General features: G+C 39.2%; 6 protein-coding genes and 1 pseudogene across 15 annotated transcripts; 4 read left to right on the forward strand and 3 right to left on the reverse strand.

The window, feature by feature from the left end:
• The first annotated feature begins 43,529 nt into the window (after positions 1–43,529).
• On the forward strand, positions 43,530–44,701 carry LOC146444577 (2-oxoglutarate receptor 1-like; annotated as a pseudogene).
• Positions 44,702–62,688: 17,987 nt separating this feature from the next.
• LOC146444578 (2-oxoglutarate receptor 1-like) lies at positions 62,689–66,009 on the forward strand. The gene is made up of 2 exons (XM_085051167.1): positions 62,689–62,907; positions 64,918–66,009. The coding sequence occupies exon 2, from the start codon at positions 64,940–64,942 to the stop codon at positions 65,912–65,914; it is 975 nt and encodes a 324-aa protein (XP_084907293.1). The 5' UTR covers positions 62,689–62,907; positions 64,918–64,939; the 3' UTR covers positions 65,915–66,009.
• Positions 66,010–98,822: 32,813 nt separating this feature from the next.
• Positions 98,823–380,206, reverse strand: HS6ST3 (heparan sulfate 6-O-sulfotransferase 3). The gene is made up of 2 exons (XM_085057450.1): positions 379,550–380,206; positions 98,823–104,627 (listed from the first exon to the last, which is right to left on the reverse strand). Exons 1-2 carry the CDS (start codon positions 380,080–380,082, stop codon positions 103,922–103,924), a joined length of 1,239 nt encoding a protein of 412 aa, XP_084913576.1. The 5' UTR covers positions 380,083–380,206; the 3' UTR covers positions 98,823–103,921.
• Positions 228,916–231,759, reverse strand: LOC146444580 (uncharacterized). 3 transcript variants are annotated; one of them, XM_085057462.1, is made up of 6 exons: positions 231,582–231,759; positions 231,037–231,166; positions 230,854–230,928; positions 229,872–230,019; positions 229,659–229,733; positions 228,916–229,559 (listed from the first exon to the last, which is right to left on the reverse strand). In XM_085057462.1, the coding sequence occupies exons 2-6, from the start codon at positions 231,137–231,139 to the stop codon at positions 229,364–229,366; spliced, it is 597 nt and encodes a 198-aa protein (XP_084913588.1). In that variant the 5' UTR covers positions 231,140–231,166; positions 231,582–231,759; the 3' UTR covers positions 228,916–229,363. The 3 variants fall into 3 exon arrangements, with proteins under 3 accessions (XP_084913588.1, XP_084913586.1, XP_084913583.1); XM_085057457.1 differs by having other exon boundaries at positions 229,434–229,590; positions 231,037–231,108; positions 231,582–231,755; XM_085057460.1 differs by lacking the exon at positions 231,037–231,166 and having other exon boundaries at positions 228,917–229,559.
• A 17,236-nt stretch (positions 380,207–397,442) lies between the features above and the next one.
• UGGT2 (UDP-glucose glycoprotein glucosyltransferase 2) lies at positions 397,443–475,290 on the forward strand. 3 transcript variants are annotated; one of them, XM_085057463.1, is made up of 39 exons: positions 397,443–397,646; positions 399,571–399,653; positions 407,402–407,532; positions 408,643–408,755; positions 412,965–413,139; positions 415,076–415,172; positions 416,229–416,313; positions 417,774–417,874; positions 420,774–420,873; positions 424,642–424,702; positions 428,766–428,857; positions 429,821–429,971; positions 430,915–431,034; positions 432,988–433,073; positions 434,607–434,742; positions 436,071–436,202; positions 437,604–437,768; positions 438,234–438,357; positions 438,456–438,554; positions 440,395–440,489; positions 442,813–443,019; positions 443,433–443,564; positions 445,483–445,610; positions 446,783–446,878; positions 447,992–448,094; positions 452,885–452,964; positions 454,340–454,529; positions 455,370–455,528; positions 456,635–456,720; positions 460,922–461,006; positions 462,452–462,537; positions 465,662–465,754; positions 466,965–467,049; positions 467,474–467,656; positions 468,905–469,065; positions 469,368–469,482; positions 472,317–472,433; positions 473,420–473,561; positions 474,336–475,290. In XM_085057463.1, the coding sequence occupies exons 1-39, from the start codon at positions 397,486–397,488 to the stop codon at positions 474,356–474,358; spliced, it is 4,578 nt and encodes a 1,525-aa protein (XP_084913589.1). In that variant the 5' UTR covers positions 397,443–397,485; the 3' UTR covers positions 474,359–475,290. The 3 variants fall into 3 exon arrangements, with proteins under 3 accessions (XP_084913589.1, XP_084913599.1, XP_084913590.1); XM_085057464.1 differs by lacking the exons at positions 397,443–397,646; positions 399,571–399,653; positions 407,402–407,532; positions 408,643–408,755; positions 412,965–413,139 and adding an exon at positions 413,200–414,226; XM_085057473.1 differs by lacking the exons at positions 468,905–469,065; positions 469,368–469,482; positions 472,317–472,433; positions 473,420–473,561; positions 474,336–475,290 and having other exon boundaries at positions 466,949–467,049; positions 467,474–467,606.
• A 2,289-nt stretch (positions 475,291–477,579) lies between these two features.
• Positions 477,580–509,300, reverse strand: DNAJC3 (DnaJ heat shock protein family (Hsp40) member C3). Its single transcript, XM_085057540.1, has 12 exons — positions 509,100–509,300; positions 503,144–503,254; positions 500,018–500,142; positions 498,910–498,984; positions 492,435–492,587; positions 490,998–491,179; positions 488,956–489,075; positions 487,050–487,155; positions 486,832–486,952; positions 482,949–483,081; positions 481,999–482,147; positions 477,580–481,296 (listed from the first exon to the last, which is right to left on the reverse strand). Exons 1-12 carry the CDS (start codon positions 509,179–509,181, stop codon positions 481,139–481,141), a joined length of 1,515 nt encoding a protein of 504 aa, XP_084913666.1. The 5' UTR covers positions 509,182–509,300; the 3' UTR covers positions 477,580–481,138.
• Positions 509,301–519,892: 10,592 nt separating this feature from the next.
• Positions 519,893–556,497, forward strand: DZIP1 (DAZ interacting zinc finger protein 1). 6 transcript variants are annotated; one of them, XM_085057520.1, is made up of 19 exons: positions 519,893–520,714; positions 522,088–522,157; positions 522,234–522,728; positions 527,330–527,414; positions 528,951–529,075; positions 531,293–531,454; positions 532,147–532,284; positions 533,325–533,387; positions 534,635–534,775; positions 537,147–537,195; positions 538,496–538,555; positions 546,714–546,859; positions 547,149–547,338; positions 549,976–550,105; positions 550,292–550,342; positions 551,195–551,397; positions 551,753–551,883; positions 555,365–555,536; positions 556,285–556,497. In XM_085057520.1, exons 2-19 carry the CDS (start codon positions 522,155–522,157, stop codon positions 556,368–556,370), a joined length of 2,430 nt encoding a protein of 809 aa, XP_084913646.1. In that variant the 5' UTR covers positions 519,893–520,714; positions 522,088–522,154; the 3' UTR covers positions 556,371–556,497. The 6 variants fall into 6 exon arrangements, with proteins under 6 accessions (XP_084913646.1, XP_084913639.1, XP_084913620.1 ...); XM_085057513.1 differs by lacking the exon at positions 538,496–538,555 and adding an exon at positions 543,623–543,682 and having other exon boundaries at positions 519,898–520,714; positions 547,149–547,344; positions 556,288–556,497; XM_085057494.1 differs by lacking the exon at positions 538,496–538,555 and adding an exon at positions 543,623–543,682 and having other exon boundaries at positions 519,900–520,714; positions 547,149–547,344.
• The last annotated feature ends 961 nt before the right edge of the window (positions 556,498–557,458 follow it).

Below are 557,458 nucleotides of genomic sequence, written 5' to 3' on the forward strand. Positions count from 1 at the left end.
TTGCCACCAGCTGCCATCAGATGCGAGCTTGCTATCTGTCCTGACTTGCAAGCGTCTACCTCTTGTTTGTGGAGGGGTTTGCAATCTGACAAAGAACAAGGCTTGCATCTTCTGAATTCTGTGAGAGATGTCTATTCAAAGTCAAGTACATTCACTTTGTGGGATTCAATGCATGCAGGCATAGAATCACACAGAAGGGGATTTCCTAAGAAAGAATTGTCTACAAAGGGAGTTTTGCTGTACATAGAGGAGATGCATCATCACAGAACGTGTCTGTTCTGCTTCAGGAGAGATAAACTGTCATGTCTAAAGATTTAGGCCAATTTAATGCACCCAGCCCTGGGTATGGAGCTGAAGTGACAGCTCCCATTTTCCCACCATTGGGCAGGCAGTGAAGACCAATACATGAAATCATCAAAATAAATCTCCTTGGAAAACAAGATCTAAGGCTGTATTTGTCATAATTCAATAAAAAAAATCAGTGCATTAAACACTTCACAGCACACACACACACGCACACACCTTTCAGAGCAGACTGCTGACAAGTGGCATTATCATCTCACCTGCTGAGGATAAATGACTCGCTGCACACAGCGACATTGGATGCAGCTGCACTTCACACATGGGTTTGGGATAGAGACCCCACAGACTCATCACAACATGTGTCTGTCCATGAGCCAGGCTTTCCAGATCCCGTGGGACACTCTGCTGGGGATGGTCAGCAATACAGCAGGAATGGGTGGCCTGTGCACTGCTCACCCCCCCTCTCCCACCCCGTGGCACCTTCCCCCTTTGAAAGAAAGGAAAACAGAAATCTCTATAATCTTAGTCATGAATTCACTACTATATTTTTTTGAGAGGAAGTGGGACCCTCTAAGCACTAAGAGAAGCAGTAAAAGCTATATTGGTTTCTCCTGCTTCAAAGTTATTTTCTGTCCCATCAGCACTGCCCAATTGTTCTCTAAAACCCTAGTCCTCTTTGATGAGCTGGCTCTAACAGGTCAGACATTCTGCTCCCCCTCAGTCCCCTCTACTCATATGCCCTGCAGCCATGGAGGTCGCTCTTCCCCCTGCTTCATTCAAAAATGAATGATCACAGAAGCAATTAGGTCGAGAAAGATCTCTGAGACCTCATTGAGTCCAGCCTATGACCAAACACCACCTTGTCAAGTAAACCATAGCCTTGTGAACTAAACTAAGTGCCATGTCCAGTCTTTCCTCAAACACCTCCAGGGACAGTGACTCCAACCTCCATGGGCAGTCTGTTCCAATGTCTAATCACCTTTTCTGGGAAGAAATTCCTCCTAATGTCCAACCTGAACCTTCCCTGGCACATCTGGAGGACATTTCCTCTTGTCCTTTCACTAGTTGTCTGGGAGAAGAGGCCAACCCCTACCTGGCTACAATCTCCTTTCAGGGAGTTGTAGGGAGCAGTAAGATCACCCTTGAACCTCCTCTTCTCCAGGCTTAACAATCCCAGCTGCCTCAACTGGTCCTTGCAAGATTTGTGCAACCTGACTTTATGCTACCTAACTTATGGCAGCAGCTCCATTGCTTCACTTTGGAACTACTTGCTGCTGTCTCTTCATGCAGCATAGCCTTACATACATGGCTCTCTCCTCTCTTCCTTAACCCACTTTTCCATCTTAAATAATGTTTTGGGCTTTTTTCTGTTCCATCATTCTTTTAATTTGGCTTAGGAAGGAATAGAGTCACTCAATCTAGTTATGGTCAAATTTTTGCCTTCCTGTGATGTAATTTGTATATATATTTTCTGACTTCTTCCTCCCATCCTCCATATTTTTGAGGAACAGAGCAGCCCTGTGGTAATTTTTATATATTTGACATGCAAGGTAGACCTATGCTCTTCTAAGAACCCAAGCATTTTTGTTTTTAACAGGGCGCCAGTAGGGCTGAAAACACTTGAGGATCTGGACTTGGTTATTAGCAAAGTCACAGCCAGATCATGTTACTTTAGTTTGGTGCCAGTTTGGGGACATTCTGTGAGAACACAAGCAGGAGACAAGACAATCCCTTTTGGCAAAATTCTTGCAATTTGATATAGAGCACAGCAACTGTCCATAGAAGGTTAGGACCTATTTTTTTAAGAGTTCATCAATTCATTTTTAACTATCAGGGTAAGGAATTCTATGCAATGAACCAGAAAACAATCAAAATTGATGAGGATGTTTTTCTATGGAGAGCTGTAAAGCTTTTTGCACCGACCAGGCGCCTGCCTGAAAGGCTGCAGATGACTGTGGAAGAGTACATTCTTGTGATTTTATGATGACAAAGCTTTGCCAAGCTAGTACCCATATTGTCATTACAGTGTTTGGGGAATGGAAAATCCTTCTAAATTATCCTTTCCCTTGACTGTTAAAATTTAATCTCGGGATGATATTTTGATAAAACAATCTTGTGTTCACAGACTACTAAGGGGAAGATTTACATCCAGACTGCCAGTATGTTTGGTACACAAGTTGATAGAAGAACAGTAGAATTGGCACCCTGAAGTTGTCAGACCTCACACTTGTGGGAAAACATACAGCTTGCTTGGTACTAATGGTGTCTGTGCCAGGGCCTGTTAAAATGTCTTGAGTGCGCGGAAATGTTGGCAGTAGCACTAAACAGTATCTTTATATTTACAGCAGTAGCAAATCCAAATGACCTCTGTGGAAAAGTAGAGGTCATCACATTCATTTTGTAACAGCTTTTGTTAAGTGATATTAGCTGTAAAAAAGTGCTTAAAATTGATGTTATTTTAGGCATGTTTCTCTCTGAGGAAAACTGAAGACTGTTTTGGCTCCCAATCTCAATGTATGTCCTGCCACTTTTTTGAAGGAGAGCAACAATAAGCCAGTGAAGTCAAGCAGAAAATACTGGACATAAGTGAGAAAGATAAAAAGAAAACCACTATTTCTCCACATGACTCAAATAAACGGAAACTGTTAGGTAGTTGAAAAAAAAAAGCTGTGTGTTCTGTCAGCAGAAGCACAAGGTCCAGGGTTTACCAAGAGAACCAAAGCAGAGATAAATTGCCTAACTTTGCAATGTCAACACAACTTACATTCAATAATTAAGTATGAGGCTGACCTAATGAGACAGGCAATAACTATATTTCAGGTTCAGTGGTTCTCAATAACCACACTGGAAGAGTACAACTGAGACTGGAGACATGAAGGTTATTTTTAGAAGCACTAATACCAGGGCAGTGATTAGAAATAAAATCCTCTCAGGTAATAATTGTTTTAACCCACAAGTGCAATTCCCAATGTTTTGAGTCAAGACTGTGTACCAGAAGTCAGGACCAAAATCTTATATAGGGGCACATCTCTGCTAAGCAAAAAGCAAAGATTAACTGCTTGCCTGCTTGAGAGAAGAGAAAAAGGATATTTACTATGATATTTTCCATATTTTCTACACCCCAGTTAAGAACCATCTGTCTGCTCCTTTGGACAGGGAGAAAAAGAAATAGGAACCCCTAGAAACAGGCTAGAAAACTTCAGATAGGGCATATGAGGAAGAGACCATCACTGACAGTTAATGGGGGATGAGGAAGGAGACTTCATTAGGGCCACATGCAGCCAGTGTCTAGAGGATGCAGAAAGTTTTTGACCTAGTTCTTTACTCCCAAGCAGCTCTGCAAGAATAACAAAACAAGTCCATGGCAATAGCAGTCTAGTAGCTTGTCATACAAGCCTTGACTTGCAATTAAGATAAAGGATGCAGCTGTGGCTTGGGGCTGAACAGTGTGAAGTTCCACATGTGATTGGGACGCCAACCTTGAGAGCACCTTTTGTGGAATGAAAATGCTGGCTGTGGGTTTTATCTGGAGGAAGGTGAACCCAGAAAAATATTGTCACCCTAAGACTCAAAAAGAAATCCTATGAAATGAAAGATTACTTCTGTTTGGCATTTCCTTCTAAACTGTAAGTGAATATATAGAGATTTTGGTCTTACTGAAGACTTTGGGGAAAAAAATGCAATGATCAATATTTTTTATGAGACAATAAAACTGTCTTGGTGTGTCTGTATCCTTGGTTTATTGAACTTAAGATGAGGTTCAAACTAATCCATTGATATTTCTTGAACTGCTGTTTGTATGTATTCATCAGTGGAAACATAAATGGCAACTAGTACTGCTAAAAATTGGGTATTGCAATGGGACTACATGTAAAAAATAAATTCTGTTGACCCCAATGACTGTAAAATATCTCTGAGTTTTTAGTAATACACAGTGGGATGCAAAAAGCATTTCTGCTGGTATGCTAAACTGTTCTAGGATCAATGAAAACTGTATGAGAACATGAGACTGGATGAATAAAACTGTCCCTATAATTAATGTATTCTCTTCTCCCAGAGTATTGCACTGCTCTTCTGTACCCCTGAACTTCTGTGCTACCACTGCAACACTGTGGCCATCTCACATTTTTATCATCTGCTATTTTGTTCTGCCTTCTCCCTTGTTGTTGCTTTGTAGAGTGTCAGGGACACGGGAGGAGGGAAATGGTGCTGTGGTTTTATCAAATGGCTACAACTGGGAAAAAAACCCCAAACCCACTAACCAGAACAAACATCCTAGCTCTTATCAGTGACCCATTGAGAGAGCAATAGAAGAGGAAGGAGACCTTGAGCTATAAAAGTGTCGTAATTGTCTACATCTACTTGTTCCAGCTGTGCAGCTCATCAAGATCCAAAGTACTTTTGATACAAAATCTTAGGTCTGACAAGAACTCATACTGTGCAAAATGACATTTGCTAACCAAATATTCATGTGTCTTCCATTCCCTCTTGCTTTTCCACTGACACTCCTTTGCCTCTCATGTTCTCTCATCTGTGGGCGAGAGGCTGAGTGCAAGTGTGCTCCCAATACTCGCCACATCCAGTCCTGACAACAATGCCCTTTAATGACATTTTACTTTTGGTCTTTTGAGCAACAGAATCCAGTGAAAATTGACAAATTATCAGAGCAATGTCATCTTCAAAGCACCTGATTTCCAGTGTCCATTAGCCATGTGAAATGGCCGTAATTTGACAGAGTTCGTTGGTACTCATGGATGGAATAGCCCTGCTCAGCAGTTATCTCAACATTTCTAGTAAATCTTACTGGGTATGAATTACGTTAATTCTCAGTGTAAGTTGTGAGTAATACTGATTTCCATTGTTTTGACCTGCAGTGGAGCAGTGATAGCTGATGACTCCATAGAGCATGCAGTAGCTTTGCAGAAAGGAATATGTTGAGGGAAATCCTCAGATATCCTTGCAAAGAAAGTTTGTTTTGGTTTTATGTTCTCAAGACAAGCAGGGTGCATTTTCAGCCACTCCCATGCAGAGATAATGCCCATTCCACAAGGGAAGGACTGGCTGCTCCCTGGGGCTGGGATGATGGGGACAGAGGTAGCTCCCTGAGCTGAGTGGGTGGCAGGGCAGGGCCTTGCCAGCCAGGACTGTCCTACAGCCCCAGCCAGGAGCAGGGCAGCCAAGGCCACCAGGGGCAGCCCCAGCCCTGAGCATCAGGCACCTTCCTGGGAATGGGTTGAGGCTGTGACGAGACTTCAGCCCTGGCTCGGAGTGCCCCAAGCAGCATGTGGTGGGGTAGAAATCTTAGCAGCAGGGTATGGAACCAAAGCTAAAGTACAGAGGCAGCACCAGGTTTTCCGAACTTCATTACCGAGAATTCTTATGATTTCAGAAACATCCCAGAGTAAATACATTAAAGTCAATTCAATGCAGTTACTTTGAAAACTCTCTTGCATATATATAAGTGTATATCCTGCCTTTGACATGAAAGTGTTTACTAATCTCTGAACTAAAAGCCAGTAAAGAGCTGCAAATACAGTTAATTTGCTGCTGAAAATAGTTTTTCAATTGCTAGTAGGAGGTCTTCAAAGGTTAAAGAGATATATTTAAAGCAAATTAAACAGATTTGTGATTGCTGGGACTGTTCTGAAAGCCCTGGATATGGTGAAAACTAACATTTTGCCTGCTTAGTTTTACAGAGTGAAAGACACCTGAATTCAGTTCTTCCTTTATCTATGCATTAATTTTTGTAAATATGGTATCACAGAAAGAGATTCTGTGGGGACTGGAGGTGGAGAGAGCTGCTATTTTGGAAAGATTTATATCTGGCAAACTGGGAGCAAGGGTAGGGCAACAGGGAAGTTTCTCTCAGAGAGATTTCAGACAGTTAGGACGCACTGAATGGATGACGAAAAACCAAAACTTGACAAGATAGAAAATATTAAAGTGTTGTACGTTTGATGGTATATTCCTTTAGGCAATGGAATGAAAAAAAATAAAGCAAACAAAAACTTTGGGTTTTGCCTGTGAACCACTGTATTGCTGAGCACAAATGGTGATTCACTTTTCCTACAGGAGCAACAGTCAGTGGTGATGTACATAGCTGTGCATACAGTGTGTACTCAAGTGCACAAACAATCCCTGTCTCCTCTCCATAGGCACATTCTCTCCAGGCTTTTCTGTTCTGCTGAATATGCACTGTGGCAGTTGTACGAGTTCTAAAGAGAAAAAGATTTGAACTAAACAGTGCCAGACCAGATACTGATTTGCTTCAGTGTTGAGCAAAAATATGTTTCTTCATCACTTCCTGTAGGGAATGGGGGGAGGAAGCCTCATTCTTCCCTCTGTTTGAAGATGCAACTTTGGTTTGCTGAAAGATAGCTGAAGTTTGTCCTGCAAATTGTTAAGTTCAACATCTAAGCCATTTCCTCCATATACCAAACTCAAAGTAGTTAAGTGTCTGGTTGAAGGCATCTAAATGAAGCACCTCCACTGGGAGCTTAGTTCCCCATAGTCCCTGTAGGGAAATTGGAGGGAGACAGCCCTCTAGAGGTGTCTGTTTTGCCCTATTGAGATATGAATTCCTTTCTGGAGATAGTACTATGGGAAATGTTAATCTGCATGGTCATTCAAGTATTTCAGTAAAGTAGCTAAAATGACATGGCATGAATTTTTCCCAAACAGAAATTACCTCCCTGAGATTTCTGTTATCCAAGTCTTTGAACCGTTGTTCCAAGATGTTTTTATTCACTGCCCAGGCTCCCTATGGAACTTACTGCAGACAGAGGACTTAGACACACCTTCCTTAACATGCCATTGTCACCTGCAGCTTAAGGATTCCTGAAAAGAACACATAAAGAAGCCTCCATGCTTGGGTCAGGGTGATGTGTGAACAAAGCAACCAAAGGTCCTTGCAAGGTTTTCCAGGGCAAGGGGAGGGGAACAGTGGTATTAAAAGGTATATTGTTCTGGAATGCTTTTGTGTATTCCATACTCCCTGTGACCAAGTCATCAAAGGCTCCCAGTTGGTGCTGAAGTGCCTGAACTTCTACCAAAACCTAACTTAGAGTTAGAAGCTTGATTGCCTCTGTACATCATGGTCTAATGACACTATGTTCAGGGACATGAAAAGCTCATTTTCTATTTATGAAAGGCCATGTTTACAGGCTTGTAAATAATGCAGATAGATTTTATTTAATAATGACAATAAATTTTAGTTCTGCTTCCTGTATTAACAGTAAGTGGCTGCTGTTTGCTATTGCTTGTGCAAATGGTGGTTTCCACAGAATAAGATAGATCTTAAAAGGCCAAATAAATTAATTCAAAATTCCTCTTGCCCTAAGGGAGTTGTACAAGATGGCAATAGTGTGACTTAGAACCACAGAAAGACTGAAAAGAAAAGGGGAAATAATACTGCTTGTAAATCACACCTCAAAACTCTGTAAATTCTCCCCTTCTGTGTCAACCTGACTTGAAAGTCCAAATGATTTTTACTGGGAGTCAGGCTGCATGGTGCATATGGCATCCTGAAAAATATAACCTGTAGTCTTACAGCTTTGATAAAGTAATAAAAGCCCTAAGGATGATACAATAAGGAAACAGTGATTTGGGGTATTGCCATGGCCAGACTGTACACAAGCACTTACTTCAATGCCAAGTACTGCAGAAGAGTGCTGGGCACTGATGCAGCTCTGAGCCAAATCCAGGGAAAACATTCTACTCTCTCAAGTGAAAACTGGGCTGAGGAGGCCTTGATTGCATGATAAGAGGAGGGTCTTTGTCACCCATGGTAAAAAGGAAGGCTGAGTTGTAGTCCACTTGATTGTATTTTTCCTTTTTGTGGTTTTTCACTTTGTAGATGCCCTTGCAAGTTTTTGTGTATTCTAGCAGTCCCATGAGACAAGAACATTCGTGCTGATTTCATGGAATGGACTGAGAAGTTTCAAGAGGCTCTCTGAGAAGCACTTTATGCCTCTGGCTAAAATCTGAAGTACAAATCTACAAGAGAATAGGGAATTAGGCTAAGAAAAACAAACAAAAAAAGAAAATAAAAGAATTATACAAGAGATGAAAACATGGCAACAGCAACAAAAACACATTTATCTCTGAAGCCATGAGCTATTACATTTTATTCTCTGTAGAGGGAAGAAAAAATTAGAATTCTACTTAGGGAACTTCAAGTGAAAGGCGTGGAAGTAAGGGATTGAAAACAGATATAGATGGATCTAAATATTCTCTTTTCAAGATAGGGATTAGAAAGTTCATCCTGTAATACTCTCAGAAAACTTCTTACCTAAAGTCACCATCACTTGAAGAGGAATCTCATTACATGTTTATTATTTGAGAAAAAAACCCTATTTGGACAAAGCTTAAACAAAACTAGGGGCAAAAAAAGCAAGGGATAGACTCTGATTCTTATCTAACCACTCATTTCTGAAGGTCTCCATCACAGCAACATCTGAGCCTTCAAATGCATGGCAGACAGACCTTCAAAATATCCATAGAAGTTGCTAGAATTTCTCTTATTTACTCTTAAAGGATATTATTATTTCCTATCACAAGTTGTTTCAGGCTGGAATTTAACCTCTTCGGCATGTGTTCTTTTTATCACTTTCCACTGATATATATCGACTGTATTAGTATTTGGAGAGCACACTGGAAGGAAAAGTAGAAGGATAAAAATGAATGGTGTTTATTTTTCTTTGATTAGATCAAACAGCAAACAGTGTGAATTTGGGTAGACAAAGAAGCCTGTTGTTCCATTTCTGGGGTGAGATTAACTGCTACATAACATGAAAGCTTACACAGTGGTCTAGAAAACTGCTATCGGACTAATAAGATAAAATGTTTTGGACAGAAATACCAACAATGGGGAATAATGAATATCTAGCGATCTATAATTCTGACAAAGGTTTTTCTTTGAGGCTATGTGTTAGAATTACATGCACATACCCATGCTCAAAATACTGCAGTACTCAGCATGATTTATGTACTTGATAAAATGCCTCATAGTAGCACAAAAATAGAATTGCACCAGGTGCACAACAAACAGACATGCTACTTTTAAAAAGCTCAAGTAAGCCAACTGGAGTGGGAGCCGATGAGAGCAGATGATCGACATATTTATTTTGAAAGCAGCCAGAATGCCTCAACCTTCTTCAGTCACAACTATCTAAACTAAGTCATGACAGTCCCAGATTCAGCTAATCCCCATTATGACTCTGTTATCAGGTGAGAGTAATTATTTTACTCAGGCCAACTTTCTTACTTCTTGTGACTCTTACTGTTGTTTGCTTTTACTATCCATGGTCAGATAAACCCAGAGCTTCTTGAAGTCTAAACTTAAGTTCATAAAATCCAATGTGCAAATAAAACCACAGAGCAGTACAGAAATGGAGCTCCAACAGCCCCAGGCTCCAGGAACATAAGGAAATAAGCCAGTGACACAAAGAAGTAGGTTGATACAAAATTCAAGGGAAGGGGACATAATTGCTCTGGTAGGGCTGAAAGGTATTACTCCTCTTGCCAATAAAGTGTTGTCTTTGAATGAGCTAGACTGTACTGTGCATTAAAACTGGACATTTCTTCTCACTAACTTTTCCTAAGCAAGGAAAATGTCTTTGAATATTTGCATGTAATTTTATAAGAGGAATATGAATATTTCTTAAATAAATAATCTGGGTAGTAAGGAAAATCATAGAATCACAGAATTACAGAATCTTAGAATCATAGAATGGTTTGAGTTGGAAGGTGCCTTAAAGACCATTTAGTTCCAATCTCCCTGCCACTGGCAGAGACACCTTCCACAAATCCAGGTTACTCAGGGCACCATCCAGCCTGGTCTTGAACACTGCCAGGGATGGGGAGCCCACAAACTCTCTGGGAAACCTGTTCCAGTGTCTCAGTGCCCTTATATAAAGAATTCCTTCCCAATATCTAATCTAAACCTACCCTCCTTCATTTTTAGGCCATCATCCATATAATGTCTAAGTATGGTCAATGGTAGAAAAGAGGGGAACAGGATAAGCACAGATCTGGTGATAAATAGCAATTTTTGAGAATGTAATTCTAGTATCAGAGTAACTAAGATTCAGCCAAGTAGAAATTCTGCTGATGTAAAGTTATCATTACTAAAATTTGAAGGGAGAAAGTAAATGTCCTGTCTGATAGCTGATGCACTATTTGGTCAAATTGACGTCTTGACTTTCAGAATTTATGGATGGTGAAAGCAATTCTTGATAAACATGAGAGGTGGAGGAACTTTGTAGTGAAGACAAATTAGTACAGGATCAGAGAGAAGAGCCAGAGAGGAAGAGAAAACACCAGAACAAGAAAAAAAAAATGGAATTGACAGAGGAAAAGCAGAAATCAAAGATTTTATGTGAGCAGAGGAAAAATGTCAGGGGAATGTGACAGGTAGGTGAAGTACCGGAATAAGACATCAGAGGAGGCAGCTTCATGGAAGCACCTTAACTGTGATACAATGACTTTATCTTATACAATGACTTTATCTTGAAAACAGGTTGGTGGGTGTAGGGAGAGAAGGTCAGGAAACCAGAAAGAAATCAGAAACACAAAACAGGTGCAGGGAGACTGGCAGTGCACAAAGTGAGCACCATAGACTTCGAAAGTAAGTTGTTGATGTGGATTTCAGTGCATGTGTTGTGTTTGTTATGAGAAAGGTATCAAAATGGAGATCCATTTAACAATGTAGATCTCTCCTGGAATGGTGGTAGTCTACTTTTGTCGATTAGCATTTTAACGACTCATAATAAAATATAATATGCGGATGTAATCTGTGCACAAATGCTTGAGGAAATGAAAGACTGACTAACAACCATTGCATAATTTCAACATGGAGAAGTTATTGCCCAATTCAGATGTCAAAACCATGCAAATAGAGATGCCTTGGTCCTACTAGGTTAATGTTCAATTTGTTTTATTACCATTTCAAACATAAAGGAACACAGGCAATAATATTTCTGATTTGGATATTTAACCTTTATTCCAGTAATTTCTCTTCTGTATGAAATGAAGCCTAGAGCTAAAGCAATCTAATTGGGAATAAGGTTTGTCACTGAAGTTCTGTGATTATGCAAGCATCTTCACATAATAAATCTGGCAATACTTTCCCTTAAATCAATATTTCCAGGACAAAAAGCTCTGTGGTCTGCGGTAGACCTTCAATTCCTAATTTATTGAACGTAGTCGTTCTCAAGTCCTGAGTTCCTTTCGAACAACAGAAAGCAAAGCTGAGAACCACCTTTCTTTCATTAAAAAATTGTGACTTTTTGAAACTTAAGCTATATCTGACCACGGCACCAAGGCCTCCAGCTGAGGTATGTCATGTCATCTCCTAAGGAGAATAAAAGCATCCTGATTTTAATAAATGAACTTTTAAAATAATCCTTTTCCCACCCCTCAAAATGTTTGATTTGCATGCTTCATCAGAGCAGAAATGGACTTTGAAATCAGTTTTTCATAAAGCTGGCAATGGTTGTTTCTTAAATGACTTTCCTTGCACAATGGTATTTAATGTTCCCAAGAATAGCTTGAAGAGAAGGGAATACAAAGTACAAAATCGGGGAAGAGATAGTTGAGTAAATAGGGAATTTAAGACAAGGAGCCATTAAGCACACTCCTATTAGTTCAGGAATGAGTCCTTTTCAAGGACAAGGGAAAAACAAAATGTACAATGCAGCTCCATGGCAGTAGGTTTAACATTTTAATAGCTGGCACGCTGCCTGTATCTGATGCACTTGTTCAAATAGGCAGATGCTGGATTGGATAAATGGAAGGGCATGTAAGGACACAGAGTCTAGCTCCTTGCTGCATTTATTATCACAATAACTCACCGACTACAGAACGTGGGAAGAAAGTTCCCTGGATGTTAAGAGAGGCTTTGCGCTGACAACCGGAGGTGGAGGCTGGGGCTGTGATTAATGGACACTAGAGTCGCAGAACAACTGAAACTATTCCAAGTCTAACTCAACCACTGCTTGTATCATTTCCTGGTGGAAAAGACTCTTTCCCCCTACTATCAATTCAAATTTAACTCATGTGATTTACATTCTCACACAGGTAATTCTATACCACCAAAATTTTATTAGCAGGTATTTTAAATCCTGCACACTTCTGTTTTTATATAAAAGCCAAAAAGCCAAATACCTTGGGGTTTTTTTTTTTTTTTTTTGACTGGTGTTGATGGATAGCATGGCTCACTAGAGACCCCAGATCACCATATCACCCTATAGCATCCAGCTGGTAAAGCCAGACAATCAGCAAACGGATGACAAGGAAGCTCACTATTTTAGAGCAAAAAGATGTCAGGTTTTCCATCTTGTTTATTATGTTTTAGTGCTGACATTAACTTTTGTTTTACCCAAGACACTAGGGATATGATTTTACTTTAAAAATTGGAAGACTCTCTATTTCCCTGGATCTGATCATTCATACAAATTTGAGTGCATTTGAAAAGAAAACCTAATTTTTAACCGGCGTGCATTCTTTTATTCTTTGATGGTAGCACACCACATGTTATGTACGTATGATGTTCTTGCTGCTAAAAAATGTCAGGAGATAAAAGCTGTGTCACCTGGTTTCTAAGGAACGGCGCCGTGATTCACGGAGCTGCGGAGCGCCTGCTTGCTCTGGGGCGAATTACAGCCGCGGAGGGGGCGACAGCACTCGCACAGGTACGCCAAACAGCTTCTTGGAAAGGACATCCTCCAGCATCTGTTGCTGCCATGACCAACGTCACAGGTGTCCGTGAGTCAGCACTGCGGTCCGTCCTGCCCAGCGCAGAGGCTGAACCAAAAACTTCCGCAAGAAAACAGCGCAGAGGCTGCGATGCGCACGGGGATGCTCCCGCCGGCTGCCGGAGCGAATTAAAAAGGAAACAAAATGTTGATTGGCCCGTGCAGCCCTGGATTTTGGTGGTTTTTTTTCGTTGAGTAATGACTGCTCTCTGCTACTCGATAGCCAAGGCTGGCAGCGCTATGGCAACCGGGCTGCGGGAAGGGCGGAGGGGAAAAGTCGCTTAGCAACTGGAAGCTTTCGGCAGGCAAGGCTGGTTTAAAGCGCAGCAGTTAAAAAAAAAAAAAAAAAAAAAAAAAGGAGCAAAATAATCCCCCCCTCAAAACAAACCCGCAGTTGCTACTAGAGATGACTAATATATAGATCAGAGGGCTTAAGAATTTAGAAGAAAATAAAAGAAATGCATGACAAAGCCAATAAAAAAGGAGATAACAGCTTGGGGGGGAGGGGGGGGATAGAGATATTTCACACTGATCATCCTAGATACAAGCTTCATCAATGCAAACAACAGCCCTAAACCAGCACAGAACAGATCTCTATACTGTTCTGCAAAGCAGAGCTCCACAGGCATCACATCCCTGGCCCCCCAGGCTTTGGCCAAGCATGCAGAGGGGCTGCGTGCTTCCCTGAGCCCCTGCACAGCCCCCCAGGCACGGCTCCCGTGGACTCCTGGCACTCAGAGCCCACTGCCAGTGGGGCCATGGCTCCTTGGGGAGGTGGAGGGAGCAGCAGCCTGCATAGTCTTACCCTCTCTGGTTATTATTTATAGCCTTCCTCTGGCATGATAAGGGGCCTTATGATAAAAAAAAAAAAAAATTTAAAAAAAAAGGTAATATGAAAGGTTATCCAATGTACCAATTCAGATTTTTAGTAATAATTTTTCTGAGATGTTTTTCCAGTACTCCAGGCACCCTGGCACTTCATTAATAATACAGTAAAATCCCAGCAACATTACATTAATCACTCCGGTGGGAACCCAGCCAGTCAGGCACCTCTTTTTCAGCCCTCCATCCTCAGCCTTCTCTAAGCACTGTCTCAAACAGAAGTCTTTCACTGCATGCTTGGAAAGTTGCCCAATTTGAGCTATTTTGGACTAACAAAGGGACAATTTCATCCAAAGACACAGAAACCCCACAGAGCTACTGCCCTCCCCCTGTGTAGTGCGATGGGGGCTGGGTGTTTCTGCTGACCATCGCCCAGGCAGGAAGACATGAAAGGAGAGACTACGCTGGTCTAACCTTCCCCTGTAAAGTCTGCCTGGAGGCCAGCGGGAAGCTAACTCGCATCTGCAGGTATGCGGAGCCACAGACTCCTGGTGGAGTGCGGGGCCCAGCGACTGAGCTGCGACATTTGGTGCTGTTTTGCTAATGCGGAGAAAAATCAGTTTACCGTTGGAAAAGACTGATCAGGCAAAAATCAAAATAGACGCCGGGAATGTGTCAGTCCGGTCAAATATCAGCACAGTCAAGCCACAGGCAGGTTGGCAGGCAGATTTGGATGGCAGAGTTTTTTTCCCAGCCAGGAAACCCAACCAGCAGCCAGCACGAAGACTCTGCCCGAGCTCCTGGCCACTCCTGCTGCCTGGCTGTCCCCGCAGCCTGTCCAGCCCTGGCAGCTTGCCTGCTCCCTCGGACCCCGCAGTGCCCAGCTGCTGATGGTCAGCCACTCTCCGGCCGCAGCCTCACCACCTCCCGGGCTCCAGGCTCCAGAACCAGTGTTTTCAGCGCTTATAGTGCTACAGTATTTTTGTGTTCACGTTTACCGGCTGCACTGTGTCCCCAGCAGATAATGCTGACTAAATTGATACTTTACAAAGGCACAAAGGAGTCAGCTTGTGACTGATACACAATACCGGTTAACAAGACACATACAATGGTGGTATTAGTGGGAGGAAAGAAAAGCTCAACTTTCTGTCAGTCATAGGTTCATTAGAAAGTAAAGAGTTGTTAGCATGCAGAAAAGCTCTTTACATGCATGAAAATGGTACCAGTTTTGAAAAAGAGAAGTAAAGGAAAAATTAATCTTGCTTTAGTGTTGGTGGTGGAACTAACTCAAACTGTCTTCCCTCAAGTAACCTTTTGTAATAGAATTCTGGAATGTGTACACTAAAAGAACAAGATCAATGAAAATCCCATTTTTTCTCTTTTCTTACATACACTTGGGCCAGAAATGTATACTGTCAGCCTGAAGCTTCCCAAGGAATGTCATAGATTATTGTAACATTAAAAACCAACAAAAGCTTCTAGATTTATAAGAAATAAATAATGTGAAAAGTACATTATCTTTTCCTTTTGTTTCTTCTAATGGTTTTCTAGAGGTCAGGGAGATCTTGCAGCCAGAGGATACGAGAAGAAAGTATATATAATGCTTTAAATGCTCCTGTCACATGCAGAGAAAAGAGGCTGCAAATTTTTCATAAAAATAATTCATTGATTTTTGGGTTTAAAAGTCTGAGAGACATACCAGCATGTCATAACAGCTAGGTGTTGATTTAATTTTTTTCTTTCCAACAGCTTTGTGCTCATCAGATGAGCTGTCAGAGTCTCCAGCACAGCCTGGGAGTCCTGCTCCTTTATTTCTGCACAAGTTGTACAAACCTTATTGCAATTCTATTTTTCTTGGAGCAGAAATGGTAAAATGTACTTCACCTTACTATCATGATCTTACAAATCAAATAGGTGTTGATTTTAACATTGCTTATGGAACAGGGTACCATTCTCAGCCTACGACAGAGAAGTCCTGGTACGACTGTGAATATGTAAGTTCACTCATCTTTTTGCACTCTCACTCAGCTCTCCAACTAAAAATAGCTCCAAAAGTATAAAAGTCATGATTCTAAAAGATATCAGTTTAAGATACATGAATATTGTGCAGTTCACAGGCACTGTCATTTACCTGGCTGCTGGCTGCCAGTGACACCAATGAGCTGCTGGATTCAGGTATATGAGCAATAAGTGTTAGGTTTGCCTTGTTTTGGATGCCATAAACAGCAGCAAATAATGTATATGTTGGTAAGGACAGATAAATTAATTGTTTTTTGTTAAATGGTAACTTCTGGCCAAAGAGGGGGGGTGGTATGATCTAATTTTAACATAATGCTTACAGTTTGTTTGCTGTATCAATATTTTCAGTTATATAAGTCCTTAGAGGACAAATTAAAACAAAAACATGGAAAATTGAGCGCAATATTAGCAATTGAAGATCATTGTAATAGATGCAAAACAAGCAATACTTGCTCAGGCCACCGGTTTTCTGTGCTAAATTTTGAGTACGTTGTCTCTAAAGTTTAATGGTGCTCAACAGAAGTTTCTTGCACTCCAAAAAGTGTGACCCTTTTCTCCTTCTATATGCAGGGACACTGTTATTATGGTTATCATGGCTGAGAAAGCCTGTGAAGACAAATGCGTGTCCCTAGTACCATCTAGTGGAGGGAATGCTGGAGAGAGATTTAGGCGAAAGGAGAAGAAATAATGCCAATTATTTGAGGTGGGAGCTAAGCTCATCAGGGCTGCGGTAGTTCTTTGGGAAAGAAGATGAGAAATAGATGTCTTCAAGCTGTTCAGAGACGTTTTCAAGGCCCTCTTCCCAGGTCCTGTAGAGATTAGTAAACTACCTAGGACTGAAATGCCTTTTAATGACTGAAATGCCAGACAGTCAAGCTTAAAAACATTTTAAAATTTTACTCTGTTTTTCTAATGAAATTTATAGGCAAACCACATGTAAGTGATGCCACCTGCTTCTTATTTGACAGGAACCATCTGGACAGCAAATACTCTAAAGCCAAGAAGGTCATTGCAGTGTGCAAGGCAGGATAGAAAGCTGTAATTTAAATGCCTGAATGTCATCCACCATACGAAGGATTATATGTGGCCCAAGGGCATAAAATGGAAAGCATGCTTGTAGCTGTAAGCCTTGTATTAGAGGAAATAATGATTAAATATGTTGTATAGGGACTTGAATGGCCTCCTAGTCACCCTCTTTGGTTTGCAATGACCACTAGACAACAGAGAAAGCCCTTCCAGAGATCAAACTAATTTAGAGGTTGCATAAGCAAAGCAAAAGTAGTGAAGAGCTCAGAGGATGCACCTCATGACCTCATTCTTTTGCACAACCTGGACAGCAGTGAAGTAAACAATCTATGCACGCATCAGCTGACTTCTGGCTGCTGGCTGCTAATCTGACTCTGCTTTCCCTAATCTTCCCTCTCAGTGTCCCATCAACCCTGTGTTCACCTTCCCCTCCTTATTTCCTTCTATCCATCTATTTGGTTCCTAAAGATTAAAATTTTAAAAAAGCAAACCAACAAAACCAAACAGAAAGAGCACTAGAAGAGTAGAGTCCAGCATCTCATTGTAGCAGGGCAGTGCTCTGCACAAGTAAGAATAAAATTCAATGGAAAGTACAGGCCAATAAGACAAGAACAGGGAAAACATTGGAAATGAAAGTGTGTAATTTGCTCCTGGAAGGTGGAGTACTGAGCCAGGCAGAACGAAAAAGGGATGACTTCGGTGCTGCTTGACTCCCTGGCAACCCTCCCACCTTCAGACTGAGTGCTAATTTTTAAACCATGCAAAATGTCTCCTGGGGCCAGAGAGCATATCTGGAAATGGGAACCAGGGGGTGGAGAGCAGGCTACAGCAGTGGGCACCACGCACAAGAGAAGTGCCTCAAGGTACCAGTGAGGTAAAAAAACAAACACACCTTTATTTGCATTCCCTAAATTCCTTGCAGCGGCCACATGGCAGTGATCAATAAAGAATTATCAGTGACAAAAAAAGGAGGGAATTAGTATCTGAAAGCAAGGTAACAGGGTTCACTTTAGTCTTGGTCCATAGCTGTAGCATATTGATGATTAGCATGATAGGTCCAAGTTATTTTGGAATCAAACTTGAGTACATCATGCTTTCATCTGGAGATGGAGCAGCAGGTCTTTCCCGTGTAATTCTTCCAAAGATATCATAATTATGAGAGTGTTGTCTCCATCGCAGTGGCCCATACTCCATGCCACTGAGACAGGCAGCCATACTTGACACCTACAGCAACCCCTCAGAAAATTGTAGCTCAGCCTTCACCTACTTCAGCACCAAGGGGGAGCCTTTGGCATCTAGCTCCACACTGGAAGACATTGAGGGACAAGCCTGAGACAACATCCACAGTACTCCTGGTTGTGCATAGAGATGCCAAAACCCCAGTGTGGGTATCTAAAATTCTTGTTTCACATCTCTCACCTAAAATGTGGGACTTTGTTTGAGAAGATCCTACTGGGTCCCTTCCAACTCAGAAATTCTATGATTCTATGATTTTCTGATTACAGGATTCAGCTAGACAGGTTTCTCTGCAAAACTGTAGCCTGGAGGAGCTGGCAGGGTCCTGGTGTCAATGCTACCAACTGCAGACGCACAATATCCCTGAGGCTTAGTCTGCCACAGAAAGACAGGAGGGCGTTCAAGTCAGCACAGGCAAAGGGAAGGGAGGCAAAAAGCAGGAAGAGCCCATCTGTCTCTGCCATGTGATGAGACCCATGGTACTTCCCTGCTGTGTCTCTAGGCTGCACTGCCAAGCAAATGGAAAGCCTTATGCTATTTCCAGTGTCTTGCTGGGAAAAGGAGAGGACATTCGAGATCAATAATAGAGCTTTGGCTAGGTTTGCTGAGGAATTTGCTGGCAGTGTGCTGCGCTGTTCATTGGAAGTGTCTGGGAATGCTACCAAAACCCCTTTGCTCCCTGGGAATTTCCTTTGCTGGTCTGGAAATGGCTGCAGAATGTCCTGCATGAGTAGTTGACTTCCTTCTCCTAATACAAGGGACCGCATGTAATAGCAGGGAATCATAATGTCCCTGCAGGATTCTGAAATCACAGGTAGCTCTGCCCAGAGTTGGTATAAAAGGTTTCTCCCCAGTGTTGGTGTTTTGTCTGCCTCTAGAAGGGAGCAGTACCTCTTTTGCCCCACACAGCATGAAGAAATCTCCTCAGTCAAACCAGTTTCTTCAGAACCCTGTCCTACAAGTGCCAACCTCTGACCAGGACAGCACCTGGAAGGCCAACCTTTTGCCACTTCTTTATCTTTCTGGACACCAGAATAGACATTGTGTCTGATGCCAAACTGTAGAGAGTTGTACACCTCTGTAAGCTGTATTGTACTCCCAGCTGAAGTCAATGGGAAATGGACTTCTCTGCTGAGCTCCTGGCTCTCATCAGGGCCTGGGCTCACTTGTGCAAACTCACAAACTCCAGGACAGCATGGGCAGACTGAACAAAGTGGGACTTCTTCCATCCTACACAATCTTCCAACGCTATCCCAGCCGGTTTTACAGCCTCACACATGCCATGCATATATGCAGCTTCATGCTGCAAAGCCACCACCCCAGTATCCTGCAACACAGGTTATAAATTACTTCAGGCATCTTGAAATGGTCAAAAACACATGAAAAGAAGCATTTTCCATTGGACCACATAGGCACCACATGGGATGAGATAAGTCACGGGGACAAGAGCTGTGCAGCATGGATCAGTCTGTGCTTACCCCTCAGCCTCAGCACTGAGGATTAACTCCTGGCTCTCTTCTATTTAGCAGTGTAGCCACAGGGTCTAAGTAACCTTCTCCAGCCCTATCACAGCTAGAGTTGTAATAACATAATCCTATTATTCTAAATATAGCTCAAGCTCCAGGGATCACTGTGAAATTCAGCCATCTTCCATAGGTATACTTCCAGACTCTGAAGGAAGAGATGGCTGGGTTCAGCCTTCCTGGAGAATAATTTCAGGTTGGTTTAGATCCATATCCTGCATCAATAAATACAGTCTAGGCCAAAGAACACATGTATAAAGGTGTGGTTCTTCTCTCTTCCAGTGTCTTTTACATTTGAGGAGATTGCAGGGTTTTGTTTTTTTTTCTTGGAAGTACTGTGTGGCATGCATATGGCTGGGTTGTTGCATTCAGAATTACCAGAATGATAAAATTTACTAAGCTTTTCAAGAGCTCCTAATTTGAAATAATAAATGAAACATCATAGACCCAATGCTATTATCTTTATTTTTAAGCAGTTGGAGTGAAGTTAATTCCTAAGAGGCAGAAGGATTCAGCCAAACATCTATTTACCTTAAGAAAGAGCTAAAAAAAATAAGTTAATGCTGCTTTGAGAAGATGTGAGATTGATATCATGAAATGTCCATAACCAATAGCAAAAACCTACTCAGTTAAATGGATGCCATCTGTGTATTCTGGCATTTGGTAGCATAAACAGCTTTTGATACATTTGGACTCAGAAGCAAGACTCAAACCGATGAAACTTCCAGAAATCATAAAAGACTATGAATTCACAGGTTTCAGCAACTCACATTTCACACTTGTAACTCAAACTTTGTTCCATGACTTTATGACAGAAACAAGAAGTAAAACTATATTTGCAGCAGCCAGCAAATGTCTTTGTCATTGACAAGGATTAAGGAAAGAAACAGGAGAAGGTGCCTACAAGAGGCTCAGTGCCAGAACACAGCCCAACACGCAGCTGTGATGTGGATCCAGCCTGCTACAGGCTGGCCTGAGTCTGGGTCATCTCTGTCACTTGGGGCTGGACAATAGCATTGGGACAAAAAAACCATTTCTTTCATCACAGTTGTTTGCATTTGAGATGTAAGCTTCTAGGGACTCGATTCACCCATGAACCAAATATGTGTTGGTCTCATCTATGCTGTGAGAACACTAAGTTATATGCCAGGTTAAATCTCTGTGTTTACCTCACTGAAGTAGGTTAAATCGACTTTTCTGAAGTCTTTTATAACTTCTTTTGCCAAATAGAGACATGGGAAAACTTTCTTGAGGTATATTTGTTTAGAAAAAAATAATGGTGGTGTATAATTTTTGGAAGGCAGATTCTGTTGGAAGATGATACTATTTACAGCCTTAGTTAATGCAAAATCATAGAATTATAGAAATGCTATCCCAAACACTACTGGAGTGTAATTGATTTTCAGAGGAAGGTTGGTGATTATTTATGCAAATATAGCAACCATATGTAATAGTTTTATACTTGGCAGAGAGCCAACAAAATGCCATCAGTTTTGAAATTACCTATTGTCTATTGCAACCCAATGAGATCCAGAATGCTGAAGTTAATATAGCTAATCTGTGGGGGAAAAAAAACCTGGACTTTGAAATAAAGAAAAGTCAGGAATCTGGATTTCCCAGCTCTCCAGCTCTCTGCTTTTCAGGAGCTCTGTAACTTTCCTCAAAGAATGTGGAGGACCCAAGGGCTGTTAGTGCCTATAACCTATCAGCATCTCAGTGTTTGAATCAGGAGGCACTTTTTCCCTTCAGGCTGGTAGGGGTTTGGTGCTGGTGGATGCTGGCAGACCCTGCCATAACCAAGCATGAGCTGCAGAGCAGTGGAAGTCGGATTGCAAGTGGTGAAAACAGAACTGGGTCTGTCTCAGACAGGTACCTGGCCATGGATGGGATGTATTACATTCACAGGTGCTTCTTGTAAACCACAAACTAGTTGATTTAATTCAAAGCACCAGAGAAAACATTTAAAAAATATACAATGTTGGTTTTCAGTGTTTTCAGAGTAAAAAAGAAATTACTAGCTCCACAGATGAAATTAGGCATTGGAGTGCTCTGTTTTCCACTGAGTAACTAACACAAAATGCTTTAACATTCATTGCAGATGAACTGGGATCCAGGCTGCTATTATATCATATAATTGCCAAGGAAGAAAGTGGCTTCAGCTTCTGAGAAATGAGTGCGAGTTGTAGAATCATGAATGACGCATCAAAAGAGCCCACAATGAAAGCCTGATTTATGGCAACTCAGTGTTAGCAGCAGAAATCATCTTCCTGCTTTGCATTCAGATAGGTTGGAAAGCCCTAAGCAATATGGGCAATCTGTTCAAAAGTCTGTATTCATCAGACATTTTAGTAAGTAAATTATAAAAAGGATTTTGCAAGGTATTTTGTAACAATATTGACTGCCCTAAAACTTTTTAAAATCCCATGTTATGTATCTGTGCTGAATAAGCCATGTAGTAATTCACAAATGTAGCACTGAAGTTGTAAATAGTGACATAGTAACAGTGCTTTATTTTATATATGGTAACAAAACATTAATCTTGGGAAAAACTGTCCTTCAAAACAGTAAGCCTTAGTCCTGGATGCTTTGTATTTTTTTTTACCATTGAATTTGCTAAGAAGTCAGTTGGACACTGCAAAGGCAGAGAGACGGACACCATAATTTCCCTTCTGCCAGCTTAAAGGATTTTATGGGGACATTGACAGTTATGAAATGCTTTGTTGAATAGCTGGCACTAATGTCTCTTTTTTTGGGAGCATAGAGAGCATGGCGGGTTTTTTTCATTGTTTGTGGAGAATTTTAGTCAAAGAGGAACTTCATAAACAACCGCCTTGCACAAGATTTAGTATGTGCAATGCTATTTAAAGAGCTAATTTAAATGTAAGGTAGATCCCTACACACTCAAAAGGGTTGTTCGCCCTTTTACCTTCTGGTTTCCAAAGACAATCTTTGTCAAAATGTACATACAACGTATTTTAATAGAATAGCTGAGCTGGGGTGTTCTTCATCTAAAAATTAAAGGGCCCCACCGTCATCATCATAAATGATTCATTACCTTTGAGGTTTGGCAGGCTTTTAAGGTCACCTCTCTTTAAATTCAAAAATGCTTGCTCACATTCAAGTCTTCCTGCCAGGAGGACTCAATTCATTAACTTGCACTTATATGGATGGCTATTTTACTGTTACTTTAACTGAACTTTTATGCTGGCTGCCTGCTGTGTCCTGAGTGCTGCGAGCATTTCAGAAAGTAGGTGCATGCTGTGAAGGCAGCCCTCTCTGTAAATAATGTTCCAATTAATAAGACAATTATACAGCACTGCAGTATTTTATTGGTGTTCTCTGTTACTGCAGTGTTGGTCAGAGCACAATAGTTAAGAGACCATCAACATTTTCTTATAAGACCTTCTCTCCAGAAGCTTAGACTTAGAAATTCATACCACTCTGGAAATTCAGTGTAGCCAAGAAGCAGAAAGGCATGCATTTTACAGTGTTCTGATATAAAATTGTCTATAGATTATATGAGTAAAATTAAAATGAGAAGAGGGCATTTGGTTTAGCGGTTTTTTATATGAAATGTTTTCTACTTTATGGGTTGTAAGAATAAAAGCAGACTGGAAATGTATCTTCAGTTACATTTTAAAATGTTTACTGTAACTCTCCAAAGGCATCTTAACCTGAAATTTTACAGGTCGTTAGTCTGTTATATGAGCGAGTCCTGGAACAAATGTAGATCGAAATTTCTAAGGTCCAGGCACAACCTGTAAAGATCTGGGTAGAATTTAGTTGCAGAGCACAAAAGATCCTGCATTCCCCTGCTGAGCTGTCAGTGTTCCTCTGGGGGATGCCTGTGGTCTGCAACTGCTTTACTCTTTTCATTTAAAGTCCCCCAAATACCTCAGTTTAAATTTCTGGTCACAGAAAGCATTTCTCTCTAAATCATTTGGTACCTATGTCATGTTTCAGCCCAAAAGAGATGCAAGAAGTAGCATCTCTTTTTCCCTCTGGGCCCAAACACTGTCAGGGAGCCTTGGACTTTCCCCTCCCAAGCAACAATACCTAAAATGCATTATTTTAAAATGTGTGAGAAGGACATTTTGTAATTTTCCCATATGACAGCTTTCTCATCAAATAATTAGAGAAGCAATGGAAAAAGGAATATGCCCAGGGTGAGGCCAAGAAATAAATGAGAAAAAGAAAGCAGAAAGAGCAGCCCTTACAGCCTGGTGGCAAAAACATGCAGAGTATGTCTTGGCTCTCTGTATCAAATACAGACACAGTCTTCCATTCACCTATAAATGAATACATGGATATAGACAAATGTATAATTTGGGAAAATGCTGTGAGAATCCTATACAGTGTATTCAGATGTGATCAACACTAAAAATACTGCTTTAAATAACACCAGTATCATTTTTCCATGCTTCTGTTGCAATTCATCCTGCCATTATGAACATTTGGATTCCATAAGATGTAGAATACTTCTTTGGTATATTTGTGGAAAGTTCAGCGCATTGGAGGTCTAATTGTTTTGATCCTTCAAATCTGTGATAATATTTAATAAGTATCAGGTTTGCCCATCTTGTGCACACATGTGCATTTTTCAGATTATCAGGAAATCATGCTCCTTTTTTGTCCTTATCAGCTCTTGCAGTGTTACTGCAGGTTATTTACTGTGGCTTAGATTTCACAGTATTAAATACAGAACACAAATTTCAGAGGCTTTTCTAATCTATTTGATCTAAAATCCACTGAAAAAATACCTGTCCTCAGCACTGTTTATCTGACAGGTTGAAGCTGTCCTTTAAGCTGACCATCAGCCAAACCACATGAATTTGTACTATTGTTGTCAAAGGATGAGGCAAAAAAATAGTTTCTCATGTGCCTGTGTTTACTTTTCAGGACCTCTCCAAGGTCAGCTACTAAAACCCTCTCCAAATTCCTTTGGCCTCAGTTCAGGTGCCAGTGGTGAGGGGATCCACACCTGAGTTGCTATCTTGTCTCCAATTGTACCCCAAACTGGTTTCATCAGTTGGTGAAGTCACTGGTGTTTTAAGATCAAGTGAAATAGCTTAATATCTGTTTAATATTGTGGTGCCCAAACCTGCTCACAGTACTCGAGGTGAGGTTGCACCAGTGCTGAGTAGATAGAAACAGAGGCTTTCTGGAGGTGCAGGTGCTCCCTTTGTTGGGTGCCCAACACAGGGCAAAGATGGTGCACTGGTTTCAGTAGAAAGGAGATTGCAGAGAGGAGAAAGGGGCAGCATGATGCAGCAGGAGACACAAATAGACCTTGGTAATGTGATCTTTCTCCACTGGAAACATTTCTCCTTCTCATGTATTGCCTCTTCTCATTGCTGTTGATGCAAAGACAGGAAATGAACATTCCTGGAGGAGCCCAGGTGTCCCTGTGGGAAAATGTGGAGGCAGCTGTTGTGGGAGAACTTCCATGTGTGTGTGGCTGTGGGGAAGAGGGTGATGAGGTGGGGAGTGTCCCCAAGAGCCAGGCTGTCCTGTGTGGCTGGCACAGGTCTTTCCCACGAGAACAACTTCAGTGTTTTATAAACAAAGATAAAGTTTGGATGTTGTTAGAACAGTGTCTCGAGATTTGGACAGTTCAGGCCTGGCCAATCAGGCCTAGGGGGAGGTTTCTGACTGACCAATCTGGGTGACGTCTGAAAAGTCTATATAAGTTGGAATCAAAATAATAAAGCTCTCTTTTCATGCCACACTGAGAACCCGGGTCTTCTTCTCTGCTAGCGGCTCAACAGCGACAGTCCTGTAGCTCTTTGCTAGAAATGAAGGTTCTTGCTTTAGCATTTAGCTGAAAAAAGTTGTGACAGCTAAAGAAGGCTGGGCAAGGAGGCATGAGTGGGCCAGCTTCTGCCATTAACCTCTTTTCCACTAGGAACCAGTGGAGAGCTGTGGTCGTCACACCAAAAATCCTGCTGTCCTGCAGACAGGGCACTAATGACTAATGGGGTTTATCCCTGGCAGGCAGGGCTCAGGCACTATAGTGGGTGCCAACCATCACATCATGCAGCATTTGTCATGCACAGACCCCAATGCCTGTTAGGGAGCTGGATGTGGCTGGAAGTGCTGAGCAGAATGGCTATTTCTGTGCTGCCACTGTTACACAGCTGAACAGCTGGTTCTGTGCTCTGACAGCCACTCAGGGAAGTCCAGCATGGCTTATGAGTGAGAGAGCAGTGCACAGTGAAATGCTGCATGGGATGTTGTTATGTCCAGATCAGGCTGTCAAGTTCCTTTAATTTCTTTTGGTAGTTTATAAGAAAAGCACTAGAAGCAGATGAAACAGTAGGAGAAGCAAGAGTTATATGTCTACTTTATAAAAATATATGTCTGTATATTAAATGTCTTATTTTGAGGTTTCTCCAGGCACGTTGCTTTGGGTTTGTCTGTGACATTACTTCTTCATTTCAGTGTTGTATTTTTCTGGAAGCACTTACGATAAAATGCATAAGTTCTTACAAGATTTTTAAAGGAAATCCCAGTCTTCTGATGAACTTTGTGGAGAGAGTCTGTTGTATTTGGTTACATGTGTGATTACACTCCAAACTTTCCTTGGCTGTGGAAGCCAAGGACTTTGCCAAGAAATCAGGCCAAAATGACGGTGAAGACTGATTACAACAAAGTTATTTATAACAACCAGAAAAATTAAGTCTTATCAAGTGACAGCATTATCTTTTGGTAATAGACAAATCCATCTTTGTTTGAGAAAGCTAGTTTGTAAATGAAAAAAATTCAGGCCGACAACTGAAGCATAGTGGTTGATATATTGATTTTCATTCCAAGGTTTAGCACATTTATTGCAGCTCTGATAGATCAGAGACCATTTACATGCCTAACAGTGGCCCAACATGTAAGATGCTTGCAAGCCTCATAATGTTTCCAGGAGCTCCACTTCAGGCTGTTGAAAGCCTTTAGTAATGCACCACAATAAGTGGTTAAAAGGAAAACATCCTGTTCAAACAAATCTCCATTAAACTGTCATCTTTATTTTTTAGACTTTTTTATTGCCATTATGGGTACTTGCGTGATTTTTTTTCCCCTTTTTTTGTTTTTGTCTCTCCATTAGGAAGAGGTAGAAAGTGACTCCCTAAACAGAATTTTTCATGGTTTGAAATGTACACAAATTGAGCAAGCACTGTGCGCAGAACATGGAAATAACACATAGCAGTGCTGCTTTTGTTTGCAATTAAGTGATGTGGAGCCATAAAACAAATTCAGCTACAGCTCCTGCAAATATCACAATGATAAGTTTAAGTCTGCTTCTTGCTCACAAGCAAATAACCTTCACCTGGGCCAAGCACACTGCAGTGATTCTGGCCCACACATTAACAACAAATACATGTCAAGGTGGAAGAGCAGGAAGCTCATTAGATTGAGATACAAATAATGAAGCTTCCAGTATCGAAACCATAAATGAAAACAAAATGACAGAAAAATGCTGAGCAGGCTGTCAGAGGAGTATTTTTTAAAGGCCAGGGGAAGAACCCTTCCCTGCCTTCCTGGGGTGACAGCCTTCCTGGGGTCCCCATTGCCTCCTCCCCAAGGAGGACAAGGAGTGAAGCATTAGGCTGTCCCCTGGAAAAAGCTCACCAGGCCCCACAGCAGGGATGCTCAGGGTCAGGGCAGGGATATCCAGGCTGTGCTGAGAGAAGAGGCAGAGCTTGGCTGGTTCGAGAGGGAGGAAACCCAACCCTTCTCCCAGGCGTCTGTCAAAGGGCAAGTGGCGACACAGTCACTGGGGGCAGCAAGGGAAATGTCAGTGGTACGTAATGAAACAAAATCTTCCCTGTGAGGGTGGCTAAGCACTGAAGATGTTTGCCCAGGAAAGTGGGGATCCTTGGAGATTTCCCAAGTTAGACAATTAAATGTTTGTTATTCCAGTTCTCTGCACAAAGTGGGGACCCTGGCAGCAGCACAGACCTTTGCTGTGTGCTGTCATCAAGCAGTGATAGTTCAGAGCTGTTCTGCATGGTACAGATATATCGTTTAAAGTTACTGTGCCCTGCAGCAGCACGTCCCTGCTAAACACTGTGAGCTGGCCTTGCTGCCCATGCCTCCGCAGTGCCTACTGAGTGTGAGGTCCAACTGTGAAGGTCAGAATATCCTATAAACTGCACAGTATCCACCAAACCTTTACCTCCTGCCAAGTCACTCGCTCGTGACTGCAGGGGAAACAACTGCGTGCCCTTGGCAGTTGTGCGGCTTTCACTACGCCACAGTACTTATCACATGCGTGGCATCAGATGCAACAAGCTTTTCTTCCCACCCTCTGCTTTTTTGGTAGCTCTTCTGCAATTCTCTTCCCAGTCTTAGCACTCATTTCACTCTTGGTCTCACTTTGGGGAATCTTTAGTGTAGCACAAACTCTACTTTTTTGTTTTCTTGTGTTAAACTTCAGACTAAGTTTTTAACAAATTATTTGTGTCATACTAGTAGCTCTAAGTTCAGTGTTTAATTGTTTCTTTTAACAGAACCAAAAGGCTAGGTTGCACCATAAAAAAAGTGCAAAAGGCACTTTTGCAGCATAAGCCGCTGGTGAAAAAATTTTCAGTGCTTTCCATGTAGGCTTGGTGAATGCGGTTGGCAACTAAAACCAGCTGAGAACATCTTTTTGGTAAACACTCTTTTTACCTTGAAAATACTGCAGTATCAGCAGCCCACTGAAAAGTATTTCAAACCATGATACATAAATTTCTCACAGTGTAAGAAAGGCATTAAACTCTGATGTTGGGAATGCCAGTTGCCGTTGAAGAGCATGGTCAGCAATTCAATCAGTGGTTTGAAAGAATTTGCTGAAAATACTCAGTTGTCCACATTAAAATGTCATATATTCCTTACAAGGCAGCAAATGACCAAAGAGTTAATTCTGTTCTAGCTGCACCTCTGTAACAGCTACTCAACTTTTGCAACATTTTATTGACTTTCATTGAAAGTGCCAGTCTTGGTTCCTGTCGAAAGGCAACCACTTTCTGAAGTTTTATCAGAAACATAACTTGAGCCTTGAATGGAGAAAATACTAGAAAAAAATCACATCTTTTGACAAAAATGTACACATATATTGTATATACATACCTTATTGATTTTCTAAACAGTTGTTTAGGCAAAATCACAGGGGAAAGACACTGAAAATTGACTGGAATACAGTCAAAAAAAGGCTTTTTACATTTTCGTGGGTTTGTGGTTTTTTTTTTTTTACTTCATAGTGATGAACCTTTGAATTTTTTTTCCAACACCGTACATATTTTCCTTCATGTAGCCTAGCCATGCTCTGACCCTGTGCCTCCAGTGTATATGTATGTGAGGGTCACTATGTAATTATTTTTCCTTCATCTGCCACACACTCAGCAAGGTATGGAACAGACTTTGGTAGATGACAGCATGTAAGGCAAGGCTGATTGCAAACATATGAATAAACTCTTGCATTTGTATCACTAGGAGCACAAACAGTTGCCAAGAGAGAGGAAAAAAGCCCTTTCCAGCAATTATTTTATTGTCCATATATACTGTTGTGGGAGTTTTCCTTTTGAACTACTAGCAATGAATGATATTGTGGGAACTATTATTGTTAGATTTCTGTAATATTTTTTAGAGTAAAAAGTTAACATGGCAAAAATGGTGGGTTTGTTTTTCCCCAGGCCAATACCACTTTCCCCAGGATTTTTATCTGACATCAGAACTGGGCTGGAATGGGTAGCTATGGGCATAAGCATTGCAGACAAGTTTCTGCCAACCCCTGACTGGGTTGCAAAACTAGTTTGTGACCAGAAAACTACAGTGCTTACTTGGAAAATGGGGTAACTGGGTTTAACTTCTGGTACTGTCACCAAGAAACAGAGCATGGATGGAGTGGGGGAAGCACCCTCAAAACCCTGCTGTTGATGGCACAAGACCTTGAGTAACTGAGGATCCAATGGAGCAAGGAGGAGAAATACTCACCCTATCTCCAGATGAGCAGCCAGCCCTCCCAAGCGAGGAATTAAGCTCCTTCCTTACTTTTCCAAAGACTTCCTGGGTCTTGCACTTGGGTCATAACAACCCCACATAGCGCTCCAGGCTTAGGGTAGAGTGTCTGGAAAGCTGTCCAGCAGAAAAGGACATGGGAGTGCTGGTCAACAGCCACTGAGGAAGAGCCAGTGATGGCCAGGAGAGCCAATGGCATCCTGGCCTGTATCAGCAATAGTGTGGCCAGCTGGACCAGGGCAGTGATTGTCCCAATGTACTCAGCTCTGGTGAGGCCACACCTCGAATCCTCTGCCCAATTTGGGTCCCTCACTACAAGAAAGACACTGAGGAGCTGGAGTGAGTCCAGAGAAGGGCAATAGAGATGGTGAAGGGTCTGGGGCACAAGTCCCATGTGGAGCAGCTGAGGGAGCTGGCGTTGTTTAGCCTGGAGAAAAGGAAGCCCAGGAGGGACCTTACCACTCTCTACAATTGCCTGAAATAAGGGTGTAGCCAGGTGGGGATCAGCCTCTTCTCCCAGGTAACAAGGGACAGGACAAGAGCAGTGGTACTGAAAGCAAGACTGGTGACCAACCAGCCTTAGAAACACCATTCAGGTAGCTAAAGCTGGCAAATATATCTGTACTTTAGGACAGGCAACTGTCTCTCCTTGAACCATTGGGCAAAACATAGTGTTCTATTTATTTTACTTGATTTGATGATCAAAAATAGCTGTATTGGGATGTAGCTGGTATCACCAGCACTCCTCATATCCAGGCCAAAGGGAGTCTTCAGTCCCAGGGACTCTGTGCAGCCTGTAGGAACAGTGCTCCAGGAGTGGAGTTTGTTTTCACCATGGAGGTCTCATGATGTCCCATCTCCTCACAGAACATGTCATGATCCTTACCTTAGTACCTCAGCTGCCCAGCAGTTGAGGATAAGCTTCACTGACACTCTTGCTGTGAGCTGCTGTTGAGTGGAAAATTACTGTGAGTGTGAGATGGCACAGCCCAGCAGTTTTCATTAGACTTCACTGCTGTATCCTAAAAGAGAGACACAAAGCTCAGGAATATTGCCCTTCAGCATGGTAAATACGTGTATAGCTACTGTATGGCATTTACAGAGGCATTACAGTCCTGCATAATAGTTCCATTTCAAGAGATATAAAAAAGCAAACCCTTGCATGATGCTTTATAATCATATATTTCATTGAAAATATGTCTATAAAGCCCAATTTTCCTGTCCTACCAAACTTGTGCTCACAGTGAGGAAAAGCACAAGGCCAGCATAAGTCTCCCACATCTTTTGTTTGCCTGACAGGCATGTGGCTGTGCAATGAGCTGATAATCAAAGGCTTTACATCAGAACAGCCGTAATTTTTCTGATCGCTTCATAAAACATGTAAGCCTTACAGAAATAATTCAAGTTTGAGTCTATGCCTCCAAAGGAGGTTTGTGGGTGTTTCAGTATTTTGGTTTTTTTGTTTGGTTTTTTTAAGGATGAAAACATTACCACCTAGTGGCAAGACTTCAGAACATAGCAAACCTAATGTCAAATCCTGGATCAAAAAAACAAGTATCCTGAGTTTCTGTGCTTGACAAAACAAGAACAAGGTGAAAAACAATTACAAATTCAAACAGGCAGCAGAAAACTGGGTGTAGATATATCTGCGGGGGCAGGTAAATTTCTGAAATTCTCAAGTTGAAACCTGTGGCTTGCCAGCTGCAGCTAGTATGTGCTGGTTATAAATTGTCATCCCACCTGAACTGCACAAACATGGCACATCCTCCATTTAACAAATAAATGTGAGATGAACCCTACAGGTAGGAAGCTGATCCCATGTTGTGCTTTTCCTCATGGACTATTCAGACCAGGAAAATTAGGCTCCAGGTGATGTAAAGAAGTGCTGGTGCTGATAAGAGGAGCTCCCAAAGTGAAGTAGCAGTCTCAGAAAGAAGAAGGGAGTCTGGAAAAATGAAAGCATGTATCTGGCCTGAAGGCATAACCCAGCAGTGGTGAAGATGGAGGAGAACAGATAGCTTACAGCCCATAATGCCTGAGGCTGTTAAGGAAGAGCAGCAGCACAGCACGAACCAACCTTTCTGCTTGATCATCCTCAGTCAGCAGCACCCTTGCTGCTGAGATGGAGGTGACACTTTGTGACCACAGTGCTGGGGTCAGCCAGGGAGCAGGTGGCTCAGAAGGCACAGTAAATCTCTGGTTTCTTAAATAAGCCCCAGTTAATCCAGAGCCACTGCAGGTTGTTGTTCACTGTGTCTCACCCATGAGAGCACTCTATGTCCAAATGATCCTTATCAGCTAACTACTATTCCCAATTAATGTGTGTGGTTGAATCCATGAGGTTTCCCTTCATGTTACCTAAACTCTTTGGTTTAATTCCACTTATACACTTGCCAACAATTTTACTTTTTTTTTCTGCTGACACACTACCATAATTTTGCATAATCTCCGTGGTGGATGTAACTCACTGAAAGAAGGTGTACACTGACTTCCCCTGGAGAAACTCAAGAACTGCCAGACTGATATACAACCCCATCAGGATTATTAATAACAGTGCTAATTTGATAAATCTGACATTTTTCAAAGAGTCTTCTATAAACAAGCATTTGATGCTTGACTGATATCTCTGTTGGCGTGGGTATAGACTGTGATTCAGAAGGAATGGAATCTGTGGCAGATTTGTATTTGTGAAATATCTTGCCTTCAGCATCTCTCTCAAATGATGTCCCAGTTTTGTAATTCTTCCATTCTGCCTTGCTCTTGAAATTGCATATCCACAGCAGACATTAATGATACAGAAAATTGGTGACTCTTTTTGTAAACACCTTCTGGTCCTGTGGAGTGAAACTCTAGGGATCCAGACACAAATGGAAGCATTTATGTAATTGTTATATCAAAACAATGGATTTATTTTTTTTCTGGCAGGAAAATTACCTTATGTGAAAAACCTTTTAAAAGGCCACTATTTGAGAGAGCAGCTGGTTTTGATAGGAGACAACCAGACAGATCTCTAGAGGAAGTCAGAAATTACTGTGATTTCCCCACATTGTTAAAAAATGAAGTTTACTGTGATGTACAGTGAGAGCTGTCATCCCTGTGAGAGCAACTAATATTTCTTTTCAGGGAAGCTGGTTCTTAATTTACTGAAAAAATAAGGCAAACAGTACAGGTACTCCCACAGGTTACAAGTTTGCAGTGCCTGGACACTAGTCTGATCTCCCAGTGGACTGGTCTCAAGGGGACTCTGAATATGTTGTTAAAAATAAGTGCAACATATTGACACTGTCGATTGTAGGAAGTTCTCTGCAGCCCTTTGAAAGCTCCAGCCCTCAGTGCTTTGGGGATAACTGTGATGAAGTGGATGTACAGATGCCAGAGAGCTGCTGGGCAGAAAGCAAAGCAGGCTTTGCCTGCATGGCTTGGGCTGGCAGCCTTCCACTCTCAGACACTGTCAGAGAGTTTGTTCTTCACTCATAAGACGGATAGCCAAGAAATTCTCCTTCAGCCCCTCAGCACCCAAATTTACTATTAAGCTTCCTCTGATCAATGCATCAAAATGGTGAGTTTTTGACCAGCTGGGTAGTTCTGCATAATTTAGCATAATTCCAACACACATTTCAAAGAGTGAGGTAAACCAAACCAAACAAACAAATACAAAAAACAATCCTGTACTAAAAAACCACCAGAAATATACAGCTCATTAGGAATTCCATATACCTTTCTTTGGGGACTAAGAACAAGGTGAAGGTATAATATCTTGTCTAGGAAGGGGAAGGCTCTGGGCATACTTTATTGCAGCCTTTGAATACTTAAAGGGGTCTTATAAGAAGGCTGGGGAGAGGCTTTTTGCAAGGGTATGCAGTGATAGGACAAGGGGCAATGGCTTTAAACTGAGGGAGGGTAGTTCAGATTAAATCAGGAAGAAATTCTTTACTGTGAGGGTGGTGAGGCACTGGAACAGGTTGCCCAGAGAAGCTGTGGATGCTCCATCCCTCAAGTATTCAAGGCCAGGCTGGATGTGGCTCTGAGCAAACTGGTCTGGTGAACTCCCACAGCAGGAGTGGAACTGAGAGTCCTTTCCAATCCAAACAATTCTATGATTCTGTAAAAGCTATGATTTTCTATGTAGACATCTTTTTATAGCAAAATACAGTTTTCACTCAGTACAATTATGATCAGCAGTCACTCTTCCCTCACACCCATACATACTTAAAAAAGGATACAACATTTCAGTAGAAAAACCAAGAGGCTACCCAGGGAAGCTGTGTATGCCTCATCCCTGAAAACATTCAAGGACAGCTTGAATGGGGCTTTAAGTAACCCAATCTAGTTGAAATATCCCTATGCATTGCAGGGGGGTTGGACTAGAGGACCGTTGAAGGTCCCTTCTCTCCAAACTATTCCATGATTCTATGTGTTAGGCAACAGTGACATCTACTGTCCACCAGTACCAGCAGCCAGAGCAGAGGCAATGCTGTCCTGCTGGCCAAAATCCTCACTCACAGGAGCACAAGGACACTGGTGGAAGGAGTCTCTGCTCATTTCCATCCTCAGGTTTTCAGTCTGTATCCTCAGGTAAAATGAATGAGAGGTAGTATTTTAGTAAATATTATTCAATCACCCAGGCTTCTGGTTGATCAACAAAAATGGAATTTGCAGTTGTAATTCCCAAAGTTAGGGCACACATGACCAAAGCAGTATCACTAGCAACTCAGAACAGACCAATCAAGAAGGTGGAAGCTCTCAGTAATTGGGGGTGTGTAACCAGAGAGCCAAATTCTCTTTCATTTTGAGGAGGAATCTGCAGGGAATGAGGATCTGGGCTGTGAAATCAAACAAATCAAATACACGGAAGCATTTTGATACTGAAAATGGATACAACCTAATCTGTGAACAGATCTCAAGGCCCCCCATATGGACATATGTGTGCCCTTTGCCCTGCTCTACATTGAAATACCACAGAGCAGGCCTGGAAATAAAAAGTGTTCCCATTAAAAACAAACCTTACAATTTGCTTATCAGAAATTAGATTAAACAGTAGAAATATTTTTCAGACCACAAGTCAAGTGAGTAATTTCAGAATACAAATTTCTATCTAAATACAGGCTACTTTCTGCATGTGAATGCTCAGGGTAACCAAGCACACACATATGCACGCAGCCATACATATCCAAATCCTAGTTATGAAAAAGAGTATAAAGGACTGCAAAATATTGAGGACTAATAAAATAGAAAAAATAAGCTCTTTCAGCTAAAAATTTTGGTTTTGCAGCCTCATGAAAAACAGTGAGGGAACAGACAAGCCTGGCTGGTAAACAGAACTTTCTGGCTGTGGAAAGGATTGGATGCAGCATAGGGTAGCTTTGTTATATATCAAGGCCTGTTTTTCCTGAAGCAGTAAGACACTTAGATGCTTCTCACTCTTGAATTGATTGCTTAACCTTACCCTTGACTTTCATAGCTTGCAGACTTCAGAGGATCAAAAGACCCTGGAACCAAGCAGGTTGGCAGGGGCATCATGAGGCCTCTAGTGCAATTGCCTGTTCAAAGCAGGGTTGACACTAATTTCAGGCCAGGTTTCTCAGGACTGTGTCCAGCTGGGACTTGTAAATCTCCAGGGATGACACCTGCACAACCTCTCTGGATGGCCTCCTGTTCTACCTCTGTCTTGAGGGAGAAAAGATTTCTCTTACCATGATCTCCAAATGCATCCAACTAAATTTGACTGAATGACATTTTTGGTTTTTGACCACAAAAAGGCAGCAATAGAGGGAATAAGGGAAGACAAAGGCCTTTTGAAACACCATTGGGCCTATGGGCCAGCTGAGCGTGCAAGGGGAAGAATACACAGACACCAAAAATAGGCAGACACCGGCAGACTGGCTCAGGCACTGCTTAGGACTAAGAAATGTTTCACAAGAGGTGACCATCATGCCTAGATCTGTACCCTCAACTGCTCTTCCACTGAATGTGCTCAATGTTTGGTAATTGTGCTGGAAAAGATTTCATATTTTTATAAAAGTAAGACTTTTATTCTTGTCTTCCAGTGAAATGACCTAAGGGCAAAGGTGGTCCACGGAAATCTTAGCTTTTTGCCTCAGCTAATCTTCACACAGTATGAGATCTTAAAGAAAGAAAAAGAGCTGCAAATAAAACACACCAAAGACTAACATCTCCTATCTTGTTGTACAAGGCCTCATGGGTATTTTTGGCATTCTTCAATTATTTTGTTGTTTCACTCCAAGAAACACTTACAAAACGTGGGAAAATAAATTGGGAACAAACTTAGATCTTTGGAATATACACATCTGACTTGCAGAGCTTCCATGCACAGGAAGGGTGTGGATCCATCCAGGATGCACCCATCTACCCTGCTAGGTCCTGCAGTCACAGTGATACTCCCATGGGGGCAAAGATGTAACACCAGGAGAAAGAAATAGAGGTGTTGGCACCATGTTTTAGCAGTCTGAGTTTCCCACTGAGTGCAGGAAGGAAGTGGTCAGTGCAGGAAGGAGAATGAATAGCCGGAAGAACGCGTGGAGGTGCTTCAGTGGTGAAAACTGCTAAGCTGCCAATGCTTACAGGACATCTGCACCCTGGGAATTTTATGCAGAATCACAGGAAAAGGAAAGCTTTTGCCAAAGGAAAAACTATGGATGTGAATGAAAATATGTGCATGTGCTTTGTGCATGTTTTAAATCACCTTGATGACAATTGGTGAATGCATTTCAATGGTAGGTCCTTAAAATCTCTCAACTGCAAGTATAAAACATCACTGTTGGAAAAAGAGGGGAACAACATGGCAGGAAGCATGTGGCCAATAAAGTCAGATGATATTTATTGGGGGAATCAAGGGTAATTAATATTCAGCCCCCACTGATGCCCATAACACTTTTGAAAACCTCATATGAGTCAATGTGAAATCTAGCAATCTGACAGATAACATCTTTGAAGTCTTCACTTAGAAGGGACCCAAAACATAAGGGCAGAGTAATTTTAAAGTCATTCCTTACACAGCATGAAAATTATTCAAAACCATTTATTGGCAGATTACACAGTGGATGTAAAAATACGTGCTAAGGAACATCTAACATTGAACAAAGAATTTGAAATAACTAAATGATTTAAGAAAATCTCTTTCCAAGCAGAAAAAAGCAACTAAGTTTTGCTGGGACTGTAGCAGGGGAATCCCATTTATTTTCTGACAGAAGGAGGCAATCTCTGACAACTGAATCACCTTAAGGTATTTATATTTTGTAAGCAAGCTGAAGGCTACATCGCACAGCATAGCCATGCCTGAAAAGCAGGAGAGACACTCTGACAAGGGCTATGCTGTGGACACTTTCCTTGCTGACACTGTGTGACAGCAGTTGCTTTGCTGCATAACTCCACTGCTCTATATGATAAAAGTGGGCAGCACAACGTTCTTTGTTCTGTTGTTGCTGGGGCAGCATTGGCATGGGATTTTTTGTGATTCTTAGACCCTATTAATTGCAATTCTTCTTTCTGCTTTTCCTACTCTGGGTGATGGTTTCCTAGCCCAGTACATCTATTTACATTCCTGTCTCAACACCAGTAAGAGGTGGAGAGGAAGATTTCATCCACTTTCAGATTTTTCAAGGAAACAGGGGTACAATAATCTCTCCTCTCATCTCTCCCCTATGGCTGGGCAGAAAGTGCCCAGGGTCATCACCTGATGCTCCAATCAGAGTAAGCAGGAATACCTATGTGATCCGAGGACAAAAGACAAAGAAGCAGGAAAGATTCACTGCTTGCTGTAGGAGAATTGTTGTAGAAGAGACGCAGGCGGGGAGGCAGGGAGGTGCGGCGGCAAAAGGACGCACAGCCAGCAGTCTGCGGTTCTCCAGAAGTTTATTGTGAGGCACATCGGGGAAGGTCCGGGGAAGGAGAGACGAGGCGGAGAAGCAGGGACGGGCACAGGGTCTGGAGCTCCAGAGGCTGCAAGCTGTCAGCAGCAGTTAGTCTCAAAAAAGGGTCTGAGCACCCAGTGGCATGGGGTTTTAAGGGGCGGGAGAGAGGGAGGGGTTTGGCACGCAGGCCAACCGGGAAAGCCATAGGGAAACCCCAACACAAAAACCACCCAAAAACAAAAAAACCACACCAAAACACCCCCCCCACAAAACCCCAAAACACCAACCAAAACCCCCAGAAGAGGGACAGGGGTAACAACCAATCATTACAAGGGAGGGGAGGATACATAATTCAAACCAACCAGTGCTGTACAACTTAAGAGGGGAACAAAGAGGAACAGTCTAGAAACAACCTATATATGGGAAAGGGGCGAGGGAGGAGTTTGGACCAATGATCTTCCCTGCTGGTGCATACATTGCTGCAGGGGCTCATGGGCTGATCTTCCTGTCACCATGAGTGAACAGCACAGGCTGTCCCTGCCCCCACGGCCAGGCCTCTGGTTGGCAACTTGGAGGCATCAACCTCCACAGAGAATGTTAGGGCTTGGAAGGGTGAAGAAGGTGGAAGAGCTTGGGAGTTGTGCAGAGGAGTCCACCCTTGACAGCCTGGGCAGAATCCTGAGGTAGCTTGGGCAGAGCTGACTGATGCATGCACACTGGGGATGCCTGGAGTTTCTCCGAGTCTGGCACTGCAGAGACATGGCTCCAACCATATTGCCAGAGATGCAGAAACCCAGGATGGAGACTGGAGGACCTAATGTTCCACCTCACAAAGCCAGCGGCAGGAAGAAAACTTGGTAGAGAAGCCCAGATGGATCACAGGGTCACAGGATGCCTAAGAAACAAAACAATCAGGAAGAAGTATGAAAAGGGATTGGATTATTACATTTAAATACTTCCACAAAACCAGAACAGCCATTGCTAAATGGGCTTCTCTCTCCTTGTAGCAGAGACACATATGAAGAATTTGAAAGGCTAGAACTGCAAACTAGAGAGTCATACTAAAGTCTAAATGTGATTTCAGTTGTGGACATAATTTGCCATTAGAACAAACTACTAAAGGAATAAGAGGATTTTCTCCCTCTCTCTCTTCAAATCCAGATTGTCCCTGTAGTCATAATTAATAAAAACCCCCATGCTAAATACAGTTTATGGGAGTTCTGAGCTAAAAGCTTATGGCCTTGGGTGTACAAGGCCCTGGGGATATGACCTTTTATACTGTGTTTTCCAAAGGTCCTTTTAGCCTTTAAAGCCCATGAATCTGTCCTGCAAAGCTATCTGACAGTATCATCTCATGTTTCTCTGTGACTGTATGATTATTTATGCAAAATACACTCAAAATTGGTTCAAAAATTCCAAAGGGGAAGAATCTACAATATTACTGCAGGGAATTGTTTCAGTAGAAACCATTCTACTACCCTCACTAAGAAATACTTGTGCTTTACTGCCATCCTGGATTGTTATAACTTCAGCTATGCTGATTCCAGGGCTCTCTTCCCATGAATGGGATCATGGCTATCACCTGTTTCTGTTTAAATATGCTCTCAAATAAACTAATCAGAAAGAATCTCTAATGACTCAAAGTCTTGCAAGGCATGTCACATCATCTCCCAGTATTTCATTTATTCCTGAAGCTCTTTTCCAGGTACTCACAATTTTTCAGAACATTTTCCTGAACTACAAACACTAAACCTGAGATGAAGCATTGAAGTAATGATGCCATTTTAATATAATTTGAATTGCAATGCCAGAACAATATCCAGTCTTACTCCAAAATATTGTACCAGAGCAGAAAATTGTTTCTCAAATGATGAATTAAAAAAAAACCCAAAACCAACTCTCTATGTCTTATACATTGACAGGAACTCATAAATAAAATGCAGAAAGTCCTTCATTCAGGTGTGTAGGGATAAACTTTGACCCTTGACTACATACAGCTTTACACCCCTGGTGTCTATATGCCCTTTGTAACATGTACCATTTCCATGATGCAGAGTACAGAAATTAGTACCATCAGGTACCCAGTCACAAGCTAAACAGTGGTTTCAACCCTTTCTGTAAACAACGGTGGCTTATATCAGCTGTTACTCAGGCATTTAGGAGTCCAAAAGCAATGCTCACACTCAAGGCTGATGTTACAGCATTTATACCAGAAAGAGTTAAGGAGAACAGATTTTTTTATGACAAGCTGAAAGTTGTACATGTGAAGATGGCAAATAGTGAAAGCATCAGGTAGAGAAACAGGACAGTTATGCAATAATTTTAAAAGTTATATTTACTAAACAATTTGATCCTGATTCGCCATTACATTATGCTGTACATAATTGCTCATATCTCCAGGTTCACATCTCTTATCGTCATGACAAAGTAAATAATAGCTTCAAAAGAGATCTGAGATGAAGTTCAGTGTTGGAAAACATTCCAATTTTTTTTCAGCCTCATCTAAACATTTCCCTCTCCAGATAATAACTTTCATACCTGTTCTCAGAAGTTTGCAAATATTTAATTCAAAATCAAATCTGTAATGCTTATGCTTTTGAAAGCGCTTTCTTTCAAAAAAAGAGAAGCCTGGAACCAGTGTAAAGATCACTGCTCTGAAACAACTTCAAAACCCAGCTCTTTCCCCAATCTTATACCCATCTCCCACCTCTCCTCTGCTGTGCTCTGGGGCTCAGAGGGCAGATATTCCTTCAGACAGGCACTGAGCCTGCCTGAGTGCTCCCTGCCTGAGTGCTGCTGCCCTGCCCTGCCAGCTAGGGCTGGCAGCAACCCTAGCAATCCACTCCAGCCAAACGGGGCAGGTTACAGGCAGTCCCAGCCAATTTTGTGAGTAAGACAGGGTAGGTCCCCATGTCCCAGGCAGGTGTTAGAGGCCAGATGGGAGGACAGCCAACGCCAGGAGAGCCCTGCTTCTGGCAAAATGGCTGCTAACCTGCAGGTAGGTGAGGGGGCAAAATTGTTCTCGCTTAGCACCATGGAGCCGATGCTGTCTTCACCTGGCAGACACCTGGGAATGGAGCCAGAATTCCTAGCACCTGCCTGTTAGCCCGTGTGGGTTGCTAGAGCTTTCCTGTCGAGTCCCACTGCACAAGCCTGTGGAATGTAAAAGCAAATTCTGCCAGCTGGAGTAAGGTATTTAAGAAACCAGCTGTGAAGAAGGGAGAAGACAACACCAAGGATTTACAGGTAAAATGTATGTTTTGATTTAAAGGTAGAAACTTTGGCGGCAGGGCAAAGTGAATAGAGATGAGCAAAGGTTTATAAGATGATGGAAGCATGGAACAAATTAAACTTATCTGGGATGCATCCAACACTTGAGTTAAATCCACATGCTCTTTCTGCACGAAAATATCTCCTGAATTATAAAGGGTAAGGGAAGGAGGGCTCACATCTTGATCCCTAATATATAATTTGTGTCTTTTAAATCTGAGTCAGTTGAAGAGTTGAACACTACGAGCCAAATTTTATTTTATTCAGCAACACATCTGTGTGAAATATAGTCCAATTACAGGCACTAGGTTACTTTGCCATGGCTGCAGCCATTTGACTTTTATTTCCAGCAGGCTGTAATTAAATTATCACAATGCAGGAGCAGACAAGTTTCCCTTATACGTGACTGCAATTAAAGACATGCAATCACAACATTTTTTAAAGTGACTCCAATCAATTGGTTACAGTAAAGAATACCATGTAATAAAGCAGTGACTCCACCATTAAAACTGAAAGAGGGTTTCTATTTCAATAATCTAGTTCCCTTCTAATACAAGTTCTGCTTTTGGATAATTTATTTAAAGTTCATTATGTGTCTGCAGCATATATCATTTGCCCTTAGCTTGGGCTGCAGAAGTGCCATTATGGTCAATTACTCAGTGTGATAAAATCTGCCACAGTACAAACTGTTCTTTAATTAGATTTAAGTTTTGTCTAAATTCTATTTGTAATTCAGGCAGCAAAATAACAAGGCCAACAGGAACAACTTGCTGTCTCCTTCCTTTGGCGCCTGTTGTAACCTGTTGTAATCCTAGGGCAGTTCAAAACTGACCCCGCATCCACATGCTCTTCTTGCAGTACTTGTCTCTACTTTGGGTTTCCATAACCATTGCAGGGCTTGGTCTGGCCTCTGAGGGAGTTCCTTGACCTGAATCCAGCCATACCATATAGCACAGTGATAGCAAAGGTTCCAAAAGCCCCTGAGGGCAAGAGGCTGCCAGTAGGGACTTCGAGGTTGAGTGTCACTAATGTGCTTTTTGGTGATCACAGGCATTTGCCCTCTGGCCTTTACAGTTTGCTACATCAGCACACTGGTTGGTGGTAAACAAGCTGCTGACAGAATGAAAGTCCCACAAAACCACAAAGAAAGTGCTGTGGGGAGCAGTGCCCAGCCATGCCCTTCAGCTGGCTCAGTAGCTGTGCACGGAGAACAGCAGGATGGGCACAGCCCTGGTGCTTCCAATCCCAGAGAGCACAGCACAGCTACTGCAGGGTGGGGCCTCTGCTCTCAGCCTGCTTCACCATTAGCCACAGCAGAGGCTTCAGGTTGGTTTGGAGATGATGGCATCGCTGCACAGCTGGGAAGTAGAACCACTGGATTTATCCAAACCACCCCTGCACCATCCCCAGCCATGACAAGAGGTTTAAAACTGTTTTGCTCTTTAAAAACTGTTGCCAGTGTTTGGCATACATCTTCTTGAGCTCCAGCTTCAGTTTTCAAAGTATTTTAAATATGTTTGAACCAAATGTTCTACACAAATTTGAATTCAAATTCTGCAACCTTTCTCTGTGAGATCTCACAAGTGAGTGAGAGGAGAAGCTGCAGCAAGAAAATTCAGAGTGAAACAAGAAATAGAAGTGGTGATTCAGTGGGATCCATTTTTACAGATCCAGGCCACAGTAATTTGAGGACAGGCATCATCCTATGAGAAGCTGCGTTCCTCTGGAAAAAATATGCTAGAGATGTATTAATTTTTTTTCCAACAGACATTTGCTCCATTTTAAAAGAAAGAAGGCACTTCTTCACAGCAAATGCATTTACTGAATGCCATGTTAACAGAGATTTGCTATGTGCATCAGTGATCATCTATTTTCTGTACAGACTATATAACAGGCTGTCTTTACTTTCCTCAAATCTTGGTCCTGTCCCATATTGTATTTTGCAACTGGCTGCTTTACAAAGTTGGATGAATTTATGCTGATGTTTCAGAAAATTTCTATCTAAAACTAATGTCAAAGCAAAACACCACTTAAAAATTTTACAGGGATGGAAATTTACATAGCAGCTAACGACAAGCCTAAAAATAACTTTTATATCTTGGCAACATCAATCTTGTTAATGAACTAAAATAATGAAATATTCCTCCATCAGTGGTTCCCAAGAAGCAAGAAGAAAAATATTAACCAACTCCAGTATCAAAAAGAATGTGAAAACATTTCAACAACCACCCAGTTTTTGGTTTTTCTTCCTTAACCAACAAGGCTGCAAATGCCGTTTATGGAACAGTTCTGGACATTACCCTCTATACTTTTGGTCAGTAGCACAGCACAGCTAATCTGTCCTTCTTCTCCATTTGACCCCTGATGAGAGCAGAAAGTGAACTTATACCGGGGGACACACATCAAACACTGTGAAACTGGGAACCCCTTATGTTATAGCGTCATTTTGCCTGTGCAGGCCCTTTCCTGAAAATATGTATTTTAAAATAAAAGTGGATCTATATAAATATGATATGAGGCTTCAAGATCAGGATCAATTCTTATCAAAGCAGCAAGGTCTTTCCTTGTTCATAAAAGGCACTGTAATAGGAGTACCAATGAGCAGTTGAAAGGAAAAGCCTGATTATAAGTTGTTTATAATGAGATATGAGGAGGTTTTTATCTGTCAGTGAACACTAAACATTTCTCTCTTCCTTAACAGCTAACGAGAAAACATGAACACAACAAATAACAACTTAGCCAACCCTATCACCTGGCAAGACACTGATGGTGATTTTTCCAAATGCACTGTGTGGAAGTTGGTCTGAAGACTTTGTACCTCCACATTATGTAGAACATCATCTTCCTGGTGGGCTACCTGGGAAGCTTCATTGTCATTTGTGCTTACAGTTTCAAGAGGCCTTGAAAGAGCAGCACCATAATCAGGCTGAACCTGTCACTCACAGACCTGCTCTACCTCACTGGCCTTCCTTTCCTGATACACTACGATGGTACTGGGAAGCACTCAATTTTTGGTGAATTCATGTGCAAGTTCATCTGCTTCAGCTTCCACTTCAAATTGTACAGCAGCATCCTCTTCCTCACCTGCTTTAGCGCCTTCCACTATGTGGTGATTCACACAATGAACTTCTTCCACATCCAGAGGAAGCGGTGAACAGCAATGGCTTGCACATCCATTTGGTTGATCTCACTGGAAGCTGTCAGCTCTGTCAATTTCTTGATCTCTTCAAAAGAGACACAAAACACAAAGTCCTTATATCTTAACCTTACCTGCTCTGACACAGTGGGCACAATCAGGTGGCCGCTGACCAGCCTGGCCTTCTTCTTGCCTTTGCTGATGGTGATTCTGTGCTATGCACTCATCATTTGTGCCTTAACCACTGGCCCACACATGGGCTTGCTACAAACAAAAGGCTTGTAAACTTGCTGTCGTCCTCTTGGTGGTGTTCTATGTGTGCTTCCTCCCCTTCTATGTTTTTCAGGTGGCTCTGTTGCCTAAGATCGGAAGAAAAACTTTCCAAACAATATTAAAATTATAACATAAAGAGCAGACTTTTAATGAAGGCTTTCATTAAAAGACTGCTCTTTACGTTATCAATTCTAATATTGTTTGGAGAGTTTTTCTTCCGATCTTAGGCAACAGCTCAGGTTAACTATGTTTGTGTCCAGTTAGTTGTCACATGGAGAACAAATCCATTCTGCCTACATCATCTCTCAGCCACTGGCTCCATTCAACATGTGTGGCAACCTATCTCTTTATGTCTTGATGGAAGGCAACTTCCAGCAAGCCATGCTCTCTCTTTCAAGGTATAAGTGGAGCAAATACATTCTGTAGTCTAGGAGCAAAAATCACATGAACAAGTCAGAAATCACATCAAAGTTGTGAAGGAGTCCCTTGAAGTAAATTCCAGCAAACCCAGGATGGCTTTGGTGCTGTAAGCTCCTGCAAAGACAGCTGTGTTGAGATGATAGCAAGAACTGCAGCTGCCTTCGCCCTCTCCCTGCAGTAGAGCACTCATCAAAAAGCTGTCTTGGGAGAAGGTTTACATACACCTCTCTTAGCAACCAAAGAAAGAGAAGGGAAAAGACAAGATTGTAAGCCACCTTGAAGGTGAAATATAAAACCATCCAGCCAGACTGTTCCCAAGACATTCAGGAAACACGGAGTTCTCTAGCTCTGAGCTTTGCTATTGATTACAGAAACATGGAGAGCTTAGTTTGGACATGAGAACAACTTCCATTGATTTCAGTGTTGTCACTGATGTAGTGCTTTGTTTATTACAGCCCAAGAAAAACACAGCAGATATTGTCCCAGTTGCTGAAACCACTGAATTACACACTTAGAAAGTTCCTAGATAGATCAGATATTTTCAGATTGGGTGGACCCAATGAACTTCAGCATAGAGCACTGAGCAACTCAATGGTGAAATCTCAGAGCTGGCCTAGGGGAGGATGAAAAGAATGTGAGAGGTGGACATACATGGTGAATAAAAGGATATATAAGTATATATACATGTGTGTGTGTATGTGTATGTATATATATATATGTAAATATATAAGAGAACAATAGAATGGCTTGGGCTGGAAAGGACCTTAAAGAAGACCATCTAGTGTCAACCCTCCTGCCCTAGGCAGGGAAACCTTCCACTAGACCAGGTTACTCAGAGCCCCATCCAATCTATCCTTGAGCTCATATATATGTGTGTGTGTGTATATATATGGAAAAATGGAGGAAAAAAAATTAAATTGTATTAGTCTACAGAAGATGATTTTAGATGAGTACGAGCCTGTATGAATCTATCAGCTGTGTATAATCCCAGATCATTCTGATTTCCTACTACAACCAATTAACAGGCTTGTACATGAAGAGTAAGAGAGGATAAGATGATGTCATATATCTTCCAGAAGAAGTTTTGACTTTTTGAGATTACCCTCTTGTGTGTAAGCTAAGGAAACAGTCTGGAGGAAACTACTTTTTCTAGTTCCAGAGTTTATGCTCATTCAAGATATTAGTGATTTACTATCAGACTAGGAGGAGCTGAGTAGGGATTTGACCAGTCTGTCCTGGGTTCAGGGATATTTAGTGTTTTCATTATCAAACTGGATGATGAAATAAAGTCTGGTTTTCATATTTACATATTGACATGAAGCTGAGAGGACAAAATTAAGCTGAAAAATTGCAACTATGATCTGCAAAGACTCAGGCTGCAATTAAACAGTGACAGGTGCAAAGTTCTATGTTTAAGTAGAAATAATGAACTGTGCAAACACAAAAGGAGGAAAAAAAAAGAAGCCATTATTTAGGTAGCAGTTTTGTAGAAAAAGATCTGTAGTTACTATGAATCACAGGCTGGACAGGAGCTGATAGTTTCAGTGGGTTGACAGTGTCTGCTGTGGCAAAAAGACCAGATGTATAAAATAAAAAAGTATTTATGATGCCTTGTGGATATTTAAAATACTTTGTTAAAGGACCATCCATAAGATATGTCTTTCAGAAGCAGTGCCACAGGCCTTTTGACATGTTTTCTAGTTTAATTTCTCCTCTTCAGCACTGTTGTCAAAAGGGCACATTTTACAGGTTGCCACTAGATAGTGATCAATCATGGTCAAGCTATCTAGTTTCACATATACATGGTTAATTCAAACCCAAAAGTTACACAAATACACAAGGTAATTCACACAAAATAAATATTTTCTGACACAGATTCATAATATCCCAACTCTCCAACATGGGAAAAAAGCATAAACACGCTGCACAAATTCTCTTCCTCTTCCACATCAGTGAAAGAACAAGATGTGTCTGCCAGTTACACATACACATCTGAAGGAGTGGATCAAAAATCGTCTTTTTTTGCTCTCTCAGAACATTTTAAGTTCTTGCTCTCAGAAGCTTTTCCTTCTCAAGCCCCAGCCGAGCTTATCACACACAAGCAGAAGCTCTTCAATATAACTGCATGTACAATATAAAATGCAGCTGGAGGTAAAAATTGTGAAATGGAAGTGTTCAAGGCTTTCCATCTCTAACAGCAAGAGTGATCATCTTACAGTGTCAGTGACTTGGATAGGGGCTACCTTTTTACCCCCTCCTCTCTTTCCTTATTGTAGATGTTGTTTGGTTGTCTTCTTCCTATCTCACCTGCTCATTCACCACCTTTCTTCATTTATTTTGGGCTAAGCTAGCTGATTTTAAAGTGCCAAAGTAGATTAGGGAATGGTCCTGGAGCTGTGGTTCACTGTGGGGGAAAGAACCTCCAGGAGAAGGGCAGTCATGTCTTCCAGTAGCGTGGCTGGCTCTGGAAAAGGAGAAAAGTTCAGCCTTAATACAGACACTTCTAAGGGTTCAAGGACTGCTCAGGTGCTCTGCAGGACTGAGAGATCATTATCTCATGCAACTCATTCCTTTTGCTTACTGTGAAGCTCGATAGCTTCTATTTTTAGCTGCTGTTAAGTTTACTGCTGAAACAAGGATAAGTGCTTCAATTGCAGTAAACAGGAGACACTTTTCAAGCTCTGTACACAGTGTGACAACATAGCTACATAAATTACTACACTATTGCAGGCTAATTCACAGCACAGCTATGCTCCAGTAAGCAGGCTTCTATCAAAGGCCTCTGGTAGGTTTGTCTGCAAGGACAGTCATGTCAACAAGAGTACCCACCAGCAGGCTGCTCTCTGCCTGGGACTGCAGAGGGACCAAGAGAATAACTCTGCAAGGTAAACCTCTCAAGAGAATGTCGACTCTGATGACATTAAAGATGAAACTTTGGAACTGCCAACTGTTTTTGTAGACAAGTCAAACCTTATTCCTCGCAGTGACTCATGTATTGTCACAGATTGTAGCAGAGCTATTTTCTACCTTTGTTTGTCCAGGGAGGCAATCAACAATTTTTTTCCTTTTCTCCCCAGTTCATGTGCTCCCATAAGAAATGAAAGCAAAGAGGCCTTCCTCATACCCAAACCTCCCAGAGAGCAAAAATACTGACAGTAATGTTCTGCATAAAAGAGAATTCACACAATCTGCCCTAATCTGGCTGCTCTACAGAACCTAAGGAGAGAGTGTGTAGTGCTGTATGTAGCACCAAAATTACTAGCTGGGTAAACAGCTAATGGAGAGAAAGGCTAAAATAGCTTGGGAATGCTCCACTCTGACAATGTCTGTGCTGGATATTGCTGTGACAGAAGGCTTCAATTTTGTCCCAATGTAATGGTCTATGCAGCTGGGGTGCTGCTGCAGAAGCTGTGCAGTAACAGTGCACACAGCCATGATCCACCACACCAAGTGCAGGGCACTGCCAGGCTCACCACTGAGTCATTTAGAACCCACAGAGATGCTGACATTTTGCTGATAAGGCCAAGTGAGCAAAATGAACTTTGAATGAGTGCTTCCATCTGCCAATATCTTCTGCTCTGAAAATGCAGGTTTGGTGAACCTAAACTTTAAAGTAGCAAACAACAAATGAGCTATACTCTGTTCAACTCCAACCAGCTCTGAGCTCAATTTGCTTTTCCCTACCAGCAGAAAAGGAGAAGAGATGTAAAGAAAAGCACGTTGTGTGTTCCCTTACATTTTGTGACAGTAGAGGCATTCAGCAGTGCCAGCTGATGCCACTTCAATGTAAATACCACACAATTGAGTCTAGGAGGGGGAAAAACCCATTTATGCTAAAGAAAATGTATTTCAAGTCCTGTTTTCTAAAGAGCTGGAAACGAGCAGTACTTTTGACTAAGGTGTCTTTCTGACTTGCTGCCCTAGACAGCAGAGTGAGTTGGATGCCTCCTAAAGCAGGAAAAACATTGCATTCCTGCTTTCAGTCAGAGCTGTACTTTGGAGAAAAGGAGGAGAAAATTGAAGTTGGTAAACAAAGCCGCATATCTTTCCAAAATAAAATTTAAAGCTGAAATGCTGATTTTTTAAAGATACACAGAGGAAACATGATTTTTCAGGGCTGCTGCAGGCAAGTATAGTGCACAGTATGTTTGATTCATCCTTGCTAGAGCCTTAAAAGGCATTTGAATTACAAGGTTATCTTCTAAAATTGCTCCTTGCTTTCTTTACTCCCCAAAATGCTTGATATCACTGATTTCTGAAGCAAAAGAGAGATGATTGCCTGGAAGCTATAGTACCAGTGATGCTCTCCACTCTTAAAAGAAAAACAAGAGTTCTGAGCTTCTGTGTTTGGTTTTGTTGGTATTTTTTTTAAAGGAAAAGTGTGTTTTTCAAATTACTTTATGATTTTCCTTCTATTTTGTAAAATAGTGCAAGAAGATAAGGTGAAGTAGAAAGAAATGCAACTTTGCACACAGACAGACAATGCCAGATTGAATGCTAATAAAACAAGCTAGAAAACGTAGTTCCTGGAGAAATCTTCCTTCATGTTATTTTTTTTTAAATACAGTTTTATTTCCAGCATGATCCCTGCTACCCAAGCCAGCAAACCTTATAGCAGGTAACTCCATCCTTCCCTTTCCCATCACTGCATCCAGTTTAAGACCCATTCAGTTGCTTAATACCCGTCTGCTTTCTGGAAACATGATTAGGAAATTGATTTTGTCCCTTCTAACAGTTCTGCTGAAATCTTTGTGGTTACCATTTGCCCCTGAATGGCACAAGATAATTGGCTGCATCCCAGGGTCTTTCCAAGACAACTCCAATGCATCTGGCAGAATTGGCATTTTGTTGGCAGATCTGTGAGAAAATATTTTGATATTACCACAAGAACATCCTGTAATATTCACACACCTCTCCTCAAATTTTCAATTTGAGTCATGGTGCCAGCCACTGTGCAAAGTGATGCCCTGGACCTGCAGCTCACAGGGCTAGAAAACACCTTCTCTGCAGGCACCTCAAAGGGTATCCAAGGTAAAAACTCCAGCTCTGCTCTGGTTACAGATCTGTAAAGCTGGGCAAAAAGAAGGCAACTTGGCACAAAGCAGGAAAGCATTATGGGTGGATTTATTTCCAGCCCCAAATGATCCCAAAGGGGCAATTTTCCACTGAGTGAGCCAGGCTGGCCCAATCACTTACGGCCAGAGCAATAATGAAGAAGACCTAGCAGACAGTGGCACACGAATGTACTGTGAAAAAATTTCAAGCAATAAATCTTTTTGAAAATTCTCTTTTCCCTTAAATTCATGATGTTTTTTATCAACAGAGAGTTATCTTAACAGACAAGGCAGCAGCACCTGCCTAGAGGAGTTTCCTCACATTACCTTTCTGCTAGTAAGCTGCTCTGAGATATTTATACATCATCCCTATTTTACAGGTGATGAAACTGAAGCACAGGGGAGTTAAGTGACTTGCCTCCAGTCACAAAGCAAATTAGCAGCCAAGCGGGGAAGAGATCAGTTCTCAGCCCAGAGCTTTTACAAAGTGCATTTTAGGCTTAGGGAAAGATTTTCATGGGAGTCTTGATTGCTCAGTGGTGGCACTTCAGTAATAAAAGTTGAGTTAGAGCAGTGTCTGCACTACTCAGGCCCTAGTTCATTCCCAACATCATACTCTGCATCTCTGGAAGGAGCACCCCTGTTTTCTTTCAGAGAAGGTTTTGGGGGACCAGCTCACCAAAGTTAATTGGCTACCACTGTGTGTGATCCTAGCCACGAGCCAGTAATTAACAGCTGCATTCATCCTGTTTCTGGGTTTCTATCAAGTATTTTCTAATTTACAGGTTAACACAAAATATTAGCAGTACACAGGGAAACGTTTCAGGCTGAAATGTGTGCATGGCACCACAGGTCGGGAGGTTGTCCCTTGTGGGGTGCAAAGGTCAGGAATAGGTTCCATGATTAGCCAGCTGCCTTCACCCAGGGGAAGGGACCACTGCTCACATGTATGTGTGCCAGCTCTGGGAGAGCACATGGGTCCAGCTATCATTGCTCAGAGGTGGGCCAGGCCCCTCCCTGCAGACACTAATACTGATCCAGCAGCCCATGTTCTGCCTTCAGAACTTTTCTTCTACTGGGATAAGAACAAATGGAATCAAGATGTACATTTATAATACATCTTCTAAATTTCCGCCCTTAATTTGACCCAACGTGATTAATACAGCTATACTTGCTTATCAGAGGTAGATGCTTGTCAACGAACGCCAGTGAAAACCTAAATCTGTCCCTCTACCCTAACAAAATCCCAGCAAACATAGTCCCCATCCTTTTCGCCAAAATGCAAACCTGAATCTCACTGAGGGAAGGGAAGGACAGGAACGGGGCATTGTTTTTGGTGGAAACACCCATGAAGACCGGCCGTGAAGTGATCCTAGGCTGCGCCCAAGAGACTCCAGCCTTCCCTCCTTCCGCAGCTGGGATCTGCAGGTGCTGTAATTCGCATTCCCGCTAGAGGGTAGACAAAACTCTTGCAGTTAAAGGATCTCTCTGGAAAAGCGTAGAGCATGCAGGAAAGCAGTGTCTCATTTGGAAAAGCACATCTGTGCTAGAGAAGCAGCTAAGAGTAGGAAAAGGAAGAATATGTTTATTCCACCTGCAAGAGCAAGGTGGGAGCATTGTTCCAACTTTAAAGAAACATAAACTCTGCTTAATACTTTTAAATCAAATACAGCTGGAGTGGCCATGTTGTTATAAACATGTAAACTGTAAATCAGATTTACAGAAAATATAGACTTCTGATTTTCAGAAATACAGCTGGTATTGACTCTGCAGATGTTATCTTACAAACAGTGATAGTGGCCAATTAAGAATTTCAAATAGTTAGAAAAGATAAATGTGGTGAATTAGAGTTTATCCACTTTGGTAATGAATTCCCTTCATTCTGATGGTCTAGCCAGAAACACCAAATGGTGTATTTATCTTTCTCTTTTATTATTGACCAGTCTGTTATTGCAGGAAATAATGGCTTGTGTTTTCTCCTCGCACATTTCTCCACCACTAAATGCAGACAGGTTTCTCTGAACCTTACTGTGGGAGGGGAAGGTATGGCTGGAGTCATCAACACATCTTCCTCTTTTTGCTCTCCCTGAAAGAGCAGTTTCTTCTCCAGGTGAGATTGCCTGTCTCAGGGAGCTCCCTGCATTGCAGATAAGGGCACTGTGAAAAAGTTTTATTGCCACATATCTGACTACACCAAAGTAAGTTTTCACACTGATCCAACAAGCCCAATGCTAGGGAAGCTAAAGCAATTCAGAGTTTATTTTCTAGTTTAGTCTCAGATCAAAAAAGATGTCCTAAGACCCCAAAGCATCACCTCTGTAAGCTAAATTACTTTTTTGAATGCTAACCAAAGATTTGCTTCAATCTTCTGAAACATTACTTGTTTATGCTGACAGAGGTAAGAACCAAAGGAGACCCATCAAAGCAGCAGAGCTCTCAGAAGCATTCCTGCTGCTGGGACTCCTCCCACAGCTAGGATAATGAAAGGCTGAATTACCTGCACTTCAGAAGATTGGCACGCCAGGGTTTGCTGCCATGAGCACTGTCTTTATCTCATCTGCCCCCTAAAGAGGTGTGGGCTTTTGAAGGGAAAACCTCTTTTGCCCTTCTGGGCAAAACTCTGGATGGGTCCTATCTGCTGGTCCTACATAGTCCTGTGGGTGGCAACAGCTTTCTCTCCAGTCAAGTGAGTTGCTGAAATGGGTGTTGCTACCAGGCAGCAGTCTCAACACTCAACACATCAAAGGCTAAACAGGAGATGTGCCCAGAGAAGGATTATATTTGTGGCCCTCATGAGCCAGAGAGGAGCCCTTTGGGCAGCCAGATGTGTTTTCACTGCAATAAGGCAATTGAATGCATGGCTAAGAGATTTTCACAGCACAATGTTGGGAGCAAAGGAAGAAGTACTAATCCTGAAATACAGCCATGCCAAATGAGGTTAAATTATATGTTTTCTATGTGACTTATACTGTAAGGGGTGAATGATGGGTCTGAGGAATGCTGGCATGGCCTAAGGAGAGATATCTGGAATTTTAAGCAGGGCTGCATTTGGTGTCTACTACACTGTTTCACATTTCTCTCCAACGTGGTTATCAATACCTCTACCACCTGTCCTTGCCATGACAACTGCAAGAACTACTTCAAATTATGCAGATCTCATGCAAAAAGCTCCTGTCTTCATCACTCTGAAAAATAAAGTAATATTTTATTGAAGAAAGAGTTATTGTTATACAAAAGTCTGTGATAGGAGGTGAAAAGCAGAAAATCTCTCTTTCAGGGAGTCAAGAAGCTGTATTTGGTAAGGAGTAGATGGATCTCAGCAGCTGTGGTCTTTCACTAAGTAGTTGCCTCAGAGTGGCAGTTGATGTTAAATTTTGTACAAGATTTCCTTGTCTTGTGTGGATTAAAGATTTTGAAAAAGAGAGAGATGACCTTTATTCTGAGACCCTCTTTTCCATTTGTTTGTGAGGATTTTAGAGATATTGAAGGCTCTTCAATTGCCTTACAAAGCTTAAACCCCACACCTGGCCTCAGCTGTAGAGTCAGTCCTCCGTACCTCTCTCCATGAGGCCATGAAATGCATCATCTCATCAACACAAATTTCTACACTACTGCTCCCAAGTAGGTGAGCTAAGGACATTCAAGGGTGAAATGCTACACTAAATAGCATTTATAAAACGATTCCATAGGTTTTTCTACAGTTATAACAGTGACTTAATTGTAAATTCACAATATGCACAACATTCCTACCATAGTCAATTCACACACATACACGCAGGCCAAGGGAGATGTATACATCTATATCTGTGTGTGTAAAGGTACCCACCAAAATTTCCCCTTGGGCCAGTGAAATACACCAAATTCCTTAGTGTTTCTCCGCAGATATGGACTGCACCTTGAGGAGAATGTGTGTGAGGGATATTAGCCTAGGCCTTGTCACCAAGGAGCAGCTGGGGTTGTTTAGCCTGGAGAAAAGGAAGCTCAGGGGAGACCTTATCACTCTCTACAACTGCCTGAAAGGAGCGTGTAGTGAGATGGGGGTCACCATCTTCTCCCAGGTAACAAGTGATATGAGGAGAGGAAATGACATCAAGTTGTGCCAGGGGAGGCTTAGTTTGGATATTATGAAAAGTTCCTTCTCAAAAAGAGTTGTAAAGTGTCATGGTGGCTATGGCACATTTGAGCACCCCAACCCCATGGGAGGGAGATGGGGATGGGTCCTGGGCATGGTACGCTCCCGGGAGCCCCTGCTCTCCAAGCCACTTGGGATGCAAGGACAAATGCAAGATGTGACAGCCACGCCTATCCTCCTCCCCCGGTTCCAAATATGGTTTTGATTCTAGAATGTTCTTCTTTGTTCGTGGTAAAGCAGTTATTTGGTTGGTTTTCTTTTTATGGCATTGTCATTTCTTTGGTCATGTAATTTGTCGCTCAAAAATCCCCCTTTCCCCATTTGCTCCCCAAATCTCCTCCTTCCCTTTCCCCTCCCCCTATAAAAATTGTTGTGCAGAAGGGCTCGGGGCCATTTTGTCAATGCCCCGAGACCCCTCCAACTCCCCTGACCCCTTACCCTAATAAACCCTTCTTGGAGCACCGACAATCTGGACTGCATCTCCTGTTTGCTTCGCCGACCTGCAGACAGCACCTGCGCTCCCTCGGGGCCCCGCCCTCTCCCGCAGTCTCTCCCTTCCCCGAACTCTGGGGTGGTTTGGGCACCCACGGATGGAACCCCCACAGTAAAGAATTGGAACAGGCTGCCCAGGGAAGTGGTTGAGTCACCATCCCTGGAGGTATTTAGAAGACATGTATATATGTCACTTACAGATGTGATTTAGTGATGGACTTGGCAATGCCTGGTAGACTGTTGGACCTTATGATCTTAAAGGTCTTTTCCACCCTAAATGATGCTAAGATTGTCCTCCACCTAGGCCTGCAGAGGCAACATGATACTTTGCTGCTACTTATCAAAGTGAGCAGCAATTTCTCCTTGATGTCCTGGAGACTTTAACTCAATACAGCTGCTGCCATGTTAGTGCTTAATATTATCTGTGTATGTGTACTAAGGGAGAGTATTAGGAAAGAAATTGCCCTGCCTGAGATGAGAGATTAATTTGATCCCTGAATTCGGATTGACTATTTCAGTATCTAGTTTACTCGGGAAGAAATCAGACGTTGATTTCAGCTAATCAAATAATTTCTGACAGAATGCTTCTTCCCTACCAGATGTTGAATCAACAGAATCAAAAGGTTTCATGTGGATGTCTTTAACCTATCAAAGAGACTGATAGAAAACAAGCAGGCAAGCTCCCCAGCTAACCAAGCAGCCCCAAACAGAGAGCAGGGGAGCTGATGATGGTGGGATGGACAGGTCTGCTGCATTATCCATCAGGATGGTCCAGCAGCATCCAGCTCCTCTCTCGGGATGGAGCAGACTTCCATCTGAAATGCTCTGTAAGGGGACAGAACAGACACAAAACTTGGTATTTTTGAGAACCAAAATTTGCTGCTTTTCTCATATTTTGCGCAGAGTCAGTGCTGCTGGGACCTGTGGCTAAGCTCCTACTCCAGACACAGATAGTACTGATGTGAGTTTCTAGGAGAGAAGCACAAGGCTCAGCTCTGGGATGTTTAGCATTACAAAATTTTCCATCCAAGTCCAGATTATGCAGTGATCTCACCCTTATTATATTCACTAGCGATTTGGGCAATGGAGTAGAAAGTATACCCTTTAAGCATGCAGATGACAAGTGAGGGGACTGCAGGCTTGCTGGTAGACAGAATTAGATTCAAAGCAATTTACAGAAATTGGAGAAATGGCCTGAAAAAAACAGGACGCAATACAATGAGGACAGATGCAGAATTTATGTTTCTAGGAAATTAATCAAAACTCCACAAATTGGACTATGTATTTAGGCAGCAGTACTGCAGTAAAGAATCGAATGGCTGCTCAGGTCACAAGCTGAACATCAGTCAGATGTGTTCTGCTGTTGTCAAAAGGGCAAACAGCAGAATAGGATGTAGAAATAAGAGCATGGGCTTCCAGGTAGGATGATTAACCCTATTGCTTTTGTAACATGTCTTCTGGGGAGGCATATGTGCTCCAATACTGCACTTCGAGAAGGAGGGAGACCTGCTGGACAGGGAGGTCAGTTTCTGAGCAGAGATTCAGACAAACAAAGCAAAACCAAAAAAAAAAAGAAGTCTGCGAGATTGAGAGGTGTTCAATCCAGGAGAAGGACCACTGAAGGAAAAGTGATAGTGACCACACACCTGACTTGTATCCAGAAAGCAGAGTGCCCCCAGCTAGGACTCTATCAGGAAGTGTCAGGCATTGGACACAGAGAAGCAAAGTAGTAGTCTGGTAGAGAGATAAATTTAAAAGACATTGGAAAAGTGACGAAGCGGCGAGAGGGAACTCACGGCAGTCTCAATGTGAGATATAAGTAAGCTCCATTTTATTTCACCAAACGAGAAACTTATATACTGTTACAGATGTTACTAATTATAGTTACACACGTATCTGCAGTTTGTTCTCACATAATCAGGGCTTTTCCTCCTCATTCTTTGTTAATCACAAGTTCACTCCCGTACATTCCTTACACAGCTGCATTTTCTTAATATTTTCTCATGAAGCGTTCTCAGGGAAGCAAGCTATTGCAGCTTGTTAGGATTTTTCCTGAGGCCTGAGTATGCTGAGGCTTTCTTCAGGTTTATTTAGTTAATGCAAGTTTTGCTGGAAAACTGTGTTTTCCAACAGAAAAGCACCTACTGGGATTGCCAAAGATATGACTCTGCCTGGGGCAGCAGATGGACTGCATGTCTTGAGGAATTTCCTTCTGCCCCATCTCCTGAAATGCCATGGGAAAAACCCCTTTGAATCATAACAGAGGATTTCAGGAGAGACCAACATCTTGATGCATGCATCAAGATATTCCCTCAGAAAGGACAGATATCTGTGCTCAGGTCTTTGCAGTGACTGTGCTCTGAAAGCCAGTGGATTAGACACTCTGCTGGGGTGGAGTAAGTTGACTTCAAAGTCAGTGGCAATGCACCAGCTTAGACCTCCTTAGAATACAATGTGCAAAACCTGATGAAAAAGCCTGGTTAGAAATCCCCTCCTCAGACCCCAGCAGGCCAGCAGTCATGGCAAGATGAAGCAGCAGAGCTGTATGTTGGCAAAATGCAGAGTAGTGGGTAAAATGCCTTACCCCGAACAGCCTGAACATGCAGAACATTGCATTTTTTTATATCCTTTGACACATTGTATAATTTAATTTTATCAGCAACTACTGAGCAGTTCCCTTTTAAAAAATAAAAAGCCAAGGTCAAGCACAGAGAGCTTTTTCTAACTGTCTTTTCTTGTGTCATCTTCTGTCCCATGGTGATGTGGCTTCTTCCTTCTTTCTCCATTATTGAAAATCTTGATAAATACAATGGAATAAAACTCATATTTAACAAAGTGCTGGTGTTTTAGCTGAAGCTCCTGCCCTGATGGAGACAAATATGATACATCAGCTTACAGCAGAGCTCCCCAGCTGACCCAGATGTGGTGGGTAAGCCTGATGCTCTGTTAATTCAAGTTCTCCAAAGCTCAGAGAGAGAAGATCTAACCAAGGCCCTTCAGTGACCCTGAAGTACTTGGTGAAAGGTGGCAGAGAAAGGCAAAGCAAGAGAAAGTCTCTGCAGAGAAAAAGATTAGATTTAAAAAAAAAAAAAAAAAGACAGAGGTATGAATTCCACCAATTCAGTTTGCATGAATTACCTGTTCAGAGGCTATTTTAGCAATCTGCACCTCCACCCAATCTGAATTGTTGGAGAGACATTTAATTGCCTAGTGATAATAATAATAATCACTTAAAGACCACAAGACTATTTCAAATGCCAGGAAACTGCTTGTCTCTCAGGGTGAGGCTGGCAGAGCTGCCTCTGCAAGGGGGAAGCAGAGAGAGCTGCCTTCATGCTGATGAGGAACTTCTCTATCATGAGAGATAGAATTGGAAGTGCTTGGGATGAGGAGCCTGAACACCTTCCCTGTTGCACAGCTCTCTGCCTGAAAGCAAGGGAAGTTGCTCCAAAAGATACAAGATCTTTTACTCTGTAATCAAGCAATGATTTGCAGGTCATTTTCTGCTTGTCTGCTTTGTCAAGGAATGTCCTCATTTCACTTTGAGTGAGAATTACTTCTGCTTATTGCTTAATAATACTAAAATTCTACCTGATAATTACCTTACCTTATCAGAAACAAGTGCTAAACAACTGCAAACAACCAATGCCAACAACAAATTTACCAGTTCGTAATTTCAGGGACTGTGTGAATAAAAGAATTAGATGATCTTGGGAGAGAAATGATTCTTTTGAAATATGAAGTGTGTCCTAAATGGCTGAGCTCCCTTCCCTGCCCTGTTCACTCTCCACTTGGCACTAACCCCACCAGAAAAGGCTCATTTCCAGAGCATGAGTGGAATTTCAGGAGGTGGGAACTGGAGGAATTAGGGGTGCAAGTAGGAGCAGACATGAGGGGTCATGGTAGCATGACCACTAAGGTCCTTTTGCCAAGAGCCAGGCAGGGAGGGCTTGTGAGGGAGCAGTGTCTGGCTGATAGAAAGGCTCATCTTTGGCTGTGCATATTAAAATCATGTGTTGAGGGCTGTGATGCTACAAGTCACTTTTTGAAGACAAAGCCTTATTAGAGTAACCAAAGCAAAAGGGCAGACTTTTCCTCATGTGCCACAGCATCCTGCAAACTACAAGAGCAATGGCACCACAAGAAAATATATTTTCAGTGACTGGAAGCTTGCTTGTATACTGGAAGCCACATCAGCAGCATCCTTTGCTGAATCCTCTACTGACACATTACTGAAAGCCAAATTTTTTTCCATTCATCTTGAAACTGAAAAAAACCTACAAAATAACAAGGCAGCAAATTAGTCCTCTCTGTTTTCAGTCCCACTGAACTGGGTCATTTTCAGGAAATGGCCTATTACCTAAAACAATTATGGCTGTTGTCACATCTCCAATGAGTTTGGTTTGGTTTTTAGCATCTGCTGGGGAAACTTTAACTGGCACAGCTGCTGTGTTTAGGGCCACTTCTTAGCTGGGTGCTCCTGTGGGACTTTTTATTCACTGCTTCACACTCCTGACGGTGCTGCACCAGAGTACCTGAGCACATACTGGCTTTGAGCAGATAAATTGTCCCATTGTCTTTTCTCTCCCTACTTCCCATGGGGCAACATACCTTCTGAAAGTTCAGCCATCATCTAAGGGCTGTGGTAGATTTTATCTTCTATGCCCTGTAGTCGAGGAGCACCAATTCACTTCAAGGACTAATATTAGGCATAAAATAGTGCTTTAGATACATATGGACTATTTTTGGAACTCCATTGAGCTACTTCTGTTCAGCCGATGTGGCAGCAGCACTGCTTATATTCCAGATTATATTTGCAATTTTACTAACGTAAAATATCCCTTTCCAAAAGTTTTCATTAACAGTATCTATTTCCTACATAATTAGACGACAGCATTTAACTGTGATTAATTTAAAGTTACAGTACATTTAGGGATTAAAAAATGCTGCCCTTACTGTTCTGTATCAGGGAAGAAATATGAAGGGAGAACTGGAGTTGATTTCCCCATGTGATGAAGACACACAATATCTTTCTTGACAGAACTGAGCACCTCCCAGTGGTGGTCTGATAACAATGGTAATTAGGTATTCAATCACACACAGGGTAAGATGAGCCAAACAAATGCATATCTGCTAAGGGAAATAACCCATGCAAAGATTATGTGTTTGCTGAACCAAAAGTAAAATGTATAATGAAAGCTCTTAAGACTCTGGAGCCTAACTCTTGCCCAAAAAACTACCTGTTTTCCTGCATAATTGTAAATTAGAGCCATTTCTACTGCAGCACACCGGGTGCTGCCATGCCTGAAGATCTACTCTGAAAGGAGTTTTTCCCTCATGCCTGTGGATTTCAGGTAAGGTTTTATGAAATGAGGATGGCCCCTGTGCTGGTTTGTGGATCCTCATGCTTGTGAGGTCTAATTACAGTCAAGCTCAGCAGTGATGAGCCACAGAAAGCCCTGCTATGACCTCTTCCATTCCAATGCCTACAAAAACCAACAGCCAGCACATCCAGAGGAGACAGACACTCTCTGGGTGGAGAGAGACACTGTCTGTAACCAGCCACAAAGCAAAATAAAAATACTGTGCTTTGTTCTCCACTTCTGTATTTCAGATTGGAAGTTTCTGAAGGAGATGGTGTGGCCCAGGTGAGCAAACCCATCAGGTCTCCTGTCCATCCTGTTTGCCCTGCCATCACAGAAGGAAAAATACAGTATGAAAAGATGATCCTATTTGCATCATGCACTCTGTGATAACTGACCTTGCCTATAGTATAAAGTTTAAAGAGGAAATATTTAATTAATCATCCTGCCACCAAATCATTCCAGTTTCCCTTCTATACAGTGACTAAGAGCAACATTAATGTATGCACATGCACTCGATAGAATTTTATTATGTCAGTGAAAATGTCAGCCCATCTCTCAAATTAATCCAGCCTGCCTGAAATACTGTTGAAACACGAGATGAGCACTGTCTCTTTGGGAAGCATTTCTGGAGACCAGCTGGTGGCTGGTTGCTGGTAGCAGTGAGAGAAACACAACTCCTCAGCAGTACCCCAAACACAGCTTCAGTGGCAGTCCCAGCCAATTAACCTCTGCTGTTGTCCTCTTGCCCCTGGCCTGTCCCCACCTCTGCTCACCATAAACCCTGGAGCCTACTCACCCACAGAAGGAGCCATCGCCTGCCACAAAAGGGCCAGAAAGCCAACACAAGATTAAAAAAACTGGTTTGGTTTCAGTCAGCTCACTTATCCAACACATCCCAGGATTGCACAACCACTGGGGTCATTGAAAATGTGTGGTTTAGGATGACAGGAGGAAGGTGGTGTTTCCAGCTCTTTTGACTTCAGCCTGCAATTAGAGTCACTTCAGCTGACTCTGAAACTACAGTGTGTTTTGATTTCCCTCCAATGCTTGTAGAGGGGAGAAGGGTGAGGACAGCCTTAAAACACAGAGCCTTGTTTTGGTGAAGGATGACATTGGTCTACTAACGGGCAGACTTAAAATGTCCATGGATGTGAAGTGGAGAAATGGCTGGTAAAGACAAAGGGTCCACAGACTGAGGAGTTGAAAGTCTGCAGAATCATCCCTTATCCATAGAGATCTTACATGAGGCCAGATGAGCCATTCAAACCAGACATTTGCATGTGGCCCTTGTTAGTTTGTTCCCCAAAAGGTCTCTGTGCAATAAGGAGCTGCTGTAACCATGGTGAAGATACAGGGAGGATGCAGGAGTGCAGTAGCCACAAGGTCCCTCCAGCTGATGATGAGACAAGATTTGGGTAAGCTAAGGAGCATAGCTCCATCTCCATGCAGAGCAGCTCTGCATAAATGATCTTGTATTAGTCACCATCTCTCAAGACTGGTCTGAAAATGTCTGTTTTATTTTCTTCTCTTATTCACAGACAGAAATTCAGAGGTGACCCCAGTGCCTGCTTGATACCCCAGTGCACCAAATCCCTGGCAGTTCTGGGTCACAGCACCAGGAAAGCCCATTTCTGCTTTACCTCAGGCACTGCCACTGCCAAGGAAGGATAAAACCCAGCCGCTGCTGCCCAGGTTCCCCATTGCTCAGGGGTATAATGGATTAAGTAGTGAATGCATTAAATGATCCCTAACTATAATTAGCTCCCTCTGTGCTTGTAACGCTACAGCCTCATACAAATGGTTTCTAATGACACATGCAGTGTCTAGGAACAGGGTAATAGCTATTTAAACAGTTGCTGATCCCTGAGCTGGTACATGACAGTGTATTTCACAATTATTGAGAAACTTTGAACATTTTTTAAAAGTGCTCTGGGCACTGACCTAGACAAAAGCTTGGTTAGATGAGAGCAGAGAGGGTGCCCTTTCTCTAATGGTAACAGATAGATAATGATCTAGTTGTCAGACATTACTGCTGCCCCAGCCTTGATTGTCCCTGTTACCATTCTTTCCCTGCAGTATGATTTGCAAAACAGATAGCCAGCTCCCAAATCATGCCCAGTACAGGCACTCAAGGAGAGCCAAAAAGTCTTCTGAAAAACATTTTTATATGAGCAGTTCTCAGTAACTACACTCACATACATACATAATGTTCAGGCATGGAACCTTGCCCATTTAGTACTGAATCATAAGCTCATCAGTGAGTAAAGACCTATCAAATGCACCAAGGCAGAAAGGCTGCTGGCCATGCTGGGCAGCTGGAGCCTCTGTGCATGGACCAGGTTGCAAGCTCAGGGGCTGAAGCCTCCAGTTTCAAAACTCAAGATGCTACAACTGGTTTTAAATAATATTAATCTCTTTTGATCTTGTTCCTTGAGCTAAGGATAATAATGAGATTTTTATTCAAGAAGTCTTTTGGCTCAAGAAACACTGAAAATTGAAGCTCTTGTGAATTATGAAACCCAAAAGCAAAAGCTCAAAATAAAAGTTTGCAACTTCAGCTTCTCCAGTAATAACAAGACAACACACTGTAGATATTTTATTCACCAAAAATAAGCAGCAAGTATGCCACAGTTTCTGAAAAGCACATGGTGCCAAAAGAAACATTCATTTCTTTCATGAGATGAAAATTGTACTCTGTTAGAAATTTGGTTTTAATGAAGACAGTGTGTCATAACACTTTTCACCTGACCTTGAAATGATAACATGCCTTATTCACTTTGGCGATCAGGTTTCACCTCACAGGAAATAAAGAATAAATTTAATTTTGTCTTTTATAAGCACCTGCACTCACACATCCATGCTAATTTAAATGTGATTTGCTGCTATTTGAATACTACAGGTCTGCCTCAGCACACAGAGCTGCTGCCAGTAAAGCCTGATCTGTCCACTGAAGGCAAGACAACATTAATGACAGAGGGCAAAAGAGGACTCCTCCAGCCACCCTGTTCTACGAGCTTGACACCCAAGCCAGTAACTGAGGTTTTCTACCAGTTTCTTAATTTACAGCCACATGGAGCCTCAGTCAGACAGGGAGTGAATGTATATGGCTGCAAAGCCATACTAAAACCTGCTTCACTGTAAGGAAGACATAAATACATTTCATTTGAGCTCTTAGCTCAAAGCAATATCAGAGGGAGAAGCAGAATTGCAGGTTTTCAGGTAAGCAGTATTTCTCCATTTTCAATTTGGAGGGTTCAAGATTATGGTGAAGAACTGATCAGCAGCGCAAGAAAGCCAAACTGGGGATGAATCAAATATTCTAGTAAATTTGTCTAACTTGATATGAAATATACTGGAGAGGCATAAATGTAGGTGACAGTGGTATCACTGAGCAGCGGAAAAGAGAGAAAACGTGCATACCCCTAGCTTTTATGATTGTAAATCTTGATTGGTTTCAAACAAGCTTCATGGCCTTTAGCTAATGCATCTTTGACTGCAAAGCTTCTATACCAGATCTAATATTCATTTAAAGCATGTTTAAAAGCATTAGCATTTTAACTATATTGTGGGGAGACTGCTCAAATTTCTCTCTGAAGTGGTTCTTCACTGTTACTGAAGAGTAACAAAGATACACTCACCTTTCTGACTGGTTATTGTCAGATAATGCCCATTGTGTCCTAGCTTTAATGACTGGCTTTGTCAGAGCAAATTGGTCATGTTCCACAAGTTATTGGGATAATGAAGAGTCATACAGGTAACATGTTAAATGTGTGAACTGAATCACGTAAAAAACTGTAAACAGAAAGATTTCCAAGACTGAATAAGGAACAATTTTGTCTTTTTTCTGGTTTTGTTTGCTTGTTTTTTAATGTGTTGACTTCACCCTGTATGTTTAATGTAGCACTGGTTTAGTTTAAAGATACTGTTTCTGGGACAAGAGAGAGGATCTAGGCTTGACAGTACCTTGTTTAGAACTCTATGAAGTTGCTTTAAAATATTTTCTTACACGGAACTGGTTAGAATCTGGAAGAGTAGTACTTACCTGAGATGCTGAAGACACACAGGGGCATACCTCTTGCCTCACTTGAGATGTCCAGGTCTGAACTAGTCACTTTTGGCTGCCTTTTGTATCAATGGAAAGAAATAGGTATGCCAAAAGAGTAAATATTTTATCTTAGAAACCTCAGTTTAGAGTAGATTTATTATGCCCTGGAGGAGCTTACTTATTTCCTTTGGTGATAAAGAGGGGCTTAGGAGGACTGGCTCCAGTTTAAGCTTCTAACTTTCTGATGCCTGAAGTTAGATTAGATTAGATGGTTTTCATCCTTGGTTACGATTTTTTTCAGGTTAAAACTCTACCAAAAAAGGTTATGTCTTGAATCCACTGTGGAGAGATCCAAACTGAGACAAGAAACCATTTCAGAGACAAGCCTACCTAGCTCAAGTTTTCACAGAATGGAAAGCAAGATCACTGCCTTCCTCAATATCTGTGCTTTGCATTTTCCCTCTGCCCTTTTAGAAGCAGTCTTTAATAATTTAAATCAGTTTTGTGCCATTATGAAGCTTGAGAAAAAAAGAAAAACCCACAACAAAGTAACCCCCTCTCCCCAAAGAGAAAACAATCTCCCAAAATACCCAAACCAAAACATTTATACTAGTTTTATACTCTGATGACTCCAAGAGAACAAAATCACATCCAGGGAACAATCTGTCAGGTTATGGGAGCATCAGGTCCTGAGACCTGTAACTAAACCTAACATGCTTTGGCTTTCAGGACAGCAGAATGGCATTTCTGCTTCATGAGCACAAAACACTGATTAGCTCAGATTAATGAAGATCATGTATGGATATGGTTCTACTTTCTGAAAGGTTAAGCCTAGTTCACAGTTTTGCAAAATCTTAGCTCAAACTCTCTCTAGCTCTCTAAAGATGTGTTTCCTACTCCTGAGGATTTGCAAATAAGCAGTAATTGTCTTTTTAAATGAAGGAGGCTAAACAAAGAAAGAGTAAAATTTATAATTATCAAAATTAAATGTAAAAGAGAGGAAAAGGCGAAATAAAACATTTCAGTGGGGTTATCAAGGCCAGACTGGGTACGTTAGCAAATCCTCATTTCTTCTCACTACTATGCATCCTCAAACATACAACATTTTCTCCAGCGACAAAGGTTTAACAGAAAGCATTTGTTCCAACAAATCAATTATAACTAAATATCTGATTTTTTTAAAGCCTTAAGGAGATTTCTGCAAACATGGCATCTGAATACACCAGAAATTTTACTGCTCAGCCTGGCTCTGCAGACCAATTGACAAGCTGCCAGGATGAAGAATTCATACAGGTGAAATCCTATCTCTCTGCCCTTTACAGCCTAATCTTCCTGGTGTGCTTCCCAGGGAACATTGTGACAATTCTTGTTTACTGTGTCAAGATGAGACCCTGGAAAAGCAGTACCATCATTATGTTAAACCTGTCTATCACTGACCTATTGTATGTAGTCTCGCTTCCTTTCTTTATACACTACTACACTAATGGAAATGACTGGATTTTTGGAGACTTCATGTGCAAGTTTATTCAGTTTTGCTTCTACTTCAACATGTACAGCGGTATTCTTTTCCTTAGCTGCTTCAGCATCTTCCGCTTTTTGGTAGTTGTGCACCCAATTAAATGCCTTTTCCTTCGGAAGCGGAGATGGGCAGTGTTGATCTGCGCAGCCGTTTGGATGATTTCCCTGGTGATCCTCAGCCCTTTGGCCATCCTGATTACCCCATATCACAGGCAGAACATGACCATCTGCCCAGACCTGGCTGCTGTTGAGGACTTAGACAACAGTCGCTGGTACAACTGGGTCCTGACTGTGTTTGCCTTCTTCTTGCCCTTGCTGACGGTGACTCTGTGCTATGTGTTCATCCTTTGCATCTTGGCCACTGGGCCCCACACCCAGGCTTGCTACAAGCAAAAGGCTCGCAGACTCACCATTCTGCTCTTGGTGGTCTTCTACGTGTGCTTCCTCCCCATCCATGTCTTTCGAGGGATTCGTCTGGAGCTCCGAGTACAACCAGTTAGCTGCTACTTGAAGAAAATGATCTATTTTGTGTTTATTATAACTAAACCTTTAGCAGCATTAAATACTTTTGGAAATTTGCTGCTCTATGTAGTGTCAGGAGATAACTTCCAGCAGGCAATCTCCTCACTCTTCAAGTTTTGGACAAACAAGAGTTTGAAGTAGAAGAGATTGATGCTGTTCAACACTTATAGAGGAAGGATCAAAACCTGCCCTCAACCAGCCTGGCACAACCTCCACACCATCAGAGTACTCAAGTTAACCCAGCCAGTGCCACAGGAGGTTTAATCTGTTCTGAGTTAAAAATTGATCATGACAGGAGAAAATCTATGATCAAAAATAAAAAGTTTTAAATAAAATACTAATAAGTGCAGTGTGAAACTTCACAGAAATGGTTCCTTGTTTGCTTCCTGAATCCATGGTAGTTCTTTTGGAGAATGACTAGTTGCAGGAAAAAATACTAGCTTATTAGTGGCAGATACAGATTCAGGATGGGAGTAATCTATTAACTTAAAAGGTAAGTGTCTTGTCTAAGCTAGGGACCTGTCTTTGACTTTCTTCCTAAGCCATGGAGAGGGGTAAGACCCTCTAGAGATCAAAACATGTCTTGGGCCTGGAGGAGGTTCATCTCAGCTCCCTGGAGACATTGATAGGGTAAGTGTATGTATATAGCCAATCGTCTTGTCCTCATTTTATAATTTTCCATTATAATGGAAAGAAATAAAGTTTTAGAGTGTGATTCACTGAATTATTCTTGCTGTCTGCATTTGGACAAGATGAATCATGACCTAGAAGTGCCTGTTTCTCTCCACTGACCGTAAAAGGTAAGTAGATCAGACACAGACTCAAATGCTCATGCCTGCTTTTAAAGAGCTGAGGCACGGCTCTATTACTGACTGGGATGGGTCAGTCTCCAGAGGTGGCTAAAAGTGTGGCTTACACAGTAAGACCCCATTCAGTGCCTTTAGTGCTTTCCTGAAGAGTAATGGTGGGATAATACAAGATTGCTCTTTTAAGGGTTTTCCACACTACTGATACAGAATCCATAGAATCATAGAGCAGTTTTTCTTGGAGGGGACCTTTAAAGGCCATCGAATCCAATCCCCCTGCGATAAGCAGGGACATCTTCAACTAGACCCTGTTGCTCAGAGCTATGTCTGACCTGATCTTGAATGTTTTCAGGGATAGGGCATCCACCACCTCTCTGAGAAACCTGTGACAGTGTTACCCTCACTGAAAAAAATTTCTTCCTTACATCTAACTTACATGAAACTGCCCTCTTATAGTTTTAAACCATTACTCCTTTTCCTGTCACTAAAGGATCTATTAAAAAGCATCTCCCCATTTTTCTAATAAGCCCTCTTTAAGAATTGAAAGGCTGTAATCAATGGTCTTCTTGGAGCTTTCTCTACTACAAGCTGAACAAGCCCAAATTTCTCAGCTTTCCTCTTAGGAGAGGTGTTCCAGCCCTCTGATCATCTTCATAGCCTAGCTCTGGACTCTCTCCAAAGTTATGTTGGTGACCCAGACCTGGACACAGCACTCCAGATGAGGTCTCATGAGAGTGGAGCAGAGGGGCAGAATCCCCTCCATCACCCTGCTGGCCACACTTCTCTTGATGCAGCCCGGGATATGGTTGGCTGTGAGCATACTGTGCAGGCTTGTTTTTCATTCAAAAATGTACCAAGCCCTTCTCCACAATTCATAGACAATGAAAATAATTTTTGCCCATTTCATTATTCAGTGAATCTGTTCTTGGTCGCACCAAGTGAAAAACAGCTTTGGGTAATAACATATAAGACAGACAATATGGGCTGTCTCATGGGAAAAAAATATACTTGTAGGGAAGTGTGAGTCCAATACTTGAAGATATATCTAGAGAGGTCCCAGTACCAGATGAGGTACCCCAACCAACAGCAGTACAAAAATATTAGTAACATAATGTTCAGAGCTCGAAAGTATGATCACAGACTAAATCCTCCAATATATTTTTATAACAGCCTTATTTCATGTTTCATTACTTTTGCTCTCTACTGAAAAATGTCCATTAATCAGTGGGAACACATGCTGCCTCAAGGCTCTCATGAGACCTTTCTCCTTATCCAGCCCCTCCATGCATGGCCTGGTCTTCAAGTGACCACCAGGCCAAGACCACCAGAGCATCATTCCCATTAAGCACATGTCTGAGTGACTGCAGACAGCCTGTGACTCCCCTGTGGCATAGGGAGCCCATTTGCTGCCTTTCTCGCAGCCAACTTGGGAAGAACAACAGCAAACAGAAAACAGCAGGCTTGTCCAGGGAGTGAGAAGAGATAGGAATTATCCCTGACATAGGAAGGAGCATGATGGGGAAAGAAACAACGGTGTTTCTCTGGGGTAGAGTAGAAGATGGCCTGTGAAGAGGACATTCTGTCAGAAATCCATTTTAAGAATGCTTAAAAGAGCCTAGCAGAGAGCCCAAGCCTACCCAATGAAATGCCCACTACTTCCTGCAGATATTAATGTGTGGGAGTGCAGAAGAGACAATGAAATTGGGAGGGGAGAAAACCCATATCAACTTCTATGAGACTCTCATTCTCCCTGAATTAATATGGTACACACACACACACACACACACACACACACACACACACACACACACACTCTCTCTTTCCTTTTGGTTCTTTAATATTGTTTCCATTTTTTTCTGGCACCTTGTGCTCTGGTCCCTCTGCAGACCCCACAAGAGATGGGACATATGGGTCCACCTGCCCAGCACAGCTGTGGGGAGGGAAGGCACTGTACACAAAGACTTTGTAGATGAACCTGCAAAACCAAGTCGGATGGCTACATTTGGTTTAGAAGTGTAACCACACGAGGAAGGACATACAGAATGCTCTCTGGTCCTGCATCAGAAGAGGAGAACAAGAAGCGTATGCCAATTATCAACAGTGCCCATTCTCAAGGAGTAAACCTGAACCTCAATTAAACATACCATTATATAAAACTTTATTGAAAACCTGTGATTGCCAGTAACCTTTCTTTTTCTATACAAATCCAATGCAAATATCCCCACAGACCCATCAGCAGATTTCCACTTTATAAAACCACTTACCCAAACATCAACCTCAGTGGCTGCTCATGGGTTTGCATATGCAAACCCTGAGGATGGAGACAGGAATGACTTGAAAGAAAACACATGCACTAAGCTGAGAACATTAGCCACAGGCATTGGCACAAATTTGCCACAGGCATTAGCACAGGCATTCAGGCATTAGCCACAAATTATGTTGAAATTTTGAATCTCTTGTCTAAAGCCTTCCCAAATTCCTGTGATATGTTGGATCAGGATGACAGAGATGGTGACAACACTAAAATAAAATACTAGAATAGTTTGGGTTGAAAGGGACCTTTAGAGGCTATCTAGTCTAACCTGCCATGAGCAGGGACACCTTCCACCAGATCAGGTCCTTATCCTTCTTATGCTGGGAGCCCCAGAGGTGGATGCAACACTCCAGGTGAGGTCTCATGAGAGTGGAATAGAGGGGGAGAATCACCTCCCTCTCCCTGCTGGCTATGGTTTTTTGGTGCAGCCCAGGATATATTTGGGTTTTTGGACTGCCAACTCACATTGCTGGGTCATGCCTTGGAGGCTCCTGGTGATGTCCCCTTGGGGAAAGATGTAGAGGTTCGAGTGCTTCCTCTTACCTGCCCTTTCTTTTGTGTGTGATGGAAAAACAAACCTGTAGCAGTGAAATATTTTCTTTCTCACTCCTACCTCAAAAAGAAGCTCAATAACAGCAAAATATTTTCCTTTCATGACTTGAAATGTGCACGTAGAAAACCAGGGCTGATTTATGCCTTTGGAGGTCTTCTCTGGAAGGGGCTGATATTGCTGTGCAGCTCAGCTGGTGTTGGGGACATCCTGATGTTGTGGTTTGAACACGAGTGAGAGACACTCTGGCTGTAAGGATAAAAAGCCAGGATGGTGCTGCTGATTCACCAATAAATCAGTGCCAGACAAGCACATAGACTTTTTCTGATGCTGGAGCTGAACGACCCTCCCGTGTGACCAGAGAGAGTCACTGCAACTCCCCCTGATTATTTCCCCTGCCACATTTTATCCTCTTAGAGTTACAAGCTCTTTGGGGCAGATGTCTTACTGAGTATTTGCACAGCAGGACCTGAATCCAGAATGGGCCCTCCTGGCATTATGAAAATTCAATCAAGGGCTTCAACCATAAAAATGTAAACGATGTAGCTACTTATCATTTGTGCGTATAGAGACACATAAATACACATATGCAGATACGAATGCATGGGGAAGCAGTGCCTAATGCAAAAATACAACTCTTTTAAAGTAACAACACTATGTTGTGCCCAAGCTGCTTCCTCTGGCTATGAATATACATTTTACTTGTTCCTTCACTCTTCTGTAGAATAAAAGTAGTGTGACACGGAGGACAGAAGTCAGCTGAACAGAAATCTCTTTTCAGGACAAATAGTAATTGCTACAAAAGTAATTGCAGTAATGCACACAATCTTCTCATGCAGTTTTCAAAAGTTTTGTATTTTTCAGGTATAATTTTCTACTGTATACAAGTTAATAAGATTTTACTGCTGATTTGAAGACCGTTCTTTAAGTATGTGTTTTATTTATACTTAATATCAATAGCACCTAAAGCTATTTAGCTTTTGGGTTTTTTTCCCCAGTGGCAATTAGCTGTATTTTCCTGTGTGATAAATTATAATGTTTGGTACTAAAATGGATTTGGATGTGTATTTAAGGGCAGGCTATTCAAGTCTGGACTATTTACTCGTGTAAATTTTGATGTAAATTTTGCCATTAATATATTGGTATTTCAAGATTATTGCTCATTTCTCCAATGCAAAATTCAGAGTGTCTCACCATCCCAGCAGTTGAGGCTTATTCACATATGTAGAACACAAAGAATATTCTCATCTGACCTGGTTTAAATATATAATTTACGTTACATTGAGCTGCATTGCCCTCTTAAGGTGACTATTTTTGCCCTATGTACTATACAGTACTTGTTTTTTTCTCCTCTGGGGAAAAAAATAAAGTGTCTTTGTTATCCCTTTTTGTTTTATTTTAAATATTCTGTTTTTCTCAGTAGTCAGTCTGGTTAAAATGTCCTCAACCAGCTCCAGATAACAGAGAAGCCTAGTTCTGAAATAGCTGTCTAGGGTGTTTTTATAGCCAGCTGGCAGAAATGGGAGCTTGGAGGGACTAAGGTGGATCAGATGAATTGTGCCATAGATGTTCCTGCACAGGGAGTCAGTGGTGTCCATGCTTCTGATTTCAATGCCAAGGCTTTGGCACAATGTTCATGGTCCACTGTGTCTCATCTGTAGGCTGTGGCTAGCACAGGTCTTTCCCATGAGAAGTTTCCTCTGTGTTTTATAAACAAAGATAAAGTTTGGATGTTATTAAAACAGTGTCTCGAGATTTGGACAGTTCAGGCTTGGCCAATCAGGCCTAGGGGGAGGTTTCTGGCTGACCAATCTGGGTGACGTCTGAAAAGTCTATATAAGTTGGAATCAAAATAATAAAGCTCTCTTTTCTTGCCACACTGAGAACCCGGGTCCTTTCTCTGCTAGCGGCTCAACAGCGACATCAGGTTGATTATTATTTCTTATGAAAAGTTTGGCAAAAAGAAAAGGGGTAGGTTTTGATATTCTGACAATTTTTAGAAGAATTTTTAGAAGAATTTTTAGAATGTCTACAGTGAATTTTTATAATGCTCTCTGGATCATCATCTTCCGGTAACCTAGTTTAAGAAGTCTGGATTGTATTTAAGTATCTTGCTAAGTGAGGAGCTAAAGTCACATAGAAAGAAATATAAAACATCCTATATTTGTCCTCCATACGTATTCTGTATATTGAGGGAATATGTAATGGAACACAGAACAGTGAAGAAATAAAAACAAATGTAAAAACTTTTAAGGACAAGACTTGGCTCAAGTATGTGGTACATGAGAGCTGGGATTCTCCAGGATCTGCCCTCATCCCCAGCCCTCAGAGAGCATCCCACTACCCCCTGCACGTGCACAGGAAATACACCCCATTTAAAGGGTTGATTCTCTTGTGCAAGCCAGGTGCAGATGGGACTCTGCTGCATGGGGCAGTAAGGTCAGGGCAAGGAAGGGGGCTGTGCTAGGATTTGGTTTTGGACATCAGGGAAGAGCAAGAACAGAATTGGGAAGGGTGACTGGAGCCCTTCTTACAGCTAAAAAGAAAGACCCTGCTGAGTTATAAGAAAAAAAAGCTGGGGAAAAAAAAGTGCTTGCAGAATTTGAGAAAGGTATGAAAAACTATTAAAAAATAAGATAAAATAGACAGGGGAACATCACAAGGAAAGGGAAGAAAGACTCCTGTGTGTCAACACAGGTACACACGTGGAGTGAAGCTGTTCAGAGGGATGTTATTCCCAAGTCCTGCTAGTGCACATTTGAAGTGTCACTGCTTTGTACCCCTCCAAACTTTTTGAATCCACTGGAGAACTTTTCTGAATGGCCCTTAGAGTAGCTTGTCCAAAAAGGATTTTTCATTAGACACCTTTAATTTGCCATAGCTCTGAGATGGGACACACTGTGACTGACACACTAAATGGGTTATTAAAAAAAAAATTAAGGAAATTCAGAAATACAATTTATGTTAGATTCCTCCCTGTAATGTAACCAAACTATTACATTGCTTCATGAAAGTTCTGAAGTACATAATTTTCAGCACTGAAATTGAGGGGCTGACAAGTGCCTGAGAAATATGGGTGACAGGGAGATTAAAGTGAGTGGCAGCCTGCAGGATAACAGCTGCTGGAGAGATATCTTCACCACCTGTGGAACCTGCTCCTGCTCTGACAAGCATTAATGCTCCTTCCTAATGCTTAGTAATCTCTAAGCTATATGTATAGTTAAAAACTGACACAGCTGAAAATTTGTCTCAGCTGTACCCAAGCAATGCCCACATCAAAGGATACGGCACAAAAGTATCCTCCATGTACACGATGAAAATTGTGTACATAATAGCTTAACCAAACATTGTGAGATGAATGGGGAGGGGAGAGCTGGAGAGGGATGTATGTGGCTTATTCCTCATGTCCCAAAGCTTGTTGATCCAGCTGTTTTTATACTGTCTGTTCAGTATTACCCTAGTCCTTTAAAATTTGCAGAGACATACCTACCAACCACAGCAACAAATTAGGAGGAGATTAGAGAGCCCGTTATCTACTCACAGGATCCATGTTTAAATAAGCTGCCCTAGCTTCTCATAATCTAAGTTTATTCAGACACCCAAAAGGGCTCATAAATACAGGTTATTCTGACCATTTTCCCCAACCTGATTACAGTGTTGTTTCCTTAAGAGAATTGTGCTTTTCTTCCATGCTTGGTATTCTTCAGGGATCACAAGCTGCACAGACCCCTCTGTAATCCAGCCCAGCAGATCGTGGGATTCCTTGAAATGACACAAGGAAATCCATCTGCTGAGGAGGAGACCTAAAACATCCCTACAGCTCAGAGGATGGAAAATCAGTGGCCAAAACTTTACACCCCTCCATCAGCAAGAGGAGAGAGGCAGGTGCTTGATGGCTGAGAGAGGAAGGACCCTCTCCTTATCCATCCACAGCTCTGACCCATGGTCTGAGCTCATCCACTTGGACCTACCCCCAGTCAGTGGAAGGAGGCAGGCATGCCCAGAGGGACTTGTCTCCTCAACCAGCTGGCATGAAGCACTGTTATCCTTGATGTCCATTTACATACCTGTGCAAGGACAACAGCGGGGAATCACAGAATGATTGGGTTAGAAGGGACTCTCAAAAATCATCCCCTTTCACTAGACCAGGTTTCTCAAAGGCCTATAGGGTCTGGCTCTGAACACTTCCAGACATGGAGCACCTGCAACTTCTCTGGGCAACCTCTTCCAATGTACTGTACATGCAGGTGACCTGTATACATATATCATCCCCAAAACATCCTGAAAAGCCCAGACCTTGATCTCACTTTGGTGAGACCAAGGGCATTTCAGCCTGAGTATCTCTTGCAAGCAGCCATATCTTGCAGTCCATGGAAGGGGACAGGGTCTGAACTGTCATCCTGTCATGCCTAGGTGCTGCGACAGTTACCAGTCATCTTCCTACCAGCTTCATCATCTTTCCCTTCCCTGCAAAATTCACATACTGGGAACCTCTTCTTTTTCCACAGAGCCCCTTATTTTCAGCTTTACCTTCATCTTGCTTACATACCTGTGTGATCCCTTTTATTTCTCTTTGAAGATCAAGATTCGTTTATTATTCAGCTTTCATTTCAGAAGCACTGGTCATTTGTCACAAAGTATGCATGTCTGTAAATATTGTCACATGGCTGTCACCCCCACTTATCTGCTAGAAGGTCTTCTGACACAGAGTAATGACACTGGAGCTGACTGGGACCACCACTGCCAGCTCTTGCCTCACCAGTGAGAGAGTGTATTTGAGTATAACTACTGACTTGTTGACAAGGTCAATGGAAAAAAACCAGTGAAAAAAAAAAAAGCAGTGAAGAATACCAATACAGTGTAGTTCCCAGTTACTGCCAGCACCCTTGTTCATCCCTTTAAATAGCTTCATTAGGACTTGTTCCTCCACAAGGATGGATGATGCTTTGCCATAACCAGTGGCACTGATTATCAGATGTGTTTCTCAAATGTGTGGAAAGTACCATGCCAGAAGCATCCCTCAGAGCAAGAGAGTTTATTTACCTTATTCTAGGCAGATAAATGTTTTGTTAAATCTGGCTGCAGCTGTCATAGGATAATTAATGCACATATCTTCTATCCATGACTTATTTGAATAAATACCTGCTTCTGTCCCCAAAATGGCACGTCAGTTACATAGATTTGTCACCCAGAGATAAATGAACCCTGTCTTCAAATTCACGATTCATGTGCTACCCTAGAAAACCAAATGCTAAGTTTAATTAGCTCCTGGACTAATTACTTCATTTTATTTTTAAAAAATTATGCTCTAAAGCATTCCTAGCCAAGCATTTGCGAGACTACTGTTCATCTGAAAGGTACTAATGAGCCACCAGCAGAAGATAAAGTCAACAGCAGATGCAATGCCTGGGCAAGCATCCTCCCTCCAGCACAGCACTGGAATACCATGGGCAGTGATGTTTATCAGATTGATAACTTTGATATACACTATTAAGTCATGCTTAAAAAATAAAGACACTACATTTATTGAATACTTTCATTTTATCAACCTCAACAGGACCTAAGAAATGTTGGGACTTAGTAAGCTTGAACTTTTAAGTAGTCCAAAGCAAAAGGTATGCCAGAATCATGTTTGCATGTTCAAACCAGTCTGCTCGTGCTGGCTTCATGTGTAAGCAGTTTGAACCTGCACAGTGCAAGAGCTAGAGCATTTTTATCCCATGGGATGTTCAGCTACAGATTAGACTCTGCCAGTTGTGAACAGCCTTTACCTCTCAGCTCTTTGGGCCAGTGGAAATTATATAGCTTGTGACTAACCCAGACCCAGAGGATTTTAGGTGAAGGTGCAGTCCCTGTCTGAAAGATGAGGAATATCATCAAGAAATTACTGCCATAACTAATAAATAAACAACCAAATAACCCCCTCTCCAGCTCCTTCTGCCATTCTGCTCCTCACTGTCATTCCCATCTCCTTGTGATCTGCCTTCTCATGTCACAGATATTTTGAACATTTACTTAGCCTGCAGATAATTGGAGCATAACAACATGAGAAGGAACACCACTACTTTTTTGGTCAGTAATTCAGTTCTTTGAATCATGAGGATAAACTACACGGCCTTGAAGAGTGTTCATCCACTTGAGAATTGGATTACAGTCTCATAAAACAGCACAGTGCTCCTATTATCACCTAAATAAAGCTGCCATAATTCTGGAACAAATAGGTGGAAGTAGTCAGCCACCAAGTATCCAGTGTTGAAGCGAAGAATAATAAGCTGACATACAGTTCTCAAGAAATTCCACACAAGGAGGCAGATTTAATGCCCTGAACACCAGGCTTTTACGCACACAAAAACATACACTCATCTTTTATATCTCTGTCTTATCTAAGGCACTGAGGGCTTCAAGACAGGATCCAGGTGCAATGCTTTCTGAATAGCTGATGATGACAAAGCATCCACCACATTATCCTCTCTCACAAGAGAGTACCCAGCAAGTTTCTCAGCATTTATAAGCTAGGAAAGGAGCTGGTTTTGTTGCAGCTGCCTGCCCAAGATTTTACCTGGCTCAATACAAAATCCTGGTTAATTAAAAACATCTGCATGTTTCAGCAGCTTATGATTGAAAAATGAGCTTGTGAAAGGTAAATTCTTCCACTGTGTCAGCTGGACCCTCTTCTCAGTGGCTGAGCCACTAAACAAGTTATTTTAACTTCTTCATGTATCTAGAAAAGGACAGGCTTATTTTTGCAAAAAATCTTTGCAGACAGTGGTTAAGTGTGATGTGCTGTCACTATTTTTTGTCATCTGGATATGGTGATGGAACTGTTCACCCCATAGTCATCACGGGGGACAATGCATTTACCAAATAAGGATGGACAACCCATTTAAAATATCAGGCCCTTCTCTTTTCTAGAAGTGCTCACACAGCTGTTTCACAAGGATCATTGGGAAAGACCTGCCTTCAGGACCAGGTCATGGTAGTAAAACAGTATCATTTAAGACCTAGTCATCACTGCTCACAAGATCCTATCTCCAGCATCTAAGAGCTTGGGAAGAGGCAGGCTTCCCTTGAAAGGACAGCCTTGGCCTGTGCACAGGCACCTATAGGGCACACATCAGCTACTGCCTCCCCTCTGCATCCTCCCTGCTCCCAGCCCTTTGCTCCTACTGCTTGCTTTGTGCCAGTGAGTGACAGATGCTCTGTGGGCCATCTTCCCTTACATAATTGCAGAAAATGACCTCAGAAAGAACCTCAATTTGTGTAGTTTCCTGCTGTTGGAGTCAGTTGAAGCAGCTCACCCAGGAGTTTGAATAAAAGTCAGACCTGTACAAGCTGATAAAGAGTAGAGGGAGAGAAGCAGGAAAATGAGGAACAGGAAAATGGGGAGCAGGCAATGGGCTAGAGTTTCCCTATCAACTCCAAAAATCAATGAAGAGCCATGAAATCTGCCTGTCTGTTAGCAGAGAGGGATGTGAGTGAGCTCATACAATCCCCAGGCAAAGAATGGGGCTTTCTGCTGTACACAAGAAGGCAGTGTCAATCCTGCAAGCAGCATTGTTGGGATTGGTACCAGTCAGTGGTGCCCACTGTGGGTGCCCACACTACAAATGGATGCTAAAAGCAGCTTTCAGAACACAGTTACAGGAGCAAATGTACTGAGAAACCCCTGATGTTCAACCTGCTTGGCTCAGCAAAGAAGAGGCTATGTTGGGCTAGTCTGATGTTAGGCATATCTTCATGATGAAATCAGTGTTAAAAGAAAATTATTTAATCCAATGAACAAATGCATATCAAGCACAGCCTCTGGGTAGAGAGCAGAAACTATACTGATAGAGATTCAAAATGAGGTGCACAGACAAGTTCAATTCCCCAGTACTCGAGGTGTTTAAATCAGGGCTGGATGCTGTTCTAAAGGCCATGTCATAGCTTAACAAGAAGTTACAAGCTTGATGCAGCCATCCCTTGATACAGTTTTATGGTGTGTAACACACAGCCTCTTCTTGTCTTTAAAATTTCTGGAGGACCAAAATCAACAACAAAAGTTGGATCTGGTTTTTGCTCTGTGTCCCCTGCAGTGCACTGGGCTTCTACAAACCAAGCTGCACTTGCTCCAGTGTGCACTAAACCCTGCTCTCCAGCAGGGTGAGGGAATTTCTTGCAAGGTGCACACCATGCACATCTCCACCAGGAAAAAATCTTAGCTCTTTCCCAGCACATGCAAACACTTCCCATACTCCAGCCAGGATGGTGACTGTCCTTCAGTGCTTTGCAGCCCTCTTGAGTTTCTCTAGTTGGCATATGTGTGGTTTGAACCTACTTTCCATGTTAAAGCATTGTTTGAGGTGTTGGAGCAAGCCGAGGTGGCTGTGTAAGACTGCTGGCCTCAGATGAGTTACTGTCCACCAGTCTCCAATTGCCAAAGGGGATATGGGGGAGGTGGAGCAGCCTTGGAAGACAAGTGTGAGACCCTAATTGGGAGCCCGATTCTATACATGCCTTCTCCACCCTGCAGCAAAGGGGGTCCAGCAGAAGGCATTCCCCAGTCTACAGGCCACCCTACTCTCTGCATCCATCGCAACAATGCCTGAGTGACAGGGGTTTTCCCCAGAACTCCAGTAAATACTTCTCGTACTTATCCCCATACTATTTTAGGACCTGAAGTGCTTAGCTTACCTTTGCAGGTTTTAGCACAGCCATAAGAAGCTCTGGCAGCAAGATGCCTTTTCTAAATCATGTTTGCTCCTTCTGCTTGGCAGAGGAGGCTGTGGAAGCAGTGTGGGGTTTTATGACATCCGTGGTCACTCAGGTACATCCCTGCTTCTTCCCAAGACCCCTCTCCCCAAATTAAGGCCACAAAAAAGTGCAGGGGTGAGCACATCTCCCTTTGTGCTGGAGCAAGGTGAGTGCACAGTCAGCTTACAGCGATAATGACATACTCCAAGCAAGCAAACCTCGGCTCATTCCAAAACCTGTTTTTTTGGAAGTATATTTAGCCAGCAGGGCAAGAACTTGCTAAGGCAAACAGCTACCCATGAATCATACCCTGGGAGACAGAGATGCTATCTGAGAGCACCAGCGAAAGCAGACTGATATGCCCTGTGAACACATGGACTCTGGAAGGTTTCTCTCTTTTTTCTCTCTGTCCTGTGGGTGGACAAAAGTAGCAGGGTACTAAGAGGGCTTAGGAGCATCATTAAGCAGGATCCAGTGAAGTTGCAGGCTGGAGCAACTGGGGGGACCAGTCTCTTTGATTTCCATGGCTAATTCTGGGGAAGGCATCATTGCTTAATTGAGCATAAATGCAAGAAGAGCAATCAAAAAGCAAACTTAGGAGCAATGATATCAGGATATATTTAGTTTTCCCCAAGGAGAGATAGTGACATAACCAGAATTATTACTCACTGTTTTGCAGATGAACTGTTCTGTCAGAGCTTGCAAGGTGGTGGTTGCTTTCTAAAGTGCTGAACTCACTCCACTCCCACTCATGTCAGCAGATTGACTCGCAGATTATTTAAGTCTTTTAACCCAAATTACTTTTTTCTCCCTTCATGAGTGTTCTTGCCAGGGAGCCTTCCTGAAAAGCACAGCAAGAACTAGATTGCTCAGGTTTACAACATACTGGGAAAACTTGAAGTGGAGCAACAAGGCAGCTCCTCCCCATGAAACATCTCAGTAAGGACCTGCCTGTTGAGGAGACATGAATTTCTCGGCTCCTGGAGGATGATGGGGACTTTGAAAGACTCTCCCTGGGACTGAAATAATAATTCTTTAGTGATCAGTCTTAGCATAAGGTCTTTACATGTTTTCTGAAAGGACAGATACAGAGGACTGAAAACAATGTAATTTTAGAAAGAACTGGAAAACTATCAAAAGATAAAGCTTTCATTTAAACAGAAGTCCTTACTTTTGGCACAAAGCTACTATTCCTCTATGCTAGCAGGACAGTCCTATGAAGTTACCACTTCCATATGACCATATACCACATGTCTATATGGAACACCACTGAGCCCAAACTATTTTCTTTGATCTCACTGTTGTCTATGTGATCAACCCTCCATTTCCAGGCTGTGCTAACCCTCAACACGTGACTTGACATCCTCACGTTCTCCTACTTCAGAGTATGCTTGAAAAGAAAAACCTGCATTCCATCCAAAAGCAATGACATGGAGCAATGGCAAAACTTAGGTGGAGAGGCTGGGTGGCTATTTGGAATATAATCCAAAACTGGAGTTAGCACACCTTGCACACAGGCCTGGAAGGTAATATGTAATGCCCTAGGCATCTCTGTTTCCAGTGGAGGAAGGGTTGGGCTGCTGTAAAGATATCCAGAGGCTGAACCAGTAAGAGGAAATACTAGGCACCTCTCTCCTCTTATGGCTTGTTTAGCCCATGCATTTTTAAACAGAGGCACCTAATGGGGCAGGGCCACCTCTTTAGATGACAGGATGGACAGTCAGGTAGTTATAACTTTCACAAGAAGAGGTGAGGGAAGCTGGACTCTCTCAGTTTTAGAAATGCCAGTGGCCAGGATATGTCCCATCCCCTTGGTCCCAGGGTGTTCTGGGGAGGAGGACACTCTCTACACATCCTTTTGAAGCTGAAGACTGCTCAACCTGAAAGCCTAAAGCAGTTTGGTCTTCTGGTAAAGGTGGCTGCTGGAACATGTATTTGGCAGGGAACCAATGGAATAGGAATTCCCCATGGAACTGGAGATGGGCCGGGCAGGAGGGACTGCTGGACCCCAGTGAAGGGTACAACACCTGGTCTAAGCACTGCCTCCCTTCGTCATCTGTTCTTTTTGTTTGGGTTTTCCTTCAGCCTGGTGCACCAGACTGCAGGCAACCTCACTGATATGCAAGTGGCTGACAAGCCAGGGGACAAGGTGAATGGCTGGGGGGCGGTGGGAAGAATCTTCTGCTGTCCAATTTTAATCTGCAATTGCAAGGCTGTCAGACTCTATCCCAGTTTAGGTAGATTGACTCCCACCTTTAATAAGAGGAGGTGAAGAAATGCCTCTTAAACTGTCTGGTCTGTGTCTGGCTGGGACTGTTTTTGGCCCATTGCACTGCAAAGTCAGATGTTAAGGGTGATTTATGCTAACATCTCAGATATTGCATGGAAAAAGTCTGGAATCAATGGCTGGATGGCTACCACAGAAAGCTGAGGGGCTTAAGAAGCTGTTCCTGTTCAGGTGTGAAGTTCCTCCTTCTTCCTGTCAGTGTAAATACTCACCTTCTGCTTCAGCACAGCAACAACAAAAAAGTGTTCATTTAAACTCTGTGATTGTGGCCAGGAGAGGAGCCTTTGCACAATTAGGCATGGCTCAGAGACGGTTTAAGTGCTTTAGTGCCTCTTTGCCATTAGTAGCTGCTTCCCAGCTGAGACACAGGGTCTGGCTATCTGTTAATTTGGATACAGCAATTAGAGGCTGAGAGCTCTGCTGGGCCAGATCCCAGTCCATGTAAAATGTATATATAGCTATAGCTTTGTTCCTGGCATCTGTGGTGAAAAGATTTTGCCATTGAAAATGCCAGGTTAAATTTTATGCACTTTATTTCTGTCAAGGCTCTCTTGGTAACATTTGCTTACATGAGAGTGCCTGGTATTCCTCCAAATCTGAGGAGACCTACATTTGGGCTCAAATTAGAAGTTAGTGATGGGTCATTTTTGGTTGCCTTACTTTTGAAATAATAATTAAAAGAAAAATCTCTGTCAGGTGAACTGCTTGAGGAACTTCAGAGAAATCATAATGGTATAAAAAGTACACCATGATACTTAAAAATCACCTCAGTCACATTACATGAGGGAATGTTTTGGGGTTTGGCCCCTCAGCATCAAGCTGGCTGCGCATCAACAGGGTGCAAGCACAAGCCTGACTTCCAGGAGGGGAAGTGGGAATTTAGAAGGTCCACAATGCCATTTTGTTGAATGAAAATCTGTGGATGAGACCCCAAGAGCACAGCAGAACCCAGCAGCAGCATGTTGCTGGAATAAGCAGGGAATCAAGGACCTGCAGTCACCTCACCACAGGCAACAGCATGCCCTCCCCAAGCAGCCCCCCTGTGTCCTTTGAAGATACCTCTAGAATGAAGCTAGTTTTCTTCTGGCATATTATCTTCCTCTGTGATGACATGCCTGTTTATCAAAAGCACTGACTGTTTTCTAAATCCGTTCTAGCTCACTGCAAAAAGCTTCACCTGATGTCTCAGCCTTTCACCCGCTGACTGAATGTGATTTTTCCCTTTCCAGCTTCTACTTAGCCCCCTCCTGCCCAGGATATAAGGGCTTGTTGTCATTTTTGCATTTAAGCAAGCTTTTGCTAAGAAGAGGTATCTGAGGCATGCATATACTGTTCTTTAATCCTTTACCTCCCACACATCCCTCTTTTCTTAAACCAAGCTGTTAATAAGAATACAGATTACTGTAGCCAGAATATATTGTAAGAATTTGCAGCAGCGAAATATAAATTTTAAAAAGTGGCAGCAGCATGATCAAACCCCAGCTCTGCTCATAAACATTTCTGCAGTGTATATTTTCCACAGTTTGCCTACCACAGCTTATAGCCATATATATAGTTTTAAATGAGTAGGCCTGTTTTTAAGAATTTCCTGCCTGACAACCATCAGAGACAACATTTCATATCTCAGTGTCATTAAGTCTGCAGTAACTGTGAGGTCCCAGTGTGATTATCATATGTAAATAGGAAAAAAAGAAAAAACAGGCAAATCACCCCTGGACTCCTACTGAAAATGGAGAACACAATTCTCCACACCCTACAGATTCACTTTAGGAAGAATTGAGCATCTGGGTGTCCCCCTGAAATGGCAAGCATAAGATGAAAAGACAGAAAAAATGCATTTTCTTCTTTGTCAGGAAGAAAATTTTAATCCAGGTTTGAAAGACGTGGTCTGGTTGCCCCTGACTGCTTGTAGGAAGCCACAGCCCCTCAGTGTCTTGCCAGGGGCACGGAGTGGGATGTCAGGGAGCACAAGCTGCCTGACAATGAGACAGGCAGAGGAAGCTGGGCTCTCAGTTTTAAAAGATGCAGAGGCTCAGGGCTTGGTCAGAGGAAAAGCCCTCTGTCACCACTGCATGTCTCTCAGAAGGTGCCATCACCTCCCTCAGGCTCCTCTTGGCACGCAAGGCAGTGGCACAGCAGGAAACCTGTCACTGCAGGCAGTGCCAGCCGCAGGGCATGGAGGGGTTTCTGCACAGCACCCTGATGGTTCTGCACACTCAGCCATCCTCCTGGGCTGAAATCTCATCTGGGATCATTTCAGCTCACTCTTTTGGCTCACTCTGATGGTGAATGGGAGCCACAGACTCGTGGGTACTGTCCCTGACAGCTACTGCACAGCTGGGCCAGGTGAGACCATACTGCAGTTTCCTTTTATTTTAATGTAAAATAGCACAGAAAGTATCTTTCAACAATAATTTACCAGAGCTAGATTTCCAAAGGTACCTTTTTGAGTCAGTAGCTTACATATGAGTTACACAAATACCCACTTGCCTCTCCTGCCTTTGACCAAACCTCGTACTGGCTGCTGTTTTTGAGATGCTCTTGCATCCCTCCACTGCTCAGCCCAGAGGTCGTTTCCCTGCCTTCTCTTGTATGAAGTTGAACAAAACGTTTGTAGGCATTTTTCTTTGTAAATTTTTTATGGTTTGTACCCAGCATAAAACCTGACAATTAGGCATGTTTTAAAGGAGTAGTTTAGCCTAAGTACATTAGTCTCGGCTGAGTGAGGTACCACTCTTTCGAAAAGCAGTAACCCATCACCAAAAAGGCTTCTCCATTAGTAGCACTTATGCTACTTGTGCACATTTAATATAAAATTGCCCACGAGTAAAACGGCCATTACATCTCTCAATTAAATTGACATATGCAGGCTATACAGATCTCACATCACCTTTGTGCCATCACTACTGCTTGCTACAAACCTCCATAACACAGACCCTCTCCTGATGGTTTGCCCTGCAAGGGACCACAGGGAAGGACATCACAACACCCCCTGATTCTACATCACGTGGTATTCAGCACACTTGCCCCTGCTCAGATTGGGAAATTAACCACAGCCAATGTAATTGATAGCAAATGAAAGTAAAAACTTATTACTCATGTTTCTTGGACATGATGAGTTTCACATTGCTGCAGTCTCACATTTCATAGCTAAAAAAGAACGAGGTGTCACGGCACATCCATTATTTAAAGATCTGTTTCAGTTAGGGGATGACAGTGCTTGTAAAGGCAGGGGAGACAAAGCACGTTACATTCTTGAGCTCACTGCCAGGGGGGCTGATCACAATGTTTAGACAGTCTGTGACACTAAAAATCCACAGCCTGCCAATGGAAGCTGTCACATCTCCAGTCTCTCCAGACATGGGGTGGGGTGATGGGTCTTCACAGGGAGGTCCTGGGTCTCAGACAGGACACAGCCCACAGAGTGAGACTGTGGGGAGCAGAGGAGCAAATGGAGCCTGATGATCTCTGCTATGCCGAAAGAATGTGACCACAGGCACTTTTAAACTTTCCTGCTTTATCAGCTGCCCTAAGGAAATCTGAACTCCTGAAATGCAGCAGTCACACTATGATCTAGTCAAACTAATTTTTCTGCTGGTCAGATGCCTGGCAGCTGAAGGAAACTTTGCTCTCTCTACTTATCAAACACTTTCATGGGGTTGTGACCCAGACTCCTTGATCACTGCTGCTCTTTGTATCTGTTGCTACGCTATAGCTGCAGAAACTCCAGGTAAGGGCAAATCTTTGCTCTCAGTTGCTGTCCTCTTCAGAACAGGCACCTGCTCAGTGTAATGGACATATATTTGAGGTTTATCACAAGTTATTGACTGCTCCCACATAGCTGTTCAAGGTCTTGGGCAAACACCTCTGGCATATCCCAGCCTGCTGCTACAAACCTATGAGATATTTTCTGATGGAGAATGCAGCTGACTATTTCTACACCAGTGGTCTAAACTGAGGTGTTCTTGATTTGTTAATGTAATGCCAAGTATGTGAGGCACTTTCAAGATCTGGCCACAGAGGAAGATCTGTGAGCTACAAAGACTAGATAACTACTGTGCAAATAAAAACAGTAATAGCCCATTTCTGTATTTCAGACATCATAAAATACTGCTTAGACACAATGCTTTCATCAGAAGAACTGTACATCAAGCTCTCAGCCCCAAGTTTGAGGCTCAAATAAGTAGGGAAGGGAGAGCAAATTTTCCCCCAGCTTATCAGAAATCATGAACAGAAAATGCAACCATGTCCACTTACTATGATTTCAGCAGTGGGCTAATGAACAGAACAGCCAGGCCATGCAGGTGGCACTAGGGAAGGCATTTTTAGCTCTCGGGTGGTGTATATTCAACAACAGCATAGCCTCTGTGTGTTTGCATTGACCAATGCATTGACCACCTCATTATATGAGCGGCAGGAAATCCTAGGTTTTAACTTGTTATTCTGTTGGTATTCCCTGCACAGCTTTCCTTCAACAGATTTTTCTTTCCTCAGACTACTGGTCCCTAAAAACATGACATTTCTTATTCTTTAAGGCAGGCCATATTAATTACAGTTGCTAAAGAATTCAACTTGCTATAGTTTGCACAGAAACCTTCTTGATACTCATTGCTTGCTTGGCAGATAGCATGAGTTTGCTGATTTACAGGATAGTGCTTAAAACAAGTGTGATATACCAAGACATTTGGAGAACAGGATACAAGGTCTCATTTCCAGTTCTACTGAAAGAAATACTTAAATACTCTGTTTTATTAAAGCAGTTCTGATAAGGGCTCTGTTGTGGTAAATAACAGCTTCTGTATTAAATCAAGCATAGGTTTTGGAGGTTCTAAACTTTACGTGGCTTCCACTTCTAACAAAACAGAGACTGGAGTGAGTGATGTAGATTAAAAAAACCCCAAAATGACATCTAAATTTACAATCCTGTTCTCATCCTCACAACCTTTTCTATTCACCACAAACTCCTCCAAATCCCACAGCCTTCTCCCTACATAGTCTTCCTCACAAGCACCCAGTCAGCAGAATCATTAGATGATGGACCTCTCCAAGCAGGAGATGCAGTGCCATTGGACTGGACCTGCCTGGCCAAGACCAGCTCTTGGCCTTTCTCAGTACCAGCGATGGACTTGTGTCTTCCTTTATTTAGTGGGTGGCTTAGGCTCAGCCAGCAGTGGGTTACAGAGCTGTGGTCTCTAGTGTGTTTTTTGCCTCAGTGGGGACTCAAAGATGAGGATTTGCAAAGATGGGGAGCCAAAGATGGTTCCACACAGTAAATCTCCACCTAAGGTAAAGTGTGCAAACACGAGACAAAATGATTCAGACTTTAATGTGTGGTAGGGGAGGGGGAATCAAGCCTCTTCATATTCAAGAGGATCCTCATGGGAAAAAAGGTGATGTTGTGCCTGCTGTTTTTGAGGTCTGTCTCATGTTGGACTGATCTACCTACAGGCCTGGTGATTAAGGCACATCCTTGGAAATAGAGTGAGATCTCTGAAACAATGCTGAAGTATGAGAGCTGCATATCAAACACCAGCCTCCAAACAGCAGCTTGAGTGCAAGAAAACATGTCTCTGGTTGCTTGCTAATTTATTTAACTTTAAAGAAAACCACGATTAAATGCAAGATCTCTGTGGCAAAAAGAACATGAGGTCAAAATCAAAAAATCCCTCCATGTGGAGTTGAATTGAAGAAAGGCAATCCAAACAAACCCAGAAACCTCAGCCAGCTACTCTCTCTCAGAAACACAGGTACCCAACTTCCTCTTTGTTGAGATGTGCACATAAGAGGCTATCATCTCCTTCACAGTCTCTCAGCTCAGCTGAAATTGGAGGAGAGAAGGCTGCTTACCTGGTATTCATCATTCTTCTCTACAATCAGCTCAACTCCTCTACCTATCAGCTGAGCAGATGGGCATGCCAGGCTCTTAGGAAGAAAGACTAGTAGGCTCAAACCTCCTTGGACAAGAAGTATTTAAAAGCTACATCTATATATTCTAATCTCCCTTCCACCTCCCATCATGTATGCATAGAGAGGTACAGGGCATCCAGGCCCACTTGCACAAGACTGGCACAAGAGCGCAGGGAGTGGAGCACCCAGCTTTGGCAGAGATGCCCCATTGGTGCTGGATGCCAAGGCAGAGGGAAGGTAGAGGCTCTGAGCATTGTCCACTCATGAAAGAGCATTTCAGTGTTTCAGGGCTCAGTGTTATGAGTCCCACTGAAGCCCACTCTGCTCCCCACCAGCCCCTAACTCAACACCCTAAGTACCACTTCAGGAGTTCAGTCTCAACTTTTAGGCATATCCATGTAAATATCACCAAACCTGTTGTGTCAGTGGCTGGTAGTTATGGAAATATTCTGCATTTGTCCTGATACTACCTTGGCCATTGGCCTTCCCACAAGGTCTACTCCTCTATGTTTAGGGTACAAGTCTACAAGGGCACCAGTGACTCATCTCTCAGTCACACAATCACATCCATTAAAAGATACTCTGCTGTGGCATCTTTCTAAAGAAATCCTGTAAAGTTTATTTCAACTGGAGGCTATACCTTGTTCCACTTGTCTCAGGCAATCCACCAGGGACAGGACTTGGTGCCCCTGCGAAGGTTGTGTCCACTTCAGAGGCAGGAGAAGGGAAAACAAGGATTGTTTCTCTTAAGCCTGGTGTCGGTAAGAAGCCTAGAGGTCATAGGAAATGCGAATAATGATCCCCTTCCCCGGGTGTGGCTGCTCACAGTTGGCATCGATCGGCAGCAGCTGCAATAGGAGGGACCTGCCCAGGTTTGCAGCAGAGCTCCTGACCCTCCCCCTGCTCCTCCCCTCCTCGAAGCAAGATGCCCTTTCTGAGCAATTCACTGAATAGGTCAGTCAGTGACCACGGCTGACCTCTTCTCCCACTGGCAACAGGGCTGAAACACAATGTGAGGAACTGAAAGGCAGTAGTCTTGTCCAAAAATGCCTTTGAGGGTAGTCTCTGGCTCGAGTTACACCTCGGCCTGTGCCTGGGCAGCACGTAGGAGGGTGCTGCATGGCACGGGCATGGCAGGTATGATGTCCAAGGACGTGCCATGGGCTGAACCACAGTCCTGGTCTGTGTGGTGCAGCAGCAGAGGAACAGTGTTCACAGCTTAGTGCATAGAGCACATGCTGCTGATTATACAGGTTCTGCCACATCCTCAAGATAAAAAAAAAAAAAAACCTCCACCAACCCAAGTCTTAGAGTTTGTCTCTGAGAGAGAACACGGTTTTGTTTTCCCATAACCTTTTGGTTATGGCCATGATGACACACAGATGTCTTTCTCTCTGCCAGGTTATTTTGCCTCTGGCAGGAGATACTGTGTCCAGGAGCCACCCAAACTGCTGTAATTGCTCTCGAAGAGTGACAACCCACCTGAAATACCCCACCACATGCAGTCTACCACCTCCCCCAGCCCACTGCGTGACAAAGGGGCTCTTAATGGCCCCTCTGTCTACACAACGGCAAAACATTAGCTTTACCCAAACAGAAAAGATAAACTCTGGGAGTTTGCCAAAGACTTAATTAATTAAGCTAAACTTCTTTCCCTCCGCATTGTGATCTCAGTGTTGTCAGAAGGGCATCAAGGATTTCTCTTTGTTTATTGGAACTAATTTACTTCTTCCCCCAAATGACAACTGCAGTTTGGTTAAAGCAGTCTGTCTCATACTAATTTATTTGTTCTGTGAGTACCTTTCAGCTACCCACAGAAGTTGTCAAATTAAAAATTGTCAGTTTCTGTAATAGGTTGACCTTTTCAATCTGACAGAGTTCAAAGTGTGACCCAACAGGTCCAAAAGGAAGGCTGCCAAGAACAGCTGCCCATGATGGAGCATCAGTGTAAATGTTCCAGCAGGTAAATAGTCACTGAGAGAGCTTGGGAAAATATCTTGCTGGGTGAGCAAGAAGAAAAGGTGTCATGTGTAGAATGAATTAAAAAGGATATAGCATTTTAGTGATATATCCTAGGGAAAAGACAGAGCTCAGGTATCTATCTAATCAAACTCAGACACTGAAAGGTAATATATCTCCATACTCTGAATTCAAACAAGGGGAATAACCAAAAATCCGAGCTTGCTTGAACAGAAGCTATTCACCCGTTATTGCCTGCTTTTTCTTTTTACTGTCTTTATTCACCAGTTATCTTTAGCAAACTTAGACTTAATCAACAGTGAGAGCCATCGTGGCACCATCCATACAAATGTACCCTTGGAGACTGGCAGGGCTTGTGCTTGCTGTGACCTTGCTGCAAGATGCTGCTTGAAAAGATAGCCACAATCTTCCCTCTCCCCCTGTTCCCTGGTGTCAGGCACTTGAGCTTCTACAGAGGGAAGCTTGAGCCCCTTCTCCAGGTCTTGCAGGGTTTGCCATCCACACGATGGCCACACAGCTGCTGGCTCCAGTGTGCAGGAGGCTGTGGGTCAGAGTAGGCAGGCAGGGCAGAGCAAACCTGGCCTCTTCCCTGTTAGAGGGGCTCAAGCATAGCATAAAAATACTCCAGTGACCTGATCCTGTTTTGTCTGACATACATGAGCAACTCTACACCATGCCAAGGCTCACCTGGGGGCAGAATTAGTGCTGGGTTTTAGCCAGACACAGATGTGGTAAATTAATGCAGGGAAGGATGGAGATTAGCTAAAGCAGTGTGTTAGGATGTACACCTTGGGCTGTTTGCTGTCATTAGCTCTAACATGGATTTGCTGGAAGAGTCTGGGATTTTGTTTCTCTGTTTGTTTGCAGTCCCTAAAAGCTCCATATGGGATTCCTGTGACTCCCAAACACAACTTTTAATGTAAATTTACCAACCCATCGTGGTGTATAACTTACTAATGGTCTTCCCACTAATGATGCAGATTTAAAAGAACAGCTGAGAAATCCTTGCCCAGAGGAATGGTTAAAGCTCTCACAAGCTGGCAGAACACAGAGACCAAATCTGAGGGAGGAATTAATCAAAAGTTCCTGATTCCCATATAGCTGTAGCAATGATGGGGTTAATGCACATGGTTCTTTGGGATTTATCTCACATCTGTGATGAGCAGGGAGAAAGAGATGGTGTCTCTCTTGCCTTTTCAAAGTCCTTGATAAATTTCTCAGGGACTAAAGATTTTTTCTGGCCTCCTGGCATAAGTGTTACCATAGAGTTTAAACAGTAATTGCTCCATGGGATGCCCTCTGCATCAACAGAGAGCAGCTTTGGTCCCTTGGATTTTATTTTTTTAATCAGAGATTCAGCCATTTCATTAATATCTAAGAGGCAAAGTTGAAAGCTACATGACCATGCACTCCAATTACATTATTTCTTACACCAGTGGGGGTCTTCACAGTTTTAAGTATTTGAACACAGATTTTGGGAGTTTTAACAATGTTTGCCAGAAAAGGGAAGGCACTGAGAAGAAGGAATAAGCAGACAGCTTACTGGTTAATTACAGCTTAGAAAATACCACTCCTGGTCCCTGAGATTACTCTGTTTTGATTACTGTACTTCAAGACAATGTCACTGGCTCTACAGACCTCTCTGAAAACATTTTTCCAGTGGAGTTAGGAAACCAATAATTAATGTTACCAGGCCTCCAGCCATTCCTGCTGTCGACCTGGTTTTTTTCCTCCATGTGGTTTAAAGTCCTGAGTACAGTCAACTTTTGTTTACTGCAAATGCTTTCTTCATGAAGACTCTGATTTTCCCTGTCTCCTGTGCATTTGACATGGTGTAATGCAAGCCCCTCTTGGCTTCCTTCCTCCTGCCTTGTGTCACTGGAACTTCCACCCCAAGAGCAGGTCCAGAGCCCTTTTGTTCCCTCTGCTGGGCTTGTTTCACTTTGATGAACTGTAAAGTCAAACCAGAAAGTGGGTGGCTTGGAGGGATGGTCTGTGGTAATTACAAGCATGGGGATGATACATGGCCCAAAGAAGTTTTTAGTGCACAAGCAAGAACATGGGAAAATGTCCCTAGGGTGCAATTTTCTTTCCAATAATGAAGTTGCATGGGGGCAGATGTTGTCAGATGTGGTCTTGGTTTGGGAGGTGTTGCTTTAACTAGATTTTATTTTCATGTTGAGCTTTCAGTGATACTTTGGAGTATTTAAAAAAACCTCCAAGGATATCCCTTGATGGTGCGGAGATATGTATGATATTTTTTCCATGCTGTATTCCTCACCCATCTCCTCACTGAGACCTTCCCATGGAGGGGCAAGAAGGTACTCTGGGTTTCAGGCAGCTTGTCTTCCTTACAGCTAATTGACAGTCTTGGATTGACTCTCCTCTGAGAAGGAAAGACAGATATATTATTGCAGACCTTAAAGCATCTATCAGCTTGAGGTTTCTTACCTGGAGGTTTGATAAGAGTCAAAGGTCTGCGCTAGATGCATGAAGCAACCAGGACTAAAAATTCCCACTGGGGAGAAGGACTCCCCTCAGCCCTCCAACCCAACTCCATAGTCACTGATGGGCAGGCAGCTCTTAAGAGAGAAATGCTTGCTTTAGGAGAGAGTGTATCAATATTCACCACATCCTTACAGCCTTGGCATGGGAATGCATCTCCTCATACTGCTGTATTATTTACAGGTTAGGCCAAACACCACATTATTGAAGTAAGACTACAAGACATTTTCAGTTTCAGAAGCAGCTCATAAATAAGAAGTTAAGTCTTATATTTTAAGAAGAAACGTTAAGGGTCCTGTCCTTGAGCCTTACAGGAAAAAGCTGAAGAATATACACTCCACAATGTTGCCAAAATCTATTAACCTGACTCTTCCCCAGTTCACCTCTGTTGTACACCAGTTTAATCCTGTGACTGTCCTGCCAGCAGAGGGGAACCAGGTCGCTGCTGCCTCTGCAGCAGAAAGGGTAAAGCAAGAGGGCTGATTTTACCCAAAGTCTAACTCCCTCTGCAACAGCTCCTTCCTCCAGCCTTCTCCTGCTCACCTCCATTTCCTGCCACTCCCCAGTAACTGACTGCATGGACAAAGGCACCCACCTCTCTTTCTTCTGCTATTCTCCTTCCCCTAATCTGTCAGTTTATGAAAACAGCTTTTGCTCGGAATGAATGTTGGCTTGCTTCCAACAAATGAGGAACTCCAGTTATTTATTTCATAATGGCTTTGGTATCCTTGAGCACCAACCCTGGGTCAGCTGCAAACTCCTAAAGAAAGCACACTGCAGACACAGACCAGGCTGTAGCAAGGTATCACTGTTGATCCCATTTTTTATGGCTTCTGCAGTGGGTGCCTTCTCTCATATATATCCTATTACAGTGAGAACTACACCCAGAGAACTAACTGAGCCTGAATTCTTGCATGCTATTGAAATATAAGCATTAAATCATTATAATTATACCTTTCTAGCACCTGTTAGGACAGTAAGTTTGATTTTTGAGCTTCCAAACCAAAACACAATTAATGAGATTTTTGCAGTAGTAAAAGTGCCTCCCTCTTATTGACAATCTCTGCATGTAGCTCAGCCTTGCTTCCTACTGCGTGTAAATAATAATGTGGCTATCACTGCATTTTTGCTATAATTTCTAAATGCAGTTGGAGCAAATGAAATCAGAAAAGGAAGTTTATAGCACTTCACATTTTTCTGCGTAAGGTTTCATGCTGTGTTATACACAGTGTTCATCACATTCTTCGTACCTTATTTGCTGTGAGATATCTGAAATTCTTTGTCTTATCTGATCTATGATTTAAGATTCTGACCTTTTCAGCTTTCTGTAATTTCACTGCCAGCTCACTCAATATGCCTTTGTTTATAGCCTTACAGCAGGGAGACCAAGAGAAGATGGGAGTTGCTTATGCACTGGAAAGACAGAAATTTCCGTTTGCTAAAAATTTGCGTGTGGAAGAGGGAAGATGAGATAGATATAATTTCAAAAGTTTTTCAAGAATCTGAGAATACAGATGAGAAAGGGGATTAAACACCCTTTCAAACAGGACTTTCTGCTAAAAGAACAAACCCAAAAGCAATACCTTTCTGTTAATGGCAACCTGTGTGAAAAGCAATTTCAGCACTAATAAAACCTGATTTTTCAGCTTCATGGCAAGAGCAGCAGAATGGCAGCACACATCTCAGCACTTTCATCAGAATGGTTTGGAAGGAAAATGAAGCCTTTATATCTGCTACTGGGATGTTATATCAGCTTGCCTCAAGTCCTGCTCCCCTGCTGCCTAGGCAGGTTGCAGAACGAGCTCTAGGGATGCTAATTTGTGCTGGAGAATAGCTGCTAAATTATTCAGGTTACTAAAGACAAGGGCTGAGTGTGAATTGCAGAAGACCCTGATGACACAGAATGATGGCAATAAAATGACAAATGAAATTCAGCGTAGATAAATTTAAAGTGGGGCACCTGGGGGGAAAAAGCCCAATTTTGACTTTCCATACACTGTGCTGAGTTCTGAGTTGACTACTGCTACTTGGAAATGAGATCTTGTCATTGGAATATATAATTTTATGGACGAGTCAGATTTGTGCTCAGAACAACTCAGAAAAATCCAAAACTGAATTCTAGGAGATATTATGAAAGTAAAAGTAAACAACATGGAAAACACCACTCATATTCACCTCATATGAATCTTTGGTGAGCTTCTGTATTGAGTACTCTGGGCAGCTGCGGTCACCTCATCTCCAAAGAAAGATGTAGCAGAATGAGAAATGCTGCAGGCAAGCTCAACCAGGATACTCAAAGACAGGGACACTTACTGAACAGTCTTATGCTCTTGTACCTGCTATGGACAGAGGGGAGAGAGATACAAAATACAGAGAATCACAAAATCACGAGTTGCATGAAGATGAGCAGGGCCTTGCTGTTCAGTATCTCTCCAAATTTAACAACTAGGTGTACTTCAGTAAACTGAGGTGTCCTACTTGAAGCAATCAAAAAGTGGTGGTTTCCTGTTGTATTCACAAAACTTTCACCATAGTTAAACTAAAAGGTCCTAGAAGTTAATATTTAAGTTCAAGGAGCTACTGAGTAATTTCAAAGAAAAAAAATCTATGAAAAACCCTGTAAAATTCCAATATGCTAAATTTGGTTAAGAAGTCCTTGACCCGAAAATGATTGGCAGCTAGGAGACAAATTGTCATATATATGAAGACATATATATATTTAGACAGACATACTTTCCTGCATATATACAAATATATACATATATTTACAAGAAACCACTTGGGCCTCTATCAGAGAGAGAATGTGGGTCTACTTGGCCCTAGTAGAAATCTTCCAAAAACTGTTTTTAATGTAGATCTTTCTTGTTTTGGTCATGGAATGATGTTGGTAGAGGGAGATGAGCCAGGGACATTTCTCACTTACAGAAGTCACGGTAAGCTTCAGTTCAGCCAGTGAGCATGGTGCCATACCAGATAAATTAGAGCCTACAGATACAATTAATCTGCTTTAGATTTCTATCGTTTACCTTCTGTGTACCTTGTAGTACACAGAAATAAAGAGACAGATTAGTATGTCAAAAAAGACAGATTAGTATGTCTAAGTTTAAGTAGGTATTTCAGGAAATGAATCAGCCTCTACTGTTGCCTACATTTCCCAAGTCTGGGACAATTATGAGACAAGAGAGCATATTTTGCCCAGGAGTACCAGAAATACGTATTTCCTACCTATTAATTCCTTCAGATAATTATTCTATTTTGTGATTTATTTAAATAGATTTATATGTAGCATAAACAATGTTGACTGATAAATTCTGCTTGGAGTTCATAAATAAAGATGAATTTTTAAAACAAAATCTGGCAAAGACAAGCCTGTCTCAGACCTAGGAGAACTTTAAATTCAGCTCATGTTCTGCTGAGCTAGCTGCCCAGTTGATCCAAAAAGAAGATGAAACATCCTATGGTTGTTTATCTAAACCTTACGTAAACTGCAATTCATTTATTTGCCACTTTTCATAAACACAAAGCTGAGTAAACTTAGGCATGTGCAATTTAGATGGTCAATGATGAATACACAACCCAAAGTCTTGGTCACCACATGACTCACTACTAGGGCAGCAGGGTGGCCATAGCTTCCATACAACCCATCTGTTCCTGTCTTCTTTGCATGGAGAGCAGGATGCATGAGCAGGCAAGGGTATCTTCCCATTTTGGATAGCCACGGATACTAAGTGCTTGTGCAAGCACATCAGAAGTCAAAGGGGTCCTTACATAAAAACAACCCTCAAAACAAGGGCAGATGTACAGCTAGGCTCTCTCTGTCTGTGAATGCAAAGCATGTGGGCCTAGAATGTAGGAATGAGTCCAAACTGCACATAAGTGGCCAGCAGTGGCATTTTGACAGACTTCAGGTGTTTGCACACATGGGCATGCAGACACAAGCACACACACATACCTGAACCCCACCACTCCCTGGGACCATACCTGAAGCTGTGCAGCATTAAAGTCTTCTGAAAAACTAATGCTGTCTTGGCAGTCTTTATTTTGCTGAAGTTGAACAAGGCCAAGTGTAAGGTTCTAAACCTGGACTAGGGCAATCCCAAGCACAAATACAGGCTGAGCAGAGAGAATGGATGAGAGCAGCCCTGAGGAGAAGGACTTTGGGGTGCTGATGGATGAGAAGCTCAATATGAGCCAGCAATGTGCCCACAAAGCCAACCATACCCTGGGCTGCATCAAAGCAGTGTAGCCAGCAGGTCAAAGGATGTGATTCTGCCTCTCTACCCCACTCAAATGAGACCCCACAGGGAGTGCTGCATCCAGTTCTGGGATCCCCAGCATAAGAAGGATGAGGGCCTGCTGGAGCAGGTCCAGAGGAAGGCATAGCTAATCAGATTTTTCAGAAGATCTTCACATCCATGCTTGCCCTTTGCAATGGGTGTCTCTTTGGGTCTCTGATGCTTACAAGCCTCCCCACTGCCTTATTTCCTATTTCTTTTCTACCTCAAACATTACAGTGACTTTGCCCATCACCATTTTGTACAGAGGGTCCCCAGATCTGCTCTCAGTCCTTAAATCTCCCCCTCTGATCTTTGCTGCATCTTCAAGTGTTTCTAGACCTATCCACTTGGAAGCCTTAATCCCATTTCTAGAACAGTCTTTTCAAAAGTGAAGTGCTGCCCCCTCATTCTCTGGCACAGTTGAGCTCTGCCTTCTCAAAAGTATATTTGGGGATTATTTCCCTCTGTTTAAAAACAGAGAGGGGAAAGACATTTCTGTGATGAGACTCTTCTTACACCATCAGAAATGTCCAAAGCAGGCCAGATGCTCATGACCTGAAAGTGCATTTGCCGGCATCGCCCAGAAGGAGGTTCCCAGGGGTTGCCTGAGGACATGGGCTGCCAGCTGACCTTTCCTTATGTGCAAGGAGTCTCATTCAACATGTCACAGTGAAATGGTGAGATGCTTGCCCAGAGGACAAAATCCTGCAGTAGCTTCCTTGTCTGAGAAGGGCAGCCCTTGTGTCTTCTCACAGCTACATGCTTACATCCCTCTGGGATTTTGTGGGATGATGAGATTTATAGGTCTCTGACTTACCTCCATATTATTTAATCTTACTTGCTTATTTTCTGAATTTTATTCAGAATGTGAGGGGCATCCTCACAAATTTCTTAGGAAATGTTGAAAGGTCACACCTTTCATAGCATCTAGAGTTAAAATAGAAATAAATATGAATGAAATCTTAAAAATCCCAGCTTTTCTCCAGTCATATGTAATACAGTCCAGCAATGCTGGATGATTCTCACTCTTGCTTTTAACTGTTACACGAACTGCACATAACAGTACAATATTCTGATGTACTTCTTGAAATGTAACCATGTATGTGGGAAAAAATCATCTGTCTCCTAGTGGCAAAATCAATTTCTCCTTTGGCAATATAGCAGTATTTATCAGCAATACAGACATTTATTTCACTTACCATCTTGCTGCCCCTGCTTTATAACTGCTTTCACTAAAGTGCAGGACCCAGAAACACAGCAACATTCATTTTCCTCCTCCACCTCTCACACTACCCTGCAGCACTCTTAATTTTGTGCTCAGAACTGATTAAGATGACAGACTCTCAGCTTGCAGATCACTTGTCTCAAGTGATGCCCCCAAATGCTTCAAACACTGTGAGAGCAGTTTGGGTTCCTGACCATAACTCTCAAGGAGAGACTGTTTGGAGATCTGCAAGTATCTGAGACATCTGCACAGAGCTTACATGTATGACAAAGCATCTATTCTGACATCTGTATCCTTCTGGAGCAGCAGCTGAAGGTCAGATGGGCAACTTCAGGGCACCATAAGCAGCACTGGATTGTTCTGTTTAGCAGCCTGTATTGCTCCCCAGTAGTATGAACTCCCCATGCCACCTTGCCTTCCCTGTCAGGATCCAGCCTTCAGGGCCACTCAGCCAGCAGCTTCTGGGAGTTTGGTTTCAAACATTATTGTGAGTTTATGGAGGCTGGTATCTGTTTCCCAGGAACTAACCTAGTTTCACATCAGGAATCAAGCAAGCAGTGAGATACTACCATCACAATTTAGAGAAATCTGGATATTAAAAGTTATCCAACCCTTTTGTTTCCTCAAAACGACATGAGTGGCATGAAAATGGATACTTGCAATGGGGATTTCATTGGTGGCAGTGAAAGAGGCTACAAAACATTATCCTGTTGCAAGATATATGTATAATTGTACATTATTTTTCCTAATTACTAATGCACAACCTTTCCCTCATGCACAGTGTGGGTCACCTTGTCACAAAAGGAGATCCTGTTGGTCAGACAGGACCTGCCTTTCACAGACCCATGCTGGCTGGGCCTCCTGTGTTGGTAGCTCTGTACATGCCGAGTGATTGCACTGGAGGTTGATCTGCTCCTTGACCTCCCCTGGCACTGAGGTCAGGCTGACAGGCCTGTAGATCCTCCTTCCAGCCCTCCTTAGAGATGGTTGTCACAGTTGCCAACTTCCAGTCGAGTGGGACCCCCCAGGTTAGTCAGGACTGCAGATAAATGATGGAAAGTGGCTCAGTGAGTCCTCCTGTCAGCCCCCCTCAGTACCCTTGGGTGGATCCCATCCAGCCCCATAGACTTTTGTGTGTCTGAGAGGTGTAGCAGGTTGCTGACTATTTCCCCTTGGATTAGAGTGGCTGCCTTCTGTTTCTTCTGCTCTTGTTCCCTGTCTCCCAGCTCAGTGGGCAGAGTATCCTGAGAACAACTGGTATTACTATTAAAGACTGAGGTAAAGAAGGCATTAAGTACCTCAGCCCTTCCTCATCCTTTGTCACTGTTTCCCCTCACATCCAATAAGGGACAGAGATTCTCCCTAGCCCTCCTTTTGCTGATGATGTATTTATAGAAACATTTTTTATTGTATTTTATGGCAATAGACAGATTAAGTCTAGCTGGCCTTTCACCCTGCTAATTTTCTTCCTGCTTAACCTCACAATTGCCTTTTTTTCCAAAGGTCACTACTTTACCCTGAGTTCCAGTCAAAGCTCTCTGTTCATATGGGTTGGGATTCTTCCCTGCTGGCTCATCTTTCAGTGCATGGGGACAGTCTGCTCCTGTGCCTTTAGGACTTCCTTCTTGAAAAATGTTCAGCCTTCCTGGACTCCTTTGCCTTTCAGGACTGTTTCCCAAGGGACTTTTTCAACCAGGCTCCGACACAGGCCAAAGTCTGCTCTCCTCACCCAAGGTAACAGTTCTGGTGACCCACACCTTACTTCAAGAATTGAAAACTCTATCATTTCATGACCATTGTGCCTGAGACAACTTCCAACCATCACATCACCCACCTCCTTCTCTGTCTACAAACAACAGGTCCAGTGAGGTCCTGGTTGTGTCACTCACCAGCTATGTCAGGAAATTGTCTTCCACACACTCCGGGAACCTGCTTCCTCTCCACTGTATTGTATTTCCAGCAGACATCTGGTAAGTTCAAGTCCCCCATAAGAGCAAAGACTAACAATTGTGAGACTTCCCCCAGGTGCTTATGGAATATTTTATCTGCCTCTTCCACCTGGTTGGCCAGTTTGTAACAGACTCCCACCAAGACATTGGCCTTTTGGCCTTTCCCATGATTGTTACTCATGAACACTTGACCTTTTCATCACTGTCGACAAACTCTGGAGGCTCAGAACACTGCCTACCTACAGGGCTACCCCGCAGCTTTCATACAGGTAGACTTCAAGAGCAAACCAGCAGCATGAGGCTGACAGTGCAGCAACAGACTTCAACTTCTCATTATTCGCCACAAGAGCTCAGGAGATTGTCCTGACAGTTTGGACTGATCCTCAGTGCTGTTGGAGCAGAAATTAAGTCCAACTGGAAGTAAAAGATTCAGTATTGTGCCCTAACATAATTAAATCATAAGTTATAGCAATGTGGTTTTCCTCCATGTACATTTTGTTGAAAAAACACAGTAGATTTTTACTATGACTTGAAGCATTTTTAGTCATTTTTATGGTTATGTAGATAAGATCGAATCTTTAGTGTTTCAAAAACACAATCAATGTTTATTTGTTCTCATAAGTAATTCATGGACCCAACAATATTCAATGAAACTTCATTTTTAACAGATCTCTTAATGAGCATAATTTTACAGAAAACCACCAACAAATAAATATATGAAAATAAATTTTTTTGACATCACAATGGTTAAACACATTAAATAATTCATTAAATTGTGCTTTACGTCAATGAAAATCCCTAGGTCTACAAACGATCTTTTAAATAGGAATGAAAGTATATATGATTACTCACAATACAATTTCTTAGTAGCAGAGTTCACAAACATTATTGCACATAAACAGAAGGAAAATTCCTAAAGAATAAAGTAATTTACAGCCTATTAATTTATTCTTTCATTTTAAATATGCCAACTGATGGGAACTCTTTATTTTTTTCTTCTCTTCCAACACTTATTTGAAATCACAGAGCTAGTGAAACAGCCAAGAAGAAAGCCAAGGACATTGCAGGCTATAGAACCCATTTCCCTCCACAAAATGTAGCAAAGAAAGTATTACAGGAACCAAACTGAAAGAAGTGTTACAATGAAAACTGGGTACCTTTTCCGAGTGTGCTTTTGCCACATGCAGGGAGGATACAGCCATTGACTCCAGCAGAATGACTTTATTGTGATTGTTCATCTTGTACATAGCAGTCCCTACTGGCCTGGAAACAAGATAATCCTTATCCCACACCAAAAAAAAGATAGTAATTCCATATGTACCACAGGAACAGCAACAGAGGGAAGAAAAAGTGAGATACATTTTAAAACAGCAGCACTCATAACTGATACAAGAGGGCAGGTGGGAAACAAGATCCCACTAGGGCAGAAGGAAGCATGTGCTAATGGGAAGACCAAATTAGGGAACTTCCCGATTTAGTTGTGGATATTAAATCTGAAAGATCTCCAAACACAAAGGTGATGTGACCTGCCATTTGGTTGAATGGGTATGGTACAGTTAGGAAGTCTGGCTCTGGATCTGACTTCCATCACTTTTTTGCTCTGTATTTCTGAATTTAGTGAAGAGCAAATAACTGCTACATATTGGGTAGAATCCATAGCAAGGCTATGACAGCCTCAGTATTAACACAACAGCAGTGGCAAATACCCAATAGCAGAAACATTGGGTTTTTAATTTTTCTTTATGGTGAAAAAGGTTTTTACTGTCAGCAATGATGAGTGGGGAAGTGCGGACAAATTTTCATTCCTTAATAAGGCCATAAGGCCATAAGGTGAGTGCTTGGACTAGGCATCAAATTATCAGGAACAAGTTCTAATGATATGGCATGTTTCTCTGTCTGCTCCAAGCTTACAGTGAATTGTAACTGGAAAAGGCTGTGCTGGGAATGTGATGGGAGAGATTAGCAAGTACATCTCCATTACAAAAGAATGAGGTTTGTTTCAGCACCACAGTAGCAGAAGCCAAATTGCCTTGTTTAAGCAACTGTATAATGCCAGGAAGATGGACAGAAATCCTATAACATTGTTGCTCATGAAGCTTTATAAAGAAATATGCTGCTCTCTGATTTTATACAGGCCAGTGTAATTATGGTGAAGTCTATGCTGTCAGAGCAATGAAAACCTGGAATAACAGAGATATGAAGCAGGACCTTGATTTTGTTTTTGCATTGCATTATTTCAGGCACAGTGCCCAAGAGGAAAAAAGCTGCAGGCCTGTGTCTTAGAAGTCAGCCTGAAGCTACTTCCAAACTGCTTTATTTCTCATGTACAAGGAAACCCTGCTAAGAAAAACAGGATTGTGGGTGCAGTGGGTTTGCTGGATCTGCTGCTGGAGCTAGGGAAGGAGGTGCCAGGTCCTTCAGTCCCAGAGCTCTGGACAAGGTCTTAGCTGCTGACTGCCCAACCCTCCCAAAAAAACCCCCCAAAACAACAAAAGCAACAAACCTCCTGTACAACCAGGGTTATTTGTTACACAGGCTCCAGAGGAAAAAAAATCCAACAAACCAACTTCAATTTTAAATAAATCCCAAGAGTTAAGGCAAATCCCGTTACCATAGATGGCACAGCACATTAACAGCTTTTCAGGACCCTAATCTTGACTCCTGGGAAATGACTGATGAAAAATGTTAGGCATCACATTAAGATGTTGCCAAACTATTAAAGCTAATGTAAACCACCTAAAAACTGCCTCGATTTTCCTCATTAGGCTTTGTTTTGTATCAGGCAGAAGGAACAGTCTGGGGAACAGTTGGTGAGCTTAGACAGCTGAAACTGATACTTATAGTCAGTGGTGAGGCTCCAGGGAAGTATTACTGAGCACTGTCTCCTCTCCCTTGAAAGGAAAACACCATATTTTCTAAATGAAAAATGAGGCCCCAGTTGCTATGAGCAGCATAGAGAGGTGGCCCGCTGGGCAAAAATTCACGTCTGTGAGGAAGGGGCAACTTTTTTTGCACTTAGGAGGAAGAAGAAAGGATGCCTTACAAAAAAGATGATGAGTTGGAATTTATTTTAATTCCTTGCTTACCTTCCTCCTTAAAGTGAATTTGGCCTTGCATCTTTCCTCCCACAGAGCTGGCTTCTCTCCTGCCCTTCAGGGTCTCCCCAGCACCCTGAGCTCCCTGTGCTCATGGAAACAAGAAGTGCACCTGCAAATCCTGGAGACAAAGCATTAGATGCCAAAAGCATCCTACCCCTTCTTGTGCTGTGTGGTCTTCAGCAAGATGTGGCAATGGGCGCAGGAATGGGGAGATGCAACAGTTCCCATCATCCCTGTGTCACTGACCAGAAAGCTCCCTCCCTCCACAGGGTCAGGGCAGCCCAGCCTAAAGCCCTGGTGCCAGCAGGTAAGATGTCAGATCAATGTGAATTACCTGCACAGTGCTAAAGCTGCAATAGTACCAGTGTGCCTTAGCTCTTCACGACCTCACTGTCCAGCAGCCAGGACACCCAGAGTGAGCTTCAGTCCTCGACTGTAAAGATTTCAATTTAAGTCTTGGAAGGTTGGTGTCCATAGGTGCGCGAGGGGTCGGAGTGCCTCTTCCAGGCGATGGGGATCCAAGCAGTACTGTCCAGGAGCCAAGAGAGCTCCTCACTCTTCTCTGAGGCAGACATCCCATAATCAGACAGGAGAATAACAACCTGCAGCCCTGCATTTTCCCCTCTGAATGCGGAAGTGGGAGAAGATGCACATGATCCACCAGTGGAACAGGTATTAGGGACCAAATCCCACCACTATTCACCCCAAAGCAACACACTGACAATCAGACGTAAAGCAGCATATTGCTAATGAACTACATTGATAATGAGGCATCATCCCGGTAGCCCTCTTTACTTCTTAATGCCATTATGATATTTCATGTTCAATGTATTATTGTATGCATTAATTCTCAACAGGATCGTTGGAACATACTCTTGATATTCTGCATAGATAAGTAGCAATAGCACTGTCAGAAGAAAAGAAGATACAGCATGCACAAAAAAAAAATCCAACTTGAAATGAAGCAACAAATTTTCAAACTGAGCCACTTTCTTCTCTAACACATTATTTTTTCAACCAACTGGACAGAAACCTTGAATTTTGAAAACAAGCAAGAAATGTGCATCCACATCAGGTACTCCAGTACTTCTAATTAGCAAATCTTTATGGTAAAAGCCATTCATGCATGCAATAATATACTTTCGGTATCTTGATTTAGCAGCCATGTTGAGGCACTTAGAGAAATTTCTTCCTAATGCTTTACATTAATGCCAGAAGAAGGAAAAAAACTCTCTGAGGAGATCTATGGTGCACAGGACCCTCTTTTTAAAATTTCACTATTACAAATGGAGTAACATAAAGTCTTGGAATAAACAGATGCAGTTTAGCCACAAGAATGTAACACGTGGAGGAAGAACCCATTGAATCTTTCGCTAGACAAGGAAGAAAAACAGATACAGATCTCTCATCATGAAAACAATAAATTTACAAAGAATCTTTATATAGAGTAATAAGTATCAAGACTTTCCACATATCCATTATGTATCCTATAAAAATGAAAGCTGATTTTTTTTCTAGCCACTACTGTAGTTAGAGAGAAAACAAATTTAAATTGTATGCACTCAGCATTAATGTATTTTAACAGACAATATCATAAACTTGCCTACCTTCACAATGTATCTCCAGGCTTTTACAACAAATCTGGAAAATGTCACACTAGTATTTAAGCTTTTCCTACTCTTTCTTTCCTCTTCCCTGGAGTTTGCTTGACCCCTTTTGTGAATGTGAAGGCAGATTTCATTGCCCCCAGCCAGATAATCCCTGCAATGTGTGCTCAGCTGCCACATGGACTTTGTTTCTCAAAGCTTGCCTTTGCCACACACACTCAGAAAGATGGCTCCTTCCTGGCTGGGCTTGGTACTCTCAGCATCTGCGGGGAAATAAGCCAACCCCTCCACCACCTCACCTATAATCGATTTCTGACTGCTGGCCTTTGGAACAGAACAAGCAACAGCCCAACCTCACGCTTCCTACATCTTTTTTAATCACCTCATCAAATTCTTCCCTTAATCAAAACACAGCATGTACAAGTTTGAAGGGGAATTTTGCACCTTTTCCATTTCATTCACTAGAATGAAACTACATTGAATGCACTACAGTTGCAATGAACAGTACGAAATAAACCAGCTCTCATGTCACAAAGGAACCAAGCCAGGTATTTTTCCCCGATTTATCATTCATGTCTGCACAAGTTCTAGTAGCTCAGATTGTACAGGGTACATCTGCTAATGCAAAGAATCTCTCTCTCTCTTCAACCCATCCTTATAGCTTAGGCCTTTGAAGGAAGTCTTTTCTGACAGGAATCTTATCCTACTGCAATTTAATAACACTAATCAATACGTATTGAGAAAAAATACATTCTCACTGGCAGAAACCAAGAAAAACTGAGATAAGGAGGGGGAGTTGTCAGACGAAGTCTCATTTACCAAAGCAGTAGGTCTCCCTTGGCTAATCCCCAGGTAGCCATGTTGCAGAAACAATCTGATCCTCCCATTGGTTAGGCAAGATGCAGGAGCATCACCACCTTGCAACCTGACTATTATAATCTTCAGTAACAGCTACTCCTGCTGCCTCTTCCCTTGGCCACTGGTGAGCCCTCTGCTCCCGCAGGAGTCGCCGCTCCTCTCTCCTCTTTAGCCGGTTCTTCTGATGCTCCTCTTGCTTGGAGTACTGGAAGCGCTGCAGGAACAGGTCCTTGGCGTATTCATACAGCTGCATGTCCAAGAAATTCAGCTCCTCTATCCGCTGCCGCACATCCTCGCCGATGTCCACATTGGAGGCCCGCGTTACATTGAACTGGGTGAATGGGGAAATGAATTTCAGGTTGAATGTCCTCTCAAAGAGATACTGTGTTTTCCTCTGAAATTCCGTCAGCCCGAAGAAGGCCATGTTTTTCAGATTGTTCTTGGCGCTTTGGAGAAGAATCATATTTCGTTCACTCTCATTCATAAAAGTCAGGTTGTAGCAGCCCACCAGGCTGAGGTCTGCCAGCATGCGCACCTGGCGGTTGCTGGCCAGATTGTAGCTACAATCCATGAATTCCTGTAAACTGACTCCAGACCAGTCGTCTCCTTCATAGCAGGTAGGCAGCTCGTCTGGTGTTGGGCTTCTTCCATCGCACATATGAAGGGAGGTTTTCCACGTCGCACCCCTCTGGACGTGTTTCCATTCACTCAAGTACCGCGACACTGGATCCCTCAGCATTGTGATGTAGTAGAAATTCCTGAAACATATAATTAAACACAGGTTTAAGATTTCAGTAGATTTCCCTATTTATTGTCCAGTAAAACCATTACCCAGCCACTGGCACCACACGCTTCACTCTTTCCACTGCACTTTAGGTGCACTTTTTCTGAGACAGAAGAAACTTCATAAATACCATGAATGAAATACAAGGTAAATTGGGAGAGAGAGAGAGATATGAAAGAAAATAAGCAGTTATCAGAGGAACAGAATTACTTTGACCTATCAGCTGTTCAGTGATAGTTACTTTATATAGAAACCAATTAACTGAAGTGCGCTCCCCTCCATGTTGAAGTATTAACCACCAGCAATATCAGAAACAATGTGAAAAGAGATTGAAATAATCCTGCAACTTCTCTTCGGGACTGAGGCATGCACATCTCACAAGATGCACAAGATGATAATCCATACAGCGCTTGGTCACAATCTAAGAAGAGCATGAGCTATTTCATGTGGATGGTGCAAGTGCTAAAAATAACACCATGTGGAAGACTGGCATGAGCCACCTTCTTAAGGAAAACCCTGTTATTAAGTGGGTTCAAGTGAAGATAATAAGAGACCAAAAATCCATTCATATGACTTAATTTTAGACATGTGCTTGATTGAAATTAGTTATAATCATGCAGTACAAAAGCATTTGTTGGTGTAAAGATTATCATTATTCAGCCTTATCTGTCAAGAATACAAAAGAGACACTAAGATATATTGATTTGAAATAGTGAAAATAACTACAGAACCCACATTGTCAGTTCATCTTTTTGCTATTAAATCCAGTTTGCATGTCTATTTATGCCAATCTGAAAGGGACTGCAATTAAATATGCATCAAGGAGTTTTTCACAGATTGAGATTTTTTTTACTAAGACATGTTTTACTCAATAACAACTCACCCGAATTATAAGGTGTTATCATAAACACAAACAAAAACTGAAATACTTAGGATTTCTCTCAGCTAGGATAACCAGAAAAAGATTCATGACTAAAATTAACATATGATCTTGTACAAAAATAGGCTCATGAGTTTGCATGACTCATCTTACTGCAAACTACACATTAATAAATCATGAGCCCTAAGATTTCTTAAGAAAAGTCTGGTCTCAGTACTTTTTCTTCAGCCTAGAGGAGGACGAAGGAAGTAACCAGGAAGCAGAGAAGGATGAAGGAAGCAAGCAGGAAGCAAGCTTTCTGAAGACAAGCTACCCTGTAAACAAACATTTTGGGAAAGTCATCTCATACAAGAGCTAACTCCAGTTAAATTAAAAATCTCAACATTTGTAACAGCCTCCAAGACAATTACTTTGCTTTTTCAGGTATCACCCACTTCCTGCCACTAAAGATTCACTATCTCCATAACACTTAGGTTTATCATAAAAATATTTATTTCCCCATATACTGCTAAATATGCAGATATATTATTCCTCAGTGGAGACAGAGCAAAAGGAAACAGGTCTGCATGCTTCATTCTTATTAATTCTGAATTTTCCACCTACAAGACCTAGAATATATTTTCCAGAATAAGGTTATGAGGCCAAACTCAAACATATGGACTGTGTTCTGCTGCAGGATAATTTCCTGAACTACTATCTAATGGAAACAAGAATTATTTCACAGCAGAAGCTTTTTCAAGAATTATTTCACAGCAGAAGCTTTACAGGTGGAAGGATTTAAACTAGGGAGTGCCATGGATGTATTTTCACTATCACTTGCACTGAAAGCCATGATTTCTGTCAGCATCAGATGATATTTTGAAGGATGATTATTCCTTCAAATAATTCCAAGAATATCTGAATTCTTGAATTGAATAAGAATTCCAAGAATAATTGAATAATTGAATAACTGAATTGAATAAGAATTCCAAATAATTCCAGAATCATTTGGAGCTTGGGTCTTCTGAAGCCATGGCCAAACCTCACATCAACTGTTTTGGTCCCCTTCAGTTACTTACACAGCCCACATCAACAGTGGACCCAAGAATCACAACCCTGCATAGCCAGGTATTTCTTAAATCCCTCTTTTCCTGCAGAGCAGGAAGTACCAGAAATCCTCCTGTGTGCTCTGCAGGATAGTTCCACTATGAAAAGCAGTCTTTGGGCACTTCAGGCACAGCCTTCTCAGATTGGATGCTCATCTCTTCTTGGCTCTACACTGCATGTATGAGAGCACATTAAGAACTACTTTCCATTTAACAGGGAAAAAAAGGGGATGCATTTCACAAGTGCTGTGCAGATAAAACAGCCCAATTCTCAAACACATATCAACTTGGAGCATGAGAACCTGTTGTTGCAACATCCAGCAGGCACTGATAGGGTAGTGACCAAAAACTGCTCAAACTCCAAGGGAGTTTTCATCCAAGAGATGAAAAGAAACGGACAAAGACTCAGAGGCAGTTGCAAACACCTACATCAACAAAAACGGGACATTGGCTTAGTCCTTGTATTGCTGCCCTCCTCTCTTCAGGTAATTTTGGATGTTATTATGTGGTAAAGGATGGATTTAGAAGTTTCTCTTGACAGTTATTTATACCTCTAATAATAGTTCTGTCTTTCCTCACACATCTACAGCAGTCCCATTCAGGCATGACTCAGAGCAACAACAATTAACAAAAATACCTCCTTTGCATCAATCATTTCCATTTCATCCCTGAATATGTAAATGTGTTTGATGTGCAATAAACAGGAGTACAAAGCAAATGCATGGAAATGAGAACAGCACATCTTTGTATAACATCCCCAGCTTCCCTTCTGCAGACCAGGACAGAAAGCTTTGCCAGTCTGCTGCTGCTGCTCCTTGTGACTACCTGACTTCTGCAACTGTTTTCACTGCCCAAATTAATCTGCTGCTGGTTTCTGCAGCTTTCAGAGAGTTGCCTTCTTGTATTATCAACTGAATAGCTTCTTCATCTGGCAGACAACCAACAGCAGCTTGACACACATTTAGTTTCTGAGGGGCTGATAATTTATGCCACATTCACAGTTTACAACCTTCTGATTTGTTGTAACGTGTGTCCTTCCTGTCCCTGACCCCGCCCCCCTGACCCCTTCTGACTGGATGTGAGTCAGGACCGCCCCCCATCCCTAGAGATAAAATTCCCAGCCACATCCGGAACGGGCCTCTTTGGTTCTGGACTCATATGGAACCTGTACCCTCCCTCGCCTTCCCTTCCCCCTCCCCAGTCTCCCCACTCCTCCCCTGTTTTCCTCAATAAAAACACCATGGAGACCAGGAACCAGACAGCTGCCTTTCTAAACCTGCAACGCTTCTACAAGAACCGTGTCTGACCAGCCCCACAGCTCGTGGCCATGGAATGACCATCCTGCGTGTTCCGGTTCTAGGGCAGCCCTCCCCCGCAGCAGGGGAGAGCTGCTTTCAGGTTCTGCACTGCTGCACTGATTAACCTTCTGTTTGTGACCCCTCTGTCACCCTTTTAACCAATCTGAGATTGGAAGACCTTAAGATTGCTTCCACCTGGTCCTGGACACTGTCCAGATGACACTGTTACATGCTACATCTGGACTGGATGCTGCACTGAAGTTGTGCACTAAGTTTTCTTTCAGGGAAAGGATGTCGTATCTCTAGAATAATGATATAAGTAAACACATGAAGGCCATGAACATTTGTTTCAATTGGAAAATTATATAAATTATAAAAAATATCTTGGGAAACTGTTTTCAAATTGTTTTCAAATGTTGACATTTATGGAATAATTATAGAAGCATTTTGGAGCTCTCGGTGCTTCATACGCTGGGAATGGTTGAGGAGTCAGCTCATAATAAAGAGAAGAAGCAGGTCATACAAATATGAAACAAAATATGAAACAGCCTTTCTTCACTGCTCAGTAAAATAGCATACAGTTAGCTAAATACTGATATGCCTGAGGCTCTCTGAATATAGATGTGCTCTTGTTCTCATTGGTGTAAATGACTCTCCTGCATCACCCATGCTCACACTTACATGGCATTGTTAAACTCCATGGCTACCCACTGTGGGAAATACTGAGCAAAGAATTAAGTAATGACTTCTGTTAGCTTGTTTGTCAAAGCAAACTCATTGCAGACCTCTTGCCTTCATTTTAACAGACTCCCATCATCAACTGCTCAAACTACTGTCACAGACACCCTCAGTGCTTAAAGGCTAGCCAAAAAGAATATGCTGGTATATTCTGAATAAAAATGTGCTGATGTAAAATAACTTCAGCAAGAAGATATTTTACAGAAAATATTCCAAATTAATTAAAACCCATGCAAGTTATATATATTTATGTAACTAATACCTCTGTGTGTGTGTGTGTGTGTGTGTGTGTGTGTAAAAATTTATAGTGAAATCTGGCTGTAACTTGTGTTCGTTAATGAATGACAGAAAAATGATAGTAAATGCACAAGTGTGTGTTTGCCAATACACCTTGTGACTGTCAGATAAACACACAGACATGTAAGAACTGTCCAGATACCATTTCAAACAGCAGCCCACTAGTCACAGTGTAGCTCCTCCTCAAAGGAAACTTTATGCATCTTCCCCAGATTAAGCAATCTCTCTTTGAGCATGATGTACTGAAACTAAGTGAAGGCTTATTGAAGTTGTCACTATGGGACAGTTGATGTTTTAGACAGGTGATGGTCAGGGCAAGGGCCCAATGATCCATGCAAGGGCTCAGACAAGCACCAGTGTGAAGCGTGGGCTGCACACTACTGTTTACATTAGAATGATAAAATACTTGGTAATTCCTAAGGCTCTAGTCCTACTTGCATGAAATCCAATCTCTTCATTAGCATTAGGCAAAGAAAACCTTTAATTAATAGAAGAGATAAAATGAGCTTCTAGTTATAACCTAAGAACATGTATTTCTTCTACATTATAAGTTATTTTAATATAAATACTCTAATCTTACATTAATCCTTCAATAGTATTGCTCTGGTTTAGAAATTAATTTCAGAAGAGCACAGTCTGCTATTAGCAGAGGTGATCCCAAACCAGGGCATTTTGCCTCCTCTATCACCATGGAACAGATGTCCCAGCTGAGGGAGATTTACTAAATACGTGAAGGATCAGTGCACACTGAGAACAAAAACATCCTGTAGGGCCTCCTGGGGAAGAAGGATGAATGGCATCTTCATAAAAGGAGGACAGCATGCTCATGGCAGGGGATGCGAAGACAGAAGAGTATTTGAGGTGGAGAAAAAGAGTCACTGGAGAATATTTTGGAAAACACTAGCAGACTGAAGAAAGAAAAGTCAAAGTGACTGAAACATCCAGGTGCATCATAAAATCATCCACATTCTGGTTCTTCCTGGCAGCAAGGAAAACAAAAGCCCTGGTCAAGTTAATGTCCCAAGTAGAGACAAGAAATTAGTAGCTTTAATTGTGGAAGTGAATGTGCTCCTGAGGAAAGGTCTGAAATACCCTGAAAGGTCTGAAATCCATCCTGTCAGCACACCTCTGCTACCAACAGAGGTTGTGGCAAGATGAAGGTGTAAGAAGGATCAGCATTATGTGAACAAAAGCCTTATACTTCCCACTTTTATCCTGAAGCCCAGGTTCTCAGAGGCAGTAACAGAGTTAGCCTGCAATCAGGAACCTCTCTTTGGGCAAAGTATTGTCAGTATGGGGAATACTGAAAGGAAGAGGGTAAACAAATTAAGCAAAAATAAGTATAACACAGTGCATATACAATTTGGGAATAACAGCATGCAACAAGAACGATGGGGCAAGGCAGAAAGAAAAAAAACATTGCTGGGTTGATCTGAACTGGTCAAAGTCACCCTGGTGAAATGCAGATATATCAGCTCAAGGCTGGAAGCATTTCTGTGCAGTGTCTCTGCATCTGTGGTGCACTTAATGTACAGATAACCTGCCCAAAATAACAAGAACAGACTATACTGATCCAGAACAGTGGCACTGTAATGAAAAAGCTATGAAACAGTGCACAAAATATATGCATGTCCATCTGGCTGCAGGAAGCATCATACAGCTTATTCACCAAGCTAGACAGATAAACCCTAGCTGTCCCACAAACTTTTGCAAAGATGATGTAGCAAGAGCACATAGGCTTCTTAAGCTTAGTGTCTGTCTCAGGATGCTAGACACTGTGATGGAATGGTTTTCTAAGAAATTCTTTACATAAGTTTGTGACCTTAATACTATAAGCTGTCCTTTCAGGTTTTCATGGGTTTCTTGACGAGACTTTTACTGAAAGAACAGTCACCAACATAAAAAAGCGAAGGTTTATCTACTCTTACCATGTGCATCACCTGCTCAGCATGTAGGAAAAGCACTTAATTGGCTATTTTCTCAGAGGATATGAGCACTCACCACTTCTGCTGTTTTTATCTGGGATGATGAGCATTGTACTTACTTAAAACAGAGGCTGTAATGTTCTATAGACACTTACTCCACATTAAAGGAGAACTTAGCAGAGTTAAATGAAAGAAAAATAAACCCCCCCAGCTTTAATTTTGAGGTACAAAACTATAAAATTTTAGGTGTGTCTCATTATTCCTCTGAGATTTTGTCCCATGGCTCTGAATCCAGCTGGAATAAAAACTGGCCATTGTTTCCTATTTCTGAGTTGCCCACAAGCCTCTGTTGGTTAAACTACCCTTTTTGTTCCCCCAGTGACATAAAGAGCACTGAATCCATAGGATGTGCCTGCTCAGAGAAGGGACTGGAAGGGACTGGGACTACTTTCAGGATAAGGCATCTAACTGCAGTGGTTATATATGAACTACACAATCAAGACAAGCTCTGAAACCAGTGGGGAGCTGCTCAGCACAGGCAGTGGTGTGTGTCTGGCCATGGCAGGGGCCACCTCTGGCATGAGCTGCATCCCTTTAGAGGCTCCCTGTGCATCACACCTTGTGCCTGGGGCACAGAGGGAGCTTAATTGCTACCTGGAGATGTCTATATTGCTCAGGTGTCTCTGTCTGCAAGGTGAACCCAGTGCCTGGAGTCAAAGGGTCCTTGCCTGAAGGGATGTAGTCACAGAATGCAAAGTTCAGACCAATATCAAAAACTAACCAGTAACATAACATTTTGTAATGAGGGAGAAGTAACTACAGACAACCTCCATTTCATTACTTTCTCTACCTATAATACATCTACCAGTCATGGTATAATATCTCTTTCCAAACATGTTTATAGAGTGGGAGTATTCCTCAAATTAAAACAAAGTTTTAAAGCAAGTTCTGTATTATTTCATACAAATCTTCAATCCAGCAGTTAGAAAAACAGTCTATTATAATTTTATTGTCCTTGCTGATATATCAGTATATCAGTGTGTCAGAGGGAGGGCTGGGAGTCAGACAGCTGGGATTGTATTTCTGGTTCTGGTAAGCAAAGGCAGTTGCTCGAGAAGTTATTTGTGATGACACAGTCTGTTGCAGGCAAGAGAAATGTGGTGGTTGGGCACTGGGAAGCACTTAAGAAATGTGAAAGCTTATATTTCCTTGCATGTTAGGAGGAATACTCCCTGTCAACAACTTCAGTTTCTTTTACAGTAATTCACTGTTTTCATTATAAAACTCACAATTTTTCTGTTCAGAAATTGCAAGCTCTTTTTTCTTTAAAAATATCTTCTGAAATACCAGATTAAATTCTGTATTTGTGCTCAGGAAAGCTTTATGGCACTGTTTTGGATTTTGTTTTTTTTTTTTTGCATGGTTGTTGATCAGAAGATTAGTGCCCTTCACCTGATTAAAGAATGACAGATGACAAGGAGTGTCTTTGGAGATCACTCACTCTCTGACATCAAATAACTTTTAACAGTAGTGATTTAGGGTAATCCAGAAGGGTAGAAGAAAGGGAATGAACCTTTGGCAACACAAATGCTGCATGTACAACATTAGGAATTTTTCCACCTAAAGAGTCTAATTTTCCTTGGTGTGAAGCTAGAACAAATTCAATAATGGCATAGAGCTATACAAAGATGTGAGAAGAATGAGATATTAGGTAAGCTATTTTAGCATAGCACTGGTTCATAGATTCTTGTAATACAGAAAAAAAGATGAATTTCAAAATGCAGCCATACATCTGTACTGCAAACAGTGGTAAAAACCCCATTCGTGGAGACTCTTTTTTTTTTTTTCCCTTAAATACTTCAGGAATGAAGACAACTGGCCTGGTACTGTGCATACTGAAAATTTCCTTTTAAAATGCTGTCTGCTCTTAGAGTTAGGACCTGTGATTTTGTACTTCTTTAAAGTAATGAATAATCATGACAATAATAATCACATTCTTGACATATCACATTGCCATATGCCCTTCAATATCATCAGTGAAAATATATCTTGGGACCTACTGCTGCAAAAGGAAAGTGGGAGTGCTGAGAATTTTTTTCTTGACATAGGAGAATATAAATTTGTGAGAATACAGATTTTAATGAAGTATTTCCAAGTTGTCTAAGACATTAGGTGGAGATCAAACAGCAGCCTTTCAGTACCTAAGAGGAGGCCAGTGAGAAGGTAAAGCAAGGCTTTTCCCTCTTGTGGATGATGGGGTAGCTAATGAGGGACAATGGTCATAAACTGAAAAAGGTGAGGATACAAGGAAAACAATTTTCATTATGACAATAATTAAGTGTTGGAAAGCTTAGTCAGTAGCAGCTCTGCATCCTCCACCCTTGGAGATTTTGAAGATCCAACTGGACAGAGGCCTGAGCAACCCCATCTGTGCTGAGTGGTGACCCTGCTCTGAGCAGGGGGTTGGACTTGAGACCTCCTGAGGTCACTTCCCACCCAAGGGGTTCTAGGATTCTGCATGACAGTGGAAAATCATCAACTGTATAGTCCTGTCAGACAACACATCAAACCAGAACCAACTCTACAACTAAATCATCCCCATGTCTTTGTTCTTTCTCGGCCACCCTAGGAAGAGTACAGAGGATTTTTAGTCCCCTTTTAAAGATTGTGGGTTTTTTAAAATTTGATTTTAAGTAGGGCTATAACACTCTGAATCAGCACACCCTGAATTATTGAGCAACCTCATGAATATTTATTTCAATGACACATTATTCAATATAGAATCTCCAGAAATTGGAGAGGACAGTGCAGCCGCTACATGTCCCTAAAGAAATTAATTCTGTTCACAGGTATCCAGTTTGGATCTTGAGCAGCTCCTTGGCTAATGAAACGATGTAGCTGCCCATGGTTTTAATCCCACTATTTCAGAAAATGCACATGAACAGCATATGAATATGTGTGAGCTCTCTGAGCTAATATAGGTTTTTCCTGTTTGTTGCCTTCAGGATTTAGGCATAAATTTTCGAACACAAAGCATAAAGTTGGGCATTTTACTCTATATTTAAACATGTAGGTAAGCTCAGCCTCATTGGCAGTAAAGAAAATACAGAGTATTCTGAACAGATAAGCAGAAATGTGTTGATTTATTTAGCAAAAGAAAGCTCTCAGAGACATCACGGTGCCCTACCCTGCCAGTGCAGATAACAGCACTCAATTATCCCCTTCCTAAAGCATCCTAGCCCCTTTTGAGATATCCTGTTCATGCTGTTGCTCCTATGGAAAAGATCTTGTGAAGGTTGCTTCTTACAGTTAGGAACATGGGTCTTATTCCCAAACAAAACCTGGTCTTGGTCTACTTAGATCCAGTTATTCTTGAGTTAACACTGAAAATACATCAAGGACGTTTATAAATGTAACATCAGAGAAGGAGAAAGAGCATTTAAGTTGAAGATCAGAGAGAAATCACACCTCTCAACTTTCATTTTACAAAGCTGAACTAGTTTTTATTGTCTCCTCTCATAAGAAAAGTCGTAAGTGACCATGCTGAAGTCCCCAAAACCCTTGGGTCATGCTCAGATCACTTCACTGAGTTTTCCAACATCTCAGCTTTTCATGCTAGCTTTTGATAGGGGGCTTACAAAAGTAAGGAGCTCCTGGGATTATTCCAGTTTTTGATCATCATAGCAGTCCGTTTCTGGCATTTGAACTTGCACAACTTCAAATTTCACTATACATGGCTAGAATTGAGCAAATTTCACACAAGGCTTTAGAGGTGCCTCGTAGAATAAACATTTTTTACCTCCACTGGCAATGTGTTCTCTGACACACCCTCACATTGCATCTGTTTTTTTATTGGGCCACATAACTCTGGAAACTCATACTCACTGTGCTACTGGCTAAGATGGTCCCTGCCTGTGATAGCGGGCTGCAACTTGATGGTCTTTAGGATTCCTTCCAACCCAAACTGTTCTGTGGTTCTACAAATATGAAGACTCCCTGATTTGGCTGGTAAGCACTCAGTTGACAGAGGACATTTGTCTCTGCTGGCTTCAGATGCATGACCACACGCTTTGCACTACTAAACTTCATTTCACCTATTTTTATGAAATCCTTAAGGTCATTAAGGAAATTGCATAAATATACTTGAGCTTTTAGTGCCGACATCATTAATGGAAACATGAAACAGGGTCAGAGTTAAGTCTAGCCCTGTGGAAACTCATGGATAACTTTCCTTTAAGTTCCTCTTTCAGCACATCCTGTTTTGTTACCAGCTTCTTGTTCACCAGAAGATTCTTATGCTCAGCCTAATGTTTTCTGCCTTGTATAATAACTTTGCAGATATTGGCCTATCAAATACTTTATTGAAGGTAAATTCCCCTTCTGCTATCTGAGATGGATGCTGGATATTTACATGTCACAGCCCAGAGGCTGGTGGCCCCAGCTTTGGTGCATGGAGAACACAGAGATCAGTTAAGATGGGGAAATGACAATTTGTTTCAGAGTGAAACGGTCTGGAATAGAAATGTACAGATGAGGTGATTTGATGTAAAAACAAACAAGCTTGATACAAATTGTAAATCATTTCTTGATGAGACACAAATCCAACAAAGTTCCCTCCAGTGATTTTTGTTCTTTGCCTAAATTATATCAAGCTCAGTTGTTCTAAGTATTCCATAAATTGCTGAAAGGAGCGAAGTAGCAAGAACCTTGATGAAAAAAGATACAAACACAAAATACAATAATAATTAAAAGAATGAGAATTGCATTGTTCTATCAAGCACCTGCATAAAAAACCCCTTGTACCTTGTAAGAAACAGGGTGTGAGCATACACAGGAGGAAATACTATTCAAAAGCAATAGAAATGCAGTGTCTTACAAGATTCTTTAAAGATATGCAAGGCATTTGTACTGGGGAGAACAAGAAATCTTCTGTGGCCAGGACTGGCAAAGGAGGAATCCACTGCTCACATCAACCCCATTCTATCTTGTCACTATTGTGAATAGGTCATTGCGGTGTCTCAAAAGAACTGTGTAAATCTGGGGTACATGTGACCTCTTTACTCAAAATTATTGTTTCCTTTTTCTCTCCCTTTGCTATGCCACTGCACAGAAGGGTGCATTTGCTCCTACCCACCTATTCCCCGAGATACCTCTAGCCCCAGCCTGGGGAGGAAGTTCTGAACTTGCCCTTCTCCCGAAGATGTTACAAGTACAGGGGAAAGGACCTAAGGGCTTGACCCACAGCAGGAAGTGGCAGCAGAAAACAAGAGCTAGCCAGAGAAAAGAAAGGTGATGACAGGCAAGGGACAAGAGAAGAGCAAACCCAAAAAACAGTGCTGCACAAGGAACCTGCAGCTCAAACTTGTTTTGCCAATGCAGCTTTAAAGGGTTACAGAAACCTGTTTGGAAAGAGACCCTCCTGAATAAGTCTGAGGTCTGAAGTCATGGGTAACAGCTTAGCATAGCAGGATTCATAAAATACCTCTTATGCACACAGGACAAACCACAAAATCCTCCTCATGATCAGGTCACAGTCTCCCAGCAGTTGCCAAAAAGGTCAGAGAAAGTCCCTGTTTCTGGAGGAGTCTCCGTGGGGGAGGTTCCTGCCTGGGTGACCGAGCACTGCTCCAGCTCCAATGCAAAAAGGTGGGGACACAGAACTCCTGCCTTTTCAGTAACTCATACAACAAAAGGCATTTCATAATGGTTATAAAGAAAAAATTCTCTGCATACTTTAATGCAGAATTATGGGAGATCTTTTATCACAAGCATCCTGGCTGCCTGCAGGAATACATTTAATTGGTAAAACTCAGTTTAAAAGAGCCCCTGAAAAAATGAATAAAATGTAGCCAGATCCTTAAATCTTCTGACATTTACATTTCTTCAGACAGATTTTGTTAGGTCTAAAACAAAGCAAAATTACTTACTTTAAATTCAAATACAATGTTTATTTTTATCCTCTTCCTGTTTTTTGAATGAGCTGTTTCTACCCCATTTTATTCTATGGCTAGGTGAGATGCAGCACCAGCATCACCCATGTTCCTCTATAACTGGTTTCATTGGAAACCAGTTTGTGCTAGAGTTTTCTCTGATTTCCAACTAACAGCTCAGTGGCAGGCACTCTTTTCCAAGTCTGGGATGCTCAGATAAAAGTTCTGAGGGATTTTTCACTGCAATGCATTTTGAATCAGTAGAGTAATTCTGCTCAATTAATAAAGTAATTAACAATAAAAAGGTCTCAGTAATTGAAATCCCTTTGAAAGTACATTAATTTATTCTCTCTAAGCTTAGCCTCAAATCTTTATTAATTCTGACGTCAAGCATAATGACCATAAATTATAAATGATCATCACAAAACCCAGGCATCCCAATTATTTTCTTGTCCTACACGCTGAGTTTTTAAAGCAAATAGGTTTGGTCATAACTTTTGAGATTTTCCTCCCATAAAGTAAACAACATGATAATATAGATATAAAATAATTTCAGGTGGTTCTACTAATGAAAAAACTATAAGAGTAGTGTTCCCTATATATGCATTGAAACAGTTCAAAAAACCTATGGAAATTACCCAGCTGTAACACAAAAATGCCTTTTTTTTTTCTCCTAAAATTCCTCTTCTTGTGGTACGACAGTATGATTTTACTCGTAAGACAATAAACAAGAAGATGACAGGATGTTTTAGTTGAATATTTACAAAACAGACCGCTGACTTTCCATTTTACACTGCACTTGGTGTTTTACCAAAACACTTTAAAGCATCTGAGCAAACCCACAAATATTTAGTATTAATATTACAACTCAGAGCTATAAGCAAAATTGTCATCTTCTTTCTCCGTTGACCTAAGAGGTATCTTTTTACATCACTTTAGACTGTGTATAAACATATATAAATATATGTATACGCGCACATCAATACATAAAATCTCCACAAGAGGGCCCTCTAATCTTCCCCAAATCTTAGCAAAATCTTAACTTGCTTTCCAAAAACTGATGTCATAAAGCTTTTGTCTACAGATATGAAGGTACCTTAGGCAAAAACGCTTTTACCAGCTAGGAGTGACTTTGTGATAGAATTTCATTCAACCAAAGCTGTAGTTTGGAAGGGAATAAATTTCTATGCACAATTTCCACTATATACTTGGCATGCAAAGAAGTTTGACAAAGCTTTTCCAAGTTCACTACTTGCAATACCCAGCCAAAATGAGCCCTTTTACACAAACACACACAGGCACACACACAGAGCCAGCTCACACTGCCGTGGTGAGGCAGCCTCCAAGATGCAGCCTGGTTCTGTGTTATATTGTAATTTGTAGGCAAAGCCCAAAGTGAGCGACCATGAGTGATTTCAGCTCTGTATGAATGCATCCCGTAGGCACCACAGTTAAGGTACAAATGGTATTAAAGTTATTTGCACTGTCCTCTCAACTCCCTGAAGATATGAAAAACAAATCGTGTTTGTGATACCTTGTTATCTGCTTTAATATTCTGAATGTCTTACAGACACAGTGTTTTAAGTCCTTACCTTCTTAACTCAATTGTAGTTCTTAATGTTCTTATTATTTACCATGCCTCTGACCTTGGAATACCTAGAAGAAATGGGACCATCTCCTTTTTCTGACCTCAAATCTCAGTTAATCAGGCTCAGTCACACATGGCAGGCTGTGGAATGCGCTGTACCACTATCAGTTGTGGATGCTGTGCTCTAAGAAGCTAATAAGATGAAATAAAGAAGCCTAGGCTTCTAAAAAACTTCTGTGAGGGATTTTTTACCTTTTGGGAAAACTATATAAAGATTATATGCATTCAGTCCTGCAGATACACCACAAACCCACCAATCTTCTAGCTCAAATAAATCTCTGCACCTTGATCTGCAGCACAAACTTTAAGCAAAATTTCCATGATTTCTCAGTCATAATGCTGTATGATACAGTCATGTTTAACCCATGTCCACAACAGAGTTCAGGCTGCTGCAAAACTTGTGCATTCACGTAAAAGAAAACACCCAAGAAACTGATGGGTCTCCATAAGAATACTGGCTCAAGAAAATCATCATGGATGCCTGTGGCTCTGCAACTTTCCTCTGAAATGGACAAATCCTAATCAATGAAGCACATCTGTACAGTGGCAAAAAAGCACTTCGCAGTCCCTTCAGGCCATGAACTGACTACTTGAAGCATGACATTTGATTAGCCTTATTATCTCAACTCATTTATATATAAATGTTTTCAGGGGGCCATGAAGCTATCCAGCCTTTATTAAAATCCAGCCACATTCTCTGAACTGATGTTCCCTTCCCTTTCTTCTTCCTTTTTGCTTTTTGTCTGTAAAAACAAGGATTTTTTTTTTCCTTTTTTTTTTTTAACTGTGGGTTATCATCTTTGCAATTTTATTATTGTCAAATAACCTTCTGCTTCTATATTAGTTCAGCAGACTGTTGCTGTACCCTCTAACATATGCAAATAGGTCAGGCTTTCTAGTCTTTCCCCACAGAGATATTTGACATTGAGACTCAACATGATCTAGCATCTTTCTGAACTAAAGGCCAGGGGAATCATGTGTAGGACTTTATTTCCAAAAGTATTTATCACGGAAATCAATGAACACCTGTGCAGACGCTGAACATGAATTCAGGCAGCAAACAAAGCCTATCTGAAACTGAGCTTAAGGTCTAGGAATATCTAATGGTAAGCATCTTTATCTTTGGATTTCTTCCCTTCCCTTTGAAGAGCCAGAGTGCTCTTCAGGTGACAAATTTATCTGGCTCTAAAAGGAGTGGGATGATGACAGGGTTATGAAAGATATTTCTGCATTAACATGAAGCAAAGTTGCTGATGTGTATCCTAAGTAACACAAAGATTTGAACATGAAACATTCATTAGGATTTCTTTGAGGACTCTGTAAATTGCTTTCTGTTTCATATGGAATATTACCATCAATCTAAGTACAGAAAGGATGCAAACAGGAGAGCAAAATTCAAGTTAAAATATCAAATCATGAATATTTTTCTACAGTTTTAATGAATTCAATATTTCTATCTTTTATCTAACAGAGATCACATAGTATGGGTCAATCTTATTTGTGATACACATACTGAATATTACATAACTTAACATCAATTAACACCTGTGAATTTAAAAAAGAAATCTCATCAGAGTTGAGCAACTAAAGATATGCTACCTTCCTAGAAAAATTAGCCAAAAAAAAATAAAAGGTTGCAAACTAATCTGGTTTTGGTTTCTGTACTTTGAAGATGTTCCTTTTCAATGGGCTTCTTCTAAAGTAAAATTTTTGTTTATAATTGTAAAATTTTTAATATATGACAAAACTGTACATCCCAGTAGTCTCACCAAGTGCTGTTTAGCACTTGTATCCCTGCTCTCCCTCTGGGAATAGCAGCCACTGTATGCTCAGGCTAAAGTACAGCCCTGCCTGGATGAAAAGGAAGTTTGCATGCACATAGACCTTTGTTCGTGACACTTTAATTTGCTCCATGGCATTAATAAATATGCCAGCATTAAGTATTCTCATGCAAACCTCAACTCTAAAAATAACTCTCACTTCAGACATTTTTTCATGTTGTTTCCAGTTACACTGCTTTTACTACTTTAGGAAATCTTAGTACAGGTGGGGTTTTATCACTGAAAAATCACCCTTGGAAAAGCAGCAGCAACCCTCAGAGGTGTTGGTGTGAGGGCAAGTGCCCAACGAGCAACACTGTATCCCCTAAATCACTGGTGAGATTTTCTCAGAGACCCTTCTCTGTCCAGCACTTTTTCTTTTCCTCCTAGCTTCTCTCATCCTTTTGCTCCATTTAATCTCTTTTTTCCTCTATTTCTGCTCTTTGTTTTCCCTCATTATTTGTGTCCTCACACACCAGCAGAGTAACTTTATGCTTGGAGGAGCTGCAGAGGAAACAGAGCATTTCCATGTACCACAGACTGTTGGGCAGATGCAGAAGAAAATCAACTTTCTCCTAGCTAAATTGAAATTTTAGCCCATTTACTCCTGCACTAAGTTTCTCTATACATTGAGCTGGCTGCAGGGAAAATATGAGTGGGAGTGGGTCGGTGTCACTCAAAGCCTTGTCAGCCACAGAGCCATGCTGCCACTTGTTGGGGTGGCCACAGGGGCTGTGCAGGTGGCTCAGGAGGGCAGGCTGAAGGCTGGAGCAGGTCTCATCAAGAGATGTGTTGGTTTAGGTACATGGCTGCTTCCTCACAGGCCATTTTCACAGCACTGCTGTAATGCACGCCTTTCCTCTCCAAGCTAATTTTTTTTATTGAGATATTTTAATTTTAGCTCATTGAAACTGGATCTGCCACATTTTTGCATCCCAGTTACACAGACTCTCTGAGGGTTCGACTTAGATCCTTGTGCATTAGTATATTACTGTCAGTTCAGGGTTTCTTAACAAATCCGAGAGCCAAAAATTATTTTGTAAACTTTGATATGCAGTCTTCTCCTTTCTGCAGGTTTACCCCTGTTATTTAGAGTTATATACTGGCATAACCCCATCATTCAGCATATGGCACATGGTACTGGTGTAACTCTCAATGCCAGATATCCTAAGGCAGCTATAATATCATAGTATTGCAATTGGATTTTGTTCTGTTAAACCTAGCCTGGACTTAGCTTTGGCTTCCTAAAAAGGCTTTGGGAGAATCATGTTCTATAAAAACAGCTGAATGAAAAATATAATATTTAAAAGGTGTTGAAGAAGCTACTTGACTAGTTCATGGCAGATAAACCCACCAAAAGCTATTAAAAACAGAGAAATCTCCAACAGGCAAGAAATTCTCAAGCTTTGAATTTTTCAACCAGGGGTGTATATTCGGGGGTATCACCATTACATGCTTGCCTTGTTCTTATCCTCCTTGGACTCTCCATTTTTGGAAGCAAGGTGTTAGGTCAGATGGACCTCTGGTCTGACTCAGCTTAGCCATCCCTGTGCTACTTCAAGCCACCCACACAGTAGTACTTCTTTTTCCTGACATTGATGAGAGAAGTTATCTCACATGTTGATGAGTTAAGTCAAAGCAAAAAAAAAAAAAATTTTAAAAAATATCTGTACTGTTTTAGTCATATGCGTAAGGAAGAATCTGGATGTCATGCTTGCCATAGAAAATGTTCTCTCACCTTCAATAAGAAATCTGTTTTCTGTTTTCTTAAAAATGGATGTGGGTGTTACAAATGGCAGTTCTTTACCACTTTTAAAAATGAACACTTTCCATTCATTTAAGAAGAGACTATCAGAAAATATATTATTACCAGGGGTTGGTAGGAGGCAACATCAAACAGCATGTCAGCTCTGAAGGAGAAATGAACCATGGAAACAGACTGAATTCAGGAACAGACTGCTGAGGTTCAGCACAGAGGAGAGGAGCATCCCATCGAGGCCACGGCACAGAAGGGCAGCTGAGATCTTCAGGTAGCCTGAAAAATGGCTCAGTCCCTCCTGACAACTCCACCACCGCTCCATACCAGGTCTGCATGTGGCCATGTGACCTGGCACTGCAAATGTGACCCATGGCAAACCCAGGCAACATGAATTAGCTAAAGCACATACCAGCCTCTGCTGGTTTTATAGGTTCACATGTGATATGTGATGGACACAGGCAGATGCAGAACACAGCCACCTGGTACGGCACAAAAACAATTCACTGATTCCTGAACAGCTTGAATACCTCTGCAAGTCTTTCCATGTAATACACATTTCCTCACTTCAGTCTGCTAGAGCTATACAAATGAAAGTAAATGACACAACTAAAATGTTAAATTCCTTAAATGTTGAATATGACACATAAAATTTAAAGGTGTTCAACATATTAATAACAGAAGTGTGTCAATTTCATATGAAAAGTAATGTAGAAAAGCCTCTGCTACAAGGTGAAATATTGTCCTCAGATCTGGAAAATGCCAGAAAGAATATTATTTGTGCAGCTTTTATTTTGCCTTTATAACACCCTACTTATTTGCAATAAAAATTATTACTTTTCCAAAGAACCCCTGCTTTGTTCAGTGCACTGAACAGGCAGTGCTTAGTGAGATGCCTGTTCAATATTTCTTTTTATCATCATCTGAAAGCCCATAGTTCAATGTTTTATTTACAGCATGTCACACAGACTATGCTCGGGCACAGAATGTTACATCTCCTCATTGCTTTTACTATCGCAATCGTCCTTGCACTATGTTGTACTTAATTTCTTTTTGATTAGTATTTTCTACAACTCCTATTACAGACATATCATTGAGCTTTAGCACACTGAATCTTGATTTCTTTTGGGTCAAAAGGAAACATCACCAAAGACTGGGGATAAATTCCTTCCTTCAGGAGACAGGAATGATCAGAGCTGCAATGATCTCATGAGCAATGGGAGAGGCAAGCTTGAATCTCTTAGGCAATAGAAGAAACTGAAGAAACATCCCCCAGTTCCTACACACCATGACCAGCTTTTGACAAAACCAGGCAGGACTGGTATTTGGTGTGGCATTCCCATCTGCAGGCACTGTGTGTGCCACAAGGATCCTGAAGGAAGGCATTTCCCCCTTGTGCTCCCCAGGAGGGACTCATGGGGCTTCTCAGACTCCCTAAAGCAGGCAGCAGTACTGCAGGTGCACAGAGACTCCTCAGAAACCTTACTAATCTCAGCTATGGCTTCCAATGACAGAATTGGGCAAGATGTTGAGTATGAGATTCCCAGACTTGGTACTCACTCCTTATGGCTTGGGGCCTCAGATGACCCCATTAATACCAATAGCTTTGTAAATCAGGCCACCCCTTTTCTGTTTCATCTGGAATTCTGAACGGGAACAATACTTTAAAATACGAGCATCTTTGAGATTTCATAATTTATCTACCTTAGGGTCTTGTTGTGTCTACCTATTTCAAGTGTGCATGGACCAGGACAATGAAATGGTTATAATTTTGAAAACCATTACTCCTGAACATTCCACTTCCAACAGACGTTCAATTCAACAGACAATTCAACAGACATTTTGTGCACATTTTATGGACATTTTGAAGGGATGGTCTATAGACTAAGGGAATGATATCTGCTTTTTATATCAAAGGATGGGAAGGGGGGATGGTGAGTAAGGAAGTTGTATTGAATAGTGTGGTAGCTGGGCATGATGCAAATGGTACGGAGTGCAGGGAGGAATGTGCTGGTTTCAGCTGGGTAGAGCTAATTTTCTTCATGGTGGCTGACATGGGACTGTGTTTTGGATTTGTGCTGAACACAGAGTGGATAATATGGAGATGTTTTTGTTACTGCTGAGCAGGGCTTACACAGAGCCAAGACCTTTGCTGGTTTTCATACTGCTGACTGGCAAGGAAGTTCAGGGTGCATGGGAAGTTGGGAGGAGACACAGCCAGGACAGGTGACCCAAACTGATCAAAGGGATATTCCAGACCATAGGACATCATGCTCAGCATATAAAGTGGGAAAAGAAGGAGGAAGGGAGGGATGTTTGGACTTGATGGAGTTTTGTCTTCCCAACTCACTATTACCCGTGATGGGGTACTGCTCTCCTGGAGACAGCTGAACACTGGCCTGCCCACGGAAGCAGTGAATTCATTCCTTAGGTTTTTTGCTTGTGTGTGAGGCATTTGCTTTCTCTGTTTATCTCAATCCATGGGTTCTCTTGCTTTCACCTTTCTGATTTTCTCCGCAGTCCCACTGGTGGGGGAGTGAGCGAGCAGCTGTGTGGGGCTTGGTTGATAGCTGGGGTTAAACCATGACACCCTCTCATTTTTTATTTGGAAATGTGTCATATTTTTCATTGCATCTTTTAGGCAGTACAAATCTTAATGAGGAAATGACTGACATTAATAAGGCAGTAATGTGTTTTCATAGCCACCACTTAGTGGCAGATGCTCAGAATAACTAAGACACAGGTAATAGACGATTAACAGAGAGATGATTTCGTTTTGTCCATCTATTTCTCACCAAGAAATATATCCTTGAGTGCAAAAACTGTCTTCAAATAGTTAATAAGGAAAAAAAATGCCTAATACAAAAGGAATATTTGATATGCTCATAAATAGTACCATTTTTTCCTTTTTTAATCCAGGACATATGGAGGAAATAGGTATTGTCAGCCAGCCAAAAAGTAACATTAATATCCTTTAAAAACATACTTCTAGGCTACACAGAAAACACTACTTTAAATTCAGCCTAGGACTTTATACTCGCTAATGGGCACAACTTCACAGGCAAAGTTACTTAAGACAAAAATAACAGCTCAATCAGATGGGGACCAGTTGGCTGTCTTGTCGCTATTACCACCTTGTACAAAGTTAAGGGCGTGTCTGTGCACTTTGCTGAATAAGGACAGACCTTAACTGCCTTCCTGAACCAGGACTTCAATTATTTGTGGACATTAAAAAAGTTATGATCTAATTCATTATGCAGTGAGACAGTTGTTAGCACAGTAAATTAGATGGATGATAGGTGGACTATACATGCTCGGAATTGAAGTAATCACAGTGTTATTTTCTCTGACAGGGGTTTATTCAGTCAAAGTGCAAGTAAATGATGTAAATATGAGTAAGCAAGTAATTGTTGCAATAATGTTTCAATTCTGGAGATGTTTTGCATTTGTTCAAGTTTGAAATCTGACTGCTTCAGGCCTCAAAATCTGTAAGAAGGAAACATTACTCCTCACAGAAGCAGAGACACAAAGGCTACAGCAGATCTGCTTCTGTCCAAACAGCTGCAAGAGCCCAGGCTGAAATACAGAGGTGAGAGGCTGGGTAACCCCAGTGAGACACTGTGTCCTCGACTCATCAAGCAGCATCGGTGCAAAGGTAAACCAGGAGAGGGCAAGCCAGTGTCCTTTCAAGAAGATGACTTCTTCAATTTAATTTTTCAGATAAAATTAGTAATTTTGATCTTTAAAATACTGAAATATGTCAAAAATAAAATCAAGTGACTCTGTGGGATACAGTATCAATTACTATGAACAAGATTATATCTGATATTTGAATTCTTCTTTTCCAATGACTGCAGTTATCTTTTTTTTCAGGCAGTCAAAACTTCAGAGGGTCTTTGGACACAATAATTCCATAAAATCTTTGCTTTTTTTTGTTTTATGTCTTCTGGTCTTTGAAGTGTGTAGGACACTACTGAACTCTTGAAACTCCCTTTCTTTCTTTCACCTCAGTAAATTGAAAGACTGATTTTTGTGAGATCTCTTTGGAGATCTACAGACTCTGTTGGTCAAAGCTCCTCTCACTGTTCCCAGTTGTGAGCTCAGAATTACCATGCCTGTGTTTTGCTGTGAACTGCTAAAATAAGTGATCTCTGTAAATGGTTTTTGCTTTTAATGTCCTTGTTCTGGAATCTTGTGAGTGCACTCTGCCATTGCACTACAGAGTGTCATACATCTCCATGGCTTGAGAACAGCTGTGTCTGGCTTTCCTTACACTTTTGACATTTTAATTTAATTTAACTATGTGGATAAAAATCTTCCTCTGTGGGGTTGGCACTGGGGATAGAAAACACTTACCTTACATTCAAACACAGATTTTCTTTCTGTCTGATTTCTAATATGTCAGCCTCCCCCATTCCTAATCTATATTACAGGATGCAAATGGTTAGTGCAAACACATTCAAAGCATCTTCAATTTAACATACAGCCTTTTGAGTTCTGTTGACACCTACTCCTTCTCACAGGTCTTCTAGGGTAAGACCTATTCAACCTGCTGTCAGTCAGTGTGAAATTCCTAGTCTCAGGCAGTTCGTCTGCAGTAAGCAGAGAAAGGCAGGTACCTCCAGATTTATCCCCTCCTAAGACAGCTGTCTTCAAGACATGGAATGAGTTTGTGTCTGAAGGTGTGTTCCAGTTGAGCTCTACACAGCTATATTTACTTTTGCTGCAGCCCCCTGCCACAGCCACCATCACAGTTCTTGGTGTCAGTGAGCTCAGATCAAATGCAACTCAGTCACTGACTGTCAGCACACAGAATGATGCCTGCACTTAGTCGATGCTTCTTTCCTTACAGCAATTGCTGAACAACATGGCAACCAGTCACAGCCTTCGATGGCCAGCTGGAAAGACATTTTACCCAGGTAACATATGTTGCATTACTGGAAGAATTACTCAGTTGCATCACTTTTTTTACAAAATGCTGACTTTTAAAAGATGTCTCTCTGAGTGCTATTTGTCCTGGTTCATTGCTGGGCTGAGTTCTCCAGCTTTGTAAGTGTGGCTGCACAGCAGTCCTCTGAGTCACTGGTCTATTGCTTTATCATTCAAAATAAATGACAACCCAATTAATTTTTCAAACTTTTGTGTCAGAGTTTTTGCCAAGACATACTCATTGCTGTCACTTGGCAGAGGACATTACAATGCTGTTTGGCATGTGCTTGGTAGGTGTGGAGCTACTCAGCTCCTTCAGGTTCCCAATAAGAACCAATAACATTGAGGGATTCCCTTGAGAAATGCAGTAGTGGGTTGCCTGGGCTTAGGGCTTGATGAGTGATAGTAATTTTGTCCATGAATTGTAAGCTCAGACACCACGAGTTTTACAAACAGGATGGAAATCAGGCTTTTAAATGGGTGTCTAAGATCCCAGTAGAAGGTAACTGGCTTCTTGCACAGTAGATAATTGCAGGGATTTCAGTCACCACAGTTCAGGTAATAAGGGAGTCAATCAATTATACAAACTGCTGTAAAATCTAATATTGCCCCATAAAATAATGAAAAATGCTAACATTTCTCAGCTGTTGACATGGTTATACAGACTGGTAATTAAGGGATAGGGAAAAGAACTAGAAATTAACATGAAGTCTGGAAATACTGTATGGAGGAATTCATAATGGGTGCTATTTTGATTAATGTTATTGGATGCAATGTTATCCAGTGTAATATATGATGATTAAATGCTTTAAGAGAAAAGATCACAAGCAGACTAATTGTGACAATGACACTAATTTGGAAGATATTAATTAATTTCATGAAAACAATATAAAGATACTTAGAGGAATTTAGCAAAAAAAACCCCAAAACACCAAACTAAAATTTATAGAAGTACATGAAGAAAAATATATTCTGAAACAATTATTTTATGAGATGGAAACATTTTAGGACCTAGAAATATCCACGTTGGATAGGGCCCTTAGCAACCTGACTGAGTAGCAGGGTTGAAACTAGATGGTCTTTAGAGGACCCTTACAACTCAAACCATTCCATGATGTTTCTATGAATGTGGATTAATAGAAGTGCTTTTTACACATATATTTGGCAAAAAAGGGGAAATTTGTCACTTCACACCCACAAATATCCCATTGTAAGGTATGACTTTTCTCACTCAAGCGTATAAACATCTCAGTTAATGACAACAATTGGGATAAGAAAAAATGCTACCAAATTGGAGGTTATGGCAGCAAAGTGTTGACAGGACAGGAGTAAATCTATGTAGCTGGGCTACATTAACTCTTGCTTCTGGAATTTTGAAGGCTCTGAAAGTCAGCTGAAGCTGTTTTCTCCAGACCACATACAGCTGGGTTTTGAGTATCTCCAAGGATGAAGACTCCACAACATCCCTGGGCAGCCTTTGCCTGTGATTGGTCACTCTCACAGTGAAAAAGTGTTTCCTAATGTTCAGAAAACACCTCCTGTATTTCAGGTTGTGCCCATTGCATCTGGTCCTGTTCCTGGGCACCACAGAGCAGAGCCTGGCTCTGTCCTCTTTGCATCCTCCTTTTGGGTATTGTACACGTTGGAAAGATCACTCCTGAGTCTTCGCTGCTCCAAGGCCAGACAGTTTCAGCTCTCTCAGCTTCTTCTTATGTGTTCAGCACTCCAGAACTTAATAATCTGATCCTTTACTGACCTTTCTCCAGTGTGCCCATACTGGGGAGCTCAGAGCTGGATATGCCATCCCACACATGTGTGGTCCCACCAGTGCAGAGAGGAAGAATCACCTTCCTTAACGTCAATGGTTGTGGAATAGGGTCCCTTAAAAATGATGTAATTCAGAACTTTATAATTTAAAGCACACAAAGAAAGCAGGGAAAGAAATCAATTAGGGAAATGTAAATGGCTAAACAATAAGGAAAGACATGGCAATAATTTAGAACCCTTGTAAATTAAACAGAAAAGAAAGATACCTGGATGGTGGTGGAAGTATTTGCTCTGAGAAATTATGGCAACTGCGCTAACTTAAGCCACTTGGAGTTGTATTAAGCACAACCAGATCTAAGCACTGGGAATAAATGTTGGCAGTAGCAGAGGGAAAAACAATGTTAGAAAATGCAATATGCCTCTTCCATTTTTAACTTCTAGGAACATGTGTTGCTTCCTTTCTGAATGCTAGCAGATGTCAGCACCCTGCAGACTGGTTTCTCAGCGGAGGAGAAATCAGAGTGGATATACTCTAAACGCAAATTGAGTAATTTACATTTAGACACTCATCCTGGAGGGGAGATTGTCATAAATAACATGCAGGCGATCCCTTCTTTCAAGACATTCAGCCAAACGCCAGTGCCCTGTTCCCAGGGAGCAACTTCAATCAAAGGTATCGGCCGAAAGCAAACTCTGCGGCCTCTCACACAGCGATGGCCTCATCAGAAAGGTGCATTAAAATGTCAGCAAGAAAGAGATGCCAATCTCTGCCTTTCCTAGCACACAGTGACATTTTGAAAGCAGTGCCACCTGGTGACACCTGCCAAACAACACTCGGCTGCTCAGCGGAGCATACACCGCCTCAGAAATACCGCAGAGGAGGATGCAGAATTGAATGTAACCAAAAAGAAGAATTAAAAAGTAGTTTTTTTATTTATTCCCTTCTATAATTCCTTGTCAAGTTTCCACATGCAAAAAACTTTTCTCTTTTCCTGAACAGAGGTGAGAGCAGGCCATGGGTTTAATCACTGGCATCAGTTCCTGCCTGCTGGCACTGTAATTTATCTCAGCAGAGTGCAGCCCTCCCCTGTGATAAGCTGCCATGCTACCACAAGTTATGAATCCTCTTGCTAACAGTGAGGTTGACCCATAGCCAACAGTACCGGGCTTGGTACAAAGCAGGTTTTGAAGCACAGTGAAGCTGATGCCAGAGTGATCACAGTCTTTGAATGCTGCAAACACCCAACGATCTGGAGTGGCATCTCCCCCTCACAAGGCCAACACAACAGTTTTGTGATGCTGGCTACCATGAGAGAGAGCCTGCTGCATCAGGAATGGGCCCCAGAAAAATATGAACATCGGGGCTTAGTTAGAGAAGGTGAGTCAGCTTTCTTCTGGTTCAGATACTACTGTGGCAGAGGAAATCACACCCTCATTTGCTGTATTCTTCCCTCTCTCTAAAACACCTCTTTTTTTTCTTCAGTTTCAGTTCCACATCAAACTATAAACTGTAAGTATAAGGGAGCCAAGAACCTGCAGGCTGAGAGGCAAGCCAAAGCAATACCTTCTCCATAAGCATCTCAAAATATGGCAGGGCTGCTACACAAAGCAAAAACCTATTGCTTTAAACTGTGATATCCTTCAGCTGCTGTAAATGTAGTCTTTTATCTGTCCTCTGGATCTATTTTTACCTGCCTATTCCCAAATACCAACATTCAGCCAGCAAAGAGAAATCTGTTGCTGCTGAAGGTCTGTGCAACTCTAATTCCCCTTAGGTCTTCCTATGCATGCCATCCTCTGTGTCCACTGAATGATTGACATTAATTACTTCAATCACAGCACGGACACTAGCTTTGTGGAAAAGGAAGAGGATTAAAACAGGAGCAAATGGAGGACATTTTCTGTGGGAGGATGCAACACCTCCAGACTCAATAGCAACTTCTGCTGATGCAGTGTGTGCTGCTAAAACTGATGCCCATGCTATGACCTCTGTGGACACTTATATGCATGCAGCCATCAAGGTGTTTAAGTCCAAAGAACAGATGTGTCATGCCATCCAATTAGGGATATATTATCATTCTAGGTTTTAGAAAGAGATCAAATAATCTCAAATCACACAAGGAGCCCATGGGAAAGAGGAAAACTGCATCCAGTTTCCCTGTTTCTCTAGCTACTCCTGATCCATCAATGTGTCTTTCCAAAACCATCAACTACTTACAGACAAAAAAGTCGTTTTTGCTTCACAATATTCTGATTAAAGAGGAGATGGTAGATGAGTGAGTACTGGATATTCACACCCAACGTATTTTCCTTGAACCATTTATGGTCTGTCATGAAGTCAAAAAGGCCAGCACTACCCCACCTCTCTGCTTATAACATCCAATATGCTTATAAATTAAATTTGAAACACAGGAGAAACTGTAACTTTCCTAACCTATTTCTCCCTGCCTTTTAAAGACGAAACTGTAGAAAAGAAGCTTGCTAAATGCTTCATGTTGAAGGGTTGCTTTCCTTCCTCTTCTCACTTGCATATCAAAAGACTTGATCATAAAAAGATTAGGAGCAATCTCTAAAACACAGAACACCCAGTACACATGCAAATAATAAAAACATCAGAAAAGGAAAATCACTTGTCAAATTTCCCTCAGACTTCTGGGTATTTTTTTGAGAAACAAATATTCATTGAATTGGATCTGGGAGGTGGTTTGATATATGTAATCATCTGTTTGCTGAAGATGAGGGCAAGCCAAAGCACCATTATGAGAGGTTCAAAGCTCTTTAGCCATTTTCTTGTCTCTCTTTAAAATGGGGATTTTTCTTCCTACTTAAAGAGCTATGAAAACAAAGAGAGAGCTAGTGTCAATTCATGCTCTGGATCTAAATATTTTAAAAGGCAAGCAATAACACTGAAAATATCTAGATGCATATATTCCACCATGAGTCATTATATTTTAATATTTTGGTGTCTGGCAAATCACCAAGTGCATCACTATCTACCCCGTGAGATAATTAAGTTTAAAAGTCATAACAAATGTAAAATAACACATAATGAAACAATCTAAAAGCTGTGCATTCACATTTTCGTCGGAATATTTTCTGATTACCCTCTTGCAAATTGTCAGCTACCCAGTGATAGTAAAATTGTTTGAATAATTTTAAGAGAAAAATCAAACACATTAACTTTTAATAATATTTTATGAGACTCATAATTCTTTGGGATGTAATAACCTCTTATCCTACTGCGATTAGTCACTGGGATCCATCATGCTGGTCCCCTGGTACTCAAGACAATCTAAATTTTGAGTAATACTGGAAAAGGTAATAGAGATCCACAATTAATACCTTCCTTTGTGCTTGTAATGTTATCCCTAATGGAAGCAGTTTTTTTTAAAAATTAAAATTTATTAAGGAGCAAATTGTGAAAATCCAGAAGATGACATAATTTGTAGGAGATAACACTGTGATGGGACTCTGGTACAAGGATTTAATTATTATCTTGAATAACCTCTGTCGTAATAATAGTTGTCTGAAACGACACTAGACGCTGAAATTCCCTACTGTCAAGGCCAGCAGCAAGAAGCAGGAAGACTAAATCCCTTGGCTTGATGGAGTGCAGGGAAATCTCACATTACCATTAGCCAGCCCACAGCTCACCAAGCCCACCATCCCAGGCTGTGGGAGGCACCCCATGTCTCCCAGAAAATCCCCATATTGCTCTTGCATTCTTGTCATTGGAATTGTTGGCAGTCCTGTTTATCAATTTAATGCCTGGGCTAATTTCATCCCAAAATAATGTTTGTTTACATCAATCTATTCTCCATGGTAAAACAGCTCATGCTTGAGCGTTTCAAATGTTACCCTATTAATGGGAGACAAGATGGCAAGAGTAGATGTCCTATTGAAAATTAGCACACTCTCCAATTGCCTGTGTTAGTCCTGCCTGTCGGTAAGTGGTGATTAACACCCCGCTGGCTGCAGCTGTACTTCTCAATATAGCTTCTCTGAGTAGGAGGATGCACAGAGAGTACCTCATTACTATGTCTTTAAAGCTGTAAAGCAAGGAATAATGCAAAATAAATCCTTTAAACTAAAGGTCATAGACTAGAATATGTTGGCACGAACACCTGCTCACACTTTTTAAAGAAAAAAAATCACAGAGAAAGGGATTTATCTACTTTTATTTCGTTCCCTTTCATTGCAGGTATGCAGAGGCCACACAACTGGATGTTAATAATTGTCAGCCACAGCGGTATGTTTTTATATGATGCCAGAAGAAAAGCTTAGGAGCTTAGCTAACAGGCTGCCTTGCTGGCTGAGACAGCAGAGTTGGCATTAGCTACTTCTTCTCCTTGCCCCAAGCTTTTTGTTCACTGCAGATGGCAGAAGAACAGACCAGTCATCCTGTTCGCTCCACTCTTCCAACACTGAAAACTTTCTTCCAGTTCAAGCCCGCTTTGTGTGCACATTCAATCTGTAAAGTGATAGGTAAAACCTGGCTGTATTGCTAAGATACAAATTCCAATAACTGCAGACTTATATGAGAGAAAATTACTGCCTGACAATGTAGAGAAATCTGCAGGGTGACCTCCTCAATAGATTTTGGTTCCTTGTGGATAATGCTTTTGATCAAGGAGGAAGTTGGTGGTTACCCTCAACCTTCATCTTTTGCCGTCACTCACACAAGCTCAGAGGCCATGCAGTCACACAGACAGGGGCAGACAGCACTGCTGTAAAATCTAACAGCACTCTGGTGAAGCCCCATCAACTCCCTTTCCAGGTGGAGATAAACCTTTTGTCTTGCCAGACACAGCCCTGGGCACTGCAGGGTGCTGCAGGCGTCCAGCCCAAGCATGTGGAGGGGTCAAGCTGAGAGCAGGCATTCAGTCCTTTTCCAGAAGGACCCAGCACCCCTTGGAAAATCTAGTCCCACATATGAGCAGCGAATATATCTAAAAATATAACCACAATTGAATGAGGCAGAGTCTTCTTGCCCTACTGCCTGCTGTGGGCATGCTGAAATGGATGCAGCTTCTACCACCACTCCATCTGTCACAGGGGTGAAAGTCAGTCTTGGGCAGATGCCGACGAAGAAAAATAAAAATAAAAAGAAGAAAGAAAATAAGACTCTTGCTGGTGAAAGAGGTACAGGCTGATCTGGAAGTACTTGAATGGGAAAGGATTTTATGGAACAGAGCTATTGCAAAGCAGAGAAAAGTGACCCCATCTTCTGCTGCTTCAGGAACTGAGCACAGCACCCCTTCAGATCGCAAAAGCAGACTTCTATGCATTTTCAGGCAATAATTTTCCCTCATATAAATCTGCAGTTACTAGTTTTGTAGCTTAGCAATACAGACATTTTTACTTGTCATTTTATGGATTAAAAGAGAACACAAATAGACAGAGATGCAAATTTAATTGTCCCCAGAAAACACCACCTCTCACTGCACAGAATTATCCTCCCAGGTGCAGGGTTCACCCACGTCCAGACTGGCCAAGCAGACTGAAGAGAACCCTTTCAGGAGAAGAATTGGGAAAGCATTCACTTTGTGTTTCAGTGACTGAAAGAAACAGTATGATGGAGACTAAGCAAGAGCTCTGAGAGCTCTGCAGAGCTGTGAGATTATGTCTTTAGTCCTGGCTGGAGTACTGCAACATTTAGAAGTTGAGGACAGATTTTCTCTGGTTCCCCACTGCCTTGTTGCTCAACCAAAAAGATGTCCTGACAGTCGCTGTGATCAACCAACATCTACTTTCTACTCTAAATCACTTTACAGTATTATTATAATTTCAGAAACTACCATGTTTCTATAAAATTCACAAAGCACTGCTGAATATAGAACCTGTGCCTTCTGTTTGTTCCTGAGCCGGCTTGTTCAGAAAGCAGGCACAGGGAGTCCTGCTGGGACTTGGGATTATCCTTTGTCAGCTCTCAGTTTGAATACTTTCACTGAGATGAAAGTATTTCCTTTCCACAGAAAAAGGAAAAAACATCCTGCTGGACCCTGAAAGACCAGCTTCTTCCATCTCCCAAAGTTCCATTGGTGCTGCCTGAAGAACAGCCAGCAAAAGCCAAATTCAAGTAAGACTCAGGTAGGGGTTGAAAGAAAATAGGCAGTGCTTTCAAGAATTCAAAATTCTTGTGGAATTTGGAAGCTGCATGGGGGACACCATCCCTCAATTCAGTAGGTTTACTGGCAGACCCTGGAACCCTCAAGAGCTGCAGAAGCCAAGGGCACTGAGTATCACTGGAGAATGGTAGAAAACTCCCTACTGCCCACCCAGCATCTCAGTGCTCCCTGTGTGTGCTGCCTCTGGCAAAGGAGCTCTGCCTTCCCCTCATGTGAAACCTGGAAAAGACACAAGATGGAAAAGGTCGAGGACATGAAGAAACCAACCACATAGGCAAACAGCCTGTCCTGGCGATCCACTGGGTGTGCAGCATAATTCAGCTTTCTGAACTGACATTTAATATTTGCATTTCCCTCTAATACACGTGGGATTATGCATGGATACCTGACAAGTCATCTTGCACTATGTATTCACCACTGCTCATCAGGATAATTAAATTGTCACCTGACAGGAGGTAAGATCATGAGTGCAGGGAACAAACCTGATGCTTGAACCAACCCAGACTATTGAACATTTTATTTATCTTTTTAGTTATTTTAACAGAGATAAGAATAGTCATGATAGATGTGCCAAACTGCAAATTTTAGCACAGCTTTCCCTCAACATGTCATTTACAGATAGAAGCACAGAAAAAAAGTAATAATTAGAAGAATTCATCACATCTACAGAATTGTAAGAAATAGAATATTTCTTCTTTTGAATACTTGAGAGACACTCAGTCTGGTTATGTCAGAAGGCTTTAGATTAGACTGATAATGGAAATATGCCAAACTTGCCCACCTGTATAGATGCAGTACAACTAAGATTAATAAACATGTCCCCAAGAAAAGCTGAGGTACTAGAGTCTGCAGGTTTGCAACTTGAATTGTCAAGGAATCCTTAGGAAAAAAGCCCTTAAGGAAAAAAAGTGAGATATAAGCGTAAGTGTACTGTCTTTGATCCCATGAAGAATTATTACACCTTATTGCATTGAAAGCATGGTTTGCTATGAGCCACCAAAAGTCATTATGGAGATTACACCTTGCCTGAATATGAGACAAAGAACTTAAATCATACCTGAACCATGGCATAATTGTGGCTTTTCTCAATAATGAGAAAAATGTATAATTAATCATATTTTTTTTTAATTTTTTAAGATTATGAGGGAGTTTTTTAAGGACTATGATTGCATTTTTAAATTAAAAAAGGGAAAAGCGTACAATTTTTGAGTGCTTCCATAATTTCACTTAGACCCCAAAATAATTAATGTCAACGCAGTAAGTTACTTGGGAGTACCAATATAGACTGTCAAAACCAGTTTAACCTTTTTTAAGCCTTCCTGATTGTTTCATAGTCATTAGCTATAACACAGCACTACACTTCTGGGAGCTCCACACCTAATTACCTTTCATGGGTACAAAAAGTTTTATTTAAGCATTCATACTAAATGCATTCTCTCGTGAAAGAGTATGTCTCAAAGCTACATAAATGCAAGATATGCACTAATAAATGCATCTGTGTGATTTGTGGTAGCTTTTTGATGCATTAGAATGAAGACAAAAAAAATTATGAAAAAAATCTGACATTTTTCTCAAAAAGAGGTGCCTCCAGAATACATGAATAGCCAGTATTTTCAATATGCATAACACTCAACTAAAAGATTTTCAGAAACAGCCTCATTCTGTGTCATGGCAAGAAACAATACAAAACATATTGGTTATCAAAAGTCTGGCATGAATTTTTACTGCATCTAAAGAAGCATTAAATTTCAGCACGTGAGTTACCCAGCTGCCTTAACAAGAAAAAGTGCAAATGATCACATTTTTTAAATTCTGCAGTATGGATTCTTCATTAAGCCATTCTGCACAATGTTTATTTATTCATGCCATATGAAACACAAAACTTCCCATGCAGAAGGAAAGCACCGTTCAGAAATAATTATGGCTCACAAAGTTTAAAATGTTCTTTAAACCAGATTTTATATAAACATACTAACATTCAGAATAGATGCTTATAATCTGTTTGAAAAATTTTGTGCCTGGGACTGAATGCCATTCCTGCTAGGGACTGTCTCCAGGAACACACCTGCTGGCTTCTTACTGTGATATAGAGGGTCAGCCTGATCAATCCAGGAGATCGATACAGCTGTAATCCTAATGTTTGTTTTGAAGCACGCCCTCCTATTTGAGAACAAATACAAACAGAAAACATAACTTCCGAGCAATTCATTTTATAGAAGGGTCAAACCACACTCCTACTACTCTCTAAATTTCAGAAGTTTTACTCTGTCACAACAGCACATTGATGAGTCCTACCAGAGATGTAAAGAAACAAAGAGAAGCTGTGTACAAGTTCAGCACTGGCTGCTGGGCCACTGCAGCGAGCAGATTTTTGGGGAAAAGCCTGATGGGAGAGGGAAGCACTCAGTAGCAGCTTGGTGCCATGTAATTTATCACCGCACAGCCACAGGCTACAACATATGGTGCTCTCAGTGAAGCGCCCAAAGGCAGCTTGGTAGGGCTCTATGAAGATCAATGATACACCAAAGAATACCATTAAAAGACACATTCATCTTCCCCTAATCAATAACAGCCTTAAAATGATCTCCGTGACACACTATTCTTACAAGCATTGCTGCTGGGCTTCTTCAGCTCACTTGTCATCCTCTGGCTCAAGTCTTATTACTGCCAACTACTCCATACGCTCCCCTTAGTGGAGGAATTTGGCTTCCCTTGAAACTTAACAGACAGAATGAGGAAATATAAAAGTGACATCAAGTTCAATGAAGATACTGAAATGCATTCAGTCTCTTCAATAGCCTCTGATACAAATGGTGCATGAGGCAGGCATTTTTTTGTGTCTTTTATCAGATCAAAAAGTATTCTCTTACACATTCTTCAGAGATTTTAGCAAGCCATTACCAAGGGGATTCAGGATTAATGAAAAGCATCTCAGATCTGAATCAAAAGCAATTAAAGAGAAAGACACAGCTGACTAAAAATGCAAAGCATAATTTATCTTTAAGCGTAGGAAAAGCACTGTGTGAATTTGTGTTCTCTCCATCAACCAGAATTCTTGCCCTCCCAGGATGGGCTTTATCCTCTGCATAGAAAACCAAGGATCAGCCCCTGATGCAAAGATGTACTGAAGCAGCATCTTGAGGGTGCCAGAGTCCCATAGGTGTCTTGATCAGGTTGGCCAGTGTCCAAACTCCTGCACAAATGGGAACTGCTAGTGGCCTGTGTCCTTAGAGTTCAGCTGCCCTCAGGGTACCTCCTGGTGAGCACCCTACAACATCCTGGACCACAATAGGACAGGTTTCTCTGTGGTCGGGGGAGCACAGAGAAGGCCAATACTTTCATTGCTTTGTGGAAAAGTAGATAGGCAGTTTCCTTTTCCACACAGAGACATCACTGAATCAGAGAATGCCTGTGGGTTCTCAACCCTCCCATCAGGAAATGGTCTTTCTAGGCAATTCAGTAGTCACTCCCTGAAAAAACAGGTACTATGGTTTTGCTTTGGCTGAGAAAAAACAGATGCTGCCGTTGCCAGGGGCAAGGGGACTAACACATGAGTTACCACATCCTAGAGAAATCCTTTTGTTGATCAAGATACTAAGTCAAGATATCTTGAGCATTAATGTCAGAGTGACATTGCTCATGTGCATCATAATGAGCTTGGTCAGCATGGTTGAGGAGAGTTTACCTTCCCAGTCTTGAGGGCAGGAACTCAGAAGCCATTTAGCAAAGGCCTCCCACAGTCAACATCCAGCAGTAACTCTGAGAAACTTCCTGCACCTGTGACACACACTTGTCCCTAGGTTCACCACATCCCATTTACTGCTCTTTAGCACCGTGTGGAGCATGCATAGGAAGTCCTTTGCTTTACTACCTAGCTGGAGTTTAGTTCTGCCTCATTAAAAACATCACTGTAGCTATATGAATGAGATTTCATTAGGTTCTTGACAGATACTCATTTGGTAGAGGTCACAGTTGCGACACTATATGAGTGTTTTTCCTGGACCTAAAACATAGTTCTGCCCAGCAATAAAGTTCAGATTTGAACACACTGTGCTAGGAAATCCAAAACACATGCATATATTTGAAGTTAGAATTTCACTTGAGGAAAGTACTAGTACGGACCGAGCTGAGAGGCTACACCCCCAGAGCATCTAGAATTAGTAGCATTGCAACTGAGGTTTTGCCTGAGATGATTCTCCCATCTGATGCTGAAACTTGTAACTGTGAAAAGGTTTATATATACTTAAGAAACAATTACAGCTAGTGATGCAAAAATAATTCCCACACCAGAAATACTTCAGAAATTAGGAGAAAATATAACTCGATTTTGATTATAATTAGGTTTCCTGTGGTTAGTTAAATGTTTTCTCATTTACCCTTTCATTCTAGCAGTGTAATCAGTCACCTGGTTCTTTATGAACTCTGCACCATGGTGTAAATGCAAAACTGGCTGGAGACAGTCTCAGGACCAGCTTCTGCAAATGTGATGCCCCAGGCAGGAAATAGGCATGGGGCACATACATATTAAGAAAAATAATAATAATAGTAATTAAGGAACAAAGCTTAGCTCCACTTTATTGCTTAAAACTAATGTAGTTATTATACTGAGCAACAGGACTTTTAATTTCTAATTACTGTATTTATTTTCCTAAACAGATTCCAAAGTTGTTGCAAAAACCTGGATAATTGTCTCGCATGAGCAATTAAATATTAAGCCTAAATAAACAACATTCACTGGACAGTTATGTTAAACTATGAAATTATTTAGGAAAACAAAAAAATAATAAATACTTTGCATTTCTAGCCTTTGGGAAAGGAACCACTTTTGAAGGCTCTTATTAAAAGTGGGAGGATTTTTCCTGTCTTGTAAAATTCAGACTTGAGCTAGTTTAGAGAGCTGCTTGCAAACGGAATCCATATTTGCAGTGAACATGAAAACTCTAAAGACTATTTATTCACTGCTTAAAAGCATCTGCTTTTGCGCATAAGACTCCTTGGTGAGATTTTATTTTCTTTTAAAGGGAAGGGAAAGGAAAAGTTGGCGGGAAGTTGAAATAGGGCATAATAAAAAAAAATTAACTTTTCCAAATCTTTCTGTATTTGGTTCCATTCCATTGCAGTTTCTCTGCTTTGCAGGATGAATCAATAAAAGATATTTCCACTTTTAAAGGAACACAGAAATAGAGTAGTTTTAGCAAGTACCCCATTTACTACAAGGGGGTAAATTAAGATGGGTCTTTGTGATAAGGTGCTTTGCATAGGCTTCCAATGAAGCTCACCAGCAACTCATTAGTGCTGCTCTAATTCCAAGACCACTGTCTGCATTCCCGTTTAAACACTGTATTTCACCTGCACTGAAAATAAAGTTTAATATATACTTTGGGTTTTGCTGTTATTTTTTTTCTACTGGAAGCTGCACAGAGAAGGTAGGGAGCATCTATCCCCAATTGCTGCCACAGCTTCTGTTTTGTAGTTCAGTTCTCAGTATTTTTCCTGTGCTGTTCTTAACTTCAAGCAGCCAAATAGCATTTGAACCTGAAGAGTTTCCTAGATTAGGACATTGATAATTCATTTTGGTTTATCACTTTGAGACTAGAAACAAATGAAACCTTTTTTTTTAACCTTTAACTGTTAGTTGCCATGAGAGTAGATTCATAAAATCATGCCAACTATCCCCTAGGTAATTGTATGTATTTGTGCTTCCACATGTGCTCATTTCAATGTATTATCAGTATTAACCAGCTGTTCCCTTTACTGACTACAGGGACTACAAGCAATACTCTAAATGTTGATGTTGTCACATCTAATTGCCCAAAATAAACCCGACAATATTCCAGGGAAAACCACTGCAGGTATCACTACATATGCTCACTGAGGGATGTCTAATGAAAAGTCAAAACAGAGCATAAAATGCCAGAAAACACCAGTGCTCCCTTCTACATTTTAAATACCATGGACTTTATCAAATCTAGTGACTGCAAAATTTTAAGCTTATAAATATTCCTTTCTTTCGGCTGCATAAGAAGTTGTGGCTCCGTGGAAGCACAGCTGAGCAACTTGCCTGGTACTTGCAATTATTTTTCATGAGAGGAAAAAAACAATTCAAGCTCTGCAATATCTTCCAGAAAGGGAAAATTTTATTTGGGAGACTTACGTGACAAAGCCACTCATCCCCTAGCAATCCAGACATGTTTTACAACTAACAGTTTTGTAAAAAAAGAGGCAATTTCAGAGCCAGAAACCCATGAGCACAAACAGTCACAGACAATTTGTAATTCTGTACCATAAATAGCTGGTCCATAATTCATTGACGAAGAGTTAATGAGAATATTTTGTAACTAATACCCATAAGAAAGATAAGGGATGGTATAATGTAGTTTATACTTTCCTACAATACTTTTCAAGGACAGCAGGGAAAGGCTCCTGACAGCAAAAAGCAACAAGAAATATTGCACTGACCTACCGATTTCCTACAATCCCATCAAAGTAATCCATGTGTAGAGACATTAAAGAACAATTTGTCCCAACTGACAGTTTCCAAATAACTAGATGCCTTTTAATTGCTGGCATCATTAACCTTAATAGTATGATTGTATAGCTCCAAATAATAATAATAGTAATATAATTTCCTCTCACTTCCAAATTGTTCAACAAAAGCATGATGCACAGAGGAAATTCTAAGAAGGAAGAGGAAAAAAAAAAGTTTCTAACAGATAAGAACAGGAATTTTATCAGTTTTATCTGTCAGCTCACAAGCTTTAAGGAACATCTTCACGTAAAGTTCCTCAGACAAGTAATAAATATTAATAATTGCCAACTGCCTATAGGTTTCAAGTGACCTTTTCAAACAACATGTCAGCTCTCCCCATTCTGAGGACACACCGTGGAGCACTGTATAAAACCAGTTGTCCTGAATGATTCATTCCAGTGGAAACAGAGGCTTCAGCAGCACTCCCTGCTATAGTAATGTCTGCTGAAGACTTGCTGACATACTCTTTCATTGACAAGTTTAACTATGCATACAAAAAAAGGAGGGATGTTCTCTCTTCCTAAACAGACCAAAAGGCTTTTCTTATCTAATGTGGAGTTCCTGAGACATTCAGGGTTGGATACTGGTCACCACTAGTTGTTCCTTCATTCAAAAGGGAGGGAAAGACATCTCTAAAAGGCAATTCAGATTTAATGATCTCAATGACCCCCTGGAGGTAATAGCTGGGTTAGCCTGTACCTAGCTGGTGGTGAGATGCATTTGGATTAAACTTATCTGCCATGTTTTAAACAGAATAGCACACATGAGGTGAAAGGAAAATTCCTTTTGTCAGATAAATCTGATGCAATAATTGTAAATAACCTGTATTATAAATAATTGTAAATAGTTTTATGATAGATAACCTAACTATTCTACTGGTTTTGGCATATTAATGTTCATGGAAAGGGAAGGACACAATAGATCACTTCATTCTGCATTAGGGACCATAATGTAGCAAATAATCTGATACAGAGTGTAAACCTCTGCATAAGGAGCACTGGCCTTCAAGGGGAGGCAGCTGCTCAGTGTTTCAATACATGCATAAGTGTTGCATTAAATGTAAACCCCATGTTATGCAGCTCTGTCTGTCAGTGAAAAACACAGAACTAAATTATATAACCTGAATATTAACCTTTGAGAGAAAACATTACTAGAAAGCAAGGAATGAGGAAGAGCAGCCTCCTGGATAATGCATGAGGTTTGTCCTCATCTCTCTCTTCCTATTTTGGGCATTGTTACACTCTTCCAGTTGTCCTTTGCCAGCATTTTCATCACCTTTTGACTCTTTCCTCACACATAAAACAAGGATAATAATTCTCAGCTTCTTTAGGTAATGCTTTGAGACCCATTGATAAAACCTAATCACTACAATGAGGTTTTCTACAGTAATTATAATTGTCCTGAAAGACATTAAAGTGTACAAAGAGGATAAGTCCTTCTGTTTTGAACTGTAAAGTAAGCTTGGCAAAAATAATTATTTAATGAAAGTGCCATTTCCTAAATGTTACAAATTCAACAAGGCAGGAAGCTTACAAAATTTCTGATTCTCATACCTTCAGTTCTGCTTTAAGTACACTGATTTTTCAGAGAGGAGCCACATCCAACATCAGTGAACACTTTCTTTTGAATCTATATTCTGGATGAGCAGTACTATACTGTTTCCCAAAAATATATTTCCAGGGAAGAGCCCAGTGTTTGAAACCCTCATCAATTCCTATAATATCCTTCTACTGTGGTTTTTGAGTTTGGTCTGACCCATGCTGAGGTTTCTCTGTCTATCCCCTTCTGCTGTGCTACAGCAGGCAATAGCAATCTCCACAAACCTTTCTCCCCTGAGGTGGAGTATAATGTGATCAGTAAAACCTAGATAGGTACTGGTCTACCTCCAGATAGGCTATTTTATTTCTTGGGACAAAGTCACTAAGCTTCAAAGTCAGCCACAGACATACTGAACAACCTAAATAGAAAAGTCTGAGGACAGGTGTACATACAACCTCTAGTATTTTTTAAATTTAGCACTTCTGTTGAATATTGCATTTTCCTCCCCACTCTATGCTCAGAGTTGATGCTTACGTGCAAATATCATATTGTGGGACAGATCTACCAAAAATCAAGAGGACTTGATTCTTGCCATGGCATGCACACATATGTACTTCAACTTGAAGTAAAACAAAACAAAACTAAAACTTAACAGATGTTTCCATAAAGGCTCAGCTCTAGCAAAGCTATCTGCAGTGCACTACCAATATTCTCGTTAAAAGGGACATTTAAACACTGTGGCTCTCTAGAGCTGCTGTGTTGAGATCTATGTGGCAGGAGTGTTATGCATGATACTCCCAACAGAACAGTTGAAAACTTGAGATATCCCATAGACAGCCAGTAGCAATCTTGTCATCCATCATCTCCAAATTTTATCCAATCCATTCTCATAAACTGTTATTTAATATGACTTTGTTTGGAGAGGCTCCTAGGAGAGATCCTGCTTCCAAACAGGGAAAGGAAAAAAAAGCTGTTGTTAATCTTTCATGCTAAGAAAACAAGACTCAACTAATAAAATACAATTAGCAAATCAGTTCAGTGTAGTGAAATACAGCCGTTTGCTGCCTAAAATCTTTTTGCATTTTGTTAATATAATTTTTTTTATTTCTCTTGTATTTTTGTAAATTCCAAATTATTCTCTTTTTAGTTGCATGGTTTAAGTTATTCTATTAGGATGTGGGCATTGGGATAAAATGTTCCTGTGTAAAAGGCTCTGGAAAGCTGGGGCAGATTGTGTTTTTGCTTTGCCACTGAAAACCTTTTTTGTCTTCTCCTCCGTAGACACCCATAAGGCTGTGTACAAGAAGAAAATCATCAAAGAGAAACATTCAGATTGTCTTTTATCAAATGCTGATATCAGCAGAGCACAGGCTTTTTGTACATAGAGGTGATATTTTCATCCACTAATACCTCAAGCAAATATTACTGCTTCTTGTCACCTATAAAATTATGTCTTATTTTTAGACTGCAGACTAGCAGCTACATATTGGGAGATGGCTGTCTATACTCTATTTGCTATGTGCTGCATAGCAAAAGAGTTGACATTTCTTGGGAACAAGCCACCATACTCATAGAGCTTCATGTTACATTTGATATTCAGAGATGTTGTTCATTAGTTTGTGACAGCTGTTGCCAAGTTTTGCTTCAGAATGCACTGTAAGAGTGAAAGCACACCGAGATCAAAGGTAAGCTTTATAAAAAAAGACTGCTGTAGAAAAGTTAGAAGAGGGAAAAAGTTTGTTACTAATATTACACAAGACTTCAGGAATTGATAACTGAAATTCCCCTTAAACAAGCTCATTCCCCCTGAGATGAAGATGAATTAGAAAACTGACTTCTTGGGACCTCTGAACTGAAAAAAAATCTTCATTCTGCATGTGATCACACAAAAGGAACTCTGTGGGGATAGCCATGATCAAAAATATCTGCTTTGTGAAAATGAAGGTGATACCATATGTTGAAAACATATTTCTGACACTTACAATGAACAATTCTGCTATTGATGTACTTTAAAAAGCTACTAAAGACTATGAATTTAAAAGGGAGGTGAAAAAAAGATTAAACATTGAGGAAAAAATACATATACTTCCAGGAGCTCTCAATTTGATAAAAGGTCAAGAACAGTTTCTCTCCAGACCACAGTAACAGATGATTTGTTCGGGACAAGAGTAATCCCAAGAGCTGTGTCTTCTGCCTTTGGGTCTTCTCTTTGCTCATTAAAGTTAGGAAGAGTTGTTCCACATACCCCTTCAGACAAGCCTAAATCATTGTGCCCTTCTGCAAAGCTCTTGCCAGGAATCAGCTGCAGTTCATGAGACTGAGGCACTCATAGTAGCTCAATCAGTGTGTTACTGACTGATACTTCTCTTGGCTTTCACCATTATAACTAGAGTTTTCCAACTTCTTTTCTCCTTTGGCACATGACTTTTACCAGTTTATATATACATGCATACACATTTAAACCCTTGTGAAGAAGTACAGTTGATGTTTTGATGCTTAGTGGATCACAGCATCCTGCAAGGACAAGGTAGGATATTTCTAGGCTTCCTCACTTAAGCCAACCAGATGGCCACATTATCCAACTGGCTGAATTGTTCCTACATGACACAGAAAGAGAGGACTGATAAAATGTAATGTGGAAAATGATGATGAAAGAGGAGTTAAAGGGAACAAAAAAGGGTTACTGCTTCAAGTTGTGCCCAAGAAGAAGACATTACACCCATTTGCCTGCAATCACTTACAGTATTAAACTGCACAGCTGTGATGTGGCTTGGTGGTCTCATTCTCCGTTGGCATTGTCTGGAACTTCAGGGAAGATACACCACTCCCCCTCATCCAAGCTGGAGGGCCAGTAAATGGCAAACAGCTCCTAGTCCCTGAAGGGTACTATGATCTTTTTGAAAGAAGTATCTGTTTATTCCTATGGAAATACTGGAATATAATTTCCCAAAAGATATATTAACTAATTATGTCCAGCTCACTGTATTCAGCTAAGAGCTCATTAGATTCAGCTCACAAGTTCCTTCTCCCCCTCTCAACAAAATATACATACTTCCCCTGAGGTGTTTCATAAACAAGAGGCTGTTTGCAACAAAACCCACTGTCCCTTCAAACTGTCTCATCAAAATACCAGTCAGCTCTCAAAATCAGTGAAGCTCCATCAAATGCAGTCAGCACAGAGGAATCTCAGTCTTCAACAACACTATAAGAGGTTTCTTTTTTGTTAGAGGCAGCAGGTCATTAACATGGTGAATTCTAGAGCTTAACAAGAATGAATTGCACTGAAAATTGTGGCTCAAGTAGCAGTCAGATTCCTTAAGAAAAATGCTAGTAGGTCTAACAGCATGCATGAAAAGCTCTCTGTCCAATACACAAAAGATTCCTATGAAAGCATCTGCCAACCCCTGGAGCTCAGATCATTTAGAGAAATAATGTAAGTGGACCTCCTCTTTTTAAATTCAGTTACACATTCAATCCAATCTTCTGTTACTATTTCCTGATAGGACATATATCTAAGCCAAAAGGAAAGAATTCACTTTTATGGGACAGTGTGATCTTATTTGGTTTAAAAGCTTCTGATCTATAAAAGACATGATAACAAAACACACAATATGGTTCCTGTTTGCTTAATGCACTATTTCCCCAGGAATTCTGGTACTGTCATAAATATAACTTCTTGCTTTTATTGCTTTAGAGATATTTCCTTTTTTCAGTAATTCTAACAGAACTAAATTGTTAACATAAATTTTGCCTTCTTTCCACTAATGTTACCAATCAAATCTATGAGATAGTAAGCAGCATCAATGCTGTTATGAACATCGTTCCTCTCATAACTCAGTGTGGATGGTACTTCTGGCTTTTGAAAGAGGCCAAGCATTAGACTCTTCAGGGAAGAAATATCTGGCACTTCTGCATATCAGACATAAACACTCCCTCCCTTTTTATGGCCACTGCCAGCTTGACAGGTAGAGCAGAGGGCCAGACACCTCATCTGCACTTTCCCCTACTCTGGGGGACCACAGGTCACCAAGCTGTGGTGGGGGGGATGTGACTTGCTTGGGATGCACAGACCAGACAGTGTGCTTTTCAGAGCATTTGCACTCAATCCCTTTTTGAGGTCTACTGTTCACTGTGAAGCTGGCTCAGGACAGGACACATTTTCACCTGGTGTCCTGTTAGATATGAATCTCCATCAGGAAATCATTGTGGTTCTGTATTATCTTGTCCACTGTCTTCTGGAGGTAACTTTGCCTGAGATGGTCCAAGACCTGGCCACAAGTGCCAACCTACACCTGAATTCCCCAAGAGTACCTTGAACTTTGATCCTTCTGATGGCTCAATGAGAAAGGAATAAACCCTACTTTTTCCCCTGCAGTTGCGCACATCAGATTAAAGCCATTGGATTGTCAAGCACTGGAACAGGCTGCCCAGGGCAGTGGTTGAGTTGTCATTGCTGGAAGTATTTAAAAGATGTGTAGCTGTGGTGCTTAGGGACATGGTTCAGTGGAGCTGGCTCTTCCTGTTTCCTCCCTCATCATTCCCTGCAATTGGAAGGACAGAAGAGAACCTGTGATCCTGATCTCTTAGCCAGCTGTCCCAACACCCTGAGGTCTCTCTTGGTTGCCCTTGGGATTCTTGCTGCAATTTCATTGCTGCCCACCTGTAAAACCAGTAATGGACAATGAGCTGAGGGCTGTGCCAGAGTGAAAAGCTTTCTCTTCACATCTTTAACCCAAGCCCTAGGGAGGCAGCAGATTTCCTTAAGAAATGGGTCCAGGCTGCATATTGGGCCTTCTGTTTCCCTCAGGGGACAGTATCCTATGACAGTGACCTGTCTTTTCTGCTTTATGGAAGCAGTTTTCATGCAGGGCATAGGCTGACTTACCCTCAGTGGCACAGCCATGCTGGATGAACCACTGTCCTCATCATTGTTTGGTTCCACTTGCACAACCTTGTACCTATGATTTTGGAGTACCTGGGGAGGTGAGGCAGCCACAGGGGAGATGTGCCTGCTGTGCTGGCCAGGAACTTGTCACCTTTGCCCCCCATCCCCTGAGTTCTGCAGAGACAGGATAAGGAATCCTCCATATCATGCATTTTGTCTGTCTGTTGGGCCTGTCTCAGAAAAGGCAAAATGCTATTCTAGTAGCCCACTTCTCTCTCACATTCCCTGATAACCCTCAGCCCCAGGGGCTTTTTCTGTAAGTGTGGAAGGGGCTTGGCCACCACTGCTCTGGCCCTGCCCAGGTCTTGTCAGCTGCTGTCATATGAGCCACAGGCTCCTGGTGGATCTCTCAGCTTCCACGGGATTTTCCCAGGTTCAGGAACCCACTAGAGAGCACTCTGCTGTGGATCCTGCCATAACTGGAGCCATTCACTTCAGCAGTGCTAGATAATACTTGGACTTGATGATCTTAAAGGGCTTTCCCAACCTAAATGATTCTCTAATTCCATGATTCCAAGTCCAGCTGTGCAAGGAAATGCCCATTTCAAGAATGCACTTGGCACCATCTGAGTTACAGCTTGGCAGAAGCACCTCGGTGGATGCTGCACTCCCACCACCCCACAGGAGCAAAGGAAGGCTGAATGGCAGCAGCATGTGCATGACAGAGCTTAGCACCACTAAGGAACCACATCAAAGCTACTGGGAGGTGTGGCTAGCACAGGTTTTTCCCATGAGAAATTTTCTTGTGTTTTATAAATAAAGATAAAGTTTGGATGTTGTTGGAACAGTGTCTCAGAACTTGGACAGTGCAGGCCTGGCCAATCAGGCCTGGGGGAAGGCTTCTGACTGACCAATCTGGGTGACTTTTAAGAACTCTATATATGTGATGAAATCAAAACAATAAAGGTCATTCCTTCTTGCCACTGAGAACTGGTGCCTTCATTACTCTGCTAGCTGCTCAACAGCGACAGGGAGGAAGCCTAGGTATCCTCAACAGAAATTTAGTAAGTAGCATCACAATGCCTTTTTTTTTCTTTCTTTCATTTGGAGAGCAAAGACAAAAGAAGAAATAAGAACAACTAGTATGTATCTTTTTCAATCTGACCAAAGGTCACACTGCATCTACATTTGCTTTTCCTAACTTCTAGACAAAGTAATGTATAATGTCTGAGACCTGCATGAGAGTTCTTGTCTACTTGGTTGAAAATCTGAAAAAAAAATTGTTACTATACAGAACTGGCAATTTTTTACTGACCTTTTTCTAGGAAAAAAAAAATTCAATGCCTCTCCAAAATATTCAAAGAGTTTTCAACCTTTCTATCATAGGCAAAAATCCTCAACTCCTGCATCAGTGTGCTCAAACCTATGCACACTTGAGCTTACTCCTACAGCTATCCGGTGTCTTATCTAACAGGTTTTCTTCTTAATAGTAGATACAGTCCTTACAATAGGGATAATTTCCTAACACTTTACTTCTGACTCCTAAACAATATTTGTAGTAGCAGTTCAGACACTTGTTTTCATTGATTGTGCTACAACTACAGATTTGTGCTTCTTTCTGTGAGTTCCTCTGTTCCAAAAAACCCTGCGGGAATTAAGATCCTACTGTGGATGGGGCAAAGAGGGACGGGAGTATGTTCCTCCAAAAGAGTTTAATTGCCTGAAAGAGGTCAAAATGAGATATGGCTTTTCCTCCAGCTCACAGGATCAAATACCACCACCAAAGTGGTGTGAACGCAGAGCTTAAAATTCTCATTTAGTTCCCTACATGAAGTCTCCTTATCCTTGACTTGAGAAGAGCAAGATGAATTTCACTGATGGAGAATTTCAGGACAGTGCTTGATACATACTGACTTTATAATTAAAAATATACAACTGAAGGAAAGATGGTCATAAAATGCTGCCTAGGGCTATATCTAATACATGATGTTGTTTTAGTTTCCTCCTTACATTATATTTTTATCATCAACCCAGGGAGTTCATTAAATCTGTAAAGCTGTTGGAGGTTATCTGACAGCAGATTGTATTACTAGAGAGAACTATCGATCCAGGGTACTCAGTCTCATTACAGCACACTTCCATAAAGCTTGCAAGAGGCAGCAATCTGTTGCTTCTGCACTGACTACAGTTATTTCTCATGGATGGAATAATGAAATGTTTTCTGATGTATAATCATGACAGATTTTATCTGGAATGAGTAAAACAAGTAAAAGTCAGTCATAAAATATAGCATGGCTGGAATCAAGGGAAGTAAACTCCTCTGCTCTTCCATCAGATTGAAAAATAACTAGCATATTGTGCAGTTCCTTGTATATGACATTAAATCTCAATCAGTTGTTTTCCTACTGTGAAATTAAAATGGAATTATTTATCTGGAATATCAAAAAGGGCACTGCATCATGAACTCTAGTCTTGTTTCGATGCACTATCTTTCCCAATAAAGACTAAAAAATGCCAAATGAACTCACTTATCACTGAAAATGCAATATATGAAACCTTCAGCAGGACAGGAAATCACCACTTGAATTTTTAAAACAATTATTGAACAGGGTTTATGTCATAACGTAATGCGTGTAACTGGGATTCAGTAGCTTGAAATTCATGAGGAGGAACTCAACTTACGCATATTTGCAACCCAAAGGACTCAGAGTAACTCTTCCAGCAGGTTTTACATAATGAAATACCAAATTATATGTACCAGTTTATGTTACTATATTGACAGCTGGCAGAACTATATTCCACTAAAGCAGTGATATGGCAATTTCAGTACTCTCAATTTAATCAACTTTTAATATTTGGGGCTGAAGTTTTCTAAGACTAATAAATGCAAATTTTTTTTCTCCTGGAAAGTCAGGGGGAAAAAAAATCTCTTCTCCATATTACCCAGCTGATGTGTAACAATTTACAATCACTTTATGGAACAGCCTGAACATGACCATGCTTTGGAATAGCAAACCACAGCTTAGCTGCTACCCTTGTGCCAGGAGCACATGCACATTGAGGTGTTGTCCAAATCTGGCCATATTATACCACTTCCATAACAGTCCATATATGTTGATCCATGCAGGACTAACTGCCTTGGGGAGGGAAGGGCAGTGGCAGAAAAAGGTCAAGAAAAGCCTGGGAGCACAGTCCCATACAGAATTTAAAATTTAGGGACCTCTCAGCAATGCTCTGCTGGCAGGAGAGAGAGCTGGGTGAGAAAATCCCAGTTCTTCAGTCTGGCTGCTGCTCCACTCTCTCGCCAAGAGTTACCTGCTGCCTCACAAGCTGCAAAGGGCTGGTCCCTGCTGTGGATGTAAAGGAGTCTCCTGCACATGATTTGTGTGAAATAGTTCACATTAGATGCTGTATCTTGGCACCTCATCCCACCTTCTCCCTACCCACTAGCCAGCACACTTCTTAATATTCAAATTAAAAATGCTAAGATGGCACAGTACAACTGGTGAATGAAGAATTCTGTATGCAACAGCTCATCCACCTCATAGCAAAGTTTTGGTCATTATGCACTATCTCACTATAATTACAAAATAAGCTTGTGTCAGGTTGAATATATATAATTGGCACCTGTCAGTCCAGAATCTGGATTATAAATCATATACATGAAAGAAGGAAATTAAAACAACATGAAACTGATTTACTTCTGGCAATCCTTGACTTCCACATGCTTAATTTGACACAACAACACTCTTCTGAAAACATGTTTTTTTGCATGTCTGCCTCTTATACTATTACCATGTACATTGTGCTTTCATTGCATCCTCTAAATGTCTGTTCAGTATTGGAGTGCTGCTTAGAAACAAATGAAAAAAAGGAATTTAATCTGGAAAAGGATGGATTGTATGAAAGGAGAAAAAAATGCAGCAGAAGATGCTCCATAAGAGCTTGTGGCATCAGCAAGCAGGAAGGAACAGGAGTTGTGTATCTGGGCTAGGGCTTGAGCTCCAGTCACATCATTTCTTATGGTTACAACACACAAAACCTTCCCTCTGCTTTTACTGAGGGAGCCCACAATGCAGACCTTTCAAGCAGAGTTCCTCCATCCAGTTACTTTGCTTTATGAAATGCATAGAGATAATAATCTAAGACCTTTTCACCTCTATCAAATTTTTTACAGCAGATTCACTGAAGAAAAACAGGAAAACAGACATGGCACTATCACATAACCTAGAAAAGACTTTGCTAAAGTGCTGTTGAGAGCTGAACAGAACTTAACCAGCAATCAATAACCCAAATACTACAATTTGACAAGCAAAAGACAAGAAAATCTGACATGAAAGACAGCTTGTTGAAGAGACTGCACATACATGATGTACAACATGGTCAGCTCTATAATTAGAGAAGTATAGAAACTGCCTTTATAGAGGTGTCCTTAGATGTCACCAAATAATTTCACAAATGGCTTCTTGATACTTTTGCACAGGGTGCTTTTCAAGTTTAGATCACTATATCAAAGCCTTATTTCAGAAAACTTGACCTCAAACTCAGTGGCTGCTTCCCATTGGACTTTAAAACTGGCTGAAGCACAAAAAAAATTCTATCAGATCTCCTACTGGCAGTAAACCAAAAGTGTGTTACACAGTAGATTTCTTCTTTAACACTTGACTGAGAGCTGGGAAAAGGTGGTATAGTGAAGGACTTCAGAAGTTAAAACTGTTTAGTTTTCAAAATAAGACCAAGAAGAGATCTGATTACAGCAAAGCTCTACCTTTTCAGGGAGAAAACGCCAATATTAAAGCCCTATTTAACCTAATGGGGAATGACTTAACAAGAACCAATGACTGGAAGCTGAAACTAGATAAATTTAAATGAGAATTAATGCCTCTGCTTCTAGCAGAGAGGGTGATTAACCTTTGAAACAAACTACCAGAGGAAGTGCCAGTTACTCCATTTCTTGAAATTTCAAATGAAGACTGTATGACTTTCTGGAAAATATCCTTTAGTCAAACAGGCCAGTGGGCTCCACATGCAAAGGTTTTCCTTAAGAGTGAAATCTGCTTTACTTCTTGGATGACAGCACTACAGCTGTCACATATATACACTCAAATACACATACACATCAACACCTTCACTTTTGTAACACCTCAGCCCTTTCCAAAGTAAGAAAAACTTCAGTGTGCTCTATAAAGAGACTAAAATCGTCAAGGCTGAATTGGTCCTCTTCCCTTCTCTCTCCACATTAAAAGTAAGGCAGGATGTAACTCCCATTTAGCATTTTCACTTGGAGGGGACATTACTGGATTCCCAACACAAAGAGCACATGTTCTTGGGGGATCACATCCTCCTCTTTAATTCCAGTTCCATTCAGCCACACACCTTAATTATATCTCATACTGATAATTAAGCTCCCATTACAACAATTGGTAAGCTACTCAGTGGTGTCAGTCTCACAAACTGCCCTGTTGCCTCAACTCCTACTGACGTCTCCAAAGGGACACTCTTCTCCACCTGAAGAGGCTGGGGGTGGCTTTGGGATAATGACACCAGGGTGATGGCAACTATGCATGAATGTGCAGCCTCACCCCTCCAATCTGCCACAAGACACAGAAGGACAGAGCAGCAGTTAAGTCATCTGTTTCCAAAAGTGAAATCATGGGGGGGGGGGGGGGTGTCCCACTCTTGAATTACCACTGAAATGAAATTGTAATAAGTTTATATGTGTTTCTTAACAGAATGATTAGCTCTGATTTTCTCTATTAGAAGAGGGTGGCATCTTAATTTAGGTGCAAATTTTATGACACTGTCATTGTAGCCTAACAGAATAATCTCCACATTTTGCTAGATAATGCATATACAAACCAGATACATCACTCCATTGCAGTCATAGTCAGCTTTCCACCTGACGCATCCTGATCCTTTTACTTTGTTCTCTCATGCTCCAGAGCCCAGAAAAGCTCTTCCCATTCTTTCCTCTGCCCTTTTATTGTAAAACCATAGAAAGGTTTTGGTTAGAAGGGGCTTTGGAGGTCATTTAGTCACAATCCCCCTGTCATGGACAGAGGCACCTTCCACTAGACCAGGTGGCTCAAGAGCCCCATCCAACCTGGTCTTGAACATTTCCAGGGATGGGACATCCACCACTTCTCTGAGCAACCTGTTCCAGTGCCTCACCACCGTATTCCACCCCAAAGTCATCCTGTCCTCAGCTAGAGAGGTTTGACCTGTGAAAGTTCATGTGAAGGAAAGAAAACTGTTAGATGACCCATTGTCATTTATTCTTGCTATCTGCTTGGGTGCTTTTTACAGCAAACAGGCATAAAACTGGCAATGGAGACTTCACCACCAGCCACATCTCTTCTCTCCTACAAGATGCTGCACATAGCTCTCAAAATTGTGGTGTGCCAGCTCAAGTGTGTTTATTCCAAAGACATCCATTCACTGCTTGATTTTCTACTGCTGGCTGTGTTGCATTTAAAAAGCTCATCCCACCCATGAACTATCTCTGACTGCAGTGATATATCCTCTGTATTTCAAAGGGGGGTATTTTCAGTCCACAAATCATAAAGAATATTTTTATTTTACTCACTCTAAAATGTCAATTCCGCAGTTTTCTATGATCCCCAGAAAACATTTCTCTGTGTTTTATGCTCATCTTAGTGCAGGATGCTTTCCCCTATTTTGGCTTGGGATTTTCAAATAAACTGTGGCAGGTGATTTTGCCAGGGTTAAAAAAACCACTTACCTGATCTGTCACAGGCAGTCTTAAAGACAGATCAGCTAAGTCTGTCTAAGTAGTGCCTCCTACCCAAATATGTAAATAGCAAGTAATTTAATATGCTGTAATAAAAACCTGCCTGATCCTGACAGCTCCAAATTTTGCAAAGCAGAATGCAGCTGATGGGAAAAAAAAGTGTATTAGGCTAAAGTGTTCTGTCATTCCAGCATCAAATGACTGCACTACAGTTTATACATGACCCCCATAACCCAGAAATAGATATGCAAACTCTAATTTCCCTTGTGACACAGCTGACTCATTGTATTTCCAAAAAGCAAATCATAATGTATCTCCTACCAGGTTTGAGTACATTTTCAAGGTGTTGCATTTAGAAACTCTACATATTTTTGGGGGTATTTATGACCACAGAGATATTTTTGCATGTATAAAAGGGAATATTCCTAGGAGGAATACCAAAATTGAATATTTAAGTGTATTAATTTACAAAGCCTTCTTCAGCTTGGCTAAAACATCAGAGCACTGCTTGCCTTGTCAAAACTAATTTCTTTCAAATTTTGAGTGTAACCAAAGAGTCAGTGCCAAGTGCACCTCTCCTAAACCTCCAGAAACTATGATCAGTGAGGAAGGGACAGATCACCAAAACAGCTCCTTCCTCAGCCACACACCCAGCCTGAAGCAAACCCAGAAATATATTTCTCTGGGATCTCACCACCTCCTTCAAAGCTACAGCTTGAATGGGGTGTTCATTGAACATTCCCTAATAGGAGAACTCTGTTCAAAAATTCCAGAGTAAAAATTTCAAATTATTTTTGTGAAACTGCCAGATTTAAAGAGGCTCCAGAAAGAAATGTGAGACTCTCCAGTCTCCTGAATTCTTAAATCCATCTGGCTCATGGTACCATATGACCACCCCAGCATATGCATAGTCTTTCACTAAGCATTGTCTTAAATTACCTAAAAACCTAAATATCTCATCTATATTCACAAGATGGCCTGAATGACCATTTCTGCATCTGCAGGAACAGTTCATACTGATCATGGACAAGTGTCTTGTCTAGGTTCAACCTGTAACTGCAAAAGAGCACACAGACTTCCTCAAAAAAATTGCTCAGCCCAGCAGCACTGATGGGGAAGGGAGTGCATATTTAGCACAGTAGGGTAGCAGCTTAATTTCTGTCCTCTCAAACCTTTTACCAAAATGACAAAAAAAAAATCTCACCTGAAGGGTTGGTATCATCACCTCAATTCAGCAACAAGGGAACAAACCCCGGAGATGTCAAGGGATCTAATTAGGAGGCTTGTGGCTGAATCACTAAGACCCACTTTTTACTGAGCTTGTGTTACATGTTTTTATTCATTAAGCACTTTTCCTAGATATACTACCAGAAAATACAGTAAGGATATAAAAATATGCATTTTGTGCATCTGAGTATAATCCAGATCAGAAACCAGGTTCTCAGATTCATAATCCTGCCATCACTAAAATAAACTGACGACAGAATACACAAACAAAAAAAAAATCATAGTTTTCATTATACCTCCTCACCTTCAAAGTGCACCCTTTACGATCAGGTGCATTGAAAAGGAGAGAATGCTCCTCTCTTTTTTAAGCACTAGAGCCCAGGAAAAAGCCCCATCAAGATTTAGAGGAACCACGGATAAATAAATTATAATTCGGCACTACAATTTTTAGGATGCATGGTTCTTTTATTAAAATCAGCCTTTGAGCACTGAAATGAGAAATCACAGGAAATTAGACCTATGTTACTGCTGCACTGCTATGGCTCTGAAAATACAGGGCCCTCTCTGATTTACAACACTGGCAGTGTCGATTCCACCAACTGACTACTTACAGGCTTTGCTGCTGGTTTGAAATAGTGCTGAACTTTGGCCAGAGCAGGAGTTTGATTATGGAGGCAATGTCTCCTCGTCTTCATTATGCTGATAAAACAGCAGCTAGCGCTTCGCATTAGGCCAAGCCTTGACTTTAATTACAGGATTTTTACTAAAGCTTGTCTTTTGGTGTCACTTCAGGAAATGTGGAGTCTGCATGTGTAATGTAAAAACAGCTAATTGATTCTGTACCACTGTGCCTGCATCCCTACTTGCAATAGATTACGGCTCCTGGTATTTAAAGCATGGAGAAGTGATATAGTGATATCCACTTGCTATGTAAATAAATATTCAGTATGAAGAAAGGCCTTTTCCTGAATGGTAATGCAAGCATTGAATTAATTTCTTTTATTGTATTAGATAAAACTTTATATTAAATATACAAAAGTTTTATATGAAGAATATTTAGAAAAATGGCTATCTATAGATGGTGACAGATTGCTCAAGTTTAAAAACTGAGTCAAATGCTGAATTTAATCAATACGTGATTGTGATGGCAAAGTCAGATTCATGAACATTATTACAAGCAGACCTGCTAGCCATAAAAACCCCAATTCCTAACTAGGAGCAAGCAGTACCTCACATGAATGCTGATCTTTCCAACTTTATCAGAGATCAGAAAGATACTAGAAACACAGCACTACACTAAATTCTCTCATGGGCCACCGCATCCCAACAAAGTATTAATGAAGGTCACAGGCTACGGGATGTTACAAAGAGTTCAAAAATAAAGTGATTTCTGTTTTCTGGTCAGGCATCAGCCATTTTCAGGAATTAGTTTTCATTTCCCTCATCAGGCTCCCATGGGGTAATCTTGTTACTGAGGACATCTGCAGACATACCCACCTACAGCCAAAGAAGTGGTTAGAAGCTTGCCTTCAGGGTTACAAGTTATCTGATGATTTTGGATGCAATGAATTGTGCCCCAAAAGTGTGTATTGCTGTCCATGGACCACAAGAAGAGCCCAGACAAATAACTTGTGCAGACATCTCTGATCATAGAATCACAAAATACTCTGAGTTGGAAGAGATCCACAAGGATCATTGAGTCCAAGTCTTGCATGAATGGTCCATCCAGGGATCAACCCCACAATCTTGGCATTATTAGTGCCATGCTCTGACCTACTGAGCTGATCTTGAGGTCACACAAATCCCACCCTCAGGATCACTCAGCAACTCAAGCCCAGCAACCCAGATGCACAATTCTCCTGCAAAGAGGACCAACATTTTCAGGTATATGGACATAACTTCTTTCCTAGTCATACTGCTTCCAATGTAACATGGGCAATGAGTGACCTGCCACAGCAAAATACACTTCACAACCAGAAGGAGCCTCCACGTGACAGAGATAGTGTCTTTCTCCTCTGATTAGATATAAATGCCTTACAGCAAACAGTAACTTGAGCTCCTTTACCCTCAGGTTGAACAGTATAATCTCCTTACTGCTTTACAAGCAGTACCACATATCAAACCTAGGGTAGCTCCATTTACACTGTCGCACTTCTAAATTTACCCATGGATTTATTCAGCTACCCTTCCCCACTCCATGGGGATCACTATCACCTCAGCCAACATTTCTAGTATGAAAAGCCAATCTGTTCCAGAGAATTACTGATCTAAGCACAGTTTCTACAAATTAACAGCTCTTTTTTGAAAAGCGACCAGCCATACAGATAACAAATGCCCTGATATCAATACAACACTCAGCACCAGACTATAAATAAGTGAGGTCTAATTCAATCCTCTCTTTCCTAAGTGTCACCCAGGTCTGCCCAGATACCACTGTGAGTAAAGCTGCAATTGTCCAAGAACCCTTATGCAAAATTATTTGTTTGCAGAGAGGGACTAATAAATGGCCATTAAAAAACTAAGCAAAGTGAAACAAATCCCCCCTCAAAAAAAAAAAAAAAAGGATATATTTTTGCAAAATTTTTGGGGGAAAAAAAGGTAAAAAATAATTAAAAGGTGAAAAGCAGCACTTCCCTTCACCCTCACAGCTTGTCCCATGCTTCAGTGGGCTCAGTGGAGGCTGCTGCATCACCAGCATGCAGCATTCTGGATCATCACTTGAATGGGAGCCAGTCAGCCATGGCAAGGATAGACTCATGGGCACTAAGCAGAAAAAAAGTCAATTTTGAGGTAATTACATGTTGAATGCCCTTCTTAACCTGCAGCTGTTGGGGGCATTCAGCACATATGGTTAAGGTTGATGAAATTTTTAAAGTCACTGAAATTTATAAGGTTACCTTGGCAGGTCACCCAGCTTGAATTTTTTCTTGTAGGGTATGAAACAGCAGAGAGTGAGAGCACACTGTTTACTGACTGTAGAAGGGGAATGCAGTCATGCTGCATCAGGAGCTGCTCAAGGACCAAAACTGAACCTATACTCCCCAGTGCTCCAGGGATAATGACTGAGGGAGAAGACAGACAGGAATAATTATCTATTGTTTTCTATAAAGCACCTTATTACTGTCTTGGCTCTCTCCACCCCTTTCCCCCCACCTCAAAAGAGAGAGAAACATTAATAAAGAATGATGCTACTTCCCTTCCTGGCTGCTGCATGCCTTTGGATGTGGGCACCTCCTGCAGTGAGTAGGGGAACTTCTTACAGCACTTAGGCTAATTTTTAGCTCAGTGAGGATTTTTGACAGTATTTTTTGAAGGAAAAATCCTCAAGAAAGATCACTTTTCTTCTTTTTATTTTTTTTTTCCCAAAGAAACACATTCAAAGGAAGGGATTGGCTCACAGAGTCATGCCCACTTGACTTCTGACTAATCTTCCCTTAGATTTTTGTCACATATTTTATGATATGTCACATATTTTATGAGGTGTATGTGTGGCTTAAACTACAGGTGAAGTAAGTAGCCTTAGAAAGTCATTATTACTTAGAATAGACTGAGGTCAGTTGGAGCTCTTATTTCTAGTCAGCCCCTCTTTGTGCCATTCCCCACCATCACAGAACTGAACCCTTGTCTTTATGAGAAGCCAGGCATTGAGGAGTTGTCACGAGTAAAAAAGGCTTTTTGGCCTTGGATGCTGCCAGGAGAATTTTTCCCTTACTTACCAATCCTTCTTCTGCTATTCTCTGTTAATAAAGGGGTCTCAGCCACAGCCTCCAACTAAAGTAGCCATGACTCTGCTCTAAAAAGTTCACTCTCAAAAGAGAACATGTATTCTACAAATTTTCTTGCCTTTTATTTTGAGTCTGTCTTTAAAGCTGTGTCTGTCATGTGCCTACAAACAGGTCTTACAAACAGGTCTGTACAACATTCTATGAGGCAGTAAGATATTAGCTGAGCACTACACAAAGTGAGAAGTCATCTAATTTGGAGGATCTGAAATGATCTTTCACAACAAAAGGATGAGGCTTCTTTTAATTCATCACTCTGTAGGAAGGCTCCAGTGTTCAGCCCTGTACAATAGAAGTTCAGTGTTATTACAGAGTATTGCCATGGAATTGCGTTGGCATTTTCAGAGAACTAATCACGATAAATGTGTTGCAAGCTTCTTTACAGTTTTTTAATGAGTAAAAATGTAGATCTGTGTGATTCATAGAAGAGGCAAGCTTTGGACGTTCAAAGTTTGTATTAAAAGAAATTGTAACAATAGGACACCCTTACTGAGTCCTTCCTTCGTGACCTAAGAAGATATAAATAGACCTGCTCTTTGCAAATCTTAGATGTTTTGTATAAAAATTAGTTGCAAATCATTGACTAAGTGGAGTCATGGAGTACAAAGGTGTAAAGTGAAAAACAGCAATCTACACTTAGAAGATCTGGTCAAAGTACATAAAATTTTCTCTGGAAGCCAGGGTTATTGCAGGAGTTCAAGGCAAAAAGACAATATGTATATGCATGGCACTGATATTGAGGGGTATTTAGAGAAGACTCGCACACATTCATCTTTACATGCAGCTGGTCCCAGTAAAGAGTTAATGGCATTGCAGACATTTAAAACAGCCACCTACTGGCCAGGCGCCATGTAAAATTGATTAAAAAATGTCTATAACTGTGAAGTACAATTAAACTGATATGTATGCATACTGTAATCTCAATTATCTATGTATTTTGGTATAACATAGAACTTGAAAGAATTAAGTGATGCTTTAAACATGGCAAGTGAAAAATTACCCATGTAATTTCCCCTTTTGGAAAACCAGACTAATTTTCAGTGCTAATCAGTCTTGCAACAGAGGAAGAACAAAAGCCAGCCATAATGGGCAAAGGCACTCAAGGGTCTCAGCCATCTGAAGGGAGGTAGCAAGATCTTCAACCTTAGGAACAGAGATTGAGTTACAAACACAGCGCATGGAAAACTTTCAACTATGATAAATGTAGGTCATCTCTATGGGATAATGAGCTGATCTCTCCAAGTGTTAGCCAGAAAGTGAATGGGAATCACCTTATCTTAATACTTTCTATGTAAAGATTACTACAAGCCACTCACCCTATACCCTGACTATCAAGAAAGCAGGCTAATGTAAGTAATTTTGAAAAGGAAGCCAGACTTCAGATGTATAAACTGGCTGATGGAGGTTAACCACTCAGGTGATTCTGCTGCAGATTGCTTTATTACAGGTCTGTATTCTTAAGAAAGAATGCACCAGCAAGTCATTGTTGGGACAGAAGTCACACAGAGGTCTCAAGAGAGTTGTCCAGGTAAAGTCCATTTAAAGCCCTTTCTTCCACAATAGCTACAAGAGCTGTGTACTAGAGTAATTTAGATTACTACCCAAGAGTAATGATGGTGTTCACCAGCCATGTGCCTCAACACCACATGCTAGTGCACTCTGTGAGGTCCAAATCAGACTGCACAATACAAATAGTCTGTCTGGGGCTACTGGAAATACTTAGAGAGTAGATTACCATTGAGGTGTTGCTATTACTCTATATAACTAGGAGTACCTAAAAATTAAACAAACTATGGAGTCAAGCATAATTCAGGTGAATCAAAAGGGTTTTCTGGCTCAAATGCTACAAATAGTTATGAGGGACCTGCTCCAGCCTCTGAAGCCAGTAGAAGTGTCATGACTGGAAGAGCTAGTAGACATGCTTGATGCTATCATCCCTCCAAAAGGATTGGAGATTTACATTGTCATATCTTGCTGCTGGAAGAATCTCAGATGAAAAAGGAAGAAGATGCCTCATAAGTGAGCGGGGCAACAGGATTGGAAGAAATTAGCCAAGGATTTTGTCTGAGAGGGGTCACATCAGAAATATCAGACAGAATTTATAGAAACTGGAAAGTCAGAATTTCATTCAGCCAAACTGCAGCCTAGAGACTTACGGAGCAGGGAAGCTTCATGGCTCAAACTTCTGTGACTTCTGTAGTGCCATCACTCAGTGTTGGCCCAAATGCTGTGCCCATGGAAAAGTCAGACTACAGTGAGTACTGATTTCTGCCAAAGAAACAGTTAATACCAAAGCACACATAGTTTAAGTTCTCTTTCTCTCTACAGAAGCTAATTGCAATCACAGGCTTCTTCCTTTCCCAAAGCACTAGCAATAGGTAATGGAAACATTTGTCATAATTATCCTTTCTGAAGAAGCGCAAATCATATAAAATCACCACAACACTGGCTGTCTTGAAAAGGTATCGAGATGATCTATTTATAAATGTTGATATATAGCTAGAGAGTAAGATGAAGTATTGCCCACACTCACAATATAGTCCTATTCACTAATCACACTGGGACACCAGCAGCACCTTCTGCTTTGAAGAACTGGGCAGAAGGAAACCAAAGGAAAGAATCAGGCTGAAAACCCCTTCCTGCAGTGATCTCATGTAGGGACATTATATTTGTGTCCTGTATGAGGCACGTCAGCAGACCCATATGTTGTTACTATTCCTTTAACCATCCTTTAAGTGTTCAAACTTCACTGCTAGTGTAGGAAGTGTGTGACAGATACACAGTTAGTATTTCCAATAATGATACAAATGAATGACATTCTATTCAAACAGTTTAGACAACGGTGACAAAAATAAAAAAGCGTGCTAGAAAAGAAAGGGGAATGTGTGTGTCAAATAAACTACCTGTAGCTTGAAAAATGGAGGGATAATTTAAAGTGTACTATTAGAGTAGCAGAATTGAAATGAATGTCAGGTAAGTTTGAGGCTAACATGCTCATTATTCCTTTGATCACAATGTTTCACAGTATTTAGCATGTGATGGAGAGCTTTCATTTATTTATGGTGAGAAAAGTGGAGTACAAATTATTAATAGCTCATCTCATTCACTAAGTGTTAAAAAGTAGCAGGAGGTAGTGCAATGGCTGCTTAGAAAGCTCTCATTTAGTAGGTTTGAAAGGAAGTTCCACATATAGCTCAAGCTAATACAATATTTTTGAAAGATACTATTGGTTAGTGATGCCACTTTAGGACAATCTCTTAGAAACCTTGCAGTGATGCAGAAAGAACTAAGGCAGCATCCCAGCTAGTGCTCTGCTATTTCAGTGGCTGTCAATAGCATCCCAAATTTCCAACCCAACACATATGAGTCCTCAGCCTTGATTTCCAAGACAAACCACCCAGAAGAATGATCAATCTGCTTTTGCTGAACCAGAGTAGTAGTCTTCAAGTAGCCCAAAAACTAGCAAAACTAATTAAGATGTCAGGCTGGCAGAAAGAAGGAACCAACCGGGAAACAAAAACCAAACAAAACCAATCCAACCAAAAAACAGCCCAAAACCAAAGCCATGGTATCTATGTCTGTAAGACACATATCCTGTGAGTTCCCTGGGAAGCCTAAACACTGGAGTACAACCACACAGATATTTTCTCTACCACTGCCCAGAGGGGAAAATTCCACAACTGTAAGTCTCAAGAATCAGGCCAGCACCATCCACCTGTGTGCCATCCTGAAGGGCTGATTAGAAAGCCTGTTAGGTTAGGAACTGGATGCAAATTCTGGTGGAGATACCTCAGCCAGTCATTCACTGCACCTCCCATACATAAACCATTCCTGACAGATGTTTGTTCAACCAATTCCTCAAGACCTCAAGAAGCTCCATCACTTTCTTCATTATCTCTACTGTTGAAAAGCTTTCTTAATATAACCTGCAGCTGGCACAATGAAGAGAGACTAAGCTTGTTGAAAGCCTCCACAGGTACACTTAGATACCTGGGTTTTCCTGTATTTTTAGAAGCACACCTACTGCTAAGCATGTGTAAACTAAAGTGAGCAATAAGTAACCATGACTTATATTTTAAGACTCTCTAAATAACAACTTGAACTGCCAAAGAACCTCAAGTCACACTTTAACTATATAGAAAAATCACTTCATCCACGAGCAATAAGCAGGCACCACTGAGACAAAAAACACTATCTGCTTAGCAGAACTCCATGACACGGAACAACAGTTTATGACAAAAAGTGAAATGCCAGGAGGAAAGCAAACTGGTTTTTGAAAGTTCTGTATCTATTACTCAATAGTTCTTCTCACAGTATGTAATTCTTGTAACACCTGCTCTCCTCAGTGTCTAACATCTCCTTTTGCTCCTCCTTTTAGTTCTGCCTCACCAGGAGAGTTATGACAGTGTGTGGTGTCCCACCCTGAAGCAGAAGGGAGTACCCAAGATTCATAGATTCCTGAGGTGGAAAAGGAATGACAGAAGTCAGAGGGTCCATGAAAACTTAAGAAGTTTTATTAGGAAATTATACACTTGGCATGGAAAATGGTATAAGTCAGACCCTTATCTTCACACAGAGGTGGACTTTGAATATGGGGTAGAGTGAAAGAGAAGACACAGACAGAGAGAAAGAGAAGAAAGAAAGAAAGAAAGAAAGAAAGAAAGAAAGAAAGAGAAGAAAGAAAGAAAGAGAAGAAAGAAAGAAAGAAAGAAAGAAAGAAAGAAAGAAAGAAAGAAAGAAAGAAAGAAAGAAAGAAAGAAAGAAAGAAAGAAAGAAAGAAAGAAAATGAGAGAGAGAAAGAAAGAAAGGGAGAAAGGGAGGAAGGTCAATCACCAATCCTGGCTCACGTTGATCCAGCTGATGGGCTGTCCAGGGTCCTGGGGACATGCACCTGGGATTTGTGAGGACACCTTTCTATACAATTTCCCCATTATATAAGTTTCCCCACCACATCCTGTTCTTTCTCACAGTCCGTTATTACCAGCAATCCTTGGTTGGCTCCATGGCCATCTGGCTGTTGGTGTATGAGATATCCACATTAGCCCCTTACTTTCCAGGCTTCTGCACAGTGAAAGCTCCAGCTTTAGCCAGCACATCATCAACAGAATTGCTAATTAAATTGCAAGGTCAGATTGAAATCTCTCTATTCCAATATAATGAAGTACATAACCTTTGGAACCTGACAAAACTGAGCTGAAAGCAATGGAAAAATAAACTACTTTATTTCTCAAATTTTATTTATCTACTTCCCTTTTTTTGGCGGATGAAGCTGATCTTGTGAAATCACTGTGAGTTTTAGTATCAGTTTTAGAAGAATTGATGGCTTGGGTCATGAAGTCTGCAATTTTCAGCAGAACTTGGCAAAGACATGCAAACTAACACAAAATTTGTATCAGGGGCTTCAGTTTAGAGTTTCAGAAAGCTGAACTGAACCAGCTTTGGTTTGACCAAACATAAAGTGGTAGCAATTAAATTAGGATAATACATTCAGCATGTACAGATGTTATTCTAGACACATCTGGCAATTTCTCTTTCATCCTTTCTCTTAGAAGGATGAAAACAAATTGTGTAAAACACTTTCATATAAATTAGCAGTCATACTGGAAACATGTACTGGTTCACACATACCCATAACTGAAAGAGCTATACTAGTACAGAAATCTGTCGTTAGATTAGTAAGAAGATGTTTTTTCAGTACTCCACACAAACAATGGTTCATAGTTTTTACAACAAAGCACAGTTCTAGCAGGAAAGATTGAGAAAAAGCCAATCAGCAATTCCACACCACAGTGGTTAAGGCCACCATTGCAAAATCAAGCCCTTTCCCTGCCTAATTCAGAGTATGGACATAACCTAAATTTTTTCTATCCTCTTCCTGTTCATAGCTGTCATTCTAGGGTAGCTCACCACATCCTTCCTGCTGAAATTGTCTTATTTTATAAGACTGAGAACATGTATACGCAGAAAGGAGATTGACCTTTAGGCAAATGGACCATTCATTTAGAGTTTGCGAGGGTCAATTGCTACACCAAAGAATTTAATATGCAGTGAAAGGGTCTGGCCAGTCTCCCACTGTGTGGAAGACCAAAGGTAGAAAGACCTGACTAATGAATTCATGCACTTACACAGTGATGACATTAGGTACCATGTTATTACACATACCATGGATTGCTTCTCCTGTTTTGATCCAAACTGTTTGTTTCACTAAGGTATTATTGGAACTGCTATTTTCACTTGAAAATAGTCATTTTTGATGAGCAAACATTTTCTTATAAACCACTTTCCAGCATATCCTCAGTCTCATTTTAGATGGATACCTGTCACATTCTGAACAGCCATTACACCCTCAGACATTCTCCCATCTAAATGCTAACTAGAGGTGATACTGCCTGCTTAGAAAAGTCACATGAAGTCATAGCCCACATTACTATAACAGCAATAAAAGGGCAAGAAAATGAGGAGCTGTGCTATTAAACATGAGGAAAATAATAAATGTTGTAGCGTTAGCAAATGGGCTGGGGAGTATTTTGAAGTGCAAGCATTTTTCTCCCTAGTCTAGAACAGAGCTTGTTAATGAGGAGCAAGGTGCCAGAAGCAGACACATTGCACTGAGACACGCTGGAATTGGTGGATCTTTCCAGCCTGCTTACTGCAGATTAGGCAAAGAGAGTAATGAACTCTCTGCAGTGCACTCAGGCTGAAAAAACTACCACCTACTAGAGGACAAGGCAGATTTCAAGGAGAGACTGGCACTTTACAAGGAAGATACTTGGATTTTGCTATACCAATAACTTTTATAGGAACAATTGAAAGTGGGTATCAAGGTCTTTTATAGTGAGGCAATAAAAAAACAGAACTAGGTGAGAAAATCTTGCACCATAGCTGAAAAATATATCTGAAGCCAGGGGGGAAAAAAAAAACCAACTTTTAAAAACAGAATGAAAAAGCGGCTATTTTCTTCTTGGGGATTTATATACCTTTTTAACAATAAGAGAAGGAAGAAGTCCCTTCAATTTTCATACTCTCCTTGTTCAGGTACATCCTTATGGTTCAGATTCACCCTCCTACAATAGACTGCTCCCTGGTGTTCAGCATCAGGTTGATCAAGTACTGTTTACACCCTGGCCTTGCTGTGCGTTACTCTGAGCTAACCCATTTATGTCACAGCTATCCATCTGCTGGCCTCAATCTGCCCCTTCATCCCTCCCTCAAAGCAGGAGATGGAACATAGACTAATCCCATATTAATCATGGCAGCTCTGGTAGGTGTGGTGTTTTTTACCTCCTCCCATTTTAAAACATGGAATGATACAGATTAGAAATAACAAGGTCTTGAAGGATGGGCAGGTGTAACTTCTCTGATAACTTGCTCTCAGGCTTTCTCAGGGGGAACCACACCTTGAGCAGACAGATTATCTCCTGCAGAAGCCTTTCACTCCCTGGCTGAAGGAAAAGAATATGCAAGACACAAAATAAAGGCCAGTCTGTGTGCCACATATTTATCCATTCAAATAACATTGGGGAAAAAAAACCAAACCAGCCAATAACCCAAAACCATTCAGCTGCAATGGTGCAAGCTTCTGTGCAGACAACCCCTAACCTTGATGAAGTCAGCAAAGGAGGAGAGGAACAGTCACTTGCACTGAAAACAACCATCAGCTAGTACTCTCTACTGTTTTCTACAGTTATTTTCAACTAATTTACTCAGAAACCATAATCACCCATCTTGTCATGGCAGACATTAATTAACTACAACATTTACAGAATTATAGCAGTCACTCAAATATCTCAGTTTTGACAAGCAATGCAGCCAAGGTAAAGCCAACTGATGCAAGCCACTGGATTTCAAAAGCAAGTCAAAGGCTGAAATTACTCCAGGAAGATCCACGAATGAATAGAACCCCCAGCACCAGGAGCAAAGCCTGCATCACTGACACTGCCCTCAGCTGCAATACACTCCATTATTAAAGAAAAACAAGCCTCTGTGAGCCTTTATTTCCCTTCAAGGAAAGGAACATGGGGTAGTGAGATTGACACAGGCAGTTTAGTATACTCTGGGCAGTACTAGGGTGCTGCAACTCAGATGCCATAACTTTGAAACACTGGAACTTCAGCAGTGGAAAAGACAATTCAGTTTGTACAGTGCTTTATTTTTAATTTGCTATCATGAAATGATTAGTTGATTCTAGAGTTAAATTTTTATGATTATAGTTTCTGGCTTCTCAGTCTTAACTCCCTTTCAATACATATATGCTCTTCTCTTTTCCTGTTAGCTACATCAGTTTTCAAGGAAATTACATTGTTATTGCATATCTTTGGTTTCTTTCTAATGTGACATTTTTCTTTGTTTCTTCCTCAGTAGATTTGATGAACAGTGGCTTTATAATTCCCCTCTCAATGACTGATCACATTAATGGAACTCCCCACTCCTAATGTCATTCGTACACCCAGGTCATGTCCTTTTTCCAACTCTGGCTTTGTCATTGTTGTGAACTTGCTTATTGGGTACAAAACCAAAGATTTTTTTTGCTTTCTCTGGGGGTAGGGCTATACAAATAGATAATATGAGGCAGTGTGTTTCAAGACTACAGAGCTTAGAATATGTCACTCTAAAATTTGAGAGCCATCTTGCCTTGTGGCATGTTTGGACCCCTTCACCTCAACCCCTTTACTTACTTTAGCTGAAAGAAGCTTCACTTCTTATTAGCTTTGATTCACTTCATAACAAATCAGAATTAATGCAGGCTAAGGAAGCCAGAAAAAATCAGAAATGAATTTCCAGCATCCCGACATATAGCCTCGAGGGACCTTATTTGGCTTGGTCTCCAAGACTGTTACAAGCTGCTAAGACTTCTGCGGACAAAATGTTGTGACCGTAACTAAAAGGAAACAACTGAAAGAACTCAAATACCCTGATGTGGTTTAGGTTTAAACAAGGACATAGACATTAGGAAAGGATTTGATTTGTGATAAACATGAAAAGAAATAAAACTAAGTGTGTGTGTGTGTTGCTATTTCACGACCCACTGTGCAAACATTGCTGTAGGCACGGTGGGTTTTATTGCTCATTAGTAAATAATCAAGTTAAAAATAAGATGGTTGGGAAACTGCTGATTGATGAGGAATAAAATAACATGACATAAACATCTGTCTCCCAGTCTAATATGTGTTAGTAGAGGAAGACATTGCTAAGGCACTTGAATGCTCAGTGCACTGATGAGATAGTGATTATGTTGGGAACAGTGCAATGCAACTACAGCTGCCATTCCCTCTCCCACTAGGGGAACGTTACCAAAATGTGGGTCTGGATTGTTTAATTCCAGAGTGTCTTTAACCCCCAAAGACTTCCACAGGGCACAAACTTTCTTTCCACCTAAAACTCTGCTCCCAAGCTCCAATGCTCTTAGACTCTTGCTTGCAGCATGAATCCCTCCTTTACTGGAAAAAACTTTCCCAGCTACAGACAGTGACAGCTGACATGCCCTCCCACCTCAGGCATGTCCAAATCTCCTTTGTCAAAAACACAGATAGAGTTGTACAACAAAGAGCTTTTAAAGCTTAAGCATTTAAGAAAAATATCCCATACAGATATCCCTACTTCATGAAAAACCTTTCCTGGCAGAGAAGGAGCAACACAGACTCTTCCACTAAAGCATCTCCTTTAGTGGTTTCCTCTGTTAGGTTTCACAGCTACAGAACTAAAAACACTACAAATTTTACTACTGAATGCAACAATTTGTTCAATTTCTATCATCTATCTACTGAACTCAATTTCTGTCCTCCAAAGAGGACAGAATTCCAATTTCTCCCAGGTGCCACCCATGTCCTGCCCCTTTGGTGTACCTTCACATTGAAAAGAAAGGCTGCATTTGCAATGACCATCACTCTATATTGTTAAACCCATAATGATCACAAATACAAAATAGCTTTTTTTCCCAATTAAACATTAAAATAGCAAGCGTCTAGAACTGTGAAACAGCCTGTCCTCAGAGGTCAAACAGTATTCTGGGTTTTCCACACTTGGAGAAATAAATATGAATAAAACTATGAAGCTAAATAAATACATTCTGTAAGAGATGCAAATAATTTTCAAGATGTCAGCATTTACCTCAGATTATAATACACTTAATCAGATTTTAATAGGCTGACTTTGGCCTATTTCAGAGTTATGAGCAAAAAGATACAGATTTTGTATTTAAAGAATCTATCTGCTTTCCCTGGCCACACCACTCAAAATTAAACTCTTTAGTTGTGCAAAAGTTACAGAAAAAAATATTAGTTATTATAAAAAATATTAAAAATTGGCTCCAAAAGAACCACCTTGATTTTGATTTTATATTTTAGCTAAAGAATCAGTAAGGGAATGAAACAGAAGCAGTATTTTCAGAACACAGAGTATAGCATCATACCACAGAATACTCCACTTGAGAAACAAATGCACACACAGTGAAAACTCTCTTGAAAGAATATAAATTAAGATTGCTGACAGATAATAAGTGAAAATAGTATGAAACAAGGATAAATAAAGAAAAGTCCAGAATGGTACTGATGTCTTGTATTTATGTAACATTCCCATTAACAATTAAAAATCAATAAATAATACACGAATTTTTAAACTGACATATTAAAGGGGAAGTAGGAAGCAGCTAGATCAGGAAGACTGAAAAGAATGGTCAGAAAACACTACCTAGGCAGAACACAAGACATGAGCATGTATGACAAATATGCATCACTGTTATACCCAAAGAGACAGAGCCCACAAAAGCAGGAATGAAAGTAGAGACAGGCAGAGAACAGCAAACTAAGATTAATTTGCTATGCAACACAGCTGTAGTGAAGGCACAGCAAGACTGCCAGTTTGCACAGACTGAGCAAACACTCTGCAGCCAAACCCATGTCTGATAGACCACCTCCACAGATGGCTGCACCTTCCCCACGTCTGCCTGCCCTGTGTGAGAACCAACACCAACACGTGCTGCAGTGTTCGTCACACACACAGTAGTGAGAGGTGCTCTCACTGCCACAAGCACTGCATCACATTCCTGGTGGCTGCTTTAGGTGTGGGGGCTGTGCCCAGGGGGGCTGAAAGGACAGTTTCCCCTCAGGAGGCTTTGTACCACATTTCTAGTGGAGATGTCCAGCCAAGGAGAAGAAGTTACACCTAATCTAAAATAATCCTCCCAAAAGATACATATTGAAGAGAGGATGAGCAATACGGAATGTAATCAGAGTTGATGAAAACACCTTCAATTACGTAATTTAAATTACTTAGGAATATTTGCTGGGAAATAACGTTGCATAAAGAGAGGAATTGAAGCGATGACTTGAAAAGTTTCTTTTTCAGTTTTCATCAGTCAATAGGCAAAACAGTTCTCAAGCTGACTAGGCCCTTTGCCGAAGCCAAGAACATCTGGAGGAAATCTGTAAATCCCTTGTAACTATGCTATAGAAAATGAAAATAGAAGATCCCAATAATTGCAAATGATAAAATACTCAGACAAAATGTAGAGTGTTTTTATCAAATAAAAGAGTTGCTAGCTATACTTTCTCTGTACAAGCTGAGAGCTAAGAGGTGAATACTTTGGGAAGCTGAACCTCTTGTCACTTGAGAGAAAAAACACAAAAGGTTTTCAAGAGCCACATAAGGGAAATTCCTCCTACTCCTACTGAAACTGTAGAAATTCTTCCCTCAGTTTTCCCACTTGTCAGTTTCCCTAAACTTTTGACTTTTTTTTAAATATATGAAGAAGCTTTGTCTACATTTGCCAGAAGTGTAGTATTTTATGGAGCCAAAAGACTTAGAAGTTCTTGGCCACAAAAGATAGAGTCTTGCAATGGTCTCATCCTTATGTTCTAATGGCTCTTTCCTTTCATGATTCACTGTTTTCACATTTTATACTGCGACATTTTTTTTTTATAGTTGATGTCCTACTTTCTATATAGTGTGAGTTACATATCCTTTTCCCTGTTCCACACTTTATCATGCAAACAAAAGAAATACATTTCTATCTATTTTATGATAATTTCCTCAAGGTCAGTTTCCCAACTTCTCGTGTTGCCAGTCAGCCCAGAATGCACTTATGCACAATGTCTAACTTTGAGCATGATAATCATCCCACTGTATCATAATTTCCATAATGAAGTCAGAGTAAAAACTCTCTCACCAGCTGCCTCAAAATTAAGAGACATGGAAGGTCCCAAACCAACTGCCCAGGTATATAAATGGATTACCACTCTCTTTAAAAGTCTGTATTTACTAAAGCAAAACTACTGAAATCTTAGGAACCCTACTGTCAGCATCCTTCCCTTTTGAGTTTGCCAATTCCCCCTAGTGAATAAAGTCAAACCACCAGAAACTGTGAAGAGTTCTACTATTAGTGGTTGTGCATATGCTCTGTATTAATAGAGTCAGTTGCCCTGAGGAATTAGCCATCTATATTCATGAACTAAACGAAATCAGATTCATTGAGCAGTTGATGACAGCACAGTTGAAGAACAGGTCAGTTCTTGTTTTCAAGACTAAATTTTCCTTTCTGTGGCAGATGAAGGATATTCTCAATGGGTTAAATAGAGTTCCACCCAGACCCCTTTCTCCCTTCACCAGTGCTTCAGTCTTCTTCTCCATAACTAGGATTTTAACTAGTCACTAGAATGAAGTATGGCTCAAGGTGACACATGAGAGGCCAAAGAAAACTGATTTAGGGAGCACTAGTCATTAGTAAGGCAAAAGGCAAATTTGCAGGTAGGTTTTAAAGGTATATTAGATGCCTTCCATATCTTAAATGGTATCTTAAAGCCAGCCTGTTGTATTTTGATTGTGTTATCAACAAGGCGTTCAGCCTCTTCCCAGCTAAAACTTTCCATGTCCATTCATGGATCTATTTGAATTCAGTGAGGTGTTCAATATACAATGAAGGAACAAAATAAAAATTAACATGTACAGAACTGACCTGAAAATAATAAAGAAAGGAAACAGCACTGTATGTACAGACTGTACAGGTGCCAAGTACAGTCTTCCACTAATTCTCTTTTTAAGGTGTTTACTTTCATTTTTATCTTTGCACTACATCTTTTTCCCCTTTTCAATGACTCTACTACAACACACATGAAACAGCTTCTACTGTGAAAGGGTTCAAGAGTTACCTTCCCTTTACTCTGAATGTTCATGATATAACCTCAAAACCAATTGGAGAGACCAAACAAAGGTAGAACAAGAAGAGGTATATAATTTCCAGCAAGCAGAGATACAGTCATCAGACATCACAGCCCTGTATGCAGCCTGGACAGAGGCACTTCATCTGAATGTATTCATCAAAACATGCACCGACTGGTCAAAAAAATTCCCTTGGTTTGGATAAACACTAGGACTTGACCTTTCTTTAGGTCCTCTAGCATATCTCTTGGGAGCAGGATCCCATCCCATGACTACTTTGCAAAAAATGAACCCATACCGTATTTTCAGGACTTTTTCTGCCCTCCTTTTCCCTTCATCCAATAATTTTGATGAACACACTTTCCTTCTTGAATGTGAACACCTTTGTCTCTCTTGACTGAAGGTATAACACCTGTAGTATCCTATAAAGTTCACTGTACACACAGACCTGGTGCAGGAACTGAAACATACATCACTCTCCACTTCCATGACCATTTGGGAGCACTTCACTGACAGATGTGAGCTCCTTCTGTATCTCCAAGTCATGGGGGGGATTGCTTCACCTTCTGGCCAGGACAGCACTCTCCTCCTTAACCTTTCCACACAACCCTGCCCAGGGAAGACCTGCTCCCGTTTCATTCTCTCTTGCTCAGGTTGTCTGAGCATTCTCTGCAAGTCTCAAGCACTCATATTCCCAGACATGAGTTCTCTTGTTCTGCAACTAGATACTTACACTGCTCCCAGCCCTCTTCATTGTGTATCCTAACATGCTTGCTGCTTATTCATCATTAACATCTTCGTGCTTAAGATCTCCTCAGCATTCCTCATCTAACAGCACACGTGGAGCAAGTGGCAGGGAATTCACACAGACCAAGGCATTCTGTGAAAAAGCCATTTCCAGAATGCAAGACTTTTGTACAGCTGGTATCTCAATGGTCATGGTTGTAAACACACAGAGGGTGTGAGATGGCACAAAATAATATCTGTGGCACTACTTCTAGAAATACCAAAGCCTTCTCTGTTCCATCAGCCCACAGAAACACTGTGTTCTATTTCCACATCACACTTTTTTCTACTTCTCTGGAGACAACAGAGCCCCTTTTTTTTTCTTTCAAGGTCTCAGCCCAGCATGATATACATGCTTATACTGATATTGTTGAGTAGTTTTGCATAACATTAGAAAACAAGAAAATAAAGTAACTAGACTTACCCCAAGGAAATTAATATTAGAATCGTTTTCAACCTTGGCACTGAAGTTTTAAACAAAATAAAATGCAAGTAAGTCCTCCAGCAATGACTGTGCCTGCCAGGTAGGTAGGGAATATACCTTTTCACTCTGGATCTGACACACTTCATTCTCATTTGCAGTTTCCCATTTGATATTTAGATAACTTTACAACATTATTCATTATTAAGCCTGGATTCAAATCAGTAACCTTCAGATGGGAAGTTACATATCCCATTTGTTACTCAGTTCTCCAGATAAGTGCTTCTGCCTCAAACTCATGCATCAGCTTTGATGACAGAGAAACAGTGTTTGTTGAAGTGTTGCTAATGCATTCCTGAGTCTGGCTAATTACACACAATCAACTGATTCTCAAACATCAGGATGCCGAATATTGCCTTAAATCACTACCACTTGGTGGGAAACTTTTTATTGCCTGAAGAGGTGAAAACAGTTGAGTTAGTAATGAAAATCAGATCCAATATTTTGAGACCAATGTCTTGAAGGCAGCTACCTAGAAATTAAGACCTTTAATACTCCTCGTGTTGCACAGAAAATAACTTCAGCAAGTGTTTTTTTCTTTCCTACAAAACTGAATAAATGCAAGCCCTTAAAAACAACCCCCACAAAATATTTATATGTGTTCGCAAGAATATTGTTAAAACTCTAACCTGACTAAATTTGTACGACAATGCATTGCCTGGAAAACAACTGTCCTGCTTCTTTATCCAAGGAACATGATTCCATTTAAAATTCCACATGCACTATGGAACAGAATCAGCCTTCTGCAGATAATCCACCAGGACTGTAATCTAAAATCAGCTGCTACCTTCACTCTGGATAAAATAATTTCACTTTTATCTAGAATTCTCTGTTTGATATTTGAATTAGCTAAAATATTGCTGGTCAAGGCACCCTGAAACACCAGCACAACTAACAGAGGAATCTGGTTGTGGAAGCATATTTCTGTGTTTGTAAATCCCTGTAGCTGTGCAATAGCTGCAGAAATAGCAAGATGACAAGGCCAAGGAATACAGCAGCTAATAAAATAGACCAAGACGAAACTATTGATACAGTAAATCCTACAACAGAGTGTAGAGTGAACTCAGCTTTGTTTCCCAGGCTAAAAATAAAATTTAATTAGGTGCTACAAATCTGGATAACTAGCACTTGACTTCTATCTGTCAATATGACCTAATGCTCAAAAACATGGAAAGGACACATGTACATGGAGTGAGGCATGCCAGGGTTTGATTATCCTCCTTCCAGGCACATGCCTGTCTGTGCCCTGTCACCCAAGCCACATCAGTGCCATCCCCTGCTTTGCCACCAGGCTCTTGGTTGTGCTCCTCATCAAGGGGTTTAGGAATCTATAGCGGGACTTCTGAGCAGGTGAGCTACCTATGCCTGAGTCACGTCTTCAAAGTACCCACGCCTTTGTATTTTATGCTGTTAACACAAAATAAGCCGTTTGACACTCGGCATTGTACCCCAGAATTTTTTCAGGTGAGTAACCTGGCCAGTGTTCTTCAGAGTTAGGACTGTTCACTCATTTGTACTCAACCTTCAATAAGGCAATATTTTGAAACACTTTGATTCATAATCAAGAAAAGGAGGGGGAACAAAGAGCCCCTAAACCCAAACAAGCCAATTCCCCATCAGTTTGGACAGCCTTAGACTAAAATCAAGATTGCACCATTTATGTGTTTATAAAGAACAACATTTGTATAAGACTCCTGGGGAAGATGAAGGAGGATTTTTCAATGGTTCAAATTAAACCTGAAAAAGGTCAGAATTCAAGATAAAGCCTGAACTGCAGCACACAAATTCCTTAGTTTAAGGCATTGCTTTGCACTGTGGATCTCCTGTGTGTATAACTCTCCCAACACCTGTTAAACAGAAGTCAGGCACCAAGATCACAAGTATGGATGCAGATCCAGGGAAACACAGGACCAGCAGCAACAAATGCTTTACATTTACAATGCAAATGCACATCAGCTTCCATGCATTTGCAGGACTTCCAAGTATTTTTCCTGACTCTCCTGAAGTCAAACAAAAATACAGCACTGACTACTATTCCTGTATGAAGTAGAGATGCTCCCTTGGAAAACAGACATCTATGTATTGACAAACTGTCATCTCCTGTGAAGTCAGGAGTAAAGTGCTCTTAAATCAACCTTGGAAGATAAAACTTTTAATTGTAGCTTTGCATTGCTGTAACTGGAAATGGATCTGCAGCTTTGTATTTTAAAGGCCAAATCCTTCTACTCCTTTGTTCCCTTTTTTTGTTTTCCCTTCCCTTTTCTCCAAATTAACATTTGGAGCACTTGAAAATGCTAATTGAGTTTCACTTCATTCAGACAGGAAATAATGACCTCAAGCTAATAAGACAAGTTAATAGTCCCCTGCAGGTAAATTAACACAAGACCAAATGCTTGAAGACCTTGAGGATCACAACTGTTAAACTTAAGTATTCATTCAAAGTAACTCTGAGCATCTAACAAAGCAGGTCACAGATCATCAGTCAGAGCTATTGAAAAAAAACTCTTGAAAGAAACAAGAGAACTGCAGAACACATGAAGGTAACTTCTTTTCATCATCTACTGTAACACAGCCGACTGAAAGATGCTTTTAAGTTAATAAAGAAAAAACCACAACCTGAATGCTCAATGTGTATGGAAAGCTGTGCTCAATGAAGACATTAACTCATTCCAAAAATCAAACAGATATATTTCAGTAAGCCATCAATCAGAGACAGATACCTTTCCATTGCAATAACATCGTATTTTCTTTTTGTAATCACTTTATAGGGTTCAAAATATTAATTTGATTACAGTATATCCATGAAGATGAAATGCTTACAGAAATCATAATGCTGTTTAAAGTCACAAAACAAACATTTCACAGCCCATAAACTGAAAAGTGCTATAAAAGTGCCCGAAGCGTAATAGTCACTTCACAAATCACCTTCATGTCAGAATAGACAAAAATGTATAACCTAAAAACTCTCATAGAAAAATATAATCTCTCTTTAAAATTCAGCACTTGACAAATAAATGGGTAGTTCTGTCAACCTACTCAAGTTTAAATTCATAGCCCTCTATTAAAATAGCACCGATGTGTTTTAAAAGTTAAAATATGTTGCTGGATCATGTAGAAATTAATAAATCAAATAGCACTGGTTAAAAAAAATAAACAATTATGAGAAATCCAGAATCTGTGTGTTCAATATAGTTTCAAAAATATCACTGTATCTCATAATCCTTTAGGATGCTAAATTATCTTAGTGTCTACAAAGGAGAAAACCTGTTATTTACAATTTTCTATTTTTAATTTGAAGCTTTTCCCTTAATTACTTTTTGTTTCAGTACAACTAGCAGGTGTCAAGAGCGTATTTTCTTTGCTTGCATGAGTTCATCTACAGTTAAGACACCAACTCTGAATTGAAAAACCTGAAAAGCTCATTTTCCTCTCCCAACACATGAATATAAATTACGTGGTAAGAAGGAGGACCTGGTAAATAGCAAATTTTGAAGGACATGCACAGATATTCATGGATGCCCAACAATACAGGTAGGCAGCAGAGAGAATTTTTTGACAGAACAGTGGAGACACTGAAGGACTGCTGCAAGCATAACCCTGAGACTTTATCTGCTGGACACACTGCTGAAGTCTCTGCATTGATAGCTGATTAGACATCCAGAAAATCCAGCCCAACAGTGACTAGAAACAGTAACGAGATTTAGTAAATCTGTTGCTTTGAACTGAAAACCTGACATTGACAGAACTACAGTAATAAAGATAAAATAAACGCAATCACTATAAATTTGATGTAAAATTCTAGCTTTTCTTATAAAGCACTCATTTCCATTCAAACAGGAAGGACACAAATCATGAGAGAAATTATAAGAAAACATGAAATATATCAAACAATATTTTCTGTGTAATAAAAATTAAAGAGAATAATTTGATTGGAACTTGCTAATGATTAAATCACTTGAATTAATGTTTTGCATAAACAGAATGCTGGGTTTGCAAAGCGAGGCCTCAAAAATGAATGTGAAGATTGTTTTAATTAGAAAAAACTATGTATCAGTGTGCTTCCTGTTCTTTGCTCTTTCTTCTGGAAACAAAAGCAAAATAAGATTTAAAAAACCACTTATACTGTTTATTTTATCACTAATGTCATTACATTAGGCTGTCATTACAGACTTTAAATCTTCTGTTTAAGCCAGTTCACCCTTCTCATTTCTGTGTAATTCTCTGAATGGCTCAGTTCTGATTCGCCCCAATCAAGCCCAGAGACACTTCAGAGACCAAGTCAGAGAAGTGGGTATTTGCTTTATTCGGTGCACTGGATGTGTGGGGAATTGCTTCCACCAAACACACATACCTCAGTACCCCAAAGACACAGTGTTATAGGTAAAATCATGAATATTAATTACATTCTTCAGGATAGGAGTGGTTATACAAATCATTTCTCGGAAGTCATTAATATCATTAGCATGTGCACCACACATGCTCCGTATGTCCTGGCAGTTTTTGGATACCCCCAAAGCCCCCTCCAAGGTGAAGGTCTTTCATGGGATGATTCAGCGGTTTCTATGCTGGTTTCAAATGCATGCTTAGCTGATAAGCCATCAGGCCAGAGCTGTTACCTACAATTTGAATTTGAATTAAGAGTTCAGCCTTCAGCCCTGGAAGCCACAGACAGGAGCCTGTGCTGGTGGAAGGGGGGCAAAAGCTCAGAGAATCTTTCTCAGTTCCCACTTCCAATGATTTAGGGTTTTATCCTTTCTGAACATTACAAGAAGCATGCTCCAAAGAATTTTCTGTACCGTTTTGTCTGTAGTGGTTACATGCATCACAGTAATACTTTCCCAAACAACACTGATAATATCTGGTGGTTTCTCAACAAAGCTTTTCAATCAAAAGGCTGCATCATCCAGGTTCAGGATGGTCCCTGAGGAACCTGAAGTGGCCTCCAGAGAGAATTCATGCAACTACACACAGGTCACAGTTACAATGACTGGCCCAAAGCAAAGAGAAAAAAGTGCTTGGGAAAAGAATTGATACTTATCCCAACATTTTGCTGCCAGTGCCCTAATCTCACATGAAAAACAGAGCACTGGCATACATACAAATGCATCCCACACCATCAGAGCAGCACTGGTGCCAGCCCATGCATCATTCCAACTCCAAATAGTTTAGTTGCTTTCTCCATAGTGTCATTCTCATTTTCAATAAAAAGTGGTTCCCCAAAGTCCTGTGCAGCATCTCATGGATCTGTCACCTTCAAACTAAAGAAGAGTTCAGACTTTCACAAGAAGTGGACACCATTTGTTAGAACCAACAGGGAATAACGTTTAACCTGAAGAGTAATTAGGTGGCTGGACCACAGCTAGAATAACACAGATCAACCTAACTAGGTGTTTCTTCTACTAAACTAAATGTATGTACTGATTATCTTTTAGTTAGTTTAATAAAGTTAACACTTAGAGTAGATCTCACATCACAATGGAGGCCTCCAATTATTTTGAGAAACTTACATCCTTGTGTTTCCCAGACTTTTGGGCCATCACCTGAGTGCTACTCAATTCTACCTCACTCCCAAAAATGAATGCCAAAGAGATCTGTGTAATATTTTCAGAATGTTATGCTACCATATAAAGCACTTTCTATAAGTGCCCTTGTACAGACACCAAGCATATTAGAAAAATTCAGTTTCATAACTTGCACACAATTCAATTCCAGATGTTGCATTAATTTTTTCATCCCGAGGTATCACAGTTGGAGTTGCTCTGATTTGCTGATTTATACCAAAGAGACACAGGTGCTGCAGTGCCTTTTTTTAGGCAGAGAGGAAATGGTACAGCACTTCCATACGAAGTTCTGAGGAATTATGCATGACTCAACCCAAATTTAATACAGGTTCATATTGTCCTTGTTTAGATGCACATATGTAATAGCCAAATGTAATAACATCAGAGATCTGCTCACAGAATTTCAATGCTCAGTGGGCTTAGTCAAGTTGAAAAACTCATAAATCTGTGGGAAAATATTAGACATTGTTACAACTAAGATCTTACATGACAATGACTGAAACAAGGTAGTGAAAAAGGCAGTTAATTTTAGTATTTCCTTATGTAGTTTGTCAGTCCATCTTTCACAGTTATAAATATTCATGGGAGAGCAGAAATAAAAGAAAAATGTTAAAAGGATTTTTTGTTTATCCCCCAAAAAATTGGCTTCTTACTGTGAACTCTCACTTTCTTCCTCCTACCAATAGGTTTGGCTACTCACTTTTTAAACTGGCTTTTAAATAAAAATTTTAAGCCTTCTCCTTACTTTCTTCTTAGTCTGGGGAAGAGCTCAGCATGGAAATTACCAGCTCTTTTGCTTCCTTCTCCAACAGCAAGTGCCCTGTTGTTATGTACATGCATTACTAAATATGACTACTTTGACGTGAATTTATGAAGACTGACTTCTGTTTTTAGTGCCTATGTATCTACCTACATTCTGTCCTTCTGATCATCTGTTGCCTAGTCAAAACTGTCTGAACTTAAGCCAGTTTGTACATTGCTTTATAGTGCATGCCTGACTGAGAACTTAAACTAATATTCTAAGGCACTATTCCCTTAAGAGCTGAATAAAAATATTCGTAAAAGAAGCAGTGTTGGTTAAAAATTTATCCTACTGCCATGCAGACAAAAAGTCCAGGGACCAGACACACACTGTGCTTTTTGCCATAGGTCTGCAAACACACTTTGCCCAGTAGGTGTGATGGTACCAACTAGAAGTCAGCAGATTTTGAAAAAAATTGTGGTTCTTGGTAACCTCGGTAATCTGAAAATAAACCATCAGATTATAATCCTCACTGGAGCAAGGACTTCAAAGGGAAACCAGGTGGCACTGGGACACATTTGGGAAGAGAAGACATGGGACATTCCAGACCCTTTATCCATCAGTCTGCATCACTACCTCACCATTTTTCTGATGTCTATCTGGTGTCTACCTCCAGCATGAAAGGACAGGACTTAGAGAAGGCAAATATTCTTCATTTAGCTTGTTTTCAAATCGGCCAACTGAAGACCAAGTAGACAGCACTCATTTTTTTATATACATACAGTTGGTATGTTTGCATTTTGTTGCTCACTAGTATGAGGCTGTCACTCCTAGTGATCATCAGCACTTTCCTGAAGACTTGAACTTTCTGCACACACTGGAAATACATTTAATTCATAGTTTTTCATCAGTTTCTACATCAGCTGTCTTCCAGCATTTGAAAAGCAAGTAACAACATTCTTTTAAGGAACAGAACAGATGAATCCAACTCTTTATGTTATCGCAATCATTATGTGCATAACTTAGTCATGTACACTACAGCAGGGGAGTAGGAAGCATCCTCTCAGACCACCACACTTAGGTTTCTTCCCCACAGCAAGCAAGTCCCTCTAGAAGTACAGTTGTATCTTCTTGATTCCATTAACACACAAGAAACTTGGGCATTTTGAGAGGGAGACTAAGCCTCTAAATTTGTGCAATTGTTGTGAGAGAAACAACCTGGAAGTGGAACTTTCCATCAGTCAGATCCAAGAATGGATTTTGCTTTTACCAGTAATAGTGCAGTTTACATCCATATTCTGAGGAACCCTGAGCTGGGAAGATCAGTTCAGCTTTTTTTTTTGTGATTTTGCTATCCTGTCCTTTTCCCAATGTAGCAGAATTTATGCATAAAGATTATGTTTTAATACAAAAATTTCCTCAAGTCATTGAACATCTCTTCTTAAGTCTTCCAAGTATCACTAAAAACAAAATTATAAATCTCTGCTTCATAAAGTGTAATAGCTGCTTCATTAACTCTGAGTAATTACAGTCATTTGAACAAACCTGAATTACACCCATCCAACTAAGCAAACCAGCATGATCCAGCAAGTTCCCAACTTCAATTAGCTGTTATTTCCTCAGAACAGTAACCACATTCTAAAAAGCATCATAGAATATGGAAGTCTGTTGGAAGAGACTAAAGGACTGAGGGTGGTTGGACACCTCATCCTGTTTGCTGGTTTGTCTGAATTAAAATTGGAAGTATGGAATGACAACCTGCCATTTTCTCTAAGCTTAAATTAATAATAAACAATTGTGCAGAAAGCAAAACTTTCAGGACAGAAACATTCTCTACTGTAACCCAGGGGAATTCAAGCAAAATGCAGAAATGCTGTTCTCTCTCACTAACATGAAACCTTAACTAATCAGGGCTTCTGATCATTACATTTTTTTCATTTATTTTAAATGAATAAAACATACCTTATGTAAAAAAAGCATAGCTCTGTCTAGCATCTTCAATGCATCTGCCTTTAATTATCAATAAAGCAGAAAATAAAAAAAACCCACATGAAGTACTGAAGGAATACCTATAAATTTAATCAACTATGACTTGTTGCTCACCACCTTTCCAACAGCTAGGGAAAAAGGAATTGAGCTGTAAAATTTGTTCTGGGCAGGAACTTGGCATCTGCTATCAAGTCAGAGTCCAGAAAAAATTAGCATCATGAATTTCAAATACATTCACTTATCTCATGTAACTCAAAGTGCACAGATTTGATTCAAATCATAAGGGACTAAACCCTGCCAGGCAGTCAGACCCATGCATAGGACAGGAAGGATTCTGGCAAAGACAGAAAAGAGGGCAGAAAAGTCCCAAAAGATTTTGCCCTGGCAGGGTGAACTGTTTGATGTCTGTTTTCCAGTGCTAGTAGATGTAAATACCAGTTAATCAATTCCTGTGTCTCTCCCATTAAAGACTATTTAATAAAAAGTATTTGAGTGCTGCATTCATTGAATGCATCCTTTTTGACTAGACAGTGTTTTGGACACCATGAATCGTGGAAAGAAGGCCTTTTGAAGGAAGACCTTTTGACAGTTCTGTAAAAATGCTGTTTTCATTTTTAATTAGGACTCACCAGCAAACAGCAATCCTGTTCTCTCACAGGCAACTCCCACCTTTAGAAGATATGCTTGAAGTTAAAACATAGCTGTCCCTACTCTCCAAAAAAAGCACAAACAATGCTAGTAACAAGAATCAGAACTGCAGAAGGAGCACCCTGTAGCACACACAACCCCAAGGTGATCATACTCTTGAAAGAGTAGGGCTGGAAGGGCTAGATTCCTCATATTTGATAGACCAATCTCATCATAAATAAGTAGCAAAACACGGAGAAATACTGGAATTGCTCATTAATAATTTATACAAAACTACAGAAAAGTTTACTTTTGTTTAAGAAGAGAATATCTGCTAAGGTAACAAAGTGTGTTTCATAACATTATAGGATCGAAATATTCACAGAATTTACAGTAACAAGGAGAAGGCGAAATACCTTCTCATCAGTATTCTGCAGCACTGTGTTATCTGAAATGCTCTTTTCAAAACACTTCTATCAGTCATCAGAGATTATACTCTTTAGGGGAGAACAGAATTAATGTGGCATTTGCCTTACCTCTCTTCAAGCTAACTCATGCTAGAACAGTTCTGATGCCTTCTGTGCTAACTTGTACACCTGCCATTGGCTTGGTATCAGAAGAAAACACTACTCACTTCTACACAGTGAAAAATATTCTGGCCTCCCTATTTTCAAGGAGCAGTCAGAAGCATTTCATCAAACCTGTGAAAGGCTGGGATTTCCAGAATGGGCCAGGTTTTCACATGACACAAGGCAGATCTAAAAGACTGCTTAGTGCTCCACAGCTCAGAAAAGGATGCAAAAGTGGATGAAGCACTTAGCCTATGGTTTTACTCATCATATTAGACACTGTTTTGGTAACTGAGTTTGTAGAATAGCATCCTCACCTGTTTTCAGCGTTGTCATCTTCTCCATAATATGCGTATAACTGCAATTATTTTGGCAGAATCATTCATAGTTGAAATTTCCTGACATCTCATTTTCCCTGTACCGCACCATTTGAGGAACATGAGAGCAGTTTGGAGACAGTCTCCTTGTCTATGTGATCTTTCTACTGCCTTTTTTGAACTGGGGAAGAGGTTACTCAGTCTTTTGGAAGAACAATTTGTGAAATCAGTCAAGGATGAAGGCAGGACTTGGAGAAGGCAATTTCATCCATGGCAAACATGCAATGTTTTACTTATAATTGGATAGCCACTGCAAATAAATTTGTACATCCAAAAGAGTTCTTTCTATTCATATATGTTTTAGGTGCAGTGATTTCAAAGATAGTTCAGTATGTGGTGTGTATTTTGCAAAGCAAACACCAACACATAATTATCTCCCATAATTATTTAAAATAGTTCTCAAACAATTTCTTTTCTAAATTGCATTACTGTGCAACTGGAACCATTACAAATGATCATATTGTTTAATTAGCCAGTTTCTCCTAATTTCTTCTACAATTCAGATTTTTAATTAACATTTCATAGCTCTTAAATTGAGTGTAATTACTAACAGCTCACATTAAATCCAAACTAAAATTAAATCTTTTAATAAACTGCTATTCTGAAAACTGAAAGTAAATTTAATGTTTAACAATTAAGCATTTCTTTGGCTAAAATCTTTACCTATTCCAAATGAAGAATTACTTCAACAGTCAACACGAAAATGAAGTAAAATGTCCAAGCACACAGCAGTCTCTGTTTCAAAAACTAAAATAACAATATAGAAAAAAAGTGTATGGTACATCATATATTAAAAAATGCGTGTTCTCATTTTCAGCTTCTTAAAGAGATGGAAAGCAGAGTTTTGACTTGGTTGAAGATAAAGGCCAGAAAGAAGGCCTAAAAAGACTAAATTCATGGTGGGGAGCTACCATTTTGGAAGAAAGCAAGGGATTGGTTTGTACAATCAGTGGCAATGTTTAGGGAAAAATCCAAGATTTGGGAGGCATAACGGGAGACTGTTCCTAAAGATGAAGGAAGACATTAGAGAAGCAAATATTTTAGATGTGATAGATATTAATGGGCAATTATTGGGAAAATTAGGTGAAATTAAACCAGTAAGGGTGAGAGCAAAGCAAAAGAGCCTGCTATTTTAAAGAAAAGAAAAAGTGTAAAGGGCAATTGCCTTGAAAAGTGGAATTCAACCTACCCAGGGAATAGGTTGAAAAGGTCTCCTGGGAGAGGAACAGAAAGGATGGAAGTGTTCTGGAGAGCTAAAAGAATCTTATTAAATACAACAGCAAAGAGCTATGCTATTGCAGAGGAAGGGTGCAGAGCACAGAGATAAAACAATATCACTGCATTTAGAGCCCTTCAGTGACCTCAGAATAAAAAACCCTATACAGAAAGCTTAAATAAGGACACCTATTTATGGCCAAGAACAGAGGAACGGCACCAGCATGTAGGAGTAACACTGCAAAGGTTATGACACAGGACAAGTTGTAGTTTGTAAGGGACATTAGAGGCAACAAAAAAGGTTAATAGAAGGAATAGACAGTGAAACATTATTTTTGTGATGGGAAAAGAGACCACATAATGGATGAAGCAGGGAAGTCTTAAGTATTCAACACCTACCTTCTTTCAGTCATTTGTTCTCCCCCACCCCAAATTAATTAACCCTGCTGTAACAGCTGAGCAGGATTGCGAAGGAACAAGCTGGGAATTACTGAGTAATAGTTATCTGAGTCAGGCCAGCTTCCAAACTGCCCCCTACACTCCTTTAGGAAGTTGGTGAAGATGACTCTGAACGTTATCCACCTGAAAATTTTGTCAAAGACATAAATTTGTTTAAAGGCAAAAAAGATTTGGACTGAAATTCCTTCTTTAACTAGTTCAGAGCAGGAATTTCTGCCAAAGTCTCCTTTCTTGGTAACACTCCTGTAGCAGAGTATTACATGAGAGCCTAAAATAGTGTCCTTAGTATTTTGTGGGAGCTGTACCCCTTTGCACAGTGAGATTTACCAGCAAATGAAACAGACAGCAAGAAGAAAAATACTCTCTAATTTAGATGACGGGGTCCTAGCCCTTGTCTCTTATCCAAAGTGAAAACATGGTGGTAGGGTGGCAGAGGATGAGATCTAGTGTTTAGGTGTATTTCAGATTTGGAAAATTTCTGTTTGTGCCCTTGAGATAGAGAGAGGAACTGAATAAAGTTCTCTCACATCAAGGGTGAATGCCCTAATCACCAAATTAGTTATGGGATTACCAAATAGAAAACTTCCAATTAAGCCTTGGATTTTTTTCTAGCCACAATTGTTTGATGCATTCAAATGCTTCTGAGACTTTAAATCACACTGTTCAGCAAATTTGCAGTTTCTCAGTAAATATAAACATACAACCCTAATGAATATTGCCTGAAGGTGAACAGAGAAGGAAAGAGAAGTTATAATGAGTTGAGCCAGGATACAATTTTCTGACCAAGTGCTCAGCTGGCAGCTATGGCCTTCATCCCTGCCACCCCACTTCCCTCTGGCTTCTTCTAGTGGACCCACTCTGCCAGTGCTGACAGCTTGGAAAGCACTTGGCTTCCTGCATGTCATGGCAGAGCTGCAGAGCAGCAGCAGCTACTTCACTGTAATACCATTTACGTTGCATAAATATGGAAAATTACAGTGTATTTCATCAGACATGCTTCTAAGCTCCATATGTTATTCAGTCTTCATTATAGAAGGCATATGCAGAGCCCTAACTGGCAACAAAGGGTGAGAACAGTGTATTAGCTAAGTCTTGAAAATATTTCTTATTCATGCACCCATTATCTCACTTTAATCAGGCTCACATCTGAGTCAGCAATTTTGCCCAAGCTGTAGTTTGAGCAGTAATGCAATAGACAGATGGCAATGGTACCATCCACATCATCTTCATATTCAGTGCTCACTGAGGAGAGGAATTAAGCCACATTCAATCCTCAGGAAAGGTCAGGGGAAAGCAGGGCAGCTGTTCATCAGATTTGGACTTCATCACCACTCCTCCTGACTGCAAACCATCAAAGTATTGGAAGGGATTGCAGCCAACTATTCCAGAACTGCCAGTCTGTCTGTCCATTTTTGGTGTCTATAAAATATATTACCAAAGCTACCTCCACATCCTTTCCTTAAGGAGACTAGGAATTGATAGATTTTGGTGGAGTTAGCTTTCCTCCACCTTTCTCATAGTTTTGAATAAGGAAACCACTGTTGCCAAGCTATCATTTTAAACTGCTATATTTATGTGTCAAGAATATTTTGTTTTCTCTTTAGGTTTTAAGTCAATAATCTTAAATGTTTCTGCTATATGCCAGCAATGTTTTGCTGTTTGAAAGTGAAACTTAAACTACCAAATACCTTATTTTTCACTGTAGGACAAATCCATGTTTGCAGTAAGAGAAATAAGGTTCCATGAGCAACAGCCTAAAGTTTTAAATCTTTGCTTATCATCTGGGGTAAATGCACAGCTGAGCTTCTCTGAAGAGCAGCTTCAATATCCTTCATGGTCTGAGGGGATTTTTCCCTAAAGGAAAATGTTGGCTTAAGAAAGCACAAGTTTAGCTATTTCTTTCCAGTTAGAGCATGATGATATGCACCATTCTACATGGTCACCTTTGACACTCAGCAACCCCATGAAGACTCCTCCAAAAATGAAAGCATTTGCATTACTGACACAGGAATGAGCAATAGGAACACAAATAGGAATCAAGCCAAACCTGGCTAAATAGCTCAACCCCATACTGAATGCATGTGCTGCATTACTTGACTCGTAGCTCAATGTCACAGAGCGTGTGATAGAAAAAGCAATTCAAACAAGAAGAGTGAAAATCTGCTTCTAAATGGAAAAAAAAATAAAATTCATGTAGAAATAGATATATTTAAGAAATTCCTAAAGGAATTTCAATATAGTTCGATTGTATTTGTTCAGCATAAGCAGCAGCACATTCCAGGCAGCCTGTGATTAATATTACCTACAGAAAATGAAAGACTTGCAGAGAGTTGTAATAGTGGTTAATATAATAGAGACAGCAATTTGTTTTAATGAAAGGCACTCTCAGCTTTCACCTAGTTTCAAGAGGCCAAAAAACCATCTCAGGATCTGTACTGCCAAACTTTCAAGCTTCATTTTGGGTGCCTAGAAAACCATTCCTCAAAGCAGTGGGAAAGAGGCTGGTGTCCCTGAAGGCTTCCAAAAGGAAAACCTCTCTGACCAACTTTCAGCCTTTTTGTCATCAGACAGGTTTACCTAATATATTTTAAAAGATTCATCTCTAATTCCAGTAGTTAATGCTGTATTATTAAACACTTCACTTTAATTATGAAATGAGTATTTGTCAATCTTCCTTGCTTTCATTCTGGATGTGATCTCCCTTCCAGTTCTCTGTTGCCAAAAATTAATGGCTTGATTTCAGAGGTTGGTAGATGTTAGATTACTTGAGAGTTTCTGCACAGGCAATGACCTACCACTAGTAATAGAAGACAAATATTGGAATCATACACAGGAAAGTTGCAAAAAAACCCAAACCTTGATATGCTTGAGAAAAAATAGTAAGCTCAGTATGTATGATTTTTCTCTCATTATATGTATATATCTCCAGAATACCTCGATCAATAAACACTTACTAAAGCTGAGAGAAACAGAACAAGCAAGCATTCCTGCCTGGCCTCAGTTATTGTAACCAAAAAAAAGCAAGTTACAAGAAAAATGTATTTTTAATTTCATCTTGACAGAGAAAGAAAATGAGGTTCAACCAAAAAGCTGTGTGAGAGTTATTATTAGTTATATAAATCTTGGAAGCTTGTTGCAATCCAGGCTGCAATCGCTAATGACTATAGAGCAGAAATCACAGTAAAAATTTAGCAACTAAATGGTTTATCTACCTGAAGCAATAATGAGCTGCTCTACACTCATCCTAACAACTTCAACTTCTACCTGTCTGACCTGTTTGAGCTCCTTGTTCCCATCACCATGAGATTTCATTTTATCTCCCTCCATGGTTTATTTCTTTTATTCACAAAAGCTCATTCATCTTCACCATACACCGCTTCTCTCTTAAAAGCCTCTGTTGTTCCACTCTCCCTTTCCAGGCATCATCAGCCCTCCTCCTGATCCTCCTCTAGTTGCCTTCTGGCATCCAACTTGTATGGGATATATAGTGCCATGGCAACAATTACTTTTTAGCAGAATTCAAGACCTTTTCATGCCTCTCCTCTGACAAAGCTGCTTTCAGTTGTCTCCCTCATTTCCTTTACATAGTCCATGCTGCTGGTCCCTGGGCCTGGATTATTCCAGTATTTGTTTCCCCTGCACCTGTTTTTACTCTACAAGGCACCTTTAGTAAATACTGACGAGTATCCCCAGTGACATTCACCACCTCTGATTCATCTACACTTCCTTTAGCTCAGGCACCTTCTACTTAGTTTTAATACCTTCATTTCAACTCCAAGAAATCTCACACTGACAGTCACTGAGACCTTTCTGATGTCCAGGATTTGTTCATCAAAACCCCAAAGCATTTCCTGTCTCTGCCTCTCTCTCCACATATAATATTGCTGATTTCTTTGAAAAATACCAAATGAAAACTTATTTTGGCCATCCTCTTTCTTTCAATCCTACTTCCCATGGAGAGAAATGAACCAACTTGGCTCTGCCATATCCTCCATCTCTCTCTCCTATAAAATCTGCACTTCCCACCTGTCTCATCAGCTGGGATTCATCTCACCTCACTGTTGACACATCTGCACTGTAAATGTCTATAATGCAGCCAGTTAGCCTTAGCTGGTATTTTTTTTTCCTTTTCATCAACAGGGAAATACATCCTCTTAGGGCACAATTCACCTTCCCCCAAGTCACCTTTTAAAAGAGGACAAATAAGCTGTGCCCCCAAATTCTCTGCTTTTCTGCATCACCTATAACAGTAATCTCAACAACAAAGTCAGACAGATTGATAAAATTAAACAACAAAACAAAGCCCCAGCTTGCATCCACATCTCTCTTATAGCTGTCCATGCAGGACTAACATGACTAAGAAGCCTGTCATGCCTCCTTTCCTGTTTCTTCTGATCACCACTACAGTGAAGATCTTGGTCCAGCAACTTGTACATCAGACTTAACTCTTCTTTTTTTTAAAACTCTTTCTTTTAGTCAGGAGATCACTTAGCCCTGCACATGTTTCCAAGTTGATGCAAAACTGCTCTTCTGCATGGTTGTGCATTGCCTGCAACTCCCCAAAGCCAGGCCAATGGTCCTCTGCTCTGTGCAAAGGTCATTTATCACATCACCATTTGGAGCATTAATTGACATGCTGCACTGTATTAGTAACTGTAGCAATACTGTATTGTTCTATTCCTTGTTCTCCTAAATAAATTTATTCTCTCATTGTAAATTTAAATCACTAATTCTTAGGGGCAGAGATAATATTTCTTTTCTGCATTTACCTGCCTTGCAATGGGATACTGTATCATGACTATGCCTTTGAGGTATTATAAATATAAGTAAATAAGAAACACACAGAATAACACAATTACATTGGTTTTGCTTACAGCTATGCAATTTTTCTTGGGCATTAAGCAAAAGAAAAATTAGACCTAGCAAATGCTTCTGTGGGACTCCCACAAATTATAATATTTCCTTTATTAGAAATGCCACATAACAAATACGAGTAATAGAAAAACATTAGCAAATTTACAAAAGGACCAAACAGCACAGATATAATTTTATCTAGTTTATTGCTAATTTGTAGGGCTCAGAATACTTCTGTACATTTACTTTCCTGTCTTTTCCTGGTTTGGTTTTAGTTTCTACAATTTGCTGTAGCTCACACACTTGATGGACTTGACAGCACTAGAAAAATAAGGCAAGCCTACAGTCAAAGTTGTTTTCACAAATTCATCCAGCTCTAGGAAAAACATTACAAGAATGTCCTACATATTTTGATATTCTGCAACTATAAACGTTTCCAGGTTTTCAAAAATAAGGGTTTAAGAGCAATTCTTTTCATTTATAAGAGGTTATTTAGCTATTCCCATCTGTCAGTAAAAATCAGAAACTGCCTTTTTGGATGACAGGCAAAAGACTACACAAGGTCACCCCTGTAACCTGAAGTTTTTAAAGATCTCTTAAGCTATTTTACAGTTCTGCTTATAATCAATCCTACAGTAATATGATTTTTATTGCCCCCAAAATAAAATCATTATCTTAATGTTGAAGAAGCATGAAGATACAAATGGAGCACACAACTTTTCAATACCTAGACTATCCATTACTATATTTAACCACATAGCTACTAGGTTGCATATATACATATACTTGTAAACAGGGCAGGGGTCATTTGCAGATCTTAAATTTGATTATTTTTTTCTTTTCTTTAAATGATGTTGATTGACATCAGTGTTTTAATGTTGCACAGCTATGTCTTTTGTTTACTGTAAGTGATTAAGGCAACCAGTGACAGCATTTTTTCTCAGCACTATAGAAAAACACAAGGTAACACTTTCAGTTCTTCATTTATTCATGTTGCGTAAAATATAGCTGGAAATTCACTTAAATTCCAGTAATGCACTTCATATGCAGACACCAGCCAGCTGCTGTCAAGGGAGTAAAGCTTTAACACACCTTGTCCACCACACAGGAGAATCCTTTGTTGGTTATGGGTTATAAGGCTTTTCATGCTAAGGCATGTTCATGCTAAGGCAAGTTCACTGTTTTCATGCTAAGGCAAGTTCACTGTTTTCATGCTAAGGCAAGTTCACTGTCAATTTGCCCTTGCTCTGTGAGCTGGGGCTAAGCTGCTGAATTAGCCACTGGCATAATCCTTTGTGTGTACACTGCATCAGCTTGACCAAACTTCTTGGTTTGTCAATAGGAAAGCAAGACAAAACATATGCATTCAGAAGTCAGAATGATTCTAAATGTGAGTTTATGATATTTTCTCTGTCACATTCAACAAGAGGAGTTTTAGTTTCCTGAGATGTGTGATATTCTTCTTGCATTTCCTCTTCCAAGTAGTTACTGCACTCCTTTAAATGACTTCTAACACTGAGAAAACTCAGGAAATATAGTGCAATTCATCCGACCTACATTTCACAAACTTAAAAAGAAATAAAAATGTTGCTAAAGCTGCATAAATGACAACTTAATCCCACATCAGGTAGAGGTAAACATAGCAAGAAGCCAAATTAAATGCCATCTCTTTTTCTGTTTTTCTCCTTGGACTGCCACACACCAAACATTTCATATGATCTATGAGGTTTCTAGGATAATAAAGCAAAAAGATACATTTGTATAATTCTTTTTGTATTTACAGCAAGACAAATTGTCTTGTTTTGAAACACCAGGGCTGATTGGAGTTGTACAACAGGGCATAAAATTGTCATTCCAGCAGTCTGTGTTTGCATATAGTCAAATATCACACTGACAGTACAAGAGGAGTTTATTGTACTTTGAAAGAATTGTATCTGTGCATTGTTGTCTGAACTAAACCCCTGAAACCTTGCTTTACCCTTCTAATTTTCTAATTTTACTCTGTTTCTAATGCATACAGATTGATTCAAAATGCGAATGCAAATCTGGAAAAAAACCAGAAAGTTATTTTTACCTATGCTGTGCTGTCTCTACTGAGATGTTTTGGTATTTACATAAAACATGTTTTCTGTTTGCAATTTTTCTTCAGTTTATTCTGTGAAAAACTGAAGTGATAGCAGCCAATGTTTTCAATGGTGGTGCCTGAAACTATCCTTCCATATTTAAGCTTATAGCCTCCTTAAAAGCAGACATATTTTAAAAGACATTGGGAACCATTGTGATTTCAACAAATTGAACATGATCTGAAAATCTTGCATCTTAGAGATGCTTACACATGGCAGAGTTTATGCAGTTGACTCCCATTCCCACTGAACCCGAGCGCCCAGCATCTGCGTGGAGAAATCTCTGCTGTGCTCATAGCTGCTCCCCACATCCTGAGCTCTGGGGCACTGCATCAATGCCCAAGAGCAAGCAGCAGCCCCTTCTGCCACATTGTGCAGGTGTGAGCAGCAGCCAGGACTCAGCATCTGGGTGGGACCAGTTTCCTTCACAAACAGCTCAAGCAGAGAGGTGGGAGAAGATCAAAGGGTCTGCAGAGCTCAATGCCAGGAGGCCACAAATGCAGAAGGTGAAATCTGAGCATGGATAAGCTCCTAGCATGCACCCACCGACTTTTGATTCATTCACTTTCTAGTCCAAAAAGGGGCAACTTTCAACTTGAGTGGATTTTTCTTTCATTGATTTGTTCAATGCCTTTTTGAACCTCTGAAAACTTAGAGCATCCATTCTTTGTCACCCGCAGGAAAAAAAACCCTACAGTTCAAATGAGCATTGCATGCCAAAGTATTTCTCTGACAGAGTTCTGTTCATTTTTGTCATCTATCTCCAGAATTACAACTATTGACAAGATTTGCGCATCCTATCCAAAGCAGACTCTAAAATAAAAAGACTCTCTACTTCTAAAAATCTCCTCCTCTCTGAAGTGATCCATGAACAGCAGCTTATCATTCCTTCCCAATGCAGAGCAATGTAAATCTAATAGAAATAACTAGGAAAACTTCCCACCTTTCTTGGTGAAGGCACAGAATGCCCTTCAACATCTGTACTCCATAAGGAATTTGAGTACAAAAAGTTTTAGAAAGAGGGAGAGAGAGAGAGACAGCGTGAGCAATTCAAGTCACCGGATGGCAGCAGAGAAGATACACTTAATCTGAGATGCAAAGTTTCAAGAGTTAATTGCTTGAGGTAGTTAGAAATGCCAATAGGCACAAGTGTTTTTTCCTGCCTCTTTGTGATGAAAATATTTGTTGCCTTTGTTAAAGTTCTGGCACTGGGAAAGATGAAAACCAGGTAAACTTTACTGCGTTGCTGTGAGTTTGGCATGCTTAGAATGAAAATTGAGCTGAAGAGGAGTATGGCATATTGTTCACAATAAAGCAGAGAAGTCATGAGACCAAAGATCCTCACCTACCAACATCATCCAACATCATCCAACAAAACACAGCCAATACAGGATTTTGCATTTCTCTCAGCTGAACTTCATGAAGCTCCTGTTAGCTCAATTTTCCAACTTGTCATGGTTCCAATGGCAACCCAGCCCTCTGGTATATTAGATCTCCTTCCATTTCACATTGTCTGTAAACCTGCTAAGGGTGTATCCTCTCCTGTCATCCAGGTAACCAATGAAGATGTTAAACAGTACTGGGCCCATTATCCAGCCTTGGGGCACACCACAGGTTACTGATCTCTAGTTGGACTTTGTGCAACTGATCACAGCAACCTTTTGAGTTTACCAGCTCAGTCAGTTTCCAGTACACCTCAGCATTCACTTATCTAGACAATTAAATCCCCATCACACTATAACATAAGCATTCTCTAGTAAACTGAATTGGACAGAAGAACCCACAACATTTTGGTGCAAAGTGTGTCACCTTGTAAGTCAAATACTCCAGTCCAGCATCGTTCCCTTTCAGCTGCAAGGTGCCTGCTGTGAAGAAAACAGTGGGATATCCAGTGCCACAGGCATTCTCTGGTGTTCAGATTTCACTCCAGATGACACCATGTCACTGATGTTAGTCTTTCCTTAGCTTTTCTCCCCTGAGATAAAAGATAAGGTCCCCAACTGGGGTGCAATATGTCCTCATATAGTACTGAGGCTTTTATCAGTAGCATATAAAAAAAAATTGATTCCCTTAAGAAGTAGATTATCCTGTGGCCATATGGATTTTCTGGGACATACCAGTCATTGTGATGTCTGCCAGACATCACATTCCTCACAGCTCCTCCAAGAGCAACAGAGCTTATAAGAGGTCCAGAAGGAGGGTCTTCATGGTTCAGCTGCCTTGCAGGAAACATGTCCATGATTGTGGTTTCTCCCTCTATCCTACTCTATGTCCATTCCAAACACCACAAGTTTTTTATAGGGCCTGACTGGGCCATTGGCCACTCCCATCCAAAACCTGAAGAGTATTTCACAGGCCCAGTCCAAGTCAGACATGTGCTGCTCAGAGCTCTGCTGAACTTGTGGGATCCACACGGTGGGACAGCATCCACAAACTGCACATCACACTGTCCATGCATCACACATCCATCTCATCGTAGAAAGACTGCAGCACTAGCATTTTACAACTAGCCAGACAAATTCAGAAGCCGCACAAAACTGGGATCTAGAATTTTTTTATCTGTTTAGCATGCCTATGCTTTAATTTTTTCAGTAAAAATGGGACTTCAGTTAAGGAAAAAAATCAATTGCAGCTCTGCCTTTGAGCCTTTTTTCTGAGAACTAAGTGACCCTTGAGCCTGGTAATCCATAAAGGGCCTGTTCTTCATTCTTTCCTCATTCATACCTTCTTCTCTCATTTCATACCTTAAATACCCTTAAAATCTACTTTTCTCAGGCACTTAAGTCTGTGATTAATTTGGATATTTCACACTTTGCTGTGTGTGAAAGTCAGGTTTACTTACAATCATAAATGAATTAGGCTAGAAATCAAGTCATCACCGTACACTGTGATTCACAGCACTCATTTCCCCTTCAAGTTTTTTTTTAATACACCTTAAGCATCTGTATTACAAGATGCCAGTCCCAATTAAAACAGGATGAAGAGACATAGGGTTAACTTCACCTTGTGTAGTTATTTTCTACCTGAAAAAATTAATATAAAACTGCCACTTTCTGTAACAATTTCAAAACGTTTACACCCACAAGTCTCAAGAACCACACTTTCCAGCTACAATCTCATTAATTTTTAGAAATGAACCCATCATTACAATTTCCCTTTAATATAGCCACATGAAATAAATAAAATCACGTTTAATGAAGATTCTTAACCAAAGTGACCTATTACCTGGTCTATAAATTAATCAGTTGCAAATACTGAGATAACTACAAATATCTCTCTTCCTCATTATTCCAGCTCTAAAGAAATTACTGAAAAACTGCAAGTTCCCTTCTGTTTTGCCAAGGATCACTGAGAATTGCACAATACGTTTCAGAAAATCTCAGAGTAGCAAAGGATCCCAAAATGTTTGCAGAGGATAAAGCAGTCTGGCAATACACTGCTCCCTGCTGATCCAGCATAAAAGCCACACAGGTGAGAAGTAACTGATAATTTGAGAAGAGCTTGGAAAGGGATGATTTTCAGAAGCCCATCCATTTTTTTTCACCTGTGAGATGAAATATATAATATATAAAATACTAATAATATATATTATATTGTAACATTCTATATAATAAAAGATATCATCTCTCCCTGAAAATCAAAGCTCAAAAATGCATGGGAAAAAGATGAAGATGTATGAGATGAAGGCCCAGAGAAAAATGTACTAGATGGAAGAAGTAAGGGGAAGAAGAATGTTTTGCTTAAAAAAACCTGCAGATGTATATTTCCATCACATACAAAATCAATTTTCTGTATTTGATTAAAAAACAGGTTTGTGTGGCTCTCTCATCAGAAACCAGAAATTAATAATTTAACAGATGATTTCTACATAAGTATAGATGAGGGGCATTTTCTAGAGAGATTAAAGATGACATGGAGGAGGATGACAATACTGCTGCATTTGCACAGGCTCAGTTCAGGAATCACTTCAGAAACTAGGAAGAGTTGGTCGTATCCTGAGTTTCTCTAGCAGAAATCAATATCTTGCCCTACATAAACTCCTCACTGCAGTTAAAAGATCCTGTGTGTTCCTTCAGTAAGTGTCCTGATGTATCGACATAATAAAGTTACAGATCTGAAGGACTGCTTGTGCAGGAAGGCAAATGTGATGCTCATTGCAGAAATAATGTTTAATTTTTCCACATTTAGAAAGGGCTTATGCAATGTCTACATTAAGCCTATTGAGCCACTAATTCCAGCTTGGAGGTTCATTAAGAAGTAAAGCCTTTGACCTCAGTCAGGAAGGTAGATAGGAAATAAGGAAACTGCAAGGAAAAGCAAGAAAATGGAACTCTTGTGTTTGGATGGTTGGTTTGTTTGTTTGTTTTTTGTTTGGTTGGGTTTGGGGGGGGTTTTAGTGTTTGGTTTTTTGATTTGATTTTACCTCAGGAAAAAATAAAAGAAGCAAAAAAATTTAAAATATCTTTTACATCAACTTCCTTCTGTAAAGAAAGATTCAGGGGAACTTCAGTAAAACAAGTAAATCCCACACACCTTCTGGAAACCCTCTGCAGTTGTAAGTTACAATGATTAAAGAAAGGTGAAAAGAGGTTAGTGTAGACCTTGTTCCACCCTGCCGTATTGGACAGAAATTACCATAATTATTTATGACATATTCCAAGAGCACTTTAGGAAGAATTACTCAAAAATTAATTTTAATGTACCTTTCAATAGAAAAGATTCACGTTAAGACAAATTAACATCCCAGGTTAATGATGTTCTTCTAATGCAAAACCCAAATGCATGTCTCTTTATGTCTTATTTTTTGGGAGGAGTGAGGATGGGGATGGGTTTGGCTTGTTTTTTTCCTGTTAAATACAGTCTTCCAATCTAAAGCTTTCATGTAAAACTTACATGGATGTTTATAATTGTGCTGGAAATAAAATAGCTAGAGCCATTTAGCTCAGTCTAGCACGTGGAAAGATGGCTGGGGGTAAAATAGCAGTCTTGGCTTTCCTGGGGCACTGACAGACACATCAAACACTAAGGGTCATGGAAATCTTTTCACGTAATGTATTGACACTAAAATCTGCACAAAACCCTAATTGCAACTTATTGGGAGACTATAAGGTGATTTCTTTCCAAGTTTTTAATTATTATTTTTAAGCTGTTTCTCTGAAAAGCACAATAATTCAGAACTGGTCCAACATAGAAGGCTGGTCATCGATCTGATTTAACATGAGCCAGTAGTGGCCAAAAGGACGTAAATCTTGACACATTTCATTTTTGCATGCCAAATTGTCCAAACACAGCCTATCTACTAAAAAAATTCAACCCAAAGTCATATACCCACTGATAATCATTCCTTCCTATACTTTTTGGCTTTCTGTAACCACAGCTGCAGAAACAGGCGTTGGAGGAGGTGTCCTTTTCCTTCAGTCCCACTCAGCGTTTCATAGTGTTGTCTATTAAAAACACAACTAACTTTTAACTAGACACAGTTCAGAAACAGAAGGTGAGTAGTAACATATAAACACGTGCTTGTGCTTCTTCAGTCAAGGGGACCAGACAGTCTGGGAGAATAATGCTTTGGAGACCTTCTTCACATCCAACAAGGTTCTTCCAAGGAAGAAAGAAGGTCTTCACTTTAAAAGACACATGCACTTTAGAGGCAGTCACTGTGATGCCAGTCTCACCACACAGACCAGATTCTGTAACTGCTTCTAGCTCCTATGCACAGATGCTATAGATTAAACAAAAATGTAGGCACTCTCAAAAGAAGAATGTAACCTCTTGGACTACCACACTAAGATGCACTAGTCAGGAATATGAAATCAGTAGGAAAATAAAAAGGAGTTTAAAGGAAAGCAACTGGATTTCTGTGTTTTAAGAAACAGACAATTCATAATATAACCATCCTTTCATTGACTGTATACTATGTGGATAAGTCCTATAAAAGAATAAAAACACAGGAAAGTCACAGAAGTAATCAGGTAATTTTTTAGATTTCATAAAAAAGTGAGTATGATTATTTTTCATGTTGTTCCAAATAGGCACTTATTTTTCTCATTAACAGAATAAATTAAGTTATACATTTCAATAACTATAAAGTAGTTAATTGGTTTTCATAAGTTTTCATAAGTTTTTAATGCAAAATTTCAACAGGATCTAATACCATTTATTTGTAACTAATCATTCAGGAAACCTCTGTCTCCAGATTCTTTCAACAAATCTGTTTTGAGCATGCTGACAAGTACTGTCCTATTATTTTAATCTCTGCAGCATCATTCCCAGAAATTTGTATTGAACACCTTAATATTTTTCCACTGATACGAGCTAAGGAGTACTTAAACCACTTAAATGACACACTGAGGTCAGCATGCTACTCTTGCTACAAATATCTTACTTTCCTCCATTTCTCTAAGAGCCCATCAGGATCACCAGCACTTGTCATTTTCTGTTCCTTAAAGCACAAATAGCTTTCTACACAGGAGACTTTCAACAAAGCAAAGCAAATACACAAAACCAACCAAGCAAGCAGTCCCATCATGTAACAGCCTATCTGCTGGGCTTGGAGGGAATTTGCACTCTGATTCTTTTTCTTCACTTTTAGGAGTGGGAAAGCAGGAACCAGGTGCAAGGAAGAAAGATGGAAAATTGCTGCTTATATCTAAACCCACAGACCTTGAGGAAACGTCACAGGAAACTCTCCTATTTTTTGTCTCAAGACTTACCACATGGGGAAATTCCTTCATATTCCCTTTTCTATGGGCAAATAGAGAATCTCAGCCCTCACTTCTATGCACAGACATACCCTGATGTATATTTGCTTCTAGTTCTCATTAAGATCAAAGCTGTGTGGCTACAGCAAAACAATAAATGTATATTCATTACTGACCAAGAAGAGGTAATTTGTGCTTGAGGGTAAGTGACAGACACATCAGAGCTGGATTATTGGGTGGGAAGGCAGATGCCTGGAGTGCTATCACTCCTAAGTATAAGAGCCCTTACAGTCCTTAATTTTTTCCCTCAGATTAATTTTTTTTCTCAGACTTAAAATTGATTGGGATGATCCTTCTTACTATGCAGAAGAATAAGATGGTGCAGGGATATAACACCATAGGATTTCAGAGGCCTCCCTGAATCCCCACACTCTTCTTCAAACACAATGGATCTGTTCCTTGTGTCCTTTCCCTGTTCCCTTCCAGGCAAGCAATGAAAGTATAATAAACTGCAAAGTGGTGAGCAGAAGCAGTTATACTCTTAAAAAGAATAAAATAATAATAAAAACCACAGAGTAATATACTTAAGCTTGCAGTTGCCCACTAAGACAGCCATGTGGGAAATCAACTCCTGCATCTTCCCAGCAAACAGACTCACCCCACACTTTAGCACCTCCCTAATGAGTCTATTTATGAAAAATAAAAACTAAAATCAAAAAAATTGTAACAGAGACCCAGAGATACAGCTTGAGAGGTTCTCAAAAGTGAGGTAATTACTCACGGACAAACTGAAAAACATCCTTGATGGTAAACTTTTAATCAGCACATTTAAAAAAACCTCAAGCCTCTATTTGGAAGTACATGTTAAGATTAATTTTCTCAGAGGAGAACATACTGTAGATAAGCCATCTCACAAAATGCATTTGAATCACTCTTCTATTCCATCATTTTGTTTTCAGGAGTTGAGGTACATGAACACGTTTGAAGGACCCAATATCCTGCTATTTTGGCAAGCATTTTGCTTTACTGCCCACCTCCTGAAAAGCCAGGCTGTCAAGATTATGCAGCATTTCAACACCAAGCCTGGTGTTTCTCATTTAAATAATTTACCACTACTGTTCTCTGGCACATGTACTCCATGTGCTCCTCTTGCTTTTTCTGAGACTCGTGTGGCAAATGGTTCAAAAGGCATGACATATGCTTGGTGTAGAGAAGGAAAGTGACAGGCTGGATGGGGCTTTGAGCAGCCTGGTCTAATGGAAGGTGTCCCTGTCCATGGCAGGGTGTTGGGAACCAGATGACCCATGAGGTTCCTTCCAGTCAAAACCATTCTATGAAACCATTGCTGAAATCCTGGACACAGCTCCCCAGAGCCAAGACTCATGGGTTGACCATGTGTGAATACTAAGTTGTGTGGGTTTGAATGACTTGATGTACTTTGTGGTATCTTTTCTCTGTTATTTCTCAGACCCTTTCTGCCTCTTCTCTGTTTTCATATTGTACCCACCAGGTGTGGATGTTTCCACAGGAGGATGGCTTTCCAGAGATGAATCTAACAGCTCTGGAGACACAACTAGTACCAGGACTTCACAGGTGCTCAGGCTCTAGGAGAAACTAGAACTCTGGTAAAACAGAAGCACAGAAACTGAGCTACAAGTTCATGCTCTTTTTTTAATTTTTCTTTTCTTTTCTTTTTTTTTTTTTTAACTGAGTGTTTTCATTCTTTTGAAATCCTTCTTCCAAGATTTCTTTAAAGGAAGATTTCCAATTTTACACTCAAAAAAAGAAAATTGAAAATGACCAGATGTGCTACGTGAAATCTGACTGTTTAAAAAAAAAAAAAACTGTAAGCAAATGCATTATATTATATTTTGGCTAAATTTGTATGCATTCTCTACAAACTACCTAAAAGAGCTTTCTGTTTCTCACAGTCCTGTGTTCATTGATCTGGATTTCTCTGAAACATTAAGATTTCCAAACCAATTCACAACCAACCAAACAAAGCAAACAAAAGGAAAGACATTTGTTCAGGCTTGTACTGTACTTTCTATGTTAGCTTGTCATCTACAAAAAAAAATTGAAAATGCTATCAAGAGTATCTACACAAGCAATGTGTTGAAATGTAAAAGAGTTGGAAGAGTACAGAATTATCTAACCCCAGGACATGGGATATTTATTTTGCCCACCTCTGTGGGTTTATTTCTGTGTTAACACTGTATTAACAAAACCTCTGCGGCTACACTGACCTGCAAATCGAAATAGGGAATTGGTATCATTTAGCTACACCAAGCATTTACATTAATTTTGCATTATGCATGCAAATCCACACTTTCCCGTTTACTAGATACAGAGTAAACTTTAACTGAAGTCAATAATATACATTAATAGCTTGCAACTGTATGTTTACAAAGATATTCTCAAGTACTCAATGCATAGCATAAATAGCACGATCATTTCACAAACCATTTCATCTCAATGTGAGGATGTGTGTGTCTCCCTACTATTATAAGAGCAAGTCTACAATACCAATATCTAAAATAACACTGAGAGGACATTCTTTGGGAATTCTTTGTTTTCTAAATCTTGTCAGTTCTCATATGCTGGAAGGCATTGTGGGACTAACTGGATCATATTCTGTGAAGAATACCACCCGATGGAAAAAAAGGTGATGTTACTTTGGTTTTTTACCTTTTTCTTTCTTTGATGGAAAGGCAAGGCTCCCCTGTTAAGCAACCTTTGCCAGAGACTAATTCACTGGAAAATTGCTTCTCTAGTCCTAGCTCTTTTCCCCCTTGAATTACATCTGACTGTCTCCAGTGGCAGATTAATATACAAATATGACAGACATGGCCAAGAATTACTTTGCCTTTTCTGATTTCAAATTACATATATTAATCATTGTTCTGATTATTATTTTCTGTATTTGAAGTATATTTTTCTAACACTATAACTATCCCAAATCATTATTAGAAATGTAAAATTTGTCAAAGCACATTTTCTCCCAGCTTAGTTATGGTTCTCTTTTACACAGCCAATCACTGAGATAAGAAAGAGCTCCACATAAAGAACACAACAGCTGAGAGGAAAAAAGTCCTTTCAATTACACTAGGAACAAATGGTCAATCTATTTGGATGGCCAGGGATGCACAGGTATCAAATAAAAAAACCTCTTTCCCAAATAATAACCAAATTATCAGCTTTCTCCAGCACCTCAAGATCTTTCCTACTCTTTTGTGTATCAGCATGCTACAGATCTTGCTACGAATGAGGCAATAGAATTTTGTGGGAGTCTTTGATTAAGATACAAACAACACAACACTGAAACCAGCAGTGTTACTGCCAGATGCATCTCCAAATCAAACAGACTTGGAAATAGATGAGCTTTGCCTAGTGGGATGCTAAACATTTGCATTCCCCATTAAATCTGGGGGTTGGACTAAATGATCTCCAGAGGTTCATTGCAACCCTAACTATTCTGTGGTTCTGTGTGATTTGTACGCATTTTTGTGTCACATAAGTGGCATAACTGAGGGAAGAAACTTTTTTATGGTGGTAAAGTCTATTATTTTCTCAAACAACTTACAACTGAAGCAACTACAAGACTGTGTGTTAAAACGCACTTCAGACAAAATAACCAGCATGTATAGCTTACCTCTTAAATAACAAGGAAGCATCTAAATACGAGCAGCTTAATAGAAGTCACGTTAAGAAATTCACTTCAGTGACAGCACTTGAATTATCATTGAAAAAAATTAAAAATAAAAAAGTTCTTTTAGTGCAACTGATGTGCTGTCTCTTTCAATGAAATTTTCATTTGCCAGTCATTATCATTTCGGTGGAAGACTAAATTATTTGCTGCTTGTCAGTGAGGGGCAGAGTGTAGATGAAATGTAAGAAGTTGACAAGTTAGATGATAGAAATGAATAAAATTTATGTTCTTATGAACCTAATGGCAAGTAATTATCTCTGAACCGGCAGTACAAATGTGCTTTTTCATCATGAATATCTGACGTGCATTAGAAATTTCCAGAAGACATATTATTTATACAGTAAAGCAACAGAGTGGAAAACTTGTTAAATATATGGCTTCTGCACCCAGCATTTAATAGAAAAGTTTAATTGAGTGGTGAACCTTCTAGAAATTTTTTAAGCCATGTTAAAAGGCAGGTGCTAAAAAAACAACAAAAAAATACACCCCAAGTCCCTAAGTCAACATTCAATTTTTTTTTTTTTTTTTTTTTTTTTTTTTAAACATACCAGAATCCTAGATATGTCTGCATTGTATGTTCTGGTCACAACATGCAGCATTAACAAAGCTGGCTATAAGAGGATGAGTGTATGTGTGTGTGTGTGTGTCTATGTAATACAACAGACAATATCACAAAATATAGCACCTCATAACAACACTATTAAACTGTAACTCAGCAGCCAAAAAGTTGCATATATCAGAATTATGGTGGACTGTGCTACTGTTGTTCTTTTCCATGTGCTTGTGTGCACTTCCAATCTCAGCACAGAAGTCTTGATTCATACTTTTTTTAATCTAAGATAGGGGCTGTGCCTCATTTGGATGCATGGCACTCTAGTCAGCATTTTGTGTATGACCCTGTACCTCGATTAGCAAACAATATTCAGATCCTGCTAGAAAGACAGAATGTTTAATTTCCTTGTAGATGGTACGACATTATTCATCCCTTAAGTACTTAAGTGGTTCACTAATAATTTATCCTCACAATATCCCTGAAAGATGAACAGCTGATATTATCCAAACTTAGAGATGAGAAAACAAAGCACAGGAAAATCAAGGTCAAACATGCCCATTAAAAGGAGATGTCTATTTTGAGAATCTAGACCGCGCCATACACAGCACAAGAAGGCTACCGCGGCAAACATTCACAAGCAGCTGGGAGGAGCCACCAGAGGAAACCTCAGTGAGCCCTTCCTTCTCTGAGCTGAACTGTGCTCAGGTACCTGCAGTGACAGCCCACAGCCAGCTCCTCCAAGACACTGTCATGGAGCAGCAGATCCAACACTGCAGCAATAGGAGACCCACGTCCTTCTGGAATGGCAGCTGGAGGTCAGGCAGGGTGCACTACAGTGAGTCAATGACACTAAATGTCAGCATGTGAGCAATTGCATGGTCTTCATAGGTGTCTTGGAGCACAGTTTTCTTTTTTTCTTTTTTCTTTTTTTTTGTTTTTGTTTTGTTTTTTAAAGGAAAAGAAGAACTTGGTAGGATATTTTACCATTAAGAGTTTCATGTAGCAGCTCTGTACAAAAGAAAACAGTTTTCATACCTAGAAGCATCAGGAATTCTTAACATGCCTTGTGCATTAGTATCTAAAAATTAAATGCATGTGTTTTGGAAGTTTTAAGAAACAAATCAGGCCTACTCACTATATATGGTTTCAAAGTACTTTTGCAGGAACTAAGTATTTTTAAGTTACGTAGGAGTACTACAAGTTCAACCTGTACAAAAATTATCTCAAAGAACATTTTATATACAAGTGGGTAGGATTTGCTAACTGATTTTTGGAGCTGATAAATCTAAAAGTGACTAAGCAAGTATGTCTGATACTTGGAAAGTGTTATTTCTATATAATCGTACTTCATAAAAACCCTTGAGCACTGCCTTGTAACAGAACAATGCAGAACAGGACAAACAGTCCTCCACAGAACTGACAACTCCAAGTGGATATAAAAAGCTACATTGGGCAGACTGCCTTGGGCTCTTCAGCTACACTGTACTGAGTCCTTCCTTCCCAGGAGGAAGGAGGTAGGTGTGATTTGAGAAAACAGCACTCTCAAAGGATGACAACTACTCTCTCAAGTGCCACCCCAACATTCTCTTCCCCAAAAGAATCACCCATGCTCTCTCATAAGTGATTGTCTCTAAGTTCTTCCATCCAGGGGCCTAAGAGAAAGGTATAGCACACTTGGATTTCCTCCCATTTTAATACAGCCCCCCATTGCAGGTAACATTAGTGTAAGGACACAGAAGCATCCTATTAAGTTGGCACCTCAGCAAGTACAAACGCTGGAAGGAGCTTGTTAAGTGAAAGTAAGCTTGGCTGAAGTTTTCAGTCAGCAAAGAAGAAAATTCATTTTATTGCAGTATTTGTCTTCACTGCCTGTCTCATTATCAAAATTTGCTGAATGCTGTTTGAGAATATCAAGCTCTATAGTACAGCATCCCTGACAACCTCAGTATTGAAAGGGAAGCATCTCAAAAAGCAGAACCCCTTTACAGCTTGCTTCCTGAGGCTGGTACTCCAGAATGAATTTTCCATTTCAGCAGATGAGAAACACAGTACTTTGAGCAAGTTTGTTTTCACTGCATTATTTCATGATTTACAAAAAAGACAACAAATTGCAATATTTATGTCTTTAACCCATATAAGGCTACATGTTACTATCTGACATCCACCAAAGACCAACAGGTATCAAGAAATGTTGACTTCTCTTACATTACTTCTGTGTGACAGAGGGACAGTGTCAGTGAATACCACAGGACAACAGCATTACGGCACACTCACATCCTTCTGCTCACAGAAAAGTTAAATACAATATGTTTCCTAACCACAAACATCTAAGAAATCAGTCTGCACCTAACACACAACCTAAACTGCAAATTCTTTGCTGGGTTTGCTGTATGTGGATTTTTCCCCAGCAGCAGAAGGAGCTCTTTGCCTGGTCTTGTGCTAAACATCTGACATAGTCCCACACGACATCCTTGTCTCTAAATTGGAGAGACATGGACTTCCCAGATGGACCACTTGGGGAATAAGGAATTGGCTGGATGGTCACACTAAAGAGATGCAGTCAATGGCTCAGTGTCCAAGTGGAGACCAATGAAGACTGGTGTTCCTCAGGAGTCAGTCTGGGACTGGTACAGTTTAATATCTTTTTTTGGTGACCTGACAGTGGGACTTGAGTGCAAGTTTGCAATGATACCAAGCTGTGTGGTGAGACTGACATGCTGGAGGGAAGAGATGCCATCCAGAGGAACACTGACAGGCTTAGGAGGTGTCTGTGTGAACCTCATGAAGTTCAACAAGGCCAAGGTCCTTCACATGGGTCAGAGCAATCCCAAGCACAAATACAGACTGGGTGGCAAATGGATTGAGAGGAGCCTTGAGGAGAAGGACTTGAGGTGCTGGTGGATGAAAAACTGGACATGACCTGACAATGTGTGCTCACAGCCCAGAAAGCCAACAACAAAGAAGTGGGGCCACATTTACTAAAAGAAAGTTGTTCTCATTCAGTTTGTTGGAGATTTACAGCCTTCTTGGCTCCTCCTGAACAGAGAGCAATTGGCAAAGAATTTAAGATGTGTATGATGGTTGACCAGGACAAAATAAACAAACAAACAAAAAAACAAACAAACAACAAAAAAAAACCCCAACCCAAATCAACAAACCAACCCCAAGAAAAAAATTCACAAAAGAACAGCAAAGGCAGTAAGCTTACTCCATCAATTTCTAAAAAAAAAAATTAAAAATATAATAATTTAAACCACAAATTTGTGGTCTTATGAGGCGGACTCCCTACATGGGAAAAATGTAAAAATACTGAAGCAACTACCTGAAATCAGTTGCTGAGTTAACTACTTGAAGTGACAGCACCTGGGTTTTCCCCCATACACAGCAAAAAAATACAAAGAAAGTTAACTTTCTGAAGTTATAACACTTTTATGATTTAAAAATAATTTTGGGTGTTCTAATAAAATTTTCAGTTAAAAAGTAAAGATATCACACCTGCTAATAAGTGTAGGAATATGGACAAAAGGAATGTTTGAGCTGGGCATTAAAAAGGAATCCTCAATCTCTGAGAAGTGAAAGGTTCCCTCAAGGTTTCTATTACTGTTTCTCAGCAGGTCTACACATGCAATAGCAATTTGGTACTCCCAAGCAAAAATACTAAAGGTTTAAGGTCAGTCTCTATTGTCCTAGTAGGAGAGAGAAGATAAAGCACTAAACAGCAGCTATCTTCAGTTATCTGGGATTACACAAACCTGAAGGATTCCTTTTTATTTCACACCCATGCTGGGCAAATCGGGTTAGCTCTTAAATCAGAAGACTCTGTTACATTAGCTTTCTGCAGATACATCATTACAGCTGTCATTGCAATAGTTTTCTATTTTCTTTAGAAACCATAGGCAACTGTACAATTTTAGAAATTTCCTCTATAACATACAGATACCTGTTTGTCTTCCCTCTATCTGATTTGAAGGACAACAGATAAAATCTCTTATTCAAGTAAAAATGTGATGCTTTCACCTTTTCCCTTATCTTCAACTTTCTATTTTTTCCCCTTAAACTCAATTTTTAAAAAATGTGCAGTAGGGCACAACTGTTTCCCTTAAAATATTTCAAAATTCACTAATTTTACTCCATATTTTGAGCACAGTGCTTCCAACGACATCTATATATTTTGGTACTTACTGAGTCACTCTGTGAAGACTGACAGAGAGATGTCAATTTATCTCTATCATCTCTAACATCCTCATGACAATGGACACAAAGTGCCCTCTGGAAAGGCTTTCTCCTTTTCTCACTTGGTAGTGTTGGAAAATATATCAGGTTAAAAATTTTGTATAACTTTGGTCAAAGGTTTTGTTTGTCTTTACCCCGAGAAAAGGAATTTTAGGTTTCTTTCAGGGCATTGTTCTACCAGATGAGGTCTGGTGGACTCAGCATATCAACAGATTGGGAGTGACCCTGAAAACAACCAGAAAGATAAAGACTATTAACAGAAAATCCATGAGACATCAGTGACTATCACAAACATCTACCCCAGACGCCACCTCCAGCAGGGATGAAGGCATCCTGGCCCAAAAAGGACTGATGAAAAAACCTGAAGAATGAAAAATCTAATTAGCATCAGAGGCGAGGAGATTCGGATCCAATGAGAAACTTTGTATCAGGGGTTTGCTCAACTTTGGACCAATGAACACTGCCCCAATGCTTTCCTATGTATTTTTACTGTATAAAATATCTGAGAAATCGAGTAAAAGCCATGTATCCTGGAATGATTCTCTCTGCACACCCAGGCTATGTGTAGAAGAGATGATTTCTGTGGTACATCCTGGCCACAACAACATCCTGGCCAGATAATAAAGTAATGCCCTGACTCTCTAACATTAAAATGTTGTTGGAGGTGTTTTTGTGTTTTTTCCCTCAGATTCAATGACAGTAGTGACATGAAGGTGCATAAATGATGAATTCAGTCCATCCACTTGCACTTCCCTATCCCGATTATCCTCCTTTGGCAGGATCACTCCTGCTCATCATCATCACACCAGAATACAGACAAGGAGGGCTTGTACAAGAGCTTTTTTTGACTCATCCTGCCAATGTCCAAGTCATTACTTGACTCTCAGTGAGTCACTACCCCATGCCCATCCATCTCATTCACATTCATCTGTTAACCCCCCTACCTGACCCCAGCATAAGCCACATTTTCATTCTGCCTAACGACTCACCCTGCCATTTCTCTCTGAAGCACCTTCTCCCTGCCTCACTCTTATGCAGGGAAGCAAAATGCAATCAAAGCCTTTAAATAGCATCCCCATCTTCCTTCAAATTCTTCACGAAAATAAATCCTCTGTGGTCTTCAGCAGAACAAAACACCTGTGCACTAATGAGGCCACTGGTTACTCTGGAACTGATCAGGACTACTGATTTATACACACAGCTCTTCCCGAATCACCCGCCTAACAAGAAACTCCCTTGTCATCAGGCTTCCTGAAGCCACTAAGCTTTATTTACCTGTTGAATCCCACCATAATCCTAAAATGGAAGCTCTGTGGTTGCTTAAAACTTTATTTGTAAATACAACATACATGATTGTATAAAACTCTGGCTACTGTCATGTACATTATTACAAAGAGCTATTGTAGGCTACTGCTCCTGGGTCATACAACTAAACTGTTTTTACAGAGAAAATTATAGCATTTCTCAATCCTCCCAATAAACTCAAAGGATTTATCAGAGACTGAGAATATTTTGTAAAAGGTGTTAGCAAACCATGTCTAGTGTAGCCACCCCCTTGACAATTTTCCTACGACTTCAGTAATTCTTTAAAAAAAACTCCTTTTGGAGTTAAAATCGTTTGCAGTGATCTTTCTTTTCACATGAAACAAAGAGCTAAGTACCAATTTAGCTCACTAAAGCTTAATCATTAGGTTAAGGTGACTAATGTAGCACTAAAACTACCTCCAAAGTGTCTTTTGCATCTCAGTAACTTAATCCTGAAGGGGCCTCTCTTCCTCTGTTGACTAGAAGGGAAGTATCAGCAATTGCATCACTAATGCAGGTAATTGCACAAGCTGTGTGAAAGCAGGCAAGTTGAGTATATGTCTCATGCCTACATAATCAAGCTCAAACCCAAAGTCTATGTGTTTGATTAATAAGAGACAATTAAAGTCACCGCATTAACCATTTTTAAAAATCCTTTCATTTTAAAGGCCAAGTAATAGCTTCAGATCCTACTCCATGATTACCAATTTACCACATTTTGGAGAAAAATAGTAAGTCACACTGCCTTTGCAAAAAATGCATTAGGATAACTTAAGACTGAGGATACCTGCTGGAGACATATTCCATCTCCATGTCAGCAGAGCACAACCCAGTTCAGCAGGTTAAGGCAGATGAAGAATGGAGGCTGCGAGAGTTCTTGGTTTTGAGTGTGATGCTGAGCTCATTAAGACATGCCTGAAAAGCCCCAGTTTCTGAGCAGAATTCTAGCCTGGGCTTGTTACTTGTTTACATCAATCGAGCCCTTTGGCCTATTCTTTTTTTCTTTGCATTTTATTTTATCACACGCAGGGAGTAGTCGCTGACCTCATTTGGACTACACTTTCCTCTCAATTGACTTTGAAGGACAACAGTATCAGCATCAATAGGCAAATTTACTGGTATTCACCCAAGCATGACAAAAGGTAAGAGCTCATGTTTCCCTGCCCCAGCATTCATCAGAGCCAGAGAGACACACACGAAAGAAAGGGCACACCCCAGTGACATGCAGCCAGCGATGGGAAACCTGCCACAGCAGCAGCTCAGTGCTTCTCAGCTGCAGCACACGGCAGTCTGCTTGGTTTAACCCCTGAAAATCTGTTCGTTTGATGTAATCCATACTTAACATCCACAGCCACTTCAAGAAACAAATTTTGTCCAGTTGGGCAGCTAGGTTGGTTATGCCCACCTGTTCTCTTAAACTGGCAAATAATTAATTTGATAAACACTATCAGTGTTCAAACACTTCCTTGATTTCAGGGGGGAAAATACAAGTATTTTAGATTATTTCTAATTTTTAGTAAAAAACAGACTAAAAAGGAGAAATAGTAGAATAGAAGGAGAAAGTGCTGAGTCTGTTGGTCCAACAAAAGTGTTACTATTTTAAGGATTCTGCTTATCTGATTGAGGATTCAGAGAAGCTCCCTTTATCATCTCTTCTTCTGCGCTGTCAGTGGTGATAAAGGAATGAAGTGGGAAAAAAAAAAGGTTACCCTGCACTCTTGAGCACACCACTGACTTAACAGGAGAAAAAGGAAAGACTGTCAACTAAAATGGGGTGTCCTGCTCAGAAGCAAAGCCTCTGATCTGTGCCACCCTGCAGAACCAGGGAACAGACCTACTCAAATAACTCTGCGGAGAGCCGCTCATTAAAAGGAACCATCTCGAAATGGGTGGAGAAAGAACAGGCAAAAGGCACAGAACAGTCAGAGCAGCCCAGGCAACAATAAATAAAATGCCACTTCTGTGACTTGAAAAGATTCTGTCTCCCTCCTCTCCCCAAAATTAGTAATTTTGTAGAAGAATAAAACTGGATAAAGGAGAGAACAAAACAGTGATCTAATATATGACAGGGAGTTAAAATCTCAAGACAGGCAAGGCATGAACTAAAGGAATAAACTGAAGGACTGTGCTGGATTGGGCATTTCTGTGCCTGGTGAGGTAATTCAGCATTTGAATCTGCTGAAAAACTTTGGGATGTTTTGGAGGAGTTGTGGGGTCGAGCTGAGCTACTTTTCAGCCAGCTCAGACCCTTAACTAAGATGTGTGGCCTCAAAAGGGTTCATGCCAGCACAGCACAGTGGAGTGAATGAGCAAAACCTGCTCTTTTAATTGGTAGAGCTTGCTGTATGGAAAATGTTCTGTTTCTGCAGCTGACAATGGCAATTTCAGACAAGACACAGTGAGGATGTGGGTGCTTAATGGCAAAATGTTGGTTCTGCAGACTTCAAATTAAGCTGCTTCATAGCATGGCAATTTTAACTTCAGCTATTTAACACTGTTGCTAACACCTCAAAATTTTACATACTACAAAACCTGCAACTTTTTTGTTTCCTGCCACACATTCAAACCAATATACATCAAGGGAACGCTCTGTAACACTTGAGCAATGACTTTCTGACATCTCATCTGTGTGTCCCTCTGCAGCAAGCCTGTAGAAGTCATACAGACTGACTTCATCCAGACACCCTGCCACGAGCCCACTTGTATTCCTAAATAACAGTGTGTGTTCCTTGTGTGTTAACCACTCACTGCTGTGTCCTTTTATTTCTTTTTGCTTCACATGCTTGACACACCTGGCCAACTCTAATGATGCATGGGATGGGGATGGTGGAGCAGGGAAGAGGCTCTGGGATTCCTTGGCACTGGAAACTTGGGTGTTTGGGTGCTTCCCAACAGGAGCCTGACAGGAGCCTTTCTAGGAAGTAGGAGCACATGCTACAGCTTTCACCCACAGCTTGCTATAGCTGCCACTGTATCTCAAGACATGGACTGACACACTGGGACTTCATGAATTAGAGAACTTTGATGTGGTATTTCTGAAAAATCATGAGATCTGCGACTTGGTCCTGTTGACCTCCTTACCACTGTAATATTCTGTCCTAGTTTGCGACAAAGCACCACCTAGAAAATGTGGTAAACATCACACTTTTATGCACTCTAATGTCGTGCTTAACCCCATCCAGCAGAGCACCCAGCAGCAATGCTTTGAAAAGCAATGAGTCCAGCTCCAAAAGCACAGCTGGAACAGCATGGTGCTGCATCCCCTGTGAGTAACCCAAGATGGAGCCTGCAGAGATCACCTGCAGTTTCCCTTGCTTTGTTTTTGTCCATCGATCAATCTGTTCTTTTATACTGGCAAATCATTTCTTTAATAATGACCACTGGTATCAGAATGCATGTCAGTGTTCAGATGGAGGGGACATAAAATGGTAAAAATTACAGTGAGACTAAAACATTTTTCTAGTTCTAAGAGGACAGACTTAGATAGCTATTTGTGTCATTTACATCACTCTCTTCTCAGTTTCATAGCCATGGGAAGCAAAAGGAAAGGATGAGTCTTTGTTCCAAATTCGTGGACGGATCTAAAATTAAAAGCTGGAAGTGGGACTGCAGCACCTACCAGAGCTGACCATAAAAAGCATGCCTGGGGGATGGTGTGCCCAAAGCTCTGCTGCTCCCAGATATTACAGTATCCTGATCCCATTATCAGCCACAACTAGCTTGAACCCACCCAAGGGATGAACCCAGCAAATTCTCTCTAGTTTATCACCTTACCTTTTGATAAAAGGGCAATCTACTGGGACCACACCCCTGCCTGACACCCACAGCTCCCATGTCCCAGCACATTTCCCAACAACTGCACAGGGATTTACCCCACTCAGGAAGATGGGCCAGTGCACAGCTCCAAATTGCACTTCACCGCATCAAAGGATAAACAAACACATATGTATTCCATATTTTATAAATTTTTTAGATGTTTCAAAACCATGTTGCTTGATCCTAACCTCTGGTGATACCCATAATCGCAAAAATCTCACTTGTACACTTCAGCTATCTTTATCTGTCTGTCACTGAGCTTTTTTGGCATGTTTCCATAACACCATAGGAGTTGATGTGTAGGACCAGGTGCTCACACAAGCCTCAAGAAGCACTGTTTTATTCACTGATTGAGGAAATTGCACCCGATGTGTGAAAGGACAAGGTCCTATCTGTGTTCCAGGTGGTAACACCTAATCCTCTGCCTCAGGAGAGAAAAAGTAAGTAATCCACAATCCCATGGTGCCCTTCAATATGCAGAAGGCTGGTTGCTTACATAACCCTCAGAACTTGTGAAGCTCTTCATTTGTCCATCTAAGTAAGCTTTTATTCTCAGAGCATTCCTCACCCATCTCCCTCCAACTGTGACACAACAAGCTACAACTTGCTGCTTTGGATGTTGGCAGCACACAAAGACCCTGGGACATTTCCTGCACCACTTTTTGATCAGAGAAAAAGATTTTTTTGTCTCTTTTGGACTTAGCAATGATCCCAGATTGAACGCAAACCAGTAGCAGCAGCAAGACCATCTAAACTTACGTCTGACACAGCATTACTCAAACCAAGGGTGTAATTCTGAGTGATGCTCACTATGGCACAGTGCAGTGCTGGTCAGCAGCTGGCTTGCAAATTGACCACAGGTCTGTAGATCAAATCAAACATTTTAATTATCTTGTATTTTGCATGAAATCATTATGTCTCCTATAATCACCACCTGTAAAATTACTGTAAGGATAGGGAACTTCATAACCATCTCTGAGGCAGCCAGGCATTTTATTCTGCCTCCTCGGTATCATTCATGTCTTACATTCCTATTAAGCAGCCAGCTCTGACACCTGTCTCTTCAACCCACTCCCACAGATAACCACACACATCTGCATGTAAATGATTAACACTCCCCTCTTGTGAAGCCACACATCTTTGCGCTCCAGTGAGAATAACTGCTTCTACTATTGCAAATAATAAAACGTGTCATTCAATCCTTGTAATAAAAGCTTAAAATCCAGTGTGAGGTGATGTAGATGTGAGTCAACATCAGCAATTTGGACTCAAAGGCAGTTTAACACTATTCATAGGTTCAAAGATGAGTAAATTGTCTCTTCTGGCTCCTACACTCTACCATCATCCTAGTATTCAGACTTCTGCCAACAATAGCCTATTACACACCACTCGAACCCCACAGGGATCATTCCTCTTTGTCTACTGTCTCCTCTTAATTTTGGCATATAAATTACACTAGCTTTGGTTGACAAGGGAAAATGCAAAGCTGATGTGTAGAACAACGTAAATAGCCCATATATAACAGCTTTTAAAAAGTTTACTTCTTCAGCCATCCTTACTATAGGGCATATGTAACCTCACGAAGGAGCACAATATTGCAGAAGACATTTACCAGTGTACTCTTATCCAAATGTAGTGTATCTGTACTTCTATCTTTTAACACAGTAAGACAAGTGTTCTGCCCTCTGCCATAGATTTCCAGCCCTGAATAACTGAGCTCCAGAGGGGCAGGTTTCTCCTAACTGTATCCTACTATGAGATACTAACATAAGCAAGGGAGAAACACAGAGGAAACATAATGTTTTCAATTGGGCTGGTATTATTTAGTTAGCAAACAGTTTTTCTCCCTATTCCTTCATTCTTGTAGGATAGTATGATTTGTTTCTAGTTTTAAAAATCTATTCATAGAATCACAATGCATGACCTTCCCTTCTTCCACTAGAATAATATGTTCTTAAACTGAGCTCATACTGTATTTTACGCTTCACAACTGCTGCTAGAAATGTTCTTGCACTTTTCCCAGGATCAAGCAAACCTTTGCTAGAGGGAATGCATACAGGTGCAAAGAAACCAGATCTCCTACCCTCAAAGTGCTCCCAATTCTGGGTGCAAGAGTAGTGACATATGGTTCTTGTACCCTTGTGAAGCCATTTTTTTAAGAACCACAGCAATCAAGTCGAACTGGTAAATTCCCTGAAACAACAAAAGGAAAGGACGTTCAGAAAGATAGGCAAGTATCCCTTTACAGGGAGGAAATGCCATGCCGAAGCATTTCAAATGTTATCCAACTACTACTTACACAGACCTTTTTGTGAAAACACTCTCATTGCCTGCAGTTTATCAGCCTTGCCCAACCTACCCAAAAGGTGATCTAAGGGCTCATATGCCATTTCCATGGGAGATGGGACATTAAAATAAAATATATTCCAGCTCTTTGATTCCCATTGATTTTGTGGGTAATACAATAACCAGAATGAGATAGCTGAAACCAATAAAAACTGATTTATAGCATTAAAGGCATTCTTTATAGCACTTATTTATGGTACATTACATCTGAAATCCAATTTCACAGGCTGCTGTTTGAAACTTTCTGTTCAATCATAAATACACTACATACAGCATAGCTCAGTGCCACAGCGTCAGATTATACAAATGCCTGTGTTCTCAGAAGGAACTGCACTTCTGCTGTAAATGAGTTTGACAGTAATTTTTCCCAACCAACTTCCAACCAAAAAGTTCCAGGCAGCACTCAATAAATTTAGACTATATGGTTATTCCTTTAGTCATAATAAACAACTGTTTATTAATATATTTCAGTTACTGAAAAGGCATTAACAGAAATCACAGAAAACAAACTTGGCATATGTTGCATGATAAACTATTAAGTACATTTAAGCATGCTAGCAGGGACACTGTTTGAAAGGCACACACAGGCATGTGTTCTACTACCATTTATGGGGATGGGAACACTACAATCCTACTAGTCTAGTTTTCAAAGGGTGAAAAGAAGGAGCCTCCTCAGTGTATCACAAAGCTGCTCACTTCAAAGGAACACACCACAGTCAGGTCACTTACTATAATCATTGTCAAGAAAAGGGCAAAAAATCAGATCTGACTTTTACAGAGACACTGTCATGTGAATCTGGAGCAAGTTCTTATTTATGTGAAAAGACTTTTCCCTGAAAGTAAAATCACTGCAAACTATGTGTGTCAGGCTTTACACAAATCTAAGTTGAAAGATGTTTTCTCTCTGTCTCTGATATGAAGGCAGACTTTGTCTTTGTGTGATGTTTCCTTTCTTGGTTATAAAAGATTATTTTTAAAGATGTAACTACCTTGGCGTGCTACAAAACAGAGTACCTGTAGTGTTACTGCTTAAAAAACTAATGGACAAAAAAAATCATATTGTGCTATATGACGTTTTGCTCCTCTAGAGACCCTCCTCCATAGAGAAATAGAGCAAGACAAAATTGTATCTCCAAACACACAGGAGTAATTTTGATCTTTGGCTCTTTAGCTATAAAGCCACAGACTCCTGCAGGGAATAGAAAAGGTATCAATATTGTAGAAGCAGACAGTGGCTAGAAACAAAAAATGTTGACTTGGTTGGGGGTAGGGAGGGGAGAACAGGAAAGGACAATCCAAATCCCAGGTTACCAGTTGAGAGCAGACCTGACCTGACAAGTGTACTTTATTCAAACCTCTACAGGAAGCAGAAGGGAGGGAAGGACACTTTCAGTGAGAAAACTTGAGACTGCAAAGCATTATCAATTTAACATCCAGACTTTCACCTCCAGAACACCAAATCCGATTCATGTCAGCAGTGACCCAAACTTAATCACTGGCCTGCATGTTGAAATGATCTGATAGACTTAATTGGTTTCTAGTGTATATGAAATAAAACTGGCCCCTACCTTTGACATTCATAGCAAACTTTACAATGGTTGAAGGCAGCAGATGAGAAACACTCCCCCAGAATCATCTTCCCCCTCCAGTGCCTGCTGAACTGTGCCCAGGAGAGACATTCCCTCACACCATAAACAAAAGAAACCTACCTGATGTTAAAGCACTATAAAAGATACTAATGAGAATTTGTTAGTGTGTGGTATTTTTCCAAAGAGCAATTACTGTATAACATGGATATTTATTTAATTTTGTTTTGTTTTGGGTGGTTTTGCCACTGAAAGAAAGGTCTGGCCACTAAAACCAAGTGTTGAGTGAGACCACACAGTTGGCCGACATGGATATGAGCAACTATTTGACATCTTGTACTCCTCTAGATTATTACCCAGATCCCACAGTTGTAGCATAGTGGGCCCAAGGATAAAAAGGGCAGAATGGAAAAGAAGTGCAGATTCCATTATCCAAGTCCCAGTCACAGGCAGAAAAACCTTCTCTGTTTTCCTTGACATGATCTAAAATGACTCATACTTGAGAAAATATGTAATTTTGTACCATCTTAAAAGTTTTCTGGACATTGAACACAGACTTTGGAGCCTCGTGGAAAAAACATTTATATACTTTTCACTGAAACTAAAAAATATCATAACACCTATTCTGAGTTTTAATGAAATAAAATTAACTAAGTTTGACCACAAACTATTTTCATCCACATCAAGATTTCACTTCAAGACATATCAAAATATGTATCTCCAATTCTAATGGCATCTGCAGACCAAAGCCCCTTCCATATTCTTCCTGCATAAAATGAGTGGTACTGCTACAGAAATTATTTTTTCAATCTTTCAGCAATCCAGTGTTTTGCTTACACTGCAGTTTAATTTGTAAAAGAATTTATGATGAGTCTGCTCAGAATATTAAATGCAGCATGCTAGTACTTTGATGACCTTTCCCATGGAAAAATGTCCCCAACCTATCCATGAAACAAAAAAACCCCAAAAATTCTGTGCTCTCTCTCAAGAACAGATTAATAGGGACAGTAAAAACTTGCAAACTAGAGAAAACATTTCAGTTAGTCGATCAAAATTTAAAAACACCTGAGGTCACTAGAAATACTTCACTCAGATCAATGTACAATAATGAACATATTATTGTATACAATGTATAAAGCCTAGAAAAGGACATAAATCACTCACACTTCTCAATTCTTCATTAAAACACTTGAATGAGTAAAGAGTGGAATTTATATTGGATAGTTCACTGACAAGATCTGCTTTATGTAGAAGTTCAGCTAAGGTGATGGAATGAATTTGAAAATTAATTAAAACAATACATCTTTATTTTATGTTCTAGATTGCAAGCATGCAAACACGTTCAGTAAAGTACACTCTTTGAAATAGAATATACAAGTGTCAGAGGGATCAAAAAACACAGCAATAATTGTAAAAGACATGAGAATATTATCTAAGCCAATAAATAACTAAAACTATAGATTGTGTTGTATTTTTATGTTTTTTCCTATATAACAAGATCAAATCCAAAGATAATACATTTAAGTCTAATTAAAGGAACTTTTAAAAATATTAAATACGATACACTCCCACAAGATAGGCTGTTACAAACACAAAAATACAATACAAAATTGCTATGGATTATGACAATACCTTGAAATTACCCAAATGTCCTTTTGTTATTTTCTGTTAAATTAAATGCATAGCTCCTTAGATGTTAAGAAAGTGACAAATATAATGCTGATGCAGCTACAATGCTTCACATTGACACATAGCTTTTCTCAGGATACCTGAATAGGAAATTAATAGCATAACAGACACCAAAGCAAATATCTCACAAAATCTAGATCTACCTGGTTAACCAAAGAAAAGCAACAAAGTCACAAAATGCAGTCAGCTGCAGCAGAAATTCAAACTTCACTCTCCTGCCTATGGGGTAGACTGACAGGTAGAAAACAGGACACACCAAACCTCTTCAGCAAATCCTTAGTCTCCAAAAAAAGGGCAATCAAAAAACACAAGTGTTTTCTCTGTTTATGCATTAAGTTCACTGTTACCTTGCTTCAGAAAATTTACTAAAACCACGTCGTTTTGTCCACCACAATGTCTGAGAGCAGTCTCTACAGTAAACTATCCTCAAGCAAGATGAACCCATACCTGGTAAAACCATCTGCCTTTAGGAACATGATGCATACCCCAGGAACACTTCCTGAAAAGACAACATGTGACTGCTCAAATGACTTTATCGTCAAAACTAGATGCCTTAGAAATAGAACAAAAGGTGGAGAGATGGTCCAAGGCCAGCACAAGAAGGGCATCAAAACCACTGTTAGGAACACTTTCATATCTCACATGTCAGCCTGGAGTTGCACAGTCTGAAAATCCTCTGGGGCCATGTCCTAGGTTGCAATATAGATTTATTTATTCTATTACCACCTCCACAAGCTGTGGGGCACTGGTTGTTATCTCCTGCCATGACTCACCCCTGAAAACTGTTAATTGGTCATCAAGAGCACACTGCATAGCTCATGGAATTATCTCATCCTGTTGTGAGATGCTCCACCCAGGAGGGAGGAGCCAAGCATTCCCACCTGGATATAAACTGGGCTCTTGGATGGCACAGGTAGCTCCTGTCTACTGGATTCCCAAAGGATGAGAGCTACCACTGGGCTGTCAGGTGGAGACTAGACCTTCTGCAGGATCACTGCTTCAACCTAATAACTTCAGTTGGACTGCTACCACCACCCTGACTAACAGGGTGTCAGGTTGTATCTGACTCTGTCAGTGTTTTTTCTTGTATTATTGAACTTATTTTTAATTTTCCTATTCAATTATCATCCTGACTTGTGATCTCCCACTGGTTTGCTTTCAAAGTAATACTGGCCGCAGAGACAAGGGGCATGGACTCTGAAATGGCCCCACAGTGCCCTCCTGCTTCGCACTCTGAGGCAGCTGGAGCTTGATAAGCCGTTAGCTGTAAAAACCCAGCCCAAACCTTTTTGTTGTTGTTTGGTTCCAACTTTCAGGGAAATTTAAAACACTTATTTTCCCCAAGTTCTAAAAGACAACTAAAAGACCTTTGCCAATGCTTCCCACTGGTACATGAAGGAAAGTCTGACAATCCCAGTACTAAAACCACATGACATTCAAAGTCTGAATTGATAGTACTTCTACCTACCTTGAAAACATCCTCCTTGCATTGAAGTAAAAGTATAAGGAAAGAAGAAGTAATGCACTGAAAAGCAAGTTTTAAATGGTATCCTAAAAGTTTTAGAGCAAACATTTTATGATGCATACCATGCATTTTCCTAATTTTTCCTTTTCATTAACATCTCAGTTCAATACTGTGCAATCTACTATAATTCAGGCATGGAAAAAATGTCAGTCAGCATATCAGAGCTAAGATTTAATAGGATAATGTTGAAGCACATAATAAACAATTATAATTATTACAGCAGACTAGATTTTGTATTTAATTTTCATTTATTTCCCATCTAAAGACTTTATTATTATTTTATTTACTAATTCATAAGATTTAAAAATTTGTAAGGCACGTTCAATTATTGATGTGACTTCAGTTTTCCAATGTGCTCAACAATTTTTTTTGCCTCATAGTGTAAAGCCTAGAGGCTCTGAATTTATTTGTGTAACTCCTGTCCAGCTGTGCACACACAGAGAAAAGAAGGGAGACTCCCCAGATCAGCCACCACCATGCAGCATAGAATCATCACAGAACCACAGAATGGTTTGGGCTGGAAGGGAGTTTAAAGATCATCTAGTTTCAACCTCCCTGTCATGGTCAGGGACACATTCCACTAAAGCAGGTTGCTCAGAGCCCCATCCACCTTGGCTTTGAACATTTCCAGGGATGGGGCGTTCACCTATATGAGACCTGTGAAGTTTAACCTTGATTTTACAGTCTAATATTACTAATCTCAGTAGTAACTGCCTGGGGCAGGGGGGGCTATCCCCTATACCCTGAGGATGGGATAGAGGGTATTTCCTTTTGTTTCTGGAGCACAGGTAACCACAGAGGACCACATGCTATCATCAGAAATCTTGCATGTTTAGGAGGCTTCACCACTTCTGCAAAAAGTTATCAACTTTTAATGAGAGAATCTCTATGGCAGAGTGATTTTTCTTATTATTAACTGTGACAATTAAACAAAAAATACTTGCTGTGTTAACTCTAAATCTTTCTGGGAACATGTGTCATATCGTGAAAATTAGAAATTCTTACTTTTAACTAACTTTTCCCCAATTAATAACCAAAGTGCTTCTTATGTTCTTATGAACACTGTTAATGAGGTCCATGAACTCATTACAATTGGGAAAGTTACTGCATACCAGAAGTGCTTCATAATTATTCTAAGTTGATGAATAATTTTTATAGCCAGGTGGATCAAAGCCAATTCACTTAACTTTCAGTTAGAAGAATTTTAAATGTTATTGTCAGCAGCAGTTGTACCAGATAGTAAACAAGATGCCCTACTCTTTTTTGGAAGTTCATAACATACCTTTCACCAGTCATCTTCTCTACTGTAATCTAGTATTAAATATTTCTCAGAGTTTCTTTGACTGACAAAACAAGTCATAACTACACAGAGAAAATACCACCTAATATGAATGGGCTTGCAAATATCTTGAAACTGCATCAACACTTTTTTCATATTTTTAAGTCAATTTTAAATGTTTGTGTAGTCATTGAGCTCATGGGGGCTTGAGAGGATTAAAAAAATAAAAAGAAGTATCTGACTTGAAGTAATGACCTACAGAAATAGCATGGAGGTATGTAACCCTTGCAACAGAAGCTGGTACCTGAGGAACAAATCTTAGTAATCCATCAAAGCCTTCTGCTGAACAATGAAGCTCTGTGGAGCTGTCTTGCAGTTAGGGAAGTCAGATCACATTCCCATCGTTAACTCCACACTACTCACTATGATTTATCTGAGTTATACTTCTTGAACTCTGACTGTAAGAGCAGCAATGTACAACTGGTCAGGTATAAGCTCACTCTGTGTCCTTCTGAGGTGATGGGGTGGGTGTACAGCAACCTCTGGAAATTTCAAGAATGTTTGTACTGAAAAATCTCATCCTGTGTACAAACCCTTTGGTACTGATGATGTATTGCCAAGAAGCTTCATGGGTTCCCTTTCTATGCTCTGCAGTTTCTTGGCTGTAGAACTGACGATGCAAGTAGGAGACCAACCTTCTCTGATGATTTCCCTGCAGCTATAGGCTATAAAATGCTCCTCCTGAAGTTCTCAGAGTCCAGGAAGGAACTCATACTTGACTTTATGCTCTTCCTAACAGAGGCCCAGCAGAATAACCCAGACAGAGATGACAGAAGATGACAGAAATCTGAACAGCAAGGCAGGAGCATGCCAATTTGTTTAAATTGGACAAGAATACATTTTCAGGCAAGTCATTTTCCTAAACAAAATGAATGCTGAAACTGCCCGTTGTGAAAGGGAAATGCTCTCACACAGAGCAAGAAATCTGGGAAGAAGCATTTCAGCCCCTGAATTTTTAAATATTCTTTTCTCCAAAACAAGGAGAGAGAAAGAGAAAGAGCTTGAGTTCCTGCAAAACTAAACTCAGAAGGAGGTATTGAAGGATAAGAACCTATTTCAGAAAAGGTGCTAAAGTAGGATGATGCGACAGTTCAAATGGAATTGCATGATAGCAAACAGTGTGGCTTTAGGCAGAAGCACTTGGAGCCTGCAATTTATGCTATGAGGGAAGAGAACTGCAGGAAAACCTCATGAAATCGAGTGATTAGTCGATAAAATGGCTAGTGAAATTTAGTGTAAACAAGTGTGGTGCACATGGGGAAAACAGTAATCTGAACCATGCATTCAGCCTAGCAATGAGATCTTAATGGGCTGTTTCCACTCAGAAATGAGACTGTGAGATAGGAGGAATTTTTATGAAAACATAAGCTCTGGACCGATCATTACTCCAGGGTTGGTGGGTCATCCAAACCAGATGTCTTTCTCTTCTAACAATGTATTCAAATGTCTTTTCTGCAACATATTTCTATTGCAAACATCAGATTCTAAGGCTTGGGCTGTAATTTGCTTTGTGCTTCTGCTAGATAACCATAATCACACTGGAAAGATTAAAATGCTTTATTAGGCCTATTTAGGTAAATCCTACTATGCAGTTTATTATCTTCAAATAATATTATGGTAAATTATTCTTCAGTCATCCTCACACTTTAAAAATAACACCAGAACACTTCACATCACTTCCCCTTTTTCTAAAGAATGCAAACATACCCAGGACTTCCCTTTCACTGAAAGGGATTTCCCTACTGCCTTGAAATCCTTATTCTTTAAAGAAACACTCCCTGGAAACCCTTCACAAAACAAAGGAACACTGCTTATTCCGATAGACAGAGCAGTAATGCATATTTACAGAACTATGAGACTCAAATACTGTCTGCTGTTGCAGCAAAGCCCAAAATTGAGGTCCAATCTCAGAGCACACTGGCAACCACACATCAACTCCTTCTCCATTGCCCCTGTTTGGTCCAAAAAAGGAGAAGTGGAAAGAAATGAAAAAATGTTTTGCACGAGCTTCATGCTACTGAGCCTGTCAACTCTGTTAATCTCAGCAAAGAGAAGGGTCAGAGCAGCCTAGGAGCTATTCAAAGTGTTCAAAATCAGGTTGGACAGGGCCTTGAGCAACCTGATCTACTGGAAGATGTCCCTGAACATGGCAGGGGGGGCTGAACTAGATGAACTTTGAAGGTTCAACAAATGATTCCACAATTCCATGTTTCTGTTGAAATTAGGACTTTGGCAGCAACAACCCAGGAGGTCCATGTAAGCAGCCAGAGTAAGCAGGACACAGCACACCTTCCCCACTCACTCTCCCACTCTCAGCACAGGGGATTGCCCAAAAGAATGGGAGGTAGGACAGTGGTAGGACCCCCCATTTATTCCTCCTTTGCAATTCCATAGCAACATTAGGACCACTGTTGAAGACAAGAACAAGTATGGGAAAACCTGGAATTACAGTAAAGGGTAACAAGAAACGTATAGCTAATTTGTCGTATCATGTTTCGTCTTTTCCTCTTCCCAAACAACTGCCCTCTCCCTGCACAGAAAGGAAGCCTTATTCATTATAAAGTAGGTGTGTGCTATGAAAAATCTAATGAGTAGATGAAACAGCAATTCATTATCTATTTAAATATTGCAGTGGGTTAATCCAGCAAATAAAAATGGAGCATGAAGCAGATGGCCCATTATAGTTCTCATGATTTCTTAAATATTCCTTCCCAGTGCACAGTCATTCTTGTATTTAACATGAAATGCACAGCTTTCACCATGTGCACATAATGCAACCATTCATACAACCTCATAAACGTTACATCTTATAGAGCAATTATTTTTTATGCCTTTTTTAAATGGAAAAGCTGTATCATGTCATGGCAAAGTATCCTCAGATATCTTGAAATAATTTGAGGTAGCTGCCAACAGCAAATGATAAATCCACTAAATGCAAATATTTGCTCAACCTACTTTTTGGACGTATATTCATTTCCTGGGTTCTAAAAGTAACACAGGAAAAGCATTTTGACATTGGATTTGGCTGTAATATTTCAAGTGTTTAGTATCTTGCAGAATACATGTGGCAGGAAAATAGGTATCTGAGCTCCTCTCTGCTTCATTAAAGCAATTACTGTTCATACTGAAATAGCAACTGAGTATAGGTGACTGCTACTTTGAATTTCATAAAACCATATTCTCTGTCACTGAAAAAAAAACAAATGTAAAAATCAGTGATTGTCTCTTAGTTGCCCACATACATGACAATCAAGTCCTTGCAAAAAGCTGACTACGCAAACACCTTAAAAATTACACTTGCTCTATTCTGAGACCCACATGAAGTGAACAATTTCTAAAAATAATTTTTGTCATTAAAATGCATTAAGTTGCTAACACACCAAGTGCAATTAATACACCACAAATTAAATCTGCTGTGTGCAAAAAGCCAACATGAGTCTCGTACACCAACTAATCTCAATTACAAGTAAAGCAGCACTTGTATACGTATTTTGCAATGGGGCATTGCCCTCCAGATAAAAAATGGAATGTAACCATTACCAAGTTTTGTAATCTTGTTCCTTTATTTAACTACTATTTTGGTACTAAACACCACAGTGTAATCCACAGTGCAAACAGTGTAGCACCCAGGAACAGATACGAATGCCTAGACAGAGCCTGAAGAGCCTCCATGGAGAAGAAGCTGGGAGAAGCAAGGAAACAGTCTGAAAAAGGAACTGGGCAGAAAGAAAAGACAGAGCAGGATAGGACAGAAGTGCTTGGTAAAAGGCAGCAGGGGCAGGGGCACCCAAAAGCACACTTTGTTCCAGAGCTGAAATTAACCCCGAGATTTCTAGCATGGTAAGCCAGTTTGTATGAAGCCATTGGAAAAGGACAAGTCATTCAGAGAAAGCAGTTGCTGACTGCTAAATTAGGTCTAGCAGCAAAGCTCTGAACTGTGCATCTCAAATTTTTTAATCCTTATGATGATCTATTTCTGTACTGAATTATTTGATGCTTTCTTCATAATGGATCTGCCAAAACTACTGGAAAGTGCATGCACAAAATTGTGTTGAAACAACCTTGTGATGACTTCAAGTCAAGCACTCCAGAGATAGGACAGCAGGAATCTGGTTTCATCTGCCAATTTAACTTACTCCCCTCCATGCATGCACACTATCATTTGGCCTTTAATTTTCCCATCACAGTAGTTCATGGAGGTTGGATTCAAATGGTGGGATCTATTTGCAGACTGATGCCCAAAAAATTCCTGAAGCAGCAAGTCTGACTTTGTGACAGGCACAGGAGGAGGTATTTGGCTTTTTAAGCAGACATTAAGCAGTGATTGAAAACCATAAAGGTCAACTGAAAGCATCCTTAGGATAGGTAAAACCACCTGACAGGCACAGCAAGTAGACCACGTTGATACCCGCCCAAATACACCACTTTACTACACAATTTGCAAGCAAACCTGAGGCACAGAAAAGAAAGTTGTTGCAGAAGTTTTGTACCAAAGGCGTATAAAGACAGAATAATAGCAAGATGTAAAAAGAAACCATTGTGGGTTTGGGGAGCACAGAGAGACGTTGCACTGATCCTCCTATCACAATTACACGTTTAACTTCAGATGGTATGAATTCACTTGAGGAAGCCCCCAGGCTAGGTTGATTCCTGAAGTGCCTGAAGGCTGAGTTTGAAATAACTCAGAGCTCTTAGAGTGCTCATAAGATTTCTTAGCATTACATGGTATTTTACAAAGCAAGTAATTTAAAACCCTAGGTCTTACTGGCCTGAATATGACCAATTCAAGCATAATAATTTCCCCTGTAGTTCCTCAGTGGCTAACTCCCTTAGCTCACACCAGGAAAAAAACACCATTCTCTGAGGGACCAACAAAACCCAAACATTTGTGAAGCAAACAGCTCTCACTGTGAAAAGAAATTTATTCTCACATGGCCAAGACTAAAAAAATACTAAAGTAAGTTACGGAGAATAGGCTGAAGAAGACTATCATAGCAGGTTATTATATTTAAGGGAATGCCATGCTATCTAGTGAAAAAGCAAAGAAGAGATTCTGTATGAAAAAAATAATAAGAGATCATTTAATTGGAGGCTATGTCACAGGCATAAAAATTAAGTTTGCATGCTGCTTTTGCAAGCTTATTATGGTCTTATAACAATTTCTGTATTTGCGGCAAATTTATATTAATATTTCATGCTATACTGAAGTAAGATAGATGCATTTAAACTGAAAATAATTGGTCTTCTGCTGTATTTATTTCTATTCAGCAATTTATATTTGTTTTTCTATTTCATATATTTAATTTGCATTTATTTTGGCTAGCATAGAATATTTAAAATGGGTATTATAAAGTCAAAGATATTCCCACAGCATGAAAGAGATTTAGAGAGGAAAATTTTGTCAGTTTAAAATTGGAGCAAGCATAATTGAATAATGAGAAGAAATTTGAACCATCTAAAAGAATTATAATTAGAGCCCAAGTCAAAGATGACAAATTTCACCATTTACAGCGATCATGATAAAAATGGTAAATATGAGTTGTCATGCTTTAATTAAAAAGGAGTGGAAACGGCATGAAAGCATTCATTGTTAAAATGTTCTTAGCACTGTAATTATTTTTATTGATTAAAGTAATTATTAATTCATGAACAGGCTCCAAAGTGTTGATACTGTAATTCACGAAATGAAGAAAGGAATATGCCATCTCATTTATTCATGAAACTCTTGTATTTCCATAAATAGATTTTTATAAATGCATGATATCTAAAAAAAAAAAAAAGCATAGCCCAACCCGAGACAAACTCCTGAACACATCCAAACTTACAGAGTGCAGAGCCTCACTGCGAAATTTACCCTTTGCTGTTTGCCCAGTATTAAATGACACCACTGCTCACCTACTCACTGCATCTGAATGGCTTTTCAGCAGAACTGCCTTCAACATATTAGCCTGGTGAATGGAATAACACTGATACATTACAAAAAAGGGCACTCTTCCCTCAGTATATCCTATTCTTCCTCCTGGAGATTTGTGCCTGGGTTGTAGAAAAAATTGTGTCCAGATTTCTAAAATGTGCAGGACATTTTAGACCTACATGGACAAGCTGGTGTGGGTGGCTGGGATCCCTGAGAAAACACTGCCTTGACACACACAAGCACGGCAGTTCCCACCTGTGTCACCCTTGCTGGGCACATTGTGTTATTGAACAGCAAATGGCAGCTTCCCCAGACTCACTGCAGGGATATCACACAGAGGACCTCTGTCCCTGCTCCAGGACATCCTGCATGGGAAGATACAGCTCTTCCTGCCCTCTATCTGCACCACTGGAAAGTAAAGTGTCCTTTCTGAATAGGTTGTTAGAAAAACAGCTAAAGGCAACATGCCTAGCAACAGCCTTGAAATAATCACTGGATCTCTGCTCATTTGTTACTGCACTTATGAGGTATCTAATATGTGTAAAAAAACAATACATTTCTACCTGGGAAACAAGAGGACAAGAGCAAGCTGATTTAAATTACATGGATTTCAAGAGGGAAAAAACCCACAACCACCAAACAGCCTGCTCAGACTGAGGAAGTCAAGCTTCCTCACAAGGGGAAATGGAGGGGCTGGCACTGATATCTTCTCCCTGATGACCAATAAGTGACAACACCCCAGGGAATGGCCTGAAGCTGTGTTGGGGAGGCTTAGGTTGGATATTAAGAAAAAGTTCTTCAACCAGAGGGTGGTTGGGTACTGTAACAGCTCCTCAGGGAAGTGGTCACAGCACCAGCCTGGCAGAGTTCAAGAAGCATTTGGACAATGCTCTCAGGTACATGGTGTGACTCTTGGGGTGTTCTGTGCAGGGCCAGGAGTTGGAATTTATGATCCTTGTGGGTGTCTTTCAACCCTAGAGATTCTATGATTCTGATTTTATGAGTCTATTTTTTGTATGGAGGGTCAAGAGCCACAGTTCCCATCCCCTGCTGATCATAGTTCAAAAGGCCTCATTCTCAAAATGGCAAAGTTCTGGCATTCCTGGGAACTGAGTGTGGTGGGAGATAAGACCTCTATGAGCATCTCTCTGGCATACTGCTGGCAATAACCTACACACACCAGAGACAACAGCTGTCCTCAGAGAACTGGTCTGACATCTTCTAGAACACTTTCCCTGTACTGAGAATTTCAGGGCTGGCTGCTGACACTGCTGAGTGGGCAAAAGTAGGTACTGGGGGAAGTTCCTGCAGGTGCACAGAATGGGAATATGCAGACAGTCGGGTCAGCAGCTGGGCTGACTGGGTGACATGGGGGGCTTCTGCACAGGGGGAAGAGGGATACTGGGAAGAGGTGTTCAAAATGCCCTGCAAGGCAGCCTAGCACCATGTCTAAAGCCTTTTCTGCCTGGCTGCTGTACCCTTCAGACACAGCTGCAGGGCAGAGGTGTCATAAGACTGGCTTTGGGGTATGTCCGTTGTGTCATCTGACACACTCTGAAAACCATGCAAGTCAGACTCCACATCAGCCTGAACAGGATCTGCTGTACTCAGCCAGTGTGACTTTAGATGTATTCCAAAGGTGTTTCTCCCCTTTGTTGACAGTATGCAATGCTTAACCTCTTTCTTTTTACATTTATTATTATTTTTATTTAGTGTCATTTCTTTTAACTATGTTTCAGTTTTAATGCCACCCTTGTGATTAATAGAACATTGCTTTCACTCTCCAATCCCACCCAGCCGTGCTCCAACTTTCCACTCATTTATCATCTCTGAGCTCTGGGGTGGGGGACACTGCTGCACCTGCAGCCTCTGTCACCCCATCAGCCCTCCTTGATGTGCTCAGCATTGGATGCCTGTCCTTCCCAGCACCTCCTTCCCTCTCTACCCAGACAATCCTGATTCAGGGCAACATCTCAGGTAAGCTCACAGACAAGCCCTCACACCTCATGTCTCAGCAGCATGCCCCTGTTCTGGTGGAGCGCAGCCTGGATGACAGCCCCAGTGAGGAAAACAGGCTGATGCTGGTACAAAGGTGTCCCACACTGGAGTGCTGGGCTTTGACAGCTTCTCTCACAGATACAACCCTCATGCCAGCTCTGTGCATTTTACCCCCCAAAAAGCAGCCAAAACAGACAAGAACTCACCACTTTTGGCAAAAAAAAAATATATATTATTCATTGAAAAAATCAGAGTCTTCTGAGGTACAATGTCTCTGTTGATGCTGGTAACAGGAACACTGGGATGGTGTGGGGTGAGGTGAATCCACAGATACACAGTTGTCCTGGGAAGAGGCACCATCAGCCAGACAGTAGCTGAAAGAAGTGGGCAGAGCTGGGAGGTCTGCATCCTGGTCCTTCTCCTGATTCTGCTACACCTTTACCTCCGGTTTGATCTTTGCTTTTTCAGATGGTCAGTATCAGCTTGTCCCAGTGCTGCTCCATCTCTCTGGGGCACACTGTACAAATGCATTTCAGAAAAGACTACTCACTGATATTAATTAAGAGGACAGCCAAAGGACTGCACCGGGGAAATCTCACCAGAGTACTGCCAGCAGTTGCCAGCAATAAATAACTCCGGAAAAAAGCCAACTCACATGTGTTTCTCCCTCAGCCATGAGATGCCTATGCAACATACAACTATCCAAAGCAGCAGCACACACAAGGCTGCTGTAATCCCTAGAATAAAGTACATGTTCAGCTGATGATGACTCTGAATCTTGGCCTCTTCCCCAGACTCTTGCCCTGCAGGAGAAGAGAAAACATCACACATTACTGTGCTCTGTGCTACAAATAATCTCACAAGTGGCCTCATTCCCAAAAGAACAAAGTTCTGAAATTCCTGGGAACTGGGTGTGGTGGGAGGTAAGCAATCTCTCACCCCATCCAGACACGACTACAAGCATCTCTGTGGCACACTGCTAGCAGTCACCTCCACACACTACAGACAACAGTCATCCTCAGAGAGCTGCTCCTGTTTCTTTCACAATACTGCCTGCAGCCCAGGCAAACCAAAACTGCCCTGCACCTCCTTTCCACCAGCCAAGGGCCCTCTCCCCTCCAGTGAGAGGAGGTGCTCTCCCCCTCCTGGTTCAAGAGCAGTTAGCTCCTTTGCACATCCCTCACACACTCCAGAAGCACCACCAACAGTCACACTCATCCCATCACAGCTATCAGTCTGCTGGCTGAAAATCCAGCACAAGCAGAAGTGCCTGCACAATCTCCCGTGGGTTGTCATTCCTGCTGTGAAGCTGGGCTGTGCATGAGCTGAACACAAATTCAGCACACACCTGTTCCTGACATCTGGATATTCACATCTCCACAAAGCAACTCTGACCAGTAATTGTGCAACTGTGGCAGCAGCTGCCCCTGGGACTCATCTGGAAGCTCAGCTGGCAGCTCAGCTGGCAGCAGACACTGTGCTGGACCATCTCTGTTGGCTCAGCAGCCTATGCAAGGTGTGAAATCAAGTGTCTCTGCAGCAAGGCTCTGACTGATCCATTCCTGCTGCACAGGCTACAGGAAACTAAAATCTCAGCTTCCCAGGTCCTATAGTTAACAGAGTGAGTTATACCTAACCATTTTCAGTTTTATCCAAGTCTTTCAGGACATTCTTTGGAACTTCAAGTGTCTGCTGGAAATCATTCCATTTGGCTTTATACAAGGACATTAACAGAAATTACAAAGTTACATTTCTCATGAATAACACACAAAAAAGGAAAGCTTGTCCTGTGAAGTCAATAGAGACTCACAGATACTCACCCGGGGGATACAAGCTGGGAACCACGACAAAATCCATCTGAGGATCTGGAAAAGCCCTCTCTTTGGCCACATCTACAACCAAACACCCATGAGATGTACCCATTACATGTTCTGCTCTCCATTGTCATACCTGACTACAGAATGTGTAAGGAGGTCATGTAGTGACAGGGCACACACTGGCAGGACTAGACCCTCACACCTCCAGGTTTGCATGGCTGACCTTGGGACTGTGACCTGGCAGCTCTCAAAGGAAGCCAAAAGCCATGAGGTACCCACAGGACCTGGGGATCAAGCATGGAACCCAGCCAGGAGTCTGGCTAACCATCGCCCTGTGGTGGAGAATGCAGAGCCAAGTTTCTGGCCCCAGACTGTCACTCCCCACCTCTCAGCTTGTTAGGAACCCCTCATCCCCCGGAGTAGCTGCAGCTACACATCCTCATGGAGTGTTTGCCCCATGCCCACACCGTGGTGCCTTCCTGGCTCACCCAGCCTTAGCCCTGGCCCTGCTGCCACCACTGGCAGCATGCAGATGCCAGCCTGCCTACCTGCTCCCTGCCCTTGAACTGGTGCAGGCTGGGCATCCTGGGCTTGCAGGACCACCAGAAAGAGGACGAGACACTGGGTGAGGACCAGGACGGCCCACGCTCGCAACATGCCGCTGCTGCTGCTGCTGTTGTTTCTGCCACTGTCACAGCACTGCCCACAGCTGGCACAGAGCAGCAAGCCAGAGGAGCTCTGTGACCTCACGGCCCCATTGGGCCATGCCCTCCACCAGGGCTCCCCAAGGTACTCCCACTGTCTGTGGATTTCTGAAGCTGCTCACTGTCGAATTTCCAGTTTCTGCATGAGCATGGAAGGAGCAGAAGTGGAGAAGGGTGGACCTATTTTGGGTGGCAGCGCTGTACATGAGAGTGCAGAGGCACTCAGGTCTTTCTTCTCAGAAATCTCTATCAAAAGCTCTGTATAAAGACTGCATAGAAGAGCCAACTGCAAGTGCCTTGCGACTATTCTTGTCAGGCAGCATTCTATCAAGAAACTGGCTTTTCCCCACTCCTTTTGCTGCAGTTCCATTATCTTTACTTCTGCTACTGTCCTTCTAACATTGGCAGGCCACCCCTAGGCTTATGCCTAGTGAGCTTAGTTTATCCCCTTCCCCCTTCATATCTGGTTTACAGCTCCCAGCAGGCCATGTTAATTCCTGAGCAGAGATCCTTTTCCCCTTTCAGACAGGTGTACCCCATGGAAGCCACCACGTCTGTTATCATGTAAGCTGGCCTGTGATCAAAACCCTCAAAATTCTGCTGGGAGCACCAGGCTCAGAGCCAGATATTAACCTGTATGATTTTCCTGTTAAACACATTGAATAATAGCAAGTGTCAGATTCTGCACTTGCAACAGGGAAACCCTGGATGTACGTACAGACTGAGGAATGAGAGGCTGGAGAGTGGAAAGAGACTGCTCTGCTCTGTGCTAGTGCAGCCTCACCCGCAAGTCTATGTGCAGTTTAGGACACCACAATATAAGATATGAAGCTATTAGAAGATGTCCAAAGGAGGGCTATGAAGATGGTGAAGGGTCTGGAGGAGACACTCTATGGTGTGGCTGAGGTGGCTTACTTTACTCAGGCTGGAGAAGAGTAGTCTGAGGGAAGACCTCACTGTAGTCTGCAGCTACCTCATGGGGGAAAGTGGAGGAGCTGGCACTGATCTCTCCTCCCTGGTGACCAGTGACAGGACCCAAGGGAATGGCCTGAAGTTGTGTCAGGGGAGATTTAGGTTGGATATCAGGAAAAGGTTCTTTACCCAGAGCATGGTTAGGCACTGGAACAGACTCCCCAGGGAAGTGGTCACAGCACCAGCCAGCCAGAGTTCAAGAAGTGTTTGGACAATGCCCTCGGGCACATGGTATGATTCTTAATATTGCATTATTCTAGTGGCTCACTTCCAAGTCAGGAGATTGTATAATTACCCTTGGTAGGGGGTTAAAAATATAGCCATGGTGATATTTAAGGTCATGGGTATTCAAGTGGTGTCTGAAATGAGAAGAGTGGGTTTGTGTAAAGAACCATCAGCTGTCAGCCAGATGGATACCAATCCTGCAACAGGATATGACTGTAAGCAGGATGTCAAAGAGATTTTAATTATGCAAAACTTAAATCTAAGTAAGAAGAAAAAAAAAATAGGGGGGAGAAGCTCATTTTGGAGATGTCAAGAATACTTTGTGTGACAGATTGCTACGTTCTTTTGTTTAGGAGGCTAGACAAGGGTCGTAAGTGAGAAATAGAAGGAGCACAGCAGCTACTCATTTGTTTTTAATACTCACAATTTTTCTTGCAGATTAGCCTTTCATCATGCCGGAGTTCTCGAGTAAAGAGCTAGAGGGATGTTGGGTATGGCATGCCATGCTCACATCACTTGTGGTTATCTAACTGCTTCCATAACACAAGCACCCCAAACACAAACTGGAAAAACAAAGTAAAATCTTGATGATTTTTGAGTTTGTCATTAAAAATTTGAGTTTGTCATTAAGAATTTTCTGCCTTTGCACTTCTCTGACATAAGACTAAACTACAAGCCATGAAACACTAGGAATGGACAAGAAATGTGTTCACGGGCACACAGTAACTTTGGGGCACTGGAAACAGAAATGGAAAATACCCCATCAAATGGTAAATAGAGTGCATGATCACTGAAGGACGATATCCTTCCTATGCATATTCTGGACACATTTAGGTACTGTACCTACACCCCTGAGCTTTAGCACGTAGTGAGTCAGCCACACATCACATATTGTCAGTGTCCACACTACACAACACAGTACCCAGCCTACAACTGCCAATACTGATAAAATGAGGAGTTCAAAGAGTGCAAAAAAGGAGTGAACTACAAGAAACTACAGGATGGTCTCTGGTGGAACTTATTTGCAAAGACAACACTTGAACTACTTCAAAGAGATTGCCAAGAAGCCACCTGGTACCCAGTGTGATGCTATCATACAAACAAATGGAAGACACAGTAATTCCAACATCCAACCTTCGTCATTTCATAAGGTTAACAATCTTACAACCACACAACTTCGACTTTCTCTATAAGGTTTGCCTTAAAAAAGACACATAGAACATGAATAGGTCCTATGATCTTCAGGTCCCAGCAACCCCATGAGAATAATCTCTGTCATGTGACATAGGCACTTAGGAAATCCTGCAGAGCCCTGTTCCATTGATGATCATTAATTTAGCTGAGTATCACCTTGATTAGCAAGCTCTCTGGAATCCTGGATGCTTTGGATCAGTGTCCTTCATAAAGATGAGACACCACAGACACCAGAGAGACTTCTAAAGCTGCAACTGACAGCCCTGGGGAAGAAATTCCACACTGAAAGTTGTTTCATGACAAACTGGACAAATCAAATAATTTCCAAAAGTTTCTTTAGCCCTCCTAAGTTTCTGTAGACATGATAATGAAGAATAGAGACAGACAGACATCTCTTCCCATATGTTTTTACAGGAAATTATGACACAGCCTTAGTAAATGGGCATGATTAATCATTTATGGATATATTATCATTTCTGACAGTACAGGGAAAGAAAAAGGCATTAGTAAAGTTAAGATTCTCTCATCTTTTCCACACCATGAAAAAGCCTAGCATAATCAAGACTCACAGAGAAGCCTGTTCCTCCTGCAAAGGAAGATGGGAAATTGGTTCTGCTAGAACTGAAGAAAGTACAAAAAGATAGAAATAGTCAGTATTTGGGCTACAACCAGTTTTCAGAGGCATTACTGCAAGGGAGAAGACCTGCACACCTGCAATACTGCGAGGGAGAAAACTAAGCAGACAGAGGAGAGAATGGCCAGAAGAACTTTATACCACACGTGGCTCTGGCTGTCAGATGACAAAATCTCACCCTTTACTGCCTGACCTGTACTACTAATATCTATAGTCACTTTGCTTTACACTGGAATTTTTTAACACTACTGGTACTATAATACCTGTGGCCATATTTACTTCTGGACAAAATTTTATCTGGGTAATCCACCCAAAGAGACACAAAGTTTGAGGAAAGAGAAAGAAATCTTAAGATGAAATGCTTATGTAGCATTCATTTCTCTAAAAGCAATGGCAGATATTTGAGTTTGCATTTAGGATAAACACTCAATTGCCTACAATTTTGCAAAAGAGAAGAAAAATATTAAGGAAGAATAGTTTTCTATTTTGAATTGAATTGCGCCACAAACGGAAGATATTATTCTACTTGTTCTCTGTCCAACACATAATTTTTGCAGACTTTTGTTTTAGTTGAAAATACAATCTAATGTGACATTTATATGAAAGGTTTTAAAGACAGGTATCTGCCAGACTTTAAATCTCTTCAATGAGAACAGGAGGTAAATAAATTCAGAGTCTTTAAAACTGCATTTACTAACTTTTCATTGTCATACTGGAAAACATCAGTGAATAAAGTATTCTTCAAAGAAGCTGCTGCTAGGTCATTACATTTATAACATCCCAAACCATTTCCTCAGTCCTACAATACAATGTGTATAGCTGGAGTTCAGTGATGTGCAGACTAAATAGAGATGGTTAATCATTTGTAGAAACATTCACACTTCTGACAGTGCAGGAAAAGAAAGGGTCATCAGTGAGGCTGGATTCTTCTCTTTAGAAAAGCATCATTGGAAAAGTATGTGATCCAATGAACTTAAGTATACCCTGGATAGGATATACTCATCACTAGCATGCACTCAAGTAGCTTCATAGGCTGCCAGGAACACTCAAAAGCACCCTTGCATGGACTTGGTATGGATAGGAGACAGCTGAACAGAGAAATAGTGTGCTCCAGCTATCATGGTTAGGGCTGGTTTGGACACAGCCACCTACAAAGCACTTCTTTAACTGTTATTTTGTCACTGTGTTGTAAATGGTCTTAAGCAAGGAGGATTTTATGAGTGTGAGCTCATATCCTATTGCTCTTCTTCCAGCTCTACCAAGCATTACTCAAGCTATCACACATAGGAGAGTTTACCCTCACATAGTCCTAACTCACTGGACAATTCATTATATTTGAAAAGTGAAGGGCACTTACTTTGCAAACTTCAGGTTTAGAAATTTAATTAAATCTCTCAAGAAGGAGGTGCTACTAGGACTCCAAAGTCTTTGGAAGTTAGAAGCCTTGACTTTGCATGAACCCTCTTATCAGAACAGAAATCAGACTCATAGTCTTTCAAGGACAGAAACATGAAGCAAATTGAATGATCCTACAGAATTAAACACTGCTATGAAAAGATGTTGAAAATAAAGCAAGTAGATGCTGTAATCACAGACCTGCAAGCATGAGATAGCAGTGAATTAGTCTTTGTATCTTACTTTTACAATACATATAAACCCCAAACCATTTCCTTCTAAACTGCAAAAGCAGATTCCCCTACTGATAGGGATGCTAACAAAACACCTTCTACTACAACAGAAGCAAATTTTAAATGCACCAAATTATAAATTTACCAGCATTTAATTCAGCATTGAAATATGATTAAGTTTCCTGATTGAAATTAAACAAGAAAAAAGAATTGCAGTCTTGCATGGCTTCACTGATAAAAACCAAGGAAACCTCAGAGCACCTTCTCACCACAAGAATATTTCCTCCTCGTCTCATCTCTTGCTTAATTACTGAAATTTTGAGGTACAAACTGTAAAACAGACACAATGCAAAATAAAACTGCTCTACCATATATATTATCAGAACAAGGAACCTCATCTCTTTTCTGAAAGTATGAGCTATTTTTTTGCAGCTACTAATTATTAGGTAGGATAAGGAAGAATTCAGGAAAAAAGAAAATAAAAAGTCCACAGCGGCTTAGCACTGAAACAGCAAATGAAAAAGTACCTCTCATTAATTCTTTCTCCCACCTTTACTAGCAAAGAAACACATACCATTATTTTAAAGCATAACAACTGTCAAGTTGTGCATCAATTCAAGTTCCATAGCATTTATATGCATCAAAAACAAGTCCGCAAACAGCGTGGTAAAATGTACGTTTGCAAGTCTCAGCAGACAATCACATGGGAAATGCAAATGTACCCCTGCTCACAATCTACTGGTCTTTTGCTAAAAAAGAGGGGCCAGAATCAACCAAAAGAAGATGTGTGAGAAAGTTAAAAAAACTTTTTTTGAAAGAAAACTCAGTGTCTTTCAAAAGTTTGGTGTTGATTTCTTTGACGGAAAAGTCAAAACCAGCAGGAACAACAGACACATTCTCATTTCCTTGCTCCTGATAACAACAGGGTTAATATAGTCATATTTATGGACATAATATTGAGTGCTTATATGTGTCCTTTTATACAGAGGAACATTCAAATTATTTATTTAAGTGCATTTAAAATGCATATTTCCTTTTTACAGGATCCTTTTAGTAGCTTCAAAGACTAAAGCAGGAGAAAAACATGGAGACTCACTGCCCAGCAGGGGCATTACATTTTTCTCCTAGATGGTGTCTCTAAGGAAATGCTAGAGTAGCCAAGATCCTTTCAAACAATGTCCTCTCCACCAGTCAAAAATACTGGTCCTTCCTTTCTTGCTGCTACAAAATGGAGAGAAAGTACATTTATCAAAAACCAAGTAGGGTGTGTATTAATAAGGAAAAAATAAGCAAGAGGATTCTGGATCTTGAAACTTCTGAGCTCCATCTGCACCCTTATTCACTTTCCAGCACGCACCCCGAGTGACAAATGAGTGCACTGGAAACATGTTCTTAAGGAGTGCAATATATGGTTGTGCAAAAAGTGTAGCTAATAAAGTAAATAAAATCCTACAATGAAATTCCATCTTTATTGAACCTGTTATTCTCAAGATTGCAGAGGTTATGAAAACATGTTCTGTTTCCCCACAGTAACTTGAAAAAAAAAAGCAATTTAATGACTTCCATCCTACATAATGAAGTTTTATCTTTACCTTTGCATCAAATCCAGCTATATCCTTCATTTTCATTTGCTATTTTGATGGACTTGCTTCATATGGAAATCTCTTCTGACTTCTTAAGAAGTATCAACTAAGAGCTCTTCCCATAAAAAGTTTTTTGATTGGTGAACAGATGCTTAGTTCCTAATGATATTTCTGAGGTTAGTCTACTCTAAATGAAACAGATTAGCTAATTTTAGCCACTGAAGAATCATCTTAAATAAAGGTCACAGAACATCTCACTATGCAATTAATAAAGATTCAGCTAGTAATTCCTTGATCAAATATTAGTATTTTGATTGCTCCCAGCAGAAATATCCTTTTTTTATGCAAACCTGGCACATGAATCAGAGCCACAGCTGCTGCCTGATATAATCAGTGTACAATAATATTCTAATCCCATGAACTCTGACTCAGCAAGCATCTGCTTTCCAAATAAACTTTATCAAACAATATTTTTTCTTCAGAATTTTGTCAGCCAAGGTTTAAAAAGAAACAAATTTAAAATCCTTTTGCAGATGCACTTTGAAGTCAAGCACTATATTTTACCTTCTTTCCAGAAGACATTCCCTAGGAATTTAAATGGTTATGACAATGAGTTAGACTGTTTAATTAATAAACAGGACATTGTTAAGTTTTTCTTTACTGACATTTTATTCAGGCTACAGTTAGAAATTTTTTTGGATCCACGAACTTTGATGTGCAAGTTTTAAATGTTAGTGTTTTACTACACCAATAGTCCTTTGGGCAGAAGAAATTAAGTAAATTTATAACATCCATGTTTAAGTCTGTACACTGATTATCTGTCTGCTCCTATGCACACACAGAAACACATAAATAGTGGAGGTCCAGAGATACCATTCTTCCCTACTCCCTTGCAATTAAAGTCACAATTGTATGATTGTAAACTTTACACGCAGTTTATAGACTGAGACCTTTCCTACCACCGACAGAAAAAAATTTCAGTTGCAATTGTTTTCAGAAATGAACAATATTAATACCAAAACACATGGACCTTTCAGGAGAGGCAGAATGCCAGTTTCTTCTCATCTTTTTGCCTTAATGCTTTCTGAAGTGCAATCATTTGGATTGCAAACAAGCAGTAAGATCATTCTACACAGCTGAGGGTGAGCCAGAAAGAAGGAACATCACAGCAGCATCATCTTATAAAAAGGAAAAGCAAAAAATGTAGAAATGGTGACATGGAACCATGTATCTCTGAGGTCTGACCAGCCTTCCACTCAAACCAAGAATGTTACCAACATTGTAACATTTGGCCACCTGGAGTTTTCTCAAGCGAAGTCTTGAAAAGCATTGAAGAATGAGGACTTTGGCTGACCTGTCCCAGTGCTGTACAATCCATCTGCTTAAGGTTTTTTTTCTAATGAGCAGCCTAAACCTCCTCATACACCATCTGGTGTTGCCACTTACTGTATTCTCCATCACTACTTAGAAAACTACTACAGATACCTTGCCATATCTGTAAATGCTTTTCAAGACATTTCTTCACAACTGGAAAAGCCCAGTTCCTTCCACATCACTTACACAGGATGTGAGTTCTAGCTCCTGCTCATTGCAGCAGCCCTCCATAACACCTTTCCAGTTTCTCAACCTCCTTACAACACCAAAATCTTATGTGCAGTCTCACAGAATGACATGGAGATGAACAAAAGCTCCTCTCAACCTGTTGATCTCATTCCTTCCTACAGACAGTGAAGAACTGCTGAGGAGAGATGGTGTAAGGATGTAATACAAAGAGCCTTAGCACAGCACAGACATTCACACACCTCTGGCAGGTGCACAGGTAAAATTAAACACAGAATACAGGAATGCACTGCTTCTTCTCCCAAACTGGAGGTCGGCTGAGTTTTCAAACAATATTGGTCTTCTATGAGGCATGTACTTTCTCTTCACTCCCTTTCTGTTTTGGCTTTTATACCTTAGGGCTTGCTATGCTATCTTTGCCAATTATAAGAAGACTTAGTATGTATGGCTTAGATGGCAGCCTATTTCAGGGTGGATTAACTCCCCCCTGAAAACATCTCTCTTACTCAAGTGAAAGTGAAGGGAATCTAGAGCTCAGATTCACTGTGCCTGTGTCAGAGCTCTACAGTGTAGGTGTCTACAAAATAATGAGTCATTTGGGGTGGATACACAGAGCAAAACACTTTCACAATATTTTTTTTAACCAATAAAAGAACCATTTGCAAAACAATGTTACATTATACCCTCTAAGTTATTGACAGGTTTGAAGATTAACTACTACAAAATAAAACAGCTTAAAGAAAAATTAGTCCTATAATTGGTTAACTATTGTCCTTTACCCAACACATACTAGGAACATTCCATATGCATTCAATCATTATGGATTCATTAAAGATAATTGCCACATTGATATTGTCTAAACCTATTTTCTAAAAAGAAACAAACATAAACAAACTTCCATTGCAAGATTCTATACTTCTCTAAGTATTATACAGTTACAATATAACCCCTGTATTTAAAACTAAATGTTAGAATTAGCATAAGCAACTATAATTGAGGTAACAGCATAAGAAACATTATTTCCTATTATTTCTAATAATTGCTAATAAGTTCAGAGTAAAACATACCCTGTCCTAGTTGAATACTAAGATATTATTTACTAGTACAAAGATAAAATAGCTAATTTCAGTGGAGGAAAGCTTTACAGAACTCTGTTTTAGTGAAATGGGAATGAGAAATCTCACCATCCTGGGACTGACTTTTTTAGCTTACTTAAGTAATATATTCTCATTTTCCAAAAGCTACTTGTACAGCCCAAATTAACTCCCAGTTATATACCATACTAGTTTTACCAGTTCTTGACTTTTCAGGGTTTAACCCCAGCCAGCAACTAGTAAGTACATGCAACTGCTGGCTCACAGCCTCAATGGGATGCAGGTTGAGATAAGAACAGTTTAATAATTGAAATAAAATTGTTATTACTCTTGATCACACCCATTGGGATCTCATAAGCATCCATTTCTCATCTGTCTTGCCAATTCATTCCTAAAAACAGAATCTCCCCTGCAGGTTTCTTGACCTCACTTTGCTTTATCACAAAACTGGCTTTCTGAGGGATTTGGATTATTTTCTTCCCCTTCTCAAAACTTCACCTTCTGCAGTTCCTCATATGATGATGTCAACAATATATTGCAGGTGTTCCCCAGCTTCACCTTGCTCCCGTGCAGTCTGGCTCAGTCCATGGTAGATGGCAGGGCTGTGTGTCCCCCCAGGAAATGTCAGTTCCAGGTTGGACACCCCCACAAGCAAAACCATACTGTGGCCTGCACTCTGCCACCAAAAGGATTGAGAAAAATCCATTAGTGATATCAGCTGTGTTTTACCACTTGGCTGTCTTTTTCTCCAGTTCTCACTGGAGTTCCAGCATGTCCAGAACAGCAGCACTCAGTGGCAGCATGCCTTCGTTCAGGCCACGATAATCTCCTGTTAAATCTCCTGTTAGAGTCCACTTTCCATTAGAACTTTGCACTGCCATATGGGGCTGTTAAAGGGTGAGTGGGTCCTGCAGATCATTCCTTGGCTCCCCAGTTGACAAATCAGTCTGGGAATGGGCACCAGGGAGTCTCTGTTGGTGAGATGTTGCCACTGAGGCACTGTTGTGATCAGCATCAGCACCTGCTGTTCCTCAACACCCAGCAGTGTCAAGCAGAAGGGTCATCCAAGAGACCAAGCAAGGGACACAACTCCTTTCTCCTATCTCCAAGGGTGGGGGGGGGGGGAATGGGGGGGAGTGCCAGGCCATCAAATCCTCACAGTCCAGTAAACCTAGTTCTTCCTCTCCTCTACATGCCTGGAGACAGGGCCCCTCTAGTCCTGGTCAGAGGGTTCTCCATTTATTTCTTGTAAAAATAGATTAGAATTCCTTTACATAGGATCAGGAGGAAGATGAGCTATTCCACTATGTCTGGGGAACTGAAGCAGCAACTTTCCTGGGAGAACCCCCACTAGTGATTGTTTTACCTTGTCTCACATGCTCATGCTTCTGGGATTGAGTTGTATTTTCCATCCTGATTTCTCTTCATGGTCCTTCAGGTAAAACCACAGATACCCATGTTATATGCTTTCTGTAGCCTCTTTTCCATGAAAGAACACTTACTGTTAATAGCTGAGATACTGGTCTGTACAGATGGGGAGTAGGACATATCCTCTTTAAATTGCTGGAATTAGGTACTTGTTCCTATTATCCCACACGCACTGCCACTCTTGACTAGCCAGCCTCAGGACAGATCTCTGGGTGGCATTCTTAAATAGTTGTTTAACCTTAAATAAGACAGGGAACATATTCAGAAGATATAGCAACAGGAACATACTGGTTTGAACATCTCAAGGATATTCAAAATTCTGAAGAGCTATTAGTATTATCTGGAGGAGAAGGAGAAGAGAAAGGGAAGTGTCTTTGCCATGATTTGGGTCTCGGAGGAGAAAAGGTAAAAGGTAAAAAAACTTATTTATAGTTTCCCAGAGCATGGGTATGACTGCAATGCTGAGTACAAATACCAGATTAGTTTCACAACCAGCAATTCTATCACATCATAAGCCAGTGTTTGTTACAAAGTATACCAATGTGATAACCTTAGTCCAGTTCCCACAGGTATTAAACAACACCACAAGGAACACGTACTGCAAGTAAAGTTTACATAATGCAGCCTTAAGAACAGCCACATCAACTTTGAGAGCAAAGAAATCATTGTGGCCAGTGACTATTAAATATAATGAACACTTACAACAAATTTGTTCTAACAAATTCTAGGCAGATTTGTCGTTAACTCAATCCACCGAGCCCCACATTGGGCATCAAAAAGACTGTCTTGGCTTAACCCAGCTGGCAACTAAGTACCACACAGACACTCACAGCCTACACACCCCCCATGGGATGGGGAGGAAAATCAGAAAAAAAGGTAAAACCTGTGGGCTGAGATAAGAACAGTTTAATAATTGAAATAAAATCAAATATAATTATAATAGTAGAATGAAAAGAGAGATTTATATAAAGAGAGAGAAATAAACCCCAAGCAGAACAGGCGGTGCACAGCACAGTTTCCCACCACCCACTGACAGATGCCCAGCCTGTCCCCAAGCAGCAATCAATCACTCACAGCCAACTCTCCCAGTTTATATACTGAGTGTGGCATTCCATGGTAAGGAACGGCCCTTTGACCAGTTCAGGTCAGCTTGTCTTGGCCATGTTCCCTGCCAGCTTCTTGTGCACCTCCTTGCTGGCAAAGCATTGGAAACTGAAAAGACCTTGACTCAAGGTAAGTGCCACTTAGCCACAACTAAAACTTCAGTGTATTATCAACATTATTTTCACATTAAATCCAAGCCACAGCACTGCAGCAATTACTAGGAAGAAATTTAACTCTATTTCAGCCAAACCTGGGAAAGTCTACATTATTATTTTTAATTTACTATACACTCAAAAGCTCCTGCACTTCTATAATTATTAATAACAAGTTATTAGCTGTAGTTTCAGGCCTCATTGAATGATAGCCAACTAGCAGGTCACACTCCAGGCCTTGCCATCATCCTCACTGAGAATTTAAATTTTATGCAGTTCCTACAGACAGAGGTACAAGTGCTATAGAAATCCATATAACCTTGTGCACTTGGAATGGCAACACAAAACAGGACATCATCACAGGGTTCCCAAAACATTTCCCTCATGGGAGAACAGAAGGAGCAGTTGGAGAGACAGCCTTGAAAATCCCTAGTCTTCCTTCAGCCTCAAAAGTATGAGATGGCAGGCAGTGTGGGAGCCAGTGTGACTACCCTGGGGATGTGTGCTCCAGCACATAGCCCTCGGAGAATGGAGAAGATGCAGATACAGCCAAGTAAAGGAAGTGTCCAAGGAGTATGTGTGCTGCAAAAGAGAGGGGAAGCAAGAGTCTCTGGCCATCAAAAGAACAAGCAGAGTAGGTAGAAAGGGAAGACGAACATCAGCATTGGATACTCAGGAATAACACGAAAATGATGAAGACTAACCATATACTGACAGGAAACAAAGGTAAACAGGGAATTACAAGGCAGGGGTGGGTATCTTGGAAGTGAGAGACTGAAGAAAACAGACAAATCCAGGAAAGAGAAAGCAACATTGAAGTCACAATGTTTTATTTATTTCAGATTTATGTGTTTTGATATTCATTTGTTGAAGATAAGATTCCTTTTGAACCATCAATCATTTTTGCAAGATGTGACACATAGTTTTTCATCTAGGCTCCCTTTTCCCATTTCCTTTTTCCATGCCTTCTTGAAGACCAACAGATCACTTCACTAAGCTATCTATCACTAGCACTGTACAGCAAGGCAGCAATTTTGGGTGTACAGGTATACTGTGCACGCTCTTCCTCAACAGGAAAGCAGAGGGAGGGAGGGGAGACTATCTTTCTTCTGAGGAACTGAGCATATCAAGAAAGATCTACCTTACAGAGACTGCAGTGTCTGCAAAGAGAAAGGCACACCTCAGGCTGGGGATGCTGCAGCTTCACTTAGAGACTGCCCAGAGCCAGCAGCCAACATCCAGACCCCAGAGAGTCAGATGGAAGGAAAATACCTCAGTATCTGCAGCTGACTCCTCATTGCTATTTAGAGCCATTAAACTGACCAGAAGCAAACACCTTTTGAACAGATATTGTGGTTTTAAATCAACAACAATGCTATATACTTTCTTTTCATTCCATCTTATCTATCTACACTGAGTTTTCTGGGTTTAATAAGTTACTTATTCTAGCTTTGACTCAGATAAAATCGGTCTTGAGTTCAAAAGCTTTTTGTCTTCTTCAGAGAGCTTATTAAAGATAAAGATCTATGTACTTCTACCTCAAAGGTCTGACTCAAAGGCTTTACTCACAGAGCAAATGAGGAAACCAGGAGCAAGCCTTCATCTGGAGAAGACCTTGTTTTGCCATGAACAGGTTCACATTTAGGATCCCCCAGAAATTAACTCTGCTATTCTGTGACTTTGCCAAAGAAAGCTACTGCATAAGCATTCATAAGGACATGTCAACATTCTTGGAGGGCAAGACAGCTGGAAATTAACCTCACTTCAGTCTAGAAATTCCTGGAGGAGTTGCCCATTTTAAGACAGAGCAGTGCAGAAAAGAGTGCAATTGTCCAGTGCAATTTAGTCCCATCCAATGGCTTCCTTTCCCAGGAAATGCTTTTTTTTCCCTACGGCTGTGTAGAGAAACAGGGCTCAAGCCTGACTATTTGACTGCCCTAGCAGCAGCTGGAACAGGAAGAGGTCTTCCCTGTGATTTGGGTATTCCAGGCAATTAACAGCACAGTAGGTATGAGTAGGTTGATGGTTACTGATGAGATGTTGCTTCACAGAGCTTACTAAACTGACCTAAAGTAGAGGCATCCAGAATGGAAGATTTCACAGAAACCTCTGTGACTTTCTGTGTTTAGCAAAAGGGAAAAAAAATCAAGTATAAGTGGTGTCTGAATGATGTGCTGCAACTGAGGAGAAACTGTAGGTTGGACTTTCATTGGAAATAGAGACAATTTTAAAGGCAGAGGTAGAACACCACATACAGCACTACACTCATCACACACTGCTTTACTGGAAACAGAGTGAAGTCCAGTACCTTTTCTCCAAATTAAATTACTCATGAGGAAAGGATGAGCTGGAAGCTGATTTTGACTGAATTACCTTACCAACTCATGGCATATGTCATGTACCTTGATTCTCTTTCCTCTGCAGTTCCCTGAAAAGAGTCCAAGACAAGTGAGAATGACTTTGAAATGAGCCCTCTATGGTCAGGAATCACTTGCATGAGAGAAAACAACCAGAGTCCAAACTTCTGAAGTGCAAGGGTCTGTAATTACCCAAACAAAAATTGAACAGAGGTTGTGTTTTTCTTTGGAGATAGATGATTATACAGGTCATGCTACACTTAGGTCACCACTATATTAAAATCTTGGTCCTCTTCTCCGTAAGAGATCTGTGTTTTCGTCAAATTTTCTACTTTTTTCCCACACTGACAACAAAAAAAGCTTAAACTGACAGAGAAAGTGACATCTTGCTTTTTTAAAAACACAGGCTTCCATAAGCAATCAAGCAGTTGTTTCCAATCCCAGATCTCCATCCCCCTAGGTTTCCCTAGCATGTTTTCTTCCCAGAACTGTGTGCTCTAAATTGTATTTGCTACAATTATGAGATTGTCACTGGAGCAAATCAGGATGCCCTAGTCTTTAAAATGCATTTAGCCAAGTGATAATAGGCAGGGATTGGCTTGTAAATGTTTACTGCTGTTTCATGCATTATTCCTCCCTTGTTAAACTGCTGCAAAAAGATTACATGCAATTTAAAACTTGATGGATGTATACCAGAGCAAGAGGCATAAGAAATTGTTACATTACTGCTAAAATGATTGAGACCATGTGATTACAGAAAGCTCCATAAAATCCTAGAAAAGCTTTGATTCAGTAGAGTGGAGTAATATCTGAACAAGGTCCCAACATCATGTTGTTCAACTGGACAAAAGGTTGTTTACTCAAGGAAAAGACATATAGGAAAGACCAATATTTTCACTTTGTTCAAAACACAAACTAAGCCCATTCCTCTCTTTTCTGCACTGCATATAAAGCAGCTATCAAATCTAAAATACCACCTTCTATTTTTTCCTCAGCTATACTAATAAATCTGTTATGAAACTTTGGTTTCATGAATTTAATAGTTTGGGGACACTACAATATAAAAAAAAGTCTGGAAATTTTGCAATAAATATGTAACACAATGTTATTTTTTTTTAACAAGCCAGAAACAAAGTTATTTATCAATATAATTCTGCTACATTCTCTTTATTTTATTCTATTATTTAAAAATTTGAAGCAGCAATATTACTTCTTTGCTAGACTGGATGGCTACAATCAAAATGAATTTTCTGCCTCAACTCATCTTTTTATTCCAGACAATTCTAATTTTGCTGTTCTCAGGAACAGAAATGAATGAAGTATACAAACTAAAAGGTATTTTCTGTCATATCAAAGCAAAAATCCCATATATGCCTGGTCTCAGTGAAACCAATATGCAGCAACCCCAAGCACACAGGTCCATTGCCATTCCAGACAAACTGGAGGCACTATTGCTCAGATGGAGGTTCATAGACTGCACTAACAAGTTGCTTCATTATCCAAAAACAGCCTTGTTCCAAAAATCCTATTCCCTATAAGTGAAAATACTCTGCTGCCATGAAGTAAGATAATACACAAACTGAGCAGTTTCTCCTCAGTGGTCTTTCCCAAAGCAGCAGCCTAGTGCTCAATTCAGGCATATGCAGATAGAAACCAAATTAATTTTCACACCGGGCAAGAGCAGGAGGCACACAAATCAGGTCAGCTATATGTGGGAGCTACAGAGAGGGGATGGAAACTCACACTGTGCTTGGCTATCCCAGTCCATACTTCACCCATTATTTAGGATCAGACACCAACACAGCTGAACTTCATCACAGCTAATTTAGGTGTCAGAATTCAGATCTCAAAATTCTGAGTTATTTTCACCTTGAGTGCTCCTTGAGGTTGTAAGATCTAGACAGAAGAAAGTGGATCAACAAGCAAGACCTGCTGCCCAGTGGATGCTTATCAATCCACTCAGACAATAGTAAGGCCAGTGACAATTAATTACAAATTAATTACAAATGCACTGGCTTTTAACACAAGAATCTCTGCTGCATAAAGGATGATCTGATAACCAGCATAGGAACATCAATCATGCAGACCAGCAAATCAGGCAGCAGAAAAGTCATAAATCTCAAACATCTCCCAGCCTTTGGGAAGAAACATCTTTTGGTGTTGAAAGGTAAGCTATACTCCATCAGACTCATATTTTTCTAAGAAAAACAGAAATAAACCAGTTTGACAGAGACAAAACTGTTGTACCCCTAGGGATTGATTAGTTCTTGTATGTATTCAGCTGTCACTCTACAGAAGTGTCCCTGATATAGATGTCCAAGTGCAGATAACACAAAATTCAGAGAATACATCTGGTGAGCAGCTACCTGGTAGAGTAAGGGACCAGTTAAGGCATGTGAGTCTTTAAATACACAATTTGCTTGTGCAGCATTTGTGCAGCATCAATTCAAATCACAGAACCAGCATCACCCAATCACTTCCTACAGCTTTCCCAGCGGCAGCTGTGCGACACATCTGCACTGGCAGTGCTGGCACTGTGTCTGCATTGTGGCATCTATCAGGGAGGCAGTGCTTGTTTGCTTCTTTCCTCCTCAAATTCTGCTTAACATTCCCACGCAAAACTACTCACCACTGGTGACCTCTACAATCAAGAGAGAATAACACCTCCACAAGGTGACTTACCTTAAGGAAAGAGGCAAAAAAGCATATTTAAACATTTGATTCAAGATATTGATGCCACTAATAGCAACACTATAAAGGAAAGCAACTTTGAAATTTTACTGTAAGTACAAAATACTTACTAACAGCTTAATATGCTGAGGAAATGTAGAAACACAAAAAGCATTATTATTTGAACTCAAATACTCTACCAAGAAGGTATTTTTAAGCAGTGCTGTAAATGAAAAATAATTTTCAGAAGATCTATTAGTGACTGTGGGCTCCTTTCACTTGATGACATTAATTTTGAGGACATTAGAAGAGACAGTACAAGACCTGAGACAATCTTAAAGAATCATAGCTCAATTAGTAGAAATTAGAAAAATTGTGCTGTTATCTTCAAGTCTGAAAGAAAAAGGCTTTGGGCTCAGTTATGGAGGCATTAACACATCAGATTAAAATTAAACAAGAATAATAGGAATAGACAGTGGTGTTACAAAACAAATGCCTGGACATTCTAAATGGAAGCAGAAGTGGGGAAAAGAAGATTACCCCCAAAAGACGTATTAGCCTTTAAAGTGGAACCATTTCAATGTGTGTGACAAATTAAAGGAACTGAAAACTCTTTAAATTAAAATTTGCAGAACTGATATTTACAAGGTTTTCAAACATTTTATGTATGTCTGGACACTTTAAATGCTCTCTACCATACCTGAGGCATGAACAAAGCAACCAGTTGCATCTTTCCATGTACTCTGTACTGTTTTACTCCTTAAGCTACCTTGAGATTTCTTATAATACAATTTGCTGTCTTGATATCCATGAGGGTAAAAAGAGATGTATTAATGTGAAATTCCAGAACAAAACACAGAATAAATTACAGTATGTAACTGAGCTGGTCCCTAAAATTCAGGTAAAAGTAACCAGCCAGGCAGATCTGAGATTTCAAAGAACAACAAACAGAAAGCAGTTGTCTAATCTGCAAAGGCAATATCCAAAAGCCTATCCCACATCAGGAGGAGTGACTCAAAGCCAAATGAAGTAACACCTTGCTTCTAGATAAAAAGCTATTGGGGATTACTTTAATAGAGAACACTTAAGTAATCATGTTTGATGGGTGAGACTGCATCATTTATCAAAAATCTATGCTAAAATTTAATTTTCCGTGTGAGTCAAAGACAGCAGTGGCAGCACTGCTTGTTGTTGCTGATCTGTGGCTGCTGATGCCTTCTGAAGTGGAAATGATGGATGCCACATGTTCTAGCTGTGATTAAATTTGCTTTGACAAAGCAGCATGGAAATCTGATTTTCAATAGACTCTTGCATTTCTCCTAGTGCTGAGTAAACAGATACACAACGTAATGCTATATGGTTGTCAAGCTGATGGCTAATTCATTCTGCCAGTCCAATCAATCTATCCATTAAAATATTACCTGTCAATATCAAGTAGGTTGAGCTTGGAAATTGCATGGAAACGGGAAGCTGTCTAGAAGTAAACAATGCCAAAGCCAAATGTGTCATAAAGCTATTTCTCCAGGTCCTCCCAACAGCTTCAGTCAGCCCCAGTAAAAGGTCAGCAGAAACCTCTTGCTTCAGCATACTCGATGCTTCTCAAACTTCTCACCATGCCACAGGACAACGTACCAACACCCACCCTTCCTGTGCTGCTGCTTGAAGAGAAGGATGCAGAAAATAACATTAAGAATACAGCTTATCTAAATACTGTTATCCCAATACTAGGGAAAACTGCACCTAAACTGCCTTCAGGCAGAGACATCCTTCATATCTCGACTGATAGGGAATAGGAGTTGGCAAAACAGTGATGAGATTTTTCACTGCACTGAGCGCAGGCACCCTTACATAACCTTTTAGTTTTACCCTTCATTTGGAGGAAATTAGGATATTACCCACTAATCTTTATCGGCAGCCGTTCTGTGGACATTCCTGCCCTCTCCACAGTGCCTGAGTGCTCCTGCCAGCTGTCATAACCACAAGTGCATGATGCTCCCAATATAACCTCTGCTTTCAGCATTCAGCTCCTCACCACACGGCAAATCCACAAGGCAGGTACTATGAGTATATGCTGAGTCTATCCTCTAAACAAAGCCCTCGAAAACATCAGTGTAATGACTTATTTTTGTCCTTTCGTACTTTTTTAAATAGAAGGATGTTTGGAATCATGGCATGGTTATTAAATTGTAAAACAACCTCTAGCCCTTTGACAGTGTCAAACAGAGCGATAATTAGTAAGCTTAATTGAATCACGATGAAAACTAAAAACGTGCCAATAAGCACTGGCAACCATTTCCTATTTTTTCATATTCCTCGCCTATTTGGATCTTTAGAACTTGAAAACACAAGTTGATCTAATATAAGCTCCTTCCTAAGAGAAAGAAGATTTAATTCCAATTATACCAGGAGAAACCTGAAAGCCCTTGATTCATGGTCATATCACATAACAGGAATTGCATGCAGTGCTCAACTTTGTCAGAAAACCATAATGGAATAATGGTTTTTATTTACAAAAAATTAAAAATTTTCTCAAAATTCTTCTAAATTAATTAGAAAATTTGCTTTGTTTTCAGCTGGTTCTATTGAAAACCATCCTTATTCAAAGTAGACTGAGGTTAAGCCCAACTAATAAATTACCACATCCAAAGTAGGCAACAAAGCTACAAATAAGTGTGAGAAACAAAAGTGAGGAACTAAAGGAAAAAGGATTTAGCCTACCTACATCAAGATCAAATTATTGCTTCAAAAAAAGAACTAAAAATCACTACCCACTCACCCTTGATCTGCTATCAGATCATTTCTGCTGCCATCTCGGTGACACTTCCTGCCTGAACACTATGAAAACTGAGCAGCCTGGGCTATGGTTACATTAGGCATTTGAGGTGGATGGTATCTTAGTGGCTAAGTGACACATCAGGCAAATAAGAAGAAATATCACGTAAGGTATCTGGAAAGTTTCCACAAGGAAGAATATAGAAGCTGCAGTTTCCTGGTGTAGCCCAGCTCAGTGTCGCAAGGAAGAGACACAACATGTTCAAAAATCAAAAAATCATATTCTACAATCAGAAGTCCTGGAGCACTTGAATATGTTGTGTCATTTTAATGGAACACGAGATAGAAACTTTTCACTACCAGGTGTGTTACAAAGACTGTTACAAAGTTTCTGACTATAAAGAAATGGCATGAGACAGCATGATAGAAAGGAGAAGCTCTAACTGACATAGGAGACATGGTTTGAATACTGCAAAGTTCTGTTTCACTATCAAAGTATTAGACTGGCTCTGTCTTAGTTTATTTTACTACAAAAGTCTAAGACTTTGGCCCAGTAAATTAGGGCTGAAACCTGAGGCACCTTCATCAGCACTTATGCAATGATATACTGTACAATTAAAAATTCTAATGAAAAGCTTCACTCTAAAGTGCTTCAAAAATGGTTCTTAAACTCTTGTCTGATTAATTTTAGTGGTTTCAAGAACACTTTCTTAATTAACTGCCCATGTGCCTAAATTTCTGTGAAAATTTTCAATTTTGAATTATTGAAAATAATTTCTGAAGAACCAAACCCACTGGTAGATTGTAGAAAAACATCAGACTTAAGCTCTGGGCAAATATACAGCAAACAGGAAGGCATTAATTTGAGTGTCAAAAGAGACTGGACAGGGAAAAAAATGAGGCCCACTGAGTAATTGTTAATCATGTCTTAACTAGATTAGCATTACAACTAAGAGATAAATTAACCAGAAGACATGAAGTAGTACTGTCTCTCTCAACACCAACACAAACAGTACTAGCAAATTTATCTTTGACAAAATAAAAACACCTCCCTTAATTAAAGAAAAAGCAAGGTAATATTTAATGAAAGCAGAACAAAACACTATCACCAGTAGAAGATGGAAGGAGAGATGGAGGAAAGGTACATAAACAAAAAAATCAAGATATGTAAAAACTATAGCTAAAAAAATTTACTATAACAAAAAAAAACCAAGCATGTCAACCCCAAACATTTTCCTTAAGGAAACTTTATAGGAATAAACTCACTAGAAGTAAACCTATGAACAGAAGACATACAAAACAACAGTATCTACTCATTTGGTCATTAAGGTAATTAAAGGTTTTTCTTAAAAGTGTCTAATCAGGGACTCTCCCCTGGCTGGCTGAAGTTTTCTTGCACCATGAGATGTTTCACAGCTGACTTGAACTGATTGTGTCTCACCCCAAGGCCTTCTCTGCTACTGAAATCCTGACACTTAAACTCTGCGCACCAGAATTATTGTAAGGCACAAAAATTTTCACATTTGCACTGAATGGAAACATGGAAAAGTTGCACCCAGTGGCTATAAAGGCAACAAACACCAAGACAGAAAAGGGCATTTTTCTATCATAGGACATCAACTACAGAAAGAGTACTTGAGGGTCATCACAGCTTATTAGGAGAACAACATAAAGAGGGCACTGAAAGACTGTGAGTCTTTCAGTGAATTAACAAGAGTGAATTAACAAGATGTTAGTTTCAACATGGAGCCAGCCACTGAATATTTGTTTTCTAATTATTTTTTAAGACACTAATTTGCATTCGAATGCTTTCATAGCTAAGGATACTTCAAAACAAAAGACTAAGCTTTAGCATGTAGACTATACCTCAAAACATTTAGTATGTTCATTTTTCAGTGCAAATTATTTGTAATTTGTCACCAGTTCATATCCTACTGCTACTAATTGATTAGGCAACATTTCAGAAAGCAGCAACACCAAAGCAGCTTGGGAGTTGAATTTCAGAAGGGAGGGGAACTGTGAAATAGGTCATTCAATGTTTTTATCTTGAAAAAATACAGTGTAATTTTCAAGCAAGCATCTTTAGTTTTTGCTCTTTTCAATACAGAGCCACTGCCATGGGTAGCTGATGATATTCTTGCACCATTGTGTACCATTAAGGTGTTGAACAGTGCAACAAATTTCTTATCTTGGTTCTAGAGAATATGATGTGTTTCTCTAGGAGAATAACAGACTTGCTGCATTGTGTACTGTGCTTGTTTTGTTTCCATTTTTTGATTCTACAAGCAGCCTTTCTGCTCATCTGGGAAAGCTTTACAATTTACCATCACTATTGCTTTCCCATGTCAAAAACAATCTGTAATTGTTTTTATCATTATGCACTGGTAAAACAATGTTCTGAAACCATCTATAAATTCAGAAAGCAGTTTTCCAGCCAAGCAAAACCAGACATTTGAAGAAATGTAAATAATTGAATCCAGAAAACATGCAAGTTCACTCTTCCACAAAGATTCATTTGATTCTAGATTATACATTCCTTGGGAACAAAAACCCCAAACCACGAGTCAAAACAATTTATCGATTAGCAACAGACCATGAAGGAGGATGAGCCAACATTAATGCATTACCAGTGATAAGGAAACCTAGGAAATACTTTATGCCATTCACTAAGATAACAAAATAAAATAACTTTTATATCAGTTTTTTCTTTGACTGAAAGCATTTTGATGGGTGGCATTGATTAATACATTGGTTATAGCTCTAAGTTTTCATCTGACCACCCAAAATCAACTGGAATTTTATTGCTATTCAACTACTGCCAGGCAAAAACACAGGTAAATATAAATCACAATGTTATCAAAAGCCCACAGCAGTCAGAGACTGAATACTAAAAAATATTTTTTAAAAGTTTTGTCCAAGAACAGTTTATCAGTGATAAATAAGCAATATGCCACCGAGTCTTGCTAAATAAATCAGGAAAGAACTGGCTGAGACAATGTTAGTCTGACTAATACCTTAGTTAACAGTCCACATCAGAGACCCCACTTCACCCTCAGTGTTCATAACTAAATATTTAGTCCTTCGACTCTGCAAGCCCCTGTCAAGGTCAGGACAGCTCTCCTGGCCACCACCAGTGCCTGAGGCAAAGGAATGAGGGAATTGTCACACACATATCATTACCAGCCACTATGTAATCTGTTCACTGCACACATCATTATCTTTCACATTAAAAGCATCATAAGGTTAAACAATATAGTGCATAAAGCTTCCATACCAACTGATACACACAGGAACACATTCAGATGTAAGATACAGATGGATAACACTGGCCTATTAGTGCTGGGCAAGCTCTGATAGCTCTATCAGCAGGTATTTTGCATATACAGTTTCAAATTACAGGGAATTAAAATTACGATTTTTATAGGCAAATTAAATTAATTCTTTCATTGTCAAATATTAGCTTTCTCTTTCGTCTTTAAATTCATGCATGAAATACTGAGGACACAAGCAAGACTTACAGCCATAGCAAGACTATGTTAATTCCCTCAGACACTATTAATGTTTTACAATTTAAAAAATGTGCAAATCATTTGCACAGTACTTTCTTTTCCAGATACTTGTTCACTCAGAACACTCAGACTTGAATTCCAGCTGACAAAAAATTTGGATTTAAAGTTCTTTAGGTAAATTTGATCTAAGTCTCTAATTTGGAATATAAGTGATCACTCTTAAGTTTGTCTCAATTTTTAAGTTACTTAATCAAATTAAGGCCATTGCAATTCTGAAGCAGAAAGGTTAAACAAGGATTTGATCTAATTTAACTAACTCAAACTTGGCCATTTAGTGAATTCAAAGAGACGGAACATAATTTAATTAATCTACTTTAAAAATCAATTTGGATTAGTTTTCCTGAATGACCCTGTGTAGAAAACCCCCATTCTCCTAGCACGGATAAAAGTATTACTGCGCTAGCCTGCACATATCAATATGAGATGATTTGTTCTCATATAATAAATTGCAGAATCAGCTAACAAATATACCAGTTGACAGCAAAATTATTTACATCTCCAGGTTCAGCCTGGAGAAGAGAAGGCTCTGGGAGACCTTACAGCCACTTTCTAACACCCAAAGGAGGCCTACAGGAAAGCTGGAGAGCAACATTTTAGAAGTGGATAGGACAAACTGTAACAGATACAAAATGTAAGAGGACAGGTTTAGAATAGATATTAGGAGGAAATTCTTTACTGTGACAGTGGAAATTCTTTACTATGAGGCACTGGAACAGGTTGCCCAGAGAAGCAGTGGATGTCCCATCCCTCAAAGTGTTCAAGGCCAGGTTGGAGGAGACTTTGAGCAACCTGGTCTAGTGAAAGATGTGGTGTACATTGAGTTTTCAGTGAATGCCAGACTCACAGATTGCATCCCCACTTGCAAAGCTTCTTCTGTTGGAGTACAGAGAACTGAGACTTTCTCCTACATGTTTCACACCACCCTATATTGGCTGGAACAGTTCTCCATCGCCTACTGCAACCCACCACATTATTAGTTAAGAGTAGGTAAGCCATTTCTGTAAAGCATTAGACTTTTAGATCACTCTACAGCAGGCTCTTGCCCCTTTCCTAATAATTTCTCCCAAACATTTTCAGATGCAAATATTGACAGTTCTTTCAACTGGAGGCCAGAATTAAGTAATTTGTAGGCAAGCATTAAGTAATTTGGTGCCCATACACAAGTTTGCCCAATATCATCACATTTGGAGCTCTCATTTTTTCTGCTCTGTTTGGGGATCCTAATTTTTAACACACACATTTGGGAAAACACAGATGAATACAAACATCACTCAAATTTTCCTCCTCCTCTTTAAATTCAGCAGATAAAAATATACAGCTAACAAGTAAATATTTAACAACTAATAAGCATTCAGCCATGAGGATGATTCTTGCTTACTTTTGCCTCGTGGCCTTTATGCCTTGCAATGTCTTTATTCTGTGCCACGCTTTGCCTATTGTATACAAGGAGGGGAAGGCATTTTTCTACTCTCTTCCTTTTAAGTGAAACATGTCTCATAGATTCCAAATCAATAGTAATGGAAGGGACAATAAGCCACAGAGAAGCATCAACATCAAATGCTGCTGCAAGAGAGTTAAAAAGACATAAGGAAAAGGAATGTAGTCTCCTTCACACCTACTCCCATTGGGTATGGCTTGAAAAAAAGCTGTATTGGAGTTACCTGCAGTTCTTTTGTGACATCCTAACAGTAAAATGTAGAAAAAAACCCCCAATTTTTATCTTCATTCTTTTATATACTAACACTCTTAATCAAATACATACCTCATAATTATTTGACTCCCTGCCTTTCAGTTTTTATTGTTTCCCTGAATATTTTGAGTGCATTAATCAAATAATAAAGTCCACAGGAAAAGAGATTTTCCTCATAAAAACATACATTATTTACTGAATCAGATCACATTTTTGTCTTTCTAAAATTTACATTCAGATGCTTTTCTGAAAGTAATTTAGATTTTTAAAAAGAGATGCCAAAATAGAAGTGTTTAATGTAACCTCAAAAGATCCACAGTTTAATAGAGGGTCCATACTGTTCTTTAACCACCTATAGCCTTAGCAATGAAGTATTTCACAATATTCACACAGCTGGACACAAAGCAGTAGTTTAAAATGTGATTTCAAAGTGTAACATGAACACAAGTGTTTTTTCTTCCATTTAAAACCCGTAGCATTTTAGGAGCTCACATAATCTCTTAACTCTCTCATGTTTGTGTATTACAATGAGCATTTTTAAATAGGTGAAGACTTACTTCTGAACAAATTATATTCAGGAGAGGACCATGTAAATGAACTGAGGGAGGAAAATATCTGAGTAACAGTCAAAGAGTAAGCCCCCATACTACCAGTTTAAGGTCCAATGTTAACGATCAACAGCTCTACCTCTTTCTCATACATCAGAAAATCACTACCCTGTGTCATCATCACTCCCTTAAAACAACTGTATAAGGCTTTTCACATTAGGTATCTGTCTGCAGGTATATCTGTACACACTAACAGATAAGAAGAGCTGTTTGACCTAATCACTAACATAACTGTGAACCACAAACTTTTTTATTGCTGCTACTGAAACAAAAGCATAAATGGAAGGAATAAGGATGCCCAAGTGGCTGTTTCATTTAACTGGATTCTCTCACACCTCTTCAGAGTATCGTAATGACAGTCATCAATTCTGGCATTCAAGGACAGCAAATGATTTATAGCCAACTACACTAAACTAATTAAAAGCATCTTGCATAGTGCAAGATGAAAATACTGTCATCTGCTCAAAGTAGGGCATAGGTGACAACTATGCTGCAGAAATATTTACAAGCAAGCTTCTTACTTGTTGGAATTGACTACACAGCAAGCAAAAGTCAGTGTTCTTAGCATTCACATGTCATTCACAATAATCAGATCAAAGGGAAAACAAGATGAATATAAATCAAGAGCTTTGTATTCAATAATACTATCTATACTCCCACGTAGTAATTATCCTTAGCAAATATAAAAGCCCTTGAATATAATTACAAAAAAGCTAACAATTAACCTATTAAAAGGTATAATTTACCAGGTGTTTTTACAATTTTCTATGCTAAAAAGATCTGCTGAGTTTTAATGAGACTAGTGAAAATAAATTTAAACTTTTACCACCACTTTATAGAAACATCATGGGAAAAGCATTGAAGATATTGATGGCAGTGTACTCAGTGTATTTTTCCTTTCATTCTATACACTTCGGGTCTAATTTAAGGATTCTCTTTTCTCCAGCACAGCAAGTTGCCACTACCTCTCTTTTGAAAGTTGCAATCTTCCCCATGTATTCCTTGATGCAATCAGCAGGAGTCATGGCCAAAGGAAACAGGCAGAGTTTATATACTGTGTGTCCTGGCCAAACAAGGAGGCACACAAACAATATCAGCAGTAAACTGCTTTTCTAGAAGCAGTGTACATCCAGGCTTGCAATTAAGATAGAAAAAGGTGTGTGCAATGCTAGAGTAGTACCTTATGTGCTGCCTAAATTCCTTGGGAGTACTTATGAGATGAAGCAACACTCATTCCTGATCAGTAGTACCCCAAGAAGGGCATGGAGGAAGCTGGGCAAGACCACTCTGTTGTTGGGAGAGACTATCTACCAGGTGGCGTAAAAAGAGTCCACAACCTTCAAAGAACCAGATTTCCTAAACTGATCAAGATTTGTGCAATGTGTTATCATTATTTCTTCTACAAAACTTGCCTGGGGTTTTCAGCTCAACTGGAAAACAGATAGCTTCTGAAAAAGTCTAAACAAAGAATCTAAATTTCTGCCGTAAACTCTCAAGCTTGTTCTTCATTTTTCCCGCAAGCTTTTGTGTAATGCAGCACACTGTTTCTGTCCACTCATAACTATGCATAAATATATGAAGCACTTGGTCATGTTTGGCAACTTAACAAAATCTAGTTACGTATTTGGTTTTATCATGCTGTAACACATGCTATCAGGGAATAAATGATTGGTACTTGTAATCTATCTCAAAAATAAAAGCTATAACAAGTAATATGTAAAATTTAAAAGTGGTCAATGGAAAAACACAGAAGTATTTAAGGCGCCTCATAAGGTACAGAAAATTAAGATAGGAATGACAGAAATAAGCAAAGTACATAGGGTACACAATAAACCATTGCAGACACAAAACATTGACTGTTTTCATTTTATAATCCAGAAGAGCAAAGGAATAAAGAATGAAACTGAATGACAAAAGTAGTAACTATGGAATTAATATAAGCATAATTTTAACATATTTTTATTTTAATAAATTATTAAAGGTGGGGGGGTTTAATTTCTAAATCATGTATAATTAATCACGAAAGTTGTTGCATGTTTATACATGCAGAAAACATATTGACATATGCACATCTGTTATCCATGCAATGAGATTACACACTCACAGGAATACTCGATTACAACAGACAAGATAAAAAGACCATAAACCCCTGCAGTGCTTCACAAAATAATCCACGACAGATGCTCACTGTACAGCAGCACCAACAGATGTGGGATATTGGAAAGAAGATGTTACTGGTTTGTTCTAACACAGCTGTTCCTGATTTTCTGGAGAAATCTGACCACTTCAGGAAACATTCTAAAGCTGAAAATGGTTTTGAAATGAGCAAAGGAAAGGGTAAGACTGTATTTAAGCAGCAAAATATAACACTTTTTTAGGCAACAGGAAGATCTACATAGAAAAAATTCTTTGGTATTACAATAGTCAGCTTCAGAGTGATAGGGAAAAGGACAATAGCTCATATGAATGCTAGAGATGTTTGGGGTAACATGAGAAAAGCTTTTAAGCCAGCTATTTACAATTGAAAATCTGTTAATTAATAGAAAGCCTGAAGGGATAACAAAGGATTGATGGCACTCCACTAAAGGATGAAAAGCAGCATTTCCCTCTCAAGGAAGACTTTTTAGAAGTGTCATCAGCAGAGGACAACTGCCCAAAATTCACCACTACCATGCCTGTCCCCATTTTCTCCAATGCCACTATCAATCAGGCCATTATTATTCCCCCAGGAATCCTGCTAGCTTCCAGCCCAACTAGATGGCAGAGAACAGATGAAACAGACCCAGAAGGCAATGGGAGGCTGTTGTGCTAGGGTGGGACCAAGTCAGAGTCCTTAAAAATCCCCCTTCAGTCATGGATCCCTGCCACATGAGGCAGATATTTACAGAAGGCACATGCCGTGAGTTGAGGGGAAAACATGTGATAGCAGTGAGACAGGATTCTGGTTTCATGTGTCCCCTCCAGAAGTTCACTGAGAAAGAAATGCAGCTGCTGCTCCCACCCCAAATCCCTACAGGTCAGTGAAGATGTGCATTCTTCTCCTGCAGCGCTGGCTGACTCTGCTCTTTGGTCAGGAAACATGAACCAGCATTCATCAGATCCCACAGGTCACCCAGAGGAGCCTGGGGATAGAAATGACTGGGACACCACGGTTGCATGAAATTGCAGCCTTTAAGAGCAGTTTTTCTTCCAGCACAGAAAGATGGTGCTGGGAGAGACCTTCCAGCTGTCTCTGTGTGTGTGTGAGTTAAAAAGAACTGCAGTAAACACTACAGCTGTCACTCAGAGATACAGTCCTCCATCCGCCTCTCTGCAAATTCAAGCAGGGGTTACACATCCATCAGGAGTGGCCAATATGTCATTTAACATGTGAGAGGTGCAGATTCTCAGCCAAGCCAGTATGGATAAATCTAATGTTTTATTTGGGAGCCCAACATATATCAGTCTCTAGTGCTGAATTACAGCTTCAGTCTAAAATCTACAGCATGGATGGCAAATTGCCCCTATTTCACTACTGCCCTGTAATACCCTCTACACAAGCCCCTGCCTACGTTTTCAGCAGGAGTGAAATTGTCTGCCTGCAGCTTTCTCCCACATTGTCACAGCTCTCCAGCTCTGCAACACTGAGACAAAGGTGACTACACTACCAATCGCGCACACCTATATTTGTTCCTCCTTTGTTTTAATTTACAACTAAAAATTGCCTTCTCCTTCCTTTTGAACTCATTTTTGGGTGTGTGGCAACCAACCTCAGATTGCGTTGCCCTTTGAATCAGCCCTTCTCTTGACTTAGCATTGACCATCGAAGATGCAACAGGCATGAAAGGTCACATCATGAGAATCCCTTCTCTTTAATCAATCATCCATTTCCCCCTCTGCTTTCATCACCTCCCATCTCATTTTAGATCTCAGTAGAATTTTTATCCCTTGCTTCATTCTTGCTTTTCTTCCGTTTGATTATGTGATAGAAAGTTCATCTGCACACACACAGCTATTACTATTTATTTCTGTACCTATGTTATTTAGGCCTGTACCTATGTTATTTAGGGTTTTCAGAGAATAAAATAATGGAAAATAAAAAAATTAAATAAAATAAATTAATATAAAATAAAATAAATTAAATTTTAAGAATATATTATATACTCTGCAACCTCTTATACTACATTTTTGAGGACAAACCATAAAATCTTAGGCTAATTTCTGGTAATGGACAGAAAAGAAGCAGGAGATGAAAAGGCTCTAGCAAATAATCCTTGATAGGCTGATATGCTGTAAAGATCTGTTCAAGTGTCTTTTACAACTGACTGAACCTACCTGCACTGCTCTTTTGAACTCTAGCCTCCCACACACAGCAAAAGAAATGGAAAAGCAGTCTTACTGAGACCAAACGGTCTTTTAGCACAGGATCTTCAGCAAAAGGAGAAAGTGATCACACAGAGACACATTCCAGGGATATGCTCCCAGCTGGATGCATATCAGCACTGTCCTGAATCACAGGTATATCACCTGTGTGCTTTGACAGAGATTTTTCCATGTTTGGTGACACATTTTTGTTCCATTTTACTCAATTTCACTTTGTTTTCTGAACCCATGTAAATGTCTGGAGCATGCAATATCCTCAACCACACAACACAGGAAGCATTTCCCTTTGTTCTGAACCTGACATACATTAGCTTCATTTGTTGCTTCCGAGACCTGGTGAGAGATAAACATCCTGAAACTGTCCACCTTTTCCATTTGTGCTTATTATTTCCACTGCTCAGTCCTCTCATTCCAAGGATAATAGGTCCAGCTTTATTTTTAATAATTTACTTGTGCAGAATTGCTTTCACACCTTCTTTTTTATTATTACCTATATCCTATACCTATCCTGTTCTATTACCTACATCATTGTACTTTCTGCAGTTCTATTTATTCATTTTCAAGAGGCAGGGGGAACAGAACCATGCAAATTACAGCTTTTTGCAGCTCTGCCTGTTTTGTTTTTTATTCTCCACATAATCATACCCAATATTCTGTTTCTTGATCTACCACTGAGCACAGAGCCAACGTTTTTATGGAATTACCTGTTATAATTTGAATTCATGGAAATAGAATGTTCAAGAGCTTGCTGCCACTCACATAAAGTTAGGATAATTCTTCCTTTTCAATGCACTCTTCAATATTTCATCTGCCATCCATCACCCACTCACTCAATACTTTTAATCATATATTTCAAATTAGCATTAAATTGAGTAAACACCCTTCTTACCTGTTAGTGTCACTTTGTGAGCTTGCATAACTTTGGTTACATTAAGCAGAAAATAAGCTTTCAAAACAAACAACAAAGGCCTGTTAGCTCAAGTAGCATTATTCCACCCTCCAGTAAGAGTTTACTCAGATGATTTATTACTCACACACTGCTGTTACGCAGTGCTCTAATACCTTGGTGTGTTCCATTCTGCCTGGGTGAAATCCAGGTACATTTTCCTTTCTCCCCTCCAGGTAAAATTTGTTCAGACAGGCTCAAAACAACATTAACAGCATTTTATTTTTACATTACCCAACAAAGCTAAGAAGCATTCAAGGGAATGATTTCAAGTATTCATAGATGCTTTGTTTTCCTTGCAATCAATTTGACTCTCTGCCTGCAAAATACATCAGCAGCTGACACACCAGAAGATACAGCAAAGCAGCAGCATGTAGAGGTAACAAAATACATTAGTGAAGAGAAAGGTGAGGGTAGTTAATGGATAGTTTTCCCTTCTGTGATCCTCTAAAAAGAAAGATTTACCTTTCTAAAGAAATAAAAAGGTATTAAAAAATCTGTGACTGATGAGAATTTTGACAAGTTCACTCACGAAATTTAAACCTTTTTTACATTTCCACCCTGCTTTTTCCTTCTCCAAAGGCTGGGGGCATAAGGCTTTCTTTACCTGTTTATATTCTTCTCCACACCCAGGAACTTCTGGGAATATTGCAGGATTTACAGTACTAGGACCATGCCTAAGATGTTGGCAGCACAAGGCCAAATCATCAGCCCCTGGAATGCCAGCTGTCACTCCTGGCATCTGGCAGTGCACACCCTTTTGGGGCAACTCTCATGACTGCCAAAAGAAGCATCTCAAATGCTGCCCTGCTGCTTCCCACCTTAGAGCAGGAATGTCTGTAGGCTCAGGGCGATGAACTGGGACTGCAGCAGGGCAAGCATCCCTCAGTCACAGACCTTCCCACATGGAGATGTGACCTTCTTCCCTTGGAGAGGGCTGAATGGAGAGCCCATTATTTCCTGGGCTTGTATATGACTTTCTGCCTATCTGCCCAGGGCCAGGAAGCAAGGTCCATGAACTCCAGTAATCACTGAGTTTTTGGAGAAAGCAGACCAGCTCCTGCTGCTAGAGGACAGGTGGGAAAAAAACATGAAGCCTAAACCAAAAGCTCAGCTATCAAGGGGCAGTGAGAATTGCAGAGCTGCTGGGGCAAACTGCAAAGGAGAAGCAGAGAACCACAGAATGGTAAGAAAGATCAGTCAAAAATCAGTCCTGAGCAGGTTAGGAAAGATGGTAAATTTGAACTCACTGAAAAATAAACTCGGGAAGCAAAGCACTGATTTACATGCAGGATTGATTTATCCATCCAAACAGCAAGTCAAAGTCCCAACAAAATGAATCCACACTTGCTGTTTCTGGATGCACAAACTGGGCACCACATGATTGCAGCAGAGCATTCAAGATCCCAAGTCTGCCAGCCAATTCCCACAAGCAGACACACCTAAAAGAAGCTTCATGAATGTGCAAAGGCACAGGCTGAGTTTGTCCAGGCAGCTGACACAGAAACTAAGCACAGGGCATGCCATTCTCTGCCACTCCTGCGCTCACCACTGCAGCACAAAGGCAGGTGACAGGCAGAGGTGTCTAGAAAGGAGCACTTGACAGGCAGCACCTGGCTGGCACCCAGCCAGCTCTTCACCTTGATGTGCACATCTTCCAAAAATATCAGTGGGCATTTTTTAAAAACAAAAGTACATTCATGCATCACAACACATTTTAGTTGCTGGACAAAAGCCAAACTACCCTGCTGCTAGCAGGCTGTGTCAAAATGGAAATGTAATATACAAATTACTGAAGTGTTAAGTCATTCAGTATGTATGCTGTCCAAAATATTAAAGGCTCAGAAAACTGTAAGGTACAAATATATGTATCTTTAATTTCAGTTTAAGATGCAGGTTGCTGAATTTAGGGAACAAGTTTACATATCTCTTACCAGCCTTTTGCATCTCTAAATTCCTGAATCCATGTGCCAGGTGCCACCCCAGTGCCTACTATGGATCATGTAACAGGTTATATTATATATAATATATAATGTATGATATATATTATACAATGTATAATATATATAATAATGATCTATATCATATATTTATTATTGTATTTATGTTATTTATATGTTATTCTCTGTACTTTATTCTATATAATAATGCAATATAATATATCTATTATATTATATATTTCTATATTTCTATTATATAGAATTGTATATAATGTATTATACTATATTATATTATGTAATATGTTATTATGTAACAAAATATGATAATATTTAATTTAACATATTAATATATAATAAAATGACTGTAACTCACAACAGAGGCAATGGTAGTAAGCAGATCTTGCTGAATTAAGACATCTGAAACTCAGGTGAAAACTAAATGCCTGATGCTAGTAGTATCTGTTTGCCACAAACAGAATTTTTATTCCTAAGTAGAGATTACAATGTTTATCCCATGTCTTTGTCCATTTGTGTTCCTGCACCAAGAATAGATATGAAAAGACAAGTCAGCATCACCTTCTAACCAGTTTCCCTTTCTTCATACAGCACAGCAGAAAAGCAGAAGACAAAAGGTTTGCAGAGCCATGGCAATTTTTGCATGTGCTGCCCAAATGTTACCTACTGCAACAAATATAACAAAACATCACAAAACATAAAAGGTTTCTTTTCCTGATCTTAAAACACCAGTCATGGAAAACTGAGCCATCATGGATATTCAGTTACTACACCCACGAAAGCAATGTTAGGTATACGCAAGAATAAAACAGATTAGACTCCTGGATGTGTGGCTCAGATTCTGCTGTGGAGTACCTTTAAGAAATTTCCCACATTTTTTTTATGCTCAGAGTTTCTGGTTCTCACAGAATCTAGATTAGGGCTGCCTAACAGATGTATGCTCCTGCTTCAGAAACAAAGTGATTTGTGGTGTTCCACATCAGAGGAAGACTAGTTACAAAAACTGCAATATGCCATCCAACCCCTGCAATCCAGCTACCACCTCTTTTACAGATTTGTGTAACTTCTTGCTTGTGATAGGAAAGAAACTACTGTTAAAACAGGGAAAAAAAAGGAAAAAGAAAAAAAGCACTCCATCTAAAGGTGGGTCAGATCAAATGGGAATTAAGCACCACAAAGATCTAAGAAAAAAATAGTTTTTCTTAATAGGTTGAACTGCTATAAGTGACCTTGTAATATTAAAGTGCACATTGATTTTAGTATAGTTGTTCCTTAACGGACTCTGTAAATCAAAAACAATTAATAATTTTTCCCCACAGCTACTATAAGGTAACACTTTAAAAATAAAGTTTAAAAAAAGGCAGGAAAATTAACTATCTGCAAGTGAATTGGAAAAATAGTCATTAATGGGACTATTGGGATGTCCCATTAATGGGACTAATGGAACTATTAGTGGGATGGTGAAATATCAGTAAGCCAAAATTGTCCACCCAAACCAATTTATTACTTCTAGTTGCTTAATTTAGCCCACCTCAAAAAAAACCCCAAAACCAACCCAAAACTTAATGTGCAAGGTTAAAAGGCAGGCAATATTTTGCAGGTTGGTTACGAGAGAGGAAATCCAGAACTGGAGTTTAAATCCGGCTGAGTGATGACTAGCAGGGCAAGAGGACAACCTGAAGAGCTCCTTGATGTTCTGCACTTGTTCTCAAGACTGAAATTCCCTCCTCTGCTTTTCCTCTGGGTAATAAATATGTAAATACAACCCAGTGGCAGAAGTAGAGAGTGTGGGAATTAAATAAGACTCATGGTGAGAGATGGAGAAGCTGGTTACAGAGCAGCCAGGCTATGCTAAATCACCTTTGCTCTCCCTGGGTATGGTCTAGTGCAGAACACTTTCTGACAGAAACCCACTAAAACAGTATGTGCAGCCATGGCTTCACTTCTAATGTCCCAGCATAGATCAAAAAGAAGGATTCAACTAAATCAATGATGGAGAAAAACTAATTTCATGGTAAAATAATTCTAAAATATATTTAAGGTACATTGGCAAGGCTACTTTAAAGGGAATCTGCATTACAAAACATGTAAGAGAATTGAAGACTATATTTGGACGTTCTGCTGCTGCTAAAAAAACAGTTATTCTTTATCACTTTTTGACTACAGTATTTTATGTAAACAATTTCCTGAGAAGAATTCTTCTTCCTTTTTTCACTGTTTTGGTTTGGGTTTTATTTTTTAGACAGAATAGAAGGCACTGCTGATTTTCCATCACCTGGAATTTCTATTTTCCTCTTAGAGGACACAGAAAAATAGGATGGAGAGGAAGACTGAAAATAACATTTTAACTTCAAAAAATAGCAACTGCCTAAAAGTGAATCTGTAACACACTGACTATAAGAAGTTACTTATTAGAAATGTAAAATTGTGGCTTCACTTATACATATGACAATACTAAGGGTCATTGCAGAAAACTTGTCAAAGCAGCTGCAGCTAAATTTTGCACATTTAGAAAGTGAGAAATGGAGGGTAGTTCTGCATTCCTTGCTGCAGCAAAAACATTTCCTGGAAACACAGCTTAATGTTAACATAAATGGAACAGCCAGGTTTTCAAACCTGTGCTTCTCCAAGAACAGAATATTCAATGTGGTAGAATACACCTGTGATCCTGAAATGAGGACCTTAACTTTGAACTAGAACACAGAGTACCTGAAAATAAATATCACTCCAGATTCTAGATTTCTCCTGTATTCACTACCAGGCTAAAAAGACCCACCAAACTATCAAATTGTTAGTATATGAGTATTTAAAACAGAAGTATAGCACATTTTGCTTTCAAAAAACAGATTATAAGGAGAAAAAAAGTGCTAAGACCAACAGAAAAGAAACGTAGATACATTTAACAAAGAGCTTAAGGTATAACAGTGCTGTTCAAAGTCTAGATTTCTGATTAAAGTTCTTTCATGTTTGCAATGCCAAATTGCACTACAAAAATTACATATAAAAAAAATTAAATATAGTATTTTTCTCTCACTTATGTATCTTGTAACTGGAGAAGCAAGTCCTTTGGCCAGAGAAAGCAAATTTAAATTCAAATTATTTAAATTGTACCACTTTTCTGTAATTTTGAAGTTTTATTATTAAATGTGATGCTACTAGATTTAGCATAACTCAGATATAATACTGAATTTTCAGATCACAGCCTTAATTAAAAATTAATTTAATTTTCATCATTAAAAAGAAAGACAAAAGAAAAGCTGAAATGGATCACATACAGAAATAAATTTCTTCATTTTCATTTAATGCATATTCTTAAATGAAATGGTAAAACATGGTGAAATATGACAGCACTCAATTATAATTTCTTTAAAACTTGTTACTGGCATTTAAGAGACATTTCATTGTATGAATTTCAAAATTATTTTCCAAACCCATGGTCAGTTGCTCTACAAAGGCTCTGTTTGGTTAGGAAAAAATTATATGGAAGAAGACCATAACTGAAGGAGTATTTTCCTTCCCTTTGTTTTTAAAACCAATTTTACCCTACCATTCTTTTTTAAAGACACAAGCCTATAACAACAACTTGGCTGGTTGCTTTCTGTCTATCCTTTCTCATCCCAACAGATGCAGGAAATAGTTATGAAGGAAATCCCCTAAATGCCTGACCATAGTGTGCCGTGACAGTCTGATGTGATGTGATGTGCAGCCAAGTCAGCCCTCACTTGATTCCTGGCACTGACCCAGGTCAGCTGTCCGAGCAGCTCCACTGGTCACTGCAGCAGCACTGCTGAGATAAAGCACACTTACACTCCACAGCAGTAAAACACAACCATCTTTGCTTGCAATATTCCCACCTAGCCACAGACCTTTTTCTGCCATGTTTGTCAGAAGAAAATTTTAGGGTTGAGGTTCTTTTCACGCTTATAGTTTGGATTATTATTAGCTCCTTGGTTTTCTCACCTTGAAGGGATTTCCCAGGTGATAATGGAGCCTTGCTCAAGCACTGTCTTAAGCCACAGACTGTGCTGCCGTCTTATCTACTTCTGCCTATGTTCTGTATTCATTTCACCACTCTAGTCCCTGTTTGTTTTGCTAATGGACTTGCTGCCATGGCATACATAAAAGCAATACTAATATGATCAGGGAAATTCAAGTCCCCAAAACGCAATCTCAAAATGTTTTGCCTTCTATAATGGGTTGTTACTATAGCAAGTCAGAAAATTTTCCGCTGAGAAAATGCTCAGAGCCAACAAAGAAACCCAAAAGACAAAATTGGACACTGTAGCTAGAATACCAGACATGCCTGTGTGGGAATCTGAGATGTTTGTTTAAAAAGAAACAAACTATGCTGCATTATTGTTTATTTTGAATTTTAATCATTCACTTCAGATAATGAGAACACACTGATGACCTTTCATAATTAGACTAATAGACTCCTCGTGCAAAGCACTTGAGTCCTATTATCCATTGTGGAGCGTTACTTTTGGACCACATGACTGAGTTGAATCATGCCTCTAGGCAAAGCAATTAATCTCAATTTATCCCAATTTCTCTCTAAGAAGTTACACTATTACTCTTTTATCTCACAGACACTGTGAGTAGCTGTGGTAAATATTCTGAAGGTGAAATTTTCCACCAAAGGTCTTCCAAACTCTAACCAAGTGTTAGCCCACGATGGCATCTTTCAGCTCTCCCTGTTACACAGGAGGGATGACACAAGGATCTTACTAAAAACAAATGTGTTTCAAGCAAAACACTTACCAAGAGAGAACCATCATGTGCAGCCAAAGGAAGAATGATAAAATTAATATTATGCCAAAATTAATATTATGAAAGAAACCTATGGTCTTCTGAAAAAACAGTTGGGGAAAATTCAAGAGACTTGGACAGCCTTGTACAGTTTTTACCAAAACTCATTTTCTATTGTACCTCAGAGGCACACAATGATCATGGTACTTCCATGGCTGAATTAACTTGGCCAACATCCTGCAAAGCAAATAGGTTCCTATTGATTAAATTAAGCACAGGGCAAACTTAAACTGTTTTATCTGACCGTCAGTGAATGTTCTACTGGCTGGGAATGTCCCGAAAGAGGAACAGAAGTGGTTGGAATCAATTCTGTCCAAATCAATTTTTTTTCACTGTTATCAAGGACAACCTTATAATTAAGAAGCAATTCCCTTAAACTGTCCACTACAGCATACAGGAATGACTGCCTAAGACAGCTTCTCAGAGATACAGTTTGCACCTTGCCTCAATAGTTTGGATAATGTTATCACCCAAGCAAACTCTCAATTGTATATAAAAGGCTTTACTACAACTAAATTTTTGGTTCAAAGAAAAATGTCTTTCATATTTATATGACATCCTGAAGAACTCAGGGCATAAACAGGTATCATCTTGAAGAAGTCAGGACATATTACGTAAATGACATGATGCCAAGTTAGTCTGAAATGTTAAGTTTGTAATAAGTAGGGAAACTAGCATAGTTTCCTAGGATAACTAGGAAAGAATCAAAATGTTTACCTTGAATTTCTAAAAGAGAATTCACTAACTGAAAAGCTTAACACAGGCTTTCCTCTTTTTTTTTGTTTTTTTTCCTTTGTTTGTTTGGGGTTTTTCGTTTGTTTCAGATCTAGTTTATCCCCGTGAAATATGAAATTTTTCATAAACTGGCTCTAAATTAACCAGAATTTGGAGTTACAAGTCATTTTATTAGAAATAAGCATTATAGTAGAATATAAGTAAGTTATAATGAGTTCAGCTAAAGAATAAGGCAAATAATGATAAATAATAAGGTAAAATTATATACAGTGCTTGAAAATGTCTATGAAAAATGTTTGAACCAAACAACTTTGTTCACATGAGCTATTTACTAGAACTACCACCTGTCTTGGCAAAGACTGATTGTTTAGTAAATTTAGTAATTGAATGGTTTTATTTCAAACACAGTAACTGGCAAATGATTTGCAAATCATTTTTTGCTTGTGTGCTCATTGCTGAGAAGCTCTTTTCATAAAACTAGATTAATTCAAAAAATATGTATTTTAGAGGAGAAATTTACCTACAAACCTGATGCATTTCTGTTGTGTATCTCATAACCTGGAAGGGTACATAGAAAGGACTTCTCAGAATGAGTAATAGAGCACAGCAGCTTGGAAGAAATGAAGCACTGTAATTTTGCCTTTTTATTCATAATACTTCAATGCCCAGCAGACTCATTGCTTCTCACCAAGCATTTGAATAATGTGTAGTTCTTGAAGTCCTGCAGCTCCTTCAAGGAACATCATCAACTCTATGAAAAGGAAAGGGGTTTCAGGTAAAAAAGCAATTGCTCAGGTTAGATGGTGCATTAAAAGTTATTTCAGCTGTAAGACGAAAAGGGTAAACTGTGGAAAGGTTTTTTAAGAAAGGAGATTGAACATCATGAAATCACATAAGACCTGTGAGATTGAGATGTTTACCATCAGGCAAGATAAACAGGGCAAAGCAAATGTTAGTTAGAAATCAGAACAGAAGACAAAGTCCCTCCAAGTTCAGAAAGCGTTTTACGTGACCACTGTTCCACATCAATATTCAATCAGCTCCAGGGCAGGTCCACAGCAAAGTAATAGTAAACTAAAGCAGTGATTAGAGACAAATAAACCTAAACCAGAATTTATGGTTTATACTAGGTCTAATGATAATTTAATACTATGATTTGGGTAGGAATTAATGTAATGTGAGGAATAGAGCAATACACAACGAGTTTTTTAGACTGAGAGTGTATATACATTGCTGTCATTTCAGGATAATATCAAAGTCATAGATCTTAAGGAAAAATACTTTGGAAACTTGGTGCCCATCTTGTTTGAAAACTTCCTTTATAAGTAAATACAAGATCAGTAACTTGGGGTAAGATTAGGTAGAGCCTGCTTGAAGCTGGTGATGTGCATATTAATGAAGATGCAGACTTCCTCTGCCCTGCATGCCACAGTTTAACAGAGGACCAACAGCATCCATCTCCAAAACATACATGCACACACCCTACAGAAACCCCTAAGGTATGCACAGGCACAGGAGAGAAAACAAGGTGCCTTCTGCTCCTAAGGCAGAAAGGTATGCCAGGATTAAAAAATACAGGTAGGAGATAAAGGCTCTGCGAGGGGAAGTGAATGGAGTCCTTCCTCCTGAACTACCCTGATTTATCACCCAGTAGCTACCTAATTAGGGAAGAGAATAAACAATTTGGATCAGAAAACAGGAATGCACAACTGCTGCCTCTCCTCTTATGTGCCCTCACAACACTACAGTTCTGAGTGAGACTAGAGCTGAGACTTAGGGCATTGTCTGTGCTGCTCAGGAGTCATGGTGAATGTATCGTGTACATCATTCATTCTGTCACTTGAATACACAGTGATCTGTACACACTCCAAACGTTCTTCAAAGGGTGGGATACACAAAAATATTTAAAAGTTGTGTGTGATATACAGACATCTCTGCTAAGGCTGCTTGCACTGCTAGAAATGTGCACAAGCAGACTTTCAGGCACCAAAGGAATGTAATTAAGAGTTACATTTGTTTAAAGCGCTTATGTATGGGGCTTGATAGAAATTTGGGAAAGGTAAGGATGACACAAGTAGAAGCTAAACAGTAAAATTCCTTGCAGGCCCCACTTCACATCTATCAGCTTTGTTCAGACTGAGCTCTTAGCTGTTTGAAGAAAAGAAGAGAATCAACTTAAAATCAGGTTACGATTAAAACCCAATGGCTGTATGGAAGAAGAGGCAATTTTTACTGCAAGCTTAGCAGGATAACTAGGAATGAAAGAGAATCCTTCACTCAACACAGGAAGATGCTACTGAGTCCTGGGGAGGAGAGTCCATGAACTACTTGCATTCAAGCAAAGGAAGTATTTTTAGAGTAACCCAGCAGATGAAACATCATAAAGAAATGGATAAAGGTAGCAAAGAACAAATTAGATATCCTTAGAACATGGTGAATTTTCCTTTCCCCTTTAAACTCTCTATTTGAAATAAGTAAAAGGAAACTGAAATAGCAATGATGAAATTTTTGAAGCGAGTATGTGAGGCAGAACCAGGGACTCTACACTGAGAATGTTCCATGCATAACTTTATGATACGGAAAAATAAATCAGTAAATCAATATGAAAAATCCAAGTAAATAATTTTTTAGCAACCATAATACCAGCTAACCCTTTCCCTTCTGAAATCTAATGCAGCTATTTGTCAACCAAAGGAAGATGCTGTAAAAAACCAAAGCCTTTTTAATCTGCTTTTCTGCTCTTGACAGTGTCCAGTAGTGGAGACAGAAAGATAATAAAAAAAGGCCAAGCTTGTAATGTTTTTTTCTTAGCACAGTGGAGATTTCACTTCAGGGATTTCCTGATACAAAGACTGTATCTTTGTGTTTAATAACCCTCAGCAGTTTCTTCTTCCATTACCTTTTTTTTCAACACATGAAAACTTTTAGCAATACAGAAACATTCTCTTGCAAAAGACCCCAAAAAAACCAAAAACCAACCGAACAAAAAACCCCAGTATTTCATTAATTAATGTGAAAAGCTGTCTTAATATGTTAATGTTGAACCTGTCACCTGCTGACATTTAGCAACTTTTAGTTCTTATATTACAAAAGGTAATGATAATCATGTTTCACATAAAACACTATTCAGCTAAAACATGGTTTAAAAATGCTCAAGAAAATGCTTTTTTCTTGAAAACCTTGACAAAAAAAATGGTGCAAGACAAGTAACAGTAGAAGTAATTTTTATTATATTGATTTCTTTCTTGCGCCTTATTCTAGGTGATTGCTTGGAACACAGTCTTAAGTGTTTCTTGCATATTAAATTCAGAGTCATGCTAAGACTTACACATATATTGGCTCCATCTTAATTCTATACCAACAGTTTATCATTCTGCAAGCAGTAAAGAAAAAGGATAGGACACCCATGACAGGATGAACAGGAAAGGATAGTTCAACATGAGCAGCCCCAAAACTCCCATCAGAGAGATAATGATCCAGAAGAGCTTGATGGAAAGGAGAAAAATCATGCCATAGAAGCCATCAGTTAATTTTTAATTTTTCCTGTATAAGCAAAAAGCTAATTAAGTTTCCCTGCCTGGAAAGCATTTATATTTACAGTAACTTGCGAGACTTTCTTTTTTAAGACATGCCCTCGGTTACAATATAGATGTATTTAGTATTCTATTACCACCAGCTGTGGGGCAATAGCTGTTATCAGCTGCTAATGACTCACCCCTGATAACAGCCAATGGGCCATCAAGAACTCACTGCATGACTCATGGACTTATCTCATCCCATTGTGGGATGCTCTGCCCAGGAGGGAGGAGCCAAGCATTCCCACCTGGATATAACCTGGCCTTGGAACTGCCTGAGCTAGCCCTGTCTACTGGGTTCCCAGAGGACAAGAGCTACCACTGGATCTTCAGCTGGAGACTAGACCTTCACAGGATCACCGCTTCAACTGAACTAATTCAGTTGGACTGCTACCACCACCCTAACGGGGTGTCAGTGCTTTTCCTTCTATTATTTCACTTATTTTAAATTTTTCCTATCAATTTTGATCCTGACTTGTGATCTCCCACTGGTTTGTTTTCAAACCAATACAAGACAGAAAATACTTTATTAAGGCTTTATGAACTCACAGTATTTGTTGAATTTATCAGGTTAGTTCTGTGGTGTCTGGATATTCCTTTTCCAAATTTTAAGAGGCTACGAAAATAACATTTGCTGTACACCCTACACTCTGTGTTACTGTAAAACCATAGCCAAATGTTAAGTAGTTACAATGATCGAGTAGTTTTCCTTTTACAATTTCACATGGCTATTTGCTTTATAGTTCTCTCTGCATAACACAAAAAGCTCATAAAGAAACATAACGTAAAATAGCAGCTTCTCTCTCTAGTAGAATGTCTTAGACTCCAATTTCTGACGGCTTACAAGTTCTCAAATGTGAATCATTGCTTTTTTCCTTTTTTCCCAGAAATATTAAGCATTTTTTCTCATTTGATGAACAATGCAAAAACACAAAACCCACAGGGAAAAACACCCATGAGCCATTCTCAACAATAAAATGTACACAAATGGCAGACTTTTGCAGCATTTCAAAATGTCAAGAATCCTTTTCGATAGTTTAAGAACTAAAAACAAGTACAACTCAAGCAATTCATCTCCCAAACACATTTAGATTAAATATTCCTCTTTGCACAATATCTTTTCCATTTGATTGTGGCAAAGTGTTAATTAATCCAGCACAATGACTCACCTATTGCAGCATCACAAAAGTACCTCACACCATCATAACTGCACATATGCAAATGCCTGTTTCTCTCACAGAAGGAAAAACAGCACTGTCTAGGTTTGTCAAATTCGTATTTTGGAAAATGAAAGCAATTAGAACCTCCTCACTAATCACTGGTACAGCTACACCTGCAGTACCAGGTCCAGTATTAGGGAGAGTCCAGCGAAGAGCTACTCATGAGATGAAGGTCCTGGAGCAGCTCTCTTCTCTGATGAGAAGCTGAGAGACCTGGGACTGTTCAGCTCTAGAGAAGAGAAGGCTTGGAAGGTTTGGAGGATCTCATCAATGTATCTAAAAAAAGGGAAGGTGCAAAGAGGAGGAAGCCATCACTCCCTTCCCTGCTACTTCCATCCCTAGTAGTGGTCAACACTGGATACTTAGCAAAAGAATGGCAAAAGAATATACCATCCTTTTTCACAGAGAAATTTTTCTTTCCCTCTGCCCAACTCTCCAGCAACCTTTCATCTTCTCATAAATTGTGCTTCAAGGATTCCCAGTTCCCATCATCATCTTTAACGGCCTTAGATGGAAGTATTCATCATGGATTTGTCTAATTGCTTTTGAACCCATTCAGATTTTAAGTCTTCACAACACTCTTGCAGCAATGAACCCCGCAATTTAATTATGCACATAATGATGAACTACTTAATTTCTCTTAAAGCCACTGCTTGATCATTTCACTGGATATGGCCTTGCTTTTGTGCTATGAGAAAAAACAAATAATAACTCCTTTTTCCCCTTCTCCATGCTATTAATGATTTTGTATGCTTCACTCTTAATTCCTCTGAGTCATTCTTTTTCTAAACTAAAAAATTATTCAAAGTCTCTTCACAGACAAATTGTTCCTTCCCTCTGATGCAAGACATCTTGGACTCACACAAGAGCATGATGTTTTTCACTTACGCTTTCTTCTCCTCTCATGATCATTTCCTAACATTATCAAAACCTTCCTACAATTTCTCCTTTTCAAGCTGAAGAATGCAATTTAATGTTTCTGTGTGCAGAATCTGTTCCATCCTTTGTATAATGCTATTACATCCTTCTTGAGGGTGGAAGACAAGAACTGCATCCATGTAAAACCCATGCACTGTAAAACAATGGCAATTGGGTTTTTTTCAAAAGCTGATGCTACCTGCACTATTCTATTTTTTACCTAGACATTAAAATCTGAAGTTTTTCGTCATGAAAGTAGAAAACTGTTGATATGAGAAACAGCCCAGATTGACAGAGAGAAAACATATTTGAATTTCACTCCAATCAATAGACAGCATTTTAAACAAATCTCAAAACAGAGTGAAGATGTTCCTATGACAAATACCAGCCAAAAGGATCATAGAAGTTAATAAAAAGTCAATACTACCTTGGAAAAAGATGTCTTTGTGCTGGACCATTTATTACCATTAAACGGTGCAGTGGCAGATATTTGTTTTAAGCCAGCCACTAGCTTTGCCACATGCAAGCCTAGCTCTCCTCACTCTCTCGACTTTGCCCACATGCCACACACAAAGAAACTGCTATCTGGACAATAAAATAGCAACAACAGACACTGCAACTAAAGCATGGCAGTACTATTCCATCAGTACTCATCTGTGGAGTATCATGCTCTGTGGGCAAACTCAGGCTGCTAGTTTTAGAAGGATTTTTATTTTTTTGTGGCTTCAGTCTTTCTCTGCTGTACCAAATTCCAGAACCTTGATGTTTTGGAATGGGTCTCTCCAGCAGGCACTTATGTTCTACCTCCATGTATATTTCTTTAGCCACTTCCTACAGATGGCTTGACTATAGGTCTTGGAAAAATTCTTCCTGAGCTTGATCAGGCCTGGTCCAGAGATGACGATCTGAGCAGCTCCATCCTCTGCACACCTTATGTATGCTGTCTCTCAGAACTTCTGTGAGCTCACGGCACACTGCAGTCGCCATCTGCACAGAATTAAGTGAGCTCTATGCTTAACACAGAGAGAGAAGCATATTTTTCAAGCACTCCTCCTGCTTCTTTGGGGTCTCCAGCACTTTCCTCAACCTGTAGAAGGAAGACTGTATTGCCCCTTGAGACAGCAGGAAAAAGGACAAGTAAGCACTTTAAACAAGAACTCAGAATAATGAGGAATGTGGACAAAATAAATACATAGCTCAGAAGAAAAAAAAAAAACAAAACAGAATGGAAGGGGATGCAAAATGGCAGTGGGAAGAGAGTATGAAGAGAACCACAGTAGAGGAGGATGGGATATAAGATGACGAGCTTGCAAAAACCTATAGAAAAAAGACATAGATATGAACATTTATAGTTCAGAGTACAACGTCAAGGAGAAAAAAGAAAGCTTTTGTGGGCCCTGAGAAAAGGGTATGAGTGGGATTATGCTGACTGGAGAGCCATTCTTCATGAAGTCAGCTCTCTTCTAGCAGGAGGTTTGCATTCTTCGTTGATCTCTCTGGAATGGTCTATCATTTTTCAGCAATGGTATCTAAATTGGGGAGATTCTCCTGAACTGGCTATAAGAAGTAAATGCCGGAGTGAAGTCACTGTAAACACAACTCTGTTGTCAGTTTAGCTATCCACCATCTTCTAGGAGAGTCTACAAAGAGATGGCATTATTTTCATCCTGATTGACAAGTCTGCTGTAAAAAAACCATCCTGAAACACCATAGATGATTCATCAAGGGGAAGGAAAGGAGAATCCATAGAGTTTCATCCTATTCAGACTTTCACATTTGGACATCTAGAACATTAAACACAAAAAGGATGCTAAAGTATCAAGTCCACCATTCAAAGATCAGAGATGAGAAAACAAACCCTACTTAAGCAATGTTGTTATCTTTTTGTTAAATGCACCATGTGATTATGTACTCTTTTTTTCCATCAAATTACATTAAGGACAGGCAAATCTGAGAATGTCAGTGATACCTGTCTACAAAATCAGCCATATGGATCTCTTTATTTCTGCTGTCACGAAAGTTACATTGTGAGTAATGACTCAGATAGGAAACTTGAGAAGAAAAGCAGGCTCAGGGTGGTTTATACTCTCCAGAACGGGAAAACTGTATGCCAGCTCTAACATTGTTGTGCAATCCCTCTATGATGTTGATCAAGGCTCCTCTTTAAAGATAATCACAAAGATCCAGGTTCTTCTCCACCGGTTAAGTCAGGTCTCTACATCAGATGGTCAGAGGTAGCCAGGTGTACTGACTGCTCACTTGTAGAGCTTTGCTCCTCTATAAAATAGAGAGAGGACAGTGGGCACCCAGCAGTCTCCATGAGATGCCTTTCTACATCTTTACTACACAACGGCATGAGGTCTGATTCACTATTTAATAAATCCAAATAGCTGAATCCAAACTATTGGCATTGATACAAAAACACAGCAAGATATTACTAAATAAAAATGTTCATCTCCAGAGTTCTCAAATTCCTCTGGCTAAAATTATTTATTACAATCTCTGTGCCTTATTCTCTTATATGTGTGCAGTGATTACAGCAGCATCTCACTGCATAGGGATGCTCTAAAGATTGCTTGCAAAGATGTAAGAGGTTGCTGTAATCAGGGAGGAGATGGTGTTTTTTCTAATGTGCCTTTGATAACCTGACATTTTACAGTGAGGGTTACAAAGAACAGCTCAGGGAAATGAAAAGATTGTATCTGCTGTAGGATGCATCTGTCGTACATAAATGACGCACAAGAATGCACAATGAACATGAGCATACAGCAAGTGCCTGTTCACTCAATGAGACTAACCCTCTGGGATAAATGAGATGGGAATTTTTGCTGTTGACTAGATGTTTGAGGAGTCTTTATATTTTCAAGAATGTTTTCTTAAACTGTTTTAAATTTTTTTGCATTAAAAAGAATGAGAAAGAATCATATCTGTGCTTCTAAATACCCATTATATACAAGGTAAAAACTAAAAAATTTACCAATATTTCGTTTTTGATAACAAGAAAAATACACTTCCTTGCCTACCTGCATAGGGGAGAAAAAAAAATGGATTTATAAACATGAGCAATTCAGACTGATTTCGTATCTCCCTAACCCATGGAAGTCATCCCCCAGTGAAACAAAGGTATGTTATAAAACCAAATGCCCTATAAATGGCTCCTGTAATAGAACACTGCCTGGCTTATGCACCTACATCTGATGAAAATAAATAAACCCTTCAGTGACTGAATACTTTTTATTATTTTCTGAAAACTACAGACACAAAACTCAAAAGTGAATACGCGACACAGTGAGTCATCTGAGCAACAAATTAGTTCCATTTAATTCTTCAAGGTTACTTTATAAATTAAGTCTGATGAGATATCTGAGTCATTAGTGCTAGAAACGTCAAAGGAATGCATTCGGTTTATAAATTTTCACGATTTTGAGTTATATGAAAGTGTGTCCATTTCTGGGTTTTTTTCGAAAGTTGTTTCCCAAGTGTCTGCAAGCAGGTGATCCCAGAAGCATGTACACTGTATTTTGAAAGACATTAATAATTTCAGTGCTCTGACTAGGATACAAGAGTAGTCACATAAATTTGTGTTTCGTAGGGCAGCAAAAGTGTGTAACCAATGACAGATCCTAGAACAGAGAGTTTAAGCATCATGTGTGCATGAATGCTGCATAAAACAAAAAACAAAACAAACAAAACAGAAACATTACTTGAAAAATAGACTGTCTGAAGATGGCTACCCTCTATTATTGCTTTCTGAGAAGTGTCAGGATCTTTCTCATACCTGGGTTACAGAGCATTAGCATGGAGGAAGGGGACAGTACACTCCCCAGCTTTCAAATCACACTTCTCATTTGAAAGTGCGTATTGCCTCCACTACTCCATATGGAAATAAAAATGACTCCAAGCACTCATGCCACATGTAGCTAGGTCAGATGGTTGGTTATGATTAAATTCTGCCTCAGCTTGCTGACTTGAATAAATTCTAAGACATACAGAACAAGATGATAAATTCTCACCCAAGAATACCAACCACTTTCTCTAATAGCTCGATGATGTAGAGTGATTCAGTGTTGCTCCTGGGACACTTTTAAAAGATAATCTTAGTCATGGCTTGTGTGTTGATTTGGACAGAATAACTCACAAATTTACCACTGGGATTGTGAAAGGCACCAGAAATATTAGTGATAAATGACAGTAAAGGAAAAGTAACCTCAGAAAACCTTGAAGAGTATTCTCTCCTACTCAAAACTACATTGTTAATTTTACTTTAAAATATTTTAATCAATGTCATGGATAATCTGGTTTATATCATGCAGAATGTGCCAATGATCCTGATTAATTCCCCTGTAAATATCAGGTGATCTTGGTTCAGCACTTCACAGCACAGAATTATTTCGAAGACCACAAAAATAGGCTTTCCAGACTTTTATTCCTTAATCTATTTCTTTCTAAGATGTACCATACCATCTGGCATCACTAAAGCTCAGTAACTCAGTTTTGAATACATAAAGAAGTTTGAGCCCAGCACGTAACCAGATCATTATCCATTTCTTCATTTATTCTTATTTGGTGGATCTATCTTTAGATCTTCTCACTGAAGGTATCCTGATTTCATAAAGCATTTCTGCTTAAGCATATATTGTTTGGCTCTCTTTAAGGAGAATTAGGGTGCAACTTACTGACTCTAACATATTTTTCTTTAGTCTACTAGCACACAGTACACAAAAAATCAATTTCATTAAGATGTTTTTATTCATTATATATACATGTATATAGTTCAGATATGGCACAGAATTCCAGTGATACTGGGATGTAAAGATGAAATGTTGATACCCACATGAAAGATTTTAATACAAAATTTGAGTTCATATTTAGTCTGTTCACTTCCACTTAATCTGTTCAATTGCTTCCATATGGTAGTTATGAACACAAGCTACTAAAATAATTTGAAGATTCTATCTTCTATTATACACTACTGGCTAGATAAATTAGCACTAAATATCAGTGACTAATAATGCTGGGACAAACTTCATGATTAAAAGAATAGAAAGGATTGAAAAATTGAAGCATTAACATTTCCTGTATTCTGGTATTCATGCAATTGTTAATGTACTTTTGCTTTTACATGTAAGTCTGTTGCTTTGAGAATAATGAGTCAGCAGTGCCCTGGCAGCCAGGAGGGCCAACCCTGTCTGGGGGAGCATCAGGCACAGCATTGCCAGCTGGGCAAGGGAGGGATTGTCCTGCTCTGCTCTGCACTGGGGCAGCCTCACCTCCAGTGCTGGGGGCAGCTTTGGGTGTCACAGTATAAAAATGTCATGAAGCTATCAGAGAGCATCCAGAAGAGGGCAGTGAAGATGGTGAAGGGTCTGGAGGGGAAGCCACAGGATGAGTGACTGAGGTCACTTGGTCTGCTCAAGACTGGAGGAGACTGAGGGGAGACCTCACTGTGGTCTTCAACATCCTCCTGAGGGGAGGAAGAAGGACAGGCACTGATCTCTTCTCTGTGGTGAGCAGTGACAGGACTCAAGGAGATGGCACCAAGTCGGCTCAGGGGACATTTACCTTGGATATCAGGAGAAAGTTTCTCACTGAAACAGTTGTTGAGCACTGGAACAGGCTTCCCAGGGAAGGGTCACAGCACCAAGCCTGTCTGAGTTCAAGAAGTTTGGAACATGCTCTCAAACATATGGTGTGGCTCTTGGGGTGTCCTGCAAAGGGCCAGGAGTTGGACTTGATGCTCCTGATGGGTCTCTTCCAACTCAGCATATTCTATGATTCTATGAACACTAAATGCAACAGAATACAGAAATACGTAGAATAGGAAAATAATCAGAAATTCCATATCATGTAGATCCAAAGAAGCATTTAGTGGCTTTCTGGTGCACAAATCAAGAGTGTGATGCCACCTCCACTCTTCATCCTTGTCCTAGGTTACAATATAGATGTACTTAGTATTCTATTACCACAAGCTGTGGGGCACTGGTTGTTATCTCCTGCCATGACTCACCCCTGGTAACTGTCAATGGGTCATCAAGGGCACACTGCATAGCTCATGGAATTATCTCATCTTATTGTGAGATGCTCCACCCAGGAGGGAGGAGCCAAGCATTCCCACCTGGATATATCCCTGGGCTTTGAACTACACTAGTAGCCCCTGTCTAGTGGATTCCCAAAGGACAAGAGCTATCACTAGACCTTCAGGTGGAGACCAGACCTTCCCCAGGATCACTACTTCAACCTAACTACTTCACTTGGACTGCTGCCACCACCCTAACAGGGTGTCAGGTTGTATCTGACTTTGTCAATGTTTTTCCTTGTATAATTTCACTTATTTTTAACTTTCCTATTCAACTATAATCCTGACTTGTGATCTCCCTCTGGTTTGTTTTCAAACTAACACAATCCTGTTCCTGTAATGCAGTTCACTGATCTTTCAATATACCAGTTTGCTAAGTATCTTTAGGATATGTTGTGCATGGGTTTGGTTGTTTCCAGAACTGAGCAACTGGCTACCCATCTGATTACACCAGATTTGAAGCCAGGAAACTACCAGCTAAAGAAAGCAATGCAAGAGCTCCCTGAAAGGTCTGTTGCTAGTTATCTTCACATCCTGCTAAGTACTAAATTCACATGACCATCCCCAAACCAGAATTAGTAATTTTCTTTTTAAAAGTGAGCTACTAGAAAAGAAGTTGCCTCACTTACTAGCCTCCCATGCTCGCCTCTACACAAAGGCTGCAGAATTCAAACTCATACATCTTACTGCTCTGAACACCTCTGCACAACCCCAGGTTAGACTGAAAAGGCCAACTTTTTCCAGTGCTCTTGAAACTTGGCTAACAAAGCCAAAAACTAGGGGAGAAGGGGCATAACAAGCTGGAGCAGGGTAGAACCTGCAAGAGCGACCTGTGGAAGAGAAGGTCAGGGACTGCCCTGGGCAGTCATAACCACATCAGCAGTCAACAAAACAGACCTGTCACCTACCATAACTATTCATCTTATCTCTTGATACTGGAATCAGAAATTATAAGTTAATATAAATCAGCAATAATTTCCCAGTTCATGACTGGTTTTACTCATGACAAGGAGGCAAACGCTCTCCTTTGCTGTTCATCTGTACCTTGGAGGAGGTTCAGCTTCTGTGCTTGCAGAACTGTATGACAAGTGAGGTGAGTAGAAAAAATTGTTAAGGCTTTGATGGATGGCATTAAGTTATGGAGTCAAAACACCAAATTACTGCTAAAAGTGCCATCCATTTCTGAATTAATTTAAATACTCTTGTAAGTTTCTTCATATAAATTACATACTTTTGGATAGTAAGAAATACAGCAAGCAACCTGTGGAACAGTGGTACAGGAATTTACTGTGCTGTTACATGAAAGGTACTAAGGATATCAATTCCTCAGGCTTCTGGGCACAGAGTGAATCTCCATTTAAGATCCCTAAGGAACCACAGGGACCCATAACCTTCCACATAACATGTCATACCCAAAATTTTCCACTCAGCTACAGCTCTCTACAGCTGGTCTTCCAATTTTATCCTTTCAAGACAAGTTGAAAAATATGAATTCAGTATAATGAACGTCCAAAGCTCTTCACCTCCTGGTTTAACATTTCTATCAAATAACAAGCACCGTGTTCCTTTCCACATTTTTTCATAAGTCTTCCACTTCTAGGTTTCCTGTGTGCCATTTTTGAAGCTTTATTTTCCACACAACTTTTTTTACAATGTATTTGGGCAGAGAGGCTGGAGATTAAACTCCATAAATTTTAGGTCCCCCTTCATATTCAGGAAAATCTGCCTCCTAAACCCTGGCAAATTTCTCAGCAATCCTTCAATTTCTAGCCCCTAGTTTTCAATTCCTATTGGACTATAGCCCCCTAAATGCTTTTCTTCTAATCTAACTGACGGAATAGTAAAGACACAACACAGTCTTTACAAAAGCAAAATAATATTAAACTCCAGACACCTCAAGGAACTTGCCTTGTCAACAGTCAAGCACAGAGTTAACAACAAAGCTACAAGCTCTAAAGCTGCTCCTAAAGTTACAGCTTTTTAACTGTTTCTAATAGTCACAGCCACCGTGACCAGAATCAAAGCTGTTTATATGCACACACTTTGTAGTGTCCATTCCTCTCAATGTCTTGCCTTCACAATTTCCCTCCATCTCTGCTATGCCTTCAGCAGTACAGCTCACATGGACCTGCTGGTTGGACACAGGACCACCAGAGATACAGACAATCACTATTTGCTCCATCTATTTGCAGAAGTGCTACTAGCAGACTATTTAGGCAGTCATTTCTGTACATATACCTCTTGAGGTTAAAAGTTAACCTATGTGTAAGATCAGCCTTTCTGGATAAAAACAGATGTCAGCCTAACCAACCTCCTCTCTCTAATAGCAGCTGTAGGAGATGTTGATGAAAATGGCATTTAAAAAGTGGGGAAACTTTGCATCTAACTCTCCCCATATTCTGTAACATCTATTTTAAAGACTTCTATAGGTAAAGAATCCTCGATTTATCATTCATACATAGTCCATGTGATGGACATAGGTGTTTTTCCTGTGCAAATATACCAACAAAATTACTTGGTATAGTACAAAAATTATTTAGATTAATTTAGAGATGCTTCCTGCTCATTTTACTAAATGTACCCTAGCCCAGCATTCTCCAAGACATTTGATTTTATAAAATATTTATATAATAAAATCAGTTTTTCCTCAGTTACCTCCTTTGTAAACTGGAGAGCCTTAGTCTACTTTATCTCTCCTCATACAGCAACTCTTTCCTACTCAAGATGCAAGTGCACAGTACATTTATAAAACACTTTCCATTTTGTCCTCATCTTCTCTCCCAACCATTTTTAACATTATTCTAACTGGTACTAAGCACAACACCAGCATTTTCAGGCTCCTATCACAATGATTTCCAGATCTCTTTTCTGAGTGCTAATGGATAATTTACAACCCATCACTGTGTTAGCAGCAACAGTTTTATCCCCTTTACGCTACTTTGAATTTATTGCTACAATTTTATTTCTTGCATTATTGCGCAGTCACTGAGTAGTATGAGATTCTTCAGTAATTCTTTGGTTTTAATTTAATGCTTTAATTATTTGATGCTACAGAATTATGTCTTTTTTATGACTGTCATTTTTCCAGATTCAGAAATGTGTTGAATTGTATATATTCAAAGAGATTCCAGTTAGATCCCAATCATAATCTCCTGCCAGATTTGTGGTAACCTCCCCCTGATAAAGAATTATCATGTTAACTCTGTACACTGTCTCACTGCCAAACTGAGTTCGTTAACAAAACTCAGCTCTACATACTCCTACTCGATGAAATAACGATGTTATCTCCATCACCCCAAAGCCTCAAAGAAATTAATAACTGGAAAAATGTGAATCAGAATCCTTAAAAGAAGATGAGGGTTGACTATATTCCAGGAATTGCCATGACTCCTCAGAGCTCTTCAGCTGATCCTCCTGCATTCTCCAAGTGCTTTCTCAAACAGGAGTTAATACTCCAGAAAGCACCTATGTGAACAACTGGGTGTTGCTCTGAGAAAGTGTCAATCTTCATGCTGAAATACTTTGGTTAAACTGGAATGCTATGACTAACAGCTAACCCAGCAGCAAGAGCAGCAATTTCCCTCTTCTCCTACCCACACAATCCTTTTGCACCAGTTCTAGCATGATATTTCATATGCTGATTCAACTCACTAGCCAGAAAGAAATTTTATTCATTTTGCTAACCTAGTTTCTTTCCAAGCTACTGAGTTTATGTCTTAGGTAAAGCAGTGTGGTAAACATCAGAGACACTGAGTGGGAGCACAGACACAACTTCCTTTGAGATGAGTTCTTCGTGCCTCACACAGCCCCACACCATCAGGGCAAGGGATAGAGCAAGCTGCAAGAGCAAGGCTCTCTCTTCCCCTCCCATGACATATGGGTGTTAACCTCCAACTCAAGAGACCATACTCACTCAAAACCAAAAGTTTCCTTTTTAAACTGAGTCCTCAATGGATTACCAGAAAATAAATGAGAAATGTTTTTAAATCATATTAATAAATATGAAGATCATATTTAGAATTACTGCATCAAATTAGTCATCACCAAATTATCATTTATTCCTCTAGGAAACATTAAGATTAATTGCCTGTGAATTCCCAAAGCCACCGAATACTAATAATATCACTACTAATGTGCATTTACTTTAATTAATCTATAAACAAGCTTCTGGTCTTGAGACTTAAATGTCCACTCAGTGTTCCACGAAAACTCTTAAAAAATATTGTGATCAGAACATTATTTTTCTATCAATATTACAACAATTCTTGGCCATTACTTAGTGCCTAAGATCTAGGCATTTAAAGGGAATTTATACTCAATATGCAATCTGATCATAGTAAGATTCAGATGGAGGCAAAGTTTAGAGTGATTAAGGCTGCTAGAATAAGTAATTTTTTCACTTGAGTGAATGCATTCAACATCTAATTTCTCTCCAGAACCATCATCTGATGCTTATCAGCTAAAGCCATGATACTGGATACCCCAATCCCAAATTAATTGCATCCTTATTACGTGGGACACAGACAAATCTGCTTAAAACCACAGTGACTGTGCTCCAACTTTCTAGTGCACTTCTCCAAGCATTAGTTGCATTCTGCTACTCCATGACATTGTATTAGTCACATTCAATGGCTGATGCTGCTCCAAGATATGCAAGTTAAGTAACCACTAATTCATCCTGCTCTCAGCAACCAGGCTCTGGTGCAGCTAAATCTCCCAGAAACGTGCAGTCAATTGTTATTAGATTATTAGCAGAGCCTCCCTGACCTTTGCTGTCTTGAAATTAAGCTGCTCAGGGACTGAAATAAGCATCTCATTTAAGTGCACAGTAGTAATTTCATCTTAAAGTATAATGCCTGTAAGCCATTTATAAGTATTTTCTAAGGTATCTGAGACTTTTACTTAGTAGTTGACATTTCCAAATTACACACCTCCTGAACTATTCCATATGGGGTAAAATGGCATCTAATTCAGCTTTTCATGCTCTTAGCTACATGGAGCTTACGTTCCTTTATGTTACAAAACTGTGTGCACACATTATTCGATCCACCTTGTAGGGGGTTGTTAAGTGTTTTCCTCAAATGCCTACAACAACTGTTTTGCCCACAACAGGCAGTAGTGTTCAAAATAAAAAATTATTTAACTGCTGAAGCACATTAAGTTGTCTCTCATCTGGGCTTACGCAGATTTGCTGAAGTAGGAATTGTTCACTCTTTTTCTACACCCTTTAAATTTGCAGTAGGTAGCTTTTAGCACCCCACTGTATCTGATCATCAGGGTTTTAGGACTCATTTAGTCTGGAGGTAACACTTGGTTCCCTAGACTGTGTTTGCCTGTGTAAGCAGAAGTTAGAAATGCAGTTCTTTGACACTTACCTAATTTCCACTGAATTTCCACAGAAATAGCGTAACAAATTTCCCAACCCCCTGCGACAGACATTAGGGAATGTGTGAAGGGAAAATAATTGCCTGTTTCACCTATAAAATGACAAGATATTATTAACCACATTAGTAAAACTTTACAAACTGAAGAAGCGTGGAAGGCTACTAGTGGTTTACTTGGGATGACAAGTTTCTGAACTTAAATCCTTTCTAGCAAAGAAACAATGATGTAACTCCCTGCAAAAATGACAGGGTTGAACAGTAAGACAGAGGATAAATGGATAGTAAGGAGTCCATGGCTAAGCTCCTTGAATTACACTGTCATTTTGTGTCTTCATTTTGTGTTGTCAATACTGTTATGCAAGAATTTTTAAAATAAAAGAGGAGTCCAAGGAATGATGCAATATCTTAGGAAGGCCATTGTTACTCTAGTTGTGAAATCTCTTTTAGGTATCTGAAGCAGTAAGTCGTACAACTCTGTTCAGGGAACTCTGCTATAAACACTTTGTTCCCCATTTCTCTTGCACAGAGAAAGGAGGACATGGAGGCTGTTTTTCATATATATTTAAGTTTTCTAATGACTGCTTCATCCTTTGGCAGGTAGGGTCAGCAACTGAGCTTCACTGATACTACAGAGACCACAACAGTTTCCTTTACTTCTCATCACAAGCTGTGATGTTGATAATTCATAACATGTAAACAGACTGCTCAACCAGAAGATGACAACAACATGCCCAAGCTCAGTTTTGGACAAATACTTAGTTCTTAAAGTCTGTCAACAGAAACAGCTAGGGGTGAAAGAGTAAAGAAAAATAAAAATATGTTTGTTTTTTATAGGAGATCAAAACTGAAACCTACACAGCTGCTGTTCCAAGTAACATAAGGAAGGTAAATAAGAGGTGAGGAGGACAAGTATCTGTAGATGCTGCCTAACTGGCCTCACTTTCCCAGAAACAACTATAACAATGAAAATAAGTCTCAACTGCCTTGCTCCCTCTTCCTACACACCTCAGGAAGGGATTTGATGGAGTGGCATGGACAGCAGAATAATTTTAAAGCCTGGACTTACATGAACCTGGACGATCTCATCCAGACTTAAACCAGAACAGGAATTGCACCCAGCCATCTGTACCCTCCACCCAGTTGCAGTAATCTGCGACAAGCAAATGCAGCATCCTGTTGCTCATATTAGCAAGATAAAAAGTAAATTGTCTTGTAGTTGAGACTGAAGGAGATGAAACCACTTTTCTGCTCTCATAATGAACCAGTCAGTAACTCAAAGACCTGTGTGTAACAACTGGCAAGGGTAGATGGCCAAAGGTTTCAGTGGATATGAAGCTTGGCAGAGGGCCAATAGACTGTGGTCACATCAAAGGGCAGACTGCAGGAAGAAAAAATAAAATCAGGAGGACTAGTGGACCTGAGCTTTGGAAGAACAGTAAGAGAGCAGAGTCAGATCATCTTTGCCTGACACTCTCCCTAATTGAGATTTAGATGTATGCACAACAGGTGCATAGTTAAATATACATGAATTAATAAAGATGCTGCCTGCCATTTGAAGTGGCACTACAGCATCTGTCCCACCTCCTGCCTGAGGCTTGAGAGTGACCTAGAACCATTAGACACACTGGACTGTGGGGAGCAATGCTCACACAATTTGCTTGGCAGATATTTCCAAGTCTCTCTCTTGTTGATAAACCAGTAAAATGTACTTGACATAAGTAATTAACTATTTCTCCCTGGCCTCTCTGCAGTGTAACTGTAACACAAAGATGGTAGCAAGCAGATGTCCCAGGAACCAACAAGTGGTGGGGCTTAAATGTGCATTCAGTACTATTCTCATACTCAGCTACAGTGGAATACAGAAAACTATGAACTGCCCATGCCCAACAGGAAAATTCCTATAAATGAATTTCCAGAACCGAGACAGCTAGTTCATGAAGCCCTGCAAGGACAGTAAGGCCAATGAAGTAGGAAGACATTTCCCTGTAGCCTAGAGATCATGTCTTTACGGTCACTAAACCAACAATATTGAACAAAATCTACCCTACTGCTCGAACAGAAAAAAATAATCAGAAACCAAAACTGAAATTTTACATGAAATAGAATCATGTTATTTATGTTGGGAAAGACCTTTAAGATCGAATCCAACTGCAATGATCCTGCACAAAACTCAAAAGCATCCAAAACCATCTTGAAAGGTTATCAAATCATGCCAAAACTGCAATTCTCATGGATCCTCTTCAATTTTTTGCCACTGGTTTCCATCAGGGGCAAATATATGACCTGTAGGCACTGAAAAAAGATGGGTTTAATCCAAATTTCCATCACAGTTCAATGAAGCATTTATTGAACAGCAGTTATTAGCTTTTAATATTAGGAATCCTACAAGTCAGTGTCCAGCCTGAGTTTTAGATTCTATTTTCTAAAAAAATATAATGAACAAGGAAGAAAAGCAAGAAAATAAGCCTTCCATGCTCTGTATTAATTAGTCAACTCTATTACTTGAGATTGCTGCTCCTATGAGAACCTAAAAAGAGAGTATGAATGCCCATTTGCAAAATTAAACCTTTCAGATTAGAAATATCATAGCTACTTTTTGTAAACATGCTGCACTCAAACTGTGTAAGAACTAAGTGATCACTGTGTACACATCATACTTCCCAGAAACTCTTTAAAAATGTTGTCCCTCAAAAATAAAAGTACTTTAATTAGCTTTCATCCTTAGATAACCCACTCAGAGAAAAAGAAAATGTTTTGTACATAGCAGAGAAGATTTTCTCCCCTGATGCAGAAGGACAAGGGAAGGGAGGATTTTTACCAACTTTTTTACCAACTATTTATACTGTTGATAAGTTTAGCATGGTGTAAACTTTAATCACTGAAGTGATTGCCCTGTCAGAATATGCCCATCATATTCTGAACCAGCTTGTCCTAAGGACATGATAGGGCTTAAAATGCACTGATAGTGTTGCAGACAATAAAGATTTAAACATGCATGAGGTGAATCAAGCACTGTGTCATCTACTGGATCTCTCAGAAACAACGATCAGTGACACAGATCTCTTGTAGTTTTGCAGGTTTTTTAATTTGAACAAGTTGAATAAAACTTCACATAAAAATATATGCGCTCTTCTCTCACATTAATTTTGAAGGTTGGAAAGGATAAGAAAAATTAGCTTTGGTAATTACATGCAAACAGATCTGACATAATTTTATTTGAACAAAAAATAGATTATTCAAAATAGCACAAACAGCAGGTCTGAGATGGATTAGTAGTAAGTAATCCTCTCAGTACTTTCTTGTAACTGCTGATTAAATTGTTTGCACAACTGCAAGAAAGTTGTCCTCTATTTTTCTAAGAAACATGCATTGTAATTTAGTTTGTAACCATCTCACCAGACTGGGCATCTTATTGTCCCCATTAGAGTTGTCACTAATATCTTACAAGATGATCCTTGGCGCTTTTTATTCCTTATGGTGAAGGGACCACCACCTTCAGCTACTATGACACTAGAGATGGGCCTGCATCACCCAGTCAAAAAAAAGAAAAAAAAAAAAGGATTCCAGCATTATGTTTGGAAGACACCTGCAGTGCTACAGTGCAGTTATTCTGAGTTGCTTTCTTGGTGAATTTAGTCCTTTCAGGATTTGGTTTGATGGAGTAAAAGCTCAACAGTCTGCATTTTTTCACAGCTGGCCTAGCTGTATTGATTCAACAAAATACTAGCAGTGATTTTTTTCATTTTAACATCAAATTTTTAATCCATAGCATAGCTATTGACTGTCAAGATGGGGGTCCTGTGAGTCCCATAAAAGCCTTCAGCAACCTCTGCTGCCTTTGCAATTCTTTTCCACAAAAAACGGTGTCATTTGTAAAGACAAGGAAGATACTAAGGTGCAAACTTTTGAGTGATTAAATGCCTGTTCACAAGTCCAATAACCCAACTGCAACAATTTTCTGTAAGTTTGCTCAATCTCTTGTGGTGCAGGTGTAAAAGCAGTTCTCATTCCATAAGTCTATGTTATTTATAACTGCTGTCCTTTGTTCCTAAAAGATCTGATAAGGGATTTCTGCAAACTCATTGGTACAACCTGCGATACACACTTCAAAATGCAGAAAGCAGATTATTTATCTTCTTGCCTTTTTTTCCCCTAAATCAACATTAAGATTTTTCCACCTCTTTCTAATCATAAGCCTGTAACACTGTACTAATTTCTCTTGATCCAACTGTTTTTCAGAATAAAAACCTCACTGCTTCCCTCCATTTCCTAGCTACAGATAATTTCCTTGGTGCCATTTCCCTTATTTTTTCTAAAGGAACTCCCAGTTTTCTGTCTATATCTTCCTCCCATACAATTTCAAATACAGTTCCCCTCAGTTCTGGGAAATTAGCCCTTTTGATATAAGCTTGTGATTGGACTTGTGCTCTATTTTCCTACACTAAATATAATCAGATCAGAATTACTGGTCCCTAGGCAACCATCAGCTTCTAATCCAGTGGTTATTTCATCTTTATCCATCAAAATGAAACCCAGAATTGACTTATCACATATTCAATGCAATACATTTTTGCTTCAGCAAATTATCTTCTATTTTCTAGCAACAATAGCTTGTTTTATGTCCAGCTGCACAGATCTTCCACTAAATGTCTCTTAAATTGAAGTTCCCCCATAACACCACCATTTTATTAACTGTGAATTACAGAGGTACTTAAAGTAACTTTTCTTTTCTCTAGTATCATTTGATGGTTGGTAACAGATCCCTCTGGCAGAGTATTGATCCACACACATTCAACACCTCACAGCTACGCTCTCAGTAACACTAAGAAAGGTAATGAAGTCCTTAAAAAAGAGTGCTACCTGACATGTTATTCTCTATCCTTCCTACAGCGACTCTAATTCAGTTCAAATGATTCTACTGGTAATATAAAACTTCTTATCACACCTTTTGCTTCTTAACTAAGATAGCTACCATCATTGAAAAAGGAACCAAAAGATGTATTCTGCATATTATTTGGAGCTTCACTGTAACTTTTTTTAGATGCACCAAGTGGCAGTCTGTATGTATTTGCCTTCCTTACCAACTTCTTATGAAAATGGTAATTGAAAACTCTCCTGGCTGTTTGTAGGAAGTTTTCAATCAAGATCATTAATCATCTTCCTGAAAGTTGCACAACACCTTCTTTATGTGGCTACCCTGACCACAGATGCTATGTAGATTTCCACAAAAATGGACTTTCCTTTACCTCCCCAGGAGTACCTTCCTGCTTAACCTCCAGAACTTTCTGAAGTAATAAAAGAGGGAATGCATAAAGGCTCCCAAACAATATCCAAAACTCACACATTGATTTCGGTCTTTTTTTTTTCCTTTTTTTTTTTAATACAAAGCATACATTTGTCTTCCTAGGACAATCCCTTTGGGAATGATTAAGAACATGCATGGTGCATACCTTTGACTTAATTAAGTATCAGTGACGAAGGATGAGTAATGCTCTTTTTTCCTAAGCCAAATAGGTCATGCTCATATAAAAAGAGAGACAGTTCAAAATCAAGTCATAATAGGTTCATTAAAAGACATGGGTTTTCTGACAAATTAGTCTTTAAACAGAATGTTCATATACAAACAAATAAATCCCTTCTTCTATTCAAAATTGTTACATCATTTTTTAAAAAAATTAAACTTAAATACTGACTAATATAAATTATTTTGTAATCATAATTCTTATAAACTAGTGTTAAAGATTTTTCAAAAGTTCAAAATACAGTTGTCCCCAATTTTAATAAGAAAATATCCAGCTTAATTTCCAGTTTTTTTCTCCTTGACTTTGGTGTTCTCTGAAAGGAAGTTGGCTATTGTCCATCTTAACTCATGTAACATTTTGTTGCTTATGTTTAATGTAATTGCAAACATGACGTGCATTCATAATTAAGCCCAAAGGGTAAGCTGAGAGCCTGAGACATGCTGGAAAATGCTAAAATCAGAGTGGCTAATCTCGTCAAGTGCAAAAAGTGGAAAACATACTACTAATGAAAATTAACCAATAAAAATATCTATTATAGTTCAAACATGCTGCAACATCATTGCCCATGACATTGAAAAGTATATAGCCACTTTACTAATGAAATTAAATTATACTTGTTATAACAGATAGGAGTCTGCACAGCCTGCTTAATGAGTCTCAATCTAATCAGAGGAACCTGTGATAGTCTGGTCCTGTCTGGACAGACCTCAAAAGCTGGAAGGCTTTCACTGCTACACAGCAATAAATTTTTAAAACCTTGCAACACCACTTCTGGTACTTGCCCCTTTCTCTTCCTTCACTCAATCTGCTGAAAATGTAGTATCTTATATTACCCCAGGAAGCCTTTCCAAAAAATCCCCGAACACCTGAATAACTGTGGATTCCTCCACACAGACTTTCTTTGACACTATGACCCTGTCACAGACAAATTACATATTACAGCAGTCTTTACAGCTCTGGGCTGCAAGAAGGGGGAACTAAGATTGAGTTTGTGCATGATTGATTGAAAGGGAGTAAATGTTTGCCTGGAAATTACTAATGTCAGCATCCAAAATTAACATGAAGAAATAACCCTAAAGACCAATGCCCAAAACCAACATGAGGAAATAACAAAAAAATCCCCCAGAAAATGGGACATGAGATAAAATCATTCAAAGCAGTGCGAGATTCAGAGACTCCTCTAATGGTCAGGTCATGAGACTGGTGGTATCTCCTGGCATGGTAGAGCAATTTTCTCAGAAGAAAGGGGGAAGGTCCTCTAAAGACCTGGAAGAACATCAGCCAACAAGACTGACAATTGTGCAGAAGCACTGAAGCCCTTTTCCTCATCACTGGACCTGGACAAAACTCCATATTGGTCCCTGACCTGGGCCGTGGTGAAGTGATCAAAGCCCAGCACAAGTAGCCTCCATCAGCCAGGGATGGATAAGCAGGGGCAAAACCCCTCTGGACAGCCACAGCGTGGGCAGCAGAGTAGGAATAGGTATTAGGAAGTGCTATAATCTGTTATTGCTTTATGTAGTGTTTTCTTCAGTTTTACTGCTTTACTAACCTCAGGCTGTTTAATCCACTAATAAAATAAGTATATCTATTAAGCAAGGGTTTGTCTCTCCCCGTGGCACTGTCCCACACACGTTCATCAGTCACCTGTCACCTCCCCACCGTGACAAAGCTCAGCACACAGTGTGCAGGCAGCAGGCACTGGGGGTATGGAGAGCTGCAGATCCATCCCTGTGCTCCAGTGCTACGGCTGCCCCTGACAAACTGGGAGAGCACACAGGCAGTGAGCCTGCCCCTGCAGTGCAGAAATACCCCAATTACTAACTCAGTAGAAAGCATGATACTGGTCGTGTATTTATTTTATAATGTGATGCTTGCACAGATTCCCATGGCTGCTCCTGGAATACAGCATGTTATGCCTTGTTTTCTTCTCAGAGGACACAAATAACCAAGAGAAACTGTGCTAATAGGCACCAACGATCATGAATAATAGAAGAGACCAAAACAAAATGAAACATCTCTGTATCTGGCTGACTGAAGGATAAAAAAAACCCAAAAAACCACCCACAACTCCACAGAAGAAAATCCTTAGATTTCTCATAGGGCAATAGGTGACTAATTACCAGGAAAACATTACCAAGCTGAGAAATACTAGGATGGTAGAAAATCCAGGGGAAAAGAAAAAAGATCTTCAACATTCCCAGAGGATTCAGAAGAAACTGGAATAGCTTATGGTATTATGAACTTATAAATCCACTGTAGTAAAAATATCAGAAGAAATCCTACCCTTATGAATTATGAACAAATAATATTTTAGTGCAATGATATAAGCATAATAAGCATTATGCTGGATTTTACTGATCACTCCCATCCATATCTAAAGGAAAACAAAAATGGAAGTAGATTAATTTTGACAGGGGACAGATTCTGAGGAAGAATCTAATAAAAGTGCAATACGCAGAGGAAAGACTTGACAGCAACTGGTATCAGTCTATCCAGGCAATAATAGGAGAAGAGACTGTAATAAGTGCACAAAGTCCCTTTTCCCATAACATGTTTCATCTTTTTCCCACTTCTATAGCTCGAGGCCTACAAATTCTACAATTTTACAGCAAGTACAAAGGACTTAAGAGCTGTTCTGAGACTGAAACATAGAAAATAGAAACCTGAAAAGAAGACTAACCCTCACACAAGAGCATAATCTTTTATATTGTGAAAACAATGAACTCCAAGAAGCACTGGAACTGAATAAGGCAGTCTGAATTAATTAAAGAAACACTGCCAAAAATGGGCAAAAGAAAATAAAGCTAAAACTACCAGACACAGCAGAGTAAACGAGCAGCAATATGGCTGATTACAGGGGAACTGCATTCAATAAAATACTAAGTTGCCTTAAGACCAGCATGGAACGTGATAGAATTATGTTCTTGCTTGCTAAACCCTGTTTGTGCAAACATTAAACTCAGAACAATCCACTAGTGAGCAGGAGTACTGAACTTTACATTTTGATAATAGAGTGAGAAGTCTCATCCTACATATACGATCATCAGTTATTTTAACATTATATATTTTACGTGATTTTCATATATTATGGAAAATCAGACTCTGACAAGGCCTCTTTTAAAAATATGAAGCACCCCAAACAAAAACAAATAAAAGGAAAACGGAATTGCTGACATCTTAAAATACACAGTTTCTGCAAGACTACAGAAAAACATGGAAAGTACTATCAAACCTGCAGTTCACTGTCCAGTCTGCAGTCTCCACTCTGCGCCTGCTTACCATAGCAAAAATAACAGACATCTCATGTTAAGAATTTTATAACATAAATAAATCTAAGAGGACTGCATGAATACAAGTGTAAAAGGGCAATCAGAAAGGTAAGTTTGACATCTCTGTACATATTCTTCCCCAGCAACAATGTCAGGCAATAGCTGCAGGCTTTCACACAAGAAACATGACAGCTAGCAAAAATGGAAATATTACAATTTCACCTAAATACTGTTTGCCTCCTCAGCTTCTTATTAGGCAGTTGAAAGTTGTGTGAGGAATAGTGAAACTGTAAGCCTCCGTTTCTACCATTTTATTCAAAAGCATAGGGAATAAGCATACTAAACAATTTTCAGTACAAAGGTGTTAAATAAGTCAATTAGAAGACATTGTATCTTATGCAAATAAATATCAAAGCATTTTTCATTCATATTTTAAACTAAGGATTAAGAGAGCAATTATTCACCCAATCTATTCATTTAAGAATCCATCAACTAAAGAGATTAACATGCCTTATGATCACAGAACATGAGACAGCTTTGTGCCCGTACCTGCATTAGTACCATTAATAAATACAGTCTTAGCATGTATTAACATTTCTGAGCTGTCACCTGTGAAATTTGCAGTAATGAAGGCATTCATTTCTCCCTTGTACCATACAGTAACTACAGTAAGGAAAGCCAACTCAAGGGATTTATTTTTAGCAAACTAATCATTGTGAAAAGGTAGTTCATTTTTCTTTACAAGACAAAACAAAATAAGTGAGAAACTATTTAAGCCACATTATTTAAAGTATAACTGTATAATAATGGGCTTGTTACCAGTGGCAATCTATGGCACAATTACATAAGCCATATAAACTACATAAACAGCATTCCACATAACTCACAGTAACTATTGAGTTATTTCACTTCCCATTCACAAGTTTCAATTGCAGATATACATCTCAAATTCAGCACAACTTACTGCTTTCCATAAACCAGAGGGCTCAATCTACATAAGGGTTATAAGACAAATCTAATCTGCATTCCATCTTTTTCCCCCTGTTCAGAAAGATAGTTATTAGAGCAATAGAGTACTAGAAAGGGCAGACAAAGGGCTAAGCACTTTGACCATAATAACCTGCAGAATTGCTGGAATTATGTGGAGAAGAGATTAAGATACAACAAGGTATCACCTTCAAAATTTACCCCAATGAAGGTATGTTAAAAAATAGAGTCTGACACAGCCATAGCAATTTCTGTATCAAGGAGACTTGAAGAATCTTTGCATTGCTGCAAAGAGCACCTGCATGAGAACACACAATTTTTAAAATGTCTAGGAAACAATATTGTGCCTATTTTATGTCTACAATGAAACTACACAAGTCAATCCAATTTTCATGGCATTCTTTATGTCCTAAAAACTAATTCTTTATTCTGAGTTTGCCTTCTTTTCAATATTCTGCCATAACAGCTTTAGACAGAGCACCACAACACAGCACAAATCCTCACAATAGGATCATGCTTCAGGCATTTTACTCCCAAAGATTATTTGCTAAAGCTGTACTCATGCCCACATTCATTTTTTCTACAAGCAGAATATACAAGCAGCATAACTACATTTCACACAGATCTGATCTAAAGACTGATTTGCAGATTGTCTCAGTTCTGAATAAATAGACCAGGTAAGTTAACTAAACAGTGCAGCAGCTTTTCAAGCCCCTACACAGCCAATGAAACCAGGGAACAATAAAGGAAGATAGTCACCCCACCACGTAGTTTAGGAGGATTTCTCCATGTACCTGACCATACAGGTATGATCCAGATATTGCAGACACTTGTGGAGGAAATTTGCCTTTACAGTATCTATTACATGAGAAGCTATGAATCAGGTTCTTCCTTTTGCTCTACACATGTAGCAAAAGTAGCATGCCATTTTTCCCCTTGATCCCCTCTCATCAGGGGGCTATCAGGACTATCAGTAAGTCTTGAACATGTACTTAATCAACTTGAACTTATTTACTTTGTTTACTGTTCCTTGCCTTCTTGTTTCTGTGCACATTTTCTCCACGGGTGACTTCAAGCGTGACACATTCAAACTCTCAGATTGGGATATAAATCTCAAAATCTTTTGGCAAAACAGTGACTAAGAAAATTTATTCAAGTGGAACACTCAGTACACTAACATACTTCCAGGGTGACTGGAACTCATTTCCATTACAAATGGCTAGGATTATGAGAAAGGACTGCTTTGTACTTACCTGGAATGACAAGGGGGTTTTTTTAATAAAGTCATTGATATCATTGATACACCCTGACCTCCTGTGAAGCACAATCCCAGAGGTAACTCCAGTTTAGCTGGTTCTACACAGTCGTGGACAGAGCTTCTATCTCACTGAATACCTGCTAAAAGGACACTGCTAAATTTTTTGGCTTAGTTATTTCACATTTCCTGAAAGGCCTGATCCTGGGCAAGTAGAACTGCCTCCCACACAGCATGTGTAACAAGCATGCCAAAGCCCCTGGTACCAAAGGAGGAAGCTTGGGGAAAAGCAGAGGCAGATGAATCTTGTGACTCCAAAAAACCCCAAGGGTTGTGCACAACATCAGGAAGGGACTTGAGATGGACACAGAGAATTTACTCCCTGTGATAAAGGGGCAGAGGACAAGGCAAAAGGGACACAAATCTCTCAGTCTGTTTGTAAATAGGATAAACACCAGAAAAACCCCTTTCCTAATTTTGATCCTGGACAAAAGTTCCCAAGACTATCTGCCAAAATGTTTGGCAAGCCCACGAGATGTATCAAAGTCAAGTACATTGAATGTAAATTACTGCCCTTCTAGAAGTCAAATCTCTTGAGAGAAAATATGGGATCTTGTACAACTATGTCAGCTGATGTAAAATTGAACCCATGGAAAATTGCAATCATGTGCTTCAGGGTGCCCTGAGCTTTAATGCAGTCAATATTCTTGAAGGATGAGCTCCTCAAGGGAAAAGCTGTCACAGTCAGTCTGGGGAGGTGAGAGCAGCAGCATGTCCCTGCAAACACTTAACAGCCTTTATATCTGCAAGAAAGATCAGGATGACCTTGAAAAAAGGAAAGGTCCACTATGAAAGCACTTCCTTTATTTCTTGAAAGTGGGATAACAGGACCTAAAGGCAAAGCCTAGAACTGGGTGTCAGAGAGGTGTGGGGATGCCTCTCTTCTAGAGCTGGAAGGCAGGTCCTAAGAACTATAAAGTGAGCCCTTACAGCTAACAAAATAACTTGTGACACAGATTTTGGAGTGATAGAAGCCACAGTTATGACAAACTTCACGATTTACAGAAAGAGTAATTAACTTTGTACATTCATCCAAAAGACAGGAGGAGTATCTATAACATTTTCTAGAAGACATTTGAAACCTCCTGAGATAAACCTGTCCTTTGCCAAAACAAAGGTATGCCACTAATGCCCCCAGCTATTGAGTCTCAAACTGAAGGTGATCCAACACAGGGGTTATAACTCAAAGCTCCAAGCACTTTGTGTAATCTGCATGCAGTCTGGTCTCATCTCCCTCTTTATCCCTTTCAAACAGCAGTATTGAGATAGATATATAGCTAGATATAGATAAGATGATAGATAGACAGATAGATGATAGATAGATAGATAGATAGATAGATAGATAGATAGATAGATAGATAGATAGATGATAGATAGATAGATATAGATAGAGTTTCTGTGTCTTTCTGTTTAGGTCAGAATAATTTCATTTAGTCCACCAGTGAGTCCCCTTCAGCCCATGCTTCCATTCATTAAGCCATCTACACATACTGCTCAGCTTAAGAGGGGCTTCAGTTATTTCCAGGACCTGCTCAGAAAAGCACACTCCATAATGGGCAAAACCCGGACACACAGTGATCTCTCCCATGGGGTGTTTTCTTCTACCCCACCAGCAACCACAATGTCCGTAAGAACAGTGACACTCTCTGAACAAATGTTTGGTCCTGTCACCAGGCCAGCTGGATCCCAAAGCTTAAGTAAAAATGTGCAGAGGCCACATACATCAGAACCATCTTTTGCACAATTTCTGCTTAATATCTCCAGCAAATTTACAAACCAAATACAGGAAAATACACAGTAGGTCTATGTTGCCCTACTTCCATCAACATCAATGAAGCTATGAAAATTTAAGGCAGCAGAGGATCTTGCATCAGAAAACTACATGTCATCCTTCTCAAAATCTTACACTACAATCCACATAAAACAAATCATCTTTGCATACCCCAGATGCTAAATACCTGTTTTCCCTTGCTCTTCACTGTACTCTAAAAGACAATCACACATCGCAGATGTTTAGGCAGGAAGACAGACTCTCAAGGGTTCAGTTTTGATGCTCACTCCAAGCTTTAAATGCTTAACCAAACCTGTCAAAATCCCTTGTTGCCTCATAATCTAAGCACAGAACACCTGGACGCATAAAAATGTTCACAACTTCTTGTGCCACTGATCAAAGAACAAGATGATGAAAGAAAATATTCAAAGATTTTAACTCTCTTTGGATAAAACAGGCATGAACAGTATGGACTTGGCCAAAGCTTCTTTGACCGTTAAGAACTATACCTGGCAAGGAATTCGAGAGTTAATTTAACACTAAAGCCTAAGAGCTTACGCAATGTGCAGAGCATAGGAGAACAAAATCCTAACTTTTCCTATCAAAAAACAAAAGCTGATCTCTACTTAAGCAATGAAGGAACAAATTTATGGGGCTGAATTATCACTCACTCACTTTTACAGGGTATTGGAGGACAGAATCAAAATGGAGGCCTCTGTAGATGCTGTTCCTCTAAAAAAGCAATAGAGACATTAATAGGGCCAGCAGGGAGACCAAAAGCACCCAAATTACCAATGAAAATGAATCCCAAGTGTTGCAGAAAAAGTCCTCCTTCTCTGTGTTTTGACACACATTTTAGCACAGAAAGTTATAAAAACAGGGTGCTTAGAACAGATACATCAGATGAGTCCATCAGCTTCATAATTTTTTCTTCCCCTATTCAACACTGAGGGTGGCTTTCTCTTCACTTTCAAGAACATGGGCAGCCAGTGACACCTGGACACTTCCACTTGTCTTTGGTTGTGACTGTGACCTTCTTGGCCAAGTGTTTGCATTCTGAGCTTTGTGTGGATTTTTCTTGCTTTTCCTTTTTCCGTTGCTCCTTATTCCTTGCTCCTTTGGTCCTTGTTTTCTTTAAAAGTTCTTTCAGAACCCTTTTCGTTCCTACCATGACTCTTATCTCAGACTGCTCAGTAGAAGACAGTCGGCTAAAAAGAAAGACTGGATGAGCAAAACAGACACTGATTTCATTTAAAATGAATACTTTTAAAACTTTGAGCAGAGCAAAAATATTCTTCCTTTACATATCACTAAGTATGACTAAGCACGATTCAGCTCCAGGTAGAGATACCTAAACATTGCTGGTTTGCTCTTCTAATCAGCAAAGATTCAATTGCTATATTCAGAGAACCCTAAAGGAGCAATTTCAAGAACCTAAAGGTGAAATCTGGCTCTCCTGTGACAGACACCTATGACTGGTCAGCTAATTCACTCTTTAGGCTCCATCGCTGTAGTGATTTTATCTCCTTGGACAAGAAGATAGATGCTCAAGGATAGATGCCTAAATTACTGGATAAATTGTTGCGGTAGCCCTTGCGGAGCTATCTACTCCAAACTTACCAGCAAGCGCTTGGGCACAGGAGGAGCCCTGGGGATGGGAGAACATTTAACTTGGAGTGCCTTCATAAGTCACTCCCAGGATGCTCCGGGCCCTGCCTCATCAATATGTGCCTTTGTAACACCTGATTGGCTACCCGCCTCTCCTCCTCCCCAGTTCCCTATTTGGTTAGTTTCTAGAATGTTCATCTTTGTTCTGAGGTTAAGTTAACTGTAATTGGTTCAGTCTAATGTTCTCCCCTCCCCCGAGTAAAGTTCATTTGTTGTTACCGTTGTCAATCTCCCCTACTAGTAATCCTATTGGCCTGCAAGCCAAAAACTCCTCCCCTCTCTCAGTGTCCGTTAAAAACCGTTACACAACCCCTCTTGAGGCTCTTCAGTAGATGCCTCCAGCCCTTCTCCATCCCCTCGTCTTGTTCCTTCTCCCTAAATAAACCCACTGGAGTCTTCACCAAAGAGCCTACATCTCCTGTTTTGTCTGCGCCTGTGCCTTCCACTGCCACGTTCTGTCTGAGAAGCTCTGCGCCGCCTGCGGACTCGCTTGTGAGCTCCCTTCGGGGCCTGACAAGACTGAGCTTCCATGAATCCAGGTTCGGCAGCTGTGAGAAAAGCTGCCACAATGAATAACTAAACTACAGGTATTTTCATGCAGTCTTAACTTGGCATGGACAGTAAGGTTTTAATAACCAAAACAGTCCATCTGATTCTTCTGTGAGACACCACCTCAGAAGAATCCAAGTGTATTCATGTCACTGGAAATGACAGCTGAAGGTTCTAGATCAGACCAGGCTCTGCTGGTTCTGGCTTGCTTGTGCATTGCACCAATAGACCATCTTGAATGGACCAAGTCAGATGCACTCTTTGCTGACAAAATGTGGGTGTGGAGTGGTGCCAGCATTATCAAACCTGCAGAAGGTAAAGGTAGACAAGATCCTTGTTACTCCAAGTTTTCAGTCTTACTACAGTAGAAAACTTAGATCTACTTGAAAGTTTTAATCCAAAGTTTTAATCTTGGTATTGTTTCCCATAATGGTGTTGAAGTATGAGCAATGTTTAATAGCCTCCAGCATCTATTGCAGAAAGACAATCTTTTAAGAGCAGTAGCTGTAGAAATTGGGCCAGCTTCCAGCTGTCTGACAGGTCTTTTATTGCTGCTGTAATACATCCAAAATGTGGAAATGTCACATGTTTTAATACCATTACTATAGATTACTAATGTCACAGAATAATGCACTTTTAGGTTGTGAAAGTAGCCTAAAAACATACTAAGGCCTAATGAAGCAACTTACCTAAGGTCCTTCCCGCTATTCTGGTATATTTTCATATACTAAATAAATGTTGATATTTCTCATTGACACTCAGAAGAGAAATTATGATTTTGTCTCTAAACCAAGGAAGTAGCTAACTCACAAGCAGACTGAAAAAAATACAGAATAGAAAAGTCAGTCAAACCCAGATTGAAAACATTAACTTCCTGCTTGACAGCAGTACCTTTAAGGTAGAAAGCTTGTAATTCAAACAGGAGGTATAAATATACACTGAAGAAAGTTAATTAACTTATACAGTGTAATGTGAAGTACTTTATGGGGCACACAAGAAATACAGGTGATACTTATGACATAATTAAATTGTTGATGGCTTCAGCAGTGTCCTGTGTGGGTTACATATGGTGGATGCTTAGCGTGTCCATAGTAATGGCAATGCTCAGTTCCTTTCTCCTCTCTTTCTCAAGGCAGTCCAAACTAAAATGCCTCTGCTCCAACTTCCTCAGCTCTCCGTAATACCCCATAAATAAAACATGACATCAGTAAACACAGAAGCATCCAACAAAACACTTGGTTGTATTTTAACTTCAACCAGCTGCCTAAAGCAACAGGCCCTTGACCAGCACCTACTTGTTCCCATGGAGTATCCTCTGCCAACACCTGCTGCTGCTTCCTCCTGTGAGGACAGAAGAGTTAGACTCAGGACCCTTTTGGTCTTCTCAGCAGGGGCTTTGAAAACATCTGATACTCAGTAATACACCTGTTAAATATAGCTATTTAAGACAAGTGATAAAACTAATAGCACTGTATACCAAAATTTATTGTTCAATTTTCTAAATGAATGCATTGTTATTGTCATATTGTCATGAACCAACTGAGATGCACCAATGAAACCTGTGTAAAAATAAATATTATTTAGATTCTTCTTTAATTTTTACACAAAATCTTCCCCATGTTGTTTGATCTCCATTTGATCTTACAAGGGTCGTCACACCTCCTACTCCCAAGGAATCCAATCTCATCTAGGTTAAAGTCAGTTTGATTATTACAGGCTTTCATAGGCATTGTTTTCACACTGCATGTGGAATATAGGAACACTCTGAAAAGAAGAAAAAAGCAAATAACACAAACCAGTAGGAGTTAGCAGTGAAATGCTGTGGTACAAGCTGCTTTCCCTTACTAGATAATCAATAATACTATTTTCACATCTTGATAACCTTACAGTTAGTTGTGCAAAATGAACTGGAATTTTTATACTTTCCCTCCCTTGGTTAGTGAAATATCACAGTATTTAGAGTTAGCTTAAAGTAAGACTTTGGTTCATCAGCACTCCTACAGATAATATTCGTGAATAATGACTATAACGACCATTTTTAAAAGCAATAAGCCATTAATGCATATGTGCTTGATTAATTTTGTTTTACAGCATTTTATCTTGCGATAAGTACTTTAGAAATGGGGTAGGGAGTAGGGGGAGGGGAAAAAAGCCAGGACTAAATAGATACATCTGAGTCTTTAGACTTCTAATTTGCACACAATCATGAAATAAGTCATTGTGCACCTACTTCTTATTTTTTACAATAATGCCCTGCTCTGCATAAACAGACAATTATTATGAAACCAAAAGAGCCTAGTGCAGAATGGCATTCTTGCCTGCACACCTAGACACATCACCTCAAAAATATCAAAGCTGCCAGCCAATTCTGAGTGCCCCACACATGAATATCAGCTGGAAGAAACACGACATTCACAGGGATGAAGGCAGCCCCTCAGTCCCAGGCCCCAAGAGCAGGAACCATTTCAGCTTTCCCACTTTTCCATCTCTCTACTCCTGCTTTTTTTTTTCCAAGCAAACACCATTTGTCCCTTTCCCCCTGCTAGAACATTGGCAGCATGGTGAAAAAGAAGCAAGCAGGAGAATGTTTCAGTGTTACACTACAGATTTCTTATTTTATACAGCAGATTTCTTATTTTAGAGGAACATATCCAGAGGCAGACTTGTTACTAAGATTTTGGTTTGTAACAGACATTTCATGTTTTACATTGCATTTAATACTGTATTGACAGATACAGTGATAGGACAGTTCCCAATACTCTGCTCCCTTTTTTCAGTCATGACACCTTGTTTAAGAGTTAGCATTCCCTCTTTTAAAGTCCTTTCATTTTCACAGGATAGTACTAGCTCTTAGTAAATTTGAAACCAATTAACCAGCTTGCTGGACTTTTTGCTGTTACCAAACAGCTGAAGGATTCAAATACAAGCCAGTGCTGTTACTGTTTGGAAATCAAAACTATTTGTGCTGACTAGTCTGCTGTTGTGAGATATTTACAGCAATATCAGCATACTTTATATGGTGTTTGCATGTCATGGAACTCAACCTGCTTTGAACAGAGTAAATATTACTATAAATTTAAAAATAAATTCAGATTATTTTTTTATGGACATACTGGATTTCCACTCAGTAAGATTACACATACTATTTTTAGTCCTAAATAGTAAAAAACATTAGAGATAACTCTTGCAGTGGTTTTCAAGCACAACTTTCAGACACTGAAAAGCCTATATCATATTTTTCACTTCAAAAAGGACTTGGTGATCCCTCTTGTCCTCCCCTCATTTCATTCTCATTCAAGTGTAATGAAGCAACATGAAACCATTTTGCTCAAAACTCTCCATTCTCCAATATTTTTTTGCACTACTGCTGCAGAAAGGACAGAGGCCACAGTAAGAAGCAAACAAATTGGCATGAATAACTGGAAGGGGCACAGAGTAGAAAATAAAACTCAGTAGGTTTTTTTTCATCATTCCCACCAAAAAAATTTCATCTGTAAAAACTGGAATATATTTAGGTCTTAGGAAATGCTCTAGAGATCAACTCCATGCCCCTTAACAACAGAACTGACTTTAACACTACAACTCCTGACATAAACATGACTTTCAGCAGCAATAAGGCAGCTACTAACAATACTCCATGAATGTGTGTACTTTAATAATTATACTTTCTGCTCAGCTATGCGGAGGACCACCCAAAAAAGGAAAACTACTGACCTGTATCTTGTTTCATTCCCAACGCTCAAAAATCTTTATGTTTACATACTCCACTGCCATCAAATTGGAAGGGAAAAGAAACAGCCACTTTGTAAATTTTAAGATCCAACATTGCTGATTTCAGTATCCATCACTTATTCTAATTTTTATAAATTAGAATTTATAAATTCTCAGCTTCAGAGATTTATCACAGCTGAAATAATAGGAGTCTATAATATTAGCACTTCATCAGGATGAAATTGGAGGAGATGCTCTTTCCTAACCTAATACAAAAGAAACTAAATTAACTGATGTTTTGTCTTTGAAATACTATGATCTGTGGTTGCATTAGTTGTGTGAGATGACCAAGTGGAGACCAAGCATGTAAGAGCATAAAGCAGTATTTAGAGTTTAAAATAATTTTGGAAATGAAGATCCAGAATGCTCAGTTAAAGGCTCTACTTGACCATCTCTGATTCTGTGGATCTATGTATTCCCATAGACAGACTCCAGTAACTGTTCTGTCAATATCTAACTGAATAGGACAGAGAAATTACAAACTAAAAGTCAGCTTCTAGACTGGAAATGGAGGAGGAGGGTTGTCTTGAATCTTTGTTTTCAGTAGTGAAAGCAATGGTTTTCTCTCTGGCATCACCGTGTATCTACTTCTCAAAGTTCTTCAATTTTATGCATGATCACTCCTGTGGCTGAGCACTACAGTTTCTCAGAATCCAGTTTGTGATTCTGAGTTTTATCACTATAAAAGGCCAGTTTTCTGGTTGCACTCACATCTCACAACACTATGAATTTTGCTTTTATATCATACTTCTCTATCCCACTTCAGGAGCACAGTGGAGACCAGCAACTTTTACTCAAATCTTCCCAAAACCCGGTGTCCAAGACAGTACTCTGAGATGTCGAGAAGGACAGCTGAAGAAATAGCCAGCAGCTTAATTTTCCTGACAAGTTTCCAGGGGGGAAAAATAACTGGAAAAGCACATTTAAAGAGGCCTCTTTCACATCTGACAGGAATAACTCTCCATAAGACAGGAATAATGTGTTCACACAAGTACACACAAGCCTGTGACCCATGGAAACAAACTTAAGTGGGTCACAGGCTGACAACAGTTGACATTTTGCCAGGCATGTCCCTACCTTAAGTATCTTACTGAAAAAGTATTTTGGGGACAAAATGTAAGTTTGAACACAAAAGCAACTATTACAGTTGATTTGGGTTTGAGTGGCGAAGCAAGCAGGTTCTGGAGAGGTGGATAGGGAGGGATAAAGAAATTGAAATGTCCCTTATACAGGTATTATGATCATTGGCTTTACCTACTGAATTTTAGAAAGCTATATACCAGTAACATCAACCAAAATTAAATCCAGAAACTTACACACAGTTTGAAATATGGTTCATCCCAAACTCAAAGCAAGTTATTGGAGGGGGGAAAAATGGGCAAATTGATTTTTTAAAATGGCAGTTACATAAAATGACACAAGAGATGCACCAGTGACCCTTGTTTACGTCAGAAAACTCTGAAGAATGAAGAGTAAATACAGCCTAGTGACCCTACTAGATCTAAGTGGGATCTCAGTGAAAACTGTAAGGATCCTTGACTTCATTTGCAAGGACTGTCTTGAGAAAATAAATACAGATATATTAATATTCTAGAAAGGAACTGGTAGCATACAAGGTTTAAAGAAAAAGTATTGAAGACGCAGGTTTTGTTTTCATTTCTTTTCCAAACAAAATAGATTTTAGTCACGTTTTCAGAAGAAGATGAGAAAAAGGAGGCACCAACAAAAAGGCCACACTGGAAACAGTCCTGAAGACTAATTTACCTGGGAGGTACAAAGCTATTGATAAAAACTTCCAATGATGACTCCCAGCTGGTTGTGCTGAACTGTAATGTTGCTGTTCCTAGGGTGATAACTGCGACTGCTAACGCCCTCAGATCACAAGACTCAAGCATGTAATAAATATATGACTTAAACCACACCATGAAAGACAATGAGAGCTGAATTCATTCCACTATCACTCAGGAACAAATCTTACTAATGAGGTGTACCACCCTCACGTTGCAGGAGCGCGTGACTGGACAGGTCTGATGCTTTTCAGTTTGTAGTCCTTTCACAGGGTAACCTGAAGGTAATTTCAGTAGAAAATACAAACCTATCTCCTACTGTTTGCATTCAAATCTCATTCTCACTCGACAAGAAGCAACTCCCCACCATGACCTTACTATTTACACCTGAAGGCACAGCGTTTCCAACTGAGAGCCACCAAATGAACTGATAGTTTTCCTAGATACAAACAAGTATAAAATATTCTGAGGTTCACTGTGGAGATGGTATTTCAATTGTCCCACATGCACCACTCTGATACAGTAGGTGACCCTGAGTAAGGACAGAAGATGGGGGAAGGGAGAACAGGCGTGTTGGCTTAGGATGGGATAAAGGAATTAGCAGAATCAGTTTTGCAGGAGATGCAGTTGTATTCATGTTTAAACCAATTAATTATGTCACCCAGCTCTGTAAGCCTTAGTGCAACTCTTAACAACTTACAGTGTCTTAGGCTCCTACACACTAAATGTTTAAACAGTAAATCAAATTGTGAAGGGTTAATATTTACAAGTATAGACCAAAAAGCATTTACTGTGGATGAAACATTCACTCCTCCCCACAAAAACTATTTGAACACTCTAAGTAGTTTACATTCAGAATAATTCCCTGGAAAAAAGGATTAATGGGAACACTGCATTTGAGGCTCTGAAAGAAGTGTGGCAAACGTGATTACAGATCAACTCTATAATTCTACATGTATCACTCTTCACAGTATTTTACCATGTTAACACATTATTTTTCATGTGCTTTTAACATCAGAACATGGGCAGTGTAGCAGCTTCTGCACAGTATCTGCTCTACAAACAAATAAGGATTCCATAAACTGTGGTGCCAAAAACCCACTGAACTCATTTAGGCTGGAAAGCTTTTCCATAAAGAAAAATGCAATTATTCCTATTATTAAACAGAAAAATGCAAATTATCAAAAAATCTGTGAGTTTCATGGGAACAGATGACCTCCTCAGAGCTCCTTCTCTGACATTAGTTCAGCATCTCCTACAACCTCCCAAGAGGTCAATAAAAGACCACCAGCTTGAGGCATTCACAGACAGCAACTATGCCTCTCACGCTACATCAAAGGAAATAAAATATATCATGACATTAAAAGCCTTTTTAGAAGAACCCTACTGTCTCTAAGCAATCAAATCACCAGGTTTTCCCTCCTAGTGTTTCTCCTACATAGTGGAAAGACAAGAAATGTACCCAGATGAAAGGGTTTTGCACTTGACAACAAAACGAGTGTTCTGAAAGTACACTAAATCCCTTAAACAATAATTAAGCACCAAATGAACCATTTAAAAATTCACCACCACCATTAGAACAAATTAAATTAAGCCAAGATTAACATATTAAGTTTGCTCAACCCAAAAGCAGATAATTTCACATAGTTCCTGTTTAGCTATGTGAAAGCTATTTTTCAAAATATCTGACCATAAAGATGGGCAAACAATACATGCAATTAAGTAAATGAGATAACTGGGTAACTTATATTAAAAGCATAATGGTGAACTAGCTCTTTAATTTTTCCCCTACAGTAGTTATGATACTCCATTTCCAAGGTTTCTGCTGATAAAAATTCACAGTTTTCACATTCTAACATATTCTAGTACCCCATCTACAAAGCTGTGCCCCTTCTGATTAGCACCTGTATGTTACTTGCTGATTCTTTTGGGCAAGAACTGAATAAGGATGGAATTTCCACAGGATCCTTTAAATATCCAGAAAGTCTGTTTTACTGAAAACTATTTTGTTCACATGTGTTGAAATTTGTGGCATTCCTGTGACCTTTATGTCAATAAAAACAGCAGGATCTAGGTAGCTGAAAGACTTCATTACAGTAGGTTACCTTCTGCGTATTATTCAAACCAGGAATGACCAAACACAGGGCCATTATACAGGGCTGTAGGTTAAATATAGATGTTTCAGTTATTCACAGAAATAATCTAAACTTCTGTACTTTTAAGTGGAAAGAACCAAACATAAACATGCATGTTTTACCACATGTAAGTGAAAATAACTTGTTTTAACTCTGTAAAGAAGGAAACTCTTTTCTTGAGGAATTTATATCTGTTACCCATCAGTGACCATGGCAATGTTACACAGGTAGTTTGCAAGAATATTTACATATTCAACACTTTTCACTCCTAACACTGTCCTGGTTTATTTTTTTCCATTTTTACTATACAAGCAATAATTCCTATAGCAAGCTGAGTAGGGCCATCTGTTCAAATGGTCATGTAGCAATGAGGTAGGAATTAATTAGCTCACATTTTTATATAACAATATGTGTAAATAAGGATTGTACATTTAACTTTAAAGAGTTTAGAGTTAAGTTCAAAACCATAAAAAATACACCAATAATACAAAAAAAAGTCCCAGTGTTTCCCACGTTCCAAATGTTTCAAAATATTTGGGCTTGTTCCTCATTTCACAAAACTATAAAACTGAAGTATCTTTGTATGAAATTCCTACTAAACCAGATTCCCATGAGACATGATTATTCAGAAATACAGTAAGGCTGCGAAGTTTTTAAATTAAAAAATGCTTGAAAACAGACCAATTTTGAGTACAATTATTTATCTTATTCAATAACCAACTACAGACACTTGCACTTCTAATTACCTCCCAGAATCTGTATGAAATTCTTTTCATACACAATTTCAGTGTAAATTGATTAAACAGCAACTAAAAAGCCAGGCAAAATACAATGGCTGAAGACTTCAGTCTGAGCAGCAGTTTATGCTATTGATGATGGCTTAATGTGGCTTCTGATGTGCCTTGTCTGCATAGGCATAATGTGAAGAACAGAGCACACTATAATTGTTCCAGAAACTGCAAAAGCCCAGCACAAACTGACTAACATGACATTGCAAGTAACATTTAAATTTCAAAGGCAGTGCAAGACAATCTTTTCAAAGAATTTAGACATGTCATTTTATTGCCAGCTGACATGGCCTTCACATTTAACATTAATTACACATTTATTTATGCTATTTAGAAACCTAATTATCCAGCCCACTCATTCTAACCAAATCTGAAAGCTACCTAAAATTAAATTTAACTGGCATATCAAAACTTCACCTTATTTTCAATTCAGTGATTAAGCCATAATTCTGTAACACTTTTATTTAGATTGCATCTGGAAAGTAAGGAAGTATATCAATATGGTAAAGGATATTGCAAGCACCTTCTGAAGTTTCTGCTTAATTCTTCAATATTGACAATAGAGAGAATAATGCAAATAAACAGGTGGAAATGGTTATTGGAATTCAAAGAAAACTAACAACCTCTTTAAAAACACCTGAAGGATCTGGTGGGGCTGGTTCCACTGTCCTATGATTGCCCCATCAAAGCCACATACTCCCCAGGCGTGAACATAAAACTTTTAATTTTTCATAGTTCGATAAAACATTTTTCTTCATGTTATATGCTGTTGCAAATTCACAATTAACAGCTCTTCATTATAATGCTGCTTTTTTACAAAGACACAGAAATGCCAAGAGCAAGTGTAACTCTTTTTCTCGCTGGCTCATATGATGCCTATACTCAGCAGGAACAAATTAGAATCTCCTAATCAACATCTCTGTCCTGCCTCTGTCAGCACCCTCCACAGAACAGTTCTGACAACAGACTGCACACTCTTCAGAAGGGCTGCCAGGAGTGGTCACAAAGGCTAAAAAACTGGTACAGTTTTCTGTGTAGTGTTATTGATGTTTCCTACCCCTTCACGTACAACTGCACAATCACAGGAGTGTCCTCCCTGGTTGGAAGCCGAATTCAGCACGTTAAGATTCCCTTTCTTCTTTGGCTATCCCACTATGTTCAATTTCTGTTCTGCTCACTCAACTCTTGTTCAGATCTTTTGTTTCTGTAAGTCTCACAAACTACTAGTATTTCTTTCTTTCAGCAATGGTAGCATGACACAGGTGATGACCACCTTAGGACTAATCTTGCTGCGAGCAGCATTAGGCTAATCACCTTTCTAAAACCTATTTGTGGTTGTTCATTCTGTGGGGCTTTTAAAATTATTATTTGGGTTTGGTTTGATAAGTTTTTTTGCTGTTTGGTTGCTGTGTTGGTTTGTTGGGGTTTTTTTGAGAGGTGGGTTTTGTGTGTTTTGGTTTGTTGCTTTTTTAATAAACAAGCCATTATTACAAACTACTTCATCCAACTGAACTTTAAGGACTTTCTCCCAACACTCAACAGACATGTCCCCTCCCACCACCCTAAACAATACCCATGCACAGGTTTTTTGGGAGGGCAAAGTAAACCATTACAGATATTCAGAAACCACATTCATTAACAATGTACACCATATATCACTGTCTTTGCTGACAGCTATCATGCATTACGAAGCTCCCAGTTATTACCAGGAACTGACATACACTCCGCCAATTCAGTCGTACCCAAAAATACTGGTTGACAAGACTTGAAAGACTTGCTTGCCTAAGCTATCCAATAATGAATAATGTAAATCCCTAGCAGAGACAGGACATAAATCAATCTTTTTTTTTCATTGAAAATGAAGTTGACAATACATCCACTGAACAGCAAAACTTCCCCCTTAGAAGCAATTAGACCTTTCGTCTGCAAGGTCAAGCCCATTGAGAAAGATCTACTGGACCTCAGGTACTGATGTCAAAATGGCAAAATTGAAACAGGTGTCCTGTGGCTTATTTCTCTTTCTCCCTTCATGAGAAAGAGTTTCTATTGCCAAAGATTCTTTTTTAATCTTGTCCCCACTCTCAAGTTCACTACATCTTTGTCAAGGCTATATATAAAAGCTGGAGCACGAGTGTAAAATTAGGAACAGCATCTTGACTTCTAGCTTTGGGTTTTGTGGTAGCCACACTGAAGTGCTTCTCATAAAATAGTTAATTAGTCTGAATTTCAAAGATACTGAAGAACAGAGTACAAAGAAATGAAGTGCTTATAGTATTCATAGTATGTACTGCACTGCAGCTGCTGTCCAACCTGTGCTTTGTGGCAGAGCGAAAATATACAAGATATGACTGCCATACAGCTACAGCTCACAGTAAACCCTGTCTTCCTTTCATACAGGTGAGAAAAATGTCCAATCTGTGAATGCACACATGGAGGAGGGAGACCATCATCGTTAGATCTGCTGCAGGTTTTGGTGAACCCCTGCCATGATTATGCCACAAAGGCCAGCACACAGCATATTAACATATCCATGCTCAAGCCAAAAAAAAAAAAAAATAGCATTTCTTACAGTTTCAGATACTTTCTTATTTATCTTCCAAAGGTGACAGCTCATAACCTGGCAGAGGCCATGAGTGGTCAAGAAGGGGCAACAACATGTGAAGTTTCCTTTGGTGAGCAGAAGAATTTGAAGATTTGGAAACAAAGAGTGGTTTCATGTGAAGAACAAGAAAGAAAAAACACCCACCCAGGACTCAATCCTTTTTCCACAAAGTCAGAAATAGAACAGCAACAGGAATTTTTTCCACAAACCAACAGAAATTCAGATGACCCTCAGGCCACAGGGCACTGGCCTTAAAAGCAGGTCTTGTGTTGTTTTCATATCCCATTCTAACACTACCAGCTGACAGTGCAGATGTTCCAAAAGTTATTACAAGAGAATGACTCTGGCACTGATGTTGTGTACACATGAAAATTACTGTTGAAATAAGAAGAACTGAAAATGGAGAAAAGATAACAGATGTTGTTCACAACATACAGGAGACCTACAAAAATGCAATACAGTTCAGAAAATTCATATTAAGGCTCAAACTAAAAAGTTACTACCTCTCACTTTAAAACATGAAGCGGGTTTTTAGATGCAGAGAAGAGCATAAGAAGTGCATGAGAGAGAATTTACAGATTTGAGGGATTTATTACTGAGAAGGAAGCCTAAGCAGTGAGAAAGAGCACACAAAAGTACTTGCAGTGTGGATTTTGAGTGCCTGGGAAGCCAGCACTCTGCCAAATTGGTTTTTACTGGTAGGTCATGATCAAAGGGTTCATTCAAAGCTGCCTGACTGCAGTGCACACCTGCAAGACCAGTGCTCCGCAATCGTGGAACACATACAGCACCGAGGAAGACTTTGGGATTAAACAGCAAAATGAGCTGACATCTAAACACAAGAAGGCTACTTCTCTTTTTTGTAAGCAAGGATACAGAAAAACCTCCAAAATTAAAACTTCCGAGAAGCTTACAGATATTGGGATTGCAATTATTTCACTAATTCTGAAACACAAGGGTACTTTCTCTTAAAGCCAAAATAAAATTAGAAGAAAACATTTCAACACAATTAGAAGTATTACCTGGCTAGTACCAGAACAACACCAAGCAAGAGGTTAAGTATACAGCTGTGAGCATCAAGGAATTTACTCAAGCACCAAAGCAAGAAAGCAAGACAGAAGCTGAGGAGAAAAATGTTGCCAGACAGGTCTAAAGGGAAGAGAGATTTCAGACTGGAACTCTTTCCCACAAATGCCACAGTTGGATAACTCTAATTTTTTTCAGGAACCATTAAGAAGAAATTGCTACAGAACAACAAAAAACAGCTGTTCTAAAATGTTAAATGGATTGCAAAATATTACTTTCCCCTTCCCCCTTCCTCCAAACATAATTTATTTAATTTCTATTATGTACACAGTGGACAATAATAGTGATAAGCTTATTGCAATTACAGTGGTAGCTCAGGGGTTAAGTTTTAAAAAGTATGCACTACAGTAGTGGTAATGAAAAGTGAATTTTTTCTCCTCTTTTCACTGATCTTCATAAAAAGCTTTATTTAAATGTTATCCATTTCAGCACTGGTTAATCACTTCCATAATTCTTTAACATGAAATTAGTCCCCCCTTCTCAACAACTGGTAGAAGGTGATGCCAATCCAAATGAAGCAATTATGTCAGAAATCAAGTCAAACCATTTACATTTTTCATTCACTGTAACAGTCTTTAAGTGTGATTAATCAAATCAACCTTCCCTTTCCATCCAGAGCTGTAACTGCTAAGTGCAAATTAAAGTACATTATATATGACATATGATACTTAATCTGAAGACAAATTTTTATTAAGGTTTAAGTCAAACTTTGTTAAATGAGTTAAAGATACCCACTGAACATTACATACATGCCCTACGGGAAAAGAAAAAATATTACAAAATATTACAAAAATACTTCAAACCCCATAGATAATCCAATTGCTTTGCCAAAAAAAAAATCATGAAGAGTAACAGTAATATCATGCTTGTAAGAATATACAGAATATCTTCACAGATTCCATCATGCTGTTTAAAAGGGGATAGCAGATAATTCTAGACTCTTAAACAATTCTTTTTCAGTAATAACGTACAAAAATCCTTCTCAAAGATAAAGCAGAACTACATTTAATACTGGAGTAAGCTGATACAACTTCAATTATTTTAATAATTGTTGACAACAGCTGTAAAGCCCAATGCTATTACTGTCCCCTAAGCAAACAAGAGCAAGGAAATTACCCCAGTAAGGAATCTAAAGGATGAGAGGTGAGAGTCTTATTCAATACTCTGATGTTTGCTTTACCCTTTTAATTTTGCATCTATTGATAATCATATCAATGCTTTCTGATGTGGTTAAATACAATTCCTTGTTCTACTATATGTGTAACTGTGCACCTATTTATTAACAAAATCTGGAACCAAACAATACTGTCTCAATGTAAACAGGAAAAAGCAGGTTGCAGCACCTCTGAAAAACCTTCACAATCTAACAAGAAGAAAGATCCCAAACCAACCTACAAAACACAAATGACAGTATTGTTTTTGTAGGGTTTGCTAATTACAGAAACATGATGTGGGATACTGCTTTAGTTCCAAAAGAAAAAAAATACATTTGGGGTTATAGTTGCAGAATACATCTTCAGCGCTGAACAGTTAAAATACGACATATTAAAGGATGTACAATTATGAAGAGTTAATAAATTACCTTTAGTATAGTATTTTTCCTATGAATAATCCTCCACAGAAAGCATTTGCCTCTCCCCAGTAGACTTTATTTTTACAACACGAAATAGCTAATGTCATCTGTATGAATAATGAAACATTATTTTATATATATATATGTAAATAAATAAAAGATGTCTATTCAGTGTCCTGTGCCTTAAATACACAATCAGTCCTCTTAAAAATAAAATCTTACCTGAAAAAACTACACTGTTGCATATTACAGGAAAAAGTGTGTTGTACCAGAAAACACAATGAACATGGTTTTTTCCCACTTCACATTATAAACCATGCCTTTAGAACGTAAGCACACTTGTCACACAGCCTATGACATCCCCACCAGACAGTAGAGTCTGACACTTATACATCCTATACAGGATCAAGCAGGAACAAGATGAAGGAGGGGAGAGGTTAGAGACAGGTACAGGTTTCCCCCTCAGCAGGGAGAAAGGACTGTTTCATTTCCTAGTTTCAGCAGTCACTGAATAGGAAATCTAGCACCTTTGGGAACCTTATTTTTCTTTCCAATCTGACAACTGGCCAAAAGCTTCAGAAATTATTTTAGGGGAAGGAAGATGCATTTGACAAGTCAGCTGACAGACGGAGAGCAAGCCTTTGACCTCTACTTCTCCATGTCTGGAAACCAGGATGAAATGTCCTTGTGAGTAAAACTTGTGTAATCAAAGTGTGAATTTGTTCTATTCAGTCCTCATTTTTCATTCACTAAGAGCAGTGTTTCTTCCAGGATAGATATATCCAAACCACCTGCACAATGAACAATAAAGTAGACCCTAAAGGTAGATTTCAAGAAGCCTTAACTGCTAGGAGACTTCTGGATGTGAAAGCTTAATGCAGACTTACCTATTCATTCCACTGAGGATACTTCAACTCTGTCTGGTACCTGAACTACCTTTTTAAACTTAATTCAAGGCACAGCTAAGCCACCATGCAATTACCACATTCTCATTTGGTTTTCCCATTAATTGTTGAATAGCATTTCTAATTGGCTATCACTAGTTCAAAATATTAAGCAGAAACAAGAAAATCACCTAATTCCATCTATGCTGCATTCCTGTCATTACATACATTCCAAATTACCAGTTTAATACCTTATCTCACTTGCACTCATCTGGCATGGGCAACAGGGTATGAGGGGAAGGAAAAAAAGACAAAAAAGGGAGAAATAAAAAGGTGCAGTACTGTAACAGATCTCTGTCTCTCCATAATATGGCAAGACAGCATTTCAGTCTGGCTATGATTCCAATAGTAAATACACTTCTACTTCTGAAATCAGGAATTTTTAATTGCAGTTTGCCTCATACTGCTTAGATGTCAGAAGCATCCTTCTCTGCCCAAGCACTGCTCAGGATCCAAAGCTTAAACCATTCATGAAGAAAGGATCGTCAGATTCTAAGCCGTCGGTTATCAGCATGACCTTTTACATGCATACTCTGCTATTATTTGCTAAACATATAAAAACATTTCTCATTCTCTGGAAAAGTTTTCCTTTCATGACACAGTCTACCACAACTGCTGCTTGTAACATTCTACAGAGTGCCCCTTTTAGCTTAAATCTACTCAGATATTTCATGAAGTCTCTGGATTTACAAAGTTTTCTTTGAAGCTGCCTTAATTACAGGAAGGTTTGTGACTTTTTTTAATTAAGAGGTAAGAGAAGCCAAGAACAAGGTGATTAGTAGTCACAACATTAATCTTTTTGCTGTACCTAACAACTTCATTTACTGTTTCAGACACAAACCCTTGTGGAGTTGCTGTTCTATTGAGCTGACGTTGATGTACTTCCTAGGAAGTTACTTCTACCTCTTCTGTTCTCCTCTGAGATGTAACAGATGGGCTCCCAGGAAATTGAATCTGATAGGAAACACATTCACTGCCTTCAGTGAGCTCTTACAAGGCTAAAACAGAAAAATAAGGTTCACAAGTGACAAAGAAACCAAACTCATTTCATTTAAATACAAAGGCTTCTTTGACAGTGGAAAAGAATTCCGTCTTTAGCAATGAGTTTTAGAAAATATGCTGTCTTTTAATATTATTATTATCACTTAAGAAAGATGTATTTGAACAATTTCCAGGACAGACTTTACATGCACTGCTTTCATCACTGGAAAGGAATGGCACCACTCAAACAATATACATTGAACAGCAGATTCCAGCCCTTAACTTTCCAGCACAGTTGAGCAGCTTCATGCTACATTACTTTGGTAATGCAAAAAGAACCCAAAAATAGAGACATTTTTAACCTGGACTGTCTAAGTCTCCAAGGAAATGAGGCTTAGGCAGTCCCTCATCTGTTCACTTGTCACATTTAAATTTGCTGGCCAATTTCAACTAAATTTGATAAAGAGTTTGGACACTCAAAAATAATTAAATTCCTGCAAATTCTACAAAAACTGGAGGCTGAGTACAAAAGAGACATCTACATAATGCTTATAGGTGAAGGCAAAGAACTTTTAACCAGTCTATTATCCATCACCTCATCAATGAAATAAAAGCACTCAGCACGTGTGCATTTGAGTATATATTATGCGTATGCATACTTGAGTATATATACACTGTACATATTCAAAACCTTACAGGACAACCTGCTCTAGACAGCCCCACTTGAGAAAAAGGGGGTGGACTAAATTTTCCTGTCTGACCTGCAGAATTTTGGGATGAGGTGGTAGTGTGCTATGTGTAGCTTCAGAGAAGCCACACCAAATGATATCAAACAGGGATGCTAGAAAAGGATTTCAAGGAAAAAAGGAAGAAGATTTCATTGAAAGGTGAGGACATAAATCCAAAGGCAACTGAGTGTTAGCAATATGCTATTAATGATCCTTTTTCTTCAGTGACCTTCAGAATTTCAGGGAAGACTTGTCACTTCACTGTTTATGTTCTATTAGCAGAATCATTTTGGAAATAATCTCTAGGGTTACAAGCTACGCAAATGTCATTACAGTAGTGTAAAACATGGTTTTGATAGCAAAGACCATTCCTCTAACCTTTTACACTGATGTGAATGTGGGTACATGAGGGGTTTCATAGCTTTTGAAAATACATACTCCTAATCAAATGAGGAAATAAATACAAAAATGTAGAGGTGAGGCTTAGATCTGCCATTCTGGTGGAGGAGAGTATTGAAGCACAAATTTTGAAACAATTGCCAAGGAGAAAAAGTGAGAACCAGTAAATTACAGCAAATGGAGAATTCAGAGAGATAACCAAGCTTTTCCAGCCTAACTGAACGCTCCAGAAGAGTCTTGTACAAGCAAAAGAGTAAGAGTGGGGGCTGGGGGATCCATGGCTGGGTCCTCCCCACCAGCAGACCACCCATACGAACATTTCTTGAACAAAATTTATACTTTTGTGAAGGAAGGTGAGAACACAAAGGCATTGTGTAGCAAACAGCAGATTCAGGGTAGAAGCCTAGTAGGGAGAAAGGTGACAGATCCCAGGAACAGGATTACTCCCTACTGTGGACATGCAAAAGGAGGACCTGCAAGTTAGCTTTTCATCTAAATTCCTTTTAGAAACAATGGGCCAGCAAATCCATTAATTCATGGATGAATTAAGGAATCAAGTCAAATAACTTAACCACACCAACAAATGGCATAGAAGAGGGCTTCAGAAGCCCAAGGAATACTAGGCTGAAAATGTGTGTCTAGGCAAGAACTAGACTATAGCTCACAGTTTGGTCTGGATGCTGACAATGGCAGTGACACACACTGAAGGAATCTGAAGCTGCAAGGCCAAGAAACAACATCAAAGGAAAATATGAAAACCTCACGGAGGTGAGTGCTTGGATGGGGCACAGGATCCAAACAAAAAGTTGTGATCGATTTCAAATTTGGAAGAGTGGAAGGAAAACAAATCTCAGTATGGTTTGGATAAGCACACCAAGTTCCTAAAACTGCTGAAGGAGTACTCTGGCACAGCATACTTACATTCAACACTCCTGCAGGAGAAACAAAAGTTGAAGGGCTCACTAGCATTTGCTTAATTTTAAAAAAGAAAACAGCATGAAAATATCATTAAACTTTTGCAAAATATTATAGAAAGGAAAAGCTTAGTGAGTAATCTCAACACCATTTAACAGCATTGCAGTAAAAGGTAAAATGATGTACACTATCAAAGTATTTGAGAAAATACAAGTGATCACCATATGGCTGAGCAAAATAATAACAGGCTGCTAGAAGCAAAAAAAAAATTATCTGGCCTATTGAAATTACAAAATTATAATTGTGACAGGCCAACAAATTAAAGACAATAAATCATACCCAAAAATATTTAAGGAACAATCTGGAAAAGACACAAAAACTAAGAATGCTACTTTTCAACTTAAGTTCCAACACACCAGAAGACTAACATGACTAATGGGACAGTAACCTCTGATAAGTCATAGGTAAGTACAAAACAGTAAGCCTTGTATAGTGCTCCAGAGAAAGTCAGAGGAACTATTCTGAAATACATTGTTACTGACTACATAGACGAACAGGACATCTGGTGAAAGATTTAGAGCTTTTGTAAAGTGGTATCATGACTGACAAACCTTAAAAAAGATTCCACATGCAAGAAAAGCAAATTAGAAATCCCATCAAGCACTATCAGTGTCCTTCACAAAAAGCTCTTAAGACACAAAGCAGCCCCAGATGTAAGCACAATGTCATTGCTTGGATATATAACTTTATGAGGGCCAGAAAATAAAAAAAAAAATTTAAAAATGGGCAGGACTCCTCTGGGAAACACACTTTCTAGAAGTATTTTGTGGGAATTTCTTCAGATCCACTCTACTCTGTTATCTGTAGACAAACTAATTATTCAGCAGCAGCAGGAGAAGAGAATATCATGGCCTGGTATAAATTCATGTAACAACTGCATCTGCAATAGTCTGGGCACTTCTGATTCCTCTTAGCACAAAAAGGATGGAAATGGGAAAGTTACTGAGAAGGATAGCAAGCACCTTGAAACACGTGGACGGACTAACCTGGGGAACCATTAAGACACCTGGACTCCTCAGTCCAGAAGATGAGGTAATTGAGATACAACAGCAATTTATAAGATAATGACTAACATGAAAATGGAGACAGAACAACTGTTCAGTGCTCCTTCCAGTTTAATAACTGAGGAACATTAAATGAAGTTTATATGTGTCAGGTTCACAGAGGGCCCTCCTCACTAGTTGTTATTCTTGCTCAAGTAGCTGCAACAGACTTGAGAAGTTTCATATGCTTAAAAAGCAACTGGATGGGGTTTTTTGACTAAAATTTCTTCAAGCAATAAAACCAAACCCCACCATAGTCAGAAGAGTATTTTAGGGTCTTTGTCCAGTGACAATGAAGGTCACTATCATACTGCCAACAGAAGACTTTAGTTTAAGTCAGTGCAACCATTTGTATACTTTACTGACATATTACAACTTAAAAAGCATTGGGGTAATGGCCACTTTCAGACACTCTAATTTTGTCCTACCTATCAAAGCTATATTCATCATATTCAGAAAAAGATTTAAAAAAAGGTTTGTGCCCAGCAAAGACACAAAGAAAACTTGGCTTTCATATCTGACTAATTCAGAAGACAGACCTACTGGTGATTATTTATATCATCCCAGCTTTTCATGAAAATGTGTAGATCACAAATAAATCTTTACAAGAACTTTCTATTACCTAATCAAGCTGTTTTATCAACTTCAGAAGGCATCAAAAGAACTAATCTCAGCTCTTTCTATGCAAAGCAATGCTTTAATTGTATTTCCTTGGCCTTAACTTTCAGGGCAGGTAGGAAAGAGTCAAAGTAATAATATATGTACAGCATTCCAAGTTTGCACTTTTTCTGAAACATATGCAGCCTAGACATAATATCCCAGGAAGCAATACTTTAAAACCTTCATACATTCTACATTAACAAAGTAAGGCAGTTAAATGAAAGTCCCATATAGTAAAGGTAGCTAGAGGCAAAGAGAAGAGATTAGCAGGAGGAAGCAAGATATGATAGTATTATATATCCTCAGTGACATGAATAAATTTTTTTGTTTGCACTTAATCTTCATATAGCCTTTTTCCCCAGCTCTGAATTTCATTTATCACTGTATGCTGATAAGCTGTCAACAGTGGCAACACTTTCATATATTTTTGTGCAAGAACAATAAAAACATGACCCTTATTAAGGCTTCTCAAAGGGGAGAAAAACCTAAAACAAAACAGTAATTTATATTATTCTTATTTTCCATCAAATAGAAAGGGAATTTGCTCCACAGAAACAATGTATTCAAAGTTTCCCTTGGGGCAGGAGGGGGAATGTTACGAAAACAGAGACAAAGTGGTTGCTTTGCAATATGCCATAATAGGTTAACCAAAGTTTGAGCTGTGAAAAGTTAACATAATACATGTTTTACAAGACGAGAGAAAAACTGAAAAGAATTCAAAATTATCTTTTGGGAAGATACAGATATTGCTATTTTAAATAAAGCTTTTCATCAGGAACAGCTTCTGAATCAAAACAATTCTTTCAAGAACATGAACCAAAATCTGCCTACAGAGCAGAACAATATCTGTAACAGAACTCACACTTATTTCCATTTTTTTAAAAAAAGGTTCATTTAATAGTTTTTCTCCAATACAAAACAGGAGGAATAGAATTTGAAAAGTATCTGGGGCTCCCCGCATGGCACTTAGGAGTAGAAGAAAGAACAAAATCTATGAACAGTTCTCATTGCTACAAAGAAACATCTACTGAAAACAGGCTAAAAAATTAAGCCATGCACTGAAGCTGTTGGAGAATATAGACTGTTCACCATCCCAGGATCTGTAGACTAACTATTGAGTTCTGCGGTGATTGCTGAGAAACTGCAGTTACTTTTACAGAATACCTTCAGAGACAAATCTCCAGAAAAATACATAGAAAGTAATTACTTGTAATATTGCAACAATGCCAAAAAACAGTGTTTCCCTTAACATGTTTAGGGACATTAGTAAACCAATTCCTGGGACAGATAAGAGTACTTTAAGCACTATTTGGTCTTCTCAAAGCTATGCAATGGAGACTTCTGCATGCATTCTTAACACATGCAGGTCAGTGTCATGTATGAGCACATCTACATAATCATTTCACTGTTCACAGGCTGTGCACACTCCAGTATTTGATTAGCAGGTACAGGCTGTGTACTCACCTTACCATACATGCACACATACAAATCTACACAACTAACCAAAAGACAGCTTTCAAGGGTCTTACTGATTTGCACACTATCTTGCAAACACAGCATGTTAGGCAAACCTTTTGATTTTTAGCTGCTACATCTTTCACCAGTTCTTTTTAGCCCTCAGGACTGCTACTCAGACAAGGTCTCATAACACCTTAGGATGGGTTTTTATGGCACATAATCACCTCTGGCTAGATGGTGGCACATATAACCAGTCCTAGAAACTTTATTGTTTCCGCTTAGAAAATCAGTCCAAGAAAATCTGTCACAAAAGAGCCTGAACACATTAAGTACCTTCACACATTCGGCAGGCAAGCTAAAGAATGAGAAACTTTGCAAAGCACTGAAGTCTCAAGGGAGAACCAGGTACATCACACCCAGCCATTCTTTCAGCTGCTGCCAGTGACAGTTGCATCCACCATTCCCACATTAGCAAAGGCATCACCTTGCCCTTTGATTTGACTTGGGAGGGAGGAAACTTAAAGCTTTCCTCTGCAACAGTGCTGTCTCTAGTTTCTAAGCATGAATCATGACACATGACAGTTCCTGGGAATGATGGAACTTATCAACTGTTCAAGCTTATGCTACCAGCCCGTAAGGACCACAGCACTTTCTAACAGGACGCCTATGGTGTCAAAACATCCCTTTCATCTTCATAGTTACTCACATCCCACAGCAAGGAATGTATTATTTCTCCAAAGCTGGGATCAGCATCAGTGCTAATGTTAAGATCCAAAAAAGCACTCCAGGTACAGTGGAAAAGAAGGCTAGAAACTGGTTGGAGCAGCTTCAGCTTCCCTTTAAGAGTTCCAGTCCCAAAGGAATGCCAGAGAGCTTGTAACACATGCAAGCACTGATGGCCACAGGCCAAAGCACAGCATAAAACAGTGCATAACACAAGGGCACATTTTCTGTGGTTTAGGCCTGTGCCAAGTTTCTGAGGGAAAAAGGTAGGAAGAGAGCCCCACAGCTTGCCAGCTGGCTGGCACCCATGGGGTGTATGGGCTATTCACATTCCAGACAGAGGCAGGGATGTGTGTGGGTGCACACGGATGTCCTACACACATGGGCAGTGTGTGTATAGGCTGACCCAGGGGCAGTGGTCAAGAATGGACACAAAGAACAACCCCACACCCTCCAAGCAACAGCTAACACAGGAATTTTTAGCAGGCCTTGGAAAAACAGCCCAATGTAATGAGCGCGTTCCGTTATTGTGATTTAGGTAACAGTTTAGAAAATGTTGTCTTCCGACATCAGTTTCATGCCAAGAACTTCACAAATTAAATTAATGTAATTTGTTTGAGAATTGTGCTGACACACATGAACACCTTTAAAAATTAACTGTGTTAAACATACTCGGTGTTAAAGACACTTTGATATTCATACACATCATGTTGTTCACAAAAAAACCCATGCAAACAAGTTTGAGGGAAAGAGGATCTGTTTATTAGAATAAGGAACCTTTGATGGAAATACACATCTGAGCTTCATGCAGTACAAGCAATAACAGCTTAAAAATTTTAGTAAAATTCTCACAATTATTTCTATATTTAGCTTTAGTCCATGTACAGTACCCACACATTGTTTGTATTCTGTAACCATTTGGTTATAACCTGCCTAATTTAAATAAGAGTGGATAATATACAAGATGGCAAGGATCTACATGTGGAATTTACTTAGATGGCCTAAAAACTGGGATCATGGATAACAAATAAATAAGCTTTTGGACTACGTAATCTCCATCACCAGTCAGATCAACTTAACCCACCTGAATAAATGCACAGGACTTCCAGGACTCTTGCAACTTCAATTAATGTATTCACCTTGGAGTCATTTTTGTATGTGAAAATTTTATTGAGGTCATAAAACTCACTTAATCCTGACTTGTGCTTGGAGATAACCTGATGCTTACATCACCTCCTCCTTGAAAAATAAACCCAATTTTAGTTCTACCCACAAACCTACCAGCTTTCACTTGTTCCTAACAATAGCAAAGGCAGCACAGTGATTGTGTGAGAAGTCAGGAACAAAAAAAGAAGAGTGAAAGGAAAAGAGGTGTCATTTTACAAAGAACATCTATGCTGAAACTCTTTTTAGGACAAAAAAATAATCAAAAAAACCCCAATTTTGCCTGACATCAGTTTTTAGTGACCTGATTCTCTTTTGAATGCACAGTCTTAAAAAGTAACCATGTGCTCAGTTCTTTTTTCCTTTTATCTAATAATACACACAAGCAACAGAAACACTGTTAGGTACTTAGTTCCTGCTGAAGACAGAGTATTGAACTACACAAAAGTAAATCAGCATGACAGAAGTTATATATGTCTTAACTTTTGGGGATAACAAAAAGGCAGGAATAAATAGCCACAGTAAAGAAGGAGTAACACAAAAGGATGCTCACAAACAAAGAGCTCTTACCAAATACAAAAAGATACAAGACATACTTGATAAAAGTTCAAATCAAGCATTAAAACAACTAGTTGAGTACCTTCCAAATTCTGGTTTGGGGGGATTCTATGCCTATTACAGGTAATATGCAATTACTGACAAATTTTATCAATAATTGACACTGAAAAAACATGTAAAAGCCCCTAGGTAACCTTAAACACTTTAAAATGTATCATTGATTGCATTAATGATTGTATTCCTTTAAATAAGGACTTTGACAATGCCATCTTGGCATTCAAGGTCAAAAGACATGTTGCTCCAAACTTCAGTCAACACATGAACTAGCTGAACCCCTGAGAAAAGGATGATAGAAAGGGAAGAGAATACTTTTGTTAAGTTTAATGTGTCACTAAACAAAACAAAGAGGTAACTATTATTGTTCTAGTCAACTTACCTTCACACTTAGGCCTCAAGTTCCACCAAAAGGTAGAACACCAAAGAGGACTGAAGGAGTCCATGCAAGAGGACTCAGACAGGGGATTACCCATTATGTTTTTTCTTTACTAGGGGTGCCAAAATGTTCTTTTTCCTGCACCCCAATGGACTGTGCACTCATCCCACTTTGACTACCACTGGTTTCCAGCACCCAGACACCTCCTACCTAAGTACTAGTACTGCAGTGGCACAAGTAAAAGGGACCTGTATATTTACCAGTTGGGGATATTAAGGTGCACAATGGAGACAGCTTTCTTGCTCTTCAGAAGCAACCTCGCACGGTACTCAACCACAACTCAAAAGCTACAAGCTGATAGCAGATATTTCTCTTTGCAGCATTTCTATGGCATCTTATATAAGCAAATTATCTGGATTTTTCCAGTCTCTTTTATTGTGTTCCAGACTTTGCCCCAGATAATGAAGAGCTGACAGTAGAGCTGCCTTGCCATTTCAGTCCTACTCCTGAACAGCTGGTGTGGAAATACAGGCGGCAAATGCTATTACTCAGATAGGGTGAAATTACATCTTATAATTCAAGTCATTGTCTTAAAACAAACACCAACAACAAAAAAATCAATAGGCTATTTCACTGTCAACTAACAAATCACTGAATAACACCCAGAAACTTAATTACTTCTCACTATTAAAATAATTTTAAGCAGAGTGAAACCAGGATTTCTCCCTCTGCCACACACTGCTTAAAAGGTGAATCTGCAACAACAGAAAGGGGAAGCCATACAAACAGCAGGACTCCTATGAAAACACACTGAACACACATCAACACCTCCTAGAGAAGAGCTTCTAAACAAGAAGACGTATCATTTGTCCTCACCATCACAATTTTAATTTTAAAATTATCCTCCAGCCCCAATTTATTGCAAAAACAACATATAGAACAGTTTTGAAATGTTACTATCTGTTACATTATGCCAAAACCAGGTATCAAATCCAGATTTTGTATTAAGCGCTCAAACTAAGACAAGGCAAACTTCCACCACAGTAACCACCATGATGCAAGGTTATCATAGTAAGACTGATCAAATGAAACTTTTTTTCACAGTTGGGTCTCTACCTCAGAAGCTTCACTCAGTCTTTTCAACCATGCAATCTAAACTGACCATTCAAGTACAGCCTATTGAACAAAGACTGAGCTCCAGAACCAAATGCAAACATGACACCCCAAGACCAAGAATTAAATAGTAACAACATCCAGAGGCCTTTAGGTCCATCCAGGAGCTCCAAAGTTCAGAGAACTCCAACAGTTATAGAAGTTGACTCTTAACACCTTAGCTCCTGCTATCTGTAAGCTCTACATGACTGTCTCTCTTTGGTGGTTTACCACAATGATGAAAGCAGCAGGCTCACTCTGGGAAATGGAAAGCCCAGTAACAGTCACTAGAAAGACCATCTATTTGGACTTCATAAATGCTTTTTCTTTTCTTTTTAGTTTTTTTTGCTCCCCCTAATCTCAACACCAAGTAATTATACTTAATTTCAGATTCCCTCAATTTAATGCTTAACTCAGAAAGTGAAGTAATTTGGTAGGAAATCAGGTAATTTATATCTATTCCCACTGCTGCTTCCTCCCAGCTTGAGTGTGTATAAATAAACATATGAAGTCATTCAAGGGAAACAGCAGCCCCCAAACATCCACTGCTTCAGAATGGCATCACTTCTGGCTGCACTGAAGTGTGTCCCACCACAATTCCATAAAAGCATTGTCATGTAACAACCTCTGTTTACTGCTATACTGGCACAACCCACCCAAATCTCCTCAAACACAGGTGCTGGCATGAGCTTAGTAACAAGTGCTACATCCATTAACTACGTGGGAGAGAGGCCACTGTATTTCCTTTATTAAAAAAAAAATTAAAAAAAAAAAAAAAAAGAAAAAGGCAAAACACAGATCCCTTCTCTCCCAAAAAGGTAAGAAAACCAAATGAAACCAATATCAAAAAGAAATAATCAGATTTATTTCCTGAAACAGCACCTTGCTCCTATGACAAGCCTCCAAAACATATAGGTGGTGGTGAAAGGAGTATCTTCTCATACAGAATTATTCCTTTACAATGCAGGTAAGAGTGTTTTTTAAATTACTAGTCCTTGAAAATACTCCTTTTAACATCTCTAAGTCATTTAGACACGCATTCTACATAAGGACAGTTAGAAACCTCACAGCAGACTCAAAATCAAAATTTATGCTCATTTATTTATAGCTGAGTTACTTTAAGACTTTGATCAAGATAGAGCAATAGATATGAAACAATATTTTAAAAGATCTATTGGTTTCTCAGTTGTAACTACCAACTCAATTCAGGCAATTCAAACTACATTTTTCAAATCTTCACATTTCTAATGTTCTGAAATGCTCAGTGTAAGGCTCAAAACTAACATGTTCTTACTATAACTTGATTTCAATAGCTTGCAAGAAGCAGCATTTTTCTCAGCTCCATTTTAACAGCTTTGCTGATGCACACAGCACACAAGAAAAACACAGCCGTGAAAAATGATAAAACAAGCCACTTGGATAGACTCAGCATCTTAGTTCCTGTGAAAGCGCTGAAAGGCATAAGAATTGAGAGATCTCAGAGAAAAGGCACTGGCTTGTGATTATAACTACGAACAGGAATATGACTGTGGGGTGTGTGTCAACTGTAACCCTGACCCTGTTCCCCTCTCCTTTTTTCTTAATGCAAGGAGAGACGAGAAATCTGAAGAGTACTGTCTTGGCACCCTCCACACTGCCACAGAATAGCCCTTGCCCAATGCCCATCTGCCACTGCAGAGGGCAGGGGGAGTGTCTGGCAGACTTGAGAGCTGAAAGATATCTTCATTTATATATTTTCTAGGACAGTTTCTCTCATACATTCCTATGCATTGCAGGTGCACAAGTGCTTTTTAATCAACAGCAAAATACTGGCAATGCTGAGTATTTCACAGAAAAGAAAAAAAATAAGAAAAAATATTATCAAGGACACTTAAACTGGGAAGAAAAACAGAGGAGGAGAACCACCTCTTTCACAGCTATGAAAGATACAGTGACCTCGTTGGCATCTCCTTTCTTATCAGACCCAACCTACACAAGTTAATGGCAGCTAGAATCCAGGTCCAGTGCAACCCTATTCACACAAGCTACTCTTTTCCTTTGCCCCTCAAGAAGTTATTAAAAAACCCACATCAAAAGTAGAAGTAGTTAAATTTCTGAGGCACTCAGACCATCAAGAAAACAAAGAAAACAATTCCCAGATTCCAACACATGAACACTACTTCAATGGAAAGAAAAACCTAGACTTCTGCTATGTTACAAAAGATGACCTAACATTTGAAGAGTGCAGCTCTTCAAATCGATGTCATTCACGATATAAGCTTGTATATCATTGGAGTTACTTGAAACAAACTAATTCAGCTTATTAACACTAAAATCACATACACACACAGCTCATCATTGTGGGAATCAGGAATGTGTTCTTTGCCTTTGCAGTATGTCTTTTTTTTCCCCTTCGTACACCACAGCATTTTTATTGACTTACAGATGCTAGACACCCCCCTAAAATTATAAGGAAACATAATTTCATTCTGAAAACTAACTTTGTATACACTCTTTGTGAAGTTATTTTGAATTCAAAAGCTGCTCTGCAATCTATTCAATTACTGGACTCATCAGCTCAAAACGAAAGAAGTATGAACATAGAAGATACAGATTACAGATATATGGAACATGGTTACCAGTAAATGTCAGCATTTTAGATGTCAGATCTTGCTTTGCAGATGTTTACTTACAAGTCTCACTTGACTAAATAAGAGTTTCTATAAAAACACTTTTCCTTTCTCTTCTGAGCTGTTTTCCCTCTATTTAAAGAGAAAGGCATAGCTGAAATTATTTAGCATCTATGCACTTTATACACTATCAAAAATTAAGTAGCCATTTTTCTATAGGGAAGAAATATGACAATCATGTGCAAGCATACTTGCATATCTGTTATTTTGAACACTTTTTGTTTGTTGCTGCAGGGTCCAAAATCCCCAAATAATTATTGTAAAGGCCCACTGCAATCCAGTTGTATAAACACAAATAAGCCTAAGATAACACCCCAAGCACCAAGAGTAATGACAGAGGTGGAAGAGATAGTTTAGTCAGGCATGAAATTGATTTTATAATAGCAAATATCTGTTGCCTTCCATGTGCTAAGTAAATAATTCTAAAGAAGAGAGTAAAGATAATAATAATAAAAAAAATCATTACCTGCTCCTACTAAATCAAATGAAAGAGAGAAACTTGTTCTCACATTGACCCTGAAACCTGTTTAATAGCTAATTAAAGCAATTACTCCTACCATTACAAAACCCTTAATCATCAACAAGTTCAGATGCAGAGGATGCTTTTATTTTTTACTTTCATCAAAGTTACTACTATTTTCTTTAAATGAGAAGTTTATTTTATCAGAACTTTCACCCATGGTCACCACCTTGTTAACCACCAACACAGATCCCAAACTTTGTTTACTCTGGTTAGCAGAAGATAAGTCTTCACAGACTTCACCAGATTTGACTAGTCAGTAAAAGAATTATTACAGTAATCAGTAATTTCAGGATTTTTCTCAAAAGATTTCTGTACAACACTTGAACATAGCCCTAAAATAGACTTTTTCCCTCTTATTCAGACATAAACCTGATAGCCAACAGAAATTCAGTATTATTGCAAAGCGACTACAAAAAACCCACACCACCATCTGGAATTCTGCAATCCCCATCACTCACTCTTTTAAGCTTACCTCAGTTCTTTTCTCCTCAGCTCCAAAGCCATCTGACACAGCTTCAACTTGCATTCCTTCATTTCTAAGTTCCAGCCACAAACAATGTTTTAGTTTTAATCAAGCTTTATGTTCAGCAACTTTTCATAGCCATTTAATAGCAACTAGTTCTCTAGTGCTGTTCCCAGTGCTCTACTGGAGTTAATTACGCTGCTGTTTTGAACACTGATCATTTTCAAGTTACTAAATGTTGCTGTGCTGTAACAAGACACAGAACAATAACCTGAACTAATGGCTTGGCTATTATGAGGTGCTCAGCTTGACAGTATATCCAGTTATAAATTAGATAACTAAAAGGTTAACAAAAGGCAAAGGCAACTTTAATAAAGTTTACCTTGAGCTTCGCTATTTCTGCCTATGCTTAAAAATCCAAAGGATTTTCATGTAGATCATTAAGGGATACAAATGCAGTACTAGAAACAAGAAAGAAACTCATTCAATTCTATTCAGTAAAGATCTAGAGCAATTTTGAGTTGAGGCAGGAGAAGCCCCCATATGAGTTCCAAGCTGGAACAAATAACCACATTGCTAAATAGAAATGCTCAAAACACTTCTGTTTAATAAAGTTGTCTTACATCCAGTTCAGAATTGAACTGAATTTAATTCAAACAAGTAATCTTGGAAGAGATGGCTACCTTTAACAACCTCCCCTTCTTCAATCTAAATTAAACTCAATTATTCCTAACCTATTATCTTATTCCTTCACATACTTATCAGGGTCATCTTTCTTCTGGATTTTCCCCAGTTAACCAAAGATACACATACATTTTTGTACATATCAAATATAGACATCCTTATAATTTATTTTAAATTTCCTATAATCTGGCTCCCTACAGAAGGAAAAAAACCCAAAAATATTGACCGATAACTACTTCTGCTAACTTTTCAGCTCACTGACAAGCTTGACAAAAACAAAGTCCTCAAACACATCAAGTTCCTACACATTTTATTATAAGTAATGTTTTTCCATACCTAAAAGAAATAGGAGGGTCCAAAGCTCTGATGCCTCGAAAAGTAAAAATTTTCTTTTTTTATGGGAATTATGACATTGTAAAAATAAGACCCAGGGTATGAAATCAAGCACATTGCTGAAATACATTTTAGTACTTACATATTTAATTTTTTTTATTTATTTTGCCCAGAAAAATAGTTTGCCCTCAGCAAGCTGTCTTCTTATCTAGCTGGTATCCAAACTACAATGCTGGCATTTCTCTGATGGTCCAGACTGAATAGAAAAATGCTCGAACAGAAGGAAAGCATTCCCTAGGAAGATGCACAGCAATCTCTTATCTTTCACAAGAACAAATGTGTCTTCTGAATTTACCCAGCAGTAAATGCTACCTAACTGTGCAAACCTCTCAGCTATCTGAAAGCTTTCCGTGTTTGGCAAGACAGGTGAAACACAGAAACTTCATAACTCACCTGCTTCTGGCTGGGAAGCAAGATACATGATAAAACCCCAAACACTTTGCTTTTTGATGAAAATGTAAGAATGAAATCCGTATCAATAAAAGCACAGTCATCCTTCAAAAAAAGTTAAAATTAGCTTTTAGCGTAACTCAGGTTTTTGTGACTGATTGGCTCGTATACTGCTGTTCATTTCATAAAGCTAAATAGAAGAAATCCTAAATTCAATCACCATCAACTTTAAATTTAGATAAATTATTCCTGAAAGACTGACCAATCAAGAACCTGAAACTCCTTATGAATTGCACTGTCCTTCCAAAAGCTATTACACTACTCCAGTATCCATATGTTAAAGGAGCAAGGATAACTTGGCACCCTTTCTGCAAGCAAACAAGAATGGAATATATTCAACTTGCTACCCATTTAATAACTATATTTCTACCTCATTCTCCTCTTCTGTTAGGAAGAAATGTTCCAAGAGACTATCACATTTTAAGAGAAAGACAAAAGCCTCTGCTTGGTGTTCTGCATGTCAGATATAGAAAGATACCAGTTTCTGTATCTGACATGGCATTTATACACAGAGAATTTTAGAGACACAAGACAATTTCACTGCCCCTTAATAGCCTGTGTCAACTCAGTTCTACTTTGCAGCTTCTTTTTCATGTGGCAATAAATCATCTGAGTTGACTTGCACCCCACACCCTCCTTTTATTCTTTCCTTTCCTTTCCTTTTGTGGTTGTTGTTGTTGTTGTTAAATAAAACCCACACTGTTTTCAAAGTCGATATTGAGCTCACTGACTACATACCTACCAAGAGATACTAGTAGATCGACAAGCAGAATCAAAGCCCTAGACTATCACAGTTCAGGAACAAACCAGCAAACAGCATGTGCTGTTCATCTTTCTTCAAGCTAGCTTGATCACAGAATGGGTCACGTGGGAAAGGGAGCACAGATACTTCTTCATTTTTTATTTGTTAAGAGCAAAGATTTCCTTATCCAATTTCCTCTAGTGAAACACATTCTGCAGATAGGTCTAACAGAGCAGGCCCAGGGTTCCTGCAAATTAGAGGCCATTCAAAACCAGGCTTTTATCTTACTGTTCCAATAACATCAGGCAAGTATCATCTACATAAAATCCGAATGAACTTTCTTTCATAGCAGTAATGGATATCATCATAGCTACTTTTCTACTGCATGAATTTCACTTGGAACTTTTAGTACAGCAATTACAGTCACAGGAAGTGAATTATCCCAATCTCTATCATTTCAGGCATGATCGCTTTAGTTACGATAGAAATTACTTCTTTTAATGGGATATTACAGTAAACACATGCCACGAGATTTTCTGTTTCAGGGTGTTCTTGGTATGATTGAACTGTTTTAATCTTTTATCAAAATGAAGTGATTGCCATTTCACTCCCTCCCATATGAAGCAGCATCTCTGTCAGACAAATTTGAACATTTATTAATCTCATATATACTCATAACAACCCTGCCTATTCTCCACAACCTTTGCAACATCAGGGATGGGCCCATAATCCAAGTTTGCAAGTAAGGTAAAATACTACAGCTGCATATCAGGACTTGGTAATAAAAGAAAGATCGAGTACCATGCTGGCATTCCTGTTAACTCAGGTTTTAGTGGGCAGTGCATATTTTGACAAGCTAGGGTCTCTGTTCCCCCTACCCACTCCTTAAATTGTTACCTGGGAGATGAGACCAACCCCCACCTTGTCGCTGTTGAGCAGCTAGCAGAGTAATGAAGGCACCAGTTCTCAGTGGCAAGAAGGAATGACCTTTATTGTTTTGATTTTATCACATATATAGAGTTCTCAAAAGTCACCCAGATTGGTCAGTCAGAAGCCTTCCCCCAGGCCTGATTGGCCAGGCCTGCACTGCCCAAGTTCTGGGACACTGTTCCAACAACATCCAAACTTTATCTTTATTTATAAAACACAAGAAAATTTCTCATGGGAAAAACCTGTGCTAGCCACACCACCTTGCTACAACCTCCATTCAGGTAGTTTTAGAGAGCAGTAATGTTTCCTCTGAGCCTCCTTTTCTCCAGGTCAAATGATTCCTGCTCCCTCAGCCACTCCTCATAGGACTTCTCCTCTAGATCCTCCACCAGCTTTGTTGCCCGTCTTTGGGTATGCTCCAGTAATTCATGCAAGAGACACTTCAGCCACTAAACATGAAAGGAGCACAGCAAACAAAGGGCTAAGTTTCTCCATAATAAGGCAAAAACAGTTGGTAAACAAGACATCAGTGCAGAAAAATTATCAACAGAGCAATTCAGTAAGTGATATGAGTGCAATAGGAAAGTCTCTTCTGATGGTTTTGTTGCAGATTTGTGCATTGACGGAATGGGCCAAACAAGCAGCATGGATATTGCTTCTTTTAATAGTTTGCTAGAGTGAAGTGGTATTTTGCTAGAGGCAAGAAGAACTGAAGAGAAAGAATTAAAAATAAATAGGCCAGAACAAAGCGTATTTTCAATTTCAGTTGCAAAACCAATGTAGCAACAACTTTCTCTTCTTTTAGTATGAAAAATAATTATGGCATATTGCAATGTCACCAACGTAAAACAAAGACTGAACACAAGGGTGTTTGGTGCTTGCTTTTCTCATCATCTCAAGAGAAAACTGTTTGCTCTACTGAGAAGTCCCTCCACGTGTAATAACATCAAAGTAGAAAACCAAATGTATAGATCTGATGTGCTCAATCTCTCTATTTGAGTTTCCACTGAAATAAAAGAAATTAATCTTCACAACTAATTGAAAACTTAGAGATGCCTCAAAAATAATGTTGCTTGCTTCTCTTGCTTTTAATGACTATGGTTTTATTTATACATGGCTTAGCAATTGCTCCAAAGTGACTGTGCATACACCCCAAAAAGCAGTGGCCTAGGTCATAAAGGTCAAATAAAATTAAAATATATTAAAATGCCATAATTTATAATAATAAATGTGTTTTTTCTCTTTTGTTCCTGAAGACTCCAGACACTACAAATGAGGCAAACATGATCAGATCCTCCAAGAAAAGATTCAAACAAAACAAAATCCCTGGGCAAAACAACCCAGGGATTGATTTGTATTGCTGTTAAGGATCTGCCCACCCTTAGGAGATAAAGAATAGTTTTATTGCTATTTCCTGATTTTACTTCTTGCCAGGTCTATTAAAGACAATTGGAGTTTTTTTCTCTCTCCACTGCAATTTTATGTCATCAGTTCTCACTTGTGTTTTCACAGGCTGAAATAAACTATTTCTTACTCTTCACTTCTCCTCTGGAAGTCACATACTTAACATATTTTTTCTGAATAATGTTTCCTCTTTAAACATGAGTTCAGTGAAGGAGTCAATTTCAGAGGTGGGACCTGAGACTCACAACTTTTCTTTACCAATGTCATCCACATCATTGTAAGCTCTTGAAATGAGATACTGACTAGGTAAGCACTAAAAAATATGGCTTAGAGAAAAAAAAAAAGTAAAAAAGTAGGTATTAAGATTTACATAAATATACTAATTATTATAGGTGAGGATAAATCATCTCATCTCTTTGTTTCCCCTTTGGAAATCACATACTCCAGACCCTGAGTATCTTATTTCTTTCTTCTGTGTTGTGTTTAGCTGGTTCTTCTCTCTTACAGTGCCCAAAATGGGGCAGAATAATTCAGAGGGTCTACCAAGGCTGAACAGAGCAAAACCTTAACTACACATGCCACATGCCTGCAGATGATGATCCTTTTTATACAGCCCAATATAACCTGACTTTCATCAAAAGAGCTTGACATCACCGAATGATGATCAGCTGCAGCTTGTGCTGGTTTCAGCTGGGGTAGAGTTAATTTTCATCACAATGGCTGGTAAGAGGCTGTGTTTTGGATTTGTGCTGAACACATGGCTGATAATATAATGATGTTTTTGCTATTGGCGAGCTGGGCTTACACAGAGCGAAGGCCATTTCTGCTTCTCCTACTGCCACACTGGCAAGGAAGTTGGAGGTGCACAGGACCACTTCTTCAGACTATCAAGCTCCCTTTAAACTCTGAAACCATCCCTTCAACATCCCAGCAGATGCTCTCAACTCTGTCACAAACATCGATATCATTAACAAACTAACTACTGATGTCTTCAGGCGATGAGCCTCAGGACTACACAGTAATACCCCACAAAAGTGGAATAATGAAAACAGTTCTGGATATAGTTTGCACACAAATTTTGGACCCAACTTGCATTCCTCCTCTCTGAGGCATTCTTCCCACATCTAACTTGTGAATATCCCATTTCAAGAGTTCACTACAGGTCACATGGATGGCACCTAATATTTCTTTCCATACCTTCACCAAAACTTGATATTCAAAAGTCAAGTGACTCAATCCCACCTCTGAACTTCTCATTTTTAAAGAGAAAACATTGCCTCACTCAGAATGGCAATGTTCTGCCTTCTCTGTTAGCTGAGTTTTTATTAGATTTACTTAAACACTCAAAGTCCCCCAGCTGATCCTATCCACTTTTTAAAGTTCAAGTCCTGAGTTACCAAGGGAACTGGAAGGCTGTTAAGGTCAGTCTGACTTTATAACCTTAAACATACAAGCCAAATGATATGTAAGTCAGGTCACAGGTGGTGTCAGACCTGATACCATTCAAAAGGTTTTGAGCATAGAGCACATGACATTAGAACATCTAGGAGAGAATCCAAACAGAATTCCATTTTAAGAAACATGTCTAAGTACAGCCTTCATTAAAACACTAGAGAAGTATCCTGTCGTAAAATAAATTAGCATTCTAGCTCTTTGAATTGTAAATGGTTTTGGGTTTTGAGTAGCACTTGCCCAAAACATGAAATATTTAGTTTGACTTCAGTTTATCTTAAGGTCATTTAAATCCAGAAACTTTGGAAGATAAATATATACTTAAATCTTGGTCTCATCAGAAGCCATTAAGGTCAAAAAATACCTTTGGAAGTCTGAGCCTTGGTGTCTCTTATTCTCAAATCCCCATCTATAAAATCATGACAATTTTCCTTGCTATTCCCTATCTTATGAAGGCAGATTATTCAGATAAGATGATCACAGAGACTAAGCAACTGGATTGGTTTGATTTTTGTATTTTATAGATTTCAATACTTTTACAATGTTTGTTCTTCCTCTAGTAGCACCTTTTCATGCAATGCAAGATATATATTTGTACACCTTTGTTTCTGAAAGTATTGCTCTTAACGCTGGCACAAGTGCAGCAGAAACAACAGTAATCAATTTGATTTGGCCTTATGAAACAAGTGTCATTTTGATAAATGATCCTAATTAAGTTGATATTTCAGGTAGAAAGTGTATTGAGTTAATGTGTTGGCATCTCTCTAGTTATAGTCAGACAAGTACAGATGTTGCAATAAAGCAGCAGTAGTACATTATTAACTTTGCAAGTCACTCAGTCTGCATTCACAGAGTTTGATCAAAGCCACACAACTCAGCAATGGAAAGAAAATGCCGATTTTAAGTTTTAATTATTCAGCAACATACACAAGCAGTAGTTCCAGGAAGTTTCAAAGCCATAGGTCATTCCTTGATGATCCCTCTCCAGCATGGAAATGATTAATTAGTATAGTAGCAGCACAGTTGTTTAGAAAACCTTGCTCAAACAACAGAAGACAAAACCTGTGTTTCTTCTCTTTTACATAAATCTAATAACCGAGTGTCCTGTTAAGGCTAAAAGGCATCATACATTTACATAAATCTAATTACTGAATGTCCTGTTAAGGCTAAAAGACATCGTACATTTACATAAATCTAATTACAACATGTCTTGTTAAAGCTAAAAGAAATCATATGTTTATGCATTACTTTCTTACGCTGTGCAGGTCTTTGATACATGGCTCATGGCTGGCAAATACAAGTTTAGTTTCCATTTAGCAATTGTAAGAGATAAAATAAACACTAATCATCTTCTCTGAAGTCAAAGCAGTCTTAGATTTTCCCCATTTTTCTACTGAGTCCTCTGTAGCTCTAAACCAATTTGCTGTGCTTATTGCAGCTACACGTCCTAGTAAAACCCAACTGTCTTGCAGTAAGGGAGCAGCTTTGTTACCTAGCTAAGACGAGCAGGTATGCTGCAGCCAGGAAGGTAACCACAAGCACCAGTGGGATGCCATGCAGCTCTGTCACTGTGGGTTTGTGGCACTCCAACACAGGCTGGAGCTAACTTCTGAGATGACAGCTTCCTCCCTTGGACACAGTAGGGCTTCACATCCACTTCTGGAATCAACAGGGAGCAGTGATTGAACTCGGAGGTTCCTTCCCATTCTCAAACACATCTTCTCGGAAACTCTTCCAGAAGCACAGAAACTGAAAGGGACAAAGTGCTCCCTACCTGTGGCAGGTTTCAAAGGAGTCTGAAGAACCATGCTACAGCTCCACAGCTACTCAAACCCTTGGCCCTTCGGAGATTGTCTTCCCTTCTTTTATCAAGTCTGGCCTGCTAAAAACAAACATGTAAGGCTGAAAATACCTTCTGAGGTTTCTTATATCCAATTACCCATCTCCTCAGGGGTTTCCTCTAGCAAGACAGCTGAGAGAAGTGCTTTATCGTATTTTCTTCAGATCCACTGAAAGGTTCCCTCTAGAGAAAAAGATTCTGCTCTTGATATCTACCTGTCAAAAATCAGGATAGTCTCCACAGGTGTTGACCCCAGAGAAATAACCTTGACATTAGATCACTCTACTTTTGTGTTGTAGACCATAAGGCAGGGGGCATCAGTCACCATGGTTGTAACATCCTTCAGGCTGACACATCAACTAAGACAGTCTAGAAATGGATGTACCATGGGCATGACAACAGAAGAAAATTACTTGAGGCAGCCATGCCTCTGTCAAACTCAGATGCCTCAATACAAACACAAAAAATAGTAAAAAACTGCACACCATAGAAAAACACATACTTCTATACTGTAATGAAAACAGCCAAGAAAAAAAGGTAAAAAAAGAACAGTAAATTTAGTTGACTGCAACAATAGAATACTCTTCTCTGCCCACAACATAATGGAACATTTAGGCATCATTATAGAAAACAGGGAAAATTATACACCTATTTTCTTGGTGAAACCACATCATTAGTAGCATTACCAGTCTTAAATACAGAAATTACTTATATCCACAAAATAACCATGAAAATACCAAGAAAATATCACTTTTAAGCATTATTAAAAAAAAAAAAGGCAAGTTTTAATTGTCTTCTCATTTTCCCAAAAAGGTATCTAACACCACCATAAAATCTTGCTGGATTGATGAGGAATACTAGAAGTTAATGATTTCTCTTACCTCACAAGAGTTGTTCCAATGTGGACAAATCATGTAAGGCAGTCAAATAAATCTTAATGCTTTAAGATCATTAAGCACTAGCACTAAAGCCAAAGGGGTTAACTCTCACAACAACATAAGCAGTCCTAGCAAAAGACAAAGTGCTGTGTGGACTCGTATCCACTCTTCACAGATCTGTTCATACTTACTCTTTCTATGAGATAGGGAAATACAAAGCAAAACAATAGATGAAGCTTTGTTCTACTGTTTTGCAGGTGGTACCCTATAAAGTTACCTGCAGTGTTGGTATAATAATGATAGATACAAGGATTTCCAAGAGTCTCATTTACTAAAGTGACTGTACCTGTCAACATCTCTCCACGAAAAGACAAAGTACTTTGAGATAGCTGATGTTTTCTAGGCATCAAAGATATTTCTTGAATCTTTTCTTAGAGGAACTGATCATGTTTGTAGGGTTGTTTCCTGCTGGAGGGAACAACCAGGTTCTGCCAGTGGTAAGACTCCATGACACAGATGCTGATGCAGAGAACTAAAGAATTATCAACATGAACCGCAGCACTCAGCTGGTCAGGAAACTAGCCTGAGTATGCAAACACAGCTTGAGGGGAGCATGTCATGCAGGAGCTGATGTGGAGACTGCACCAACTCTACCAACCACTCTTACAAGAAGAGACATCTAACTGTTCTCAGGACAAACATCTTCACTTCTTCCCCAATCACAATCACGTTCCATAGCCACCTGACACACGTCTTTGCCTGGCTCTGCTGCAGAGACAGAGCCAGTCTGCAGTGCTGGAGTGGTAGTGTGGCAGGAGGGAAGCACGAGTGCTTAATCTCTGCTCAGCGCCAAGAATGTTTTACTGGCACAGTTGCCATGACTTTTGCAGACACCAGTAGGCTAAAACTTCAGACGAATAGTATTTTCTCCCCAAACTGACCCACCCAAGTTAGAGTTAGAATCTCTCTTGTGAACTATGCAAAAATACAGGTGCTGACATCTCTGGAGTTCCCTGTCTTCACTGAGAAAGCCCAAGAGAGACATAGAACCCAATAAAGAAAATGCATGCAGCCTTCTGTGGCTATCTGTAAAGGAGCTAAGACAGTGTCTAAGGCATCAACAGCATTGAGGTGTCTCATATTTTGCTTTGGTCACAACCTGGCTAACACATTTTCAAAGAGTGAAAGTGAAACACATCTTCTGCTCAGGGAAGAAAAAAAAATTAAAAATAAAAATAAATTTTAAAAATATTTTAAAATATACTAGGGATACTTCTTAACATTATTATAGCAGTAAAGCTGCTGAAGACTACCACTGGGATCATGCACTACCATGCATTTGTCCTCAGATGGTACTGCAAGAGGGCAACCCTGAGTATCAGTTGGGCCCAGAATCAGCTGTTTTGATTTTAGGTTGGCATATATCCATTTATAATAAAGGGCAAATAATGAGGGAAATTCACAGTAAATAACTGTTTCGTTCACTGCAAAAATAAAAAATTACCAAGGCTATAAAGATCCAGAGGAAAAACGTTTCTGTATCACAATCACACTTTAATCATTAATAAAACTTTTTCGTTTTAATTTTAAATATTCCTTTACACACAGCATATATAAAAGGGACAGATTTCAACATCAATAACATTCAATGCTTAAACAATTCACTATTAATTTAGTAATTTTGCTGTTCTGTTTAATGCAGAATATGCTATTCTGTTTAACATTGCAATGAAATAAGCATCTCTGCACTAAGCACCACACAGGAAATTTCTAAAAATTGGATATTACTCCCCCTAGACTAAACTTTATTCTGATTTTTTTTTTCCCACCACAGATATCTAAATATTCCTGCATTACTGACTCGGAAACAAGACTATGTAAAAGTTGCAATTCATTTTACTGCACCATCTTGTGGTTAATAGAAGCAGCCACAAGAAGAATGATACACAGCAGTATTGTCAGGTGTTGACAAGACCTCTGCGACACCTCACGCTTTTAGGTTTTAAACTGATTCTTCCTAAGCATGTCATGGAAAGCTCTCTGTCTCATTCTCTCAGCCAGGTTACAACAGAGGGCAGAAAATTACGAAACTTCTTAGTTATTGAGTGTTTATTTGGCTATGCAGCAAGCTTTAAACAACCACAATCATACAGCCTTCTCATCTTGCTTCCTTAACTCTAGATTTTACCCTTGCCTGCACAATGGTGCCTACAGACAGCTGTACATTAAAAATGCAACAAAACCCTGACAAAGTTCAGGCAAACAATCAATCAATCTTGTGGCATGTAGCATCAGAACACGATATACCATCTAAGACCTTTGCCTCTCAGGTCTGAGATGGCAAAGCAGAGGTATCAGTTTAAAAAACTTAATGCACAACAGCACCTTTTGTATTCACTTCATAGAGAAAACCAAAAGGCAAATGCAAATAGCCACAGGCACTGCCTAAGACTGACTTCAGTGGTTATATATTCCCTTCTAGAAACTCCTGTGCTTGTAGAGGAGGCAAGGACAATTTTCATACAGGTATAATGAGCGTGAACACGTTTTAAAAACGACGCCAGCATTTTTTATTGTTTTCCAGTATTCTTAGGCCAAACCGAAAAAAAATAAGACAAGCAAAAGTCTTACAGCTGTATTTACAAATATCTTAACTCTGCTCTTGAAAGTATATAGAATGTAAAGTACATGGAGTTGTTAAAGTGAATACAGCTATTTTATTATATAGGGCAGTCAAGGAACAAAAACTGGTGAATACTTCACTAAATTAGATGAGACATTCTAACAAAGATGAGGTTTTGATGACTATTAATGAACATTCAAATAGTTAATATTTAGAAGGTATTAAGGCTTTGGAACTAAATGACAAAAAGCTACTTTGTTTAGTATTGTTCAATAAAATCACTTTTAAAAACTTTACAAAATATCAATAAAGTATTAACTTCCCAACAGTAGAGAGCTATTAGCTCATTCCTAGCAGTGAATTTAAAACATTCTCATGTCCTTGAAAACCATTAGCCATCAAAATATTTATGCACAAGCTGTTATAAAGGCCACTTTACTAAAACTAGACAGTTTTTCTATTCAACAGTGACAAATGAAGTAGATACTGGTATAAATAGAGAAAAGTACTTAGAAAATCACAAAAGGGAAATGGAGGGAGTACTCTCACTATTGATGGCATGAAAGAAGACCCCTCAATAGGCTAGGTTTAAATAGCATAGTTATTCATTGAAAAGTTACTAACACAGTAAATCTTTATAAATAACTTTGAGTGTACTAATACTGATTCAGCAACACTAAAAGCCATCAAAGCAATTTCTGGCTGTAGTGGTTTGATGCTGGCTGGTTGCCAGACAGCCACCAAAGCTGCTCTCTCACTCCCCTCCACAGCTGAACAGGGAAGACAAACAGTGAAGGCTTCATGGGTTAAGATAAGGATGGAGAGAGATGACTCACTGATTACTGTCATGGGCAGAACAGACATGAATTTGGGATGTTAACTGAACTTATTGCTAAAAAAGTCAGAGCAGGATAATGAGAAGTAAAATAAATCTTAAAAAAAACATTTCTCCCACCCCTGTCGCTGTTGAGAGGCTAGCAGAGTAAGAAGACCCGGGTTCAAAAGGTAGCATCTAGAAGAAGATTTTATTATTTAATTCCATCTTATATAGACTTTTCAAAGGTCACCCAGCTTGGTCAGTTCAAAGCCTCCCCCTAGGCCTGACTGGCCAGGCCTGAACTGTCCACATCCGAGAAACTGTTTTTAATAACATCCAAACTTTATCTTTGTTTATAAAACACAAGAAGAGAAAAAAAAGTTCCCAAGAGAAATGTCTGTGCTAGCCACACACCCCTACCTCCTTTTTAGCTCTACTTCCTCCCACTCAATGGTTCAGGGAGATGGGGAATGGGGGTCATGGTCAGTTCATCACATGTTGTTTTTGCTCCTGCTCAGGGAGAGGAGTCACTCCCCTGCTTCACTGTGGCGTCCTTCCAACTGGACACGGGTCTCCATGAAATTCTCCATCGAGTCCATCCCACAGGCAACAGTATTCCCTAAACTGCTGCAATATGGGTCACTCTTCCACAGGATGCAATTGTACAGGAACAACCTGCTCCAGTGTGGGTCCCTTCACAAGGTCACAAGTTCCACCAGGAAACCTGCTCCAGTGTGGGCTTCTCTCTCCATGGGTCTGCAGGTTGCTGCCAGGACCCTGCTCCAGCACAGGCCTCCCACGGGGTCACAGCCTCCTCTCAGGCACCCACCTGCTCCACCGTTGGCTCCTCCATAGGCTGCAGGTGCATCTTTGCAACCCCATGGACCTCCATGGGCTGCAGGGGCACAGCTGCCTCACCATGATCTGCAGAGGAATCCCAGTTCTGGTGCCTGGAACATCTCCTCTGCCTCCTTCTGCACTGATCTTGGTGTCTGCAGAGTTGTTCCTCTCTCATGTTCTCACCCTGCTCTTCTCTGGCTATAATTACAACTGCACAATAACTTTTTTTTTTTTCCTTCTTCTTAAATACGTTATCTCGGAGGCATTGCTATCATTCCTGACTGGCCCAGCCTTGGCCAGCAGCACATTTGTCCTGGAGCTGTCTGGAATTGGCTCTGCTGGACATTGGGGAAGCTTCTGGCAGCTTCTCACAGAAGCCACCCCTGTAGCAGCCCCACTAGCAAAACCTGGCCATGCAAACACAATACAGCAATGGTTAAAGAAGAATAATGAGCTCTAATTTAGGCACCAAGTGGAAATGAAAGAAAAATTAACAGTGTTAAAACTGTGTGGTTTTTTTTCTTCTCAAACACAATGGTCAATTAACAAATACTGTTTCAACACTACATTGCTGTGCCACAAAAATCTCAGTATTTCTCCATTAGTCTACGGACATCCCAATCTACTTTTATCCCATAAGCTCACTGCCTGCAAGTACTTTACCTTCAATATTCAAATCACTGAACTGAAACATTTCATTGCTCCATTGCGTTCATGCTCTGCACAAGATGAGGATCATGGAGCTCGTTCAGAAACATTCATACTTCCCTTTAGCTGTAAACATCACTAGCATCAGCACAAGGTACTGCCCAGACCCATATCAAAGGCATTTAGTACCTTCCTGCATATATACCTCGACAGTTGCTAAGCAAAAAGCTACCGTCACTACTCCATGATAAGCTAATTTGCTTCATAAAACAAGCCTATATCTTAGGCATTTCTTCCTGGAGTTTACATCAGCATCCTTGATGTTGCATTAAAATGCTTGCACTGTCCAATCTGGGAAAAACCAAGGGAAATAAATTCATACCTAAAATTCATTTATATTAATTTCAACTACCCAATGTAAAATGATATTTAAATATACTAAAACCTATGTGAGAGGCTAACATAACTAAAATCTGTTCCATAAAGCTAAAAGCTTGCTGCTTAAAATGTGGCACATCTGCTAATAAAATTATGAAGTTGCACTGGTGTCTGACACACAAAACCCCAAAGTGGTAGCCCTGTTTTCCCAGCACCATCCTCTTTTGCAGGATAAGAGGCAGGTTTTATTCATTTTATTTTGTCCAGCTGGTTCCACTCATTACACAGATCCTTTGTAGTTGAGAATCTGACTGGGAGCTAAAGAGGCAGGAAAATTTTATGCACTTTCACATGAAGAATAAGCATTTTGAGGTGGACATGACAACACCTACACATGGATCCCACATATACAGCAGTATGAAAGCATGTGTCTGATGAGAAAAAATGGGATTACCATAGTGTAGTTTTAAAGAGCCTTTTGAAATATGAGATAAAGCAATTTCACCAACAAATAGAGGAAAAAACTGCAGACATCCTAATGCACTATTAGCAGGTGGCGTTACAGATATCATACAAGAAAATAGATTTTTAAAAGTAGAAGGTTTACCAAGCATGAATACAAAGCAGAAGAAAATAAAAGTCTAACTTTCTTTTCAAAAACATCTGCAGCTTAATATGAAGCAAAAAAGAGAAGACAGGTTTATGTAGGAGGAATGATACATGACATACCCTAATAAGATGGATAGAAATGCACTTCTCCATTTGTTATCTTTTTCTACAAGGGTAAACAAATGAGGGGCTTGTTTCGTTCACTAATAAAAAGCATATGTACAATTTTATATCTTAACATATTTCTATTTAGGTTCACAACACCATTTAGCTCTGATGAGCACTGCATATATTTTACATCCAAGTGAACAGCACAATTAATAAGACAAAGTAATTTTACAGCAGCTTCTGAGTTTAATAAATCCCTATTAGGTTCCAATATGGATGTAAAGACAAGATCTGTTGCTTTGACTGCCATCTCAGAAATACAATTAAAGCCTAATTTGTCGAAAAGCACTTTCAGGTACACATACAACCAGGATCTGATGGGCATGCAATTAAATAAATTATACTTTCAGAATAGTAGAATAACTCCAAATGTGAGGTAATGCATTTAACATATGAACAGCCTTCTAGGAAAATTGAACCATGTGCAAACATTTTCCATAAAGAACATCTAAATGTCATTTTACTTGCATCAGTTAAAAGCCTTTTGATCAACTAAGTGGCAATATTATGTCCCTTGCTGACTCATTTTTGTCATCTGGTTGCAAATTATTTTTAAACAATACCTGACAAATACTTTGCCTTACTCTTCCAGGACCTGGATCAGGATGAAGAACATTTCCAAACATCTTAGGAGAAGTAAGAGGGGGAAAAAAGTGGAGCCTGATATCTAGAATAAGCCATTAGCATTATCTTACATCATGGCCCATATCTGGTTGCATTTATTATTTTTGCTCTTGTTTTGAAATAAATACTGTATTCTATTTTTGGTACTCCAAGTCCTACTTAAGACAAGCAAAATCCCTAAACAAAACCCAAGAAATTAATGCTCAAGACTGCTGCATAAAAAGTCCAGAGTTACTATGATAAAAGAAATATGTGCTTTCTTATTACCACATATAGATGCACAAACGTTCCTGCCACTTTCGATCCTCCCTACCACCCCCTACAGTGATTAGCATATCTGGAAAGGAATGAGGCATCTGTGTAGGAGAGAGAGTCTAGATTCCAAGTAGTAACTACACTGAATTAAAACTTCAACTACTTCAGGATTGTCACGCTTTATGACATAAAACTTTCATTTTCAAAGAATCCAATGTGGTTCTCTTTTTTGACATGAATTTCATGCTTCCTCTTTCCTGAGTTTTGATTGCTTATGCTATATACAGGGCATACAATGAAACCCAACAATAAACACATGGTAATATATTTAGGAGAATCACTGTCCAGAAATGAGTTATGAAAATAGAAGTATATGCACACTATATCAGAATTCATATTAATCCTAACTATCTCCAGAAAGCAACTGTGAAGACAAATGACATTCAAATGGGCAAGACATTCCTACTCCTTAATTATTTCTGACAGTACTGAAGGGCTTCTTGGAGTGAAAATTTAAGCTTTTTATAGCCTATTAAAGATTATAAATTCAGAGTTATCAAATAAGGACAGGGTCCTCAGTTGCCATATGAATGGCTCAATGAAACTGAAATTGGAATTGCTGTTTAAAACAAACTTAATCTAGGCAAACAAAAATAAGGGACTGGAGAAAAACGGGGGATGTTTATATATCATTATGCAATTCATCATTTTGGCCTCCTTTATAATATTACATACGGCAAAGCTCTAAAATCCTGGTATCAGAGTGAACTTAAATGCCACACAGAAGATCTAATTCAGAGAGACTTAAAGGAATTAGAATGGTTTCCATAAAAGATAAATAACAGATTGTTGTTGATTGCTTTTATGTTATTAAAAAATAGTAAGTCTCTGTGGCATGTCTTTGGATAGTTACATACTCATCTGTCCTCCATGCTGAAGAGGGCAGTCAGTAAAATAAGCCATAAAAAGTCAACAAAATAAGTGGCAAACAGTAAAAACCATTACATACTGTATAAGTCTTTAGCAATGACTGCCAGAGCTAATCTACACCAAAATCAGAAGGGACTGATATTAATGGACTTATGACAATTAATGAAATATAGATGCCCAATTGCTTCTGGCAAAAGAGTTGAGGAAAAGAAAGAGAGAGCATAGTCTTGTAATACGCTGACCCTACAGAACCCTTTGGGTTTTGTTTTGTTTTCCTGGTTTTGCTGCTTGGTTGGTTGGTTTTTCTTTCTTTTAAAGGTTCAGTGGTGAAGACATCTAGACAGACCAGAGAATTTCACCCAGGATGGAAAATCTTATTTTTTCTGTATGATTTTTTCCATGCTAGTGTGCATCTTGCCAACAATGACAATTTGAAAACATCCATAAACCAAGCTGCATATGAGATACTAGAAGGCTTCAAATTAGAAAAAGGCCACTAAAACTATAAGCTATCCAGCAAGTCTGCTTTGTACATCACCAAATCATAAATAATTTTGGCTGGACAGGGCTCTGGAGGTCTCCTATATCCAAACACCTGCCCAAAGCCAGTCTGATCAGATGGCACTGAGCAGTGCCCACTTGTGAACATTTCCAAGCACCACTGAATGAGACATCCTTGTCCAGTATTTTGACCATCCAGGTGGTTAAAAAAAAAACCCAAACCCTAAGACTCCTACTCCCCATGAAGAATTTCATACACTTCCATAGCTGCCAAGCTCTTCCAGAGGTTGCCAAGGCCCTGTGCTAGTTGCCCATAGGGAGGCACCCCAGCTGGCTGTGGACAAGGTGACCCCACCAGCAGGCAGCATCACAGCTGAGGCTGTCCTGGAACCAAACTCTTGCTCCAGAGGGCCTCTCAACTCCTGATTCTCCATCTTGTCAACCTGATCCCCCCTCCCTTTTTTCCAGCCTACGGGCCCACCCCATACTTGACTTGACCCCACTCTGGCACCTGTACCCCCTGAGGCCAAGCCAGAGCCTCACACCCACACTTGGCACACCTGACTGCTTCATACACGTCCTGGGAACATTTTCTTTTTCACTGAGGTAGCAATCTTGAAATATAAGGACTGTACACAGTAACAACATCAACATCTATGAAATACAGCTGAGAAGCACCTCCCTTCTTCAGAGCTCTGCTGGTAGAAATGAAACCTACAGAAAACCTCAAGCTGTCTAGAAAAGCTGATGGAGAAGACAAAATGTATTCATTAACAATGGCCTAGGCAGGAACATAAGGGGGATGAACATCTCAGGAATAAGAGCCAACACTGTGTGGAGAGCCAACAAAAATAAAAACCACCTCTTGCTTACAAGAGATATATTACTTAGAAGCATATATTTCATCAGACCATTTTATTAGCCAGAAGAGTCCAAAAGTCCACAGGATCACCCCTTTTGTGACAGCTATGAGAACAAGACTGGGGTTTTTTTGGTGTCTCGCTCAGGCATTGCCTCTAGACAGCATTTTCTATTTCAAATATCAAGTACCAGCCTTCAGTCTGGTAGGCTTTTCAAATCCCATGACTGGGTGGTGGGATTGATGCTTGGGTGGGTGAGAGATACATGGAAACAGAAGGTGCAAGGAAGTAACTGAACTAAAACAGGAAACAGAGTGAGGTAGGAACATGACACAGAACAACAGAGGAAAAAAGAAAGAATAGCAAAACAGGAGCATGGAAAACTACCAAAGAGGTTCTGCAAATCACAGCCAGGAAGAAAAGGAGATGGAAAAAAGTAAGGAAAAAATCCCACAGAACAACAAAGAAGAAACAGCAAAAAGTCCCTGGGTATAAAGTAAGTTACACATTTTTCTGGTTCCAAGGTTGATTTATACTGCCACCTACTAAACTTAATGCTTCAAAGCCAGCACAGCCTTTATATTCTCTGGGTTAAGAGAGTGTGAGCTTTCTTTTTTTTATTTTTTCACTGGTATTTTGAGTCTGTTTCTTCCTGGTGAAGGAAAAGATTAGTTAAAAATTTTCAAGGATGGGCAATTTCACTAATGCTTTATGGCTCCTTAGGACTGTATGTCTGGTGTTTCCAAATGCATGCTTCTTCCCTGCTGGAAAACATCGCCTGTGAAAACTGGTGAATCCTAACTGCAGATTGTGAGGGCAAATGGCAAACCATGACAGAGGCAAAATTTAATGTCAAATATGATCTGAGCATGATCTGAAGCTGCAACTGTGTGATATTTCTACAGCTGCTAAGCTGAACTGATTGATTGTAACCCACAGCACTAATCAAGCTGGCAGAAGAATCAACAGTCTCAGCCCTCCTAGCCCCAGTTGTTATCCTCAAGCTATCTTCCTTCCCTTATATGCAGCTGCACAAACATAAATATAGCTAATTTTAATTAAGACAGATTTCCAAAACAATTCAATTTACGGCCACATGAGCTTTGGGGTTGAGGAAGGCTGGGGAAGGAGAAACAAGCATTGGCACAGAACTTGAGACAAGAGAGAAGTGACTTTTTTTGAGGAAATACCAGTTTATCCTGGCTGGAAGTCTTCTGCTGTAGTTTCATACCCATTTTAAAGCAGCTCACAGGACACGTGAATGCCTACAAGATCTCCTCAAAGATAGTAAAGATAAAAAGTGCTAAAGGACAGCAGAACTATGTTTTAGAGATAAAATTGGAAGACATCTTGTACCATTTACCTAGTCCCATAATAACCCCTAACCAGTTTCCTTAATTTTAAACATTTTAGAAACAAAGAAACGACCTTTTTTTTTTTGCAAGACCACATTTCCAGAAATGGCTGTATTGGTTCTGCACCCCTGTCACTATCAAGCTCTCCATATTGCCATGAAGTGGGTGATTCCCCCACAGCTGTATGACTAAGGTGTTTGGACAAAGCAGCAAAGCATTAACTTTTCCTTTCCACATTTACCAGTGCCTTGAACTCATGCTAAGCACACACTGTGTATTTGTCGTGCACTCTGCCATCACCACAGGCTACCACAAATGAGAAGGGAGTGAACAGGTACAGTGACACTGACATGTACTGCAGTGGGGAACCAGTCCACTAAAATGTCTTACAGCTAGGCGTGAACACAATAGAACTACAGCATTCCAGAAGTTTTATTTGATCTGGCATGCCAGTATATGAAGACACTGCAGGATAAAACCAGAAAAGTTTCTCCTGTGATGGATATTTTATTATAGAACAGGCCAATCAAGGAGATCTGACCAAAAACTCCTCTAACAGCATCTTCCATATTTCAAGGATCTGAATTATCACCTTGTAGAACTAAAGTATTAATTAAACAACAGTTGGAGAGACGTTGACTAGTATAACAAATTGCTGTGAGCATGAAGGGCTTTGATTAATCTTACTCTCCATATGCTTATACATAACATTAATTTATAATATCCTTCAAATAAAACCCTGCCACATTTCAATAATCTTCCAACTAAAAATTTTTAAATGGCACATAGTTTTTTCAGAAGCTACACATGGCAGATTAAGAGCATATATTAAAATATTTTGTCACAAAGAATAAGCTTTACGGTTCTGCTATACATAAGGAATTCTTACTATATGATTTAAATAAATCTTTGTTTTTCTAAAATGTACTTTTTTACTACTTTAGCTTAAGAAAGTAATGCTGTAATTCACACGCAAGAATACTTTATTAGTCTAGGGAGTTAAGCATGTTTTAATTTCTTATCAATAAGATAGAGAGGAGGGTTTGGCTCATTTGGGGGCTTGTTTTATTATGATTTAGGAGGCAATTCTTACCACTTTCTTACCATTTTTTACCATTTTTCAAGACATAATACTGCATTGGACACAGAAGGACACAGGCCAATGCATTCACACAAATAAGCACATGCATCACACATGACTAGATATGAAAAATCTTCATAGAATTAATTTTTGTACATAAGTGAATGTTATAAAAATAATTCACTCCACACCAAAAAGTTTCAGAGGTAGACACAAGCATCCAAACAACCCAAAGGAACTGGTTATTCTCCCAAATTACAGTAACATCTAAACTTGTAACAAGAAGATTCCTGACTGGGACCTCCTGGGCTGATCTAAAAAGGACCCTCCCAATCTAGAACACAGAATTATTGGAATGGTTTGGGTTGGAAGGGATCCTTCAGGATCAGCTAATCCACCCTCCCTGCCACAGGCGTGGACATCTTTCCCTAGATGGGGTAGCAAGAGCCCAAGATCATTCTGTGATACAATGAAACACACATATGATAAGGTCTGAAAAAGCAAACTACAGAATGAAGAAACACAAGAAAATTACACTGTGTCAAGCAGACAGAATTGCAGAGATAGTCATATGTTTATACATGCTTAAACATTCATGTATCCAAACCAAAAATCAATATTTTAAAATAACAGAGAAAATATAGAGGTCAATATGGAGGTTCTATTTGCAACTTTCTTTCTCCATTAGTTACAGTGTATGCAGATCACATTAGAGTCTAGATACCATTTTAACAAGTGTTCACACACTTTATATAACATTTCCAATGACTGGTCTGCTTTACGGTGTAAGAAAAGACACTGACCAACCACGCACAACACTAGCAACCAGAATCTGCTTTTTGTACTGGTAACATCTAAAGGTTGCCAACTCATTTTGATTAAAATTACACTGAATCAAAAGCATCAAAAAAAACCCACTTGCTCCAATTTTGTTTCAGCCTTCAGCAGGACACTCAAGTGACAGAAATACAACAGCTACATAAAACAGATAAAACAGACAGAACATTTGGAAAACCTTCTAAGCTTTAATTCCAAAAGCATTTCTTAAATATTAAACTGCTCCCACTTTATTGGCGACTGAGTCAATTCACTTCCCACCAAGATTTTTGATTTTTTTAAAAACTATTCCATTCAGTAATGTCAATTCCACCATAAATGGACTCCAACATTGATACAAAGCTGACTGCTAATACAAAAATCTCCTATTTTCACTTTAATTTCTAACATAGCATTGTCTAAAATGCACTAAAGGCAAAAGATATATCAGATTATTTCGTCAAATTGCCTTCCCATGCATTTTATGTAAATAAAGTCCCTCTTAAATAGTTTTATATGTTTAAATTCAATTTAGTTTAAATCAAATTTTAAAAAATAACACTGATCATAGTATAAGAATTCGTGGTCTTATAGGAGACTCAATAACTGGAGACGCAGCTTGGGCTACACAGGTGCATAGAAAAACAATGCAAATGTGGGTTGTGGATACTAATGCCTTCCCTGAGAACTCAGCATTCAATGATTCCACAAAACAAGTGCCTCAAGTACTTTGAATGGCTCTGGATGAATTTTCTTTCCATGGCTTTGTCTAGCCATGTTTCAGAGGCTGGTTTCAAAAGGAGCAAAGCCTAAGGTAAATAATTTACTTCTTTGCTTTTTCTCACAACACCAGGTAATTTTTTCAAGCCACAGAAAGCATACTAAGAACACTGAAAGTGGTATTTCCTTCTTTTTAAGTTACACTGAAGTCTCCATGCAAACTCCAGAGAAGTTTACAGATGGAGAATTTGTTTTAAAGAAGCTAAGGGCTACTCCACTGTCAAATGTATTTGTAGAATACACACAATTTGAAGTGTTGTGATAACATTGAAATTATTTTCTGCAATACAAATTTGAAAATGTTTTATCTCATGATAAGCCTTTCCATAATAATTAGGTATTATCATAGGAATAACAAAAAGTTACAAATACAAGATAATAATGTTGTGAGTGATTACTAACAATATTTCCTTCAGACAAGAAATAAACTGTATGCTGTTATTCACACAACTTCTAATCAAAGACAAGAATCTCTTCAGAAGTGCCAAAAAGAAAACACTCTTGCTGGTGAAGTATAAAACTAAGAAACACAACATAACTCTTTAAAATGCAAAAGAGCCAGGAGATGAAGATATTCTATTCATTATATGTGACAACATTTTATCTTTCAAGCACACCCAAGCCCTCAAAAGAGACATACCATTCCAGCTTGGAAAAAGCTGTGGAGAGAGTACTGACTTTTGCAATTTTCTTCACTTCTTAAAACAGCATATTCACAGTACATCTGCACCACAACAGGAAACAAGGGGCTAAAACGTTAACAGTGGCAAGAGAAGTAACTGCTATGTACCACAGTATGATGAAAAGGGAGGTAACAGAACAACTTCTTGAAAATATAAGTAAAATTTTGAAGTAGTAATTTGGACAGGACAAAGACTCATTACATTCCGCTCTGTCTGATAGGCGAAAATGGCTCAACCTTTGGAAGCAAAGAACTACCACAAAATTTTATTTACAATTGCTAAACTGGTCTTTTTCAAAACCTACATGTTTAACAAATTCACATGTCTAAGAAATATTATTCTTATTTTTCAGAACACTTAAGGCTATTAACCTCTCTTTTGCATATTTTCTAGTTGTGCATGAGGGAAGGTGAAAGACATTTTGCTTAAACCTTTATATACAAATTGCTTCAGCTGCTGAAAATGCACAAACATAGGACTTCTAACAATTTTTGGAAGAACACCTACTTCAATCTAACATTACCTTGAGAAAAACATCCCAACTAGAGTTAAACCCACCACTAAGGATGCAATATACACAGAGAGGTCTTTCATGCAAGATGCAGACCAGATATTTACTAATCTATGCATTTTCAATGGTTACTCTTTTATTCCAATATCGACTACTTTCATCCCCTTACGTAGCTCATAGCAGTATTTTTAATAGTATATAATAAAACCTGGCAAGGAGAATACCAGAAGTTAAGTCTATTACAAGGGGTTTACACATTGAAAGGAACCTCTCCAGGTTATAGTAATTTGGACCCACACAGCTTAAATATGAGCTTCTTCAAAACACAGAATTTCTTTCAGTACTTTATTATTAGAGAGAAAATGGGTTCTACAGTATGGCTAAATGACTTCTATCATACTCTATTATCATTTGCTAATAAGTTTTGCCAAGTTTCACCTGTAAGGTTGAAACTTATCTTGCTCACTCTCTGTATAAGGCTTAGGAGATATTCTGAAGAATAAAAACACAACAACAAAATGAGATATAGATGTACAAGAAGTAGTGTAAGGGGAAAAAATTTCTGTGAAATCAGCTGGGTGTTTTTCCAAGAGAAAGATTAATTAGAAAAACTCTGCTTGTACTTGAAACACTTGAAATCCCTAAGATATTAAATGGGACCTCTCATAGAAGATCACTTAGATGTCAGGAATTTGCCTATGAGAACTCATGCAAACATGATAAAGTCTGAAAAATCAGAGCTGATAGATGTGAACAGTCCCCTAAGGCATCCAGAATTTAGCAGCATCTTTAATTTTCAATTAAAGCAAAGATGTATTGAAACAAAATACCCACAAGTATACTCTGTCTTGACAGGGCTCTTTCTGGCTTTTTTTTCTGGTGGCTGTCACATCAGCTCCCCCTGCAGAGCTGTTGATACAGCATTGCCCACCACCACCGAAACACATGTTGCACTGCTTACTTGAGACCAGCAATTCTTCTGCCTCAACCACAGAGCTCAACCTATCAAGGTTTCTCACCCCACTGATATGAGAGGGGAACGCCAATGTACAATTCCTCTTCACATATTTTCTACTGTAATTGTAGCTCTCAGACTCACAGAGGCCAGAGCACATTCATACATTGTGCTCATGACTTTTTACCAGCCGGCTGCTGGAAGAAGTGTTCTGACTAAGGATAGAAACTGGACAAAGGAAGTTTGCTCAAGTATGAAATTAAGAAGATGCTTTATTAAGGTTTTTAAGATTTTAGTTCTGCCCGTGTTTTCTTGTACACACCTAAATCTGAGTCACTGCACACCCATACTTCAGGAACATCTTCCATGGTTTTCAAAGAACCCTTGACCTAGTTATTGTTTAGTAAAGATCCACCCTAGGGATAAATCAGTTGAACTACGCCAGAGATCCTGGGGATCTGCAACCACAGAGGCAATCAGAAACAGCATCTTAAAAAGACAGATGCTGCAATAAGTTTGGCAGTTCTCCAAGTGGCTAATAAAACAGTTTTTATGCCAACCTAAGCCAGAAGCTGCGAAATAAGGGGTCAAATACTAAAACACGGGATTTTTTCCTTTTAATCTTTCAACTGGATTGTAAGCAGCCCTGCAGAGAAGGACTTGGGGACATTGGTAGATCAAAAACTGGACAAGACCCAGCACTGTGCTCTTGCAGCCCAGAAAGGGAGTTGTCTCTTGGCCTGCATAAAAAGAAACCTGCCCAAAAGGCCAGGGGAGGTGATTCTCTTCCTCTGCTCTGCTCTTGTGAGACCCTGCCCGGGTACCGCATCTGGCTCTGGGACTCTCAACATAAGGATGTGGACCTGTTGGAGTGACTCAGAGCAGGGCCATGAAGGTGTTCAGAGAGCTGGAGCACCTCTCCTGTGAGGCAAGGCTGAGAGAGCTGGGGCTGTTCAGCCTGGAGAAGAGGGGGCTCCAGGGAGAGCTAATTGCAGGCTTTCAGACTTGAACAGGGGCTTGTAAGAAAGGTGGAGAGAGCATTTTTACCAGCAGGAGAGATACAGTAGTAACAGAACAAGAGGTAATCGTTTTAAAATAAAAGAGGGTAGATTTAGACTGGATTTAAAGTAATGAGGGTTGTGAGACACCACAGGTGTCACAAGGGAACAGGCTGCCCAGACAGGTGAAAGGTCTATCCCCTGAAACATTCAAGGCCAGGCTGGATGCAGCTTTGAGCAACCTCACCCAGTAGAAGGTGACCCCCGGTCCATGGCAGGAGGTTGGACTATATGATCTCTGAAGATCCATTCCAACCCAAAACATTTCATGGTTCTGTGATTCTATACTCTTACACTTGCCAGATCACCTCTTGACCTCAAAAGGGTGTTCTTTTTTTTTTTTTTTTTGGTGAGGTAAACAAACATTACAGCAATGAGAACCACAGAAAAATCCACATAGAAATTAATAGCCTCCAGTAAACAGAGCCTGGGGCTCAAAATGAACAACCAGGCTAAGATAAAATAATGATTAATGTCTCAGGAAGTGAGTATCATCTATCCTCTTCACTGAATGAGGCAGAACTGCGGGGAGGTGGTGAGGAGGAGGAAAGAAATGCAAAAATGATTATGCAGCCAGAGGTTGTATCATGCTGCCCGTGCACAAGGGGACAAAGGGGTAAATTAAAATTATAACACCTAAACTATGATATTTCTTTAAGTCGATTTAATATAATGTGTATAATTAGCACTGTTGTCTTTCTACTATCAAAGTAGATTAACAATGAATGTAGAAACATCTTTAATCACCTCATGTAATTCCTTATATTACTTTTCAAGCAGGTATAAGACATCAAGATCACTGTATTATTATACTTTACTTTTATCAACATTTTATTCTTTCATTTGAAAAAATCCTCAAATGTTGCCTATAAAAAAAAAGCATTTTATTAAGACTTCTTGTTTGAATGCATTAGGCTTCAATTAACTTATATATGCAAACATTCACACTACCATAATGATCCAGCATTAAAAGAAAACAAGCATTTTGCCTGAGGAACATTTTTGTACTTACAGATGTGTACAAAACTAAACTCAATGTGCCTGTGTTTCTCCACAGAGACAGATGCAGCCTCCATTGGTAAGGCACTTAGGGTATAAACAGAGAAACTGATTTCAAAATGTTACACAGTATTGCTTCTTAGGCAGTTTCTATCCTTCTGGCCATATTTCAACTTTTCCAAAACACATCAAAGATATTTAAGTTATTAACATTAAAAAAAAATCCAACTATAGGTTCCACAAAAGACATGGAATTCTGAATTTTATGTCTGTAGTTAAATCACAATAGTATCTTGGATGTGTAATGTGACCTTGAAATCACGAGGCATCAATAATATACACCTTGTAGAAAGAGAAATTAATACAGTCCTAGAAAATCCACCTAGTCAAACTTTTGAGGATGGAATACAAGTACAATCATTTCTCTGCCTACATATATACTACTATCAATATTTAAGACCATTTCAAAAGTGTGTTAACTGGGCATGCAGAGTCATTTTCACTCAATCCAGTGGTTCTTAGAAGACATTCAGGGTCAAATAAAATACAGTAGTTTAATGCAGACAACTGGTTCTATTTCAGGCATCCTATGGTCACATCCCACTCTTCCTCAGTCTCCAGGTTTTGCTTGGAAGTAGTGCAGATCTAGAAAAAATCTGCATCTTCATCTCACCTACCAGCCAGTTCCAAGTGCCTAGTGCACCCTAAGGGAACGTGAACTATCAGCTAGTGAACTAGGTGGAATATCTTAAAGAAACTTTAAAAGTCTCACAACATTTATACAGCTGATGCCTGCCTTCACCTCTGAAAATGGAGTCCCTCTTTGAAGTTAGGCACCCACAACTTCGAGCCATTCTGAAAGAACGTTACTTAAAAAAGAGTTAGTAATTCCAGTATTATCCTCATTTATTCAAGCTATTACAAATCTGGTTTCCATTTCATAGAGCCAGGTTTTTTCCTTGCTTGGTGCTTCTATCATTTAGTTTATTCTGTTCCATTAAGTAATTGACTCTCTTTTTCCCTGAAGTACATTCTGCTGTCCACTGTCAATCCCTCAACTACCTTTATACTTGTAAAAAGTTATGCATAGCAGAACATTATCAGTGAGCAAGTATACCTGGTTAATTCCACAAACAAAATACATAACACCTTTTAAACCTACAGATTCAAAGCATAATTGCTGCTTAGAGTCATCAAAGCACATGTAAAGCTGGCTTTCTTAGTAATGCCAAACAATGACAAGCACGTAATTTTTAAAAAGGGCTAAACATTACAAGAATTAAGAAAATCAGTACTGATTTTAAGGACAACAACTGTTCACTCTCACTTCCAGTCTTCAATAAAATAATATTCCTGACCTTAATGCAAATCTGGAGATGTCTGTTCATTTCTGTAAACACTGGTACAGAAAATTATGAGCTCTTGAAACCACAATGCTATTCTTCTTTGTGGTCAGAAGAGTAGATTACCATCAACATTAGTTCATCCCACATTAAAAAAAAAAAGAAAAAACAAACTACTGTTTTGCTTTTCATAATCCTTAAAATTTCAGAAAAGCTATCACCATTAGCTAGTATCTCAACACTGATTTACTTCCTGCTCTATTCCATAAATAATGTCCAGCCACAGAGAACAGAAAAAAGTGATCTCACAGCTAGTGAACAAAATAAAGCAAACACATTTTATACAATTATCTACAATAGGAAAATAATTACTGCTGTTATTAATCAACTAAATTTTTGAGTAATAGCTGCAAACCTTCCTCTGAAAAATTCGTGATTCACATAAAAAAACTTTGTAAAAGTATAAAACATTTCATGTGGACTTGCAGCTATGTCTTTCTAGCAGAACAACTATCAGAGTAAAAAAAAAATTAAACCTGGAGTATTATAGTAAACATTGAAAGAAACCTTCCGAAATCTGTAGCACTCAAACAAAATACCATTATGCTTACTTTCCAATGCAAACAAAAGACAGACCAAGGTCCGTCCTGGTTTATCATGTTTGTCACTTATGGAATTAGTGTATTAGGGGGAGGGCAGTAGATTTTGGCGCCAATATTAAGAAAACTTCATTCTGTGTAGATTGTGAAGCACTCATTATTCCAGATACAGGAAAACTCCAATAGATTTCAAACAGTGGCATTGAGACCATAGGTCCCTCATATGCCACACTCCTGTTTAATAAAGATTGTCTTGCTGGTTCTATCACCCACAAGTCAGAGAAATCTGAGCCACTGCTTATTTCGTTGGAGTGCTGAAAGCAGTTTAACACTGCCAGCTGCCACTTAGCATCTCAACAAATCTTAAAACAGACTTGGGTAAATTTCAACACCACCTCAAAAACTGAATATATAAAATTAACTAGTCATTTTAGATCCTACTTGAAAGGATAAAGTTCTGAAAGAGTTATCAAATGATCTGAAGCCTGTGGTTCTGTGATATCTCTGAAGCGGTTAGCTGAGTTTTTTAAGTAGGGAGGGACAAATAGATCTTGTCTTGAAAGGAAGAAGCAAGTTATTTTAAATAATTGGCAAATTATTTCTGGATCACTATGAAGATTTCTACTAGAAAGTGAGTATACCTCACATTGTGTTAAGGAAACCTCTACATTTCTTTATTTGAGAAATGTTTTCTTTCAGTAGTATCACTTGTGGAGATCTCAGGGTGGTCTCTGAATCTTTATAGCACAAATTGTAAGTTTAGTTAGTGAGATTCGTTCCGGATGAAGCATTTGAGTCAAGCAGTCTGAAATACTGATATCAGTGGAAACAAGCAATAACCTATTTCAGACTGCTCAGTGAGCTGACCTCCCTATTTATTACCACTTCTCAATAGCAGCACAGGAATATGGGAAGCTGTAGATAAACACTCATTCCATCTTCTGAAATGCATCTTCTCATGCTGCTGACATCACGACTTTAAATCTTATCCAACTGTGGAAGTTAGCATTCTCTGCTACTGTAAGAACTACCTAAAATAAAAACAAACAAACCAATAAAACAACTCCCTTTTAAGGAAACCATTTTCCCCCTTCTCTTTCATCCAACAGCCAGAAGATGCAAATGCTGGATACATTATTTGATAGGACTGCCCAACATATGTGACTGAATTGCCAAAGCATGCACCAGGGACACTTATGCAATTGTAAATAAAACACTGTGTGCACTGGGGGAATAGTTTGCCTACAGGCTAGGCAATAACAAAAAGACACATTTAGCATTTCCTAAATTAGAACAGATGAACTTCAGAGTTTCATTTACCCATGTCTATAAACATAAAAGGCTCTTAAATCCATACAAATCAGAATTCTTGTTTTTCCCAACCTGTCAGCAGTGAAAAACTATTCTTTGAAAAGCAAGTAACTGTGTTAAGATAGTTATGCTAAAATACCTCAGTAATTGCAGTCTTCTTTCCACCGAGATGATATGCCTAGGTGTGTCTTCAAAACTGAACATCAAATAACCTAATGCAAGGCTAATCTGCAAGAATATAATCATTCTCAAGTTTAAACAAATGAAGCCTCCAGTCCCACAATAAAGTATGTGTATAGTTTTTGCATAAATAGGGTATGATGTACTTAAGTTTACATCCACTAAGCTTATCAGTTAATTGCACATTTTATCAATTCTTCAAGAAATTTAAGAGAAAAGGAGTTGTTGAAGAGGCATTAGACATTCATAACATCAGCTGCAGGTACAAAGTTTGCTTCTATTAATGTCAAATAAAAAGGTTTTATAGTGTCATTATGCCATTGTTATTTACATCCAAAGCAGTCATTAATGATGGTGGTACAAACACTGCAGTGGCATGCAAGGGATTTCTCACCTGAGTTCCTAGGGAAGACAAGGAAGCCCTGTGCTATCACTGCAGCTCTGGAGCTGCTTGTCCCCCTGCCCCTCCTTGGCTATTCTCCCCACAGGCTCTTCAGCTTGAGAGGCACCCAGAACTGAACAATACTCTAGCAGTGCTACCAATTCCTGTCTCTAGAGAGGGGGAGCAGAGAAGTACCCTGGACCTTTCTCCCCACTCCCTTCTCTACACTCAGTAGCCAGCCACTGTTAAATGAGAAAATAATAATACACTCTGATTTTAATAGGGCCAAAATCAGTCTTGACCTACTTTCAACACAAAAAACCTGAATGAGGTGTCATTACCTTAAAACATCTTTCTACACACTTCCAAAATATTAAGGACATTTTCTTGTAACAAATTCTCCTGCACAATACACTTCTTACCTCTTCTCTCTAAAATACATCCATACATATATACAAGAACAACATAATGGGTGCAAAGGAATACGAGCTAACATAATTGGAATAAAAGACCACCTTGACTGCTCTGTAACCCAAAGTTACACAGCAAAAAAGTCACATAATAGCTGTAAAGAATGTGAAGTCACTGTCATTGGGGGAATACTGAAAGCAAATAAACACTATTTTCCTGCATTAAACTGATATAAATGGTCGAGTACAAGTCTCTGTGGCAAGCACTCAGCAAAACAGAAGCATGGCAAACCCACACTTAATATTATGCTAAAAAGATAGAACTCGTGTCCATCCTCTACAGAATTTGATATTTTCACTGCTTCATGAGGTTACATTTTACAGTACACCATAAAACTCCCTGAAATTCATAAAATGCCATGTGCCAAAGACTAAACCAGCGGTTCTCAGGAATGAGATAGTACAGAAGAGTCGTCGACCTTAAACACTGAGCACTCAGCCATTAAAAATATAGTAAAGAAGCACACATGTGACAGATAAGGACAGATGGCAAGTAGGGAAGCTACAGGGCAGCTAAGACTGACAGTGTTCTTGACAGTTTCAGAAAGCAGAACCACAGTCAAGCATCAAAAGGTGACTGAGTAAGGATATTTTGTCAGGGACTCTGAAGAAAAATCTCAATATAGAAGATGCAGATTCTCTCAAGCTGGGCAACCACTGAGAGGGAAGAATGAACAGGGTTTGAAAGAAGGACTAAGGAAAAGCCAACACACTTGAATGATATGTGAAGCAAGCGGTAATTTGTTTTCCAGCCTTGTAAATGACTCTCCTTCACCCCAAGGTTTTCCTGGGTTTATCTGGTCAGCTTTGTTGTATTTGTTTTATTAGCCTTTAGATTCAGAGATTGAAAAGTTCAGTCTCTATGCTCAATATAAAAATGGAGATGTTGATGCATATAGGAAGTAATTCCAACTAAATGCACTGTACAATTTGGGTTCCTAGGAAATTGCATTGTATTTCTGAAGAAAAAAAGAAAATCATCATTTTTTTTAAAAGCCTTGTAGTTGAAGATTTAAAATTACATTTTCAAGAGCTTGTGTGGTTTATCTTAAAAATGCCAAATGAAGGTAAAGGATTTCTTTGCTTTATGCATATTTAAAAACTCACAGGTAATATTTCTAAGCATTGCTACCACATGTACCTGTGCTAACAGCTGTAGCACTAAATAAAAAGCTGTCAGAATTTGCAGATTCAGAACTTCAGCTGAAAGGGATTTACCATAGCAGATGTATCTAAGCACATCTTTTTATGTGCAAGTACTTTTCATACCGACATCTCATCAAGCCAAAAATGCCTTTTCATTATGGAAAGGATTAAAAGGTGCATATACATGCAGCTCACAGAAACTTCACACAAAGTTTACTGTACTCCATGATGGTTATTTTGATACAATGGATCTGTAATCCACCTATTGCAGTTCAAGTGTCTGCATGGGTCTGAGTTTGAGTGCTCTGTGGGCAATTATGACCAAGAAACTTGAAGCTGATGTGACAAACCAAGTAAGTACCTGTAAAGGCATGAAAAAACTGGGGCACAAACTTCTTGTCTCCTTCCCTCAAGAGTTTGCATTTCATTCAGGAAAGTTAAAAGGATTTCACTTCTATTATTTATAAACTGTTTATCAATGATTCTCAGAATGAGTACTGTACTACAAGGAGTCTCTAAATGTACAAGTTTTGGATAGGCAACTGCTAAGAGTTCAAGGATTTGAGTTATTTCCAAAACCAGGAAAAATATACTAGGCTCACCTATTGTGAGTTTTAAAAGCTGGGAAACGCAATAGACTTCACTCTACTTCTGTGTTCTATGCATGGCAGTTCAAGTTGGATTGAATTGGTTAAAAATATATATAAAATGGTAGCCAGTTTTCAAAACTCCTCTAAAAAATATCCTGCCATCTTCTTAAAATCTCCAACAGTCTCCCTTCCACTTCACTGCTGAGCTACACACATCCATCTGTTTCTCCTCTCCACTCAGTTTCAGTTCTGAGAGGCCCCAGTCTCCCAGAAATACCCACAGCCTTATCTCCATCTGCTCTGATTCCACCACTGCAATCCACTTAAGGTTACAACACAGTACATCCCATGTCCTTTTTGCACCCCCACCAGCCCTCCCTCACGCAATCCAAACAAATGATCCCTTAGACATTCTGGTTTTAAGCAAAACCAGGAGTTTGTTAACTTTAGGAACTTGCTCTTTCTATTTTCTGCTCTGGCCAGACAAAACACCCAGAACACACTAGGGATGAGCTAGTAAGTAATCACTCTATACATGGCTAGTGATGTCCTCTCATCCTGTATTTGAGAGGCATTGAAATATCTTTCAGGGAAGAAACACACAGATTCCTTCAGTTTGGACCATCAACATCGGACTCAGTTTCCATGAGAAAATGAAATTATATTATACCAGTTAAATTCTACATCTGTATCCCTTCCCTCACATCAGTTACAACTTCCCACAGGGTAAGGAACTTGCTATTGACATAGCAGAATTGCTGCAGCCAAGAAACAAGCTTCCTCATTAATGGTACCTAGAAAACCTTTTACTTTCATCCCAAACAGGAAAGAAAGAAAAAAACCAAAAACAAACAAACAAAAAAAAAAAAAAAAAACAGACATTAATATATTGTTAATTCACCCATTTAACTAATTGCACATCTCTTTCAGGTATTCCATAAACTACATCTCAGGTGTGTTCATTAAATGAACTTCAGCTATACTGAGCCCTCTACCACCTCTATGCCTTCCAAATCCTTTAATTCCCACATCAAATTCAGAATTCCTGTCTTGAAGCTTCCCATATTTCTATTCATGCCATTATCTTTAATGGCATTTTTTCCCTACTTCTCCTAACCTAGGTATGTCTGATGATCAACTCCTTCAACTGAATTTGTCACCTTTTTCTACATCAAACCCACTCTTCCAAGTCATAATAAACAAATAAGGCAATAAATAAATCAACCATTTGTCACCCAGGGTTCAATTTTCTAAGATTGAATTTCACTCAGGTTTTAGACTATCTGGACTGTCAAGTCTAACATCTTAGTTTCAGCGTACAATACAAACGCATAAAGCCTCATTGCCAGCAATACAAAAAAAAAAAAAAAAACAAACAAAGGAAAAAAAAACCCAACACGAAAACAAAACCCAAACAACAACAAAAGAGTTTAAGTTACAGAGCAGGACAAACAACACCCAGCTCAGACATGAAACTTTTTTTTTTTTACAATCAGCCTAAGCTCCACACTGAAAAGCCCCAATGAGACCCTTGGCTTACTAGCATTGCTGCACAAGCAAAGATAAAACTAGTTAGTTTACAGGATGAATTTCTGCACAACTTTCAGATACATCTTTGCAACACAGTGTCATAACAGTAGTTGAGAGCATTTTATTGTTGGAGAAGTGCATAGGCCATTAATCAGTACTGAATAAAACATGGAAAAAAAGGCTAAGCCTGCTCTAATAGTTTTTCAGTAACAAGACACTGTTGCTAAACATTTAAGAGATTATTCTTTTCACAGCAGCATTTCAGATTTACAAGACTGAAACTTAAGTGTTGGAAAAAGAGTGTGTCATAAGAGCTAAGAAAAAATTTTAGTTCTTAATTTGGAATCTTTTCCTAAGATTGTGACCAGAAAAAACTTTGAGAGCAGAAAAAAATACACAAAGATGAATGGTTGTAGTACACTTCGGATAAAAATGGTAACCACATTTAACTTCCCTTGCAGACATGTTTTTTGACTCCTTTCCAGATCCTGCAATATTATTCAGGCATGATTTTCTATTGCAAAAGCCACATGGACCTCCCACCATGCTGTATTAGGCAACTGCTAATTCTGCTTCCTGTGATAGTTTTTCCTAGTTTTCTTCCTGCAGATGCTAAGCTTGTTGTTAAGAAGTAGGAGTCTTTAAAAATTACTTTCAAATTGTTCAAACACCAAGTTTTAAGCAGGAGGTCACATCTACATTTACTAGTTTGGTTGCTTAATTCCTGAGCTTCTTTCAATACCATCTAGTTCTGGAAACTGGCACCTTTAAATACCATCTGGTTTATGTCTTTTTTTTTCATCCTTCCCTTTTTTTTTTAAAGCTTGTTCCATAATTGCTTCTACCAACACTTCAGTTTGAAGATAGCTCCTTTGATACATCCTCCATAATGAAAGGTTCCAGTTCAGAACTTCTTCAAAGCTCAAAAATGAACTTGGACACAAGAGGTAAGACAACAACTTCTTTTTTTGATAAAGCTTTATTTCCAGAGGAGAGAAGGAGAGGTCATCTATTAGCCCTGTGCATTCTCCAGCAGGCTTCTTGTTCACAGTGTGTTTCAAAAAGATTAATTTTATACCTCCTATAAATTGGTCCTCAAACATCTTTCTTAGCTGAATGTATGCCTTCTTACCTTATACTGCCAGAATTTATGAACCTTTGTATTTTGCTCTTGCAGACAAAACTCTTAAAAATGGTGAAAACTGCTTTGTGTAACCACCTCTTACCCCACTGTTTAGCTATGCCACGCAGGTTTCTTTTTGGACTTACTATCTTTGATGGGTGCATTTCCTCCAACACTCCCATATTGCATCTTCAAGTAGCTCCCATGCCACTTACAAGGATTTTGATTTTATAAATTGTCTTTAATATGCTTTTTAAGTCTTTTTCTCTAAAAAACAAAACTCCCAAAGCGGGGATTTTCAGAGACAGAGGTAGATGATCCTCCAAAAGATGTAAATACATTTTACAGAGAAACAGAAATACTTTGGACCAGATCCTGCACACAATGGTCAGAAGCACATACAAAACTGCTTCTCCCTCTTCTGGTTTGCAGACTAACTGCTCCATGAAATACTCACTAACTGTGTCTACCAATTTAGTCTCCACATCAATCACTGCTGCAGCCACTGCCATGCAGGCATCAGGCTAACCAAGGAGCAATACAACTAGGAGGCTAGAAGAGAATGAAAGGGCTCCAAATAGAAAGAAGGGGAAGAGAACAACCCCATAATAAAGTCAGCTAGTGTGCATTTATATACCACATTGCTCATGGGGCTTCAGGACTTGGAATTACATGTTTATGATTTTTCATGAGCTGCTGTTTCTCTTAATTTCTAACCCGTGATAATAGAGAAAAGAAATCAGAATTCAGATACAAGATGTGAAATCAAGAAGTGAAGGCAAACAAATCTCTATTAAAAGAAAGCATAAGCCAACTGCTTAAAATTAGCTCTAAAAAATTTGAAACTAAAATTTGACTGCTGAGATTGAACAAGCCACTGCAGAGCCAACACACCTGCTGAAAATTGGCTTGATAGAGCTGTGTGCATTCCTGTGTCTTGTTGCAAACAGATGTTCTATTTGGATTTTCTTGCATATTGCTTCTCTCATAAAATCCCTTTTTTCCTCTGTTTAACCCAGGGGTATCTCTCCCTCTACTCATACCTAAGTTTTTCTCTTTACTTCATACATTTCTAGTCCCATCAAACCACCACCTGTACTCCACAGGTTACAGAAGCATTAACACCTTCCTGCCCTCTGTGGCAGAGGGACAAAGCCAGGGCCCATCTGCCTCCCTTCACCTGCTGGAAAGGACTCTCCTGCTCCCTGCCTCAGGATGAAACTGGTGGTTCACACTGCAGAGCTACATTTCACTATTGCCTTCGGACAGTTAATGGCAAGACACGGTATTTTTCTGCCAAAACTAATCTTAAACACCTTCTTCTCCAAGTCACTGTAAAAGACTGAAGCATGTGCTATTGAGACAACTTGCAATTGTTTAACACTTTATCCTAGGACAAAGTGAACACAAATCAAAGGGAAGCAATTATAAAAGACCTCTGAACAGCAGCTTAAGGGAAAAGACAGAAACACAGAGTTAGACAAAAATGCATCTTTTCTGTCCCCAGTCTTTTCAGGTAGGGGGAAAAGAACAGTTATTTTTCTTTATCTGTTTCTGTGTCCTGCTAGGAACAGGGAGAACAATAAAACAAAGAATTTAGGATAGATTAAACTAGTCAATTCTGGTAGCTCTTGCAAAGCCAAACAGCTAAAAGCCCCTTTGAACTTCAGCAGGGCAGATGAGCTCAAGAGCCAATTCAAGCCTGCAGCTTGCCAAACATGCTGAGCAGAGAGGAGCACTACTCCAACCAGCTCATTCTGTATGCAAAGCCAGCAGGTACAGTGCAGAGGGGATGTGAGTCACACAAGAAAAACATAAAACAAAGGCAAAAGAGCTGCAAGATAGAAAGGACAGCAGTGTGGGAGAGCGGGCACATCAGGCTGCCAAGGAGGTAAATCAGAAGTGTAGAATGTCACCTGAGTAACACAAGAAATAGTAGGTTTCTTTACAGAAAAAAAGATAAAAATAAAAAAAGTGGTTGTGAAAAAGAAACCTTTCATTTTCTACATATCTTTTTAAGCTCTTTTGTTATCTATATATATTGTACAAAGTGAAATTCCTCTAGGCATATAGTAATAAATTTACCTCCTGAAAGGATACACAACTTGCAATTTGGCTTAAAATATCAATGCAACTCCAATGACCTTCTTACTATGAAGATTTCCCAATTCACTCTTTTTTTCTATTCTTTTTGGCTTTATGTTTAATATTTTCATTGAAACTACCTGATAATGGTCTGGAATACAAGTAGCAGAGCATGAAACAAGAATGATAAATTTCTAGCATCCCCACTGCTCTCCTAATCAAAGCCACAGTTTTGTGTGGCCACATTTAAGCTTCCCAGTCAACCTGCTAGTCAGATGCAGTCCATCAGTTTTCCTATTACTCTATTGCAAGGCCCAGCAGCCATTTAGATGGCTGCTATGGACCCATATCACAGTAGGATTCCTTATCCCATTGTCAGGTATCTGGCAATTTAATCAAAATGAAAAGAGGTATGCCTGATAAAAAATAATCTGCACAAGTCAGAGGCAGCGCTGAAAAACTCAGCATATATTTACGTGGTCCTGGAGAGCAAAACAAACACTTTGCTGAAGAAGGAGGCATGTTAGAGAGGGCCTGGGTTGTGTAGGAAAAGTAATTTCAGTTACTTCTTTCATTTAGGCAGCTAAATTCTCTATTTGGAGGAAATCATTTCAGTGGGTGTTTTCAGGCTTTAAAAGCTTGACAAAAAGGTATGACCACTTTAACACAGTTGAGCTGAAGCTTGTGACACAAGTCTGTCTTGGAAACAGGGACTTTAAACCTTCACTTCATGGAGACAAAATGTTAAGCAGTAAACAAAATAAAGATGCACTCACAAAGTAATTATTTGAGATCACATCTTCTAAATTTTTTCTACTTAGCACTTTAAAGCTTTTATAATCCATTTAAAAAAAATGTAAAATTCCTTGCCTGTATATTTGCTGCTTTTTTTCCTGGATTCTGTATTTGCCTACAGAAGCTTTGAAATGTGCACATTAAAATCATACATATATTGAAAGTTCAATCCAATAACTCAATTTTGGAATAGGAAAAAAGGCAAAATAGTTACATTTTTTCATTGCAAACTCTGGGAAGTTCTCATGTTAATACATGACAAAGTTTTACACGATGATCTAACTGTGAACAGTTTAATAACATTAGCACTGTAGATGAAATTTTGAGCTCTGAAGAACACCATCTGCAACATGAATATGGAAGCTACAAAAATGTTAGCTTTCTGGATAAAAATAATTTGAATAAAAATGGTTGACTCAACATTCCCTGAGATAAAAAAAATTATAAAAAGACAAATATGTGACTGCTTCTTATTTATTGAATTGCTACTCAAGTTCTATTTTACCTAATAAGCTTAATTGAATAGGAAAAGGTGTACCCTCCCTGGCACAGGAGAAACATACCATCCCATTCTTACAAGAAAAAAACATATTTTTGTAATGTGTGCTCATGGCCAACTTTACACTGGATGTCACAGATGTATCACAGCCCATTTAAAAAGTTATTGCTGTAATAAGCTGTTTCTTTTGACAAACTAATGTGATATTCACAGTGAAAAAATAACATTGCATATATCCTTCATTTATTTAATAATTATAGCTTCTGAGCCTGTTCCAGGAATTCTCAAACTGAGGAACAATGAGCAGTTTAAAGACTTACTTCAACACCTTGTGATGTTGCAGCATCTTCTCCATTGTAATCTTTCTTCCCAATTTTCATAAATAAAAACCAAACCAAGCACACTTAGCTTCAAGCACGAGTCAAGTAGCTACAGGCTGGTGAGTCTCATCTCCATCCCTGGAAAGGTGATTGAGCACACTTCCCTGGAGCAGGGGATGTTGGCACTGACATCAGTAAGGATTTTGCCATGGTCTCTCCACTGTGTTATTTGAGACATGCTGGTGAGACATGGGTACTATACAAACTCCAGCTGGTGGCTGATAACTTGTGTCACTCAAGAACTGGCAGTGATGCTAATGCTGTTTAAAGCTCTCTATTAATGATGTGGATGGTGGGACAGAGTGTGGTCTCAGCAGGTTCAGGGATAACCCCACACTGGAGAAAGACATCAACTCTCCAGAGAGCAGCGCTTCTATTTCAAGCAACTTCAAGAGGCAAGAGAATTGTGTTGATAAAGATCAACCATGGCAGGTGTTTTACTGTGAGGGTGGTGGGACAGAGAAGCTGTGGACACCCCATCTCTGAAAGTGCTGAAGGCCTGGCTGGATGGGGCTTTGAACAACTTGTTCTAGTGAAAAGTGACCCTGCCCATGGCAGGCAGATTGGAGCTAGATGATCTCTAGTATCCCTTCCAACCCAAACCACAGGACCATACTTTTACTTAGAACCATTCCATAATTCTAAGTAAAAGAAAAATCTTGCTCCTGAGGTGAAGTAAGAACACACAAAACAGGCTGGGCAAGGAGTGGCTAGGACACAGCTCTGCAGAAACAGATCTGGGGCTCCTGGTGGACATTGTTGAATAACAGCCTTTGGAAGTGAAGCAGGCTAACCAAGTTGAGCTCCGTGGGCAGGAGCTACTAAGCAGGCTGTGGGAAGGGACTTCCCCTCACTCCACCATTCAGCACTGTTAAGACAGCATCTGGATTGATGTGTCTGATTTTGAACTCACCCATAGAAGGCAGACCTTGGTACAGTAAGACCTATCAGCAGAGGGCCACCAAGATGATCAAGGGGCTGGGACACACGACACATGAGGAGTTGCTGAGTGAGGCCTGTTCAGTCTGGGGACAAGGCAGCAATCAGGCAGACCTCATTACTCTATTCAATTTTCATGTGGGAGTAAATAGAAAAGTCATAACCTGACTGTCTTTAGATGCAGACAGCAATAAGACAGGAAGAAACAAACACAATTTGGAAAATGGAACATTTCTGCTAGCTGAGAAGAAAAGCTCTTTTCCCATGAGGGTGGCCAAACACTGGAAGAAGTTACTCAGAGACCCTGGGGCACCACCATCCCTGGAGTTACTCAAAATTTCCACACACAGCCTAGAGCAACCTGCTCTACTTAGACTGACTTTTAAGCAGGGGTTTGAGCTAAATGACTGCCAGAGGTCTCTTCCTATGTGATTCTGTAATAAACCCAAATGACTTGTAGTAGAAAACAACATAAAATATTTCATTAAGTTCCTCTTCTCATCTGAACCTTGTTAAGTCAGCAACAGGAATTATATAGCTTTAGCCTGATAAAAGCATTTCTGGAATGAAAACAATGGTTTTGCAGTTATAGAAGTTATTCATCACTCACACTGGAAACTTCTTGGAAAATAATGGTCCTACTACTATCACTAAAAATTTAAGTCTAGTTAAAGGATGAAAACAACACCTGAAAACTCTGCTATTAGGGATTTACACTGTTAGAGCTGCAGATGCTAATTTATTATTTGGCTGTCTTATTACAACACTTATCTAACTTGAGAAAACCTATACCAGAAAAATAAAATACCCATGCAGAACAGGAGCTCAAACTAGCTAGTACTAGAATCTTTTCATTACCTCTGTATCCTTCTCTTCCAGCAAGTATAAAAGGAACATATGGGGAGTTTCAAACACTAAACCATTTGTATTTGGACAAAAATTAACTTTCAAATTGCATAATTTAATCCTTCCTTCCCCTCGCAAGACTGCAGAATTATTTCTGCTCCCTCTCTTCTGCTCTCTTCCAAACTTCACTCTCACTTGAGGCTCACAGCTTATTCCTACACTGCTCCTCCTCTTTCTCCTCTTCCTTGGAGGAGTTCCTCAAGCAAATACCAGCAGTTGCTATTCCACCTACCCCCACATTCTCAGACAGAGCCTGTGCGAAAAGATACATGGAATTAAAGTAAAAAAATTGCAAGTAGACACTTTCAAGTGTGAAAATACACAAACACTGATGTACAAATGTAAATGCTACTTAAACAAAAGCCAGCTCACAAAACAAATGGAAATCTGGAAATCAGCAAGTTCTTTACATTGATATTATTAGAGTTTAGATGAGAATTTTTTTTAAATGGTGATTTATATTAGTGCTTTGTGAAGCTCTTTATTTCACTCACCTCACTTTCAAGTTAATTTATTTGCAGAAAGTAACTGGTCTCAGATGTCAACGCCTCCACATGCATCCTGAAGGGAGCATTTCTTTCCTGTATCAAAGAGCACCATGTGGCCAGACTTCATCAAGTTACTTCACAAAATGGGAAGTACACTCTCAAGCCAATTATGAATATCATGGTTTGTTCCATCCTTTGGAAACTGAAGTTGCACATGCTCACTGCGTTCCTCATACCAAAATTATTACTCATATGGCAGCCAAATATGCACAACTATGCCAGTATGTTTGGCATCTCTATCAGTTTGTAAACACTCAGAACCACAGCCCACCCTGCACAACCCTGTCACTTTCACAACTGACAGGTAACTGTATTAACGAAACACTTCTAACGTGTCTGAAAACCACATTTATACCAACCATTTTCTAACAGATTACCAATTACTAAAGAAAAAAATGGGAGTTAAGACATTAAGTTTAACACTCTTTTTTTTCTAAAATGACTTTAAGCTGTGCTCTACACTCCAGATTTTTGTAAAAGTATACATTAAGACCACCTAAGTGCAAATTTCATAGCAGAACCAAAGTCCTCAGACCCTGACAATAATAGGTCCTATCCTCACAAGAACCCATTTCGTACTTTTTCAGTCAATACATATTGAGATCTCAAGCTCTGATCATGTAACAGACCATAAGTACTTCAAGAGTTATTGCTTTTGCTACTCTAGCATTTTCTCTGAAAGAAGATTCATGCCATCTTGAACAAAATGCCAAAATACTTCTGTTAAGTTTTTCCTCTTAAAATAGTAGTTGTTTCAGGCCGAATAATTGTAACCTAGCGGCTGTTCAAATTAGACTCTTAATTCATGCAATTAGCCTCCTACACAGCATTTAAAACCTTGCTCAGCAATAACAGAACTTTTAAGGAACTTTAAGTTACCTTCTGAGGCAACTGGGAACATTAAGACATCCAATGTAGCGTTAGAAATTTGCGTTATAAATACTTCCAGAGAACAGGCAGCAAGTTGAATGCAGTACTAAAAATATTATAGAATACAGGCTTTCCCTTGCTCTCATTGGGTCTCATTCTGCACAAACAGCAGCAGAGTCTTTACATTATGTATAAGCTCAATTCATTGCCATGGCTTCACCGAACTCTGGGAGGAGATGCTTTACTCTTGCTGACTTAGAAGTTAAGACATTGGAAACTGTCAGCACACCTGAAGGGAGAAATCATTCAGTTCCACCAGATCTTTATACTTTCCATGCAGCTTGTCTGTGATTGCTAAAGCTGAGCTGGCAGAGACTTTTTTCTTCTCCACACAGAGTTCTCAAAAAAAACCATGAAAAAAAAAAAGCCCTCCACAAGCAAGTTTACAATTTTATTCCTACTTTTGCCACTGGCTGGGTCTACAGATCTAATCTCTACCAGTGTAATGGCATTACACAGAAACTTTTCTCACTCACAGAGTAACTTTTCCCATTCTGCCTCAAATCGATACGTATCCAAACACTATGTAAAAACTTAAGCAATATCCTACTCAAGAGGATGGGAAACTATTCTAAATTAGGCAGCTGGTTAATAGAAATTAAAAAGCATCATAAAATGAGAAAGTTAAAAGAGCTGCTATGTCTTGTAACAGCGTACAGCCCTAGGGGATGCTCCTGACACTTCCACTCTTTTCTTCTCCCACAGGACTTCTCTGCCTGGCTTCTGCACAAAAAAGAGAATAGCTCCTGCATTTTACCGAAAATCTTACTAGACAGCCTATTTTCCAGACAGAAATACCAGAAAAAGCCAAATTTGCTTGGGTAAATCATTAAATTCTCTTCCAGAAAACCAGAACTACAGTTCAGATGATCATTTCCATAACATGCACCTTCACAGCACAAAACTTACTCAGTTCCACAGTTATCCATAAATTACAATGGTGGGTGAATAAGAACTATCTGTTCCCATTTGAATAGTGCTGACAACTCTTTTATCACTGCTGGCAATTAACAGTAAACATAAGTTCTAGACATTTTTTGTAGGCAACCTGCTGAGACTTATAGCAGTAGCTTCAAAAGTCTGAAGACAAGACTTATCTTTGGGTGAAAAGTTTTTCTGGGTCGTGACAATCTTGATGCTGAAAAGTTCTGGTACATCAATCATTTGTCTGCTATTCTGACAGGGGAAACCTCACAGGTGACACATAGAGTGTGAAAAGTAGTTAAGGATAGCCGCTAGTTGTTGCCACAAGCTCTAGACAAGTTGTCTTTAAAAATACAGAAGAAAAAATTAGCAGACAGCATTACTATCTCAATAAACTTTGACCAAATCAGTCTAATTTCCCTCTCAAATACAGTAATTGACTTAAAATAGGAATATTAGAAAGGAAATACTTTAAAAAAGAAAAGTATGATTTTAGACAGCATCTCAAATTAGTCTCATAAGCCAGAAAAAACAGTATTAAAAAAAAAAAAAAAGTGGTGGGGCAGAACTCCCTGGAAAGCAATTCTGAGAGATATCAAACAAAAGATTTATCACAAAGGGTTTTCATTCTATTCAATGTTTGCATCAACAACACAGATGCTGAACACAAAACCCATTTACTAAATGTGCCAATGATGAAAAGCTAAGAAGGACTAAAAACTTAAATCAATTTTGCAAATGAAAGAAATTGACAGAAGAGGAATTTAATCCTGTGGGGCTGAGCACAAAACTCCTATAAAAAGACAACGGAAAATATAAGTCTTTAAGAATATGAATATCTGAATTCCAAGCTGACAGTCAATGTCAGGCAACTGCAAAATGGTAAATACCAGTGAAGTGTACAACCACAAGCACAACTTTCAGAATAAGCCAAGTAATCTTTTCTGGTCCATTTTGTACTACACTTAGAAACCAAATACTGTACTCGCACTGAAACATCACTTTTCAAGAAAACAACTGACACAAACCCAAAGAGTAGGGCATTTTTTGTGCTCCTCCAATAAAGACAGAATGAACTGGATTTGATTACTGTTTAAGCAGGGAAGGTTGAAAGAGGGCTTTCTAAAAACCGAAGTACCAAGTAGGCCACTGCAGAGAAAATGGGATCGATTTGTTCTCAGGTTCTCAAAAGACAGAAGGTGCAATGGGATTAAAATTGAAGTTAACAAGATTCACACTAAGCACTTGGGAAAGACAACACCACTTTTCAATTTTAAGAACAATGAAACCCTTGAGCAGATTACACTGGAGACAGTTAAGGAAGTAAAAAAACCACAGTCAGCAGCAGGACCACAGGAAATTGTTTAGTCCTTGTTGTTCCTTACATTTATTAAAAAAACTATAAAGAATTTGTAGGCTCCAACACCCATTTCAGTAGAAGATACTAAGGTACAGTAGAGAATTTGTGCATTTTTTACAGTTTGAACATTTGTGACCTTTTATTCTCTTCTCCCCACCATCTTCAGCACAGTCTTATTTTTCAATTAACACTCTTACATTTTTGTGATGAGCAGTTACCACGGCTGCAAAGATCAGAGTCTGTCTTCTGTTATTGCTAGAGCTTAAAAAACATGCAATAGTCAAATAAAGGACTGCGTAAGAAAAAGAAATTCTACTAATATTTTCTATTCAATTCCTCCCATTCCATCACTCATGGGTTTACTACTGATTTACACTTCCATAGAAAAATGTAGCACACAGTAAGTTAAATAGGACAAGGAAATAGAGAGTATAATGGAAGCAAATTAATGAAAATCAATAGTGTCGAAGACTAAACTGCATTGACAACAAAGCTTATCGGGTTTACGCAACTCGAGTGATTTCACTGTTTTATATCAGAAAATTAGACAGGCACTTTCAACACAGTGTTCTTCCAAGTGTGTAGTTTAAAAGATTGCCTTGCTAGTTTAATCACAGTTCAAATAAATAATAATGAATAATTATTAATTATATTGCAGGCACATCAGCAAGGGATAAAATGTGCCTTGATCAGGACTCCTCAGGTTCTCTCAACTCCTCCCACATAGGGCAGAAAAGCAAAGCAAGCCCTACCTCATGCACCAAGGATTACCTGGTAACCCAACAGAGCCAGACAATCAGTTTGGACAACGTCTCTGCAACATTAGGTGTGGAACTCTTCTCATCTAGTTTTAGACACCAAATCCCAATCAACAATTCTAGTCTTCCCTTTTTATCAGTGAATGGAAGAACTGGCCCTCCAGAAGACAGATCAGCAGGTCTCAGACATGCCTGAAACTCTCCAAAGGGCTGACTGTGTCATTCTGTTTCTCTGCACTGTCTACAGAGGCAGCCTAATGTCACTCAGACTTGACACCAACTCTTCCCTGGTATCCCCGGTTAGACATCTTACAACATTTCCTTCCTATTCTTTCCTCAAGCAGTGTTGGCTAAGATTCCACAATCTCAGCTTCTTGGCACCTCTGAAGGAAAGCCAAGTTCTGGTGAGCTGAACACAAGCATCACCAACTCCAAGGGCTTCCAGAGAGGGCAATACAAACACATAGGAGACAGTTCCTTTAACGGTTTTTTTACAAAATTTAGAAGAAAAATTAAGAAGGCACTATCCAGATAGCAACTTGTATAAAAGTGAAAGCTACACGTTAGTATGAAAAACTAATAGCTTGGCTCTGTAAACACTTAAACAGGTATTTTAGCAGAAAATCTCACATCCTGAAAATGAAAACATATGCAAATGTTTGAAGAAATAAAGTCTACAGTTTTTGCCTTGGTTTGGTTGTTTTTTGAAGTAATTCCACTCAAAAGACTTACTTTGCTTTTTAACAAAAGAGACAGTTCTACAACTTTACGACAGCACCCAATATTTTAATAACAAACAACTTTTCATACTGAAGTACCTAAGCTGGGACAAGGCACACCACACCATTAACTCACACAGAGGTAAAAGTCCGTGCTGGCTACTTGGGCTTAAAGAAGTTCAGATTTCTGAAGCACAGCATTAATTTCTGCCCCATGTTCCTTCTTGAGTCCTGAGACTTCAAAACTCCAACATTAGAAAAAGGAAAAACTAGCACAAATTCTCTTCAAAACCGTAACGTGATTTAAACACACTATACATGAGAGGTTCACAGATGTTCTAGGACCTTTAGTACCATGATCCACTCCCTCCTCTCCCTACCAGCCAGCCCCTTCCCCCATGAATTCTAATTATAGTTTCTTCATGAAATCTTCTGAAGACCTGTGTTAAAAGGTAGGACTTAATCTAATTATTACAGGCCCTCTAAGATACAAATTTTCAGAATGTGGAGATATGCAATGTAAGGCCTTTATTTCCTTCATGTAGTAAAAGATAGACTACATACACAGGGATCTGAAAGAACAGATAATATTAACACCTGCTATGTGGAGAAACAAACAAAAAAAAATCCGAAATGCAGTTAACATCTTCATTGCATCATGTATATGGCACAGGAGATCAAACACCTTGGTACCGAATTCATAAGACATTTTGTCCTGCTGGCCACAAAATCCATTGTCAGATATTTAACCAATTTAGCCTAATTTTCTGACACCATAGCTGGAAGGCAGAAGAAAGAAGCTGAGCTATTCACGGAAGTCTAGTGCTTCAAATACATTCAGAAGCTTTAAGGAAGACTTAAAACTTTTCAGTACACTTTATGTTATACTCATAGGCTAGTTTCTTGCCTATTTTAGGCATAAAGTCTTCTCAATTCTCCATTCAGACGTTAAAAAAAGACTTAGATGCATGTGTCTAATAGTACAGCAAAGTAGTTTGGGCTTGATTCCAATTTCACCAGGAGCAAAGACATTCACAGCAGTGATAATCCATACTTCAGGGTTATTTGATTCCTTTCACAGCTCCTTGAGAAGCGGAAGTGAAGCTACATGATTATAATGACAAAACAAAGGGAAAAATGTAAAGGTGTCTCCTAACACAGGATATAATACAAGAATGAACAAATATTAAAATGATGCAAAAAATAATTATTCACAGCACTTTCTTAATTTATATAAAGACAAATCAAAAAATGCAATGTTACACTAGCCAAATCATTCACTAATTAAACAAAAAAGCAGAAAACAAAAAAATTCAGAAAACAGTGTTCGCCTACAACGACACGTCTTTCTTCAGTCAAAGAAATTACTAACTATCCACGGAATAACCACTATGACTGGCTGTGTAGTTCAACTCGAAGTTTTAAATTTACCCAATACAATAATGTTTTTATGCAGTACTGAAGCCGCTGCTCTAATTTTATTGCCCATTTGTAATCTTTGATATTGAATTTAGCACTCAGTTGTTTACATACTGTTATTCTTCATGAGAGAGAAAAAATGGACTTCACTTGCAGATTTCCTATTTTCAGACAATTTTACAAGTATTACTCTTCCTCCTACCCTCCCTTTTACATTACAAGTTTCTTGAATATTACTTAAAGCTCTACAGCTACCGCCAAGTTATTCTGTCCTTGAAGACATTCACAGCATTTCTTTTCCATCAGCAAATACATACACTTTATGTTGAGCTAGATTTTTTTCATAAAATGTATGCATTACCTTAACAGTATTCTGCAAGCACAGTCCAAGTCCACAACCATCCACAATTTAAATTCAAATTAACCTGACTGAAGTCTTTCCAAATGCAACTAGGTTTGCTGGATGGGAGGCCCTTTGATGTTCACATCAAATAACCTTCAAATTGTTCAACAACAACAATAACCAACTCTATTGTCTTGATGAATAAACCATGTGAAAATGTGCCCATGAATGTCATGGACTAGACGTGTTTTTAAGTGACAAGATACAAACCACAATGTCCAAGTGATTCTACTGAAAATTTAAAGTTTGTGGACTCATGAAATCGAGATGGATACTAAAATGAAAGAATGTAAAGTATCTGCCAAAGTATATAACTTTTAAAAAATATATTCTTCCTATATTTTCCTTAATATTTTACAGATGTTGAAGTTACACTTATTACAGTGCAGAGGTTTAAGAGTGAATTCAGCTCATAACTCCTTAATACACATGTTCAAAATCTATCAAACAAATAAAGATAGGCTCTAATGCTAGCCTGAATAATCTTATAAATCAGAACAAAGCCCAAAACTTATTGAATCACCTAGAGGTATCTCTTATCAAGAGAGATCACCCATCTGACAGTTCTTCCATGTTTAGAACAGACAAGACCTTTCACAAGACCCAACAAAACCACAATATAACATGCAGAGAGGCAGCATGCACACAAAATTCCTTTTTCCACTCTCATCAGATCATCAAAGGGACATTTACAGTGCGATTTTTGCCAGCACTGGGGTCCCTGCACAGAGCCTGGCACGCAGTCTCCCGACTTTCAGCTTACACACAGAGAGCGATCAGCGCAGCACGGGAAGCACAGAACCCGCCCGTCTGCCAGCAAGAAACACGGGTGAAACAGAGTTTAAGGGCTTCTGGATACTTCGAACTCCACTAGTTACAACATTCAGCAGCTGCAACGATCCATCAGATTCTGCAGAGGCAGGAAGAGTGTAGTGATTTGTCAAAAACAAGTTTCGAAAGGACACAGAGATAGGAGAAACTTGCGGCAACAAGAGCGGAGTTCCGCTCAGCTCTAACCTGCTCCAAAGGCAGCTGCATGCGCGCTGCCTGGAATCAGCACAAATCTGAGACAAAGCGAAAGCATCACAGGTAACACACCGAAAGGGCAAGAGCCCAAAGTAGTACCTCCCCTGGAACACAAGCCTTGCCCCGCAGCTCGTTTGTTAAAGAGGACGGCAGCGGACAATTCCCGCCCAGGTGCTGGGGAGCGGGAGCCGCTGCCGGGGCGCCTTCCCCCGGCGCTGGGCAAGGCGGGATGTGATTTCGAGCATCTGGAAAGCAGGCACTGACCTGAGGGTGCGGTTGCCGGCGCAGCCGCGGCGCTCCATGGCGGCGGGCACGCAGCTGGTGAGCTCGGTCCAGTCGGCGTGCAGCCCGCAGCTCCAGCCGGTGGAGAAGCGGGAGAAGAGCCAGGTGTCCTTGTCGCCGCCCGGGCGGTGGCAGGCGCACTTCTTCTGCCCGGCCCGGCAGTAGCAGGGCTGCTCCAGGTGGATGTTGCGCACCAGGTGCCGTCCGAAGGTGGTGCCGCCCGTCTTCTGGATGTGCAGGAAGACGATCACGTCGCGGCCCCGCATGTCGAACCGCACCCGCCGGCACAGCTCCCCCCGGGCGAACGGGAACTTGGCCGCCAGCCGCGGCATCGCCGCCACCTCCTCCTCCTCCTCCCGCTCCTCCGGGCCCCCCCCGCGGCGGGCGGCGGAGGCCGGCGGGCGGCGGGGGCAGGCGGCGCCGGGGCAGGCGGGCGACACGTACTGGTAGACGATGAGCAGGAAGAGCAGCGCCAGCAGCGGCGGCAGAAGCCACCTGTTGAAGCGCTCGTCCATGGCGGTGCGCGGGGGCAGCGCGGCGCGGGCTCAGGCGCTGCCGGCCGCTGCCAGGGCGGCCGCCCCGCTCGGATCCCGCAGCCGAGGGGCGCCCGGCTCCCTCCCCGACGGCATGGTCCTGCCGGGCGGGCGGCCGCGGCTCGCTCCGCTCAGCCCAGCGCGCCGCGCCGCGCCCCGCCCGAGGCGGCCATCCGCCCCGCTCCCCGCGGCTGGGGCGCCGAGCGCCGTGCCCGGAGCGCGCTGCCCGGCGGCGGCCGCACAGCTCCGCTCCCGATCCCGCTCCGCCGCAACTCCAGCCCAAACACAGCGCCCGGCTCCCGGCGGGGCGCGCCCCGCCCCGCCCGCCGGCCAATCGCGGCAGGGCAGGCCGCCCGAGCAGCCAATGGGCGGGCCCAGCACGCCGGCGCTGCGGCCAATGGGAGCGCGCGGCGGCCCGGCGGAGGAGGTGGCACCGCCCCTCGCTCCCCTCCAGGTACCGGACCCGGACCGGCCGCGCGCGGGGCGGAGGCGCGGGGCGGGAGCAGCCAATGAGCGGCGGGGGCGGGGCGTAGGGCAGCCAATGGGACGGGCCGGGGGCGCAGCCAGGTGAGCGGGCTCCCTTGGGCTGCTCATATCCCGTTATTCTCCCGCAGGGAGCCGGTGGCTGCTGCCGTTCTCGGTGTCACGCCCGTGGCTATAACCCTAAGTCCTTCATACAAGGACGTCGGACTACACCGACCACCCCGCCGGTTAACTAATTAATTGTAATTTCACTGGTCCTCGGCGCTGCTGGTTCTTGCAGTCTTCAAAGCACCAAGTCCCACGTGATGAACCCCCTTTGCAGAACGCTTTTACCTCCCCGAGGCAATAACTTCTCCAGCAGCTGCTCCATTAAAATTTCAAAAGGTCCCTTTTCAATCCCTCTCATGTTTGTACAACAATCCATATTTTGAAACCTTGTTGTTTTCCCTATTGAAAACTGTACTTTTAAAAAAGACATTCAAACCTTTACCTCGCAGATAACACTTAGACGACTTTTGCCTGCAATGTGTTACCCATAATATTAAAAGTTTGTTTCAAACACTTCATATCCAAAACCAAGCCTCATATGGCTCCTGGATTATAATATATTAATATGCAAAGCATTTTGTGTTAGAACTGATTGCACATCTAGCTTATTTAATTACAGAATGCCTTTATTTACTGAGGGATTAATTAGATATCTGACAGCGCTAAAGCAATTTTTTTTCTCAACTCTAACGACAGCTTCACCTCCGCAAGGCTGATAGCAGAAAAGCAGTGCCTTCCCATGGGACCACTTAACTTCCAAACTTATAAAAATAGACACATGTATTTTAAACTGAAGATTTTTACTCGGAATCCAGGAGTACTTGGACTTCTGGGGTAGAGTTATCTGCTCCCATTAAAGCTTGCCAGAAATCAGAAATTACCAGAAAATGGTCTGAACAAAACAAGCTAAAACTGTAAATGTGGTGAGGTGTCCACAAGAACAACAGCCTACACCACCCAACTTCAAACATCTACCACATAGGCATGCACACTCCCAGGGTCCCACAGTAGTGTTATGGTATTACACCACCAAAAATGAGAATGGCAAATTTTTGGGTCGTGCCAAAACAAGAAAAAAGAGTTGATTGCACTTCTACCTTCACTGAATTTTTTTAAGGAAAACACTATGGGTTACCTGCTGATATTCACCCTTGTACAACCATGCACCATGGGACTGGAAGTCCTTTCATCCTTTGGAAGAAGAATTCAGAGTTTGGTGTCAAACAAATCTATTTAGTCTTCTTCCTCTAATGACAAGAGGTGTGCAGTCACTGACTCTTACCAAAGTAGAAAACAGCATTTTTCCCTTGAAAAATCACCATGTTCTTTCCCAGCATGAGCAGCAGAGCACCACCTTCTCTCTAGGGAGACCTGACTCTCCTCTCTGCTTTGGCCACCACCATGCTCACCTGCTTTCAGACTCCCAGTGCCTCCGAAGTGAGGCTGCCTTTTAACCTCTGACTTTTACTAGCTGACACAAAGTCTGTCCCAGAGAAATTTAAATATTTGTATGTGTAAGATACTGAAGAATTTTGTTCTCATCTCAGCCTTTTCACTACTTAACAAGCAATATGGCTAAATTCATTTGAAATAAAAGAGCTGCTAAAGGATTTAGACTCAAGTATCTCTTATGATGCTTTTAGCATGATACAGAAATGTTATTATAATTTAAGATTTTCTCATTAAATACCAGATTGTTGGCACTGTACCTTCGTCTCCATGAAAAGGAGCTCAAAACTAAAGTTGCTGAACACAGAAACCCTCAATTTCAGTTTAATTTTAAAGTCTTATTTATTTAAACTTACTCAAGACAGTTACTGATTCATGAAGACTGCTAAAAAAAAAACTTAATGGAATGGATGTGCAAGAGAAGCAAAAATATTTATAATGAGGTTTAGCTGCAAAACTTTACTTTTAAAAGATTCTCCTTTTTCTGAGACTAGAAGTAGTTACTTGCAGTGCCACAGGAATCAATGTGTTTACGCAGCTTTCAAAGGCAGGCTTTTACTTACAACTTTTAATGCTGTTAATGATGGTCTGTGGACCATGCTTTATGTATATTCACAACCCACGCCACAACCAACAACACAGAGTTTTCATGTGCTAGTATTTCATGCCCTCTTTATAGAGGCTCCCATTACTGTGTAAGTCCCTGTTGGGATTAAGTTCTAATAAAATCATTTAGCTTCTTTGGAAGTCCGTGGCTGTAACTTCTTAGCATCAATGAAGCAATGAAAAGGGTCATTTTGAAAACAGTCGTGTTTCCATTGATTTAACGGGATCATGACTGGGTTCAAAATGAAGTCCTAAAAATTGCAAACACTGCTCAATCACAACGTTTTCCCTTTCAAACATAACTCATCTATAAATCTCCAACGACACTTTAACTACAAGGAAAATCTGAAGTCAGTTACAAGCCAGTTTTGAGATACTCTTACAAAATCAATGTAGTTTCTGTGGATCTCACAGTAAAAGATTTACATGTAAGACTTAGGATTCTCTTATTTTTTACATAATAATTCTCCAAGATCCTATGCTGTCAGCAGATATCTCAAAGTTCACCAAGCATTCAAGTAAAACAATCCTGAACCGACCTATTCTTCATGACACTTTCAAGCAGAATCCCTTCACCTGCTAAAATTTACATGCCAAACCTACTGTATTTTCTACCAGAAACATGCTGACATGTAAAAGTGTGCACAGAAAAATATTTTAGAATTCCAATAAAGTATGTCCCTTCTCCTTGCCAATTCCCAGGTAACACTCAAAACATTTTCCAAGTTGCTAAAAATAAAAATTGGCACACTTACATTTTATTTAAAAGGCTAATACAGTATTCGCCAGTCTGAAGCAATCAGCATGTGAAACAGTGTCAGTGCCAACATCAAGGTTTGTACAAAATGCACAAGTAAGCAAGCGGTATTATGAAGCAAAGGTACAAAACATGATTTCATTTAGCAATTACCTGTCTGACAAGGTTAACATCTAATAGATCTGTTAATGTAAAATTAAAGTGACACCTTCCTCACACTGGTTTCTTTAAATTATTTATTACTGCTTGACCTGAGCTGTTTCAATACTTGTAGCCAGTTGAGATTTCCAATAAACCAGTTTTTCATCATGCAGCAAGTCCCAAGTGTTTCCCTTGTCACAAGGATAGAAATTGTTAAATTAATAAATGCAAGCTACTTCAGTCATTTGTCTGGGATTAATTTGTTTCAATGTTTAAAGTATAAACCTCCCTTATTTTTTGTCAGAGTAAATTCTAGTATGAACCTTCATTTCAATGGCACATGGAGTGCCATATTCTTCGTTTAAAACAATTTATGCATCATATCACCGCCAGTCCTTCTTCTTGTAAAGTTGCAGTTCAGCATAAGGCTTGTTACTTTACACTTCTCCTGCTTGCCATTCTTTTTCTGGATGTAATAATTTTATTAAACCTACGACCACTTTTAATTTCCTTTACTCAAAACGCAGCCTCTACAGAAACAATGTTTTCAATCAATGTCTCATATGCCCCATCCATATGCAGGAGCTTTTGCAAGCCATTCCTTACACCACATTGCTCCATGTTTTCCTTATGAGAGAAAGGATCAGCTATACTATGGTTTGAGTAATCATAATTCTATCTGTATAAGACACTGACCCTTGACAATTAGAACATCATAAATTGCTTCCAACATTCTAGTCTTTTTGTTTATGTTTACAACTATATAACTCATCATAGAATTAACACAGTATCTTTCAATACCTTTATTTAAGTTACAATTGTTGAGAAGGTAGTTTCCCAATAAAGGAACATATCTGAAAACTTCGAGCTACATTTTTTAGATAATGCCAAAACAAGATATTTCAAAACAGATCTCCCTTCTACCATGTAAACTTGGTCATCTTTCGTTCCTTCACTGCTGGGCTTTGCAACATGGAGATTCAGCAGAATAAGGAATGACAAAATGTTCTAACCATGTTTAGGCATGTACCAACTAGCAGGCTCCCAAACAACTCCTGATATAATTTGGGAGTCAAACCATTCCAGAAATCATTTCCAACCAGCACACAGTGACCAAGATTACAGTTTTGGTGTAGGTCAGATCATGTCATGCTATTTGGCTTCAGTACCCAAGACAGTTCCGGAACATATTTCATTTACTAATGGAGATAACACTGCTGAGCAGTGAAACTGAGATTTCAATTTAAGTGTGAAAAATTTTAGTTTGCCCTCTTGCCTTTTGTACTGGGGCATAACCAAATTACATTTAAAAAACTCAGGTTGAAGTTACGCTGTGTTAGCTAGCAAAGAAAATCTTTGGCATGTATGGCTGCATATGGCTTACTGGAGTCCACTGTCTAAACAATGGGGTGGCACCTGGGGAGCCTTGCTGGTATCCAGCTATAAGCCCGCCTATAACAAGGATAATGCTAAGCAAATTAGCCAGAGGGCCTCTGGCTGCTGGTGCCATTCAAAAGGTTTGTGTGGCCTCATGATGTGGCCAGACAGAGTTGGTGAGTGGGAAGATACCTTGAGTGAAGTTAGAAATATTCCAATTATTGAAAGATTAATGACCAGCAGCAAATGCTGGTCCTGCTGCAAAGGGAGAAAAGAAAGAGTACCAAATACAGGATGGTTTTGTGGTTGGTTTTTTTTGGTAATCCCAAACCCTAAACACAGGGTGTTTATGTATGCTATCTACAACCAGAATCTGTAACATGAAGACAGCATGAAGCAAGCATTTCACCACACACAACTAATTGCTCTCTCATTTCTGTCCTGTGCACAGAAAAACTTAAATGTACTCACACATATTCCTTCCAGTCCTCAGCCTTCTGAATCCTGCAATTGTAGCGGTAGGGAGCTTTGCGGGTTCCAGGAAGGCCGCTCGGACCTTGCCAGGAGCCGTGGCTTTGGCTCGCCCTGCTCTCCTTCTCCGTCCTCCGGCTGCCTCAGTCGGTCTCGGGTCGACCCGCCGCTGGCCCGCGACAAAGGAGGGAGTCTTAGAGGCAGGGAGGCAGTGACTCGGCGCTGGCCCCGAAGACAAAGAGGGTCCAGAGAGGTGCAGGTCTCCAAGGCTCAAATTTATCATGGAACAGCAAAGCGGGGAGAGCGTCAGAGAGCCTGCAGGCCTGGTGGGTCACGAGGATGCCTAGTGCAGACCACGAAGAATCCTGGGGCGTGACACCACAAGAGCACTGCATGTGGAGGACAAGGGGTTTTATATAAGGACACGGGGTTTCCGAGGGCGGAACAGCAGGGGCGGAGCCAACGGGCTCCGGAAAAACAATGAGGGACAAGCGGGGGAGCAAATCATGTGTAACAGGGGAGGGGAAACATCACAACCAATGGGGGTACAGCAGCAACAGAACATTCTGGCAATGGGCGGCAACAGGGGAGGGAACAAGGCGGGGAAGCAAAACTTTAACCCAATGAACTAAACAGAACTTTCCAGGGGAGGAGAGGGGGCGGCTCAAACTTCGCCTTCTGCCGAGCCCCAGGAAAGCGCATCCTCTTCACCTTTGCCTTCTCCAGGGTCCAGGACGGCATTTGCGGTGGGAATTGGGGACTCGGCGCAGGCCGCCGCACCTCCACATGCAATATTTATGATGCAGACTCTAGAGTGCAGAGAAGCTCTTGTGTGCTCATTACAGATCAAAGGCATGTCACCTTTACCACACCCACATTTATTTTTCCACATTTGGGTGCAAATAGAGATGCTTCAGACTCAGTCACTCTGAAAATCATGTAAAAGATATCGCTGCTGCATTTTCATATGGTGTTTTGGTTTTCCTAGTGAAGAACAGTCCAACAGCATGTGACAAATTCCCTTGTTTAAAAAATAAGATGTCCAGGAAGTCAACACCCAAGTTTCCATATTGCAGCCTCCTCTCAAGATTTGACTCTGACCAGGGAGATCAATGCACAGAGAGATATGGCTCCTATGAAACTGGTGCATGCTTCCTCCTGCCTAACAAAATCTAACAAATATCCCTACCAACATTCCCACCAAGACCCCCAAACGGCTCATACAGAATGTATAGGAATTGCAAGACTGTGTAATACTGCCACCTGGTGATAAGCGCCGCAGAAGCATTTTCTTACTTCTAGCATCACACAAAAGCCTTTTGCTCCCTTTCTTAATCCACAAGTTCCCATCAAACGTCACTTATCCAACTATCAGTTTATCTTGAGCACCTCTGCTTGTGCCTGGAAGTCAAATTATTAAGGTTTTAAAAGTTGCGCAAGCCATATCTTGTCTTTTCCTTCAAGACAGACATTTAGATATGCCATGGACAGACACAGACTATCTTGATCCAAATCTCCATCACAACTTTTTATGAAGTCTAGAAATTTTAGTATCTTTGGAGAAAAAAAATCTGAAGTAATAATAGAAATGATCCACTAAGACTTTGCTCTCTCCTTTTTTCTTTTTTCAATCTTTTCAGTCATTGGGGTGTGATGTAAAAATAAAAAATAAGTAAACACAAACAAACAAAAGACAAAACCAAAAAGCCCCAATAGAAACAACAACAAAAAAAATCTTCCAAGAAGTTTCCTTTTCCAAGATGGAAAAAAAATATTTCTGTAGTACATGATCTCTGAGTCCTTCATCTGATCTCTGTGGGATGCAGGTGAAAAATGAAGAAAATACACAACAAGTGGTAGATCAGGCTCAACTTCTAGCACCCCTATCTGGCTTTCACAGCTGTCTGCAAGTCTGAACCTTTCTTTTATAACTGACCTCCAACTCCTTAGTGAAAATCACAGCAAGCTGAGAACTGCTATCGCTTTCTGGGTTGCCACTACTTAGTACAAGACCGTTCTTGGATTCATTTCAGAAACCCAACCTGGACACTTTGAAGTTTAAGTGAAAACTGCACTTTTTTATGTGCTGCTATGAGAATTTTTAAAACAATTCAGTCCTCTTCTTTGGGGATTTTTCTTAACTTTTTCTTATTTAACTATCATTCTGTAAGCACCTAAAAGGCATGTAATCAGTGGCTCTTCCCTAACATATGGCCATACAAAGATTAAATGTTTTCTCTTTGTGTATTCATAATATATAGGAATGGTAATATTTGTTCTTTAAATTATCTTCCCAAGATCAGTGAAATACTGCTCCCATCATCAGTGAAAATGCAGTTGGACTTCTGGAAAAGACTGAGAGGAATTCAGGTTTAATGATGAAAGGATCTAAGTTATTTCACAGCTGAGGCTGCAGCATAATTGCTCCTATTACCTCAAATCTGGCCAACCTACAACAGTCACAGCACAGAAAAGTCACCAGCACTGTAGGTGACAGGTTAGAAACTCAGTTTGAAATCTCGCTCTGAGACCTCCATCTCTGGCACTCATATAGCTTATGATGGATTAAAGTATGTTAGGAATTGCAATTACCATGAGAACTGGGGATTTTAACCTATAATGGCAATCTGTGGCAGCAAATGTCAAGACAAAGACAGTTCTAAACCTCAGAGGGAAGGATCTGTTGGCGATGCAGTCCGTTTGTAACAGACCAGTGAGTACATAAGAAATATGAGAGGGAAGACAAATTGTTCAACACTGACAGGTTTCAGATGAATAAACTGTAAATTCAGAGGGAGAGTTGAGGTGAAGATTGCTGGAGTGTTCAGATTAAGAATTGGCAAAAAATAAGGGAATAATTCTTCAGCTGTCAGAAGAAGATCAAAATATAGATTGGTCAAAGCAGCTTGTTTGACCAAGGGGTCTAAGGGCACCTCACATTGAAGTGGTTTAGTGAGAAGCATGTACCTACAAACTACCAACACCATGTCATCTTGAGGCAAAAGAAAAACTGGAATAGAATAAGAATTGCACTGCTAAGAGAAGACAGAGATGGTCCATAGCACAGTAGTCACACTGTGGCTTGCAGACCACTGGTGGTGAGTGAAATACCAGAATCTGGTCTATAAAATTATTAGCAGCCCTGTATCCTCTTCCATGGTTTTGTGCAAGCATAACTGAGAATTAAGAAGCATTAAAATATTTGAATTGATGCTTATAAAAATTCACAGGCTATAAAAGTATTTTATTTAAAACCAGATATTTTTAGCACAATTATAGTCTCTTCCAACTGCTAAGAAATAGCAGGATGCAAGTTGTTCAGATATTTTATAATTGCATTCCTTTAATAAAGTGGTTGGGAACCCCAAGTTTATAGCAAAACTGTGGGGAAAATAGGAGCCTACACTTTCTTTTGGAAGGGAGACTCTTTGAAAGGTTATTTTGAAACAATTTGCTTGGGCCTCCAGCAAGCAGGATCTCACTTTTCATTCTTTAGTATTACAGAACAGACCTATAACTTAACCTCAATCCTTTCAAAAGGCCCAAGTTTATCGGCCTAATACACTATAGTAAATTCTTGTTGACAATTGCCAGTTATCAAAATTATGGTATGAACAGCAGCATAACAAATGTGAATAGCCAGTACAAGCAGTGTATTCCTGATTTAACTTCATTTAATCTTCATTTAAAGAATAACAGGTAACCAAAATAAAGCCATGGTTTCCACACAGAAACCTATCTTTATTACAATTTAATAGACAAAAATAACTTTCCCTTAGTTTGAGGTGTTAATTTGGTGTGATTACCATATATATATATGGTTATCACTTAGAATTTTGGCCATTTTATTTTCTTTATAATGACCATTTTATTTTAGAGACAAAGTTATTCAAATTATATCAGGATGCACCAAGACAGCAAGTATCCAACACTAATCCTGTTGCCTTCTTTGTTCTTCCTTTTGATGTCTTCAGTGTCCCATCATTTGGAGATGCACATTGCTCCTTCAGCAGGACTACAGAGTGGGGGAAAAGCTCATCCCACTGCTCTACCCAGCAGGATACAGAAGGATAGAGGTAGCAGCTGCTGGCACACCAGGGGTTAAACAATTTGCTTTTCTTTAATAACACTTCATTCTTGCCCTCAAAGTTTATCTACATTAAAATATTCTAAATGTAGTGTGTTTCTGTAAGTCTAATTATATGCGGCATGTGAAAACATATTTGATAATCACATTGCTAATTATGTGCAATCACTTCAATACACAGGTGCAAAGCTCCAGAAATATGCATATTTTAATCACCCCTTATATATACATATAAACCACAACTTTTCACTTACTTAAGTGTTCAGTGACTCCTTATTTCTCTGGGACTCCACTTCCTTGGATTTTTGACTGGCTAGTGCAAGAGAAATACATACATTAGGCTACTACAAATCTGGAATTCAATTTATATGTCTATGTTCCAGTGCGAAAAACCTGTAATTCCTGACTTTTCCATGGTTTATGAACATTTTAAAGCATACATTTTATAATTTATTGACACATACAGCATGCTGACTTCAGAGATATGGGAATCATAATTTTTATTTTTGTTCTGGGAGCTTTAATTCTTACAGTCCTCCTTTAATATATATTTGCCTAGAATGCCATGTATATGTGCATTGGAATGTGTCTTCTCCAGTTTGGATTAAACTTGAAGGACCTTCTAAATGGTTTAAAAACAGAAGGGCATAAAAATCTTGAGCAATAAATTCATTTTCATTATATTTCTAATAGCTTGTGGCTGCTCTTTTTGTTTCTCTTTCATTTACATGTAAGTGTTATTTTTTACATCGATTTTTAAAGTTGTCTTCACAAAATGGATTGCAATTATCTTTGTGTGTAAATCATAAAAACTGAAAATTTTATATACTCATATTAACTGAAAAGGACATAAAATATTAATTTGCATAATTCAAAAGTAATACTTCTATATTCCCTCTAAAGATAGTCAGCATAAATTACTAGAAGGAATAGCTTTAGATTACTTGTCTATAGGTGTTCTTTTTCACTTTGGGAAGTGATCTGAAATGACCCCTGACAGACAAGAAACCTATCTACTAGTCTGCTTCTAACATTAACTAAAGGATAGACTGATAGAAGGGACACAGCATAATCTGAAAAGAAGCACTGAAATTTGTTGCACTGGAAACAAACTCATCATATTTCACACAATAAAACAGCACGGCTTGTTCTATTTTGCTTTAGCTACACAAATCTTTAATTAAAATAAATTACACTGAAGAGTCACAGAATAGTTGTTACGGGTATTACACATGCCAGCCACTGTAAAAGCATTCACCAAGGTTTTCACTGAATCAATAAACCAAAAGAGACTCTTCTATGGGGTCCTTTCTATAAATAGTGCTACAGCTCAAGCTGGGTGCCCCCAAAAAAAGAAATTACTGGGCAACTATACCCTTACAAGTTTCCCACTCCTCATGCAACTGATTGGACCAGCAGTAATATTAAGTTCATGATGGACAAAACATGGAGCACAGGGAGATCCATCTAAATACGAGGAAAAGCTTCTTCATCATGGGAGTGACAGAGCACTGAAACTGGCTGCCCAGAGAGGTCGTGGAGATACTCAAAACCCACCTGGACATGATCCTGTGCACTGCTCTAGCTGAACCTGCTTTAGCAGGGGTTTGGGCTCGATGATCTCTGGAAGTCTCTTTTAGCTCAAATCATTTCATGATTCTGTGGTTCTGACTGGGGTCTTCCTGTTCTTCATTGGGTCCCTTCACTGTCTCTAGACAGGCTGTTTCTCTTCTTCTCTCTAAGGTTGCAGCTTCTGCTGATGACTGCAATTGCCTTATCTTCTGGCTTGAACTGGCTCTGGGGCCTTCTTTTAGTTGACTATATGTTCAAAATATCTAGGTGAAAGTTCATAGCTTGCAGCCTACGACTTCAGCAAATCTAGCTATTAATAATAATTATTATTATTATTCATATATTATATATATTATATAATCTATTATATAGTATTAATATTAATAATATAGTATTAATGATAATCACTAATAAGCAAGTTGTGCAAAGCAAGTTCTGTCTAAGCAGCATACCAAATTGCATCCCATAGTTTAGGAAGACACATAGAGAAGACACATTCCCATGCACATATACATGGTATTCCAGGCAAATATATACTAAAGGAGGGCTGTAAGAATTTAAGCTCCCAGAACAAAAATAAAACTTATGATTCCCATTTTGACAAGTGCACTGGAGGCCAGCTTGTCCTACTTGTGCATAAAGCAGGACCAGCTGCAATCACCTCAGGTTGCTCAGAGCCTTGTCCAGTCAAGAGTCACAGCATCATAACAGACAGTGTGTAATCCTATGTCACTACTCTGAAATTAGAACAACACAATGCACAGGGGTTTGGAAAGTCATTTTTGTTTGGTGAAACATTGAAACAGATTGGCCAATAGGTGGTGGTTGCTTCATCCCTGGAAACATCCAAAGTCTGTTTGGATGGGGATCTGAATAATCTGAGCCAGTGGAAGGTGGTCCTGCCCATGGCAGTGGGGATTGGACTTGACGATCTTTGGTGGTGCCTCCCAATCAAACTATTCTACGATTCTTTTAAGAAGTGCATTATAGTTTTCATTCCTGCATTAGAGGTGTGCTAGCAAGACATTCAGTGGGAAATGAGGAATAAACATGAGATTTCTCCTCCCAGCTGCTGAGTCACACAAAGCCTGTAAGCCAGCTTGTCCTGGCACCCAGCTCTGCTGTGACCCAAATGCTGCTCCCCACAGAACCAGGAACAGGCAGTTACTGCAGAAGTTACCTCTTCAGGAGCCTGTGCCTCCTTGCCAGGCAGTGGTTGCTTGGCTCTGCTGAGTCTGTAATTCAGCCTGAGCCAGAAGCTGCTGTCAAACAGCCCTGCCTCCCAGCATATGCTATCACTGGGGCACTCTGGATGACACAGTCTGCATCCTGCACTGGTGGAAATACAATTGCAATTCTGAACCAGTTTAAAAAGGATAGAAGAGTTTGTTCAAAGAAAAACTGCAGATGCAATGAAAGCCAAGAGAAACTTGGCTTTAAGTAAAAAGTACATCATGACTCTGCAGTCCTCACTTCTGTCAAAGGTGACTTGGTTGAGTGCACATTCAGGACTCACTGGCTCATTTCCCAGCTTACTTTTTTCAGGCATTTTGGAAAGGATTCAGAATTCTGCTCACTGATCTGACTAAAAAGGAAAAATCACTGATACACTTCGTGGCACAGGTATTTTATCTTTATATTTTCCACCCTGCATGTAGCAACAGCACCTTTTGATCCCTATATAATAGGCCTACAATTCAAATCCTACTACCCTGTTCTGGGAAACAGTGTATTTGCTCAGTGAATACACCTGTATCTTCACACTAAAGTCTCTTTTGATGCTGGTGTGGCACTATGTGGCCAGAATTGTCTTGAGGGACTTCATTGCACATATCAGCTTATCAATTAATGTAAAAATACTCAGCTTTGTGCATTTTATTTATAAATGTCTTATCTCCTGAAGTCATAATCTCCCAAACAGTTGCATGTGACAAATCATGTCTAAAATACTAGTATGTGGCTATTATTTGAATCATCAACGGTGATTTAAAAACCTTATTGTACATTTTATGCTAAATTATATACCATCAGTGTGTGGTCTGTGATCCTTTCACTAAATACATAGATAAATTCACAACTTACAACTAGAGAAAGAAGAAAAAATGTTCTTTTCTTCAACACCCAAGAACCTCAAATAATGTTGTAAATAAGGGATTAATTGTGAGCACAGGCCAGTTAACAACCAAGATTGTTAACTGGCATCAGGAGTGCCAACTCATGCTACATTGATGAGCTTGCCCCAGGAATAATAAGCTAAGATTTAGCATAGACGAACTCAGAAAAACCCTGCAACATTATAAATAAGCCCTTCTTTTATCCACTGGTGCAGTGAATTGCTCAGATTTGGCATGGGAGGAGACAGGGCAGTACAGAAATCAATACAACCACACTGTCTTTTTGGCAGAGCAGAGCAGTGGCATTGCTTATGAACTTGAGCTGGTGTATCCAAATGGAGCTGCATTCCCCATTATGACCAAATTTCACTGTTCTCCACTACACAGTACAAACATGCCCAGAGTTTTGTAGGATGTTTGTTGACCTGGTCCAGGGAGTATATTCTCCAGATCTCTGGGGTGAATAATTTTAAATATGTTTATATTTAAAATATATGTTTATATGTTTAACATAGCAAAATGTTGCTTCAGTTTCCTTATTTTCTCTTTTTCTTTAACTTTTTTCTTTTCTCTTTTCAGTAGAATCTGGAAAGAGAGGCATCCTGGCAGTAGGCCCTTTACTATCACTGCAGCTGTATGCGTGGGCATAGCAAAGCAGCATAAATTCTCATTGCTATAAAGTTGCCACTGAGCAGATTCTGTGTGCTGTTGAAACCAGGCTTATGTTACTTCAGCATCAATTTTTCTTTCACTGGCTCATCCCTGAAAATCAAAATGAAAAGTTAACAGACTATGAAATATATTTTGCATGGTCTGCTCCAGGATACCATGATATTGAGACATGCTAATCAAATAACCATAGCTGGTCTATAATGGAATAGACAAAAAGCATCCTTAGTCTTTTCTGGGAAACACCCCAAATGCCTGCCATAGTAGTGACATTGACAGGTTTTGAAGAGATTGGCCTCCAATATCACACAAGATAAATGATGCCAGCAGTTATTGCTCAGGAGGACACCTATTAATAACTGGGTAACAGGTATATCTTTTGATTAGTGTTTGGCATTTACATTATCTCCAAGTTAGGGAGAAAGGGAGCCTTTCACCATGAAAATGGTTTTGAATCTGTTAAGAAAATAAAGTTTTATTTTCAGCTAACTGAATATGCTGATGAAGCTCAACTTATTTTCACTTATTGCTACTGTTTCTATAAAATAGACATAGCTTACTGTGACTTATAAAACATTTGCATCTTACTGAGAAGTGTTCATTAATCACTCCCTCTATTCACACTGAAACCACTATGATAATAAATTCCTATTTGCACAGCTGCAATATGAATAATTTTAAATTTTTCCTGTAATTGTTTTTCTGTTCAGCTGAATAATGGTTTCAGAGAACTAAGGTTTTTTTCACATATAGAGATATATATATATATATGGAATGTATGTACAAGAGTGGGCAAGTGTTATGTGACATAATTACATAAATTCTGCTGTAGAAATGAAGATTAAGTCTGCTCTCCATCTTCTAGATTTGCACTCGGCTTAACAGATTAAAATCTGCCTTTGTCAAATACACAGAAACAGATTTTTTAAAAGTGTGTACTGGCTCTTTGTGGCTAGAATGTAGTTAAGGTACCAAAGCAAAGGAAAAGCTGATAAATATGCAAAAGCTTTTATAAGGAATGCAATGTTCTCTTACAACACTGTATTTCTTTCCATGGAGCAATCCAAACTGCATCTTAAGCGATGCATTAGGTTGCCCAGAAAGGCTGTGCAGGTGCCAGCCTTGGATTTCTTTTTTTCAAGACTTGACTGGACCTCAGACCTAACCTTGTTCTGAGCTGGAGGCTGGACTAGAGACTTCCTGAAGTCCCTCTCAACTTCATTTTGCCTATTTATGATCATAAATTTTAAACCCCTTATAAAACATAAATCCCAAATGGGAGAGAGAAATATCTCAGCAGAGAGACTCTTTCTGCCTAACAAAGATCTCTGAATTTAAGCAGAAAAGATCTTTTCTCAAGAAAACAACTGGACTACACTATTTTCTGTAGCTCACTACAGGCTAATGATATGACCTTTGATTCAGAGCTACCACTTTATCTTGCCACTGAATTCAAAGCTAGTTGTATTTCCATAGCCAGTGCCAACAGATTTTATCTTCTTGTATGGCAAATCATAAATTGTCACAGCTCAAGATGAAACAAGTACAAGCTATTAGGAGTTTACATTTAAGCAACAATAGAAGCCTCTTCAAACAGAGCAACTTTCTATAGGAAAGCAATTGATAGATCAGGGTAAGGTAGGTGCATCCATCACTGTGCATGTCTCACATGGAGGTATGAAAAATGCATGGTATACATGGGGAGTGTGTGATGTACATGTCATTTTTGCTTGAAGAAACATCAAAAAAGCAGCTTGTAACTCCTTTAACCATAGGATTATTTGGGCTGGGATGTTTTTTGGTAGATGACCAACATAAATCAGCTATGGCCTATTCTGTGCAGAACAACTGTAGTGTGAGTTCCACCAAGTTCATCAAAAGCATTTTGAACTTTGCCAGGGAGTGGTGGAAGTGTTTTATCAGTTCATCGCATATGTATTTACTTTTTACGGATGGAAGAGTTTGGCCCCATACCTACGTTACTAGCATAAAAAGGCAAGGGGACCAAACTTTCTCATCTATACAGTACTCTGGCCATGCCATCTCAGCAGCAGTGGCAACTTCTGAACTGCCTGTATGAAAGAAATGAAGCTGCTTATACAGTGTATCACAGCCCTTCTCCATAAAAAAGATGCTGAATTCTGTTATTTCTAATGGCCTTACACACAAACCAGGAGAAATACTCCTGTGGTTTTCATTATTTCTGCAGAAGTGTATAAAGGCTGCACTACCAGTTTGGGGTAAGGTTTACTTAATCTATTTACATTAAAGTTGGCATCACTGATGTGTCACAGTGGTAGCTGGAAATTATCTGAGGTCTTATAACAGCACAAATTCGTGAGAGTAAGTCCAAAAAAGACTGACCAACACCCAAGGCTGAATTACATATGAACAACCCTCAGGATGTATTTTTCAGACTTTTGCATTATAAAGATCCAGCAGCATGTTAAGTACAGGCATTTTGTGAGGGCAAGTTTCTGTACCAAAGTTTGAGATGAACACTAACCATCCAAATTGTACAATCGATAAACTGCTCCCTGGACTTACACCCTCACTGGCTCCCACCATCCACAGAGCAACTTGGAGCAGTCAGGAGATTACTGTATGCAAAAGAAATTAAAGTGTAGGCAGCACTAAGACATTCAAAGTTTCAACTTCGAGTTCCATGAGTCACATTTTGGAAAAGGCAATGCCCCCTATTTTTAACACAGTTGGAGGATTCTTCCTCCAATGAACAACTATGCAGAGCTGCCCTATATCAGCATCCCACAACACACTCCAGCAGCACCAGCATCTCTTGGGTCTGAAAAACTGAGGGAGTGTAGCAGCTTTGGAGAGGAAATGGAATTAACTATGGAGATTTTGAACACACAAAAAATTAGCAATTAGAGAGTATGACTCTGAAAATTTCAAGGTAAGTTAGGTAGAAAGTAGTTGCGGGGTTCCTGTGAAGCTGTTTACTGAGGAAAAAAATAGATAGATAGGAAACAAAACACATCACAAAATAGAAGTTGGTTAACAAAACTTCGAGCAAGGGGAAAATTAATTTACTCCCCCTCAGAGAAAAAAACTGTATGTGAATATATATTTTGTGTATGAAGCCGCTCACCCAGAGAAAGGCTTCTACTGCTGTTTGTATGCCGGTGAAGGCCGAGGGAGAGCAGCCCGCCGGGACAGTCAGCAGGAGGTATGGGGAGTGCCAGGGCAGGCGGCTGCTGTGTTTGAACACAGCCGTGTCCCTCCTCAGCCTCCGCCACCCCAGCCCAAGGACATCCTGCGCAAATCTCCCACATGCGCAACACAACCCGAAACCCAAAAAACAAAAGTAACGGGAATGTCCCGACGCCGGCCCAGGGGACAGGGCGGGGGCAGGGTACCTGCGCGGCCACTTTGGCGCATGCGCACTCCGGGCGCCGCGTGTCACGGCACTGGTCGCGGCCGCCCCGCTATTTATGTGCCGTCAGCCGCTGATTGGCCTCCTGACGGACCAATAGCGCAACGGCGAGGGCGCGCCGCAGCCAATAGAAGCGCTGCACGGCCCTGTGGGCGGGGCGCGCGCCGGGGCCGCGGGGACCGTGCGGGAGTGGGCGGCCCCGGGACCGCTGCTCCTCATGGCGGGCCGGGTGCTGCTCCTGGTGCCGCCGGCGCTCCTGCTCGCCCTGCTGTGCGCCCGGCCGAGCCCCTGCGGCACCGCTCCGGCCTCCTCCTCACAGCCCGTGACCGCCCGGCTGGCGGCGAAGTGGCCGGCGACCCCGTTGCTGCTGGAGGCGAGGTGCGTGCAGCCGTGCAGCCTCCTCCTCTTCCTCCTCCTTCTCCTCCCGGCGGCCGCTCTGCCCCGGCTGTCTCCTGGGGGACAGGGAGGGCGGAGGACCCCCTTTTCCCTCTGCTGAGCGTGAAGGAGGGCTGTCAGAGGGGCATGGCCGCGTTTCTCCCTGTCGGAGGGTGTGTCAAAGTACTCCTTGGTTGTGAGGCTGAGCTGCTTTCTCTCCTCGGAAGGCGTTGCGGACAGTGCTGGCAAGGCTCTCCCATGCTTTGAGGGAGCTGTGCAAGCGCTTTCGTGTTTAACCTGCTCAGGCGTTTTGCAGGTCGCCTGTTGAGGAGATGTTATGGGCCAATTACACAATCCCCGCTTTCCATTGAGTAACAACATCTTCGTGTCCCCCCAAGTAGTTTGCACATTAATTAAGTGATTATAAACGTACTAGTGGAAATATGAACCTTTAAGAATGAAACACGGTGGCATTTTTAAAGGTATCATTAACCTGTAATCATAACTTCAGCCTGGAGAAGAGAAGGCTTTGGGGTGACCTAATTTCAGCCTCCTGGTACCTGAAGGGAGCTTGCAAGAAAGATGGGGAGGGATGCTTTCTTACAAGGCCATGCAGTGAGAGGACAGCGAGGAATGGCTTCAAACTGAGGGTACGGAGGAAATTCTTCACTGTGAGGGTGGTGAGGCACTGCTACAGGTTTCCCAGAGAAGTTGTGGATACTCCATCCCTGGCAGTGTTCAAGGCTAGGCTGGATGGGGCTCTGAGCAAACTGGTCTAGTGGGGGGTGTCCATGCCAAAGTGGGGGATTGGAACCAGATGATCTTTAAGGTCCTTTCCAACCCAAACCGCTCTGCGATTCACAGTAGAAAAGGAAAATGTTTTCCAGTTTTAGGTGATTGTGGCTGCCCTACCCGTTTAGCTTGAATTTGTTCTGCTTTTAAATTTATTGCTGCTGTTTGGAGAATGCCCATGGAAGGGAGAACTGCAAGCTTCTGTAATCAAAGGAGGGGCAAACTTCCAAAGTAAAGATTAGAAAACAATGTAGTCATGCTAGCAAATGGAAGTTTTGTGGAAGGAAAGCAACTGATGTTCCCTTAAGGAAAACCAAAAACCTTAGAAGTGTTACCTATAAATCATAAAATGACTAAGTAGTTATGATTTTGTGTTGGAAGAGATCTTAAATATCAAGTTCCAACCCCCCTGCTCTGTACAGGGACACCTTCCACTAGACCAGGTTGCTCAGAGCCCCATCCAGCCTGGCCTTGGGATGGTGCATCCACAACGTCTCTGGGAAACTTGTTCCAGTGCTTCACCACCCTTACAGTAAGGAATTTCTTCTGTATATCTAACCTAAATTCTGCCTCTTTCAGTTTGAAAAAAAAAATAGAATTTATGGTATTTGGAATAAAGCAAACCTTACCTTTTATGCTTTGTAAGAATTCACACATGTTTGAAAATGTTTCAGAGATTGACGATCTCCCCCCTGCACAGGAAAGTAGATGTCATTGATTAAAGCCTGTAATTTCATGAAAAACTATAATCTGACAGAGTGTGTGTTCTTATCTGTATACTTAGCTACTATTAAATAAAATTTGTGCACTGAATTGATTTCTTTTATAAGTGTATATTGGAATATCTGTGGAAAAATAAAGTGAACATTTTGGGGGTTTTCTGTATCAAGAGAATAGTCTGCATGCTTTATAGCTCTGATTGTTAAGTTTGGATGATAGTACTTTGTACAAAATATCCTTTAACCAAAATATACCTCAGTTCAGTGTTTATGCTATGGAGATGGTTGTTAGTTATTGAACATCTAGCATTTGGTTGCTGATGGGTATTTATTATTTTAAATAATGGAAGGGTTTTACTATGGTACATCTTTCGACCAAGTCAGCCTATGGACAACTAATTTTTATTTTTAAACAGTGAATTTATTGCAGAAGATGGTAATGAGAAGTTTTGGCAGTTCTTGGAAACTGTACGGGAATTAACAGTTTATAAGCATGGAGGTAAGTTAAACAGCATGCTGGTTTTTAATGTATTATCTTCTGATGTATTTCATTTTGAGACATAACACATTAATTAGTTCCAGGCAGGTCAAACCTAACTCTTCCATTATTGCTTACTAGGTAGGTTTCTTTCAGAAAGTTGTAGCATATTTTCCCCTGAGGGCAATACTTGTAGAGGAGTCTAAAATAAAAATGAAGACAAGATGGACTGAACTGCTCTTACAAAATGGAACAGGAGTGTAAAGATTAAAAATACCTACCTGCTTACATGACTTGCCAGGAGCTTATAGGATATTGAGACTTCATGTTTTCTGTAAGATGGATGCTTGTAGGGGATAGAGTCACACAAATACCTAAAATGAGAATGCTAGCTAAAGGAAGAATTTGAAGAACTACCAGAAAAGCATTAATTCTTCTACATGGCAAGGAGACTAGTTTTCTAGCATCAATACTGGTGTTTTAGAAAAAAGGTTTATCATTGACAAAACAGGACTAAAAAAGCCTTGCATGATTAGACAGAAGAATATTAAGTTGTTGGAAATTCAGAGAGAACACCAAAGCATAAAATCCAGCAAAACAAACACAAAAAGCCAAGCCAGAAGAAACCTTGGAGGGCAGTTTACTAGAAATGTCCATGATAATGAAGAACTGGGAAACATACAGGGCTTTACACCAGGTTGGTCAATATTAGATCTACTTGGTAGGTCAACAGATGAACAAGGTGGAAAAGGCTTCAAAACAAAGTAAGGCTGCTTCATTTTGTTCTTTACTTCAGAATAGTATAACTCTTTAAGCATGAATGTAAGGGCCTAATGTTACTACTGGAAGAGGATTGAGGGAAATGGAATGTTAAATTAATAGTCAAAACCTTGCAAATTGTAGAAAGATCATGCAAACATGGCAGTGAGAAGTGCAGGTACATGAAAAATGCTGTATATGGGTGAGAGAACTAGAGAAATGTTTCAACAATTATAACTGACAGAATATAACTTTAAAAAGATTGTGGTGTGCATGTGATAATGTTATTTGAGTGCTCAGCAGTGCCCAAAGCAGCCAATAGACTTAAGAGATTGCTGGGAAGGGAACAGGTACACATGATAAAAATAATTTTGCTACTTATGATTCCATGATGTGCTTTTATGTCGAGTAAAGTATGATGTTTGACTTTACTGTCTCCCTGTTTTCTTCTTCATTTCTTTATAATGGCAAAAGTGCAATCAGAAAATGTACAAAGAACTGTGATTTCAGTTGTAGAGTATCAACTGGGAAAATTGAAAAAACACCCAAAAGTTACTGTGAAATTATAATCTCTAAGGCAGAAGTATAAACAAAACCAGAAAGAATCACTGAAAACAGTGCCAAGGTGGTGAACGCTGCTAAAAGCTATCCTGTAAAAGGCATGATGACATGGAAAATGGAAGTAGATGCAGAATTTGACCTGTGATCAGCTGCTAGTAGCACTTGTTGGGGGCAAGTACTATTGTCTAATGCTATTTAAGGTCTTTGTAACCACATAAGACATTGATGTTGGTTACACCCTCCACAAAGTAGTGAATTACACAAAGCTGGGAGGAGAAGGTGAGAAGCTGGAAGGTAGGACTGCAGTAAGAGGGATATTGGCAGGCTGGAGAAACAGGCCAACAGAAACATTAGTAAATTCAGCAAAGACACTTGACAGACTTCTTGCACATGGGCTGGAATAATCTCAGCAGCAGTGCAATCTTGGCGGTGACTGACTGGAAAGTGTTTTTTTGAGAGACAGAATGGGGATCCTTGCAAACAGAGAGAGGGCAAATTACATGCCAGGCTGCAGCAGTGGGAGTGAAGCCAAGAAGTCAAAGAAAGTGTTTATTCCATTGTATGTGGTAAGACTGAATCTGGAGAACTGGGGCCAGCCTGGGGCTCCCTGTGAAAAGGAGTCCAGTATTGGAGCAAGTCTAGGAGAGGATCTCCACAATGGTTAGGGAGCAGGAGCAGACTTCTGAGGAAAGGCTGAGACGACTGTGAACCTGAAAAAGAAAGGAGCAAGAAGAGACCTTGTATCTTCAGCTTCCTAACAGAGAAATGTGCAAAAAAAGTGGAACCAGACCCTTCCTGAAGGTACACAGCAGTATGAAAAAAAGCGAAGGTCTGAAGCTGAAACATGGAAATTGTGGGGCTAGATACTAGAGAAAATATTTCTGCCGTGGCATTGGGTAAACACTGAAACTGACTGCTCCAGGAGGCTCTGGAATCTCTATACATTGAGATAATTCAAAATTCTACTACATGAGGCCTTGAGCAGCCTAGTCAAGCCTTGAAGTTAGATCTCTTAGGTAAGAGTTTGGATGAAGTGACCTCCAGAAGCCACTTTTAACTTGCTCTTTTTTCTATGAGTGGTTTAGATGAAGTTGGTATTGCCTTGAGATAAGACTGCTGTATTAGATGATGTGTCAGGGTTTTGTTTTATCAGCCATCTCTTTTCTCCTTGCTTGGACATACTTTCCAAAGAATTTGAAGCTTTAATGGCATTTGTTTTTAGTGACACACGTCTGTTGAAATTATTTGTTAGTTAAATACCTACCTCACCTGGATAAACTCTGTGATTGAGAATAAATTCTGTGACTGAGAAAAAATAAATTACAGTATGATGATCTCCATGACCTATCATGCCAATAAACTGTTAGATGCTGGCAGTGGGGAACCTTAAGACTGTAGTAAAATACTACTTTAATTAAGCATATTGAGGAGAAGTTGGTTCTCTGTAGGGTGTGGAATGGGTTCTGTCTTAGCTGTTGCATGTAAAGAGACATTGACATAGGGGGATGTTAATGATTCCTTAAAACTGGTGTAGCAACAACTACTTGAGTGAATTAAAGGATCTGGCTAAAAAGGGATTGGCTGGGGCAATTGACTTTTCAGTTCTTCTCTGGGTTTTACCAGGAGTAGGTAGGATAGCAAGCAGGAAATAAAAGCATTGTTTGTTCGTTTGTTTGTTTTAAATAGAAATATTAATTTTAAAATAGAAACATTTTCATAAAAGGTAAGTAGCTACTAGATTTGAAGCTGGAAGTCTGGGTTTATAGAAGAATTGGATGATAGATTTATATCCCAAACATATTGTTGAATGTTTCAAAGTGGTAAAATATTAAAACTAGAAGGCAACTTAAAAAATCAAATATGGTAGCTTGCTGTTTTTCTTCTAAATCCTTCCTTGGATGATTTTCAATCTGTTGTTTGGTTTGGTTTTTTTTAAATGAGTTCTCAAAACTTTTTTTTTCTTAATTTATAATAATCAAATCAACATCTCTTGTTAATTTGCTCATTTAAAATATTCAGCCTTACCAAATTAGGTCTATTAATGGTCTGTTTAGCTGTGATATTTGTAGCAATGTAATGGATTTGGTAGGAATTCTGTACATGGAATGTGGTAAAACATTGAGTCTGGTGATGTATTTGTTGGTATTAATTTTTTTTTTATATGAACTCAAATCAATTTGGGCAGCATCTTGTTTATAGCATATGGAAAACATGAAAAGATTAGTGATGAGATACACTATATTCAATTAGCATGCAGTCTTCAGGTAACATGGACAACATTGTTTATGTCTACTTAACGTGCAACATATTATCTGCCAAGCTTGGGAAATACTTGAGAAGGCAAATGTTGCTATTTAGAGCTGCAGGTATGTTGTAAAGAAATCAAAGTTGCAAAAATTTCATACTAAAACCAGCACTTAGAAAACACTGAAGATGGCATTTTAAACTTGCTGCTGCTTTTATATCCCTAAAGGTTAATTTATGATCACTGAGGGAAGGTAAGTAGCCAGTTCCCTGCCGACTAATTATCACTTGAGTGTTTACTGTCTTCCCAAGTGCTTCAGTTTATATATTGAATTTTCAGCAGCCTCATAAATATATATTAAAAACCAAAACAAAACCAACACACAAACATATTTTCTCTATGGAAACAATTTTCTCTGAAAAAAATGTAACAGTATATTTCATGTAAACAGCAATCATGCAAATTATTTGTTGCAATCTATGAGACTACACATTATTTGTGACTAACTTGGGTAAGTATTCTTTATATGTATATAAACCTTAAAGATTCAAAGGGAATCAGTTTCACAAGCATTCCATTTCTATACTAATAATGCAATAAAATAAAGTATTCCCTCTCTACTGGCATTTTGCTTGAAAATTGGCACAGAGATTCGACTGGCCAGTGATAGCCTAAACTGCCATTACCTGGCACCTCTAATTCTCAAGCTGATCTGTGGGTCTGGAGATACACATCTATCCAGCTGGAAGAATCCTCATACTTCCATCCCACAACATAGTTATTCTAGCACACTGTATTCTTCTGATTAGTTATGTGTACTCCCCCTACCTCCTGTGCCTCAGTACTTAGAATTCTCTTGTGGGTTACCAGCTTACATTCAGATTAATTTTGTGTTGTGTGCATGAGGTTTGAGGAACCATGATATAAATATTTCCTTATCTTTTGTGACTGCCCTGGTTGTCTCTTAATTATTTTTAACTGACCTGTGATAAAAAATACTGCTGTAGATTGTGGATAGTAAATGTCAACATTTAAATGTGACTCTGCTTAGCTAGCTGTTCAGTTCTTGCTGCAGTCAATTTAATCAGTTTGACTACAGGAGTTGAGAGAGCTGTTCAGCTGACAAATTAAGGCATCTTTAGAGTGAGCTAAATAGCTTTTTAGGTTTTGTTGGCTGCTAGGCTGGATTTCTCATGGCTAGAATGAAAGTTCACACATACGAAGCTCCTACATGTGCATTCAGATATCTATAGTCTGGAGCTGTATCCTGTTAATATGACCTCTTTTGTTTACTTTTAAATCAAGTTTGTTAATGATTTAGTGGTAATATGCTATCATGCAGGATTTTATAACCAGAAAAATCTGGTTCTTCATCCTAAGAACATCCTAAGAAACTTGTTATGATGTCTACTCTTTTGGCAATGTTACAATGAGCTTGGAGGACAAGTAGTTACCAAATTTCAAGGATTCAATACTATGTGAAAAAAAATTTGCAAAGCTGAAACCGTAGTTCTGATTAACTGAAATTAGCTCAGTTGGTTGGAGCATGGTGCTAGTAATGCCAAGGTCACAGGTTCAATCCATGTGCAAGCCATAAGAGTGCACCCAAGTGCACTGTAATTTTGAACTTGATGATTCTCGTGTATTCCTTCCATCTCAGAATATTCCCTTTGATTCTGTGTATGTAATAAACTCTAAAAATTAGTTTTGCATTAGGTGGATCATATACTGTTTGACATGGACTCATGTATCTTGGGGAAGTTCAAAGTACAGTTGTATTCTAAGTGAAGCCAGCAGTGTTAATAGAAGTTGAGTTAGTAGGAGTGGGTGCATGATTTGATAAATATATCCTTGTCAGTGTTGTACAGTCATTGTTGAAGGTAGATAAAAAAAAAACCTGTCCTTTTTTTGATTGTTTTTAAAATCATCATAATCATAATCATCTTCCAGGAAAAAAGTCAGCTGTTTTAAAAACACCAGTGAAAGCACAGATGAAATCTGTAAGCCAACAAATTTAAAGACTTGTGGTAAAAATATTTTATTGAGGCAGTATCTTCATAATTATGTATTTAATGGCTCTTCATTGTCTTCAATAGGATGTTATTTGGGGCTGAGTGGAGAGGCAAAGATTTCAGATTTAATTTTATTTTTGTGGAGATAATTCAAAGCAAATTTGAAAATACAGGTATTGAAAAAAGTTTCCGTCTGGAAGGATTTGAAACTTCCAAATTTTTATATTCACTGTTTTGAACATGTGAAGCCAAAATTTATCTCATTTCAAATGATAGAATGATTAAGGTTGATCAAGGCTGAGTCCAACCTTTGACCAATTGCCACTCTACCAATTAAACCATAGCACCAAGTGCCATGTCCAGTCACTTCTTGAACACCTTCAGGAATGGTGGCTGCACCACCTCCCTGGGCAGCCCATTCTATTGCTTGACCACCCTTTCAGTGAAAACTCTTCCTGATGTCCCACCTGACCCTCCACTGGTGCAGCTTGAGGTCATTTCCTCTTGTCTGTCAATAATTGCCAGGGAGAAGAGGCCAACCCCCACCTGGCTACACCCTCCTATCAGGTTGCAAAGAATGAAAAGGTCACCCCTGAGCCTCCTCTTCTCCAGGCTAAGCACCCCCAGTTCCCTCATCTGCTTCCCATAGGATGTGCTCTAGTGCCTTTACCACCTTCATTGCCATTTGAGTTCTGCCAGGGTTATGTGTAGGTGTAGAAAACATGGAGCAGTTTTTATCCACTGAATCTAGTGTAAGACAGTAACAATCATATGTCATGGATTAACCCCAGCCAGCAACTAAGTAGCACATGTCTGCTCTCTGTTCTCCCCAGTGGGATGAGGAAGAGCATTAGGAAAAGGTAAAACCTGTGTGTTGAGGTAAAAACCAGTTTAATAATTGAAATAAAGTGAAATATAGTAACAACAGGGAAAAGAGAGAGAGAAATAAACTTCTCTCAAGTGATGCACAATACAGTTGCTCATCACTCACTGATCGATGCCCAGCCTGTCCCCAAGCAGAGATCAACAACTCCTGGCCAACTTTCCCAGTTTATATATTGAGCATGACATTCCATGGTAAGGAATGCCCCTTTGACCAGTTCAGGTCAGCCTGTCTTGCCCACACTCCCTCCCAGCTTCTTGTGCACCTCTTTACTGGCAGAGCATGGGAAACTGAAAAGTCCTTGACTCAGGGTAGGTGCCACTTAGCCACAACTAAAACTTCAATGTGTTATCAACATTGTTCTCATTTTGAATCCAAAACACAGCCCTGTACTGGCTTCTAGGAAGAAAATTAACTCTATCCCTGCTGAAACCAGGACATCGTATAGAATTTATGGGAAGCATCTTTCTTGAAATGCAGATTATACACTTTTCTAATACTAGATTTTTTTTTTCCTAGTGAATTACAGCAAACTCAGCCTTTCTAAATAATGAGTTTCAAGGAGGAGAAGGTAGAAAGGAGGTCCTAGAGCCTTTAGGAGCAAAAGGAGATTTTTTTTTTTTAATGACCACAACAGGGTTGTAAAGAGGAAAATGAGAGGCTAGGAGCTGCTTAGTTATGAAAATTGAATGTGCCTCTAGAATGAGAATTGCAGGTTAATTATTTCCAGCCCATGTTCTGTATTATCACTTCTGTCATTCCCAGACACCATCCACCTACCTTCTTACTTGCAGTCCTAATTTTGGCCTTGAAAATACAAGATTTGCAGGAAGGGGGAAGCTACTTCACATGTTGTATCCATTCTCATACTGTTGTTTATTGTGTATTTTTAAGGAAGAAATAGAATATGTGAGAGTAGCCCAAAGAATGACACCCATAGAAAATTTTTATTTATGTAAGTTGCATGGTTGGAATGCTTCAAGACTAAATGTGAGGAAATTATTTGTAAAATAATGCTCTATTCAGAACTTTGCATTTGGGTCTTTTTAGAGACATTATTGTTGAGTGGTTTTTTATATTAGTGAAAATAATTTAGTTTGTTGACTAGTGCTATTGAGCTCTCTTTTGTTGTGGTTTTTTATTGTATTAGGCCTCTGGATTGGTAGGAATGGAAGCAATTGTCGGTGGACAACAGTGAAGACTTCTGAGCTGCCAAGCAGCACTGGCATTAATATTTGTCTGTATAGATATGCCACATCATTTAGCGCTAAATACTAAAAGTTTGTCTTTTTTTTTGTTTCTTCAACAGATTCAGAGTACTCCTATTACAATTTAATCTTGAAGAAAGCAGGACAATTTTTATCCAATTTGCAAATCAATCTACTGAAGTTTGCACTTTCCATACGGGCTTATTCTCCAACTGTTCAGATGTTTCAGCAGGTGACAGTATTGCCTGATAAATTTGGAACATGATTGAATGTGGTATTTTGGCTAAAGAATGTTCATTGTTACAGTTCAGTAAAATATATGCCTACGTTATTTGGAATCAAACATGGTAAAGGTAGTACTTTATAAGCTTGTTATATTGATGGGAACAGATATTCATGTTCAATTGTATGGATAGCATTCCTTTCAGGGTAGGATTTTTTTGGAATTGTTCATTTTTAAAACTCAGGTCATTGGGGTTTTTTTGCATTGCTTTAAATAATCCTATGGGAATTCAGACATTCCTGGAGTAGGACATTTCCTGAAGCTTCAAATAATTTATTATTTAGTGGATTTCTCATCTTTCTCATTATTTTAGTATTTGAAAAGTTGAAACACAGAATAACCTGCTTTGTTAATGAAGAAGTGAGATGACATAAATTCACTGTGTCCCTAAGCCTAAAACTGCTACTTCTCCTTTTAGCAATGCCACCTTTAAGATAAAGTGAGAAATCCATGTTTCTGAAAGATAATAAGCTTTAATAAAGTTAGGAAGTTTTTCAGGTGTTCTCTGAAGGAATATCACAATCTCAGACTCATGTCTTTTCATTTTTGTCTCTCAGCTGGTGAATCCAGAGTCGCTGGTATGCAGTCACATGATTCCCACTTCATATGGGAATAGCTGAGTAGAGTTTAAAAAAAAAGGGCAGGGGGTTGGAAAGAGAAAGGTTCAAAAATTGATGTTGTTTGGGATTTATTGGTTTAGAAGTCTAATCTTTTGATGTCAACGTGGTTTGCTGATAGCAACTAAAATCAAAACTATCTTAGAGTATAAGCTGTGATTTCAGCTTGCAGAGGAGATTTCTCAGTCCTGTTTTTACAGAACATAAATGTACTTTGATTTTCTGGAGTATGACTGCATTCAGTAGACTACATCTCACAAAGGTTATAGGGTCTTAATCTTTTAATATTTTTCTTTCTTTTTTTCGTGTACCCAGTTTTGAATGGGCTTAATTAGAAACACAACTTAATGGCAGCTGTTGAGTTATTTTAATCAAAGGGATGTGAGTTTAAGTTGAAGTGCAATCAAAGCATTCTGGTTGAGTATAATTGTTGAAATATTAGATTGCAGCTGATGAACCTCCACCAGAAGGCTGCAGTGCATTTGTGGTTATCCATGAGAAGCACACCTGTAAGACTAATGAAATAAAAAAGCTGCTGAAGAAGGCTACTAAGAGGTAAATATAATGATCTGGTTTGACAGGAAAAATAGATTACTAAAGAGCTTTATGTTAGGAGGGTTCATCAATTATGAATCAAAGTAGGTTTTAAAATAAAATCCTAGAGCTCTGGTCCTCTAATCACATGGACAATTTTGTATTTTTTCCTTGTTGTTTGTTTTTCTGTTTGTTTGGTTTGGTTTTTGGTTTTGTTTGGTATGTTTTGGGGGTTTTTTGGGTTTTGAGTTTTTTGGGGTGTTTTCTTGGGTTTTGGGTTTTTTTTTTTAACATGGGATAGTCAAGTTTAAGTTACAGTGTACTTCCTATACAAACTTACAGTTTTGTATGTCTGACCCAATACTCTGACAGACCTTTCTCTGCAGTCAGAGGTGCTGCACCTGAGGGTTTGTGGGTTGCAAGGGCTTGGCACAGGATTAGAAGATGAGGCTACCTCAGCTGGCAAAACTTTTCCTCACCTTGTGCTAGACTTTGCACCTATCAATCACCTCTGCAGGCTTTGTTCTGTGGTAACTAGCGTCAGTGCAGGATTAATTTGAGCTCTGAAGTAAAATATGTAGGTCCTATCAAAATAACAGTAACAAAGTAATGAAAGCATAATGTTTAATCTCTATTTTTAAAAAAGGTATTAAATTGTGTTTTTTCAAGATCTACGTGTAGCATTTTTTCTTTGGTGTTGGGTTTTTTTTTCTCACTACAATGGTCTCCATGATACACATTAGTGTCCATACCCTCAACCACTTCATGGAGATATGCAAAACTGAAAGGTGATTTAGTAGGGTATATTTCTTGGACTTTGCTTTCTGTCAAATATAAATTGTGGGGGGGAAACCTTGAAAACCTATAAATTTGTCTCTTTGGGTTTGGTTGCTTCTGAAAATAATTTTGTGTTCTACATGTGTGATTTGTGGTGTATTATAAGTCCATTGATACAATTATGACCTACTAAATCATTGTCTTCTACTTATTCAATAGCCGAGGTTTTTGTAAAAACAACTCAATGTCTCATTTGCAATTTCCCATTTTTAACTATTACATTCTTCTAACAAATGTCTCTTTTTTTTTTCTTAGATAAAGGCCAAAATATAGTGCAAGTAGTTTAAATTATTGTTGAATTCTTGTGGCCATATATTAAGGCGTCATGAGACCTTAACCTTTTATTGCAATGTCTGAATATAGTAATATTTTAAAGCAGTTAACTAGATTCAGCACATTCTCCTTTCTGGAGGTAGTATTCCAAAATTTACAAGATTCTGGAAAAAATACTAAACAATAGAGTCCTGGATTATTCAGATTTGAGAGAGTTAGACTTCTAGAAATCATTAAGAACTCACAACAAAACTGAAGTTACTTTTATTTGATTGGTCTCCTATTTTAAATAGCTTTGCCTGCACCAGTCACATCACAACATTTAGAGTTGCAGGGACAAAATCTTAATAAATTTTCCCTCCTTCTCCCCACCCCAAAAATAGTTGTGTCACTCAAATATTTAGAGTACCTGGAGCTGGATTTTGAGAAAAACATATTCACATATTCAGGTAATTGTTTCTACTGTTAGTTCCATTTGTATTCTGTGTAGATGCTTTTCACCTATGCTGGTGATATTTAGGCTAGGTGATAAAGGTAGGGCTGTGCTCCTGTTCTTTTTGTTCTACATGGTGAACAAATGATATATGGGACAGTGTGCCATCTCTCAGTTGATTGCTCTAAACCAGTCATTCTTTTTCTCTTTTTTCATAGAAGAGATCTTTTTGACTTTGTTCTTTTTTTAAAATTTCCATTGTGTTCCATTCTCTGTCTTCTGTCTGGCATGACTCTTCCAATTAAGTCAGGGCTATTTAAACTATGCTTTCAGTTGTTCACCATATTTGAGTGAGGATATTGGAAATATTCTAATTTTAGGGACTGATAGCTTCAAATCTCACTGGAAGAGAAAGAAGAGGCTGCATCATCCTTTTGTGTGGATTCATCATCTCAACCAAAGATTCAGGAAGTCTCAGGCTCTTTGGACTAAGGAGAGCCCAAATACTCTGCATGTCAAGATTAAGGTTTTGCTTCATCCAGTCCTTTATGCAGCAGTGACTGTGATTTTGCCTTTTGCACTTTCAGCCATGTTGCAATGGACTGTGTGGCTCTAATTGGCAGTATTTTCTGGGGAGCTGTGTTGGGCTGCTCAATGGTTCTGGATACGTCAAAGAACATGTGGTTGAATGGTTGGGGTTGCTTATCTTGCTAAATGTCCAAAACACAGCACTAAGATTTCTGGAGCTGTTGCTGTGAAGAGCAGAAGCATTAATTGGAGTCACATTTTGCTGGAAACAATCAGTGCCTTACATTTGTCAGTACATGTCTGCTGTCTTCTATCCCATTTCTTCTGCATCCTATCCTGACAACTATCTAGACAAGCATGTAGCTGCCTGTACTGCCCTAGTAACTGATTAGCAAGTGCTGAGCTCCACATCTGTGCATTTTTTTTATCTTTTTCTTTTTGTCTGCCCAGCTGTTCTTCCTTGTCTTTCAGGCAGCCTTCTTATGAGCATCTCTTATGGCAGGAAATTAATTAGCTTTCAGCTCTAAGAGCAGGAGAATCAATTCCTTGTCACTACTATTCAGTGTTGAGGAGAAACAGGCTTATCTTGGATTTACAAGGGCTGAACACTTTAATTCTCAACCTAAGGTCATTGGAGGAGCTCTGTGCAGTGTCATTTCACTGCAGTGCTTAATTTTTTTGTGAAGCACGTTCATTGTGATATGAAATTCTTCCTTTGAGACTGTCACTGTTCAAGTCATGGCAGCACTCAGTAACCACTTAAGTTGGTTGGTTGAAGTAGGGTGGTTAAAATTAGTTAGGAAAAGAGAAGCTCCCTTGATTTTGGTTTTCCCTGCCACATGACTGTGGCTGCTCTTGTCTCTCTGGCTATGAGAAGGAAGTTGCACAGGTTACATCCCACACCTGTGCTTTTATTGAGGCAAATCTAGATCAGTTCTTCCATAGAGCTTACTCATTCAAGAGTTGTTTCAGACTCCCAGATCTCACCTACTTGGTCTGGCTTGTCCTGTGATAGTAGTGGGACAACTTGCCTGATATTTCTGCGACACCTGGCTAGATGCACCCAAATTAATTCTCAAACTGGGCCCCTCCTTTTATTTTTGCCATACAAAAGAGGTTCTTGGTTGCATACCTGCCAAGCTTATGGAGGACATGGATGATAAAACCTTGAGTAACCTCATACAAATTGCTTCTGCTTGAAGTGAGGGTTTGCAGCACATTACCTCCAAGGTTTACCTTTGCAGTGTCAATTAGTCTATGATTTTTTATATTGGAGGTGTTCCTAGGCTTTGCATCACAGAAACTGTGGTATGTGGAGTTCTTCTCACGCTTTTCCAGTATGGCTCTTCAGTGAGTATCTACTACACACAGTTCTGTACTGTGTGTTGGATTAGAGTTTACTAACTTGTCTTGAGGATGTTTCTCCTGGAGAGAGTTTACTGGTCTTTTGGCTGTCTGTGCAAAGGCAACTTTGAAAAAGTGTGCTCATCAATAATTAGAACCTTGAATGTATTACTCAATCATATCCTCTATTACTTCTCCGTCTTACCCAGATTTTATTCAAAAGATGGTTTTAGTAATTTAAAAAATCATTGCAGCATAACTTTTCTAGTCATGGTTTTCAGTTAGGAGTGTAGGTAGGCAGTCAAAATTTGCAAAATTAGCTAAATTAACAGAGCTTGATAAGCTTGATGGTTTTAAAGTAGTGTAATACCAGTTAGTTTCCAGGTGTGTTAGCAGCTTTCTCAGACTTCACAGAATCTCCCTCTGCTACTCTGTTACTCACTGATTGCTCTGTACATCTCTAGTACGTATACAGAGATTAATGTAGCATTCAAATTAAAAGCTTCAAGCTTTTTCTGATGCACAAAATCTCCAAGTGCTATGCTTTTCATATGCTTTGTGTTGTGATTTGATATGTTACAATTACTTATAGTTGATGCTGATTTTTCAGTTCCTTATACTTTAATTTCTGAATTTGGTGCTCTGGGTTTGTTTGTGAACAATCATGATTATTTTGTGATGATCTTAACATGTCTTGTATACTTTTAGCATATAAATATTTACTATTTTGTTCAATTATTAGAATTAGAAAAACTGGCACTGTTTTAATTTATTTTCTGAGTTTATAATATCACAATTATTTATCTTAAAACCAGACCCAGACCATATCTTTTTAAGGGAGACCATAAATTCCCAACTCTCAAAGAGGATGGCCCAGTGGTTATTCTATATGCAGAAATGGGTACAAAAGACTTTGTCAAATTCCACAAGATTTTATCTGAGAAGGCACAAAAGGAGGAAATTGTTTATGTTCTCCGGCATTATGTTCAGGTATGCAATTCAAATCAACATTGTTTCGGTAAACTGATAGTTATTCTGTCTTTGCTTTGCTTGCTTTCTGGCCAAACACATTTTCTACATTTATTTTTGCATTTGCCAAAATCATGTGTAATGCATATTCTAATTTTAAAACTTTTTAGATGAAGTAATTCACCTAATACAAACTTTGAAGATGGGAAAGCATGATAATGTTACCTAATCCTGCATGCAAGCACTGATTGCATAGCTGATCTTGCAATTCTTTTCTGGTTGTATGTCTGGATCTTGTATGCTGTACAAAGATCTCAGGTAATCTTGGTGCAGCAGACTAAACATATTAGTAACAAGAATTAGAAAAATGGAAAGGAGAATAGAGAATCAAATTGAGAAATTGCCAATTATATTTTTACATATGCTCAATATAATCTCTTATGTTCATTGAGGTACAGCAGTGTGGGCTATCATGGCCAACATTGTTGAGCAGTTTTTCAGTGTCAATATTTGAAACACAATGTTTCTGAATTCTTTTCTTGACTTACTCTTCTCCCTGAAACAAAACAAGAAAAATACCAGGACATGGAACTGTATTGTCCCCAGTTTTGATTATTAGTAGGCTTTTGTGATTTTATATTCAACGTACAGCTCTTAAATAGTGTGACTAGTCTGAGAATAATCTGATGGAGTGAGAAGTTGCTGTGATTTATGTAGACCAGGTATTTCAGGGAGATGAGATACGTAGTTTGCAGATGACTGAGTTGTTTGCTCACAGTAATGAAATAGAGAATTTGAGGAAACCAGTCATGAATTCTAAGTTGTATGTGGTATAGTTTTTATTGAACTTTATGTTCTTTTATGCTCTTTTATTTCAATTAAATGCCTACTTGCACATTCAATGTCTCATTGCCCTGCCTGGCTTATGCATCATGGTCCCCCCAAATGCGTGTTGTCTTCTTGCCTGCACTTTTTCTCTCTTCAGACCTCTCTTCCCTCTTCTTCCTTCCTCACAACCTCCATTTTTGTTCTTTGGTTCCCACTGAGATGGATTCTCCCTCCTTTTTTACATTAAATGCCCGAAGAGGGAGCATTGATAACAGAAGAGGTATGGTCTTTCTGCTCTCTCTTTTTTTTGTCAGTATGACTGAGACTACTTATAGAGTTCTCTCTGCTCCCTCTGCCTTGAGATTTGCTTAGAGGATGGGCAGAAAAGCCCCCCAGCCCTGCTGGCTTTTCACTTGTGGGCTGGAGGATTCTCAGTGCAGAATGATTCTTAGAAAATGCAAGCTAAAGCTCAGAGGCTTTCAAGAAATTGCTGCTGTGCATGTGCAAATTGCATTTTGGAGGGGGATTTTGATACATTTGGGGCAAATTAGGGCATGTATTCAGAAATAAGTATGCTTTGTGTAATTACTCTATTGAATGTCAAATTTTCACTCTAAAGTTAGAATTAGTTGTTGTTTGTTTTTAGTAAGTGGCAACCTGTCTTTAATACTTTAATACATTTTCTTAATACTCCTTGCAGAAAGTGATTAATTGTTTTATCAAAACTTTTTTAAAATCTGAAGCAAAAAATAGGTAATTTCCTCCTAACACCCTGGAAGTCTGGCGGCATTACAAAAAACTGAGTAACAGTTTAAAATGTGAATTTGAGGTGTCAATAATTATATAGGGTGCTATGAGCTCTGCCTTATTCTCTCTTCTTGTATTGTGTAAAAGGACTACAATTTTGACAAGCCTTTCTGTGATTTACAGGAGATGAAGGATATTGTCACATTCTGTCACATGCCTTCTCAGTGGGCTGTCAATAGGCCTTGCACTTTGAATTTAAGCATGAATTTAAGTTATGACTGTCATAGCATTTTAAAGTTACAGTATTACATATTGTTAGTCTCCCATAATTACATTTTTTAAGTTATGTTTTTTCTTCTGTTAAAATAATATCGTCAAGCAGAAACCAAATTCCAGGAAAATGTATTTATCTGGGTATGGTGTGGAACTTGCAATAAAGAGTACAGAATATAAAGCAGTAGATGACACGCAGGTTAAAGGTATGTTGGTTTTTTAATTGATTTGATATCTCATCGGAGATACTATTGAAGTGTGTTAAAATCTTCAGTTTGTACAATCTTCAGTCATTAATATTTTGAAGGTTATACTTAATTTCTTTCTACAGAAGGAAATCTCAGGTATTAAGAACTAAGAAATCAAAATACATGAGAACATTTGTAAAAATCTATGCTTAGAATACACTTCATTATCTAATCTCTAATTGTTATTTTCTGTGTCTCTTCTAAACATAGCCTAGTCTTCTTCCTTTCAATAATTTTAGATTGTTTAACCTTTGTACTTCAATTACTTTATGATTGTTGGCATCTCTCGTATGTTAATGACTGCAGTAGCTACACATTAGTGTTTCAGGGCTATGGGGTTTTTTTCTGAATTTGTATGGAAATACTTTCACAATCTTCTGTAGGAAAGATGTGATGTACCATATAATCTGGACCTGTGCATGCTACAACATATTGAAATGAGACATTTACTACAGAAAGTGGTAACTATAGCATGGTGACACAGAGAGATTATTTTTCAGGGACATTTACAAGATATAAGGAAAGTTAACTCTCTTTGGTAAGACTATGGTTCAATGACCTTTGAGTCATGTCAAAAAATAGTTAAGTTTTTTTAAAGGGGAAGAAACTGATCTCTGACTTATATCAAATGTCAGCTGGAGATTCAAGTGCTTTAAGGTCATCAGGCTTTTCAAGTGTAAATTTTATAGTAGTTGACTGATAAGAGTTATACTTTATCATTTAATCAAACTGAGAAATGGCTACTTTGGGAAGTGAACTGTTTACCCACATCTGTTTAATTTATATAACAATTGTTACCACTGTATGAATTTTATTTAAAAATTAATTTTAATGTTGCAAAGTTCTGTACTTAGTTTTGATGCTAAAATATTTAAGTATAAATCTAATTAAAACTACATCTGGGAATGGCAACTTTATGATTGTATGTTTCTATTAAATATTTTTTAATTCATAAGAACTTAATACAACAATAAATTTCTTGGCTTCTATTGTCTACATGTGTTATGTGTTCAGGAACAAATGAGACAAAACAAGAGGAAGATGAGGAAGAAGAGGAAGAAGAAAGTGATGTGCAAGGATTTCTCTTTGGCAAATTAAAGTGAGTTGATATAAGTTATAATTAAACTTCTTCATTTGTTTCTGGAACCTGAACCAGTTGATTTAAAATTATGATTTGGTTTTTTTATGTCTTGTGAACATAAAGATGCAATGGCAGTGTTTATTCTTGTGAACATAAAGATGCAGTGGCAATGTTTATTCTGTTAATTTCAATTTTATGCTTTTAGTTTTCTAGTTGTCTTAGAATGTATACAGTAAACTTCATAAAGTAAAAAAAATATGTCTGGGTAACACTCACAAAAACTTAGAATACTGTGATTTCACATTTGTTAGTTAATAAGAATCAAAATATTAGTTTTCAAAATGCAAGTAGTAGCACAAGAAATCTAAATTCTCATGCTGTATCTCCATAAGGTCCTTTTAAGAAGGATAGTAATGGATTTTATAGAGTTAAGGAGGGGTATTTCTAGGAAGATGGGCTTATTATAGATACCATCTTATTTTGGAGTACGTGAATTTGTGTTCTCTTCCAGCAGGAACTCTTTATCTCCACGCTGCAATCTGTTAGATGAAATTTAATGTTACCTTATTGAGTGCTCCTTCCAGTCCTCAGTTGGTGGATTCATTTTGTGATTGCAGTCATCCAAAGTGACTCCCTTTTCTTGTAACAGATCCATGCAGTGAATCATAAATTTTTTTCTTCAACAAAAAACCCTTGAGACAGTGGGTCTTCTCCAGATGTCATTCTCTCTCTTATTATCTAAAACAAAAAGTAAACGTGTTTGTAGATATTGTCAATAAACTGTAAGTCTCAGACTTCAGAGCTGCTAATTCTGTCTGAATTCTTGAGAGCCCATCCGCTTCCTGCCTTTTTGTTCTCAAACACATTGAGGTAGAAGTAGACTCAGATCTTGAGGTTTCCCTGTTGTTTCACCTGTGTGTTTGAGACTTTGCACAGCAGGTAATACAAAATGCTTATGCCATATATTTATCTGAGCTTTTCTTCTTCTTGTATTCTGCTAGGTTTAGCTATACTTACTCTTAATACTCCACTGTGACTGATTTGTGAAGCTCTCAGATAATTATTCAGACTTTTTGACTTTTTTTCTAGATTCATTAGTTTTTTTCTCTTCTTTTTATACAGGCAGTGAAATAAATGTTTCAGTAGTCTGTAAATTGTCCCCTGTTGCAGCCATGTCAAAAGTTTTACTTTTCTCAGCTGTGAAATAGTTATGAACATAAGCAAAAAACATAAAATGTTCATAAATCTAGTGGAGATTTCTTTTTTTGCAAGGATATATTTAACTGGTGTTTAGTCCTCAGAAATCACCTTTTCTCACCACAAATCCATGTTTTTGTTTCAAGAATGAATTAAAATTTTCATTCTTAGTTGTTATTCTAAGAATACAATATTAGCTGTGAGCAGTACTGTGGATAAAAGCAGACCTTGATGGATGTAATTGATTCTGCCTTTTTTTGAAATAAAATGTTTTATTGTAGACGGATGCACCCTGATCTGAAAAATAATCTGAAAGAGTTTAAAAAACATCTAATTGAAACTACTAACAACATGGAACCACTGAAGGTTTGGGAGCTACAGGGTATGTATTGCTTTTTTTCTGAATTAGCACAATACTCTAATAGCCCTTTGTTATTTTAATGTATCAACATTATGATAAAAGCCTCTTTTAAAAAGAGACACAGTTTCAAAAAAAGGCCATAGTACCTCATGGATTTAAAAACCATGAGCTGGTATCTTGTATTGTATGCTAGAAATTAAAGGAATATTGAAGTAATTTTAGAAGATGGAGAGCTATATTGCCAGTTTTTCTGCGTGATATGTCATCTCAGGTATTAAAATTTCGTTTAGATATTTTTTTAGAGGTCAGGAAAAAGATATAATTTTTGACATGACTATTGGATTGAGATGAAATATATGATGGGACAGTTTGTTTTCTTTATAAATTTTATCAATATACTGGAGTTCACATTGATACATTTTTCAAATATAATATCAAGGGGAAGAACATGCTTTTAAAAGCTTTTGTATAGAAAAGGAAAGCAAATACGTTGATTGCTAAACTTGTGTGCTCATGCCCTGCAGGACACTCTGTAGCTTGAATGAGATTTTAAATCGCTCTAAAATAAAAATCTCTCATAAAATGTCATGATACTTAAGTTTACACAACTAAATTTTGCCTCTTACACTCTCCAGTTTTAGAGGAGAAGCTTATAAAAAATAGTTTGCCTATATATTAGTGCAGTGCAGGAAACTGAGCAATCGTCTGAGCTTCAGTTTCTTTTGGGACCCTGATGTTACAGAGCTTGCTAGCAGTGTCCCGTTTGATATTAGGTATTGGAGATAATTGTAGTTCAATTGCAGTCCTTTATCAATGAAGTTCAGCTGCAGGATTTATCTTTGTCCAAAATTTAAAACAATTGCAAAACATTGCTTTAAAGCTCTGCTGAGAAATCTACTTTACAAATAAAAAGAAAATAGGGGTTTTGGCTATTTTTCCTTTTCTGTGTGACTGAATACCACTTGTTTGGTGTTAAAGCAGAAGCAGCCGTGAAACTTCAGTCCCTTTAATGTCTACCTTCAAAAGGCAGTGCAACGTCTCTATTTAGTGGTGGCCTTTTCTGTGGTGCTATGGCTATATGTATAAAAAAAGAAAATGGTACTGCTCCCCTAGAAACCAGTTCTTAGTGTTGAAAATAGATAAGCATTGGGATGCTGTTAATTTATGTGAGGAAGACTTGTAGGTGCTTATGGTTCAGGACCTTCCGTCTTCAGCCCCCACATTTTTTGGTGCAGTGGTTTTGATACCCTTACTGCTGACATGACAGGGTGCTTTCTCTACTTCGTTCTTAATGACTAATTATAGTGGCTGAATTAATGGCTCAGCTTCTCTCTGATTTCCTTTAATTAGCTTCAAAGTAAAAATCTAACTAAATTTAAGCAAAACTACTTCAGCTATAGGGCATACTTCTATTTATAAATGAACCTAAACACCATTCAAGAGTTGTCTTTCAAGAGCTTTTATATTTTAGGTAAGTAATTAGTAAGTACTTTTTCTTCAAGGTGCCTTTCACTGCATTCTCAGCTGTGTTAGGGTGCTGCAAGGGGAGGTCTGTGAGTGACAACCCTGACCAGAGATAACCAAGAAGGTAAAAAGATGTCAACATAAAATGGAAATTATTAACAACTTATGAAGGGTTTTAAGTGTGTGACCTTAGTTCACAGCTTCCTCACTATCTGTAGTAACAGCAGCGATTGGGTGTTGCTTCAACTGATCACAACTTAAGCGCCTCTTGAAAGGCTTCTGAAACCTAAACAGTGATCTCTTTTTATGCTTTTTGTTAGAAGTATTAAGAAATACAAAGTTAACATTCCAGCTCTCACTCACATATTTTTTTTCAGCTGAGGAGTACCTTATCAGGCTAAACTAAGAATGTGTAATTCTCTTGATTCAGCCTTCTTTTTTTTTAATTCCTAATTGCTTCAAGAAGATGATGAAAAGTTTTACTAGGCAGCATAGTCTATGACTTTCTGTCCAGCACTTTTTACTCTGTGTGACATCAGCTTTTCTCAAACTGAGTAACTTGAGGCTTTCTGGTTTGGCTTAAATTAAATGTCCTAACTAGAAAATTATAAGGAAAAAACATCATTGCTTGAGTTAGTTAAGCAGATGTATACATAATACGTGGAAGCATCTAGTATATTTCTGCCTTGAACAAGTGGTACCAAAATTGGATTTTTCCTAGTCTTATATGTCAAAATTTGTCATTTTCAAGTTAGACTCCAGAGACAGCTGACTGAATTCCATCATTGTTTTTCCACTGGATAGACAAATTCATTTTAAACTGTCCCATTATCTGAAAATTTACTTTGGTCTGAAAATGAGATCCCTTTAAAAATTGTGCTAGGTGTTTAGGAGAACTGAAATTTGACAAGTTTGACCTTTCATTTGCGAGTCTCCATTTTCTCTTTCTGTGAAATTGCTGCTACTTTTGAAAATTGTACAATTCACATGCTCAATGCAGCCTTCCAGATTAAATGTATCTATTATCTGAAAAACTTGTGAAGTCTTGGATCTGGAAAGATCTTGCTCTTAACTGCAGTTATGGGTGTCTGTGGGTCAGTGTGTATCTAGGTTTGAGTGTGGTACTACCCTTTTGATGATGGCATAATACCTCATGGTGAATCGTCTGGGGTTTTTCAGTGTGTTTCTCTAAATCTAAAAATTATATATAGAATATGTATATTCACAAAAGTCAAGCAGAATTCTGTAGAAAAGTCTGGATTTAGTATTTCCACTTTCATGTGACCAGTTTTTCAACCTGAATAATGTTACTTTGTAATTGTTGAATCAATGATTGAATTATATAACAAAATATGTTAATAGTGAGTATGTGTTTATGGAGTAGTTTTCTGATTGTAGGCAGTAGTGATTGAGGGTGATATTTCCAGTGATTTTTTTTTTTCTCCCCCTGCCCTAGATCTTAGTTTTCAAGCAGCTACTCGAATTATGTCTACCCCTGTTTATGATGCCTTAAAGGTAATGAAAGACATCGCTCAGAACTTCCCAATGAGAGCCAGGTATGATACTTAAGCTTTTTTTTTTTTCAAATGCTATTTTTATGTTTGCATTTGACTGTAATGACAGTAATACAAATTCATATCCAAATCCTGCAGTCAGGTATTCATGTTTGACAGCTTTCTAGATGGATTCCAGGCAATTTCATTGAGTAGAAGATAACTCCAGGGAGAGCTCATGATCTGTCTCTTAAATGTTTGCTGTCTGATGCCATGAAGAGATACTAAGCCTTCAGGCACTTAGTCCTCATGGATTTTACTGGACTGCTATTTTCCCAGATGAAAACTTCAGTTGAATTAGTACCAGAACTAGTCACAGTGGGAAGAGGAAAAGTACTATTAATAAATTTCATGGGGATCCACACAAATTAGTTCTAAGCCCAACATTTCTTTTGAGATTGGGCCCTGGCTATTGTATGTTTGTGTTCTTACTGGGGAAGATCTGTCTTCCATAACAGATTACTTAATAAAAGTTCAACATAAATATTAAATAAATGGACATGTCCTGATTTTAGCTGTCCTAATATTAAAAATTGTTCTTCCTGTAAACCGATCATATTTTAATTGAGAAATGCTTTTCTTCATACTTTAATAAGTTCTTCATGTAATCCTATCAGTGATATTTGCTTGAATTACTGAATTAAATATGATGCTAAATAGGGTTCTTAACTCAGCATGCTTTCACATTTTGCCACTCTTGTTTAATTATCACAGTGTTTCATTGTCACCTCTGATTGTCTGTAAGAGAAAATCTACACCGTAATGGAAAAACTACTGTTGTAACATCTTGTGTCAAGGAAGCAAAATGCTTTTAAAATGCCTGAAGCATAATTATTATGAAATAATATGGTGTAAATTTACACTTATATTAGCAATCAGAAAATTCAACTTTCCAGTAGGAAAATAGTGGAAGCATACATAATGTTGAACTTCAAGTCCAGTTCTGTTCTTTAAAGGACAGGAAAAAGTCATTTTGAAGTATGCCAAGTGACATTTAAATCACTGATTTTAAAAGTCATTAAATTGTTACATTCCACTCCAACCCCTGTCATGTATTTGTGGCATTAGAGAGCACAATTTACCTACTCTTTAATATTTTATGGGTAAAAGTATAAGAAGACTTTAAAATTACTAAAAGGGGAATCACCGTTTCTGTCCTGCATGAGTTATTCTAACATGCTAATCTAGCATATTATTTTTAACATGAGTAATTAAAAATGTTCAAATAATTGAAATTTAGTTGGTCTGCATTGACAACTTAAATCAATGGGGCCTTGTGTAAAAATAGTGCCCAGAATATATGTCATTAGTAGTCTAATCATGCTTAATCTGATGAGTCAAAAATGCTAGTTTGGTAAAAAAAAAAGCTAGAATAAACAGGAAATTAAGAGATATTGCTTAGTCACTTTAGATAAATAGCCAATCATTACAATAGTAGTAGTTATAAACTGTGTAAAGGCTGTATACAAATTTTAGAACTGTAGTTATGAAAATAAAATACTGTATGTTCCTTAAAAATGGGGTTCCTTAGACCATAAGAAAATTAATATACCATGTCTCTGAAAGTTTCTCTCACTTTCTAATTTACCACCTGCATCTTGTGTCTCAGTGTTTCCAGTTGAAAAGGTTAGACTTGGGAAGATTTTACAAAATGTCATCAGATGTAGGCAGTGTACCAACTGATATATGTCATGGCGACATTTTGATAATTCATTTTATGGGGTATTTTTCATCTTTGTTTTGTTGTATACTTGTCATATTATTGCATTCTTAAAGAGGAGATAATTAATTACTGTAATTCTCTGTTACTTGCTATTTTTCAATCTTTCACAAATGTTAACATTATGACCATGTGAAAGGTTTCCTTTTTTCCCCTCTACATTCAGTACTACATGGCTACATAGTCTTCCAGGTGAGAATAAAGATGTGTAAAATTGTATTATAGAGAATATTTCAACCTTAAGGTCATTCAAGAACATTCCTACATCACGTAGAAAGATAAATAGTATCCATTTACTTTCAGTCAGTAAAGTGTTTCTCTTTAGTTAGAGCCTGTAGCACTTGGTGATTACAAAAACATTTATAAAAACTTTGAGAAGACATGAACGAATTGAGCAAATGACAGAACTCAAAATGAACAGATGTCTTTCACAGGTATTCTTAGACTTGTTATCTCAGGTTGGTAGGGTGTCCTTTTCAAGGATCAACCATCACGCTTTCTCCATAAAATTATGCTAGAATCTTGCATTATCCACTGTCATGCATGAACAAGGAGCTATTTAATGATTCCTTGAATTGCTTTTCTATTACTAGAACAGCTATCAGTAAAGCTGACTTTTTGTTGATGGGTGTTTTACTTCCTTGCTAATGCTGGACCAGCTTTGTATTTTCCTTTCTGTGTTTTTATTATTTTCACACTTGCGTTTTATTTTTCTGCCTAACTACTCACAGTGGGAGCCATTTGGAAATATATAGGTTGTCCTTTTTATCTGTCAATTTTTTTATCAACTGTGTGTGCAGAATGAAGCATTGCTTTTGAGAGTTACATGCCATACATATTTGTGTTGAGTTCAGCATGGTAAAATTCAGATTTTTGAAGTATTTTTGGAACTATTTTTTACTTCAGGACTCTCTAAAACCAAACTTGGAAATCATACTGCTTGCTCCTAACAGTTGCTTTGGTTGCCTGGAAAGCTTGAATAGTTATTTAAAGTAAACTGATTTTATGTCTTATTTCTGACATATTGTGAGGAATGTGGAGTATACTAGCAAGATGTATTCTAAATCAGTTTCTTTGGAGGGGAGGTGAGAATTTATATTATTAAATGATTTATTATCCAAAGTTTCAAAACTGGCTTAGCAGGATCATTCTTGGTTTGCTTAGTTAACTTTCAGGTTTAAGATGACTCCAGTTTTTGTTGAAGCCCCACATAAATTTGCTAAAACATATACAGTCCTGTTTTGAAAAAAAATTCATATAGGCAACTAGAATATTTTGCCATTTATCAGGACAGTCAGATATAGGTTAATATGGTTTAGAGTTTTTTAAAACATGAAGAGAATTATTTGCTTCTTAAAATATTTTATGATAAGCCTGGTAATTATAAACTTCACATACAATACACCGTGGCAGACGAAGAATTCCAGAACATTCATGAAAGGTAAAAAAGGCAAATCAATGTATTATCTTCAAAAGGTTGAATGACTAAGGAAACTAAAATTTTGTCTGCTGTGAATGCTTAACATTTGCAAGGGTCTCAATCTGCAAATCTCTTCTTGTTAAGTCTCAGGTAATTTTGAAGTTGTAGTTCTTTGCCTATTTTCCATGCCTTTGTCTGGACAAATCCATGGCTCTCCATGCTGTCATGTTGAGTGGCATGGAGATAGTAATATTAACTTAAAATATATAAATATGGCATGTGTTCAGGTAATAATTTAGATGACTGAACAACTTACTTTTTTATAATATATATCCAGAAAAAACCAAACAAACCATGAGGAAAGATTAGGAGTGGTAAAAAACATGTTTATGATACTACTTTAACAAAACTGAACCTGAATTTGAAACCTGGATTTACTAGAGTAAAACAGAACAATATTTATTTTGAAAATGCAGCATTTATGATACACCATTATTCTTCTTTTAAAGACTTAATTACAGCATTCTTCAGTTACAGTGCATTAGATGCTTAATTCAATACCAATTTCACATTAAATAATGTTTTTTTTTAAATACAGTGGTTGAGTGATACAAATATTTTATTTTAACAGGTCACTGACAAGAGTACCCATAAACAAGAAAATGCAAAATGAAATAGAAGAAAATCAGAAGGTTTGTTTTTATTTCTTCAAACAGACATTTGAATTACTATTGTATTGCTGCGTTTGGAGATGTTTTTAGTCTAGCAACTTTTGTATTTTTTGTCAGAGGAAAAGAGCTGATTGTTCTAAAAATCTGTTATGAGACAGGTAACATTTAAATATGAAATTCAACTATTTCACTCTCTGCTATTTGTGAAACATTTTCCATTCTCTCTTTTGGTTTTACAGCTTTAAGCAAGGCCAAACAATTTTCAGAGTGTTGAGTCCCAAATTGTGTGCTGGGAAAGCAAAATAGTATCAGTTACTTGTTCTATAACTTTGGTGTTGAATCTAGGCCTGCTGCTTATATTATGGTCAGCACATGTTAACTTTGAGCTTTCCACACTCTCAGAATCACACATGCAACTATTCTGCAAGGTGTTTAGAACCTCATCTGTGGTAGATGGTGTTTTTATTTTCATCCTTGATTCACTGCATCTTTTATTCCTTGTACCACATGAGCAGTCCTGGTTCCCTTGTTCCTGTGATTTTGACTGATCTGAGATTTATCCTGAGGTGCCACTTAGTATTTGTTGAATTCATGGTGTCTGTCTCTGTTCAGTTTGGATATTTTCTTTCAAGTTGAGTGTTGCAGTTAAATGTTAGGCACCATGCCTGTAGGACTGGTCATGTGAAATGACATCCAGAGCACTGTCCTTAGTCTTGATCTTCAGAACGTGTGTTTTCATGTGGTGTTAAGACTGACCAATCACTGTAGTGAAAGGGATTTATAACTTACTTTTGTCACTCCTGTACTTTTGTAACATTTATTTGATACATTTCCATGTATCATTTTGCTTTGTGTCCATTTAGAGCTTTTCCTTTTGCCTTGCCAAGACTAGTATCTCCAGGGGAATATCCTTCCAGTTTCTTTCACTTTCCAAAGCAGTGGAAGTGAACAAGGTCCTTCTTGCACTGGTGCAGCTTTCTCATAAAGAGCTTGTCATCTCTGTTGTAGCAAAAATACCACATAAATGATTTAAAATTCTATGCTGTGCAAAACTCATGTAAGGCTTTCCATTCTTGAGTATTTCCTGCCCATGTAGTGACTGTAGGCTCGACTGTTAACTTTTTGTAAATGGTTATGCAGACAATTGTGTAGCCTTTGTTTGTCCATAGATGATTGAGCATGGGCTGGTATATTGAGAAGACATTTCAAGTATTTCAGCAAATCACCTCCTTGAGCTGTTCAGCTTTCTTGTGTGCAGGGTATATGTTTAATCCTTGGGTTTTTACAGAGATCTTAAAGTGAGCTCAACATTACACAGGCCTCTTGTTTCTTGCAGTAGTGAGAAGTCCTGTAGTTGTTGCTGAAGTGAGGAAATCATTGTCTGCATTTCAATGCTTTCTGTATACAGCCAAGATATGCTTTTTCCTATAATTCTTTGTTGTTAGGCTTATAGTCAGGATAAAGCAAAACAAATCCCAGCTCATCATAGGTCCTCCAGAGTATGAGTGCTGGTATCAGAACTTTTCCTGTTTCTTGATGAAGTCTTTACAATGACTTTCCTTAGTTGCAGCTCTCTTAACACAAAAATCGAAACTAACTGCCTAATTAAAAACTACTCCTCCACCACAAAATGCAAAGAAAAAAGTAAAGGTCTATCAGGAATTAAACTGACAATTGCTAAATATAAGGACTGGGAGAAGTAACTTAAAATTTGTATTGAAATAAAGTAGTGTGCACTTAGGCACATGTGTTTATATGTAAATGGTTATGACAATGAAGATATGGTTAATGGATATAAACAATTTGGCTAGTTTGATGTTTTGTTGGATTTTTTTAATGGGGCACAATTTAGTTGCCTAAAATGGAATTTCTGATGCCATTTGAGATGCTACAAGCCATCTGAGATAGGCACACAGGTCTGGCAGACGTGTCCATTGGGACATCCATCCCCTTCTGCCTCACCTGTATATTCCAGTCCAAGATACCTTATCTGAAACAAATTACAATGGATATCTGTGTGGTTGGGCAGCTGAATCACTCCTATGATTCCATTAATGTATTAACTACATTAACTTTAAGAGGATTCTATGCACCTATCACACTGTTTTAATTTCATGCAAGGTCACATCCTTCCTGTAGGCTGAAGGCCTTTAGACAGCTAAAAGCTAAAAACTGTTGAATAAAAGTAAGGAAACTTCCTGAACACTGCTGCTTGAGCACAATAAATTGTCATGTGCATTCTTGAACTGCAGTACATCCATCTAGCAGCAGGAGAGATATGATCCCATGCTGTGTGTAACTGGATGATTCCCTCTCAAGATAATGAAAGTTGAATAGGAAATGCAACGGGAGGAAATAAAGTTATTAAAAGTTGAAAGACATGTGATGATTTAGGTGTAATGAGTTGATACCTAACCAAGAAATAGACAAAGAACTGCTATAGATGAAAGAAAAAAATAAAACCTCATTAAACAGAACTCACAACTTGCAGTGCAATAATTTGCTGACAGTTTAGCAAGAAAATACTACATGAATATTATCAGCCTTAAATTCTAGTGTTGGATGCCTAAATAGTCCTTCCATCAACGTTTTTGTGGCAATGTGGATGCTCTTCTATACAATCAAATGTCTAGTGTCAAAATTGTATTAAGAAATCTTTCCTCTGATATATCAATGTCTGTAAGTATCTGAAGCGGGGGGTGTCAAGAAGATGGAGCCAGGCTCTTCTCCATAGTGCTGAGTAATAGGACAAGAAGCAACAGGCAGAAACTGATGGATGGGGAAATTCCACCTGAACACGAGGAAGAGCTACTGTACTCTGCAAGTTACTGAGCACTGGAACAGACTGTCCAGAGAGGTTGTGGAGTCCCCCTCACTGGAGATATTCAAGAATGCAATTCTGGACACAATCCTCTGCAATGTGCTTTAGGAAGACTTTGTCTGGGGAGGGGGATTGGACCAGATGACCCACTGTGATCCCTTCCAACCTTAACCATTCTGGGATTCAGCTCAGTTCTTTTGCTATTTACATTTCCTGCTTACATTTAACTGGGTGAAAGTAACCACACTGCTTTAAAGAAATAATACAGTTTTCAGTGTTTTGTCTTTTTTGCTCTCATTTGTCCAGTGACAGGTTTATAATGGGAGTGATATAGACAGCCTGAGTTGCTTGCTGTAAGCATGCTTTTCTTAAAGTACATTTTTTGTTCACAGTTACTTTGTTTGGCAAGTGGGACCTAAATTGGAAAAAATACATCTTTTTCAGTTCACTTGTTTTGCATATTTTTTGTGCTTTCCGTTTCTCTGTTGGGAATTAAGGCAGATCTGGAAATCTGACTGCTCCTTCTGGCATGCTCTGGAATACACTACGGCTGTTGCTCCTGTCACTTACCTTGCTACAGCCACCATAGACTGAACAGTGTTGTGCCTTGGAGGTCCCTGAAGGAAAATGATAAGATACATTTTACTGCCTAAATACTTCCTTCCTCCTGTATTTGTTTACTGGGGATCTTTTTTATTCTTTGCCAAGCAAAGATATGCTATTGCTTTCTCATCTGTGTTTTTTCCATGGTCCCTTTGTTAGATGAGATTTCAGGTTTCTCGTCATTTTTTGCTAATTCTCTGAAACAGTTCAGCTACACATTCATCAGAACTGAGAGATGTTAAGTTATTGATAAAGCTGTGGAGGTCTGAGAGACATACATAAAGTCTCCCTTTGCTGAATGGGTACATAGGAATAATTTTTCAAAAGCTTATAAGTTGTATTTCTGTATGTGTGTGAGTATTTTCATTTTCTGCTGGCAAACACTGAGAATGTGTCCTTTTCTCTGCCTTGTACAAGTAGGGACACTGTAGGTTGTTTTTAGGGGAATCACCAGCTGTTCTCATTTGTATTTGTACATCTGAAGTGTATTAAATGGCACTCATAAAATATGTGGTCAATATTTTTTCCAACACTTAGATAAAAGAAGAAATTGTGTGGAAGAGACTTGATCTGTCTGCTCTGCAGAATTACTTAAGGGTGTTTGTATGTGTTAGTGTAGACATATACCTAAATAAATAAGCAGTACTTTTTACTTTTTAGCATTTTCATGAAACTCTTGGAATTCAACCTGGAGAAGCACGTTTATTTCTAAATGGCCTTCATATTGACCTGGATTTTCATGATCCCTTTAGGTAAGATGATACATTTTGTTTGAAGGTTACAGAATTACTAATAATACTGGAGAGTTATGCTCATGGTCCTAATCTCATCTGTTGCATTATAGGGGCAAGAAAGTGTTCTGGTAGGAGGAATACTGATTTACAGTGGTTTTTCTTTGAGTATGGACATTGTTTAGTAGTTGAGAACAGACTTTTCTCTTGAAATATGTTTTCTAATTTGCTTATAATTTTATGATTCACATGTGAAATTAATTTGGAAATGAAAGGAATCTAATGTGTGTTTGTAAAAAAGTGTGGAAAGTACTTTATAAAAAAGTAAGTTAATGCTTGCATATCCCTGTTACTTAAAAATTAAGAAAATATGGAAATGAAGGCAGTCGTAAAATCTTGCCAGCTATGTTCTACTGTGAAGTACTTCAGGGTTTTTTTCATTTTCAAATCTGAACATTCAGATTGCAGCAGATGTCCCAGAGTCCTGTTGGGTCTTCTGGGAAGTTTTAGAGGTGTGGCTGTGTGTTTCCTCCATGCTGTTTTCTGAGTTCTGCCATGATGCAGACTCAGAGCTTGTCTGTGTCTCCATCACTTGCTGCTTGCTTCTCTACACACTTACAGAGCTGCTTCTCAGGGTACCCCAGCTTGGATTTCTGCCTCAGCCAGGACAGGTCAGCAAGAAACCTTTCACTCTGCTGTCCTGCCACACCTTACTAAAGATGGATAAAATTGCTTCATATAAAATAGATGTGAATGAACAAAAAATTGTATCATCTGTTGTAATTCTGTTTTGAAATAAGTTGGAGACGTATACTTACAGTGTTATTAACTGATGTTGTTTTAAACATTAGGCTGTGGGAGAATATAAAGAGGCAAACATTTCTAAGACTATTAACATGAAGATTATTTTTAGTTTTAAAAGTAATTTTTATGTCATGACAAGAGTTCTATGTAGACATTATGTATTTTATCTTCCTGAAAAAGTATCCTAGAGACTCTTAAACTGGAAGGAAAAGTGATGCATGGCCTCCATGAACTTGGCATCAAAGGGGAGATCCTGAGTAAATTTATGAGGTTGCATGTACATCCTACAGATAATAATTATGCGCTAGATATTCGTCACTCTTCGATAATAGTAAGTAATGGAACAGTTATTTATTTAAAGATTACATCTTTGATAATTCTGTATATGAGACAGTTTATCTTTTTTTGTAGTGTATTTGAAATACTAGGCATAAGGCCATATATCAATTAGCAGTTCAAGATATTTTCGAGGGTAATATATTTTAGGAGTGATTTTCTCTAGTTTATACCTCAATAAAATTTTAAGATTTAGGGTGTTTAAAAGAAAAGAGAAATATATCTAACAGTAGTTGCACACCTAAAGCTATATAATTTGTCTTTTACAGCAATTAATCTAACTACATAATACTACATTATATCTTCATATTGTGCAAACTTCTAAGTACACTTTACAAGTATGATAAGTGAATTGTGGGCCACTTAAATATTTTATTTCTAACTGTCCAATGGCTGTGCTTTTTATCCTTCTTCCAAATTTACACAGGTTTCATTACAAAGGTTATATGCCGGGGAAAAGGCACTAAATATTTTTTTTCACCTGAAAGAGCCATATTTCCCTCTTCTGTTTGCCAAGGCTTGCAAAGAAAGGACTAGAAGAACAAATCAACCACATGTTGATTGTTCTAAAGTGCTGTTGCTGCAGGTTGCAGATAAATACTGTGTTTGAATTCGTCTGCTGTGTTACACACATCTGTGTGATACATTGTTATGATGTTTGCATTGTGAAAGTAATTTCCACACTTGAAAAAAAATGGCTTTATTCACATCCATATCCACAGTACAAGTGGTCATTTTTCCTTTTCCATCCAGTATTAGTTTCATTGTGTACTGCAGATAAAAACAGTTCAATTGAAAAGAAAAAAAAGATAATATTGAGAAGGTATTTTCTGTTATTATTTAACAAAAAAGGGTGACATTTTATAATATTATTATGCCCACATATTTTTCTCAATATTCAATGTGTGTATTCTAAATGGCTGCCTTCTTTGTTTTAGTGGATTAATAATATAGAACAAGATCACAGCTATAGCACATGGCCTGCAAGCTATCAGGAACTGCTAAAACCCACATTTCCTGGATTTTTACAGGAGATTAGGCGCAATTTATATAATTTGGTAAGTTTGGAGGACTTAATTTTTTTACATAGTGTATATATTAGTATGTGGACTGACAGTTTATTAAAAATGCACATACTGAATTTATTGTTAAGATAGGTTTTCTGTGTGGATCTGCTAACTAATTATAGATGTCTTCTAGACTAATTTTTCTTCTGTAGATAGCATTCTGTATCACTTAGTAAGCTAAGGAAGCAGCTATTGCTGATTTAAATTAAAATTTCTAAAGGTGATTGTATGAACCATAGACTCATAATATGGTTTGGGTTGTAAAGGACCACTGAAGGTTATCTAGTTCAGCTCTCCGTTGGTCCTGCAGGGACAAAAACTTCATCCAACCTGTCCTTTAACGACTTAAATTGTGGTCCATCCATAGCTTCTCTGGGCAACCCGTTCTCCTGTGACATCTTTGGTGTCTCACCACCCTCATTTCTTCATATCATATTCAGTCTAAATCTGCCCTCTTAGTTTAAAACTGTTACCTCTTGTTCTGTCACTACAATGTCACTACTACTGGTAAAAAACCCCTCTCCTTCTTGTAAGTCTTCCTGTACTCATAGGAGAGGTGCTCCAGCCCTCTGTTTTTGTGGCCCTCCTTTGAACCCACTCGAGGTCCATGTCTTTCCTGTGCTGGGAACTCCAGAGCTGAATGCAGCATTGCAGCTGGGATCTCACCAGAGCACAGGGACAGAATCCCGTCCCTCGCCCTGCTGGCCACACTGCTTTGGATGCAGCCCAGGACAAGTTCGGCTTTCTGGGCTGTGAATGTACATTGCCAGCTCATTTGCAGCCTCTCATCCAGCAGCACCCCCAAGTCCTTCTGGGCAGGGCTGCTCTCAATACCTTTATCCCTCAGCCCATATTGATAAACTGCCCCAGTTCAGATGCAGCACTTTGTACTTGGCTTTGTTGAACCTCATGAGGTTCCCATGGATCCACTTCTTGAGCATATCCTGGTCCCTCTGGATGGCTTCCCACCCTTCAGATGTGTCACCTGCACCACTCAGCTTGGTGTCTTCTGCAAAGCTGCTGGGGGTGCACTTGATCCCTTTGTCTTCTATGTAGTTGCTTGAAGTGATGCGGTTTGTTTAGAAAAAGACAAAGAAAATACAAGCAATAGGAAATTAAAAACTGTATGTTTATGATGAAGCATGTGTGTAATATGAAATAGATTGCATTATGTATTTAATGTTAAATATAAGAGCTATATTATAGGAATCTACAACATGCCATTTAACTATAACCTGAAGGGTTCAAAATTTTTAAAGTTATTCTGCTTCATTTCAGCTACTCTAGCAAGTATAAATTGTAAGCAGAGTTTGCAGTGCAAAGTTGAATAAATGAGGTACAGATGTCACAATTCAATCTACATAAGGATAATTTGCCTATGCAGACACATCCCATTTTAGATTCTATGCATGCCTGAAAGATCTGATTTTATACTCCAAGCTACACTGAGTGGAAGAGTGACTACAAAGATATGTGAGACAGGAAGGAAGAATTCTTTCCCAAAGCTCCATTTTTCACTTAAAGATTTTAGCCAAAATATTATGTTTATTTTTGTTTGGTTTTCACAACAGCAGAGAGTTTATTAAAAGTAGTAACAGAAAGATCAGCATTTTATCTTTTTAAAAGAAAAACGGAGTTTATTAATAAAAATAAAGTAGTGGCACAGAGTCTTTCAAAGGAGAAAAGCGGGATCACTTATGTTGAAGTTCAGTAAATGGTTAAATCCCATTTCCACTATTTGGTCCAAATTCATTAATTCTGATGTTATTTTCCTTTTTTCTCTTAATGTTTTCTTACAATGAATGCTCTAAAAAATTGAAAACAGCTGGGGCGTACAGCTCCTTTGGAAATTAATGTTCTCGTCTTAGATTTTATATCTGAAGAAAAAATAAAAACAGACGTCAAGAATAAATATTGGATGCCTGATATATTTTCTCTTCTTAGGTACTTTTTGTTGATCCTGTCCAAGAAGATACTGGTGATTATATGAAGCTGGCAGAATTATTCTATCATCATGATGTACCACTTAGGTAAGGAAAACTGAAAGTCTTGGGGAAAAAATCTTTAAATAAGGTTACTTTCATTTTTTTATTCTTCATCTTCTATTTTGCTAGACAAGGATGTGATTTCAAATTAAGTCCAATGCAACAACATTCTTATAAGGCACACTGGTTACCCACTTGTGTCAAGCTTACTCAGGTATTAAGTATTCTTAAGCAAACAGATTGCAAGGGATAATATATCTGAGTGTGTGTAAAATGAACTGCAAAAGTCTGATAAAAATTTATCTTGTCAAATAGTCCCACTGGGTGCCCTTGTGGAGTTGCATTCTAATCAAAATATTCTGTAAGTAAAGCATGCTTTGAGGGATTTTTTAAAATTCAGTTTTTTCAATTGTGGTTGCTTTATCTAATGTTGTTTTGATATGTACACTTAAAATCCAAAGTGAGGTTATCCTCATTGAGTTTTGAATTTCCATATGTGAGTTGCCTGAGTCTGAGCTAGTCATCATTTGAGAGAGAGACACGTGTGAGGAACAATCTAGTTGATCTAAAATGACTACTTTGAAAAAAAAATTAAATGCTCTCAGAAATGCCTGTTAATTTCCACAGTTTATAAAAGAAGGAAATCCAAAGTTCAGTAAGATGAATTCCATGTTAAATATTTTAAATCTTCCTGTGAAATGGCTTCTTGTGTCCTCAGTAAATTACAGGTGTTTCATTTTCCTTTACTATTTAAGTAGTTCTGATATATTTTTTTTGCTGTTTCTTTTTCTTTATTTTTTTATCATTCAATTACAAAAACACAGTTTAGGACAGATTGCAGTTATCTATGTGTTTTTACAGAAAGTTTAGGTTGGAAGGGATCAGAAAGATAGTATGGCCTTGTCTCAGTCCAGGCTTTTTTCATGAAATCAGTATCAAAACATCACCTCCAATAGGCCTTTTTACCTCTCAAGCCTCATATTTCTTTGGGTTTTTTTTCAATAGTGGAAATTTAGGGATTAGTAGCAGATGTCTTTAAAACTGGTGTAAATGGAAAATGAATGGCAATGTGAGGACGAGGAAGGCCCAGAAGGTTAAAAAGACAAGAGAAGGGCTAGTAGAAATGGCACACAATGATGTCTTCATACACCTACTCAGGATATCCCTTTCAGGAAAAGTAAGACAGACAATGCCCAGACTAAAACAAAGACATGAGCCATTAATAGATGATGTAGGAATGTAAAGAACCAAAACCTTCATACAGGTAAGGAGAGAAAGTACTGTGAGTAAACCCTGTTGACTCACAGAAATCTTAATTATTGTCAGCTTTAAAAGGCATATGCAAAGTCAGTACATGGTTGGTAACCTAAGCATTCTGTAGAGGAGCTGAGGAAGGATGCATGGCTGGTATCCTCAGTGTCAGCACAAACAGAAACACCACTCAGGTACAGGGTTTTCATCTCTGCATGCTGGGCAGATCACTTGAATGCAAACATTTTCTTCTTCCGTGTTTGTATTGGAATGTGTGGGAAGCAGATATTGTGTTAAAATGAATGATCTCTTTTTGTTTGTTTATAGAATTGGAATTGTTTTCATTTTAAGTACAAAAGAAGAAATTGATGGAAATGAAGATGCTGGAGTAGCTCTTTGGAGAACTTTTAATTACATTGCAGAGGAATCTGACACCTCTCAGGCCTTTCTGTCAATAATTAATGTTAGTTCTTTCACAAGAAATCAACTATTTACTTCTGTTTTATAATTTATTAATTTTTGTATAGTTAAGATCTTGCTCCCTTGTAATAACATGAGACATATGCATTTACTTTATGCAGAAATGAAGTACTAAAAACATGTATAGCATTAATATACTATGGAATTATTTGCAGAAATACTTTCCTCTTCCAGAAACCAATTTGCTCTTGTAATTTTGCCTATCAATAGGCTTTCTTTAATAATATAAAAAAGTAGATGCATGCCTTGCAGCTTTTAGTATTTTCTTGAGAAAAATTATTCTGTATTTTTTGTGTTAATGTAATGGGCCTATCTTTGTGTTCTGTATCTCTTGGAGTACAGGGATTTTAATGTCACTTTTGCAGTCCTATGATCTTTCAAGAACCCTTTCTTTTTGTCCAGTGTAGGAAGTGAAACAGTAAGATAGCTTCTTTTTTTTGGTCATGCTTGAGCTGTCTGTGGGTGTAGAAAACATAGAAATATTCCAGGTTTGGAGCTTAATGAGACATGAAAGGAATTGAAGTAACTAGGATCTCCCTTGGAAGAGAAATCCACAAATGATAGGGAGCTGACATGCATGGGTGATGATTATCCATGACTAGAACAAAAGCTGTAATTTACAGTGTGCTTTTTAAAATGTTGTGTTTCTCTCTTTATTTTGTTTCATAATATACAGAATAGGGGATGAGAAATATATTTAAAAGATAACAAAGATAGGAGCAATAAAATAAAAGGTTGAGATATTCAGAGCTATAGAGGAAAATGTTGTTCCTCATTTGAAGAGAAATTGATTGAAAAATTTTCACTTCAAATTTTTATTCTATGTATAATGAAAGTGATAATATTATTCTATGAAATAAAATAACATTGGTAAGGAAAAATCATCACTGTAGAAAAAGGTATCACTGACTAGTTTTGGCTTGGATTAATATGGATTCAGGTAACTACCCATGTTAGGTAGTTTATAGAGAGAATTTAGATTGCTTCTCTAATTAGTGCAGAGAAATAACCATTCACATTCAGCTCACATAGGTGTATTTCCTTTCCCACTTCAGATTTAGATTAAAGGTATAATAATAGATCAATCAGAACAGCACTCTGATAAAAAAACTGTGCATATGCGCAATGTTGATAATTATTAAAGCAGTATAAAAATGCAATATAGCAATAAAAGCAATATAAAATCATACGGTATAAAATTTACCAGAGCACTATAAAAAAGATTATACTTACTTATTTCTATTAATTTTATCAAGTTATGTTTGGCAACTTACTACATTTTAAAATTTATTTCTGTTATAATTTTTACAGATGTTCCATGAAGTGAAAGATGGAAATGTTCTGACAGTAGATGATGTGAAAGCTGTTCTTAGAAGTGAGTACCCCCATGCTGATGTTCAGAGTATCCTGGATGTTCATTCTGAATACGATGAAGGGAGGAAGGTATGTTGGGAGCTAATGCTGGGTAAGAAAAATACTGCAGTGTACATCTCAATGCATGTACTAAGCTGAAGGATTGCTAAATGTTAAAGCAAGTAAATACAGCATCTTTGAGGCAAATTTTTCTTCAGCTGCCATTCAGTCATTAATGGAAATGTTGTAAGGGTTTCTGCAGTACTACTCTCACTATGAAAATTTACTCTTGCCTGCGGCATTCAGGAGCAAAAGTAGGCTTCTCAAGGGGTCTCTGTCATGCTGTAGAAATTGTTTACCTGTGTCTCTGGATAAGGAGCTGAAGCCTGTCTTCTAGGTGGATCATTGTTTTCTTTAATTGTGCTTTCTGGTTATGATTTCCCTTGGGAAAGACAGCTATGGATTTTAATTTAAAGGCTGTAGAGATGACATTTTTATCTCTGATGGAGTAGATGGTTTTCTGGGAAAACATATATAAAATACCTTTTTCCTACATGTGCTTTCAGCCATGCTATATATATATAGATAGTCTTGTGTTTGAGTCCATTTCATTTATTTAATTTTAAAAATTGTTATATAATGTGTGTTATGTTTCTTTGGAAAGATGCCTTGAGGCAGCCACTAAAAAAGGTGCTGTAGGCCTTATGCTGTTTGTTTCTCACTGGAATGAAGCCTGGAGGCTTTATATAGAATGGCAGTTTGAATCTGGCTGGGGAACAGCTGGATACTGTTAGGAGAAGAAAGTCTCCCAGAGAGAATATTAAAGGAAGAAAATTTGTCAGCCACCAGGAGGAAATCCCCTGTACCAGCAGGGACAGTGGGACTGTGATGAAGACCAGGGAGGAGACAGCAGGATGACAGAAAGATGGAAGCATAGATACTGCCATAGAGTTTGTAGCCATTCAGAAAGTGACACTGAAAGAAAACATGAAGGGATCCAGAATAAGAAGGGGGAATTACCTACAGTACATCTTTCTGTCTCATTGCATTTTTCATTTTGAGGAAAAATTAGCTTGTTCTGCTTTTTGATCAAATAAAACTTATGAACATAAAAGCCTTTTTGAGGTTTTTTTAGGGTGCTCTCTTTGATTATCTCGGGGTTCTTCTCCTGTGTTATTTGCTTAATTTTTTTTTTTTTTTGCTAAGAATGTTAAGCAAAATCAAAGTATATTTCTTAGCAAGATGATAAAGCAAAAGTTTATAACACTGTATATGGATCTATAATTTCTTTTGTCATTCTGTTTGACAAATGAGTCCCATCTGTCCTGTTTGTTTTCCAAACTCTTCCTGTTTTGTCCCTGCCACTCATGACAAGGTGTGACAGTGAAGAGTGCTTGGAGATTAGAGCTTATCCTCTCTAGATATTAGTTTCATTTTTTACTACGGTCAGCCACAGTCTGTTTAATCCTGTGATATTTCTGATTTGCTCAGGCAGGAGCAACCTTTTATAAAAAGAGTGGCCTGGGCCCGTTGCCTCAAGCGCTGTTTAATGGCGTGCCCTTTAACAGAGAGGAGATGGATGCAGCAGAGTTGGAGACACTTATTCTTCAGAGGATTTTTGATGCCACAGGCTTCTTCCAGCGGGCAGTTTTCATGGTACATCTAACATTTCTGAACAAGTGCAAGATGAAATATTTGACAGTGAATTGTTTCAGTCGTGTTTGTATATTAAGTTTCTTTGTAATGAGATGGCTTGAAATTGGTAATATCACACCTGCAGTTAGCTTGTTATATTAATTTGTGGTCATGGTTTTGAAACAGTATGTTTAAATTATTCAAGGCTGAAGGCTCAGCTAAGTTTGTAGTCATTATATGGAATTTTTCAACCAGAAACTCAGCATTTACTGCAGTTGTTCATTGAAAATGTGTATCTGATATTTTGAAATACTATCTGTGTGACATACGTGTTTTTGACGTGGCATTGTCCATAGAAACTTTAAGCTCAGTTGTATGTAGAAACTTTAAGCTCAGTTGAAAGATAGATTGTACAAATACTTGGTCTTTGTTTGTCTTGAAAAACTGTCTTAAAAGTACAGATTTTATATTTTTCTCATTCTCCAGGGTTTGTTAGATGATCATGTAAATGCAGTGGATTTTCTTATGGATCAGAACAATGTAGTTTCCCGTATAAACCCCAGTATTCTTGGAGCAGAAAGAAGATACATACATTTCAGATCCACATCTGGTAACTCATTTTCTTGGATATCATTATGATTTTCTGCTTGTTTTTTGGTTTTTGTTTTGTTGTTTTAAGTCTAATACTTTGTGTCTTATATTATGCAGTTCCATTTGCTGTGGAAGACTTCTCTACATTCTCCTTTTTGGACTCACAAGATAAAAGTGCTGTAATTTCAGACAACATGAAGTATTTAACAAAAAAAGGTAATTAATTTTCTGTGTAGGTTGTCTATCTGTCTATATATGGCTAATACAAATTGTTGAAATTTGACAGTAAAATATACCATGAAAGTCAATATCCCAAGGATCCCATGTAAAATAAACATTTCTCAGTATCCAAATATCTTCTTTCAGGAAGCAGTGCATAGCTGAATATTGTAAACATAAATTATAGTTAACAGGGTATTTGTTTTAGGTTTGGTGGCTTTAAAATGATATGGATATGGTGGCTAGTTGTTTTTGTTTTACAGACATGAAGTTAAAAAGCTTTACAAGACTTTTGCAGCTTTGAAGACAGACTCAGCTTCCATACTGATATGGTTTTACTTGACGATATTAGAGTGTGTTTGGTTTTCAAGTGGCTCTTGCAGCATTATCAAGTGCAGAGTGTAGAGAGTTTGTATATCTATACCAAAATCAGGTATTTCTAAATTTAAGGAATAATTTATTATATTTCTAATTTATTAATATTAGGTATCTCCTTTTTTTCCGTCTAGTTAGATGGTTTAATTTTGCTATATGAGCCTGTGTCTTTCTATAGAAAAGAAATAGAATTTATATTCTGATGGATTATAACTAATTTATACATTTTGTCTTTATTAAAATTCAATTTTTTTGTACGTTTCAAATACTTTTTCATGGAAAATATTTTTATTGCATATGCAAGTACTTTCCCTTGAGTTAGAAGAAATTACAACAGTGGGTGCATAATTCTGCATGGAATTTTACAATAGTCTGTGCCTTATTAAATTCTAGAAGTAGGCACTTAACAGCTGCTCATTTACATCAGTCCATCAAGGGACAGACTAACCCTGTTAACAAAGTGCTGTTCTTTCAGTGATTTTATGTGGTATTTACAAAGTTTTACTTAATTCATTATCAGAAAGAAATGCAAAACACTTAAATATCTTTAAAATAAAGTTATTTGACTCTTACTTGATTTTATTTCTACAACCATGGGGACATCCCAGTGAGCTGTCAAATGAGTAGCTTTCAATCTGTAAGCTTATTTCTGAGATCTCTTGTGTAAAACCTATAACCTTTAAGCTGGAATTTACATTTCAAATCTCTCTCCCCAGTGTGTTTCTGTAGACAACAGCAACAGTTAATAATAACCTTTTCCTAGCATCTCACCAGAACTCTGGAATGTTTCTGTCCATATGCATTTTGTTTTAAGGGATATATGATAGGCCTGAGTAGACTGATACTCTTCTACAGATAATTTTACAGAATTTTCACTTACCATTACACTTTTATGACAAGTAAAGAACAGGAGACCACAGAGCAAGAAAAAGGGAAATTTTCTGCATGTACACTTACACAGTAGTTTACTTTCTTTGGGCTGTATGTAGTATATTCCCATTTGTGTCCAGAAATGTTTTTTCCTGTCTTTAGTTGAAGGACTCTCCCTTTGCTGCCAGGGAAAAAGTGACTGACCTAGTTTATGCATTCTTGTAACTACTTAATTCTTTTCATTTCTGCCTATATGACCAGTCTCCATCAAGTGTTCACAAGTAACCTCTGATAAAGCAGGTCTTGTTAATTGGAACTAATGATGTAGGGCCCTCTTGTTTAAATGCTGCAATAATGGATTGGCTCTTTTAGTAACTCTCTTCTATTAACATTATAAATATAAATTACCTCCTAAGAATCTTACTTCAATTCAGAGGGAAAAAGATTGTGATGTGGCAAGATTATTATTAAAGTTGAAGTCAGCAGTCAAACATACACATAAATTTTGAAATGGCAAACAGAATTAATTCATTTTTCGTTAGTCATGAACAGATTCTCCAGAATGTAAAACAGGATTATCTTTCATTTTCAGATGAAGATGCATTATATGCTGTTACTATCTGGATTATTGCTGATTTTGATAAGCCAGCTGGTAGACGACTGCTTTCTAATGCCTTGAAAAGCCTGGTGAGTTTCTATCAGGTTTTATTAAAATAGTTATTATGAATATCTTCTTAACAACTCTCTGCACATTCAAAAATCATACTCTTAAATAAAAGTGTAACTTTTTTTTTTTTGTGGGTCAACTGCAGACTTAAGAGACTGTGCTTTTGTTTTACTCAGTTCTTGCATGGAAATGATCTTTTTTTGCATGGACTTGTGAGAAAGGAGACAAACTTTGACAGTGTGTATCAAAAGGGTGAATTTCTTCTCAGTTAGACTTTCTCCCCTTAGGTAGCCCAGAATATTACCTGGAAGGAAGTTAAGATGCTGCCTGTTGCTGTGAACCATTATGCAGGGTTCTCTATTACGGGGCACAGCTGTGGCCATGAAACAACCATTTTTCCATGTACTGATTGTGTGCTTCTAAGACAGATCAGTTCTTGTGTATGTTTTAATATGCTAGGAGGATCATCCACATTTATGAGTTTGCTTATTTTTAAGCTCTTCTGTGTTAATAATAGAATTTAAAGTATGGATGTCTAAAATATAAATATAAAGTATAAATGTCATGTCAATATAAATGACACAAAACCCTCTGTTTGGGGCAGGTTAAAAGAATACTTTATCTGAAATTGGGAAAGCATCTAGATTTTCTGATCAGGAATGAAACAGGAACCACCCTAAGGGAATTAGAAAATTGGTATGTTGCCAAAAGAATGTGATAATTGTGTCTTAGAAAGAGGCTTTAAAAAAGGTAAAGAAGAATATGCAGTATAACTCCTTGTTAAAGAAAAACATTTAATTTCTTGGACTGCTTCATTTGTGTCTTGGGCTTGACAGATGTACTCCCTCTGTAGCTTCATTTTTTAACCTTCTTCAGCAGGGGAAATTTACCAAAGCTCCCAGCTAAGAGGTGAGAACCACCTGGGAAGTTCCCTTGTGTTGATGAGGAGGATCCAGGAAAAAACCCCAAAACATTGGATAAACCTCATGTATTACTTGGTGTAGTGATTTTCAAGTTTCATGAGAAGAAAAACAAAACAGTATTTTTTTAAGTCCATTGCTTTCTACTGTGGTTCTCTACTCTTTTCTAGTCCCTTTTGTCTCTCAAGTCAGGGTCTAGTATAATTTCTGGTGGTAGCAGAATTGGCACAGTCACCACATGTTCATGACTTGCCATCAGCATTTGAAGAAAAGCATGCAAGAATCTGGGTGGAAAAACAGCTGAAGGAAATTCACTTCTAGCTATTCCAGCTAATGCATGCTATTTTGAAAGCTACGGATACATTTTTACTTCATTTGAAACAAAAGGTATAGCTGTCTTAGCTGGAACAGATGAGGCCATCCAGTTCAGCCTCCCACTCAAAGTGAAATTATTGCCTTTATTACATCAGGTCAGTTGTATGTGTGTTTGAAGGATTTCTGAAAATCTCCAAGGAGGTGATTCTGTCCCTTCCCTTTTCAATTTGCTCTGGTGTTGCACTGCTTTCCTATTGTAATTTTTTTCTGCCTGGCCAAAATTTGAGATCGTTACCCCTTGTTGCACTCTGCTGCTACCAAGAAGGGCTTAGCCCTGTCATGTTTCTCACTCCCCCTTCAGTATCTGTTGGTTGCTATTCAGTTTTTCCATAGGCTTCTCTTTGCCAGATGGAGCAAGCCCAGATTTTTCAGTGCTTCCTCATAGTTTTCTGACCATCTTGGAAGTTTCTCATGGTGGCCTCCCCAGCATTGAAGACCAGCAATTACATTCCTTATTTTTATATTCCTTACTGCAGTGGAATTCACTTACCTTTCCTGCAGTTAGTGATGTTATTTGATCCTACCTTATAATCTTCACACTGGTAAAATTTGGGTGGTATCACTGCTTTTAGCAATTAAAATATTTTTCTGCTGATGAAGATTAGAGTGATAAGTGGATAAATTCTCTTACATTTATTTTATGCTTAGTTCAATAATTTTTGAAAGTAGAAAGACATCTATAAAACTGGTTCTGAAGTCTGTAAATGAACACTTGTGTATGTCCTTTGTTAAAAACATCCTTCTGCAAAATGTTTAAAGTAATTGTTCTATTAAGAAAACTTAACACTTCTATTTAAAATATTTATTACAGAATAGGTAAATCTTTACTAATCACATTTTTACACACAGTTGGTGTTCTGAATTGAACTATAAATGTGTAATTTGAACATTGACATTAAGATACATTGATGTATCTTTTCTAAAGACAAATAGCTGCAAAAAATTAAATACTTAAGGGCATTTCACAGAGTTATAATTGATATGACTACATTAGGTAACAGCAGATGCAACTGCAAAATTACTTATTGTTCTGTGTTTTTCTTTGCAGAAAACAAGCAGTCATACACGAGTTGGGATTTTGAACAATCCTTCATCAAAAATAAAGGAAGATAACACAGCCATTGCGAGAGGAATTTTGGCTGCTTTTCTAACCCAAAACAACAGCAATTTAAAAAGTTTCCTAAGTAAACTCAGTAAGGAAGAGACAGCAAAATCCCTTGCTGCTGGAACTAAAATTATTAAACTTCTCATACCAGTGAGTGCAAACTAAATTAGATTACTTTCTTTTTAATTTTACATATATTTTATTGTAAGGAGATGTTGAGAATAACAGTGTTTGGCCAAATGCCATGAAGTTTATAACCCATATATAGTTTCTGCTCAAGGAGATTTGAATTTTTGACAACTTTTATGTGATGGAAGAATAGAGAATTTCTTTAAAGGGAGAAAATATGAGAATATTGAAAAGTACAGAATACAGGTACCAGATAATTGGGACCAAAACAGTTTAATTTTTAATTATTGGGTTTTTTAATAACTCTCTCATTTAGTTTAAATTGCAGTGTTAATGTTTTTCATGAATTAAGACTTTCAAAAGATGACCTCATCTGTTATAAAATTCATTTTTGCTGAGTCATTCCAGCATCTCATGCTTTACTTTTGCTTTAGGGAATGGATGGTGATACTTTTGAGAAGAAGTACAACACTTTAGGACTGGATTTAATTAAAACTCACCAGATGTTCTGCCAGGAGGTTCTGAAGTTGCTTCCTGGGCAAATGGCTGTCATTAGCAATGGCAGGGTAAGACAGAAATTAAGTGTCTAAACTTTTTGTTGGTTTTTTCTACTGCTGGAACTTCTGTTTCAAACTAAAGAAAATACATTATATTGATTTCCCACTTATTCAGCCAGTTGTTAGAGAATAGTATGAATGTTTGACTTGCTTTTTTATTTTGTTTTACTCCTGATTTTTCATTGGTTCCATTCTATTGAAGCTACTATGTATGTATGTCATTCCCACAGCTATTTTAGAGTTAATTGGACAAAATTTGCTATAGGTTAATAACTGTTTTATTTGTGATGTTTAAGAATAAATTTTCTTCCTCAAGTTACCTACCTTTAACCATGTAAATAAATGTATATAAATTACATTCAGTAGATTACTATTTCAAGCTCTAAACCACCACATTTTTATAAATATTAAGTTGTTTTATACCCTTAATTCTCAATTTGTAAATAGAAGTAATTTTGTTGTTTCAATTTCTTGTGAATTTTATTTCTATGCTGAAACCAATAGCCTTAGTTACAATTTGTCATATTGCAGATGAACTTAATTACAGATGAACTGTGACCAAAAAATATGACGTTGCATTCAATATATAGTGCTTGTTAAATGACAGTCAGTGCCTTACATTACAAATACAATATACAAACTACTCTTTAACTCTTCGAATTTCAATTTATTCCTCCACCGTTAGAAAGAAATAGAAAGAAAACTATGCTGGCATCTCATTACTGGAAACTCTTTAAATTGTGAGTTTAGTTACCCTTATGGCAAATGCTTCTGAGATGCAACTGAAATACCACTAAGAAATACATAGAAAGCATTTTTCCTGATAAAGCCTTAAAGAATTGTTGGCTTCTTTGTGTCAGCTCCCTAATAACTAAATATGTGAATTTATTTTGTAAATTAGTTTTACTGTTCTCCATGCATAAAAAAGCTCAAATAATATAATAATGTCCGTTTTTGGGGGAAATAAGTTTCGCAAAAAGACTTGGATAAATTTAATATGTATTCATATTCTGAAATATGAACTCTTTTAAAAGAGTTACTTTTAAAAAGACATGGGATATCCTTCATTTCTGTCCTTGCTATTTCATCACAAAAGTTTCGCTTTTATGAGCAAATTAATTTTTTCTAAATATGATTTCTACTAAATTACCATAGTATTTCATAATCACTCTATGGTTTCATCTCTCTCATGCATCATTAATAAAAAAATCAAAAGTGGGATTTTGTTACATAAGCTCTCATTTATAGGAAGGACTTGAATGTTGGGAAAGAAGCATTTAGCACCAAACTTATATCATGACATTCTACGTTCTGGGAGCTCTGTCAGCTATTGAAGTTGACTTGGCTCAGTTTCGCCTGATAGACTAAGTAAGGCATCAAAACAATATCCTCAAAGCTATTTTCTGGGACTCCAAGACACTTTGTTTTCCCTCAGACATCAAAAAATGTAGTAATTCTGTATCTTCTCTTAGTCTGCATTTTGTATCCTATCCTATTCTTCCTTTCTGTCCATTCTGCTTCATTTGACAAGTCTTGAGAGGTTAAAAATGTGTCCACAGTGTTTAACAACTAAAGAGTGTGGTAGACAAATAATTTACCTAACGGAGCTTTTTCTTAAACTTAGAGTTGTTATTTCTAAATAGTGTGTTCCTTAACAGAAGGATGTATAATGAAAAATAGCATGGATATTTCCATTGCAGTTATTCTTTGTGATTGATAATTAACTGTAATCATATAAGTGTAAAAACCTAATCTTGCATACTTACTATAAAGTTTAATTAGTTTTATAGTTAATAGTATTGATGTATATGGGGATTGGGGTTTCATATTGAATATTGTGCACTCATTTAAAATACTAGTTTACTTTTACTTACAAACAGAGCATTATTGAGACATTCTACACTTAACATTTTTTTCTCTATCTAAGGTACTGGGTCCTTTAGATGAAAATGAATTTTATGCAGAAGACTTTAATTTGCTGGAAAAGATAACATACAGTACCTCAGGAGAGAAGATTAAAGCTATTGTCAAGGAGATGGGGAACAGTAGTAAAAGGTAAAATTCTCTTGCCTTCTAACATGTGTACAGCTCTGCTAAATTACTCCAAATACTTTCCCTGCTTTCAGTGTACTTACAACCAGGAGTAGAGCTAACAGTAAACAATTCCTACTATGTTTCGTTAACGTAAGAGTAATTGTAAAGAATAATAAAAGGCTTGATAAAATACAGTGCATCTTAAGCCCAATCTCAGCGTTAATATCTGAAGTCATTGTCTTTGGGAATTGTTAGAAAGGGGCCCTGTGGAGTCATGGGCAGATGTTGTGCCTTGACACTGTGCTAGACAACATTCACACATCTGTTAACTGAAAAAGTGTAAAGATGAGATGAGTTCTAGCCATCTTCTAGTATATGGATACAGCTTGTTTACAAAGAAGAGAGCAAAATTATATTCTTCTTACAGTATCTATCGGCTTTCTGAGTATCATTTCTGTTATCTAGAAGGATTGGCAATACTGAAAGAAGCATTACTAAAAAAACAAAACCAGCAAGAGGTAGAATTCAAAGAGATAAGTAGTGAGAGACAAACTGTTTTTAGACAAATATTGCCACTTAAGAACTTTGAAATAGAAATTAGATTTCTAAGTAAATTTCAGTAGGAAGTACCAATAGAAAAAATATGTGACCAACATGAAACATGGTCATTTATGCCTGTTTCTAGATGTTGCTATAAATGGGAAAAAAAATTTAAAAATTAAAAAATAATAAAGTGCTATGAATGTCAGCAGATTGTACCATCATATGCTTGATTCTCTTGATTCTGAATCAGATCAGTTTGGCAAATTTGTGAATAAGAAAAGCTTGTCATTAATTCAGGTTTAATTTTTCTTGTGGACTGAGCCCTACATTTTCATCAAATTACACAGATTTGAAGACCCAACAATTGAGAAAAATAATTGCTGTGAGGCTGAATGATAACTCTGAATTCTGCACCTATTAAAATTAAAAATTACATTTCACAAGGCGTCTCTAAGGCTGTAGTGGTTCTTGGTCATTGTCATGCTAAAGGTTTAACTCAGAGCTGCAATCCCGAGGCGTTAATCACCTTAGAGTCCAGGTCTGGGATGTGGGCTTCCTAAATATCCCTTATGAAAAGAGACAGACCATAAAATGTTAATGTTTTACTCCTCTTCTAATGAAAATCTAACTGTGTGCCTTATTTAATATAGTGGCAGTGATTTGATTATGAAAATAGATGCCCTGCTGTCTTCTTTGCCTAAAACAGAGATGAGACAAGATGTTGGATTACTCAAAGAACAGCACAGGTCAGTTTTGTCATGATAATACACTCAGAGTATTTTTTAATTAACATTTGAATGTACTGATGATTACATAGAGTCTTTGGAAACTTGAGTAAGCATTCTAACTTTAAAACTGTTGTATGAACAGCCTGCTCATCTGCCATAGCATATTGCATCTTTACCTTTCTCTTAATATATTTGTTAGTAATAGCTATTGATTTTCCAGCCTTACCCTTTGATGAAAAAGGAGCAGATGGATGCATGTTTTAAAAGGACATACGATATTAATACAAGAACTCAAATTACAAATCAAATTACAAATTTTTATTAAAATTTTTGTTGTGCTGTTTCCAAATCTCTACTTTCTTTTGTTGGTAAAAGTGTTCCAATAAGCTATACTGATGGGCTGTCCCTGTTGATGAAAACAGGAGTGAAATAAGTCGTAGCCTTGTCTGAGAGGCTAGTTACACTAGTAGCAGTCAGTACTGTGCTGCTACCGTATGTTTTGTGGAAAACAAATTCAGATAGTCTCTTTCCTGTATTTATAGCATGACTTTTTGTATTTTCTTTTTTAATGAACATAAGACATTTCTTTCCTGTAGATCTAGAGTACTTTAACTAGGGTCTGCTTGACTTAGCCTAATCAAGTTTATCAAACTTGAATGAATTATTTTCTGGAATGCATAAAGCTAGTCCAGCTTATCAAGTTTCACACTTCTCAGATGCCGTTTTTCCTCTTTTTTTTTTTAATTTAAATTGTGGCACCACCAGTACCTGTCTGATCCAATGATTCTAGATCTCTATGAAAAAAAATTTAGACAAGTGACAAAAAGGCCATTTTTTAAGTCTTACTGTGTTTCATTTAGTTAATTTTGTTGTGGAGAATGTATTTAGTCCATAACCAGTATAGAAGTATGTGGATTAATGCCATATTTTTTATTCCTGTTTACATTTAGCTTTTCTAATCATACCACATGGAGCAATCATGATTATTGCTTGAAATGAGGGAAATATTTTCTTGAGCAGTAAAATCTTAAGTGCTTCTGATATTACAAATTCATGTATAAAAATGTTTGTCATTTCAACAAATTCAGTTTAGAGTTTTCATGTCACTTGTTTTTCATACTTTTTTAACAGTGTAGTAAGACTCGAGCCCCAAGAGAATGACCCATTCTATGACATTATTGCTATTGTGGATCCATTGACAAGAGAAGCACAGAAGATGACTCATTTATTGATTGTAAGATGGTGGCCATTTCTTTTAGTTTGCATATTCATAGTTCAGTTGTTACTAAACTTGTTCTAATTTCCATGCACAGTGTATTAAAGGGTAAACAAAATTCAGTTGGTTTTTTTTTCCTTTGAAATATGTGTTTAGTTATTTAATTCATTTAAAAAATTGGGGATGACCTAATTCATCATTGTGAGTACCTTATTTGCAAGTAAAATTCATGCACCAGTCCTCTTCAAAGTGAGTCTGTAAGTGCTCTCTACAGGCAATAGAAGGAAAGGAGGAGATTGTCTACATAATTTCTTGCATCTCAAAATCTTAAGAGGCACATGCTTCTTTCCATTAAAACCAGATCACCTTAGTTTTGCTAGGTACCTAAATGAGGTGGTCTAAATCTGACCTGTAATATCATCATAAGAAGATTGGACTATAAACCTTTCAGCTCTTGGGGGGATATTTCTCAGTTGATTAATGCTACCAGGTATATCTAGATAGGCTTCCATTTTGTGTAGCTATTGATCTTCTAAAGAGAAACTGTCCTAAAAACACAGCTGCTAAAATTACTTTCTTCTTTCACCTACTGCAGAATATCACTTTGTCTCAGGTTCCTTTATAGTTTCCCATAAAAATGTAAATTTTGTCTTCACTTTATGGTCTCTTACAATTCTGAAGCCTCCAACTTGATTTTTGCTGCATCCTATTTCATCTTTTTTTCCTGCAGTAATTATGCAAGTTTCATAAATTCTTAAATTGCTTTTCCCCTTCCATTTTCATACACTTTTATATCAGATGTTGAAGCATCCACTCGCTCTTCATGTAGTGATGTAAAACATTTTTAAAAGTTCATGAAAAATTTTGCAATTTCGAGACTCCAAAATACTAGCTTTTCTCTAGAACCAGATCTTTCATTTCACCATTCTCAGTTAAAATGAAAGCTTGATATTACCAAATGAAAATATTTTCACAATGAAATGGACTGGAAACTCTCCATTTAGCCATAAATTCATATTATGAGTATAAATCACGTGAAGGACCTTGTAGCTCAGAGCAGAAACCTCCATTCCTCCCAGCTCAACACACTCCCTCATGCATGCCTGGGCAAATGACTCCCATGGTATCCCAAGGTGTTCAGCTATTGCAGATCCTGCTTGATTCAGAGGAGCTCCAGCTTTATTCAAGAAGTTAACACTTAAGAGAGAGTAATTAAATGCTGTTGAAAGTAAACAAACCAGGAATATTTTAATGTAGATGAAACTTATTAATAATATCTTTTAAATAAGGAAAAATAACCTGAAAATGATATTTTAATTATATATATAATTATTATTGTTGATGTTGATGATGTTATTATTGTTATTGTTGTTACTATTATTGTTGTTGTTGTTACTATTATTATTATTATTATTACTATTACTATTATTACCTGGAAATCCACATCTCCTGCTGTAGAAACCAGACATACATATACAGCAAGCCCCAAATTCAAAGTTCTTAACACCTTTCTGATTAGCTTACTATATATATGGGTGACTTAAATACTATAAACTTGAATCACTGAAATATATTTATATTTAAAGGCTTTTTTACATTTACATGATTGGATTAGAGCTGAGTGTATGGGGTTGGTAACTATTCATGGTGCAAAATTTGTGGAGTAACTGCCATGGCAGAACACATTATTCTTGCCCCATTCTGCATTGAATATGTCCATATCATTATTGGGTATTTTCACCCTGGTGAAACTATTATATTACTTTGTCTCACTTAATTGTCACTTCAAATAGATCTTTTGGTATTTTTTATTAAAAATACAAACAGAAAGTTACTGATATGAAGTGGAATTGAAATTGAGGCAGGTGTAAATAGCTATAGGTAGGCTGTAATCTAAACTTTACTGCTTAGTCTGAGAGACTGGCAATTTAAGGATAGAGGCAAGGTATGAATCAGAGCGTGAATGAGAGCTCAGTCAAAGCTGCTGTCTTTTTTAAAATATGCACTGGATTGTACCATAAGAACTGCTCTAATCCTCTCCAGAGTGAAGCAGATAGCATTTTCCTTGTAACCTGGGTTTTCCCTTTTTCAAAAAGTTTTGTTACACACTTTAGAATCAAGTATTTCCAGACAAGGCAGTCACTGTCTACTATAAATATTTCAATACCAGCCATAACTTTACCATGGTTGGACCACATAAGTTCTCAGCAGAATATATGGAACAGCTAACTAATCCTGAAGTTATGAAGGTAATCTCTAAGGTGATTTGAAAAAAACAGAAATTCCTTCTTCTAAAATGGAGGACAAAATTGAAGAGTTGTGGAGTTTTTTCCTCATGGTTCACCAAAAACATGAGGAAAAATTATTCTACATACTCTAAGGAGCATCTATTTTTTTTTCTTGTTCCAGTAAGTGTCTAGTAATTCAAGAATGTGGAGAGAAAAATCTAACGTTTTATTTTTTTCCTGTCAGTTATCTTTTGCCTTTTTTCCTTTGTTCATTCTGTCTTCATAGAGAAATTCTTATTCCATCCCTAAAGTAAAAGTAATCCCTGAAGGAGCCCCTTTTGATAATCTAGTCTGATTTCCTGTATAACACAGGTCACAGGACTTCTTTTCAACAATTAGTATTTGAAGTAGAAATAATTTTTTAATCAGTTCCTAATTTAAATATTACCAAGCAGTTGAGTACAGATTAGAGCTCCTACTGAGCTTTTCCAGTGGCTAATTAACCTGACTGTTAAACTCAGACTTGAAATCACAGATTTTTATTTAGATCAGTGCTGTAAGCATTGATTTTCTAATCATTTTGTGAGTTCTGTTGAAGATTCTATTATAACTTTGTTTTCAGTGTAGATGCTTTGTGTTATGCTGAAGTTCACGAACAGTTCCAAGTCACTGGTTGAATAATCGTGGTTTACTGAGTTAATGCTCTTCATATGAGTTGTGGTAACTTCAGTAATTGTTTTGCAAATGACTGCACATGCACAATAAAACTAGTTCTTGAATAATTTTAAGGCCTCCGGAAATAATTCAGCCATGTTTTACAGCACTCCCTGCACTAAATCTCCATGCTCTTTGAATTTTCTTACTTAAAGCAAACAGACTGAACTCTTCAAGTGTCCTATGAAAGAGTCTTCCTAATTTTGTCACTATTTTCATGAGTTGACTTGAATACCCTGGTTTTTGGTGTCCTCAGAAGCCCTAAATAATAGAACCAAGTTCAGTATTTCAGAAGTTGTATTGTTGAAAAACACAGAGATAATGCATAATTGTCTTGTCATTTCCTATTTAAATCCCTTTGAAATGTTATTTAAGAATGGCATTATTGTTTTGGCTACTATACAAAATTTCATGGTCAGCTGACTAATTGGGATGATACATCAGCATTCTGCAAGATAATATCATTCAATACGCAAAAGCCTATCCATGCAGATTGCTGAAGAATCATTCTTGCTAATGGGATGAAGGTTTTGTTTTGTTTGAAGGTAAAGTCCAGTGCAGGTTTTTATCATTCTATTGATTCTGAATGGTAGATATTTGAGTCACTTTGACCTCTGTTTTGATTATGGTGGTCTTAAACTTATGTCATGTAATGCTTTCCTTTCTTATGCTTCCAATGCTGTTGGATTCTCATTTCCTGCTTCTTCACTTGTTCACACAAATATGCTCTTCCCTAGTCTTTGTTTTTTATTCAGTAGTTTTTCAGTGATGGTATTCAGGTGACACAAAGGATGAGAATAAGCAACTAGGAATAGAACAGGTCCCTAGGGCTAAGTAAATTTACAACGCAGTAGTAAAGAATGTGTGTAAGCCATGGGTTGAAGTGAGGAAAGAAAAATTACAGTTATAATAAAAGGGAGATTTCATGATTGCTATTGTCTTGCTTTATTCCCAATTTATTTGCCATCATAGTAATTTTAGATATTAGCCTTACTAGTATTGGTATTGTAACTTAGGTTTTATATCTTACTGGCTTTTTTAGTATCTATAAATGTAGGCATAGCTTCTTTGTGCTTTCAAAATAAGCACTTTGTATCAGAAACCACAGAAAGGAAGGTAACTTGATAAAGGGTTTTATGAGTGCTTTAAAGAAATTTATAACTTTGTTAGCTTTAAGCAAAACAGATTGCTCACAAAAATAAGAAAATACTTTCCTAATATTGCGGTTCCTATATAACAGCATCCAGAACCTTAGTGTTTTAGAAATGAGCAGATGAAGAAAATGAGATTAAAAACTAGAAATATGTTAACTTATGAAAATGTTTTGAAGTTAATTGAACTGTTTAATACATTCTTAATCTATTGTTGACATTTAAAATTATGAAGTAATTGAGTATTACAATAGTTCTCTGAACTTTACTATATTCAACAATTTTCCACATACTATTTTAATAAGAGTGAAAGTAATTGTTTTAAGATCGGTTGTTGAATAAAAGGCATGTGTTGTACATGGAGACCTTCAAGTGTTTTAAAATCACAATGCAACAAGGGTGGTAATATCATTTACTCAAGCATTGGAAAACGGGGATAGCTGCTCTTTAAAAAACTGCCTCAGTAAGAGAAGACATTAATATTTTGACTATCAAGAATATCATGTGCTAAATCATGCAGTTTTAGGAAAGGTCATATCTTTATTAGTCATATCTGACAATATCCTTTAATATACAGATGTATTTACATCTTTAAAAAGTTTGAGATTTCTACTGAAACTTGAGAAATGGCAGGATGTCACAAGGTAACTTTGGCATATTTTCAAAGTTTGGTGATTACCAAGAACCATTTTTTACAGAAATTTTTTTTCTGTAGGTACTCAAGGACATTATCAATATGAAACTCAGGTTATTTTTGAACTGCAAATCTAAGCTGTCTGAAGCGCCACTGAAGAGGTAAGTAGTTCATAGCTTTTCATGCTCAGTTTGGAAAAAACAGCCTTAACATTGTATATGCTCTTAAAAAGTAAATATTGCTTTGTGTTTCTGGATTCTTTTTGTTGACTCATTTTTCATTGAACATTACCTAAGCAAGTTTGCACTTGTGCAGAGAAGCTTTTTCTAAGGTGTCAAGCATGGTATCACAGGGAAGTGACCTAGTCCATCAAATGCACCCCTCATTAACACTCGTTAAAGAAATCAATGGAGACTCTTTTAAGCCTGTGAAAACTTGTAGAGGGCGATGGTCTTCCTGAGTTGTTCATTTCTTTACAGCCCACTGTCTATGCAATGAATTTTACAGATTCAGTACTCTTAGGAATTAAATTCATCTGAATAAATGTACAGTCTGCATTTATGTTCTTATATTTTGTTAAGAGTATAATAGCCTGAATGTACCTGCCATAAATTGAAGTTTCTTTTATCTGTGTGTAAAAAAAACCAGGGTTCACTAATTCAGTGATAGACATTTACACTAAAATTAATTTCCTAGAGAGGATTCCTTTCCCTTTTAAGAAAAAATATTTAGGCACAGCCATCTCCTTGGCAGGTATTTTGCCTCTAATCCTAACACTTATATTACTAATTACCTATTAGTAATTAGTAATAGAGAGGCTGGTGATAGTGCTTGTCCTTTAGCCAATGGGTTGGAGAATTAATCACTTGCCCATGAAACAGATGTCCTTAGTTTTTATTCATTTTGAGAGGAATTATTTACATCTCTTATATCACAAGAGGATCTTAATCATCAGTCTTCTGAGTGTCTTGTGTGAACATTGTTATGATCGCTTTTAAAGCTGGGCACATTGCAGGTATTGATGCCTGGTTCTTGCCCAGTGCTTGGGAGAACTTTTACATGTGGAATAAATGGGGTAAGAGCTGGAGAGGAATAGAGACCCAACCTTTCCTCTGCTCTGTCTTTGCTGCTGCTAGTGACAGGAGCCGTTCTCAAACACTTTTTGTCCAACAGAGATTAGGCCTTCTGCTTAGTTCAGTGATACAGATTCTGAGAATTCAAGGCTGCTCAAGTCAAGATGTCTAGATGCACCTCTTGGGTATTCACTTTCACAGTCTTTAGAGTGTTAATAGAAAATAGGCAGTTCCACAGCAAAATTAATAAAAGTGAATAGATCTGTATTCACCTACCAGCCCATTTGAGAAGCTGTAGGTATTATCTGATGGTATTCCAAAAGAATAGGAAGCTACTTTGCCTCCAAACATCATCATGCTTGGTAAATATTCACCATATTTGAAAATATTTTAGAAGAGATTCATGTCTGAAACTTCATACTTCAGTAAAAGTTGGGGTTTTGTCGCACTTCTTTTTCAACAGCTTCTATCGTTTTGTTCTGGAACCAGAATTAACTTATGGTATCAACAAGCACCTTCCTTCTGAACCTGCAGCAAAATTCCTAGAATTGCCAGAATCACCTCTTTTGACCCTAAACATGATCACTCCTGAAAGCTGGTTGGTTGAAGCAGTAAACAGTTCCTGTGATCTTGATAACATTCATTTGCAGGAAGTAAGTGATCGTTAGTAAACGTGTTGGACCTTCTACTTCAAGAGGGAAATGGAAATAATTGTGAGGTTTGTCTTGTGTCTGTTCTCTGGAAATGCTTTTTTTGGTAATTGATTATTTGATCAATAATTTACCACTTATATTGTAGTCATCTGTTTGTCATTTTCTCTCTTAAAAAGAAAAGTCTTAAAGGAAAGCAATGAAACAGAAAAAATCAGAATGCAAAGTACACAAAGTACACATTAAAGCAATTTACCTGCTATGTTGAGCTTTATGTTTAGAGAAATGCTTCTTTTAAGTTAAAAGTAAAGCAATTAAAGGATTCTTTTTGTTTCCTAGTTTTTGTGACCTTAGTAAATCTTCATACAAACCTGAATATATGGCTATTCATTAATGTAGGTTAAAACATATTTCACCCTCCTTTAGTTCACAATTCTTTCAATTATTATTTAATTATATTTTAATCACCCATCTTCAAAATCATTATATTTGTTTGAGTCAATAAGCTTATGCAAAATATTGAGGGTGTTTGATTGACCGAAGCTGTGTACTTGGAAAGTATATTGTGAAAGTAAAGTTGGGATTTACCTTCCCAAAGCAGAGGTGCCTCAGCTTCCTCAACAGTCACTGGAAAGAAGGTCCCTCCAGAGAGAGGTCATCCTCTTTGTCTTGGATACCTGTTTTATAATTGAGTGAAGTTCCTTCTGGATGGACCTTTCTTGGGTTTTTTAGGACTGTGGGAGTTACCTTGAGGTAAATCCCACACATGTTTGTCACTGTAATATGTTGCTTTTCCCACATAGTTAAGTGACATAATTTATTGATGATGTGTTTCTTCCATAGATAAAAGGGGCAGTTACAACAGAATATGAACTGGAATATATATTGCTTGAAGGACATTGCTTTGATGTGACAACTGGACAACCCCCTCGAGGGCTACAGTTCACTCTGGGCACAAAGAAGAATCCTGTCATGGTTGATACTATTGTGATGGCCAACCTTGTAAGTATTTAGTACGGGAATAGTCATTACAATTGCACACTTCTTGTGAAAATTCTTCATAAGCATCTTGTTCTTTAAATCTATTTCTTTGTGTTGCAAGCTGAGTAGTGCTAAAAGTAACAGGCTGAAGCTGAGCTCATCTCCAGTTTGCTGAACTTTCCCCCCTGCTCCTCTTCTGTCATCCAGTAAAGGTTTGAATATAGCCTCATTTTAGACTCTTGACTGAAGTGCCTAAACTGGTAGCCTAATTGCCTCTAGTAGGTGGCAGGAGGTAGTTATATTCAGGTTGAGATTCCCTGACAAATGTAAGGTATGAGTCACATTCTGATTAAAATAACACTTACTGTTACACAATGATCCAGGCAAAAGTAGGCTCCTATTTTAGATGGTTCAGGTAAGTGCTTAGAGCCTCTGTGGGACGTACCAACACCTGAGAATTCTTCTCATTATGCAAAGTAATTACTTTTCATTTTGGCAGTCTGTAGAGCAGAAGACCATGTGATTTCTGAAGTGAAAGATTTATTTTGTATTGGCTAAGGGAGTTTGATGGGGAAGGATTTTGGTGAATAAGACCTCTTAACTGTCTGCTGTTCTCTATTCTCTGTAAATACTGTATCATAAGGAATGAAATGCTTAATAAACTGTGAATCATTGATTTTTGCACAAGTACTGAATATGGTCTCAACAGTAGATGATGTTTGACATGATGAACCTTTTAATAATTCTTCACATTTCAAAGCTTGCTCTGACTTTAACATAGTGAGAACTGGTTTGAAATGGTCCTAAAATGAGAAGGAACTGTGCTGACTTGGAAGATTGTTCCAGCCAAAAATTTTGAGTTTCAAAGCAGCTTTGCAATAATTTACGGTCAACTGAATAATTTATTTTCTGTCCTTGGCAGAGGTTCTGTACACAACGCAAATTCAGCTAGAAACAAACGGGGCACCGAAAGACATTAAATTGAACATACAGGAAAGGTGATAGTTGGTTGCATCCCTGACACACTTCTTTTGGGGCTAGTATAAATGTTGGATAGTTGATTTTTGTATATGTGGATGGTTGAATCAGAAATGTAACCAGAACAAGTACCTGTCTTTTTTACCTAGGGGTATTTTCAGCTGAAAGCAAATCCAGGTGCTTGGACACTGAGATTGCGGAAAGGAAGGTCTGAAGAGATTTATCAGGTTTTTTCGTAAGTATGGATCCATCATTTGGAAACAGAAATGAATCTGAAAATGCAACATATTTTGAAAAAAATCTGACAATACTGAAAGAAAATGAGCAAAAATAGCATCAAAAAAAGTATAAGATGCAAATGATGATTTAAAGTTTGTAAGAGATACCTTATTTCCTTATATTGTTAGTTATTCGATGGCTTCCTGTGTTTTTGAGGGCATTTCAGTATGTTAATGCATGATAAAACTAAGCTGCTCAGCTAGATTAGATGCTAGCTAAGTCTCTTACTGTACAGTTACACAGCTACTAGACACTTGCCCTGTCAGGTCCCTGTCAGCATTTTCACACAAGTGCTCACACCAAATTCTGTAGAAATTTCACTCATGGTTTTGTTGATTAATATTTTGGCATTCCCAACATTCTTAACATGTAATTTCAAGAGTATGTCCAAGGGAGCATTGCTCTCCAGAAGCTTCTTCATCAGCTGGAGGAAGTGCCACTAATTTTCCTCTCATAATTCTTTTCAGCCCTGAGGGTGACTCTGAATGCAGTATATTTTTAGGTGGCATCTTTTGTTAACAGGAGCATTTTATTCATTTCAGCTCTAGACTTTTTTCTTCAGTTACTTCTGAGTGTTTCTTAGTTGTCTAAGTCATCTAAGAATCACTGTGGTTACACTTTCACCTTAGGATGTTAAAGGATCCTTCCATTTGAGACCCTGGCTGTGTGTTGACTGCACCACATTTCCCTCTGTTGGGAGAAACCTCTGTACATGGAAAAAGTTGTACTCCTGTAACTGGCATTTAGTTGACATCTCTATGGCTTCTAGATCTGTAATTTCTGTAATTTCAATGGTTGATTTTCATATAAAGGAACATATGCTCACCAGCATTCCAACTATTCCTTAGAAGAGTCACTCTTTCCCCATGTTTTATGTAACAGCATAGATCTGTAGCATATGAGAACTTTCTCTTGAAGCTTTAGATCTAATCCATTTTAGAGGAGCAGTTTTGTTTTTTATTTCAGCTTCCGTTCTTCCTTTTTTTTTCCTCTTTTCCTGTTATCTCTCTTCCCCCTCAAAGTAATTGTGTGGCCTGAAACAGGTCTCCTTCTTGTTAAATATTTAAATTCCTTGAAGCCCAGGAATATATAGTTCCATATGTTGTTATTCATCAGCTACTGTTAAAAAACCAAAAATCTTGATGAACCTCTTTGGAGTTTTGAATATTTAGTTAATACATTAATATCGGTGTTACAGGGAGAAATGTTAAAGGATGTTAGATTCATTCTATTTGTTTGCAATTTTCAATTTATTTTTTTCCAGAAATCACTTACAATTTGTTGAAAAAGCAGAAAAACATAGTCCTTACCCTCAGAGGTACACTTAATCTCCATCACCTGTAGCTAAACCGTTTGTTTAATTTAGCATTCAATTCTTAAAAAAAATAAAGTGATTTGTATAAGATAGCATGGTTTAAAAAATAATGTAATGAGGTGTACTTGAGTTAAATAATGAAACAAAATGAAATAAACCCACTCTACATTCTAGGCTGGATCAAAGGAAATTTAAATTATCTGCCTGGGTTTTGCCTATTTTCCCTATGTAACACAATTGGGCTTAATTGAACTCAGCTAAGTTAGAAAAACTAATACCTCATGAGAAATCTAAACAACACAGTTTGTTTCGTTTCATTATTAGAAGCTGCAGACTTAAAGTACAACAGGAAAAGTATGTTTGGGGGGCTGCAACAGTACCTTTGATATTTCTTTTACATTATTAATAGTATGAAGTTGCTATCAGAACTCAGGCAACAGTTTGATTGCATGCAATTTTGCCAAGAGGTATTGCAGTATATTCCCCACCTTTATATATTAGTCATATCCTTTCCTATTGAACTGTGAGATGAACCTGTTTTCTTTGAGGCACAGGCCTCTACTTCCAAAAAGAGTATTAGGAGAAATACAGGATTTTGAAGTTACATCATGTTCTACATCTCAGTACTTGCCTTGTTTGCTTCTCTCATAGTTGCAAGTAATTTATTTTTATTTTATGTAAATACACAGCATTTGAAATAAGCTGTCTCTTTCTTCGTGAGCACTGCTTCTAACAAGGATCAGTGTTTGGATGCAGTCACACTTGTAAATAATCAGTGTTATTAAAAAATTACTATGAATATTAGGAAAATTAAAATTATTATACTCAGCAATAGTCTGAGCAGTGCTTGTTACTGGAACCTTGACTCTGTGATGTTGGTAGGAAAACAAGTAGATATTGCAAAACTGCAGAAAAGAGTTCATAGTTAAAGATATATGTAAAATCCTGCTGAATAGTTCAGTTTTTAAAAAGTCAAGTAGATCTAATTTACTATATTTTGATGTCATGCAGACTGCTTAACTGAAAGTTATCTCTTTTATAGTTTGGGCAAGGAGTTTTATGTTTGTTTCTTGGGCTTGAGGTTTTAAAGGATCTCCATTTCTTGAACCTGAATGCTTTTGTTCCCCATGTGGAACATTATAATTTGCATTATCTTGGTACTTACTTGTATTAAGAGCATCTAACTGTTTTGAAACATGTTAAAGTTGTGACATAAATGAATAAATATATTTTATAAATAATAAAAAATAATAAACCACAATTACATAACAATAAGGTAGCTGTTACTACATACGTAATGATGCTGACAGTATGCAAGATATTTTGCTTGGATTTAAAAAGGTTGTTCATAGTAGGATAGAAATTCATTAAACTGAGTTCTATGCAGAATAAAACAGTTGGCACTCAGTAAAGATGGAGCTCACAGGGAAGAATCCATGAAAGAGATTTAGGGTGATAAAGCAATGTTGTTGAATTTACATCCAGACCAAACACTTTGATACTATTGTAAAGACTTTGGAAAATCCTCTTTATCATCAGAATCCTCTTTATCTACCTACGAAATTCATAGCGTAGGGGTTTTAAGGTAACTGAGTGAATAACAGAGAAAATTTTGATTGTGTAAAACTGAGGGTAAAAATGGGAACACTGGACTGGCTGCTGCTATCAGCAGTTTGTGTTTGATCAAATTTTACTGTTTTAGAACTTTTTAGTTCTTTTTTCCACTTTATTTAAAATGGAATTTGGATCTGTGTCTGTTGAGGATATACAGCCCTGTGATAAAAAGACTGTTGTTGGCTGGGTGTGCATATATATGATATTTTAAAAGTGTGAAAATAAAACTAAAATAGGGAGCAGAAAAGTTCACATAATCCTGAACATTGTTTTATGCAAGGATAGGCCATCTCTATAAGAATTAGTAATTATAGACACATTTTACAAAAATGTATGAAATAGAAAATTCAGATGAGTGTGTAAAATCCTGTAATTTTTAGGTAAGTGTTATGATACACATTGAAACAAGATTTAAATATTTCTGTTTTCTAAGGGGAAAAATGAAGCCTAAAGGATAGCAGATTATTTTCTTATACCCATTTTTTGTATGCTTAGCTTTAGCAAGAGGAGCCCACATAATGCTGATAAAAGACAGAAAGGACTGAAGGGGTAATATATGGGTTATTGGGGTGTAAAAGCTAGAAAATTTGAAAATTATGTTATTACACTGTATCACAGCAATAGCAACAGGGACACTAACATTTTTCATATTAGCTATTCTGTGGACTGCAGTGCAGTTTGGAGACACCTGAATGGCTTTAAACTGATGTCCAGGAGGGCAGATGTTCGTGTGTTGCTTTCACAGCTGTGTCTTCAGGGGTGCAGTTTCCAAAGTGAGCCAGTTAAAAGCCAATCTTTACTATCTCAGCACTGTGGTGAAGCCTTCATTATACTTTTTTAAGCAGGTCTATTTTAAAAATACATTTAATGCCATTACACAATTTCTAAGATGTTTTGCATATTTGAAAAATAAGTTGTTGTTTAATATTTGAATGTAAGATATACCTCTATAATACATAATAATGTGTTTAGCTCTAGATTGCTGCACTTTCTCATTGATTGGTAAATTTCCTGTGAAAATTCAAATTACAAAGTGAAAGGGCTACCACTGTGGACAATGTCCAGCGATGAATAAAGCTTTTGAAGTTAAAATATAATTAGGTGCAAGTAAAGTAATTTCCTTTCTATAAATATCAGGAATTCTAAACCTTATTCTCTGATTAAACCTAAGTAACAATGCATGTTTTAATGTGACAATACATTTGTATGGGTTTTTTTCTCCTCACAGCCATGAAGGAACAGATTCTGTAGCTGACCTGACAGATGTTATTGTGGTATTAAACAACTTCAGAAGCAAAATTATCAAAGTTCAAGTATGTATGCAGTGTTTCCTTATATGAAATATGACTTATGCTTACGTGTCTCATGCTATATTTATTTATTATATAATTGAAATATGTATACAGAAATATATAATTTAGATTCTGTATAATTAAAGAGAAGGATGTGCAAATTAATGTAGTTAATTTGATCCAATCAGGTTATACTAATTGTGTGGGAGATTTGTTAAATAGCTGTTAAACATAGGTAACATTTATCTAATCTAGCTCAAGGTGCCCAAGTGTGTAGTCTTGGTGACTTAAATTCCCTCTCTGCTTTGCAGAAGAGAGTCCAAAGTACTGCTCATCCCAGCTATATATATATATTTAAACCAAGAGAATGACACCCTCTTGAGACATTCATTTCTCTCCAGTGACTGAGGAGAGATTTTACACAAAATCCAGATACCAGAGTGGAAGTCAAAATTAGGTGTGTTGAATTTTACCCTTAGCTATCAAATTTGTGTAAATGAAATTACATTACTTTCATTAGATGTATCAAAAAGAGCTAATGAAGCACCACTTATATTGAGGAGAGAGATCATCATAATATTACATATTTTCAATTATTTGGAAATATTTTAAAACACCAGATATGAGTCTCTTCCCCAGTCCTGTAACTGGAAGTTTCTAGAACCCAGAGAAAATGTGTAAAACTCTGGAGCATGATGAACCTGTCTTTAAACCACAGATAAAGGGGAAAAGGGTACCTAATTTTCCTATTTCGAGCCAGAATATTATTCTATGTGAAAGGTGGTATGTGTTATGCTTTTAGCTAGAATATGTAAGCTCTGCCATTCAGCTGAACTCTAGAATCACTTCAGTGATCTGTAGGATGGAACTTCAGTAGCATTGGCTAAAAAGATTCATGATTTAGTGTCAACAGAAATCTCTGTTAGCCGGACAATATAAACATGTGAAATTAATATGATTAGAATTGAGTATGTTCAGACGTTCAAGGTGTTAGAAGCTATTTGGTTTTCAAAAGCAATTAGTTTTATTTTAATCAAGGAAATTAAGGTGGTAACTGAAATTAATCTTGAGCCTATATAAGCATCTGGATTCGACAGCAGAAATTGCTGAAGTTGGATGGGAGAGCTTATGTTTCAGTGACAAATTTGTCACTTTCTCCTTGTGAAGAGCTCATGAGAATGATAGTTTCCTCTCAGGTAAGCTCCTCTGTATGGTGCTACCCTTCTGCCAGCTAATGCCTGGATCACAAACTCATGAGGGAAGAAAATGAGATAGAATTCCCCTCACTTGTGGTTACTGTTTGCATGAAGACGTATAGAGGGCTTGAATGTGCTGGCTGATTTGTTAATCACTATACTTAGTGGCTCTAGCCAGTTAGAACACTGTAGTTAGATATCACAATAGAAGTACTAATTACTATGAACTGCCTTCCCAAGTCGTGCAAATGCATTTATTTTACTGACTAGGTACAGAAAAAGCCTGATAAAGTGAATGAAGAGCTTCTTACAGATGGAGCAATGGGAAAAAAAGGAAATGTGGAATCATTTACAAGGTAATGCATAATTTGCTTCTACTTAACTGTTCCAGGACATGTTTATTATTACTCATAGCAAGTAAATTTTCTTACTAGGTAGTGATACAATTGTGTAAAAAGACTCTCCAAGGGATTTATAATATAAATAAAAAGGGGGAAAGACAAAGTATAATGTCTTGTATATCTCCTTTTTTATTCCCTTCTTAATCCCTCCTTTGCATTTCCACATCCTCTTCATTTTCTCCCTTGGCTTTTTTTTTTTTTATTTTGCTGTGGCAGAGACTCAGTCTCAATGTGAAAATCTCAGCTGGTTATGTGGTACTCAGATATATCAAACTGAACATCAAAAAGCAGGCCAAAGTAGCTTGTCTGCTACTAGACATAATTTATGAAATCTCAAGAAACGTCTTTACCTTTTACTTTAAAGTTTGAGTTCTGTGAGTAATTGCAATAAGCATCTTTATGTTTGGGGCTAATAACTTTGTAGTGTCTCTGATTTGCTGTTTTGAATGAGACTCCAGAAGGTTTTCTTCAGTTTTCAGTAGCTTGGGCAATGGTTGTCAGTCACAGACTGTAAAAATAAAGAAAAGGCATAGCAGTTCTACTTTATCTATTAATCAGCTGGCTCCAGTTAGTCCTGTACACACACATCCCTTGGTAGATCCAGGACTGGGTTCTGTTCCAGCTTTAAAATCTCTCATGCTAAGGCTTCTTGTACCACAGGTACCTATGGACCTAAGACTATGTTGAGTCCCTGTTTCTGATTTTATGTTTATCACTATTTATCCACAGATGATTTTACTGTTACAATATAATAGAATCAGAATGTTAAGGGTTGGGAGGGCACTTAAAGATCATCCAGTCTCAAACCCCCCTGCCATGGGCAGGAACACCTCCCTACTATACCAGTTTGCTCAGAGCCCTGTCCAGCATGGCCTTGAATACTGCCAGGGTTGGGGCAGCCTCAACCTCCCAGGGCAACCTGTTCTAGTGTCTAACCACCCTCACAGGAAAGAATTTCTTCCTAATATCTAACCTAAATTTCCCCTTTTTCAATTTGTATCCATATTGACTAGATTCACAAACCTTCCCAGACTGCTATGCTGCAACTGTCAAAGATCTCTTCCTGGGGACCCACATTGCTGCACAAAGGTGCCTCTTTTGCACAATGATGTTAGTAGAAAGAATTTTTCATTGACTTCAACTTCCCACTTCGATTTGGCTGCATCAAAGGATGTATGTGCTGTGATCAAAATCTTAGCTCCTTCTAAGAAGGTTACAGGGCCAGAGATCTCTCAGTCTTGTCTTTTATCACAGAGGCATTCATCAGGCTCTGAGCTTGGCTGGGCCAAGGAAGCCCCTCACCCAGTGCTCTTCCCAGTGATTCAAGGTCATGGCTCAAGGGCATGATTTGAGGCTGTCTGTCAGCCTCTTGCCATCTAGGAACTTGCCAAATAACCTTCCTTTTTGTTATGCCAGAATGAAAGTATCCACCAGCACACTGTTCACTACAGGAGCACAGGTGTGCTCTAACGTGGGAGATGTGCACACCACATTGCCCAAGTCCTTTCATAACTGAGCCTCCCTTCTCCAGTTGGCTGCTTTTCTCAACTTGGAAGATTTCTGCTCTCTGTAAAGCTGTACAGAATCAGTATTTTCAAGAACCTTGCATCAAACCCTGATTTTCTTTTTTCAGACATGATGGCTACATTGTAAAGAGCTTGACATTCTTTCAGTCCTGCTATCACTAAGTGTAAGACATGGGACTAAAAGTCAGGAAGAAAGGAGACAGACTGCTTGGCCCTGTGAACTGCAGTCTGTTTAGCCTGTGAGAGTTCAGTGCTGGTTGAGAGGTTGTCTTCTTTGAAGATGCCACACCATGCAGACAGTGCCACTCTGCTAATGTCTCTTTCTTTCACCATGCCTGAGTGAAAAGAATGTGGGTTTCTCAAAAGATTATTCACACCACTTAAACACACTGCAGCCTCCCAACTGTTTCTGAGGTTTCAGCTTTCTATTATTGGAGAGATCTGAATTATTTTGAATACATTGGAGATCTGAGACTTTTCTCATTTTCTCTTAAAGATTATGAGGATACTTACTTTTACACTTTCTAAAGGATACTTTTAGAAGGGGTATAAGCAGAAGAAAAGGTAATAGGAGTGACTCATGCAATCTAAGTGTGTGAGGAATGACTCACCTCACAAGAAAAAGTATTGAGGTGAATTTCCAACAGTATCAAGTCATAATGCACCCAATCTAGCTCTGCAGATGTGTGATCTGTGAAGCAGTGCCTGAGGGAGACTGCAGCCACTATCCCCTGGCTGTGTGTGCTGGAAGGCACATGATTAAAAACCAGTGCTGGTAGACTTTGATATTCAAAACAAACAAAGAATGCTGTGCAACAGAAACACAAAACCTCTGTGCAACATGCCTCAAATACATTTAGCTTACAGGGAGAGGAATTGGATTAATCTCAAGAAGAATTCAGCAAGTGTTACAAAAAACACTTAGGAAATCTTATCACCACAGACCACAGAATGTTATGAGAGCATTCTGAGAAAGGCTACAACTCCTCAGGCTTGTCATTTGCAGTTGGGATGTTGCTGGGCTACATGTGATTTGGCCTCGTGTGGCCATCTTTTTATTATGCTCAGTCTGTAGTTTAGAGGATATATTCAGTTTATCCACTATGGGGCTGTGCACACTTTCCTCACCTCCAGAATAGGCATTGGCTGTTCTGCTGGAGAATGCATGGATGAAGCTTGGAAAACAACTGTTTCTGTTTTTAAAATTGCCAGTTCTCAAGGTACTCTGATTGTGTGTATTTGTGATTTTTTTTCTTTTAATAAAACATGGAATTCTTGTCAAATTTGGGTTCTGTTTGAATAACAGTACTGGACAATGCAGTAGTGCTGTTGTTTGTCCTAAGTGGCTGGGTATGACATTTGCTCCCAAAAGGTTTTGGTAATCATAGGCATGTGCAGTGGGAGTAGAATGTAAGTGTATTTGTTTACTGTAGGATGTATATTTCTTTCATATATTTTCTTTTTTTTGATTCTCTATGAACTTAATGATAATTTAGTGGGGTTTTTTTTCTGCTGAATGTTTACTTTATATAATTATTTCTAATAATTCTTAGATTTTCAGAAGAAATGCCAACAGATGAAAAGAAAAGTGATATTCTTAACATTTTTTCAGTTGCTTCAGGCCATTTATATGAACGTTTTTTAAGGTAAGGAAAGGTAAAAGGGGAAACAAGAATTTCATAGCAATACTCTAAATTTTCTTAGTAAAACTAAGCAACTTTAAGAAACTGACTTTTTAAACAACATCTAACTAATAAATTTTCAAAACATAGGAAAGTTGTATACAGAGAGGACTAAATTAATCTTTGGGATCAAAGTGATTCAACATATAGATGTTCAAAAATACCATTATTCTATGAAGACAGAAAATGCCTTTCATGTGTCAGACACAAAAGATGAAGTTCAGCCTCTCTGTATAAAGATGTAACAGAAGTGACTTCATTAGTATGGTATCTGTTTGTGTTTAGTCCAAGCTCTGGATTTACTACGTGAGCATATGGCCTTACTTATATCAGGGTTCTTTCAAATAAGCAGTGCTTGCTTTTAAGGAATTCTTACAGTGTTGTCTAATCTGTTCCAAACCATCTCTGTTACTTTTCTGATTTGAGCACTTGTGTTCAGGGGTCAGATTTAGTGATTTGATTGCTGAGTCATCTGAAGTTTGACCAATGTGTTTCTTTCCTTCAGCCTGCAACCAGCTTCATAAAGGAAAGTCACATTTGTTTTAAAGGAGAAAAAGTAATCTTAAAACATCCTACCTGCTTCTTTGTCTTATTTTTGAGTTCATTATATATTGATTTTTAAGGCAGACTTGACCACTTGTAAGGTTGTAAGGCATTGCTGATCTGTCTTGTTACACCAAAGGCCACAATAATGAAAAAGAAATTGAACCCAAGATAGTGATTCTTACAGTTATTAAGGGTTTTTTGAAGAGGAGATGACTTTAATTCTGCTTTTTTCTTTTCAGCAACCTATTAAACTCAACCCATCTATTCTAAAATAATTTCAGTTATTTCAATAGCCAAGTTAATATAAGGTACTAATCATTATTCTAATTTTGTGAGGCACCTCTCTTAGACTAAAACATGTTAATAGATCCACTTTTGAAATTGTTCCTTCTGCTATTGCTTAGCCAATCTGGATCAAATAAGTCCATCTCAAAGTGCCCTTGAACATGTGCTCTTTAAAGATTTAATTAAAAATAGAAAAAATATATATCTAAATTGGGTTAAAGAAAATTATATTTAGAGAGTTTTAGTACTTTGTAGGTAGAGAGTTTTAGTACTTTGTAAGTTCAGTTGTACTTTAATGACCTGTGTGTATTTGTTTGTTTATTGTAGACTTATATTTCCACAGAATTATGATGCTTTCTGTCCTACGTCATACAAAAACACCAGTAAAATTTTGGTTTCTGAAAAATTATCTCTCCCCAACATTTAAGGTAGGAGAAAAGTCTTCCTCTTTTTTTTCTGTAAAATTTAAGCAATTGTTTTTTTAATTACAATTGGCTAATTATATAATTCAAATTAAATTTTGACAGTGGAAAATGATCCCTGAATGGATTAAATACCAATAGTTTTAAAAGTGTTAGGTATAACATTCTTCTCTTCTGGCACACAAAGCCCAGTGATAAATTTTAATAATTTATTCTCTTCTGATAGTCTTTAAGAGCTTGCATGAAATGCTTTTTCTATTGGCGTATCTGTGGATATTGCTAAAACTAAAGGAACATTTTAAAATAATAAATTGTGTAGTCAGTAAGGCTAACACAGCTGCAGCTGCATTGTAGCATTCACTCCTTTTCCTTTTGAGTCCTTGTGTGTCCCATATATGTGCACCTGATGGTTTTTTGGTTCTTCTTCTAGGATGTAATTCCTCACATGGCTAAAAAGTATGGTTTCCAGTATGAGTTAGTACAGTATAAGTGGCCTCGCTGGCTCTATCAACAGACAGAAAAACAAAGAATTATCTGGGGCTACAAAATTCTTTTCCTGGATGTTCTTTTCCCTTTGGCTTTGGATAAAATAATATTTGTTGATGCTGACCAGGTAAGAAAAATAATGGCATATGACTGTATGAGGAATTAATTTGGGCTTAAATAGATCCACTTTCATTCTCTGTGGCCATTTTGTTCAGATGTTGGTCTTGTAAGACTGTTGCAGTTGTACAGACAGAACCAGTGGTGTTGCAGAATGTAAATGCAATCATTTCACTTGTCTTCAGTCATGTGGACATTAAGAGTTTCACTACACTGAGTTGAGCCAAATTGTCTGTGGAGAGAGGAAGGCACTTGGAGAGATGTGTGTGTTTTTAAAGGTGCATTTCACTGAAAGTGTGTTGGAGCGATTCCATCTCTGGGCTGATGGTGAGAGGAATTCTCCACTATGGCAGGAGTCTGAGGTGATTTGGACCATTTGAACAATTTCTAGGTGGCTGAAATTCTTCAAGATTAATCCTTTCTCTGTTTTAAATTTGTATGCAGTCCTTCATTCAGGAGTGAACATTGTGTAATATACTGAAAGGCAAAGTGCTGTCTCAGATGAGGCATCGAAGAGTTTATCACAAGGTTATTAAAAACCTCAGGGACAAATATTAATGTATTTTGGTCCTTTTCCAAAGCTCAAGAATAAATTAAATTGAGGTGTAGCAATGCAGACAGCAACTTTCTGCAATCTCATTTGGATGCACCATCTGGAAACACTGGTTGTCTGTCCTAACTACTGTAAGGATTTCTCTGTGCTCCCCAATAGCTAAAACTTTTTTTTACCACTGTTGAATTAGGTAAGTTTTCATGGAAGAAGGATTGATTAGCAAATAAAGGGCATTTGTGAAATGCCATTCTAACCTTTTTAAAAGTACTTTACCATTAGATACAAGGATTTTTCAAACGATGTATTAATTTTGCAGTGCTCAAGTTAGGTAACAAATTGGAAGGATTCTTTAGAAGGGACATGATTAGTAGATTTCAAACGTTATGTTTCTTAATTAAAGAGTTTAATATTGGGCAATCAGAAATGCTGGTCTATGAATTTAAAACTATTGCCAGTTTTATTTAATTTATTCAAGAACTGTGTTACACAGATGGCCACTGTTAATAATATAATAAATACTTTTTTTTTTTTTAACAATGATTTGGTAAATATCTTCCAGGGGAATATTTTATCTGTACTCAGTTGTAGTGTCTCAGGGGCTTTTTAATGAAAATTAAACTTTGCAAAACCTACTGCTATACCTGCCCTCATATGCATACCTTAGAAACAGTACTGAATTATAAAAATAAACATATTCTTATTTAGATTGTGAGAAGTGACCTGAAAGAGCTCAGAGACCTAGAGCTAAATGGAGCTCCCTATGGATACACTCCTTTCTGTGACAGCCGCAAAGAAATGGATGGGTACCGTTTCTGGAAATCAGGATACTGGGCATCACATCTTGGCAAAAGGAAATACCACATTAGGTAGGATAACCCCTTACTCACTTTTTGTGCAGTTTGTGAATTTGATTAAAATCAGGGTGTTGGTACTGATCACCGAAGCATTCAAAAGCAGTCGCCCTGTAGCCATTCTCAGTAAGAGATGAATAAGGCAGGAATTCTGATAACATATTGATTTCACTATTTTATGGTAGCTTCAGCCACTTAATAAAGAAAAATATCCCCTCAGGATGGGAACATGTTTTACTTTCTTGTTACTTTTATTACTGTTATCAAAAAGAAAGTGAAATCCCACAAATTTTAGTTCTTTTTTTTAATCCTTTTAGTGCCTTGTATGTTGTGGATCTGAAGAAGTTCAGGAAGATTGCAGCTGGAGACAGGCTTCGGGGCCAGTACCAGGCTCTTAGTCAAGATCCAAACAGTCTGTCAAATCTAGATCAGGTATATATGGCTCTAAGCATTTTTGGGTTTATTTTCTTTATCTTTTTCAATATGCATGGAATATTTTGTATCTCAACATAAATGTTATATAATTCCAAAACTATTTGCCATTTACTGCTGTTTTAGCCCATTTTCAGGTGTGCATATGAGCACAGTTCAGAAAACTGAACACTGATGATTATTTTAAATTTTAAAATTGAGGAAAAAACCTCAACATATCAGACTGTTCTCCTTTCTTTGTTGTTGTTCTGTGTGCATTTCTGTTTCTCTAATGATAACCCTATATTCTGATAAAGGTAATTATATTCTTGTTTGGCAGGAGTTTTTTTTCAGTTTTCTACTTTTTTCACATTAACATTAATTTTCTTTGGTAAGCTAATTGCAAATGCACTCTGGTTGTTGCTGTACATGGGGTGTACATGGTCACCCTGGGGTGGCTATGGTTTGTCTCCCTTTGGGTCAACATCAGAAGGCTTCATAAGTGAGATTGTCCCTCCTTTTGGTGTTTTCCTTGTGGAATTACTAAAGCACAGATTTTTACCTGCCTCTAGCAGCAACAAGATCCCACAGTAGCAAAGCCCACAGTCTCTTGGTGCTTTTCCACAGCCCTGCTCTGCAGGCAAGTTTGTCTCTCACACAAGGACACTATTCCCATTGCATTTTTTTTCCAGAAATAAAAGTAAAGGTTTAAAATAGTTCTTGTGATACTGGACAAAGAAAAGTGGGAATTTAGCCACCCTAAAGACTCAAACTAGACTGGACATCTGGAGCTGGAGCAGCCTTTAGCTGTATGTTAAGAGCAAAAGAATGGTACAAGAGCAGCAGTCAGAGTTCACCTCTTTCTGGACAACAGAATGAATTACTGACCTGCATCACCCATGTAGAGTCCTGGTGTGATAGATCTGTATGTTCTCCAAACATTGTCTTACCTACATGTACAAGGTGTCTTTCAGAAAGACCTTCTAAGATTCAGAGGTTACAGGGCTTCCACCAAAATGCTAATTTTCAGAAATAGAGATTGGTTTTATCTAATCTTCTCAAAATACTGAAACTTTTCATTTTAAGATTCTTGTATTTTTAATTACAGCACTAATACATTATAGCATATATCTCTTGTAAGTCTGTTGGATCAAATCCAAAGCCACTTAAGCACCAGATGTTAAGGTAGCTAAATCTTGGCAGAATGGAATTGGAATTCCTTTGGAAAGTGAAATATTTCAAAGTAATATTGTCGTAGTAACCTGGTTTGTGACTGTATTGATAGGAACTACTTTCTGTCTTCATTGCTACTTCTTACACAAAATACAGCAATATTCCTGGAAATACAAACCACAGTGCAATGTATTTGAGACCTGGAGAGCTTTCATCTACTGACAAGGATGCATTAGGACTCTTTTATTACTATTTTTATTTTAAATACCAGTCTGGAGTGCTCACTGCCCTTCTCAAAGGAGCAGCAATCTCAGCTCCCTGCTAATCTGGCAGTGCCATCTTCATGGGTGGTAGTTAAGGTTCTTAAACCACAAAAGAGAAACAGATAGAAGGGAAAATGGTGATTTTAAATGCCAAGGAAAATAAGTATAGAACTCCTAGGGAGAAAAATTACACATTATAAAGTCTAAACTTCCAGTACAGTCATTTTGTTCAGAGGTTTTCTGTACTAATTCTTATTTTTTCTTTACTTTAAATCCTGGAACTAACAGCTGACTTTCTTATTTCTGCTCCATGTAACAATTTGTAACTTCTAAAATTACTGTAGTAACTCAGGAATTGTGATTCCATTTAGAAAGTCAGAGAGGCACAACAGAAAACCAATCTCTCTTCTTTGGAATTGAGATAGGTGATAAAGCATTTCTTAATCTTCCAAAAATTATAAATTCTTAAAAAAAATAAAGCATTTCAATTAATTTTGAATGTCTTGGCTCTCAGTATGCTTGTATTTGATGCAATTTTTCTGTACTGATGTCTGCATTTGAATTAAATTATGCATCTTTCATAATGCAGCAATATGTGCTGTTTTATTCTGCCACATTTAGCAATGTGAATTGGCAAAATAAGATGTGACTAATACTTGAGTCCTGACATTTATTTTAAAATGTAATGCAAGGGTTGCACATGTGAGGGAGCTTACAAATGGATGTACCAGTTATTACTCCTGTTGTTTGTAACTATGGACAGAGTATGTGCAGTGAGCAAGTGCCTGAGGTTTTTCTCATTTAGAAATGCTGCTCCCAGCATTCAGCCAGATCTTGCTTCAGAGTTTTCATGAAGAGAGTACATGACTATATAATAAAGGTCAAACAAAAACAGCAGTGAAGTAAGGAACATAGCCAGAATAGCAGTTTAAAAGCTTTTCCTTCTCAGACTCATGCTTCTGGAATCCATTTTCCTAGAAATCATCTAAATTTAGAGTAGTGGCATAACCCTGTATTACATGGGGGTTTTTTTTTGGTTTTTTTCCAAATTTAAGAAATGGAAAGCTGGTTGGAGTTTTGCTTTTTAGTAGTATTTATAGCATGACAGGCAGTATCTGAACCACGAGTATCAGACAGAAGTATTGCTTATGTCAAGCTAAGAGAGGACAGATGTGAGGACAAGAAAAGATTGCTTGACAAATGAGAGGTGGAATTGGCCATCACAATGAGCATGACTAAGTTTTGAATCTACTTGGAAAAGAACTAGGAGAGCACTCGGAAGGAAATGTAGGAACAATTTGCAGAAATAGTAATATGAAAAATACTCTACTTTTAGAGTATTTAATGATATAATGATATGATGAGTATGATAATCAGTTACATTACATCCTAATTTATGATTTTACAAAATTTGTACAGGATCTTCCCAATAATATGATTCATCAAGTAGCCATTAAGTCTCTTCCTCAGGAGTGGCTTTGGTGTGAAACCTGGTGCGATGATGAATCCAAGAAAAAGGCTAAAACAATAGATCTGGTGAGTTTATCCTGACTTAAATGAGTTATGTAGATTAACAACTTTGCTGTGATTTCTGTGGCTTTTGAGGTAAGGGTGTGTCATGTCATGAAGGCAGCTTGCTGGAAGGCACTGGAACACTCCATCTCTTCCCCTGAAATATTTTGTCCTCTGACCTCTCCCACTTGCTCTAATGTACCAAATTTGCTTACATTAAAGCTGAAAACTGTACCAAAAATTAAGTGTTGCTGTCTCTTAACTGGACAAGATTTACGCTTTTCATGCCCATACATGTATTTTCCTTGTAGTTTTTCCATAGTCAGCCAAGTTGCTAGAGCTGTGAGAAGTGTTTTTGCCTCTCTGGGCACTGTGGGCTGCATTGTGAGCTCTATTGCTCCCCACACAGAAGGTTCCTCCAGAACTCGCTGACTTAACATTACCACAGTTTTCTTGGTCTGTTTCATTGGTATAAACAGGAGACAAAGCAAAGCTTAAAAAGCGTAATGCTCAGGAGACTATTCATGTTTAGGAAGAAGAAGATTTCTTTCTTTGGGAATAGAAACAGAGAAGAAAATCTTCTTCCTGTCATTATTAGCCCCATCCCATTCTTCCCCCATTGATTTTTTGACAACACACACGCATGCTGTTTGTAATGCTTTAGATATAACTTGGAAGAAAAACAGACAGCTGGAACTTGGTGTGATTTTTCAGTATGCAAATAGTTTTGTTTTCTTTGTGTCTTTACAGTTGTTAAAATGAGCTTTATCTGTGCACTAGAGATAGATGCTCTCTGTTCAAAACCCACATCAGGTTGAATTTCAAGGTGTGAATGTAAATCTTATATCTCCCTGGGCTACTGTCTAAATCTTAGCAGTCTTGTGCTAGCCATGTCTGTGCTATGCATATATTCAGGAAAAAGTATTTACAATTCATTTGAGCTAAATTCTCTGAAAAGGTGTTACTTTCACATCTGCTTTGTTTACATCTAATATGTTTTAAACTTTCAGTGCAACAACCCCCAAACCAAAGAACCAAAACTAAAGGCTGCTGCCCGGATAGTTCCTGAGTGGGTTGATTATGACTCCGAGATCCGAAAGTTAATACAGCAAATTGAAAGAGAGAAGAAAAATCTATCATCATTTCAAAAAGGTAATTTACATGCATATTGAGCTGTTAGCTTTTAAAAATTAAATATTAGTATAGTTGAAATTAAGATTAAGATTGGGGTCAGTAGGCACAAATCTGGTATTTGTGTAATTTCCCTTCTCCTTAGAGAAATGGTGTGGGGTTTGATAGCTACGTGATGCTTCTTTACACAGGAATTACACTGAGAGGACAAAACCTCTTGTTTCATGCCAGAATGCAAGAGAAAGTTCAGTGGTGTCCCATTCTTGGACCTCAAACACAACCAACAGTCACACATTATTTTAGCCACAATATTTAATAAAGCACATTATCTTAGACTTCACTGGGATAATCTAAAGCTCATGTCTATTAAGAAGTAGGTAACAGAGTGTTAATTGGCCTCTGCATCTCTCACTCCCAGGCCTTTTTGCACCAGACAAAATTCTATTTTAGTTACTTTCTGGGGTTTGGGGGTTTTTTTGTTTATTTGGATGGGTTTGGTTTTGGTTTGGTTTGGTTTGGTTTTGTTTAACTAAAATTGTTTTAAGCTGAATTAGTGAAGTAGCACAAAGAAACCAGACAAACAAAACTCAAAAAGGAAAACAGAGGACTCCCAGTAAGACTTCTTGGAGTAATATGAAACAAAATGAAAATATGATCTCAGCTCTCCAGGCTAAAAAAAAAACTTAGCAGATGATTAGCAGTAAGTGGAAAGTAAAGGGCTTTCTCCCCATTTTACAAACCCAGACATTGTCTTTATTTGAATCTTTTGTGTGTTTTTTTCCCCCTTGGTTACAGGTCTTAAGCACGATGAACTTTAGCACAGCCCATGACCAGCATTGGTGACATCTCCAGAGTCTCCTGGGAAGGAGTTTACAATGGAATGGAATTTACAACTGTTACATTGGCACTATTTCCAACATTCTTTAATGTGAAGTCAAATATTTTATAACTTAAAGTGTTATTTAAAACATATTAAATGAAATACAAAAATGAGAAATCCACAGGTACTCGGGAGTTTGTGTTTTTTCAGCCACTGTGGTGCAGCTTTCCTGATTTCTTTGCTCTTCTTTTCCTTCTTTAAAGTACAGTTTGCCCAGAGGATTTTAGAATATCAAGAAAGATGTATTCAGCTTCTGAAAGATACATTGTCAGTCTGGGGGAGGACACACACATTAAATTTGTGCATGAAAATTTTGTGCATATTACGTGCATTAGGCTAATGTATTTAAATATCAAGAATGTTGGTTATATGCCCATAGTTTTGTCCCTAGAGAAATGCTGTGGTCACAAGAAAGAATTTCCTAAAAAATGACGTGTAATTTAGACCATACAAAGATAAAGTCCACATGGAAGCTAAAGCAAGAAATGTCACTTTTCATTTATTATGCAGGATTGCTGGACCCTTACAAATTTTAAAAACTAGTTTTTGATTCTTAGGCTCTTTTTGGCCACTCAAATAGTGTGTGATAAAATTCCATTATGGTCTTGGTTGAGGTGATTTTCCAACCAGCATACATTGCATCAGAAGGTCAGTACCTGAAAGCTGCTTCTACTTGCTTTTGATTATCATCATCCTGTTTATAACTGAAAATAAAATAATAAAATCCGTGAGTATTTTTTGACTATCGGTGGTGTCTCCTGTAATTTTCTAAACCTGTACTCATAAAACCATTGCTTTAATGGGATACTGACATTTTGATCACACAAAAATTGCAGGGAAAAGTTCTTGCAATACACATATTTGAAATGGGGAATTGGTGTCTTAAGCTGAAATCTAGTGCCTTAAATGCACACCCTATTGTTCAGGCTGTGCTGGTTTCAAAATGGGATTGGACAAGACCACACATTCTTACAAGAACAGCTTAATGCAGTCTTCCAGTTTAAATGCTTGAAATTATAAAAGACCAGGTAATTTGCACATTATTTCCATAGCAGCAAATAATTGAATAAACAATTAGAGAAATTAAGCCTATTTTGTATCCACTGTCATTGTCCTCAAATAACTTCTGGTTATTTACAATTTCTTACTCTAAGAGCAAGTATTTAAAATCACACATTGCTGGTATTTTTCAAGCCATATTACTAAGTAATATGAAACATGCCGATTTTTTTACAGCTTTTTATATTTCATGTTGTTTTAGGTTTATATATTTGGAACAGTTTTGACATATAGATTTTTAGATGTCTGTTGGGGAATTTTGTTTGTATGAAGTACCCAATGGAGTATTTCCTGTGTAACCCAATACCAAAAGTCAGTAAACCCTAATGACATCTCTTTATGTCTGTCCCATTTCAGTGCAGGAGCTGTTTTGTTATGCTTGTTCTCTTAATTACTTCAGGATATCATGCAGCAATTCAAACATATTTGAACATAAAGTTTAAGTTGGTATTTTTATACCATAGAGATGGACTGTAATTGACTTAGCAGATGCATATGCACCATTACTATAAATTCCATGCATAACAAGGAAATAACTGATTCTCCATATCAGAGGACAACCCCCCCCAAACCATTATTCAACTGCATTATTTTATTTTCTTTTAGAAATACTTTTCTAAGCTTGTATTTCCATCTTGCTGCCTGACTCTGCAGCAGCATTTCATGCTTGAAGCTTATGGTGGAAAACTTGCTTTAAGACAAAAGTTAAAGGTTCTTTGAGAAACCTTAGTTCTCTTTAATTATGATTATCTGTGTGAGAATGTTATGCAGTATAAAAAGTGGGTAATTCATGCACTGATTTTATGTTCATTTTCTCTGTAGCATCCTGTTCTTTTTTAAATTGGATTACCTCTGCTGGCTTTAAAAAAAGAAATAGCTCTTTAAATACTATTTCCTTGAGATTACTTAAATGATTAGAATATAATTTTTGGAAATGTAATTTGCTGGAGATATTTTGAAGATGTAAAAGGTTTCATGCAATTTTCTACAGTGTTTTATATGTAAAAAATGTTCTACAGTATTTTTTTTCTGCATAATACTACTTTCAAAGGAAAGCTCTTTTTTGAGATATACAATGGTTTATAAAATAAGAAATGTTCCACAACTATGTTCACTACTTAAAAATCTCTTTAAAGCAGCACTTTGAGTCATTAGCATATTATATTTTTAATACTAAATCCATGGATTGTATATGCTGTACAACATATTAAAAGCTACCACTGGAGAAAAAAAGATGATTAGTTTCTGTTCTCCCTTTTTGTATTACACAATAGATCCAAAGCAAAAAAATGGCAGCAAGTTCTCAAATGTCTTTAATCTATAGAAACTGTTTTTGCACGGAAGCAACAGCAATGCTTAAAACAAGGCATCTGCTGTAGGGTGTGAGGTGTAGAGATGCAGAGGAAGCTTAGTTGTTGTTTCCAATCTCTGTGTTCTGCCCCATGAAAAGGAAGAAGACACATCCTGGTTTAGAGTGTTGCCAAAACAGTACAGTTCATAAGGAATAAGGAAAGGAGTATTTGAACTATTCAAATGAAGGGTTTTTACAATTTATATTTCTGTTACTATTACAGCATCTTTTCTACATCTTGATCATCTTGGTATCAGTTTAAAAGTTTAACAGAAAATGAACAACCAAGCATTATTGCAGTACTGTTGATGAGCTTTAGTATGAAAAATATTTCTCAATAAGGTTCCTTGTAGCCTGTTCCCTGAATCAAGTACTTGCCTTCAGACTGACACTTCATGGAATCACAGGATACCAGCTCAGAAGGGACCTCAAGGATCACCTAGTCCAGCCTTCTTTGGCAAAAGCACAGTCCAGACAAGATGCCCCAGCACCCTGTCAGCCAACTGTTGTTGTCCAACGTTGGGAAATCCACGATTTCCATGGGGATATTCCAAGGGCTGGTTGTTCTCCTTGTGAAATCAGCATTCCCGAGGGTTTCTACAATTGCTGGAGTTGACTTCTATACATTCAAGCTTCTCTTTCACACTCCTCCCCTGCCTGCAGAAATGCCCTGTGCACTTCTGCACAGGTCTAACTTCAAACCTGGAGAGCAGGGTGAGGAAAGAAGGGAAGACAAATACACAGCAATGTGTCATCATAAATATCTTTATTGTGAAAAATACCATAAAATAATTCCCACAGTTCTAGAAAAAACAGTTCTTGCTTTTTAGATTTATGATTCCATATAAAGACATTTTATAATTTGAAACATTTGATAAATCTCTGGCTAGCTTTACTTATCCTTCTTAAAACATTAAATGGATACTTAGTGATTTGCTGAGGGCAAAAAAAAAAATTATTCTCCCATTTATTTTGTTACGGCTTAATGGATAAAAGTGTGTATTACAGAGCAAACAATACCTTAAAATAAGGCACTTTTAAATACAACTAACCTGCTATGCTATCCTGGCTAGTTTCCAGCAAAGCTCCTATAAATCACAGCCCTAAACAGAAGAATAATTCTTGTTCCAAACACTGGTCTGAAAACAAACGATAACAAGCTTTTTTATTACAAAAAAGTTTAAGCTGACACATTTTCTGCATATGTCACAAGTTTGAGCTCTTCAGTTTGTAATTTATTTTGAACCTCCTTTAATACTGATTGATTAATACATCAGTATTAAGCATATACCAAGTAAAATATGCTCTCCCCCACCTTCATTTTAAAACAGATTGGAAACTAGTTTATTAAAACTGAAAGAATTCCACAGAGAAAGTTTGCATCCACACACAGGCCAATTATGGTAACGATGCTTCATGCACATCTCAGGGTTGACAAACTACCGAGACATTTACTTCAATGTTCAGTTCCTGAACATTATTGCACTACAGACACCCACGAATAAATAAAAAGGCGAGTTCAGCTTCCTTGCGTGTCGCCTGCACCATTAACACTCAGCGTGGCACCAGCGCTTCATTTTCCAGAGCCACATCAGGAAACGCAGCACCGTAGCTTGAGAGCCTTGCAATGTAAATGGTTTCTTTTTCACACAACTTTGTCTTTCTGTGTTTCCAGAATACCTCAAAGCCCTTCAAAACAGCACTGGGGTGGTAATACTTCTTGTAAACAGCAGCTGCTCAATACTAGGAAAGCCTTGTTTTCCACTGTCACTTTTTGCTATTGTTTCCAAGAACCTGTCTTCCACAGAGGGAATCTATGAACAGCAATCATGCATTAATTATCTTCCTTCTTCTACTGACTACATTCAAGCCTTTTTGTTCATAAAAATGTAATTTTCCCTTTCCTATTCATTCATTTTCAAAATGCACATGGGTCCTTTTTTGTTCCTGAATGCTCCTGGCCCACAGCAGAACTGTCCCACTGCCTCCAAGAAACAAACCCACACTGCTCCAACATCAGTGCCTTTTGTGAAGAATTTACTCATGAGGGAACATCTTATTCCTTCTCTAGAAGAAAAAATTAAACCCCAGGAAACAATTCTCTCAGCTCAAGCTTTTCAAAGCTGAACAAGGGCAGTCCTTTGAAAGGAGACTCATTCCCAGCAGTCCCCTGGCACACAACCACAGCTGTCTGTGGTCTTTACTGCACCTTCCTGCAGCCCAGCCACTCCTGCATGTACAAAATCAGACTCACTGCTCACAGTGCTCATTCAATACTCATTTAAAAGCAGCCCCTGCTGTACTGAACAAGGCAACACAAAGAAGTGCTCCAATGGCTCACACACACAGAGCCCAGGGGCAGTGCTGCTAGGCCGAGGTCAGCCCTCAGGGGCACAGGGCTGACAAGAGCAGCAGGAGGACACAGGACAGCCACCCACCCACAGCTACCTGCACATCTCTAGGTGCTGCCAGCAAGAAGCAGGGCACAGAGGCCAAGCCCACGGGACAGCAGGTTCCTCACTGTGCAGAGCTCCTGTGTCTGAGCCCCAGTCCTTGAGAGCCATGACAGCCTCAAGCGCTCTGAACAGCCCTGAGCACCTCCAACAGTTTAAGCAAAAATGTTTCCAACAGGTTAAAAGCACAAGTTGAACTTACAGAAAATGTCATTCAACTTGGGGAATATCCAGCACCAGAGTTTACCAGGCTGCTGGGGTGGTTTTGTACCATAAACTGTTAGAAATCTCCACACCTGCTCCTCAGTTTGAAGATAAATTTGTGAACACTGACCTTTGAATTGCTGTTGAAGAACATTTTACAAAGCCATGTGGCCTTGCAATTATGTTGGTGAACTACTTGAGGCAGGAGCCACAGGCTCTGCTTCAACAGCAACTTCATCTACAGTAATAAAACCCCTCCTTTCAGACTGAAGGCCTTGTTTGCTAATTTCATTTGTTTTAGTGAGGCTGCTTAGGCTTTCAAGTAGCACGAGTTGAAGTGAGAGAAGATCCCTATCAACTGATTATTGTTTTCCAGTTAAAATCCAATCAAGAGAACACTGATGAACTGTAATTCTTGCATTCCAAGAAAATGGCTGCTGATGAAACTCATCAGTAATTATGACAGATGCAGTTATAGAATGAGAAGACTCCTCATTCCTGCCAGCCATAGCCCTGGCAACACCACACACGGCATTCACACAGTTCCACCAACTACACCAAACCCATTTTAAGTACGTGCATATAGAAAAAAAAACAATAAAAACAGACTTTTGGCTAATGGGAAATGAGTCCCTCTTTTTGCACACAGCTGTCTCCACAGTACCTTGGCTGTTACGTGAAACATAAAATTACTACAATTTCATGTACTACTAACTCCCTGTTGTATCACCCAGCAAAAATGAAGTTGTATTACAGGGTAAGGCTGGAACTATTATCACATTCCTGCAGTACACTCACCTCACAACCTGTCTCAGTTCTGAGTTTATGTACAGAACTAACAAATTGCTGCAGAGTCAGGGAAATGTCACATCAAATCTTCTGCTCAAATCTCAAGCAGGTATTTTGTTAAAGTGCAAGCTACACAATAATCATACCTAAACAAACAACCCAAATCACATTTAGAAAAGAAACAGTTTGAAAAACAAGTCTTTCCCCCCACCCCCCACCTCACTGCCGACAATTCTACCAAGGCAATCACCCCAAATAAATTCCAGGTTAGTGAACAACAAAGTGAGCAGATATGTCAGATACAATTACTCCCAAGCACTGTTTTTCCAGAGCCATTGTTGAGACTGCTTCAGCATGCAGCCTCTTCCCCACCTATGGCACTGCCAACACCAATGCAGCAGGTGGTCACTTGGGTTTCCTCTCAAAAATACTGGGAGATGGATCATTCTGCTGAGCACAACCAACAGTTTGTTAACGCAGAGACTACTGTAACTACCCTTGCCATGTTTATTAGGCCCCAATCCAGAAAAATATTTACATGCATTTTTATCCTTAAGCATATACTTGAGTTCTAAATTTAAGTGTTGTCCTAAGTAGCATCTCACTGTTTTTTCCATCCATAGGAATAAACTTGTCCTGCATATCCACAGCAAATACACAGGCAGTACAACCCCCTTCAGTGTGAGCTTGTCACGCTCACAAAACAAATGAAAGAAAGAAGGAGCTTTCTTCTAGTGCAGTAAGACTCTGGGTTAAGGACAACATTATAGAAATTAAGATTTTGGGTCTTGAACTGAGAGACTTTTTATTTTTCAATGAATTAAGTAAAAAACAGCAGCAGCCACCAGAAACAGTCTTGGCTCTAACTGAAGTGAAATTTGAATGTAAATGGTCCTCCTCCAGAACCAAAGGGGTTGAATCCTTGCCATGTGTTCCAGTTCCTGTGGAAAGGGTTGTTGCCGCCCTGCTGACTCTCCGCATCCAGTGGGTCCTCTCCTGCATCAAACTTCCGCCTCATTTCTGGAGGAAACAAAACCGAGGTGGAATCATGGCACAGTAAAAACAGGGTTTCCCTGGAATACTTCAGTTGCTGTTATAATCCAAATGCAGTTTGCAATAGCACTTGAGGCAGAAGGAGATGTGGCTAGCACAGGTCTTTCCCATGAGAAATCCTTTTGTGTTTTATAAACAAAGATAAGGTTTGGATGTTATTAAAAACAGTGTCCCAAGACTTGGACGGTGCAGACCTGGCCAATCAAGCCTAGGGGGAGGTTTTTGACTGACCAGTCTGGGTGACTTTTGAAAACTCTATATATATGATGAAATCAAAACAATAAAGGCCTTTTCCTTCTTGCCACTGAGAACTAGATTCTTCTCTCTGCTAGCGGCTCAACAGCGACAAGGAGACACATATTTCCTTAACACATGCATATCCAGAGTCAGTCAATCCTGGAAATCTCTCCAAAATGATATTGCCTAGATGAGACCTTTGAAAAATAATTTTTGTGTGACTTTTAACAAAAGTCATTGAAACACATTAATTCCAGATTTATATCCCACTTCACATAATAGATTGGATACAAGTATTAGTGCACTGTTTTCTCAAGATAGGTAAGAGCAGAAAGGGAAAAAAGGAAGCTGTAATGTTTGTTATGACTTACACTTGTGTTTTGACCTTTACTTAAAAAAAGGAGCTAAAAAATGAAGCCACTGCATCATTACCTGGGTCAGTGAGGACTTCTTTAGCAGCTGCGATATCAATGAATTTTTTCTCTGCTTTCTTCTTTTCTTCCTCACTCTGGAAGTTATCAGGGTGCCACTGGGATGCCAGCTTTCTGTAAGCTTTTATGATTTCTTGCTTTCGAGCATTTCTGGATGGACAAAATTATAGATAACTTCATTTTCTAATTGTATGCCACACTAATAAAGTTTAAAATAAACACTGAGACACTAATTAAGGGCATCAGGAAAGCTATGTGGTACTGTAACCCTTCTGCCAGTGGCACTGAAGACTCTACACAAAACAAAGGAAGCAAAGTACAACTTTACAGAAAGATTCCTCACTCTCTCCTTCACCACCCGTTTGCTTCCCTTAGAAAGATGCTACTGCCAGTGACCCTGCAGAACACAGTGCCCAGTCTGAAGAATTTACAATCAGGTGAATAACAAAAAACAGAGATCAAATTAGTTCACAATTGGAAGGACAACCAGTACTAGCTCAGAACTGTCTCTGCTCCCCATTAGCAAGGGAAGCTGTTGGTTTCTCAAAGTTAATGGCAGAAGCATTTTTGATACCTTTCAGTCAATTGTTCCAGACTCTTACAATCTATCATACTATCTGCCACAATTTTTTGCTATTTTCAGTTATTCTTGCTAGTCTCCATTTCTTCCCCAGCTCAGTCACATGACTCAGGATCATCTACACTAAGAAATTCTTCCCAAAGAATTTATTTCCTCTCTTTCTACTGTTTTTCCACTATTTCTAAAGGAATTGTAAACTAATGCTATTTCACAAGCTGAATGCTAAAAATTAGTACAGCAGAAGAATGAAGATAGCAAGAAACAGGAGGAAAAAAATAACACTCGGCAGAACAAATTCAAGTAATCAGCCCTAGAAGTACTGGTTTAAATAACCAACTTTCACATCATCATCTCTGGAATTAATATCTCACCTTTTTACTCCCAGGATTTTATAGTAATCCCTCTTCTGTGATTGCTTCAGCATTCTCTGGGCACGCTCCAGCCCTTCCCGAATCTGCTGGTCATTTTCACTATTGGCTTGAGCAGTCTCATAGTCTTTAATAGCTTTTATTAAAAAAGGCAATGAAAAAAGGTTACACAACTCTACAAACTTCCATTTAAAGAACTCAACAACTCAACAAAACTGAAGCTTTGTTATTACCATATATAAACAGTAAAACTTTAGTTTCAACTTTACGTGTTTGGGGTTTTTTTCTAAGTTAGAAAACCTTGGAATAGAGGAAATTCACTTTCATATACAAATTAGGTAATTTTCTTTTAGGTTCATCATCACACTTGTGGGAAATGAAAGAAGGGAGGTTACCAGTGTAAGTCACAACATTCTCTAGATGTTACTACAGTCACAAGGATGAACATAATGAGCATCTAGAACTGGGAGGAGGAAACAGTAACCAAAAAGAAAGATTCAGCAATTAGTACTTGAAGAGCCCACTGCACAACAGTCCCACATTGCTGTTCAACTGAAGGGTGGACTATCCAGTCTTCAAATTAATATTCATTCTTCTCCCCCAGTCTGCATTCAATCAACACAAAGAAAGTTTCTTCCTCTTTAATTACTATAAAAACAGATTTCAGACTGCCAGTAAGTTCATACTGCTAGCAAAAGGCATATACTGGCTTTTTTACACCTTTGCATGCATAATATGCAGTCATATTTTACATTTTTTTCCAAAGGCATGTTCTCACTTCTATTTCAAGAGTTGCATTTCTCAGAAATGAAAGCAAGAGAAGAAATTTTTAAGAAATTTGAGGTCTACACTTCTTTAAATTCTATTATTATTATTGCAAGTGCTTAAGATGCCAAGTTTACACATATTCTCTAATGTCAAAATTTATCAAGGGAAGAAAGTTGAAGACTTTAATGAGACTGCTCTTCTTTCACTGTTATAATCCTCAAGGTCTCATTTGCAGATCCAAGTCTCTTACGTTTCTCAAGTTAGACCAAGTACTTGCATCAGATTATTTCCAAGCAGATGCTGTTTCTCAGCAGGTGTTACATTTGTTTTTCACTGTTTCTGAGCAAGACAGCAGGAAGTACTAATGAATTTGTATTACCCAGACATCTGATACTACTGCAATCTTGTTTTAGTCACTGAAAAACAATATTCCAAAAAGTATTGCTAGAGTCCAAACAATTTCCTAGGCTACTACAAACCAAACAAAATTTCTATTCATTTTAACATCACAGGGCACTGACATTTGTTGCTTGAACAAAGCATTTTGGCTTCTGCTGGTACTCAGTAATTTGTCCAGTAATTTTAAAAAAACCCCGAAACAAGAGTGTGCACTAATATGTGTGCCCAACAAATGCTGACGAAACTAATAAAAGCAGTGAAAATGCAGGGATTTCACTATGCTGCTTTATTGTTCCAATAATTTTAAGCACCAGTGAACTTAATCTGCTTCAGGTAATACTGGGAGGTGCTGGCAGAACATCCTGCCTCACTGAGCATCACATCATCTACAGCACCATCATGGGAAACCTGCTACTTGTCCTGACAGCATCGCATTTCTCTTCTTTTTTTTCTAAATCAACTTCCTTATTTAAGGACTGCAAGCATTAAGCACAGGGGAAGCTAAGAATTTCAGTGCTGCACACTGTAGAGGGAATGCATCCAGCACACTCAGCAAGTACACATTGTACTTTCCCTTGTTAATTTTGATGGTACTTTCCCAGATTTTCTTCTTTCAGAGAGCTAACTGCTCTCTCCACCCTTAGGGTGAGGGTTGGAAGCAGGTAGAGTGGGATGGCAGCCTCCTGACCACAAAAAGTTTGCTGTGAAGCCAAGAGACTTACTACTAATTCCTAGAATGTCAAGTGAGATATTTAATCAATTCTTTGGGGTCACTATTTCTAAAAGCAGGAGTACCTCACAAACAGAAGAGTCACTGCTTCTTTCTACTGGCTGGTATTTCAGAAAGCTTCCTTTTATCCTGCTCCACAACATGAAAGGAACAACTACTTTTGAGAGTCACTTTCAATTTAAATACTTCATTCAAATCTAACTCTCATTATTTCAATACAAGAGTATTCATGATCTCTCAAAAGGTAATTACATTGTATATCTAAACAACTTTGCTGGCTTTGGTATCTCGCCTGCATTTTTAAAATAGACAGAGATTAATTCTGCATGTGGAACGATGGACAATTTCCCATCAAACACAAGTAACTGCAGTCAACCTACATTCACATCAAGACTGTTAGAGAAATAACAGAACCAGTTTATGCTCTTACTGAAACCTCTAGAGATAGTATGGCAGGGAGGGAAGAAAAAAAGAAGAAAAAAAGAAAAAAAATAGCATGTTTTTTCATGACCAATTTCAATGACCAATTCTGAAACAGAAAGGTAGTTCTTTTCTTTCTTTGACAAAACTTGTGCTCTAGACAGATAGACTCCTGTAGTTATGAGGTGTGCCAGAAATGGAGTCATTAAACATCTGTCTCTGTAGAGAAGTCCTGGATCCCATGTGATGATGAAGTAATTAAAACCATTTGATGAACTCAGCTATGGATACTGAATCGGATCTCGAACACTTAACAATAATCGCCTTCTGAATTACAAGTACCTTGAAATTTCCTACCTTTAACAGGAAAATAGGTGCCTGCAGCTTGAAAATTTTTTTGAGGGAAAAATGAAAATCAGTTTGCCCCTTTAAAGACGAGACCACAATTTTAATTGCTCTAGTGTTCTCTGCAGCAAAGAGAAATCAGCCATCATTTTAGTGCAGTTAAAGCTGAAGGATAAATGAAAACACCTTCAGGCAGATGAACATTAACGGGCTGTAATGCTGTTGATGGAGGCTCTGCTGGAAGGCAGAGTGTAACTACAACCACCTCACTACTATCAAGGGCAGGGGGAAGGCACAGGAGATGCTACAGAACCTGAAAAGCACAGCTCTGCTCTAGCAAGGTTCTTCATTTGGAACCAGGCTAGGCCAAGCCCAGCAGGCACCAGCACAGGAAATAAGCTCTCCCAGATCCCAGGTATGTCCTCTCTGTTTCCTTGTATCCCAGAACAGGAAGGCATTTGCTCCAGCACAAGACCAGGTTGGCTTTCAGCATTTGTGCAGAACCTTGTTACAAAACTTTTCTTTCCTCTAATTCACACCAGTTGAGTCACCCTCCATGGAGGTATTTAAGTGTGATGTAGATGTGGCACTTGGGGACATGGTTTAGCGGTGGACTTGGCAGTGCTGGGTTAATGGCTGGACTTGATAATCTTAGAGGTCGTTTCTACCACTCCATGTGATAGGATGCATTGTGCAGAAACTCCATATGGAAAATGCAGCCTCAAAAGAATCAGTTTACTCCCTGAGCAACCCTACAGAGCTCCATGGAGGAGAAGCAATGGCTGTTAACTTCCTCTGCCCTCAGCACATGCTATGGAGTAGAACAGTATTATTTCATGCTGCCATCCCAAGACATGAAAATTGAGCTCCTAAAATGGATTTACATCACCCTAACTTAATTACCTTTTACCTCTAAATGCAAGTCTCTGACATTGCTGATTATATAAAACGTGTCTGAGTTGAGTAAGCTGTACAGTCTCATAAAACAGCCTGAACAGAGTTCACTGTTTTAAAGACAACTCTGCTGTAGATAAAACAAGTACATTCCACTTACACTAATCAAGACAAAATTACCACCAAGTATTTTTGTAAATCTACAACTACCAGTGCTAATTAAGGATAACATAGTGTAGAATCAAAGTGCATGCTAAAAAAAGGCTTTGAAACACTGACTGCATTTTAAAATGTCCAGAAAAAGTACATCCCAATGGCATACAACTGTACCTTCTTCATACATGTCTTCCAGCAAGTAAGCTTCTGCTCTGTCTTTCAGGGCATTCACATTGGTTGGCTCCAGCTGCAGAACTTCTGTACAAAGTTTGATGGCTTCCGTAGCCTGCTGATTCTGGAGAGGAAAAAGTAAAACAAAATTCATGTACTTGTGGGGGTTTTGCTTTGTGTTTGTCTTAAAGACATTTACAGAGGGAGATAAGCAGAATTACCTTTGATAAGCAGTGACAGATCCTTTCTTTGGCACGAGTAGCATAAATTGGGACTTCTGGCTCAGTTTTCATTACAGAATCATATTTATTAATAGCATCTTCATACCTGTTTAAATCATAAAGCATAATATCGTGAAATGTAATCTCTATCTCAGGGTGTTGTGATTTATTTATACAATTCTTAAAATTCACAGATCTTCCCACCCTTCTAGCAAAGGACCTTAATTTTAATAGCCTTAAAGGCAAGGTGTGAAACAACAGTATGAAGAAAACTTGCAAGCACTTCAAGAATTACATCTCTATTCCCTTTCCTGTGCTGTGAAACAGAAGAGCAGGCACTAGGCCTGTCAGGCTTTTGCAGAAGGTAACAACTGCCATCCCTCACCATGCACAGCCAAGATTTGCCCCCTGTGCAACATGACACTGAACTTCAAAATAAGCATCTTCCCCTCTGATACCTGAGACAGACTTGGTCTGGAGTCTTGCTGCAAGCACTGCAAAAGGTCTGTGTGCAAAAGGTGTACACTACAAAAGGTACCTATTCACAGAAGTACAAAAAAGCTCCTTATGCCAGCTTTAAAAAGGCAAATGTTTTCTCCCTTTCTCCTTTACAAGTCACACAATAAAGTGTAATACTGCTGTGAAGGTCTCAAACATCTTAAGTTACATGGTTTGAGCGAAAGACAGATTAGAACATTCACATTAAAATGCAAGAGTGAACTTGAACCCATGAGTTGCTACGAGCTAAAGAAATGCAAGTTCTCAGACTCCCTGAAACTGGATTACATAAGTGAAAAAAGCCCAGACTGCTGGCTTAATAAAACTGGCATCAGTTGTGCTTATTCACATTCCTGATGTATTTCATTTAAAAAAGCCATCTTGAAAATGTCTAGTGATTTGTTAGGGATCCTTGCAGCTGGATGTCATGTGCTTGGTAACACAAAACTGAAGTAAAGCAAGAACTACAATAATACAGAGGCATTGTCTATCATTTAACAGGGTGCGTAAAAGGAAAAAAAAAAGCCTATCAGTCAGAACCACTTCTGCCATCAAGGCACTGCAAAGTTATTAGGTGGTTTTAGCATTAAGATACAGTCCTTTAGCATTAAGATACGGTCCTACAGAATAGCTGAAGTTGGAAGGAACTTCTGGAAATCATCTGGTCTAACCCTACTGCTCAGGCAGGGCCACCTCTAGAAATCTGCCCATGACTGTGTCCAAAATTCTTTAGTATTAACCCCAAAGTGGGGAGACTCCCTAACTCCCTGGACAACCTGCACCAGTGGAAATATGTCAGTGTAAAACACATTGCCTTATGTTCCAAGGGAACTTGCTGTTTCAGTTTGCACCCACTGGCCTGATCCTGTCACAGTACACCACTGAGCAGAGCCCATCTCTGCCCTCTTTGCACCCTCCCTTCAGGTACATTGATGAAATCACCCTGTAGCAGAGAAGTCTCAGAGCAAACACTCTCAGCCACCTCAGCCTTTCCTTACAGGAAAGAGATGCTCCAGTCCCTCCATCATCTCAGTAGAATTTCACTGGACTTTTTCAGTAGCTTCATTTCTCTTGTACTGGGGTGCCCAATGCTCAGGTGTGGTCTCATCAGTGCTGAGTAATAATATATGACACCTGAAAACTCCCACCCCTATGTTAATCTCACTACCTGCTGCAGAAAGAAGTATGCAAAGGGGAGACAGTGGCATCAGAAGGAATCAGAATAGAATTGTTGTTATGCTAGTCAATATTTATTTTAATTGTAATTTGAGAGCTGTGCTGAGTTATCCGCTTCAACTGACACATGCAAAAAGCATCACTTTAATCATCTCATCAATCAGTAAGTTGGTGCCTCTATAGCAGAGTTTTTTCCTTTTTTTTTTTTTTTAATATAGCAGTAAATACTTACCTGCCTTCTCTGATGAATTCCTCTGCTGACTCGATCTGCTTATTGAGTTTCTTCACTTGCTTATAGAGAGAGAAGCATTGCTTATGGTCTTGATCTAGTTTCAGACACTCCCGGACCTCACTTTTCACAGGGAGGCAAAGAGAAGAGAAAAAAAAAAACAAACAAACAAAAAAAAAAAAAAAACCAAAAAAACTAGGTCACCACATATTATGAAATTTCACCTATAGACACAATGCAACATAAATAAGCTGTCCAGAACAACATTTGACTTCTTCATAAAATCTCTCCCTTCAACCAAAAATTAATATAAAGTGAGACCAACAAGAGTCTTCCAAAACATACAGGGATATTTGTCTGGTTTTGGTTTTAATTCTTCTCTATTGTCGAACACACAAAAGATTAAATGTTACATTAATAACTGACTAAAGAGCAGGAGAAAAAGGTATTCTGTGAAAGAAATTATATTCAGCAGTTACCACATAAATATATAGGAAAATGACCACAATTGTAACTCAGATATATTACAAAATTTCTGTGTTGAAGTATATTTTGTGCTGCTTGAAACAGATAAAGCTCAGCTAAGACTCAAACCTCCCCAATGGAATCTCAGCCAAGACTGAGCCTGACATTTCACTCTGAAGAATGTTTAATCAGACTCTGATTAGGGCAAATATATCTCAAAATAGTCTAACGTCAAAAAAAAAAAAATATCCCAAAAAGCCTTCAGAACACAATCATATGAAGGAATAAATGTTTTGGATCCCATAGTCTTCTTAGCACAACCACAATGTCAATTTCAGGAAGAGATTACAAAATCTTATTTTGTTCCTAAGCACAGACAAAAATACCTTATTACTGGAAAATAATTAGGCCTATAAGAGGAAGAAACTAAGGGAAGGGCAAGAGTAAGCACCCAGCAAGTCCAAGAGCTATAGAACTCTTCCTTAGTATATCTCATTATGCAAAAAAGTAATGATATCAGATAGGAATAAAGGAAAGAGGCTTATCCCTTCATTCTGATTCCATTCTGTTTTTCAACTGTGCTCTCAATCATACTTTCAAATAACAAAAATATCACCTATATTTGAAATCACTGGGCTAAGTGATGGCCAACTATCAAAAGCCACCATAGAAGTGACCTATGAACTCACATGATTAAATATTCTCTGGAAAGAGGATGCCTAATGCAAACCAATTACTTTCATGTTTACTTTTGGCCACCTATAAAATGAGTTTTTGCAATTATAATCACATGCAGTTTCCATCCACCAAGAAAAGAAACCAAGGCTTTTTCAGTTCTCTTCACCTTATTGAAGAGATTTGGTGGCAGAAACCATATTGGAAGGATTCTGGAGACAAAGGTAGCTCATGTAAAACTATGATTACACCATTTGTGCAGCTAGGCACAGAACACAAACTGAACAGCCCAGATTGGGCAAGGGCAGTTATCTGCCAGATCTACTAGGGACATATGGGAATAAGACCTTAACTCAGTATGAATAAAAGGGTAAGGCATTATCAAAAAGTCATCCACAATACTGAACACTGTCTGTAGGAATGAAAGGTAAACAGCTCTGGACCCTGAGCTCGTCATACTTGGATACTCCTGTACTTTTTATTTATTCTTAAAGCTTGTAACCTTAATGTATACATTTTTTGTTCGCATCTTAAACTTAACTTGAATAGAAGTTTAAGGTTAAAAATAGGCTCCAACAAAGGAAATTTAGAGGAGCATTTCCTTCAAGGATGGAGAAATACAGTGAAGACAGCAGCTGTAAGCAACTCTGATGAACAAGTACTCTGGCTTCTGTTTAAGCAAACAAGATGCCTGGAACCATAAATGGCTGGTCTTGCCAAGAATAACCATGAGGTGTCTTCACTGCCAACTCTTAGTTTCTAGAAAGGAACTCCCTTTATCAGATCTAGACAACAGTTGCTTCTCCATCCAAACCCCATGCAACAGATATTTCATGGTTTATTGTGACTTGTATAATTATATTTTCTGTCTTGATTATAATGACTAGAGTAAATAGTAAAATTACCTGAGAGATAATTCATGGTCCCCCAGCTGATAATATATTCTGCTGATTTTATAGAAGGCTTCAGTATTATCATTCTTTAATTTGGCAGCAGCTTTCAGGTCACTAATGGCTTTGCTTGGTTCCCCTTCCTTTATATAACACTCTGCTCGAAGTTCCCGTAGCTCTGCATCCCAAACACAAACCTTGAGAAATCAAAATTAAAGCTTGGTTTTGGTCCTTAACACTTCACTTCTTTTCCTCCCCAAAAGAAAAATCCCATTTAATTTCACTTTGCCAACTGCAATAGCATAAGGTTCAAGCTGCATGCAGAGCTCATGAAATTAGCATCTCTGCTTCCTGGTGGATGCTGTGATGCACCTGCCCAAATAGAAAACAAAGGCCTGAAAATTTTGTAAATGATTCAATGAACTCATGCAGAGAGATTAATTAAATCTACTGGCGTTGCTTAAACTAGGACAGTCTGTCGAGCCTCCAGGAAAGGATATCAGAATCATAAATTATTGTATCTTCCCAAAAGAACAGAGGTAATGAACAGCAAGGACCAAGCTGTCTGTTGTCCTCTAGGAAGAAGCCTGTGGGTAAGATGCAGCTCCACAAAGTTTGACCTTAATATCTGGATTTTAAAAATATAGAGAGGTAAAATGTCACAGTAAGACAAAAATAATTACTCATAAGGAACTGCCTATGAAAATCTGGTTTAAAGAAGTAATTCTGTGTCTTATCAGTTGTTTGGAAACTATCATTTCAGAGAAGGCTTTTTTGCTTTTCCATATTGTCCCCCCATAAAGCAATTCCCTCACTGTGCCAGTTTCTTCACCGGAAGCTCCAATGTTGTAACCTCTAAGTCAACAGCAGTAATTTGTACATGCAGAGTCACAGCAGTTAACTGTCTTTTAGTACATTTCTGTATGACACACAAAATGCCCACATGATTGAGTTATTTACACTTACACTATCAGACTACCTATACCAGTCAAGATTCAACAAATACAAATACCTAAGGAACAAGCTGAAAATTCAGCTAGCTATATACATTTTTAATTTCGTTGAGGTTTTTTAATCTTTTGTTACTTCATCTTCTCAAGACAAAAGCCTACAACTCCTGTATCTGGCAAAACTTCATTGATTTCAGAAATCTTTTTCCCAGCTTCCCCAAAAATATCAGACTGTAGAAAAATAGAAATGTATCATCAATACAGTTATCTGTAACAGAAGTTCACTGAAATATCTTTAACACAAACTATTATTTTGACTTGCAGCTAGTGCTCAGCCCTCTCCACTCTCCAACATCATTACAGACACATGATGCTCAGCAAAACTAAACCAGTTACACCAAAGTGTTTTCACATCAGTGAAGAAACTATTAAACAAAAACACACAGATGTCAGACAGAAGCTCTTATTTTCCTTTCACAGTACCATTTGACTTAACACTTACTGCCAAGATTTCATCAAGAAGAGAAATAGCAGCTTCGTAATCCTCTTGCTGGTAGGCAGATAATGCTTGTGAATGTAGGCGCTGCAGCTCATCAGATTTTGTCAGCTGAGTCTGGGCTTCTTTCTCCTCGTTATTGCTGGGATTGGATTTGAGCTGCAAACATGAACAAGGAGAGAGACTCAAATGCTTGTTCAAGGATCTCTTTTAGTCCCATTAATAATCATATCATGGAGAACTGACTAAAGCTGCAAATAAAGCAAAATTAGTTTCAAAACTCCCCTGGAAGCATTTCTACGTCTAAACTTCATAAGAAATAAACATTTTGAGATTCAATGCAAGATATGTCAGAAGTCAGAGAAATCCAATTCCTCTTGCTTGATCATTCACCACTGGACACATCATACACAATAGTCACTGTCCCCCATCACCTGCTGGAAGTTGTGGACATCTCCTTTGCAGCCTAATTAATTCACCTCTGCTGACAGTTATTAAACACTGGATTCCTCAGCATCAGTAGACAGTATAACTACATGGCATAATTGCATCTCCCACTTTAAGCACTATATGTATTTATAGCTTCATTACAGAAATAAATGAAACATGTTGCAGACAGTTGTTACTGGGCAGTTGCGTCTCTTACATTTTCCCCACAGACTGGCTACAGCAACAAGAGGCAACAGCCAGAGAAAAGGCTCAGCTGGGCATTTATGCATTCTACTTCTTATGTACTTTTAAACAAGTCTAAAGTTTTGCCTACAAGGACTCTCATTTCTCTAACCCCTCTCTCTGAGCAAGCAGAAGTTGTTACATTGTACTTGCCCTTTCTTAATGTTTTGGCAGCTTTATCTTTTCAAAGAAAATGGGGGAAAAAAAAATCTTCCAGGCAACTTTACTATCACCCAGAAAGACACAAGAAAAGAATCTCAGCCATTCCCTTGCAAAGCTAAGATGTCATCTGTAGGATTACTGTAGCGCTGGCATCACACTTGTTGCTGATCAGAATGACTTTCAAAGCTTTAAAATTGACAGATCAGCATGACTTTTTTTTGTTTGTTTTTAAATAAAAACTTGCATTATCTTTCATTCTATACACAGAATGGGAACTAAAGTCACTCAAAGACCTCCAGTATTTTTTTCTTTCCTCATTTACCTTGAAATGGCCTCTTCCCTTTCTCTCACCAGTAAGTTCTTGAAACACACATGTATTTTGTGCTTATGGCTCTAATGTAATTCAACTTCAGCCCTCAGAAGTCCTGTACCAGAATCTCCCCCAGTTCTAACACTTGAGTACGTGAAAGGAAAGAGTCTAAATGCAACATCAAAACCACACAGAGGTCCCACACTTTGTCTTCAATTCCTCTTTATAAAAATTTTTGAACCTTATGTAGTTTTTCATTTTACCTAGCAAAAATCAAGTTGTACTTAGACCTGAAAATTCTCCTTTATTCCCTACACTGTCTTTCAGCAAGAGGACAGAAACATGCATGATCAAAGAGTTTTCTTCTTTGTAGGCTGATTCCCAATAAAAGTCTCATAAAGCTTTTCTTCTGGTTAAAACTCTGCCTATAAACCCTTGGTGCTGTGCATCCACTCTCTCCCCAAAATCTGGAGCATGAACAGAAGCAAATTTCTGCACCTGTAATTTTAAAAAGTACTAAGTCTACAAAACTCTCTGAAGTTCTGAACTCTTCAGTTCTAGGTGACTTGTTTGATTTCTTCCTCAATTTCTCAGCATTTTCTTCTTAAAAATTAAGAGCTTTTGCTATGGATGAGCTTTATACTTCCATTTAACCTTATGATACCACTGCACTCCTTAGACTCACGGTATGTTTCTTGTAATGTATTTGGAGAAAATGCCAGTGGAATATGAAAAGCAATGTTACAATCATGGAGACAAGTCCAATAGCAATAAAGACCATTTGAGTGAAACATCCTAGGCAGCTTTAGGTAGTACAACATGTCCAGTTAAAGAAACTGAATTTTCCAAGGTATCATTCAAACTAAAGCCATGGAGTGTTCGTGTACTACAGTATGATGAAAACATACACTCATAAGCTTTTAAGTAAAAAGCATATTTCTATGATGTTTAAATCAGTAACGTTAACTAAAGCAAGAAGCAGTCTATTCATTCAGCTTCCAGAAAAAAAGCTGGACACGTAATACAGTTCTTTGACACACTCATTTTAGTTTACTTCTTGTTCTGTCTTTCTGCCAATAATTAACCACATTTCAATCTCCCTTGCCTGTGGAACAGCAAGTTTAGGGGCAAAGCCCAAAACAAACTGCTTGTGCTAAGTGTGCTGTATGTCCAAGAAGGGAGCAAAGTATTGAGAAAACACTTTAGATAAATTTAGCACAGGTCTTGGGCAAACTTAACACTCCTCTGAATGCTCCACCAACAGCCCCAAAGCACAGAGCCAGAGGCTATACTCTATCCTGCAGGGCAAGCAGCCTGCTGCTGGTGAGCCTGCCCTCAGCACAGTGTCCTTTGCTGTCATTCAGGTTTGCTACTTTTGGATTACAACGCTGAAGTCGTAACAGTTTCACTTGCAGCAACAAGAAACTCTTAACAGCAGCTTTCATTCACCGCACTCTCCCCTCCAAAACCGCACACAATTCCCTTAAGCCAGTATACAGGAATGGCTTTGTTACTGTAAGTAATTGTCTATCGCAGATTTACTACTATATGTGCTACTTTATTTTATAGCCTAATCTCAGTAGAGATGAGAAACAAACCCTAGGGCAAGCAAAACCCCACTTTGACCCCCTCAAGTAAGCAAAATTGAAGTTAAAGTCATCACCCTCACTCAATTTATTAAGTTGTGCTTTAAAAGCATTTGCACCTTTCTCTATCACTCTCAGTGAGGAAACTAGCTTCTTCCAGAATTTTATCTCACAGACTCCACTCAGAACTTTGCAACATTACCTTGCTCTGACCAAAAGTCATGCATTGGTAACATACTAGGTAACACAGCTATAATGACAGATGGATGGAAAGGAAAACCCAAGAAAATGTTTAAATCCCTTTTATTCTTTAGCTGGAAAACTACAGGTAATCACAGTACCACTGAGTATTTGGAAACCACATCTAACATTACTTTGATGTGGTTAAGAGAGCCTCAAATACCCAACCCAAGATTGCCTAGTAACCCAATCAAATCAGGTTAACTTAGAGTGCCCTAAGATGGCCTCTCCCACCTACATCCAAAATAGTATTATTAGACATACCAACCAACCATGGAAAACCGTTGTCCAACGTACTTTGCAACAGGCAAGGGTTTAGACAAGAAAGCAGTTTGCAGATGTACAGAGCTCAGTCACTTGGTCTTGGCTGACATCTAGTGGAGCTGGAAGCTGTGCCCTCAGTTTCCAGTTTTAAAGCGTTCTTCCAAGGCAGACAGAACTATGTATTTAGGACACTTTGACTCACAGTATGTATTGCAATGAATTACAATTGTGAATGTTACAGTCAGTCTTAAAAAGGATTAGAATTTAAAAGAAATGAAACAATTTGGTTCTTTCCTCACTTTCCAACAGACAAGGCAGAAATTCTGTTCCACTTTTATACCTGCTACAGAATTCATCAACTCAAATGCTTGGCATTTTCTCTAGAACACAAGCAAAGTCACTGACAACACTGTAAGGCACATACACAGGGCTGCCGGGATTTGCATTGCTTTTGTCACCTTTCCAGAAGGCCTTCCATCAACCAAAGTATGCCAATACTCCTCTAATTTTCAGTAAAAATCACATGCTTACAGATAAAATAAACATTCCATGGCTTTCATGGCTTCAGGCCTTACACATGAGTGTTGATGCACCCACAGATCTGTCCTGCTGACTTCTATTAATCAGAAACTACTGAACCAAACAGAAGGAACTTGATATTCAAGCATATGAACATTTAACCAAGGTTGTAGCAGAGAAATAATTACTATTCATATAATATGAGCAACAACTTAGTAAAATCACCAAGGGAATTCTGCTTATTCTTTGTTTCATGTGGAAAAGCTGGCCCATGTAAAGACATTTATCAGGTTGATACATCTGTTGGCCAAAAGGAGAGATTTCTAGAAATGTAGTATGGCTTAATATGTGAAGGCATAAGTCTGAATCACACCCTCTATCCAAACCTCGTGATTAATTTCAGCCAACAGGAAAGTACAGAGTATGAAAGAAAAAAAAAAAAAGAAAAAAAAAAGCTAAAAATAATACACGAAGGCTGGAATCTCAAGAGGCTCTGCTCCTAAAAAGGAATCCTGCATCCTTTGCAGCTAGGCATTCCCACTGCTTGCTCTCACATCAGCACTGCCTCATAAGACAGCCAGTACTGATATGCTGTAGAGAGCAGAAATTCACAGAGAAACTGATTAGCAATCATTTAAGGATACTCAGGGTGCTCACCATGAAACTTTTTCCTGATACTATGAAATTACATAGAAAGAATTTGAGGACACAAATTTTATTTTCTTTTCACAAGTATACATTGAAGGACAGGTTTACTATTATACAGGAAGAATAGTTTCAATGACTTTTTTAAGTTCTACACAAAGCCACTGATCTTAAAAGCTGGGAAAATTTACCTGTCATCCTCCCTTCCATTTAGATGGGCTGAATTTTTCTTGCTTGCTCTCCCTCAAAAATGACTGCATCTCCTAAACTGTTGAGATCCCTTTTAAGGAACATGACTACAAGAGAAGAGATGGGAAATCTGAAAGATTTAGAAAACAAGGGAAACCTCTCAAAGAAATAGGTATTCTACTAAAAGATTTCAAAGTACGTACCACAATTTAATCCACTCTCCATATGAATAAATTAACCTATTAAAAACTACTACTTTAATATCGCTTCCTCATTTTGCTTGAATATAGTGTACTTAATTGAAAATTATGCTCTTCAAACAGACCACTTGACAATTCTCCAAGTACATAGGCAATATTGTTCACAGAACAAAGGAAAATGGAAGTCAGATTGAGGACTAATACGCTATTTTCCTAAATCAGCTTCTGGGAAAAAACTCTGTTTCACTTCAGATTTAAAACTTGACTGAGGACTGAAACGATCTGACTGACCAAAGGCAGCAACTAAATTTTTGCAGCAGGTGTGGCAATAGGGGAAGACACTTGACAGTTGACTGGAGAAACAATTCCGTATGCAGCATTAAGCAATACTTCACGAAAGAGTAACTGGAAAGAGATGCACATGCAAACTCACAATAGACACTGACATTGCATAATTGCTACTGCAGCAACTGTGTCCTCAGTTCATCTGAGCTGAATGACTCTCTCCCACATTTGCAAACAGCAGGACTGCGCTGCTACCAGACAACACACTCCTAAGAAACTTAATGAGGAAGAAGCAGCCAGAGGAGCCATTGCTACATGAGCTTCAGAACAAGCTGCTGGAGCTCTGCTACAGGCACAAAACTGCCTGGTGCATTTCTACCTGCAAGAGCCATTTCTCCCAGTTGTCCTGCAGAGCATACAGGATAACCACTCTGGTTTTGTTATCCACACTCACTAGTGAGATTTCCATTAAACATCTGCAGTCTGCAACACACAACTGCTTTTTTCCATCACTCTCTTCTAAGAAAACCAACCTGTTACATTGCAAATTCTTCTTACTTTGGCTTAAGGGACACATCAACTGTTTAAACTAGCAACTCTTGAAGAGCAAGCAAGAATGAAGAATGAATCTTATTTATACTCAGATTTACATGAATTTTGTGCAACAGAGAGGAAATCAAGATTCATATTCTCTGGGGACTTTTTTCTGGGGTTACATCAGTTTACTTCTGCAGCATAGGGTTGAAATGCACAAAATGCCCATCAAAACTAAAAATAGCCTAAGTGAGTTTCAGGTGGGTAATATCCAACTACATTGTATATGGAAACTGCACAATTCCTGATCATGGAGAGAAAGTACTGTCACGACATTCACAAAAGATAGACAACTCTCCAGATTAGAAGACAGACAGAGGGATACCACTGAAATGTACTGATTTAACTGCTCAATGACTAAATTAAGAGCCAACAATTATTTTCCAACCAGCAAAAAGAGACAGGAACCTGCAAAGGTTGATCCATGATGCCCCTAATGATTTCCCAGGAAGATATCAATATAGTGATGTAAACCAGAGCTCAACTACATACTTCGAATCTCATATCACTGATTTCTGAATGAAGGCTGCTCCCTAGTACAGCTGTCAGCAAGCAGAGATCATGAAGTGTCAGGTACACACAAAAAAGTGCTACATTGTTTCAGGTAACACCCCATTTCACCTATATCATGATACTGCAACTTCATTGGTCATTTATTCATACAAGGTTGCTTAGCTACTACACCTTCAAAGAACAGAAAGAAACTCAGGCCTATATACCATATACTCTACAGAGCATGAGAGTTGAGACGTGACCTTGGCTCAGAACTCAACCTTAAAAGCAGTGATGTAGTTCAACATTGGTCTCCAACTTACCACATTTTTAAAGTCATCCTCTGCTTCATCAAATTTTCCTTGCTTAAGCAGTAAGTGTCCTCTCTGCAATCTTGCCTGAAACGAAACATAACCTTTTATTTACAAATGGGAATTGAGCAAAGTAGAAACACAAGTTTCATTTTAGTATAGCTAACAAGCTGAAACAGGGATCATGACACCCATTGTTTTGTCTCCTTGATTTAATAATGTTCTTGTAAGGCCTCTTTAATGGTAAAGGATTGCTCTGCACCAGAACTGAGGGACAAAAAGGAGACAGTTATTATGAGCAGCTACAGTTCATGGAAAGAGCTCATTTGAAAAGTTTCACAAATCAAAGTGAGTGTTGATTCTACAGTACTCTCCTGATTATAACTGCCTACAGATTAAGTAAATAGCAGAAATAATAAAGAATTCCCACATATTTTACTAAACTCTCAGAGTAATAAAAACTATGTAAAAAGACAAGTCAATGATTTAGAAGACTCTGATTTGTAATAAAAATAGTGTCATATAACAGTGAATTTAACATTTGCTCTTTTATTGTAAACTATACATGACATGCCACTGCCCACAAAATAGGGAGGTGAGAGAATCAGTTGGAGACAACTCCAGCATCAGTTTCCAACTTATGAGGCAGTCTCCACATACAGTACACAGAAGTGAGAAAGGGATAAGCAAGTCAGAACTTGTAACAATCACACAGGAAGGAGGTGAGATTAGGACAGTTCCTGTGGAGATGAGATACCTCAAATCAAATGCTGATTAAGACAGAAAAAGCCCCAGAGGCATCTGTGTGCTCTCTTCTCCCTGTCCCAAATGCCATCGCCTTGGTGAACAACAGAATAACCGCAAGTGAGAATAGAAAAGTGCTCAGTATAAATCCATGAACTGAGTAAAAGTATAAGTTGTTTAAATAACTGGCTAGACTGTACTCAGCATAGTTGCAAATTAAGGCACATACACCATTGCTATTATTTTATCTTCTTTAAAGCTCTCTGAGGGATAATGTATTCTCTATCTCTGTTGAGCAAAGTCTGAAAAAAAACCCAAACCTACTTTAAAGCAGTTTTTTTACGCTTGAACAATCTTCAATTTCAGTAATACTTACTGATGTGAAGTCCTGCTTTAATTCAACCACTTTACTTAAATCGCGAATTGCTGCTTTAGATTTGCCCATGGCTAAGTACACTGTGGCTCTTCTGTAATAAGCAATGTAGTTATCTGAGTCTCCCTCTGCAAATGAACAAACAGTAATCAGAATACTATCTCAAAGCAATGGAAATTTCTGGTACAGTGGGACTGTAATGACTAAAAATATATTATCTTGCTTTTAAGCCACTGGAAACAATGGTATACATTAATAAGACATAAAATTTGCAACATTATGCATGCAGTATTTTCTATGCAGTTTAATTATTTAACAATAAAGATTACAGAAATGCTGTAAATGCCAAATAATTGAGAGTGAAGGTCAAATATGTACATGTTCTTCAGCTTTATATAAGAGATCAGCCACTACATACTAATACTTTACCTCCAGCTAACAGGCTGACATTTGAAAGCATGTGAATTCATCATTTTCCAGCCCAGGCACTGATCACCATAGAGGATAAATGCAAATATTCCCAAAAATTCTAGTGTGTTAGCCCAATGTCAACAGACACAAACTCTTAAAATCATTCATTGAAATAGCAGCAACTTCTTTCTTTAGTAATAAAGTGGGGACCAACATTCCCTCTCACCAGCAGACAAATGCACGCACACTATCAAAACCTGATGGCTAACTTCAGGGCCCACACATTCCATGTTGTCTGCTGGTCAAAATTCCAAGATCCAATGATTTTAACGCTCTCCAAGCTAGCACATACACATACACCCATACAAGAGGCAGACATCAGTCTCTGAAACCAAGAATAATTTTCTTAGCATTCTTCTCTATGCAGTATTTCACAGAAAGACGTGACAGTTACTGTGGGCTCCGAAGAAAAAATAACTTAAACCACCAAAACAACCCTATACAATGGAAGATAGGAAACCTTTAATAAGCTATTAAAAATATAATAATCAATCCAGAATTTGCAAAGAACATCCATATCTGAGGAACAGAAGAATTTTTCTGTCTCACATCACTTGAGGTTGAAGCTGCACTTCAAAATAAATGGAAGAAGCAGCACCACCAAAAATCTTATGATCAGCAACCAAGTGTCATAGCTGGCCACCTCCATTACCAAGACACTAGCTCAGTTCCCACTGAAAAAGCTATCTGCATTCATCCTCTACAATGTCTTGGCTATGAAAATCCTAATCTCCAGAGCTGAAATTTTAATAGGAACTACCATGCTGTATGCCTCCTTGTATCAGCATTCTAAACATCAAATAAATTCAAATGTTACTACCCTTAAAAAAAAAAAATGCATTCCTAAATGTGCAGGCTATGTATAAATTGACAGCTGAAATTAAGGAACTTAATAATTAATACACAAAGGATGAAAGGTAGAAATGAGCTAACACAGAAAGCACATTCCAGCACCATATGATTATCTGACAGATAGTTTTGCCTCAGTACTCCAGCAACAGTAATGAAGAGCAATTGACACCCAGATAAAAGGCATAAGATGTCAACTTCACGGTATTGAAGAAAGAATTGAAAGTTTAACTGAAGAGAGATAATATGGACAGTAGCTTTCTTCTATTTTAGATGTTTGCAAAAAAACCCAAAAATAGACTAGCTGAGGCAAGACAGGAAGATCTATCTACCTCACATTCTACAACGATGCAGTATAACCAGAAAAGAATTCTTGCCTCCTCACAAGCACAGTTGGCAAATCATGCTTAAAATCTTTTCCAAAAGGCAAAATACAAAGAAGTCTGTTGAAAATGAGGCAACCAGGCTAAAATCAGCATCCAACTAAGAATCCCATAAAGGTCACAACTGAGGTGGTCACACCATAGCTCTGCAAGCTGCTCAAGCACAGCTGGCAAAGCAGTGGCTTTCACCCACACAGGCACCTCACTGCTCATCCCACCTCACACCACTGCTGCCTCTGCAGCATCACCAGGAACTGCACAGCCACAGACTGAACTGGTCTGTTCATCAAATCCAAGTTCAAGTTTGCCAACCAATAATAAAGGAGAAAATTATGTTGTAGCACTAACCATGCAGAGCTCCCACAGAAATGCTTTGGCAGCAATACACAAACGAAAGGAGTAACAGACTGCCTCTAGGTGGAATAAGGAGCTTCCCTAACAGAAAAGGGAAGCTGCCCCCTCCACTCCCCTTAAGTAAGGGAAGTTGATCTTGGTGAATGCAAAGAAAATATTAATAACTCATGATCAGCTGATGCTTCATTTACATCTCAATATTAAGCCAACACATAAATAAAATAGTATCAATAGTATGACTCATCAATATATAACATCTTAGTATTATTCTTTTCACAAAAAAAAATGCACTTGTACACAGTATAACAAAGTCTAACAACTTACAAAAAAACCCAGTATGCAATTAAGAACTGTAGTGTTAATAGACACTGCTTTTTATTGGTGCTGTCTCTATGTTCAATTAAAGGCTTTTAATCAGCTAAGTTGCTTTAAAATTTTTAAAAGTAAACATTTAACTCCTCAGTTTGTTGAAAACGCAGAACTTCAAACAAAAATGAACTCATTAGCTGAGTTCAAGAGAGGGACAATTTTGCTCTCCACTACCAGTTCAGTATCTCAAACTTGCAGCATCAGTTGCAGTTTCACTGAGATATCACCCACTTCAAGATTTAATTAAGAAAAAATAAGAGAGAGCACAGCTATTTTAAACACTGAATTTTCTACAGCACTGGATAGAAGAAAGCATGGATAAAGTCAGTCTTCCAAAGACATACTTTAAGAAACTTCATAAAGATGAAACCTGATCTTGATGCGATTAAACAGGAAATACGTCATCAAATGATACCAGAATCAATTATAATTCCTTTCATACAGCTAGCTTCCAGAACAACAGTGACTTACACGTTTATGTATCATGTAGTTAATTTAAAAGTTTTCTTTTATCAAAACCAAAGCACAAATATTCTACTGCATCTCTGTTGGCTCCTGTCCAAACTGCTGTATAAAGGCGTCCCAACTTCTGTGACTCGTGGAATGCAATTTGCAAGAAAGCAGGATACTTAAGGAAGCAAACAGTGGGAAACACCCACCCAAAGGAATTTCAGTACAAGAGTCACCTCCCTGAGATACATACCTATGGCTGCATGAAAGTGAGACAACGCATCTGCCAGCTGTCCAGCAGCCAATAATTTCTTTCCCATTTCAAGTTGTTTTTCTACTTCTGCATTTATTCCACACTCAGCTCCTTAAAGAAAAACAAAAAGATTAAGGTTTTGAATGACCAGTTTGATTAAACTAAACACATACAGTGATAATACAATACATGCAACAAAGCATTATGGATAGAAGCAGAAGTCACATCTTCATGTACTTCAGATCATCTCAGAAGTCTTTTCCAACCTAATGTATTATGAGATTCTGTAAAGCACCCTGCAGTCTAATAATCTCACTGCATGTCCCAGTTAGGATGTGTCAAATTACATAAAACACTGCTTTGCACCCCATTGTGACAAGGCACCTAATATGTGCCTACACATTCAGTACCTTACTTTAGCCAACTACATTTTAACGTGGATTTTCACTTTCAGGTGAATCTGGAAAAGCACTCATAACAAACACGTGCAGCAAATACACAAAGGCTCTACATTAAATGTCATGACCCTGATGATAACTAGTCCTTAACTGAGAACTGTTTAGCTACTTAGAGATTGACTTCTCATCTACTGCACTTTTGTCTCATCTTCATAATTCCCAAGGCAAACTTCTTCAAGAGTGCAGGTTTTGACATAAACAATTACAATTCTCACTCCTTTTCCCTTTAACCAGTAGCAGGAAAACCATACTAAAGTGGTAAGTCTTTGAAGTGCCAGTTTGATTTTAAACCTAATAAATTGCTGCTGCTCAACCAACAGGGAAAGACTATTGTTGAGAAGAAATGAGCAGTCGAGTGCAAGTACGTGCTGTACATGGATCAACTCTTTTTCATTTGTCCTGCTTCCAGCAGGCTTCAGATCAGGGCAAAATTTCACTACAAATTACTCACCAGCTTATGACTATTAAAAAACTTTCACACTAGACTATTTTTTTATTAAGAGGATACCCTATGCCTAAATTTAAGCAAGGTAACATATTGAAATCCTGAATAAGCACATTACATTAAAACCCAATGATTTATAACTTATTTCACTCAGGTTTTGCACTGAGCTAATTCAAGAGAGGCATTTGAATTAATTTTAAATACAAAAATGCAGCACCACCACTTTGAAATTGTTTCTTAGAATCTGAACTAAAATGTTACAACTGCTTGAAAGAAAGTTATCCAAACTTCTCACACTGAAAGGTGTTTAGACAAAAAAGTATTTGTAATGAAAGAACAGTAATTTCTTATGACTGAGTCATCACTATTTTAAACCTAAGAGCTCTCAACACCTGGGATCTTAATTTAATTTTTCTTTTCTACTCCATAATACAGCTCAATTCTTTTAATTCCATGTTATAAGAAAATCCTTGAGCTGTCTATACTAAAAAGAACAAAATTCCCTCCGTATCCACTAGAGAAAGTTCTATCTGCTAAAAGACTGATAATAATTCAGCAAGCTGGATTCCAGGGCTCCAATTCAATTATTTGTTTCAGAACTATGACAGCAAACATTTTTTTTTTTAACTAATGGAAATGACTTCATGAAGTAAGTCCCAAATTTCCAGTGAATATTTTTTGTTTCAGCAGATGCTAAAGTAGTTAACATACGGCAATTATTTATCATATTGACAATTTAAGGGTTTTAACTAAATGATGCATTTTAAAGTCAATTCTAGGTATCCAGAAAACACATTCCCATTTTATGTGAATGCCCAATTTGCAGCAAAAAAGGATATTCTTCCTTGCCCATTTTGCTTCTCTAGCTTAAAGCTTTGATCAGCAAGTCGTCCAATGTCCTTTAAAATGACAAAGTAAGCATTGGACATGCAATGAAAAAACTCATAACAAAACTGGAAAAACAACTCACCACAAATTTCCCTGGCTTTAGAAGTATGCTAGCAATAAAGTAGGTATCAAACTACAGACAGACTGAAGTATTTAACATTATATCAATTAAAAACTCTACAGTTTCATATCTGAAATACTCCAAAACCTGTCAGTTTGGAGCAGTATCCTAGAAGTGGGCTGTAAATTGCTCTTTGATGAACTTTCCATCTACCCAAACATGTTATTCAACTTCCACAGTCTCAAGCATCTGAAGGAGCATCCTTGCTTTATATTCAACTGCATCAGGATAACTCCAAGAATACATTTTTCCACGCTAAGATGTACCTACATGATTTAGTGTCTTTTGAACACATTATGTTTAGTACAGTTTTACAGTTACATAACACTTTAGGCCATCTTTTTCCTTGAAAATAATGAAGAAAATTAATAAAAGAAATAAGTAGCCCACTCATAGTAAACACGTAATAAAAGAAGAAACAACATAGATAAAGAAGGCAAATTGTGAAGTACTGTAGATTCCCTGTAGAATAAGACTAATTATACGTGACATCTATCAAGCCATACATTAAACCTTGGCTCTGCAAGTTCCTGAACATCATAAATTGATGCATGAATCTCCAGAAGCAGCCTGTATCACCAGCCTAACCATGATGAAAAGTGACATTTACCATAACTACTCAGGAACACTCTGCACTGACCTGATAGTTGGGTTGCTTATTCACAAAAATCTATTGCTTATTCATTTTCTGGCTGTAGGCAAACAATTGCTCTAAATAAAGCAGGCCACAGTAGACATCTGAAAACTGATAACATAAGCACAGGAGTCCAAGGATCAAATTCTCTGCAACCTTTTTTGGGTAGCTATGCACTCTGCAGTTTGAGAATGAACCTAAAAACTAAAGTTCAGCTGGAGCAAAAAACCACACCAAACCTACCCCACAGAGCTCTTTCCAACAGACGCACATAGGTGAGCTGGATACCAAGGCCCAGCTGAAGAAGCTCTGTATGCTCCACCAAGAAACTAAGTTTACACAAGATATATGCAAGCATACAATTTATTTTTAAAAACATCCAAGTATTTTGAGTATCATTTCTAAAGATCACTTAACTATTAAATAGTCACCTAGGCCTCAGACAGCCACATACAGGAGCCACAGTTGTCAAATTAAGCCCCAGGTATCAAATTAAGTCAAATATTCTGGATAAATTCAGAGTCTGTAGTCCTTGCACTGGTGCAAGAGTAAAAAAAAAAGCACCAAACCCCAAACTGTATCCACAAAATTGGTACTAGCCCTCACAACTCAAAGATCAACAGTCAGAAGGTACAGAGATGATAAGCAGGTGCAGCTAACCTGTTTTTCCAGTTAAATACACTCACTTCAAATAAATTATAACTTCCTGGTAGGACTTTTGTTTTATTAGAATAATTGGTTCTAATATGTAGGTACCTAAGTCTACAGACTTCAACTATATCCTTGTATAATCGGTCATATCCACAGGGTAAAAAACTCAAGAAATCCCAGCAACTTGAGAACAGTTTTAAGATGTTACATTTGTCCACATGCTCCTGTTTTTCCCCTCACTGTAGAATTACCTCCTACTTTTTTCTAAATCTTGTTACCAAGCTGGGTAACAAGACTATGAAAATAAACTGTATTAGTTCCTACTGTGTACCAAAAACAGTTGTTTCAAAGACAAAGAAGCAGCATGCATGTTACTAATCCTAATTACATTCTTCTAAACCTCTTTTCTTTCCCCCATAGAAGAGCTAAATGTTTGCCTTATCTTGTCAGGTGAGTGGGAGATCCTGCTTTTGCAATATTTTTTTATCAGAATGACCCTGAATCTTAAGTTTGCTGTTATTTTGAAACAGGTTTGGTTGCTGCTTTAGATATATTTACAAACGTGATTTTCAAGAACTACACTGAACTAAGTAAGATGTGGACAAGCAACCATAGTTGCAGAAGCAACAATTCTGAGGTTCACAAAGAGCCTGAGAATATCCAGTTGAGCCATGTGTAACTTCCACCCATCAAGTTTTTACTTCTTTCATTTGCAAAGGAAGTTGGTAAATACAGCAAAGACTGGCAGACAAAAAAAGCCCCACCCTCAAGTAGCTTTTGCTATTTGGGGTGAAGAAAAAAAAAAAAACAAACAAAAAAAGCTCCCAAACTTAGGACAAAAACAAAAAGTGGGAGGAGGAAAAGAAACACTTAATGCTTGTGGTCTGACAGTAACTAACTGAACTCTGTATATTCAGAGCCCATTTATTCTTCTCCATATTACATTTCCTTTCTTCTGCTACAAGGAAGGATGGAGGAAAACGAGCAACACTCCTCTATTCCTCTTCAGTCCCCTCTTTTTGCTGTGATTGTTGTGGACAAACAGCAATGAAGAACGAATCTTACCAAGAGAGAATCTGTGCCAAATTCATTACAAATTGGGTGAAGAGGAGGAATCAAAATTTTTTTACTCAGTGTATTTACCAGCCAGATATAAATAGTATTCATTGACATCAGCTGTAAGATACAAAGTTAATACATAATGACTCTCCCACAGATTGAAGAATCAGATGACACAAGGCAGACTTCTATTATCAAGACATCAATGTACAAATTTAAATGTGACTATGAACACCTTTGAGCTCAAAGACCAGTAATACTCATAGGGGAAGAAAATCTAGATATTTAAATAACATAACCCCCCCAAAAAAAACTTCTCTAACTACACATTCAGAAAAACTAACTCATGAACTAAGAGGTTAGTAAAATCAGTAAATAAGATCCAGCACTACCACTTTTCATTCTATTACTGTGCTCTACATCTTTATTAACTGAAGGTAAGAAAATGTCCCCCAAATTAGGAAATGTGGTAAACCCACACAGCCATTAAACCACATACTTGAAATAGGCTGGCAACACTAAAAAAGAACCCTCAGCAGGAGTGCCACTGCCACAATCTCGGGGGGGGGGGGGAAACCCCAGTATACTCTGATAAAAGTTGCTATTTGTTTTCTAACACTACTAAAATGCATATTAAACAAAAGCAATTTGACACCACAGTAAGTGGTCTAAAGGAGAGTGTCTTTGCCATAGTACGTTCCTGTTGCCACCTGGCCAGCTGAACTATTCTTTAATTTAGTGTATCAACTGGATTTTTAATGTTAACCTATATGTTTCTTAAGCCCACAGACTTTTTCTGACTATTGACAGCTTCAGTTCCACTTCCACCTGCCACTGGCAGGTAAAGAATATCCCCCAGGTGAAACCCTGACTGTAACCATCATTGTCTAACAGAGGTAGAAATGTAACAGAAGCCTGTGAATAAAAACCTGGCTACACAGGTGCTGCTGACAGTGTACTATGAAAGTAAACAAGCTGTACAAAGCGCAGATAAGCTGAACTTCAAATACTAATGGGGAAAGGGAAAAAAACTACACAAAAACCAACAGAAACCATAACAACAAAACAAAAACGGAACCAATTCAACGCAACCATCAAAAGCCCCAGCGAACCTCCAAATGTGGCACTAATACTGGCTGGGGCTGAGAAGGGCCACTGGAGAAGCCTTTGAACTTCGGAACTACACAAAATCCACACCGGAGTGAGAAACTCACTAAGTAGCACAGAGCGGCCGATGCTGTCACACAGCAGCCCTCGGGGACACCACGGCACCCGAGCCCTCCCGGTCGCTGGCAGCAACCACAGCCCGTCCGTGAACAGGCCGGGGAGCGGGAAGCACACACAGCGAGCCACCTCCAAGTGCACCGCCAGCAACTCCGATAAACCCCAACAGGTCACCGGCAGCGCCCTCGTTACGCACCCTTCGCCACAGCCCCGAGCGATGAGGTGGCAGCGCTGTACCTCTCTCCTCACACCCTTCCCCGAAATATTCCCCCCACCCAGACCGACACGGGCCGGGGGAGGCGGGGGTGCCCCAGCGCCATGGCGGACACGGCGCAGCCCCGACCGAGAGCCCGGCAGGAGGGACGGAGGGAGGGCGATCAGCCACCACGGCCGCGGGCCCAACCCGGCGAGCCGCGGACGGACGCGGCACAGCCCCCCTCGCAACGCACCCCCGCAGGGACCCCGGCCCGGCTCACCCTGGTACTGCAGGTCGAGGAGCACGAGCAGAAAGGGCAGCGCGGAGCCCAGGCGGCCGGCAGAGGCAGCGGGGGACACCATCTCCTCCTCCTCCGTCGCCGCCCCCCGTCCCGACAGTGGCGGCTCCGGGCCCGACCGAGCGACCGGCGGCTCCAGCTCCTCCGGGGAGGGTCGTGGGCGACGCTGATTGGCCGCGCCGCGCGCGCCCGCCCCTGCCTGGCGCCCGCCGCCGGACGTGAGCGAGCGGTGCGAGCGCGTCCGTCCCGCAGCGTCAGCCCCGCCCGGCGCCCCGCCCGCGCTCAACATGGCGGCGGCGGCGCGCCCCGGGCCGCTCCCTGGGCCGCACACGCGGGGGATGCTTCTCTGCCTCTGCAGTTCGTCTCTTGGCTCTTTGCCCACCTCCGCCCTGCTCATCTTGACATCCCGAGAGTCAGAAATAGTTAACAGTTTGCCCAGAGAATTGTGGAGGATGAAAATCGGATTGGGAAATAGAGACTTGTCACAGAAGCACAGAACTTCCTGAGTTAGAAGGGATCCATCAGGATCGTTGAGTCCAACTGTTGGCCCTGTGCAGGACATCCCCAAGAGTCACACCACGTGCCTGAGAGCATTGTCCAAAAGCTTATTGGATTGTGTCAGGCTGGTGCTGTGACCACATCCCTGAGGAGCTGTTCCAGTGCCCAACCATCCTCTGAGCAAAGAACCTTTTTCTGATATCCAACCTAAACCTTCCCTGACTCAACTTCAGGCCATTCCCCTGGGTCCTGTCACTGATCACTAGACAAAAGAGATCAGTGTCTGTCCCTCCTCTTCACCTCACAAAGAAGTTGTACTCTGTACTGAGGTGTCCTCTCAGTCTCCTCCAGGCTGAACAGACCAGGTGACCTCAGCCACTCCTCATATGGCTTCTTCTCCAGGCCCTTCACCATCCTCATGGCCCTCTTTTGGACACTGTTTAATAGCAGGTATGGTCACATTACATTTTAACCCTAGGTAGTATAATTTACAAGCTTTTTTGAAAGATCAGACTGAAAAAAAAAGGAAAAGTAGGTTATTCCTCTTGAGCATTTCATTTGGACCATGATATTTCCAAGGTATCACCAAGATATTTTACCTGCAGAAGACATTCAAGAAAAATAAATTGAAATAATATAAGAAACTATAGATGGGAAATTAATAATTGACAATAATAATTGATAACCTAAATATTTCCACATAAGAAAGAATGTGACAGTTCTATAGCACTGTGGACAAGACAAAATACAAAAGCCTAAAACTGAACCAAGCAATCACTGTTACAGTAAATTAATTCCTTGATTTACCTGAAGGAAAAGTATTCGGCCAAAGCCTGATAAAATGAGTATGAAAGGGGAATTTACACCTTCAAACCCATAAGTTAACTGAAAATCGTGTCAAGGATGACAAAACACTTGATGGTCTCTTAGAGACAAGATATGGAGCAAACAAAAGCTGAAGAAAACTCAGTATTTCATACTGAAATACCAAGCATCAAGGTTCAAGTATCAAATTCCTTAAAGCAAGATAAAAGTCGTATGATTATAGCATCAAGTATTATTTTGAGTAGATCCTTGACAAGCTCTTGGTCCTTTACCTTGACCCTGAAATACAGAGCCAAGGCCAATATTTCAGGCTGACACAGTAATGTAAAGACAAATGTGTAATGCCAACACTACAAAATTATCTGCTCAAAGAAAAAGCATTTATCACTGTTACGTTCTTCTAGAAGTGCCACCAGGAGCACAGAATTACACAGTTATTCTTGAAAGAGACCATAAACCACAAAAGAAATAATTTAGATAATAAGTCTAAACATGTGAGAAAAAGTTGTTTACCACACTGTATTTGGTTTACGTGGCCAGGTTTTGGTAGTGGGGAGGGGCTGTTACAGGGGTGGCTTCTGTGAGAAGCTGTCAGAATCTTCCCCAATGTCCAGCAGAGCCAATGCCAGACAGCTCCAGGACAAATGTGCTGCTGGCCAAGGCTGGTCCACTCAGGAATGGTGGTAGCACGTCTGTGATAACCTGTTAAAAAAGGGGGAAAGAAAGTTATTGTGCAATTATAAGTGGGGCCAGAGAAGAGTGGAGTGAGAACATGTGAGGAGCAATTCTGCAGACACCAAGATCAGTGAAGAAGGAAGGGGAGAAGGTGTTCCAGGTGCCAGAGCTGAGATTCCTCTGCAGCCCAAGGTGCAGCCCATGGAGAGGCAGCTGTGTCCCTGTGACCCACAGAGGTCCATAGAGATACAGAGATCCCCCTGCAGCCCATGGAAGAGACCCACACCAGAGCAGGTGGGTGTCTAAGAGGAGGCTGTGACCCCGTGGGAGGCCTGTGCTGGCAGCAACCTGCAGACCCATGGAGAGAGAAGCCCACACTGGAGCAGGTTTCCTGGTGGAACTTGTGACATTGTGAAGGGACCCACAATGGAGCAGGCTGTTCCTGTACAATTGCATCCTGTGGAAGAGTGACCCATATTGCAGCAGTTTAGGGAAAACTGTTGGCCATGGGATAGACTCACGTTGGAGAAGTTTATGGAGAGCTGTCTCCTGTGAGAGTCACCCCACTCTGGGGCAGGGGAACAATTCCTCTCCCTGAGCAGCAACAGAAACAATGTGTGATGAACTGACCATGACCCCCATTCCCCATCTCCCTGAACCACTGGGGAGAGGAGGTAGAGGGAAGGATGAAGGGATTGGGGGTGTCCTAGGTTGCAATACAGATGTATTTAGTATTCTATTACCACAAGCTGTGGGGCACTGGTTGTTATGTCCTGCCATGACTCACCCCTGATAACTGTCAATGAGCCATCAAGAGCACACTGCATAGCTCATGGAATTATCTCATCCTATTGTGAGATGCTCCGCCCAGGAGGGAGGAGCCAAGCATTCCCACCTGGATATAACCTGGGCTCTTGGATGGCACAAGTAGCCCTGTCTACTGGATTCCCAAAGGATGAGAGCTACCACTGGGCTGTCAGGTGGAGACCAGACCTTCCACAGGATCACCGCTTCAATTGAACTACTTCACTTGGACTGCTACCACCACCCTGACTAACAGGGTGTCAGGTTGTATCTGACTGTCAGTGCTTTTTCTTGTATTATTGCACTTATTTTTCATTTTCCTATTAAATTATAATCCTGACTTGTGATCTCCCACTGGTTTGTTTTCAAGCTAATACAGGGGGAAAGGTGGTTTTAAGATTTATTTTACTTCTCATTATCCTGCTCTGATTTTGTTAAGAATAAATTAAATTAATATCCCAAATTCAGGTCTGTTTTGCCTGTGGCAGTACTTGTTGAGTGATCTCTCCCGGTCCTTATTTCAGCCCATGAAGCCTTTGTTGTATGTTCTCTCCCTTGTCCACTTGCAAAGGGGAGTGATAGAGCAGCTTTGGGGGACACCTGGTGTCCAGCAAAGGTCAACCCACTGCACACGATCCCTTGTGCAATTTCAGAAGCAGAAGAAGAGAAGGACTCAAAGGAACAAATGCCAGCATGGTGACCAGGATCCAAAGGAATGCCATGATTCTGTGTCAAGGGATGCTTAGATTGGATATCAGGAAAAAGTTCTTTACCCAGAGGGTGGCTGGGTACTGGAACAGGCTCCCTAGGGAAGTGGTTACGGCTTCAGTGATCCTTGAGGATATCTTCCAATTCAGGATATTCTATGATTCTGTATTTTGGAATTTGAAAAATAGCAAAGCAACATAGCTGAAATGTAAAAATGCTTTCAAAGGGATTCAAAAAAATCAGGCTGGTTTTAGAAGCAAGGTTCTTCAGAGGTCTTGAGTTTGGCATGAAAGAGTGGATGACAAAGACTACACTAATGTTCAAAGTGCTTGAAAGACAGAAAAACACGGAATTTTTTTTTTTGAGTGGCTGCTGGTAATCTAGAGTAACATCAGAGGGCAGCAATTAGCAAGGAATGACTCTTGAAGCTCCTCATTGCTTCAGAGACAGTGAACTGAATAAGGTGACATTTGGGGGAAATAGTCATATCTGTGGAGGAGACTGGTATGCTTGGTGATACAATTTCATTAATAATCTTGATTCCAAAACCACCCAAACAAAAGATTCCTGATACAGGAAAAGAAGCAATATAGCAGACTGTTGTGTTGCATGCACAATCTAGTGTAAACATAAAGGCGGGGGTGAGAGAAGATAACAGAGATAGTATTCTCAGGACTTCTTCTAAGAGGTCTCTCAGTCCTTGTAACTTGTTTTTATTCTCACTTATGTACATACCTGTCAGAAACTTAGCTGTGATGGAGCTAAATTAAATATTAGTGTACATCACTTAACATGGGAGTCTTGTTTATATAGCCACATCTTTTGGGAATTTCACATTTGGATTGGTGTTCACAGAAGAGGACCATGGGGACATTCCTTTTTCTGGGTTCCTTTGCAGTAAATGGAAACAGAAAGGCTCCTACAACCTACAGTTCCGCGCAAGAACTTAATTTACATGCTCTAAACCTTCACTTGGAAAAACTGATCTTTGTCATTGGACTTGAAAGGGAGTGTAAGGGTCCAGTCTTGTCTAGGACAAGGGAGCAAAATGTTTATTTTATTATGAAAACATGCCCCTATTAAAACATATTTTGTTTTCAGGGCATAGTACATTTTTCAATTAAAATATTACTCTGAAAGTCAGAAAATTTTGTTTCAACCAGTGAGACAGTTATTTTTCTGAAGTAAAGGATTTTGTTTTTAAAATATATGAAACATGTTAACATTAATGAACTCTTCCTGTTTCTTAATTGAAGCAGTTTCTGAAATATAGTCTATTTTTATAACTAGTTTTGATTTCCCTGAAACTGGTTTTAGCTTACCTATCATTAATTACATATATTTTTCTCAGCTCAATTCTGAGTTTCAGACCTCTGTTATACCTGCAAGTTGTTTTGTTTCTCCTGAACGTCTATGATTTTACAAACTGTGAAGAATACCATTGACAAAATACTGAGCCATCACTGAAGGTGTTCATTCTTTTTTTATGTCTGCCAAAACACCAAACAAGCGAAGCTTGCACTTCCAAGGACTTTAACCAGAATTTAGTGTGTGTATGTGTGCAGCCTTACCTCTGTCTGCTCTAGCAGACACCTCCATACTCTTTCTTCCTGAGTGAATGTTTCCATCTCTCAAGACATAATTCATTCAAGCCACTCGCAGCAGAACACTCTTCATGCAGAGTTTTACAATCATGTAAGCTATTGGCCTGTGATGACTCCTAGCATCCTCTTTTACACACTCAACTACAGGATGAAAAGACTTAATTTGCCTTTTAACTGCTAACAGTTCAAAAGACAACAGAATTCACCTTGCTGGGGCAATAATGATGGCCTGAGAAAGTGAGGCATCTTGCATCTCTCTTAGAACCACATATCCAGAGACTAAGCAGAGATAATCTATGTCTATACATTTCATCTGCTCAAACTCACAAGTTTACTCCAGCTAATCCTTCTTGCCACCCAGCACAGCAATCTGCAGGCAAGTAGAACCTAAGGAACAAAGAACGAAGTGCTTGCGTAGATCCTGCAGAGTGGCTGCTGCATTGATTAACTCTTCATTTCCTTGTTTTCAGAAATAAGAATTTTGCTGAATGCAGGACTTTGGAAAGTCCTGAGAGGACACCCAGTCCTGAAGCATACCCTTAAATTTTGAGTATCAGAATCGACAATATTTGGGGGGTGGGGGGGGAAGTCGGGGTAAACATTGCCCTTGCATACTTTGTTACTGAGGTTCTGAGAGACAGTGGTTTGTTTTCCTTTCTCATACAGTTTATTTCTTGCCCACAAAAATTATTATAGCCCAGTCAGTGGAAAAAGTGCAATGTTGTTGTTAGAAAAAGAACAAATATCTAATGTATGTCATCAAAAATTCACCTAGATGTAGCTTGTGGGACCTGATGAGGCTGACAGATGATCTGACAGCCTCACAGAGTTTGACTTAAAAACAGTCAAAATCTACCTGTGAGAATCTGCAGTCACAGTGAAAGCCACAGTGATAGCCAAGAAGTAATCAAAGATGTCCTGCACACAAAGAGAAGATGTTCTTGCTATGGAATGTCGGGAGTGTACAAAAAGATATAGCTAACTGTATTATTGCCTGAATGGTCATTTTGTTTTGTAAACAACCCTGTCATAGCTTGCTAGCAGCCAAAAAGTTATAAAAGCAGCAGCAGAGAATGATATATTAATTAATTAATAAAACCCTCTTCTACCCTTGGATTACAACGTGTGTTTGTGTTGTGTGTCTGTCTCTACCGCGACATAGCTAAGTGTTAAAATCCAAGTACTTGTTTGTGTGACCTTTCTATTGCTCTAATTATATCAATGGTTTCAGTGTCTTTGCAGACATTTCTCTATAATTAAGTTGAATTCCCTCCAAATTTGGAAGAAAGGAAGATAAATGAACTGGTCATCTCAGTAAAATCCAGCTAGACTTGTTATGTGAAGAGAAACTTTTAAGAGAAACTGTTTTATTTGAAGATAAAAGAGATTTAATTGGAAAAAAGTCTGAAGGGCTCAAAATTGAAAATAAAATTTTGTTAAACTCCCCATATGAGGAGTGCATCTTCAAACTGCTTTGAGCAGGATCTCTTCAAACTGCTTAATTGCTGCTGGTGGCATTTGTTGGAATGAAGGACGTGACACAAAAAGGTCAAGAGAGCGGTTCATTCTACCTTTCTTTTGAATGTTTTCCTGTAATTAAAAATACATAGATTATTTTGTCAGGTAAACTGAGCAATGGAAAGATTGAACAAATGGAAGTATTATAGGTATTTGTCATGGTTTAACCCTAGCCAGCAACTAAGCACCACACAGCTGCTTGCTTGAAAATTGAAAATTGTACCGTGGTGGAAACTGGCAGGAAGGAAACGATTTAATAAACTAAGAATCTGGCTACACTCATTATTATACTTGCACCATTCTGGTGAAGTCAGCTTGCCACCAGAGTTAATGATTACTTATATGTGTCACTCAGAATGTGCTGTAGGAGAGAGATTACTGAAGAATCTATTTCTCAGTTCCTAAGACACTGCCCTCTCAAATCAAAACATCATGTAGAACATGTGTAGTCCTCCTCCACACCACAAAATACACCAATAACTTTTTCACTTAACACGTTGCATCAGTGCCATGAGGGCAAGGTATATATACCTTGTTACCAAGGTATATAAGGGTAGAACTCTGCACTAATGTGGGTTAAAGAATACCCACCCTTGCCAAGTGAGGCTGTACCACTTACCACTAGTAATTAAAGATTAATCAAGCTCTGGAGCAAAATAAGAGTGAAAGAATGACAGGGTGACAGCCCTCCCCTTACACCATAGAAATCTTGGTTATAGCTCTCATCCAAGGCCTGCTTGTGTATTTTGTATTAAAGAGATACTAGAATAAGCAACCAAGATCCACATGTTTCTGCACACCTCACGCACCCCTCCCCTCATCAACTGAAGAGAATTACCAGCATTTTCTCACCCAGTTAGTATTTACTTTGATTTAAAAACCACTTTCATAGCAAGAGATCCTTGGAAGGCATGCCAAACAGCCTGTGGTGTTGCCATTAGGGTATTCTAAGGGTATGGAGTATAAAAGTTCTTGGGAACCGAAGGGACTGCACTTGTGCATCTTGCTCTCTAGGCGCCCCAACCATTCACATAAAGTGCTCATCAACTTGCATTGCATATTTGCCTCTAGGCCTGACTCATAGAGGCTGTGACTCTCACACTGCTCGTTTTCAAAGTCCTCTTTTAATTAAGGTTTACCCGACTAAAGCCTTCATAAAGCATCTTCCTCTGGCAATGCCTGCGTTAGTAGCCTAACAGACACAGATCTGCAGAGGCAAAAGTCACTAGTACTGACGACTGGATGTCCACATTTGACACATGCTCAGGTGTTCCTTTAGACTTGCCTGATGCTCTGGATTGAATACCCATTAGTGACTGGAGCATGCTGAGGTACCCTTAGAGCATCAAAACCCGAAGCACCTAAATGCCTACCTCTTTTCTTAAAGCTGGTGTTCACAGCATATGTGACCACAGCTACACTGTTTCAACAGAATTTCATGGTTCAGTATGGTAAACTGGTGTCTCAGTAAGTCTTTGGAAAACACAATGGTCAAATGGAATTCCTAAATGAAGATTAAGTGTTGTAAATGTCTAATGATTACCTCCATCACTGAATTTGCCAGCATAATTTATATTAAATACAAACTATTGGAAATTTTCCTTGTGGCTATGTAGGCCACACAGCATTTATCATGGAAGAACACAATTCAAAACCCTTACAGGGAAGAGGAATAAAATCAGAAGTATATGATGTAATCTGCAACTGTTGGAAAGATTCTACCTGCATCACACAATACATATTTTCATTGAAAACGACAAATTCATCTGACCTTACTTTGGTTAAGATGCCTGCAGGAAAGCACACTCCCGGCCTTACCCTTCTACTGGAACATGGTGTTTTCCTGCGTACGTCAGGAAACTCTCATGAGATCCCCAGCTTCTCCCGTTGGGGTTAGCACTATGCTCTCTCCCTCGGGCTCCCCTCCAGCTCGGCAGGCAGGAGGGCCCCTGCAGCCCCACAAGCCGCCTTCGAGCTCAGTGGGCAGGCAGGATCCTGCAGATCCCCAGACCCCGCTCCATCTCAGCGGGCGGATAGGATCCTGCATTCCCTCAAGTTCCCCATCCATCTCGGTCGGCAGGCGGGCTCCTGCAACCTTCCAAGCCCTCCGTCCGTGTCGGTGGGCAGGCGGGCTCCTGCAAGCCTCCAAACCATCCATCCATCTGGCTGGGCAGGCGGGCTCCTGCAACCCTCCAAACTATCCATCCATCTGGCTGGGCAGGCGGGCTCCTGCAACCCTCCAAACCATCCATCCATCTGGCTGGGCAGGCGGGCTCCTGCAACCCTCCAAACTATCCATCCATCTGGCTGGGCAGGCGGACTCCCGCCCCCGCCCCACCGCTGCTCTGCCCCGCCGCCCGCCCCGCGCCGGCTGGGCTCTCCATCCCGCTGAGAAGTTCGCTGCTCCACAGGTTCAAACGTGTCGTGATCGGTGCCTGCGCGGCAAAACGTGCCTTGAATTTCCAAAGGCAGCCTTTCCAAAGTTTGCTGTAACTTCCCTTGCATTTTACAAAAACGAAGGGAAAAGGCTGCTTCTCGGTCGGAGAGGCTCGGGACGGGACCAAGACAAAGGACATCCCGCCAAGGCACCAACATCTGCCGGGCAGGTTACAAGGGGCGAGAGTCGGCGAGCGGCGGGGGAGCCCTCACTGCGTCGGCCGCCAGCACCTCCGAAGCCGCCAGCCGCGGCCTCGGGGCAGCGGGGCCGGCGCGGGACGGGCCCGGTGGAGGCCGGCGGGGCGCAGCCCCGGCACCACCGGTAACGGCCGGGGCGGGAGCGGCCGCAGCCCCGCCGCCCCTCCGCGCCCGGCGCCGCCAGCCCAGCCCGCGGAGCGGCAGCCGAGGTGAGCGCAGGGGTCTCCCCTTCTCTCCCCACCCCCGGGAACAGGAGGGTGGCGGGAGGCAGCGCTCGGCGGGGCCTCTGCCCGTGGGCGGGCGGGAAGGAGCGGCGGCGCGGCCGCGCCCAGAAGCGGGGCCGGAGGTTTTGGCACGCAGATGAAGCCCGGCTTAGGGCCTCTCGCAGGCCCGGCCGTGCTCGGCTGCCTCCCGGAGCGCCTGGCCCGGGCCTGGCCCGCGGGCACCGCCGGGGAGAAGCGCCGCTTTCCACCGGTGCCGCCCGTCCCGGCGGGGAGGGGTGTCCGGGGGAGCAGGCGTGACCGAGGGGGCCTCGCGGGTGGGTGATGACCCTAAATTCCTCATGGACTCAGCTCCCAGATTAGAGTAAATCCGGCAGAAAGAACGGGAAAAAGATCGAAAAGGGCCGTCTCAATCCGTCCGTACTTTTTCTATCTCCATCGAGATACCTGGGTGGCTCTTGCCTCTTTTCAACTTCGCGGTGCCTCTCCCATCCCTGGCAGTGTTGAAGGCCAGGATGGGTGGGGCTCTGAGTAACCTGGTTTACTAGAAGGTGTCAGTGCCCATGGCAGCGGGTTTGAACTAGATGGTCTTCAAGGTGCCTTCCAACACAAACCATTATATGATGCCTAGATGATGTGCTGCTGCAAGGTCATGTTCAGCTAAAGCAGATTTAGTTGGAGCAGCGTGCAAATCTGTATGGATATTCTTGACTAAATATGTTGGTTGAGGAGAATAAGCTATCCTCGGGCTTGGTTTACTTGGCTGACTTTAAATAATGTTTGATCATTTTTGTCTTATTAAACCCATGCTTCTGTCAGTGAAAGGCCATTATTTAATGCATGTTTTTTTGGGCTCCTGTTTGACACACAAATTGGTAGCTTGCAAAACTCACATGTTTTTTATGTAAAGAAATATCTCCTATGCCAAATAGATGGAGCACATATTAGGCTCAGATCTTTGGGAGTTAGATTTCATTAAGTGTAAATTAACAGTTCATTTGATTAGAAGAAATATTCAAAAACATGTTTTTCAAGGTGTTTTACAGAATTTGAGGCTTGAACATTTTGGACAGTAGCCAATAATTGACCATTTAAAAAAATCTGAATGCTTACAAATATAAGTGTATTTATACACTAAATGGAACTGAGTCTGTGTTATATTAGAAATAGCTCTGAAGAAGGTCAGCAGTATATTTTATTACTTCAGGATTCAGTGTAAATGCAATGTTCAGTGGTAAACCAGGCAGATCTGTATTTGATATATATCAAAAAATGTTAAATAGATTTCTTTGAAGGTAGCAATTTGCTGGAGACCCTGTTCATGGAAAAGGAGGTGGCAAAAATGTCATCCTTGCAGGAGAAAACTGCAATGTTGCAAACATCACACAGTATCTTTCTAAATTAAAAACAAGTGTCACGGTAAGTGATAGAAGAATCTGAATGGAACTGAACCTTGGGTATTGCAGGAAAGTGTGGCCAGTAGGCTTAAGGTTAAAGGTCCAAAATCAACAACCAGTATAGAAACCTACATAAAACCGAGAGCTTATTATTTTGGTGGGCCCTTGTGTTAGTGCATGTAGCAACATTGTTGGTATTTTCATGGAAGTAGTTCTATGTTGTGATTAATGGTAGACATGTTACTATTTTTACTGGAGAGGGTGATGGTAAAAGTGCAGAGGAGAGGTGAAGTTCAATACAATTTCCTAGGAGGTGAATGGAGGGAAATACTAAGGAGGAATCGGAACTATGTGGAGGAGCTGAAAGGGGACAAAGGAGGCATAACAAGATGGTGAGGATCTACAGTACATGATCTTTGAGAGGAAGTTGAGGGAGCTGCACTTATTTAGTGTGGTGAAGAGAAGGCAAAGGGGCACTCTAATACTGACCTACAGTTACATGAACAATTGTAGGAAAAATATTCAAACCATTTTTTAATCTTGGTAATAGCTGACACTCAGGAATATCAGGAGGAGAGCACAGACATGCAACAGGTTGTACGGGGAGGTCATGGACTGTCTGTTCATCTTAAATGCCACAGGTGATGTGAACTAGTGTCCGGCAGAAATTTGGACTGGATGATGGTCACCAGAGGTCCATTGAGAACATCTCTGTGAGTCTATAATGCATGATGTAGAGAAACCTATGGAATGGAGTGAATGATCAGATATACATTGTGTGAATGATTTTGGAGAGGTATGTATCTAGGAATGACCAAGTGGATGAGAAACTGAAATATGTGTGGAAGAGACCGAAAAGTGAGGGAGGTATAAATGTGGAACATGACAGTAAGGCAAATGTAGCATAGGGGACTGAAATATTAGGAAACGATAACAGGAAGAGCAGGTTTTTGGAGAGTGGTAAGGATGAGTGAGGGAATAGGGTGATTTTGTGTGATGGAAGAAAAAGATGCTCCTGCTTAGAAACAGTGTTTGAAGCAACTGAGCAGGAGCAATGGCAACACCAAATTGGGGAGTACCGGGAATTGTGGTGGGGCAGGGATATAGACAGAAGTTGTTAGTTGCCTTGAAGAAAAGTATTTGGGCATGGATGGTGAAGTAGGTGATGTATGCAAGCCATGAGGTATTTCATGGGGCTGAAGTGTTTGTGATCGGTAGAATGAGACAGGAAAGACAGACGTGGTGAGGTTGTAGTGTTTTATGATTGCAAGAATGGGTCTGGTGATACCAGGCTGAGGTGTGTTGATTTGATGAGTGAGGAGAGCGCGTGGAAGTGGCATGCAAAGTGTGTGACTGTGTTGAGGTGAGGAAGCTGTTCAAATGCACCTGGCAGGAGGTTGGTGTGTGGGCTTTGGGAAGGGCATGGAGTTGCACTGGAGAGATTGCACAGAGCTACCAGCTGAGGCACATGAGGGTGCAGCAGCATGAAGCAGATGTATAGAGAAATGACATACGTATGTATGATCATGGTGGGGCGGTGACAGGTGTAAGCATATCTGGGAGAAAGATGAATAGGCAAGGCTGGAGAAAGGCATAGGACAGCACAGGGGTAGAGAAGTGTAAGGTCATGGTGGAGTGTGAAAGGTTTGAGTGAGGAGCAGTACGGAGGAGGCACGGGGTGGGGAGGCACGTTGATGGAGTGAATGTGCCAGCGGGGTGCCATGTACAGACTTCACAGAAGTGAAGGGAACGTGGAGAGAGAAAGCATACGCTGTGTAGCTGTGTTAAGGGGGCATATATGTAAGAGCGGAGCCGAGGATGTGTTTGTTGATGCGAGTAGCGTGTGAAGATGTAAAGGATGCGGTGCGTACGGTGCGCGGGGCAGGCGGAGCACCGGGACGCGCGGGAGAGGCTTCTTAGCGCGGCGCTGCCAGGAGGCTGTGGAGGCGTCGGGGGAGGAGGATGTCGGGAGGGAGAAGGGGACGGGATTTGCGCCGAGCACGGAGCCGAAGGGCCGTGGGGCGGGGAGCGGCGGGGCGGGCGGGAGGCAGCACAGCCCGGCGTCACTGCAGCCTCCCCCGCGCAGGCCGGGGCTGCCATAGCGACGCGGAGGACGCCGGCGCCGAGCAGAGCCGCAGGGACGGAGCCCGGACATGGTGAGCGCCGGGACGGGCGGGCGGCGGGGCGGGGCGGGGCTGGCGGCCCGGGCTGAGCCGTGTCTCTCTCCCGCAGCCTTTCTCCCAGCGCACCTACCACCCGCCGGCGGCTGGGCCCGGCGCGGGGCCCGCGGCGTTTCCCGCGTTCCAGTTCCGCTCGCGGCACGAGAACCCGGACTGGCGGCGCCTGAGCACCGTGGACGTGGAGCGGGTGGCGCGGGAGGGGGACGTGGCGGCCCTGCAGGTGCACCTGGAGCACGTCACCTTCTGCAGCGCCGAGCGGGAATGCTGCCCGCACTGCCAGGGCCCCGCAGACACCCTGCTGCTGAAGCTGCTGCGCCTGGCGCAGCTCTCCACCGAGTACCTGCTGCATTCCCAGGAGTACCTCAGCGCCCAGCTCGGCAGCCTGGAGGAGGCCCTGCGAGAGACACAGGCCCAGCGTGACCGGCTGGGCAAGGAGGTGGCCCAGCACTTGCAGGAGATCCAGGGGCTTAAGGAGGAATGCCGGCGGAGGAAGAGGATGATCAGCACTCAGCAGATGATGCTGGAGGCACGAGCCAACTACCACCAGGTGAGAGGAGAGGGCCTGGCAGCTCAGTCATCTACACTTTGCCAGCTCTGAGCCTGCTGGGATGGGCAGCAGAGCAGCCCCACTCTGCTGGGTGCAGTCGCTTGCTGGGTGAAAGGCTGGAACTGCAAGGACCAGTGACCTTGCAAAAGGAAGTGCATTGCTTGTACTTGTTTTCAGTCCGTGTTTCAGAGACTCTTGGGAGAGTGCCACATCATCTTTAACAAATCCTCTTTTTAATAACAAGTGCTCTTTACTCTTGGATTCTCTTTAGATGCTTGTAAAGTGTCAGATACACACGCATATGAAACCTGTGATAAATGTGTTACTCCTTTATGTTGCTGTCTTTCCTTGTCTGTCAACTGCGTGATCAGAAATCACACATGCCACGTACATCAAAACTGATGCTGAGTTGTAATGTACTGTCTGCAAGTAGTCACTGTCCTGTACTGATGTTCCCCAGGCACTAGGTTTCTGCTTGGGTGTGTGACTCAGAGGTGACTCAGGCAAGGTGGTAAAGAGCTTCAGTGCATTAGCTCAGCTCTGATTCCACAACAGTCTGTTCCTGAAGGGTCTTCCTTAAGAGCCTGAGTACATAGCTCTTCTGATTGACAGTGCCATGGCACTCTGTTTTTATTGGGAGGGTTTTTTTTGTCTCACTGCAACAGTGTGGTAGGCTGATTTAAGTATTTTTCAGCTTCAGCATTTTCCAACAGGTTTCAGGAATGCAAATTTCAGCTTCAAATGTAATCTGAAGTCTAAAGAGTACATTGGACACAGACTTGACATGATTTTGGGCTAGCTCTGTTGTGTAAAGTTACAGGCAAAATTCAATATTTAAGACACCACCTAAATTGGGTTAAGTGTTTCTGGAAGGGAAAAGGTATCTTATACTCCAAGAGTAGAACTATACATATAGCAAGGTTCATGCATTCAGGTGGCAATCTCAAAGACAAGCTGTTGATATGGTATTATTTAAAAAAAACTTTATTCAACTTACAAAGCAGTTTGTCTGTCCTGTGTTGCAAAAGAAAACTGAATGCATGTGTCATTTTATGTGCAAACTTATATGATTCTTACACTGTGATTGCCAAATATTATCAAGTTTTCCAGAAATATGCAACTGTCTCCGTAGAAGCTGAAAAACATGGTAGTGAACTTGTCTCATTAGTAATCTGTTCAATGACATTTGCAGTAAAACAGAGATGGAAATCTATTTCCCATTTGTAATTTTTCACTTAAAGTAAACTTCTGATTTCCCCTCTTTATTTCTTCTCTGTTAGTAATTTCTTTTCTCTAGAACTTATATAGGTTCACACTAGAAAAATTAGTTCAGGGAATGATATTGAACAACACCTGAATTTCCTACAGTGTTTTCAGGATTCTGAGTGTGTGAATGTCAGAGATAAATTAAACTCTTCCTAGTGTTTGTAAATACAGGATAGCAGTGTGTTTATTAAACAACAGCTGTGTGATATTCATGTGTGCCATGACCTCGGCTGATCTCTGTTGACAGATAATAGAAGTTTTACCCTGAGAGGGTAGCTCAGATTCCATCCTCTCAAAATCCTGGATGTTTTGCAAATAAGCCCATTACTTACCTTTTTTAGTGAAGGTGCACTTTAAAGCTAATGTAAACATGTTTTGGCATTCAGATATAATGCCTTTAATCCACCACCAATAGAAGTTTAATCATGAAAAGCCACTATAAAATAGTAATGATACTTACAAGTCATAAATTTATGACTTGTTGGTCAATACCTTAATGTGAGTGATACAAATTTAATTTTAAGTACTACTTTTCACTTTTTGGATACTTTGGTCAGAAATCATACATTCTCATGTACAATATAGGCATAAAGTGCATGTTGTGGTTAACACTGTGAAAAATAGTTGCAAGAAAAGTGTTGCATAATTCAAACCCTAAATATTCCTTGTGTAAATCCTGTCTCCTGCAGTAAGAGCTTTCTTCTACTATCAGCAAGTCAAGCTGACGTGAAGTTTGTGCTCGAATGGATAACGTTATTTCACAGCCAATTTAATTCTGTAAATCATGTGCAATCTGTTACACTGTAAGCTCCCTGTTGGTTGGCAGTAATGCTTTGCTGCCATACTATATCACTTTATTTTGGTTTTATTTTAGGTCTTGCATTTGTTCAACAAAATTTGTCTTAATTATTCATGGCTTTAGTGTTTGCTGAAAAGTGTATTTTATGGGATACCCAACTACCAGTGGCAGTGTTCTAAATATTATATGAAATCTGTGAATTTCACATAATCACAGAATCATTTATTTTGGAAAAGACCTCTGAGATCATCAAGTCCAACCTTTGACCGATCAACATCTTGTCAACTAGACCATGGCTGTAAGTGCAGTGTTCACACATTTCTTGAATGCTTCCAGGGATGGTGACTCCTCCACCTCCCTTGGCAGTCCATTCCAGTGTTTAACCACCCTTTTCATGAAGAAATTCCTTCTGATGTCCAACCTGAACATTCCCTGGCACAGCTTGAGGCTAAATCCAAGTCCTCTTTTCCTGTCATTTATTGTCTGGGAGAAGAAGCTGACTCCTGTGTTATTACAACCTCCTTTCAGGCAGTTGTAGAGGTTGATAAGGTCTCCCCTGAGCCTCCTTTTCTGCAGGCTAAACAACCCCAGCTCCCTCTGCTGCTCCTCACAGGTCTTACCCTCCAGACTTGTCACCAGTTCCATTGCCCTTTTCTGCACTCACTCCAGCACCTCAATGTCCTTCTTGTAGTGAGGGGCCCAGAACTGGACACAGAACTTGAGGTGTGGCCTTACCAATGCCAAGTACAGAGGGACAATGACTGCCATGGTCCTGCTGGCCACAATACTGCTGATGAAAGCCAGGATGGCACTGGCCTTCTTCGTCACCTGGGCACACACTAGTTCATGTTCAGTAGCTGTTGGCCAACATCCCTGGTCCTTTTCCACTGAGTAGCTTTACAGACACTACCCCAAGCCTGTAGTGCTCAGAGGGTTGTTGTGGCTGAAGTGAAGAACCTGGTGCTTGGTCTTGTTGTACCTCATAAAATTGGCCTCTGTCAATCCATCCAGTCCATATCCCTCTGCAGAGCGTTCCTACCCTCCATCAGATCAATATTCCCATTCAATTGGTGTTGTTTGCAAATCCCTGAAGGTGCACTCAATCCCCTCATCTAAATAATCAATAAACATTTTAAACTGGCCTATCCCCAACAATGACCCCTGGGGACATGACTAGTGACTGGAGGCCAACTGGATACAAGACTACCATGATCTTTTGGCTCATCTATCCAGACAGTTCTTAACCCAGAGAAGAGTGCACCTCTCCAAGCCATGGGCTGCCAGCATTTCCAGAAGATTGCTGTAGTAGATGGTGTTGACTACAGCCTTTCCCTCACCCACTAGGCAGGTCATCTGGTCATAAAAGGATCAAGTTGGTCAGGCAGAACCTGCCTTTCCTAAACCCATGCTGGCTGGATCTGATCCCTTGGTTGTTCTGTATGTGATCACACTGAAGATGATTTGTTCCAGAACATTGCCAGGCACCTAAGTCAGGCTGACAGGTCTGTAGTTCCCCAGATTCTCCTTCTGGCATTGATTATGGTGACAAGATCTTGAACCTATTAAGCTGGTTTCTTACAGTCATATCAAACTGATAAGGAAAAATGACTTATCTGAGTATCTGTGGTTTGTTAAAATGCATTTACTTGGAAAAAAGTATGAGATATAAGTAATGAATGACCCTAAAGTGTTGAGCGGCCCTTATGCATAGTCTTAAAGTATGTTACCAAGTTTGTAGATGTAGCTTCTGTCCTTGTACTACCCATCTAAAATATATTGTGAACATTAGTAGAATGTACTTTGAAGGCAAACAAAAAGGATATTTTAGAAAGAGTAGGATCAAAATTTGACTTAAAATTTAAATTTGAAACTAATAAGTAAATTACAGAAATAGTAATTGAAACAACTTTGTTCTTCAGAAGGATTCTAGGTAGCATACTAATGTAGCTATGTGCCTTTTCTTACAAAAAGTACAGGTGTACTGTTACCTTCCTTTGGTTGAAATGTTTGAGTATTTACATATGTGTGGTCCTTTGAATATTGACATCTTACAACTCATGTACTCAAACCTGTCTTTGTAGTTTTTTACCAGCTGTGTGGTGCTCTGCTTTGTGGTGTTACATGAATTGTAAGAACACCTAAGCTGCTGATTGGCTGCAGTCTGTGTATTTTGCTTAAGAGGGTTGTCACACCTTTATCCTTATAGTTCTCTACCTACATATATGAATCTTTGTGGTTTATATCTGAATTTGAACTTGCTTGGCCAAAGGCTTTTTTGTTCAGTTTGTATGGTGCCTAGCACAATCAGATTCTTGCTCATGACCATCACTGTGAAACTTTAGATAGCACTAATAGAATAATAACTTTACAGAAATCAGGTATCATGAGAATTGTAGTCCTTTTTCTTGTGAGATGGAATTTAGTAAAATTACCTTCTTTTGACATATGAACAAAAGTAATAACCTGTTAAAAACCTTAACCACTGTGTTTACCAAAAAGATGCTACTAATCTGTTTTTAACTGCTTGTTTTTGTAGTGTCCGTTTTGTGAAAAGGCTTTTATGACCTATTCCTTTTTACAAAGTCACATTCAAAGGCGTCATCCAGGAGAGGCTGAGATTGGTATGTACTTTAATATTATCAAAAAATTAAGAGATGTAGTTTAGAAAAGTGTAAATGTAGTGTGGATGTGCAGTCCATGATTTTGTGTAACTTGAAAGAATGATTTTTATTTTTCATTTTTAGGTGGCAGTTACCAGTTTGGGTGAGTGCAAGTGCCACTGACTGATACAATGTATTGGGCAACATATGTTTCAGTCTCTGGAAAATAGTTAACAAAAACCTGTGGGCCATATTTGCAGCATCTTTTCAAACTAGCATTTCTGTTAAATACTTTAGCCAGTAGCACAGTTCAGAGCACAATTTATCTTTACGTATGTATGTTATTGAAGGTGTTGGTAAAATGAACAAGTTGAGCTAAGGAAGATACATTTTTTAAATATATATGAATTATTAATACAGAAATAATCTACCCCAGCTGAAATCAGGTTGAATAGAACCAGGCTCTCCTGAACTAAACTGACTGTGAAATGTAGCAAAAAAGAGAAACAGTTGAGAACAGTCTGACTTCCTCTATCTTTGATACTCAAGGTTGCCTTACCCCAACTTGCATACTTTAGTCTCTCTTAATTGAAAGATGTTTAGTTTGAAAAACAATGGTCTCAAAGTTTCTTTCATTCATATCTAAATTCTCTCCTTCCTGCTAGGCTGCATGCTTATGATTTGTTGCTAAGCACCAACAAGTATTGACAAGAAATAGTGATTAGAAACACCAGAGGAGCCTTTGGGAGGAGAAAAAGTGGGAAGACTCTAATGAGGCCTGAACTGTAGCTTGTCAGGTGAATAAAACAGCAGCAAAAGTGAGAGGGGTCTGAGTAAGCACCTGAGGAAGTGTGAATATATTGGAAGAAGAAAGAAACTCTTGTGCACTTTACAGTTGATAAAATGATAGTGGAAGATGCTGCAGAAACAGTTGAAATAATTGTCATGTGAAAGCATTAGCCTGAAATGGCTCTATGGAGGAAATATCCCATGCAGTTATTTCTGACATAATGTTCTGCATTGTGCTCAGATTCCCAGCTGATGGGCATGTAAACCCTTCGTAAATTGATTAAATGTTTCACAATTGAAGATTGTTGTAATTTTTGCATATTTTATTTTTTTTGTTTCATATTCTCTCATTTCTTTCCACATAAATAATTAGTTGTATTCCAAATGCATTCCTTACAAAAGATATTTAGGATAAACTAAACCTAGCAGAATTTAATAACTGAGGTTCACTTTGTCCTTCCTATGTCCTTTTTATGAGCCTATGTTGCTTAAATTCCTTTGAAATTAGATTATAGAATACTTTTTCATGTAAGTATTTCATATACTATTTCACATGTGTCAGTAGTACAAGTGTTTGAGGATAAGTTAGCAGTCCAAAGAAAATATGTATTCAAAAGCATGGAGAATCATGGTAGTGGGAGGGGAAATAGTCTAAGAAAGTCACACTTAGTGAAGATGTTACTGAAACACTAGAAATGTATTTGCAGTGAGTATCATAGTTCCAGAAATTGCAACAAACCTTTTAAAATCTGTGTTTCTTTCAAACAGAACAGAAGAGGAAAGGAAAGATAGAAAAATTGCAGGATGAGATTGAAAAACTGAAGGAGCAGTTGCAGCTTACCAAGTCCCAGTTAGAGTTTGAACAGCAGGCTAATTTGGCCAGGTTGTCTAAGGTAATACATGCTAAGTAATGTGAGCATCTCAGAAGATTTAGTACTTTGAACTGTGTTCACTCAACCCAGAGAAGTGCTGGATTTCCCAACGCTGAGCACTTTCAAGATTCAGCAGGACAAGGATATCCTGGAGAATGATCCCTTCCAACCTAATATCCTGTGATTGATGATGATTTTCTTCCTTGTTTCCAGAGGAAACCCTGGTCTTCTGTAAAACATGGGGTGTTTCTTTCCCTGAACTCAGCTTCAGACTTCTCTTTCTTCAGTCCTCTTGTTCTGCCTATCTTGGAATTTTTCAGCTTCCATTTTCGAAAGTACTGAATGACCAAATCAAAAGCTGGTAGAGTTTCACTTAGGAGTGCAAGCACTGTCAGAATAATGGGCCTTGGCCCTAAGTGGACATATGGAAGATATTCTACTCATTCATTCTGCACCTAGCTTTTGAGAAGTACATCTATAACACACTTCTGCCCCCAAAGCATTATTTGATTTATGAGGTGGAACTTGGAGTATTCATAACAGTGCAATGTAGATATTTTGGTGCCTTAAGGGCCTATTTTGGAGTCACTTGTCATAGCTGAGACTCTTAACTGCAAGGGGACTACCTGAAGTGTCCTGAAGCTACAGTCTGCAGTGTTACGCAACAAGAAGTTTTCAAAACTTCTCTGTTTTTCTGAGATGTTGGGAAGATAGAAATTTGAAGCATGACTGGTTACAATTTGTCTGCCATGACCGACATCCACTGTCAATTCAGATGTCATAATATTTTTGTCTTTTGATTAAAAGAGCAGAAGATCTTTCCCACGCTGTTTTTGTTTTGGTTTTTTTTGTTGTTTTTTTTTTTTTAGAACTACTACTGGAGGGAATTTGTATATAAACTGCTATGCTTCCTATTCTTGGTCACTTCTACTCCTTTGAGGTGAAAGGCTACAGATGATCCCATTCTTCCTAGTTGTGCAATGATTACATGTTATAGTTAGAGAAAAAATTCAGAGTGAATGCTGTGATGGAAAGATGAAGGTTTTTTCTAAAAAATATGTATGGCCCGAGCAGTGAAATGCAGGACTTTAAACAATTTGAGAACTATATAAAAATGCATCACTCTGTAGTGTAATTGTTGAAGTGATCTAACTGATAAAGTGGGGTAAAATGTATATGGGGATAAAATAATTCTGATTTCATTCAGGAAATGATGGGTTGTACGCTGAGTGCTGTTACAGAAGGGCAAGATCTTAAGGTTGTGATACAGAATAGTCCTAGGGAAATATTAGTAGCAGCTAGTAAAGAAAATCAAATATTTCCAATTTTTCTGGAAAATCATTGTGCAAGCAACAGCCTAATGCAGTGTGTGAATCTAGTGCCTTCATCTCAAAAAGGGTAGGGTAGAGCTATAAAAGTTGTGGAGATGGGGTACAAATATGATCAGTCAGTGTTTAGAATGACTGAGCATGCTGAGAGTTGTCAGTCTGAAAAAGAGACAGCAGCTTGATGAAGATGGAGGGTGAGATACTGATACCTGTGAAGTTATGAGTTACACAGAGTGAATAGCGATGAACCATTCCCTCTGTGCTCCAGTTCAGGACTCAGCATCCATCAAATGAACGTAGCAGGACCAGATTCAAACAACAGCAACAGCAGCAACAACAACAAAAGTACCTGGCTCTTCGTGCAGCTTGTGGAGCTCATTGGCAAAAGATGTTGCAGTTGTTAAAAGCTGATGCAGCCGGAGGGGATGACTGCAAAAGTGTATGAGGAGAAATGTATTGAAGGTTATGCAGTTAATGAGGTTCACAGAACTGTATCAGGCTGAAGTCCTCTGACCTAAAAACAGCTGGCAACTTGGAGACTGTGAAGGAGAACACGCATGTTTGCTTGCCCCAATATTAACCTTTCTTACCTGTAAATTTAAGATCTTTGTGAGAAACAGGAAGCTGAACTAAGTGGATCTTTGATATGGCCAAGTAAGATCAGTTGTGTGTTATTCAGTGAAAAATAATGAACTGCCAAAACTTTCTTGAAGCCTACTTGTTTTGCTAGCAAAATGCACACTTTGCTACCCCAGAATTCTTAAAAAAAACCTGGTGGATTTTATGGGTTTTTTATGTCACAGTATTTCTCAAATATTGAAAGTGACTTCATTCCACATGCAGTTTGGGAGCTTGAATTTGTATTGAATGTGAGGAAAAATAACAAGTAATGTTTTTTTTTAAATTTCAGGAATGTGAGCAGCAAAAATCAAAAGAAGAAGATATTCTACAATCATTTCATAAATGGAAAGATGAGGAAAGAGAGAAATTGGCTGAACAAATAGACAAAGTGAAAGACATGTTTATGAAAGAGCTTAAGGAGTTATCTTCAAGAAATTCAACCTTAGAAAGTGTAAGCAATTTAAATTTTCTAACATTTTAAGGCGTGGATCCCTTACAATAGATGGCAGTGATCTTCACGTATTTGAAATGTGATACAGTCATGGTAAAGGTCTTCCCACAAAACTCTAAAAGTAATGATGGAATGGTAGCCATAATTGCATTTTTGTATACTGGTATTTTATTAACGTAATTTTGGGTTTGGTTTGTTTTTTGTTTTTTTTTTTTTTAATTTAAAGGATTGTTTTGGATGAATGAATGATACCTTCAGCAACTGTCAGTTTTTCGTTACTTCTCAGCCTTTGATTGCCTATTTATAGATTAGTAGATATTGTTGTGGTTGCTGCATGTTAGGTGTCCTTATGTTAATATTCTCATAAGTGGCATGGAGATTAACCTCTGCATTATAGTCCTGATAGAATTCATGTGTTTTCAATACATGCTTTGGAAATGCTCACTAGCAAGAGAATCCTAAAAGTATGGCTGGGTCAGAAAACAAATCTGCATGGTATTACCAGAGCAGCTTATATTTTGTAGCTGTTAGGTCCTGTAATTTTTACAAGTTATATTTATGTTAGATGTAGGTGCTATTAATTACATGAAATTGATAAATGCTGAACTCATGAGAAATAGGAGAAGTTTCTGATGCAATCTGTGCATAACTGTGTTTAAAGAAAATTTTGTATTCCTCCACCCTCCTATTAGCAACTGGTAGAATTACAAAAGTCCAATATGCAACAAAAATCCAATTTAGGAACACTGAAAGACAGCCATGAATTTACAGAGGAGAAACCTCAGCGTCCTCAGGATCATCCAAATGTGGTTAGATATCTGGACAAACAGGTAACACTAACTTTGTATTGCTTTTGACAGATTGCTTCTTTCTATTTTTTTTCATCTCTGAGTAGGATAAAAAAATCCATAAGTAAAATTTTCATTCTTCTCAATGCCAAAAATACCTGGGTTTAAAGATTTAATACTATTTAGTACTATCCATATAATGGCAAGCAAGGATTTATTTTCTTTATCCTTTATAAATAATGTAATTGTTATTTATTTATTGATATTCTCTTATTCTGTATGATTAAATATATCTATCTTTGCCAATTATGGTGGCAAAGATTGTTCAATTCCAGAAGGCTCTAATAAAGCATTTATGTCTACTGATTTGTGAGGCCACTTACTGAAAAATTGGAATATTCCATTTCCCAAGATGAAAAAGACAATTAGGAAACTTTCTGATAGAATTTGCCAACCTGTGCTTTTTTTTTGTTTCATTTTTTTTACACGTGCTTTATATATTTCATAGGTTTTGGGATATGAACATCTTTGTTTACTGCTGGTATTATATAGAAGTTTGGTCACTTCTGCTCAAAGATGTGGAAAACTTAGTTTTGCTATATGGGTTTCTTTACTTCATCAAAGAAAATTAGCTTCACTCTAAAACTCATATGTTAATATTGGGGTTTTTTCATTACTATGCAAACTACATAGTGAATGAGTGCTCAAAATTACATTATTTGTAGGGAAAAACTACTCTTACTACTTTTTTGTTAATGCACAGAGATGTATCAAAATGCTTGTATATTTCTCACTCACAGTGACTGCATATACAAATCAAAGAGCAAATACACAGTTTCTCGAGTTGGTAAGAAAACCACACTTTGATGTATAAATCATGCTGATGACTGTTCTAGGCCTTAAATCCTGGGTTACTCAAATTTCATATGATCTGTCATATTTTTGGTATTTATACTTTATTTTGAAAAATAAAGCTGCATATATTGAACTAAATGGTCATGTGTTACTAACAAGAAATAAAGCTGCATATATCAAAATAAATGTGTTCTTAACAGGAATTAAAATTTATTTCCTCCATGCAGGAAAAAAAGTGGACATCTCTAGTACAAGCCCTCCGTCATGACCATGAGACAGAAAAGTCCCTGGTAAGCGGCACAGGAAACCAGTTACACCAAAAGGAGACATTTTTCTTATTACCCTTTCAGTAGCTCTTGATATGCTCTAGTACATCTGCTAGATATCAAGATTTTATAAGAGCGTGTCCTGTTGTATTTATCATCTCTCTGTTTCTGTTATGGTAGGATCTTGGTGTTTCAGTTAAGGCCAGGGTTGAAACTGAATTGATCATTTCAGAATCTGACAGAAAACTGAAACTGTATCTGTCTTTTGAAGAGCTTACAGCTGATTCTGTGGGCACTGTATTATATAGCATTTTCTGTGTTAAGTAGATAGGCTGAATAGTTGAGATATGACTTGCCAACCTGTAGCTTCCATCCACTCTGTACCTGCTGCTACCATGGACCTGTGGCATGTGTCTCAATCTTTTTTTTCTCCTTTCTATCACTTCTCTATTGCTTTTGCTGTTGTAGCTTTCTAATGCAGAATCTATTCAGCTTTTTCAAGAAAAAACACCATGGCATTTTATTTTGCATCAGTTTATGTGTTTTACTATACAAAGCTTTATTCCTCAGATTTTTTTTTATGTCTGCATTTCTTTTTAATCTCTTTCCTGCTTTGTTTCTCTTGCTTCTTTTCCTTTCATTTTCCTTTCATCTGCGTGATCATGTAAGAACTGAGCAGATCATAGTGGTCTGACCAATGCTTCTCCTCCTCTGGCAAGAAAACATTGGGGAGGAACCATGGAACAGTCTCCAAAATGGATGTAGTTAATGATACACCCACATACAGTGCAAGAATAGAATAAGGGAGGAGTAATGTAAGTATTATTTTTGGGATGGTGCACCTAAGTATTGTTCCCTGTCTTCCACATTCAGAGTTAATATATTAGGTTTATTTTACAAATTCACATATCACCTCCTTAAAGTATCATTATTTGACGCTGTTTGTAATTAAAACATTTTATAGAATTAGAATTATAGAATTGTACACTTTTTCCTGCATTCTTATTTTTAGGCAATCTCAGCAATGTGTTTGTCTGACCTTTTCTTTATATTGAGATTTAGGTAGTCTTCCTTGTGTAATTAAAAAGTGATCGAGGCAACTGTTTTGTAATACATACCAGTCCTAGTGAAAGCAGAGAAGACATTAAGTTTTTGCTGAAAGAAAATGTTAAAAGTATCTAAGCATGACACCTGCTTGTTTAGACTTTATAGCATTAAAATATTTAGTATAGTATTAATATGATGTTACTTTTCTTCTGATTGCTTTCTAGCTACTGTCACAGATTGAGGCACTTAAATTATCAGCAAAAGAAGACCTGAACAAAAATAACGTCTTTTACAAGAGGAGGATAGAAGAATTGGAGCACAGGCTTCAGGAGCAGAATGATCTGGTTATTAGTCAGAAGATACAGGTCTGTTTTGTGAAACACTTCATGTTTCAGAGAGCACAGGACACAGAGAAACACTGTACTAGCATTTGGTCTGTGAAATATATCTGATTGCGTATTTAATATTTGCAGTTTGTAATAGTATTGCTGTAGTGTTTTGGTTGCATGTTGGAAATTATGTTGATAAATAAGAATAGATCTGGAAATCACAGGAATGTAAACCAGGAATTAAAATATGCTTGAGAAATAAAGGTGAAATAAACCAAATATTTTCTATAGGTCCAACATGAAATTAAAAGATTTCTAGGTCACTGTTACCAAAGACCTCTACAGGTGAAAAATTTCTGATAGTGGAAAGGATTTAATCTGCTGCAAAATAATCATAATGACATCTAGCGTTTGAGATCTGAAAATACATTACTTCTCACAATATAATTAAAGTATCATATTCATTACCATGAGAATAATTATTTAGAATATTACCATGTGACATGTAACAAGAGCAAGTGCCAGATTCTCCATCTGGGATGGGGTAATCCTGGTTATATCTACAAGCTGGGGAGTAAGAGGTTGGAGAGAAGTCCTGCAGAAAGAGATCTGGAGTTTGGGGTGATGGCAAGTTGAACATGAGTCAGCAGTGCCCTGGCAGCCACGAGGGCCAGCTGTCCTGGGGGCATCAGGCACAGCATTGCCAGCTGGGCAAGGGAGGGGATTGTCCTGCTCTGCTCTGCCTTGGGGCAACCTCACCTCCAGTGCTGGGGGCAGTTTTGTGTGCCTCAGTAGAAGAAGGGCACTAGACTATTTCAGTGCATCCAGAGGGAGGCAAATAAGGTGATCAAAAATTTTGAGGGCAAGATTTAGGAGGAGCAGCTGTTGTTCTTGGCTTGTTCATCTTGGAGAAGAGAAGCCAGAGAGGGGATCTCATCATAACCTACAAGTTCCTCCCCACCAAGGGGGGCAGTGGAGGGCAGGTGCTGATCTCTCTGGTGACCAATGATAGGACATCAGGAAATGGAATGAAGCAGGAGAGGTTCAGATTGGACATTAGGAAAGGGTTTTTCACCCCAGCAGTGGTTGGGCACTGAAACAGGCTCCCCAGAGAAGTGAACACTGTACTAAGCCTGTCAGAGTTCTAGGAGTGTCTGGACGATGCTCTTAGGTTTTAGGTAGTCCTGCAAGGAGCAGAGAATTGGACTTGATCCTTGTAGGTCTCATCCAGCCTGAGATAGTTTAGGACTCTATGTTTGGAAATTAATTGTTTTTGCCTAAAATAAGGTTTTGTTGAAACATAACTATAGATTTTTTGAGGTGATTGGTGGGGGAAAAATCTAGGTAGTCTAGAGTTTAGATTGTGGCATGATTACATGATGGCCTATTCTTCTGTTAGGTGGTGCATTCTTTGTAAGTCGACATCTATTATTACACCTTTTGCTTGAGATTAATGTCAAAATTATGCTTAAGTGCTTAAAGAGTGGAATGACAAATAATAGCTTTTACGTCTCCACTTTAACAAATTTGATAACTGGAGAAAGTGAGGACTTAATCATAGATGAATTTCCTGCAATAAAGTGACCTTTTGAAAGATAACAGTATGACCTCAGATAGGTTCAGAATGGTCCAAGTTTAGTGCTTGTGAAATACAGTTGTGCTGATCTACATTCTCAATCCCTGGAAAACAAAAGGACTTGAGGAATAGCTAACACTTTTGCAGAATCCAAACTTAATGGACAATGGATAGGGGCACTACTGGCTGTAACCAAACTGATAAATAAAAGGATCAGGGTCCAATATCTTGTGCCAGCTCCAGCTGACACCATGTGTTCTTCTTCTCTTTCGGGAATTGGAGTGCAGAGCATTGTTTTAATGATATAGGATTCACAAGTTTCCTGTTTTCTTTAGATCACATTACAGCCAGAGTGTTTTCTTTACTCTGTCACTTCGGTGCTTGTCCTGAGGTGTCAAATAGACAAAACTGTAAAGCAGGAAGAAGAATTGTTCATGCATTTAAAATCAATGTGTAATTAAACACTCCAGTGTTTCCCTGGAGTGGAAGCTAGGCTTGCAAAATGGAACATGAGTTGTAGAGGAAGAAAGTATTGAAACTCTTAAGTGCTGAAGTGGCCTGTAAGTCTGCTCTCATTTCACTTTATAACTTGAAATAACAGGATGTACAAAGCATGAGTTCACATCAAGACAACACAAAAGTCTTCAAGCATTCGTTAAGCATGAATAAAATACATATTGGGCACAGAAGTAGTATTTTTCTCCCTGAATCATAACCAGTAATTTCTGTCGTGGAGTAGTACTGAAACTAGGTATTTTATGCTAAATGTTCATTTTAGATATTGATCTTTTACATTTGAATCTATTAATGTATTTGTGTTTTCTCTTTTAGATAAAAGAATTGTCCATGAAGCCAGCTCCAAGTATAAAAAAACATGATGGTAAGTACAAACTGTAAGAAAAATCAGACTTTTTTTCTGATTTCTGCAACCTGGCTGAAACAAATATAGGTATCAACTTGACTAAAAAAATACTGAAATAAAATCAGTACTGGAAATGTATTTGCTTTTCACATGGTACCTACCTGCTTCCCTGCCATGATTTACTAAGACCATATTTTGTAGCTGTATGGACTTTAAATGTACCAAGTTGATTGCCTGAGTAGTGATGTGAAATAGAACAACTCCGGTTTGTATTATGTGAAAAAGTTCTGGATTTGCTTTATGAAGTGTAATTTTAATCCATTTTTTTCATGCTTGACTGTCCTTAGGCTGCAGAACTCACAAAAGGGAAAATACTGAAAGAGTAGACAAACTGATTAACTTGTCAGTTAAGACACAGATTTTCAAAGAATGTTAAGAACTCTTATATTTTTGTCTGTGCAATGCTTTAACACCTGAAGTCTATTACAAACTACTAAACCTGATAATAGTGTTTTAGGATGTTGTCCTGCACCGTGAATACCCATATAGTTAATGCTGCAGTTGCAGTGACTTGAAATAAGTTTATTGCAATAGGTGATGATGAATTAATTAATTCTAATCACAGTTTGGAAACCATTTTGCTGTATTAACAAGGCATTGGCTTGAAATGAATCAAACAGCAGCAGGTAGGTTTAGTTTGAGGAAGGCATAGTAAGAGTATGGCCATGTGGCTTTTCAGCTGTAGCTGGTCATATTCATTCAAATTGAAGCCCAGACAAGTAAAAGTCCATGGCTCACAAGCAAATTTGCTCCTAGCCCCAAGCTGATGAGAGGAATATAGGACTGAAGTGCTAATTCACTCCAAGGCTACACTCTATACCTTATCTGTAGATCTATGAGGATTTGCACTCATTGATGTGAGGTGTGGATGCTGCAGATCCTCTCTGGGGAATACAAGCCCCAGTCAGGTTGGTCTTGACTAAGTAGCTATGGGCCAAGACTTCTTCCCTGTGACACAAAGACAGCGTGCATTCGTGACCAAAGAGATGATCACATTCTAGTTCACTGATGATTTAGTTAGTAGTTCCTTTTCCTGATTCCAGAAGTATTGAAAATGTTAGGGATATATAGAGATGTACTTTTATGTTGTGAAGGAATGGTTTTTACTTTGTAATTAGTTTATTTTTCCCCCATTAATGCCAAAAAATAACTAATTTATGCATATGATTAAATATCGCTACATTTAAGAATCTGTATTTGTCTGTCACTGTTTACTATAATACAATTCCATTCTTTTTTTACTATTATGTTATTTTAGTGAGCACTTCTGTAGAGCGTCCTCAAGAACCTAAACCAACTCCATCAGTTACCCCACATGGTAGGTTTTTTTGTTAGGTCCAGATCCAGTACTTTCAGATCTAACACTCTTTTCAGATATGTTGCTTGTCAAATCATAGCTCTAAGAGTAGTTATATTGGAAGAACATAATTTGAATTGCTTTGCTGTATGTCAGCATTGAGAATTTCTAAGAAGTAATTATAAGGGTGCACTACTGAGAAGAATAAATGAAAACCAAATAAAAATAATTTGAGAATATTTCCTAGCACGTGTATATTATTGAAGCACTTAGATGAAATTTATTGAGGAAAAAAATAATGTTTTCTAATGAAAAAATATGTTTATATGATATATGCATATACTGGATAGGAACATGCATCTACTGGAATTTGTGTAGGGAAGCATGTGAAGATGTTTGTTTAGAAGTCTTGAAATACTGTATTTTCCATGTGACTTCAAATGGCAAGGAGTAAAAATATGGAAGAAATAATGAAAATAGACAGTTATCCTGTTCTAGTTCTTCCAGGGTATATCTGTGGTTACACATAGATCATTATTTAGGTATTTTAACTTGTGGCATTGTGGTATCATTTAGAAGGGGAGTGGCAGGGAGGGAGGTATATTTACATTGTTTTGTACTTTGTGAAAATAGTTTTCTTTTTTTAATCAGTATGCCAAGTAACTGAGAGTATTGTTACCATACCAATATTCTGCCATCAATTAATTCTTTATTTTCATTGTAAGTAGGCAAGTAATGAAAAATGAGCAAGCAAAATATTTTAAAACAGTTTAGATCTCTTAGAAAGAGATTTCTAAGTTATGCAAGGCTAATAGTTCATTGCTTGAAGCTTGTTAAGTTAAACTCTATGGATGAATATTATGTAGACAAAAGTAAAACCATATATTAAGTATAGAGAATTATTTAAAGCATTTTAAGCAATTAATTATTTTTCATTTAAACCAGCCTCATTACACCAAAAGAGTAGTGCTGGTTCTGGCTAAGTCTCACAGCATGTAGCTTAGGTATTGCCCTGAATTTAAGATATAAGTTTTATGTAGATTATTGCTGCTATGGATTTAAAGACCAAGCTTGTTGAGCATCACTTGCTTAGTGCATTTGTCTTCATTTTTACTGAGGACAGAAACAGTCTTGCGAACAGTAGTATTTTCTGTACTCTGACAATTTAAATCAGCTCGTTTAGATCTTTCATGATTTCTTGCTGCTTCAAATATTAAATTTGTGACATCTTGTGAAACTTCTCAAGATAGAAAAAGCTGTTCCTGCCATTGATACCTTGGTTCACCCGAGGTTTATAATGAAACCCCAAAGAAGGTGTTCCCTTCAGATTCCTTTGCTGATTACTATTTTATTTATCTCTGCAGGTCTCTCTGTCTGTCCCCTTTCTTCCCTTCTGGATTTTTTAAAAACTTGCCTTACCTAATTTTCTGGATATAAAGGTTAGCAGAAGTTATGGTGTCTTTCCCGAAGTTTTCAGGACTCTTCAAGGGATTGACTTACTGAATTAAGACATGATGGCTGCATCTCATGCCTTTATGAAAATGAAAGCACTTCCTGGTAACTTCTGTATACAAATTTATTTAGCACAGATCATCTTATAATTGCCTGTGTATAAAATACCTTCATTCTTTTCCTTTTTAGATTAATTCTTCAAAAGGCTCTCTAATGTGAACTTAAGTACACCTTTCAAAGCTGCTCAGAAGCTTTTGCATACTGATATTCATTCTGAACATCTTAAATCTGTGTTATGAGAAGATACTCAATTACAAATGTGATTTATCTTAGATGTAAAGTAGGAGAATAACTTAATGTAGGAGAAAAACACCAGTTAGTCTGGTGTTTTTTTGTTAGCATTCTTGACTTCTTGTGAAAGCTAGTAGAGCATCTTGAATGCCATTCTGGCAGATGATTCTTCTGTCCATTTCTGAGCTACCTGTAGGGTTTTGTGCTGGTATAACTTAGGTCTTACTTTCAAAGATCACTTTATTCTCACAAAAAGGCAACAGACTAATTATGATTTAGTTTTTTTAATAATATTTTAAAATTAGCTTTTGACTCGTATTATTCTTGAAATGTTGATACTTGTTCAATATTTAATCTTTGTTAGGTCAGTAATATTAGGTGGAATTGAAAACTAGTTAAAAAGCAAAGCTACTCATTAGATTGTCCATTAAAACTTACGTCTCAGTCTACAAACATGGTGTGGACCAAGGCCCAGCTATCACTAGGGACATAGCTGAAGCATCCAAGGAAAATTTAGTGTAAGTATTTACTCTTCCTAGACAGCAAACAGAGAAAAGGGGCACCTTCAGAGTTTGGTTCAGCTGAACTAAGGTCTGAATTGCTCTTTGAAGTTGCCTGTGTCTCTTCAATGACTGTAGAAGGAGTTTGAGGTGACTAGGCTCCTAATTTAGAGGCCTCAGGTAAGTGTTAAAAAAAACATACTTAAGAATATTGGTTTAAAATTAATATTTCTGCTGCTTATGTGCAGTATATGGCTTTCCATTGATTAGTTAGGAGAAAAAATATATTAAGTGTGTTAATTCAAAAACAATGGTCCAAAGTACAAGTATCACAGATTAAGTCTGGCAGCTCTTTGTATGTGTAATTTGAGTATAAATTAAAGGAGTATAAAATTAATGTAGCCATAGCTTACATTCCTTACACCTTCAAGAAGTGCACTAGTTTACAAAAAACCAATTTAATTTTTTTTCCTAGGTTTTTATATTGCAAGTGCATGGTGCTTACTGTAGATGACACTACACCATAGATAATTTTAATGCATCTGTTCAGGCTAAAAGTTCTTTAGCATTTCATATGTAGAAATATGAAATGCTAAAGATGGGAGTTCTACTTTAAATGTTGGCTAGAAGATTGCTTTTCCAATAGTACTGTCAGTATATTGGGGGGTTTTTTAACTAGTAGATAAGAACAGACAAATAATACATGATATCCATGAAATATACACAGCCTGAATCCTTCGTTATTGTTAAATCTATTTTCCTATCCCACCTGCACAGAAATTGTCTTCAAATACTCTTTAAAACAGGTATTTAATTATTTGCCAAAGTCTGCTGGGCGCATAATTTTTCAGTAATATAATTATCCACTAAGAAATTAAGATAACCTGTACTTTTGATACATCTCATCTGTGTCTTTATACATAATAAGACATATTTTGCTGGCATCAGAGATACTCTGGAAGATGTGGGATGATAGACACACCACTGCTGGCCTAAATGGTGTCTAGGATTAATATGGATGATCAGATGGCCAGAAGAAGCACATGTCTGGTAAACATTAGGAAAGGACTCCTTAAGGAGGGTCAATAAACCTTAAGTGGGGTCATCTCCACACCTGTCTATAAACCACAGTAATGGTTTTTCTTACATGTGATTCCAACATGACATTGAATAGATATCTCTTAGAATATTCACACAGTAAAGAGAAAGAAAAGGCCTGTGTACGTCAGAGAAGTTGGTGCTTTCAGATGTTGTACTCCCTCATGCCTTAGCATTTGATCTCCTCTGTTACCATGCAGTGAATAGCAATATTACATCTAACAGTATTGCATTTTGGGTCTGCTCTTGCAACTGTTCTTAGTAATTACTGACTTTTCATTTCCTCTGTTTCTGGTACACTGAGAAAGAGAAGCATGCACCTTTATGCCAGATCAGTAGACTATTTTCAGGTCTGAGTTCTGTGGACTGGACTTTTCCTGTTACATTAAATTACTTGGCAAGGGCTTGTGCAGAGATAAGTCAGACCCTTTCAGGAGAGAGCATTTGAGTAAAGTGCAGGTAGAACAATCATAGATTAAATCCAACTACACAGCAACTGCCTTACTGTCTGGTAAGTCCAGCCAAGAAACTCAGAGGTCTTGGTGACCCTGCAGCTAAAATAAATCCCCCCAGAACATTTTATCTGTGCTTCAGGCTCTGTCCTTGTAAACAGATGCACTTCAGGCTTTTGGGAATGATTCCAAACTGTGAACACTGTTTTGGAGAACCTTAGTTGGTGAAGGACAGCCGTGTGCCAGGAGCAGTACTGTGGAGGATCATGTTCCAGTGCCCAGGAATGCCCTGGCCACTAGTAAATTTTACAGCCTTAGAGACTGAAAGACCAGAAGCCCATTTGTCTCTCGGAGTTTTGCTTTTAAGTGTTTTCCTGAAATATATTGATATTTGCATCTTATTAACAACTTGTGATGGTATAAGGAACATTTTTTTAGAACACAAGTTCTGTGGGAGCAAATCTTAAGTCTGGTAACTGGCTTGGAAAAGCAGGTGAGAGGCTGATTATCACCACAGATGTGGAAAGCATGGAGAGAGCAGCTCCCATACCCAAGCGTACCACCAGTTCTATTCCCCTTTATTTGGGGAATATTGGAGATGTGGCAGTGTCACATAGCTCCAAGTGCTCATTTCACTGTGATTACCTGTCACAGTGCATCCTTGTTTGTACCTGGAGTACAAGAAGTGCGAAAAAGCACCTTCACTGCAGCATCACTTTCTCCCCTTCTACCCATACAACATAACAACCATTTGGAGTGCAAGAGGCTTTTTGTGAAGGATGGGGCAAATGCACGTAGGTCCAAAATATTGACCAATAAATTGTTTTCTCTTATAATACCTGTAGTTGAATGCTGAAAGTACAGTTTGCATGTCTGTTTTTATTGTAAACCCTAGAAAACACTAAAGTTATAGTTTACATTGATATAAATTAATTTGTAGAAGGTGAATATTAACATTTTAAAAAACTGAATCTTTATTGGTCTACATGTAATAGTTTTCAAGTATGGCTTAAAGCTCAGATGTATCTGGAGTGACACCACAGACCTGTGTTTGGACAACAGAATCACTCCTGAAGTGACTATTGTGTTAGGGTCTCCTCTACAAAAATGTACCCCCAAGGCAGTGAAGAGTCACATTGCAGTGGGTTTGTGATTGTTGAGCAGGTTGTCAGCAACCAAGGAAGTTGATAGCAGTGTGGAAAAAAAAAGCAGGTTTTTTTCCTGTCTTTCCCTCCCTGGACCTTGACCTTCTTCTGTCCTTTTTGTCTGGTGTTCCTGTTCTTCCTCATTATTAGAGCAGGCACCCTTGGTGCATATGCTGGAGCCCATAGAGGAGCTTTCAGAAGAGGAAAAAGGTAATGATTGATTCAGCTCAAAATATATTGGCATGTGTTTCTTGAAAACAAAAAAATATTATTTCATATCTACAGTAATTTTCATTGTATTTCAGTATGTTTGTGTGATTTGGGTGGGAACATTGTTTGGGTAAGTCTCCTGTTTGCTATTGGTGCTTGTAAATATTATGATTTCCTTATCAAAGTTCAATGTTTTTATGAAAATCTGGCTAACGTCTTTAAAGCCAGCACATTCCATATGTCTAAAGGCACTTGGACTAAGCAGAGAAAAAATGTTTGATGGGGAAGAGGTCCTCACTAGGAAATTTTTGGTGCTGACACTACCGCAGTATGTGCTCACTTCCTTCCTCAACTCTGCATAAGAGGATAACGAGTTCAGGTAGAAGGAAGTTGGTGGTGGAGGTTGGAGCTGACAGCTTTTATAAATGCATCAGAGATACTTTTACAAGTAACCTGAGTTGCACCTACCCATAAGCAGCCACAGCTCCAGCCAGAGTTGTGCAATTTGGAATAAAGTTACATAGCCCAGCATTGGCAGCTGCTGTGCCTCATCCAAGCAGAACCTGGAGAAGACCACGTTTACACTGACAGAACAGAAAGCACTGGTTCGGCCTGCATGGTATTCTCCTGAAGGCAGCTAATAGTACCTTAGGTGAAACAGCAAATAGCTGAACAACATAAAAATCTGTTCTGTGTGCGAAATCAGTCTTGACCCTTACAGCCAGGGAGTTTAAATTTCAAACGAATGATGCTGTTTTGAAAACAAAATTGTTGTGTGAATACACCAGTGTGTTGAGAGGTTTCCCAAGGGAAAATCCAGTGACTCTGAACAATCTGAAATAAAGACTGCTTGCATTTTTGCCGTTCCTTCTGCTATTTCTCTTGCTAGCCATCTTCTCTCTTGATGGATTGTCTTTGATTCTTCTGCTGTGCCTAAAGGCATGGCCTGAAGTGCAGAAGAGAAAAAGAAAGAATGCAGTCTGAAAAGACAGACCAAGAATTTTTTGGTTTTGATGACACTCGTTTGTAAGGGAGAGTGTGAAAATTCTTGACTCAGAACATTATTTTCTAGGATTATGTAGGAGCTGGGACAGTGGACCAGATGTAAGGTCCCTTGACTCAAAAGTTGTTAAATCTAGTATTTAGGGATGAATAAGAAAAGAGTTCCTTAAATAATTGCTCTGGCAAAGAGGATTTGGCTTGAGTTAATTAGCAAGAATTAATATTGTCATTAATTAGGATAATGCTGGATAGTCTTGTTACCCTTATTAGTATCGAGTAATTAGGAATTTGAAAATGAGTTTAGATGTATCTATTTTTTGGTAAGGATTAACATTGGAAAGAGACAGGATTTTCAGAAGACTCCTGGGAGCCTTCCACTTTAAAATGTCTCATGTATGGCTTTCTGGGAGGATTTTGTACTGCATAATGCCATCTCATCTTGACTGGGGATAGTCAGATAGCCCTGTGTTTCCTTGAGACCAATTGTTTGCCTCTCCTAGGACTCAGTTCTCCAGACAAATCAGTTTTAATCTCATTTCTGTCAGGGACTGAGTTGTCCACACAGTTCCCAAAACCAGATGAGATTTCAGCCTGGTTATGTCCTTTTCAACACATGTCTGTTAGTATGGCAGCTGGACTCTCAGTTTTCATTACCTATAGTTCTTTCCAGGACCCCATTGGAAGCCAGTTCCTCAAAACTGCCTGAAATACCATTTGTGCATTTTGAGGCTTTATGGTGTCCTCTTTAGGGTGCTTGTCTTTCCCTTGAAGAAAAATGGAAAGTAAATGGAACTGCTTTCTAATAAGCTGTCATTGTTTAAAAATAGAAAAAGTGGCACATTTGTTTCAAAATAAAATATTTGAAAGTCACAATATGGAATTATTCCTTCATTCCTGTCATTGTCTGTTGGCTGGCAGATGACTCTGCTGCCCTGTAAGGGATACTGGAAAGAGGCAAAGTCCTGCCCAAGATTTACCTGTTATTTCAGGGGAGTTGGGAGTGTGGTTTACAGCATGCTTTCCTGGGATGTTTTATATCCTTTACCAGCTTTGCTGATGACTGCCAGACAGAAGCAGCCATCATGTCTCCACAGGTTATTGGTTCATTTGCTTCAAGTGGCATTCAGTAAAACTTTGTCTTGCCAGAGCCACTTTATAGACAGGTTCCAAATGGGTGTGTTTTGCTTCTTTACTCCCCTGTATGACCCTATAGTATTTTGGCCTAACTTAAATGTCAGTCTTCATTTTCGATGGAAGCATCTGTCTAGATGATTCTTTATTTCTTGCAAAAGCGTTCTTTATTGACATAAGAGTCATTGTTGACACTTAAAGCAAGGGAAAGAGATAGGAACTTCTTTGTCTGCTTTTAAGTATGTATGATGTCATAGACTTGCACAGAAAAACACCACAACATCGAACTTTGTCCTTAAAAGATTTTTGAAGATAACTATTATCCATCATGTATCTTCTGTGAAACAGTCTGCCCCAGACTAAGATTTTGTCTTTACCAAGATGTTTGAAAGTGTTACAACTTCGCAAAGATTTAATTTCAGTAGATGACTTTTATCACAGAACATCATGTTGCTTGAAGCTTTTATTGAGAAAAGGTTTGTAGTATTCTTCTTCTGATTATTGCTAGAATTCAGCTTTTATTTGAAATACCACTTTTAGAGAACTTAAGTATCAGATGATAGTCTTTCTTTATCAGAAGATTTCAAGAACAATGTTAGAAGTAAAGATCTTTGTTGCTAAATATTCAGGTGTGTATCTTTTAAGGCAATTCTGTAACAGGCACAATAAAAGATAGTTGTGATGGTGAGTATAAGGTGCTGAGGTACAGCTTCCAAGTGAGGTGGCTTTTATAAGCTAGCCCATGATTTTGAAAATCACACAATTCCACGTAGATAAAACTGCACATATATGTCTATGCTGTTTCTAAAGAATGCATGCTTCAGTGCAATTTTTAATTGTCTCACGTACTGTGGATTTTTTACATATCTCTTAAAAGCATTTTTCCTCCTTCTTTCAGAAACTGAGAAAAGTGATCGTAAACCAGATAGAAGTAACCACTATTTAATAAATGCTCTGAAGTCTGATCCTTCTTTAACTAGAGAATTGCGAGTTGTTTTGGAGCAAGCCCTGGAGGAAAAGCTGGAATCCTTGGGAATTAAAGCAGTAAGATGATACTGAATTACTTAAGGAAGTGTAATCTTAGTCCCACTTCTTTTTTTATTCTCTTTCACTCTTGTACTACAGTCCTCAACCTGTAAAATCCAAAGCTAAATTTCCATGTTTTAAATAGGTGTAATTCCTTAACCACTAACTTGAGAGGATGGCCATGAAATTATGGCTGTGGAGGATATGGCTACACTTGTGAACAGTGTTACCAACTTCTGTGATTTTTCTACAAGCTTTGTGATGTAGAAGTCGAAAAGAGTGTTTACAGTACAATTTGTTTCCTTAGGGTGCTCGTGGAATATCAACTGATCGCTTAAATAAAATTTTGCGAGCCATTGGACATGCCAGAGAACGCAAAGAGAAGCAAGAGCCCACCATCCATGGAATTCGACAGCAGCTTGAACGTCAAGTTAGCTTTCGGGCTGAAGAGAAATCATTGCCTTCTAGCAGATCTGTTTCCTCTGTTCAGCTTCCTGGTGAAGGTTGCAGTGGATTTGGGGTTTTATTTCATTGTCTTATGTTTTATAACTGCTATTTAAGGTTTTATTCAACAACATTTCTGAATAGCTGCTTTTCTGCTTTTCCATATCAATATTCTATATAGTTATGGACAACTAAACTTTTATTTAAAGGGTTCTTGAAATGGTGTTTAACTGCAAATATCTTTGCTCTTATATAGCTCCTGCATTAGCTCCTATCCAAGATACATGGTGTTGTGTTGGAGGTGTAGCACCTTGGCGGCAAATTAACCCCCTTGCTTTCCAGCTGATCCTCACAGTTCTGAAGGGCTGGCTACAGCTGGGATTAATTTCTGTTTTTAGCCAATTCAGCAGTGTACATCTGGTCATGTTCCTGGGTGCACCAATAGTGTGGGTTACACTCTGAGTCTGGTCTCCTTTTGTGATCACAGATTTGCCAACAGTGACACCTTAGCATCAATCCCTCTTCCCCCTGGATGACTGTAGTGATAAGAGTCATCCAGCCTCCACCTGATAACCTACCACCCCCTCAGCATGCCATCATGGCCACATAATCCCTTAGCTACACATCTCATGGCATATCTCCTGGGAGTCACTTCATCCTGTATCTCATGGCTGTAGGCCTCATTCCTACATTATCCACCCCGTGACTACAGTCACACCTTCAATTTAGTCTCCCCATCACACCTTTTTAATGGATTTTTGGGGGGTTTCTGGAAGGCAATTGCTCATACCTCTCCCCCACACCTTTCACTATACCACCTCCAGACCTTATGTGTTTCTGACAGATCATTATCCAGATTTTTTCGTACATGTCTGTGATCAAAGCAAAACATATTAGAGTCAGGATTAACATAGTAACAACAGGGTAAAGTAGTTCATTGAAAATTCCTGTTGCTGTAGGTGACCATCTGAAAAGGAGATCTGACCACTGATGCTGCCCTTCTTACTTCTTATTGTACTCTCCACGAGGTTGTGAGTAAAATGTTTTAGATGCCACCAGGATTGAAATCCCCTTTTGAATTCAGTGGCATTGAGTTTACCTTTCTAATTTCAATGGGCAAAGTGCCCTCATCTCCTTCCTTCATATTTGCTGCCACAGTCAGTTTCACAAGTGTGAAGTGTGTGTGGTGCAGAATAGTTACCATATTGATTAGCATAGACACACAAAGTGAGGGTCTCCACCCTGCACGTCAAGCTTGTTGATGTATGAATCAAATTTGGTTCATGCTGGCAATAATTGCTCCTACAAGAAGGATAAGCAGTCTTTAGATGGTTAACTTGATCTTCAGTGAAGGTGCGATGGCATCATTCCCAGTATCATTCCTGGAAAGGGAAAACAATACAAGTTTCATCAGGGTTTGTTCAGACAGGTTATCCCCTAGTGGCTCAACTTGTTTAACTGCTTGGACTAATGATTAAAGCCCCTTTTCCAACTCAGTATATCTCTGTTCTCTCTCTATAAATGCAGTTGTGCTGAATCTCTTTGGTCCATCAGGGCCAGTGTGAAATAGGTTGCAGCAGATGCTGTGTTCTCAACAAAACCCCATTCTGCTGCAATAGGGCCAGCTGTGGGATGTGTGGGACCAAGCTGTTGGAACTGCTTCATGTGTTGCTCAGTCCACTCCCATGATTTTCCCTTTTTGAACAAACTGTATAGGGGACAGGCAATAATAGAGAAACCAGGGATATTTGCACCAATACCATAAAGTTCTCATTAACTGTAGTAGTTCTTTTTGACTAGACAGAGTCTGCCCTTGCTCTGTTTTTTCCAAGGTGTCAGAAGCAGCTCCTTTAATCCATCAGGCTCTGAGGAACTTAACCTCCTTTGGGCCCTTGACACTTGGATGTAGGAATGTCTAAGCCTAAGGTTATTAAACCATTCTTCCCATTTTCCGTTGCACATATAACCTCTGTGATGTCTTCTCCACCTCTTACTGTACCATCGTGTTCCTCTGTTCTGCTTCCTGGTGAAGGTTACAGTGGATTTTGGGTTTTATTTCATTGTGTTACATTTTATAACTGCTATTTAAGGTTTTATTTAATAACATTTCTGTATAGCTGCTTTCCTACTTTACCATATTTCTTATATATATAAGGTGTAACTACAGGCCCTACTCTGGGTGCGTGAACAGTCTGTTAACCATAGGTCTGGTCCCATTCTAAAGAGCCAGACTATTAAATGCAACACACATGGTTCTTTTGGATTGCCATAACTAACTAAATAAATAAATATATGTATATACACACATTATTCTGGCACATATATATGCATTTTATATATATAAACATTAACTGCAGGGTCACTGTTTATAGCACTAACAATACAATTGCAATCACAAGCCTAATTTCCTGGGTCAAAACATTCAGTGTAGCCAAGGATTCGATTCTGAAAGGTGTCTGATCTCTGAGGACCAGCTGGAAAGCAAGGGGGTCTATTTTCTGCCAAATTGCCACACTTTTTAGTGCAACACATGGTAACTCTCAATTGCTTGGAAGAAAAGAATTACTTTTTTTCTTCCTTTTTTTTTGTAAAACTGTAGTTTGCACCAGAGACAGCTTTAATTGTATAAATTAAATTTGAAAGATACCAAACATTGTTTGTAAGAATGACATAGATAACTTCTCTTGTAGAAAAACACAAGTTCAATCAGTTGGGAATTTCCTCATCTGCGACACCACAAAAGCCAGCAAAGTGGCCTCCATCACCTGTCCGCCCACTTCGACAAAGAGCAATCATCCCTGAGTATGCTTCTACACCAAAGTAAGAGATGCCATTCTAAAAACACTCCTACCTCAGATAACAGTCCTATGGGTTTGGGGTTTTGTGGCTGATGTGAACACTTCCTCAATTGTAAGAATTGAGAAAAGAATTCACATAACTTCTAAATAAACTTATGCTTGCTTAGTTGACTGTAAGTCTTGAAATAATTTGTCTCATTATTTTTAGACCCAAGAATCTTCTTGGAAGTGGAGTTTCCAGAAAGACCTCTAGCCTCACGTATGTTTTGTTCCTTTGACTTTTTGATGAAGACATTTTTGGTAACTGAATATTCCACACAAAAGCTGTTATTGAGCTAAAATCATGAACGCTGTCTGGGCTGCATATTTCATATTTTGGTTTAAATTATTATTCCATTTGAGTGTGTTATTATAATCCTTGAAGGATTTTCCTTTCATATATATACAATCCCTGAACGTGTTTTCCTTTCAGCATATGAATTCTTTGTTGTGATCAAGAAAGAGAGAGATTCAATAAGATCAATAATAACTTCCTTTAGTTCCTTTCTTGACTGCCTTTTCTGAAGCAGTTAAAAGCATTTAGAGACTTTGGTGACCTAATTTTTTCAGTTTATTGATATTGTCATACTGCAGCCAAAATTGAATACAGTATTCCATATTCCATTCACATCAGGTACATTACTTTGCAACTTCCTGCACTGAAAAATTCCCACATTATTTTCATCCAACTGATGTCACAACAGACTTTCTGTGGAACAGATTCCTTGACCCTGACATTTGCTTTACCTGCTGATCCGTGAAAACCTGTCTGTATTTGCCTGGCAAGACTTGTTTTATATTGGTCTCTTATTTTGTAAAGATGGTTGCGTAAATGGAAAGAGTCATTTGTGGATAAGAGATCATATTGGGATAACTTTATGAGTTTAATTAGCAGCATGATTTAAGTTGTTTTTTTTTTTGATAGTTAGAATTCAGGGGAGATTCTGTGGTTTTTTAAACTAAGAAAAATGCACATTATTGGAAAGAAAAATACAAGGAAGCTTAAACTTGTGTGCGGTGATGCAGTCACTGAAACCCAGTAAGTGCTCATGTTGTATGTTGTTTTGCTTAGAACACCTCCATTCAGTTCAGAGGAAGAAGCTGATGAGGATGATGTTAAGCAGTCTTATGTAACACCAGAGATGTTGCAAAAGCAGTCAAAACCATCAAGTGGCATAGTCCATGCTTTTCAGAAGTCTTCTAGCAAAAGCGATGTGGATGGGATGGAGCGAAATGAAACTGAAGAAACTGGAACACCTGCCAAAACTTCTAAAGGTTTTTCACTGTGTTTGTGTATGGATGTTGTAACTGCTGTGCATGATTTTGCATTTCATGATAATATTTCTGTGTTAGAAAACGTAATGAAGGCAGACTACCTAGTCTGGAGTGTATATATATATATATATATATATGGGTGTACACTTTGTGTTTTTGCTAATGAGTTTCTATTAATGTATTCCGTACAGATGTGTATCATGCACTTTTATACAAATGCAGGAAAAGAGACAATTTTTGTCTCAGAGAGACTTCTTTTACTTATTTTTGCTTTGGGGGAGATTTCTAGAGAGTTTACAGTACAGTTCCTCCTTGTGAATGGAAACTGTCAATTTAATTTTTTTCTGAATTTTAGGAACAGTTATTCAAAAACTGACCAAACAAGTTGGAGAGAGTCTTTATAACCATGGAAATAAGAACAAACCAGCTGGAGGAATTAATGTTGCACAGGCATTTATTAAGAAAGAAGAGGTGAAAGAAGCAAAGGTATCACTTTTAACATGCAGCATTATTACATTAAGTCATTGAACCATATATATGTTACTTTTTTTTTTTTTAATGCTGAAATCATCCTGATGCAGCAAAGAACTTAATTCTCCAAGACAGTTCTGGAATTACAGCTAAGTAGTCTTTTTGGATACACCTACACTGGTGTATAGAACAGTGTTAGTCTGGGACTAGTGAGTGCTAGTGAGTCACTTCATCTACCCTGCGTATTTAGCTTGTAGCTTGATTGGTTTGGATCTCTACAGCCCAAAGTTTGGGCACAATTGGTATAATACTTATCTTCTAATGTAGCAGCATAGAGAGCCCTTCTTTACTTGCTTTCCTACCTTCTTGTTTTGATGGAGGACAAAAAGGAATTTGTTTATCTAATATTTAAAAACATTATTTCTAGAGCTTTATCTAATATGGATCTCTTAAGTACATTTTAATGAGAGGACAAATTCCATTGGTCTTTGTTCTGCATCAATCCACAATCATGTACTGCTTTCAGACTACATCAAATCTATTACTGTCCATTGAGTATGGCCTGTGTTCACCAGCAGAATACTAACACAATGAATTCTTTACCCCTCAGGCTCCTAAGGTCCTGGTCTTCTCTTCAGTTTAGAGTTCTATAATTGGTAAACCATTTTGCTGCAAACTGGGGTCTTTGAACAATTTTTAAAAGGAAAAAAGTTACTCCAAATGAGAAATCAGCAGCAGATAGTGATTTTATTTCAGTTTGAGTAGTTGTTACTAGATTGAAGTAGACAGACAGGTATTAGTTCTAGCATTCAATACAATATTTTTGCACTAAATTAGCAAATAATAATTACTGAGAATCCTGTTACCCATAATAAAACTGATAATAAACCTTAGGGCTTCTGGACTGTGAGTTAAATCTGAAATTCATCACTCTCCCCACAAACAGTGACATTCTATTTCAGTTTCTAGAAAGGAGTGATTGTCTTAATCAACTTTGGCAGTGAGGGTAGCACAATCACATTTTGCCTGTGTCCTTTTGCCATTGATGACACCTAAGTTGTCCATTGACTGTGTGGGAGCTGCAAATCTCACCAGACTCAAAGTTATCAACTGAGACATGACTATTACATTGCGATTTTCCATCCAGTGTTACTTCCAAATTCTTTTTAATGTCAGCTTTTACAAGACTGTAAAATGTTTTTACAGTTAAATTGGATGGATTTTATAAAGATATTTAGATGTTGGGTCATTGTGTTCAGAAATTTGGGCTTCAAGAGAAAAGACATGTAGCAAAATAAGCCTTAAAGTCTCTGTTTTAAAAATGCTGTAGTTTTCACTGGTAACCTCTCTTCCCACATCTTTGAAGCACCTGAACCTTAACGTAAGTACTGGGGGAATGAAATCCCTCCTATTGCGGTAGAAGGTCAGGTCTGAGACCCCCACAGAAGTCTGAACTTACACAAGTCCATGGGACCCAGTGAGATGCTTCCCAGGGTCCTAAGGAAATTGGTTGATACAGTCACCAAGCCATTTTTCTGTGATAATTGAAAAGTCATCGCAATTGGGTGAAGTCTCTGACTGAAAAAAAGAAAAGAAACCCATTTTCAAAAAAAGTAAGAAAGAGGACCCTGGGAACTACTGACCTGTCAGTCTCACTTCTGTGCCTGGAAAGATCATGGAACAGATCTTCCTGGACAGAAAAATAGATTATAATGAAAAAACAGTAGGTTTAGATTAGATATTAGGAAGAAATTCTTTACTGTGAGGGTGGTGAGGCACTGGAACAACTTACCCAAAAAAACCCTGTGGATACTCTTTCCCTGGCAGTGTTCAAGGCCAGGTTGGATGGAGCTTTGAGCAACCTGGTCTAGTGGAAGGTGTTCCTGCCCATGGGTGATCTTTGAGGTCTCTTCCAACACAAACCCTTCAATCATTTTATGAAAAATATTGTTGCTGTAATTCATTTAGAATACATTGTGTCCTTGATGTATCTTGTATGGACATGATGAGTTCAGAATAAGTTTGTGAAACCAGGGCAGGCATTGCTACTTTGTTTCTGGAATCTTTACAGAAGAACACACCATCTTGTATCCTCTGGTAATTACATGCATATATTAATGCCCATATTTATATGTTTAAACGTAGACATGTTTATATAAGTCTTTGAGTTCATAAAACTGGTTAGTGGGTTTGATTGCTGCTGTGTATTTACACTCAATCAAAACTGAATTCTGTTTCAAGGTGGCATGTTTATCTCTGCTTTGTAATTTAACAATCATTTGGGACTTCATGAATGCTCGAGGAAACTCCTCCTCCAGCATTTCTCAATATATGTGACTCTGACTTTCCCATTACCACACCCTCCAAATGCAGATAATTTGAAGCAGCACAATGTTGAATCCTGGTATGTTAATAATACAGCACACTGAGCAGATCTGACAGTTTCTGAAAAACAGTTTGCAATGTCAAAATGGAATTATGTTGCAAGATAAAGCATTACTTCAGCCTCTTCCCTTCGTTCGAGACCTACAACATGTTCATATTTGTTGATTTTTCTTTAGCGTGCACATACCTTACATTGTTTTCTAATAGCATCTGAACCTTTCTTCCGTGCAATGGAAGCACCATCTAGGTCCTTTAATACTGGAGATCCCAGGGAAATAAGGTTTTAGCTTTGTGAGAAACCATTGTTCACTTTCCACAGTTAAGCTCTCTAAATCCATCAAACCACATCTGATTGACAAATAGGGAAATGCTGTAGCTCTTCTTTCTAAAGCTGAATGAAGATACTTAGTTCTCAGGCAAGATGAGGTAAGAAAGGCCATGGACTCTTTGCCTTCAGGGTCATCTGTTTGAATTGACTCTCATTTTGTGAACCTAATATACAAATCCACCACTTAATTAAAATATGTTTGTACATGCTGACACTGAGTCTTGAGGGGAATGTGTATTTAAAGTTTGAGCACCATGTGGTTTTCTTAATTTTCATTATTTAATTTGCTCCTTAAATAAATTAGTTTTAAACTGAAAAGGCCTTTACTGCAATATTTTTGCTAGTTTGACTACAGAATGCTTGTAAACTGCCACCTTGCATGTCATATCTTTATTTTCATGTAAGTAATATACATTCAAATGCTTAAAGAACTTTCATCTCACTGGAATATCCCAGAAAAGATAATCCTTTTTTAAGGTTGGCATGTAATACCTGAAAACAGATATTTATTCCGGATACAGAACTGTCAGAACTTTCAATGTGTGCAGTTCCTGACTTAAAAAAAAGAAACCAAACCTCTTTTAGTTTTGGAACTGTAACAGTGAATTAATATAATTTACATGATTGAATTAATGTGGATTTTAAAACTGTGGTGATAGATGTCATAAAGGCCATGTGCCAGTGCATTTTTCTTTAGGAGTTTCACATTGTTGAGTTTAGGAAAGATCTCAGCACAACTTGAACAGACAGAGGAAAAATGCATGTTTTTCTTGTCCCTGTTAGCTCCCAGAAGCTGATGAAGATGATTGGGATATATCATCCGTAGAGGAAGACATTTTATTGATGAAAGATGATAGAGGTCAGAAGGCATCGACAGTTCAGAAAAACGAGCCCAGTGCTGCATCTGTGGTACATGCATGGGGTCTTCCCAAGAAAAGTGCACCAAAGGAGGAAGGTAACATATTCATAAGAGACTGACCCACCTAGAGGAGGATTAAGTACAGTGTATTACACATTGTAGTTCAATAGATGGTGTTTTGTAAGAAAAGAACAAGAATGAAAAACTGTGTTTGGCTTTTTGCCATATAAATATCATATTGTTATGATACTTAATGATATGTAAAGCACATACACACATAAATATGCAGAGATGCCAACTTAAATTTGAGATTTTAAAACATATAGAATAATCAGACTTCAACCTCATCTTAAGTTAATCATCCATGATTTTTTTTTACCTTCCAAAATCTGAAGGAGAAGGGAACTTGCTTTGTCTTGAGAATAATAACATTTCAGGTTTGTTCAAGATATCTGACCGACTTAGCAGACTGAAATATACATTGCAGCTAGTGCTAAAGTAAAAGCCTCAATCTTACATATAATTTATATAGCAGTTTATAACCCTAACATTTCAATATATGCAAAGGTTAAAGCTGTGCCTGTTACATAAAGATACTTCTGGTTATTTTTGAAGGCAAGGAAAGTAATGTTGACACTGACTGCTTGTACTGTGCTTTGTATTCTGTGAGAGAAACAACCTTCATATTATCAACACTTGTCATTTCCTCACTGATTGAAATTTGGGCTTCCTGAAGTCCACAGGTGCTTGCTTATAGAGCATATCATCTTATCTCATAGACAAATACAAAGTAAAAATATCCCCAAAAGAGTATTAGTAACTATTAATTTTTTTTTCTGTTTAGCAGGCCTTCATGAAGCTGATAATACAAGCACGTTAAAAAGCAGCTTAGTCACTGTAACAGATTGGAGTGATTCTTCAGATATATAATTGTTCCATTCCTGATGGGAGGCCCTCCTTTTGGGCTCTGCTGGGGTTCAAAATGCAGATGAAAACATCAAGTGCTTCCCCGTAATTTTTCTCATTGGTCCTGCAATAACAAAGAATACTGTTTACAGAGCTCTTGTGTCTTTCAGTCTGACTCTGAAAAGGAATATTGAAATATGCATTGCTGACCGTGTCTATTTGGAAACAAAATCATTCTTCTTTCTCTTTGTCATGATTTAACCCCAGCCAAGCCTCATGCAGCCACTCACTCACTCCCTCCCTCACCAGTGGAACTGGGGAGAGACTTGAAAGAGTAAAAGTGAGAAAACTCATGGGTTGAGATAAAGGCAGTTCAATAGGGAAAGCAAAAGCCATGCACACAAGCAAAGCAAAATAAGGACTTCATTCCCTGCCTCCCAAGGGCAGGCAGGTGCTCAGCCATCCCAGGAGAGCAGAGCCCCATCACAGGTAATGGGGACTTGAGAAGACAAACGCCTTCACTCCCAATGTCTCCCCCTTGCTCCGCTCCATCTTTCCCCTCTGTATATACTGAGCATGATGTCCTGTGGTCTGGAATATCCCTTTGGTCAGTTTGGGTCACCTGTCCTGCCTCTGTCCCTTCCCAACCTCCCATGCACCCCCAATTTCCTTGCCAATGTGGTGGTATGAAAAACAGAAAAGGTTCTGTGCAAGCGCTGCTCAGCAATAAGAAAAACATCCCTGAGTAATCAACTCTGTGTCCAGCACAAATCCAAGACACAGCCCCATATCAGCCACAGTGAAGAAAATTAGCTCTACCCCAGCCAAAACCAGCACACTCATGAGTTCAGTGGTGAAAGTCTCTTACATTTCACTGAGGTGAAGATTTTGCCTCTGGTGTTTACATTAAAGATTGAAACTGGTCTTGCAAGAAAGCCTGTTAACCAATGAACAGAATATACTGACTGTAGAGTATTACTTTATACAATTTTTAATGCATATTTTTTTGTATTTTATCATGAACTTTATATAATATTGTGAACATTTTAAAGAAAATATGTCCATGTATTAAACTGTTAAGTTTCTACCATGGTTTACAATAAACACCAAAT

The sequence above is a fragment of the Lichenostomus cassidix genome, chromosome 1 (genome assembly GCF_008360975.1).
Source record: "Lichenostomus cassidix isolate B80296 chromosome 1, HeHo_3.0, whole genome shotgun sequence".
NCBI classification, from domain to species: domain Eukaryota; kingdom Metazoa; phylum Chordata; class Aves; order Passeriformes; family Meliphagidae; genus Lichenostomus; species Lichenostomus cassidix.

Bases quoted from the DNA above. Each gene is read 5' to 3' on its own strand.
- LOC146444578 (XM_085051167.1), top strand. From the start codon at position 64,940: ATGGCATCTGAATACACCAGAAATTTTACTGCTCAGCCTGGCTCTGCA.
- LOC146444580 (XM_085057457.1), bottom strand. From the start codon at position 231,690: ATGTTGCGAGCGTGGGCCGTCCTGGTCCTCACCCAGTGTCTCGTCCTC. The intron at 229,734-229,871 runs GTGAGTTGGCTT...GCATTTGTACAG, and splicing joins TGGCTGAGGGAGAAACACAT to TGTGCCCCAGAGAGATGGAG. The intron at 229,591-229,658 runs GTAAAGGTGTAG...CACTTCTTTCAG, and splicing joins AAGCAAAGATCAAACCGGAG to CTACTGTCTGGCTGATGGTG.
- HS6ST3 (XM_085057450.1), bottom strand. From the start codon at position 380,082: ATGGACGAGCGCTTCAACAGGTGGCTTCTGCCGCCGCTGCTGGCGCTG. The intron at 104,628-379,549 runs GTCAGTGCCTGC...TATATGTTTCAG, and splicing joins GCCGGCAACCGCACCCTCAG to GAATTTCTACTACATCACAA.
- UGGT2 (XM_085057463.1), top strand. From the start codon at position 397,486: ATGGCGGGCCGGGTGCTGCTCCTGGTGCCGCCGGCGCTCCTGCTCGCC. The intron at 443,020-443,432 runs GTGAGTGCAAAC...CTTTTGCTTTAG, and splicing joins TTATTAAACTTCTCATACCA to GGAATGGATGGTGATACTTT. The intron at 461,007-462,451 runs GTATGTATGCAG...TTTACTGACTAG, and splicing joins GCAAAATTATCAAAGTTCAA to GTACAGAAAAAGCCTGATAA.
- DNAJC3 (XM_085057540.1), bottom strand. From the start codon at position 509,181: ATGGTGTCCCCCGCTGCCTCTGCCGGCCGCCTGGGCTCCGCGCTGCCC. The intron at 492,588-498,909 runs GTAAGTTGGAGA...TCATGTTTGCAG, and splicing joins AGGATGACTTTAAAAATGTG to CTCAAATCCAATCCCAGCAA. The intron at 482,148-482,948 runs GTGAGATATTAA...TTGTCCATCCAG, and splicing joins AAAATCCTGGGAGTAAAAAG to AAATGCTCGAAAGCAAGAAA.
- DZIP1 (XM_085057494.1), top strand. The intron at 531,455-532,146 runs GTAAGCAATTTA...CCCTCCTATTAG, and splicing joins GAAATTCAACCTTAGAAAGT to CAACTGGTAGAATTACAAAA. The intron at 532,285-533,324 runs GTAACACTAACT...TCCTCCATGCAG, and splicing joins TTAGATATCTGGACAAACAG to GAAAAAAAGTGGACATCTCT.